The sequence below is a fragment of the Loxodonta africana genome, chromosome 8 (assembly GCF_030014295.1).
Source record: "Loxodonta africana isolate mLoxAfr1 chromosome 8, mLoxAfr1.hap2, whole genome shotgun sequence".
NCBI lineage: Eukaryota > Metazoa > Chordata > Mammalia > Proboscidea > Elephantidae > Loxodonta > Loxodonta africana.
Genome location: NC_087349.1, coordinates 25,267,251 through 25,843,966, shown reverse-complemented (window position 1 = coordinate 25,843,966; position 576,716 = coordinate 25,267,251). Strand labels below are relative to the sequence as shown.

The 576,716-nt window shown below is 39.4% G+C and overlaps 7 protein-coding genes and 1 long non-coding RNA gene across 9 annotated transcripts; 6 read left to right on the top strand and 2 right to left on the bottom strand.

Moving 5' to 3' along the window:
- Window positions 1-5,285: 5,285 nt before the first annotated feature.
- Window positions 5,286-23,305, top strand: ASB15 (ankyrin repeat and SOCS box containing 15). Its single transcript, XM_003407026.4, has 9 exons — window positions 5,286-5,392; window positions 7,530-7,582; window positions 7,673-7,804; window positions 8,670-8,828; window positions 11,919-12,164; window positions 13,183-13,354; window positions 14,964-15,534; window positions 16,239-16,392; window positions 22,914-23,305. The coding sequence occupies exons 1-9, from the start codon at window positions 5,286-5,288 to the stop codon at window positions 23,084-23,086; spliced, it is 1,767 nt and encodes a 588-aa protein (XP_003407074.1). The 3' UTR covers window positions 23,087-23,305.
- A 15,170-nt stretch (window positions 23,306-38,475) lies between these two features.
- On the top strand, window positions 38,476-49,771 carry LMOD2 (leiomodin 2). The gene is made up of 3 exons (XM_064289760.1): window positions 38,476-38,875; window positions 47,427-48,788; window positions 49,324-49,771. The coding sequence occupies exons 1-3, from the start codon at window positions 38,603-38,605 to the stop codon at window positions 49,348-49,350; spliced, it is 1,662 nt and encodes a 553-aa protein (XP_064145830.1). The 5' UTR covers window positions 38,476-38,602; the 3' UTR covers window positions 49,351-49,771.
- A 15,945-nt stretch (window positions 49,772-65,716) lies between these two features.
- WASL (WASP like actin nucleation promoting factor) lies at window positions 65,717-137,998 on the bottom strand. Its single transcript, XM_003407243.4, has 11 exons — window positions 137,509-137,998; window positions 98,690-98,824; window positions 96,542-96,628; window positions 94,906-95,002; window positions 91,432-91,455; window positions 85,398-85,566; window positions 84,734-84,776; window positions 83,447-83,600; window positions 74,123-74,643; window positions 69,929-70,037; window positions 65,717-68,292 (listed from the first exon to the last, which is right to left on the bottom strand). Exons 1-11 carry the CDS (start codon window positions 137,623-137,625, stop codon window positions 68,231-68,233), a joined length of 1,518 nt encoding a protein of 505 aa, XP_003407291.1. The 5' UTR covers window positions 137,626-137,998; the 3' UTR covers window positions 65,717-68,230.
- A 61,406-nt stretch (window positions 137,999-199,404) lies between these two features.
- On the top strand, window positions 199,405-216,042 carry LOC135232291 (hyaluronidase-4-like). Its single transcript, XM_064290374.1, has 3 exons — window positions 199,405-200,420; window positions 202,874-202,963; window positions 215,589-216,042. Exons 1-3 carry the CDS (start codon window positions 199,470-199,472, stop codon window positions 216,027-216,029), a joined length of 1,482 nt encoding a protein of 493 aa, XP_064146444.1. The 5' UTR covers window positions 199,405-199,469; the 3' UTR covers window positions 216,030-216,042.
- A 28,331-nt stretch (window positions 216,043-244,373) lies between these two features.
- Window positions 244,374-255,228, top strand: LOC100661612 (hyaluronidase 4). The gene is made up of 3 exons (XM_003407244.4): window positions 244,374-245,327; window positions 252,454-252,543; window positions 254,827-255,228. Exons 1-3 carry the CDS (start codon window positions 244,374-244,376, stop codon window positions 255,226-255,228), a joined length of 1,446 nt encoding a protein of 481 aa, XP_003407292.1.
- A 5,978-nt stretch (window positions 255,229-261,206) lies between these two features.
- LOC111749759 (uncharacterized) lies at window positions 261,207-495,813 on the top strand. Of its 2 annotated transcripts, none has more exons than XR_010322607.1 (3): window positions 261,207-261,516; window positions 492,750-492,861; window positions 494,705-495,813. It is a non-coding gene; the product is annotated as an uncharacterized LOC111749759 (long non-coding RNA). The 2 variants fall into 2 exon arrangements; XR_002784961.2 differs by lacking the exon at window positions 261,207-261,516 and adding an exon at window positions 492,172-492,411.
- On the top strand, window positions 283,971-303,562 carry SPAM1 (sperm adhesion molecule 1). Its single transcript, XM_064290373.1, is given in 5 exon segments — window positions 283,971-284,753; window positions 284,755-285,362; window positions 285,365-285,477; window positions 285,936-286,025; window positions 302,684-303,562. Coding segments are annotated over 5 exon segments (1,563 nt in total). The 5' UTR covers window positions 283,971-284,532; the 3' UTR covers window positions 303,215-303,562.
- Window positions 383,166-384,269, bottom strand: TMEM229A (transmembrane protein 229A). Its single transcript, XM_010587390.3, has one exon. The coding sequence runs from the start codon at window positions 384,267-384,269 to the stop codon at window positions 383,166-383,168; it is 1,104 nt and encodes a 367-aa protein (XP_010585692.2).
- Window positions 495,814-576,716: the final 80,903 nt, after the last annotated feature.

Here is a 576,716-nt window from a genome sequence, read left to right as displayed (position 1 = left end):
GTGAGGGCACAAGACACAAATATGTGAAGAACTTGCAAATACAAAATGAATGTAAATCCAGAGAGTGGGAAAATATTACATAAGAGGAGATATTCACAAATAAAGAAGGTTGAAGGAATGAGAGAATTCTAGCAAGGATTTCCATAGGAGGGATGTCTTGATCCAGGCTTGAGGAAGTATGGGCCATGGGTGTGGAACAGCAGAAAGGTCTCATGAATGAAGAGGAATAAAATAGAAAATCATGTAAGTGAGAAAAATGAAGCCAAGCACAGAGTGCACACTCAAATTTGTGTAATTGCAACAGACTCCATACCTGAGGGAAATGGCCAGTTCTAAAAATAAGCTGAGGCTAGATTATGTTTCAGTGCTTGTTTACTCACTTGTTCATTCACTGAACACATTTAACCCAACGTCCAGTTGCCATTGAGTCGACTCCAACTCATGGAGACCCCATGCGTGTCAGAGTAAACTGTGCTCCATTGGGTTTTTTTTTTTTTTTTAATTTTTATTAAGCTTCAAGTGAACATTTACCATTCCAATCAGTCTGTCACATGTAGGTTTACATACATCTTACTCCCTTCTCCCACTTGCTCTCCCCCTATTGAGTCAGCCCTTACAGTCTCTCGTTTCGTGCCAATTTTGCCATCTTCCCTCTCTCTCTATCTTCCCATCCCCCCTCCAGTCAAGAGTTGCCAACACACTCTCCAGTGTCCACCTGATTTAATTAGCTCACTCTTCATCAGCATCTCTCTCCCCCCCACTGACCAGTCCTTTTCATGCCTGATGATTTGTCTTCGGGGATGGTTCCTGTCCTGTGCCATCAGAAGTTCTGGGGAGCATTGTCTCTGGGATTCCTCTCGTCGCAATCATACCATTAGGTGTGATCTTTTAATGAGAATTTGGGGTCTGTATCCCATTGGTCTCCTGCTCCCTCAGGAGTTGTCTGTTGTGCTCCCTGACAGGACAGACATCGATTGTGGCCGGGCACCAAATAGTTCTTCTGATCTCAGGATAATGTAGGTCTCTGGTTCATGTGGCCCTTTCTGTCTCTTGGGTTCTTAGTTGTCATGTGACCTTGGTGTTCTTCCTTTGCCTTTGCTCCAGGTGGGTTGAGACCAATTAATGTATTTTAGATGGCCGCTTCCATAGGGTTTTCAGTGCCTGATTTTCCAGAAGTAAATCACCAGGCCTTTCTTCCAAGGTGCCTCTGGGACTTGAGCCACCAACCTTTCTGTTAGCATCTGAGTGCTTAACCATTGGCACCACCCAGAGACTCCTAAACACAATTAGAGACCCCAACCCAGAGATAGGTGCTTCTGTAGGCTCTGGGGATAAAGACTAAGTCTCTGCTCTTATTGGGTTGCATTTTAGGAGGAGGAGACAGATAATGAACCAACAAACAATAAATAAAAAAATAAAATATTATTTGAATCTATTGGGTGAATGAGATTCCTAGTAGGAAGCACATCAGCCTTTTGAGAAGACTGGGAGATCATAGTGTGAGGGAATATACAATTTTGCTTACTGTACCTGCAATGTCACGTGCTCTCATAGCCTTTCTGTTCCAAGGTGATAGTAAGGCCACTGGCACAACAGAACAATGAACAATAAAATCATAATGATGTCATCGAATTCTTGTGCAGTCTGTTCACAGGTCAGCGACCTAGGCTATCAGCGTGCATAGAACTGTCCTTAAAATATGAGATTATCTAATCTGGGAGAATGAGCAAGGATAAAGCCAGTATCAACCCATGTATTGGAAACTGCCCACAGAATGCTGTTTTGTTTTTTCTCCCCTTGAAAAAGAAGCACAACAATGTAAAACTCTATATACAGAATAGGTTTTGGCTTGAAAAGTACCGCTAATCAAAGATAATTTCATATTGGTCAGTCAACCTAGCTATAAAACTATTCTGATTTCTACATTTATTAAATTTTCTCTTTAAGTAAGATAAAGCCATTGATCAAAGAGTAATGTGAGATACTCCTTTAATTTGCTATGTGAAAGAAATAAAATAATGAGAATAATCTCTATTTTTGTGTAATATCTTTGGAGGAGATAGGCCAGCCAAGAGCAGAGGATAGCACTGTGCAGGGGAAAGGGATGGGAAATCAACAGGAGGGCTGGTCCTTGGTCTGGAAGTGGAGTTAAGATGATCCTTATCTCAACTATTCAAATGATGCTCTGAGGCCCATTAGACTTTACAACTTCCCTTGTTAGACAAGCCAAGAATCAAAAAATGGAGACCCAGCATTAGCTATGCAGCGGTCCAAGAACAATCATTAACATCACAGCCATGGTAGTGCTATCCTTTCTGACAAAGAGTAATCAAATCCTGAGGCTCTTCTACTTTGAGAAAAGAGTAAGAGACTAGAGGGTAAATGGTGAAATGATGTCAGGACTACCTCTTTTCCTTTTTGATCCAAACTAAATAAATTTTGTTAAACTGCCTAGCTTTAAAGAATGCTTAATCAGTTCAGGAATGCCATAGGCCATAGAGCACTTTGGTACAAACTAGGAAAAAGGTGCTTCTTCCTCAGGCCAACCAGTGCTGTTCCAGAGCACATGGCTTGATTAGGTGGGTGTTGGCTAGATTTCACCAGCTGGGCACATTTGTGTAGCACACATCCTGCACAGCCATTAAGGGTGAGTATGATTTGGCTGAAACAAATGGGTGGTCTAGGGAGAACTGAAATAGTCCTCAATACATTATGTAAGTTAGCCTGGAAGCCTCTTTGCTTTTGACTCTTCTTTAAAAATTCACCTCGTAAAGCTAGTCTTCATCATGTCTGCCCAAAGGCATTCCTAATTATGGCCTTTCTATATTAAGGATGCCCTTCTGCCAAGGTGTCAGGAAGGAGCATTTCATAGCCAGCAATGCAGGTAGTGCAAGTCCCTAAAGGCGGATTTCTGGTACACCCAGGGAGTCATGCCATGTATCACACCCAACAGAATAAGTCAGTAAGAAAGTGCATCAAGTGCCTGCGACTATTTTTCTCAGCCTTAACCCTCCCTCATCTCACTTGAAAGCTTTGGAGTTCTGAAAGCTCCTTCATATGTGAGACTAAGCAGTAGTTTCTCAGAAAGAATGGTTGTTGAAGTTCTCAGTTCCTTCTAAGTTTCCTTAGTGTCTTCTCTGCCCTATCAGATTACATTTGGGACATTCCCTTTCCCTCTACTTCAGTTTAATTCAACAAACAGAAGCTTCCCTGTGCCATGGACCTTCTAGAGTTGTAAGGATGTAGAGATGAATGAGGTAGAGCTTTGGCCTCAAAGAGTGTAGAGCCTGTTCAGAAAATTTAAACGCAAGTACAGAAACAGCTGCAGTTCAAGGCAGCCAACTCAAACCATTGCTGGCATGAGGAAAGGAGTAAATAGACCAATAAGCAAACACAGCAGAAACTAAATAAAGACAGAGTACTAAACCAAACCAACCCCACTGCTGTCAAGTCGATTCCGACTCATAGCAACCCTATAGGACAGAGTAGAACTCCTCCACAGAGTTTCCAAAGAGTGGCTGGTGGAATCGAACGGCTGACCTATTGGTTAGCAGCTGAGCTCTTCACCACTGCACCGCCAGAGTTCCTAAAGACAGAATAGAGAATATGAAAGGTTACTGTTGTCTTAGTCATCTAGTGCTGCTATAACAGAAATACCACAAATGGATGGTTTTAACAAAGGCAAATTTATTCTCTCATAATCTAGGAGGCTAGAAGTCTGAATTCAGGGTGCCAGTTCCAGGGGAAGGCTTTCTGTCTCTGTCAGTTCTGGGGGGAAGGTCCTTGTCATCAATCTTCCCCTGGCTGACGAGCTTCTCACTGTGGGAACCCCAGGTCCAAAGGATGAGCTATTCTCCTGGCTCTTGCTTCTTGGTGGTATGAGTTTCCCATGTGTCTCTGCTTGCTTCTCTCTTCTATATCTCAAAAGAGATTGGCTTAAGACATAACCTAGTCTTGTAGGTTGAGTCCTGCCTCATTACCATAACTACCTCTAATCCTGCCTCGTTAACATCATAGTGGTGGGGTTTATAACACACAGGAAAAGGACAATCACAGAATACTGGAACTCATGGCCTAGGCAAGTTGACACATGTTTTGGGGGGACTCAATTCAATTCATGACACTGTTGTGTCCCCCCAAAATATGTGTCAACTTGGCTAGGCCATGATTCCGAGTATCGTGTGATTGTTCACCACTTTGTCATCTGATACGATTTTCGTATGTGTTATAAATCCTTCCTCTACGATGTTAACAAGGTGGGATAGGCAGCAGTTATGTTAATGAGGCAGGACTCAATCTACAAGATTAGGTTCTGTCTTAAATCAATCTCTTTTGAGATATAAAAGAGAGAAGCCAGTAGAGAGATATGGGGGACCTCATACCACCACGAAAGAAGCACCAAGAGCATAGTGTGTCCTTTGGACCTGGGGTCCTTTCACTGAGAAGCTCCTAGACCAAGGGAAGATGGATGACAATGACCTTCCTCCAGAGCTGACAGAGAGAGAAAGCCTTACTCTGGAGCTGACGCCCTGAATTCAAACTTCTAGCCTCCTAGACTGTGAAAGAATAAATTTATCTTTGTTAAAGCCCTCCACTTGTGGTACTTCTGTTATAGCAGCACTAGATAACTGAGACAACTGTTCTCTAATATTGCCACTATCTTACTCCTTCTTGATTTGGGTTTTAAGTTTCTAATGTGCTTTGTACAACAGTGTCTGAGACTGATGGGGCAAAATTAGTTTGTCAGAAGCATGCAAAAAAGTGAATTTTTATAAGCCCAAACTACAGCCCTTACTGAAAAGAATGTCAAAAAGTAGAAAATGCAGAGACCCAAAGGATAGGTAATTAAAGGTTTCAAAAGCTGGAACATGGTAACTTAATAAAATGGGCCTTATATAAAATATTCCCTGGGTGGCACACAGGGTTTGCACTCAACTACTAACTTAAACTCTGGCAGTTGGGGTCCACCCAGCCTTGCCATAGGACAAAGGCCTGACAATCTGCTTCTGTAAAGATTACAGCAGAGAAAACCCTATGGGGTAGTTCTACTCTGTCGCATGGGGTCACTACCAGTCAGAATTGACTCAATGGCAGTGGTTTTTTTTTTTTTTTAATTTTTTGGTTATATAAAATATGAATTAAAATGTTAACTGCATTTATATTTATTAAATGGGAAAGATGAATGAATTTTATTTTTTATTTTGTATCCTTCACATTAACCCTATTTGCTGATCTGTGTCATTTGCTGATTATAAAAATTGCCTCTTTCAAAATTACATCCAGACATGGATACCAATGATGAGTCTGATGAAGACAATCTTACAAGTTATGATATTCAGCTCAGTATTCAAGAGTCCATTGAAGCCAGCAAGACCACATGTTATCCTGAAAGGTAACGTCGAAATGGACTATTCTCCACAAAATGTCTTTATGACATTCATTTCGTTGTAAGATACAATGAACAATATTTGCTGACTTTCCCTTTAGGAAAATGCTTACCCTTCTTTTCTAGCAGGGAGTCTAACAGCTTTTTACAGTGGCCACTGTGCCTAGGCTTTACAATCTGTTCTTCCACAAATCACCATCTTGTGGAAAACGAAAACAACCTAAACGGGAAATTCCTAGTTGACTTTGTGATTGCATAGGGTTGCCTATTTTGTAAATTAATATGGAATCAAAAAAGACAATGGGCAGTTTGGACAAATTTGCCAGTATAGTTAATACAACTAAATGGATAGACAGAGGTCTGTACATTCTAGAGCACATTCTGCTACTGACTCAGGTAACCCTTTATATGTTACGGATTTCATTTTCGCATCTTTAAAATGTGGAAAAGAGTGCTAATCCACCTTAACCACCCCTTAAATTCAATGAATGGGAGAACTGTGGGTTTTTTATTATATACAATGAAGTAACATGTAAACCACAATTTATTTACTTACTTACTATCTAAAAAAAAATCTAGATGATACCAAAAACAAAAGCAAACTTATTGCCATTAAGTCAATTCCAACTCTTAGCGAATAGGACAGAGTAGAACTGCCCCTAGGGTTTCCAAGAAGCAGCTGGTGGATTTGAACTGCCGATGTTCTTGGTTAGCAGCTGAGCTCTTAACCACTATACGACCAAGGCTCCTAAGATGGAGGTAAATAAACATAAAATTGATGTTCTATGTTAGCAGGAGCTGTTGAATCTAAAACTCCAGAAGTTTCCGTTTTGAACAATACACATTATACTTCTGACCAATATGAATTTTAGTTTACCTGTACATTCTATGGAAACCCTGGGGGTGTAGTGGTTAAATGCTATGGCTGCTAACCAAAGGGTCAGCAGTTCGAATCCGCCAGGCGCTCCTTGGAAACTCTATGGGGCAGTTCTCCTCTGTCCTGTAGGGTCGCTATGAGTCAGAATCGACTTGACGGCACTGGGTTTGGTTTTTTTTGGTTTGGTACATTTATTTAGAATCCTCTATTCTGAAATTTAGTAGTGTTTTTGTATAGATTCAGTACTTTTTTAAAATAGATATATTACATTTAAATTTCTTGGTTTTTAAGTCTTTCCCTTATCTCCAGCGGATTCTAGAACCTTAGAATTTCCAGGAAAGCATTAATGATCCTAGAATGCTAGTAGATGTCTCTGCTTTTAATAGAGTTAAATAAAACCGGTTAAACCAGTTACTGTCAGGTTGAATCCGACTCATGGCGACCTCATTTATGTCAGAGCAGAACTGTGCCCCGTAAGGTTCTCAGTGGCTGCTTTTTTTGAAAGTAGGTTATTAGGCATTTCTTCTGAGGAGCCTCTGGGCAGACTCAACCCACCAATCTTTTGGTTAGCAGCCGGGCAAATTAACCATTTGCATTACCCGAGGACTCTAGAGTTAAATAAAATTGTTATGAAATACCTTGTCTCCATTGAATAAACACACATACACACCAGAGAGGGCCATGAGGGTTTAAATCACAACCTTCTGGGACAGTGATTGGACGTTTGGGAGTTTTTACTTGTGGATCATCTATTTAAAGACTCTAATCTGCAGTGTGGACCATAAGGTTCCAAGTAAGTGACTAATTAGCAATTATTAAGTTCAAAGCAAAAAACGTTTATTGAACATGGAGTTTTTTAAAGTTTGAAGAAGTCTTAGAGATCTTCCTGTTTACTCCCATCATTTCGCAGATGAGGAGAGCACCATCCAGGAAGGTTAATCCTGCCCCAGGACCACAAAACCCCAAACCCAGGTCTTCTCACTGCAATTCCAATTGTTTATTCCTTTTTCATTGCTTAGAACTAACCTAAGACACAGGGTTGTAATCTTATGTATTTTAAATCTTCACTAATGTTCCTAGTTTCAGTGTATCATAAATATATTCTGGATCTGACTTCTAGACATTTACATTTTAAAGTAAATAAACTTTGTGCATGTCCTATAGATCTTGATTATAAATATGTACAAAAACTCGATATAAATTAAAATTTTCAGTTCTTTGAAGTATAAGTAGTATAAATCTGGCTTATTTTTCCTTCTCTGGTAGATTCGTACCCCTAAGTGACCAAAACAGAAGAGTTGTGAAGGCCATAAGACAAGGTAAATGGGTGTATTGTCTACCGTGGAATGGACTAGAGATTCCACCCTGCCAAGGCAGATATTTGTTATCTGCTCCTGTGTTTAATTTAGGTCACATTCTTGAGCTGCAGGACTATGTGAAATATAAATATGCATTGGATGAAGCTGATGAAAAAGGATGGTTTCCATTGCATGAAGCTGTTGTTCAACCCATTCAACAAATACTTGAAATTGTTCTGGATGGTAAGGGAACATAAAAACTCTTTGACCAAACTGGAGCAAGAATGCAGAACTGTGAATGTCCCTAATGAACATAAAAAGCAAAAAAGAAAGAAAGAAATCAGAGAAAGATTATTTGGCAGTACCCGTGTCTTAAATTCGGATTACAAAATTAGCAGATTTGGTCAGGTTCAGAGTTCACCCTTTGCAACCTTCTAAGACCGTGACTTGGGTTGGTGGGAAGCTATGGTTATTGCCAGAAAAACAGTAACGGTTGGTGCATATCATGGATTCATTGATTTGAATGTAAAGCTTTCTTCTTTTGGAAGCCAGTTTTTAATTTTTCATCCTGAACTGTATCTTGAGATAATAAATTTCACAAGATTATTATATAGCTTGAGGATACTTAAAATGTTTGCCCTTATAGTACATTATTTTTACCTAATGTAAACATTAACAAATATTGTGATAAATCAATCCAGTGATAAGCATTAATAATAATTTTGATGCTCCATTTATAAAACACTACCCTAAAAAAAAAAAAAAAAAACACTACCCTATATTTCAACTTTCACTGTTGCTCCCTAGTTCTGTGTTCTAGTAGATGGTAGATATTTGGTAATGACAGTTAGCAAGCAAGCAAACAAACAAACAAAAAACCTTGGAACACAGTTGTTAGTTTTCTAGCTGTCAATTTGATGAGCAAATCCACATTCATCTACTTAGACTCAACATCATTGGGTAAACGTTAATCAGATCTCCTTTTAGTCTTCTCTTTTCTATCAATTGATTATTCAGTCAAATATATATAATACTGGTTTATTCTGATCTGTGTGATATGCTTTAAGTAAAACTTTTAACTTTTCAACACAATGCTCTCATGTCTCAGCATCCTATAAGACACTCTGGGAGTTCAAGACCCATGATGGAGAAACACCCTTGACTTTGGCAGTCAAAGCTGGTCTGGTGGAAAACGTAAGAACTTTACTAGAAAAGGGAGTGTGGCCCGACACCAACAATGACAAAGGAGAGACGCCCCTTCTGATTGGTAAATGACCTTTTTTCTAGAACTGTGATCATTTGAGATAAATAATAAATATTCTGTATTTATTAGAAACCACTGTATATTGGCTGGAATTATAAGACCTCATCTCTTTCCAAGCCCTGAGCCCCTCTCCAAGCCCCACCTCACCTGTCCTATGATTTATTTGTCCCATCACACAAAAAGGTCAAATGTGAAAAATAATTACATTCTTCAGCATCAAAGTATAGAGTATAACTAGCCAGGAGAGACCCAAAATAGGAATTTTATGAGGCCAGTGCTTTAAAAAAAGTGCCTTAGATGGCAAAAAAAAAAAAAAGTGACTTTTGGTTCCTCCAGGACTCCCTTCTCCATTTGCCATCTGGGCCTGGCCTTTATTTACAGTACTGTGATATATTACAGTTATGTTACACAGACATTGTCTGAGTGGTAGTTAATCTGATTTGTGACGATCTGACACTTCTTAAGGGTTTTTGCCCTCGAATTCCCTGTCTACCCACCCCAGGGAGCTGGTGTCACCTTTCTCTAGTTGGATAGCCCCGAGATTATTCTGGACAGTGGGCCACAGTAGGAGGAAGCCCAGGGGATGGTTGGCACAACATCTTGGTTCCATTGCCTTCCATTACCCATGACCTTCCACCATTTATAGCTCAGTTCATTTGACTTCAGACATTTTCTTTTTCACAAATCAATACACACCTTCTTCATCCCCATCTCCTCTTTCAATTTTCCAGTCCTTGTCAAGAAACCATGGAAAAAGCTTTCTTCTCTATTTATGTTTTATGAGTCAGGAAATAATCCAACTCACAGCTGACAATAAGTAAATTACATCAACAAAGCACATTTATCAAAAGAAAGAAAGTGACAGTAACTTAAAAAGGAATGTGTCATCTGACTCTAAAGTGTTCAAAAGTGCCTAGAATCTGTGCAAATTTTTCTAATTCCTTGAACTCTTAAGCTTAAGCCTGATTTTTTTTAAGCATTAGTATTAAAGATATATGCTTTTTTTTACTTAAGAAAGTGAATTCTGTTTTTTTGTTTGTTTTGTGTTTTATTAGTTATGTTACACCAGTACTATACCTACTAATTTTCACTATTTCAGCCATTTCTTTGTTAAGAATGTCTTTGTGGGTTAGCTTGGGTGGGGTTCTTCACCATATACTTTATTATTTCTGTGAGAAATCTATTCTTAGTCCCCCAAATTAAATTACAAGTGAAGTTTTGGTTTTAAAAAAAAATTAAGTTGAAGACTGCCTCTATATGTTGTTTTGTTCATTATGAAAGACTAATACCTCATCAACACATTCTCTGAGTCAAAAAAAAGAAGTAGGAATGCTCAGGCTATGATTTTATTATCTCTCCCCTCTTTAATACTCCCCTTTAATGCATTTTTCTAATCAGAAAAAATGCAATCAGAACAAGAAGATACATGAGGACACATTCCTTTGGTTCGTTTAACTTGCTTAATGTTTGTTCCTCCCCAGCACCAGCTAGGATGAGGTAATTCCCCGCAATTAGAGCTGCCAGTGGCAGCTGGACAATTCAGAGAACCTCATTTGTCACTAGACTCTGCTTTAGACCATGAGCAAGAGAAAAACTGAAATCCCGCTGCAGTGACGGCTTGCTTGCTTTCAAATGAAGTAGGCAAAGTTTGTCTTCATCCTCCTAGTATGACTTTTGGAGCTCTCCCCTCACCTTGGCCTTAGCCTTTCGGCCTTCGGCCTCCTGGCTGCCCAGGATATTCTACGAGGTCTCACATCTCCACCTACCTTTCTCAGCAAAGGCCCAGACTATGAGTCTCTCCAGACAGAAGACAGCCCAGGCTTCACCACAAGTGAGAGCCAACTCTGTCTTTTCCCTGTTGTCCATGGTGCCTAACACAGTGCATTTTATGTGTTGTCGTTATTATTAGGTGTTGTCGAGTTGATTTTTGACTCATAGCAACCCCGTACACAGACTAGAACTGCCCCATAGAGTTTTCTAGCTGTAATCAGAGTGACAGATCTTTCTCCCATGGAGCCAGTGGGTGAGTTTGAACTGCACAGCAAGAACTTACTAACTGAATGTAAGAAGAGAAGAGAAAGAAACTATGTTAACTCCATTTACAGGGAATAGCACTCACTCACCCTGCTGTTTCTTATTAAGATTTTTTTCTTATTGATAAGAAAAATGTGTTAGAACTGACAATTTTTTAATAATCCAAAGGAAATAAAACTTTTCAGAGTATAATTTCAGCTATTCGATACAAGCAGATGCGGAGAGAGACATCTGATTTGGTGAACCCCTTAACTCCTAACTGTCACACACTTCACCCATTTAGAAAAACATGACCTACCTAGATTCTAAACAGTCCTGTTGGTGATCCTCCACTAAATGTATGGAAAAGAGAAGCCTATTTAATACTGACTGTCATCTTTGGTAAGGAGCCCTGGTGGTGTGGTGGTTAAAGCAATTGACTGCTAACAGAAAGGTGGATGGTTCGAAACCACCAGTGGCTCTGCAGGAGAAAGATGTGGCAGTCTGCTTCCGTAGAGATTTACAGCCTTGGAAGCCCTGTGGGGTCGCTGTAAGTTGGACTGGACAGCAGTGGGTGGGTCATCTTTGGTGGGAAAACAAAACAAAACCCTGTTTCTGGGGGTGAAAATGCATCTACAGGACACTGAAGTGATGAAATGGTATTAATGAAATTTGTTACCACTTACTGAGCTCCTATGATGTACTAGGTGCCATACTAAGCATTTTACATACATTATTTAATTTATGCAATCTTACCATGGCTATGGTTTCCATTTTGTTGCTGAAGAAATTGAAGCTTAAAAAGGGTACACACAATATCCTGTGCTAGTGATGGGTACTATTTTTCGTGGAACCCTTAAACCCCTCCTCAGGGTCTTAAAGAAGAGGCAGTATCAGCTTGCGTACTTACACCCCACAATAGAAATGTGGGTACGAGAAATAAAAGGATAGGCCTTATAGAGGTAAAAAGAAGAGCTATTATCTACCTTGACATTAGACTTGGTAATTAGATTACTACCGTTTCAGGGATTCATGTTATTAGGCCTGCTGTTGACAATTCTTTTTAAACTCGTTTTCCAGCTATAAAAAAGGGCTCCTACGACATGGTATCTGCTCTGATTAAACACAACACTAGCCTTGACCAGCCCTGTGTCAAGCGATGGTCGGCAATGCATGAAGCAGCCAAACAGGGTCGCGAAGACATCATAGCTCTGCTGCTAAGCCACGGAGGAAATGTCCACCTGAGAGACGGATTCGGAGTCACACCCTTAGGCGTTGCTGCCGAGTATGGCCACTGCGATGTGTTAGAGCAACTAATCCACAAAGGTGTGTGAAAAGGAATTACACCTTTCTGACTGTTCTCCTCCCTCTCTGACTCTCCTTTTCTCCCTCCTCGGTGACTCTTCTTCCTCCCCTAATGTAAGTGGGCATCAGGCTTTAGTATACAGCCCTCTTTCTAGACCCCTGTTCCACAACGTAATTAAGTAATATCCAATGCCTAACCCTGATCACAGTCTCTACAAACAGCCAATTTTCACAAAGGTGGTTCACCAGGATCTCACACTCATCTTCTAAACAAAATTCCTCCTCTGTTCCCACTTCCTATGTAGTAATTTCTCTCAACCAAGACTAAAACCTTGGGTTTTCTCTAATACCTCCATCACATTCTTTCCTATATTCAGTCATTTGCCAAGTCCTATAGCTTCTCCCTCACCCGTCCCCACCTTTGCAATCCCCCCCGCCTTTCTCGCATCTTCCCTGAACTAGTGCAGTTGTTTCTTAACCTTTCTCCGGGTTTCTGGTCTTATCATCAGAGAATCCATATGACATCCTACAACTCAGTACTGCGCACTCAGGGACAGCTACAATAAAACTATTCAGAAACTCCTCAGTGGCTTCCTACTGCCCACTGAATCATGTACAGGTCCCCACACCATTACCCTGAATTGTTTTTCTGGGTTTATCCCTCATTACTCCCCAGAGGCACCTCGGAAGAAAGGCCTGGTGATCTACTGCTGAAAAATCAACCACTGAAAACACTGTGGAGCATAGTTCTACCCTTACACGTATGGGGTCACCCTAAGTCGGCATCAGAAACCCTGGTGGTATAGTGGTTAAGAGCTACGGCTGCTAATAAAAAGGTCAGCAGTTCAAATCCACCAGGCAGTCTGGAAATCCTATGGGACAGTTCTACTCTGTCCTGTAGGGTTGCTATGAGTCAGAATCGACTCGATGACGAGTTTGTTTGTTTTTTGGTTTTTCAGTCAAAATCATCTCGATGGCAACTGGCTTCATCTTGACAATTTGTCCAGTTATCGTTATGCCACATGTGTTCTCTTGCTAGGTGGTGATGTATTTGCCTTGGCGGATGATGGAGCGTCAGTGTTGTTTGAGGCTGCAGGAGGGGGCAATCCAGATTGCATTTCCCTCCTGCTGGAATATGGGGGAAGTGGAAATGTACCTAACAGAGCGGGACATCTCCCTATACACCGAGCTGCCTACGAGGGACATTATCTGTGAGTAGTAAATCAGGGCAATGATTTTAAGATAAAAGTGCAAGATGAGATATGCAGGATAATCACAAGTCTCTCTATAATACCCTCCGAAATCCAAAATATTCACGATGGCGGTATTTAGATATTTAGAACTCATCTGATTTTTCACCTTCTTTTTATCTTCTTATCCTTTATAAAATGTCCATGAGGATCATATACTACTTTTAGAATGAAAAGAGAATCATTTTTATAAGGAAGTTAAGTTATAAAGCGTGAATTCTGTATAAGCTCCACCACCACCACCACCGCTGCCCCAAGAGTGCCTCTTTGTTAAGAATGTGCTCAACAAAAGACTAAGGGGTTTCAAAAAAATTTGCCCTGTGGCTAAGGATTAAAACTGGTGACAATACTATCAGTTTTACTCCAATTGCTTATTAAAAACTTCAGGTTATTATAGTAAAGTGTCAGATATATCTTTGAGTAGACAAGTTTCATTGTAAGTTTAGATTTCTTTATAAAAATGGTTGGATACATTTTTAAATCTCAAAATGTGCCACAACCAACACGTCAGTAGAAGGCTAGTGTCACGATATTAAATTACCCACCATGATGACTTTAGGCAATTAAATATATTTCACAAGTTCAGAATCTTTGAAATAGACATTATCACTTTTAGTAGCCACTTAGTTGGGTAAGTGGCCAATAATTGATGCTACGTGACATGTTGTTAAAGTTTACCTGGATTTGTTCCCAGTGTTCATAAATTTACACATGGTAGCTCTGAATTAGGCACCAGAGATCAAGTTATCCTTGCTTGTGGTGCTTATACATGATTAGCTGGTCAGTCAAGTGTGAAATTCACAACTATTTATCACACGTACTTAGAAGCATAAACCCCTGTTAGTTACCTCCAGGGGTCTAATATAATGTTAATGGACTAATTAAGACTCCTTTCAGTTAATAATTAAATTGCAAGTTATATGGAGGCAGACAGGATGGGCATGGCAATATTAAAGGATAGATTGCTCAGGAATCAATTAAGGAGGAGTAGCGAATGAGAATTCAAAAGGCCTTAAGTTCTAATCATTGCCCCACATCTAACTATGTGGCTTCGGGAAAGTCGCCTCACCTCTCTGGACTTCATATTGCTCTTCTATTAAATGAAGAAGTTGAACTCAAAGATGCCCAGTGTCATTTCCAGCTCTAACTTCCTATGACTGTGATTCTGTTGGTCAAGATCATGAAGCATTCTCCTGTGGCACCACACAGGCTTACTTTTATATATATATATACACACACACTTTACTAACTAGCATTGATGGCATATAAATATTACATTGTTTAGGGAAGAATTGAAAAATGGCAAGGGTTCCTAAAGAGCCACAATACCAGGACCAAACATGTAAGACCCAGCATGTCCCCCAGGAAAGTTTAGAATGGGAAGCGAAACCAAAACTAAACTAAATGATATTATCTTGATGGACAAAGGTTAAATGCTTTAGTAGAAGATTATCTAGAAAATACAAAGGATACTAAACAAACTGTATTCATTTGCATAGCAAGAAAGATGGTTTATTTAATTTCTTGAATTTTTTTTTCACACGATGTGGATATTTAACTTTTTTTTTAGTGCTCTGAAATATCTTATCCCAGTAACATCCAAAAATGCAATCCGCAAGAGTGGACTAACACCAATTCACTCAGCAGCAGACGGACAAAATGTACAGTGCCTACAACTGCTCATTGAAAATGGTTTTGATGTCAACACTCTGCTTGCCGATCACATTTCCGAGAGCTATGACGATGGAAGGAAGACTGCGCTCTATTTTGCCGTTTCTAATAATGATATCCTATGCACAGAAGTCCTTCTGGCTGCAGGTGCAGACCCCAACCTAGATCCCCTCAACTCCCTTCTCGTGGCAGTGAGGGCCAACAATCATGAAATTGTCCGGCTGCTCCTCTCCCACGGAGCTGATGTCAATTGTTATTTTATGCACGTGAATGACACTCGTTTCCCCAGTGCCATTCAGTATGCCCTAAATGATGAGGCAATGCTCAGGCTATTGCTGAACAATGGCTACCAAGTGGAGATGTGCTTTGACTGCACGCACGGGGACATCTATGGAAACTCTTTTGTGTGGTCAGAGATAGAGGAAGAGGTACTGCCGGGATGGACATCTTCCGTCATCAAAGATAACCCGGTGAGCTACATTCTTTTCTTCTTCATATTGGGTCATCATCCTAACTCTGATAAAGTGTCACTCATTTAGGGAGACCTGGTGGCGCAGTAGTTAAGAGTTACAGCCAGGTATGGCTGCTAACTGAAAGGTTAGCAGTTCAAATCCACCAGCTACTCCTTGGAAACTCTGTGGGGCAGTTCTGCCCTGTCCTAAAGGGTCAGAATGAGTTGGAATCAACTCAATGGAAACAGGTTTGGTTGTTTTTAGTTTGTTTTTGTTTACGAGAAAAGGAAAAATCAACTCTAACTTTAACATTTTCCTCTGGAATTTTTGTTTGCAATGACATGGGAATATAAACAAAGCTTGGCAAAAAAGATGTTTATTTTTCTTGAAATGGGGCGTTGATAAACTAGATGTAGAAGGATATGAAAATAGATGCAATTAATGGCTTCTGCTTATTTGGTGGAAAACTGGGGTTAGATGGAAAGGAGCATGAGTCTTCCCTGTTATGTCTACTGTAATCACATCAGAGCCATGCACACGTCTTCAGGGCTGAGAGTTTCACAGAAACGAGCAAGCAATTCATTTTTGATTCATCATGGGGAGGGATATTTCATTTCCTGCCAAAAAAACCAAGATAATAATTTTCTATGACAAAACTGAATATTTCTGTATATGATATGCATATATGGTATTCCTAAATTAAATTTCACCAATTCTCTCAGTTCTGTGAGTTTATTACAGTTCCATGGATGAAACACTTGGTAGGCAGCGTCGTCCGCGTATTACTAGATTACATGGATTACGTTCCTCTGTGTGCCAAGCTGAAGTCTGCCCTAGAAGCACAGAGAGAATGGCCAGAAATCCGTCAAATACTAGGTAAAAGCTTTGCCCACAAAATTTTTATTAAGATATGTCTATGGGGGAAGTTTTTTAATGCCTTCTTCAATATTTTTCAGTGCTAATTTACTTTATTTTCAGAATTATCTGATTTTTTAAGGAAATCATTTTTAATACTTTCTCTAATGTGAGATACAAATTTTGTGCTTTTCTTGATATTTTCCGACTCTTATATGAGTAAAACTATATTAACATTCTGACTTGAACTCATGTTCTTAAAGTTAACTTCTGTAATATCATACAACAAGTAGACTGTAATCTCCATGTGGGCAGGGACCTGTTTTGTTTCTTTTTGTACTCTCCAGGCTAGCATGGTGCCTAGGAAACAGTAAATACTCAGTAAATACTATCGAGTAAATGAGTGAATGGAAGAAATTAAAATTGTCCTTTTTGACATGCTCTCTCTCAGGGCTTTACTGACAAATTCCTACCACCTAAGGTTTATATTATAGACAGGCCATTTTGTTTTTTCTAGGCAAGAGTTCTTAATTATAATCATAAAAGTGGATCAAACTTTAGAAGTTTTAATAAAAATGCATCTTAAATTACTCCAAAAAAAGTAGAAACTAGAAAAAAAGCCATAGGCTGAAGATGTTTTCTGTTTCAAAATATGAGTTTGGAAAAATGAACTTTCAAAATCCATTTGGACATTAATTTCGTGGAACATAAAGAGGCATCATAGAGTTTTACATGACATTCTAAATCATCTGGCACCCTTGATATACCTAAGTAGGCCTTGAGTGTGATCTCAGAACACTGCAACAGCCTATTCTTTAGGATCAGGCAACTTCTTTGCAAATTCAGCAACATATGTTTTACAGACAAGAAGATGATACTGAAAGGTTGAACTGACTCAAGTACCATATTTGTTAGTTATAACGTTCTGTAAAGGAAAAATGAGTGATATAGTGGGTTTTCATCTAAACACTTAGTTTTAATCACAGAGTCTTATACATTTAATTAGACTATTTTGACCATGGTAGCAAGAAACATAGGCTAGTGGAGAGAATGGAGACTTTGATTGGCTGTGCAGTCTGATAATTCATCTTGATGCAGATGTGAAGGTAAGCTGGCTTTTCCCCTGGAATGAGTTCTACAACAGAACCTTGCGACTACTAAAACAGGAGTCTTAGAAAATCTGATGAACAATGTAACATTGTGAGCCTAGAGACTGAGGTGTGGGAACAGATAGGCCTAGGATGGAATGGAATTCTGGTCTTGCCTGGAAGTAGGATTGCTGGATTGTATGGTGCCTATGTCTTTCAGGGCTGATAGATTCAGAGAAACAAGCAACAAATTTATCATTTTTGTTTCATTGGGAGGAGTGTTTTTTATTTCCTATAAAAAGAGCAAGATAGTCACAGCAGCTGTGTAACCTTGAACAAGTGGTTTACCCTTGTTTGCCTAGTCTCTCCCGTTGCACAGGATGGCTGGGAGACCATTTGTCTCATAAGATTGTTGTGGGGATTCAAAGAGAAGATGCATTTAAGTTCTTAGCATAATATCTAGAGCATTAAAAAAACAATAAATTATCTATTTTCAAAACTAAATTATTAATATTTTTATATTATTTTATTACATGGTTGTTGTTGGGCACCGTTCAGTCAATTCTGAATCATAGCGACCCCATGTGTGACAAAGTAGAACTGCCCCATAGGGTTTTCTTGGCTGTAATCTTTATGGAAGCAGATCGCCAGGTCTTTCTCCCAAAGAGCCCCTGGGTAAGTTCAAACTGCCAACCTTTGGGTTAGCAGTGGAGCACTTAACCATTTATACTACTATGGCTCCTTTTATTACATGGTTAAAATGGAGTCCCCAGGTGGCACAAACGGTTAAGTACTCACCTACTAACTGAAACGTCGGTGGTTCAAATCTACCCCAGAGGTTCCTCAGAAGAAAGGCCTGGCAATCTACTTTGGAAAGATCACAGCCAATGAAAACCATATGGAGCACAGTTCTACTTTGAGTCACATGGGTTCACCAGGAGTCAGAACTGACTAGATGGCAGCTAGTTGGATTTGATTTGGGTTTATATGTAAATACCTGAAATGTATATATAAAGCATGTCATGAAATCCTCACAACTTGCAGAGTTATATATTATCATTTCTACAAGTAAAAAACTAAGGCTAAGTAAAATTACAAAACAACCTGTTGTTATTATATGCCGTTGAGTCGATTCTGACTCATAGTGATCCCATGTGACAGTGTAAAACTGCCCCATAGAAATTTTTGGGCTGTAACCTTTATGAAAGCAGATGCCAGGCCTTTTCCCCAAGGAGCCAACAGGTGGGTTTGAACCAAGAACCTTTCAGTTAGCAGCCTAGTGCTTAACTGTTTGCACCACCTATGAATTCTTGAAACTGATCTGATGAGGCAGTCTTTCCTGACTGAGGCCCACACTGGGAGAGGAATCAGAATCAAGCAGGACAGGGACAAGAGAGGGTCTAGATAAAAGTGAGGGTGGGAAGTACAACCAGGACACCTCAGGGAGCACACTAGAAGGATATGCCCTCAGAATACCTCAAAATTGAAACCTATTTCAAAACAAGCTAAAAGGCATAAGGAAAATGATATAAGAAATGAAACAACAACAAAAAAAAGCCATTGTCATCGAGTCAATTCCAACTCATAGCGACCCCACAGGGCAGAGTAGAACTGCCCCATAGAGTTTCCAAGGCTGTAGTCTTTACGGAAGCAGACTGCCACATCTTTCTCCCACAGAGCAGCTGGTGGACTTGAACCGCCGACCTTTTGGTTAGCACCCAAGTGCTTAACCACCGTGCCACCAGGATGTCTATAAGACATGAAGATCCATGTAAATTAGAATTAGAAAAAGTCAGAAATGAAGAAACAGATATGAGGAAAGAATTAGAAGTAAATAGAAAAAAATAATTTAAAAAATGAAGCCTAAACTAGCATGAATACAAGAATTAATGATGCAATAGATAGTACCTTAAGAAAAATAGATGAGAAGGAATAAAGTTTAAAAATGAAAGAACAGGTAAAAGAATTTGAGAAATAGTGAAAAACGTTGAAGACAGACAATGAAGGGTCCACATATGAATAATATAGTTACTGAAACAGAAGAGCACTTCAAGGGAACAGAACAAATGCAAACAACTGTATATCAAGAAAAACTTTCTGTAATATAAAAGAAAGATTTGAAACTACAGATTTCTGCCCACATACTTTGGGCATGTGGGCAAAAAGGAAGTGACATACAAGGGAGGGAAATTAGATGATTACTAAACTTGTCTTCCACACGCTTTATGCCTAAAGAATATGGAGTAACATACTGAAGAGCACACAAGGGAAGAAAGGAAACCCTGGTGGCATAGTGGTTAAGAGAGAGCTATGGCCGCTAACCAGAAGGTTGGCAGTTCAAAACACCAGGTGCTCCTTGGAAACCCTATGGGGCAGTTCTACTCTGTCCTGTAGGGTCACTGTGAGTCGGAATCGACTTGATGGCAGCGGGTTTGAATTTTTGGTACGGAAAGAAAATGTGAGCCAAGGATGCATATACAGCAAAATTGACTTCCATTATCAGTTGTCTACATGCAAGAACTCAGGCAATATTGTTTCTCTGACCATCTCCTGAGGAATCCAGTAACAAACGAGATTTGGACAACCCAAAATGACTACAGAGATTATCAGCATAAGGATTATTAACTAGTTGCCAAGGAGTCAGTTCAGACTCACGATGACCTCATGTGTGTCAGAGCAGAGCTGTGTTCCAAAGTTTTCAATGGCTGCTTTTCCAGAAGTAGATTGCCAGGCTTTTCTTCCAAGGTGCCTCTGGGTGAACTTAACCCTCCAACCTTTTGGTAATGCACCACCCAGGATTCCATTTCAGTCATACATTATTGCAAATACCCAGTGTAAGTCAGCTGATTGCTATGAGCATGGCTAACCACCGGATGTCAGGATTCCTCTAGATATATGTAAGGCAGTGTATTAGTGAAGAAGAAATTTAAATGGTAATTTTTTTAAAAGATGGATTTATTCTGCCTATTTTGGTAATAATAACTTTGCCTCAAACATCTTTGGAAAACATCGTATAAATAAAACAGACAGTGAATGTTGATAATTTCAAATATAACAGAAATGTGACCACTTTTATTATTGAAAATTGAGTGATGTTGTTGTTAGGTGCTGTTGAGTCAGTTCTGACTCACAGCGACCCTATGTACAACAGAATGAAACACTGCCTGGTCCTGAGCCATTTCCACAATCGTTGTTATGCTTGAGCCCATTGTTGCAGCCACTGTGTCAATCCACCTTGTTGAGGATCTTCCTCTTTTCCGCTGACCCTGTACTTTGCCAAGCATGATGTTCTTCTCCAGAGACTGATCCCTCCTGACAACATGTCCAAAGTATGTAAGACACAGTCTCACCATCCTTGCTTCTAAGGAGCATTCTGGCTGTACTTCTTCTAAGACAGATTTGTTCGTTCTTTTGGCAGTCTGTGGTATGTTCAGCATTCTTTGCTAACACCACAATTCAAAGGCATCAACTCTTCTTTGGTCTTCCTTATTCATTGTGCAGCTTTCACATGCATATGATGTGATTGAAAATACCATGGCTTGGGTCAGGTGCACTTTAGTCTTCAAGGTGACATCTTTGCTCTTCAACACTTTAGAGAGGTCCTTTGCAGCAGATTTACCCAAGGCAATGCATCTTTGGAATTCTTGACTGCCACTTCCATGGGTGTTGATGGTGGATCCAAGTAAAATGAAATCCTTGACAACTTCAATCTTTTCTCCATTTATCATGATGTTGCTCATTGGTCCAGTTGTAAGGATTTTTGTTTTCTTTATGTTGAGGTGCAATCCATACTGAAGGCTGTGGTCCTTGATCTTCATTAGTAAGTGCTTCAAGTCCTCTTCACTTTCAGCAAGCAAGGTTGTGTCATCTGCATAACGCAGGTTGTTAATGAGTCTTCCTCCAATCCTGATGCCCCGTTCTTCTTCATATAGTCCAGCTTCTGTATTATTTGTTCATCATACAGACTAAATAGGTATGGTGAAAGAATACAACCCTGACGCACACCTTTCCTGACTTTAATCCAATCAGTATCCCCTTGTTCTGTCTGAACAACTGCCTCTTGATCTATGTAAAAGTTCCTCATGAGCACAATTAAGCGTTCTGGAATTCCCATTCCTCACAGTGTTATCCATAGTTTGTTATGATCCACATAGTCAAATGCCTTTGCATAGTCAATAAAACACAGGTAAACATCCTTCTGGTATTCTCTGCCTTCAATTGAGTGGTAGTTAACATTTATTGAGTGGTTACAATGTACAAAGCACTTTTCTAATACTTTACATGAATTTGGAAACCCTGGTGATGTAGTGGTTAAGAGCTATGGCTGCTAACCAAAAAGGTAGGCAGTTCAAACCTACCAGGCCTCCTTGGAAACTGTATGGGGCAGTTCTACTCTGTCCTATAGGGTCGCTAAGAGTCATACTCGACTCAATGGCAGTGGGTTTGGTTTGTTGGTTTTTATATGAATTAATTTATTCGATCTTCAAACCACCCATGAAGTAGGTCCCATTTTTATCCACATTTCAAAGATGAGAATACAGAGATCCCAGAGGTTAGGTAACTTGTCCAAGCTCACACACAACTGGCAGAGCCAGGATTTTAACCAAAGCCAACTGAGTTCAGGGCCCATGACCTAAGCCTTTACATGCCTTCATTAAAAACAAACTACAAATAGTTGCCATCAAGTCAGTTCCAACTCATGGCAGCTCCATTTGTGTGTCAGAGTAGTACTGTGCTCCACGGGGTTTTCAATGGCTGACTTTTTGGAAGTAGCTCATCAGGCTTTTCTTCTGAGTCACCTCTGGGTGGACTTGTTCCACCAACCTTTTGGTTAGCAGCAAGCACCCCCACTCCTTCATACTGCAGGTGTGTTGTATTGATATTGTAACTGCAATACAGATAACAAGGTAAGAACTGAAAATAAAGACTAAAGTCACATATTTGAGAAATGTTAGTTTTTGGGGGGGAAATATAAAATGTTCGGCCATCAGGCACTGGAAACAAATCTAAGATTGCATCATGGAGATATGGAATTATTTGCATCAGAAGTTTTCTGGATAATCGTTCCGCAGAAATATGGGTCGAAGAGAGAGGAAGTAAGGAGATACATTTCCAGAACACTCAGTTCTAAAAAGTAAAGAGAAGGAGATGTGAACATTTGCTTTCTTAAACCAAGCCCATTCATTCATGACATTCTAGTTGAATACCGAGTATGTACTGAACACTCTTCTTCTTGGTACAGATGGACTAAATCTCAGCCCTCATGAAGCTTACATTCTAGGGGAGTCGTCTAGAATGTTTAAATACCATCTGAATTTTGCTTAGAGTCACCAGTTTCTAAAAGTGTACACTTTTCCAGAATGACAATGTCCATTACTACTCTGAAACAGTCTGTATCTAACAGGTCAATCCGCTAATACTGTTTTCACTCTTTGTTTTTCCCATTCCTTTTAGAGAATCCTTGTTCGTTAAAGCATTTGTGTCGGCTAAAAATTCGAAGACTTCTGGGTCTCCAGCGCCTCTGCCAGCCAGCTTCCATGGAGAAGCTTCGTCTACCACCAACTATACAAAAATATATATTATTTAAAGAGTATGATCTATATGGACAACAGTTGAAATTGCCATAACTGAAAAATAATATTTCACAGTGTGATTTTTTTTAACTTACTCCCTCAAGAATGTCTTTGGAATTATCTCATATCCTTAAGTGTATGTAAATCCATTGGCAATTTTATAGGTGGATCACGTGTTCAAAGAGAACACCATGTTTTACATCTTAAGAGATCTTTAAATTGTGATTTTTTTAAGATAGTGAATATTTTGTATTTGAATTTCTATTATGTATCTTTGCTCCCTATCAAGTGGCTCCTACCTGGAAACATTATCCATGATCAAGTCTCTCCTACATTCAAAAGACAAGAAAACAAACAAATAACCACTTTTGCAAACCCACAGCTCCTCCTATTGCTGGCCCATTTCTCTCGTCTCTTGTAGTCACGCTAAGTGAAAGAGCACCTTCCTCCCTGCAGGTTCACACACTGTCATCTGACTTCTGTTCCCTCTCCTGCTCTGCTCAGGGTCCCTAAGTGACATTCTTCAGTCCTGATCTCATCGGTTCCTGCAGCATTCGAGACTGTTGCCTGCTCCCTCCATGAAAGGGTCTCTTCCCTGGGTCTTCATGACACCTTGCCCTCCTGGCTCTTCTCTCACCTCCCTGGACACTTTGTCTCTGGCTCCTTTCTGCATTGCTCATCTCCTGCCAATCCTTTCATGCCGGGCTTCCTAATGACAGGTCTTAAATCATTTTCTCTTTGTATACTATGTTCACTGGGAAATTTTAACCACTTCTATGATTTTAATTACTATCTATCTGCTGCAAAATTTCTATCTGAAGCTCAGGTCTTTTTCTTACATGCTTTAGGCCTATGTAGACACTTGGCCTCTAATGGACATTTGAACACAAAGATACCTCAAATTCAACATCTCCAACCTGAACTCACTGTCTTCCTCCACAAGTAGGCTCCTTCCCTTGTATTCTCTAGTTTAGTAGGTAACACAATCATCAATCTAGTTTCCCACAGCAAAAGCCTAGACATCAGCCTTAACCCCTTCTCCCCCCATTTTCCTTATATAGTACAACAAATCACCAAATCCTGTTACATTTATCTCTTGAAGTTACCTTCTTCCATTCAGTCCCACTGACTGGGTCCTGATGCCATTCTCTCTAGTTTCCTGGGAAATGACAGTGCTGCCTAGCTGGCCTCCCTGCCTGCTTTCTCATCCACATTCTACACACAGCCTCCCAGAGCCATCTTTTATGAATATAAACATCACTCTCCTCCTTGAAATCATTCCCATTGCTCTTAGGATAAAGTCCAAACTTCTTACATGGCCCTTCACCATCTATCTCTTGCCTTCCTCTTTAGCTGTTATTTCTTGATGTCCCCCTCTGACCCCTCCCCTTTAACCATAGTAAACATTCATCTAGAAGTTTATTCTTTGAACAGTGATTCCCAGACTTCTAGGTTTTATCTGCCAGTAGTTTCTGTTTTGTTAGGTTTGTAAACATGGTAGTCTATTTTTAAAAATGCCATCTATTATCACAGTTATTTCCCAAAAGAGAGGCCATTTTAATGCCAGAGAGTAAGATGGCCATAACCTCGTTCACTAAAATTGAATGACTCTAGCTTTGAAAAGACTGCCCACATTATGCTCATTTTACCATGGATGGCTGAACATTTCATTCTTGCCTGACGAGTATCTGAGGACTTTAGTTTGGGAACCACTGCTATAGACTAGACCGTACGCTCTTGTACCTTTGGCCCTTGCATTTCTTTCTCCCTCTGCCTGGAACCCTCTTTTCACCTCCATCTACCCAGCTGCCTCTTACCCTGCAGGTCCCAGCTTAGATGGTACTTCCTTTCAGACGGTAGGCCTCAGGACAGCACTCCTCATACTGTATGATGTTCCCACCTGGCTTCCCCACTAGACTGTAAGCTCTATGAGGGCAGGGTCTATGTGTCTCTTATTTCCCAGTGTTCCTTCAGGGCCAAACACATTCCCTAGAGCACCGGAAGAATTTAAGAATTATTTATTGAATATATTAAATGAGTAAATGTTATATAAGACCCACCCAAAACTATCAGTGATCTCATGGTAAAATGATAGTTTTATAATCTCTGAATTGGTTATGTAATTGTAATAATGTAGTTTTTTAGATTTTTAATCATGTGGTACTGTATTTATTTTATCATAAGAGTTACTCATTCTTTCAATAGTAATACCTTACTGGTTTGTAAATTTTTCAAATTGTAAATTTTCTCTTTTAAAGACAAATAAGCATTAAAAAATAACTAAAATCAGGACTATGATTTTTAACCTCTCATATTCCCTGGAGGATATATTTTTACAGAAATTAAACTGGAATGTATTTAAGTTGAACTGTGATTTTTTATGTATAATATTTCATGATGTCTCTGTTGCTTTCCTACTTGTGTTAACATGCATTGTTTCCTAGAAATATTGCTACAAATAAATAAATGATGATGATGATGTAGGTCTGATATGTGATACCTCAGATACTTAATAGACTCTAGTATAGGAGGGACCAGTCCCTGGAGAAGGACATCATGCTTGGTAGAGTAGAGCGTCATCGATAAAGAGGAAGACCCTTAACAAGATGGATTGACACAGTGGCTGCAATGATGGGCTCAGCCATAACGATGGCGAGGACGGCTCAGGTCCAGGCAGCGTTTGTTCTGTTGTACAGAAGGTCACTGTAAGTTGGAACCGACTCAATGGCACCTAACAACAACAACAGTACACTAAAGTTGTGACATTTTCCTCAATATATTTTTGTGGAAACACATTTAAGATGCTGCAGATATGAAATAAACATGCTATAGATTTTGAAAGTGGCTCCTTTGGTATTTGTGAACCAGGAGAAAAATGCATCCTACAAAACTGATGCCATTGCTGTATCCAAAACAGATTTGAACTTTCTGTTACTGTGTTTGGACTTTTATAAAAGTGGGTATTTCTGTCCTTTTGTTTTAAGTGTGATGGATGGTAAGGGGAGGCAATTTTTATATAATTAGGATTCTGTTTCCCCTAGAGTATGACACTTTATCCAGGAGCAGGCAACAGCTGCTTCTTCTGGGAGCCTTTGTTGCTGTGTGCTATCGAGTCAATTTTCGACTCATAGCGACCCCTTGTGACAGAGTAGGACTGCCCTGTAGGGTTTTCTAGGCTGTAATCTCTATGAGAGCAGATCACCACATCCTTCTCCTGTGGATTCAAACTGCTGGCCTTTCGGTTAGCAGCAGAGCACTTAACTCTTGAGCCACCAGGTCTCCTCTAATGAGCCTTAGGAGAAGCCAGACATTCTACACTGGTGATTGTTTACCCGTTATGGAATTGACGTGATCAAGTTTGGATGTGACCTTCCCATGGTGCCAAGATGTCCGCAGCTGTTCGGGTCACTGTGGATTTTGTGTTGTATCATACTTAGAGTCTGTGTGGAAAGAAGCAGATCTGAACTCTTACTCGGTTGTGTTTTGCTTAGTTTTGTTATGATTTTTGGTAAGTGATCATTAAATAGTATCTCTATTTCTGGCTAAAACTAAGTTCCATAAGCATGTTGAAACCAAGGGGCTGTGGAAGAATATGGTTTGATCGTTTTAATCCTAGGGCATGATTTCAGGTAACAGGATGACAGTGCAGGTGTGAAAATGATTGTGTAAATGCTGTGCAGCAAATATTTGTAAGGAACACCCCTTTGAGGCAGGCTTTTGAAAAATCAGTACATAGGGGTCAGAGAGCATGGAAACTTCAAACAAGATGGAGTCTTACAGGACACAGAGAACACACTTAAGCCTTTATCTTGTCTTTGACATTTAACCGGAAATTCCTACCCAAGTTTTGGTTTCAAGTCAAATTACTCTTATGTATGTAGTCACTTTCCAATTCAGAAATTATTTAGGACATAAAAATTTGAAGTTGCTTCAAGGTATTTATATAAAAAAAAAATGAAACATTTCATACATAGATACATACTTACATACTACAACTAAATGTGTTGTGTGTCCTCAAGTTGATCCTAACTCATCAAGCCCCTATAGGACTGAGTAGGATTTCCATAGAATTTCCAAGGCTGTAATCTTTATGGAAACAGATTGCCACATCTTTCTCTTGCAGAGTAGCTCGTGGGTTCAAATCATCGCCTTCTGGGTTAGCAGCCAAGTACTTAACCACTACACCACCAGGGCTCCTTACCAGTACATGTGCATGGCTTATATACAATATAACATATACACATACATACATACTTGTAGTATGACATGTTATTGCAGTGCCATATGTAATGCAGTATGTAAAGACATATGCTTTGTAGTCAAACAGACCTGATTTTGAATCTGGCCCTGCCAATTAGCTATTTGATCCTGAACAAGATATAAGTATATAGTGCACTATGTCTAACAGAGAGCAAGGGCATGTGAATCCTGAGCTGTCAGTACTATTACTAGTAGATAATGGCAGGGGTACTGCTGGAGTTGCAAAACTCAAGAACCTTAGTCTTGCGGTACAGATGTGCAGATTGCCATGTTTACCTCTGAAAACATTAAAACTATTGCTAGGGATGTAGACGGGATCTCACTATCACCGATAAGTAGTTTGAGAATATTCACAGAATGAAAACTTAGCAGAGAATTATCCCAAGCTTTTGCTTACTAGTGGGCTGATCATCGACTGCTGACAAGGGAAGAAAGGGCTTCTCAGGGGAGAAGGTGTAATAGAAGGAGTAGATTTACTTGCCCTCAGTGGCCTGTGTTATGCAACCTTGGGGAGTCCTGGAGATGTCTGGGGATTTGCTGTTTTCAGAAGGAGTCGGTATAGTAATTTGATTTTGGGCACTGGGAGCGCCTGAGACCTAGTGCTGGATTGGCCAGTGACCCCACCAGAGACACTTATCGGGTATTCACATTCTGTGCTTCAGATTCCAGTAAACTGGGAACAACCATTTCTCTTGCCCTGGAAGTCTTCCATCCTAGGCTCTCCCAATGAGATTTAAGATAAAACTTCTTGGAAGCAGCCCACGGTGTTGGATAAGGTAGAAGCTGTGAAGAGTGCTAAATGTGATACTTACCTTTGGATTGAGGGGTGTGAGATACCACTATCTGTTTCTTTTTGTAGAAGCAAGTCCCCATTGGCTTCTCAAAGAAGCTATTTGTTATGCTTCATGGAAGTCAAATAATTGTGCATGACATGTTGTAGTCAAGAGTCCATGTTCCTTAATGCCTGAATACCCCTAAAGATTTAGCTATCACAATTGCTTTAATATTGTTTCAATGAAGGCTCAAATTTACTGCCTTTGACTAAAGGATGCTAAGATTTGCTTAGGCTTTGACTCATTGGAAGCCCCTCAACCTGGGCTCAACTTTACCCCCCGTCCTCTCACTGGAGACCTGCCCTTCATAATCACCTGAGGTAGCCATGAGATCAAATTGAGTCTGAATTTGAATTATACTGAGTCAGATTTCTACAGTGATTCTAGGGTACCTGAACACCCTTTCCTCAGCAGGAAATAAAGCTTTTTATCTGACAGTCAAAAATAAGCTTTAAAAACGCAAATAAATTGAAGAGACGTGAAGTGATATTAAAACCTGTCCTAGACAACAGGATTTGTAAGAACTCCAAGTCCGCAGAAGGAAAAGGATAAATATTTCTTACAGATCAGAGGATTAATCATTTGTTCTATGAATGTGGAAAGAATCTTAAGAAGCAACTAGTACATTTTATTACGTCCTAGAAAGACTACTTCAATAGCAATGCCTTTCACTTGTCCTGTGCTTTACAGTTCACAAAGCATTCCACACACATCTTTTCACTTGGTTCTTAGAACTACAGGGAGGAAGTTAACTACCTCTATAGGTAAGGAGACCAATTCTACAGTTAATTACCTAAGGTAATAAATGGCAGAGCTGGGACTCAAACTCGGACTCCAGACTCCAAATTCCAAGCTCTTTCCATCCTGCCCATTTTTTGCTCATCAAGGATAAACCAAAGAAAAAACAAATCTGTCACCATGGAGTCTATTCTGACTCACAGAAACTGTATAGGACAGAGCTGAAGTGTCCCAAAGGGTTTCCAAGGAGCAGCTGGTGAATTCAAACTGCCAACCTTTTGGTTAGCAGCCATAGCACTTAACCACTATGCCAACAGGGCTCCTCACCAAGAACAGGAGGGCGTTATTCATAGTAGCAAAAAATGGAGACAACCAAACATCCATCTACTGGTGAATGGATTAACAAAATGTGGCCCATACATACAATGTAATATTATTTGTCAACATGCTACGACATGGATGAACCTCAAAAGTATTATGTTGAGTGAAAGAAGCCAGACACAAGAGACCACGTATTATGATTCCATTTATGTAAATTGTTCCAAAATGGCAACTATATAGAGACAGAAAACAGATTCATGGTTGCCTGGGGTGGGAACAGGGGATGACTGCAAATGAACACAGGGATAGTTTTGGGATGATAGAATGTTCTAGAATTGGAGGGTGGTGATGGTTGTACAACTCTGTAAATTTATTTAAAAAGCATTCAGTTTTACACTTAAGATGGGTGAATTTTATGCTATGCAAATCAAGCCTCCACAAATCACTTAAAAAAGAAGAGGAACACGTGGTGCTGTGTTTACGACCTTGCTGCGGTGGCTGAGCTAAACAACGGAATCATCTGGCTCCGAGGAAAGCTCTGGAAGGCACTCGGTTCTTGTCCTCGCAACACATGATTTATGAGTTTTGCTCTGCTGATAAGACCATTAGAAGCAGGTGATGAGACAGCTTTCAAGGGCAGCACAACGTTTGCCGCTTTCACTGATCTTCCTGACCCTCAACCCAGGCAAACGCAGCCTGCTCTGCCAGTCTCTGACATTTCATGGTGGTTGTGATATGACTCGACTTCCTCACCTGTTTGGATTATTTTTTTAACAAAAAACAATCGTACAAAAACATAGATTGGAAAGCTAAAAAATAAAGGTTTCCTGTCCTGTTAAGGGTATGAACTGGCAAGGGATAATGTTACCAGTGGGATGGGTCTTTTGTAACATGCTCGGCAACTAGCTTTGATTCCTTGGGGGTACAGGAGAAAGGAGAACAGGAGGTATGGGGGATGGCATGCTGAACCGCATGCCAGGATGAAAATCAGGGAAGGCAAATCTAAAAACCAAACATCTCAAGAACACAAGGGAACCAAAGAAGTAAAAGGCAGGGAGAAACTGTGAGTCTGTGTGAAACGACAGTGCCTTTGATTTTCATGATAAAATAGCAAATGAAAAAGTTCAGTATCCAGATACTAATTTTTAAGTATTACCTGTACCGTTATTGGAAACTCTGGTGGCATAGTGGTTAAGTGCTATGGCTGCTAACCAAAAGGTCAGCAGTTCAAATCCACCAGGTGCTCCTTGGAGACTCTATGGGGCAGTTTTTCTCTGTCCTCTAGGGTCACTGTGAGTTGGAAATCAACTTGACAGTAATGGGTTTGGTTTGGTTTTTTGGTAACATAATTGGGCACATTGAGGCCCCATATACCTGTACTTCGATAGTGAATTTACTTTCTAACCCCTCTTCTACAGTGGGCTCTCAGCTCGTCTGCCCTTTTAGATACTACTTCCTTGCAGGTCTTTGAGTCTTCTAAAGTGATGGTTCTCAGGAACCTGAGGAGGGGGCCAACTCAAGAAAAAGATTCATGTCTTAGGCGCTCACCTTTGACATCATTCTTTCCAATAATAAAAAACAAATGTGTCCAAAACCATACTATCAGCACTCGGGGTTGCAACTAACCTGGTTGCTAAAATGAATAAAAGCTTCAAACTCTCTAGCCCATACCAAAATTTTCTTCATTGGAACATGCGAAGATGTACATCAGATCTGTTCTGTGGAATTCCATGCTAAGCAGAATTCCTTCTCAAGATCCGCTACAAGAAGGAAGACCTGATTGATGAAATTCAGCTATCCCCTCTTCACTTCTGATTTTTATTTTCTGATTATTTTATTGTTTCTGATATTTTTTTTTAGAGTTTTAACATTATCAGCTTATATGTCCATTTGCTTGTATCAGGCTCATTTTTACACGTCCAAAATAGATCAACAAACAGTAAATTGAACCTACTACACACAAGGAAAAAAAGTACTAGATACACTATTACAAGTCTCTTTCATCCCATCCTTTTGATTCATTTTGAAGTGACAAACTAGAAAGCCTCAAAACGAGAGGCAGCTGATTTATAGAATACAACTATATCATCAGTTACTAACTGGGGATACTTAAAGAGGTTTTTTAAGCTCTAAGAATGTCAGAACCCATTCTCAGCATTTGTAAAATGAAAATAAGAGTATCTCATCAAGTGTTGCCTGGCATACAGTACGTGGTAGCTCTACATAATTATTTAATAAAGATCATATTACTATGTTACACTGCCTGGCATGCAAAAAGCATTTTTCAAACTACTAAATGTTATACAATTGCAAGATATTATTATCATAAATAGCTCTAATAATTTTAAATTTGACTCATGCTCACTACCACCAGCTGACATAACTAGGAGATTTTCTTGGCTGCCATGTTTGAGAGTGAAGACTTGATAAGGGTATTGCCAGTTCTCATCTAATCCCTGTGGCCTGTTTGGTTGTTGTCTGTACAGAGCCTGACCTTTGCCTGACATTCCCCCTACCCCGGGAGCCTCTCTCCAGCTGAGCTCTCAGCAGACAGACCGAGCAAAGTCGGAAGCTTAACTTCCTTAGGGGCCATTGCCTTTGTTCAACCTTATTATGAATGTATGATGGAAATGTTGAAAGCTCAAACTCTCCCATGTAAATGGGAAGCGTGTTAGGTCTATTTCAGGAAGCAACCTCCCACTTCTACAGTGAAAGAGATTAGACGAGACTTTAAAAAACCCAAACAGGCCAAAAGCCAGGGGTTGAGAGGGTGGATGTTAGGAATAGCTTGTTAACAGTAAATAGACTCTTGATATTTGTGAAAATAAATTCAGAGAATTTCCAGTTTCCCAGATTTGCAAATAACACAATGACAGATGATTTCCACATTTCCTCATCAGCAAACTGAGGACAATTTAAATAAAGACACCATCCATGAAATGAACAAAAACGTCACCTTAGCAGCCAACTGGGCTCATTCATTGGCTTGGGGGCTACACACAGAGGCAGATGGATCATGGAGCTCCTGAAGCAGAGCCTCTGGGTACCTGCGAGTGCTGAGGGCTTCCAGGACTGTGAGTGTTCCAAGTGGGAAGGAGAAGCCACATTACAATTAGGTAGCATATCTCTGTACGCATTTCTGGTGAACTGCCTAAGAGATCTCAGAAGAAAGGAACACAAGTCACTAGGACCCAGTAACCTGTCATGATTTTTAATATTATTTTAAATACATTCTCACTTTCATAGCTAATTTTGTATTTATGATTTCGTATTCTTTTTCTTAAAGAGGTCCCCAACATTGTATATAATCTTCAGGTCCCATGAGACCTGGACCCATCCCTACTTATTCTCCAACTCCTTTGCTTATTTTTTTAAAGCACATTTCCTGAACACCTAGTGTCATGTATTGAATTGTATCCCCCAAAAGTCTGTGTCAACTTTGTTAGGCAGGATTCCCAGTATTGTGTAGTTGTCCTCCATTTTGTGCTTGTAATTTTATATTAAAGAGGATTAGGGCGGGATGTAACACCTTACTAAGGTCACATCCCTGATACAATGTAAAGGGAGTTTCCTTGGTGTGTGGCCTGCACCACTTTTTATTTTACAAGAGATAAAAGGAAAGGGAAGTGAGCAGAGAGGGAGACCTCGTACTACCAGGAAAGTAATGCTGGGAGCAAACCACGTCCTTTGGACCTTGGGTTCCTGCAAGGACAAGCTCCTAGTCTAGGGTAAGTTTGATGAGAAGGACCTTCCTCCAGAGTCAACAGAGAGAGAAAGTCTTCCCCTGGAGCTGATGCCCTAAATTTGGACTTCTAGCCTACTTTAAAAAAAACTGTGATGAAATTAATTTCTCTTTGTTAAAACCATCCACTTGTGGTATTTCTGTTATAGCAGCACTAGATGACTAAGATACCTAATAAGTATGCTAGGCCTTCAGGATGGTGAAGGTGGTAGACATGGCCCCTTCTCTTGGAGATAACAGCCTTCCTGTGAAGATCAATATGAAACAATCTCAAGGGTGATACTTTTATAGAAGAGAGTTTTGTGGGAAATTGGAAGACCTAACCTGGTCTTGGACATCATGAAGGCCTTCCCAAGGAAAACAACCCAGTTGCCTTTGAGTTGATTCTGACTCACAGGGACCCTACAAGACAGGGGAGAGCTGCCCCATAGGGTTTCCGAGGAGCAGCTGGTGGATTCAAACTGCCGACCTTTTGGTTAGCAGCCAAGCTCTTAACCACTGTGCCACCAGGGCTCAAGGAAGTGTTACTCAAACCTGAGGAGGTAGAAGAGACAAAGGCTTTCTAGGCAAAGGAGCATGTGCAATGGCTTAGGGATAAAACAAGTGTGGAGAGTTCAGAAGCCCAGTGTGGCTCAAATATGAGAATTGGGGGAAGTGAGCCAAGTTGAAGCTTGAGAGGTAACCAGGGCCTGTCCCTGGAGAGACCAGAGTGCGAGGTTAAAGTTTCCATCTACAAGGCAGTGGAAGCTATTTGAGGCTTGTAGGCAGAGGATGACCTGAAGAAAGTTGTGTTCTTAAAAGTTACTATGGCTATATAGTAGAAAAGGGACAAGAGTCAAAGAAAGATACATTATGGAGATAACCAGTTGACTGTTAAAGTCACCCAAGAAAATGAGGATAGCAACTTAAGACTACAGTTGAGACAAGGAGTATAGTCAGAAATGAAGTAGGAATTCAATAGTTAAAGAATATAGGAGCCCAGGACTTGTGACCACGGATATGGCCATGGAGGTGAGAGAAAAAACAAAACAAAACCTGTTGCTGTTGCCCTCAAGTCGATTCCGACTCATAGTGACCCTATACGACAGAGTGGAACTGCCTCATAGGGTTTCCAAGGAGCAGCTGGTGGATTTGAACTGCTGGCCTTTTAGTTAGCAGCTGGAAGCAAGGGAAACATAAGGCTCCAGCAAATGGGTGGAAGAGGAGACCAATTGTGGAAATGTGGAAGCCTGGGTACAGAGATTGAAGTGGGAAGGCAGAAAAAGAGAAATCAAGACTCTGGTTTGGAGCAGGTTGAGTTTTATATGACAGTAAGACACCCAGACAGAGATTTTCTATGTGGCTTCATGATACATTCTTGAGCTTGAGGATACAAATTTTAGCTCAATAAAATGATTGCCACTGTAAGTCTTGGACCTTTGAGGACCCTGTCAAACCATTAAAACTATGCATATTAAATCTGTGAATGATAAGGGCCTATTATATAATAGGAGCCGTGGTGGTGCAGTGGTTAAGAGCTTGGCTGCTAACAGAAAGGTTGGCAGTTCAAATCCACCAGCCTCTCCTTGGAAAGCCTATGAGGCAGTTCTACACTGTCCTATAGAGTCAGAATCGATTCGCCAGCAATGGATTTGTTTTTCTCTTTTTAGTTCGTTGTAGAATAAAGCAGAGGACCAATAGAAATGAGGTTTTTATTAAATATGTTCATTTAATACATTCATTTTTATCTGGTTTATGGTTATAAATAGGAATGCCTACATAACGTTTTGAAATATAAACAATTTCCTGACATTATTAACGGACTCAAACACACCAGTGATCATGAAGACGGCACAGGACTGCAATGTTTGGTTCTGTTATACATAGGGTCACCACAAGGCAGAGCCAAGCACAATGTGGCCAATTAAAAATTCTATAAATAAGAAAATGCTAATGCTTAGATTGAGTTTTTTTCTCAATATAGAGAAGGTTGCAAGGAAATCTAAATTATTCATCATACTTGCATCTAGCTAGAGTCAGGTAGTGATTTTAGATCATTCAGCAAAAGTTTACCAAACAAATTTAAAGTTCCTGGTGAACTAAGATCCATGAGGTGTGATTACTAATGTAAGAAGAGTGATTTTTAATGAGTATTTTTTTATACTAGAATAGCTAAATGACCATTGTTCTTGAGGTAGTGTTCTTAGAAGGCCATTTTTGGTTTTGTTTTTGTTTGGCACAGTGCAAAAACTCTAATGTCTCCTTTTCTGGAGTTATTTTCAGTCATTTAAGAGCCACACAAGATTTGGAAGAAAAAGCTCACTTGAGACTATATTTATTCTAGATTGTTCTAACGAGAAAATTAAAACATGTGGACTGCCTTCCCAAGAGGTCTGTTTCAATACAATAGAAAGAATTGTCTAATGAGTTGAGCTACCCAACCATGGAATGAGCTATCGGGAACACACTATTTTCATCGGAGGTGTTCAAATAAACACTGGATGGCCACTTACAGAATTGATACTAGAGGATTAATGTATTTGAAATCTGAGAATCTGTGATTCTAAGAATATTGAGCAATTATTTTATAGTCACTCTAAAAGTACGTGATTATTTGCATGCATCAATCCTTTTGTTTTCTAGGTCTGTGTTCTAATGTCACCTTATTAGAGACATCTTCCCTACATAAAATACTACATTAAAAAGTACCCCTATAGTCTCCCTTTTTGCTCCCTTCTTTTCCATAGAACTTCTCCCTAGATAGTATTTTCTATATTTACTTTTTAATGTATATATATTGCCTATCTCTCACAACTAGAATGGAAGCTTCATGAAGGAAGGAAATTGGCTGGTTTTGTTTACAGCTCTAATCTCAGCACCTAAATTAGAATCTGGCATATAGAGAGGGTGCTCAGTAAACTATCACATAAAAATTGTCAAATAGAAATAATACAAAAATGTTACAGAAATTTTACAAACACAAAAAAGAGTAAAACACTATTCTACTATTTTCTTGTACATCATTATATATCCAGAAGCCTGCACAGTGGTCAGTACATCATACATGCCCAATAAATAACTGTTGAAAGAATTTGTGCTATCATTTATGTGTATTTTCTTCTATATATATATTTATGTATTTCATCTTTGTACCCAAAATATCATCATACAGCTGAGTAACCCATCTCATTCATCAGATTTAGCTATACTAAATTGATGCAATTTCCAAAAATTAAACCCATTTTCAAATAAAAAAGATGTGTCACCACTGGGGCTACAAAAGGTTTATGTTACAAGCCCTAGAAACCCAATTAACTTGTCATTTATAATTTCATTGCCATCTCTCTCATTACCATGACTGAAAAGAGTCATAGTTATCTGTGGAGACAGAATACCATAATAAGTTAACGTAATAGTAGTTCAAATGATCTTGAAAAAGAACAAAGTTGGAGCACTTATACTTTCTGATTTCAAAACTTATTACAAAGCTACAGTCATGAACTTTGAGGTATTGGCGTAAGGATAGACACGCAGATCAACAGAACAGAATTGACGATACAGAATAAGCCCATATATTTATGGTCCATTCATTTGCAGCAAAGGTGCTGAGGCAATTTCATGGCAGACAGGATCATCTTGTTCAATAAATGGCTATGAGACAATTAGATATATGCATGCAAAATGATGAATTTAGACTCTTACTGTGCACACACACATACAAATTAAGTCTAAATGGATAATAGGCCTAAAGGTAAAAGCTAAAATTGCAAAACTCTTAGAAGAAAGCACAGGAATAAATCTTTGTGACTTTAGATTAGGAAAAGATTTCTTAGCTATGACACCAAAAGCACAAGCAATAGAAGAAAAAATTGAACATTATCAAAAATGGAAACTTTTGTTCTTCAAAAGACACCAAAAGACAAGCCAACAGAATGGGAGAAAATACTTGCAAATTATATACCTGATAAAGAACTGTGTTTACAACATATAAAGGGCTTGTGCAAATCAATAAGAAGACTATTAATCCAACTTAAAAATGGGCATAAAATTTGAATAAACATTTTACCAAATAAAATGTGCAGATGGCCAATAAGCATGAAATGATGTTCAACATCATTAGTCATGAGGAAAATCAAAACTACAATGAGATACCACTTCTTACCTATTTAAAAAAAAAAAAAGAGACAAATAAGAATGAGCAGGATACGTAGAAATGGGAACACTCATCCATTTGTGGCAAATGCTATCATTTTTGGAAAACAGTTTGGCAGTTTCTTAAGAAGTTAAACATAAATTTATCATACAATCAGCAATTCCATTCCTAGGGCTCTACCAAGGGAAATGAAATAATATGACCACACAAAGACTTGCATGCAAATGCTCCTAGCAGCACTGTTCATAATAGCCAAGCCTGGAAACAATCCAGAACAAAATGTTGTTCAATGTACATGTGTTGATGTATGTACGTGCATGTATTACGCGTATATTTCTGTGCATATACATCCTAAGAGATGTTTATATACTTGTATGCTAACATGAAATTATATCAATGACATCCAGTAAACCATGTATTTTAATCATATAAGACCATGTGAATATATATATAACACATACAAAATACATAAATATGTATAAAAATTAGCACCTCTTCAATTTCCAGCCAAGATACAAGCCTGGGTCCAAATTTTAGCTCTACCACTTTCTAGCTCTATGACCCTGGGCTAGTTACCTAACCTCCCTGAGTCTGTACTAGTAAAATATGAGTAATAATACACACCTTATAGGATTATACACTAAATGAGATAAAACATGTAAAATGCTTAGCACTAGGCTGCACAGTGTCAGTCCTCAGTAAATTGAACTCACTGTTATCATTTGTCTTTTCTTTGAGTTTTATTCACAAATCTAGTTTTTTACTAACACCCATGTCGGGAAGAAGGAAATGATTTTGTACAGTGAAAAAAGTTGGTTCTGAACTTCTAGCTGTCTGACCTTGAATTTTTCACTTCCTTTCTCGAGCCTCAGTTGCCAGAAATCTATAAAATGAGGATAACATTACTCATCTCACAGGCCTATTGCTATGATTAGGAAAATTGTATTACACTGCTTTGTAAGCTGCAAAGTACAATAAAAACATGAAGTACTAGGTTCTGTGGTCTCCGGTCCCCACAGAGACACCTACACTATGTTACAGAAGAGCCAGAATAACCACCCATAGTGTGATGTGGAGCCATTTCTCAACTTCTGAGATTGTAATGAAAGAATCTTTTCATGGCCGTGGTGGTGGTAAGTCATTTTCAAAATAAATGTTATCCCCCTGTTTGAATACAAAGTCAGGGAAACTGTGTTACTCTGTATCTGCAGCACTCCCGGCCTGTCCTCATGAGCTATCAGGCTCAGCTGAATACGGCCCTGGCCAGTATGTCAATAATACCCACTGGTTCTGAGACCTACAACCACCACTGATGTGACATTCTTTGTGTTCAAATGTCTAGCTGACGTCTGATGCTTAAAACAGCCTATGCCTTCACCCCCTTCTGCATTGTCACAGCCCCGTATCACCACTCTTAAAAGGCTATCACAGCCACTCCTAGCACCAGTTGCTGGCTAGCCTGCCCACTCACCTCCCTGCCTGCTTCTGTCTGCCTTGAATGCCTGGTTCTTCAAGCTCCTTGTGGGTCTGACAAAGCAGGGACCATGTCCACCTTTGGCTACCGAAGAGGACTTAGCAAATATGAGTCCATCGACGAGGACGAACTCCTGGCCTCTCTGACAGCTGAGGAGCTGAAGGAGCTAGAAAGGGAGTTGGAAGACATTGAGCCTGATCACAGCCTTCCTGTGGGGCAAAGGCAAAAGAGTTTGACGGAGAAAACTCCCACGGGGACCTTCAGCAGAGAGGCGCTGATGGCCTATTGGGAAAAGGAGTCCCAAAAACTCTTGGAGAAGGAGAGGCTGGGGGAGTGTAGAAAGGTAGGCTCTCGAGATTTTTCCTTGGCTACTCCCATTGCCCATGTCCAAACCCAACACCTCTGTTTTCTCTAACTCTTTAGTCCTCAACACTTTTCCTTTCTAGAACACATTTGCACCTGCTACTGAAACATTTCTCAGGCTGAAATACACATGTAACTTTTGCGGCCACGCAATGGATCACGTTATGTTAAACTCTTAGCTGGGGTTCTTTGACTAAAAAGGGGACATTTAAGGGGAAAATAACTCACAACCAAGCTACAGCTTTAGATATTTTGGCAGACATATGTCTAATTTGAGCTATAAATTGGTGATGTGACATAATGTCTGTTTCTGATATGGTTTTTCTTTTTTCCTCTAACGACAAAAATGGGAACTGTGGTTACTTTGATTGCAATGGGGGCTACAGTAAAAATATCTCGTTTTTCTCCAACACCAAGAAATGTGGGGTGGTGGGAGGAATATGGGACTGAGGGTCAGGGGGCCTTATTTCTAAGCCCCACTCTGCCGTTAAGTTGTTCAACCTTGAATAGCCACATGTACAGACCTCTGTTACCTACGTGCCTTATCACAAATCTAGGTTTTTACTAATACCTGTGTTGCACTGGGTTTTGTGGGTTTTGTTGCGGATAAGGAACCATTTTGTACATCAGTTCATTGAGGGGGTTAATCCAGTGTTTCATTTGTAAATCAAGAACTCCTTAATTATTTTGATAAAAGTTATGGATCTGCTCAAGTGTACATGTAGATATGTACACACACTTTTGCACAGCATTTCAAGATGATGACACATGTCCTGAAAACCATCTGAGGACCCAGGTTAAGCAACTACATAGATAGTCCCTAAGATTCCTTCCTACTCTGCGATGGTGATTCTGAGGCCAGGAAATGTGTTTATATTAGAGCTCAGGTTTATTAAGCTCTCGTTCACTGACCAGTGAATGTTACTTTAAATTTGCCAAATAAGTCATAGTCAAAAGACTAAGCTCTGGGAAAATAGCAATGGCAATAAGAACATTAACGTAACAGAGAAATTTCTGAATTTGTAGAAGACCATACATAAGTCAAGAGCAACTGTTTAAAACCTCTGCACTCCACTGGAATCATCGAAAATCAGAATGGCCTGAAGCCAATGGCAAGCCTTCCACGGTACTAATCTAGGCACTGTTAGATGATCTTGATGATAGGGTATGTGGACCACAAAAAAAAAAATTTTTTTTTTTTATGTGTGAGCTTTGTCCATGTCAATCACTGCAGGAACGGCCACTGGGATCAGGCCAGTGTCTGCCAAGGCCACAGTGGCCACTTGTATTGAGGGGCTGGAGTAGGAGCAAGGGCGGATTACCCAATAAGCAAAGTATGCATGGGTTGAATTGTGCCTTCCCACCAATCTGCAGTGCACAATTTCACCTGTCCCCCACCATGTCAATGATGTGGTGAAACCAATGGGAAATTTCTCACCACAGATTAGCAGGTAAACACAATTAAACCCATGTGTGCTTTGCTCAAGGCAACCTGATGTGTACCGTGCTTACTGGTTATCTGCCCCTGGGGAAGTGAAAAGAAAGGATACACATGACAGGGCCAGGATTTGGGCCAATCAATTCCTCCACAGCCATATTTTTCAGGAGTCTTTTTTTTTTTTTTTTCTTGATGTGGGCATTAGTGTCAAAAGTTTGATAAAATATATAAATTATAATGACATTTTAAAAACAGTTATTAAAGAATGTCCTCAATAAAAAGAATAAAATGGTCTCTGAATACCCAGGACAGACAGCCACTGTAGCCATCACCCAACAAAGGCATTTTAATGTCATTATGTCATGCTGTGGTAGGAAGTGAAGGGCAAAGGCTGTTGTCAGATGTTGATGGAACCTACCTGGTCCCTGCCAGAGCTTTCACTGATCCCTGCCAATGGCTTATCAGCTCAATTAGAGAAGCGGCTGCATTGATGAATTTGATTCCCTTCTCAGCTAGTTAACTTTTCTCCCACTACACTTGCCCGGCTAGCCAGCTGTCTGTAGTCACACGGAGTGCTAAGCAGAAGCTTGCTGGTGGAGGGTGTAAACCCGTTCCTACCACCGGGGAAAACCAAAGTGGCTGGTAGGGATGGGAGCTGTAGTAGCACCAAGGAACGTGAAGGACAGCACAGAGTGGACCATGAGAAGGAGATCTTTGTTATCAGCCTACTGGCTCTGTTGTTGTGGTTGTTAGTTGCCGTGGGGTTGATTCTGACCTATGGTGACCCCAGAGCTACTCCATAGGGATTTCAAGGCTGTGAACTTTCAGAAGCAGATCACCAGGCCTGTCTTCCAAGGTGACTTTGGGTGGGTTCAAACTGCCAACCTTTTGGCTAGTAGTCGAGCGCTTATCTGTTTGGGACACCATAATGGTTCCAGGAAAACTTATGAAAATCATGCTCAATGCCTGTTGAATAGCAACCTTCTGCCCATCTGGGTTCACACAAACATATGCTGTGTTAGTGCTTTGAGGAGCAGTAGGGTCTAGCTTCCCTAGCTTGAGTACCTGCTGGATACCAGGTACTGGTACCAGCTGAGTTCACTTATTTAATTCTTACTTTGTTGCAGATCAGATACTGAGACTGGGAGTGGTATAGAAATGCATTCAAGGTTAGCAGCTTGTAAGTTGGGCTGAAATTTCAAACCAAGTTCGGCTGACACAAAGGCCCTGTTCTCAAAATGTAGGCGCCTGACCTGGAGCACCAGCATCACCTGGAAATGTCTTATACCTGTAAATTCTAGGTTTCCACCCAAGAACTACTGAGTGAGGAATTCTGTGGGTTAACAAGCCCTCCAGGTGATTGTGATTCAGGCTGAAGTTAGTCCCCGAATGGTGTAAATGGTTAACGAGTTCGGCTGCTCACCTAAAGGTTGGAGGTTCGCATCTACCAGAGGCACCTCAGAAGAAAGGCCTAGCAATCCACTTCTGAAAATCAGCCACTGAAAATCCTATGGAGCACAGTTCTACTCTGACATGGGGGTCACCATGAGTCAGAGTCCACTCTATGTCAAGTGGTTAAAAAAAAAAAAAAAAGTTTGAGAACCACTGAACTATATACCATAGTTGCTTTGAGACCCAGAGAGGTTTAGTGATTTGTCTAAATTCAACAAGCTCTTTATGGAAAGAACCAGAACAGAAAACCAAGCCTTTTGCCTCCTTGTTCATTTAATGATACCTGGAACGCAATTAGGAGAAATGATTGGCCACCTCCTTCTTATTGCCTTATTCATCCCCAAAGTACATTAACGTTCACTTTCTTCCTGTCCAGGCTTTCCCCACCTCCTTGCCCCATTGCCACCTTCCCACCTGCATTCTCACAGGGATCAGAGTTAACTCCAGAGCAGTGGCACATTGGTGAGCTACCATGGCATGGTCAATCCTAGTGCCAGGAGAGTATGCAAAGTAGACAATTTCTGTGTTTTGCATCCTCCTACCTTCCCTATCAGGGTACTTTTCTCCCTTATAGTGTCCTTTATCCAGATAGATATTCCCGACCTAGGGTGATCAACCACCTCAGACAGTCCAGGACTGTCTAGATCACATGTCCTGGGAAATCCCTCAGTTCCAGGCAAACTGGGATGGTTAGTCACCTTCTCTCCATCCAGCTCTATCAGCCCTCTCTCCTGGGCCTTCTGCTGACTCTCAGCTGCTGTTAAGCAATGTCAACTTAAAGCCATTCAATAAACAAACACTGATTGAGCCCCTAGTATGTGTTAAGCACTGTGCTAGGTGAGCAAAACAGAAATGGTCCCTGCCCTCACCCAGGTAACAGTCTACTGGGAAAAATGACAGGTAATAAAGCATAATAATTTCTTACTTAGGGAAAGTACAATGCTATGGGAGCTCATGGCAGGGATGGTTGGAGGGGGTGTCAAAGAAAGCCTTCTGTAAGAAGTGTCATCTAAATTTTACATGTAACTCATGTTGCTGGATAACAGTATCAGATGTACTAGTTCCAGGCCTTTTTTTTTTTTTTTTTAATCATGGTAAATATATACATGGAATAAAATATTTGCCATTTTAACATTCTTCACATGTACATTCCAATGACATTAATTGTATTCATCATGTTGTGCAACTTCCATTTTGAAGGGAAAACATCTCCAGAAAGAGCCTGAAGGTCTGTAAAGAATCAATGAAAGGGGACAAAGATAGAATGGTAGCATAAAAGGCAGGGTTACCTTGGATTTTGAGGCAGGCTCCTTTCCTCCAAATACTGAAATAGCTAAACATACACACACACATATACAGCTGAGATGGGCTCGAATTATATGGAGGTATACCAAGTCCAAGCTGCACTGAAGGCACTGGAGAAAAACAAGGCTCCAGGAATTGACAGAATATCAATTGAGATGTTTCAACAAACGGAGGCAGCACCGGAAGCACTCACTCATCTATGCCAAGAAATCTGGAAGACAGCTACCTGGGCAACCGACTGGAAGAGATCTATATTTGTGCCCATTCCAAAGAAAGGTGATCCAACAGAATGTGGAAATTATTGAACAATATTATTAATATCAAACACAAGTAAAATTTTGCTGAAGATCATTCAAAAGCATTTGTAGCAGTACAGCAACAAGGAACTGCCAAAAATTCAAGTTGGATCCAGAAGAGGTCATCCAAAAAAAAAAAAAAAAAAAATTTTTTTTTCATAGATCAAGCAATATCATTGTTGATGTCAGATGGAACCTGACTGAAAGCAAAGACTACCAGAAAGATGTTTACCTGTGTTTTATTGACTATGCAAAGGCATTTGGCTGTGTGGATCATAACAAATTATGAATAACATTGCAAAGAATGGGAATTCCATAACACTTAATTGTGTTCAGGCAGAACATGTACATAGACCAAGAAGCAGGTGTTCGTACAGAACAAGAGGAGACTGCATGGTTTAAAATCAGGAAAGGTTTGTGTCAGGGTTGTATCCTTTCACTATACTTATTCAATCTGTATGCTGAGCAATAATTCGAGAAGCTGGACTATATAAAGAACAATGGGGCCTCAGGATTGGAGGAAGACTCATTACAACCTTTGATATGCAGATGACACAACCTTGCTTGCTGAAAGAGGACTTGAAGCACTTACACATGAAAGTCAAAGACTGTAACCTTCAATATGGGTTATACCTCAACATAAAGAAAAAAAAATCCTTACAACTGGACCAATAAGCAGCATCATGGTAAGCGGAGAAAAGATCGAAGTTGTCAAGGATTTCACTTTACTTGGATCTACAATCAATGCTCATGGAAGCAGCAATCAAGAAATCAAAAGACACATTGCACTGGGAAAACCTGCTGCAAAAGATCTCTTTGAAGTGTTACAAAGCAAAGATGTCATTTTGAGGACTAAGTTGTGCCTGACCCAAGCCATGTGTTATGGATTGAATTGTGTCCCCCCAAAACGTGTGTCAACTTGGCTAGGCCATGATTCCTAATATTGTGTGATTGTCCACCATTCTGTCATCTGATGTGATTTTCCTGTATGTTGTAAATCCTACCTCTATGAGGTTAATGAGGTGGGATTAGCAGCAGTTATGTTAATGAGACAGGACTCAATTTAAAAGGTTAGGTTGTGTTTTAAACCAATCTCTTTTGAGATATAAAAGAGAGAAGGGAGCAGAGAGACAGGGGGCCTTCTACCACCAAGAAAGCAGTGCTGGGAGCAGAGTACATCCTTTGGACTCAGGATTCCTGGGTGAAGAAGCTCCTAGACCAGGTGAAGATTGATTACAAGGACCTTCGTCCAGAGCCCACACAGAGAAAGCCTTCTCCTGGAGCTGACACCCTGAATTTAGACTTCTAGCCTACTAGACTTTGTGAGAATAAACTTGTTTGTTAAAGCCATTCACTTGTGGTATTTGTTATAGCAGCACTAGATAACTAAGACGCCACGGTATTTTCAATCTCCTTATATGCACTCAAAAGCTGGTCAACGAATAAGGAAGACTGAAGAAGAATAGACCCCTTTGAATTTTGGTGTTGGCAAAGAATATTGAATATACCACGGACTGACAAAAGGATAAACAATCTGTCTTGGAAGAAGTACAGCCAGAATGCTCCTTAGAAGTGAGTATGGTGAGACTTTGTCTCACGTATTTTGGACATGTTATCAAAAGGGTCAGTCCCTGTGGAAGGATATCATGCTTGATAAAGTAGAGGGTCATCGAAAGAGAGGAAGACCCTCAACGAGATATATTGACACAGTGGCTGTAACAATGGGCTCAAACATAGCAGTGATTGTGAGGATGGTGGAGGACTGAGCAGTGTTGTGTTTTGTTGTACATAGGGTTGCTATCAGTTGGAGCAAACTAGACAGCACCTAACAACAACATATGAAGTAATTTGGGATGAGAGCAGGAGTGAGAGCCTAGTCAACAGTTCTTGCTTTCCTAGTTAACCCATTTACTCTACTGTTGGGCATAGGAGGCTTCCTTTCTCTCCTGCTATATGCCAAGAGGCTTAGCTCTAGAGCCACGCTCTTTTTCTCATGTTTTTTGGGGTATGACTTGCAACTCCTCTGTCTGTGTGTGTATGTGAGTGTGTCTATCTCACTGTGTCTCTGACTCTCACACAAATACTCACACACAAAATATCCCTCTCCCTGCTTCCAAAGAAGTAAGTATAAATTAAGACTGGACAAGCCATTTCAGGACTGGTTGACCCCTTCCCAGGCCATCACTTGGTGCCTGCCACTCCAAACAAGTGGATAACTAGAGGCTATTTTGTGATAACAACTGGACAAACAAAACTGGAGGCAAGTGCACTGTTTTCCAAAGCTCATTCCACATGCCACAGGCAGCAGGAGCCTCGAGGTCAAGGAACGCTGCCAGGGTAGAGGGAAGAGTCAGGGCTCTGGGGACAAGGCACAGCTTTAGGGCTTGAGAGAAGAAGAGAAAGGCCTAGAAAGATAGCAGGAGGGAAACGCAGAATGGTCAGCAATTTCCAGAAGTTTATTTTTTATCAGAAAAGATAGCAAGAAAAAGAGAAAGAAGGAAGGAGGTACTTGGCCTTCTTTGTACAGAGCTTTATAAACAGGAAAGACAAAGATAGAGTGAAATCATGTGGCCTGAAAGCCTTTCATAATTCATACGTGCTAAATAATTTAAGACCATCAGGCTAAGGCAACAACTTGCTACAAGATTATTTCACTCTTCTCTGACATTCCACGTTAAGGTTAGACTCTAGTAGGTACCAAGAGTGATTATCTTTCCTACTTGGTCCTCTCATGTAAGAGACCATCTCATTTAGCCCAGGTCTAGCCTGGGTTTCAAGTTGAGTTGCTGAATTTTTTTCTGCATCGAGCTGGGCTCCAACCTCCCGCTGTCCTGAGAACCAGCCCAGGCCCCTGGGCTTCCCTTTCCCAGATCAGCGCCAGGTACAGCAGCAGCATTTAAGTGGCATGTGGCCTGCGAATCCCCATGCCAGGCTGCCACCCAGAGGTAGAGAGAGACAAGAGGAGCACCTGGCACCCCTGCCTCTGTGTACCCTGGGACAAGCCACGCAGAGAGCACTTGGCTCCTGCCACAGCTGCTGTTCAAGGCAAATTTGAGGAAGAATTTTGGAACATTACATAAGAGAACTCTAACATGCTGTATGTTTTTGTTGTCATTTGTTGGTTTGGGATGGAGAAATAAGGACAGAAGGTGATTACAGAAGTGAGGATTGGATTTGCTAAACTGTAAGTAGGCTAAAAGTCAGAGTTCAGAGTAGGTAGTTAAAAACCAAAACCAAACCAGCTGCTGTGGAGTTGATTTTGACTCATGGCAACTCTATCGGTTTCCGAGTAGAACTGCATTCTGTAGGGTTTTCATGGCTATGACCTTTTGGAAGCAGATCACCAGGCCCTTCTTCCAAGACACTTCTGGGTGGGTTGGGACCACCAATCTTTTGGATAAGTAGTTCAATGCTTAACCATTCGCACCACCAGGTAATCAAGAGAATGAAAAATCTATCAAGGAGTTTTCCAAAGCCAAAAAGTTCTGACTGACTTGCCCAAGTTGTCAAAATGGTACTATATTTTTTTCTCAGTAAACTGAATTCCGGATTTTTATTCTCTAAAATAGGAGCCCTGGTGGCAAAGTGGTTAAGCGCTGGGCTGCTAACCAAAAGGTTGGTGATTTGAACCCATCGGCCACTCCTTGGCAGAAAGATGTGGCAGTCTGCTTCTGTAAAGGTTACTTTAGGAGCTTTCCAGGTGGTTCTGACTCATAGCGACCCCCTGTACAACAGAACAAAACACTGCACCATCCTTGCAAATGCTATGGGACAGTTCTACTCTGTCCGACAGGGTTGCTATGAGTTGGAATTGACTCCACCGCACACAGCAAAAACAGTCTCTACAAAAAAGAAATGTTTGTAAAGAAACGGGTTGCAGGATACACAGCAAAATGTTAACATTGGTCACCTGAGCTGGGGAGATCAGAAGCAGATGATTACCTGTTTTCATTATACGCTTTCCTATCGTGTGCTATCTTCGTAAATTAAAAAATGTACTTAGAAATGAAAAACTTAATGATGTCTACCATACTCTTCAGGTTGCAGAAGAAGACAAAGAGGAGAGTGAGGAAGAGCTGATCTTTACTGGAACTAACAGTGAGATTTCTGAGGCGGTGTATACAGAAGAGGAAGAGGAGGAGGAGTCCCAGGAGGAAGAGGAGGAAGAAGATAGCGATGAAGAGGAAAGAACCACTGAAAATGCCAAAGGTATTAATGGAACTGTAAATTATGATAGTGTCAATTCAGACAACTCTAAGCCAAAGATATTTAAAAGTCAAATAGAAAACATAAACTTGACCAACGGCCACAGTGGAAGGAACACAGAGTCTCCTGCCGCCATTCACCCTTGTGGAAATCCCACAGTTATCGAGGATGCTTTGGAAAAGATTAAAAACAATGACCCTGACACCATAGAAGTCAATTTGAACAATATAGAGAACATCACATCGCAGACTCTCACCCGCTTTGCTGAAGCCCTCAAGGACAACACGGTGGTGAAGACCTTCAGCCTGGCCAACACGCGCGCTGACGACAACGCCGCTGTGGCCATCGCGAAGATGCTCCGAGTCAACGAGCACATCACCAGCATCAACATCGAGTCCAACTTCGTCACGGGGAAGGGGATCCTGGCCATCATGAGAGCCCTGCAGCACAACACGGTGCTCAGCGAGCTGCGTTTCCACAACCAGAGGCACATCATGGGCAGCCAGGTGGAGATGGAGATCGTCAAGCTGCTGAAGGAGAACACCACGCTGCTGCGGCTGGGCTACCATTTTGAGCTCCCAGGACCACGAATGAGCATGACGAGCATTCTGACTAGGAATATGGATAAACAGAGGCAAAAGCGGATGCAGGAGCAGAAACAGCAAGAGGGATGTGACGCAGGAGCCAACCTTAGGACCAAAGTCTGGCAAAGAGGAACTCCTGGCTCTTCACCTTACACATCTCCCAGGCACTCTCCTTGGTCATCCCCAAAACTTCCCAAGAAAGGCCAAACTGTGAGGAGCCGGCCTCTGTCCCCAGTGGCCACGCCTCCTCCTCCCCCTCCCCCGCCTCCCCCTCCCCCTCCCCCTCCTCCCCCCCAAGCACTGCCACTGTCTGCGCCACCTCCACCTCCTCCTCCTCCACTCCCAGAGAAAAAGTTAATCACCCGAAACATCGCCGAGGTCATCAAGCAACAGGAGAGTGCCCAACGGGCACTACACAATGGACAGAAAAAGAAAAAAGGGAAAAAGGTTAAGAAACAGCCAAACAATGTCCTAAAGGAAATAAAAAATTCCCTGAGGTCCGTGCCAGAGAAAAAAATGGAAGACAGTTCCCAAACTTCTCCCCCGCAGAGGTCAGCCCATGACAACCTTATGGAAGCAATCCGCGGGAGCAGCATAAAACAGCTGAGGCGGGTGAGTAACCCGAGGGCAGGCATTCGGGCACAGATGCAGTAGATGGGTCGGCCGCCCTCTATGACGGTAACCAAGTCCCCCTCTCAAAAGATTTGTTAGTATTGTAGTACGCGGGAGCAAGCGTACAATCGTGAAACATGAGGAGCGGGCACAGGAACGAATGAGCACCTTTTCACTTGAGAGGTGTCCCGGGGCCACCTTCTTGGCATCCTAGTCCTGTAAAAGCCATGCCCCTTTTAAGAAGCTCCAAAATATTTAAAACAACCCATTTCCATAAGAAAATCGGGCCTTATAATCTACATTCCACGAGGGTGCGTCGCTTGTCTAAGCTTTTACCACAGAGTTGTAATTGATTTTAGAACCTAATTGATAATATTGACAATAACCAATCTATATCTGAGTCCTCTCAGAGGATACTGCAAACGGCATTGGTGATGGTTGCCATCGAGGTGATTCCGGCTCACGGATACCCTAGAGATAGTTTTCATTTTATCACTTGTGTTGTTTTATTGAAGAAAATCCCCTGTTTTTGTAGGTGGAAGTTCCAGAAGCTCTACGATAAAAACACGATCTTTACCAGAGGACGCAGAATTGTTCAGTGGTATCAAATGAAAAGCCTCGTGAGATCTTTCTAAAATACTTTCTTCAATTTGAGATGTTCCCTGACTTTAAAAAGTAGCTTCAGCCTTTAATTCTGGAGAGAATTTAAGTAAACCATCAGTTTATTTCTTTTGTAAATATGAAAATAAACTTTTTTATGTCATGAGATTTGTATTGGCAAGCAGCAGTTACTAAAGAGGCTTTCGTATCTCTGGAGGCCTTCGTAATGTTGAGCTGTAAGGAGTTAATGAAATTGTGCTTTTATTTTTGTAATCCCAATAAATTTGGATTGAAGTTTTTTTTTTTCTTTTTTTTAAGTCAAACTAATATTTTTCTGTGAGTTGATACTCACTTCTGTCAGGTGTGTATGTAACATTGCCAAATATTAAAAATATTACATTCTCACCCAAAAAGGGCTTGGGTTCTGAGCATTTTCCTGTCTTTGTTTCTTCTTGTCCAAGAAAATCCGATGAGATATCTTTCTCAAGGATTAGAATCAAGAACTTTCTTAAAAGGCTCTTGTGTAGTGAGAGAAAAGGTTGGAAAAAGACCCCAGTGTGGCCCTTATCATCCTGGATGCATTGATGTTAAAGCCAGTATGCCAGCTGACTCTCCTAAATTCACGTAAGTCTGATAGGCACCCAGAAGTCAATTCAATTATTTGTAAGTAAAATCAACTATTTGTGGAAGGGGAAACAATTTTTAAATATAGGAAGTTTCTTGGTGGAAGGTAGTAAGTGCTAAGGGAATACAGGAAGATAAAAAACCAGTTGCCATCGAGTCAGTTTCAACTTGTGATCCCATGTGTATCGACAGAACTGTAGTCCATAGGGTTTTTGATAGCTGATTTTTCAGAAGTAGATCACCAGGGCTTTCTTCCAAGGTGCCTCTGGGTGGACTTGAACCTCCAACCTTTCGATTAGCAGCCAAGCTCATTAACTATTTACACCACCTAGGGACTCCCTGGAAACTCTGGTGGCGTAGTGGTTAGGTGCTACGGCTGCTAACCAAGTGGTTGACAGTTCAAATCTGCCAGGCGCTCCTTGGAAACTCTGTGGGGCAGTTCTACTCCATCCTATAGGGTCGGTATGAGTTGAAATTGACTCAACGGCCCTGGGTTTGGGTTAGGGACTCCCTAAATTTAGAGCTAACTTTGGCTGGTGCCGAAGATTCCTTTTGGACTCTCTTTGAAAAAGCCTTAGTCCAGTGGGTCTCAGCCTCTCTGGACATTATGGAATAGCGGTGATGCCAGCATCTACAACACACACCCCTGGACTTGCCCATGTGTGTCTGCAATCCCCATCACTCAAGAAAGGTCTGAACTCAAACAGGAGAGAGACATTTCAGAGATTACCTTCCCTCCACTCTAATGCGCCACTCAAATTGATGAAAGCTATAAATCTCTTCTAAAGTCCTTTGTATTAACTACGATTAGTGACACATCCTTTGTGTTCTAAAGATTGTGACAGTGGTCTTGGCAAGTTCTTCTGAGCCACACATTCAATACTTGTTTGCTTACAGAGCTTTTGAGAGTGTTTCCAGTCAAGACGATCGTGTTCTACTAGAAATTTTCTCCAGTAGTTCTTGGGTCTGCTTCTTTTAGTCTGTTTATATTGTTCGGCTATTTTCTTTTTCTATAAAGACAACTGATAGGATCACTTGAAGAAGGTTCCAGAGGTCCATAAGCTAAGTTAGTGCCCTGACTCCATTCAGGGAGGGACTGACATTTTTTGAACTCTTAGAATTTACCAGAGACTTTAGCTAAGTTGTTTCATGTAATTTTTACAATGACCTTAAAATATGCTATTCCCATTTTATGGATGAGGAAACTGAGACTCAGAGATGAAAAGGTTGCATATGAAACTATCTGTGACTGTAAGCCCATGCCCCTTCCACAGCACTGCCCCTCTCAGCCTCCAACCAGACTCAAGCCTTCCAAAGACTCCCCACTCTTAAAATAACAGTGGGGATCTCAGTTTCCTTAGTAACAGCATTATTTTCACCTCTTCCCATTGATGTCCACAACCAATGCTCATTATTGCTGTTCAAAGAAATGCAAGGGAAAATTCAGGTTTTTAACGGCCTCTTTGAAGTAGTTGCACACAAGAATTTGTGTGTGCACCTGTGTGCACAGTGTGTGTGTGTGTGTGTGTGTGAACTTAGAACAGAAAGCCAAGGCAGAACTTCCGCTCCCCTGATCCTTTGTGTGGGAGGTCATGGCTCTTCTAAGAGGAAGGGAAAGAGATGAGGCAAAGGGGGAAATGTTTGCTGATAAACTGGGTCATGGGTAAAATCATGCAAAAACTCAGGAAGTGGGTACATGGCAGCTTGCCCTCCCCAGTGAGGAGGGAAGGGCTGACACCCATGCTGCCAGGAGCTAGGAGGGCTGGGGAGACTGGCCAGGCCTTTTCGCCTCAGTGAACGATTGGCAGGCCAACATTCCCTCCTTTAGTTTTTCAAAGGCTGTCATGTGGGGAACTCTTTGGGCCTCAGGAGAGAACAGCACACTCCCACCAGACTTCAGACCATTTATGTGAAGCTATGACCCTCACGCTCAATCTGTAAGACTAAATAGTACAAATCTCATAATGAGACAAGTATGATATGATTAGATACTAAGAAGGCATATTTGTCATCAAGGAAAAACACTTCCTCATGGCTAGAACATGTTACGTCAGGCTGTAGTGCAATAAACACGCAAAGCATTACGACCATCATTATTTAGCTGAGGACAGGAATCTTCATCTTCCCTGCAAACTCATAGAGCTGGTATGAAAACTACCTCATGTCTATAAAGAGCTTTCAGCTCACTGGGAGAGAGGCCATCCAAGACCAGATGAAGTGTTTAGGCTATGATTTACATGTGCACATTAATCTCCTAAAGTACACCTCGTCCTGATTTGAAATGGGGCCAGAATGCTGAGTTTCACTCTGTTGTACCAGCCCACTGCCATGGGGTATTTAATAACTCGGTGTCAGCAGGACCTTGATTTAACATCTGCCCTGAGCTCATTGCTAGAAGTGAGTGAAAGGAAGAGGTAAAAACAAGCTGAAGTGCATAGATTGAGCCACATTAAACACTGGGCTAAATCAATATGTCCTTGAAAAGACCTCATAACTACTTCCTTCCGTGACAAAGTTAAAACTGTCTCTTCTTTGTTTCTCTGAGGCTCGAAAGGTGGAACTGTATTTGCAACAATCATCAAATGCAGCAATAACCTGTTGCTCTCCAGTCTATTCCAACTCATAGCGAACCTACAGGAAGAGCAAAACTACCCCATAGGGTTTCCAGGAGCAGCTGGTGGATTCAAACTGCCAACCTTTTGGTTAGCAGCCTAGCTCTTAACTACTGCACCACCAGGGACACCCAATCACCAAATAAACCAAAAAACTCATTGCAGTCAACTCAATTCTGACTCACAGGGACCAAATAGCATGGCATAAAAAGACCAAGAATTCACCTAAGAATTATAAAATTCAGAAACATTGAACCAATCTTCATGGACTTAACAACTTCCACAAATATTTTCTGAGTACCTACAATGGTCCAGAGAGTCTTCTAGGCACTGAGGATACACAATGAAAAAAGGAGGCAAAACCCCTGTCCTCCAGTAACTTACATCCTAATGGAGGGATCGTTCACCATTCCTTCCTGCATCCACTCATTTACTCACCAAGTGCCCCCCTGGGACTGAGGCATCTGAAGGGAACCAGCCTTTCCAGAATGTGTGGTAAGAGCTGAGTCAGAGGCAGGTGTAGGGTCCTATGGAGAAGGCTGGCCATCTAAAGCTGGGATTAGCAAACTTTTTCTACAAAAAGCCAGAGTAAATATTTTAGACTTTGTGGATCATACAGTGTCTGTGGCAACTTGACTCTGCCATTGCAGGGCAAAAACAGCCATCGACGATACGAAAATGAATAAGCATGTTTGTGTTCTAGTAACGCATTATTTATGGACACTAAAATTCAAATTTCATGTAATTTTCATGTGTGGTGAAAGACTTATCTTCTTCTGAATTTTTTTCAACTGTTTAAAAAGGTAAAACTATTCTTGCTGTGCAGGCTGTCAAAAATAGGTGTTAGATGGATGCAGCCTGAGGGCCACAGTTTACCACAGACCCTTGACTTAAAACTAAGGGGTCGAGGAAAGCTTCTCGGAGAAGGTGACACTGATCTGTATTTTTAAGGAATAGAGGAATGAATGATGGCCATGGGGACTGGGGAAGTACATTTCAGCTTGAGGGACCAGAATCGTATAGAAATTAGCTGAAAATCACGGGGCTTAATGTAATTCTGTAAAAACAACAATTTGATAAAAATGTTAATATTTTGGTCATTTTTTCCCCTGGTATTGGTCATTTTGGTGGATTAAAAATAGGGCTATTTGATGGTTTTCCTGTATGGTCTTTGCTTACTACAAAAATAAAACAAAAATAGTACATGATTATTAGGAAAAAATCAGAACATACAGATAAGCAGAACATAATGAATCCCCATTATCCCACCCATATAGAACGATTACTGATAACCCTTTACTGTATATCTTTTTAAAGGTCTTTTTAAAGGCTAATTAATGCATATTTGAACACACATATTTTTTCTACAAAAAGGGAAGACAGCATACATACCATTATACATCACATTTTATTTAAGTAATTTCAACAATTGTTGGATATTTAGATTATTTTGATTAGCCTCCCATTGTTCTGTTCCAACTGAATCCGTAGTATTTGGTTATTCTAAGTTTTAACTATTCCACAAAGTCCAGAGAGGAAACGATTGGCTGAAAATCAGAGCTAAAAAACTGTCTCCTAGATAAGCAGGTGTGACCCATCACTGCAGTACACCAAGCTGGAAACTGGGTTTTAACTCAACTGCCATGTTTACCAGCTTTCTCTCAGCCGAATTGCATGCCTGTCTGAATCACAGAGGAATGAATTTGTAAGACAAACTTCTAAAAGTCTGTGACATTTTTTAGGCTGAATAAAAAAGCAAGGATGGGAGAGAGTTGGGGGTTGGGCTAAGGTTCACAGAAGAGTGTCCTAAAGAACTTCCTGTTAACTAAAGAATGTGGACTTAATCATGAAAGCCATGGGGGAGGCATCAAAGGATTTCAAGAGGAGGAATGACATGATGTTTATATTAAAAAAAAAAAACAAAACAACCCAGTGCCCTCTATAGGTTTTAAAAATATGACTGTGTAACAGAAAGGAAGATGGACTCGGCGAGGTCCACGTTGGTGGCAGGAAGACCAGGTGGAGACCAACGAAATGATCTAAGAACAAGGAATGCAGACCTGTGAAAGCTGCGTAAGTGTAGAGGAGACAGAATAGGTAAAGCAGAAATAAAGAAAGCATATACTCCCCAGAATTTGGTTACCGGTTATAGGTAGTCGGCAAGGGCAATAAAAGAGAAGCGTCTTAGGTTGACACCCATATTCCTGGCTTGACCAATTAGGTGGATAATGGTACCACAAAATGGGACAGGGAGTGTAGGAGGAGCAGGTTTTGGAGGAGGAAAACGAGTTTTAAATATATTGTGTTTGATGTGCCTATCCATTTGGATGTGTGGGTCTAGAATTGTGGGGGTGGGATGTGTTCCTGAGGTAAGGATTTGAGGGTCACGTGGCATGATAGAAAATGCCTCTAGTTCATTCAACACCTTTAGTCTTTGGTCAGCATGAGATTCAGGTCTTAATCCTCAAGCAACATCCTGACTTTCCACTTCTATGTGTTTGCTTACATTGTCTCTTCAGTTCAGAATATTCTTTTCCCATCTTCCTGGGTCAATAAACTACTCTTCTTTCAAGGCCCAGTTCTCCCATGAATTTATCTGTTCCAATCCTCTGAATTCTCATTGTTCTTTGCTCAAACTTCTCTTTTGGTGCCTACCACATTTTGCCTTGCATTATATTATTTGTGTACCTAGCTAATTCCTCCTGTCCTACTGCATTGTATACTGGAGGTCAGGGATTGTATGTCATAGTTATGCCATATACATTAAAAAAAATAAATAAATACACACATTTGAATAAAAAAAGATGGTAATAATTAGCTACTCAGTGACAATGAGGAGATTGGCCCCAGGGTCTAGGGCAGGGCAGGCCCTACTCTTGGAGGCTAAGAGGCTCCAGGGAGCCTATCACTAAGAAGCAGCCAGTAGACATTTCCCTGTGTGTACATTTTAGGGCCAAATTCTAAGAATATCTGCATCTATTCTCACTGGTCCTCCTCCCCAAAGAATCCATCTCTTTTCCATGTGTGACCTAGGGGCAGCACTCAGGTTGTTGTCATGGTTGGCTGTGTAGCCTATAGCCGTCCAGAGAATATTCGGACAAGCGAAGGACTGACAATTGGAAAATGGAAATTGGCTTAGGCTGGGTTCTCTAGAAAAGTAAAACCAGTGAAGCGTATAAATATATAAGGAGAGGTCAGATGAACAGGAACCAGCTATAGGATCTACAGCAAGCAAAAGCCAGTGAACTTGGCCAGAAAGTCCACCTATATTGGACACAGGCCACACCCCCAAGGAAACTCCCTTTCAACTAATTGGCTGCTCACAACACATTTTATCATGGAGGTGATTACATCATCACATAAGTACTAAACTATAAACTGCCAAACCACGGAGAATCATGGCCCAGCCAAGTTAATACACAACCTTAGCCATCACAAAAGTCCTATTTTGTAAGTAAATCATCCTGAGGTAAAATTATGTCTCTCAAAGTATAAGCTTTAAAACTCTAGCTCTTGAGTTCATTAGACAAATTTTCACACAGAAGCTGAGGTTTTTGACTTGACATATTATGTTTGGCCACTGGATACTCTTCACTAATCTTCAGATGACTAATTAGCTGTGCAGTCTTAATACTAAGCTAGTTTGTTAGCAACACAACTCTTTTTGAGTCATTCAGTCTTTTGGGTCATATATTTAGAATTTTTTTAAATGAGGCATGAATTGGAAAGTATACATTCTCCTCAGATCAAAATACTGTTGTCTCCAGCACAGACTTGATGAAGTACCCTATCTTCCTGAATGCAATCTTATGATCCATCAATCACTGTTACTTAAATACAAAAATAAATGACCTAAAGTCACCCCCAGGTTGCACTTCCAAGTTGTCGCCTGAACTTATCAGAGAATAATTCCCCTTCAAGCCTGGGGGTGGGGTGGTGGTGAAAAAAGCACCCCGGATTAGAAACCAGTAATTCTCCTACATATGTAAACAGATGATCCAACAAATAAAAGCTCAGAGGAACTCTTTATATTGCAAGCAAAATCGGGAAAAATGGGGCATTCTTAGTTTTTAACATGGAAGGGAAAGGGTCAGGGGAAAAATATGGTAAAACCTGCAAAAACCGGAACCTGAGTAAGGCGGGAACCAGTAACAGAAGGAAAACTCAAATATTAAATAAGCAATAGAGAAGTGGCAAGACTGTACCCCGTCAAAGGTGGAAAACTGTGAGATCTGGAGAAACACGGCAGTCCCCTTGAGTTCCGGTTCTCACAAATTTCACTGTACATTTCTTTATACCAATGGCTTAGTCTTTCTGTAAGTCAGGCTTCAATCTTCTGCAGCTTTTGCTTTATCGGCAGGAGTTGTGGAGGCTAAGCAGGAGGCCAGACAGAAAGCTGGAAACGTCACTTTCCGAAGAAGCCAGGTAACGCTACTCAACAGCACCCTTATTTATTTTTCTTTAAAAGCTGCCAAGGATTTTTGGTGACTCTTTGCAGAGACACTTGGAGGCAGTTTAAGAGGAATTTTGATCCGTTAGAATTTGTTGGAATGAATAAAAATTCTTTTACCCTGGAGCTTTTCCTAATAAAAGATACTTTTAAAGAAACAAAAGGCAAACTTTTTTTCAACATTAGCCAAAAAAAAAAAAAAAAAAAAGGCAAAACAAATCCAACAACGTCCCATGTACAGCATTCAGAAATTAAGTCACCACTGGGTTGACAAAAGTAGAAAATGCTTAAGGAAGGAAGACACACTGCAGAGATTGAACTCGGAGAGGACTCTGAAGTAATTCCAAATAATCATCTATAAACATTTGGGACTACTCAAACAGGCCAGTTACCTAACCTAATATTTCAAATGAAAAAATATTTTTGTGGTGATGCAGGGGAAAATGGAGGCTGGGGAGGAGCAAAGCAAAGAGAAATGATACAAGACATTCTATTCACTGAATACTCCAAAAATCGGAGGCTATCTGAATTGACGCCTTTGAATTATGGTGTTGGTGAGGAATATTGAATTATCCCGTGGACTGCCAAAAGAATCAACAAATCTGTCTTGGAAGAAGTACAGCCAGGATGCTCCTTAGAAGCAAGGATGGCCAGACTACGTCTCACATACTTTGGACGTGTTATCAAGAGGGATCAGTCACCAGAAAAGGACATCATGCTTGGTTAAAGTAGAGAGTCAGCAAAAAAGAGGAAGATCCTCGGTGAGATGGATTGACACGGTGGCTGCAACAATGGGATGGCGCAGGACGAGGCAGTGTTTCTGTTGTATACAGGGTTACTATGAGTCGACACTTACTCTACAGCACCCAACAACAATACTCCTCATCTCAAAACTTTCTTTGGCTGACCTTAGTAGCTGTGGTTTAGCTGCATGATTAGAATATAAAATCCGTTCTGTTGCATTTTGTTTTTTGGAAAACAGAGAATGACAGCATTTCCCTTTGGGTCTTTGCATCTGCATTAATAGAAAAATCCCAAGCCTCCTCCATTTCAAGATATTGAAGAAACATTTCTATTTTTTACCCAGACCATAACTGATGTCTTAAAGCCACCTGGTAGGCAGGGAATTACAGCAGCTATGGGTATATCCCTTGTATTAAGACAAACCTGGGTTGAGGTTCAGCTCTGTCACTTACAGGCTATTTAGCTTTGTGCAAATTATTTAACCTAAGCTTCCTTTGCCTTGGCTGAAAAATTGGGATAATGCCTTCCTCATATAAAGCATTTCATGCACTATCCAACATTTAATAAGTATTCCAATAAGTATTGATTAGTATTATGATGGATATTTTAAGTATAATTTTTTTCAAAGTGAGAGAAGCATGGCCCTGGGACTTTTGGAAGCCCTTTTAAATGGCTTCATTACGATCATCAAAAAGTAGTCCAGTGCACAAGGTAATTATGAGCGCAAGAGACAGAAGGGGCCACGTGAACTGGAGACTATGTCATCCTGAGACCAGGGGAACTAGATGGTGCCCGGCTACAACCGATGACTGCCCGGACAGGCAACACACTGGAGAACCCCTGAGGGAGCAGGAGAGCAGTGGGATGCAGACCCCAAATTCTCATAAAAAGACCAGACTTGATGGTCTGACTGAGACTGGAAGACCCTGGTGGTCATGGCCCCCAGACCTTTTGTTGGCCCAGGACAGGAACCATTCCCAAAGCCAACTCTTCAGACATGGATTGGACTGGACAATGGATTGGACAGAGATGCTGGTGAGGACTGAGCTTCTTGGATCAGGTGGACACTTGAGACTATGTTGGCATCTCCTGCCTGGAGGGGAGATGAGAGGGTAGAGGGGGTTAGAAGCTGGTGAAGGGGTTAGAAGCTGGTGAAATGGGCACGAAAAGAGAGTGGAGGAAGACAGTGGGCTGTCTTATTAGGGGGAGAGTAATTGGGAGTATTTAGCAAGGTGTATATGGGTTTTTGTGTGAGACTGACTTGATTTGTAAACTTTCACTTAAAGCACAATAAAAATTATATTGAAAAAAAAAAGTAGTCCAGTGCAAAGGTGGTGTCCACATTAGTGTCCTCTGTACAGTGCAGTATCCAGAAGGGAGACAGAGCCAAGGGATACCACTCTGAGGAAGTCAGAGCGTAGTCTACACAGGGAATTGCAAACTAAATGGGCAGGTGTTAACTGTGCACTCTGTGGAAAATGTTCATCAGAAAACACTTCTATGGGCTGGTAAACCCATTGCCACTACAAAGCAGGACTGATATTTGCAGGGGTTCTTGATATTCCTTACAAGAAGGCCATGGAATTTTCACTGTGCTTGCCATCCCCCAGTATCAATCCTCTTAAAAGTTTCGAGAACCCACAGCTGCCAAACCAAACCCTCTTCTTTGCATTTCATATCTCCCCTCCCTGCCGTCCTAATTACTGACATTTCATTTCTGTGATGGGGACAGGACGTGGGAGGGACTGGCAGAAGTATAAAACAACAAATTGTTTTGGATAATCTCTAGGAGGGGTAAGCAGAATAGAGGTTTTTGCCACAATATTTAGTGAACAACTGGAGAGTGATTTAATGGGGCAATGGCTTCAAGAGAAGTGTTAACTGAAGACTGGGGAGCAGTCCCATAATTCTCTGAAACCTGATGTTTCTAATGTTTCTTGTTTGGATAATAAACATTGTGCAATAGTTTCTATCTGGAAAATTTAGGCCTTGAAACCAAAAAAAAAAAAAAAAACTTGAGGAAAACACAGTTTTCTACATTTTAAACTTTTCATACAATTATTTCTGTTCCTCCGGAAGACTTAGCTGGAACAGAGCTGGTAAGTCAATGTATACCTTTCTCAAGGTGCACATTTATTCGGGCTATTCTAGGATAATTAGATAACAAAGCCTAAAATGTCACTGGCACCTACATTTCTCTAAACACCATGTTGAACACTGAGGCTTTTGCATGCCCCAAATTCCACAGCTGGTGGCCCTTGTCTAGTTATAAGCAATGCTGATTTTGCTTTGGCAAAACTCTGGAAGGATATGTGTCTTGCCTATGTCAGTGATTTAAACTCTTGCCATATTTAGATAAAGTACACAGCAATTTTATACTAATGACCCTCTATAAAACAGCCCATAATTACCGAATCTCCCAACTAGCCTGAATTTTCACCACCGAACCCACTGCCAGTCTAATGGGTAATGATTACAAACATAAATCTCTTCCTCATCCTTTACAGTTTCCCCCTAATTTTCTCATTAGATGCAGAGGCAGTGATGTGGACATCCTCAGAAGCATGACCTAAGGCTAATAAGCTATTGCTCTATCTAAATGGAGTCAGCTTCAGAAGAAACTGTGACACTAATTACTCCTCCTTGTTGTACCTGGGCAACTTGTTTTCAATTTCCACGGGTCCGAGTAGTTCCATAAATACATTTTATATAAATCAGTGTACATGAACGTTCATGCCCATGAACACCAACACAAAGGTTTAAATGGCATTAAGCAGCTCCAAGGCTGCCATCTCCAGTCACCTGCTAGAGCAGACCTCGTGTTGTCAGGTTTAGAAGTGGCTAGCATGGCCTCGGCCACTGGTACCTGTACATCTCCAACATTTCGTGCCAAGGTGTCTCTGGCTCTCCTTTCCTCCTTCACCAAATGCATGGTTCTTTGTCATTCTTTCATCACTAATCACAAGCACAACTTCTATTCCTAACGCGACTGTGTCAGGGCAATTTAATAAACTACGAAAATCTGCTAAGGAGGTACAGGGGGTGGGGGGAGCCTGATTTCTCAACAGGACATGAATTTCTATACATGCAGTGAGAGATTTTTGTTTTATTCCGGGGTCTACTTCCAACTTACAGTTAACAAGACTTTGAACCAGTTCATTCCGTTTGAACTCCTGCAGAGAATTTGCATTTCTAACAAGTTCCTGGGAAACTATACATTAAGAATCACCTGGGAATTTTGTTAAACTATAGATTCTGATTCAATATATCTGGAGTGGAAATGCAAATTCTCAGCATGGAACTCGTGAGAAATGCAAATTCTCAGCAGGGGTTTGAACTGCAACTTTAGCAGTTCAAAGCCCTGTTACAGTAACAATAATCATTTAAAATTTTATTTTAGTATAGGACTTTAGGAGCCCTGGTGGGACAGTGGTTAGGTGATACAGCTGCTAACCAAAAGGCCGACAGTTCAAATCCAACAGCCATTCCTTGGAAACCCTATGGGGCAGCTCTACTGTCCTCTAGGGTTGCTATGGGTTGGAATTCACTGAACATTAGGACAACATTCTAATTCAAGTGAATTCACCTGGTCGGTTTGAAAATAAATCAGGCATCTGAAAACTTCTGAAGACTCAGGAATATGATATAAAGCAAAAATTTCCTTATATTCCTGTTTTTTTCCTTATTCACCAGTTCCCATTTATACTCGAGAAACTTGTATATTTGAAAGCTTTAGAATAAACTCTCCAAGAAAAAAGTTCCTTTACTTTTTTTACAATGCCCATTCCTAGGCTCAATTTTGTGGAGCGTCTTCTCAACATGAAACTACAGCAATGCTATTCACGTGGTCAAAGAACCCCCCAGTTTTATTCTAATGTCAAGCAGTTCACACGTGAGGCTGACACTGAAATTCTAACACACCATATGTCACAAACCAAGATGAAGACAGGAAGATAATGGTACATCTTAAGTGTTCCCAGGCATGCAGTGGAAACCACCACATTTTTTTTTTTTCTATACACGTTATTCTGTCTTCCAACAACCCACCACATCCCATTTGAGTTCAACTGTACATACAGTGGGCTTCTTAAAGTCTTTAGAGAATCAAAGCTGAACTCAAATGCACAATATATTTGTTTCTCCCTATCCCTTTTCTTCTAAGCTGGTACAACACTGTTAGGTTTAGTAAGATTTGGATATTTGGAAAAAGAAGAAACATATGAAAATGAGTTTTCATCAAATCAGTTTTTCTGTAGTTTCGGCTTCTGGCAAAGTGATGAAAATGCTTAAGTAAAAAGAAGGATGGAGTCAGTAGGTGCATAGATTTTGTCTCTCTGCACGTGGTCCATCTGGTCAGGCTGACCCAGGCATGTTGGCTGTAGCACTTCTGGGCACTGGTGCAGATCTAAAGCAACCATCTGGCCCAGGGTCTACTTGAACTTTCTAAACATTGTTGGGCAGCAGACCCAATATAAACATGTTCTACAGCATCCAGGCATTCAACCATGGCCATAGCAAGGCCACTTAAACAGTCAAAACGTGCTCCAATTACAGGTGGCTTGGAAAGGTGATTGGTGGAATTCTAGGACAATGCTTATTAAATTATGCTCTCATAATCACTTAACTATTGACGTTAACCACATCACAACCTTTGACAGATACCCACAGTAAAGTTGAGAAAACTCTTTAAAAAACAAAAACAAACATTTACAATGGACAGCTGTAAGTTGAGGTTTAGCTGAGTACATACAAAATTATTATCCTATGAGGTTGAGCGGTTTAAAGAAAACATCAGTTCTACATTTAGACCCTTTCTCAATAAACAAAAAACATACTATTTCATCAGCTTCTCTCTAACTAAAAACTAGCTTCCTTCAAAATGAAGATTCTAATACATTTCTTACTTTTACCTAGCCTTCTCCAAAGGAGCCCTGGTGGGGCAGTGGTTAAGGGCTCTCTGAATGATCAACAGTTTGAACCCACAAGCCCCTCCTGAGGAGAAAGATGTGGCAGTCTGCTTCCGTAAAGACTACAGCCTTAGTCGGAAGCAACTCCGTGGCACTGGGTTTGGTTTTGGTTTAGCATTCTACAAGCTTAAAAAAAAAACCTGCTCACAAACACAAATCCTATTGTCCTTTCTCTGCTTCTTTAGACTTCTATCCTAGGTACTAAAAACAACAACAAAAAAACCAGGTTGTTTCTTTTGGGGCTCAAAAGCTGATTTAAGGGGTTAAAAATAAAATATCTAGAAGACAACAGTAAGAATTGAGACATTTTATAAACAACAGTTTTCTGTTTTCCTGTAGTTAATTGGACATAACATCTTTTCCTTTCACTCAATGTTTCTTTCAACACCGGATCCAAGTTTTATTTTCCTGCCTCTTTTCCAAAAAGCGTGAAGTACATGCAACCAAATTAGAATCCCCCCTCTCACCAACAATAAAACCAGGAAGTTGGATTTAAAGTGCTGTTTGTCCTTGTGTTCCTTGGAAGAACTCCCGGTCTTTAAACTGACATTGCAGCTGTTGACTGAAAAACTAGAGAGAAAGATTAATACATTCTCAAACTAATTCTCTATCAGGCAGGCTGGTAGTAAGAGTTCACCAAATACTTACATTTAAGTAAAGACCCGTAAGAAACTAATGAACATTATGTGAATGTAGAATAAAAAGTTCTACACCTCATTTCAACCCAGTACTAAATGACAGAAGTGCCCTGTGATGACCAAATGCTTGTACAATGTAGAGTGACCGCCATCACTGAGCCAAAATATTATCACATGCTTCAGAGTCAGAGGCCAGCTCTTCAAAGCAAGCCAGCTTTCCTGGGCAGACAAGTACAGGACGCCGGTGGCTTCCATCAACACCCAGATACGTGAAAAAGGGGGAAATTTATAGCCAAAAATCCTTCAGAAACAAATTAAATCCACAATTTAAGAAAATTGAGGAAAAAAAAAGAATAAAAAGACATTATGGTGCATTAACTCCATCTAACTGACCATCGGCAAGCCCCTCAACCACTGGGAGTATGCGTGCCTTCACCTGTGGAACGGAAGGCTAGGTTCAATGGTCTCCGTGTGTTTTCTGTTCTGCTTTCACTCAGTGGTCTTCACGTGTCTTTCAGTTGTGATATAAGCATTTTAGATTTAAGGTGGGCAGCCTATCTTACTTCACTGTTGTATCTTAATGCCCACCACATACTTAGTTCTTACTAAACGGTTGTTTAAATATGGTGAGGTTGATGCTTTCTAATTAGCTTCCTTCAAACTAGAATTCTAAAAAATTCTCAGAAGTAGACCTTGATGAAAATCCTCCCACATCTAGCAATAACTAATACTTACTAAATTTAGGTCACAATATGACAACCAATTCAAAACAGAAAAGTGTCTTCCGTTTAAACTCCATAATGCAAATTTATACCGTTAAAACTGAATTTCCTCTCAAACAGAAAAAAAAAAACTTTACCAAGGTAAGTATAATAGATTTTTTGTTCTTGTTAAAAGAATCAGGAGTCAGTTCAAATTTACTAGGAATCCCCAACCACTAAGTAGAAAACATACAAATATATGACTAAATTGAAAACTACCTATAAAGCTACTATCTTTGTATCTTACCTAAAATAACTGTGTTCCATTCATATCTTGAGTTTTCAGTCCTGATAGTGGTGCACCTATCCAGTTTAGATGTACACTAGACTTGTTTTAAATAGTCTCAATATATGGTTAGTAAATTAAAAAAAAAAGCTGTGGCAGATGTGTCTGGCCATTTTGTTAAAAGCCAAATTTTTCAATAGGCTCCCTAATGGCAACGGACATACCTTATTATAACATCTGCAAGGCTGTCTTAGCTGCAAAGCATGGTCCCTATCATATTCACAGCAGCTAGTTTACTACACCTTCTATCCCAGTAGCTTCCCTAGAAAGCAGTTTTTAAAAGAAATCTATGAATAAATGACCAAGAGGTTATAAGAGAATGCTGTTTTTGAGGTGAGCTATGAAAATGCCAGTAAAATAAATGTGCAAGGTAAAATTCTCCAACTTTTTCAATAAAGGGTTTTGGATTGTACTATAAATAGACCTTATCTCTACACATGTCCTTTAGGAACTCCACTCCTAAAGGCAAGTCAATCATTTCAGGAATTTCTCCATTGATTAGATAAACGCGATGCGACAGGGAGAATTTTAAGGCACATTTCTCTTTCTTAAAAAAAAAGTGTTAATGTAGTCTTAAATGTTCATATACAACAGAAACAACTTTTTAATATTCTTCAAATGCTTGTTAAATGTGGCTAAAGCTCCAGAAAGCATCTTGTAGCATCCTACACACTGGATTCCATAACTCAGTTTAATCTTCAGGCATCCACTTGTGCCAGAGTCAATGGAATGGAAAATTCTATTTATCAAAAGCTGAGTTTCCTGTTTAAAATGAGCACCATCTTTAATGCTGTTTACTAAAAGCTGTTCAAGTCCTACGTGAATTGCTATATTTGGCTTTTTTGAAATTACTAGTAAACTCTAGTGTCACTCTGATGTAGAGAACGCTAACATTTTTGGTAAGTGAGAGTTCCGAGCCATTGACCTTGCAGTGTGGCGTCCAGGGAGCTGCAGAGCAGCTGTCATGCTCCCAACAGTACAGGGTGTAACATTCTTCCGCTCGCTGTGTTTACTTAACGGCACACTCTAACTCTGAGGGCATGCAGGCTTCTGAAAACTTCAACCATTATTATTCACTGTTGTGTACCCTCTGCTATACCTAGCAGTTTAAAGAATTTTATCTATTTAAATCTCTTGACAATAAACAAAAACACACTACTTCATGCTATTTGGGTCAAATTAATTTTATTATGCTCCATGATGAATTGCCACCAGTGCAACATCCTATTCACTATACATTTCAAAAAAAAAAAAAAAAAAATTCACATACTAAACAAAATTTCAGTTGATAAATGGAAATGAATGATTGAAAGTCTTTATGAATCTCATACATACAATTCGTGGCTATCTGAAATTGTCTATCACGTAGCGTTTAGATAGAAAAAGCCTCATGCTAGCTTGTTAAACGGGAAGGCTATCAGACAATCATTTAGCTGGAATATATATGGGAGGCTTTCAGACGATGCACAGGTACAGTGCTGCCCACAGAGCCAGACGGCGGAGGACTGAAACATGCAACCTTTACATCTCACTTAGTAAAGCAGATTGAGTCGTCATGCCTGGACGGAACGTTACAAGTGCCGTGTTTCAACCAACAGTAATTTAGACTTTGTGTAACAACAACGATGACAAAACCGTTTTTTCTTTAGAAAGGAAGAATAAACTCAATTACCTTTTGGCAAATTATACACCCTTCTTACATGTTTAAAATTGTGTTTCTAACCTAAAGAATTGATGTTCTCCGCTCAGAGCAGTTCCTGATAAATTTTTACCATACCAAAGTTAACTGAAAAACCCTGAATTCCTTGGCTAAAAGTTAAGCAAGATCTTAAACTGGCATTACCTTAAGACATTTCTAGAAAATTTAAAATGTTTTTTATAATGTCAAAAGGAAAATGCTTAATGTTATTTAAAATAATTATACTGTTCTATTTACCATTTTCACAAATTCCTAATTCTATTGGTTAATAGTTGTTCAGCCTCATCCACACCAGACTCACTGAGCTCAAGCCACGATAAAAATAAAAGCAGAAAAAGGTTTCTAGCAGCAGAGGGCACTGTTTTTGCAAGAAATGAACGGCCTGGAATCTTTTCCACGTGCTTAAATTACTCTTGCAAGGAAGGTTAACATTCTCTGAATAACTTAACTATTTTACCGCACCACTTACTGCTTTCAGCAACAAAACCCTTGAAATTATTTCTTATTATAAGTAGATACATGATCCCTAGAGATGACGTGATAACTGGTTAAAATCCAAGCCACATCTTGCAGGTCCAGCCTGTCAAGATCATGCCAACAATGCTAGATTTTGGTCAGTACAATTCTAGACAGCATAATTTTTAGGTGGATATTGTGACTGCAGCAATGAAATACATGTGAACTACATGCTGCATGTGACTCAAAGTGAGAAAAACGTGGCTGTATTTAAATCCAATCATTTTCCACCTAAAATTTAAAGTAGGTAGGTACGGTAGTTAGCGCTATAAATGTAAAACCACCACCTTAGGCAGATTAGTGTATTGTAGTGAGGCAAGGAGACCCTAATTTTAACACACCATTTAGTATGCATAACAAATGTGCAGGTTGTAAAATTTTATTAAAAAAAAAAATCTATCATTCAGTTATGTGTCGCAAGAAATTTGACATTAAGATGACCAATCTTTTAAGAAAAATGTAACCCTTCACCTGACATGTGACAAAAACCTTGAGGAGTTATCAAAATATATATATATATATAACATATTAGGTTTAGCATTATAGGGCATTTATTTGCAATTTTCTAGATTAGACTTTCATGGTTGCTATTTCTGAATATCTCAACCCATGTAAGCTGAAAAATACAAATACTTAATTCCACAACATTTTTTATCATGTTCTGATTTTTATGGTATTTTTAACCAAATATTGGAGTAACCACAATGCATAGCCCTTCAGGTCATATAGACTGAAACTCTGGCCATAATGCCTCAAGCTCCGACAACTTAAATAACTTGGCTGTTTCAGAATAATACCAAAAATGCTTAAAAAATTGGTTTGCCAAAGAGCCTGCAACATTTGGTAAAGCATAAAAATCACCTTAGTCAAGTGCAGGTACGTGAGGGCTCCTTGTGATCCCAGCCTCCCAATGCCACTGCTGTACAATCACAGGCAATATTGCTGTAAGAGGCGTGTGGCTGCTTTTCGCCACTGGCATCTCGGCAGGGATTTTATGTAGAGCGTATTGCTAAAATTTCAGAAACTCATCAGTGTAGTGATGTCTGAAGAACGACGCGATGTATCAGCTTCAACATTCATGTACCATTGTACTCAAAATGAAGGAGCTACATAAACTAAGGTTTGCATCACTTAAAAAAGAATGTAGTGCTATACTAGATTTTAATAAGAAAATTTAGGTACAGAAAAAGTAGGGTATGAAAATAGTGTTTTCCTTCTGGCATTATAACTAAATTACATTAAGGTTTTTGTCAGTCTCATAATATTCAAGCTCCCTTGTTGATGGAATGAAAAGTATTCACAAATAAAGTGAGCATTCTGGTGTAAACTTGCACACAATAACAGGGAGTAGCTTTGTTGAAGATATGACAAACCTTTACAGATTAAATGAGGTATTGCACAGATTAATTACAAAAAAAGCAAAAAAGGCAACAAAAATATACAGCAAATTGGTAGAACATTTACATGATAACTTTACAGAATCCATAGACAGAAAGTAGTGTTTAGTATTTCACCTTAAAAATATATATATATAATATATATTGATCAGTCTTCCCATTCATCATCATCCTCAAAATCTTCTTCGTCATCTTCATCCTCATCCTCATCTAGACAAAAATGATCAAGATGAACAATTAAAACATTATATGTAAATAAAATAACATTACATAATTCTTGGGTGGTTTCTCCCATTAGTTAACTCCTGAATTACACATCATTTGACTCCAGAAAGGATCTAGTTACTAAGATAGTTTAAAATGAATCTAATGAAATAAATCCAGAGTGTGACAGTGAATTGAATTTTAGAATACGAGCAGGGGCGGATTATCTCATCAGCAAGGTAAGCACGAGCTTACTTGTGCTTGCTTACTAATCTGTAGTGAACAATTTCACACGGGTTTCACACCACATTGTGAAATTGTTCACTACAGATTAGTGGCTACCTGGCTTACTGGGTCATCCATCCCTGTTAAGGACTGTACATTTGAAAAGAGGCTTCGATTCAATAGGAAGGTGCTGAAGGGTTAGGAGAGAGACAGATGACAGCCATACCTAGAAGCAGTATCTCTGATGTGGTGAAAAAATGTGAAATTGTTCACTACAGATTAGTAAGTAAGCCTGTGATTACCTTGCTTACTGGATACTCTGTTCCTGAACAGGAGTCAGATGACTTGGGTTCTAGTTCCTTAGTGTCTATGTAACAAGTTGCAATCTGTATACTTCTTAACGTGTAAATTCATGTCTGGGTTGGTCTTTCTGAGTTTTAGCCTTGCGTACTGCAAATCCAAATGCTTTCCTGTACTCTTCACACACAAATTCTCAAACTCAAAACTAGATTCTAAATTTTTATTTCCTTTCCCAGCAGGCTCTTCCCCCTCCATCCTGCTTTTCCCGATTTCAATTAATGGCATTTCTATCCTCACAGGTGATTAGGACAAAAACCTAGAAATTATTCCATCATCCTCTTTTCCATCATCCTTCACACCCAATCCACCATGTCGGCTGCTTTTGGCACTTCCACTGCTACACGGCACACCACCATCGCATCTTGCTTGGATCATTGCTAATCTATACTCCATTTGCCTCAGAGCCTCAGGCCCAATGGAGTGACATTATGTAGGCGCTAAGTTTTAGCGATAGCATGTTGCTGCCCTTCTAAGAGTCCTCCAGGGGCTGAGTACCGCTATTTCAGTGCAATCAGACGTGTTACTTCACTCTACAAGATGCTACGTGATTTGCCCAGTTGCTGCTTGCCCTTTCACCTTGTCTCATAACGCCCCTCCTTCAATTCACTGTTTCTAGTAACATGACTTTCTTTCTGTCCCTCAAACATGCCAAACTTATTCTCACTTTAGAGCTTTTGTAGCAGCTATTCCTTCTGGCTGGCTGACTCATTCTCATCATTTAGGCTGCATTCAAAATTCACCTCCTCAGAGAGGCATTTCTTGGCCATCCTATGTAAAATTTAACCCTTCTTCCTATCAGTAATTCTCCTAATTTTTAAAAAGCTTTCCTTGTAACACTCACCAGTATCTGAAATTTACGGTTAGAGCTAAGGTGTTCTGGCATCCGTTAAGCTTCAGATAGACTAGTCATAGAGGCAATAACTTCCTTAAATAGGCCCCAGAGCCCATATCAGTAAGTTACTCAATCAGCAGAGAAAAAGCTAGCAAAGACTGAGTTGTAAAATAAAAAAATAGTGTCATATATTCAAATTTATTACATATACACATGCAGATATACCTGAAGAATGAATGGCTTTGCTCCTTTTCTGCATCACTTCCATTAACGCACCCACAATTCCTGAAGTGGGGGCAGGTGTAGGTGGTGTAGACTCCTGGCCATCAGATACCTTGGAAAAGCAAGCGAGCAACATTCAGTGAAGAATCCTTAACAAAGAATCTCTGGCTCTGGAAATCTTACTTTCTTAGCATCACTTCTTAGTTTCAAAGAAAAGAAAGTAGGCAAGCCCAGGACAAAATTAATCAAATTAAGAAGAAACATACTACCACCTTAAAAGAATATTAAAGAAATGTCTCCTCTTCTCCTTAATGTATAAGCCATCAATACATTTCCAAAATTTTGGTTATATTTGCATATCACGCTTTCGAATAATACCTGATTTGTATCTGAGGTACTTCTGTTCATTCCAGTATACAAAGTCTTAGATGAATAAACTAGCATCAAGAAACATCATTTTCACACCTAGGGATAATATTTAAATTCTTAGAGTTGTCAGGCAGGAAAGGAAGCACACTTAACTGAAAAGATTTCTAGAAAAATTTGGCTTCACTAATAAACCTTTATATAGTCATACCTCATATGGTATAGTGAAACCTGTGAAAGCCAGAACCCGTGTAAGGCGGAAACCTGTCAGAGAAGGAAAACGCAAATATTTTCCACTAAGACAATTATTACGAAAGTAAGGCTGCACCCTGTCAAAGGTGGAAACTTGCGAGACCTGGAAAAACAAGGCAGTCTCATTGAGTTCCGGGTCTCACAGGTTTCACTGTATAAAGATATGATTAATACATGTGTATTATACTTCAAAATGAGTATTTCATAGCATATCACTTCCCTTTAAGGAAATTAGTTGGGAAGCTTTCAAAATGTACCTGTGTCACAAGGCAACTAACTACCTTTTTAGTAAAGCACTTCTGTCTCCCACAAAGTACATTTAGGGGAAAAAAATCAGTATCAAACGTTCTCATCAAAATTTAACTTATCAGAATGATAGTCTACACATAATTATCTTTATTCCAACACTCACATTAAAAAAGAGAACTAGATGGCCACTGACCATTCTGACTGGGGACACAATAGCTGGTCCCATATAGAATGGGAGAAAAATATGAAGCAGAAATAATTCTTATAAAATTTTTTTTTTTTCTAAAGCCAAACAACCTAGAATAGTAGAGAGCAGAGGACTCCCTGAGACACTCTTTAAACCTAGAACAGAGCCTATCCCCTGAGGGTCACCTTTTAGCCAAACAGCAGGGTGGCACACAAAATAAAGGATATTACCCATAAGATCAGTGCCTGACTTAAAGACCATCAGTATCAGATCAAATGGTCAACAATTCCTCAAAAGCAAAGATGAGAAGATAAGGGGGCAGGGAAACTAGAGTACTGGAAAGGGAACACAGAACAAAAAGACTGTTGACACTGTGATAAATACAACTAATGTCACTTAACAATTTGTGTAGGAACTGTCAAATGGGAACCTAACTCGTTGTGCAAACTTTCACTAAAAACTAAATTATTATTTCAAAAAGAGAGAGAGAGAAAATACTGGAAGTCTGTAGGGGACTGGAAAAAAAAAACCATAATTTGGAAAGTATTGCTCTAAATGCACTTTGACTAGAATCAGTAGCACTTTGTCTTTGGACTTATATTATCCATATAAAAGGTATATTATTGGTATAATTAAAGATGCACTAGAACAGCTGTATTAAATAACTATACAAGGTTTTTAAATATTTATTTTAATTAATTATTTAATATAAAAATTCCAAATTATCTCCCAAAGAAAAATTATTTCATTAGGACAAACTTTTCCTTTTGGTATTTACACATCTATTCCTAGTACTTGGTTTGGTCAAGAAACTTTTTTCTTTTAAAAACATTCAGAGTAACTCCCATAAGACAGAGATTCATTCATTAGTACTCAGGTTTTTGTGGGTTGTGTATGAGTCCGAATCAACTTGATGGCACACGACGAGAGATTAACTATTACTGGTGTAGAAGTGCCCCCAAATGAAAAAGACAACAGAACTAGTTTCAGAGTTTTAAATTTCAGCATGAGGTGGCTTTCAAAGAAATATGACAGCAGCAACGGGAAACACTTAGGCACCATTCAAACAACCTGAGATTATAAAGGAGCGGTACAATACTGCTATTGAAGACATTTTGAAAGCTCTTACTTCCTTGAACACAATGCTATTTGAGGCACTATTAACATGGAATTCAAAATATATGTGAGTGAACGGGTACATATCTCTTGCTAGCTCTTTAAAGTAATTCAGTGGGTTTATGTCAGACGTATTCATCACAGAAAAAACTGATGATTTATACTGATAATCCAAAGAAACATGGCCAGAGAAATTCAACCACAGAATGGTTAGTTATTAAAAAATGAAGTAAATGTGTGGGCTTAGATCAAATGTATAATATGCCAATAATTCACTGATTATACCCTCTACGATAACACTCTAAATACAATAAAAAAGGGAGTGATTATTCAGGATAAAAATGGCTTACTAGGCTACACTCAGTATGGACATTTTTCCCTCTAAAGGGAATGCAGAGATCAAGTTGCAGGTGTTTTTGATTGTTTGTTTGCTTTCATCTGTGGGTAGAGCTGGGCTGGAAAAAGTGATGGGAAGGGGAAAACATGAAATTTAACTCACCATTTTTTTTAAATTGAGAAAAGAGGACACAACTTTATTAAAAATAAAACACCTCTTATCATAGCTGAATGAGAGAAAGAAACAAAAGCTGGTTGTGGGGGACAGAGGAACGAGAACAGGATGACAAAAAGGTAGTTTAGGCATGGGAAAGAGGAGGAAAGAAAGGGACATAGGGAGAAGCATAGATTCTAACATAAAAGTTAACTGAAAATAAATAGCACTATAAAAGCCTGCTGTTCACCTGGGCTGACATTTAATTTAATTTTGCCCGTAACCACTGTTCATAGCTCTTCAACCGATCCTAAGAAACCCTGGGTCGAAATTAAACGGAGGGAGCAGGCAGAGATGACTGTGTACAGGCTGGTCTAAGCGTCATTCTGAATCAGGGCTTCATTTTCTAACAAGTTCCCAGGAAGTTATACATAACAGTCATCTGGGGATCTTGTTAAAATGTAGATTCTGATTCAGTATTATCAGGTGGAAATGCAAATTCTCAGCAAGAAACTCATTAGAAATGTAAGTTCTCAGCAGGGGTTCAAACCTGAAGGAACCCAATTTGAAGCCCTGTTCTGAATACACACCAAGAAAAGATCTAGCTTTGGATTAAAAAGCAGAAGTTTCTTAAATCTGTCATGCTGATGTTTAAATATTTTCATTATATTAGCTGTGTCTTCTACCCATCACTCTTCCCAGAGCCAAAGCTTTTGACAGAGAAACCAAAAAAACCAAACCCGCTGCCGTCGAGTCAAAAAGACTCACAGTGATCCTACAGGACAGAGCAGAGCTGCCCCATAGGGTTTCCAATGAATGCCTGGTGGATTCGAACTGCCCACCTCTTGGTTAGCAGCCCTGGCTCTTAACCACTACGCCACCAGGGTTTCCTTGACATAGAAAAGGTTACTATACTTCCCTATACAGTATTGCAAAATAATTTTCAATTATAGTTTCCTTCTTTCATCTCCACTCACTTCAGAGAAAAATCTACCATCCATCACCTCTCTGAAGCCCTGTAGAACAAGTGTTCTGCTTGGAACTCAGACACTACATCTAAAGGAAGCATGTGAATGTAGGCTTTCGGACAGGGTCGCCCCATGGGCTGAATCCATACTGCCCTCTGCTTTTTTATGACCTGAAAGCTAAGAATGGTTTTTATATTTTTAGGTAGCTGGAGAAAAAAAAAATTTGTGACATGTGAAAATTATATGGGTATTTACATTTCAGTGTCCATAAATAAAGTTTTATTACAACACAATCATGCCCATTCATTTATATACCGTCTATGGCTAGGGTCGCTATGAGTCGGAATCGACTTGACGGCACTGGGTTACTGGGATGGCTACTTTCAAAGTATAAATGATACAGAAGTATGGCTTACACAGATACAGTCATTTATCAAAATAGAACTTAAATAAAAATAAATGGCAAGAGAAAAGGGAAAAAAAAAAAAAAAACTTTCCAAAGATTTCACGTAAATTATTTTAGAACTCCGTTACGCAGATGATCTAAATGTAAAAAAGAGATTACTTACAGATTTCAGTTGGATACCCTGTCGTATCTGGTCTAAAAGCGCATCCCTTCCAGAGCAGGATGTTGGCCGACTGTTCTGTTCTACTTTCTTTAGTTGAGCACCCTCTCTAATTTGATCTAAAAGAGCTGCTTTGTTTCCTGCAGGAGGTGGAACTTGATGGTCGCCGTCAGAAGGGAGGCCAGGGGGAGGCGGTGGCCCGGGTGGAGGAGGAGGTGGAGGCGGTGGGGGTGGTGCCACTGATCCTGCCACTGACAGAGGTGGAGGTGGTGGTGGTGGCCCTGAAGGTGCTGAGGAGGGAAGGGCTGGAGGTGGAGGCGGGTACATCCTATTTGGTGGTGGTGGAGGGACTCCCACACCTGGCCTGGAAGGAGGTGGTGGTGGAGGTGCAGCGGTGGGAGCTCTCGAAGGCGGAGGAGGAGGAGCGCCTCGTCCCCTGGCGGGAGGAGGAGGAGGGCCTGAGCTATGTGGAGGGGGAGGAGGAGGTGGCGGCCCTCCCCTCGAGGGTGGTGGAGGTGGTGGTGCTGAAATAAAAAAAGAAAAAAAGAAGGCATGCTTTTCCCCTTTACAAACAACATACTGAAAAAGCAATTCACTTTACCATGCACAAGAACAAAATAGTACAAGAAAAAAGGCCTCTTCGTATTATATTTTAGAGAAATATCTACACACAGATCTTATTTTATGATTCCATTTGGAAATACTCAGCTTAAAAATCATCTTTCTGTTGTTTCTTAAAAAATATCAGCTAAAACAGTTGAATTTAGTTTTTAGGAATTAGCACAATCTATATAGAAGTAGTAAAGGGAAAATTAACACTTTTCTTCTTTATATAGTTAAAAAATATAACAACGAAATCAAACATTTTGATCAATAAGTATAATTTCACGTTTTAATAAAATATCAGTAGATACCTTCTTTAAAGAATTCAGCATGTTTCTTTATAAAATAAATTCACTTTCAGAATTAAATCACTAATATAGCATAACCCGTTAGGATTTATTCACATTAGTATGAGCTAAAACACAAGTATAGTGCTCTTTCTTTTAAAATATAACCTTTGTTTACATTTGTACTTTTACTTTATACAGTGACAGCTCTGAGAGCTGGAACTCGACAAGACTGCCTTGTTTTTCGAGGTCACGCAGGTTTCCCACCTTTGCTCTCAATTAGTGGAAAATACTTGTGTTTTCCTTTTCTGACAGGTTTCTGCCTTACACAGGTTCTGGCTTTTGCAGGTTTTACTATAATATGTCCCGGCACAGTGGTTAAAGAGCTACTACAGCTGCTAACCACCAAAAGTTAGGCACTCTGAATCTACTAGTTGCTCCCTGGAAATCCTACGGAGCAGTTCCTACTGTCCTATGGGGCTGCTGTGAGTCAAAACTGACTCGATGGCAACAGGTTTAGTTTTTTTTTTTTTAATATTTCTAAAAGATAGTCAGCAATTTTAGTAGTGGCCAACAGGGAGGACTGGCTGCTCAGGTGAAATATTCAATCACTTATCAATGAGACATGAAATGATCATTAATGTAATAACTGAGGATTCTAAATGTTGAAAAATTAAACTAAACTTACTAATAACATATTACCATTATTCTGCTTTTAATAACATTTACATTCTTATTCTACCTATATTAAGTGAAAACAGAAAATATAATACATAAGAAATTTAAAGTACGGCAAGTGTAGACATTAGATTGGAGAACAGGACTAAAATCTTGAAGTATAAATTTTTATTTTTATTATATTTCTGGAGGCATGATTTTACCAACAGTATACACCACTTGTCTATCAGTTTGTTGTACTGTAGTAGCTTATGTGTCGCTGTGATGCTGGAAGTATGCCAGCGGTATTTCAAATACCAGTAGGGTCACCCTTGATGGACAGGTTTCAATGGAGTTTCCGGACTAAGACAGACTGCGAAGAGGGACCCAGTGATCTACTTCTGATAAAAATTAGCCAGTGAAAATCTTATGAGCAGCAGCGGAATACTGGCTGATATGTTGCCAGAAGATGAGCACTTCAGGTTGGGTGAAACTCAAAATATGACTGAGGAGGAGCTGCCTCCTAAAAATAGAGTAGACTTTAATGACATGAGCACTTCAGGGTGGGCAGAACTCAAGATATGACTGAGCAGGAGCTGCCTCCTAAAAGTAGAGTTGACTTTAATGACATGGATGGAGTAAAGCTTTCAAGGCCTTCATGTGCTGATGTGGTGTGAATTAAAATGTGAAGCAACAACTGCAAACATCCACTAGCAATCGGAACTTGGAGTGCACAAAGTATGAATCTAGAAAAATTGGACGCTGTCAAAAATGATATGGAACATTTGAATATCAACATCCTAAGCATTAGTGAGCTGAAATGGACTGGTATTGGCTGTTTTAAATCAGATAATCATATGTTCTACTATGCCGGGAATGACAAAACTGATGAAGCGGTACGGCATCACATTCATTGTCAAAAAGAACATTTCAAGATCTATCCCGAAGTACAACACTGCCAGTGATAATATCCACACACCTACCAGGAAGATCAGTTAACATGACTATTAAGCAAGTATACGCACCAACCACTAATGCCAAAGGCGAAGAAACTGAAGATTTTTTACCAACTTTTGTAGTCTGAAATTGATCAGACACACAATCAAGATACATTGACAAGTACTGGTGACTAGAATGCAAGACTTCGAAGCAAAAAAGAAGAATTGGTAGTTAGGAAATACGGCCTTGGTGACAGAAGTGACGCAGGAGATCGAATGGTACAATTTTGTTACACCAACCGCTTCTTCATTGCAAATAACTTTTAGGGCACTGGGTTTTTTGTTTTTTTTTTTATCAACAACATAAATGGTGACTATACACGTGGACCTGCTGGATGGAATCCATAGGAATCAAATCAACTGTATCTGTGGAAAGAGCTGATGGAGAGGTTTAATACCATCAGTCAGAATAGGGACGGGGCAGGCTGTGAAAGAGACCATCTATTGCTCATACGTAAGCTGAAGCAAATTAAAACAAGTCTATGAGAGGTAAAGTATAGCCTTTAGAATATTCCACCTGAATTTAGAGACCATCTCAAAAACAGATTTGATGCACCAAACACTAATGACTAAAGAACAGATGAATTGTGAGGTAACAACAAGGAAATCATACATGAAGAAAGTAAAGGGTCATTAAAAAGACAGGAAAAGAAAGAAGAGACCAAAATGGATGTTAGAAGAGACTCTGAAATTTGCTCTTGAATGTAGAGTAGCTAAAGCAAATGGAAGGAATAATGAAGTAAAGGAGCTGAAAGGAAGATTTCAAAGGGTCGCTTGAGAAGACAAAGTAGTATTATAATGAAATGTGCAAAGACCTGGGGATAGAAGACCAAAAAGGAACAACATGCTCAGCATTTCTCAAGCTGAAAGAACTGAAGAAAAAATTCAAGCCTCAAGTTGCAATACTGAAGGATTCTACAGGGAAAATATTAAATGACACAGGATGCATCAGAAGAAGTTGGAAGGAATACAGAGTCACTGTACCAAAAAGAATTTGTCCATATTCAACCACTGCAGGGGGTGCCATATGATTAAGAACAGATGATACTGAAGGAAGAAGTCCAAGCTGCACTGAAGGCACTGGCAAAAACAAGGCTCTCGGAATTGACAGAATACCAATTGAGACGTTTCAACAAATGGTTGCAGTGCTGGAAGTGCTCACTCGTCTATGCCAAGAAATTTGGAAGACAGCTACCTAGCCAACAGACTGGAAATGGTCGATGTTTGTGCCCATTCCAAAGAAAGACAATCCAAAGGAATGAAGAAATTATCAAACAATACCATCAATATCACACGCAACTAAAATCTTCCTGAAGATCATTGAAAAATGGCTGCAGCAGTACATTCAAAGGGAACTGCCAGAAATTCAAGCCAGGTTCAGAAGAGGATATTGACCGAGGGATATCAATGCTGATGTCAGATAGACCCTGGCTGAAAGCAGAGATATGAGAAAGATGTTTTATTGACTATGCAAAGGTATTTGACTGTGTGGATCGTAACAAATTATGGGTATGCTCATCCAGAACCTGTACATAGACTAAAAAGCAGTCATTTGAGCAGAACAAGAGGACATTGCATGGTTTAAATTCAGGAAAGGTGTGTATCAGACTTGTATCCTTTCACTGTATTTATTCAATTTGCATGTTGATAATTCAAGAAACTGGACCGTATGAAGAAGAACACAGCATCAGGACTGGAGGAAGACTCCTTAACAACTTGTGATATGCATATGACACAACCTTGCTTGCTGAAAGCAAAGAGGTCTTGAAGCACTTACTGATGAAGATCAAAGGCTACAGCCTTCGGTATGGATTTCACCGCAACATAAAGAAAACAAAAATCCTCACAACTGGACCAAAAACCAACATCATCATAAATGGAGAAAAGACTGAAGTTGTCAAGGATTTCATTATACTTGGATCAACAATCAACACCCATGGAAGCAGAAGTTAAGAAATCAAACAACGCATTGCATTGGAGAAATCTGCTATTACCTCTTTGAAGTGTTAAAATGCAAAGATGTCACTTTGAGGACTACGGTATGACTGACCCAAGACATGTATTTTCAATTGCCTCATATGCATTCGAGAGCTGGACAATGAATAAGAAGAGTGAAGAACTGATGCCTTTGAATTATGGTGTTGGAGAAGAATACTAAACATACCATGGAGTGCCAGAAGAACGAAAAAATCTGTCTTGGAAAGTACAGCCAGAATGCTCCTTAGAAGCAAGGATGGCGAGACTTTATCTCACATACTATGGACATGTTAACCAGAGGGACCAGTCTTTGGAGAAGGACATTATGCTTGGTAAAACAGAGGGTCATAAAAAAGAGGAAGACCCTTAATGAGATGGACTGATGCAGTGGCCGCAACAATGGGCTCAAACATAGCAACAACTGTGAGGATGACGCAGGACTGGGAAGTATTGCTTCTGTTATATAAAAGGTTGCTATGAGTCAGAACCAACTTGACAGCACCTAACAACAACAACATACACAAATTCACGTAATAATAAACATCTTCATTATTTCTCCATGCATTTTAAGACTGAATAGAAAAATTAACTATTTTTAAAAGTAGAGAACTTCTAGAATCCATAATAGCTATTTGTTTTTGATACAAAGTCTAATATATTAATGAATATTCCCAGCTACCCTGTATATTTATAAGTATCCACCATAAATAACAACTGGTAGAGATACTCAAAAATGCAGTAACACAAAGGTTAAAAAAAAACCACAAAAACAAAACAAAAAACCCTAATTTCAAAGGGAGTAACGCTGTATCTTCCAATTCCATTTGGAATCATCTAGAGGAATCATGCTATAAACATCTGCCATTTGGTATAATCATAAACATCGGATGAAACATGCAGAAAGGCCACCATCATATGAGGTTTATTTCTGGAATACAAAAAATAATATACAGCTCAAAAGAAAGGGAGTTTATTCTAATTAGACATAGGGCATCACAGTGCAAAGGTCCTATGCCTTTATACTCAAGGTGTATTGGGGATCTGAGAGTTGCAGCTAAGGGTCTTTCCATTTTCTCACTGGATCCAGAGCAGGGATGTGTAAAACCTGCTAAAAGCAACAAGCTCTTTTTCTGACATAAACTTCACAACGAAAGAGAGAAAAGTAGATATGGCATATATGTATTATGTATATTCCCTTAACAAGACACTGAATTAAGCCCTTTATGCCAGATAACAAAGGTTTCATTTTAATCAGTTTTACGTTTATATCTCAAATAAGAATATTTGTCTAGATTTACATTTTTATGATTTGTTTATTGTTCAACAGGAAAAGGCCCAGCCTATTTTATCACAAAAAGTACTGCCGTATTTTTACAGAAATAACATGAGCGTCTTACATTTTTTTGCCAACCACGCAACTCCCTCCCCCGCACTATTTTCTTCAGTGTGCTATGCCTTGTGTGGGCTCGTTATTTATGTGGGCTCGTTATTTATGTGGGCACGTTATTTGCAAAAAATACGGTAGTCATTTCTCATGAAGTCACCAAGGATTTCTGATTCACAATCTTTTGTATATAAAAACATATCCTTAGTATAAGAGAATTAAATTTCAATTTGCAGTAAGTGCATTTAGTGGAATAATTTAGGGCCCAGCTAATGCCCATTCAAATTCTAAACCACTGTTCAGAGAAAGGAAGAGCCTTATCAGCTGTATCCAGTTTGAGAACAGCACATGGTCTGCATTTCTATTACTTTGAAAAGTGACTAGGAACTTTTCCATATTTTCTTGAAGAAAACATCTATCACCAACTTTAATTTTTATAGTCTATATTATGTCTACATAAGAAGGAAAGTATCCAAAAGGCATACCATATCATAATGTAACAGAGAATTATGACAGAAGAATTCCTAAGAAGTACAACAGGAAAGAACAGATGGCACGAAGTTAGGCTTACATGCACAAAAACTTTTGCTAGGCAGACACCACACACTACTAAGAGAAAGTCTGACAGCCTACAGATTTTCAAAGCTCTAAGAATCACCACACATATCAGGATCAGAATAACAACAGTATTTCTTAGATTTTTAAAAAGGAAACAGTAAAAAGGATGAAACAAAAAATTACAACAAATAAAAACTGCTCTTAGTATCAAAGTTTAGTTAAAAAGGAAGACTGAAGATTACAGAAAAAACCTTGTCTTGACAGCACTCAAAAAATGTTGACATATTTAAAAATAATTATTTCTGATCAATATTAATATTAAAAGTAATTGGTAGATACTGTCTAGATATTTATGGGAATTCTAAAGCAGAGACTATGAGATAATATAACTTATAGTTAAAAAAAATTTTTTTTTTAATAGTTAAAGGAAATGTAGTACTATAGAACTGAGGGAACACAGAATTACTCTCATGTACTCTAGAGATGAAGCAAATAGAAAAATGTTATTTAACACAAATTTAAATTTATGGGAATGCTGACAATTCCCTGAGTAGACATTTGTAGAACGCTGTTTATTTCTGGCTAGGCCCTCCTACATGCCCCAAATTAATGTAAAAATGTAAATCTATTTTACACAGGTTGCTGAAATAATGTTAACTGTGAAAAGCTATCGCTAAAAATAAGTAAATATTTATAAAGACAATGGTGATGTGGGTAAGAGGCGTTTTTTAAAAATCCACAATATTCTGATAAAATTATCTAAATACAGATGAAGTATAAGCTCTGGCTAATATAAAGATTTTTTTTTTTTTTTTTTTTACTTTAGTATCTATATGACCAAAATATTAGTTTGAGTAGAGGGCAAAAAGCGTCACTGGAAGTTAGATTTGGAGTCAGGATACACTAATGCTAACTCCTTTGAAAACCAACACATCGCAGCATGCGTAATTTAGAGCATCACATCAAATGGCATCCCACATACATACCACTCCATTGTGGTGGACCTACAAACAGACTGTTATGAGTTAAGAAACTTCAAACGCTTTCACAGATACAGAAAAAAATCTGTTGGAAATCATAAGTCTACTTACTACTTTTTATAAATCTGATTACACAATTTTGCAATATCAATTGAGAGATTTGATTCAGTAGATTTTACAAAGCACATTTTTAAAACAACTTCACAAATTTCACCCGAATTTATTCTTTTCATACTTCTGAATATCAATGTATATACTCAGCTTAGAAAACAATTTCTTTACTAAATCGTTAATTTGCCTTTTCACTCTTTGTTAAATCACTCTTTGGTGTCTAAAAGGTTACACACTGGCAGTTAGGTTCTTAAAAATAATAAGGATTTGATTTTGTTCTCAAAACATGTCTTTTTAATGCCTGTGTCTTTTTTTTTGTTTGAGGTAATTCAAATGAAGAAAGGTCTGGCCTAATTTGATGTTTTAAAAAGAGCCAGAATAAAAAAACAGTAATATCACAGTTTAAATAACAAACCTAATCGAGTTAATAAATCAACTCTCAATTACATTCAGGTGAGAGAAAAGCAGTCCGACTGGTCCAATAATGCCAAGAGAAATTTATAAATTCATAAATCCGGACTACTCAGAGAGATCGAGACCCCGAGCTTTGTTGGGCAATGCAAGGTGGGTGGTGGCAGTAGAGGAAAGTGTCAAGGAACAGACTAGAGTCTTCAAGACCTTCCTTCTACAGACTGCACACTCACGGTAACTGCTGGTGACTCTGGGAGTGTTTAAAAACAACAATGGCGTTGTGGCCAAGATTTTTTTTTCTTAAATCCACAGAATTTAGAAATGCAAATTTTTCATATAAGATAAATAATCATAATGCTAATTTCTGTGGGAACTAGCAGTATGTTTCCATTATAGCAATTCTGACCTTATATTTCTTTACATATCTGTTTGCACATGACGTTGTAAGGTTTTTGAAGGAAGAACCAAAACCATCTCTTTTCATCTAAATATACTGAGTAGAGACCAGTGCTGGTGCTGGTATAATAATGTTTATTAAATATATGAATGAATCAATCAATCAACTAAATAAACCTAAGAAGTGAAAAAGAGGTAAGCCAAACGCTGAATTTAAAATGGCAGCTGAATTCTGTAGATGAGCACTTTGATCAGCTGGGGTTTCTGCCCTGCTATACTCTTTATTGTAAGCAAAAACTAGGAAGAAAGAAAAGCAACCCCAAATGGATAAGGTGGCAGAGAGATGACAGTCTCATTAGAAAATTTAGAGTTACTGTATCTGCATTTTGTTGTCATAATGAAGACATAACTAAAAGGCTTTAAATATCAGACCTTAAAAGGTTGCAAAGTTGTCGTGTTCTCAGGAACTGAAAAGCAAATTTTATACTTTCCCCCAGAAAAAACTTTCGTATTTCAAAATTAACAGAAAAATTTACATTATTTATATTCTGAAAATATTTACAATATTGATTAAAAACTTCGACGTCTTCCGCCCTCAGTGCATCCTTACAATATTGATTAGGGTGATTATATTTAAATGACTACTTCTGAATTGTAAAGAAAACAACTTTAAGGTGTTTTCTAGATAAAATATTTAGGCAACTATCATTTTTTATTTTAAAACAGAAGATTTTATACAGATTTTCATCAAGTTAATATAAAACTTTTTAATAATAAACAAAACCTTGTCAAGCTTTTTAGTTACACAAAAATAATACAAGACCTGGCACGTGGGGCCAAACTAGCCATCCATAAATTCAACACTGCCCAGGGAAGGTTTTGTATGAATATGTGTAGCTGATGATAACCACAACAGATTTAAAAGAAAAAATGGATCAGAATGCATAAACAGAACTAAAAGTTACCTTGCCTTCGTAGTTCATTTTTAACAGCTTCAACACCTCCTGTTTTTTCAATGAAGTCATATATAACTTTTGATGTTTCTCTGTCTTTAAGTTGTGCCTCTGAGATTCCACACATATCAAAAAGATTCTTTAATTCTGGATCCAAATTATTCAGCTATAACAGATAAAATAACTGCTAACTATAATATCTATGACAATTTTTAAAACATGAGGATGATAAAATGTAATTCTCATTTATGAAGTTAAGCCCTTTATGAAATTATTTTAAGTTTATAAACTTTTAATATAGTCACATTCCTTATATGCTAATTAAATTTTCTTACATAAAGAACAAATAAGCAGAGTAGACTTGATATTTTATCCCATTTCTCTTATATTCTTTGCCTTCAAAAAAAGGCATCTCATTTAGACTTTCACTAACTTATTCAAGAGTCAAGCATTTCCAGTGCTCACCTGTTCTACCTTGTCCTAAGCAAGGTTTGGGTACAAACATAACACAAACATAGTTCACACACACACACACACACACACACACACACACACACACACACACACGATTAATCAATTTGAGAATAAAGACTGCCTGTAATCCCAAGTACTTTGTATATTCCCAACACAAAGGGACACTCAACAGATGTCTGCAGATTTAAAATTATAACAGAAGTTACGAAAAGGATTTATGACACCAATCACAAATACTATTTCTCTTCAAAATAATTTATCCAAGCCTGAATTATCTGTCAAATGCCAAATACATACAACTTAGGTAACCAAAAAGTAAAATGTTTAAAAAAAAAAGAAAAAATATTTTTGACAAGTTTCACCTACCTTGCTCACAGTGCTGTAAGTTAATGAATTACAAAATTGTCAAAAAGAACAAGAGAATAAAAAGATCTAGGTAACTCAACAACTGGATAATCAGAATACTATGACAGCACCTTCCAGTCATTTGGTATGTATTTCTCTAAAGTTATTATCATTTAGCAAAAATACTCTTCTTCTCTTGGCTTTCAAAACAAATTTTATTTAAACAATAATATAAAGCCAAAGATTATAAAAACTTTGCCTTTAGAAACTTAGCCATGAACGATAGAAGAATACTAGGGTTTCAAACCTCAGTAGCATACATACATAACACAAAATCCAACACCTTCAAGACATAAACACAAGCATATTTAAATAAACACTAGAACTGACAAAAATGAATAATAACAAAAATCTAAAGATAGGCTATAATATTCCCACATATTTAGACATGTAATATTTATGGCTTGAAAAGATACTTACATCAAAGCCAGTATTGGGATCCCAACCAACATGTCCAATGTGCCTGAAGGAGTAGGGAAAAACAAAGCAGAACACAACCAAATGCATAAACGGCATTAGAAACATAATAGATATGAAATCCAATCCATCCTTTGAATTTTTAGCCTGAATTTGTAAGTTCCCATAGATATAATTCATGTTCAGAGAAAAAACTATGGACAAGGAGTCAGGAATCCAAGATCCTAGACCTGGCTCTGCTATTAATTGAGTCTTAATATTTTTGCACAATCTCTGTAAGCACCCATTTCCTTATCTGTCATTCTAACATAAGAATACATGCATTACATACATGAGAGAAGTTTTATAATGATTAAAATAAGTATAAGAAAATGCTTGAAAAATATAGAAACACCAAAGGTTTGTTGCATCTAGGCAATCTCCAAAAACTATTCATAGAAAAAAACAAGATGTGATTTTTATGTATAAAAATTAGTTGAAGAAATAACTTTTTCTTTTCTGATGAGTGGAAAATTAAATAAACGAAGATACACAGAATGTCTATTGAGCAACTGCTTTAAAAAAAATCCTACCAAAACCTCCAGCTCAAAAAGTATGCAAGTTATGAATGGAAGACTCCTCCCCAAATAAACCAAAGGCGAGGACAAGGACAACGGGACTGCCTTACTGGAAATTGCTCGGTGTTCCAATATCTGCCTTGGTTAATCTTTTCTTTTTAGCTTTTCCTTTCTTCTTTTCTTTGGTATGGGAGATGTTGTTGACTTGTGAGCCATAAAATCTATTTGTTGTGATTTCTGGATTTTTTATGTCAACTGTTGCCATGGGTAGATTAGGACCTGAAAATAAAGCCAAAATAATTATGAAATGGATATCAGTTAAGATAATCATTAAAAAAAAAAAAAGCCAAACCCGTTGCTGTCGAGTCGATTCTGACTCATCACTACCCTACAGGACAGAGCAGAACAGCCCCATAGGGTTTCCAAGGAGTCCCTGGTGGATTCCAACTGCCAACCTTTTTTGGGATGGAGCCATAATCCTTAACCACTGTGCCATCAGGGCTCCAAGACAATTACATACAATAAAAACCATAATTTAAGGAACATTTTTGAAATAGGACTACTACATTATTGTAAACTATTTAAATTTTTATTTAAATCTGCATGTTAGATTTTTATACATAATAAGCAGAGCTTAAATTTCAGATACTTACAATATTCTTAAACATATTACCATACATTATTTCAAAACAAATTTCTTATTTTTGTAATTTAAGCTTCATGATGAGTATAAACTTTTAACTAGAATTTAAGATTAACTGATCTGATCCCTTAATTTCTGACTATAAATCTCATACCCAACACTGTAAAGTGGTCTACATTATACAACAACAAAGTTAACAAAATGAGAGAAGAACCTACTTTGTTTTAAATTTAACAAAGAAATCTAGTCTTAACTGTTTATATTTTATTAGTCCACGAGGGAAAAAGTCCTTATCAAATTATTACTACCATTTTTTCCAAAACTGCCACAATTAAGTCCACTAATACTTTCCCCACTAGTATGCATACACCTTGACTATTAGAAATACAGAATCTCTAATGAGCTTCCATGGTAGACATTTCATAGGAGCTGTCCCGATTCACTGCTGGAGTCCTGTGTGACTGCTGGAAGTTTTCAGGGAGTGTCCTCCGGACTTCACCCCATATGCCTTTTTTCCTTTGCGGATTTTGTTTCATATCCTTTTGCTGTAATAAATTGTAGCTATGAGTATAGCTATACGCTGAGTCCTATGAGTCCTCCTAACGAGTTACCAACCCTGAGGGTGGTCTTGGGAGCCCATAACACAATAATAGAGTGGCAAATAGAAATATCAAGAAATTATAGGCTAATTAATGCATATTAGGGAATCATTAAATGCCAATTTGACTGTAATCCTTTTGTTATACTGAAAACTTCAAATTTATCCTACTTAAAGAAAAATGCTTACACTTGGGTAAATCATATGTAACCCATTTTCTCTCTCTCAGCTCTACTATTAAAGATGAAATATAGCTAAAATAAAATTATGAAAGCCATCGTCACCTTGGTGGACAAGTCATCAATTTAGAAGGATGGGCATTTCTAGTATCACAAAAATTTGGCTACTTTTCCTCAAAGTTTACTTTTATATAAATACATGTCTAAAAGTTTTATTTATAATTTAATAAAAAATTAATTCCATGGGGAGTTGCTCATTTTAGTAAGAAATAAAGACTTTCTTCTTGGGGGAAAAAAGGGAGGGGAGGGGAGGGGAAGCTTGTGAATAATACAATTCAGTGTCAAGAATAACCTGAAAATAACTGGATCGAGCAATAAAGGTTAGTTACACAGTACAGTATGAGCTGAAAGGCTAACTAAATAGTAGATAAAGACGTGAACTTTTCAACTTGTGTAGATATCAGGCTTCAGAGATTCCTGTAGTTTCATAAAAATAAGGGTCTTGTTGAGAACCCGGAATTTGGGTGTCAGAGGGTTGAATTGGGGTCACGCTCGTATCTTCATGGACTTAACTACTGATCTGTTTTAACTTCTCATTCTCCCTTTTCTTCCCATTCTTTTCTTATAACTTACCCATGCCAATCTGCAAATTACTGTTTACTCTTTTCCTTTATACTTAGTAGAATTTAAGAACTGACTTAAGACAAACTTGAGAGTATCAGAGTTAGACCCTCTCTATATACATACACCCTTACTGAAATAGGTGTTCAAACAACAACTGTAAGGGAGCAACCAAATTTACCATAAAAAAAAAAAAAAGCCAGCATAATAGTTTTTAGGAGAAAACAAAAATATTTGTATGCTGCTTTAGCTTATATAAAAGCAATCCATTATACTACGTTATACTACAGATGATCTAAAAGGTAAAAGAGTTGGGTGAAGTTTAACAGTTTAAATTATCCAAGCCAGTGAATTCTTTTCTGGACAATAAGGAAGTTAAAGATCTTTTAAGCCTAACTCATAACTCACTAGAGAAAGTTAACTCAGCTGTCTCTGAAGACTGTTCAAGGGTGAAGAGGACAGGAACAAAATACAAGTGGTATGTGGAAGGAATATCAAGGTTCAACTCATAACACACTGTGTTTCCTCTCCTTTCTATACCCCCAGATCAGGCATGATTATATTGTTATACATCTGCCAGCAGTTTATAAAGCCCTGGCGTTAACTCACTAGGTTATTACAAATGAATTTCCTAAATATTGGTTAAAACATTATTTAACTGAATCTGTATAGGAAAATCCACACTATAGAGATGTACAGGAAATTAACACTAGAAAATTAGGAAGTTCCTTTTTGAAACTTTTCATTTTACAAATGATGAAAATTAAGGACTAGAAGAGTCAGGTCATCTGCCTAAAATCTCACAATTAGTGAGACGCAAAGATGAACTCTGCTATCTTAGTTCCTACTCTACTACGCTTTCTATTAACTATTCTACCCTTTACACAAAAGTCAAACCACAAGGTGACTGATAATGCTAACTTGACAAATGTCATCATGTATTATTTCTTTATCAGTTCTCAGTTTGTAGTTCAGTAGCTCATCATTTAACAAATACTGAGTAATACCTTTGAGAATTTAGAAAAAGATTTTTTACTCTTTCAAGGTACCTGGTTATTCTGTTGACAACAGTCATTTACCTTTAGAGTTTAAAGGGGTCAGGAAATACATTTATTGGAATGGTGTTCTAAAGTCTAATTAAATATTTGCTTCAAACACAACAAACTAAAAAAGTGAACCCTGGGCAGGAAGTGTCTAACGAGCTTATATAAGGCACAGAGATGTTTCTTAAAAAAAAATAAAACTTACAGAAGATTTGAAAGTATCTTTCTAAAAGCTCTAATTTGGTAAACTGATAACCTAAATGAGGATCTGAAACAGAGCACCTCCATGGATGCTGCATGATGTGGTTAAGGTACCACTGCCACCTAGTGATGGTGCAGGAAGTAATCTGCCTCCTCCGAAGCAGTGGTCTTCAAGCAGTGGGGAGAGCAAGACCATCTACTACAAAGCAGGAAAAAATACTAGAACTTCTCTTTATAATTATTTATTTCATTCTTACTGTGTATGCAATATATTAATAACATTTCACATGCATATATTATAAATTAATAAGTATACAAATATTGGTAATACATGCTATACAATTTTGTTTTTTAATGATACTCTTTTTTTTTGGAAACACTGGTGGCGCAGTGGTTAAGTGCTATAGCTGCTAATCAAAACGTCAGCAGTTGGAACCCACCAAGCACTCCTTGGAAACTCTATGGGGCAGTTCTACCCTATTCCATAGGGTCGCTATGAGTCGAAATCGACTCAATGACAGTGAGTTTATTTTCTTTAACTCCGTATTGTATTTAATGAAAAGAGTTTGGGACTACTGCGCCAAAGGATTGTAACTACTAAGAGTGCCTCTCTCAGCAGAGGTAATGTGATTATGAGACACCACTGTCAGTGAAAGATTTCCCAAAGTCTACCTATTCGTAGAAATTAGGTACCTTTTCAGAAATGCATTTTACAAATGTACTGAAGGATTAAATTACTCATAGTGACCCTATAGGACAGAGTAGAACCGCTCCATAGGGTTTCCAAGGAGCACCCAGTACACTGGAACTGCTGACCTTTTGGTTAGCAGCCAGAGCTCTGTGAATACTCACAGATAATGCAAAATAATTTAATAAATTCAAAAAGAGGCTAAACTATTGGGTACATCAAGAAAAAACATTCTACAATGCACTAAAAGTTAACAGGTGAGTGCCTTGTGACTCAGCTGTACCTCTGCTTCCTTTGCCTCTGCCATTTATGGCTGTGTTCTTAACTTCAGGCAGCTCTCACTTTCTCCCTCATAATCATCTTGACGTCACAGCATAGTGGTTAAGGGGCCAGACTCTGGCATCAGATCACATGAGACTGAATCCTGTTCTACCACTTAACTAGTTATCTGACATTGAACAAGTTACCTTTCTGTGCTTCCCAGTTTCCTCATCTATAATATTGGGGTGGGGGTAATAGGAGTTGCTTCATAAGGTTTCTAAACAGTGCCTGCAAGTAGTAAATGATCACTAAATAGTAGCTGCTATTATTATTACTGTACAACCTTTTTCCTAACTAGCATTTATTACCTACTATGTACTAGCACTATGCTACGCACTTTGATTACCTCATTTAATCCCCATACAGCCCTATTTTATCATGTATTCATAAGTAAGAATTAACATTTGCATTTAAAAGAGCAAGTCAAAGTATGTAACACTTGCCACATGATAAGCACTACTGAACTACTGTTAGCCATTTAAAAGAAATTAATAAGGTATATAATCCAAATGAAGCCCCTGGGTGGTGCGAATGGTCAATGCATTCAGCTGCTAACTGAAGACTGGAGGCCGGATTCCACCCAGAGGCACCTTGAAAGAAAGGCCTGGAGAGCTACTTCAAAAACATCAGCCACTGAAAACCCTATGAAGTACAGATCTACTGTGCACACATGTGGTCGCCAGGAGTCAGAACAGACCTGATGGCAACTAACAACAAGAAATATAATCCAAAACTTAATACACCAATATTTGGTTCATGTTTTGAGATCAAGAAAACAAATTTACGGCCAAAATCAGAAAGGAATATGTTCTTGTTTAAAAGAAACAAACTCCAACTATCACTAATAGTTGTCCTATCTTAAGAACTTTGTATTACATATATTCCCCCCAACGATCATCCTAAGTTCTGATGACGGGACTTCAGATGCTTTTTTCAAAAAGGCTGCTATATTCCCCATTACAATGAAGGCTTCTGAAACAATGGTTCTTTACCTTCACTGGATCAGGGACCCCATTGAAATGTGATGAAAGCCATGGATCCTCTCTCTCCAGAGAAAAGAACATACATACTTATAAAATTTAGCACACAATTTCAGGAAGGGTTTATGAAATCCAGGATGAGGCTCTATGCCCTTGAGGTCTGGCATCTTGTCTTTTACATCTTGATATCCCATTTTTACTCTTTGATATTCAATATTAAAAATACATATACCCATAACACTTTAATTATATAAAATTTATATAAATACAAATTTATATATTATATAAATGTGGATATATAATTATATATTACATACAATTATAAATTTATATATATAGACAGTTCTCTGCAGCTACTATTAGTTCTAAAAAAAAAAAAACCATCATTGTAAGTATTAATATTGAATGGGGGCTAGTTTCATATTACCAGTATGAAATAATATTTTGAAACACTGAAAAAAGATACATCTTAAAGTAGGAAGTTAATAAATATGCTAGACAAAATTTACTGCCTTTAAGGAACATTTTTAAGACCAGATTGTACAGGTTCTAAACTTAATTAACTGTGAATACAAAATTAAGATATCTTGTACAGGTTCTAAACTTAGTTAACTGTGAATACAAAATTAAGATATCACTAGTGATCTTCACCCTAAGTATTATTCCCCCATTCTAGAAAAAAGCCAAAGAATAGTATATTTACTGAGTCTCACCTGTCATTCAATATTTTAAAATAAGAACACAATAAACTATAACCAAACTATATCTGAATATAGTAAATATTGGGTATTAGTGTACGGTGCATGTCTTTACGAGGATTACTAAACAGTAATTTAAAATTTTTTGACCAATAATTGTCAAAGTGCTTACCATTTGGGGGGTCTCGTTTTTTCTCTGTTAGAAAATAAATTAAAAGAATGTTATTAAGACATATATAATACGACATCAACTTAAAAAGCTAATTCACTTAAACTGTCTTATTTTTACAGGTAGATAAGGAGGGCTTCTGTGAGGAACTGATACCTGAGTGGACATCTGAAGGAGTGAGGAGGGAACAATATATATAAAGGCCCCATGGAGGAAACAGTATGACAGAACATCATGAAGGCTGGACTGGAATGAGCAACAGGAAGAGTGGAAGGAGACAAATCAGGAGAGTCAGGGGCTGGATCATGTAGGGTTCCACTTACATGATGGGACCATGGTTAGGGACTACAGATTTTATTCTATATATGATAGAAAGCTCTTGTAGGGTTTTGAATACAGCAAGTAACATGATCTAATCTATGTTTTTACAAAGTTCAGTCTGGCTAATGTGTGGAAAAGAGAAAGTACGGGGGCCAGAGTAGAAGGGTGAGGCTAGCCAGAAAGCTATGCAGTAATCCAAACAGCAGATAATGGTGGCTGGATTAGGGTGGTAACAGCAAAAGTGATGAGATGTAGTCAAACTCAGGAGATAATGGTTAAAGTAGAGTCAATGGGACTTACGGACAGGATTTATGAGGGGGCATGGATTTGAGCCTGAGTGACTAGGTGGTACAATGCCTTTTACTGAGACAGGGAAGACTAAGACACTGAAAAACCAGTCTCAGTGGGGCTACATTTGGGGGTGTGCGACAAGAGCCAGGTGTTCTGCTCAGGCTTGTTAAGTTTGAAGGCTATTTTGACATCCAATTTGAGCAGACAGAGTCCGAGATCAGGGGAGAAGTCAGTACTGGGAGTCACTGGCATATAGACAGTATTCAAAGCTATGGGACTGAAGGAAAGCAGAAAGGGAATGAGACTTTCCAAAGAAATCTGAGCACTGGGACAGAGCAAGAAAATACTGAGAAGCTACAGTCAATTAGGGAGGAGAAAAACCGGGAGAATTTCTACCAATTCTTTGCATTTATATTCTTACCAGGTTTTCTCACAATAAGACCCTACTTTGGCTTTAAGAAAGTCTCAAGTGTAACTGAAGAATTTTAAATGAGCATCATTTTCACAGATTTTTTTAACACATATTTTTTTGAAATTACAAGAGAAATACAAATAACTGGTATAATTAAATTATTATTTTATAAATAACCACAAACTAAAATCAACAGAATTAAACTAGGAGATGAATTTTAAATCCTAACAATGGGAACTAGAAATGTATTTCTCCTCTGTTGGTCTGATAAAGTAACTTTCTGAAACATTTGAAGTAAGCAAGTCCCATCCATGTCAATGAATGCCAATCCCCAATTTCCAAGGAGGCACACTTTTTAATTAGTGGATGAACAAATATGAAAATATACTGAGATAAATAGAAAAGTCAGAGTATAAGTTCTAAAAAGCAATCACTTAGGTATATGATGGCATCCTGGCTTGAAAGCAATTCATGCATAAAAAGGGGGAGGGTTTGGTTGAAGAAGGCTGAACATTCTAAAGCATTTGCTAAAACATTAGCAGAACCCCCCAAAAAAACCCCAGTGCCGTCCAGTCAATTCCGACTCATAGCGAGCCTATAGGACAGAGTAGAACATCAGCAGAACAGTGTTTAAATCAAGTCAAGGGATGTTAAAGCATCCCAGTTGTAAGCATTTTCCAACACTGTATTCAAATCTGGACACCCTATTCTAAGAGGTCATAAAAATCCATACTGGATTCAGAGCATAGTACTCAAGATGAGAAGTCTATATAAACAATATCACGCGAGGAATGGCTCAGGAAACTGGTACTGATTAGGATTAATAAGCAAAGGCATAAGGTAGGACGTGATTGCTGGCTTCCCATATTAAATAGCTATTGTGAGCAAAGGGAAACAGGCTAAATCTTTGTTGCTCCTAAGTTGGATCCTATGGGCCTAAGTTAAAGAGATGCGACATTGGGGTTAGCCTCAGCATCAAGGACTACCCAACAATCAATTAGCTATCTCCTTAATGCTGTGAGCTTTCTGCTCCTGAAACACTGATCAAAAGTTTAGGAACTATATAAAACAATTCCTGTACCAGGTGGGAAGCTGGAAAACATCTTTTAGTGCCCCATTAATTTCCAAGTCAATTTTTCAGTATTTTAAGATTCATTTCTTACTCTTTTTTATATTGGAAGTGTCACATATTTTGACTGAAAGGAACCAGAGAGTCCCTAGCCTTCCACCACAGCACATCACTAAAACAGACACTGGAACTATAGTCATTCCTAAAGGTGAGGTTTCACTAACAGCATAAAATCCTTTCCTAGCATGGAATCTAGTGGTAAATGTTATTTCAAAAGAAATAAAAAATAACAGACCCCTAATAATAATAATTCTCCTGGTCACCCATTACAAGTGGAATATAATAAGATGGCAAAAGCGAAGAAACAACTCAGTTCACTGTATTTTTTATTTTTATCTCACCGCCCTCTTAAAACTCCACTGAGATGACAGTAAAGATGTATACAATGGAATACATGCTTTTACGCTCCTGTTTTTCCTAATCCAGTGTCTTCCTTCTTCTTGGTTTATACCCTTGAATACAGTGATCTTCAAACTGAGATAACTTGTACTCCTGGCAGTATGAAAAGACTTTCCAAGGAGTATGAGGGCATGGAAAGTTTTAAGGGGATCTATTTGGCTGATCTCAACTCCCATATTTTTTTCTAATACTGATTTGCATGAGAAGATCATTTTGGAGAATGCTCACCTCTCCTAATCACTATTCTCCCACTTGACAATAGAAAGGTCTTGTACATTGCTGTTAACAATAGTTCTAAATGAGTAAATCTAAAGCTCTATTTTATTCTGTATCATTCTGTAACTGTTTTATAGTACTGGAATCATCTCATGCACTAAACTAAGTTCCTTATGGTTTTATAACTTACAGCATTAGAGAGAAAACAGAGATGAGGCAACGTTTGTGGCTCTTGTTTGCAACTCTGCTTATTTACTTCTAGTCTTGCCTAAAATCTTTGTTTACAAAGTATAAAATATTTAATTTTTTTTTTTTTAGTTATGAACAATGTCACAAAAATGTAAATTAAGAGCCAGAAGATATAAAACTTTACCAACAAAAAAGTTATTACAATGGGTCCTACACTAAATCTGGAAAAAGTATTTCTCAAAAAAAAAGCTTCTTTTAGGGTGGGGATCAGCAAACTTTTTCTGTTAAGTGCCAAATAATATGTATTTCAGGCTTTGCAGTCCATGCAGTCTGCGGAGAATACTCAACTACACTGTGACGTGAACACGGTCACAGACAATATGTGAATGAATGAACATAGCCGTGTTTCAATTCACTTTCACTTACAAAAACAGACAATAGGGCATATCTGGCCTCCAAACTGTAGTCAGAAATTTAAGAAAAAAATGTCAGATTTTAAGGAAATTAAAGAAAAAGTTACCAGACTTCCTTTGTCGCCGGCCCAGTAGGTCTGTAACTGCTTTTCGGAATTTTTTTGCTTCTTCTTCATTGGCAAAATTAAGAGCAACTTGGCAAGTCTGAAATTTTTTCATCAAAAGAATAAACAACAAAACGCACAAATTTAGCTTTGTATAAAGAAAAAGATGACGACCAACAGAAGTACATTTCTGAAAAAAGAAAGGTTGACATTACTAGCACGCAAAAAATTATTTTATGACCTGAGCAATTTAACATTTAAGGCCAAAGCCCAAAAAAGGTAAAGTAAAAGAATACTGTTAGAAAAGTTACCTATCGCAGTAGATAATCAAATATGAAACTAAATATTTCACCTTCTGCAAAAAATAAAATAGTAAATTAAATTTGATTTTTTAGTAGGGTTCTGAAAACAATCTGGGCTAGAAAAGGCAAACACTGGAAAAGTCAGTCAAATACAGGTCAATTCTATAAGCTTATGTTTTTATTTTACAGCTCAATTAGAGGCAGTATTTAAATTATAACTTTAATTAACATAAATTATTAAAATGTAGAAACACACTGACATTATCACGGCATTTAATGCAAACCGTTACATAAAAAAAAAAAAAACCCACTGCCATTGAGTCGATTTTGACTTATAGCTATATCCTATCAAAAAAATACGAAGTTAGAGAAGAAAAAAAAAATTTTTTTTATTGTGCTTTAGATGTAGGTTTATAGAGCAAATTAGTTTCTCATTAAACAATTAATACTTGTATTGTTTTGCGACATTGGTTGCCAACCCAGTGATGTGTCAACACTCTCCCCTTCTCAACCTTGAGCTCCCCATTTCCATTCGTCCAGCTTTCCTGTCCCCTCCTGCCTTCTCGTCCTTGCCCTTGGGCTGGTGTGCCCATTTAGTCTCATATACATTACTAAACTACGGGTACTACTGCTTGTTTTATGGGCCTGTCTGATCTTTGGATAAAGAAGAGAATGCTTTCTGAAGAGATGGATATATCATCTAATCCAAGCTTTTTTTTTTTCACTATATAAAATTTAGGAAATACAAATATGCAAAACAAAGAAAATTAAAACCACCTATAATCCAGTTACTCTGGCAATTCCTGTGAGCACTTGGTATAAAAATTGTTCCAACATTTTCTCCAAGCATATACAATTAATTTTTAAAATGCACCCCCTCATTTACTGTATTTTAATACCCTTCACGGTCATGAACTATTCTTCCATGAAATAATTTGAATGGCTGTATAACATTCAATATTTAAAAGTTACTATCAATTATTGGACATTTAAGACTCATTTTTCATAGGTATCAAAACTAAGTCCACAAAAGGTTAAACTATTCACCCAAATCACACAGTTAAGACAAAGATGATTAAAAAAAACAGAAAAATCTCTTTTCTACCATAGCAAATTTTATTTACAGTACTTTTTTGAGCCTTCCCCCATGGCTTCTTTTTGTTGGCCCCAAAATCTTAGGAATTTCTTCCTATTTAGCTAGAATATTTATTAAGACATCTTCTAAAAATAATTCTTTATATTTTATACAGTATTTACACAAAAAGTTCATAAGCGCTTTCCAGACAACTATAAAAGCAATTACATTAAATAGAGAAATAAAGGAAAGTACGACTTACATCTCCAGCAAAGGTATGAAAATATCCTCTAGGACTATTATATACAAAGTTATTATATAGCTCTTGTTCCCACAATAGTTTCCCATCCTGAAAAAAAAGTAGAAATTAAAATAAGAGTTACCAAAAAAGATAGTATCTAGGAATGAAGGAAAGCAGGTGACTTATGTTAAGGGAATTTTTAATATTAACAATAGCTTTATATACATATATGCCATATATATTATAATAAATAAATATCACATAATTTAGCTAATCAGCAATTTCTTACTAACAAAACAGAAAATACCAGATAAGGTTTCTTTCATAAAACCTACATATCAAATGAGTTTAATTTGGTATGCTTAAGATATAATTTCATTAATCAAGCATTCTCAAATATATTTAGTTAAATTCATAACCAGAACAATTATTAGACCACCAATGTTACATGGAAGGAGGAAGATACTTTTGTATACATGCCAATCACCAATAAGAAGTCCCGTCAGTAACAGACTGTGCTATGCCTTGGAAGCCCTACTGGGCAGTTCTACTCTGTCCTATGGGTCACTATGAGTTGGAGTCCAATCGAGGGCAATGGGTTTGGGTGTTTGGTTTATCAAATATAACAGGAATATCTCATGTTCTTTTCCTCAATTCTGTAGATGCTGGGAGGGTCAGATGTACTGGCTCTGTACTGCTCATTAGCAATCTTCGAATTCCTAACTTTTGCAGAATGGCCTCTTAACTAAATACTGGTATTAGGAATATCACTCATACCACAGAAAGACACTGACGACTAAAGCCCACCATGGTTAAACTATGGCTAAGAGAGTCATGGATAATTGTCATATCTATGGCCATAGTAAAAGAAATATATTTAACCTCAATACCCAACGTGGCTAATAATGAGTGTTCCATAATTGTTACCTACACTTGGAAATGAGTGGTTAGGGATGCATAATCATAGCCCTATTCTGAAACGCAACGTTCTACTTAGATCATAATTTAAAAATATTTAAAATGCACTAAGTATACACATTATGACCGCTGTAATGGAATCTCTTCTTCTCAATGGAGCTGTATGTGAATCCCATTTCTAAACAGTGCTTCTCACTGGTGATGAGACATACATTGAAGCACTTAGGGATGTCTTTCAATCTATGCACGTGCCATAATCATTGCCATAGTGAGCCACCATTGGTAACAGGAACATGTCACATCTCTCAGCTGTCTTGAGGGTAGGGGACAGTGGATATTAAGAAGCACTAATTTACGAAGTATAATAACTTAAATCTCATTTAATCCTAGTGAAATACTTTTCAACAGACCCAGAAAGTCATCCCATTTTACAAATAAAGACGCTAAGGCCCAGAGATGTGGGAAAAAAACAGCTTGATTATGTTCAGATAATAAATAGAGCCCAAGAGTTTAAAGCCATGGGTGTGGGTGTGGGTGTGTATGCATGAATCATATTGACGTATGTAACTATTAATCATGGAGGTTCACATATGCGAAAAGTTTTAAAAGAAACACGAGACTTCAACTTTGCAAATGATAATTACTTCTGTGGTAACTGTAGGAAATGAATCCTTGACAAAAGGCATACAAACTAGGACAAGATGGATTTATAATTGAGAGTGAGGGATACAGAGCTGTAAAAATTTGAATGGACCTTGTTGAGAAACAACATATAGAAAAATAGGTAGCAAATACATTAGTACAGATATTATATAATGCTTTAAACCTGAGTAAACACTAGTACATACCGAACTAAAACATGCTTATGCTATTCCCTGAAAGCAGTATGTACACTAGTCTGTAATGGACAGGATGGAATAAAGGAACATTATTAGAAAAGGAGAAACTGTGGGGAAAGCTCAAGATCCAAAGGCACAATTAAAAACAAAACTAGCTGTAATGACAGACGGCAGTGAAAAGAGTGAAAAGATCAAACAAGGTTTGATTCCTGATCCAGCTCAGGGCATATTCCCGTTTACTCACAATGTCCATACTTCAATACCTAACACCAAGTTTTACCCTTCTAACAGTAGTATGATTTAAATACTACATACTGGAACATAAATTTCTTAAAAGAAATTTATATTTCATTATAACTGAGGCACAAAACCTAATCACCTACACTTTAAAGTGAAAGTGATCTAAACTCACCTTGATGTCAAATATTCTTAAAAAATAAGATCTCTGTGGATTGTCTTTAACAAGGCAAGCAACACCACTGCACTTCTTTGACCACATACAATTCCGATCTGCCGCATATAACTGTACCACTGCCGAAGACATAGTCTGCAAAATACAAAATTCATAGCCATTAGGTTCAAAATAACACTCAACCAAGGTTCTAGAGGAAAACTACACAGTATACATTAAGTTCATTTTTAAACAGATATACCTAATTAGCAGACATAATTTTATAAGCCCAGAGTCAACACAACATCCCAAATATAAGATTTCAGGAAAAAAGGTAGGTATTTTTGCCAGTCTCAAGTATAAATCTGGCAAAAGGCACAAAATTATGTTTCCTATCCTTTTCAATTCCAGAAATTGAATACTGATACATCAGGACAGAAACCAGTGCACTAATATGTTGCTGATTTATTACATAAACACATCATAGAGGTTAAGAGCATAGGCAGAGACAGAGTCAGATCTGCACTTAAATCCACTGTCCAGCTGTGTGACTTCAGGCACATCACTGAACTTAAAGTCCAGTCTCTCTATTTATAAAATGATAATACTGCACACCTCCTAAAATTAAGGTCAAACTAAGTAACATAGGTAATCTGCTTAGCAGTGTCCAAGATCATGCCCAGTAAATGGTGCCTCTCATGGTCAAGTCATCATTATCGCAGCAATTCTCTGAAGGCAAATCCCAAAGTAGCATTCAGAAAGAAAAGTTTTAAAAATATGAAGACTGAAACATCAAGACCTATTTTAAGTAGAAATAATTTTAGAGAAAGAGTACATTTGAGAGATCTTCCTCTATCAGCCATAATTTAAAAAAAAAAAAAAATACAAAGAGCAAAAATTTTATATCAGCACCAAACATTAAAGATAATAACAAATGCTAGAAATTTAGAGGTGTTTATAGCTACAAACTATAATATTTATGGACCAGACTAGGAAACAACAGTAATTGCTGAAGAGCGCACCAGCAATTACTGACACAGCAGCATCTGATAGCAAGACAGCCTGTGCAATCCAAAAGGACGGCACCCTGCCCCACTATGGGGTCGAGGAACTGGAACCATCTGGAGAAACCAAGCTCTCTTAACTACAGAAATGGATTGGTTAAAGAATGGGGGGCAAGTGGTGGACAGAAGAGTGTGTGTTATTGAAAATCTGTATGTTTCAGATGTTCCCAAGATTGGCAGCAGCAAGGGAAGCTGGCGGTTGAACACAGGGGAATGGTCCCACCTAAGACATTCTTTTAACTTTATTAACTAACTTAGAATTCTGTCTGTATAAGACATGATGAAATGGACACACACACTGAAGTAACTGACTGCTTCTGCCACCTGCTGAGTGATCATGGGCAATTTAGTTTCCTCCTCTGTAAAATGGGACAGCACCATTTACCTCACAATTTTGAGTTTTATATGAAAATGTTGGTAAAATGTTTAGCATTATGCCTGGCTTCAGTAAGTAAGTGGTCAATTCAAGGTGACTATCGTTAGCCCTCCAAAAAGGACTTTGACGGAAGCGTATATAACTGTGTAGTGTGGGAGAGAAATCAGACTAACCAAGCGGTATGTCCCTCAGTCTCTCTACCACACCTCTCTTCCATTTCACTGGGAACACAAGAATGATCATCCCAGCTTCACGAGTTACTCAGAGAACCGAATGAGATGGTGGTACTAGGTCCTTAGTATTGTGAAAACATGGATTTTGCTTTCACAACCTAGATCTGTACTGGAGCAAAATTAACACAATTCTTTTGGAAAACAAAGTGCTATTATATAAAAAGCCTTAAAACATTAATATTGCTTGACCCTGAATTCCTTTTTTGAGGAATCTATCTAAGGAAATATTCCTAAATATGTATGGTATAATGGAAAGAGGTTTAGAGCCTTGCTACTCAAAATGTGGTCCATGGAAAAACAGCACCGGCATCTCCTAAGAGCTTGTTAGAAAGGCAGAATCTAGGACCCCATCTCAGACCACCTGAAAAAGAATTTGCATTTTAACTAGACTCCCAAGTGATTCCTACATACATTTTGTTTGAGAAGTGCTAGTTTAAAAACAAATGATGAGTTCAAGTAATCTTATCTCAAACAAAGAAATCAAAACATGATTAAAAAAATTGATAATTTATTGTGATTATTTCAAGTTCTTCTATATACTATATATCATTTAAGATCCCAAAGTTAGTTGTGCCAGGTGAAATCTGATTTAAATCAGAGGTCTGGGGAGCTCAGTGTGACTTCCCAGGAGTGGCTATAAAAGACATGCAGCTTCTGCCTTGCATCACTCACTTTAGAGAAATCCAGTAGTCATGTCACAAGGACTCACACGGACCTGGGCAGAGGTCTACACAGTGAGAAGATGAGGTCTTCTGCCAACAACCAACACTAAATAGCCATCTTGGAAGTAAATCTTCCAGTCCTAGTCATCAAGCCTTCAGATGACCACAGCTGCTGCTTACATCTTGACTTCAACCTCATGAAAGACACCAAACCAGAACCACCCAGCTACAATGCTGACTATAAAGAATAAGGAATTAGCCCAATGTCACATAGCTAAGTGGAAGAGCTGGGATTCCAATCTGGGCAATTTGTGACTTCAGGTCCTGTATTCTAATATCTACATTACATTGTTTCCCAATAAAATGAGCATTTAAGCCATGAAATAGCAGTATTAACAATGATTAACTTCTATAAAGCTGTGCAGTATTTTACTACAGGCACTTAACCAAACTTGAAAGCAAGATTGACAGTTACTAATTATAATGGACCATCGCCCATTCGTAAGCTTGTCATACTGTAGTAGCTTGTGTGTTGCTATGATGCTGGAAGCTATGCCACTGGTATTTCAAATACCAGCAGTGTCACTTGTGGTGGACAAGATTCAGTGGAACTTCCAGGCTGAAAGAGACTAGAAAAAAAGACCTGGAGATTTACTTCTGAAAATTAGCCAATGAAAACCCTAAAGATCACAATAGAATATTGTCTGGTATGGTGCAGGAAGGTGAGTCCCCTAGGTTGGAAGACAGGCAAAATATACAGTGGCTGCAACAATGGACTTGAGCAAACCAATGATCGTGAAGATGGCACAGGACCGAGTTATGTTTCATTCGTTTGTACATGGAGCAGCCATGAATTGAAGCTGACTTGATGGCAACTAACAATTATAGTAATAGACAATTTAAACACATCATCGTTCTAGTAAATTTTTTTTTTTCTTAACGATGGTGAAATTAAGGGAAAAAAGATTGTAAGCGACCACACAACTTGTAAGCAGTAATGAGGATATGAAAATGATTTGAGTGACTTATGTCTCAATTTTCCCCCGAATAGTACCTAACCAGTATCCTTTTGGAGCTCTGGTGGTGCAGTGGTTAAGAGCCCGGCTGCTAACCAAAAGGTCAGCTGTTCATATCTGTCAACCACTCTTTGGAAACCCTATGGGGGAGTTCTGCTCCGTCCTATAGGCTCGCTATGAGTTGGAATCAACACGATGGCAAAAGGGTTGGTTTTGGTTTAGTACCCGTTTAGGAGTCCCTGGGTGGTGCAAATGGTTAAGTGCTTGACTACTAGCCATAAAGTTAGCAATTCAAACCCAACCAGAGTTGCCTTGGGAGAAAGTCCTGGCAAGTTGTCACTGAAAGGTCACAGACTTGAAAACCCTATGAAGTACAGATCTACTCTGTACACATGGGGTCACTATGAGTCGGAATCAATTCAATGGCTGCTGGTAGTTCATAAGCTCATAGAATTTCCCAGATAACCGCAGTCAATGCTATGGTTTTAACTCTTACACACCAAATGTCTCTGAATTTCACACACGGCCTTATCTATATATAAACTGGATACAAAGCAGCAGGAAAATTTCCACAAGAAGAGTCACTTAAAAGTATTATTTAAAAATTATGAAGATACTTAGAAACATGAAAAATATATGTACTAGGATACTGGGCTTAAAACAGAAGCTTGAAGAAAGTGGGTGTATCTTTGGCCCATTCAAAACACCAGTCTTCTTGTGCAAGTGCACAATCTCGGGACAACAGCTCCTTCATAGAATAGGCTCCCTGTTCCCCAACTCCTAGCTTTGAAAACTTCAGAAAAATGGATTTTGTGTATACCATCCACAGGCACTAAAGACGAGGCTGAAGAATTCAAAAATCAAATGAAAAAATTTGTTTTCTAAGGAAAATTCATATACAGTGCTTTTAGTATGATCCTGTCAAAATACATTCATTTCTGAAAAGAAAAGCAATTTGGAAACCAGATGCCAGGAAAAAGATCTGAAAATCTCCTTACTTTACTTTTTAACCAGAAAACAAGAAGTTAAGCTTTCAAAATGTGTTATCTAACAGCTTCTGAAATTCCACCGTGGAAATTCCCTTGCCAAAGGACCAAATATTAACTTTGTAAAACATCATCTGGCTATATGTGTGAACTAAAAAAGAAACCTAAAAATCCACATTTAAACACTGATATAAATTTAAAACAAATCCTTAAAATATCTGCTTAAAAAATAAAGATTCTTGAAACAATTCTGTAATTTTCCACAAGACATTATAAACCTGATTTTTATATAAAATATTTTCATACTGAAGAAAACCCAACAAATCATAAGCAATTTTCAGTAACTAGATTTTCAAAAGTGTATTACAATAATATTATCAGTCTAAATATGCATATTTCATTCCTTCTTACCTTTAACTGGGCAAGTCTGAATGTTACGCATCATAGCTTTTTCTTGATTTATTCCGAATTACAGTAAATGCAAGAATAGCTTACACTCACACATTTAGTATATAAATGCTAACCCATTTAGACAATATAAAAAACAATGACTATCACTTAAACTCTAGATTGACACTGGCTTAATTAAGTTTTTATAAACATTCCTTCCATTCCTTTAAAGTAATTACAGCTAATCAGCTCCGTTACTTCTTGCCTTTAATAATCAAGAAGATATTACTGAAAAACAACCTAAGGACAAGTACTTAGGAAAGGACATCTATTTATTAGACCGATAATGTTAAGATTAAAATGTGTTCATTAAAAACATATATATACTGCGTCAGCGTTTGAAGAAACAGGGCCTATCTCATCTTACGCACCGCTGCTATCTCAGTGCTGTCACTGCAGCAGCACACCCCGCCTCAGGACCTTCTTCGTCAAGGGCAGAACATGAGATGGGGGATGTGCTCTGGGATATGAATTTCCTCTCCCCGTCCTTCAGTAGCTCACTTCCACCTCTCTTGTCTTGGCAAGAAGCACTGCCCTGATTCCCTAGGTTGAAACGACTGACCGCTTTTCCTTTGCGTTTCTAAAGTACTTTTTTTGGTGTATCTCGTGTAATTCTGTTGTGCCTCAGATTTTATATTAAAATAGACGAATTCTCTGTATTGATTTCTTACCCATTAAATAAGACTGTAATTCCATTTGGCTCCTAAAATAGTTTTATGAGCCTGTACTTTCACTCCACCTATGCTTTCACTGCCCTCAAGTTCACAAATGTTTGTTAAATTAAAAATTACATATTCTGATTTTGATAATGACAGATAAAGAATAAGAGAATGACCTTGATTTTAGGATATACACCCTGAAGTACTCTAAAAGGGCATTGTGTCTACAACTTGGTCTCAAGCAATTCAGAAAAAAATATTCATGCACACACACACAGATATATATAGTGAGAGAACCACGGTAAAATGTTAACATTTGGCAAATCTAGATGAAGGATATACAGACTCTCTTTGCACTGTATTTGCAAATTTCTATAGATAAGAAATTATTTCAAAATAAAAACTCTTAAAAAGAACAAAGGTTCATAAAAGAATAGGACTCGTAGCTCCCTCCCATCACTATGAGAGTCTCAAAAAGGCAGTTCTTCCCTCAGAGCCATGCTACCCCACGTATAAGAGCCACTACCACACTACTCAAAACTAAGAAAACGACCACTTCCTCCAACTCCCTCTATACCATACCAGATTTGTTCAAAGGAGCTTCAACTTAGGGAAAGACAACGCACAATACAGGAAAGGTCAGCACAACTGGACTAAACCAAAAGCAAAAAAGTTTCCTGAATATGACCAAATGCTTTGAGGCCAGAGTAGCAGGGATGGGAGTTTCGGGACCATGGTTTCAGGGGACATCTAGGTCAACTGGCATAACAAAATTTATTAAGAAAACATTCTGCATCCACTTTGGTGAGAGGCATCTAGGGTCTCAAACGCTAGCAAGTGACCATCTAAGATGACCACCAACTGGTCTCAATTTACCTGGAGAAAAGGAGAATAAAGAACACCAAAGACATATGGTAAAGTTGAGCCCAAGAGACAGAAAGGGCCACATAAACCAGAGACTCCATCAGCCTGAGACCAGAAGAACTAGATGGTGCCCAGCTACCAGCAATCACTGCCCTGACAGGGAACACAATAGAGAATCCTTGATCGAGCAAGAGAACAGTGGAATGCAGATCTCAAATTCTTGTAAAAAGACCAGGCTTAATGATCTGACTGAGACTAGAGAGGCCCTGGAGGTCATGGTCCCCAGACCCTTTGTTGGCCCAAGACTGGGACCATTCCCAAAGCCAACTCTCCAGAAAGGGATTGGACTGGACTGTAAGATAATGATACTGGTGAGGAGTGAGCTTCTTGGCTCAAGGAGACACATGAGACTATGTGGGTAACTCCTGTCTGGAGGCAAGATGAGAAGGCAGAGGGGGGACAGGAACTGGTTGAACGGACACAGGGAATATAGGGTGGAGATGAGGAATGTGCTGTCTCATTAGGGGGAGAGCAGCTAGGAGTAGACAGCAAAGTGTGTATAACTTTTTGCATGAGAGAATGACTTGATTTGTAAACTTTCACTTAAGGCACAATAAATAAATAAAAAAAATTTTTAAAAAAGGAGCTTCAACTTGAAAAACATTTAAACCACAAATATCCAACACTTCTATAGTTCAAATTCCTTTCACAATTTCAGAATATGTAAGAGGTCAGAAAAAGAATTTTAGACCAGAAAAATAAGGTGGTTCTTTGATGACAACTAGCTAATTACAGGCAAAAAACTGGAAATGAATGGCAGGACTCAGAAATTGTCACTATTAACAACCAACTGCCTACAACAGGTACTTAGATGACGTGGTACTAAATAATTGTCTACAACAATTACTTTAAGAATCTAATAAACCTAATTAAATAAAAATCTAAAAATATATTCGTAATAAATATCCAGAATAAACTGAGTGTAGAAATCAAATGACTGAACAAAATATTTTCTATGATCACACTGGCTTACATTAATAGGCAAAACACTCCAGTTTTTATGGGTGTGTGTGTGTGTGTGTGTGTGTGTGTGTGTATTTGGCTCCAAATTCCTAAAAACTAATCTGGGAAAATCCATCCTAAATTTTCCCATTATGTAAAAGCTAAGCTTTATATATGTTTCTAGATGCTCTGAGGATATGCCCATGAAATGACTCATTACTACACTGAACATGAATTTTTTTTATTGTGATAAACACGTAATAAAACACTTGCCATTTCAACATTCTTCACATGTACAACTTAGTGACATTGTCGAAATAGGAAATTTTAATCTACGCATTGTAAGATGAACTACAAAAGTAAAGAAAAAACAAAGAATCTGGTTGAATACTTATAATTAATTATATGTAGTGATTTCAAAGAGCAATTTTCTTGTAAAGTATAACACTACCACCTCAGTTATATGACAAACTCAAAAACCCAATACAGAAACCAACCGTTAAAAAATAAAAATATCTCTGGCAGTGAAAAAGCAACTCCTAAGTGATGAGTATCCATAAAAATTAGCCAGGAAAAGAAAATATAAATTACTGACTCACTCTGGAAAGCAGTAATCTTATCACCTGGCAATCTGTATACTGCAAAATAACTAGAAAAGGAAAAACAAATGAAAAAGGTAAAGATTAAAAAATAAAAAACTCAACAAAGACAGAAAACTTGATAAGAAACGGTTAATATGAAAAAAGCTAGGAGTAGAGGAGGACAAAAGTAGTCTTCCCAACTGTGAAGAAATCCAACAGTGAAGAAAAATAAAGCCAGACTATAACAGCTCCTGTTTTATGGACAAAATACAAACAGTCTTTTAGGCCTTAGGCTACCAGGATGGTGCAACCAGTTAAGTACTTGGCTATTAACCAAAAGGGTGGAGGCTCCAGTCTACCTAGAGGCACCTCGGAACAAAGGCCTGGTGATCTACTTCTGAAGGTCACAGACACTGAAAACCCTATGGTGCACCCTTCTACTCTGACACACATGGGTCACCGTAAGCTATTTAAAAAGACTACTGTGCCAGCTATATTCATTCACCAAATGTTTATTAAATACTTTCTACATACAAGAGACTAGGACAGCTGAGGGTGAGAGAAGGGGGGTCGAACATAAAATGAATTAGACATGGTCCTTGTGAAACATACAGTCAAACGAGGAGACAGACACTAATAGCTTATAAATATTATAAAAGTCCAGTATACAAGTATGCAAACTTAACTAAGGTGGGAAGGCTTCCCTAAAGTCACTTTTTACCTGAAGCATGAAAAGGGAAGAGTCAGTTGAGCAAAGTGGTGAGGAGGAGTGGGGAGAAAAGAGCATTCTAGGTAGCACATCAGCAAAGACCCCACATGGAAAGTGCTAGGGGAGTTTTAGGAACTGTATGGGGTGGAGGATAAGAAAGAGAAGAGTGGCGTGGAATGAAGTTACAGACAATATTAAAGTAACATGAAACAGCTCAACTCTGTGGTTTGGAAAGATAAACCGCCATACAGTTTAGAAGCCTTGACTGGAAACAAGGTACAATGGTAGGTACATCAGTGATACAGCCACTGACGCCTCTCAGGATCTAAGTTCTTGTATATTCTCTTTCCCTAATGACTCTGGAGGAAACCCTGGTGGCGTACTGGTTAAGTGCTACCGCTGCTAACCAAAGGGTCGGCAGTTCTAATCCACCAGGCGCTCCTTGGAAACTCTGCTCCGTCCTATAGGGTCGCTATGAGTCAGAATCGACTCGAGGGCACTGGGTGGTGGGTAATGACTCTGGAAGGAGACCTGGTGGCACAATCATTAAGTGCTTGGCTGCTAACCGAAAGGTGGGTGGTTCAAACCCACCAGGAGAAAGAATGGCAATCTGCTTTCACAAAGATTAAAGCCTTGGAAACCCTACAAGGTAGATCTACTCTGTCCTGTAGGCTTGCTCTGAGTCAGAATCAGTTCAATGGCAATGGGCTTTAAGGACTCTGGGCTTGAGCAGGTGACTTGCTTTGACCAACAGGACATCAGCATATGTAATGCAAACAGAAGCTTGAACAGTACTTGACATTTGCACCTGCCCCTTGGAACTGCTACCCTAAAATCTGGGATAAAGGACTGCACGGAGAGGGAGGCCCCAGACTTCCCACCTGTCCTTGCTAAGCCCAGCTCCCCACAGACCTGCCAGCTGACTGCAAAGTGAGCCTAGGTGACACCCAGGCTAACCACCCACCCAACCCATACAATTGTGAAAAATAATAAACTGATACTGCTTTAAGTCACCAAGTTTTGAGGTGGTTTGTTCGTAGTAACAGACAACATACAGGGGATTGTTCTAATATACTAAAAACACACAGGACCTGTAACAAATGGTCCTAGCTCCTTTCTCAATTCTATTTATACTGGACACGTGTTTAAAACTACCAGTAAAGTTATCAAGATTTTCTACTTTTAGCTACAAATCATAAAAATTTTAGGCTCCACTTTCATCACCAGCACACTTCCTTTTTTGAAACATTTTTTAAAATCAGTTTATATAAAAAAAGCCACACCACGAGGTGTGTGCTGAGCGTAGACTTGGCTTACTCACTAAGTCACTCACAGCCACACACCAGTCTCATATATAGTATAAGTGATTTAAATTCACACATCCAGAAAACTATAAATTACTACGTGGCACAGACCTTTAGCATTACTGGCAAACAGCCAAAATTATAGACGTTTAAACTTTTAAACTGTAAATGCCAAGGCTTACTGTATCATCAATTTTCTACTTGAAAGATAATAATATGCATGTAAAGGTGAGAGGGATACTGATCTCACTGGGTCATGTTTGCAACAGGTGAGGACATTGTGTTAAAGGGTAGCACACAGGTGTGGCTTGCTCTTTTCTGCTCTCTTCCCTGTAGCTACTAAGTGGACCTGTTTAAAAGGAGTTTTTCTTCTCTTTACTCTCCTGCCACTGCTTTCCCTCTCTCTCGAAGGTCAGCTGGATTACAGTAAAACCTGAAGTCTGGGTTTAGGTTTTTAGGGAATGAGGGCGGGAAGAAGGTTCATTAGGGCTCTTAATTCGGCTCACCGAAGTTTAACATGGCCAGCTGAGACACAAGCCCTGATAAAAAAGAGGATATTTTACTCTGCTATAACTTCCTCATCCACATATTAGGGAAGAATTTGGGGTGAAAGGGTAGAAAGGTGAGGACCAAGGCTGCTGGCAGGATTTGGATCATACACCATCTGATACCATTCCACAGTAAATTTTACCAAGTATATAATCTAATCCCCTCATTTTAGACAAAGTCAGTTTATTTGCAAACAGTCATATGTTAGTTAGCATCGCCTGAATTTCTCAGTTGGCTCATTTTATATTCACCATACACTCCCTGGTCTGTCCCAGTTCCTCATTCGTCGTGTTTTACGCCCTATCCCATCTAAATGATTCTCCAAGAACTATACAACCTCAATATAATTTTACTCCTTCACTGCCTCTCACCTGGTTTGTTTCCCACCTTATTTTTTACAATGGGGTGGGGTGGTTGTTGGTGATAGGAAAACAAAAGATTGTTGGGGCACGATAAAAACATTTTTATATAGGGAAAAATTTCAAGCAGATGTAAATTATATGTCCTGGAGGACAAAGGAGGATTTACCAGGAGCCAATTAAACTTTTTTCTTTTTTTTTCAATTAAACTTAAGTATTAGCACCCCTTACAAGGCTTGGCTTGTTCTCCTTCGGGGACACAGGGAAGCAGCAGCAACCCCAAGGTCATGCCTAGGGGCTTCTCTGGAGCTATCCCTGATGGTGATCATACTTCCATTAAGAATGCACTATCTCTACACTTGTCCAGCCCCCAGCAATAGCCTGTCCCTGGTGGGCCACATGATGCATCCAGACTCTTTGAGCCCAGGAAAGAGGATCTGAATGAGGGCTGCCTGGCTCTGCTGGGGGTACAGCATGCTATGACCAAGCTTCACTGACACTTCTGAGGGAAGGGGCAGTGGCCTGACCAACTGAGATCAAAGGGTTGGAGTTCTCTCTGGCAAAAAGCCTCCTGTGATTAAAAAAAGCAAGAAGGAAATTACAGATGTACAATTACCAGTAAATGATTTCAAAGAATGTCTTTTAGCTTCGCAACTATAAATAATAAATAAATTTTGATCCAACATACCAGAGCAGGGGTCTTTTTCTGTCAAGGACCATTTGTGGTCCAGATGGTCTCTTTTGCAGCTACTCAACTCCCACTGTAGCACACAAAAGCAGACATAAAAATTTGGAGATGGTTGTATCCATATAGGAAGGAACCCTGAAGGCACAGTAGTTAAACATCCGGCTGGTAACCAAAAGGTTGGGAGTTTGAACCTACCAGCTGCTCTGTGGAATAAAGATGTGGCAGTCTGCTTCTGTAAAGCTTTACAGTCTTGGAAACCCTATGGGGCAGTTCTACTCTGTCCTGCAGGGTCACTATGACTTGAAATCGACTGAACGGCAATAAGTTTAGATTTTTTGAGTTTTGTGTTCATATAAAACTTTACAAAGACAAGTGGACTGAATCATTTTCCGACTCTATAGAAAATATTACAAAATTGTTTTCATGTGACAAGACGATCAAAGACATGTGGCCAAAATGGGTAAGAAAAAATAGTGTTGAGGAGGTACATCCGGTAGTTAAATAATAACAGTAATGACTTGTTTTTGTGGATTTTGTGGTGTTCATGGTATTTGTTGTGATCTTTCCTCATGCTAAATGAACATTCACTTTCATACCTGATTTTGTATTCTTTTTCTAAAGACAGCCTTCCCTTACTACTCCCCCATGCCCCGCCCAAAGTTGTACAAGCTTCAGGCCACTACCTGGATCAGCCCTGCTGAACATGCGAAAATGATGCATCAATCAGAGCAAAAGGATTTTGTTTCTAAAGAAAGTGAACAACTATCTAAGCCAATATATTCATTTTGCCAAGCCACGCTTAATAACTTTTAGCATACAGTGGCCTCACTCATAACTGTGGCTGAGCAACTTCAAAAATCCACTGAATAAGACAGGTAGGAGAGGCCAATGGGGTATGAGTGTAGGGAGAGGAATCCCTCACGTAACATTCTTAACAGATGATCACACAGCACTTGCTTGAATGCCTGCTGTAAAGGAGAACTCACAATTAGAGGGAAAAAAAAATATTGTTGAGCAGCTCAGTTAGAAAATTTTTTTAACCCTTTTTTTTTTTTTATCCTTTAGATGAAGGCTTACTGAACTAGTTTCTCATTAAAGTTAGTACACATATTGTTTTATGACATTGGTTAACAACACCATGACATGTCAACACTCTCCCTTCTCAACCCTGGGTTCCCTATTACCAGCTTTCCTGCCCCCTCCCGCCTTCTATCCTTGCCCCTGGGCTGGTGTGCCCCTTTAGTCTCGTTTTGTTTTACGGGCCTGTCCAATCTTTGGCTGAAGGGTGAATCTCAGGAGGGGCCTTGTTTCTGAGCTGAAAGGGTGTCCTGGGGCCATACTCTCAGGACTTCTCCAGACTGTCAGACCAGAAAGTCTGGTCTTTTTAAGTTAGAATTTTGTTCTGTATTTTTCTCCAGCTCTGTCTGGGACCCTCTATTCTGATCCCTGTCAGGGCAGTCAGTGGTGGTAGCCAGGCACCATCTAGTTGTACTGGACTCAGCCTGGTGGAGGCCGTGGTGAATGTGGTCCATAAGTCTTTTGGGCTAATCTCATCCTTGAATCTTTAGTTTTCTTCATTCTTTCTTGTTCCTGAAGGGGTGCGACCAGTGGAGTATCCTAGGTGGCTGCTCACAGGTTTTTAAGACTCCAGATGCTACTCACCAAGTAGGATGTAGAACATTTTCAGTTAGAAAATTCTTAATACTGAACCTAAACCTGTTTTCCTGGCAATTCCCACCCATAAGTATTTTACAACTTAATGGCTTAAGTTAACTGCTTAGTCATTTGTTTTGTGACAGGTACAGTGCTAGGTACTGCAGCTACAACGATGTAAATCTGTGGATGTATCCTGCCCCTCTAACTACAGCAGGCTTATTATTTCTGTGTAGTGGCAAAAACATTTTCACTTCACAGATATGTGCCCTCCAGCAATTCCACTTCTCAGGTCAACTCTTTTTCAGTTAAAATTTACTTTGATTATTCCTCATCTGACTGGGCTTATGATTTCTTGTTTGTCCTTGTTAAAATGAAGTACATGATTTTACATGTGGTCTGATCACTTCAGTCATTCCCAGTTGCCGCTGAGTCGATTCCAAATGACAGCGATTCCGTGTGTGTCAGAGTAGAACTGTGCTCCACAGGGTTTTCAATGGCAGCTTTTCAGAAGCAGATGGCCAGGCCTTTCTTCCAAGGTACCTCTGGGTAGATTTGAACCTTTAACCTTTCAGTGAGCAGTCACGTGCATTAATTATTTACACCAACCAGGGACTCTGACCAGAATATTAGCAAATTCAGTTCAGAATACTAGCAAAATGATAAGGGGAAATAATAGTTCCCAATCATAAAAAGAAATGTACGTGCAGTCTCATTTTCATCATATGCTAAAGGCATATGTCCTTTTCAGAACTTAGCCTCTCACTTCTCTGATCTCCCACTTCAAATTCCACACTCCCAAAGGCGAAAGGCCCTCTAAAGAAGCTGAAACAAAGTTCCTTGGGAAAAAACAAAAAACAAGAGCCGGCAGAATTACGATCTCTGATTACCTCTTGTAACGCAGCTTTCCCATCGGGACTCAGAGACACTAATAACAACTTTCCTGGAAGGAAGCCTAATCCAGTGCTTCCTCGACGGCAGAGCTGCCACAAATCCTCTCCATCTCTAGCATGTTTTCAGAAAATACAGGTAAGCATTACTCAAACAATCTTACTTATTGGAATAGAAACGAATCTACAAAACACTGAAATAAAAGTATCTGATAATTAGCAAGGGTGAGAAATACTATAGAATCAATATAATATACAGTGTGAAAAAAGAGGTACAGCTAGTTGGCAATAACCCTAAAAGTCAAAATGAATAAATTCAGACAATGCAGCAGATAATCTGCATCCTACAGTGCCGACAGGCTTCGGAGCAGGGGAATAGATCACAGTAAATTTCTGATGTTCAACTCTTCAGAGAGATGACCTAGTTTAACATATGAAAGTTAAAACACGTTCAGTAATATATCTAGTCTTTTAACTAAACCAGAGTAAATGAGTAACACATTTTAGAAAGACGTCTATCAAAACCAATAAGATTCCTTAAAATATACGTTTAATTTAAATCTCAGATACTTAAAATTATTTATCCAGAATTACTCAGGCAACTGGAATTTTCTAGATCATCAAGAAAACGCCCACTCAACTAATTATACCATAGTTCAGCTATATAATGGGATACTATGTAGCTGTCAAAAAAACAAAAATAAAAAAGAATGAAGAGGCTCTTTAAACAGTAACACAGAAATATTTCCAGGACACACTGTTATATGAAAAAAGGCAAGCTACAAACCTGAGGATATAGTGCACTACCGTTTGTGTAAAATAGCAGGAACAAGAATAAATACTTGCTTTTGCTTAAATGTGCATAAAACTGTCTGGAAGGAGATACAGAAAACTAGTAACAATCGGTACCTGTTTAAGGGTTTTGTGTCTATATGGTGTGTGTTTGTGTTTTGTCAGGGGAGGAAGGACTGGGCAAATGCAGGATAAAATGGGAGAGAAACTTTTCACACTGTCTGATTTTAAAACCACGTATTTTAACTTTTCAAAAATTAAATGATTGAAAAATAAACACACACACAAAAAAGAAAAAACAACTATTCAAGTCGTTATTACAGTGTAAATCTGAAAAAGAGAGAGATCATCTTTCTTTAACCTAGAAACTCTGCAGACGAGTAGGAATTTCTAGTAGCTTTCAAACCTACCCCTTAAAAATGAAAAGTGAACGTGATGAATGACACACTATGATACCTACAGAAGAATTAATAAAAACAAAGGGGCAACTACAGGGGGATAGTCTGTATCTGCAATGAAGGCCTTAGTATATGATTTTTTCATAAACTCTCCCTAGTCTTTTGAACTTTTACGTATTGTTAACCAAAATACAAGCGTTAAAATTCCATCGACTCTGTCTCCCGTATCTGTTATTGCATATTCAGCAACTCTATCATCCAAGCTTTTAAATGCAGTCACAGAAACGGTGCACATATCACATATATAAACACACTTAATTTGCTTGACTTTCACATGCTCAAGTTAGGGGAAAGGACATGTAGAGGGAAGGTTAAATCAAGAACAAAGGAACCAAGTATAAAAATCTGAAAACAGGGGCTAACGGTAACGGCACTTTCACAAGCAACAGTTTAAATTCAACACACAACCATGTGAGACTCTCCCATACATTATGCATAATTAGGCCAAAAAAGGGGGTAGGAAACTTTCTGAGGTTTTGCTTTTGAAATTCACGTTTTATTCATTTTAAGAGACTTAGAATCGTACCGTAAAACATTAATGATGATCTAGTTGATCATTTTGAAACATAAATTCAATAAACCAACTTTTATACTTCCTCAGAAAGCTCAACACTGCTAGTTTCAAAAGGCAACTTTTATTCCTAATACACGAATTCAATATTTCTTACTCCACTTATTATTACTGAAATTGAATGAGCATGCGTAACTGGATGCTCAAACGCAACCCTCACAAAGGAGTAGGAAGCTGACCAAAATAAAAGCTAGTCTCTTCTTTTAAAAGGTCTTTGCCATCAGTAAACCAAGAATGAGGTGAAGGGGAATCTGAGGTTTTCATATACTACTACCGTATAAAATTACACTACGCACTGTTAAGGCAAAAATAGCAAGTAGACGACCGGCTCTGTTAAGTGGAAGGTGACCCTTAGGCTCCATGTATACATTTAGTAACTTAAATGTATCTTTTTAAAATGTATAAGATATTTGGGAACTAATTCACTTAGAATCCAACAGATCTTTCACAGTGTTACAGGCCTCTGCAGGTAAGCCCCAGATCTGGGTGCTAGGGATCAGGTGGGATGGTTCTACTTGCTGGATCCCTTTTCCTTCTGCTCTCTGGAGCTACACTGTCTAATAAGTGGCTACTTAAATTCAAATGAAGTTAATAATTCAGTTCCTTAGTCACACCAGCCACATTTCACGTGCTCAACTGCCACAGGTGATTACCATATTGGACAGCACAGCTACAGAATATGTCCACCATAGAAAGTTTATTGGACAGTATTACTGTCGAAAGTGCCAGGGAAGGATTTTATACAAATATTTTCTTAGAACATGATGTGAAATTTATAAGGTCAAGGGAAGGTCTCAGGTGGGATCATCAAAGGAATATTCACATTTAATATAATGAAACAATTTATTCACAAAATGGCTAACTTAGAGACTAAATTTTAAAAGGACATTAAATTTCTATTTAACAAATATTTATTAGGTGCAGAAAATAAAAAGATAATTACGAGATGGTCCCTGTCTTCACAGAGTTTATAACCTAGTAAGGGAGATATGTTTAAAAAAAACTAGAACAAAGTATGATACAAGTACCAAAACGAAAGCAGACAAAGTACTTTAGGAAGGCTGAGAAGGGAGCCCTGGATTCTTGCTGAGGACACGGTAAGGGCAGACGATCAGGGATGCTCCAGGGAAGAACAGTGTGACGGCTGAAAGCACAGACTCTGGGATAGATGCCAACACTTAACAGCGTGGCACTTTAGGCAATTACTTAACCTCCCTATCCCTGTTTCCTCATCTGGAAAATGAGGATGATACCAGTACTACTAACTTTCTTTTGGGCTGTAGAAGATTACATTAGTTTAACACATGGAAAGCGCTCTGAACAATTCCTGGCACATAAGGTTTCCTAAGCGTGAGCACTGTTTTTATTTAAAACGAAATCTAGAGGATAAGGAAGGCGACAATATAACACGGGAATGAAGAAAAATGGCACTCTACATTTAAAAACACAAATGAAGCTAATATATTCGAGAGTCAATTAAAAATACATTCAACAAAATTTAGTATGAAGAAATTCACTCAAAGACATGCAGAAAGATGGTTACTGCAATGCTTCTTATAATAGAGAAAAGTTGAGAGTAACTGAAAAAGGTTAATTATAAGATGATGGAATAATATATCACCATTAAAATCATGATTACATAGGATGGAACACTGCACGTATACAGGCCCTGGGTGGTGCAAGCAGTTTCTGATTGGCTACTAACATAAAGGCTGGTGGTTCAAACCCCTCCAGTAGTGCCACTTCTGTGGAGATTACAGCCAAGAAAGCCCTATGGAGCAATCCTATTCTGTAACACATGGGGTCACCAGGAGTCGGAACCGACTCCACAGCAACAGGTTTGGTTTTTTTTTTGTGTGTATATATATATATATACACACACACACACACACGCACATATACATATGTATAATCTTAATTATGTACAGAAAAAAATACACAGCAAAAACAAAGAAAAACACGCCGCAATGTAATTAGTGATATTCTTAGAGATAATTTTTTTCCCTTACACATTCCAAATACTGTACATTTGAGCATCTCTTTTACGAAATTAGAAAAAAATAAAGTTAAAAAAAAAACCTATCTGTTATGGATTAAACTGTGCCCACCCAAAAGATACACTGAAGTCCTAACTCCTGTGCCTGTGAATGTGACCTTGTTTGGGAAAATAGGCCCTTTCTTCGAGGGTGTTGGGGTGGGCCCTAATCCTAACTCCTTCTGAGTGGTACTTTATAAAAGGGGAGAACAGACAGGGAGACACACTCAGGGACAAGACGGTATGTGTGGAACCCTCTACAAGCCAAGGAAACACCAAGAAATACCTGGGGGCTAGAAAAGCTGGAAAAGACAAGTTATTTTTCCCTGGAGCCTAAAGAGAGAGACCAAGGCCCTGCCAATGCCCTGAATTCAGACTTTTAACCTCAGGAACTGTGGGAAGATAAAATTTTGTTCTTAAAAGCCAGAAAAAAAAAAATTTTTTAGTAATAAGTTACCATAATTCTAACCTTAAATAATTAAAATTATAGCCTATGTCAACAATATGATCAGCTAATTTAGTTACTATCAATCTACTTACTGTTCTTAAATACCAAAGATTCTTATAAAGTTCAGAGTATCAAACTGCTATGATTAGTACGATACAGATGTACAACAAGAAATGGCAACCATCATTCTGGAACATAAGAATACCTAAAGAGTTCATTTCTGTCCACATCAAGAAGACTGAAACTCTGCCAGAATAAAAGAATTCTAGATAACCTTCAAAGACTATTAATACAATAAAATGACTGTGTGTGTGTGTGTGTGTGTGTGTGTGAAACTTCTGTTTGGCTGTATTTATTCCAATCAAAATCCCCATTCTTCATTTTCAATTACTCTTTTGATATGCTAACAGGCCCTATAGTTTCTCCACAAAACAAACAAATCAGAAGTTTTAACCAGATCTACAGAATTTTAAAACTCTAAAATGTAGAAATGTGCTGTTTACAGTTGATTTGTAATATAAGTTGTAACAATGTATTTAACAAATAGATGTCATGACCAAAAAAACCAAACCCAGCGCCGTCGAGTCGATTCTGACTCATAGTGACCCTATAGGATAGAGTAGAACTGCCCCGTAGAGTTTCCAAGGAGCGTCTGGCAGATTCGAACTGCCAACTCTTATGGTTAGCAGCCATAGCACTTAACCACTATACCACCAGGGTTTCCAGATGTGATGAATGATGCTTCAATTCCCATTTTTGTACATTTATCAAGAGAAAAAAATTATCCCAAATAACCACCCCATCAAAATAAGACCATTCCATCAAAATAGCATACAAGTAAGGGTTGAAATAAATTGAAGCTTCAATAAATATAAATTCTTGCTTTAGTTGACAGTACAGCAAAATCATATTCACAGAATGTACTTGATAAAGGCTTATAAATATTGATAGAGGTTTATTAAAAAGTTTATAAATACTTATTTTAAATTAAAAAAAATTTGTAAGACAAAACTACATCAATTAGATGCTTGATACTTATTGAATAATGATAATGAAGACTGCAAAAATGGATGAATTTGCTCATTCGATGTATGTGATGCATCTACACCTTCAAATGTAAAGGCAATGTGCCAAAACGACATGGTCTTAAGCCATCGAATGTCTCTACTATATTTCATAGTTTAACCTCAACTTAGTCAACACAAGATGCAGTTTCAAAGTTTCATAGCATAGAGGTGAAAAGCTTAGTTTAAACCAGTACTCCACCACAATGAGCTAAAGTGTTTGCAGGGATGTGCAGCAAGTGGAACTTTCCTACATTGTTGACAGGAGTATAAACTGGTCCAACTGCTTTGAAAAACTGTTTATTATTCACTGTATCTACTAAACATACACATACCCTATGACCTAGCAATTCCACTACAGAAATGAAATTAGGGCAAAATCAATCTACGGTGCTAGAAGATAGGACAGTGTGTGTGTGTGTGTGTGCGCGCGCGTGCGCGCGCTGGGCATGGGTTGGGGGGATATACTGCCCTTGTCTTTACAGAGTAAACAGTGTATTGGTGAGGTAGACTCCACAAAGTAACCCACAGCAGAAGCCATTCAATGATAAGCGCTTCACTGGATGTATAAACTACATGTTACAGGAACACACAAAAAAAGTGTCTGCTTGAGGAAACTGGAAAAACTTGATCAAGAGTGTGATATCTGAACTAGGCCTATGGGTGAACAGGAATTGAAAGTTTCAGAAATGATATTTCAGCAAAGTAAACACCATGAGCTAAGGGGGACAAGTATGGTATAACCGGGGGTCTGTAGATTATACGACTGCTATCTCTGACGTATGCCAACAATTGTGAGGATGGCGCAGGACTGGGCAACGTTTCACCGTTATACATAAAGTAGCCGTGAGTTGGAGCCGACTTGTGAGTTGCAGCCGACTCAATGGCAACTAACAGCATGTCTGATATAAACTGGTTTAGTAGAAGATAAGGTTGAAAGGTTGAATGCCTCAGTTTAAGAAAGCTTGAATCCTTGCCACAGAGTTTGGGCTTTATTCTTTAGCAAACAGGGATCTGCTGCATTTTTGAGTGTGAATCTACCTGTTAAAAGATAACTGGGATCAATATTGAAGAATCCTTGGAGGCAAATAAAAGAGAAGCAGAACGTCCTCTTAGGAGGCTAACACAACACAGGCAAAAGGAAAGAAAAAATTTCCACTCTCAAGTATACAGCTGTTATATTTTTAATAGCATATATGCATAATAAAAAAGTATGTCATTCCTCATTGATTTCCACTAAGATTTCAGAGGCATGAGAATATATATATAACAGAAATACTTTAAGAGACATGTTGTTAGTTAAAGTCCTTTTTGTACAAATAACAGAAACTAGTTCTGGCTTGCTTAAGCAAAAAGGAATTTATTAGCTACTAGTGTATCCCGTGGAATTCCGAATAAAACTGAACAAAGCTTCAGATACGGCAGGAGCCAGGGAAACTCTGAGAACAATAGTACGAGTCAGTGGAACTTCTCTCAACTCCTGTCATAACCTCCTCCCACCCTGTGTCTCCGTTTGGAGTTCTAAATTCCTGGGAGAGGATCTTAACTGACTGAGCTTAGAACAAGTACTCATCCCTGGACAGACCCAGCAAGTCCCTAACATTAGAGGTTCTGAGTGTGGAAGACAGATAGGGCCTGCAAGGTAGGTTTGTCATATAGGTAGTAGTATCCTTTTGCACTTGTTCATTTGCTGAATCGAAAGGGGAAATCTAAGAATCATACTGATTATTGATATGGTACCAAAATTATCTTAAATACCTTTCCAAAGGGTACAAATTAATAATCTGTGGTATTCAGATTTTTAAAAGAATGACAAGTTTTTTTGTTGTTGTTGTTGGCCCAACAATTAATCACAAATGTCTATATGACATGGTGGAAACCATCAGTTAATGCATCCCCATTCGTAATATTTTAAATGCCACAGGAATCAGCTTCCACCATTACAGCCACGCATAGATGAGAAAGCAAGAGCTTGCGGGCAAAAATGCACGTCGAAGTCAACACACATTTTTAAAAAGAAAAATGTACTTTCCCCACTAAATTTCAAAGCATGTCAAGGCCCATAAGTTAGATGAACACAGAAGCAGGAAATAATTTCCAATACATCAATTAACTGAATAATTTTGTGGTTTTCAAGACAATTTTATAGATGACTTTGAGCTTTATCATCATCACTTTGTGAACTGCCTAAATCTGTGCTAAACAACAGAAATATAAGGCAAGCCACATAGGCAATTTCAAATTTTCTAACAGTCGTATTAAAGTAAAAAAAAAAAATGAAATTAATTCTATTTAATCCAATACATAAAACATTATCAGTTCAACATGTTATTAATATTCTTAAATTATTAGTGAAATATTTTACATTCTTTCCTTTCTATTGAGTCTTAGAAATCTAGTGTGTACTTTACACTTACTGCACATCTCAATTCAAACTAATCACATTTCAATTGCTCAACAGCACATGTGGCTACCAGCTATTGTACTAACCAAAACCCACTGCTGTCGAGTCGATTCCGACTCACAGCGACCCTACAGGACAGAGTAGAACTGCCCCGTGGAGTTTCCAAGGAGCACCTGGTGGATTTGAACTGCTGACCTTTTGGTTAGCAGCCACAGCACTTAACCACTACACCACCAGGGTTTCCAGCTATTGTACTAAACGGTGAAAATTTAAATGTTTAATAATGAGCACTGTTATGTTTTTAATGAAAAAGAAAACTTACTTTTAAAATAATAAGACACTTGGCTGCTATCTGCGATTTTTTCCAAAGTCTTGCAGCTGTGTCTTACATAATCTTTGAATTCCTTCAAACTGTTTCCTAGCATTATATGGAACTTAAATTTTGTTTTCAGAAATGAACAGGTTGGTCTGAGCTAACAGAAGACAAAGATACGATAACACAACAACGAATTAAAATGTAGCACTAAAATCAGTCTTCCCGTATGTACGTGAGTGTATGAAGCCAAAGTCCTGGTTTCCAGGTTTTCTAATAGTGAATTTCTGACAGCTCAAGTCAAACGAGATTTACTGATTAGATACATATACTAGGAGCATTATTTTAGGCACCCTTAATAATGATTATGATCATTCAGAGTATGTTTAATCAAATGAAGAATTAAAATAACTTTTACCCTCAAAATTTCCTTCTTTCTCAAAAAGTGAGGAAAAGATCAAAATCATCAGCTGCATCAAATACGGGCTCAAAAAAATTATGAATTCATTCATTATGACTTCAATATAAACCTAAGAACTCCTATTGGTTGAAGAATTTTTAAGTTTATAAATACATGTACACTAATATATACAGATACAGATAGAACTGAAAATGCTACTTATAATAACAAACTTGGGATAGTACTTTTATACCTTAATATAAAAGTATCTCCTTAGGAACTTTTCCCAATATAGTTTCCTAAATCAGATAAACTTTCCCTACTGAAAAATGTAAACGACTTCTTGCCCAGAAATGTTTATTGGAAAACTCATTCTTTAAGCAGACATAATATTTCGTCACTTACAAGAAAAAATTAAAGTTATCTTGAAAACCCACTTAATGTAGACTATTTAAAGCTATGGAAAAGGCTCTAAGATCCTTAAGAAACCAGGGTAAGAAGAGAGAAAAGAACATTTTTTGTTACTTATATTTTTCTGGGTGAGTTACCTGCTATTACAGGTAGACCATCAGGTTTATCACTGCCATGCTATCTTTCAGGAGGAGAAACATAGGCAGGTTAGAAAAGCAAAAACAGGCAGGCTAGAAAAATGTTAAGCAAATATTGCTACAAAAGATAAATTTCAATTGTGTTTATAATAAATTCTGAGTATTTTTTCAAATAAAATTATTTTGTATATGGTCATATTCAGATATGGAGATAGAAGTAAGACAAGTTACATGTGCTAAAAAAAAAGCTAATATTTATTTTCTCAGTTCATCTACAGACCCAGATTCTTGTCTGAAAATTAGGTAATTATATCCTTCAGTATATAATATATAATTAGGCGATTTTAACATTTTATGAAATGTACAATTCCCTCAATCTTTTCAACTTAACACATTTATTAAATATCAGTTGTGGCCAATAACTGTTCGACTACAAAGATCAAGAAGACATGTATCCTTGCTCACAATGTAGTAGAGATTTTCTAATACACAATTAATGCCTCTTTCCATTTTTTTCTCTGATAAACTTATATGTGGCTTCTCTTCCAAAGGTTGTCCTCTCAGGGTAAACCTAATCCTCACGTTCTTTAACTCTTTCTTAGTTTCCTTAAATGTCTAAATTTACCAAACAAAAACCCATTGCCAACGAGTTGATTCTGACTCATGGCGACCCTATAGAACCGATTAGAACTGCCCATAGGGTTTCCAGGGAGCCGCTGGTGGATTTGAACTGCCAACCTTTTGGTTAGCAGCCAAACTCTTAGCTCCTGCTCCACAAGGATCCTTCTGTATTTAAGGACACTGTTAGTCCCATCCTTCTTGGCTTAGCACCTCAGAGCAGGAAGGTATCTGGAACAATGTAAAACAATCTGTGAGTGATACAAATATTAACTAAGCTAATCTGCAACTGCAGAAATGACAATCAGCATCAAGCACCAGTTATGTGATTGTTCCATCTCAGGTGTCTAGCCAGTCCCAACCAGTATCTGACTGACACTGCAGGAGAAACCCTGCAGAAGCCTTTGTGAATTTACCTTTAAAGTACTGGGGGCAAGGGAAGGGGGGCAAACTATTAACCTAGAATTATATACACTGTGAAAATAGCTTTAAAGAATGATGGCAAAATATAAACATTTCCAGATACACAAAGCTGAAAGAATTTATCAGTAGCAGACCTGCATTACAAAAGAAGTATTAAAAAAAAAAAAAAAAAAAGTTCTTCAGGCTGAAGGAAAATGACACCAGAGAGGCTTGAGAATCTAAACAAAGGGATGAAAGACACTGGAAATGGTAACCAAGTGTGTGAATATATGATATTTCTTCTAATTAAATCTTTTTAAAAGATAATTGAATATTTAAAAATAGTAACAGTATATCATTGTCTTAGGCTGGGTTCTCTAGAGAAGCAAAACCAGTGAGGCGTATAAATATATATAAAGATTTATATCAAAGAAACAGGTTGCGCAATTGTAGAGGCTGGAATGTCCCAAGTTCACGGATCAGAATAAAGACTTCTCCTAATTCACGCAGCCACAGGGGCCGGCGAACCCAAGATCAGCAGGTTAGACAACAGGGCTCTTGCTCAGAGCCTATGAAGGTTGACGGATCCCAAAATCGGCAGATAAGCTGCTAGTTCAAGTCCCAAGAACCAGAGATCAGATGAACAGGGGGCAGCTGCAGGATCCAGAGCAGGCAAAAGCCAGAACATCCACTTAGATTCGGATGGAGGCCACACATCCAAGGAAACTCCCTTTCCACTGATTCGCTACTCACAGCAGATCCCAGCATGGGAGTGATTATATATAAACACTGAGAATCATGGCCCGGCCAAGATGATGCACAATCTTAAACATCACAATCATGGAGTTTATAACATATGTAGAAGTAAAATGTATGGCCACGAGATAGCACAATCAACGGCCTGAGTGAAGAAAGTATACTTACTATGAAGCATCTGTATTTAAAGGTGAAGTGATATAATAATAGCCCTTGAAAGGATACTGCAATAAGTTAAAGGTATATACTGTAAGTCCTAATGCAACTACGAAAAATAACCGCTACAACTAATAAGTGGGTGGAGGTGGGGGGACAGATAAAAGGAGATTAAAAAAAAAAACAAAACTAAAATAATCCAAAGAAAGGTGGAAAAAAGTAACAAAGAACCTGTGGGACAAATAGAAAACAAACAGCAAGGTTTTAAACCCAATCATATCAATAATCACATTACATGTAAATAGTCTAAATATCCTAATTAAAGGGCAGAGACTATTAGATTAAAATAGTAAGACCACTATGTGCTGCCTGCAAGAATGCCATTTTAAACATAAGACACAAACATACTAAAAAAACACAAAAGATATGCTACACTTTCCTCTGTAATCAATCAAAAGAAAGCTGTAGCAGCTAGATTAATAACAGAAAGAGTTGACTACAGAGGAAAGTATATCAGGGATAGAGGGAGTCATTTCATAACGATGAAAGAGTCAATTAATCAAGAGTACCTAACAGTTTTAGATGTTTATGCATCTAATAAGAGAGCTCCAAAACATATGAAGCAACAACTGACAGAACTGTAAGGAGAAACAAATTCTTAATTGTTGTTGTTGTTAGGTGCCGTTGAGTTGGTTCTGACTCATAGTGACCCTGCGTACAACAGAACAAAACACTGCCCAATCCTACGTTATCCTCAGCAATCATTGTTATGCTTCAGCCCGTTGTTGCAGCCACTGTGTCAATCCATCTCACTGAGGGTCTTCCTCTTTTTTACTGATCCTCTACTTTATCAAGCATGATGTCCTTCTCCAGGGACTGGTCCCTCCTGATAATATGTCCAAAGGGCATGAGACAAAGTCTCACCATCCTTGCATCTAAGGAGCATCCAGGCTATATTTCTTCTAAGACAGATTTGTTCATTCTTTTGGCAGTCCATGGTATATTCAATATTCTTCGCCAACACCGTAATTCAAAGGCGTCAATTCTTCTTAGGTCTTCCTTATTCATTGTCTAGCTTTCCCATGTATCTGAGGTGATCGAAAACACCATGGCTTCGGTCAGGTGCGCCTTGGTTCATAAAGTGACATCTTGGCTTTTTAACACTTTAAAGAGGTCTTTTGCAGCAGATTTGCCCAATGCAAAGTGTCTTTTGATTTCTTGACCTGCTTCCATGAGTGTTGACCGGGGATCCAAGTAAAATGAAATCCTTGACAATTTCAATCTTTTCTCCGTTTATCACGATGTTGCCTATTGGTCTGGTTGAAAGGATTTTCGTTTTATGTTGAGGTGTAATCCATATTGAAGGCTGTGGTCTTTGATCTTCATCAGTAAGCACTTCAAGTCCTCTTCACTTTCAGCAAGCAAGGTTGTGTCACCTGCATAACGCAGGTTGTTAATGAGTCTTCCGCCAATCCTGATACCCATTCTTCTTCATATAGTCCAGTTTCTCAGATTATTTGCTAAGCCTACAGAATGAATAGGTATGGTGAAAGGACACAATCCTGATGCACACCTTTCCTGACTTTAAGCCACACAGTATCCCCTTGTTTTGTTTAAATGACTGCCTGTTGGTCTAAGTACAGGTTCCTCATGGACACAATTAAGTGTTCTGGAATTCCCATTCTTTGTAATGTTATCCATAATTTGTTATGACTCACAAAGTGGAATGCCTGGCATTCTCTGTTTTAAGCCAGAATCCATCTGACATCAGCAATGATATCCCTTGTTCCACGTCCTCTTGTGAATCCAGCTTGAATTTCTGCCAGTTTCCTGTCAGGGTACTTCTGGTGACTGCTTCTGAATGATCTTCAGCAAAATTTTACTTGCGTGTGATATGATACTGTTTGATAATTGCTCTATTTGGTTGGATCACCTCTCTTGGGAACAGGCATAAATATGCACCTCTTCCAGTCAGTTGGCCAGGTAGCTGTCTTCCAAATCTCTTGGCATAGATGAGTGAGCACTTCCAGCTCTGCATCCATTCGCTGAAACATCTCAGTTGTTATTCCACCAGTTCCTAGAGCCTTGTTTTCCACCGATGCCTTCAGGGCAGCTTGGACTTCTTCCTTCATTACCATTGGTTCCTGATCATATGCTACTTCCTGAAATGGTTGAATTCTTTGTAGTATAGTGACTCTGTGTATTCCTTCCATCTTCTTTTGATGCTTCCTGCATCTTCTAATATTTTCCTCATAGAACCCTTCAATATTGCAACTTGAAGCCTGACTTTTTTCTTCTGCTCTTTCAGCTTGAGAAATTTCAAGCATGTTCTTCCCTTTTGGTTTTATAATTCCAGGTCTTTGCACATGGCATTATGATCTTCCGTTAAGCTCTTTTACTTCATCATTCCATTTGCTTTAGCTACTCTGTGTTCGAGAGCAAGTCTCAGAGTCTCTTCCGACATCCATTTTGGTCTTTTCTTTCTTTCCTGTCTTTTTAATGACCTCTTGCTTTCTTCATGTATAACGTCCTTGATGTCATTACACAATTTGCCTGGTCTTTGGTCGTTAGCGTTGAACGCGTCAAATCTATTATTGAGATGGATCTTTAAATTCAGGTGTGATATACTCAAGGTGGTACTCTGAGCGCCTTCCAACCTAAGGGGCCCATCTTCCGGCACTATATCAGACAATGTTCTGCTGGTATTCATAAGGTTTTCACTGGCTAACTCTTTTCAGAAGTAGACTGCCAGGTTCTTCTTCCTCATTTTCTTCGTCTGGAAGCTCAGTTGAAACCTGTCCACCACAGGTGACTCTGCTGGTATTGAATACCAGTGGTATAGCTTCCAGCATCACGGCAACACCGCAAGCCCCTACAGTACGACAAACTGACAGATGCGTGGGGGATTCGTAATTATAGTGGAAGAATTCAACACCTCCTCATAAGAACTGGTAAAGCAGACATAAAATTAGTAAGGATAAGGAAAACCTGAATAATACCATCCATCAACAACCTAATGGACATTGTGTGGAACACTCTACCCAACAACAGAATACGCATTATTTTTAAGTGCACAAAGAACACTAATTTAGATCACGTTCTGGGCTATAAAACACAGCTGAATAAATATAAAAGGATTCAAGTCACACATAGTATGTTTTTCAACCACAATGCAATTAAATTAGAAATAAACAACAGAACGTTATCTGGAAAATCCCTCCAAAACATCTGGAAACTAAACTGTATACAGGTATCCCTTGCTTTCCGGAAGTTCGCTTTACTCCGCTTCGTTTTACAAAAGACTTACATTAGTACCTGTTTTCGCTAACCAAAAGAAATCCAAAGAGGAGTTTTTGCTTTAAATAAAAAAAACAAAAAGTGGAAATAACGTTCAGTGTCTGTTTTGCAGTGAGCTGTTAAAGAAGCAGAGTGCACCCCGAGCAGCAAGTAGCGTCACCAAGCTCCTTCCCCTGGAAATACACTCAGCATCTACTTTATATAGGCTGTGTATTTATCATATCATTCCCGCTTTTACTATTTGTTAACGTTACTTCAGGTTTTACGTGTTATTTGACATGATTTGGTAGGTTGTTTTTTGGGTTTGAGAATGCTCAAAAAATTTTTCCCATGTAAATTAATGGTAATTTTTTCTTTGCTTTACACTGTGTCAGATTATGAAAGGTTTCATAGGAATGCTCTATTTTCAGATAGCTGAGGAAATCTATACTTCTAAAAATAAGACAAAAAGAAAAACCCCATGGATGAAAGAAATCAAAAGGGAAATTTAAAAGTATTTTAAATAAAATGAAAATTAAAATATAACATCCAAATATGTGGGATGCCTCTAAGGCATTGCTTAGTAAGAAATGTACAGTAGTAAACGCCTACATTAGAAAAAGGCACGAGTCAATTACCTCAGTAATTTTCATTTTAGGAAAGACTAAAAAAAGAAAAGTAAATTAAACCTCAAGTAAGCAGAAGGAAATAATAAAGATCAGAGCAGAAATCAATGAAACAGAGAAAAATAAATGAAATCGAAAACCAGTTCTTTTGTTGTTGTTTAAATTGGTTCCATCTCCTAGTGACGCTATGCAAAACAGAACAAAAAACTACCCAGCTCTGCGCTATCCTCACACAATCATTGTTATACTTCAGCCTATTGTTGCCATCACCATGTTAGGCCATCTCCTTGAGGGTCTTTCTCTTTTTCACTCTCTACTGTACCAAACACGATGTTCCTCTCCAGGGACTGATCACTCCTGACAACATGTCCTAAGTACGTGAGATGAAATCTCCCTACCCTTGCTTCTAAGGAGCATTCTGGCTGTATTTCTTCCAAGATAGATTTGTTTTTTTAGAATACAAAAAAAAACTGATAAAACTCCTGCCAGACTGATCAGGGGAAGAAAAAAAAATTATGTGAAGGCCGGATTTACTTGAAAATAGTACAAGACAGGGTAAAGTGGGTAGGGATATAGAGCAAACTAGACTGGCTATGAACTGATGCCTAATGAAGCTTCGTAATAGGTATACGTAGTTTCGTTAACGCTCTTCCATGAAGGAGCCTGGATAGCAGAGTTTGTGACTGACTGCTAACCTAAAGGTTGGCAGTTTGAACCAACCCAGCAGCTCTGCAGAATAAAGCCCTAGAAAACTGCTTTGGAAAGATGACAGCCAAGAAAACCCTATGGAGAAGATCTATTCTTTAATACACTGAGTCCCCATGAGTTGGGGGCCAACTTGATGGCAAATAACAACACTTTGCATATGTTTAAAAGTTTCCATAATAAAAAAAAGTTTGTTTTTTTTTTTAAGCAAGAGATAGATTTTTGCGTACCACATATAAACTGGGGAGATAAATTCCAAAAATGATCTTTTTCAGCTAAAATGCAGACACATACATGCATATAAAAAGGATGGGCAAGAATGGCACCACAACACTAAAGCAGAGTTTTCTAATGAGGAATTGCCTTATAGAATCAAATTGTTTCATCATTACAAAGCTATAAATAATTAAAACTCTGTGTAACAGCAATGAAACAAACTAATGGAAGAAATAGAACAGAGTGCAGAAATAGATATAAGTATAGTATATCTGGTAATTCCATGTATTATAAAGGTAGCACTTCGTATAGGTAGGAGAAAATAATTTGCTAAATAAATGGTACTGGAACAACTAACTGGCCATTTGTAAAAAATATAAAACTGGATATCTACTATACTCCTTTTCCAAAGTCACTTCCAGATAGAGCAAAGATTTATATATTCAAAACAGAAACATAAAAATGTTAGGAAATATGGGTAAACATTTCTGCTATTCTGAGCTAGGTAAGTGTTTAAAAAGTAACATAACATGACAACAGAAAGATTGTTACACTTAACTACACAAAAATGTATAAGTTGTGCAACAATAAAACACATCATAAAAAAGTCAAAATGATAAAACTGCCCCCAAATTATAAGATATAAAAAATTACTGTGCCTAATATACAAAGAGCTCTTTCAAATCAATAAAAAAGACAAATAACCCAACGGAAAAGTAGTCTAAAGACATGAACAGGCCATTCGCAGAAGAAATATAAATGGCCAAGAGACATATGAAAAGATGTTCAGCCTCACTAAAAACCACAAATCAGTGAGATTTTTTTTTTACCTCTGAGACTGTCGAAAACAAAAAGATGTTTTAATACCTAGTGTAACAAATGTTTTGGAAGACAATTCAGCAATACCTACTAATATTTTTAATGCTCATGCCCTCTGACTTCATTTTTTAGAATATTTCTATAGACATAAAGGACACATGGAAAAATACGCATTTGAAACTTGGGAAATCATCTGGAATTCACATAGCCACCTAAATATTGCCATTTTTTTCTTCACAATGTTTCTAGCATTTAGCCTTGGAATAGGAACTGGATTTCATCTACCATGAAGGTGGACTCATTGGTAGTAGCTGCTTTTAGGACATGCTGAGGATTCAGAGACTATCTGTACTGAGTAAGAAAAAAGTGCTGAGACTGATGGGTGCTATCTGCCATGGGCACAAGACCAAGGATTTACTATCCCTTGTAATCCATTTTTTTGTTGTTGTTGTTGTTCCAGACTGTGTTACCATCCAGGTTACTGAGCTAGGCCAGCTCTCCTGAGGAAGTATTCAGTAAACTCTAAAGCATTACTCAATTATTCCTACTATGATAGGAATTTATAATAGTTTCCATTTCTCCTCATTTCTAAATCCTTCCTATCTTTACACTTCTCAAATCAATGTGGGCAATCTTGGAGGTCCTAGTCAAACCTGCTTTTTAGGCAAGAGACTTCATTTTATTTCTAGACTTGACAATTAAACATGATACATAAATACTATTTCTACTTTCAGTAAGACAACTTTAAGAAAAGTAGTGCGTTTTTAATATAACCCCTAACACTGTCCAGAAGTGGTCTGCTGAACTCGGGAGGCATTTAGAGGACCCACTCAGATCTTCCCTCGCTGATGCTGCTTTCTAGTATCCATTGCACAGCAAGAACAAAGGTCGAGTAAGCAAAAAAGATAAAACAGCCCTTCACATCTTAAAGCAAAGCAGAAACGTCTAATTTAGGTATCCAACTGAGTTTCAGGAGAGTTCTATCAAAGTTTCTGGTGTTGCTTGGTACACTGTTTCAAGAAAAACAAGTTGGCTAACATAAAAAGTCAAAATTGTTTTAATCCAATGAATTCCCACAGTAACCTCAACTTTGAATCAGTCTCTAAAATTAAAATGGCCAAGTCAGTTCACTAAAACTACTGAGTCTAACTAAAAAAAAAAGCCCGAAAAATAGCAATAAAATGCATCATCTAGTCATCATATTGCTCATACAATTTCATTTAAAAAATAAGGTTCTACAAGAGACTCTTCAAATTAACTCCATCTTAAATAGCCGGCCACCCCAGGACCTAAAAAAGAAAGGCACCCTACTTCTAGTAAGTCAAAAGTGCCTTGTAATTGATGATTTTAATTGTTTATTCTAGTATTAATGCCTTTTAATCCTGTTTGTCCTGGTCTTTTTAACATGAAAGTTCTATGAAATTGTGATGCTTAGAAAATGAGAAGTCAGAAGCTGGAATTTGCAATGAAGTGATCTGGGATTATCCACCTTTCACATAGATATATAATGTCTTTGCCTCCATTGTACAAAACAGGACATATGCCAGGGTTAACACTAGAGGAGCCCTTTCCTACTACACCAAAACCAAACGAACTGCCATCGAGACGATTCTGACTCATAGCTACCCTCCAGGACAGAGCAGAACTGCCCCATAGGGTTTTCAAGGCTGCAAATCTTTACAGAAGCAGACTGCCACCATCTTTCTCCTATGAAGCAGCCAGTGGGTTGGAACCGCCAGCCTTTCAGTTACCAGCCAAGTGCTTTAACCACTGCGCCACCAGGGATCCTACATAGTCCCTGGCAACTAGAATAGTTAAGAGTGATAAAACATTAAAGCTGGAAAGACTGTGGCATTATCTTGGCCAACCCCCTCATTTTCACATTAGGAAACTTGAGGTTCAGGAAGGCAGAGATTCTTGTTTACATTCACAGAACTACTAGTTCATACCAGTATTCTTTTCTTCTTCTTCATTCAACAGCCAGGGAGGGTAAGGCTGCTCAGAAACTCAGCAAAGACACTCGTTCAAGCTGCCCTTTAACTCCTAATTCACACATTCTTTAAAATAGTAGGAAACCCTGGCGGTGTAGTGGTTAAGTGCTATGGTTGGCAGTTCAAATCTGCCAGGCGCTCCTTGGAAACTCTATGGGGCAGTTCTACTCTGTCCTATAGGGTCACTATGAGTCGGAATTGACTCAACAGCACTGGGTTTGGTTTTTTCGGGGTTTTATAATAGGCTGCATTTTAAACAAAATTGTTAGAATTGACCTAAATTAAAACAAATACAATACAGAGTTCAAAATTTTACTCTAAAACCTCCCTACCAGCAACAGGAAATTCAAAGTGAGCACTGAGTAATAATGACAACTTTCATATGCTTTTCCAAACTCACAGAACACTTCATAAATGACAGACACTCTATGTGTTTTACATACATTATGGCATTCGTGTTCGAAGTCTTTCACCAAGTCTGTTTTACAAATCTAGACACCAAGACTCAGACTGGTTAAGAAACTTGCCTCTAGTTACAAAGCTAAGAATAACCAGAAACAGGATTTACAACCCAGATGCGCTGGACTCTTCCAAACCTCCACCTGTGTGTATAATCCACCCTGCATAACAATAACTCTTCTGTGTTCTTTTTTCCTTTACACTTTTTTTGAAGACAAGGTTGCTTCTCATCTTTGTATAGTCCAAATTCCGTTCAGTGAATTTTAATCCTTTTTCTTCTTCCACACTAAACCAAAAAAAAAACCACAGCCCATTGCCATCAAGTGGATTCCAATCCATGGTGACCTCCTGTGTTAGAGAGCAGACCTGCTCCCTACGAGTTGTCTTGGCTGCTGTCTTCACAGAAACAGATCACCAGGACTTTCGTTCATGGTACAGCTGAGTAGGTTTGAACCACTAATCTTTAGCAGACAAGCGCCACCCACCTTTCTTTCACAGGGCTCAATGTGAAATTACATTCTCAATCACAACTATTTATAATGTCATGCCTCTCCTTCTAAATGCATTTAAGAATCACTTCCAAAATGTCTGATTTATAAACAATGTAACTGTTGGATATCCACTGTTACCACCCATATTTGTTTAGTAGCAGGATTAAACCACTTTGTTGTAATGGATGAGGACTTATGTCAGATAACATCTGCCTCAGAAACCGAGGTTTTGACTATCTGATCAAGCAATGAGACATGCTGAATGAGTTCCTAAAGAATAAACAAGTCAGAAATTAAAATTACTTAAGAAGTATTCAGTGATCAGTATGCTAGATATAGAAGATCATAGACTACATAGCCATACAGTCTATCTCCCAGAACTATACGAAAGTGAGAAATGAATAAACTAACTAAAGGATATAAATAAGTTAAAGCAAGTGCTGAGTGAAAATTAATAAAAACAGCTTAAAAAAAACAAAACAAAACATTGTTGTCAAGTTGATTCCAACTCATAGCGACCCTACAGGACAGAGCAGAAATGTCCTATTGGGTTTCCAAGGAACAGCTGGTGGGTTTGAACTGCCGACCATATAGTTAGCAGCCGTAGCTCTCAAACACTGAGCCACCAGGGCTCCCAAAACAGCGTTAAGTATCACTAAAACAAACAAACCAGGTGAGCATGACAGGGAAAGGTAATGGTCAACAGCATTACTAAGTTATTTGGGCCAGAGATGGTTGTAAAGGGCTAAGGTATTTTTTTGTCACTCCTTAATTTCTTACTTATTCAGGGCTATACACATCAAACCCCACTTGGCAAGACTGCATATACTCCTTACAGAAAATACATTAAATCACACCACAGGAAAGGCAACAAAACTCACTACAAAGCAAGATCAGATAATCTCTTAACTGTTCTATTGTAAGAAAATTCTACTAGCTAGTGACCAAGAGAAGGACAAAATGCTTGGTAGAGGGTCAGCGAAAAAGAACAAGACACTCAATGAGATGGACTGACGCAGCGGCTGCAACAACGGGCTCAAGCATAACAACGATAGTGAGGACAGCGCAGGACCGGGCCGAGTTTTGTGCTGTTGTACATAGAATCGCTATGGGTCGGAGCTGATGACACCTAACAACAACAACAATGACTAGTAACAGGACCATTTACTTTATATAAAAGTAGTAACATTCATATGATGTATATAACTTTAAATAAAACCTCAACTTTCACAAAATGTATTTTTAAAAACTGTGGCAAAACAATAGATTTACTGAAGATTCACTTTCTCCACGAAGCCTTATACAGCCACCAATCCAGAGTTCCGTTAACATCTAGGTTTATTTCCATCTAGTGAGATGTGTATGTTTCTGCATACTTTGCTTTCAGTTATTTAAAAAAAAAAAAAACCCACTACCTTAGAGTTGATTCTAACTGATAGCAACCCTATGGGACAGAGTAGAACTGCCCCATAGCGTTTCCAAGGCTGTAAATCTTTAAGGAAGCTGGCTGTCATATCTTTCTCCCATGGAGTGGCTGGTGGGTTTGAACCCTGGACTTTGTGGTTAACAGCCAAGCCCTTTAACCACTGTGCCACCAGGACTTCTTGATAGTTGTAATACCTCCCTTCATTCCTATTCCCTTTCCTCATCCCATATACCCAAGTGGGATTAAGTCCTGCCGGGGTCTGTCTAACCATCCTTGAATTCCTGCCAGAACTGCCTTAATGCAGGCCCTCATCATATTTCACATGAACTACTGCAAACATCTATCTGATGTCCTTTGTCTCTAATCCCATAACCTTCAAGCCACCTTCTATACTGCCTCCACTCTACCCCACAAACTTGCTAAAAATCAGGTCTGATCTTGTGGTTCCCCACTAATAGCGCAATACTTCCTCGACCATATCTCCCTGCTACGGCTATGAAATACACATTGATATTTCAAGTGATAAACTGACATTTTAATATGAAATACACAATGATGTTTTGATTTAATTTAACCATAATTCACAAACACAGAACAGAGACTCAAGAATACCTATTAACCTTCCAAGATGTTCCCAAGATTACCCTTTCAGAGTAAGCGGCCTTCAGTAGTGGGTCTCAAACTTCTGAAGATCAAAACCACCTGCCAAGCTTGCTAAAAATAAAGATGCCCAAGTTCAACCTCAGATCCCGCAAATTTGGATATTATCTAGGGATGAGGCCTAGCCATGTGCATTTTTAATAATTTCCACAATGATCCCAGTGCATACTCAAACTTGAGAACCCCAGAAGAAACCTTCCTTCCTTCATAACAAACTACTAGTAGGGCCCCTAACTTTCCAATCAGTTTCATGCCTCCTTTGTCAACCTGGGGAGCACCTAATAATCTTAAAGATTCAGGTTTTGCCCATTTTTAAAACTTTTTACTTATCACCTCTCCCAACAACTCTCCTTTGATCCTCTAAACCTGCCTCAACTTATATAAAATATCCTCCTTGTATTTACATTAAAAAAACAAAAACTCATTGCCGTCGAGCCAATTTCAACTCACAGCTACCCTACAGGACAGAGTAGAACTGTCCCATATGGTTTATAAGAAGCGGCTGCTGGATTTGAACTGCTGACCTTTTGGTTAGCAGTCAAGCTCTTAACCACTGTGCCACAGTCCTTCTAAGCCACACAACCACCCCATAAAATAGTATCCTGATTTTAGAGAAGAGAAAATCAAACTCTCAAGAAACTTGTGCAAAGTGATTCGATGCATCTGAACCCAGGTCTGCTGACTACGAGCCCAAGGCGTTTTCCATTTTGACAGTATGCCTCTTACGCATCACTCTTGAAGTATTGCCTTACTCATCAGTTTATATATTTGTTTCCCTTTTTAGACACAGTAAGCTCCTCAGCCCTGATTTTGACCTCGACGCTGGTTACTCAATACATGTTTGTTGAATGAATGAAAGATGGAATGAAACTCCTTGAGAGTTCGAACTATAACTGCTTGTCTCATTTCTTAAATCCTTAGATAGGCTCTAAATACACTTGCCTAAGAAATCTGACCTATAAATCAGATCAAATTTACTGCCAATTTATTATAGGACAATGTATTTCAGTATTTTTAAACTAACAAAAATGGTATAAATAGCAAAGAAAAATAAATGTTTGAAAAAAATTATAATATCATTCTTACTTTACTATTAACTGGGGACTTCAAGCATTAAAGCTAATCTTTCCAACAATTTCCTCCCACAAGAGGAGGCAACTATAACAATGCAGTTTTAAACGAAAGAAATTCAAAACGTAAAGTCCTTGGTTAGTAACCGATGACATAAGAAGTTAAGCACTGAATATTGACAATTTATTCTACAATCTTCATATGCTAATCAGTAAACAAGGCTATCATTCTCTATCACAGCATTCTTGCACGTTATTTTTTCAAATCAGTAGATGCTAATGGTAAGCACAAAGCAATTAGTCACTATATTTGTGTATAAATGTAACATGCTGCCTAATGTTTCTGGTATGTGCTTTTTGATACAGATTACATAGCAAATGTAATAAACGAGCAAAACTGGATTCTTTTTTTTTTTAAATCATTTGCAGGTAACAGAATTTAAAGTGCTGAAGATTTTCCTAAATAAATTAGTTCTGCTTTAAGAGTCTTACATTTTAATTATATTGGTTTTTGATGAAAAGAAAAAAGAAGGGATTACTTTTTTAATAGTACTCTTAAGAAATAAATCAATAACGGCTAAGGAAAAAATCTTCTAAAGCAATATGATGTAGTGGAAAATAAAATGGCCTAGGCTTTAAAGTCCTTGTTTTCTAATTCTAGTTACATTACTAAATTGTTATGTGACTTAGGGCTCACTGGCTCAGTGTTCTCATTTCTTAAAAAAAAAAAAAAAGTGTATGTATTTGTGGAAGAGATTTGATTATTTTAAAGATGTTTCCCAAAGTTCTGGTTTTAAGCCACCCTCTTGTTTCATTCCTCTAATTGGTAAACTCAAATTCCGCTCTCTAAAATCTAACTTCAATATGAAAACACATCTGAAATTGGATGCGATTCAATCTCCAAGTGGATGGCACAGATTACAAAGTGTAGAATCTCATAAAGTTAAGAATTAATTCGCTAACTTTCCAGAAATTGTCTAACGTCTTAAACAACCAGGTGTAGTCTGGTTGGGCATATTTAATGTTAGTAAGGTTTTTTAACGAAGGTTATCAGATGATAAAGCTCTGTTGAAATTCCCCTAGGTGTTTCCTGGGCCCCAGTGGCATACTCTGCAGGTGCTAACCAGCAAAGGAGGAGAAAAGGACCTAGGCAGCGTTTCAACAAACTCAACCACCGCAGTAAGATGCAGCCTGACAAGGCCTACACCAGGGAGCAGAACCTCCCCACCCCCAGAAGTGTCAGCAGCCAATGTAATGAACGCTTCCGTCAACAACACACATACCCCTTCCCACCGGAGAACTGCTTGCTCCAACCCGGCCATCTGGGATTGGAATCGGCCGCAGAGCCCCAACCTAAAAATCATTCTCAAGCCCCAACCGCCAAAAACTACTCGAGACTGCGGTTTCCCCGCTCATGGCTGTGGGGTGAGAAGCACCCCCCCTTTCCGATGGGGGGAAAAATTCATCAGTGGGAAGGAGAGGAGAAGCCGGGCCCGGCTGAGACTGGTGGAGAAATAAACCCTGTTTTTCGGCAGTGGAAATCAGTAGCATTTCCTGCCCTTGTTCCGAAGCGAAGAGAGCTCAGGACCCCGCGCTCGACTTCATTCCCTCCCGAGATCCTAAAAGAGAACTGCTTCATTCCCATTTAGGCTCCATTCCCTGACCTATCCTCTCCTGGAACCTTTGGCATTGTGAAGAAAGGCACGCCCTGATCAAGGAGTAGGACGTGAAGCGAGGGCCAGACAGGGGCCCGGGTTCCGAGATCAAGCGGCTCCTGCAAGAAAATCCCCTTGTGGCCGGCGAGTAAAGTTTGCACCAGCAGCAAGGGCGCGGGCAGGGTCCCCGCCCGGCGGGCTCCAGGACAGGCCTGCGGAGGTGACACTCCCCCGCGTCCCGGCAGCTCGGCCCGCCCGCACTGCCCGCACCGAGGGCAGGGGACAGGGCGCGGCGCTGGGCCGGCCGGCAGAGGCCTGGCGGGCAGCGGGACCCTCCCGGCGCCGCTCCCGCCTCTTCCCCGCTCCCCCTTTCCCCTTCTCGACCCTCAACCCGGGCGATAACGTCGAGGTGGCGGCGCGGATCTCGGCCACTGACCACACATTTCTTGCCGAGGAAGGTGAAGAGGGACTCATTCTCCTGAGGGGTGAGCAGCAGGGACCCCACGTTGGTGACCCTCCGCGGCGGCAGCGGCTGCTGCTGGCCGGAGCTCATGGTTTGGCCGGCAGGGCTGGGAGTCCAGGGCCGTCTCCTCTGGCGAGTGGGAGAGCGCTCGTCCCCCTCTCGGTGACAGGGGTGGGGAGGAGGGGAGTCAGAGGTGCAGCATCTCGCAGCTCCTCAGCGCGGGGCGGAGGAGGAGGAGAAGGAAAGGAGGCGCTGACGGCGGGCCGTCCTCGGGCCGCGCTGAAAAAGGAAAGCTCCGGGCTCCCGCCCGGCTAGACCCGGGCCGGATGGTCGTTGTCCTCACAGTCCGGCGACTGCGCTAAACTCCCAACTCCTCCTCCAATCGTCGTCCCAGGCCTTCAGCGGCGGCGGCGGCCGCACAATCCAACATGGCAGCGAGGGCGGGCGAGACCACAGGGCGCAGTAGGCGGGGGAGCGCGCCGGAAACGCGCGTGCGGCCTGGCGGGGGGACTCCCCCAACCGCGGCCGCACCGCCCGAGGCCACGCCTCCTTCCGGTCGCGGCGCGGGCCGCACGGCTGACGCGGGGTTGTGCTCCCGGACGCGGGCTCGGGCCTCCCCGGTCCTGCTGCAGGGGCTGGGGCTGAGGAGAGCGTGAGGGCTGTTCGCTGCGGCTGTCTGCGGACGCGCACCTTGGCGTTATGTCGGTGAGGACCCAGGCCCGATTCCCCGGAACGGCTCTTATTTCCGAGGCGCGGAAACAGAAGGCGCACACCGCTGGTCGGAAAGGCCTGGAATGTGGAGACAGAACATCGGGGAGAAGACCTGCGCTCCCCGCCGTGTCCTGCTCGCCTGTTGTGGTCAGAGCCGCAGGTGCTCGGGGTTTCTCGAACTTTGTCCAGACTTCAGCAGTGGGAGTGGAGGCTCCAACAGGCCTCTCCCGGGATTGCGAAGGCGAGATCTGTCCCTGGTGACGGCTGTGAGATAGAACAAACGCACTTAGGAAAGTCGGCCGCGCCTCCGGTCACCTGGGATAAACGTGTATGTCAGTTCGAGTTCTGTTTCTAAGAGACCTGAACACGTTTTTTTACTCTGTCGTGTGAATTAAGACAACGTCCCCCCACCCCAGTATTTTTTCTATTTCTCAAATCTCAAAGACCTTGTTAACTTTTGCTCCACATAATGTGTCCATTTTGGGATGTCACACAGGAAGATACCTTATCTGGTTTAATCCTTAGACGTAAACTCAAGGTTTCTTTTGTTTGTTTTTTTTTTTTTTGGTATGCCTCAGAATGTTGAAAGTTACCAGAGATAGCCCCGTTTGCTAATATATTGAATACTAAATATCGTAAAACGAAATTTTGGAATATGGACGTAATACCGACTACAGTGAATTATGCATCTGCCTGTTCTCCACATTAAACAAATTAGTTTTATTGCATAAAGTTTATCATCATACTTGCAAATTAATTTAATTAAACAAAAAAATCTGATAGCAAAAGTTTGTAAAACGATTTGATTCTAACACCTCTAGTAGCTCCCAATACAAACCTGATGTATTAAGTAAATTGATAAACCACTGTAAATACACTCAGAATATTGTGCATATTTAAAATTAAAGCTGTTCTTATTGAAATTGGCTTGTTGTTAGGTGCCCTTGAGTCGGTTCCGACTCATAGCGACCCTATGCCCAGTGAAACAAAACACTGCCCGGTTCTGTGCCATCCTTACACCATCCTTGTTATGCTTGAGCTCATTGTGGCAGCCACTGTGTCAGTCCACCTCCTTGAGGGTCTTCCTCTTTTCCGCTGACCCTGTAGTTTGCCAAGCATGATGTCCTTCTCCAGGGACTGATCCCTCCTGATACCATGTCCAAAGTATGTAAGACTTAGCCTCGCTGTTCTTGCTTCTAAGGAGCATTCTGGTTGTACTTCTTCCAAGAGAGATTTGTTCATTCTTTTGGCAGTCCATGGTTTATTCAATATTCTTAGCCAACACCATAATTCAAAGGCGTTAGTTCTTTGGTCTTATTCGTTGTCCAGCTTTCACATGCATATAATGCGATTGAAAATACCATGGCTTGGGGTCAGACGCACCTTAGTCTTCAAGGTGACATCTTTGCTCTTCAACACTTTAAAGAGGTCCTTTGCAACAGATTTACCCAACGCAATGTGTCTTTTGATTTCTTGACTGCTGTTTCTGTGGCTGTTGATTATGGATCCAAGTAAAATGAAATTGGCTCAACAGGAATAAACCTGCAAGGGAAAATGAAAGTGTATAGCCTTGGGAGCGCTTATCTAAAATATGGATGTGTATTTTAAAACTAGTTTAACAATGTTAAGGAAAACGTGATTTAAAAAAAAAAGAAAAAAGCAATAGGATTATTTATAAAATAATTCTTTTTAGAACCAAAACTCACTGCCATCTAGCCGATTCCAACTCATAGTGATCCTATAGGACAGAGTAGAACTGCCCCATGGAGTTTCTAAGAAGCACCTGGTAGATTCAAACTGCCAACCTTTTGGTTGGCAACCATAGCACTTAACCACTAGGCCACCAGGGTTTCCAGTTTTAGAAAGGCATAGTAAGAAGGTAAACTTGAGGTTGCCTCTGAATTAGAGTTAGCAAAATAACCATAGAAGCTAAATCAATTTGTCTCTTGTATCAAAAGTACAGTTCCTATAAGTTTAAAACAGTGACAGAAGAAAGCATTAGAAATTCCACCCCCAGTGGCTGTCAAGTCATTCCAACTCATAGCAACTCCACGTGTTATAGAGTAGAACCGCGCTCCACAGGGTTTTCATGGCTGTGACCTTTGGAAGCAGATTGCCAGGCTTCTCTCCTGAGACACCCCTGGGTGGGTTTGAACCTTCAACTTTTTGTTAGTGGTGGGAACTTAACCAGGTGCTTAACCATTTGCAGTTCCATGTGTTTCCAAGTGTTATCTGAAACGTGGGGTCAGTATGAGGCAGAATTGACTCAATGGGCAAAGGGTTTGGTTTATTAATAGTACTGTTTTAATTACTATTTTATCCTTTTAGGAAATTTTAAGTATCTGTTTCTAAATGCAGTTTTATGATTCTTTGCCCTTGTTCTGTCTTTGTTAGAAATGAAGATTGAAAATTATAACCGCCATAAATTTCTTAAACTCAAACCATTTTCTTAAATTTTTTATAAAAAATCTAAATACTCTGTAGTACTTTGTTCACAAAATCACAATTTAAGTTATTATTTTCTATCCTCTTTTTTGTTATTTTTGCTTACCTGTGGACTTTTTTCAATTCCTTGATACTGTTCTTAAAATGAGGAAAATGTAGCATGAACATAACATTGGAAATATGACTTCCTTACCCTTTTGAACACGTGAACAAGCAATATTTATTTTTCTCCTTCCCATTTATAAAACGTTCTATTTTTCCATGTTCACACTGAGACCAAGAAGTACTGACTGCATGTCTTTTAGCAGTTTTAACAAGTCCTTTCTTCCTTTTATTCTTGATAGTTTGTCCTCTGTTTGGCAGAACAGAAGACATCTCTCTCTCTTTTTTCTTTGCCAAGTTATTTTCTTATCTCAAATTCTTTTTACTTAGTTTGAGAGATTGGATTTGATCCAGGAAATAAGAAAGGTTCTATTTCCCTTCAAGTGGATAGCCTAAAGTTTGCAAGCTAGGAATTTTATTCTGTCCCTGGAGCTTTCACTCCCCTCCCAAACGGCTTTCATTCATTTCTTCGTTAACTCACCAATCCATCCTTCATATTCAGAAATGTACACAGACCGTTAGGCTGACATTACAACACACCCAGACACACTCAGGTGAGGTTCTTGTGTGTTGCCCATCTGAGGTTTGTGGCATCAAAACTCTCAGAAATGGATATCTGTTTCTGCATCACCCTGAAGGAGTACTTCTCATAGCAACATGGTAAGGGCCTTCTGTTCAGAAAAAGGCAATTTTAACCTTCTACACTGGCTTGGTTAAGGATACAAGGAGAAGCTTTATATATATATAAAATACAAATTATTCTCAGTATGCTTCCTCCTATAAAAACCCTTCCCTTAAAAGAAGGCTGAAAAGAGTTTAAAAAGTGATGACAATTTCTACTGTTTCACTGTTTACACTCTAAATCTATTATGAAAATCACTTTCATAGAAAATGTCTCTGAGAGAAGTCATGTGTGACTATGAAAGTTCAGGCATAGAGATTTTATATATAATATGTGCAATATTAAAATGTCTATGAATATAAATAAAAATAAGGAAATTCTTAAGTTTAATTTCTTCCATTTGAATTTTCCTTGATTTAACTGGAGTCTATTCTGGTACTTTTCTTTTTTCTTTCTTTACTATGATCCCTTAGAGTAAAACTCTCATTTTAGCAGAAAACATTAAGGTAGCTTATTTATGGAAATAAGGGCATATTTTCAGATGCATTCCCTGATTTCGTCATTACACTTTGCAAATTTCTCTTGTTCTGGTTCTTTATTATCCATTTTTTTCTTTAGAAATGTCATTGTGTATGTACTCTTACAAGTCCTCTGAAACAGCCCGTTCCCCTTGCTAATGTTAATAATCTAAAATGTAGTGACAGCCTTCATTGTGGGGCAATATAGAAGGAGGTGCACATGGGGATCTTTGGCATTCAGCAGCCATTGTAGCCGGAATTGCTGGTACTAATGTGCTACTTGGTTATGGCAGAACTGAATGACTTATAGAGACATAACAGCAGCAAACCTGGATACTGTAGGGGTGATGAGTGCTACTTCTCCCATCCAACCTCCAGGTGTCATGGGTTTAAAATGTTCACATTTTAAAATATTTCCGCATGTTTTTATGTAAATGTTGCAGATAGCAGTGCTTCAGAGATTTTGTTCTTCTACATGTACCACCAAGTCAGATGTTGAATATTTTTCAACAACTGAAATCTTAAAAAGTAAGCTATTTTTTCCCCCCTTCCTTTTAAATTCGTTTTGAGTACAAGCTCCTTTGGGGCGTACTGTTTAAAAGAATTGATAGCTTACTAACCATTTGTTCTGATTTTTTACATATGATAATGGAGACTTGAATTCTTATTCATAGTAGTGAATTACCAGTGCTGTTTACTACCACTATGTGGCTTAGTCTCCAGACACCTAATGCATACTTTTATTCAAGAAATAATTTGAAGAGCTAAGTATGTTGTAGTTCCCAGGAGGCTCCTTACTGGCTTTCTAGCTGCTGCTCTTTAACTTTAATGAATATTCAGTGGCTCTCATTTTAATTATTCTAGATGAGAGAGGAAAACATTGGCTTTTTTATTATAATGTGCTCAAGGTCAAGCTACATTATAGATGATTAGGCAGCTTGTATGCTTCGGATGATTTGAAGAGGCCACATGTCCCCATTATCTCTCTGGAAGTATTAGGATGAAGGGCACGATCTCCTCTACCATGTAACTTTTTTTCAATCAACTCTTATTTTTATGAAAGTGATGCATGCATGTAATTTCAAAAATCAAAAAGTATTCAAAGCTTATAACAGCAATAACAAAAACAAAAGCTCCATACTTCCTTTTTTAAAACCGTTTGCTCTCTCCAGAGACATCTACTTTGAACTCTTTGAACGCTTCTTCTGGTATTTAGGTATATGTTTCCGTCATAGTCATCTAGTGCTGCTATAAGAGACATACCACAAGTGGGTGGCTTTAACAAACAGAGGTTTGTGTTCTCACAGTCTTGGAACGCTTCTTCTGGTATTTACGTATATATTTCTGTCCTAGTCATCTAGTGCTGCTATAAGAGAAATACCACAAGTGGGTGGCTTTAACAAACAGAGGTTTGTGTTCTCACAGTTTAGGAGGCCAGAAGTCCGAATTCAGGGTACCAGCTCTAAGGGAGGGCTTTCTCTCTGTGTTGACAGTGGAGGAAGGTCTTTGTTTCTTTGAGCCTCTCTGCTCCTGGGAGATCTTAATGTAGCTTGGCATCTCTCTTCCCCCATCTCTGCTTCTCTCGATTGCTTGTTTAATCTCTTTTATAACTCAAAAGTGATTGATTCAAGGTATACCCTACACTAATACTGCCTTGGAAACCCTGGTGGCATAGCAGTAAAGTGTTCGGCTGCTAACCAAAAGGTTAGCAGTTTGAATCCACCAGGCACTCGTTGGAAACAACCCTACGGGGCAGTTTTGCACTGTCCTCTAGACTCACAATGAGTCGGCATTGACTCATAGACAATGGTTTTTTTTTTTTTTTTTTTAATCTTGCCTTATTAACATAACAAAGACAACCCATTCCCAAATAGTATTATAACCATAGGCGTAGAGGTCAGGATTTATAACACATATTTTGGGGGGACATAAATGAGACCATAACAATTTCAAAATAATATGCTAAACTCTTATTTATTGATTTACCAATTTAAAACATTATTTTCCTATTGTAAACAGTGAGGATTTATCTCTGTTAAACTATCACTCCCCGAAAATAGTTACAGCATACTTTGTGTTTAAATCATTAGTACACCAAATAATATGTTAATCCCTAACGAGTCGAACATTATACTGTGATTATATTTACATCCTTGTACCACTGGCCAACCAACTGGAAGAGGTCCATATCTGTGCCCATTCCGAAGAAAAGTGATCCAACCAACGGAATGCGGAAATTACTGAACAATATCTTTGATATCACACGCAAGTAAAATTTTCCTGAAGATAATTCAAAAACAGTTGCAGCAGTACATCAACAGGGAACTGCTAGAAATTCAAGCCAGATTCAGAAGAGGACGTGGATTGAGGGATATCATTGCTAGTGTCAGCTGGCTCTTGGCTGAAAGCAGAGATATCAGAAAGATGTTTACCTGTGTTTTATTGACTATGCAAAGGCATTCAACTGTGTGGAACATAACAAATTATGGATAACGTTGGAAAGAATGGGAAATCTGAAACACTTAATTGTGCTCATGAGGAACCTGTGGGCCAAGAGGCAGTTGTTCGAATAGACCAAGGGGATACTGCCGGTTTAAAGTCAGGAAAGGCGTGCGTCAGGATTGAATCGTTTCACCATACTTACATAATCTGTATGCTGAGCAAATAATTGAGAAACTGGACCATATGAAGCAGACCGGGGCATCAGGATTAGAGGAAGACTTATTAATAAACTGAATTATGCAGATGACACAACCTTGCTTGCTGAAAGTGAAGAAGAAGCACTTACTGGTGAAAATCCAGGACTATACCCTTCGGTATGGATTATGCCTCGGCATGAAACAAAAATCCTCACAACTGGACCAATAAGCAGTATCATAATAAATAGAGAAAAGATTGAAGTTGTCAAGGATTTCATTTTACTTGGATCCACAGTCAACACCCATGGAAGCAGCAGTCAGGAAATCAAATGACGTATTGCATCGTGTAAACCTGCTGCAAAAGACCTCTTTAAAGTGTTGAAAAACAAAGATGTCACTTTGAAGACTAAGGTGCGCCTGACCCAAGGTGCGCCTGACCCAAGCCATAATATTTTCAATCCCCTCATATGCATGTGAAAGCTGGTTGAAGAATAAGGAAGACCGGAGAAGAATTGATGTTGCTGGCGAAGAATATTGAATATACCATGGGCTGCCAGAAGAACAAACAAGGCTGTCTTGGAAGAACTACAGGTAGAATGCTGTTTAGAAGCAAGAATGACAAGACTTTGTCTCACATACTTTGGACATGTTATTAGGAGGGACCAGTCCCTAGAGATGGACATCATGCTTGGTAAGGTAGCGGGTCAGGGAAAAAGAAGAAGATCGTCTATGAGATGGATTGACACAGTGGCTGCCGTGACAGGCTCAAGCATAGCAATGATTCTGAGGATGGTGCAGGACCGGGCAGTGTTTTGTTGTGTTGTACATAGGGTCACTATGAGTCAGAACCAACTCAACAGTACCTAAGAACAACAACAACAACAACAACACTTTTATTTTTGATTTTCTTCCCTATCCCATACTGTTTTCCACACGGCCAAAAGTACCAGGAATCTTTTTTTCACCTGGTAAACTTTTTTTTTTTTTTAATTGGTGACTTCTCTTTCAGAGTCCCTCCATCATCCTATATTAGTATGGGTGGTTGCTTTCTTGGCTACATAGTTGTTGTCTGGGATTTTCTTTACCTACTTTCCTGGGATTTTCTTTTTTGTGTTGGATCCTCTGTTTCATCGATCCTATGTTATCTTGGTTTACTTGGTTTACTTCCTTGTTCTGGTGATATATATCCTTTAACAGCTTCCTTAGAAAAAATGTGTAGAAAGTAAACTTTTTGAGACCTTATATATCTATCTAATAATGGCTTATTGTAATCTTAACCTTGGCTAATAGTTTAGCAGGGTACAGAATTCCAAGCTAAAAATCACTTTTCTTCAGAATCTGAAGGCATTGTTCCATTTATTTCTAATTTCCAATATTGGTGTTGAAATCTGGTGATATTTTGAAAGTAGGACCTACCAGTCTATGTTTTAACAACCCCATCTGGTGCTTGTGATGGACTAACCTTCAAGGAGATTAAATTTACCACCACTACCAACCACCCCCCATCCCTAACCCCCCAGTATATAAGGCATACAGCATTGTACAGTCTATATCTGAATCCTTTTCCTTCTGAGGAAAGGAACTTGTAATAAACCACTAGGATTATTCTCATCTGTTTAAGACATAGGTAAGGTTGAGTTTGTAGATAGAATGTCCTTGTTCACACCTGGCAAAACAACTGATGCAAACAGGAATTAGCCGATCTAACGTGTTTTGATATTAACTAGCTGTATAATCTTAGTTAAGTCACTCAACCTCTTATGCTTGCATTTACTCATTTGTGAAATGAGAGGAATTAATTAATGATTGCTAAGCTCCTTTTCAGCTCAAAATTGTATAACCAATCTCATGGTGTTTGGATTTAAAAGATATCCATAAAAAGGTCAGAATTACTGGGCCAATAGAAACTAAAGGAACCCCCAAGGCTATCCTTAAGATACCCTTTGAACTGAGAACGGAAGCCACTCCTGGAGGTCACCTTTCAGCCAAATAATAGATTGGCTTATAAAATAATATCACCCATGAGTAATGTGCTCCCTTAAATGATTAATTATAGGATACCAAGTGGTCAACATTTACCCAAAAGCAAAGATGAGAACAGAAGGAGTGGCAGGGAAAGTAGGTCAGTGGAAACAGGACAAACAGAATGGAAATAAGAATACTGATACATGTGAAAATTGTAACCAATATCACAGGACAATTTGTATATAAGTTGTTAAATGAGAACCTAATGTGTGAACTTTCACCTGAAACACAATGCAGTATTTAAAAAATAAAAGATACCTAGCATTTTAAAAATAGGTAAAAGGCAGTGCATAAGAATATAAATGGTTATATTTTTTCACCATTAAAAATACCTTTTTGCTGGTATAAAATGAACATGTAAGCCTTATTATAAGCCTTATCGTATTGGAAGAGAGAGTTATAAGAATTGCAACCGCGTTAGCATAAAAACTCCACTTTTAATTACCTCAAGCAGAAAGGAATGGGTAGTTGGTGGCTGTGGGTTCATTGGAATTATTGATCTAATATGTACCACTTGTATTCAAAACTAGAGTATATAATTTTTTAATCATTAGCAACTCTCAATTCCCTGTGCCTGGAAGTTATTTTATTTTTTTTAATGGATGAAGAAAAAACACAGAGTCAAACGATTTAGCCAGAGTCAGTGATCACATTAGAGTAAGCTCTTTACTCCTTGTTTGGAAGTCATTCAGTTTCCTGTCTTAGAATCAGTGCTTTTGATTCTTAGCAATTATGTAGTTCAACCTCCTCATTTGCCTGTGCCTGAAAATGGAAAAGGTAAAACTATAACAGAACATAGGGATATATTTGGTTTGTTACACAGCAACAGCTGTTGATTAAATGTGTCTAAAAATTTCATTGAGAGAGAAAAGAACATAGAGATATAATCAGAGATACCTTGGTTAAAGACCAGCTCTGTAGAGGTCAGTTAACTCACTGAATCACAGTTTCCTCATCTGTAAAATGGAGATTGAGCCTACTTCATGGGATGGTTGTAGGGAATAAAATTGAAATATTTAAAAGCACCTACTACAAAACCTGGCGCTTAATGGTTGCTCAGTAATTGGTAGCTATTACTATAAAATGGAACCAAAGCTCAAGGGCCTCTCACATAAAAGGTTTTTCAAAAATGTCAAACTATTCAGCCATATTTGTATGTATCTATTTTTTTTATACATATGAACGTGTATGATCTCAAAGCCTTATAGAGCACATAACAAGTTTTAAAACATTTCCCTGCTTTTTTCTTCAGCTTTTAAGTTTCTAGTAAAAAAAAATAATTTGCCATCTCATCACAAATTTAAAATATGTCTATTCTGTTAAAACCATTGCCATGGAGTCTTTCCAACTCATACCAACCCTATAGGATAAAGTGGAGCTGTCCCGCAGGGTTTCCAAGGCTGTAAATCTTTACAGAAGAAGACTGCCACAGCTTTCTCCCAAAGAGCGTCTGTTGGGCTTGAACTACCAACCTTTTGGTTAGCAGCCCAGTGCTTAACCACTGCACCACCAGTCCAGAGGAGTCCTGGTGGTGCAGTGGTTACACACTTAGCTGGTATCTGAAAGGTCGGCGGTTCAAACCTACCAGCTGCTCCGCAGGAGAAATATGTGACAGTCTGCCTCCATAAAGATTTACAACCTTGGAAACCCTGTGGGACAGTTCTACTCTGTCCTATAGGGCCACTGTTGAGTCGAAATCGACTCTATTGCAACTGGTTTTGAGTTTTATTCTTTTAACATTGGATCCCTAAATCTTAATACTAGATTGCTGAATATAATTTATTATTTAAATATCACTGTGTTTCTCCAGAATCTGTTCTTGGCACGTTAACTCAGTTCCTACATAATGATGGTACCTTCAGGTGTGCACGTTATAATGTTCTGACGCATAGGAGAATGTGTCACCCTGTCACAATTTCCTGTTTAACGCAAGACCATACAACATCCCAGTCTTCTCAGGCTCTCTGAGCACCATGAGATTTACTGTGCCTTAAGGGACAATTGACAGATTCCTTCTACCTCAGACCGAATTTACTGGTTATTGCTACTGTTAGGTGCTGTCGACTGGGTTCTGACTCAGAGAGACATTGTGTACATCAGAATGAAACACTGCCTGGTCCTGTGCCACCCTCACAATTGCTCCTATGTTTGAGCCCATTGTTGGAGCCACTGTGTCAGTCCATCTTGTTGAGGGCCTTCCTCTTTTTCACTGACCCTCTACCAAGCATGAGCCTCCTTTTGATCTTGGCTCTACTCCAAGATGGCAGTTTTATGATCATTGGATAAATAGGTTGAAACAAGGCACTCAAATTTGTCTATTGCTATAACCATCCAAAAAGGCTCACCTCATTCTTACTGGAAATGTGTAGAAGGAGTGGCAATGTGTCCGTTATTTTGAAGGAGCTCTTTTGATATACCTCAGGACACTAGACCCCCAGATGCTTCCCTGAGGTCTTAGGCCCCTGAATTTGATGGTATTTCTCTGCAGTCCTGGCATTTACTTATCAAACCAAGGCACCTAGTAATCCTACACCTTTCTGCTCTGCAGTTCATTTCAGTATGATGTTATTTAATGCAATGAATTAGCATGTTATCAAGTGGAATGGGAAGACAGTTGAAGAGAGCTGACCTATTCTTGAGAAATTAGCCCCACAATATCCTTCCAATAAATTTCTTTTGCTTTAGGTAGCCAGGGTTAATTTCTGATGTTTGCAACTCGGAACCAGTTAGTTTACAAATTTGTACCATGAAGGTGGTTTCAGGCAACAGATCCTCAGAGAAGTTGGGTTATTTGGACTTGGTTATCTGGCTGTGACGAGTCAGGAGGTACTGAAACTCGTATTCCAAGATGGAAAGTAGTAGTGAAACAAAGAATTAGATCATTACCTGTGGTTATTAGAACCTAGAATCTACTGCGAAAGGAGCCCTGGTGGTGCAGTGATTAAGCGCTCAGCTGCTAACAGAAGGCTCTGGTTTGAGCCTACCAGCGGTTCCATGGGAGAAAGATGTGGCAGTCTGTTCCTGTAAAAATTTACAGCCTTGGAAACCCTATGGGGCAGTTCTAACCTGTCCCATAGGGTCACTATGAGTTAGAATCGACTCGACGGCAATAGGTTTTTATCTACTGAGAGGTGGCAGTGGTGGTTCAGTGGTGGGATTCTCTCCTTCCACGCTGGGGACCTAAGATCGGTTCCTGGCCAATGCACCTCAGGCGCAGCCATCACCTGTCAAGTTAGTGGAGGTGTGCGTGTTGCTATGATGCTGGACAGGTTTCAGCAGGGCTTCCAGGCTAAGATGGACTAGGAAGAAAGGCCTGGTGATCTACTTCCAAAAATCAGCTAATGGAAACCCTGTGGATCACAGTGGTCCATCAGCAACTGATCACGGGGATGGCACAGGACCGAGCAGTGTTTCATTCCATCGTGCATTGGTTCTCCATAAGTTGGGGCCAACTCCCTGGCAGTTAACGCCACCACCTACTGAGAACAAGACTTCAGGGCAGGGGTTAGCAAACTCTAGCCAGGGCTTAATCTAACCTGTTGCCTGATTTTGTAAATAAAGTTTATTGGAACAAAGCCGTGCTCATGCATTTACATATTGTCTATGACCGCTTTCATGCTGCAACGGTAGGGCTGAGAAATTGCAACACAGACCATACGACCTGCAAAGCCTCATATATTTCCTATCTGGCCCTTCACAGAAAAAGTTTGCTGACCCTCCCTCCAGGGAACTGCATAGTTTTCGCCATTAAATAATAAAAGAATGAGGAATCTAAGAACTGTGAAATACCGTTGGATAAATTAACTAGTAAAAATGACAAACTCTAGTCTATAAATTCCTATCTCAGAGCATGGCCTGATACTCAGGATATTCTATGACAATTCTGAAAGAACCTCTTTTGGGAAGTTCTAAGACTGAAATAGCCAGAATTCAAACTCCTAATTTGATTCTTGTTGCTAAACTAATGATTTATGGATTATAGTACCTTCAATAACTTTGTAATGAGATAGGGGCTACTGTGTGGTTTAAAGTCAAGAAAGGTGTGAGTCAGTATTGTATCCTTTCACCAAATTTATTCAATCTATATGCTGAGCAGATAACCTGAGAAGCTGGACTATATGAAGAATAGGGCATCAGGATTGGAGGAAAACTCACTAACAACCTGCGATATGCGATGATACAACCTTGCTGAAAGTGAAGAGGGCTTGAAGCACTTGCTGATGAAGATCAAAGACCACAGCCTTCAGTATGGATTACACCTCAACATAAAGATAACAAAAATCTTTAAAATTTACTAATAAGTTAACATCGTGTTAAATGGAGAAAATATTGAAGTTATCAAGGATTTCATTTTACTTTGATCAACAATCAAGGCCCGTGGAAACAGCAGTGAAGAAATCAAATGACTTACTGCATTGGGCAAATCTGCTGCAAAAGATTTCTTTAAAGCTTTGAAAAACAAAGATGTGACTTTGAGTACTAAGGTGCGCCACCTGACCCAAGCCATGGTGTTTTCAATCGCCTCACATGCATGTGAAACCTCAAGAATGAACAAGGAAGACTGAAGAATTGACGCCTTTGAATTGTGGTGCTGGAGAAGAACATTGAGTATACCGGGGACTGCAAGAACAAACCTGTTTTGGAAGTAGTACAGCCAGAATGCTCCTTGGAAGCAAGGATGGCAAGACTTCGTCTTATGTACCTTGTACACGACAGGAGGAAGCAGTCGCTGGAGAAGGACATCATGCTTTGTAAAGTAGAGGGTCAGCAAAAAAGGGGAAGACCCTCAATGAGATGCATTGACACAGTGGCTGCAACAGTGGGCTCAAGCATAGCAACGATTGTCGATGATGGCGCAGGACCGGGAAGTGTTTGATTCTGTTGAATATAGGGTTGCTATGAGTCGGAATCAACTCCATGGCAGTGGGTTTGGTTTCTTGGTTTTTAGGGTTGCTATGAGTTGGAAGCAACCCTACAGCACCTAACAACAACAACAGTGAGATAGGAATGAAAACCATTTATAATGAAGAAATTGACTGGCTATCTAATTGTAAATTTTTTAATAAGGATGTTACACATTTTTAAAAACAAAATAGATAACTACTCAAATGTATTGATTTTTCATGTAAGAACAAATAGCTGTCAGTAGATATTTTGAAGAAGGAAAAAAGAGGCATGCATTTAATATGTGTTTTTTTCATGGTAAAGGTGATTTTTAACCGTAAGTGGAAAAGTAGCTCTTTTCAAAACAAACTTACATTATCCAAAGAATATTATGAAAATGGCCATTTGGAAATATGTCCATCGTTATGTGAATCTGAAGTCCAAAATAATAAAAATGTGTCACCTGTAAAACATATTTCAAATCTTAAAAACTTGGAAACAGAATCTTCTAACCTGTTTAAACTTTTTCTGAATAAAAAGCTTTAATGAGTTTTATATTTAAAAAAATATTGCAGTGAAACACTTCTCAGTTTGCAAGAAATTTAATATCAAAATTTCAACACATTCATAATAGGTGGGTGGAATAGGAAAACAAATATCATGCTCGAATAAGCACAATTAATGGTGCCTTGCTCTCATTTGTATCTATGTATTTTTTGTAAGTGTCCTTTTCAGCTAGGGGTATTAAAATAACAACCAGTTGCAATCAAGTCTGTTCTGACTCGTGTGTGTCAGAGAACTGTGTTCCATAGGGTTTTCAATGGTTAATGTTTTGAAAGTAGATTACCAGGCCTTTCTTCCAAGGTGCCTCTGGGTGGACTTGAACCTCCAACCTTTCAATTAGCAGCTGAGAACCCATCCAAAGGACCCATTAAAATACAGTATAAACACAAAACTAGCCTTATAGTTAGATCTTTGGATCACATACCAAAAAGTATTAAATCGATTTTCAACATTTATGCAGTATATTCAATAACACTGCATACATTAAAAAGTATTTTCTTCCAAATATTTTAGGGAGAGCATATATACCTAAAAAAAAACAAAAAACCCAGGGCTGTTGAGTCGATTTGGACTTATAGCGACCCTATAGGACAGAGTAGAACTGCCCCATAGAGTTTCCAAGGAGCACCTAGTGGATTCAAACTGCCAAATTTTTGCTTAACAGCCATAACTCCTAACCGCCCACCAGGGTTTCCATATAGCCACCAGGGTTTCCATATAAAAAAAAATATATATATATATATATTTCCTGCTAACTCACTGGCTTGTTTCACTTGCTTTTAAGAAGCACAATCTTTTGGTTTCATTAATTTTCTTTATAGTTTTCCTGTTTTCTATGTGTTTGATTTCTGCTTATTGAGCATGATATTAAATGCCCTTTATCAGATTGAAGTCGGAATGAGTTGGAACCAACTTCTATCCCCAGTGTGCTGAGAGTTTTTCCTCATGAATGCGTATTAAATTCTGTCTAATGCTCTTTGTGTATTGGTTAGACACAATCACGTTTTTCCCTTTTTAGTGTGTTAATGTGGTGAATTACATAGATTGATTTTTAAATGCTGAAACAGCCTTGCATTCCCGGCATAAACCCTGCTTGATCATGATGTACTAAAATTATTTGTTATATACTGCTGAATTCTACTTGCTGATATCATGGATTTTTGCATCTACGGAATATTGGTCTAAGAGGATAGATCTCTTCTACCAGCTGAAGGACTTTGATGCTAATTTCCTGGATTTCCAAGTAGCACCAGTTCCTCCATGCTCTGGATTTAGCGGCCCTGGTGGAGCAACAGTAAAGTGCTGGACTGCTCACCTAAAGGTATGTGATTCGAAGCCACCCAGTAGCTCCACGAGAGAAAGGCCTGGTGATCTGCTCCCATAAAGATTACAGCCTAGAAAATCCTATGGGGCCATTCTGCTCTGTGGCATACATGGGATTCCTATGAGTTGAAATTGACTCAAGGGCACCTAACAGCATGCCCTAACTTAAAACATCTTGTTATTTCATGTTCAATTCCGTTATAGTGACCACTGTTCTGGATCATCATCTCCCCAAATACTAAGGTCTGCCTTCTAAATTGGAATTTTCCATAGTACCTGGAGCTGTATCTACCACTAGTTCCACTCATTCCCAGTGGTGAACTGATTTCCAGTTAGTTCCCAGACATTCATAGTCTTCTCTATCATGGTTACAGGGGATTCAGTAAGCCTTTTGATAACCCCTGGAATCTTCAAGTGGCAATGAAAATAAGGTCTGGCATCTCTGTGCTCACTGAGGTATAGTTCTTTGCCCTTCCCAAAATGGTTTCTTAAACCTTGACTGTTTAAGCTATCTGTATCTTTCTTCATAGCCAAGTTTCTAAAAAGAGTAATCTACATTAATTGTCTTCATGTTTTCCTTTCCCTCTCACTCATCAAGTAATGTGACCTTGTTTCTACCCCAACATTTCTATGACTAAGGTCACCAGTGGCCCATTAAAAAAAAAAAAAAAAAAGGGAAAACTGCCACCGAGTGGATTTCGACTCATACCGACCCTATAGGACAGAACAGAACGGTCTTGTAGCACTTCCAAGGCTACAAAACTTTATGGAAGCAGACTGCCACATCTTTCTCCTGTGGAGCAGCTGATAGGTTCAAACCGCCACCTTTCAGCTAGCAGCCAAGTGCTTAACCACTATGCCACCAGGGCTCCTTAGACAGTAACTACTAAATTCCCAAAAAACATATTTAAAACTTTAGTTATATAACATCTCAGTAGAATTTGATATTTTTTCCTTTTTTGCAGGCTCTCTATCATAAATCGATACAGTGTCTATCTTATGTATGATCACTCAAAGTTTTCTTTATGGGCTCTACATCTTAAACATTGATTCCACTTAGAGTTCAAGCATTTTCTCTTTTCTTTGACCTTGAACATAGCAGGGGGTCCCAGCAAGATTTAGTTACTAGATGAATTCTAACCTGTTGATCTTATTTATAAGAATAATATACGCTAGCATTTACTGAGCACTTATTACATGCCTGATACTTTGTTGAGTGCTTTAGACACATTCTCGTTTAATTCTTTCATTGCTTAGAGGAGATGCTATTAACACCACTTTACAGACTTAGACAACTTGCACAAGGTCAGTCAGACCAGGAGTCAAACCTGGGTCTTTGACAGCAGAGCCTATGTCCTTAACAGTGTCACTATCAATGTCCATGACTATTACTGCCATCTTTGTGATTCCTAAATACCTTTCCAGTCCTTTCTCCTGAGGCCTAGAATTATAGCTCCAACTGAAGCTCCTCAAAGTCATCACGTACAAATCTGAATTCATGACCTTTGTCCAAATCTATTCCTCTTCCAGTGTTCTCTATCTTAGTAAATAACACCAGCAAGTACTTTTTTTCAATCAGAAACCTCAAAATCATCTTTTTCTCCTATCTCTCATACGATTCCTGGCCTCTGATCTCCAGTCACCATATCCTGTCAATTTTACCTCCTGATTTAAGCTTTCTATCTACCCCATCTCTTTCATAGCTTTTGCCTGTGCTCAAAACTAGGCCATTGTTGGCCTCCTTCCTAGTGTCCCTGTTTGTAACCTCACTGCCCTTCCCAGGATGCAAATGAGAATCTGATCCTGTTACCCCTCCTACTAGAAGTTCTTCAGAGGCCCCTCTTTGCTTACAGGATAAGATTTAAACTCCTCACCGTGACATATAACCCACCAAACCCAGTGCCATCAAGTCGATTCCCACTCACAGCGACCCTACAGGACAGAGTAGAACTGCCCCATAGAGTTTCCGAGGAATGCCTTGCAGACTCAAACTGCATACCCTTTGGTTAGCAGCTGTAGCACTTAACCACTAAGATACCAGGGTTTCCCCATGACATATTAAAAAAAAAAAATTTTTTTTTTTTATATGTCATGTAAGGCCCTTCAAAATCTGTCCCTTCCAACCTCTGGAGACTCATCCCGTGGCAACTCTCCCTCCCCTCCAGCCCCTCACACAGTGAGTGCAATGAGTATGTGTCTTCCCTCAGCAGGCCCTGTTTTCTCACACCTTATTACCTTGGTTTGGAATGTCCTCTCTCTTGTCTCCCTAAGTTTGTCTGCCTGGTAAGCTTTTCCTTCAACAATCAGGTCAGATATTTACCTCTCTTGTGAAGCCTCTGCATTTCCTAGGTAAATCACCCCTTGTTCCTCCGTGTCCTCATTCCAACTTGCAAATAATTCCATTACAATTTAAGATGAAATAAATTATTTTTATGTCTTTGCTCATTAGACTTTAAGGAGATGGAGTCTGTATTTTTACATGTGTATGTCTCCATATGCATGTGTTTTGCTATATGTATGATCCACAGCTGCCTAGCAGAGATTTTCAGTAAATGGTTGTTGACACACACTTGAAGAGGCATAAAAGAGAACAGAAAAAAGGGAGGGAAGGAGAGACAAAGGAAGGACTGTTCAGAACTCTCCTTGAGAAACTACTACAGATTTCTTGTAGTTGTCTATCTCCTTTTCTGCTAAATAATCTTGGATCGTTCAATGCTAAATTTTTGAGTCATGGCTGAGAGTTCCATTCTCACTTACTTGGATGTAAATGCCAAAGTCACTCTCTGCAGCCAGGTAAGTTCCTCCAGAAATTCTCCTGCCTTCATTGACTTTTTTGCTAGGCACCAGCTTCCTCTCCCAGCTGATTTCCTTTTCATCGACACTCCTGATACGTAGTGAACACATAAGCAAAGGAAGCAAAATTTTCTCTTGAAAATGGCGATGACTCTTAATGATAGAAATACATTCAGTAATAGTAGTGGATTGTCTGAGAATTATATGGTATTATATTTAAATGGAAACCCTGGTGGTGTAGTGGTTAAGTGCTACAGCTGCTAACCAAGACTTCGGCAGTTCGAATCCGCCAGGCGCTCCTTAGAAACTCTATGGTGCAGTTCTACTCTGTCCTATAGGGTCGCTTTGAGTCGGAATCAACTCGATGGCAGTGGGTTTATATTTGAATAGTCTATCTAAGTATCTTTCTGTATTTTGAACATTTTATTCATCACTCAAAATGTGTATTTACCTAAAAACTGTCAATTTCACCGGAAAAATGAATACATATTTTTTCTGGAAGATTTTGTGTTTTATTTTTTTTGTATCAACAAAGCCATAAACAGGCAGGAGCCCTGGTGGTGCTGTGGTTAAACGATTGGCTGCTAATCGAAGGGTTGGCCTTTCAACCCACCAACTGCTCTGCAGGAGGGAGATGTGGCAGTCTGCTTAAGTAAAGACTACAGCCTTGGAAACCCTATGGGGCAATTCTACTTCTAGTCCTATGAGTTGGAATCAACTCCTCGGCAGTAGGTAGAAACGGTAAGGAAAATGAGTTGTCATTCTGAGGGTAAAGAAAAGTGATGGCTAAGAGATAGATGGTATTGTCTCTACAGAACAACCTTCTTGCTCTCTAAGCAAGTTGGTACAGAGGTAGGGAAAACAGGCCATGTAAGTATAGATAAGGAAAGAAATTGGAAGTATATAGTTAACTGTAAATTATGGATTTTTGCAGGTCAAGGGTCTAAAATGCAATCATTAATTAGATGGAGAAATCACCACTCTTGACACACCTGACAGCATTGGATATCTATGAATTCTATGTGAAATGCAGTAAGAAAGGGACTTGTCAGGGTCTCCTACTTCCCTTAATTTGGAAAAAAAAAATTAAAAATTGTTTTAAATAATTTGCCTTTAATTCCCTTCTTACATTTCATAAATTTCTCAGAAGTAATATTATTTACTGATGAATTAGTTGGTCTTTTCAAAATTAAGCCATTGGAGGGTGAATATTTATACAAGGAAAAGAAAAAAATAACGAATATTTGCAATTAGCAGAAACTAAGAGTTAAGTCTAAGTTAATGTGGTACAACCACGTTTTGTGTATTGTGTATTGTGTTTTTGTCCAACAGGTTTTGTGGCCCATCTCTCTGTAGTCGGCATGCCTTCAACTAAGGCACTAGAGTGCAAGAACTATCTTTATCTTAGTTTTCACATTTATTTAAACCAAGGCTATGACTAAATCTATTTCATACCTAAAAATAGCAAACAATGTTTTCTTTCCTGCTTCCTTAGTATAGCAAAGCATTGTTCCAAGGGGGCTATGGACCTATCATTCTATCCTGTTCGGTTAGATTTCGTTCATTATCATTGTTTTCTTCCTTAAGCTATTTTGATTTCCTTCCGAGCATATGCTTGTATTGTAAGGCCAGGTCCTTCTGATCCTTCTCTCATTTGTCTCTTACTGTTGTTCCGCTAGATTGCTTGTTCTCTCTTCAGCCATTAGATTCATAGTTTCCCACTTTCGAACTTCTATTCCTACAGTTTCTAACTGAAAAGGCCTACTACGATGGCATTGGGTTTTTGGGTACTACACTTGTATTTCCAATTATTTACATTCTGTTCTAAGGGGCGTTATGTTGATATCTTACCTTCTATGACAATGGTCCAAACTGTAGTTGTTACAGAAATCTCTGAATTACAACAACAAAAAAAGCTTTTCTTCTTGACATCAATAATCGTTGTCTCCTGTTCTCTTGATTTTCAAAACGTATGAATCTCTCCTTGATTGGCAATATAGGACACCAGTATTCGAAAACCATGTCGGACAGGGTAAACTCTAATTGTTTGCTATTCAGCTACTCTCGACACCCAGTAAGAGACATGGGGTTTAGGGAAGCTTTCAACGGAAATGCTCTCCGACTAATTCCTAGGTAATTTACGTTTTTTTTTTTTTTAATTAAATCAGAAACCTGGAAGGCTGCATAGATGTACCTCATTAGCTTAGCTGCCCATAGAACCAAATGCACTAAGTTATATTTTCAAAACACTTGACTTTTATGTCAAGTGTCTTTCTGGGTTGACTTTTATAGAAGATGGTTATAAGGAAACATGTTATGAGTTCACTTTTATATTGACTGTGAAACTAGTGTTGATATTTTATTAAGCAACGTACTACTCCATAAAAAGTACGTGAAAAATTTCTTTTGGAATTTAGTTTCAGGACAGACTGCAGAAACATTGACATGACTCCTCTTTTTCTGATGACAGTTATAAAATACTGTATTTCTTCCTTTCTGCATCCCCTACCTCTGGCTGCTAGGATACCCAGAGCAAAATCGGATGCTCAATTACATCAGCTACGTCAATGCTTTCAAAATTCCAGACATTTGCATGATTCCTTCATGATATCATATCCTCATATTTCTAGGACAATAGTTCATATTTTAATTTTAATCAAAAAAATTTTTTTTGCCTTAACAAATATATTTTTAAAAGAACACTTGGGTTTGATGTGCTAGTTATATTTTTAATTCACACTAAAATATTACACTATTCAAATTAAAAAAAAAAACTGGGCACTGCTTAAAGTCCTCTCATATACTATCACATCATGTACATTATCAGACACTGGAAAATATTGAAGTATGGTAACTGTTAGTACTGGCTTGCTTGCTTCTTGGTTCTGATCTTCTATCTAATAACTATTTTATGTGCCTTTTTTGCCTCAAAGGTTTTTTTTGTTTGCTTTTGTTTTTGTAAAAGGGACTGTTGACTACAGGTGGCAGAAATCTAAGTGCAGCTAGCTTATGCAATGAGAGTGAATGAGATCTATTGGCTGTCATAATTAGAAAGTTCAAGGTAGAACTCTTCAGGCTTAGCTAGATTCAGGGCTCAACAATGTCTTCAGGTACTAAAATTTCATGTTGCCTTGATTCTCCTGCAGGGCCTCTTCAGGTAGAGCTACAGGACTTAGAACCTACCAGCTTAGCAAGCACTTCAGGACAAATACTCCTCTTTTCCCACAGCAAGAGCAATCTTAGTTCCAGCTGTCATTGCTCTGACCAGGGTCATGTGCCCCATTATTAGAAATGGTATTTGCAGTGTTCTGATTGATAAAGCCTGGATCACGCATTTGAAGGAGGTTGTGCAGCCGCCTATACCACATGTATACTAATAACAAGGAAGGTAGTTTTTTAAAGGAAAAGAGGGGTGCGGTTACCAGAGGTAAGGAGAAAAAGTGGCAGATAGGGACCGTGGGTGGTGTAAGTGATTACGCAGTCAATTACTACCTGAAAGGTTGGCAGTTCAAACCTACGCAGAGGCACCTCAGAAGACAGGCCTGGCGATCTGCTTCTGAAAGGACGCAGCCATTGAAAACCCTGTGGAGCACAGTTCTACTCTGCACACGTGGGGTTGCCATAGGTCAGAATCAACTCTACAGAAACTAACAATAACAACGCCACACCTCAAGGTAGGACTGCCAACTTTAGGGGGAAAATGCAGAACAACCAGTTAAACTTTAATTTCAGATAAACAATGAATAATTTTGAGTTTAAGTATGTCACATGCAATATTTGAGACTGCTTATATTAAAAAAATTATTGCTTTTTGTCTGAAATTAGAATTTAACTGGGTGTCCTGTATTTTATCAGGTAACCCTACCACGAAGGTGTTTATATAAAATTCAATAGAAAAAGAACAAAGCACATAAGATTAGAAGAAAAAGAAAATAAGTACTCTATATTAGCCAATTAATCCATCCAAATCGTAATAGAAATAAATAACCTATACTTCTATTACTGGGTTTTTTTTTTTATACTTCCATTATCTAAAGGAAAAAAAAAAAAAAACCACACACAATTTGAGAAAGGATTTTAATAATTCATAGATTTAGTTGATATAATTTAAGTATATTTTCAATTTTCTTTGGCTGGTAAAGACCTACCTCATTAAGATATTAAGAACTTTCCACTTAGTAACACCCCTGCATATGTGAAACTATAGAGTATTTTGGATATATTTCCTGGGCAATGGCTGCTATAATAAGTCTTTGATTCATCTTGAGACCAAGAGTCTCAAAATATTTTTTTGATTATGTCATCTGATAGACTTGTAAGTCAGGCAAATTCATCAGTGTACGTCTGCACACACCCTTATTTTAGTAATAGCACTTCAGTTGTCACTTGAGAAGCTACATCTTTTCCTGTTGCTTGGACTCTTAGTAGGACTGTCGATCCCGGTGCCCTACCTCTTGTGACTACAGCTTGGACATGAGACCCAAGCCAGGCCAACCAAACAATTCCTCCTTGAAATTCGAGTTTTAAGAGGGGTAGCCCTGGAACCAGAAAAGAGCTGATTTATTCCGGTGGTGACCTGCCGAGGATATTGTCCTAATGTTCCTTTTGCCATAATTCCCACGTTGCCCTCATTTCTGTCCTGTGTAAGGTTTGTAGGAGCCATCCTATTTGTATAATAATTTCCCTTTTGTGTGCTAGAGTATGCTTGTTTTTAGAGCCCCACGAACCTTTCTAAGTAGATGTTATGTAATTTTGACATTTTAAATTATATTTTTCATATCAGCTTATAAATCCAACTTAAGAACCTACTTATACTGAAGTAGAATTTCTATGATGCAGTTACAGTGAAAGAACACAAATTATGAGTTTATTACCTGTGTCTGCTTCGTCTTCCACAAGGAGAGTTATGGATTCAATCAAGAGGATCTACTTTAATTAATTTTTCTTATTCCTTCATGTGTCTACTATGTTTGAAATACAGTATAAGGCTCTTGAATTTCATGAACCAATGAAATTCCCCTTAAAAACTGAGATGACAAAGACAAGGTTACCAGCTTCTACTGCCAAGTAAGGATTAAATAAATAAAACCTACCCATTATCTCTGTTACAAAAATTTCATTAAGAGACAGATTATTTTAATACTAAATACTAGGATGGACATAATATCAGAATAAAGAACAGTTATTTAAACTGAACATATTTACCTTTATAAAAAATTCATTACATTGTTTTTAATAATCTCATTTCATCATAGACAGGAAAGAACTTTGTCACTGACAGTATGTTCATGGACTGACACTTGGGGATCATACCGTAAGTGAAACAAAAACAAAAACAAAAATAAAAAATCCTGCTATGGAAGTTCCCTGTCTCTCAAGAATACCAGGGAAGACTTTGTAGAAAAGGTGACATGAAATCTGAAGAGTCGTTGAAAGACAGGTAGCAGGATGAGTCAGGGGAGAGGTTTCAGGCTGAGTGAACACGGGGATGGGAAGGAGCAGGGTGTAACCACACAATAAAGTATACAAGTGTAGCAATCCTGCTCAGGAGGGGTATTAGTCATGCAGGGGAGTGCCGAGAAATGACACTAGAGTACGTTGGGGTCAGATTATTGCCTCAACAGTGGGGGTACTATCAGAGGTTTATGAGGGAAAAAAACGTACACGATCAGAGTTGTGCTTTAAGAAAAGTATTATATCAGTAAATAGGTTTCGCTTATTGAATGTGTTTAAAATAAATTATATGCTGGAGCTTCTGGGTCTAGTTAAGAAGCTATTGTTCTAGTCTATGGAAGGTGAAAGGAAGACATGGATTCAGGACATGACATTGAGAATGGATGTGGTAAATACAGCAGGAATTGTGTTAACAGGATTTGGCAATTTATTGGATGTAGGGCTTAAGAAGAAAGAGAAAAAGATAGGGATATTTTCATTAATAGAAAAAGAGAGTGAGAAAGAGATAGATTTTGGAAAGAAGAAGGAAAATCCAGTCTTAGGCATTATGAATTTAAATACTCTTAGGGTATTTAGGGCAGAGTAGGCTGGAGAGAAGGTCTATGTCTAAAAATGCTTTTTCTTTCTTGCTATGATATTATGGATAGTTCAGCTTCAACGGACAACTAAATGAAGGTAGTCCTTGCTTTGCTCAGCACTCTGTTAACTGAGATTTGATCTCAATGCAGACTGAGCATGCTCTGATATACACGAGTTTCTGTTATCATGGTGTCGTGCAAAGCCGGAACTGCCTTACATGGGTATGTCAGGGTTTCTGTACCTCAGCAGTATTGATATTTGGGGCTGAACAATTCTTTGTGGTGGGGGACTGTCCTGTGCATTGTAGAAGTTTAGCAACATCCTTGCCTCTACCCACTAGGTGCCAGTAGCATTCTGCAGTGTGACAACCAAAAATGTTTGCAAACATTGCCAAATGTCCCGGAGAGGGGGGGTGGCTAAAATTTCCCCCAGTTGAGGACTATTGCTATATATGTAGATGTAGATACAGATGTATAAACATAAATTGACCTTTATAATGATGTTCTTGATGCAAAATATCAAGCCCAGAGACTGACGTTAAAAAAAAAAAGAAAAGAAAAATGACCCCTCATCTTAGTGGTGGGAATTGGGCACTAGGCAGAAAATTAAGAATCAGGGACAAACCAGAGACCCAATTATTTGAACTAAATGATGTAGAAATTGTGACTTGTCAAATAGTAAATGAAACCAGTGGTAAGTGAGGTATCTGTGGATAGAATTATAGAAAATTGGCTTAAAACTAAGCTCTACCTGACAAAAGCGGCTTGGACACTTTTCTGCCTCAGCTGGAAGTGTGGTGGAGTAGACAGATCAAAGCCCTAGGGGGCTCTATAACATGTATATTCCATATGTGAGGGACAGTGAAGGTGATAGCTGATGGTACAGTTAAAACACTGGGTTTTCTGGCAGGTCAAACCCCACCCGTGAACAAAAACTAATAGTACCAACTATTGATGACACTCTCTGCTGTCTTCTAAGATTCATCGGTTGTCTTGATTTGTTTTCCTTTTGTGTATGTGCGGTGAGATTAATTACTTTTGCATGTGGCCTTTCTAGCCATGGTCTTGTAACTCCTACCCAGATGATTGGGTGGGACTATGTGACAGTGTAACTGTGGCCCACAAAGGGGATTGGTCAGTTTTGCCTTTAAAGACAGCCAAGTCCAGAGCAGAGAGGAGGATCCTACCACCACCAAGGAAGAACAGCCAGGAGCAGAGAACGTGTCCTTTGGACCCGGGACCCCTGTGCTGAGAAGCTCCTGGGTGCAGGAGACCAAGAGAGAGGGAGAACAAGCTGTAACCCTGAAGTTAGTGAGAAGCGGTGGCAGAAGAGATCCCAAAGCAGAGACCCAGAAGCAGAAGACTTCGAAGTCGGCCTCCTGGCCCATGGAGAGAGAAAGCTGAGTGCCTTTGAGGAGAGGCTTCGGGCCAGGGAGAGGCGTGCCTTCAGCACGGTTGGGAAGAGGCTGTGCTGATGGAAGAACCATGTCCTGTGTTCCTGAGCCCGAATTGTAACTCTTACTTCCCTAATAAACCCCGTAATCATGAGCATGGTCTGTGAGTTTTGTGTGGCCCTTGCAATGAGTTATTGAACCCAGCAGAGAAGCAGAGAGTGCTGTGGCAGGGGCGGTTGGTGTTAGAGTTGGCAAAAATGGCAGAGAGAGAGAAGGCATGTCTGACCTCTGCCTCATAAGAATCAGCCTTGGGCTGTTGGTCTTAGTTCTCCTTCCTCCTTGCGGAGTTGGAGGAGGTCAGACACTGACCCCACGTCGTTTTTACAGTGTATGTTGTTGGAACCTGTCTTCTCTTAGTAGGATATTTTTATGATGGTTCTTGCCTATGGTGGCTACTGTAAGTCTTTAGTTTTCCCTTGATTTTGGTTCAGACTTATATTTGATTTCTTTAGAATTTATAATCAATGAAGAACTGTTACTACAACAGCTGGTCCATGTGCTCTTCTTGTATAAGTTCCTGTTTGTGCACATATATGGAAAAGAATTATAGAAACTGCAATTTATTAGATATAAGCCTAGTTTTACATAATAAAGAAATTAGATTTTGACTGTTCCAATTATTTGATACTTATACATTTAGGAGTTATACCATTGCCATCAAGTCAGTTTTGACTCATAGTGACCCTGTAGGACAGAGCAGAACTTCCCTACAGGATTTACAAGGTTGTAATTTTTTACTTTTTAAATCTTTACAGAAGCAGACTACCACATCTCTCTTCGGAGGAGCGGATGATGGGTTCGAACAGCTGACCTTTTGGTTAGCAGCCAAGTGCTTAAATGTGCCACCAGGGCTCCGTTTTTTTAAGAATAATAAGTTTGCTTTATTGTTCTTTTCAATTCTTCCCCCCTTTTTTTTTCTATAGAAGATGGTTGTTGTTAGTTGCTGTTGAGTTGGCACCGACTCTCTTGTATACAACAGAATGAAACACTGCCCTGTCCTGTGCCGTCCTCACGATCGTTGCTATGTTTGAGTTCATTGTCGTGGCTACTGTGTCACTCAACCTAGTTGAAGGCTGCCCTAAAGTTGCTGAGCCTCTACTTTACCAAACACGATATCCTTTTCTAGTGATTCATCTCTCCTGGTGACATGTCCGAAGTAGTAGGAAGGTATCAATTTATCACTACCTGGCATTACGTTACTGGTTTCAAAATTCCATACTAATTCATACTAGTTCAATAAAAGGATAACTGCAGAGTATTTATATACTCTTACGATAAATTTTATCACATAAAATGTTTTTATTTAACATGCATTTCTCATACAAGATATTGGCTTTCAACAATTCAGTTCTACCGTGGTGTGTGTGTGTCTGTGTTTTGTTGTCAGCAATTAACTAACCTTTACTATATACTTTACTTAAATACGTCAAGTCCACGATTCAGACCTCACAGAAATCTCAGCCAAGATGGGAAATTTTTAATTGTTCAAGTTGAGCTGTCTTCTTTAGGGATGTTCATTCTTAGTTTTAGTCTCTTCCCTCTAGTTCCTTGCTTCTTAATTAATAAATTCCTTTAGACAGTCAGCCAATAAATCCATATGCATCCATCCATTTGTGCAACATTTGTTTCACACTATGTCGTGCATGACAGTCTGCTAGGCAGTGGGAGCCAGGGGTGAGTGGGACATTGCCTCACGTGCTGATTCTTGCATCTGTATTTTACTCATGCAGTTGGGTATGCTCCCCGGCCTTGATCTCCAGCCAGTCACCCAATCCTGTCAATTGTGACTCTTCTGGCTGAACCTGTCCCTTGCTTTTCTCTTACCAGTCTCATTACCATTATCCTAAATCAAATGCCTATTTTTTGCCATCGAGATAACTGCAACAACTAACAAATGAGTTCCCCTTCTCCTTACTCTTATTCATATTCAACTCTGCAGCCACAGGATCTTCCTTCAACGCAAATCAGATCTTGTCACAAGCTGCTCCAAATCCCTTCAGCATATTTCATTCCCATCAGGAGTCAGGATGAAGTCCAGTGTATCATAAACAGCCTCCAAGGCTTTTCCTGATCTGGCTCACATTTATCTCACCTGCCTCATTTCTTAGCACATCCTTCCTGAAACTCTTTATTCCTTGAACATGAGCTCTCTCACCTGTGGGTCTTCAGATGGGTATTTCTTTCTGACTCTTCACCTTGACATTCTTTACTTTCCCACCTCTCCTACCACCATCACTCTTTTCCTGGCTAATTCCTACTCATACTTCATGTTTCAGCTTAGGTATCACTGCTTCCAGGTAGATATCTTTGGGTTAGGCATCTCCTCCATGTGCGCCTTTATCATAGACTACGACATCACACAGCATTGAAATTTTACTCTTCTAGTCTTTATGTTATGTCTTTCCTATTCTTGTATCCCTGAAGCCTAGTTTAGTGCTTGTTACATACCAGTTGCCCTCCAGTCATTCGGACTAACGGCCACCCAATGTGTGTCAGGGGAGAACTGTGTTCCTCAGGGTTTTCAGTGGCTGATTTTTCGGTAGTAGATTGCCAGGTCTTTCTACCAGCTTGTTATTTGTTGTTGTTGTTAGGTGCCATCGAGTTGATTCTGACTCAGAGAGACCCTATATAACAAAGTGGAAGTGCTGTCATGGATTGAATTGGGTCCCCCCAAAATATGTGTCAACTTGGTTAGGCCATGATTTCCAGTATTGTGTGGCTGTCCTCCATTTTGTGATTGTAATTTTCCTATGTGTTGTAAATCCTAATCTCTGCCCGTGGTTAATGAGGCAAAATTGGATTATGTTTAGGAAGATCAGGGTAGGGTGTAGCACCCGTGCTCAGATCACATCCCTGATCCAATGTAAACTGTTTCCCTGGAGTATGGCCTGTACCACCTTTGATCTTACAAGAGGTAAAAGGAAAGGGAAGCAAGCAGAAAGTTGGGGACCTCATACCACCAAGAAAGCAGTGCCGGAAGCAGAGCCTGTCCTTTGGACCCGAGGTCCCTGTGCGGAGAAGCTCCAAGTCTGAGGGAAGATTGACGAGAAGGCCGACACAGAGAGAAGGAATCCCCCTGGAGCTGACACCCTGGATTTGGACTTTTAGCCTACTTAACTGTGAAGAAATAAATTTTTCCTTGTTAAAGCCATCCGCTTGTGGTATTCCTGTTATAGCAGCACTAGATGACTAAGAAAACTGCCCCACAGGATTTCCAAGAAGTGCCTGGTGGATTTGAACTGCTGACCTGTGGTTAGCAGCTGAGCTCTTAACCACTATGCCACCAGGGCTCCAGCTTGTTGTTTAGTAGGTGCTAAATAAGCACTTCTTGAATAAATAAATGAATGAATAAGAGAACAAGTCATCAAATATTTTAATAAAATATGTATAAAATACTTTTAAAGTACCAGGAGAGCCCATGTTTTATACTCCATGCTAAAACCATAAATGGAAAATAATCAATAGCTTTTATTATTAGTCCTCAACCACATTTGGAATAAAACAAAAAAATGAACACAAAAACAGTCACTGTGCTGTGTGTCATGTATAAAATGCTGAGTGCTGCCAATTTGTGACAGAGACTTAGGTTTATGCTTCTTAATTCCAATCTCTGGATTTTGCTTTACACACTTTTTTTCTTTTTTCTCTCTACTAAATAACCCACCCCCATCTCTTCTAATTATTCACCATATGAGTCTTTAAAAGGCAAACTTCCCTAGCAACCAGTATAAGTGGAAGCCCACTAAAGCAGAAGTTGGAATACCTGCAGCTATGTGCGTGGAAAACTAGAGAAAACCATATGAATCTCAAGCTTGAAGGCTTTTCTCATTTGAAGATTAGAAGAGGATCTCCAAGGCACATCCAACATTTATCATTCTGCAATGCATTTCAAATAGGTATTAAATTTCAATTTACATAAAAGTTTCAGGAAAACATCACTACAGAAAGTAAGGTATTTTTCTATGCCTCTGTCTGCATTTGAATTATTTTAACTTGCATGCAAACTCTCATATGGCAGGGATCTTGGCTTCAGATGGAATTTGGTCCACTGCCGGGGCATGACTGGGCATCTTGTGAAAACTGGTATGGAGCAGTTCTACTCTGCACACTTAGGTCTCCATGAGTTTGAATCGACTTCACAGCAACTAAGAACAACAATGGAGCCCCGGTGGCACGGTGGTTAAGACCTCAGCTGCTGACTACAAGGTTGTTGGCAGTTTCAATCCACCAGCTGCTCCTTGGAAGCTCTGTGGGGCACTTCTACTGTGTTCTGAAGGGTTGCTATGAGTCCGAGTTGACGACAACAGAATTTCGGGTAAGAGCAAAAACGGGATAGGCCTAAGAGTCTGATTTTCATGGGTTGGTGGCACAAGGGCTTTTGCTTTGGGCTACAGGAGGGCTAATAAAGTTTTGTGCGTGGGAGCCTGGCAGCCAGAAATGAAACCTGTGGAAAGCACCATGGTGTCTCTTTCCTGATCTTGTATTAAATCAGAGCTTTGTGTTAAATCAGGTGCTTTGGGCAGAAACCGAGGCGCTATTCTCATGAAAGAAGATAAGGTTCGCCAGAGGGTCATTTTGTACAGTTTTGGGCAGGACACACAGCAGCGCTGGCACAATGAGTTGTGATAGAAATGTGGTGCCATTTCTGATCCTTAAAACGCAGATTTGGGATGTGCCAGGGATACAGCAACTAGAGCCCTGGTGGCACAGTGGTTAAGAGCTCCACTGCTAACCAAAAGGTTGGCAGTTGGAACCTACCAGCCACGCCACAGGAGAACGATATGGCAGTTTGCTTCCGTAAAGGTTTACAGCCTTGAAAATCCTATGGGGCAGTTCTACTGTGTCCTGTAAGGTCGCCTTGAGTCAGAATTGACTGGATGGCAAGGAGTTAAATTTTTTGGTTTGGAGACACAGCTTGGGACAGTGATGATGTGTCTCCTCAAGTGGCTTCTCAACCAAGGTTGGTGAAAGGATGGGTTGTGAACACAGGCAAGACACCCCTGGGGACTTTGAAAAAATGCTTGTGGTGAAGAAGAATTTTGCATTTTTCCAGATGCTAAAAGCACTGTTGGCACTCAATAGGTTTTGCTATATACTTGTTGATTTGACTTGGTTAAAAAAGACTATTCGTTTATTTCCATTAAATTATATGCCAATTTTAGATTGTATCCTAAATAAGTATACTTTCATTATAAACCAAACTTCGTATTGTTATAAAAAGTATTCAGTTCAGAAAATGTGCTATATGAGTAATAGAATTATTTTAACTCTATCATGAGCTCATTTTTCCACCTCCTTGTTTTCTGTTTCTAAAATTGGAAATTTAAGAAAGGGATCAGGGTAATTTTCTACATTAATGTTTTTGTTTATTTTCTTGAAGTCTTTGTTAATTTAGAACAATCAGAAGAAATATTAGCTGAATTTTTAAAATTTGAAATTATAATTTTTTGCTTTTGACTACTTATTTTGGTTAATTTTCCTACAGAAGACTTAAAAGAACAGCACAAGAAATGCTTCAGTCAGATTCATCAATTATTGACATTTTGCCACATTTGCTTTATCACTTCATATCTCTCTATCATATTAAATTTTTATGAACGATTTGAGATGTAGTTGTAGACATTATACTTCTTTACCCCAAAATACTTCAGTATGCATTTTCTGAGAACAAAGGTATTCTCTTATGAAATTGCTGTACAATGGTCAAATTAATGAAATTTAACTCTAATTCTCTGCAATTATCTATTGTCCGATACAGACTGAAATTTTGCCAGTTGCCCAGAAATGTTCATAATGTTATTTCCCCCTCTGATCCAGGACCCAACCCTGGACCACACATTGCATTTAGTTGTGATGTCTTTTTTAGCCTCCTTTAATCCAGAACGGTTCCCCAGCCTTTTCTCTTTCTCTCTTTTTCTTGTCTTCCTTAACAGTGATATATTTAAGAGTCTCGGCAAATCCTTCTGTACAATATTCTTTAATCAGAGTCCCTGGGTGGTGCAAATGGTTAAGCACTAACCAAAAGATACGTAATTCATAACTAACTGGTAAAGACAGCTTTTAGACTATCAAAATATCCTATTCCTCTTCAAACTTTCACCCACAGTTTTAGTATATGTTGATGATGCTGAATTAATTATACCATGATGATTACAAAATGATGATTTTCTAACTTTCTTATTCCTTCCACATTTTTTTTTTATTGTTTATTATCAGTATGGCCTCATGAGTTTATACAAATGTTCATCACCTGATGAGTGGATACACAAAATCTGGTATATGCATACAATGGAATATTATATGGCAATAAAAAGAAATTCAGTCCTGATATATGCTACAACATAAGTGAACCCGGAAAACATTATACTAAGGGAAAAAAGTCAGTCACAAAAGACCACATGATGTATGATTCCATTTATAGAAAATGTCTAATAGGCAAATCTATAGAGACAGATTAGTGGCTTCCTAGGAGGAGAATTGGAGGAGATGGGGCATGACTGCTAATGGGTGTGGGGTTCCTTTTTGGGGAAAATGTTTGAGTTGAATTGTACCACAAATTATTGTACACTTTAAATGGATGAATTGGATAGTATGTGAATTATGTCTCAATAAAACTGTTTTTTTTTTTTTTTTAAATTACACAGCAGCTCACATATTTTTATGGACAGTGTTAGCCTAGAACTTGGAGTACATCATAAGTGGTGACTTTTTTTATGGGAATTTTTTTTCCTTTGTATCAAAGCCTGGGGAAAATATTAAATGACACAGGAAGTATCAAAGAAGATGGAAGGAATACAGAGTCAGTATACCAAAAAGAATTGGCCGATGTTCACCATTTCAAGAGGTAGCATATAATCAGGAACTGATGGTACTGAAGGAAGAGGTCCAAGCTGCACTGAAGACATTGGCAAAAAACAAGGCAACAGGAATTGAGAGAATACCAACTGAGATGTTTCAACAAACTGATACAGCGCTGGAAGCGCTCACTCACCTATGCCAAGAAATTCAAAGACATCTACCTGGCCAACTGACTGGAAGAGATCCGTATTTATCCCTTTTCAAAAGAAAGGTGTTGCAACTGAATGTGGAAATTATTGAACAATAGCAATATCACACACAAGTAAAATTTTGCTGAATATCATTCAAAAGTAGCAGCAGCTGTATATCAACAGGGAACGGCAAGAAGTTCAAGCCAGATTCAGAACAAGGGATATCATTGCTGATATGAGATGGATCCTGGCTGAAAGCAGAGGATACCAGAAAGATGTTTACATATGTTTTATTGACTATGCAAAGGCATTTGACTGTGTGGATCATAACAAATTACAGATAACATTGTGAAGAATGGGAATTCCAGAACTCTTAATTGTGCTCCTGAGGAACCTGTACATAGACCAAGAGGCAGTCATTCAAACAGAACAAGGGGATAGCATGGTTAAAAGTCAGGAAAGGTGAGTATCAGGGTTGTATCCTTTTACCATACTTATTTAATCTGTATGCTGAGCAAATAATTCGAGAAGCTGGACTATGTGAAGAAGAATGCATCATCAGGATTGGAGGAAGACTCATTAACAACTTGCCTGATGCAGATGACACAACTGTGCTTGCTGAAAGTGAAGAGGACTTGAGGCACTTACTGATGAGGATCAAAGACCACATCCTTCAGTATGGATTATAGCTCAACATAGAGAAAACAAAAATCTTCACTATTTACCAATAAGCAACATCGTGATAAACAGGAAAGATTGAAGTTGTCAAGGATTTCATTTTACTTGGATCCACAATCAACACCCATGGAAGCAGCAGTCAAGAAATTAAATTGATTCATTGCACTGGGCAAATCTGCTGCAAAAGACCTCTGTAAAGTGTTAAAAAGCAAAGATGTCACCTCAAAGACTAAGATGTACCTGACCCAAGCTGTGATGTTTTCAATTGCCTCACACGCATGTGAAAGCTGAATGAATAAGGAAGACCGAAGAAGTATTGATGCCTTTGGATTACGGTGTTGGAGAAGAATATTGAATATACCATGGACTGCCAGAAGAATGAACAAATCTGTTTTGGAAGAAGTATAGCCAGAATGTTCCTTAGAAGCAAGGATGGTGAGACTACGTTTCACATACTTTGGATATGTTATCAAGAGGGACCGGTCCTTGGAGAAGTACAGCATGCTTGGTTAAAGCAGAGGTTCAGTGAAAAAGAGGAAAGACCCTCAATGAAATGAATTGACACAGTGGCTGTAGCAATGGGGTCGAGCACAACAATGATTGTGAGGGTGGCGCAGGACCAGGCAATGTTTTGTTCTGTTGTACACAGAGTCTCTATGAGTCAAAACTGACTCAATGGCACCTAACAACAACAACAACAAAGCCTGAGGTGCTTATGCCATTCTGTAATTGAAATCATTTACAATGTGTTCAGTATCCAAACATTAAAAAAAAGAAGAGATTGTTGATCTATGCATTCTGAATATTTTGGGTTGGATGGCCTCATGATTAGAAGTCAGCATTTTTCAACCATCATCCCAACTGGAAAGTAAGGAATTCTATGGCATAACATTCTTCCCCAACAGTTATAATCCTGTCTTCACCTTCGCCATTCAAATTATACTGTTTTAGGAAAAGAGCTGTAGATGTGGTGATTCATGAGACAGAAAAAAATAGATATCGTTATGCTGAGTGATCTTGTGATTTTCCTGTTGCTGTTATTATTATCACAAATACTAATATTTGATGTATATTAGCATACAAATACTTTATCCTTCCGCCATATTAGTTCAGTTGGCTTTTTTCCAAAGAAAACTAATCCCATAAGATTAGTGTGACCATACATCCTGCTTTGCCTGGCACAATCTCAGTTCATACATGTTGTCCTGGTGTAATTAACAGCTCTCTTTCATTCTCAGAAGTGTCCCCATTTGGGCAGTAAATTACAAGGTCATCCTCCATAAGGCTCTCACTGATAAAAAAGAAGCCCTTGGTCAGATAAGTTTGGGAAATGAATCATACTCTGTTCCCCTCTTGGAAATTTACACTATGTATTAAAAGCATCTGAAAAGTCATATAATAAACTTGTTTAACTTAGCTTAACTCAATGTTTCCTAAATCATGTCATTATGGAACTTCTTTTTTCTTATAATTCATATTAACACCCCACCAAACCGAAAAACCAAGCCCACTGCCGTCGAGTCAATTCCGACTCGTAGCAACCCTATAGGACAGAGTAGAACTGCCCCATAGAGTTTCCGAGGAGCGCCTGGCAGATTCAAACTGCTGACCTCTTTGTTAGCAGCCGTAGCACTTAACTACTATGCGCCAGGGTTTCCTTAACACCCCACAGAACCATTTAAAACTGGTTTAATCAAAGTTAGAAATTTTTGAGGCCAGGTTATTGACTGGTAGGTTTCTATCCTAGGAGGAGTAACAATATTTTTCACTATATAAGTAAATATATAATCATTAGCTAGTAAGCCTCTTTCTCTTTCTCTAGACTGTAGCTGACATCAACAGATACCTGCTTAAGGAAATGTTTTCCTTTTATTCATGATCAGGAAACCTGAGTTCCAGCTCCAAAATTCTGATTCAATTCACTTAATTTCAATAAATACTTATCATATGACTTCTATACATCAAGCCCTGGGTTAGCACTGGTAATGCAAAGACCAATAAGGCATGGTGTTTATATTTATAAATTGCTATAAATCTCAGTGTTGGTTTGCATCCTCTGTGCAGAATTTTTTGCTTTTTCCTTTTTTGGTTGATTGATTGTTTTTCATAATTGTATTCGTAGTACTTGCCACATTACTGACACCCTATAAATGTTAGTGGAAGTAAGGTAGTAGCCCTACCTTCAGTGCTATGACACAGGTGTAAACGAAGTGTTATTAAAACACGCAGAGAGGACCGCTTCATTCTCGCCAGGCGTAATTGCAAAGGATTTCACTGAGGAGACGCTATGTGGATAAAGCGTCGAAGAAATATTAACATTCTGACAGACACAGGAGGGCTAGAAGTATTTCAGGCAAAGAGACTTGTTTGTGCAATGATACAATTTCAGCAAAGTCCATGTTCTATGCTGCTGGGGGATAGGGTAGGATGGCGGGGGGCAAATACAAGTTTGCAAAGGTAATTGAGAGCCAACCATGAAAGGTTTTCAATGCTACTGAAGGCTTTTGAAGACATTGCCTATGATGTTAACTATTTCAGCTTTCTGACAAGGGTGGTGAACATCAGCACTGAACAACAAACTCTTAGAGATCCTGAAGAGAAACTTTCATAGATGTGCTAATCTTCTACCACAGAAATAAAATGCGATGAATCACCACGCTGCATAATAGCATTTTGCCACTCCCTTTCTATTAAATAATTGTCATAAATGGTTTATGAGCCAATTTTATTATTTTAGCAAGAACTTCCTCCAGAAGGTACCTGGTTGGTTTAAGTATGTATGTGTCCATGTGATAACAACAGAATATATTTATAAAAGGGAGCTTAATTTTTGGTGAAAATATACACAACAAAACATACACCCATTCAACAATTTTTACATGTATAGTTCATTGACAATGATTACATTCTTCACGTTGTATTGCCGTTCTCACTATCTGCCCCGATTGTTTCACCAGCTTGAATGTATACTTTCTGCCCCTTAATGTTCTTATCTGTGCTTTAGGGTTACTGTTGCCATTTCAATGTCATCTAGGTAATTCTTCAATACGGTGCAATGCTCAAGGCAGACATTCTATATTTATCGAGCTACATTGCTGATTAGTTTCAAGATGACTTCATGGAATAGCTTTGGCTCAAGTTCCAAAGTTGTTTCCAGGCAATATATTCAGGAGTCCCTTCAGTCTCAATGTGTCCAGCAAGTCTGGTTTCCAATCAGAATGTGAAGTTTCGTTTCCCAATTTTCCTCCTTTTGGTCAAGATCCATCTTTTGGATTCCTGGGGAATTTACTTTTGTGGTTTGAATGTCATTTACTTTAGTTCCCATTTATAAGAGTAAATAATTTCCCGTTTACTTAAGTTTCCCATTTATAAGAATAAAATAATTATCCTTGTATTTTAAAGTATGTCCAACTTAAAAAAAAATTCTTTAATTTCAATCTGTTTATCAAAGTCAGTTTTCAAATGAATGGGTTCAAATTATTTCTAACTTAATGTGTTAGCAATTTATCACAGCCTTTTTGTGTACTACATAATAACAGTATCATGAGGTGTTTTAAAATCTCTTTGTATGTTGGGAATACAGAACTTTACATTTTTTGCCAGTTAAGAAGCTGCTTAATTCAACTAAAAAGCATGACATAAGCCCCACGCTGACCTCATTTAAAGACTGGCCAAATACAAACAGAAGCTTAGAGGTTTCACAGCTGCTGACAGAGAGACCTTGGAAAGAATTACTTTGGAATAATCTTACTGTTGCTAAAGAAGAGAGTTAGAGAGGTCAGAAATAAGAAACCAGGAAGAAAACAAGCCTGTCAGCATTCAAAACTGATTACTAGGGAATTACTTTGTGGCTAAAAATCCACAGTGTTTCAGCAACTTTATTTAGTAAGGTTTATCCCAAAGGACTTTCATTGTGAGCATTTTGCTACAAATAAATTTAACTCTATAAAGAGACTTACAAACCATAACTGCTTTGATTTCAATTTGCCAGTTGGAGGGCTACCAAGTCCATTGAACACAGGGAGTCTTCCAGGATATGGGAGGGGCCCCGGGTACCACAGTGTTGGATTTTGTGGTTGTCCCTCTTGTTACTGTTCACATCTTAGAAGAAGTCAGATAAAGAGCTGAGGCCTCCACCATGAGCAGCTAGGGGTGCGTTGATTGTGTAAGGGCTCCTTATATTGAGTGTAACAAAGGAAGAGGTGTTATCTTTCTAACTTAAGCCAGTTGGGTCATTTACATTTATTCTTTTTTGCTTTAATACTGTGACATAAATAATTATTTAAAAATTATTTTTTTTTTCTTTAACAAAAAAAACCTCTAGCTTAGATTAGAAAGTCACTGTGTGTTATGTGGAGTTTGGGCAATACATGAGTTGGAATTCAGAAAGCCTACACTCAGATTTCCACTAATTAGATTAACCTTGCCTTGGGCAGTCAACTTCCCTCCATCAGTCTTAGTTTCATCATCTTAAAATGGCGGTGGTAACGTCTATATCCCAGTGAGGTGAGAGTCAAGAGAGATCACGAATGCTAAAGCATTTCATTAAAACAAGAGTGCGTTGCACTGCCTGGTTTCTCACTCCTCCCACAGGCACAGCATTACGTCCATGGTTGCTGCTCGAAATTCCTTGAACTCAGAGCCACATTAAGGCGTGGACCCCACAAACAGCACAAGCTGGCCGCCTAGACAAGTGCTACACAGACCTGGCTTACCTTGAAAATATGTTGCCAGATAATACAGGTTTTGACCTGCCATTCTGGGCAAAATATAATTTCAGGTCCCATACCTGCCAAAAAAAAAGGCAAGCCCTTGAGGGGAAATAAAAATATAAAACAAAACTCTTCTTGCTAAGTTGTTCTGATCACACGGAGTTACAAACAGCCCAAATGCCAAGGCCTCAAAATGCAGGCCACAGTGCTGTTTAATGGGGCCATGAGTCATCTCTGCGTTCAAATTTTAAATCCACGAGCTTGCCTCCGAGTAAGTTGTCATATTTTTCAGAACGCTGCCTATGCTTTTACCAGTGGAAGTCAATCAGTAAAGAAATTTGTTTCTGTGCAAAAGTTTTCATTAACATAATTTTCCCTACCCTCTGCATAAATGCTCGACAAGTAGCTTTTGTCTTTTGGCTCAAAGAGGTGTCAAATCATTTGTCTGGCAGAGGCGCTCAGGTTTTCTTGCACTCACTGTCCTTTTTCCCACGTCCCCACCTACGCACACACAGGCTGCTCTTATCCTCTTTGTTCACAAACATGCCCAGTTGGAATTTTTAAATTCTGGCATCTGAAATAGGTCTCTGCTCTGCTTCCTAGCCCTGAGAAGTCATTCTATCTCTTTGTGCTACTGTGTAGTCATGTATTTTGAAGTTAGTAAAGTGTTCCAAATTTGGGGGAAAAGTACACACTGTTCATTGAAGGCACAGAAATATCTGTGAAAGTGAAATCCTTGATGGGTACACAGATACTTGGGCTCTGCCTTTGTTACATATTTAGCAGTTCTTTTATATCACTGCTAAATATCAAGAACATTTCATGTGAGAACAAGGAAGTGCCTTGGTGACTGTACGATCACCAGCGTGTACTTCAAAGCCTCGGCTATGTCATTACTTCTGTTCATAAAGCTCCCTCATTGAAAATGCCATTTTAAGCCAATCTCCAAGCTCATTCACTAAGTGACACCTGAAGCCTCGCGCTGCTGCTTTTGATCCTTCACTGCCTAACGGATAGTCTCCACCAGACCACTACCACGCGTGAAAGATGATAGTCACCCCGACAGAAATTACTTATGGAACTTGTTATAGCACAAATTAGAGCGAAGAGCTCAAACCTGAAGACCAGAATAACCCATGAAGCTTTATTTATTCAGTACGTATTTATCGTGACATCTTAGGCAGGGAGCTATAGTGGCTCTACTGAAAACTATAATTCATCAGTAAATGCTGCCCTCAAAAAGATCATTATTTCTAGAGGTAGAAACAACACAAGCACACAAATAACTGTAATTCAGGACACAGAGTGAGGAATACTATAAGGGAAACACAGTGCAGAAGAGTTAGTGATCGTGAATATATAGAGGCATAAGGAGCCCTGGTGGCGCAGCGGTTAAAGTGCTTCATTGCTAACTGAAAGGTCAGCAGTGCAAACCCACCAGCTGCTCCTTGGGAGAAAGCTATGGCGATTGGCTTCTGTTTACAGAAGATTACAGCCTTGGAAAACATATGGGGCAGTTCTACTCTGTCCTACAGGATAGCTCTGAGTTGGAATCAAGTTGACGGCAGTGAGTTTATACAGAGGCATTGGGCATTTCACCTTAGAAGGGTCATGGAGCTGAGTCTTGAAGCTGTTAGCCATCAAGTCGATTCTGACGCATGGTGACCCCATCTATGTGTCAGAGAAGAGCTGTGCTCCGTGGGTTTTCAATGGCTGACTTTTTGGAAGCAGATCATTAGGGCTTTCTTCTGAGGCACACCTGGGTGGACTCAAACCTCCAATCTTTTGGTTAGCAGCCATGCACATTAATTGTTTGTACCAGCCAGGGACTCCAAGCCTTAAAGAAGGGGCTGCATTTGGACAAGAAGTGACTGAGAGGTAAGATATTCCACATACAAAGAACACCTTGAGCAAAGACACACTCAGGCCACAACATGGAAGGGAGCCACCCCAAAGAATAGTGAACATCTTTGTGTTATCACGTTTCCTACGGGAATATGTTAGGTGTACAAATTCCGTTAGAATGATGGAAGGTATTATTACAAAGCACGTATTGTATTATTTGCCACTTCATAAATATTTAAAAATTGACTAACAAAATATGTTCAGAGTAAATCTGTACTTTCTGAAACTGACTGCTTTCCGTATTTTTCTTGCAAATATAAGTTCCTAACTCAGGGTAGTTATCGTGAATCATGAAGACATGACACTGAAGAAAAGGGGGAAATCAGTAAAGTTCTTTGTTTACGTGGCTAATCATAGTTTTTAAACATTTTTGCCTGTAAAATGTTAAAAATCCTGTGAGGAAAGAAGGAAATCTGTTGCTATCAATATTTTATAAAGTACAAATCTGAGACTCAGAGAAATTAGGAATCTTGAAGGTTAAGGAGCTAGCAGTGGCCGAGCTGGTGTCAGAATTAGTACAAATGTCTTCATTATTTATTATCCTTCCACTGGCCTACCAAATTCTTATGGCATCTGTTATTTGTAACACCCTCTTGAACTTTAGTTACCTTTATGATATATATGTTCTATCTCTCCAACTAAATTCTAACACACGCCTGTTTACAGACAGCCCCATAATGTTCTATACATAATTGTCAACAAGTTTTTTTTTTTTTTTGATTAAAAAAAAAATTCTGCTGTACATCCTATTATGCTGGAGAACAATTTGTTTACATAGCTTGTGGTATCAGAGTCCTTAAATTAGGGTTGAAGGTATATGGATGAAGTTCAGTTGCAGTGTTTTTCATAAAGTTGGCAAATTCTTAGTATTAAGAAAGGTTTATGAGTTGTAAGGACATGGGCAAGTTGTGCAACTTCTTGAAACTCAAATTTCTTTATCTGTAAAAGGAGGGTGATAATGGGATCTCAGTAATATGTTGTATGAATAGAAAATGAGTTACTGGGAACAACCAGAATGCAATTAAAGAGAATGTTGACACTATGAAAAATGTAACTAATGTCACTGAACAATTTGTATAGAAATTGTCAAATGGGAACCTAATTTGCTGTGTAAACTTTGTTGTAGGGGAAACAAATTTCTAAGTGTAGTAAAGCAAAAAGAAAGTTTTATTCGGCATATATTCAAAAGAACAAAAGTTGAGAATTGGACAAAGCATGTTGCCAGAGCTTCGTCTGCCTGAGTCCGAGGAAGTATTACAGAGTAAGCAAGAATGGGAAACAGACAAGCGTGCTGCCACAGCCATGTCTGCCCGAGTCCAAGGAAATGACAGAATAGACAAAAGCGGGAAAACAGACAAGCCTGCTGCCACAGCCATGTCTGCCGGAGTCCAAGGAAGGTTACAGAGTCACCAGTATATATTAACATTACAAATGGGCAAAACCATTGAAAACTTCACCTTTCCACAGATTGGCTAGAAGCTGTGATCTTGCATTTTGAATTGCCTTTCTTAACAATCATTGGTACAGGTTTCAGTAGACAGTTAGGAGGGTCTTCATTGGCCCAACAAATTTCTATTCACTAAATGTTCATGGAAAAAGATAAGAGTGGGAAGTCTTTTGTGTTCTGGCTTCTGTGAAAGTTTCCTAAAAGATACTTTCCAAGATTATTCTGTCTATTGTCTTTATACCTCAGGGCCCAGTTGATGTGTCCTTGTGAGTCCTTGTGAGTCCAGCTCCAGCTGGGTCACATTCTGTATGTTCAAGGACAGGGAATAATGACTCTAATATTATTTCCTAAATCAACTTTCACTGAAAACACAATAAAATATTGTTACAAAAAAAAAAGAAGAAGAAGAAGAAGAAGAAGTCAACCTGGAAAAAAAAAAAAAAAAAAAGAAGAAAGAAAATTACTTTATGTGTAACACGTATAATAGTCCATGACATTCACGGTGCAAGAGATATCATGCTTTTTTATTCTCTAAATGATGTTATCTCCAAATCACAACTTATGAAGGTCAATGGAAAGTCCAACGCCAGCTGTTAACTGGGGTTTTTCTCAGTGGAGTTTAAAAAATCCCTTGGATTACACGAAAAAACCCACTGCCGTTGAGTAGATTCCGATTCATAGCGACCCTATAGGACAGAGTAGAACTGCCCCATAGAGTTTCCAAGGAGCACCTGGTGGATTTGAACTGCCAGCCTTTTGGTTAGCAGCCGTAGCACTTAACCACTACACCAAAGAGCAAGGCCCACTTCCATTTTCCTTGGAGCATGTAATCCTACGTGCTCCAAGGAAAACGAAAGTGGGCCTTGTTCTTGGTCCATAAAGATGGCCATTTTTCTCCTTGGCTCTATGTGGTTGCTGCATAAAGGGCTTCTGTGTATATAAACTGTACAAACATAAATGGCAGCTCATCCTTCTAAACACTCAATAGTAGCTGAGCACTGCTTATTTGCCATCCACTGGAGACTGCCTCCTTGGTTGGGCTGTTGTGATATCTACTCACAATCTTCTCTGCTGACTACTTAGCCACAAATATCTTAGTCAAGGTGCTCAAGACACAGCACTTAATGGCCAATTCTCACACGTATTCAAACATTTGTTCCCATACAAAAGACCTTGTTCCCTCCAGAATGCTGAGTCCAAGCCCATGAAGAAATCCACAATCCTTCCCATGTTCCCATCAGGGGAACCAACTACAGGGTTGGGCCACTCTCCTAAAGGCTCCATTCTCATCCCCTTTGGGACAGTCCAGCTTAATTCTTTCCCTGGCTGAGAGCTTTGAAAATGAGTTCTATTAACTCAGACTCCGTAGATAAGTGAAATCTAGACCTTAAGGACATAGGGCCCTGATCCCTGATCTCATTCTTACACTAATGAAAACAATAGAAAAAGAAATTAATATTCTGATAAATTTCTCAGTAAATGACATAGCCGCACAGGCAAAGACTCCAGCGTTCGGTGTGGATTACACCTCAACATAAAACAAAAATCCTCACAACTAGACCAATAAGCAACATCATGAGAAAAGGAGAAAACATTGAAGTTTTCAAAGATTTCATTTTACTTGGATCCACAATCAATGCCTATGGAAGCAGCAATCAAGAAATCCAATGATATATTGCTCTGGGCAAATCTGCTGCAAAAGACTTCTTTAAAGTGTTCAAAAGCAAAGATGTCGTTTTGAGGACCAAGGTGCGCCTGACCCAAGCCATGGTATTTTCAGTCACCTCATATGCATGTGAAAGCTGGACAATGAATAAGGAAGACTGAAGAAGAATTGATGCTGTTGAATTATGGTGTTGGTGAAGAATATTGCACGTACCGTGGACTGCCAGAAGAATAAACAAGTCTGTCTTGGAAGAAGTACAGCTAGAATTCTCCTTAGAAGTGAGAATGCTGAGATTTTATCTCATGTATTTTGAACATGTTATCAGGAGGGACCAGTCCCTGGAGAAAGATAGCATGCTTGGTAAAGTAGAGGGTCAACGAAAGAGAGGAAGACCTTCAATGAGATGGATTGACACAGTGGCTGCGACAATGGGCTCAGACATAACAACGATTGTGAGGATGGTGCAGGACGGGGCAGTGTTTTGTTCAGTTGTACATAGGGTTGCTATGAATTGGAACCAACTCAATGGCATACAACAACATACCAAACCAAAAAACCAAACCCAGTGCCGTCGAGTCAATTCTGACTCATAGCGACCCTATAGGATGGAGTAGAACTGCCCCACAGAGTTTCCAAGGAGCGTCTGGTGGATTCGAACTGCTGACCCTTTGGTTAGCAGCCGTAGTACTTAACCACTACGCCACCAGCATTTCCAACAACAACATAACAACAACATAGCAAGTGCTTATTACCACTATTATAAAAAAAAAAAAAATTTTTTTTTGGGGGGGAACATTGTAAATGCCTATTGATTATGCTCCATATTTTGAGGCTTTTAAGGTACAGGGGAATGATCTTCATTTTTGGAGTCAGACACCTCTGGTTTTATTCTTGGTTCTGCTACTTATTATTTCTGTGCACTTGGGCCAATAACCTCACCACGCCTTAGATTTTCTTCTGTAAGCTTAATTGTGAAGATTCAGTGCACGTAACCCACGTAGCCTTAAGCTTCACCTGTCTAAGACATACCTTTATGGTATATAAATATTTCACATTTATAATAATATCCCAAATCTAAAGCTTGACTAGCAGAAAATTGAATCTTTGATGGAAACCCCTCCCACTAATTTATCCTTTCAGGGAGGCTCAGTGGGTGAGGTTTGCCCACAATGCCTTTGTTCTCATGTCGTCCCCTCGCATCCTTAGATTCCTGCTCTCATGCCTCTCTTCCTCCCTGGCAAAACTCCTTTAGCATCTCATGACCAGAGATGTTTCTCTCAGAAGAACGGTTAGGCCGCTAGAAACAGATCTGTCCCTATGACCTAGCCTTCTCCTTCCATAGCACACTGACGCTTTGGAGAAAGGGGGCAATGTCAAGGAAGGTCAAGGGTGTCTCGTGCTGCCAGAATCTATTGCTCCCTCTGACATTTGGGCAAAATGCCAGATCAGGCCTGCTCTTTCAGATATCTTCTTCTCTCCTAGGCTCTGAGATCCCTCTCTCCAAGGCAGCCTCTTTCAGGGGATTCTAGTCCACTAGACTGGTCTGTGGATGCTGAACACAGTCTGTGGACTAGGTGTGAGTTCTCTTCCACAGATATCTCATGTAAAAGAAGGCATATGTCTGGGGATCTGTTTCGGTGTTTCAGAACATCCTGTGATGGTAAAGGAGCTTCTAGAACATTCTGTAACAGGAAGTTATGCCATTGGGGCACACAGAAGCCCTCATGCCATGTTCCAACCCTGATGCAGTAAATTTCTTAAAGCATCCAGTGCCTGCCAAACAGTAATTTCTCAGTAAATATAGTTCTCTTCTGTCTTTTTTGGTTAAGAATAATTTGATGTATTTTCTAGACAGCTAACATGACATAGTTTTCCTTTATGCCAAGCCAACTGTTTTTGCAGTGATAACATATGAGACCCAAAGTCCATTGGATCATGTTGTTACATAGAGCATCTCAGGACTTGGAAGCTTAGTACCAAGGTGGGCTACACAGCTGTGACTGTGATTTGGTTTATCGGAAGTGCTGCTGGTTTAATAGTTACCCAGGAAAAGTCATAGTATTAAACAATGGCTGGCTCCACTTCAGGCTGAGCTCCAACGTGCAAGAAATTCTTACCAAAAATGAAGCAGAATAAAACTGGCTGCTTGAATGCCATGTGGCAGAGACACAGGGTGTGACACTTGGGTTAAAAGAGTATAGACCAAGCAAACAAATACAAACCTTCCCCAGGGTTTACAAGTAAAGCAGGAAGCCAACTGTTTGCAAATTACATTGCAGGGAAAGGAAGCCTCTACAAAGCCTGTATTTAAATGAACTTTGACCTTTTGCCCCAGCAAAGACTAAGGACTATTCATAAATCCCTCTAAGGCACTGCAGTCAAGAAGCAATAATTCAAACACAGAACAGTGCACGGTAAGATGCCACAGGAAAACATAATCTGACGAGTGGCGTTGCGATAGCACAGAAAGACCCTAGACCATTCCTATTGCTACCTGGGTTTAAGGATTCACACAATATCTGTAAGGAAGAGGATCTGGAAGTTGATATTTTTAAAAACAACAACAACAACAAAAAGGTATGTTTATATTATGACTTTCAAATAGTAAGGTATTTAATCTCCAAAACAACCATATGAGATGCTGCTGGCCCCATTCTACAGATAAGGGAAATGAGGCATAACTTGCTCAAGAACAAAGAGCAAGCAACAGCAGAGACGGGATTTTAAATCAGGTAGTCTGGTTCAAGGGTCTGGACTCTAAATTCCTAGACTTGGCTATTTTTTTTTTGTCCACTGAAGCCTACTGACTACAACTTCTTGATATATATACTTACCGTGTGCTGTCAGGTTGATTCAGGCTCATAGCAACCCCATTACTAGGTCTTTTCTCCAGTGGAGCCTCTGGTGGATTCTAAACACTGACCTTTGGGTTAGCAGCAGAGTATTTAATCATTGCACCACCAAAACTCCTTAAATATGTACTTAAAACCCCCAAAACCAAACCCACTGCCATCACGTCGATTCCAACTCATAGCGATCCCACTGGTTCCCAGAGATGTAAATCTCTACGGACGCAGACTGACACATCTTTCTCCTTGGAGCCAATCATCGTTTTGAACCACCGACCTTTCTGTTAGTGTTTAACCATTGAACCACCAGGGCTCCTTCTATATGTACTTATCAAAAAAAAAAAAAAAAAAAAAAACCACTGCAGTAGAGTGGAATCCGACCATATAGAACAGACTAGAACTGCCCCATAGAGTTTCCAATGAGCGCCTGGTGATGCAAACTGCCGACTTTTTGGTTAGTAGCCGTGGCACTTAATCAGCACACCACCAGGGTTTCCATATGTGTACTTAGATACTGTAAAGTATATATACTTCTGATATCCACATGGGCAAAATCAGGTAACCAGAGCCCCTTAAAGAAGTCTAGCTTAACGAGGGTCAATGTTAAATAGGTAACAGGTCATACGACATTCGGTATCTGTTAGCTTCCTTCCGTTCCTATAGAACAGGTTTTCCTTATCCCCTTGTTACTGGTGGTCACAGAAAAAGCTGGAATGAAACGTCGGCGAAGAATTCCAGAGCAGGCTCATTAATAGCTCTGGTGAGAAGATATCGCTGCTCTGTTATCTAAGCTAACCTTCAGAAATAGCCAAATAGAACCCCAAACTTAGTTTAACAATCTTAAAGTTCCAAGAAAATGGCAGCTAAGGAAATGGTGGCACAGGTATTTGAAAACTGAAAACCATTTTCTTTTGTCAAAAAAACTAGCCATTAATTTTTGGTATAGACCAAGACCAATTTATTGGACCAATAATCCATTGCTGTCCAGTCGATTCCAACTCATGTACCAACCCAAACTAAACCCAGTGCCGTTGTGTCGATTCCGACTCATAGTGACCCTATGGGACAGAGTAAAACTGCTCATAGAGTTTCCAAGGAGTGCCTGGCGGATTCGAAACCGTAGACCAATTGGTTAGCAACCATAGCACTTAACCACTACGCCACCAGGGTTTCTCCGACTCATATACAGACAATAAATAGGTGTGAAAAGCGCCCCTGCTGGCCATTTCCTGCCATGCACTAAGTGAGCTGGAGGCCTACACTAAGTGCCACCGCCTAGCATGTAAGCTTTCTAAAATTACCAAGATATTCAGCCCTTTAATGATAATTGTCTAAGGTTGTGAATAAACTTCTCATCATTACCAGAGGCCGTGTTAACTTACCTGGGTTTCATTGAGCAACTATCAATCAGAAATAGTGTGAAAAGACCTATTGTTAACTCCCAACTCGTGGGGACCCCACGCACACGGGATTGGATTGTAGTGATTGGTAGAGTTTTCACTCACTGATTTTTGGACCACCAGGCCTTTTTTCTTAGTCTGTCTTAGTCTGGGAGCGCCACTGAAACCTGTTAAGGATCACAGTAACACGCAAGCCTCCACTGACAGATGGATGGCACACTGACAGATGTGTGAGGTACACAGACTAGGAATTGAACCCTGGTCTCCCACATCTGAGGCGAGAATTCTGCTACTGAACCGCCACTACCCACTAAAAGTCCTACACTCTCCCTTTATACCTGTTTTCTGAGAAGAGGTTTTTGTTCTCCGGGTCCCACTTCAGAGAATCTAAAATGCTTTTATTTGGAAACTGTACTATATATAAAAACCCGTTGCCATGGAGCCAATTCCAACTCATAGCGACCCTGTAGGACAGAGTAGAACTGCCTCACAGAGTTTCCAAGGAGCACCTGGTGGATTTGAACTGCTGACCTTTTGGTTAGCAGCTGTAGCACTTAACCACGACACCACCAGGGTTTCCCTACTCTATATATGGTAATAAAAATAATAATAAATTTAAAAGTATCCCCCAAAACGTTCTTCAAAAAGCAGTTCCTCCAGGTCTCCTTTCATTCTCACCCACCAGATGGTGCTACTTCCTTACACTTCCTAAAGACATCAGCTGCTAAATGAACTCACTGCAGGTTTTATGTACCATGTACTACTATTCAAAAGTTGCAGTCTTCTGTTTTTCATGATTCTATAGTGAAAGAAGAAAGCCTGTAAATTCGTATTAAAAAGCCAGTTGCAACGCCATCAGATGTTTAACTTTTAAGCCCCTCTTGTATGTTTAAACCAAAAGTAAGGTCAAGCTATTGCAGCCAAGCTGTGGTTACTGAAACTGCACAATCACGGAAGCTTCTACCCTTCTACTGGTGTCTTATTGACAGGTAGGTACAAGAGTAGGTGTGTTCCCTGAATCCACAAGCACGGCTTCATTTTATAAAAGATTGCCTACAATGATCTTAGCGCCATAACTTAACCTTTAAAAAAAAAAGTCTTAAAATACCTTTCGATATTCTTTCCAACCATAAAATCTAAAAAAGAAAATCAAAATCAAACCCATTGCCACTGAGTCAATTCTGACTCATAGCGACCCTATAATTATCAACCTAAACCTAAAAGCAACCTGGGCAATAGGATAGCAGAAGTTAGGAGGGCACAGGTGACTGGGTGTGTGAATCATGTTCACAGGACTGTGACAGCGACAGCGACAGACCAAACATTCCATTTGCTCCCACACATTTCCAGGCCTCCTTGTGATTCAGCCAGAAGACTAGTTCTGGCTAATGAAATATGAATGGAATTGAAGTGTGTACGGGGTCCATGAAAAAGAGGAAGATCCCCAACGTGATGGATTGACACCGTATCTGCAACAATGGGCTCAAGCACAGCAATGGCTGAGAAGATGGCGCAGGACTGGGAAGCGTTTCATTCTGTTGTGCGTAGGGTCGCTATGAGTTGGAGGCGATTTAATGGCACCTAACAACAATGGCAAGCGGTTGGTTGGTTTTCTGGTTTATCAACAATAACAAATAATGCTGTTTTCTTCTGACTGATTCACATTCAATGTATTCTCCTTTCTTCCCCTCATAGCCAGTGTGAAGACGTTATTATTTCTTAATTGCCCATTTCCCTGTAGTTTTCTTGACAAAAAGCAATATGGAAATTTTTTTGTAGCTCTTTTTTGGCCGTATTTTCAGCTCCCTGCTCTTTTATTAGCAGACTCATTTTTTTTAGACCCTTTTAAAAATATAACACTTTGAAAGGCAATTATGAATCCTTTTGTTAATGCCCTTTTTTTCATTTTTCATCTTAGCTCCATGTTTCTTGATCTTTTTGTTCTTTTCATCAGACGTATTTTTTCTGCAAATGAATGTCTTTGCATTTTAAACTATGTCTCTCTTTGACTTCAATTCCAATATGCGTTTTTTTCTGAATACATTTTTTTGGTACGTGAATTTATTATAAAATAAAAATGCAAGTTTTTCTTTTGGTACTTAGAAAATCAAATAAGTATATTGTCTGATATGATTTCATTAGGATTCAGTCATTCTGTTTCTCCACATTGTGGATTTTTAACAATCTTTCTAGTGTGATATTTACCTATTTTAAGTCTCAATGTTATTTTGAAATATAATTTATTATGTACCATTATTCACTGTCTATTTCAACTAGATTGCAAACTCCTTGAGGAGCAGCCTTCACTATCCCTTTTAACCCACCACCCATTTCCTTGTCTCGTGTTGACTTGGGAGAAATACAATCAATTTAGGCCCTTTTTCATGTTCTTTCACATTCAGTTCTGGTTTCCATACTGAGGCACTTGCAGATATCATTTATTATTAAACCTACTGAAAATGCTGAAAACTATTGTTCTTTTAATTTAATCGGAATTGAGCCAGGGTGGCATTGGCAATTATTAGTCTAGAAAAGGAATTTTAGTCTATTTTCCATCTCTGTACCTTAATATTCCCTAAAAATAGACGAAATAGTTCAGTGTCCTCATTAGCTTGAATCAAAGATTATCTAAAGCCTTTTCTCTCATGGAGAATAAGGGCAAAAAACTATAAATTAATTTACTGAAGATAACTAACATTTCTACAGTTAAATTATAAAAACCTACTCCTATTTTTTAATGGTTTTTTTACTCCTATTTATAAGAGGTGTAAACTAACTCCCATCTACAAATAATAAAGGTAATAAATCAGATTATCATATTTACTTAATCTCTAATTTTATTTTGACTTATTTTATAATCTGATTTTTTTTTTTTTTTGCAATTTCATACTCCTCTGTTATAGATGAATAGTGCCCCCCCCCCATATGTATTGTAAATCCTAACTTCCGTGCCTGTGATTGTAATCATATTTGGGAATGGGCTGTCCTTGTTATGTCAGTGAGGCAAGATTAGTGGAGGGTGAATCTTGAGCCAATCTCTTTTGAGATATAAAGGAGATTAAACAAGCAAATGAGTAACAGAGATGACAAGCCACACGAAGATTGCCCACCAGCAAAAGCTTCGAAGAGGCAAGGACCTTCCCCCAGAGCCAGCAGAGAGAGAAAGCCTTCCCTTAGAGCTGGCGCCCTGAATTTGGACTTCTAGCCTCCTAAAATATGAGGAAATTAATTTCTGTTTGTTAAAGCCAGCCATTTATGCTATTTCTGTTATACCAGCACTAGATAACTAAGACAGCCTCCATATTGTAGGGTAAGTAGTAGAAAGTATTATGAAATTTCTATTTTAGCTTTTATGGTTCTCCTGAGTCTACTTAGGGCAATTGTCATATATATGTACAGTATCCATGTAATTTATTGTCCAAACTGGAACAATTTTAAGAATTAAAGAGTTCACTACTTACAATCACACAGGGACAACAGGTGTAAACTCCACTGTCCCCAGCAAAGTAGAGTCTCTGGTCATCCTATCATAGATAAGTATTAGGGGGACACATTTTCCCCATAGTTCTTGTGTTGTAGAGGGGAGAGAATTTCCATCTGCTCCTCAAGAGAGAACAGTATGGAAGAAACACCTCTGTCTTCCTCTTTTCTTATTCTTCCCCAGGGGAGGAGTGACTTCATTGATAGGTGAATTTGGGAGAAGAAACTGAGCAAGCAATCTCCAAGTACAGCTATTACAAAAGCAACCAAAGTATCATTATTAGTTGAGTTCGAGTGGGATCTGGCTCGTGGTGACCCCATGTACAATAGAATGAAACATTGCCCAGTCCTGTAACATCTTCAGGGATTTTTGGTATGCTCAAGTCCATTGTTGCGGCCACTGTGTATTTTTGAGTGCCTTCCAATTTTGGGGGCTCACCTTCCAGGACTATATCAGACAATATTCTGTTGTGATCCATAGGGTTTTCATTGGCTTCTTTTCAGAAGTAGATTGCCAGGCCTTTCTTCCTAGTCAGTCAGAGTCTTGAAGCTCCACTGAAACCTGTCCACCATGGATGACCCTGCTGGTATTTGAAATACCAGTAGCACGGCTTCCAGGATCATAGCAACACGTGAGCCAACACATAATGACAAACTGACAGATGATAGAAAGTAATACTAGATATTCCCAAAAAGAAAGATTTCCCCAGGTGCTTGTTCAGAAGTTTCTGCAACTTTCTTATTTTGCTTGATAATTCTAATTTTAAATATCCGTATGGACTTTTAGACAAATAAATGTAAACATAGCTCTCTCTTCACCATAGTCCTCTCTACCAAATTCTTTAACAATTTTTAAGTAAAATGTTCTTTTTAAAAGAAGACTGCCTAATGTTACACTCTAATCTACCAGTCTCTGCCCTGACTCCTACAAACATAGATTTTCACACAAAGAAATGCCTGTGAGGTACCTTTTAGGTAACGAGATTACGGTTAATACTAATTTTCTTCTTTTATATGTTTCTGGGTTTAGTGCAATGATCAGTATGTAATTTTATAATAAAACTACCATTTTTTTTTAAAGACAAAATTAGCACTCGTGCCATTCTGCCTCATATTTTAATTAGGATGCATATTTCTACCACCTCCACTGCCTCCCATCCCTTTCTCACGTACATACTTGTGTGTGCACACGCGTACATGCGGACCCACACACATCAGACTTTGATATCCTTGGGCATAGGGGACTGTGTCTTCCTCATTTGTGTGTCCCTCTTTAGCACCAAACAGCACTGTAAATGTGGTCAACTCTGGCGAGGTTTGTTGAATTGAGTTAAATCCAGGTGTTCGTGTAAACTACGTAGTAAAAACCCCATAAACCTTGGCTACCGTTAAGGCATTATTAATCTTTTTGTATCAATGGCTTCTTACCAGGCATTTTCAAATTTTTTGTCTTAAGCACAACAGTTTCAGAAATTATAAATTTCTATAGTTAAATCATACTTACTATAACATAAGATTTATAATAAAATAACTATAACAGTTGTTTTAGTATATAACAATTCATTTTATTTTATAATTGTAATTTTATAATCGACAGTAGTTGGATTGCATTCAATGTACTCGGATTCTGACGCTGGCGTTCTGAAGAAATTTAGTTACTGTTTGCTCACTTCTGGGAGTGGGGTCTCCCAAGCAGGGTCTCAGAGACAAGCTGCCCCTTAATCTCCTGCCTCCCTTCTCTAGGTGGTTCAGGAAGGTGGGGATAGCACTAATCAGCAGAGGCAGTGCTGGGTAGTAAAGAACAGGGTTGGAGAAGTCAGACCTGGGATCTAGTCCTAGCTCTGTTACTATTAACCTGTCTGTGCCTTTGGATACGTGAGTTTTCCTCGGGTCCCTCAGTTTTCTTCTCTGTGAAATGAGCAGTTGGAGCCATAGAATCTCCCAAGTCTCCAAGTCAGCTCTACCATTATTTGATTCTGAGATCTAGTAGTATTAAGGCGTGTATTAGAACCAACTCAATGGCACACAACAACAACAACAAAAACCTGAGACCCATACCTGACTGTTCTGTTTATTCAGCAAGGAATATTAGAATCCTCAAAGACCTCACAAAGCCATGCATTTTAATACAATTCTAACTTCAGCTGAATTCTCCAAATTTGCTGAATTTAGTGATTCAACTGATATTTGCTTAAACATTCATGTTTTGGGTCTTTCAGGAATGTGGTTTTTCTTTTCCATAGATATAAGCTTAATCCATATATCCACCAAATTCCACGTGGCTGGAGATTTAATATTCAGTTCCTCAGAGGAAAGCAACCCTTTCCAACCTTTTTGGGGAATGATTTAAAACTCCTAGCCAAGCTACCGGTGGCTCCAAGGCAGCCTTTGAGTAGTAAGCAGTGACTGAGTCTCCAGCTTTTTAAATAATTAATTTAAAAATTCTGAGAATTGTATAATACTTCATTTTAGTGTTTTTTTCACAGCAAATTCCAATCTATTACCTCATTTCCTTTTCACATCATCCCTAGGTGGTTTAAAAAAAAAAAAAAAAACCCGTTACCTTCACGTCAATTCTAACTCATGGCGACCCTGTAGGACAGAGTAGAACTGCCCCCTAGAGTTTCCAAAGAGCACCTGGTGAATTCAAACTGCCGGCCTTTTGATTAGCAGCCGTAGCACTTAACCGCTATGCCACCAGGGTTTCCAGGTGGTTTATAGGGTGAATATTTTGTCTCCCTTTTACATATGAGGAGACAGACCTGTGTGAGATAACATAACTTGTATGGCTAGTTACTGATTATTTGGGTGATTCAAGTGGTTTGTAATAAGCTGCTAACCTAAAGGTCTGTGGTTCAGACCCACCCAGCAGTGCTGCAGAAGAAAGGCCTGGCGATCTGCTTTCATAAAGTTTACATCCAAGAAAACCCTACAGAGCAGTTCTACTCAGTAACATGTGGGATTACCATGAGTTGGAATAGACTTGATGACAATGGGTTTTGTGGCACATTATCTATACTTTTGTGTGCTGGAAAATGAAAAAGACCAACCTACAATCTTTGCCCTGCACATAGTTTACAGTGAGAGCCAGATAAGAAAATAGAGTTAAAAAGCAAAATGAAAAATGCTGTGCTTGAAATACGAGCCAAGTTCTACCTACTGAATAAACAGGGAAGCAAAACCCATTACTGTCGAATTGATTCCAACTCATAGTGACCCTCTAGGACAGAGTAGAACTGCCCCATAGGGTTTCCAAGGAGCAGCTTGTGGATTCAAATTGCTGACCTTTTGGTTAGCAGCTGAACTCTTAACCACTGAACCACCAGGGCTCCAAATAGTAGGAAAAGAAACCAATAATTCAGCTCAGTGCACAAGGAGGGGTCAGTACTTTTCCCATCGTATTGCTACCATGAGAGAGTAACACATAAATTCAGCACATACGGTGCAATTATATGGCTTACATAGAGCCTTTCCCCACTCACTCTTAGGCCTTCCACATGATGCTATGTATTAGATGAGCAGCAGACATCTAATGGCCATTGAGAGACCATTAATATGATCATTTAATGTATTGGTATACTTTCCTGTCAGAATATGATTGCTTTAGAATAACTCAGTGAACATGACCATGAGTTATTTTACTGGAGACTCGGAAAAAGCTAATCTCCCATATTTTAAAATTTATGAGCAGTGCCATTAAATTGGATTAAGAACTATAGGAGCCCTGATGGCGAAGCAGTTAAGCTGCTAACCAAAATGTCGATGGTTTGAACCCACCAGTTGCTCTGCGGGAGAAAGATGTGGCAGTCTGCTTCTGTACAGATTTTCAGCCTTGGAAACTCTATGGGTCAGTTCTAGTCTGTCCTACAGGGTCACTATGAGTTGGAATCCACCTGATGACAATGATTATAGTTTCCCAGATTTCTTGAGCCTCCCTCAGTGATTTTTAAGTAACAGTTTTAAGCTTTACAGGTTTCCAGGTTTTAGTTACAAGTTGTAGTCTTGAATACACTTGTATTTAATGTTAAAACATTCCTAGAAATATTGGCCACTTCTCAACTGCATGTTTCAGAATTGTTGTATTATTAAAGGCATTTTAAAAGTCAGAGTCAGGTCAGAGTTTTATTTATTTATGGCCCATCTCCTTCCAAAAGAAAAGCAAGAACAGTTTTAAGAAATTATATTTAATAGAAAGCAGCTTGACCTAAATGATCATAAACTTTTACTTCATACAGGCTGCAGGTTGTTTTTCTAGCATCCTGTGCTGAATTAGAGAAAGCTCTAAATCACCCTCAGAACCGGAAACAGAGTCCTCAGTTACACTCCTTTCTCAGAATGAATAAGGCAGAAAGTGCAATTAAGAAGGCAGGAATTCCAAATAAGAAGGCAGGAAGTCCAATTAAGAAGGCAGGACGTCCAAATAGAGTATATACATATTAAAAAAAAAAGCCACAAAATCTGACTTACTGTGAAATTGGGTATTCTCATTGAGAATATTGTCCACATCTGTTGATTTGTCCAAGGAATTTTAAAGGAAAGCAGCAAGATGGAAAAAAAAAGTTTTCTATTTATTCAGCAATTACATGCAAAAATATAGCATTGAACGAGTTAATGGAACCTAAGTTCTGTTCGGAAAGATTGAGAACAAACAAGTGAATGAATAATATTTACAAAAACTAAGCATCATAAAAGAAATAAAGACAGCAATGAAATAGCACAAAATTGAAGGAGGCCATTTGGATGGGTCATGGAATGCCTTTCTGAGGAACTATAAGCTACGCCTTGAAGGATGGTTAGTGACAGCCATGCAAAGAGCCTAGAAATAGTGCTCCACGCACAGGAAATGACATTGATGGTAAGGGCATGGTCAAGGACTAAAAGGAGCCAGTATGCCCAGAGCTTAGTGGTGAAGTGGGAGAATGGCATAATATGAGGTTGGAAAGGTAGGTTGGAGCGATAAGATTCAGGTAAGGAGTCTAGGTACAATCTTACAGTTTATGGGAAGCTACTGGAGGGTTGTAGCAGGAGAATGTCTTAATCTGCTTCTTTTTTTTTTTTTTTTAAATCACTCTGTCTATTATAAAGAAGATGGTTTAGATGGAAAATCATCAGTTATGCAGCAAAGAAACAAGTTAGGAGGCTTATTGCAATAATACCAATGAGAGCAGTTTGGAATCCAGGAAAAGGATGTTGGAACTGGAGGCAGATAACTGGACAGATTGGAGTTAAACTTTGGAGGAAAACTAGTCAAGACTTAGCAATGGATTGGACGAGAGTTTGAGGGAAAGGGAGGTATTAAGGATTACTTTGTTTTTCTGGCTGAAGCTACTAAATGAATGGTGGGGCTAGTTACTAATTTGGGGAATTCTGAGGAGGGCCAGATTGGGGTGGGAGGACTGGGCATGAACCTATGTTCTGTGCATATTAAGCCTGAGAAGCCTATTGGACATTTAAATGGAGTTTAGGTAGGCAGTTGGAGGTTTGAGGCTAGAATTAGGGAAAATATATGAACTAGAGATACAAATTTGGGGATTATCAGCAGATAGATAGCATTTGTTATTCTAATTGTTGTAAAAAAAAATTGTTGTTAGATGTTGTTTAGTCAATTTTCAACTCACAGCAACCCTAAGTGACAGAATAGAGTTGCCCCCATAGGGTTTTCAAGGCTGTAATCTTTACGAGATTCCCACAGAGCTTCTGAGTGGGTTCAAACCCACCAACTTTTAGGTTAGCAGCCGAGTGCTGAGCCTTTGCACCACCAGGCGTTTAAAGCTTGTCAAGTAGATATAGCTACTTAAGAAGAGTGTTGACAGGGAAGAGAACAAGTACAGAATCCCAAGACAGTCTAGCCTTTAGAGGTTGGCTAAAGAAGGAAGGGCCAACAAAGAGACTAGAAAAGAATCACCTGATGATGTAGTCATGATGGATTGATTCAGCCTTCTTCCTCTTGCTCTGAGGTCAGCTAATATCATGAGGTGGTCTTTCTGGCCTGATCAGCTCTAACCTGCGTCACTTCATTAGTGTAAACACTCAGGTGTGGTGTGGAGGCCTCTCCAAAGATGCTTCAGTCACTGGGGAAATTCCAAGATTTTTAGAGGTTTTATCTCAAGGCTAAATTCCTTGGGTAAAAAAAAAAAAAAAAAGCTAACCCCAAAACGTGCCATCACAGGAAAATGATCATCAGATCAAATCCCTCAAACTTGCAGTCATCTACAAATGCTTAGTCCTGATGGCCAGACTGTAGCGCTTTGAAGTTAAATTCAAAGTTTAATGAAAGTTAACTCTTTTCTATTTTCCCTAGCTTGGGGGTACTGGAGGAAAACATGCATTGGGAAAAGGGATGTGTGATATGCTTCTCTACTCTTTCGCCAAGAACTTTCTCTCAATCAACTGGTTGCTGCTGGCCCCTTCAGGGTTAAGGTGGAGGCATGAGTGGCTGGGGACAAAGATTAAGAGGCAGGAAATGTTTACTTGACAGGCATCAATCTCCAATTGGTTCTTTAAAGCTGACTTTTCAGACAAGCAAAAAAGTTCAAAGAGAATGAGAAATTGGAAAAAAATAATTATACTATTTGTCTTCATTATCTAGTGCTGCTATAACAGAAGTACCATAAATGGGTGAATTTAATAAACAGGAATTTATGTTTCTTACAGTATAGGAGGCTAGAAGCCCAAATTCAAGGTGGTAGCTCTAGGGGAAGGCTTTCTCTGTCTGCTCTGGGGGAAGGTCATTATGCCTTTGAACTTCTGCTCCTGGGCGATATTCATGTGTCTTGGCATCTCTCTTCCCCCATCTCTTCTCATTTGCTTGCTTATTTAATCCCCTTTACATCTCAAAAGAGATTGACTGAAGATACACTCTACACTAATCCTTTCTCATTAACATAACAAAGACAACCCATTCCCAAATGGGATTATAACCACGGGCATAGAGGTTAGGATTTACAACACATATTTTTGAGGGACATAATTCAATTTATTATATTCCACCCTTTTTACCAAAAAACACAAACCTGTTGCCATTGAGTCGATTCTGACTCATAACAACTCTATAGGGCAGAGTACAACTGCCCCCATAGGGTTTCCAAGGAGCAGCTGGTAGATTCTAACTGTCGAACTTTTGGTTAGCAGCCGTAGCTCTTAACCACTCTGTCACCAGCATCCCTTCTACCCTTTGCCCCCCCAAAATCCATGTCCTTGCATATGCGAAACACTTTCACCCCATCAAAGGTAGTTGGTCAGATTCATCCCTCACCAGGCTTAATCTAACAAAATATGGTGTAGCCCCGTCTTTGGTTAAAATTCTAGGACATACGTCTTTAGTTCGCACAACAGAATTTCCCAAATCTTTAAGTTCTGTTTTCATTTTGCACAGTTCATTTTTAAGTTCCTCTCTTTCTTTTCACATTTTACTGTAAGCGGCATGGAGAAACCATGTGGCCTCTCTAAGCTCTTGCTTGGAATTCTCATCAGCCAAATACCCAAGTTCATCACTTACAAGTTCTACCTTTCACCAAACATCTGAACATAATTCAGACAAGTTCTTTGCCACTGCCTAGAAAGCACTGCTATTCCTCCATTCTCCAATTAAATGTTCATCGTTTTCTTTTAAAGTCTCACCAGAAACACGTTTAACGTCCACATTTCTAGCAACATTCTGTTGCTGGTACCATATGCGTTTTATTCTCTAAGACAATAGAGACTTTCTCTATAGCTCTCCTCACTTCCTTCTGAGCCCTCACCAGAATTGCACTTGACATCCATAATTCTACCAACAGTTTCGTCAAGGCAATCTAGGCTTTTACTACTGCTGTTGTTAGGTGCCGTAGAGTCAATTCCGACTCATAGCGACCCTATGTACAACAGAACAAAACACTGCCCAATCCTTCACCATGTTCACAATCATTATTATGCTTGAGCCCATTGTTAAAGCCACTGTGTCAATCCATCTCATTGAAGGTCTTCCTCTTTTTTGCTGACTGTCTACTTTGTCAAGCATGATGTCCTTCTTCAGGGACTGGTCCCTCAGGATAACATGTCCAAAGGAGCATTCTAGTTGTATTTGTTCCAAGATAGATTTGTTCATTTTTCTGGCAGTGCTTGGTATAATCAATATCCTTTCTCGACACCATAATTCAAAGGTGTCAATTCTTTGTCAGTCTTCCTGATTCACTGCCTAGCGTTCACATGTACATGAGGTGATTGAAAACACCATGGCTTGGATCAGGTGCATCTTAGAACGTTACAAGTAGGAGAACGTAGACCTAGTTTACTATTCTATATAATAAAATTGGCTAGAACATAGAATAAAATCTCAGTCAGCATCATGGAGAAAGAATTTTACATTTAACAATTCATACTATTGATAATGCATTATTTTGCTACTGTAATAGAAGTCTGTTATAAAATGCATACTGGGGACCATGTTAATGCCAAAATAATAAACTTTCCATAGGCAAGTGACAAGGATATATTGTGTATCATTAATATACATGGAAAACAATTAAAATCTCTGAGAAAAAGGAAGCTTGTAACTGAATTTTATTAAAGCACAGTATTTTGGATTTTTAACACCTTTGTTCCTAAAAGTTTAATATGGTATGACCTTTACAAAAGGTTTTTTCCAAGGATGTCACAGTTTATTAGGCATACATACCCAATACATGGGGTCATGACAAGAGGGAGGTAAATAGTAATATTTATGGATAGTGGACTCTGCTACATTCTCCCTGAACCCCAAACAAAGATAAAGAAGAAGACTCACTCTTATTCTCTGGGGGCAGGTTGTCTTAGTCTGGGTTCTCTAGAGTAGCAAAACGTATATATAAATATACGTAGAGAGATTTATTTCAAGGAAATGGCTCACACAATTGAGGGAGCTGGCAAGTCCCAAATCCATGGCTCAGGCAGCAGACTGGAGACCTTTGCTGGCTCATGGGGTTGAGGGGTTGACGAAACCAAAATCTGCAGGTCTGATGGCAGGCTGGAGACTTCTGCAGGTTTACGTCCCGAGAACTGGACATCAGACGATGAGAAGAGTGCAGGGTCGAGAGAGAACGAACTTTGCCTGAACATCCCTTTTTATACTGGAGGTAGGCCACACCCCCAAGGAAACTCCCCCCTTTCAGTTGATTGGCTGATCACATCAGATTGCATAATAGAAGGTGATTACGTTATATTACATTATGGAAGAGCGCCCAGTCCAGTGTCTGCCAAGTCACTGAGAATTATAGGCTGGCCACATTGACACATAACTTTAGCCACCACAGGGAGGTACATTAAGATCCCATGGGAGGAGAAGAGTTCGGGGAGCAGAGCTATCTCTGGTGACTTAGAGATTCATCTGGTGCCATAATACAAAGCCCATAGGAAGTCAAGTCGATTGTCTCAATTATACTCAATTTATTTAAAAATAGTTAATTATCATTCACATTTGTTGATAAAAAATTGAATGTGCAAAGGAACCTACGGCTTACTCAAGGTTCTTTACCCATGGGGTGCTATGTTGCCAGAGTTAACATATGATTTTGGTTGGTGTCTTTTCCTGCATTTAAAATATTTAATAAAGACAGCAAGAGCTACATAAGAAGAAATATGTCATTCCTAAAAAGAGACTGAGCTTAACTACATCAGAGAAAATCTGTGATTCTTTCATTTAAAAGGTTGCTATGCTATGCTAAAACAATTTTGATACATAGCTTCAATCCTATTGCTTTCAAGGTAAGATCCAGCTGGCTGGAACCCATCAAGTATTAGATAGTCCTTGTATTCTGTGAAGATTCTTTGGCAGTTTTTGAGCCAACTGACTATTTAGAAGAGACTAAAGAGTCAGTTCTAATTGAGATTTAGCTGGTGAAAATGCAGTCCAGTTTCTTCATTGGAAAACCATGGAGTTAAAGAACTAATAGATTTTTTGACTTATTTACGCACATGAGAGAAGATGATAGCACCAAAGTCCATCGTCAACAACAGGTAAATGCCATCCCTGTCTTTCTTCTATTTCAGTCTATGCTAGTTCTGAAGCTGGCTGCTTTCTGTCTTAAAAACCAAAGCAAAACAAACAAACAAAAAATCCTTTGGGGCCACGGCATTTCAAATAGCAAACCAGTTATCAGTTACTCTTAGTATACCCTGTTATTTCTTCTTCCACTACTTAATATTTGTTAAAATGTCAATATTTGTGCAACAGGGTGTGTTTTTGGAGTCATTTTTCTAGGAATCAATAAGGATATATGACAATTCACTCATACTTTCTTTTCTAGTTCCCCTTATGACCAAAGGGAGAATGGCTTGTATTGGTGTAGTCAGAGCTACAGGAAATTAAAGCCAGAGCTGGTAGAGTTTGCACAGCTGAGAATCTGAATGAAACTTTTTACTTTAGCTTTTATTCACTGGATTTTTTTTTTCTTCTTCACATTTCAAGTTAGGAGAAAAAAACAAAACAAAACAAAAAAACTCATTTTTTTCTCCTTGTTCAGGTAAAACTATAAATTAGGCCTAAATATCAATAAGCCATAAATCTTTTTTAAAATTTTGGTCTATCACTTAAAGGACAGCTTAAACAGCTACCATGATTTTACTTGTTATTTATCGTGTACTATAAAATAAATAAAAGGAACATACGACTCCATGATGTATAATGTTTTTTCCCGTCTTACTTTTAAGGAAATTGCTGTAATGCTGACGAGGGCAAACCATGTGTAGCCTGTGGGTGGCATGGTCAGGAGTGCTGTTGCTTTTTGTAACGTTTGAAATCGACTCCACGCCAGCAGGTGTTTTCACTCATCCAGCTCTCAAACCAGCAATGTCTCCGGTGGTCCAGAACCAGCCTTTCAACATTTTCTGGGCTGCCCCCACCACACAGTGTAACCATTTCTTCGATGTGGATCTACAGCTTCAATTATTTAATATTATATCGAATCCTTCAGAGACTCAAAGCGGATCAAAAATGACCATATTTTATCCTAATGAATTAGGATATTACCCTTATTTTTCTAATGACAGAAAACCTTTTAACGGAGGCATACCACAGAATATGAGCCTTTCTAAGCATCTTGAGAAAACTGCTGATGACATTGCAACAGTTATCCCTTGGTGGAGATCCGAAGGACTTGTTATCATTGATTGGGAAAACTGGAAACCCCAATGGGATAGAAATTGGGGCAATAGAATAATATATAAAAACTACTCCTTAGCCTTCACGAGAAACCACCATCCTGATTGGTCAGAAATGAAAGTGAAAACAGTCGCTCGACAGGAATTTGAAAATGCTGGAAAGAATTTTATGAACATTACTCTCACACTGGCTTCAGAAATGAGACCCAAATGTTTATGGGGCTTTTATCTCTATCCAGACTGCTACAATTATGATTACAGGATAAACCCACAGAGCTATACAGGTAATTGCCCAAATGATGAGATTTTCCGTAATGACCGACTCCAGTGGCTGTGGGCAAAAAGCAGTGCACTTTATCCTTCAATATATTTGGATAAAATATTGAAGTCAAGTTTAAATGCTTTGAAATTTGTTCATTACCGACTTAGAGAAGCCATGAGAGTTGCTGAAATGGCTCGATCTGACTATGCTTTGCCAGTTTTTATATTTTCCAGACCATTTTATTTACACAGCATTGAAGCTTTGTCACAGGTAAGAGTATAGTCACTCACATAAAAAATGGAAATTTAGTAGAATGACTATACAAAGTCTAGAAAAAAATGTTTTTGAAAGTTTATGTCAGAAGTACTATTGAACCACCAAAACCAAAGCCACTGCCGTTGAAGTAGACAAAATACATCTTCTCCAGTGTTTTAAGATTACGGTAGAGAGAATATATTTTCTCGTTTGTTGTAGTGTAGCTGCATAAGCTGTGATTAATCTCTAGTCTTTAGAAAATGGTGCAGGTTCTGTTCACGATATGGCTGAGCAGCCTGTTCCACTCTTAACAAACACCCTAACACCTTACAACGTGTTTTCTCCTGTTCACAATGGGTGATTGAGAACTTGACATGACTGATGCCATAATGACGCTCTAAGTAATCTCTGAAAACATTTTTTATTGCAGCAGCTGCACCTGTCTCTTTCAAAGGGATGCGGAGCTCTCTCAGCTCCTGTGGCCTTGGTCTGTCTCCTCTTCTTTGTTCTCTTGAGAAATGGTCTTCAGCCTAAAAGGCGCCAGCTAGAAAAGATGCCTGACATTTTTAATCTACAACTTTCTTTCTTGCTCCCTATCTTGGCCAGGGAAACTCTGGTGGCATAGTGGCTAAGTGCTATGGCTGCTAAGCAAAAGGTCAGCAGTTCGAATCCACAAGGCGCTCCTTGGAAACTCTACGGGGCAGTTCTACTCTGTCCTATAGGGTCGCTATGAGTCGGAATCGACTGGATGGCAGTGGGTTTGGTTTGATCTCGGCCAGAGTGGCCTTGGCAGAACAGTTCCACTAGCCGAGAGATTCTTACGTAAGTTTTTTCAGCCTGTTACAAACATACTGATTAGAGTCCAGATGTCTGACAGGCATATCTTTAGTTTAATAAAGAGTTTCTTGTAGTTGTTTTGTGATGTATAAGACCGTCTGTGGACTATGTGCTTAAAACATTAGGCAACCCTGACCTTACCCCTATAAAACTCTCCCACTAGCTCTTTAGAATTAGACAGAATTTGGGAGGAATTTAACCCCCTCTGTCTCTTGAATACCGGTATTGAATAGAGCCCTCTTACTGCTTACATCCTCCTGTCTCATTCCTGGCTTTGCAGCAGGCGGCTTGAACATGAGATTTGCAGTAAAACGGCCAAGTCAATTCCAGCTCATAGTGACCCTATAGGATAGAGTACAGTTTCTCACTAGGGTTTCCAAGGTTGTAAATCCTTACAGAAGCAGACTGCCACTACATCTTTCTCCCAAGGAGCAGCAGGTGGGTTCAAACCAGCGACCTTTCGGTTAGCAGTCGAGTGCTTTAAGCACTGCACCACCAAACCAAAACCAAAACCAACCTGTTGCCGTTGAATTGATTTCGGCTAGGGTTCCTTTATTATTACTATCAAGGCGTATGTTTCTTCAGATGTCAATCCAATTCTGAAACAATGTCACTGATAATTAGATATTTACTTGGAGTTTTTGGAGTTTAGCTCTTAAAGGAATTTCCTGAAGAACAGTTGTTAAGCTTGAGTTAAATCATATAACAGAGAGATTAATTTTAACCCGGGAGAAATTTCAGAATCAGTTTTTTTTTCCAATATGAAAGCTTAGCAGAAATTTTCTAAATTAAGAACATACAAAATAGAGCTTGGAATAAATTATTAACCATCTACATGTTTCGTTACATTTTTATGTTGTAATTGAGTAGGTTTATGGGGGAAAAAGCATAAATTCCATTGAGTTTTGTCTTTATGAGTCTACAACAGGATCTAGTGGTTAGTGTCAAAACATTGCAAATTTCTTCTTTTCTCAAAGACCCATCTGAAATTTCACCTCCTCAAGGAAGCCTTCACCTCCTCCAAACAATAGATACTACTAATAGAGTGGGTGCTTCTAATATATGGAGTCCCAGGGTGGCACAAACTTATAAGCACTCAACTACTAGCTGAAAGGTCGGCAGTTTAAACCCACTCAGAGTCACCTGGGAAGACAGGCTTGGTGATCTGCTTCCAAAAGGTCACATCTTTGAAAACCCTATAGAGCACAGTTCTGCTCTGAAACACATGTCACCAGGAGTCAGAATTAACTGGACGGCAACTAATAACAACAACAACCAATACATACTTTATTATATTATAATTACTTATTTGTATATATGCCTCAACCACCAGACGAAAGCACTCCCTCCAGGACAGAAATTGAGCTCGATTTCATTTTTATATCCCCAGTGTCTAGAATATTGCCTGGCACATCATAAATATTTATCAAATAAAATGTTAACTACCAAGGTAGAATTCTGCTTTTCCAGAATTTTCCAATTCTGCTCTGTGGTCCTTTGTTTTAGACACAAAAATAATATTTCTCTATTGTGTGTTCTTTACCACAGTTGATGGATTGAGTCTTATATTTGAATTGTCAGTGACTAAATATGGTTTGGCTGACAACTACTCCTGATATTCTCTGTTCTAGGAAGACTTAATGCATACAATTGGTGAGAGTGCGGCTTTGGGGGCAGCAGGAGTGATACTGTGGGGAGGCTATGAATATTCTGCTTCAAAGGTAAGCACTGCTTTCTCGGTCAGCATCTTGCAAATATTCTAGAGATATATATACATACATATATTTTAATTTTTTCACCCCAGAGCTAAATGATTGCCCACTTGACTTTAGTGACATTCAAAGGAAGAGGGGCTAACATTTTTTGAACATCTACTCTGTACTAGTGACTGTGATTAGTAATACGTTAGAAAAAGCATAAAGGTTTCAGATAGCCCTGAGTTAGAGTCTAATCTTACATTCTAGTGATAACAAGGTACCTTAGTATTTGCCTGGGCAAGTTAACTAACCTCTCTGAATTGTATTTCTCCATCTAAAAAAAAAAAAACAGTACTAAAATAAAACCTACTATGCAAAAAAAAAAAAAATTTTTTTTTTTTTTTGCATAGTAGGTTTTATTTTAGCAGGGATTTGGGTAGTTTAAATGACTATATATATGACAAGGAAAAAGAATACTAAATTTAAAAATAATCATTATTTCACCTATACTAAGAAGAAGGGCAGATTCTCCAAAAATTATTATTTTTTTGACGGATTACCTGATGGACAGAAATGTATGTGGAAGGGGAAAATCATCTATCTAAAGGTTAATTAACAATCTACTCTTGATCATGGTGCACACAGGACATAACTTCAGTATTTTGCACAACTGCCTTTGGACACTGTCTGTTGCTCACCTGTCCCACTGCTTATGTGAGAATTCAGAGGCCACAGTTTTCCCCATTTCCAGGTATTAATGAGCACGCTGATTTTCAGGTATTAAAAAGTCCAGTCTCATCAAATATAAAAACAGCAATCTCTCTCTTAGTGTGGCTCAAAACAGCGAGAGAGTTGTTAAGGGCAGGGATCTGGGGCCAGGCTGCTTGGGGTCATAGCCCCTCTTGGTCATCTACTAGCCATGTGACCTTAAGCAATTCATTGAGTCTCCATGTGCTTCCATTTCTTTGTCTGTAAAATGAGGTTAATAATAGTATCTACTTCACAGAGTTGTTATGAGAACTACATCATGAATAGATGTAAAGCACTTACAGCAGTACCCAGCACATGGGAAGTGCCGTGTAAGTGCTGGTTATTAGCATCAGTTTAAAATTTTTGATCCCACCTCCCCACACCCCAGGTCTGGGTCTGAGGTGTGGGAAGGGGGGGTATTTCTTTGTTCAGCCGCTTCAAAGATGGGTGCAGGAGGCAGGTGTGGTTGAGGGCAAGTGGGCTACCCTATTTTTATCTATTTGGTGACCTTTGTAATTATCTTTGTTGAAGGTCTTTTAACACAGCTGTCATGTCAGGGCTGTCCCTCTCTTGAGGGACTCCTGAGATTTGTTTTGAAACTCCATCTTTATCTCTCCCTCCCCTGCCCGATTGCACCATTCTCTGACTTGGGCAATGCACTCTTTAGCTGACCTCTTGTAACTTCCCCTTTCCTCCTTCTCCAGAGGTATAGCCCTGAGAACCCCTTTTCCCTTGGCCTTCTGGACCAAATCCTTTCAGAAAGCTGTACGTACACCTGGCTATCTTCTGTGGGTGGCATCCTCTTGGACCATAAGCAGACTCCTGTATCCTTGCTATGTCAAATTTTGTGAGGGCAGACCACTCTCACTTCTGCCCTTTCTCTTTACTGGGCCCTTGTGGACTATTTCTATCAGCTTCCTACCTACAAACTCCTCCAGAGGACAGTCCAGCACCAGCTCTTCTCTCGTCACCAAAACTCCAGGGCACTGCTCTCAAACTTTATCTGAGCTCTTCTTTTTCTATTCTCCCCCTTACTAAGCTCGAGCCAGAGTCGGCCTTATATGCACATTCCTGATTCCCGGAACATTCTCCCCCAGATACCCACATGGCTCTCCTTTGCCTCCTTCAAGACTTAGCTAAATTTCACTCTGACCATGGTATTTAAAACTAAAATGCCCCTCACTCAGCTCAACCCTCCTTATGCCCCTTTCTTGTTATATTTTTATCTATAACACTCATCACCTCCTATATTATGACATTTATTTATCCTGTCTACTGTTGTCTTCTTCCCACTTGAATGTAATCTTCATGGGAACAGGGATTTTTCTGTTTTAACTACTTCTGTTCCCAGAACCTATAACAGGGCTTGGCACATAGCAGTATGTACTGAATAAATATTTGTGGAGTGAATGAATGAAGAAGTCAGCCTCTAAGCTCCATGGAGTTCTCTTGAGGCTCCAGGGCAGTACTCTCTACTTCAAACTTCCTTAGTAGAATCTTCTTTTCTCCCTACAAATTTCTAGCCATTTCTTTGTATAGGCTAGAGGTGGGTGATTGTCTTATAACTCCTTAGTTATCAACCATTGTCTTAAGCTTTGGGTTTCAGCTGAAACATCTCTCTCTCTCCCCACCCCTCTAGCAACCACTAACACATTTTCCATTTCTATAACTTTATCATTTCAAGGATGTTAACAAAAATGGGATCATGCAGTATATAACCTTTGGGATAGGCTTTTTTTTCCTTAGCATAATTCCCTGGAGGCATCCTGTTTTAAAGAGCAAAATTTCTTATACTGAAATTATAAATACATACATTATCTGGCTTAGCCACCATTGCTTGGAAGAATATTAAATGGGTAAATCCCTACTGCTCCATGGAGTTGGTCATGTGAAAATAAGGTTGACTCTTGCAACATGGATGGATTGTCCCACCTTTGATTTGCAATTTGGAGCCCATACTAGAAACCACTGTGATCTTCTCTGTCCATGTAGCCGCTACTGCTGCTTCTCCTATTCCCCTCGCCCCCCACCCTCCATATAGTTTCTTAACATGTAAAGATGTGAACTCTTAGTTCTGGAGAATGACTTTTTTTATAGGTGCCCCTTCAAGAGCTCCCAAACTGACTTTTTTTGTGTGTATCATCCCATAACCGATTTTTAAGTGAGACAATCACAAATATGTCCTCTACATTTCAGTTTTAGATAATGGCATGGTAGAGAGACAGAGCGCTGGAAAGAACCCTCATGTTCTTGATTTAGATATAAGATCACAAACATGAGGCTTATGCATAAAAAATTGGCATGGAAATGTGTTTTGGATAGCCCATACCACATTGTAGGAAAAAAAGAAACCCAAACGAATTATTTGATAACATTATAAAATGAGGCATTTTAAAATTTCTCTTGAGAACTCAAGGTGCCTGGCCTCAGTGGTCCAGCTGCTCCCTCTGAGTGGGGCTTCCACTCTTCAATTGGTGCCAGCTCATTACCCTGCATTTGGGGTTTTTGACCCTGACTTAGACTTGGCCCTACATTCATTAGGAAAATCGGTGCGTGATTTTCTTCTCTGAGAGTTTTTATATCAAGGTTATATTTACTTCAGAGATAAATTTGGTAGCTTTTCATTTCATTTTTCATGCTCTGAATCAATTTCATAACACAAAAATGATTTAATCCCTTAAATGTTGAAAATAACTCAAACACAAAGATGCTTTGGTTTAGAAATGATTTTTGTTGTGGTAATTAATTTCTTCCCTAATTTAATGTTCTATTTTAATTAAGGTTTCTATCAAAAAAAAATTTTTTTTTATCCCTTAAATCAATTTGGTGATTTATCATCAAACTTTCAACTTATTAGCATAAAAGAACACATAATGTGTTAACTTTAATTTAAAAAATAAGCTAAAAAAATTCTCTGAATCTTTAGTCCTATTTCTCATTCATATTTTTTTCTTTCTTTTTTAAATTAGATTTGTCAGGTGTAAAGGGTTTATAGATTTTTTTTTTTTTGAAGACCTAGCTCTTGGGGTCATCTATTGATTCAGTTTTCTAATTTATGGATTTATGCTTTTACTATTTCCTTTCATGGGATTGATTTAAATAGAGAATGTTAATTATGTATTTAACATTCTTACTATGCTTTAAATTGTCTGTTAGGACACTTTTTTAAGATCCAAAAACAGAAATGGAGACAAAGGCCCATGATAACATATATTCCTTTGGATAAAGGTGTAAAATAAGATAAAAGAAGATGCCCTGGAGGTCAGAAGAGGTCACCATATTAGGTGAAGGGTCACTTCCTGAGTCTTAGGAAATTTGATGGCCCACTGCTGGTACAGAGATGGAAATAAGAAAGGCATCCACTCAATGAAGCAAGTAGCTACTAACAGAGCACTGCCAAAAGTGGAAAAGTGACTCAGAGGATGCAGTGGGTTGGAGGGGTAGGAAGCATGGAGGAAAACTTAAGTGGAAAGGATACCTCTCAGTTCTTGATCAACCAGCACTTACACTGGTCTATAGCTGAGTGGGAATTCAAGTGAAAGTCCATGCCGAAATACCTTGATTTTTTGTTTGATAATTGGATTGCCTGGTCAACAAAAGCATTTAAGACTAGGCATTTACAACTGAGAATTGCTTTGGCTGGATTAATAAGTTTTAATATGTACCATTCTAATTGTTCGTGGTCCCTGGGTGGTGCAAGCAGTTTGTGCCTGACTACTAATAGAAAGGTTGACGGTTTGAACTCACCTGCTGCGGAAGAAAGGCCTAGTGATCAGCTTCCATAAAGGTTACAGCCAAGAAAACCCTATGGAACAGTTCCACTCTGTATCACCCAGGGTCCTCTAAGTCAAAATTGACTTGATGGGAAAGGGTTTTTTACTCTAATTGTTTTTATTTTATAATTAGTTTGAAATTGTATTTTTTAATTTTTTCTTCAACCAAGTTATTTTTTAGGAGACTGTTTTTAATTTCTTTCCTGTCTTTTCAATGGAAACCCTGGTAGTGTGGTGGTTAAGTGCTACGTCTGGTAACCAAAAGGTCAGCAGTTCGAATCTGCCAGGTGCTCCTTGGAAACTCTATGGAGCAGTTCTACTCTGTCCTATAGGTTCGCTATGAGTTGGAATCGACTTGATGGCACTGGGTTTGCTTTGGTTTGGTCAGGTCTTTTCAATGACCTCTTACTTTCTTCATGGATAATGTCCTTGATATCATTCCACAACTCATCTGGTCTTTGGTCACTAGTGTTCGATGCGTCAAATCTATTCTTCAGATGGTCTCTAAAGTCAGGTGGGATATACTCAAGGTCATATTTTGGCTCTCATGGACTTGCTCTGATTTTCTTCAGTTTCAGCTTGAACTTGCATATGCGCAATTGATGGTCTGTTCCACAGTTGGCCCCTGGCCTTGTTCTGACTGATGATATTGAGATTTTCCAACATCACTTTCCACAGATGTAGTCAATTCAATTTGTGTGTGTTCCATCTGGTGAGGTCCATGTGTATAGTCACCGTTTACGTTGGTGAAAGAAGGAATTTGCAATGAAGAAGTTGTTGGTCTTCCAAAATTCTACTATTCGATCTCTAGCATTGTTTCTATCACCAAGGCCATATTTTCCAACTACTGACGCTTCTTCTTTGTTTCCAACCTTCGCATTCCAATCGCCAGTAATTATCAATGCATCTTGATTGCATGTTTGATCAATTTCAGATTGTAGCAGCTGATAAAAATCTTCTGTCCCTTCATCTTTGGTCCTAGTGGTTGGTGCGCAAATTTGAAGAATGGTCTTATTAACTGGTCTTCCTTGTAGGCGTATGGATATTATCCTATCACTGACAGCATTGTACTTCAGGATAGATCTTGAAACGTTCTTTTTGACGATGGATGCAACACCATTCCTCTTCAAGTTGTCATTCCCAGCATAGTAGACTATATGATTGTCTGATTTAAAATGGCCAATAGCAGTCCATTTCAGCTCACTAATGCCTACGATATTGATGTTTATGCATTCCATTTCATTTTTGATATTTCCAATTTTCCTAGATTCATACTTTGTACTTTCCAGGTTCCGACTATTAATGGATGTTTGCAGCTGTTTCTTCTCATTTTGAGTCGTGCCACACCAGCAAATGCAGGTCCGAAAAGCTTTACTCCATCCATGTCATTAAGGTCGACTCTACTTTGAGGAGGCAGCTTTTCCCCAGTCATCTTTTCAGTCCCTTCCGACCTGGGGGGGTCATCTTCCAACACTACATCAGACAATGTTCCGCTGCAATTCATAAGGTTTTCACTGGCTAATACTTTTCAGAAGTAGACTGCCGGGTCCTTCTTCCTAGTCTGTCTTAGTCTGGAAGCTCGGCTGAAACCTGTCCTCCATGGGTGACCCTGCCGGTGTCTGAATACCAGTGGCATAGCTTCCAGCATCACAGCAACATGCAAGCCCTCCCCATACGACAAACTGACAGGCACGTGGGAAAGAAAGAAAAGACCAAGATGGATGTCAGAGGAGACTCTGAAACTTGCTCTCAAATGTCGAGCAGCTAAAGCAAAAGGAAGAGTTGATGAAGTAAAAGAACTGAACAGAAGATTTCAAAGGGCGGCTGGAGAAGACAAAGTATTATAATGACATGTGCAAAGAGCTGGACGTGGAAAACCAAGCTGAAAGAACTGAAGGAAAAATTCAAGCCTCAAGTTGCAATAGTGAAAATATTAAATGACACAGGAAGCATCAAAAGAAGATGGAAGGAATATACAGAGTCATTATACCAAAAAGAATTAGTTGATGTTCAACCATTTCAAGAGGCGGCATATGATCAGGAACCAGTGGTACTGAAGGAGGAAGTCCAAGCTGTTCTGAAGGCATTGACGAAAAACAAGGCTCCAGGAATTGATGGAATACCAACTGAGATGTTTCAATAAACAGATGCAGCGCTGGAGGTGCTCACTCTTCTATGCCAAGAAATATGGAAGACAGCTTCCTGGTCAACTGATTGGAAGAGATCCATATTTATGCCTATTCCCAAGAAAGGTGATCCAACTGAATGTGGAAATTATAGAACAATATCATTAATACCACACGCAAGCAAGATTTTGCTGAAGATCATTCAAAAACGGCTGCAGCAGTATATCACAACAGGGAACTGCCAGAAATTCAGGCCAGTTTCAGAAGAGGACGTGGAACCAGGGATATCATTGCTGATGTCAGATGGATCCTGGCTGAAAGCAGAGAATACCAGAAGGTTGTTTACCTGTGTTTCATTGACTATGCAAAGGCATTCGACTGTGTAGATCGTAACAAATTATGGATAACATTGCAAAGAAAGGGAATTCCAGAACATTTAATTGTGCTCATGAGGAGCCTTTGCATAGATCAAGACGCAATTGTTCGACAGAACAAGGGGATACTGATCGGTTTATAGTCAGGAAAGGTGTGCGTCAAGGTTGTATTCTTTCACCATACCTATTCAATCTGTATGTTGAGCAAATAATATGAGAAGCTGGATATATGAAGAAGAATGGGGTATCAGGAATGGAGGAAGACTTATTAACAACCTGCCTTATGCAGATTACACAACCTTGCTTGCTGAAAGTGAAGAGGACTTGAAGCACTTACTAATGAAGATCAAAGACCACAGCCTTCAGTACAGATTGTACCTCAACATAAAGAAAACAAAAATCCTCACAACTGGACCAATGAGCAAAATCATGATAAACGGAGAAAAGATTGAAGGTGTCAAGGATTTGATTTTACTTAGATCCACAATCAACAGGCATAGAAGCAGCTGTCAAAAAATCAAAAGACGCATTGCATTGGGTAAATCTGCTGCAAAGGACCTCTTTAAAGTGTTGAAGAACAAAGATGTCACCTTGAAGACTAAGGTGCGCCTGACCCAAGCCATGGTATTTTCAATCGCATCATATGCATGTGAAAGCTAGACAATGAATAAGCAAGACGGAAGAAGAATTGACACCTTTGAATTGTGGTGTTGCCGAGGAATATTGAATATACCATGGACTGCCAAAAGAACAAATTTTTCTTGGAAGAAGTACAACCAGAATGCTCCTTAGAAGCAAGGATGCTCTTAAGAGGCAAAGTATGTGTCTTACATACTTTGGACATGTTGTCAGGAGGGATCAGTCCCTGGAGAAGGACATCATGCTTGGCAGAGAACAGGGTCAGTGGAAAAGAGGAAGACCCTCAGTGAGGTGGATTGACACAGTGGCTGCAACAATAAGCCCATGCATAACCATTGTGGGGATGGCTCAGGACCGGGCAGTGTTTCATTCTGTTGTGCATAGGGTCGCTATGAGTTGGAGCTGACTCGATGGCACCTAACAACGACAACAACGTTTTTAATTTGAAAGCAACTAGGAATTTTTTTTGTTTACCTTTTCTTATTAATTTCTAGTTTCATTTCATTATAGACAGAAATGCAGTTGCTAAATTTAGAACTGATTGTAGAAGGTCAAGAGAAAAAGCTTGGAGAATAGTTGGTAAGCTATTGCAATAATCCAGGTGAAAGCTGGTGGTGACCTGGACCTGAGTGGTAACAGTGGCTGAATTCTGGATGTATTTTGAAGGTAGACTGAAGAGAATTCGACGATGAATTAAATATAAGAGGGAAAAAAAAAAAAAAAAGTAAAGAATGGCTCCAGGATTTTACTGCTGAGGTATTAGAAAGAACGGGTTGGCATATGCTGAGATGTAAAAGGCTTCCAGAGTTTTAGGTTGGGGAGAGGATCAGGATATGGGATTAAGATATGTCAAGTTTAAAATGCTTATAAAGTGTCCAGGTGGAGATGTCAAGTGAGTAGGAGGGTATATAATCAGTTTAGGGATAAGGTCTTGGAGATATGCATTTGAGAGTTGTTCACATTCAGGTAGAATGTAAAGCAGTGAGACAGGATGAGTTTATCTGGAGAATGAGTATAGCTAGAGAAGATCAGTTGTCCAAGATTTAGCCTAGGGCACTCCAGTGTTAAGATGTAGGGAGGGCGAGCTGGAACTAGTAAAGTAGACTGAAAAGGAACACCCAGTGTGGTGGGAGAAAAACCACAAGAGTTAATGGACTGGAAACTAGGTGAAAAAAGTGTTTCAAGGAGGAAGGCTGGGGCAGAATATGGATGGTGAAGGTGAACTTGATGGTACTAGCCTATGCTATTGTTCACTGGCTTAAATTACCCTTACGTTGTACTTGTTGTTGTTCACTTGCTTGTTTTTATTCCATCTGTCTGAGAAACCCCCTCAAATGCCTGCCTCAGAGGAGTAGTCTTGTCTTGATTGAAAATAGCATTTGTTCCCAAATTAAGTGTGAGGCTTACCCAAACTGAATGTACCCAGGACAAATAATATTATGGATTGAATTTTGTCCCCCCAAAATATGTGTCAACTTGGCTAGTCCATGATTCCCAGTATTGTGTGATTGTCCACCATTTTGCCATCTGATGTGATTTTCCTATGTGTTGGAAGTCCTATCTCTATGAAACCCTGGTGGTGTAGTGGTTAAGAGCTACAGCTGCTAACCAAAAGGTTGGCAGTTTGAGTCCACCAGGTGCTCCTCAGAAATCCTATGGGGCAATCCAACTCTGTCCTATAGGGTCTCTATGAGTTGGAATTGACTTGAGCGTAATTTTTTTTTTTAATGATGTTAATGAGGTAAGATTAGAGGCAGTTATGTTAATGAGTTAGGACTCAATCTACAAGATAGAATTGTGTCTTAAGCCAAGAGAGATGTGAACAGAGACAGGGGGACCTCATATCACCAAGAAAGAAGCACTGGGAGCATAGCATGTTCTTTGGACCTGGCACCTCTGTGCTGAGAAGCACCTCAACCAGTGGAAGACTGATGATAAGGAACTTCCTCCAGAGCCAACAGAGACAGAAAGCCTTCCCCTGGAGCTTGCACCCTGAATTTAGACTCCTAGCCTCCTAGACTGTAAGAGAATAAATTTCTCTTTGTTAAAAACATTGACTTGTGGTATTTCTGTTTTAGCAGCACTAGATAACTAAGATAGAATTTGGTACCAGGAGTGGGGTGCTGCTCTAACAGATACCTAAAATGTGGAAGCAATTGCTTTGAAGAGACTATTGGTGGAATTATGGATATCAAAGATAATTCTGGTGAGGACACAGAAGGAAATGAGGAGAGCTGTTACACTGGAGATGGTGCAGATGATGAGAGGCAGCAGGGGAGAACTGGCAGCAGCAGAACCAGGAGACCTGCATAAGAAAGCAATAGAGCCAACCCACAGACTGAGAGAGCTGAGTACCTGTGAGCAGAAGCCTTCCTGGTGGAGTGGTGTGCTTCCAGGCATTTATCGGTAGAGCTAGGCTTGCCGACCCATAGAGAAGAGAGCTGAGTGCCTTCTAACCGAAGTTTACTGGCAGAAAGGGGTGCCTCCAGGCACTTACTGGTGATGCTCAAGAGCTTTGAAACACTTGCCCTAGCAGGTCTAGCAGGGTAAACACAGGCAGTGAGGCTGAGGGCTGAGAGGCCATGGAACAAGGAAGCAGAATCAGAAGAGACAAGGAACAGAGGAAGCAGACCTGCCTCAGTCTCCAAGTGTATAGCCCTGACTTCTGGGGTCTCAAAGGGTGGAGTTGCCACTCAGATGGACTGTAAGAATGGGGCCTCCCAAAGCTGAGGGAGCAGAGTTGCCATTACAGTGGACCTGGAAGGTGGAGCTGAAGCCTAGGGCCAAGGGGCCTTCATCCAGAGTCTGGAGAGTGTGGCCAATACCTACAGTCTGGAGGACAGAGCTATTGTGTGAATGGTCTCAGAGAACAGAGGATTATTTTCAAGACTTGAGGGCTAATGTAACGTGTTCTGCTGACTTGCTTGGTGCCTGTTATCCCTTCTTTCCCTTAAATTTCTCCCATTTGTAATGGAAATGTCTATTTTGTGCCTGTTCCACCACTGTACTTTGGAAGCAGATAACTTGTATTCTAGATTTCACAGATGAAGAGGAATTTTTGGATTTTGGACTTAAAGTTGATTTAAGACTTTTGCTATAATATGATGTGGTGAATGTGTTTTACATATGGCAAGGACATGAATTTTTGGGGGTCAAAGGGTGGAATATTAAGGATTGAATTGTGTCCCCCCCAAATTAAGTGTCAATTTGGTTAGGCCACGAGTCCCAGTATTGTGTGACTGTCTACCATTTTGTCATCTGAAGTGACTTTCCTATGTGTTGCGAATCCTATCTCTATGCTGTTAATGAGGTGGGATTAGTGGCAGTTATGTTAATGAATTAGGACTCTATCTACAAGATTGGATTGTGTCTTAAGCCAGTCTCTGTTGTAATAGAGAAAAGTGAGCAGAGAGACAAGGGGACCTTATACCACCAAGAAAGAAACACTGGGAGCATAGCACGTCTTTTGGGCCCCGGGTCCCTATGCTAACAAGCTCCTTGACCAGTGGAAGATTGATGATAAGGACCTTCTTCCAGAGCTGACAGAGACAGAACACCTTCCCCTGAGGCTGGTGACCTCCTAGCCTCCTACACTGTAACAGAATAAATTTCTCATTGTTAAAGCCAGGTACTTGTGGTATTTCTGTTATAACAGCACTAGATAACTAAGACACACATAGCCTTTTCATAACTCATTATTGCCAAAAGTGCTACCCATCATTAAAAGCCTTATCCTGCCTTATGATTTTCTATATGAATCTCCTAAATCCTTATAAGGTGGACTCACAGTTCTGGGGTCTCCTCTCATTGAAAAAACATCCCACCGTTTTAATTAATTGAGTTTAAACATGCATTATAGTTAATATTGATCAAAATAATTGTACTAATAGAAAATTCAATTTATATTATTAATACATCTACTAGAATTTTCTTTTGCCTATGAACCTTGACATATGGATCAAGGCAGACACCAAGATTTCAGCCAGACTCTTCTAGGTTTACTGAAGATATCATTTCAAATAGGCCAGCTTATTGTAGCAGCATAGTGTGATCATTGATGGGTGGAAATATGTCCTAGTATAAAATAAAGCACAATGTTGTAGACACATCTATGACACACCAAATGGCAGGCTTGTGAGAAGACAACCCTACCTACTGTCATTGGACCGTATATCCTAGAGCAAATGACTAGAGCATTTGCTTGTAAATAACTTCTTCTATATTGTATTTCCCACAACACTGTGATGGATGAGTTATTGTGTATTTATACAATGAAATACTGAGCAGAAGCTTAAGTAAGCCAGAGCTACATGTATCAAAATGAAAAAAAAAACAAAACCTCAAACATATGTTGAATTTAAAAAGCAAGTTACAAAAAAAATATATATATCACATGATGTAATTTATGTAAATGTTTAAAAACACAAAACACTACATATTGCTCATAATGATATATAAATGTAGTAAATTCAAAAAAAAAAAAACATGGGTGCAAAGACTACCCACTAACTTCAGGAGAATGGTTATCTCTGGGGAGGTAGAAAAAAAGAATAGGGTAACTTGGTGGACTTAGAAAAATCTGACCTAATGTTAACATGTATAAGTACCAGTGTTAAAAATATTTCACAATTAAATTAAAATTTGACAAAATCATCCCCTATTAGTGATGATCTTTTAAAAGCGTTGTTACAAATATCTCTTTACATTAACGAATAGCCTCAACATGGGAAAATGCAGACTCATTTTCCCCTGAGAACGATATGGAATTGGTTGATCACAGTGTTCCTAATCAAAGTCAAGTCTTATTGTTAATGTGACTTTACAAAGGTTTGGTCCCTCACTGAAATGATCAATCCACTGAAGTGCTCTTCTTCTTTAGCCTTATCAATGACGAAAGTTTAGGCATTAATATACCACCTGAATAATAGGATCCAATTTTAGGATGATTCAAACAGGTTTCCTTTTTTTTTTTTTTTTTGCTTTACAGGAGACCTGTTTATCTGTGCAACAATCTATTCTAGGATCACTGGGCTATTATATTGTTAATGTGACATCTGCAGCCACACTCTGCAGTAGAAGTCTATGTAACAATAATGGAAGGTGTGTCCGGAAAACACCTGAATCCTCCTCCTATTTGCATATGCCTGAAAGCAGCAGGAAGAAATACCTTCCAAATAAAAGCTTCAGATTCATCATTTCTCAAGAAAAAAAGCTGAAGGCAGTAAAAGACATGAAGAATGAATTTGTGTGTCAGTGCTATTACGGCTGGCACGGAGAGTCTTGCAAGCAACACTCTTCAGACTTGTTGGCAAGGAAGAATAAGGCTTCTACTGTTAACTTGAATCTATCTGTTTTTCTCAGTGTGACCTTATCTGTGATTATGCTGATTTTTTTCTTATCCCCTACTATAAAGTCAATTTTTCCTTGAAATATTTAAAAATAGAAAATGTTGATTGTTTTTTTTTCTTTAACTACAAACATTTTAAAAACATTTTTTGGCTTTAACGTAAAATAATAACAATCATTGACTCTATTTATTGATTTAACAAATATTTATTGGGTGCTTAATTCATGCTAGGCACTAAGGATAAGGAGTCAGGACATACCAAAGGTCCTGCCTTTGGGGAACTTAACTTCTTATAGGAAAATGACAATAACAAGTAAACAATAGACAAACAACTACATATATATGAGATGGTTTTAAGCGCTGTGGGGAATAACGAATCAGGGTAAAGGGGTTGGAGAGTGGGGGAGAGTGCTGGTAATTTTATGTAGGATAGTCAAGTAAGAGGAATCCTGGGTGGTGCAAATGGTTAAGCACTCAACTACTAACCAAAGGGTTGGTCATTCAAACCCACCCGGAGGTACTTTGGAAGAAAAGTCTGGCAATCTACTTCTGAAAGGTCACAGTCTTGAGAAGCCTATGTGAAGTTCTACTTTGACACTCATTGAGTCAGCACGAGTTGGAATCAACTTAATGGAAGCTGGCTTGGCTAGTCAGATAAGGCCTCTGTAATGGGGAGAGCTGAAGGCAGGAGGAGCGGGCCACAAAGGTATCTGGAGAAGAGCAATTCTTGGAATAGGGAACAGCAAATGCAAAGCCTTTAAGTGGGCACAGATCTAGAGTGTTCCATGTCCCACATGGACGTCAGGAAGGCCCGTGTGGCTGATGACGAGGAAGAGTGAGAGGAGTGGGGAGCCAGATCATTAAGTAACTTTACTCAAACTAAGATTTTTGAGTCAAAAGATCTCTTTTCTTAAATATCTCTTCTCTTAAATAACTGAATAGAAATTTCTAGAGGAAAAGAAGTCAAAGAACACATAATACCTACATTTAAAAAATAAATATACAGTCATTCAGTTGGGTAGTAAAAGAGTACCTATTATGATTAGTGATTGATTTGCTAAAATAGTCTTAAACCACAATGGTTTATAGCAAATTGGAGAATTTGAAATAAGGTCATATGGGGCATGGAACACACAACAAAGTGGGGGCTAAAGATGGCAACTATTATTTTATAGCTCTTTCTCCTGCAGGGTTTGAGAATTCCTAATAGAAGTGATCCCAGGGTAATCAAGTTATGCAGGTAAAAGGAAATCCGAACTGAACACAGTAGGGTTCAACTTGTCCAAAGTATCACCAAAGATCTTGGAAATTCAATCAGCAGTCATCAGTATCAGGAGGTAAGCTCTATGAGACCCCAGTGAAATGGAATTTGTGGGAAATTCTTCAATTCAGTACTTGCTGGTTTAATAAATTATACTATATCCAGGCAATTCATTTCATCTCAGTACTCCATACATGAATTATTTATTTGAAAAATTCCTGTGGTTTGGGATTCACTTGACCTGACCTAGGTATAGTCCAGATCATCTTTCATTAAAAAAAAAAAACCAAACCTGTCGCTGTTAAGTCGATTCGGACTGATAGACACCCTATAAGACAGAGTAGAACTGCCCCTATAGGGTTTCCAAGGTGCACCTGGTGGATTCGAACTGCTGACCTTTTGGTTAGCAGCTGTAGCTCTTAACCACTACAACACCAGGATTTCCAAAGCTTTGGCAGTGGTGGATTTGAACCCATGCCCCCAAAGAGACTGGAGCCTTAGTCTAGTGCCTTAGACACTTGGCCACACTACCGTCTGCCTATCTTTCATAAAGGCCCATATAATAATGCTATTTCTCTCCCTAGTTTGAGGAAGATGTTTTCCTGCCTACTATCTTTTTGCAAGTATTATACTTTCATATGTGCTTCTTCATGGACAGGATAGAGCAGTGATAGGAAGATCGCATTCAGGCTCAGACTTACATTCATTTGCCCATTCATTCATCACTCTTTCATCTATTTTGGGAAGAACTAAAAGAACCAATGAAAAAAAGCTAAACTGAGGGCTCTTTGCTAAGTCCCCCTATTCTGTTGATATCCTGCTGTACCAAGGGTACAGTTATAGTAATTTAACTCTTCTGCCCAAGCAAGGGAAACCCTGGTGGCATAGTGGTTAAGTGCTACGGCTGCTAACCAAGAGGTTGGCAGTTCGAATCCACCAGGCGCTCCTTGGAAACTCTGTGGGACAGTTCTATTCTGTCCTATGGGGTCGCTATGAGTCGGAATCGAATCGACGGCAGTGGGTTTGGGTTTGGCCCAAGCACAAAATTGTTTTTACAACTACGGAAGTTAGTACTAAGCCATGATAAGTGATAAGGAATGGGTCCTTCCATCCTTACAGTGATGGTAAATTTTTCAACAACTATTATTTTAGGGTTTTGCTCTTCACTGAATTCCAGTAAACCAGGAAAAGGCATGTTATGAATTGAATTGTGTCCCCCCAGAATGTGTGTCAACTTGGCTGGGCCATGATTCCCAGTAATGTGTGATTGTCTACCATTTTGTCATCTGATGTGATTTATCTATTTGTTATAAATCCTACCCTTTATGGTGTTAATGAGGTGGAATTAGTGGCAGTTGGCAGTTCTGTTAATGAGGCAGGACTCAATCTACAATATTAGATTGTGTTTTAAGTAAATCCTTTTGAGATACAAAAGAGAGAAATGAGCAGAGACACAGGGGGACCTCACACTACCAAGAAGGCAGAGCCAAAAGCACATGTCCTTTGGAGACGGGGTCCCTGCACTGAAAAGCTCCTAGACCAGGGGGAGATTGAGGATAAGGACTTTCCCCCAGAGTAGACAGAGAAAGACTTTCCCCTGGAACTGGTGCCCTGAATTTGAACTTCTAGCCTCCTAGATGTGACCGAATAAACCTCTGTTTTTTAAAGCCATCCACTTGTGGTATTTCTGCTTTAGCAGTACTAGATAACCAAGACAGGCAGATATTAATAAATATTATTACCATTTTGAAGATGGGGAAAATAAGATCCAGAGAAAATGAAAGGCATGGCCAATTTCACCCAGAAATCAGCAAATGCAAGGCCAGGATGCACATCACTGTTCTTTACTGTTTTAACTACAGTGCTTCTAGAATAATTAGGGCATAAGAAGGACTAAGGCAGATGAAAGAAAAAGGGGAAAAATATAGCCAATGTATAGAAGAAAAGAGGAAATACTCCTGTCCTATTACCCACGGATAATCATGTAACTTTATCTAAATAAAATATGAGTTTCACTTAAATTTAATAACAAATAAAATAAATTAAACTGACAAAATAGCCAGACTTCTAACTTCAAATTTCTTCAAAATTTTGGTGTTTTCATTAGAAAAAAAAAAAAACCCTAAAGTTAAAAACAGATTATGAAAAACATTGAGTTTGTGGTTATAATTTCTTTTGATTTGCTTAATTTTGGATTTCTAGAATATAGTACCTAGTCATATCATAAAATGATAAGTTATCAATTATATCTAATTCAAAAACAAATATACACACCTTTTTTTAAAAAAGAGCAACATTGAAACACTATTTGTATGCTTATGATAATTCTCCAAGAGAAATTAACAAAGAGTTCATCTGTAAGCAAAATATCTTCTGAATACTACAAATTACTTTAGTTAATGAAACATACCTTCTAGATGATAGGTAGTACGTGTGTAAGCCCAAAGAGAGCTCCTCAGTCTACTAAATTTTCTGATCAATGACACTTTCTGTATTCTAGGACAGCATTGTTTCTTGCCTCCTACTAACTTCTTAAAAAATCACAGCATCTTTGTTTGGATATAAACTTTTTTTTTTTAAATAATTTTTATTGTGCTTTAAGTCAAGTCAGTCTCTCTCACAAAAACCCATATACACCTTGCTACACACTCCCAATTGCTCTCCCCCTAATGAGACAGCCTGCTCTCTCCTTCCACTCTCTCTTTTCGTGTCCATTTCACCAGCTTCTAACCCCCTCTACCCTCTCATCTCCCCTCCAGGCAGGAGATGCCAACATAGTCTCAAGTGTCCACCTGATCCAAGAAGCTCAGTCCTTACCAGCATCCCTTTCCAGCCCGTTGTCCAGTCCAATCCATGTCTGAAGAGTTGGCTTTGGGAATGGTTCCTGCCCTGGGCCAACAGAAGGTCTGGGGGCCATGACCACTGGGGTCCTTCCAGTCTCAGTCAGACCATTAAGTCTGGTCTTATGAGAACTTGGGGTCTGCATCCCACTGCTCTCCTGCTCCCTCAGGGGTTCTCTGTTGTGTTCCCTGTCGGGGCAGTCATCGGTTGTAGCTGGGCACCATCTAGTTCTTCTGGTCTCAGGATGATGTAGTCGCTGGTTCATGTGGCCCTTTCTGTCTCTTGGGCTTGTAATTGCATTGTGGACATAAACTTTTTGATCAGACATTTGTTCCTCCCACTTGCTAACAGCTCCACTTCACCCATTTTTTAATTGGAAGAAAAGTATGTCTTCATCTGACATGTTGTACATCATAAACTTACATTCTGGTCCTTGATAAATTCACGTCATTATGTTTATTTTCATATTGAAGACATTCTTTTCAAAGCCTATGATTTTCTCTTCTAATTTAGACTCTCATTTTCAGCTCAGGGTAGCTTTCTTTCATTATTTTTCGAATGGTTTCCTATCTATTTCATTTATGAAATTATGATTAGATGTATTTTGGCTCTCCTGGGTCTGTAAGTTTGTGTCGCTTTCCTCTAATATATTCTGCCTCTGCCTCTTTTGCTTTACACTGTGTTATAGATTTGTTCACCTTTTCTTCTGGGGTATTAGTTTAGTCTTCACACTTTGACACTCATTTTCAATTTAAAGAATTCCTTGTCACGTGATTGCTCATTTTCATAGCAGCCTTGTTTTTGGTTTATGGATTCAGTAGTTTCTTAAATCTCTGAGAATACTATTTGTTGTTGCTACTGTTTTTACATTTCTCTTGGTTCCATTTCCCCTGGGATCAATTGCTCCCTTTCTTGATCTTTTCTCTTTCACATTGTTGGTCTGTATCAAATATTTTGGGATCTTTTGTCATTCATTGATACTTAGGAAGGACTATAGTGATTGATGAAACTGTCATAAGAATTCTTTTTCTGCATTTCTTTGAGTATATTTACCCCCCAATCTTATTTAAACAAACAAACAAAAAACCATTGCCGTTGAGTCAATTCTGACTCGTGGTGACCCTATAGGACAGAGTAGAACTTCCCCATAGAGTTTCCAAAGAAGAGCAGCTGGTGGATTCAAACGGCTGACCTTTTGGTTAACAGGCAAGCTCTTAACCACTATGCCACGACGGCTCCCCAATCTTATATCGCACAGAAAATCATTTACCTTTTTCTAAATAAAATATTAATTGCATTTAAATTTAATAGCAAACAAAAGAAACTAAAATGAAGGAACTGCCAGACTTCTAACTTTAAATTTCTTCAAAATTTTGGTTTGTTAAACGAACAAACAAAAATCCAACATAGAATCAACAGGGTTCTGTGTTCAATGGTAGGGGAGACTGTCAATTCTGTGAAAGGGACAGGGGCATGTTGACAAGTAAGATTCTATCTGGAGCATGTGGGTAGAAAACAGGCAGGTTGGTAGGAACCCCCACAATTATCAAAGTAAGGAGAAAATTATCATGGGAGAGGAGTGTAATTCCCTCATGGGTTAGCAGCCTTTCCTTTTTTATCCCCTCTGTGACCTCCACTGAGACCCAGCTCTATCAAGCTTTTGCTTTTATATTTGGTTCAACATCCAAATCCTGAGCCCCACCTAGGAAGATCTATTTACAGTGTTTAAATGTTCTAGGGTCACATGTCTCTGCTGCTTGCCATTCTATATACTCTGGGAAGTAGAATGCCTAGATTTGCTGTACTGGAAGCAGTATTTTAGTTGATTGGTCTGAGAATTGGACCTCTATCCTCTTGTTTTTTTGGATCTGCTGCCTCCAAGCTTGAGGTGTTTCTGCTTCTCTCTCTCTGTCATGGAAGGAGCAGCCCATACTCTTAGAGTGACTTTCTACTATATTTGCTTTTCCTTATCAAAAAATTCTCATTTATTCAATTCCGTCTGTTTTCAGTCTTTGAGTCATGCTATCCCTTCTTGTTTTCTACTTTATATGGAATTTATTCTACGGAAATGTGCTGAAGATGATGTATCTGCTCAGTTTGCCATTTTAGGCCACTTTTTGTTGTTTCGGTGATTTTGACTCATGGCAGCTCCACGTGTGGCAGGGTAGAACTGTGCTCCACAGGGTTTTCAATGGCTGCGATATTTTGGAAGTAGATAGCCAGGTCTTTCTTCCACCTTTGGTGGAATTCGATCTACCAACCTTTCATTAGTATCATCAAGTGCTTAACTGTTTGCACCACCCAGGGACTCCTCTTCAACAATTAGTCCTAGTAAATTAATGTTGTCATTACCGAGGATGATACCTATTAGGCCTAGTAAGAGTCAATTCTTCCATCCATATTAGGATGTTCTTTTTTTTTTTTAATAATACATGTTGTAATATGCAAGCACTTGACCCCTTTTTTCTCTTTAATCTGGAAATCTTAAACATTCTTTATTTCCCTATTTTCCCAAATAAAGTCTCAATCAAAGTTTTCTTTCTTCCTTCCTAAGCCAGTGAATTTAAATTGGGTATTTTAAGAAAGCAATGGCCAGTTATACCAAGATACTTTTAAGAGAGTCTGACTTTGGTTATAAAGAGATTTAATGCAAGCCTCTCGTTTAACTTAGAGGCCTGAGTCATCCCTGTAATGACATGTTTTCCTGAACCGTGACAGGGCATCCTTTGCCACTCAACCTCTACTTTCCATCAGGTGAATAAAGGACCGGCACCAAACAAAAGCAAAGGTAAAATATACTTTTTGTTCTGCTTGAAAAATTCTAAGGATCGTTTTTAGAAATATGCTTTCTTAGGGGCATTAGAGGAAAACAAATTTTGGCTAACTTCTTGGAGTCCCGCAATTTCTTTTCTAGCGTAAATTGCTTGACTGCATTTACTTGCCAAATGTGCTACCTTTCAAAATGTGAACTTGTTTTTAGGAACCTAACATGTTAAAAAATACGTTTTTCACTGATAGTTATAAGTTGATTTTCAGTTAATTTTCTAAATATAAATTTGTATTTGAAAATGAGTCTACTTTAATGACGACTCAAGCCTTGCTTCATTTCTTCTCTTCATGTGCAATCTCCTGAAAAGCAGCTTCTTGCAATATGTTGGATTATCATAACCTAATACTTGCCTGGTAATAACTTCAAAGTATATTTCCCAAAGCAGGCTAATAAACTAACTGTAATTAAGCAGTCGAACACATGGCTTTGTGCGCGAGGCACATGTTTTAAATTTTTCATAACTGATGGCAGTGAAGGATTCCTCAGACTAATTTTGTGGACATCAATAACTTCCATTAGACTATAAGCGTATTCCTTTATTTGATCAAGATTTTTGCATAATGTGTTTTAAAAGATGTGTTCTATAGTTATTATACCGCTACGGGCAGTACTAGAGGACTGTTATTTGGAAAAAGTATTGCAATTTTAAGGAGACATATGACATTTAAAAAGGGTTCAGAGAATAGCTGTTTATTGGCCATAAAAATAAGCTTTAAAATACCTTTCCACATAATAATAAAGGGACTGAACATATAGAGATAGTAATCAACAGGCACTTTAAAACAGAAAATCTCTTAGGAATTGGGAGGACAATATCTATCTGTCTATCTATCTATCTATCTACCTATCACCTATCTACCCATCTATCCACCTATCCATCTATCCATCTACCTACCTACCTACCTATCTGGAAAGAGTAAGAGAGAGAGAGGGAAAGAAATTTAGAATTTTTCCAGAAAATTAAGAACAAGTGCTTAAATATATGAAAAAGATAAATCTTAAATAATTTAATCTATTGAAGGAGAAAATTTTAAAGCCAAGACAACTTCCTAATAATGGGGAAAAAAGCTTGTCTCCTTCAAAGATGAAGTGAAAAATTTGAGAAATTATTAATTGAATAAGATACTTTAGGCAATCAAACTTGATATCTCTAAGTCCATTTGTTAGCTATTGAGTAACTGATTTTGATCTAAACCAAAAGAACCAAACCTGATGCCATCAAGTCAATTTCAACTCATAACAACCCTATAGGACAGAGTAGAACTGCCTCATAGGGTTTCCAAGGCTGAACTCTTTGTGGAAGCAGACTGCCACATCATTCTCCTGTGGAGCAGCTGGTGGGTTTGAACCACCAACCCTTTAGTTAGCAGCTGAGTGCTTAGCCACTGCACCACCAGGGCTCCTGACTCTGATCTGTAGACTCTTTTTTCTCCCCTAAACACCTCACATTAAAACTAAGCCAAAAAAGAAGCCTCACAGGACAAAACTTTTATCTCTTCATTGGCATATTTTGACTCCAATTATTGTAATGTTTGATTCTCTATTTTCCTGTTTACACAAAACCTCCCTTCCTATGTTTCTCATGTGTTTTCTCTTTCACAGTAGCCTGTGACCCTCATACAGTTCAGTCAAGTAGATTAGAATGACCCAGGGTTGAGCTATTTGTTTCAGGGCTTTCTGAATTCCCAGAATAAATGTAACATTAACACCATTATTACTTGAGATATATATCTTACGGCTATAACACTATGTTATTTAGAAATATCCAGGAAAGCATAGTTACATGATCTATTTCAGTCTTCTTTGCAAATTAGATTTCATTTTGAAGGTGGCAGGAAGATCTCTTGTTGAAGTATTCAAATTTTTTAATCAATGTAAGTACAGTCATAAGCAAAGAGTTGAAAAGGTGTTTGTCTTAGGCCAGGTTCCTTAGAGGAACAAAACCAGGGAAGTATACACACCCACCCACCCACCAACACACACACATATATATAAACAGGTAAAATAGAGAGAGAGATTTAGTTCAAGGAAATGGCTCATTCACTCAGTTGTGGAGTCTGGCAGGTCCCAAATCACTGGGTCAGGTGTCAGGCTGGAGGCTTCTCCTGACTCACATGGTTGCAGGGGCTGAGGAACCAAAACTGGCAGGTCAGACAGCAGGCTTCTGGCTCACAGGCTGCAGGAGCACTGAATCCCAAAATCTGCAGATCGGGTGGTAGGCTGCTGGCTTACATCCTAAGAACCAGAGGTGAGAGAATGACGAGTCGAATGCAGGATCCAGAGAGAGAGAGCTTTGCCAAAACATCCATATATATTGGATGCAGGCCACACTCCAAGGAAACTCTCCTTTCAGCTGATTGGCCGATCACATCAGGTCATAAAATGTAGGATGATTACATAATATCTGCCAAACCACTGAGAATCATGGCCCAGCCAAATTGACACATAGTCTTAACCATCACACTGTTAAATGGAGGAAGTTAAGAAAACTATAAAAAAGAAATAATCAGTGGTAAAAATTCATGTGCAGAGACACAGGATTCATACCCTTTATGATTTTTTTTTTTTTGAGAGTCATAATATGTAGTGTATTCCTTAGCAAGTAAACTTCTGTGTGAACCTGATTCTCTCTTGGAAAGAGCTTTAGCAAATTCAGTAATTAAAATTTTATTTACACTTAGGCCATCATCTATATTTACTTGTTAATTGAAATCTTAGTCTCCTTAGCTTAGCACATTCCTTGAGTTTTTCTATGCACGATAGGATTGCAGATCCTGTGAATTTCTAACGGGAACTATTTGCAGTTGTTTTCTTCATAGAAAAAAGCTTCTCACTTAAAGTTCCCATGTTCATAGTAGACCCAAATAAATGAAGCCCATTTCTCTTTTATCGTGTGTATTAAAAAAAAAAAAAAAATCCTATTATTCAGGGAACAATATTCCATAGATATATTGGGTGTTACAAAGATTGACTCTTGTCCTAGGGTGGGATTGTTTGTCCCTTTGTCATAGGCATTTCTGGCCAACCTTTATCACATTCTTAGTCCAACTAAGTGATGGGAAAATCATTGAATCTCCTTATTGTATTAGGAGATCCTCTCAAGGGTTACATTTGGCAATTAAAATCTATTTCAAATATTATCAAATTATATGGTTTGTACCATGGTTTTGGGGGACATCTAGGTGAATTTGCATCGCATAATTCATAAAGGAAATGTTCTGTATCCTACTTAGATGAGTAGCGTCTGGGGTCTTAAAAGCTTGTGAGTGGCCATCTAAGATACATTTATTAGTCCCATCATGTTCAGAGCAAAACAGATTGAAGAAAATCAAAGACACAAGGGAAATACTAGTCCAAAGGACTAATGGACCTTATGAACCACAGTCTCCACCAGCCTGAGCCCGGAAGAACTAGATGGTGCCCTGCTACCACCACAGACTGCTCTGACAGGGATCATAATAGATAGTCCCCGACAGAGCGGGACAAAAATGTAGAACAAGATTCAAATTCACAAAAAAAAGACCAGACTTATTGATCTGACAGAGACTGGAGGAGCCCCCAAGATTGTGGCACCCAGACACCCTGCTAACTCAGAACTGAAGAAACTCTCGAAGTCCACCTTTCAGCCAAAGATTAGGCAGGTCTATAAAACAAACAATAATACTCTTCAGGAACATGCTTCTTAGTTCAACCAAGTATACAAGACCAAATGAGCAGCGCCTAGCCAGAAGCAAATACAAGAAGGCAGGAAGGGACAGGAAAACTGGACAGATGAAAACGGAGAACCCAGGGTGGAAAGCAAAAGAAGAGTGCTGACTTATTGTGGGGATTGCAACCAATGTCACAAAACAATTTGGGTATAAATTTTTTTGAATGAAAAACTAATTTGCACTGTAAACTTTCACCTAAAACACAATAAAAAAATTAAATGATTTGTGAGAATAATTTACCTTAACTAGTAAAGAATATCTGCCTTAAGCATTGTGTTCTTTTAAGATCTATATATATCAGATCAAATCGACAAGGGCAACTTGAAGGATTAGATAGGAAATTTAGGGAACAGTAAGTTTATGTAGGAGTCCTGATGGTGCAGTGGTAAAGAGCTCAGCTACTAACCAAAATGTTGGCAATTTGAATCCACCAGTTGCTCTTTGGAACCCTATGGGGCAGTTCTACTCTGTCCTATAGGGTTGCTGTAGGTTAGAATCAACTCTACGGCTATGGATTTGGTGGGTTTTGAGTTTATTTTAATAGGGTAGGAACAACTCAGAAAAGGAAGGTAAGAATGGTTGTATGACTTGAAGAATGTAATCAATGTCACTGAATTGTACATGTAGAAACATGTACATGAATTGGTGTATGTTCTGATGTGTATATTCTTAACAACAATGACACAAATTATAATAAAAAATGATATGGTTTGTGTAATTAGACTACATGCAATCAGCAGTCTTGAAAAAGTCTTGAACACACATTAAGATTTAATTGTGTTTATTGCACACTTATGGCTAGCATATGTTATTATAATTAATGCAGAAACTCAATTTTCTCTACTAAGATCCAAATTGGAAACCCTGGTGGCATAGTGGTTAAGAGGTCATGTGCAAACCAAGAGGGCAGCAGTTCAAATTTTGCTCCTTGGAAACCCTATGGGGCAGTTCAACTCCGCCCTGCAGGGACGCTATGAGTAAATTGACTTGATGGCAACAGCTTTGGTGTTTTGGTTTTAATACCCAAATGTAGCACAGTTCTCATATAATGTGAACGGGCAACTGAAGTAGAGTTCTCTAATGATCTTTTTAAAAACTCATGCAAACTAATGATTAGTTAACTACTATATTTGGTGCTTCAAAAAATTATTATTAGTTTTTGGTTTATTAAATAGAAACAAAGTATAATTCACTGGGTACACATTAACTACTTGCTTTTGAAACCTGGAGGAAATCAGGCTGACGTACATTTAACTGCAGCATCTGGAGCTTCACCATTTGCTCGATTGGTGAACCTGAAGTGGAAGCCTACTGCCTTTGAAGGAGATTTGGGATACCTATGTAGCTAGTCATACAAAATCCAAACCTTAGAAGTGAAGGAAAGTACAGGAAAACACAATTTCACCAGCTCTTTCTTTGTGTGCTACGTCTGTTTAGATTGCTTAATTTTGACAGGCTTGACAGTTTACAGTCAAGTTTACCGAAGGTTGATAGGGATATTTCAGGTTGAAGCTGTTTAAAGGTATTTGCTTCATGATTGTGGACTAAGTGGGTATGTAAGATTGGTTGTCAACCCTGGCTATACATTAGAATCACCTGGGAAGCTTTTTAAATAGTGCTGATGCATAGGGATTAGGGTGTGGTGATTTGTTGCAAAGAATTGGCTTATGTGTAGGGCGTTGGCTAGGCAAGTCCAAGATCTGTAGGACAGGCCATAAGGAAGGGCAGGCTGGAAATTCTTGGTCAGGAGATGACATTGCATTCCACAGGTGGAATTTCTTCCTCAAGGAAACCTCAGTTCCACTCTGAGATCCTTTCAACTGATGGGATCAGGCCCTCCCAATTATTGAGGACTATCTCCTTTACTTAATGTTGCCTGCATGTAGATGTTAACCACATCTAAAAATACCTTCACAGTAACATCTAGATTAATGTTTGATTGAATAACTGGGTACTACAGCCTAGCCAGGTGCCCTGGTGACACAGTGGTTAAGAGCTTTTGGCTGTTAACCAAAAGGTCAGTAATTTGAACCCACCAGCCACTCCTTGGAAACCCTATGGGGCAGTTCTACTCTGTTCTATAGGGTGGCTATGAGTTGGAATCAGCTTGACAGCAAGGGTTTGGTTTTAGTTTTGGTATAGCTCCAGTGGTGCAATGGTTCAGTAGTTGGCTGCTAACAAAAAGGTCAGGGGTTTGAACACATTAGCTGCTCCACAGGATACTACATGAAGATTACAGTCTAGAAAGCCCTATGGGGCAGCTCTACTCTGTCACGTGGGGTTGACTCGAAGACACACAATGGCAATATAGCCTAGCCAAGTTGACACATAGAACCATTGCACATATATAGAAGCATTTCTTTGGTAAGTATTTTGATTATGAATACTGCTTGTACCCAGGGAAATATCCATTAGCTCTCCAATCAATTCAACTCATTTCAACAAGCACTTATAGTATGCTAACTGCACTTAAAGCACTATATTGTTCACAACAAGATAAAAACATGAGTAAATTCCCCTTACTTTTAACAAGTTCATAGTCTAACAGAGGGTGCATGCCATAAAGTGTGGCTGGCCAAACCACAAGGCATTCTGGGATCTCAGAGTCTTGGCCAGTGAGAGAAGGAAGTGAGAACTGGACACAGAGAGGTTCATGAGAGATGACCTGATGAGAAACAAGAATAAATCAAGCATCTGAAACTGACACTGGAATGAACAGCCAGGAAATTCAAGGTGCAGTGTCCAAAGGGCATTGCAAACTCAGTGTCATAATTCTCTAGTAATACCACAAGTGGATGCCTTTAACAAACAGACATTTATTCTCTCACAGTCTAAGAGACTAGAAGCCCAAATTCAGGGCACCAGCTCCAGGGGAAGGCTTTCTCTCTCTGTTGGCTCTCGGGGAAGGTCCTTGTCATCACTCTTCCCCTGGTCTAGGAGCTTCTAAGCACAGGGAACCTAGGTCCAAAGGACACATTCTGCTCCTATCTCTTTTTACTTGGTAGTAATGAGGTACTTCTCTTTTCTGCTTGCTTCTCTTTTTATACGTCAAAGGAGATTGACTGAAGATACAACTTTATCTTATAGATTGAGTCCTGTCTCATTAACATCACAGAGATTAGAATTTATAACACACAGGAAAATCACATCAGATCACAAAATGGTAGATAACCACACAATACTGGGAATCATGGCCTAGTCAAGTTGACATATTTTGGGGGGATACAATTCAATCCGTAGCACTCAGGCATGAATCAATTAAATACCAGGAGGTTTGACCATAGTGGTGAGATGTTCAAACAGCAATCTAATTCAGATGAATTCTCATTCAGGTGAGAAAAATCTGTTTTATATGAAAATGTCAGCCAGAGGGCTACCAGGTTGCACAGGTGCGCAGGTAGGGATGGTGGGCAAGATTCCATTCCATATTCATACAATAGAAAATTAGAATTTAAGTTCTAGTTCAAAATTATTATCTTCAAAAGCCGAGCTGAGAGCAGAGAACAGAAGTCAATACTATGCACATATAAAACACCATCATGTCTAATCATCATACCCTTAGCCTCACAAAAAGACAGGCTTATGATAAGATGGTAAGGCAAGCTAACACAATAAAAATAAAAATAGAATGGGTGAGACAATGAAGCTTTATCTAGTGTGCTGATAATGGTAACTGGCTGCAAAGTATAAGATCTTAACCTCTATAAAGGCTACCATCATATTGTACTGAGATGCTTTTATTCTGTGTTGTAAACACACGAGGGTAGTTGGACAGAATCTTAAAAAATGAATCAGCTTTGAAAAGGGATTTTCAAATGGAAAGTTTGAGGAAGAATAAAAAGCAATTAAAAATTAAAGAGTAACCACTGAAGAATAAAAGACAAGGTCAGAAGTTAGTCTTCGTCAAAAGGGTATAATTGGATGAAATACAATGAAATTGAAATGCTTAAAAAAAAATCCAAATAAAAACTATCTGAATTTGAACAGGTAAATTCCAACTTCCTGAGTTATTTAAAAAGTAGGTTGGCTAAATCACAGTCAAGGAAATAAGAACAACCAAAGCATCTTTTTCATATCCAAATCCTGCAAATAGTTTCATCTGTTGTAACTAGAGTTTTGCCATGTTTACAATCAGATAAGGCCTATTACTCTGCAGAACATTTTCCTTTGTAATAAATAATGTACTGATAATATGCACTCCAATTTGTGAGGCTTAATAACACTAATAAACTTCTTCAAACCTATAGTTAGTGTCCCTGCTAAGTTACTACTAAACCATTAGCCACAGTTAGTTTTTCTTTATCATAGATAATCAACCAACCTGTAATAATTAGCTGCTAATACCCACCAAAAAAAAAAAAACTTTTTTTAGTTTTTTTTTTTAATACCCACCTGTCAGAATACACCCCTAACTTAAAGCTCCAGCTGGTGGTGTTCAATTCGAAAAAGGAAACAAAGACAAAACAAACCACTTTCTTATTCCCTGAAGAAGGCTTTTTCTTGCCAGATTACAGAAATGTGTACCATTTTCTCAAGTAACGTTATAAAACATGATCTTTGTAACAAAAATCTAAACTTCTCTACGAAGCTGTGCCTCTATACCAAACCAAGCCCACTGTCATCAAGTTGATTCAATTCCAACTCATAGCGACCCTGTAGGACAGAGTAGAGCAGTGCAAAGTATGTGACATGAAGTCTCACCATCCTTGCTTCTAAGGCATATTCTAGATGTATTTCTTCCAAGACAGATTTGTTTGTTCTTTTGGCAGTCCATGGTACATTCAATATTCTTTGCTAATACCATAATTCACAGGCCTCAATTCTTCTTCTTCCTCATCCGTTGTATGTTCCATAATTAGTTTATCCATTCATCTGTTGATGGGCAATTAGGTTGTTTCCATCTTTGTGCATTGTGAATAATTCTGCAATGAATGTGGGTGTGCATATATGTCTATTTGTGTGATGACTCTTATTTCTCTAGGGTATAAGGGTATAGGAGTAGAATTATTGGATCATATGGTATTTCTAGCTTTTTTAAAGAAGCACTATATTGTTTTTCATAGTGGTTGTACCATTTTATGTTCCCACCAGTAGTGTATAAGAGTTCCAATCTTACCACAACTTCTCCAACATTTGTTATTTCCTGTTTTTTTTTCTTTTATTCATGCCAGTAATGTTGGGGTGTGATGGCATCCCATAGTAGTTTTGATTTGCATTTCTGTAATGGGTAATGATGGTGAGCATTTCCTCATGTGTCTGTTAGCCACCTGAATGGCTTCTTTGGTGAACTGTCTGTTCATACCCTTCGCCTATTTTTCAATTGGATTGTCTTTTTGTTGTTGAATTGCTGAAGTATTTTATAGATTTTAGAGATTAAATATACCCTTATAGATTTTAGAGATTAGACACTTGTTGGATATGTCATAGACAAATTTTTTTTTTCCCAGTCTGTAGGTTCTCGTTTTACTTTTTTTGTAAAGTCTTTTGATGAGCATGTTTGATTTTTAGGAACTCCCGGTTATCTAGATTATCTTCAGGTGTTTGTGTATTGCTAGTTATGGTTTATATTGTATTCATGCCATGTATTAGGGCCTCTAGCATTGTCCCTATTTTTTCTTCCATGGTCTTTATTGTTTTAGGTTTTATATTTAGGTCTTTGATCCATTCTGAGTTAGTTTTAGTGTACAGTATGAGATACGGGCCTTTCATTTTTTTACAGATGAATATCCAGTTTTGCCACCACGATTTGTTGAAAAGACTGTCTTCTGGGGAAGCCAGCACAACCTGTACAAGGCAAGGTCATAATAGCTCCATAGAAACATCCAAACTCCCTGAGGAACTGAATTGCTGGGCTGAGGGCTGTGGGGACCATGACCTTGGGGAACATCTAGCTCAATTGGCATAACATAATTTATAAAAAATATGTTCTACATTATACTTTGGTGAGTAGTGTCTGGGGTCTTAAAAGCCTGTGAGTGGCCATCTAGGTTACTCCACTGGTCTCACCCCTTCAGGAGCAAGGAATAATGAAGAAAACTAAAAATACAAGGGAAAGATTAGTGCAAAATACTAATGGACCACATCTACCACAGCTTCCACCAGACTGAGCCCAGAACAATGAGATGGTGTCCAGCTACCACCATTCACTGCTCCGACAGGTATCACAATAGAGGGTCCCAGACAGAGCTGGAGAAAAATGCTGAACAAAATTCTAACTCAAAAGGAAAGACCAGACTTGCTGGCCTGACAGAGACTGGAGAAACCCTGAGAGCATGGCCCATGAACACCCTTTCAGCTCAGTAACAAGGTCCTCCTGAGGTTCACCCTTCAGCCAAAGACTGGACAGGCCTATGGAACAAAAGAAGACTAAAGGGGCGCACTAGCCCTGGGGCAGGGACTGGAAAGCAGAAGGGAGTAGGAAAACTGGTAATAGGGAACCTAGGGTTGAGAAGGGAGAGTGTTGACATGTAGCAGTGTGGTTAACCAATGTCATAGAACAATGTGTATACTAACCGTCTGATGAGTAACTAGTTTTTTCTGTAAACCTTCATCTAAAGTACAATGAAAAAAAAAAAAAACTATCTTTTCCCCCATTTAACGAACATTGGTCCTTTGTCAAAGATCAGCTGACCGTAGGTTGATAGATTTACACCTGGGTTCTTTATTCTGTTCCATTGGTCTATGTGCCTGTCATTGTGTCACTATCAAGGTGTTTTGACTACTATGGTTGTATAGTAGGTTCTGAGATCAGATAGTGTGAAGTCTCATACTTTGTTCTTTTTCTTTAATAATGCTTTGCTTATCTGGGGCCTCTTTCCTTTCCACATAAAGTTAATACTTAGTTTTTCCACCTGGTTAAAGAATCCTATTGGTATTTGGATCGAGATTGTGTTATATCTGTAGACCATTTTGGGGTAGGATTGACATTTTCACGATGATGAGTCTTCAAATCCATGAGTATGGTATGTTTTTTCATTTATGTAGGTCTCTTTTGATTTCTTGCAATAGTGTTTTGTAGTTTCGTTTATATAGGTCTTTTACATCCCTGGTTAGATTCATTCACAGGTATTTTATCTTTTTAGGGGCTATTATAAATGGTTGTTTTCCTGATTTCCTTTTTGAAGTTCTCTTTGTTGCCGTATAGGACTCCAACTGATTTTTGTATGTTGATCTTTTATCTTGCTACTCTGCTAAATCTTTCTATTAGTTCTAGCAGTTTTCTGGTGGACTCTTTCGGGTTCTCTATGTATAGGATCATAACATCTGCGAATAGGGGTAGTTTTACTTCTTCCTTTCCAGTTTGGATGGCCTTTCTTTTCTTTTTTTTTTTTTTTTTGCCCTATTGCTCTAGCTAGGACTTCCAGAACAATATTAAACAGGAGTGGTGATAAACGGCACCCTCGTCTTATTCCCATTCTCAGGGGGAATGGTTTAATCTCTCTCTATTGAGAATAATTTTGGCTGTTGGTTTTGTATAGATGCCATTTATTATGTTAAGGAATTTCCCTTCTGTTCTTATTTTATTGAGAGTTTTTTATCAGGAAAGGGTGTTGGACTTTATCAAATGCTTAAGTTAAAATTTTGAAGATGGACATTGAAAGTGTTTAAGTAATTTTTCAAGGAGACCTAGTGGTGCAGTGGTTAAGCACTCAGTTGCTAACCAAAAGGTAAGTGGCTCAAACCCACTAGCTACTCCATGGCAGGAGGTAGATGTGGCAATCTGCTTCCGTAAAGATTACAGCCTTGGATATCCTATGGGACAATTTAACTCTGTCCTGGATGGTTGTTATGAGCAGAATTGAAACAATGGTACACAACAACAGGCAGTCCCCAGGTTACTAATGAATTTCATTCCAGAGTCTGTCATTAAGTCAAATTTGTATGTAAGTTGGAACAGGTTCATATGGTTCTTATTTAACATCAGTTAGTCAAATGTTTGTTTTAGTGAATAGTACATATTCTGTCTTTCTATGCATATAAAACACTTAACAAACACTTCCAAACTATGCAATGTTTTCATGAGTGCCACAAAGTAGTGTGTGCGTTTGTTATTATGAACCATTGTATTTAACTCAAATTTTAATGTGATAGTCTTTATGGAAGACCATTCTTAAGTACAAGATGTCCATAAGTTGGACATTCATAACCCAGGGACTGCCCATAATCAATAAAGTCCCAATATAATGAACATAACTAATGTCACTGAATTGTATATGTAAAAAATGTTGTAACAGCAAGTATTTTGTTTTATATAGAGCTTTGAACTGTTTAAACTGGTTCTTTGTCGGTCATGACTATGGCCAACAAAGCAAAACCAGCACATATCCAAATTTTTTTCAATTTGGGTGCTCTGGACTGGTAACTGGAATGGGAAAAATTACAGGTCAAAGCCCTGGAATAGAAGACGCAGAAGAGGCGTTGTGACCCCTTTCAGGAACCTGATGTGTGACATTGGTTTATTGATAGGACTGCAGAGAGCTACACACATTCAAAGCAGTGTGGTAGGCTTTCATCTTTGAACCAGGCACTGCTGCTTCCATCTCTGCTCAAAAACCAATGGACGAGAGATTTATTTGCTATATAGTGTGTGTCCTATCCTTGTTTTCTAAGAGGGAGATTAGCTTTTCAGCAAGACTTTGACCTGTAATTTTTCCTGTTCTGGTTACCAGTTCGGAGCACCCAAATTTTTAAAAAAATTAAAGAAACATAGGTCTGTGCCAGTTTTGCTTTGTTGGCTATGATTGAATTGGGAAGAACTGGCTCGAAGCCCTTGTTATATACATATATATATATATTTAACACAATGAAAAAGAAAGTCACTTTATTTTTGCATTTCCTATTCAAAATATGCAAACTTTAACTTTATCATATGAATTTTCAAACATTCAAACATATTAAAAAAAAGAAAAAAAAATTTTTTTTTAAGGAGATAAAAAAGCATATGTATTATGGTGCGTGTGAGTTAAGATTAATATTCACTGCAAGTGACAGAAAGCCTAAAATAAGTGACTTAAGCATGACAGAAATTAAGTTCATACTCAGGTAAATGAAATCCTATAGAAGCAATCCAAGGATGGTATGCTGGCTCCACAGGAGAACGATGTGGCAGTCTGCTTCCTTAAAGGTCACAGCCCTGGAAACACTATGGAGCAGTTCTACTCTGTCCTGTAGGGTCACTATGAGTTAGAACTGACTCCATAGCAATGGTTTTTTTTTTTTTTTTTAAGCAACTTTTCACAGCCACTAGATTGCTTCATAGATTAACGACTCTCATTAGAAAGCTGAAGATTTAAATCAACTTAAAGTTATTTTGTGCTCTGTCTTAGGCTAGGTTCTCCAGAGAAGCAAAATCAGTAAAGCGTATAAATGTAAATATAGAGAGATTTACATCAAGGAAGCAACTTACTCAGTTGTAGAGGCTGAAATGTCTCAAGTCCATGGATCAGGATAGAGGCTTCTTCTGATTCACGTAGCTGCAGAGGGCGGCGAACCCAACTTTGGCAGGTCAGAGAGTAGGGCTCCAGCTCACAGGCTGTGAAGATCCATGAATCCCAATATCAGCAGATAAACTGATATCTCAACTCCCAAGAACTGGAGGTCAGAGGAATAGGAGGCAGACTCAGGATCGAGAGCAAGCAAAAAGCCAGAATGTCTGCTTATATTCAGATGTAGATCACACATCCAAGGAAAGTCCCTTTCAACTGATTGGCTTCTCATAGCAGATTCCATCACGGGAGTGATCACATATAAACACAGAGAATCATGGCCCAGCCAACGTGACACACAATTTTAACCATCACAGGCTCACACATACCTACTATTGTGACGATGGCACAGGACTGGGTAACGTTTCCTTCTGTTATATATGGGGTCACCATGTGTTAGAACCAACACAATGGTACCTAATAACAACAACAATGTTTCTTTAAGGAGATAACGAACAGGTTGACATTTTATTCAAAATATGGTTCATAGACTTTGTGTGCTTTTCCAAGAAAGATGTTGATCTTGGTTGCAAGAAATTTCAAGTACTAACAGAGGTGTAATACTTTTCGATAAAGACTAAGTATATACTCTTACATAAAGAAAATTGTCTTTTGGATTGTATTTCTTGAAAATGCTTCCGTTCTTGCTTCATAAAAAATGTGGCCTTTCACATCAAATAATAGTGAATTTTGGATTAGCACCAGTAACACTGAATAGCTGTTTCCAGAAGCTTACAAAATTTAAGTTGTTCTTAAGAACGTGGGAAGGGAGCAGTTTTATACAATCAAGATACCACAGTAATTCTAGAATTTGTTCAGATGGAGGGACAACAATGTTCTTTCATAAAGACATGAAATAGAGCTATGATAAAATTCAGTAGGTAAGGCTGAAGTATGGGGTTTAAAGAGATTTTCAGATGGATTATACTGCAAGCATATTAATAGGCACTGAGATTTTAAGAAGAAAATTATGGGAAAAACTTAATTGAGAAACATTTATCCATTAATTTTTTTTTCCATCCTTCTGGCACTTAGATCCAGTTTGCAAAACATTGGTATTTCAAGAGAGAAGAATTTGAGAACCATCATTAACAATCAGATTAAGGTAGTAACATCCATCAGAGAGAGAGAGAGAGAAAAAAAAAAGGGATGTCCATTATTGGTTGTTCTTCTAGTAAGTTTTTATTAGAACCAAAAACCCAAAATCCATTGCTGTCAAGTTGATTCCAACTCATAGCGACCCTATAGGACAGAGTAGAACTGTCCTATAAGGCTTCCAAAGAGCAGCTGGTGGATTTAAACTGTCGACCTTTTGGTTAGCAGCCAAATGCTTAAATACTCTGCCACCAGGGCTCCATGATTAACAACTAGTTCTGAAGAATCGAGGACAAAGCTTTGAACTCAGTGGCCCTGTTTTGTTTTCCATTCTGATAAATATTTATGCATACTTTTTTTTATTGGCAACAGTGATCAGTTCGATCAGTTTTTTCCTTGAAGGATTGGAAACAAAAGATTATAATTAATGGGTTTCTTGGGAAATCGTGATTTTCATGATACCTTCATGATAAACCTTTATGGATTTAGGGGCAGACGTGTGCCATCTTAAAAGTTTTGAAACAAAATGCCAATATCATGAAAAAATAAACAAAAGAGTTGTAGACTTGGAAAATCAATTCCCTCTGTTAATACATTAATATTAAGAGAGAGATGCCTAGAGTATTCCCTATAATCTTAAAGATGAGTATGGACCACTGCAACGTTTGAGGGAGCACAGTCCATAAGACCAACCTTACTTTTGTCAATAATCGCCAAGTCCAAAGGTCCCCCAAACCACTGTTAATTTGATAATTTGCTAGAAGGATTCCCAGAACTCACTAAAAGCTGTTATGCTTACGGTTATGGTTTATTGCAGCTAAATCAGCCAAGGGAAGGACACAGGGCAGAGTCCAGAGAAGTTCTAGATGTGGAGCATCCAGAGTCCCCTCTCCATGAAGCTGTGGACAGAATTAGTTCCCTGGCAGCGATGTGTGATGATACGCACGGAATACTGCCAACAAGAGACGCTCACCTGAGCCTTGGTGTCAGAGTTTTCACTGGGACTTCATCATCTAGTCATTGCTGACTGCCCATCTGAAGGCTAAGCTGGTATCATGTACCCTGAAGCTCCCTTCTTAAATTCTTAGGCTACCAGGTGTGACCCAAGTCACCTCAGACAAAAAGACATAGCATTACTTTGTTAATTCGTTGATTTGTTTTTACAGCAACATGTAAAAAAAAAAAATCGGCAAAGTGTTGCTTATGAAAATACCTCGGTGAGGGGCATGTGGCTAAGCAAACAAATGTAGAAGCCATATGTTATTTGCATAAAAATACAGTAAATGAATATCACTTAGAATGGGGGCCAAACATATGCGGTTCTTAATAAACATTTCCTGAACTCAGCTATGAATGAACACTAAGTGCCACTGAGGTTGCACAGGTGACAATGTCCTTCAGCCAAAGACCACCAGGAACACAGCTGTATTTAAACATGTCGGGCATATTACTTGTTACATCGATGGAGAACACACACTATGGTGGAACTGTGGGATTTCTCAGTAACAGTGTGTTAAAAATAGCTTACTATAGGATTTTGAGAGAAGCCCTGGTCATGCAGTGGTTAAACACTTGGCTACCCAGTAGGTTGATGGTTCGAATCCACCAGCTGCTCCATGGGAGGAAGATGTAGCAGTCTGCTTCCGTAGTGATTACAGCCTTGGAAACCTTGTGGGGCAATTCTTTCTGACAGAATCAACTCAATGGCAATGGGTTTGGGTTTTGGGGGTTTCACTATAGAATTTGGGCTTTGGGGGGATTATTTGGTCTAAGAAAGTGGGGGCCTGCTCTAAATTAGATGCTATCAGAAAGCAGGGTGATTATGTGATTCGATAAAGAACTAGCAGCCACTCATTAGCAAGAGAGAGGATGTTTGGTATTTTGCAGGGTGCACAGTGACTTTTTTTTTGCCTGTGCCTAGGTGAAATTATGAAGTGACCTAGCTTTGCCTTGTTTTATCATGGTCTCAGGGTGACTTTGTGTGAGGTTGGTAAACTGTGAGATTGTTTATGTCTAGTAGGAAAATGGAGCCCTGGTGGCATAGTGGTTAAAACTTGGCTGCTAACCAAAAGGTTGGCAGTTCAAATCTACCAGCCGCTCCTTGGAAACCTTATGGGGCAGCTCTACTCTGTCGTGTAGGGTTGCTATGAGTGGGAAATGACTCAACAGGACCTAACAACAATAGGAGAACAACATGGCCTATGAGTGCCAGGCCAGCTTCTGAAGGGCAAGGACTACTCTCTCTCTTTTTTTTTTTTTTAGTTTCTCACAAGCAACAAAGATTTTGTGGGGAAGGTACGAGAGGGGGACTAGGAATAAGTAGGGCATAGAAACTTCTTTGCTGACTTATATATTCACAGGTGACCTGCCTGCCTCCACCAGGGGAACCCCTCTACCCACCTAACCATCTCCTTCACCACCAGGACAAGGTATTGAGGTGAGGCCCTGGGCCTGTTTGAAACAAGGTAGTGCCCACCTTTGGTTGCTTTTTGTCACATTCCCTTCTCAGTGGGGCCAGAAGGTCAGAATAGGTGAGGCCAAGGTCAATGTTGTTGCCGCCAAGTCAATTCCAACTCATGGTGATCCCATGGGTGCAGAGTAGAACTCTCAATAGGGTTTTCAAGGCTGTGATCTTTGGGAAGCAGATCTCTAGGTCTTTCTTCTCAGGCGCCTCTGGGTGAGTTTGAACCGTCAACCTTTTGGTTAGTACTGGAGCACTTAACTGTTTGCACTGACCAGGGACTCCCCAAGGTAAACACAGCAGCAGCTAAGCCTTTTTCACTATGCTCTTCCTTCTACCTGGAGAGGAGTCTGAGGAGAAAGCTACCTCCCTTTACTCTTTAGCTTTCACAGACGTGTGTCATTTTGCTGGCAAACTTTTGTCCAAACCAAAAATCAAACCAGTTGATTTTTTAATTTTTGATTCTGACTCCTAGCTCCCCTATAGGACAGAGTGGAACAGTACCCCAGGGTTTCCAAGGAGTGGCTGGTGGATTCAAACTGCTGACCTTTTGGTTAGCAGATGAGCCCTTAACCATTACGCCACCAGAAGAGTCCTTCAAAGTGTTCTCACAGAAGTTTCCCTGTTGAGGGAAGGGAACTGGTCCTTCATACATGCTCTCAGAACAAACCTTACTCCTAAGAAGAGAAAACTGGGTGACAAAATTTAGGGGACAAGCCCAGGTTAAACACCTTACTCCTCCCCACTCCCAGTATCTTCCCAACTCATTCTAAAACTTACCAAGTAGGTGGTTGTTATGGATTGAATCGTGTCCCCCCAAAACGTGTGTCAACTTGGCTAGGCCATGATTCCCAGTATTGTGTGATTGCCCACCATTTTGTTATCTCATGTAGTTTTCCTGTGTGTTGTAAATCCTACCTCTATGATGTTAATGAGGCAGGATTATAGGCAGTCATATTAATGAGCCAGGACTCAATCAACCTACAAGATTAGATTGTATTTTGAGTCAATCTCTTTTGAGATATAAAAGACAGAAGTGATCAGAGAGACATGGGGACCTGATGCCACCAAGAAAGAAGCACTGGGGGCATAGCATATCCTTTGGACCTGGGGTCCCTGCTCTGAGAAGATCTTCGACCAGGATGAGAGTGATGACAAGGACCTTCCCCCAGAGCCCACAGAGAGAAAGCCTTCCCCTGGAGCTGTACCCTGAATTCAGACTTCTAGCCTCCTAGACTGTGAAAGAGTAAATTTCTCTTTGTTAAAACCATCCACTTGTGGTATTTCTGTTACAGCAGCACTAAATAACTAAGACAGTGGTGCAAATGGGTAACGCGCTTGGTTGCCAACTGAAATGTTAGAGGTTCGAGAGTCCACTCGGAGGTGCCTCAGAAGTCCTGACAATCTACTTCCAAAAAAACTAACCACTGAAAACCCTATGGCGCACAGTTCTACTCTGACACACAAGGGGTCACCATGAGTCAGAATCAACTTCTCAGTAACTGGTTAGAGAGCTGTTAAAAGTGCAAACCTTCCTGGAAGGATTACCAGAGGGGTGAGGAGGGAAGGAAGGGGGAAGGTGCTTTGATGACTCACTGTGAAGTGTGGGTAATTACACACATGGCTATGCTACAACAACTAGTCAAGATCCAGGTAGAGCTGAGCAGTGGGGATTTTGATGGTGTGTGTGGGGTGAGGAAAAGGGGTTCAGGAGAAATGCTGGAGGTACTTTTGGAAGGGCAGGTCTGGAGAAGTTCCCTGGTGAAGGAAGGAAGGGAGGAGAAGCAGCCAACCAGATTGCATGGGGTAGCGCGGCTTTGAGGAGGCCGAAGAAGTGTCTGGGAGGCGCGGAGTGAAGGCCCTGGCAGCAAGCCGAGGAGTTTAACCTGGAGAGCGAAGGGCGGGTGGTGGTGGGGGGGGGGGCGGGGGGGAGGGGCAGCGGCAGTGGCCTGACTGCCTGGGAAGCAGAAACACAGGATACAGCAAACACAAGACCGCAGGCGCGAACTTGACTTATTTATTTCGCCAGTATTTACTGTGCCCCGCTCATTATTTATCAGCAGCTATGCCTGCCACCTGGCATGTAACATGCACCTCCAGGTAACCAGAATAGGAGAATAATAACGTCCCCGGGTCAGAGAATAGAATCACTTGGTAACTGTGTAATAAAGGAAGACTTTCTGTGGTAGTGACGGGCCGGCATGGCCAAAGGGGAAACATTCATCAGTGGAAAGCTATGTTTTGATTAAAACAAAAAGCAGAGAGTATCCCGCTAGAATAGATTTTTGTGCACGTGCATGACTTTCTCTAACAAGGACTGAGATTTAGGTTTAAAGAAAAGCCCCCCCCCATTAATCCATCCATATGCAAATTCATTTTTCTTACCCTGAGGCAGAGTATAATTGATAAAGATTAGGGGCAGATTTGAGGACCGTTATTTTACACTCATAAAATTAGATTTCATTGAAAACACTCTTCTCTTCAAACCATAATGTATACCTTCAGTATAATATATTTCATGTCGTTGTTATTGGTTGCTGTTGAGACAATTCTGACGGTGACTCCATGTGTGCAGAGAACTGCTCCATAGGGTTTTTTCCAAGGTTGTGACCTTTTGGCAGCAGGTTGCCAGGCCTGTCTCTCAAGGTGCTTCTGGGTGGGTTCAAACCGCCAACCTTTCAGCTGGTAGTTTAGGGCTTAACCATTTGCAGTACCCAGGGACGCCTTATTTTATGTTACTAAGTGGGATTATTTTACTCATCTTTGTGTTGCGGAGGATAAAGGTATTTACTGAATGAATGAATAAAGAAAATACCTCTATCCATAGCTCTTAAAAACTAATATTTAGCATGTATCCATTTAGTTAGGACTCGTTAAATATTTTTAATAAGGTTTTCTAAATTCCTTAAAATTTTTATTTACCTCAGTGTCTTAGACTCGGGAAGCGCTATCAAGTTAGGCTGGTGACACCTGGTGGTGAGGCATCGTAATTACATATTATAGATAACTGCTCGAGGACATAATCACAACCCACAGAGTGCATGGCAAGAGCCTGTTTCCCTCAGAGTTTCTGGTTGTAAGCAACTGAGACAAAACTTTACTGACTTGAGCAGGAAAGTGCTGTCCCACGAGGACAATGCTGCCACTTAACATTAGCACCGGGGACACCAGGTTCTGGATGTCCCCACAGGCACTGCTGCTCCTGCGCCCTGGAATTACTGTCACTACTGACTCCAACACCAACCTTTTTAATTCCCAAGACCCCTATTCAAAGTCTGGAGTGGGTTGCATAGAACTGGCTTGGCCCAGGTCACGTGCCAGCACCCTAGCTTCAAGGAAGGCTGAGAAAGTACTTGGACGTTTTGACTTATTTGATGAAATATGGCTCATTGTCGACCCTATTTGTGACACAGTAAAACTGTTCCATAGGGTTTTCTTGGCTGTATACTTTATGGAAGCAGATTTCTACAACTTTTCTTCTGAGGTACCACTGGGTGGGTTTGAACCACCAACCTTTTGGAATCGACTCGAGGACACAAGGCAACAACAATGAAATCTGGACTCTGCCTTCCATCAAGACTCACACGGTGGAGAAGTCACTACATATGGAGGGGTCTGTGTGCTGGGCACTCAGCCAAAGGACAAAGGTTTATGATAGACCCTATCCTCGCTGTGCTAGGCATAAGCAGAATGCATTTCGCTTTACTGATACAGTCCAGGTCCAGTTGTCATCGAGTCGATTCTGACTCATGGCGATCCCATGTGTGTCAGAGTAGAACTATGCTCCGTAGGGTTTTCGATAGCTGATTTTTTGGAAGCAGATCATCAGGCCTTTTTCCTAGGCACCTCTGGGTGGACCCGAACCTCCAATCTTTCTGTTAACAGCCACGTTAACAATTTGCACCAGCCAAGGACAATGATACAGAAGACATCAAATGTTTTATGCCATTAAACCTACTTGGGTGAGCTTATAAAAAATATTTTACAGTAGTTTGACAGATAACTAGAAAGGAAACTTGACAAAGTAGTCACGGCTCTCTTCCTTCTCTTACCTTCCGAGCTCCTACCTGTCTTCTTGGCTCAATTCGGGTGTCCCATCTTCTCTGCAGGATTTCTTGACCACTTTCTCTTCCTACCTACACCCTACCCCCAGGAGAAGTAATTGCTTTAATAAATTGTTCCATAGTATTTGTTATGCATTTTGATCATAACAATTTCCCATTACCTTGCCTTCTATGCAATGTGACCTCAGACAAGCCTCTTCATCTTGCTAAGCCTCAGCTTCCTTATTTGTAAATTGGAGATGTAATTTTAATGGTCTTACACAGTTATTACCAGACTAAATGAGATAAATGCTTATGAAGGACTTCAGCACAGTACTTGGGAATTATGAAATTTTTGAAATGATAGTGCATATTATTTTACCTTTTGATTTAACCAGGAGCACTTTGGGGGCAAGGACCACACCTTATTCCTTTTGTATTCCTGGGCACAAGAACTAGATCTCCATGAATGTTTGTTGAATTACATTGGTTGCCCCCAAATAGAAGCTAGGTCAGTTCTTTTGCTTCCATGCCTTGATTGGTAAGTAAAATATAATTTATAAAATATAAATGTATAATAATATCTATTCAATATTGGAGTCTTTGTCCTCAAAATTATCACTAACAGAAAATTAAATCTCTCCACAGGTCTTCCAGAGTGCGTTAAAGCAGAAGATAACATACAATTCTTATCTTACCATGAAAATATTACCGGAAGGACAAGTAAGGTTTTGTGTGGTTCAGCCAGTCCATTTCTCCTCATGGCTGCTCATCTTCTTTATTCTGAAATCTATCTCTTCTCTAAAACCTGCTCGGCTTCCAATTTACCAAAGGAAACCATTTATAGCTGCTTGGAACGCCCCAACAGATCAGTGCTTAATAAAATACAATATAAGACTAAATCTGAAAATGTTTCAGGTGGTTGGAAGCCCACTGGCCAAGGCCAGGGGGCAAAATGTCACTATATTCTATGTCAACAGACTGGGATACTATCCATGGTATACATCGCAGGGCGTTCCCATTAATGGAGGTCTGCCCCAGAACATAAGTTTGCAAGTACACCTGGAAAAAGCTGACCAAGACATTAATTATTACATCCCTGCTGAAGATTTCAGCGGACTTGCTGTGATAGACTGGGAATATTGGAGACCCCAGTGGGCCCGGAACTGGAACGCAAAAAATGTTTACAGACAGAAGTCAAGAAAGCTTATTTCCGAAACGCAAGAGAATGTATCAGCTACTGATATTGAGTATTTAGCCAAAGCAACCTTTGAAGAAAGTGCAAAAGCTTTCATGAAGGAAACCATCAAATTGGGGATCAAGAGTCGACCCAAGGGCCTTTGGGGTTATTATTTATATCCTGATTGCCACAATTATAATGTTTATGCCCCAAACTACACTGGGTCATGCCCAGAAGAGGAAGTTCTGAGGAACAATGAGCTTTCTTGGCTCTGGAACAGCAGTGCTGCTTTATATCCTTCTATTGGGGTCAGGAAATCCCTTGGGGACAGTGAAAACATTCTGCACTTCTCACAATTTCGGGTGCACGAATCCATGAGGGTCTCCGCCATGACATCCCATGATTATACCCTGCCTGTATTTGTCTACACCAGGCTGGGCTACAGAGACCAACCTTTATTTTTTCTTTCTAAGGTAAGAATTCTTTGCCTGATGGAGGGGGTTTCCACTCTATCCCAAAAGTGATATTCCTTTGTTAATTATGCTAGTTGAAGAATTCCCAATTAATAGTCTGTTACATGGGGACATAATTCCACGTAGACTCTTCATTTATGCAATCCCAATTCTGATTATCTCATTTATTATTATTCCTTTAAGGAAGCAAGTAAGGAGGGAAGGGGTTGAAGTACAAAATAGACAATGGCTACACTTTCTGCTCCCCAACTTTGTGTTCCCTTACAATTGACCGCTTTTAGAGACTTTCAAAATGATGGCGGAGGACAGGTTAGAAAGTCAGAGAGCACGTTCTGAGACAGAGTAGTTTGCATTTGCTCCTATGTGTGGAAGTGGAATTGAAGACATTTCTGCATCTGGTCTTACCATATCAAATATCATTTTTTTTTTTAATAAAAAATAGAGTGTTTTCCTTCTAATGCATAATATCAGCTTGGGGAAAAGGTATAAGGGAAGGAGAAGTTACAAATCTGCTAAAAGTAGGTGGTTGGCTTAATCTAGGTCACCTGGGCCTCTATGACCACAACTAATGGAAAGTTGGTGGTAATGATGTAATTTAATGCTTACATTACTAGTAGGTGATTTTGTAACCCCAGGTTAAAACTTACAAATAAAGTTTTATTTTGTCTGATAACTCTTAGTCAAGTCAATGCTGCCACAGCCCTCACACAAAGCATGAGAGTTGTTTTTAAGAAGTGGACTTTCAGACACATTTTCTCTCCCTTCCTGCCTCTTCAATACTCTAACCACTTAGAAGGGAACTTCTTGGGAAAGGAGTTGATATCTAGTGTTTGGACATGGATAATTATGGGTAAACCGTTCTACGTCCAGAAGACTTGAGAACTGTAAGCCTTCCCATGTATAACGTGGTGGTGTTTTAAGGTATTACTGGACACAAAAGGTTTAATGCTCTTCAGTTGAGGCATTCCTTCTTTTTTCCATCATTACAAATTTCATCTCCTCAGCGCATGTTAACATACAAAGATGTTCTGAGCATTAGGTCTCCTACGGAGCAGGCTCAGGAAACACGAAGGTGAGGGATCTACCCTGCACGATGGTATCCGTGGAACATGCATGGCGTGGAGCTTACTCATCAGGGGGAGAAATGGCACCCATGTATCAGCTCTGTTTTTATAGAGTATGGTAAATGCTATGCCTTTACACTGTTAATAAAACGAGTAGGCAGGAAATACCTCTATTGTAAACTGATACAACACCCAGAAAAACCAGCAACAAGAAATTCTGTGGAGAATGACAGGAAATCAATACTTTCTAGAAGATTAAAAGAGGTTATCTAAATCTTTCCAAGGTATTCTTGACTCGGAAATTGGAAGTTAAATACCACCTTCTAGGAAACTGCTTCTCTTCTATATTTGGCTCAAACAAGTTCTTTTCTTTAGTGATAAGAAATTTACATTTGGAAGAAATAACAAACTCTAAGGGACAGGGCATTCATTTCAAAAGATCACACTACTGGTACGTTCTGCACATTGGGCAAAAGTAGGGTAAGCTTCCGTCTTTAGGAGCTATAGCCTCAGAAATGCTTCTGTTCCCTCTGAGGAAAGAACGAACACCACTTGGGGTCTTATCTAGAGTGAATTCCTGTGTCAGTCCCAAGATGTCATTCTGTACCCTCTTCCATTCTGAATGGTAAGCTCTTTCCACATCTTTTAAATGATCAGTGTATCCACCGTCATACTCTATCCTCCATAAAAATCTGCCCACAAATGTTTAAAAACCTGGAATTCATTCATACTAAACTCTGACTAGTAATGGCATCCATTTCTGACTTTCCCAAAGATATCTGCATCTTAGAATTAATTCATACTACCCTCACTACGGAAACCCTGGTGGCGTAGTGGTTAAGTGCTACGGCTTCTAACCAAAAGGTTGGCAGTTCAAATCCACCAGGCACTCCTTGGAAACTCTTTGGAGCAGTTCTGCTCTGTCCTGTAGAGTAGCTATGAGTCGGAATCAACTCAACAGCACTGGGTTTTTTGGACCCTCACTACCTAGTCCGGTCCTGCAACCACTTGAGAGAGAGAATGTATGTGTGTGTGTACAGTATACAGTTAGGACTAGGAGAAAAAAAATTACCAGTAAGCAGCAAATATCTTAACCTCCCTGGACCTGAGTGTATTAATCTATGAAATGGGGTAGAGAACTACCTGCTCTAATTACCTAGCCCTGGTTTGCAATGGTTTAAATGCTCCTCTGCTAACCAAAAGGTGGCGATTCAAGCCCACCAGCAGCTCTGTGGGAGAAAAGACCTGGTGCTCCCATAAAGATTTCAGCCTAGGAAACCCTGTGGGGCATTTCTATCCTGACATTTAGGGTCGCTAACAATGATTATCAGGATGGAGCAGGACTAGGCAGTGTTTTGTTCTGTGGTACATAGAGTCGGTACGAGTCAGAACCAACTGGGCAGCACGTAACAACGACAACAAGAAGTCGGAATCAAGTCAACAGCACACAACAATTTACTTAGCCAGAGTATATATGAAAATCAAGTGAAAAAATACAAATGAAAATTTGAAGCACTACAGAAATTTATGAGGTCTGAGTATGGTTTTTTAAAGGGTATCAGAGCCTTAAAGGAGCACAGGTGGTGCAGTGGGTAAGAGTTTGGCTGCTAACCAAAAGGTCGGTGGTGTGAACCCACCAGCTACTCCGAGGGAGGAAGATGTGGCAGTCAGCTTCTATAAAGATTTACAGCCTTGGAAATGCTATGGGGCAGTTCTACTCTGTCCTAGAGGGTAGCTAAGATTTGGAATCAACTCAACAGCGATGGGTTTTATCAAAGCCTTAAACCTGGAATACCCGAGAACGGACTCTCAGGCAGCAGCCGTAGCTCCTGGGGATGATTTGGAACGAGTGCTATCTCATCTTACATAGAAGATTGCCCACACCACCTAGAAACACACCCAAGATAGAACCCGACTATGCTTTAAAAAAAATCATGAAAGGCATTTTCTTGGCTGAAGATTTAAAGATGGTTATCCTTGTAGTTAACTAAGGCTCCCTGTGGTGTCACGGAGGCAGCTGGTTAGTGAGGCTCCAGCTCCCTCAGTGGGCAGTTTCGTGATAAGCACTGTGCTGAGCTCCAGGGACTCTGCCTAGAGTGTGGAGAGTGAGTCCTCAGGGTGTCCCTGCGCTCTTACTTCTGAAAGCTTGGTTCAAGCCTCAGGATTTGGGGTAGGCAGACATCACACTGGGACCTAGGAGGTTTCTCTACAGCTGCTTTGTTTCTTCATTTCCCTTTCCCTGTGACACTACCCATGTGGGTCATGCTCTCAGGTGGTCCCGGTTCACTCTCAATGGCATCTCAGCTGCAGCCTTCCCTCACTGGCAGTGCCCTTGCTTTTCTGACCCAATAAACAACTGGACCAACAAGGAACATCATGATAAACAGAGAAAATACTGAAGTTGTCAAGGATCTCATTTCACTTGGATCCATAATCAAGCCCATGTAAGCAGTAGTCAAGAAATCAAACGACACATTGTATTGGGCAAATCTGATACAAGCGATCTCTTTAAAGTGTTAAAAAGCAAAGCTGTCACTTTGAGGTCTAAGGTGCACCCAACCCAAGCCATGGTATTTTCAATTGCCTCATATGCATGCAAAAACTGGAAAATGAATAAGGAAGACCAAAGAAGAATTGATGCCTTTGAATTAGGGTGTTGGTGAAGAATATTGACTGCCAGAAGAACAAACAAATTTGTCTTGGAAGAAGTACAGCCAGAATGCTCCTTAGAAGCAAGGGTGGTGAGTCTTCATCTCACATGCTTTGGACAGGTTATCAGGAGGATTCAGTCCCTGGAGAAGGAAATTATGCTTGGTAATTAAAGGGCCAGCAGAAAATAGGAAGACCCTCAATGAGATGGATCGACACAGTGGTTGCAGCTGTAGGCTCAAACGTAACAACGATTTTGAGGGTGGTGCACGGCTGGACAGTGTTTCGTTCTTTTGTACATAGGGTGGCTATGAGTCAAAACTGACTCGACAGTACTTAGCAATGACAAACACAGCTGTTCTGTAACACAGTCAGCCCCTGCTTTCTGCTAGGTGACAGCTAATTTGGTAGAGAAATTTACTTAATATCTGCTACTGTCTTTCTACCTCCAGTCAACATGTAAAATGACTTATTTGAATCAGTTCCAATGAATTCCGTTTAATAATGGCATTGCGGGGTCACTGGTAGTTCAATGGTAGAATTCTTACCTTCCATGTAGGAGACCTCAGTTTGATTCCTGGTCAATGCACCTGTCAGTGGAAGCTTTTGTACTGCTCTGATGCCGAACAGGTTTCAGCTGAGCTTCCAGACTAAGACTAGGAAGAAAGACCTGGCAATCTGCTTCTGAAAATCAGCCAAAGCAAACCAAATGGATCACAACAGTCCAATCCCCAACTGATCATGGGGATGGCAAAGGACTGGATAGCATTTCATTACATTGTGTATGGCGTTACCATGAGCCAGAGGCCTGACTTGATGGCAGCTAACAACAATTATGATAGTAGAGGACACATTGAGAAGAAACTAACATTCCCTCCTGATATCTACCTCAGAAGGTGTGGCTTCACCACAAATATCTTTAGCTTCCCTCCTTACTAAATACGGGTCAATAATCTATACATACAAAAAGTAAATGCTACGTCTCCCTCCCCTCTATGATGACAAAGCCTTAACCCAAAGAAATTTGTGGGAGGCCGTTGGGGGTTTTTGACCCCTTGGATCACGCCACGTGAATGTCACCTTAATGTATTCAGGGAAGCTTCAGAGTGAGTGCAGCAAGGAGCTTTGCTCCATTAGGTCTTTTTCAATTCAGCCCAGAGAGGCCATGGACATGGACTCAGCAGTCTGCAGCCTGGGTGCTGCAGGGACAGCTCCTGGCCTGTCCCTTCTTCACCACACCATGGATCATTTTCAAAGCCTTTCACTTTTTTTTTTTTTTCACTTACGCTGTCTCATGTGAGCCTCACAGAGCCTCCTCCCCTTCCTTCATGTCAGCTCTCATCTACTCTCACGGGACACGGAAGTGAGCGTCTACCCAAAAGGGAAATTAGTTTAAATCCAAATCTCTTCCCTTTTGAAAATTACCAGAAATGGCCCAGAAAAACACTTGAAAAAGTGAGATTGTAGTGCCTTTGAGTGGACTATAAAAGTGTCAGATAAAGAGGTTTATCTATCAAGTATTAATATAAAGTGTCCAAGGTAAAATACAGCTTAGAGTTCTGCTTTTCTTTCCTACCAAGTCACCCAATTATATTTCCCAGTGTATAACTGATGGAGATTTATCCTTGGAGCAAAGGGTGAATGTTTAGTCTCCTAAGGAGTGGGGGGATATATTATAATTTAACAAACTAGGAAATCAACTGCATACATTCAGCTTTTAATTTCCCTCTGAATAAACCCTATAGCACAGAGTAGAGCTGTCCCATAGGGTTTCCTAGGCTGTAATCTTTGAATATACCATGGGCTGGCAGAAGAACAAACAAATCTGTCTTGGAAGAAGTACAGCCAGAATGCTCCTTAGAAGTGAGAGGAGCAAGACTTTGTCTCACGTACTATGGACATGTTATTAGGAGGGACCAGTCCCTGGAGAAGGACATCATGCTTGGTAAAGCAGATGGTCAGGGAAAAAGAGGAAGACCCTCGAAGAGATGGCTGCAACAATGGGCTCAAACATAGCAATGATTGTGAGGATGGCGCAGGACCAAGCAGTGTTTCATTCCGTTGTCCATAGGTCGATGGTACCTGACAACAACAATCTTTGCAGGAGCAGATCACCAGGTCTTTTCGTGGCAGAATGGTAGATGGGTTCAAACTGCTGGCCCTTCAGTTAGCAGCCGAGTGTTTAACCATAGCTCTATGTTAATCTTTAAACAGTAAAAACTGTAATCCTTCATGATTACAAAACCAAAGCTCCTCGTATTGAAATCTAGTTTTCATTTATCTTAACCATTCATACTGTTGGAAATCCTGGCGGCCTTACCACGACCGGATGAGACATAAATAAAGCCCATCAATATGAGTCCTTTGAAATTAAACACAAACCATTTCAGGGACCAGATAGAAATGTTGGACGAAGTCAGAGCTGCAGGTCCTTTACACTGAGCTCCTTCGCCTGGCCTTGGAATCCCAAAGACACATCTGTCTGAGTCACTGTTGTTAGCTGCCATCGAGTCAGTCCCGATTCATAGCAACCCTATGTACAACAGAAGGAAACACTGTCTGGTCTTGTGCCATTCTCACAATCATTGCTTTGTTTGAGCCCATTGTTGCAGCCATCTTGTCTAGAGTCTTCCTCTGTTTTGCTGACCCTCTACCTTACCAAGCATGATGACCCTCTCCAGGGACTGATCCCTCCTGACAAGTTCAAAGTAGGTGAGACAAAATCTTGTTATCCTTACTTCTAAGGAGCACTCTCGCTGTACTTCTTCCAAGATAGACTTGTTCTTCCGCAGTTCACGGTATAGTCAATATTCTTTGCCAACACCATAATTCAAATGCATCAGTTCTTCTTCAGCCTTCATTATTCATCGTCTAGCGTTCACATGCATACGAGGTGATTGAAAATATCAGGGACACTTTAGTCCTCAAAGCGACATCTTTGCTTTTCATCATTTTAAAGAGGTCTTTAAAGAGGTCTGAGTCACTGCAGAGACAAAATTCCACAGGGAAATGTTACAAAATGAAAAGGGAACCGGGCTAAGAGGAATGCGAAGCTTTTGAAGAGGGAAAACTTTGGCATTCTGTTTCTGCATCATATACATATAACTGATTTGTGTGTAGGTATATACCACCAAATCAAATTTAATCAAACTTTTGGTGATGATTTACAATACAACATCCTACTTGCCAAAATGTAAGTTTTCCTTTAAAAAATACTTAACATGTTTTTTGCATATGATTATAGATGATGATTTTTGAGCCTTGGCTTATTCAACATTCATGTTATTACTAGGAAGCTTCTCTGTGGAGTAGATGAGCTCTGGCCCAGTTCTACTATATTGAACGCAGCCGCTACTCCCTGGAGGGTTGTTTTCTATTCAAATTGACGATGAACTCTACTCTCTTAACTCTAGCAAGACCTAATCAGCACCATAGGAGAAAGTGCGGCCTTGGGAGCTGCAGGCATTGTGATTTGGGGAGACCTGAATTTAACTTCATCTGAGGTAAGTCGGCACCTTGAAGGTATATCTATTTTTTTTTTTAAAGGTTTGCTGTCTTCCAGTAGAGCTCACTCTCATTGCAGTCCTGGTAGCCTCAACGATAAACCAGCTTTAGAATGAAAACCCAGATCAGTGCCTGGTACATAGAAGGGATTCAATAAGTATTAATTTTGTTCAGATAATAATCATAATACTGACATTTGTTGACCATTCACTTTATGGTGGGATTATGCTAAGTGTTTTGGGGGGAATTTCCTCACTTACTGGTCATAATAACCCTATGAAGTAACAGCTATCATCCTCGTCGGTAGATTAGGCAATGAAGAGAATACCCAGGAAGATGGCTAGTTAGGCTAGTTAGCGGTGAAGCTGGCATTAGCCACAGGCAGTTTGACTCCACCCGCACATTTAACCACACATGCAATGAGTTGTATCTTATTTTGAGAAGTAGAAGCAGATGGTAACTTTTCAACCTCCTCTGAGGAGAAATCAGCTGAAAATCAATTGTTGGTGTTGTTAGGTGCCGTCGAGTCGGTTCTGACTCATAGCGACCCTATGCACAACAGAAAGAAAATTAGTAGTATTTACAAAAAGATTTATATATCTCTTCAGACATCTCCCAGCCCAGCTATTCTTTACTCCAAGAACTCTTCCTAGATTTCTCCCATCCAAATTAATCACGATTTCCTGTTTTTCCATATGTCATTTGCGTACATCTCTGTGGTTTAACACATTTTGCTTGGAATTATAAGACTTATATCCTTAATAGTTTTTGTTAATTGGATTTTTTGAAAGTTCATGATAATCTGATATTTGTCATAGAATTTCACAGGCTCAATTTGTTGCTGTGGAGATACCGGCAGTCCCCAGGTTAGGAACGAGATCTGCTCCTGTCCTAAGTCGAATTTGTAAGTGAGTCCAACAGAGGCATACGGTTCTTGTTTAGCCTTCCTTTAGCTCAAGGAAAGGCTTGAAGCCTTTTCAGTGATTTAAAAGCTGCACTTGCAGCAAGTGAAGGTGATTGCGATGAAGAATTTGTGCCACTAGCGGTTGTTTCAGTCATTTCGAATTGAGGGCAAATTTACATAACATTAAAAGGCAAGTTTGACTTGTCTGTAAGTCGGATGTTCATAACCTGGGGCCTTACTGCATAGCTCACGAAACTATTTATGAGCATTGTCAGGTTAAAGTGGGGCCCAGTTGGTGCAACGGTGAAACACTTGGCTGCTAACCAAACCCACCAGCAGCTCCACAGGAGGGAAGGCCTGGCGATCTGCTCCCATAAAAATTACAGCTTAGGAAACCCTATGGGGCAGTTCTACTCTGTCCTATAGGGTTGCTATGAGTACAGAATCGACTCCACAGCACACAAAAACAACAACATATCAGGTTAAAATCTTCTCTGTCCGTGTATGAGAATTAGGTAGAAACTGAGAAGATCAATTCCTGTCTTTCCACTCCAGTCCACATAGCTCATGAGAAGACCTTCATCAGGAAGCCTACTGGCCTCTGTTAAGATAAAAAAAACAGTTGTCTTTGAGTGGATTCTGACTTATGGTGACCTCATGTGTGTCAGAGTAGAACTATGCTCCATATGGTTTTCAATGGCTGACTTTGCAGAAGCAGATTGCCAGGCCTTTCTTTTGAGGCACCTCTTGGTGTACTCGAACCTCCAACCTTTCCATTAGCAGCCAAGAGCGTAAACTGTTTGCACCACCCGAGAACTCCAATGGCCCCTGTTAGGAATGCGTACTAGGAAACCTCCCACCGCAAATGACCTAGACAGCCTTCCAGGCATTCCTGCCTTTCAATTCTACACAAGATCCAGATGGTTTCATATTGGTGATTTGACAGTAAATCTGTGGAATGTGAAAACTCAGGTTCTGACTCCACCATGAAAAGCACCACATATCTGAAAGGTGGCTGGAGGACAGCAGGTAAATCCTGGCTCTTAACTTCATTTCTAATTTGGGATTTTGTCCTCTCCCCTTCATACCCATTAACATAGGGCCTGGAAGGATTAAAAATGGCATATATTGGAAGAAGGCAAGATCTCATGCTGGATCTGGGGCCCATTTGATTTGCAAGTTCAATGACTGAGCTGACTAACGTTCTCCACCTCCTGTCCCTCAGATCTCCCACCCTTTCTGATCTGAGACCCCTGTACTGTAGCTTCCAGGAGCCTAAGCCTTCACTAACTAGAACCAAGCCATCCACTGTCAATCAAGTCCAAAGAACTGCTTGTGGGCCTAAAAGCTGTAATCTTGTGTGTTTCTACATTTCCAGGGCAACTGTACGAAGGTGAAGCAGTTTGTGAGCTCTGATTTAGGGTACTACATAGTCAACGTGACCGGAGCCGCTGAGGTGTGCAGCCGACACCTGTGTGGGAACAACGGCAGGTGCGTTCGGAGGAGGTGGAAAGCTCCCGATTACCTTCACCTGAACCCTGCAAGCTACCACATCAGAGCCTCCGAGGACGGAGACATTACTGTGACAGGAGCAGCATCTGATACAGACCTGGAAGTCATGGCGGAGAAATTTTCCTGTCATTGTTATCAGGGCTACAAAGGTGCTGATTGCAGGGCGATGAAGACGCCTGATGGCAGGGCCGGGGCTTCCCCTGTCTCTGGCTCACTAATAAGCCTGCGTCTGCTGGTTCTGGCCTGTTATTGGAGCACTCAGCTGTGAGATAATTGAGTCTGAAGGGAAGCGAGTCTTCTGTAGTTACTTAGGGAAGAGATGAAAATTATGAGAAGTTTTTCACTCATGAATCCACTGAGAGGTATTATAGGTAGACATTATGTATGTCACTGAACAGAAACAAACCTTTCACTTATTCAGCTCCAAGCTGGCTAAGAAACCAGATGCGGGAGTCAAAACAATGCACTCTTCTTTCTTACTGGAATGTTTAAGTTCTGTTCCAACCTGTTGTTAGTTGCTGTCCAGTCCACTCTGACTCATGGCGATTCCATGTACAACAGAATGAAACGTTGCCTGGTCCTACACCACTCTGGGTATGCTCTAGTCCATTGTTGTGACCACTGTGCCTTTTGAGTGCCTTCCAACCTAAGGGGCTCATCTTCAGCACTAGCACAATAGTCTGTGAGATCTGTTGGGTTTTCATTGGCTATAGTGACCCTATAGGACAGAGTAGAATTGCCCCACAGAGTTTCCAAGGAGTGGCTGGTGGATTTGAACTGCTGACCTCTTGGTTAGGAGCCATAGCACTTAACCACTATACCACCAGGGTGTCCTGAATTGTACAAATAAATGTTAAATTATTAATTTCAAAGACCAGTTTTCTAGCTAGCAACTTGCATAATTATGGATAGATTAATTATCTAACAAAAAAACAAACCCATTGCCATCGAGTCAATTCTGGCTCATAGAGGCTCTATAGGCCAGAGTAGAACTGCCCCATAGGGTTTCCAAGGAGTGCCCGGTGGATTCAAACTGTCAACCTTTTGATTAGCAGCCATGGCTCTTAATTAGTATGCCACCAGGATTTCCATCTGACTAAGGGGTCAACTCAGAAATCACGGAGGGCCAGATGAGGAGGTCCTGTTTCAGCCTTAGGTTCAAGCCAGGCCTCTGCTCTCAGCCCAACCAGGCTCACTGAGTATAGAACCTGTTCCTGACATGGCTTCTCAAGAGGGGGCAGGAACTGAGGCAAGGGGAGCTGTTCCCAACTTGTTGCAAATGCAGTTATTCTAATAAGGCGCCTTTCCCACGTGTCATGAGTCCTTCCTTCACAGATTCTGGTAATATGTGAGGGCCTTAAGATAATATGCATGCTTGCCTGGGCTGACACCTCTTTAGAATCTGGCAGAAGCTGGGGCAATGGCTAATAAAAATGGCTTGGTGTCTTTTGTAAGCAAAAATCCTTATTAAAAAATATTTAATAAATGACATTTAAGGGACCCAGAAGTGCTCTCAGGAAGGGGGTCCTAGCAAGAAATATTAGCTTTGCATCAATCTTAAATAGTAGCTTTAGAGTCCATTTGAATACATTTTGAAGCTATCCACCTGGCTGTATAATACTGGGAAAGTCACTTATATTATTCATTTTCTTGTCTGAAAAATTGGGACTATAATTCACACTTCAGTGAATTGTTCTTAGGAGTAAATGGCATAACACATCCCTGGCTCTTAATAACATGTTGCTGATCCTCACCCACCTTCCCTTGATCACTAAATAAAGGAAAAGCTTAGGATAAAAGCTTAAGTCTTGGGCAATTTCCTCCTTCCGATGCTATGTCCCATTTATAATCACTTACGCATTGTGTTGTTCCCTTGAGAGGTATGTGCTGTTGACAGGATTTTCTTCCTTTGGAGACAATTTGCTTGAAAGCTAAACTCGAGAGAGGTGTGCTGCTATTACAGAAGGGATGATAGTTGATTTCACTTCCTCTTCACCTCTTTCATCTTTCTAGAAAATGTTTGTAATCTAGGTGTGCTCTTTGCTTCACTCTGGGTCCCTGCTTGCCAGGTGACCGATACTTTCAGAGGTAACTGACATTGTTAATGTCTACTTTCTAAATGTAAAAACCAAAATGAAAATGAAATATTTTATAATACTATGAATGAGTATTGTAAAAGGAGATCAGTATTCTTCTGGTTGATCTACAATTATTTTTCTTCCTCTGCATATGAAAAGAGCAGAGACATAGTCCATATCAATCGTTTATGTGATAGGCCTCTTTAGTATAGGCCTGTTTAGGATCCACTCTTATTTTCAAGTCTTGATGTTGTTCCAAATTTAACAGACTTACAGAAATAATTAATTTCTATATCTAGGTTATATGAGTGTTATTTTTTGTGTATGTGCATGCCTGGGAATGAACAGGGGACAGGGCAGCCCTAAAAAATGTTCTGTGCTGGAAAGCGCCCTGGGTGGTGCAGTGAAGCATTCACCTGCTAACCAAAAGGCTGGCAGTTTGAATCTACCCAGGGTGCCTCAGAAGAAAGGCCTGGCCATCTACTTCTGAAAAATCAGCTATTGAAAACACTGTGGAGCACAGTTCTGTTCTGACACGCATGGGGTCTCCATGAGGTTGAAATTACTCTGTAGCAACTGGTTGGTTTGATTTTTTTGTTGTTGTTGTTTTTTAAATTCTGAGCGGAGAACTATTTGTCATTGAAAGAGTCATAAGATCCTTTCAAATGTATTTTTTTTATCCTTTTTCTTGAAAGTCTGATTTAACCTTTATACCACTGAACACATCATCAATTCTCTGATTTTATTTCAAGTAACTTTGAATAGGGAGATAGAACTTCTCATGACTCAGAATGTGTATTTTCTAAAATGATTTATAAGTGTGACCTTCATTATTAAAATGTGTGTAGGGGTTGGAAAAACTGGATAATTGACTTGGGTGATATATCAAGCATCTACTTTTGTCCCCTTACGTAACAGACCGTTCCGGTCAACATGATGTGTTATTTTCTTAAAGTAGAAATTCTTACCTAATGGCATCACATCAGCAGAGGCTTTCTGCTTCTATTTTTTCCTAAATAAAGTCATGGATGTTATTCACCAGCACTTTGAGTTGATTCTTCCAGCCAATAAGATATGAATATATCCCTAATCCACTACAGAAAATTTGTCTCATTTATTATTAAAAAGATTGCAATAAGTGGACCAAATGAACTGGTTTCAGTGCTTTCCATATTTAAGATCAAAGTGTTAGTTTATTTGTGGGTTTACTCTGAGGAGTTAAAATGTTCATTTCCCATAATGCTTTTAGTTCCAAAGGAGGTTTCATTTGTGCAAACAAAAACGGGGTGGCAGAGCCATAGCTGGTTGCCGGTTCTGAAGGGAATCTGTCCTACAACTGCTGCAGAATATAAGTCAAAAAACCCTTCCGCTATGTTTGGTACAGGAGTGTGACTTACTAACTCATCCTGGTAGACCATGCATTTTATGTTACATGCTTAAGAGTAGGTTTGTACTGCTTCTGAGGAATTAAATAAGAAAAAAAAAAAAAAAAAGCTACATCAGAGGATATTTGCTTAATGTGAAAGAAAATAATAAAGTAGAAAGACAAGAACAAAAAGACATTAGACATAAAACCAAAAGGAAAATGGCAGACATAAATCCAACTATATCAATAATAACATTAAATGTGACTAGATTAAAAAATTCGGTCAAAAGGCAGATGTCATCAGACTGGATAAAAAAAAGAAAAAGAAAAAACAAGGTCCATATGGTTTGCAAGAGGGATTTTTGATTAAAAAATACAAATAGATTGTAAGTAAAAGGATAAACCCCTTGCCGTCAAATCAATTCCGACTCATAGTGACCCTATAGAACAGAGTAGAACTGCCCCAGAGGGTTTCCAAGGAGCAGCTGGTGAATTTGAACTGTTGACCTTTTTGGTTAACAGCCAAGCTCTTTAACCACTGCACCACCAGGGCTCCAAGTAAAAGGACTCTGTTGCTATCATGCAGCAGCAGCCACGACAAAGCTGGAGTGGCTATATTAACATAATATTGAGAGAAAATAGGCTTTAAAACAAAAAATGTTACTAGAGATAAAGGGAGACATTTGTAATGATAAGTGTTAGTGTCAAAGGATATATCATGAAAATATAATAATTATAAACATATACACACCAACAGTGCACTAAAGTACGTGAAGCAAAACAGACAAATACGGAGAAACTGACCTCAACAATAATAGTTGGAGACTTCAATATCCCACACTCAAAAATGGGTGGAACAACTAGGCAGAAGCTCAACAGAGAAACAAGATTTGAACAACAGCCCTGGTGTCACACTGGTTGAGCACTACAACTGCTAATAAAAAAATCAGTGTTCAACTTCACCAGCCACTCCTTGGAAACCCTATGGGACAGTTCTACCCTGTCCTATAGGTTCACTATGAGTTGGAAATGACTTGATGGCAACAGGTTTGTTTTTTTTTATAAACCAACTAGACCTGGCAACTAGAACACTCCACCTAATGAAAGTAGAATATACATTCTTCTCAAGTGCACAAGAAACATTACCCAGGAGAGACCATACGCTAGACTATAAAACAAACTTGAATAAATTTAAAACGATAGAAATAATATAAAAGTATAGTATCTGATACAATCAAATGAAATTATAAATTGGTAACAGGAAGAAATTTGGAAAAGTAAAAAACATGTTGAAATTAAAACAAAAAACAAACCCATTGTTGTTGATGGTGACTCATAGCAACCTCATAGGACGGAGCAGAATTGCCCATAGAGTCTCCAAAGAGTAGCTGGTGGATTTGAACTGCCAACCTTTTGGTTAGCAGCCAAGCAGTTAATCAGTGCGCCACCAAGGCTCCATGCTGAAAACACTCTTAAATAACCAATGGGTCAAAAAGAAATCAAACAAGAAATAGAAAATACTTTGAGATAAGTGAGCTAATGACAAGCATTGATGAGAAATCAGGACCCTCTACACTGAAAATAGGAATATAAAATGGTGCAGGCACTTGGGAAACAGTCTAGTAGTTTCTCACACAGTTAAAGAGTTACCGTATGTCTCTGCAACTCCACTCCTAAGTATACACACAAGAAAAATGGAAATACGTGTTTACACAAAAGCAGCATTATTCACAGTCAACAAAAGGTGGAAGCAACCCAGGTGTCCACCAAGCAATGAACGGATAAACAAAATGTGGTATACCCACACGGAGGAAGAGTAGTCACAGCATATATGAATGTGGATGAACCTTGAAAACATTACGCTAAGTCAAAGAAGCCAGTTGCAAAAAAATCACATACTGTATGATTCCATTTATATGAAATGCCCAGAATAGGCAATCCATAGAGACAGAGAGTGGATTAGTGGTTGCTGAGGGCTTGGTGGGATGTGGGCATAAAGAGGGGACAGATAGCTAGAGTTCAGGGTCCCTTTTTATGGTGATGAAAATGTTCTAAAATTGGCTATGGTGATAGTTGCACATATCTGTGAATATGCTTAAAAATCATTAAATTTTACACTTTGAATGGATGAATTTTATGGTACGTAAATTGTATCTCAATAAAGCTGTTAAAAAAGAAAAAGAAAGAAACCAATACCTAAGCTTCACCTCTGGAATTTCTGATTTAATAGATCTGGAGTGGGGCAAGGGAATTGGTATGTGTGTTGTTGTTTTTTTTAATATTTTATTGCATTTTTGGTGAAAGATTACACAGCTAATTAGGTTACATATTGTTCAGGGACACTGGTTACATTTTTCACAATGTGTCAGCATTCTCATTATTTTCATTGTGGTTGTTCTGTTTTAGTTAATCTGGCTTTGCTGCCACCACCCCTTACCTTCTTCTCATCTTTGCTTTAGGGTAAATGTTGACCGTTTGGTCTCATGAAAGGAGTTCCGTACTCACTGGTGATACTGTTTATTTTATGAGCCAATCTGTTATTTAACTGAAAGGTGATCTCCAGGAGTGGTTTCAGTTCCTTGACATGTTTTCGATTTTTTGTTTGTTTAAAGTTCCCCCATGAATTCTAGGGTTAAGAAATACTGCTCTACAATTTCACTTTGCTGGGTAATCTAACTTACCGGCTACATTACATCATGAGTCATATAGCTTTAAATAGGCCATTATCAGGAAACAGGAAAGGGGCAGAAAAATAGCAAACCATATGCTTCCCGAAGTGGTTGATGCACCCTTAAAGTTTACTCTCGCCTGGAGCCTTGCTTGATCCTCAGAGTGTGTTCCTTAGACACCAGCACCGACATCATCAGGAAGCTTGTTAGAAATGCAGACTCTTGGGTCTGCTCCAGACCTCCCTGAATCAGAATCTGCAATGATTTGTCAGCACTTTAAAGTTTGAAAAGCTCTGGCCTAGAGGATCCTCCAGCAAACAGAACAATCATTCCTTCCCAGACTGGAGTGCTGCGTGCAACAGGACCTCAGAACTGCCCACAAGATTCTACCATTGCCAACAGGTGAACTGAGAGCTCCATACTTGTCACTGTCACCATAAAGGGTATGCTTGTTTCCTTTGACCTCAACTTTGGGACTGTTGTCTTGATGCCCACTTTGCTCTTAAATTTATCATTGAGAGGGGAGTGTCCAGATGGCCACAGAAGGAGTTTTCAGTGAAGACTATCCCAGGTTCATAGTACATTTAGGCAATTTCTGTCAACTTAACACATGCATCCTCTTTCTTTGGAACTCTGTCCAGCTTCACTCCTAGGTCAGCTGTGTTCTCTATTCTTGAAAAAGTAAGTCCTATTCTGAATGAAGTTCAGGTACAATTCCAGAAGTCAAGAGAAACCAACTTTCCTAAAGTCACCTCACCCTGGAACCATTTGTGAGATCTCTCTCCCTGCTCAATTCTACATCAAAGATTCTTAACCATTTTTCTGCCACCAAAACCCTCTGTTGTTGAGTCGATTCCAGCTCATAGCTACCCTATAGGACAGAGTAGAACCGCCCCATAGGGTTTCCAAGGAGCCGATGGTGGATTTAAACTGCTGACTCTCTGGTTACCAGTCAAGCTCTTAAGCACTGCACCACCAGAGTGCCTTTTTTCTGCCACAGACACCTGTAAACTAAACTAAAAACAGTTGCTGTTGAATCAATTCCGACTCATGGTGACCCCACGTGGGCAGAGTAGGGTTTTCGAGGCTGTGAACTTTTGGAAGCAGATCACCAAGACCTTCTTCCATGGCACCTCAGGGCGGGGGTTGGTTCCCAACTGCCAACCTTCTGAAAAGTAGTTGAGCACTTAGTTTGTGCCATCCAGGGGACTCCTTACTGACACCCCTAGAATATGGTAAAAACCCTGGTGGCATAGTGGCTAAGAGCTAGAGCTGCTAACCAAAAGATAGGCAGTTTGAATCCACCGGGCGCTCCTTGGAAACTCTATGGGGGCAGTTCTACTCTGTCCTATAGGGTCGCTGTGAGTCAGAATGGACTCCACCGCAACGGGTTTGGCTTGGTTTGTTTTTATGGCACTTTTTTAAAAAAGAAAAATGCACATCTTTGTGTATAATTTAAGAAAATCATGGACTCCCTGCAGCCCGTGCAGTTGGAGATGTCATACCAGACTAAACAAGCCCTTTTTTTTTTTTTTTTTTTTTGCGGGGGTGCGGGGCCAATTTGAAGGAGTGACTGGGTAAAGAGCCCAATTTATCCACATCGCCTTCACTGATTCAGACCAACATCACGATAAGCCCCAATTTGAAGTTTGAATTTTTGAGTTGACTAATTACCTTGGAGCCTGTTTATAGCTGTGAGTGATATCACCCATAAATAACCATGTTACAAATAATGTAATATGAAAAATGCTGTAAATCTTTATGGAAGCAGACTGCCACGTTTTTCTCCCACGGAGAGACTGGTGGGTTTGAACCACGGACCTTTTGGTTAGCAGCCGAGTGTTTAACCACTACACCACCAGGGTTCCATGAAAAATGTACTTTGTATAAAAATTAAACTAAACGTTTTTTGATACTTCCCCCCCACCCCGCCAAACAAAACAAAACAAAACAAAAAACCATTAGGCTTTCACAGCTTCTTGGAGTCAGCATGAACTACAACTTTCATTGTTTTGTAATTTTATTTTATTGTTTAGGTGAGTCTGTGTGGATCCCATAACTCTTATTTTAATAAATTAGGATCATTTGTTTTCTTGTCATTGGCTTCTTCTTCATAAAAACAGAATCTACCTTCTGGGAAGTACAATGTGACTCCTTTTATTAAAATATGAAGCATTTTTTTTTTTTTCCTTGTTCCTGCTCACAGCCCATTCTTTCCTTTCCTGCTTTCAATTCTTTGTCACCGTCTTTATCAGTATTTCGTTTTTATAGTGTAAAACTGTCCCTATTTCAGTCAATACAGGAAAGTCTCTCTTTATAGACAACAAGAATGGGCTCCCACCCAAGCATCTGGGCTATCTCTTGTTTATGCCACCACTTATTTTTTGAAGGACAAGGAACCTAATCTCTGTTGAGGAGGACTGGCATTTGACTGCATCAATGACAATATAGTTGCTGTTATCAAATTAGAAAAACAAAGCAAAACAAAAGCCATTGCCATAGAGTCAATTCCCACCAGTTGTTGTCAAGTCATTTCTGACTCATATCGAGTGTTACAGAGTAGAACTGCTCCATAGTCTTCTTGGTTGTAATCTCAATGGAAGCGGTCACCAGGCCTTTCTTCCAAGGTGCCACTGTACGAGTTTGAACTGCCAACCTTTAGGTCGGCAGTTGAGCACAAACCGTTTGCACTACCCAGGAACCTAATATCAAATGAGTTTTTCTAAAGGTTAATTTCAGTCAGTGCCACTCACCTGTTTATAATGCTACTTGCATACCAGAAAAAGTAAAAAATCTTTATCTTATTGTCCACAGCCTCCATGATTTGATCCTAGCCTGTTTCCAGCCTTATCTTTCCTTCACTACTCCAATACTACACTATTTTCCTGGACTCTGGTAAAATGTTTCCCCGACCACACCATCCCCCATATGGCTTCCATCTTGGTCTGTTGAGATAAAAATTGTTAACTTCTTTTTTTTTCCCTGAAATATTTTTAATGGTTTAATTTGTATGCCATCTCTCTGGCTTTGAACTTATTTAAAAATTTGTTTGCTTTTTTTTAAAAGAATAGATTCTTAGAAAACCATATTCTACCTTGTTCCATAGTTACTTGTATATGTGTCTTAGCAACCCAGCAATACTCTAAGTGTGGAAAGAATTTCTTTCACCTTGTTTGCCCCCAGATACTGCCCAAAGAGTTGCACTTCACCAAAAAAAAAAAAAAGCTCTGATAAATATCTGTTTAATAATTCAACACACATTGTTAAGGATCTACTTTGTATATGCATTACTGTGAAGGTTACAGAGCCCTGGTGGAGTAGTGGTTAAAGCACTGAGCTGCTAATCCAGACGTCAGCGGTTCAAACCCAACAGCCACCCTGAGGGAGAAATACGTGGCAGTCTGCTTCCATAAAGATTTACAGCCTTGGAAACTCCATGGGGCTGTTCTACCCTGTCCTATGGGGTTGCTATGAGTTGGAATCAACTCGACAGCAATGGGTTTGTTTTTGGTGGCGCTTACAAAGCTTAATGTGATCTCATTTCTACGCTGAAGGAATCTGTCATTACAAGACACAGAGGTAATACAAAATAGACTACGGAAAGTTCTGTAAAAGAAGTAAATCAAAATGCTATGTGAGCAGAGGTGGGAGAGTAATTAAAGGAAAAACACACACACACACACATTTAGGAATTGATTTATAGGAAATGAAATGGAAAACCCAGGGCAGCTCATGCTGTTCTTTGTATCTAAATGGTTACATGGTTGTCTTTTTTGTTATGATGATTAAAGCATCGCATATTATATTGTCATTCCTTTTGGATATTCTCAATATTTGACTATATCCTCTGAAAGAAGAGACAGTGGACAGGCTCATGGCAGTTATATAGAGAAATATATAGCCATAGAATATACTCAGTATATTTATATATCTATATAAAGAGCCCTGGTGGCACAGTGGTTAAGAGCTATGTCTGCTAACCAAAAGGTCAGTAGTTCAAATTCACCAGCCACTCCTTGGAAATCCAATGGGGCAGCCGTAGCCTGTCCTCTAGGGTCAGAATTGACTTAATGGCAATGGTTTTTTGTTTTTTCTTTTTTGTATATCTATATATATCACCTCAAATGTTAGAACATCTATCTGCCTACAAGTATAATTCTGTGCTTTATAATCATATGCTGTATAATCACATTTTTTAGTGTAGAATTATATAATCATTTATGCCATAAGTCTGCCCATAGGTCTCATCCTAAATATTTTGATTTTTTTATTATCAGCCTTGGTCCTTGATGGCAATGTCCAGTTCTAATCTATTGTTTGTATTTGTGTACCATCTAGTATGGTGATAGCTAACGTTCTCTAAATATTTGTTGAATTCAAATGAAGTGATAAGCATCAGCAAATCACTGACCACAAGGTGTTTCTTGCTTTGTGTGGTGTGTTGTGAATTAAATTGTGTCCCCTCAAAATATGTGTTGAAGTCCTGGTCCCTGTACCTGTGGATGTGATCCTGTTTGGAAATATGGTTTTTCTTTTTTTTGTTAATGAGGTCAGACCAGAGTACAGCAGGTCCTAAACCTAATCACTTCTGTGTTATAGAAAGAGCAGAATAGATACAAAGACACACACAGGGTGAAGATAGGTGCCATGTAAGTATTATCTGTAAGCAAGGCTCACCAAAGATTGCAGGCAATTACCAGAAATTAGGGGAGAAGCCCACAGAAGGAATCAACACGGCCAAGTCCCTGATTGGGACTTTTAGCCTCCCGAACTGTAAGAAAATTAATTTCTGTTCTTTAAAGCCATCCACTTTGTGGTGTTTCTGTTACAGTAGCACTAGTAACTAAGACATGATGACCAAAAAAAAAAAAAAAAAAAAAACAAAACCCACTGCCACCGAGTCAATTCCAACTTATAGTGACCCTATAGGACAGAGTAGAACTACCCCGTAGAGTTTCCAAGGAGCACTTGGCAGATTCAAACTGCCTACCTTTTGGTTAGCAGCTGTAGCACTTAACCACTACTCCACTAGGGTTTCCAGACATGATGACAGGCCATTAAATCATTTATTGTTTAATAAAGGAGTCCTAGTAGTGCAATAGTTAAGTGTTCACCTGCTAACCGAAAGGTCAGCGGTTTGAACCCACCAGCTACTCCAAGGGAGAAAGATGTGGCAGCCTACTCTTGTAAAGATTATAGCCTTGGAAACCCTGTGGGGGTACTTCTGTTCTATACAGTGGCTATGAGTCAGAATTGACTCGATGGCAATGGGTTTATTGTTTAATAAATTGTGACTTCTCAGAAAGTAGCATAGACATGGCATGAACTTTTAAAATGTCCAACAGGAAGATAGTAGGGGACATAGGTAGTAATCTCCAAGTGATGTGAGCAAATAGTTCAACCATATGTCTTGTGGTTGACTTACATTTTCAAACCTAGGGAATCAGCACTTCGATGTAACTGCACTTAGAAAGGATCCTTGCCATTTACCAAGGCATTTCTGAAACCTTCTCTACAAGAAGGTCCTCATTCTGAGAACAAAATCTGGGTTAAAATGAAGCACACATATATAAGTTTTGTTTAAGAAAAGCAACAATCAAAACATCATGGAGATAAACTACCTTTCACACTGAACAAACCTCGGCCATTGGACACTGTTCTGACCTATACTGTTTGTGCTGGTGGTAGAAATGTGCACTGCCATGGGCAGTGACCAGTTCTAGCAGCCCTGGTCCCAAGCCAGATAAATTCCATGTAACTTCATAGAAGGTTCTAGAAATCCACGGCCTGTGTAAAGTATTTCTTCAAATTTGAGGAAACGTGTATTGAACTGATTTCTCAGCCTGATTCTTACCTGACAAGATAAAATCTTATTTTACAAGAGGATTAACAAAGACATTTATCATAGTAGAGACTATGGCTCCTCTAAGATGTTAACAAGAGTCAGTTTCAGGGAATATTTTCCAGTTATTCCAGAAATATAAGAAAGATGTCCTTCATTAGTTACAGTTGTTGTTAGGTGCCGGCGAGTCGGTTCCGGCTCATAGCAACCCTATGTACAACAGAACAAAACACTGCCTGGTTGTCCTCCATCCTCACGATCGTTGTTATGCTTGAACCCTTTGTTGCAGCCACTGTGTCAATCTGTTTCATTGAAGGTCTTCCTCTTTTTTGCTGACCCTCTACTTTACCAAGTATGATTTCCTTCTCTAGGAACTGATCCCTCCTGATAACATATCCAAAGTACGTGAGACGAAGTTTCACCAACCTCTCTTCTAAGCAGCATTCTGGCTGTACTTCTTCCAAGACAGATTTGTTCATGCTTTTGGCATTCCATGGTATATTCAATATTCTTTGCCAACACCACAATTCAAAGGTGTCAGTTCTTCTTCCGTCTTCCTCATTCATTGTCCAGCTTTCGCACGCATATGAGGTGATTGAAAACACCATGGCTTGGGTCCTCAAAGTGACACCTTGGCTTTTTTTTTTTTTAAACACTTTAAAGAGGTCCTTCATAACTGGCAAATCATGGTTCAAGGCTAAATTCTGGGTCCTTTAACCAATACCAAGTGTCCTCCTTTCAATCCATTACCTCTTTTCATAGACTCCAAAGATCGATACGTACAGTTACTTGGGTTTCAACTCATTGAAAACAATGGCATTTCCCAATAACTTTGGCACCTTCAGGCCTGACTATGAGAATCCAGGAAGAGGGGAGGGAGAGGACCAAACAAATTATCCATGAGTAAATCATCAGTGACTAGTTCAGGGTACACTGAATTATCTGACTGGGTGGGTCCCTTGTGTTATCTAGTTTAATAATTAATCTCAGATAAATAATAAGAAATTTCCACCCTAAAATAATATGCTGTGTTTGAAAATTTCACTATTCTTTCCTTTCTTTGACCCTTGACAGTGCTCTGTACAGATCCCCTAAGGTTACTTTTACTGTTTTTTGTGCATCACTTTCCCTAGATTCAGAGTGTTCCCTCTCTCCGACCCCCCAATGAATGTGGTTTTGCCTCTCCATTGCCTTCGAGTAGATTACAACTCATAGCGACCCTATAGGACAGAGTAGAACAGCCCCATAGGGTTTCCAAGACTGTAAATCTTTACAGAGGCAGACTGTCACACCTTTCTCCCATGGAGCAGCTGGTGGGTTCAAACTGCCAACCTTTCCTTTAGCAGATGAGTGCTTAACCACCGTGCCACCAGGGCTCCTGGTTTTGCCTCCAACAGCCCTTAATTTGATCCTCTTATTTTATGATCAGAATAAGAAGCGTTGGTGATGAAATAGTTAAGTGCTTGGCTGCTAACCAAAAGATGGTGGTTTGGACCCACCAGCAGCTCTATGAGAGAAAAGATCTGGTGATCTGCTCCCGTAAATATTACAGCCTAGGAAACCCTCTGGGGCGGTTCTACACTGTCCTATTGGGTCACTATGAGTTGGAATCAACTCAATGGTACACAACAACATGATCAGAATAAACCTTCCTGCCCTCTGCAGGACTTTACATGGGGTTGCACCCTTCCTTGGCTCCTTCCCCTTCTCTGTGCTGTTCCTCCCATTCTCCTAGGAGAAACATTCTTAATAAAGGTCTCACACATGAAACCTCACCTTAGTGTCTGCTACTGGAGAATCTGACCTAAGTCTCATTTAATCTCCAAGCATTTAGAGACAAACTACCTAGGAGCTTACCTTTAACATGGAAACAAACATGGACAAGTCAAAAGACAAATTAAAAAAACAGAATTGGAACTTGCGCCAAAATGTTAATGCCTCTAATACGTAAAGAGCTCTTAAGCAAACCATTTCAAAAGGCCCAAACCTAACAAGGGAAAACGACACGAACAGACAAATCACTGCAAAGAAAATATGAATGACTCAACTTCTCAAAATAAAGGATATAATTGTTAAAATGACAATGAGATACAACTTTACATTACTCGGATTTTGCATAGATTTACTAGGTATGCTAATACAGTGTTAGCTTGGGTCTGGGGAAATAAGCACTTTGGAAGAAATGTCGACTGATACAACCTTTGTGAAGAGCCAGCATTATCTATTTAAAATGGATATGCTTTGGCAAAGCAATTCCTGTTTAAGGAGTATCATACACATAGGTATGCCAAGATATATGTAAAGAAGATTCAGGACAAAATTATTTCACAATCAAAAACATGGAAATAACCTGAGTGTCCATTCATAAAGAACAAGTTAAATACATGATGATACGTTTGTACAATGGAACACTGTGCAGTTACTAAAAAGTATGAAGTAATTTACTAATAAAGAACTATTTCTGATATATTATTAAATAAAGAAAGCAAATTATAGAATAGTTTGTGCAGTAGAATATCATGTATTTTAAAAACAAACACAAATTGTACGTTTACCTGTGTTTTATTGACTATGCAAAGGCATTTGACTCTGTGGATCATAACAAATTATGGATAACATTGGAAAGAGTCGGAATTCCAGAACACTTACTTTTGCTCATGAGGAACCTGTACATAGATCAAAGAGGCAGTCATTCCAACAAAACAAGGGATACTGTGTGATTTAAAGTTAGGAAAGGTGTGCGTCAGGGCTGTATTCTTTCACCATACCTATTCAATCTGTATGTTGAGCAAATAATCTGAGAAGCTGGACTATATGAAGAAGAATGAATCATCAGGACTGGAGGAAGACTCACTGACAACTTGGTTATGCAGATGACACAACCTTGCTTCCTGAAAGTGGAGAGGACTTGAAGCACTTACTGATGAAGATCAAAGACCACAGCCTTCAGTATGGAATATACCTCAACAAAAAGAAAACAAAAATCCTCACAGCTGGACCAACGAGCAACATCATGATAAACTGAGAAAAGATTGATGTTGTCAAGGATTTCATGTCACTTGGACCTACAATCAACACCCATGGCAGCAGCAGTCAAGAAATCAAACAAAGTATTACATTGGGCAAATCTGCTGCAAAGGACCTCTTTAAAGTGTTAAAAAAAAAAAAGCAAAGATGTCGTCTTGACTACTAGGGTGCACCTGACCCGAGCCATGGTGTTTTCAGTCTTCTCATAGACATGCGAAAGCTGGACAATGAATAAGGAACACTGAAGAAGAACGGATGCCTTTGAATTGTAGTGAAGAGTATTGAATATACCATGGACTGCCAAAAAAACGAAGAAATCTGTCTCGAAAGAAGTACAACCAGAATGCTCCTTAGAAGCGAGGATGGCAAAACTTTGTCTCACATAATTTGAGCATGTTATCAGGAAGGATAAGTCCCTGGAGAAGGACATCATGCTTTGTAAAGCAGAGGGTCAGCAAAAAAGAGGAAGACCCTCAACGGCAGTGTTTTGTTCTATCGTACATAGGGTCGCTGTCATGGATTGAATTATGTCCCCCCAAAAATGTGTGTATCAATATGGCTGGGGCATGATTCCCAGTATTGCGTGGTTGTTCTCCATTTTGTGATTGTAATTTTATGTTAAAGAGGGTTAGGGTGAGATTATAACACCCTTGCTAAGGTCACATCCCTGATACAATGTAAACAGAGTTTCCTTGGGGCATGGCCTGCACCACATTCCATCTTACAAGAGATCAAAGGAAAGGGAAGCAAGCAGAGAGTTGGAGACCTCATACCACCAAGAAAGCAATGCCAGGAGCAGAGCTTGTCCTTTGGACCCAGAGTTCCTTTTCAGAGAAGCTCCTAGTCTGGGGGAAGATTGATAAGAAGGCCCACAGAAAGAGAAAGCCTTTCCCTGGAGCTGACACCCAGAATTTGGACTTTTAGCCTACTTTACTGTGAAGAAATAGATTTCTCTTTGTTAAAGCCACCCACTTGTGGTATTTCTGTTAGAGCAGCACTGGATAACTAAGACAGTCTCTCTGAGTCAGAACTGACTCCACAGACCTAACAACAACAACAATGCGCTATACTGAAAGAATATCATAAGACGCTGATTTCAGTGGTTGCTTCTAGAAGGGGAGCTAAGGTGGGGAGACCAGGCAGGTGAGGGAAACTTAAACACTTTACTACAGACCTTATTGTACTGTTTGATTCTTAACCTGTGTGTTTATTATTTTATCGAAAATTATGGGGTAAAAAGAGGAGAAGGGAAGCACTCAGTGAAGGACCTAATATTGCCCTTTCCATATTCTCCTTACCCATGTCTTCCTTGCCTCAGCTCTACCCATTCTGTGTTCTGCACTACAGCACTGACACCAGATTGAAAGGAGAGCCCTGGAATTATTTGTGAACCCACCCTCTCCTTTATCATCCACTTCCAATCCATCACCTAGTTTTAGCCAGTTCTATGCATTTCCACAGATTCACCCCATTTCAAACTACGCCCACGCTACCTGGGGGATAGGGCACCCATTTTTACCTTCCATACACCAAATCCTTTCTCTCCTCAGCAGCCTGAGATAAAAAGAAACTGAGTAGTATCTATAAAATACGGACAATGCTTGTACATATCTCATAGAATTATTATTGGGATTAAATTTATAGAGTGTCTGGTACACAGTAAATGATATTTGAAAAAGAGAGAAGGGTGGAAGGAAAGAGAAAGGCTAAGGAAAGGAGGGGGAGGGGAGGGGAGGGTAGGATAGAATACGAGAGGAGAACGGAGGAGAGGAGATTTCAGTGATTATTCAACTCACTTTTAAGATTTAGAACTGAGAGTACTGTCATGGACTGAATTGTGTCCCTCCAAAATATGTGTCAATTTGGTTAGGCCATGATTCCCAGTATAGTGTAGTTGTCCTCCATTTTGTGATTTTCCTATGTGTTATAAATCATAATCTCTGCCTGTGGTTAAAGAGGATTAGGGTGGGACGTAACACCCTTGCTCAGGTCACATTCCTGATCCAATGTTAAGGGAGTTTCCCTGGGGCATGGCCTATATCAATTTTTATCTTACAAGAGATAAAAGGAAAGGGAAGCAAGCAGAGAGTTGGGGACCTCATGCCACCAAGAAAGCAGTGTCAGAAGCAGGGCACATCCTTTGGACCTGGGGTTCCTGTGTCGAGAAGCTCCTAGTCCAGCGGAGGACTGATGACAAGGACCTTCTTCCAGACTTGACACAGAAAAAGCCTTCCCCTGGAGCTAACACCCTGAATTTGGACTTCTAGCCTACTAGGCTGTGAGAAAATAAATTTCTCTTTGTTAAAGCCATCCACTTGTGGCATTTCTGTTGTAGCAGAACTAGATGACTAAGACAAGTACATTCAAGTTAGTGCCTTATGTTTTGTTTTATCGTTGTGTTTTATAGACAAAATTGTAGGCTTGGGACTAATGAGCCAAGACTTCAACCTCTTTTTCATTGTGCTTTTCTGAGTAAGTTATATAACAGGGCTGTACTTTAATTTATTACTGTTGGCAAAGTTAGAAGGTAGTAGACTCCATAAATAATTCAAATTTATTTCTGATTTAGGTAAAGTGTTAACTTTTAGTTTGAAACATTTCTTCCTCTAAATTCTTAGATCGCCTGATGTGGAAAGATAGCAGCTATGAACATAGCATTTCCATTTTTGTAATCAAAAGTGAACAAACTAAGGCCAAACATAACGTAATTGTCATGCTAGCACCTCTAATTATTTGGAATAAATGCACAAAAACGATCGCTGAGAAAATAATAATAAATTAGGTAATCATTCCAGTAAAGTTATCTAAAAACAAAATAGGCAGATGATTTAAAGGAGGTAGCACTGGACTGAAGTCTAACTAGATGCACGCCTGTGAAGATATTAATCCCCTCTTCCGTTTTTTAAGTGAGGTTGGTTAAATAACAAAGTACGACGGTTAATTATACAGAAAGATCTCTGTCATCCACATTCTGGGCCAAACAGTTAAAATATTCAGTCTGTGTACCAGTTGGAAATGGGTGGTGAAAGGCTGGCTGTAAGGAAAGGTAACAATAACTGAAATAATTTTAATCATGACAATACAAGTTATGAAGTGTTCTCACATATATATTATCTCATGCAATCTTCTTAAATAATATTCGATTATTATGAATTGAATTGTGTCCCCCAAAATGTGTATCAGCTTGGCTAGGCCATGATTCCCAGTGTCATGTGATTGCTCACCACTTTGTGATCCGACATGATTTTCCTATGTGTTGGAAATCCTACCTCTATGACGTTAATAAGGCAGGGTTAGAGGCAGTTATGTTAATGAGGCAGGACTCAATCTGTAGGATTAAGTTGTATATTGAGTCAATCTCATTTGAGACATAAAAGAGAGACTCAAGCAGAGAAGAGAGAGACCTCCTACCACCAAAAGAGAAGGGCTGGGAGTGGAGTGCATCCTTTGGACCTCAGGATCCTGCACTGAGAAGCTCCTAGACTGGGGGAAGATTGATGACAAGGACCTTCCCCCAGAGCCAACCAGACTGAAAGCCTTCTCCTGGACCTGGTGCCCTGAATTTGGACTTCTAGCCTCCTAACTATGCGAGGATAAACTTCTGTCTTTCATCTCAGAAAATGTCCTGCACTTGTCTCCCATTTTCATCCCTAGAATAATAGTGACTTATCAAGTAGGGAACAATAGAAAGAGCAGGGTTTCCAGGTTAGCTAGGACTGGCTAGTTTTGGGATGGTGGACGAGGGTGTTAATTTTTTCTGATACTTATTTCCTCATTTGGAAAATGAGGATGATAATTCTTATTCCAAATTGTCGCTGTGATGTTTAAGTGCTGTAATGAATTGTTTAATCCACTGAAAATCCTTAGATGATTGTCTGTTGTTGTTTGATGTCATCTGATGCTGATTGTCTCATTTTAGAGATTTGGTTGAAATTGCTTTCCTGTAAATACTTTCTCTTGATGAAATTTTAATGAAAGGCTTGCTGTGTTCATTTTAATATTTAACATTATAATAAAAAAGATAAAATAACAACAAATATTACATATTTGGTTAAAGTAGTTTGGGCCCATTAAATATTAATACAGCTTGGATTTTTTAAACTGTAGCTATTTTATGTTAAGAATTAGATCAAATACCGAACTGTACATAACTAAATACACCAGTATCTTTTGTCCTCCATAAACTTCATTAAAGAGCTAAAGTATTAATTAGATGCAACTTCAGGGGAGACTCACTGGCCTATAATTATATTGACAACTGAACATGTGCCTTTTGAAGTCTTTTTTAACTCTTTTAAGTTACCTTATTAGCTGTTCTGATAGTTATAATTTTTCTTTTTAAGCAAAAGAGAAAGATTTATAAAGTTCTTACCATGACCCCCAACCTCGTTTCTCTTAGAAGTTTTCAAAGGTGAACAGCGCAATCCTCCGATTGAATATTCCTGTGGGGCATCTTCACAGTAGATTGCTCAGATGTCCTCAGGCAGGATTCCTGCTCTTCTTGTGTCTTCTTCTCAGTTGGTGAGTCTCAGGGACACTCCCATCCTGTCATCAACTGACCAGGTTCTTTATCCCCAGTCACTCTAACACTGAGTTCCTATCTCTCGTGCCTCAAGTGAGAATCACAGGCCACTCCCATCCTCCTCTATTCTTGGTGAGAAGACAAATAACACCTGCCTGGTCTTCTCATCCACATGGATAAATGTGCTGATGTTTTTCTGGCATAGTGCAGAGGGGCAGAGATAACTGGGAATATTACTACATCTTTATAACGGCATTTAAAGGGTTAAAGTTGTAATTAATTTTTCTTTTTGGACAGTATCTGTCAGACTTTGGTTTTATATACACCATGTGCTAGATGTTTATTTTAATAACGACAGCAACAATAATAATGGTTATTACTGATTGCTCATATTTTGCAGCTTGCCACCGTCGTATAGTGGTTAGTACTCTACGTTGTGGCCACAGCAACCTTGGTTCGAATCCAAGTCACAGCATTATGAAAGCAATGGCATGGCAGTGGGCCTACCTTTGGAGCTCTGGTCATGCAGTGGTTAAGAACTATGGCTGCTAACCCAAAAATCAGCAGTTTGAATCCACTAGCCGCTCCTTGGAAACCTTGTGGGGCAGGTCTACTCTATCCTATAGGGTCGGTACGAGTAATGAGTTTGGTTTTTGCTTGCTAATAGTGAAAAGAAGTTGGTTTGAGTTTGATACTGAGAACTAATCTTGTTAACTTCTTGGATTTTTGATAAGTTTCTCCTCTTTGTGAAATAGAAGCAGAACCAGGAGAAATTTGGCCAGACGAATGTACGATTGGAGCCCTGTTAGTGCAGTGGTTAAGAGCTTGGCTGCTAACCAAAAAGTCAGCAGTTCGAATCCACCAGTTGCTCTTGGAAAACCTATGGAGCAGTTCTACTATGTCCTATAGGGTCACTATATGGCAATGGGTTTAACAGGTTAATGTATGACCACCAAACACTGTAAAAATATCTGGATTCTATATTCATAATTTGTTTTGTTGCTGTTTGTCTTAAATGTTGCTTACTTATTCTACTAACCCAACTTAAAAGACTGTAAACTTTCTAGATAAGTCACTTTTTACAAGCCAGAAAACTACTTTGATAGGGCTGAGGGGAAGCATCGTGAATATGGAGCCCTGGTGGTACAGTGGTTAGCCATTTGGCTGCTAACAAAAAGGCCGGCAGTTTGAATCCACCAGCTGCTCCCTGGAAACCCTATTGGGCAGTTCTGCTCTGTCCTATAGGGTCGCTATGAGTCAGAATCCACTAGACCGCAATGGGTTTGCTTGTTTATTTTATTTTATTTTTTTGAGGGAAGGCATTTTGAAGTTTGAGTTTGAATATGTTGTTTTCATAGTGGACTCCCCCACAACGCTGCAAAGAGGCAGTGAAATTAATGAAACACACACCAAAGCTTGAGTCAGTTTGACCTGTTGATGGAGTCATGACTCCACAAACACTTCCTCATAAGGTTATCTCTAAGAGCACAGGCTGGTGATGGGCGCTACCACTAAGATACAGAACCATCATCAACTGGCCCCACTGCAGTGAGAATTTGCTGCATACAACACTTTCTTAATGACTTACCTATGTAGATTTAAACATTTTTGAATTTCTTCCCATTAATCAGTTGCCATCCAGTAGATTCTGACTCATAGTGACCCTGTTGTTGTTAGGTGCCGTTGAGTCGGTTCCAACTTATAGTGACTCAATGCGCAACAGAATGAAACATTGCCCGGTCCTGCTCCATTCTCACAATTGTTGCTATGCTTGAACTCACTATTGCAGCCACTGTGTCAGTCCATCTCATTGAAGGTCTTCCTCTTTTTCACCAACCCTCTACTTTACTGAGCATGATGTCCCCCAGGGACTGATCCTTCCTGATAACATGTTCCAAGTATGCCTTGCCATCCTTGCTTCTAAGGAGCATTCTGGTTGTACTTCTTCCAAGACAGATTTGTTGGTTCTTTTGGCAGTCCATGGTATATTCAATATTCTTCTTTAATACCACAATTCAAAGCCATCAATTCTTCTTCAGTGTTCCTTATTCATTGTCCAGCTTTTGGATGCATATGAGGCAATTGAAAACACCATGGCTTTGAGTTAGGTGAACCTTAGTCCTCAAGGTGACATCAACACTTCAAAGAGATCTTTTGCAGCTGATTTGCCCAATGCAATGCGTCTTTCGATTTCTTGACTGCTGCTTCCATGGGTGTTGACTGTGGGTCCAAGTAAAATGAAATCCTTGACAACATCAATCTCCTCTCCATTTGTCATGATGTTGCTTATTGGCCCAGTCGTGAGGATTTTTGTTTTCTTTATGTTGTGTTGTAATCCATACTGAAGCCTGTAGTCTTTGATCTTCGTCAGTAAGTGCTTCAAGTCCTCTTCACCTTCAGCAAGCAAGGTTGTGTTATCTGTATAACGCAGGTTGTTAATGAGTCTTCCTCTAATCCTGATGAGTCATTCTTCTTCATATAATTCTGTTTCTGGGATTATTTGCTCAGCATACAAATTGAATAGGTATGGTGAAAGGATACAACCCTGGCACACACCTTTCCTGATTTTAAACCATGCAGTATCCCGTTGTTCTGTTTAACAACTGCCTAGTGATCCATGTACAGATTTCTCGTGAGCACAAGTAGGTGGTCTGGAATTCCCATTTTCTGAAATGTTATCCATAATTTAGTATGATCCACACAGTCAAACGCCTTTGCATAGTCAGTAAAACACAGGTAAACATCTTTCTGGTATTCTCTGCTTTCAGCCAGGATCCATCTGACAGCAGCAATGATGTCCCTGGTTCCACATCCTCTTCTAAATCCAGCTGGAATTTCTGGAAGTTCCCTGTCAATATACTGCTGCAACCACTTTTGAATGATCTTCAGCAAAATTTTGCTTGCATGTATTAATGGTATTGTTTGATAATTTCCGCATTCAGTTGGATCACCTTTCTTGGGAATAAGCTTAAATATGGATCTCTTCCAGTTGGTTAGCAAGGTAGCTGTCTTCCAAATTTCTTGGTGTAGGTGAGTGAGCACTTCCAGCACTGCATCCATCTGTTGAAACATCTCAGTTGGTATTCTGTCAATTCCCAGAGCCTTGTTTTTTGCCAACGCCTTCAGTACAGCTTGGACTTCTTCCTTCAGTACCGTTGGTTGCTGATCATATGTTACCTTCTGAAAATGTTGAACGCCGACCAATTCTTGTTGGTATAGCGACTCTGTATATTTCTTCCATCTTCTTTTGATGTTTCCTACTTCATTTAATATTTTTCCTGTAGAATCCTTCAGTATTGCAATTCGAGGCTTGTATTTTTTCTTCAATTCTTTCAGCTTGAGAAATGCTGAGTGTTCTTCCCTTTTGGTTTTCTGTCTCCAGGTCTCTGCCCATGTCATCATAACACTTTACTTTGTCTTCTCGAGCCACCCTTTGAAATCTTCTGTTCAGCTCTTTTACTTCATCAGTTTTGTTTTCCTTTTGCTTTAGCTACTGACATTCAACAGCAGGTTTCAGAGTCTCTTCTGACATCCATTTAGGTCTTTTCTTTCTCTTCTGTCTTTTTAATGACCTCTTGCTTTCTTCATGTATGATGCCCTTGATGTCATTCCACAACTTGTCTGGTCTTTGGTCATTAGTGTTCAGTGCATCAAATCTATTCCTGAGATGGCCTCCAAATTCAAGTGGGATATACTCAAGATTGTGCTTTGGGTCTCGTGGACTTGTTCTAATTTTCTTCAGTTTCAGCTCGAACTTGCATATGAGCAGTTGATGATCTGTTCCACAGGTGACCCTTGGCCTTGTTCTGACTGATGATGTTGAGCTTTTCCATTGTCTCTTTCCACATATGTAGTTGATTTGATTCCTTTGTATTCCATCTGGCAAGGTCTGTGTACATAGTCATCATTTGGTGAAAAACTATATTTGCAATGAAGAAGTCGTTGGTCTTGCAAAATTCAATCATGCGATCTCCAGCATCGTTTCTATCACCAAGGCTATATTTTCCAACTACCAACCCTTCTTCTTTGTTTCCAACTTTCATATTCCAACCACCAGTAATTCTCAGTGCATGCTGATTGCATGTTTGATCAATTTCAGGCTGCATAAGCTGGTAAAAATCTTCAATTTCTTCATCTTTGGCCTTAGTGGTTGGTGCATGAATTTGAATGATAGTTGTATTAACTGGTCTTCCTTGTAAGTGTGTGGATATTATTGTATCACTGACAGCATTGTACTTCAAGATAGATCTTGAAATGTTCTTTTTGACAGTGAATGCAACACCATTCCTCTTCAAGTTGTCATTCCCAGCATAGTAGCCCACATGATTGTCTGATTCAAAATGACCAATGCCCATCCATTTCAGCCCACTTGTACCTAGGATATCGATGTTTATGCATCTCATATCATTTTTGACAATTTCTAATTTTCCTAGATTCATACTTCGTACATTTCAGGTTCCTATTATTAATGGATATTTGCAGCTATTTCTTTTCATTTTGAGTCATGCCACATCAGCAAATGAAGGTCCCCAAAGCTTGACTCCATCCAAGTCATTAAGGTCGACTCTACTTTGAGGAGGCAGCTCTTCCCCATTCGTATTTTGAGTGCCTTCCAACCTGAGGGGCTCATCTTCTGGCACTATATCAGACAATATTCTGCTGATATTCCTAAGGTTTTCACTGGCTAATTCTTTTCAGAAGTAGACTGCCGGGTCCTTCTTTCTAGTCTGTATTAGTATGGAGGCTGAGCTGAGACCTGTCCACCATGGGTGACCCTGCTGATATTTGAATACACAAGCCCGCACAGTAGCACAAACTGACAGATGTATGGGGGATAGCAACCCTAGGAAAACTTAAATGCTAGCAGACAAGTTGTATGACTCATTAAATGGTCTTGGATTTTGCCTTTTGTTTTTGTGCTTTTCACTGTCTTCCAATAAAAAAAAAATTTTTATTTTTTTTTCATATAGAAGAGTGTGGGGACAAGGAGAAATATTAAAAAAAGCAATAGCGGGAACAATTTACATTTATTGAGTACTTACTATGTGCTAGGCATTTGTGCTAAGTGTGTTATGTATATTATTTCATTAAAATTTCATAGCAATCCTATGAGATGGTTGCTATTATTATGCCCATTTTACAGGTAAGAAACAAAACACAACCAAAGTACTGTGAAGTTAGATAGTTTGAGCAAGGACACATTGCTACTGAATTGAAAAACCCGATTCCAGACCTATTGATCTTAATCTAGGGAAGGAAGTTTTTGTCCCAATACCTTAGATATTTTGCATATGTTACGTTAAGGAATTCTCGGACAAGATAGGAATTCTCTCCTGCTTGCTGATGAAACTGAAGAAATCAAGTAATTTTCCTAAGGCAACTTAATTAGAAAGTGTCTTCTCTGGTATGTCAGGCTCCAAGGCATTTTTCTATAAAAATGTCTTTTAACCTGGAGCAATAGAAGAAGAAGGTGTGTCAGGATAGGAGGAGGATATGGAATGTGTGGCTAATTAACTCCATGAATAACTGTCTCCTTTGCCATGAGGCCAGAAGAATTGTACGGTGCCCGACTACCAGTACTGAGCATTCTGATCAAAGATTTCATAGAAGAATCCTGATCAAAAGGGAGAAATGCAGAAAGGACTTTCAAATTCTCATGGACTCTGGAATTTCTGGAGCCACAGAGGGTGAATAAACCCCTGAAACTATTGCCCTGAGATAATCCTTAAACCCTAAACCAAAAATATCCCCTTTAGTCATCTTAAAACCAAATAATTTACAAAGGTTTGTCTTGAGCATTATGCTCTTTTAAGAACTATCTATATGGGATCAACTTGACAACAGTGACTCGAAAGTTTAGATAGGAACCTTAGGGGCCAGTGAATTTACATTAATGGAGGAGGAACAAGTCAGAAAAGGAGGGTGGGAATGGTCGCACAACTTGAAGAATGAAATCAATGTCACTAAATTTTACATGTAGAAACTGTTGAATGGTATATATTTTGCTGTGTATATCCTCAACAGCAACAACAAAATAAATAAAATTTAGGAAGAAAAATGGTTTGACCATTTTTAGTCATGCAGTGCTGCTATAACAGAAATACCACAAGCAGATCACTTTACCAAAGAAAAATTTATTTTATCACAGTCTAGTTTTTTAGTAGACTAGAAGTCCAAATTCAGGGCATCAGCTACAGGGGAAGCCTTTCTCTGTCTGTAGGCTGTGGAGGAAGGTCCTTTTCCTCAATCTTTCCCTGGACTAGGAGCTTCTCTGCACAGGGACCCCGGGTCTAAAGGACATGCTCTGCTCCCAGTACTGCTTTTTTGGTGGTGTGAGGTCTCCAACTCTCTGCTTGCTTCCCTTTCCTTCTATACCTTCTAAGATAAAAGGTGGTGCAGGCCACACTCCAGGGAAACATCCTTTACATTGGATCAGGGATGTGATCTCAGTAAAAAAAAATTCTCAGTAAGGGTGTTAAAATCCCGTCCTAATTCTCTTTAACATAAAATTACAAAATGGAGGACAACCACACAATACTGGGAATCATGGCCTAACCAAGTTGGCACATGTTTTTAGGGGACACAACTCAATCCATGACACCATCCCACAGTAAAAAAATACATTTTACATTCTGAATCAGTAAAAACCCAGAACCTAGTCATGTATAAATAAATAGAATATATATAAAAAATAGGAAAGGCTCATAAAATAACTCACCCTGGTGCTCTGGTACTTTCCTATCCCATCCCATCCTATCCTATCCTATCCATCCCATCTCATCCCATCCCATCCCATCCCATTCTATTTCATTCAATTGTAGTCTATTTCACTCATTTTTCAGAAGTGCTCATTATGACCGACTAAATTGATTTTATGGCCTAGTAACAGGTTGTGAGGTGTAGCTGGATGGCACAAACGGTTAAGTGCTTGACTAGCCAGAAGGTTGGTGGTCTGAACCCACCCAGGGTCACCTGGGAATACAGGTCTGGAAATCTACTCCCAAAAGATCACAGCCTTGAAAACCCTGTGGAGCAGTTCTACTTTGCACACATGGGGTCACCATGAGTCAGGGCCAACTTGATGGCTACTACAACAACAAAAAATAGGTTGTGATCAGCAATTTGGAAAAACAAACAAACAAACGCTAAGAGTATGCCCACTCACCATCTCTGTTTCTTAGATAACTGTAGTCACAGTTACCCTCCATTTGTGCCTAAAGAGCATAAGACTTCCGAGGTCATAGGATCTATTTAGCTGATGCTCTGAATTGCTCTTTCTAATTAGGTATTGGTCAGAACGTCTCAGTGTGGAGGGATTGACTTAACCCCCTCTTTCCTCTAACTAGAAGCACATGATGTCTGTTGTGGCAGAACACCAGCAGCATCCCAATCTATTAGTAGAGCAAAGGAGCAATTTTGTTGCAAATAAATTTTAACTAAGTTTCTACAATGTGAAATGAATTTTGCTTGATATGACTCTTCCTCTTTCCATCTCCCCTTTTTCATTGACCATATTCTTAAAAGATGGCTTGTCGTTCTATTTAGTATCATTTGCAGTGGAGCTGGCTCTAAGCCATAGCTACCTTAGGCATAATACAATGAAACGTTGCCCAGTCCTATATCATCTTCATGATTGTTGGTATGCTTGAGTCCACTGTTGTGACTATTGTGTCAATTCATCTCATAGAGCATTTCCAGATTTTTTAATTTGGGTGAATTGGAACCATAACCAAAATCGGAAAAATTATGAGTTGAAGCCCTGTTAGGAACTTGTAAAAATTTGGGTTTGTTCCAATTTCGCTTCATCAGCTGTGACTGAACCATTTCAAAGTTGTTCAAAGCCCTGGTTTGATCCCATTGTTGCAACCACTGTGTCAATCATCTTGTTGAGAGTCTTCCTCTTTTTTGCTGACCCTCTACATTATCAAGCATGATGTCCTTCTCCAGGGATTGATCCCCCCTGCCAATGTTTCTGAAGTGAGATGAAGTCTCACCATCCTTGTTTCTAAAGTATTTTTTGGTTTTCAGTAAGTGTTAAACCACTTAAAATTCTGACAAGACTTTTGAACTAGTTCTCTAACCTAGGGGAAAAAAAATTCATCCTGCATTTAAGAGCTCCATTTAGAGATTTGATATCTTTACAGGATCCAAATATCTTAAGTAAAAAAAAAAAAAAAAAAAAAATTTTTTTTTTTTTTTTAAATAGGGAAATTTGCCCCATAGGGTTTCCCAGGCTGTAATCTTTACGAGAGCAGATCACCATCTAGCCGCTCTGCTGGGAAAATATCTGGTGATCTGCTTCCACAAAAATTAGAGCAAAGAAAACCCAAGGGGGAAGTCCTGTTCTCTCACATGGAGTTACTATGAGTTGAAATATACTCAACAACACCTAACAACAACATGGTGTTCTCTTTAGGGTAATTACTTTTTTCAGGGATGGAGATAAATGGAAAATTTGCTGAGGAAAAGAAACATATTGCTGGGAAGAATGGGATAATTTTCATTGTACCTTTGCAGAGCAGTCTACTAGTAATCTTGTTAAAAAAGAAAGGTTCTAGTTTCCTCCTTAATGGACCCAAGCCCATTGCCATCAAGTCGATTCCACTCATAGAGTAGAACTGCCCCATAGGGTTGCTAAGAAAGAGCTGGTGGATTTGAACTGCCAACCTTTTGGTTAGCAGCCTATATTTTAACCACTGTACCACCAGGGCACCCCTTAAATGACAGAACATATGAATAGGTTGTCTCCTTATAAATAATTTTTGCAAATGCTAAATTAAAAAAAAAATTTGCCGTCTAGTGGATTTCAACTTATAGCAACCCTATAGGACAGAGTAGAACTGCCCCATACAGTTTCCAAGAAGTGGCTGGTGGATTTGAACTGCTGACCTTTTGGTTAGCAACTGAGCTCTTAACCACTGCGCCACCAGGGCTCCAAATGATGCATAGTTGAATTCCTTATCCTAGGCTCAGACCATTTTAATAGCCCACAAAATAAGCCATAACTATTCCATTTGTGACAATCAGAACTGACAACACAATCTTAGGTATCAACAACTATAAAAAGGCCAAACTTCACACATTGGTTTTATTATTAAGCTAAGCCAGAACCAATCCTTTTAGTGGAAGATATGAAGTAGTAATTTTTTTTAATATTATTATTAACTTTAAATGTGACAGTATATTCCTGCAAGGTTTGACGGAGCAGTGTGTCAAAGGGCACTCACCTTTGACCCCTGGTAGGAGATTTCAGGTGATTCAAGCAACCTTTGACTTATTACCTCTGATAGAAGTGAGTATGGCCTCCTCCTTCATCAACCCCCCTTCAGAAGAAAAAGAAAAAACAGAAAAAGTGATAAGATTTCACAATCTTGTGAAAAGTGGTTTTCAATATTTAGCAGACCACTAAAAAGTAGCCTTTCAAGAAATAACAATCAAGACTAAGAGGGTAGACGGGGGAATTATTTTTATCCAACAGGCTTTGCTAAAGCACTGTTTGGTGCTGTGTTTTGCTCACCAAGGAAGGCAAAAAGAAAAATGCAGCATTTGCCTCTCTGCAGGCTCAAGGACAATTTGGGAAGACAAGAAAAATGTTAGTTATTATAGAACTTGTATAATATAAAAGAGGAAATAATTTTATTGAATCGAACACAGGAGTAGGTCCTCTATCTTCTTAAAATTGAATTAAACTCCCTGCACTTAAAGCTGAGAAATTGATAAAGCATAAATCTTTGATGCAGAAATGCAGTGTAACAATATATTCTATATTTCTTTTGTTTCAGTTATAGATGAAGCAACTTGCAAAATATTCCTAAAATATGAAGTAAGAAAGTAATATTTAAGTGTGAGGTAATCATTATATCTCTTTATCCATCAAAGTGGCTACGTTGCAACTTGCAAAAATATTCCTAAAACATGAAGCAAGAAGAATAATATTTAAATGTGATATGATCATTATACCTCTTTATTTATCTTCTTCTCTTCTGTGCTTATATCTTGCACCAAATATTGGGCACACCAAAGTGTTCAAGAAGAAATCAGTGATTCCCATAGCCGTTACTCCTTGTAATGGGGGTGTTGAAGTTCAAGCATATCTCCTTTGGGAACGTTGTTGCGTCCAGTGGAGCCTTCCAGGCAGTGTTCACCTTCCTTTTGATTCCATGTTGCATGACTGTCAATTTCAGAGCACCACCTCTAATCTCAAATGTTACTTTTCTCTGGGGCTAGAATGCCCCTATAGAACTTTGTCCTGAAATGTAAAATGTGCCACTAGATCTGAGCCAGTAGGAAGGCCCCAAGAAACATCACAGGGCAAAATCTTAGAATCTTTTATGCTAGTAGGCTTGGCTACTATCCTTATATTGATGAAAAAACAGGCAAAATTGTGAATGGAGGCATTTTCCAGATGGCAGACTTAACAAAGCATTTGACCAAAGCTGAGGAAGACATTTCCTATTACACGCAAAGGAGCCACGTGGGCTTGGCTGTCATCGACTAGGAAATGTGACGGCCCATCTGGGCAAGAAGCTGGAAACCTAAAGATGTCTACAAGAAGACATACATTGAGTTGATTCAGCAACAAAATAGTCAACTGGATATCCGAGAGGCCACCAAGATAGCTGAAACAGATTTTGAAAAGGCAGCAAGGAGTTTCATGCAAGAGACTTTAAAACTGGGAAAGTGACTTCGGCCAAATCTCTTATAGGGTTATTATCTTTTTCCTAACTGTTACAACAAGCTATATAAAATGCCTGGTTACAATGGAAGTTGCTCTGATAGAGGAAAGAGTAGAAACGATAGACTTGAATGGTTGTGGAAGGAAAGCATTGCCCTTTTCCCATCCATTTATTTGCAGACTGACCTAAAGTCTTCTGTCCTCACTGCACTCTTTGTCTGGAACTTGTTCCGGAAGCCATTCGGATGTCTAAAGTAGGCGATGCTCAAAGTCCACTTCCAGTTTTTGTATATGCCCGCCCAGTTTTTGCTGATGCATCTTTGAAATACCTTTCTCAGGTAAGTAAATCAAGGGATGGGGGCTATGAAATAGTGTCCACAAATGATGACACTAGTTTTGAAGGGAACAAAATTTAGCTTTTAATATCATTTTGGAATGTGCAGAGAGGTAGATCTACCTCGCTACAGGAAAGGAAAATAAGAATATGTTTGTTTTTAATGTAATCACATAAAATTTAAGCAACTGTGAAAAATTAGGTAGCAGAGACAATATATTAGCTTTTTTTTTTTTCTTTTTTCCCCTCTTCATGGTCCTGCTGTCATCAACAGAAGCCAGGAACACAGTAATATAAAGAGTGAGTTTCTTGTACTGGGACAGGGGCTGTGTAAAACCCAGGAATAAACAGTGGGGAAATAATGTTATTCTTGGAGCAACATGCTTGCTTTGGGGTTACTGTCCTGTGTATAACACTTTCATTTTATTTCTACCTGCTAACTCTTGGTATCACATTTGCCAGGAGGACCTTGTGAATACACCTGGTGAAAGCATTGCTCTGGGTGTCTCTGGAATTATAATGTGGGAAAGCCTCAGTTTAACCCGAAGTAGGGTAAGCTGAATGGATAGAAAATGATAAAAGCATTTCTACCTTCAATGCTTTCGAGAATTGCTATCGTTGGTACAAATGGTCAACTGCTAAGTTTGAGTCCACCCAGAGGTGTCTCAGAAGAAAGGCCTAGTGAACTACTTCCAGAAAAATCAGCCATTGAGAACCCTATGGAGCACGGTTCTACTCTGACACACATAGGAATTCTATGAGTTGGAATAGACTTGATGGCTTTTGTTTCTTTTAACGGTATTGACTAAGTACCGTGCTTGACATATAGTAGTAGATACTCAATTAATATTGATTGAATCAAAATATCTTGCATTTCTGTGGTAATGTCTTAAGGAAGAGAATATTGTGCTTGCTTTCCAGAGAGGAAACAGAAATTCAGTGAGATTAATTTAAATTCTCTGTCCAGGAAGAAGCAAAAATGAGACAACAATCTCAGTCTCAATCTCTGACAAAGCATTTGTTGGTTTTTCTACTACACCATGCTGGGTCTCTTCTCAAGAATCTCCAACTAGTCAATGTGTATTCTGTCATTCACTCATTCACTCAATGCATGTTTATCGAACATCTAAGTTATTCATTCATTTGGTCATTCAGTGACCGTTCATTGCAGGGGTAATCGAACTATAGCCCATGGGACAGATCTGCCCACCACCTGTTTTGTATAGCTTGTGTGCTAAGAATGGTTTTTGCATTTTTAAACTGTTGAAAAAACAAAAGAATAGTGTTTCATAATGTGTGAAAAATTATGCCAAATTTAAACTTCAGTTTCTATCAATAAAGTTTTATTGGAACATAGCCATGCTCATTCATTTAGGTATTTGTTTATGGCTGCTTTTACACTACAAAGACACCAGAGACTGTATGGTGCATAAAGCCTAAAATATTTACAGTCTGGCCCTTTCAGAAAATGTTTGCCACTTCTGGTTTATTGAACTCTTATTTTGACTAAGTGCCAGGTAATTGACTGTTGTTGTTCTTGTTAGGTGCCATTGAGTTGGTTCCAACTCAGAGCGACCCTATGTACAACAGAATGAAACATTGCCTGGTCCTGTGCCATTCTCACAATTGTTGTTATGCGTGAGCCCATTGTTGCAGACACTGTGTCAATCCATTTCATCGAGGGTCTTCCTCTTTTCTGTGTGGGAAATATATCAGTGAACACGAAAAAATCCTCGTGAAGCTACAGTCTCGTAATTGGAAATGCAATATATGTGGATATAATATGCCAGGTAGTAATGAGTGTAGTGAAGAATAATGAAGCAATGTAGGCAAGATGGAGAGTGAGGGGATGGTGCTATTTTTGATGGTGTAGTCACAGAAGGCCTCTCTGATGATGTGCTGTTTAGCACAGATCTGAAGGATGTAAGGGAGAAAGTCTTTTGGGCATCTGGAGACTGTAAATACGATGTCCTTGAGGCTGGAATGTGCTTGGCATTTTCAAGAAAGAGTGAGAAGGTCAGTGTGACTGGATGCAGTAAGCAAGGGAAAGAGTGGTAAGAAGTGTGGTCAGTGAGATAGCAGGGGGTCAGATACAAGGCTTTGAATGCCATAATGTGGCTTATACTCTGAGCTGAGAAACCACTAGAGGGTTTTGTGTAGAAGAGTGGCTGTTTCTGACTAAAATTTTAGAAAAATCACTTAGGAGAGTTGAGAATAGATTGTAGGAGGGTAAGAGCAGGAGCAAGGAGAGGAGACTGTTGGTGATGGCTTGGGCCACACAGGGTTATTGGTGGTAGTGCTGGCAAGTATTTGGATTTTTAACATAGAACTGAGGGATAGAATGTCGGGTGGGATAGGTAGTGTGGTTAAGATGACTCCAAGTCTTTTGGCTAAAAGATGCTGCCGTTAGGAGAGGAAAGACTAGGAAAGTGGTTTTGGTGGGGGCTGGGCAGTGAGTGGAATGGTGGCAATCAGGGTTTAGGTTTCGAAAATATTACTAAATACAACTAACTTGTTCAAAGATTCCCTAAGGGAAAAGAAAAGAACCACTCCCCTTTCCCCCCTACAACATATGTTTTGTAAGCATCTCTTCTAAATAAAATTTTAAACAAACTCTTTTTATTACAGAAAAATGTATATTTTGTTCTGTATGGTATGAATTATACTCATTCTTTCCTGATGCATTTCATTAGCTCAAAAGGCCTTTCATTCTTATGACCTAATCCTTTTCTCTCTTCCTTTATTTTCACCCTTGTTTAATTCTCCTTATCAGGTCTTCTTTCTCATCTCTTCAAATCTTCTTGAGTTGGTACAACAGTACAGCTGTTACATGGACAGCACTGAACTGGAGCTGAACTTTTTCTTCTCTGATGGATATTGAAACAGTAGTGACTCACGTGCCATGGACAATGTCTAATGAAGCTCACATCCCAGGGTTCTATCACAGGACCTATGGAGAATAGACTTTCTACTCTAAGACCAGAAGAGACCTTGGGAAGGATCATATTCATCTCTTGTCCTTCAGATAAAACAGCCATATTCTTACTTCACTAAAAAGAAAAACAAACCCGTATCTATTGAGTCAAAGCCAACTCATAGTGAGTCTGCAAGACAGAGTAGAACTGTCCCATAGGGTTTCCAACGCTGTAATCTTCAAAAAAAAAAAAAGTTTTTTTTTTTTTTTTTTTAATCTTTATGGAAGCAGTCTACCTCAACTTTCTCCCTTAAAGCAGGCTGGTGGGTTCAAACCACCACTTTAGTGTTAGCAGCCGAGTGCTTAACCAGTGCACCACCAGGGCTCCTTCCCTTAAAAGTACTTAACAGCAATCAAGTTTGTGAAATTCTTTCAAGGTAATCTGAGCCCTTCCTGCCTATTTGATATAATTCTATCCTTTGGTTTGATCACCAATAAAAAGAAATAACAGAAAATGTAAGTACAGAGAAAGGTATATATTCCTTAGTAAAACCTTTTGTATCAGAAAATTGTTACTTAACAAAAAATCCTCCCAAATGTACTCCTAATTTTCTTTGTTTTCCCAAATCCATAAACTTCCTTCTCAAGGAGCCTATTAGTTCTATGATGGAATCATTTATAAATTTTTTATACTACTTCCTTTTTTTTTTTTCTTTTTGAACTGAGAACTCTGCCCTTACTCTTGTGAGGAATGAGTTACAGATTTCCCAGTGACTAGGATGATGTAAAGTATTATATACGTGTCATGCTTGTTTTTTAATGGCGCTTTAATCTTAGATTCACATTCTTCTACTGTGACTCCGAGGTCATCTCCAGTGTTATTCACACAGAGGCAGTGCTTCTCCAATTTTCATTTTGACTATTTTCTACTTGGAATTGTCCCATGTAGGACACTGTTCAATAGATTTCTGCTATTTTTCCAAATTTGTGATCATTTTGAATGCTAGTTCTATCATTAGTTTCTCTTTTTTTCTATGCCATTTGTAATCAGTAGAGTTATGGATTACTGTTTTGTTATGTTTCCTCTGATTCGTTGATGACTTGAAAAACCAGTTGTTGCAGGTTTACTTGCAATTACTGGAACTAAACTAAAATAATTGCTTATAAACATAAGCAAATCATTTCCTTCCATCCCATTCCATTATATCCAGAAGTGTGCTGGAGTCAGCTCCTATTGGTCCCAGCTCGAAATACTTGATTGTTAAAATTTCAGGAATTTTGTGAGCCAATTTTTAAACATTGTTGTTGTTAGGTGCCATCGAGTCAGTTCCGACTCATAGCGACCCTATGCACAACAGAACGAAACACTGCCTGGTCCTGCACCATCCTTACAATCGTTGTTATGCTTGAGCTCATTGTTGCAGCCACTGTGTCAATCACCTCGCTGAGGGTCTTCCTCTTTTCCACTGACCCTGTACTCTGACAAGCATGATGTCCTTTTCCAGGGACTGATCCCTCCTGACAACATGTCCAAAGTATGTAAGACGCAGTCTCGCCATCCTTGCTCCTAAGGAGCATTCCGGTTGTACTTCTTCTGAGAGAGATTTGTTGTTTCTTTTGGCAGTCCATGGTATATTGAATATTCTTCGCCAACACCAGAATTCAAAGGCATCAACTCTTCTTCGGTCTTCCTTATTCATTGTCCAGCTTTCACATGCATATGATGTGATTGAGAATACCATGGCTTGGGTCAGGTGCCCCTTAGTCTTCAGGATGACATCTTTGCTCTTCAATGCTTTGGAGAGGTCCTTTGCAGCAGATTTACCCAATGCAATGCGTCTTTTGATTTCTTGACCGCTGCTTCCATGGCTGTTGATTGTGGATCCAAGTAAAGTGAAATCCTTGACAATTTCAATCTTTTCTCCGTTTATCATGATGTTGCTCATTGGTCCAGTTGTGAAGATTTTTGTTTTCTTTATGTTGAAGTATAATCCATACTGAAGGCTGTGGTCTTCATTAGTAAGTGCTTCAAGTCCTCTTCACTTTCAGCAAGTAAGGTTGTGTCATCTGCATAACGCAGGTTGTTAATGAGTCTTCCTCTAATCCTGATGCCCCGTTCTTCTTCATATAGTCCAGCTTCTTGTATTATTTGTTCAGCATACAGACTAAATAGGTATGGTGAAAGAATACAACCCTGACACACACCTTTCCTGACTTTAATCCAATCAGTATCCCCTTGTTCTGTCTGAACAACTGCCTCTTGATCTATGTAAAGGTTCCTCATGAGCACAATTAAACGTTCTGGAATTCCCATTCCTTGCAGTGTTATCCATAGTTTGTTATGATCCACACAGGCAAATACCTTTGCATAATCAATAAAACACAGGTAAACATCCTTCTGGTATTCTCTGCTTTCAGCCAGGAGCCATCTGACATCAGCAATGATATGCCTGGTTCCACATTCTCTTCTGAAACCGGCCTGAATTTCTGGCAGTTCCCTGTCGATATATACTGCTGCAGCTGTTTTTGAATGATCTTCAGCAGAATTTTGCTTGCTTGTGATATTAATGATATTGTTTGATAATTTCCGCATTCAGTTGGATCACCTTTCTTGGGAATAGGCATAAATATGGATCTCTTCCAATCAGTTGGCCAGGAAGCTGTCTTCCATATTTCTTGGCATAGACGAATGAGCACCTCCAGGACTGCATCTGTTTGTTGAAACATCTCAATTGATATTCCATCAATTCCTGGAGCCTTGTTTTTCACCAGTGCCTTCAGAGCAGCTTGTACTTCTTCCTTCAGTACCATCGGTTCCTGATCATATGCCACCTCTTGAAATGGTTGAATATCACCTAATTCTTTTTGGTATAATGACTTTGTGTATTATTTCCATCTTCTTTTGATGCTTCCTGCATCATTTAATATTTTCCCCATGGAATCCTTCACTATCGCAACTCGAGGCTTGAATTTTTTCTTCAGTTCTTTCAGCTTGAGAAACACCGAGCGTGTTCTTCCCTTTTGGTTTTCCGTCCCCGGCTCTTTGCAAATGTCATTATAATACTTTGTTTGGTCTTCTTGAGAGACACTTTGAAATCTTCTGCTCAGTTCTTTTACTTCATGAGTTCTTCCTTTTGCTTTAGCTGCTCGACGCTCAAGAGCAAGCTTTAGAGTCTCCTCTGACATCCATCTTGGTCTTTTCTTTCTTTCCTGTCTTTTCAGTGACCTCTTGCTTTCTTCATGGATGATGTCCTTGATGTCATTCCACAACTCGTATGGTCTTCGGTCGCTAGCGTTCAATGCATCGCATCTATTCTTGAGATAGTCTCTAAATTCAGGTGGGATATATTCAAGGTCATATTTTGGCTCTCATGGACATGCTCTGATTTGCTTCAGTTTCAGCTTGAACTTGCATATGAGCAATTGATGGTCTGTTCCACAGTCGGCCCCTAGCCTTGTTCTGACTGATGATATTGAGCTTTTCCATCGTTTCTTTCCACAGATGTAGTCAATTTGATTTCTGTGTGTTTCATCTGGTGAGGTCCATGTGTATAGTTGCCATTTAAGTTGGTGAATGAAGGTATTTGCAATGAAGAAGTCATTGGTCTTGCAAAATTCTATCATTTGATCTCCAGCATTGTTTCTATCACCAAGGCCATATTTTCCAACTACTGACCCTTCTTCTTTGTTTCCAACTTTTGTGTTCCAATCAGCAGTAATTATCAATGCATCTTGATTGCATGTTCAATCTATTTCAGACTGTAGCAGCTGATAAAAATCTTCTATTTCTTCATCTTTGGCCCTAGTGGTTGGTGCATAAATTTGAATAATGGTCCTATTAACTGGTCTTCCTTGTAGGCGTATGGATATTATCCTATCACTGACAGCATTGTACTTCAGGATAGATCTTGAAACGTTCTTTTTGACGATGAATACAACACCATTCCTCTTCGAGTTGTCATTCCCAGCATAGTAGACTATATGATTGATTCAAAATGGCCAATACCAGTCCATTTCACCTTACTAATGCCTAAAAAAAAAAAAAAAAAAAAATGCCTAGGATATCGATATTTAGGCGTTTCATTTCATTTTTGATGATTTCCAATTTTCCAAGATTCATATTTCATACATTCCAGGTTCCAATTATTAATGGATGTTTGCAGTTGTTTCTTCTCATTTTGAGTTGTGCCCCATCAGTAAATGAAGGTCCCGAAAGCTTTACTCCATCCACATCATTAAGGTCGACTCTACTTTGAGGAGGCAGCTCTTCCCCAGTCATCTTCTGAGTGCCTTCCAACCTGGGGGGCTCATCTTCCAGCACTATATCAGACAATGTTCTGCTGCTATTCATAAGGTTTTCACTGGCTAGTGCTTTTCGGAAGCAGACTGACGGGTCCTTCTTCCTCGTCTGTGTTAGTCTGGAAGTTCAGCTGAAACCTGTCCTCCATGGGTGACCCTGCTGGTATCTGGCGTAGCTTCCAGCATCTCAGCAACACACAAGCCCCTACAGTATGACAAACTGACAGACATAAGCAAATCATTTCCTTCCATCCCATTCCATTATATCCAGAAGCGTGCTGGAGTCAGCTCCTATTGGTCCCAGCTCGAAATACTTGATTGTTAAAATTTCAGGAATTTTGTGAGCCAATTTTTAAACATAGCCATTATAAAACATTGAGTTATAAAAACTTCATACATTATACTTAAATTAATACATTATATTAAACACAAAGTAATACATACTCAAAATATATCACTTAATTATTTTATTCCAGTTTACTATATCTATGCTTTTGTGGTTATTTACATCTAATGTACCTGTATAGGGAAAATACTGTATAATGGTGTGCTACTCCACACCATACTGCCATATTGGATAATGGTGGTTTACTCATTTCCCAATTCTTTTTTTTTTTAAATAATTTTTATTGAGCTTTAAGTGAACATTTACAAATCAAGTCAGTCTGTCCATATAAGCTTATATACACCTTACTCCCTACTCCCACTTACTCTCCCCCTAATGAGTCAGCCCTTCCAATCTCTCCTCTCGTGACAATTTTGCCAGTTTCTAACCCTCTCTACCCTCCTATCTCCCCTCCAGACAGGAGATGTCAACATAGTCTCAAGTATCCCCCTGATATAAGTAGCTCACTCTTCATCACCATCTCTCTCCAACCCATTGTCCAGTCCCTTCCATGTCTGATGAGTTGTCTTCAGGAATGGTTCCTATCCTGGGCCAACAGAAGGTTTGGGGACCATGACCGCCAGGATTCCTCTAGTCTCAGTCAGACCATTAAGTCTGGTCTTTTTATGAGAATTTGGGGTCTGCATCCCACTGATCTCCTGCCCCCTCAGGGGTTCTCTGTTGTGCTCCCTGTTGGGGCAGTCATCGGTTGTGGCTGGGCACCATCTAGTTCTTCTGGTCTCAGGATGATGTAAGTCTCTGGTTCATATGGCCCTTTCTGTCTCTTGGACTCATAGTTGTCGTGTGACCTTGGTGTTCTTCATTCTCCTTTGATCCAGGTGGGTTGAGACCAATTGATGCATCTTAGATGGCCGCTTGTTAGCATTTAAGACCCCAGACACCACATTTCAAAGTGGGATGCAGAATGTTTTCATAATAGTGTTATTTTGCCAATTGACGTAGAAGTCCCCTTAAGCCATAGTCCCCAAACCCCTGCCCTTGCTCCGCTGACCTTTGAAGCATTCAGTTTATCCCGGAAACTTCTTTGCTTTTGGTCCAGTCCAATTGAGCTGACCTTCCGTGTCTTGAATATTGTCCTTCCCTTCACCTAAAGTAGTTCTTATCTACTAACTAATCAGTAAATAACCCTCTCCCACCCTCCCTCCCTCCCCGCCTTGTAACCACAAAAGTATGTGTTCTTCTCAGTTTATACTATTTCTCAAGATCTCATAATAGTGGTCTTATACAATATTTGTCCTTTTGCCTCTGACTAATTTCATTCAGCATAATGCCTTCCAGGTTCCTCCATGTTATGAAATGTTTCACAGATTCATCACTGTTCTTTATCGATGTGTAGTATTCCATTGTGTGAATATACCACAATTTATTTAACCATTCTTCCGTTGATGGACACCTTGGTTGCTTCCAGCTTTTTGCTATTGTAAACAGAGCTGCAATAAGCATGGGTGTGCATATATCTGTTTGTGTGAAGGCTCTTATTTCTCTAGGGTATATTCCGAAGAGTGGGATTTCTGGGTTGTATGGTAGTTCTATTTCTAACTGTTTAAGATAATGCCAGATAGATTTCCAAAGTGGTTGTACCATTTTACATTCCCACCAGCAGTGTATAAGAGTTCCAATTTCTCCGCAGCCTCTCCAACATTTATTATTTTGTGTTTTTTGGATTAATGCCAGCCTTGTTGGTGTGAGACGGAATCTCATCGTAGTTTTAATTTGCATTTCTCTAATGGCTAATGATCGAGAGCATTTTCTCATGTATCTGTTAGCTGCCTGAATATCTTCTTTAGGGAAGTGTGTGTTCATATCCTTTGCCCACTTCTTGATTGGGTTGTTTGTCTTTTTGTGGTTGAGTTTTCACAGAATCGTATAGATTTTAGAGATCAGGCGCTGGTCGGAGATGTCATAACTGAAAATTCTTTGCCAATCTGTAGGTGGTCTTTTTACTCTTTTGGTGAAGTCTTTAGATGAGCATAGGTGTTTGATTTTTAGGAGCTCCCAGTTATCTGGTTTCTCTTCGTCATTTTTGGTAATGTTTTGTATTCTGTTTATGCCTTGAATTAGGGCTCCTAACGTTGTCCCTATTTTTTCTTCCATGATCTTTATCGTTTTAGTCTTTATGTTTAGGTCTTTGATCCACTTGGAGTTAGTTTTTGTGCATGGTGTGAGGTATGGGTCCTGTTTCATTTTTTTGCAAATGGATATCCAGTTATGCCAGCACCATTTGTTAAAAAGACTGTCTTTTCCCCAATTAACTGACTCTGAGCCTTTGTCAAATATCAGCTGCTCATATGTGGATGGATTTATATCTGGGTTCTCAATTCTGTTCCACTGGTCTATGTGCCCGTTGTTGTACCAATACCAGGCTGTTTTGACTACTGTGGCTGTATAATAGGTTCTGAAATCAGGTAGAGTGAGGCCTCCCACTTTCTTCTTCTTTTTCAGTAATGCTTTGCTTATCCGAGGCTTCTTTCCCTTCCATATGAAGTTGGTGATTTGTTTCTCTATCACCTTAAAAAATGACATTGGAATTTGGATCAGAAGTGCATTGTATGTATAGATGGCTTTTGGTAGAACAGACATTTTTACTATGTTAAGTCTTCCTATCCATGAGCAAGGTATATTTTTCCACTTAAGTATATCCTTTTGAATTTCTTGTAGTAGAGCTATGTAGTTTTCTTTGAATAGGTCTTTTACATCCTTGGTAAGATTTATTCCTAAGTATTTTATCTTCTTGGGGGCTACTGTGAATGGTATTGATTTGGTGATTTCCTCTTCGATGTTCTTTTTGTTGATGTAGAGGAATCCAAGTGATTTTTGTATGTTTATCTTATAACCTGAGACTCTGCCAAACTCTTCTATTAGTTTCAGTAGTTTTCTGGTGGATTCGTTGGGGTTTTCTGTGTATAAGATCATGTCATCTGCAAATAGAGATAATTTTACTTCCTCTTTGCCAATCTGGATGCCCTTTATTTCTTTGTCTAGCCTAATTGCTCTGGCTAGGACTTCTAGCACAATGTTGAATAAGAGCAGTGATAAAGGGCATCCTTGTCTGGTTCCCGTTTTCAAGGGGAATGCTTTCAGGCTCTCTCCATTTAGAGTGATGTTGGCTGTTGACTTTGCATAGATGCCCTTTATTATGTTGAGGAATTTTCCTTCAGTTCCTATTTTGGTGAGAGTTTTTATCATAAATGGGTGTTGGACTTTGTCAAATGCCTTTTCTGCATCAATTGATAAGATCATGTGGTTTTTGTCTTTTGTTTTATTTATATGGTGGATTACATTAATGGTTTTTCTAACATTAAACCAGCCTTGCACACCTGGTATAAATCCCACTTGGTTGTGGTGGATTATTTTTTTGATATGTTGTTGAATTCTATTGGCTAGAATTTTGTTGAGGATTTTTGCATCAATGTTCATGAGGGATATAGGTCTCTAATTTTCTTTTTTTGTGATGTCTTTACCTGGTTTTGGTATCAGGGATATAGTGGCTTCATAGAATGAATTAGGTAGTATTCCATCATTTTCTGTTCTTTGAAATACCTTTAGTAGTAGTGGTGTTAACTCTTCTCTGTAAGTTTGGTAGAACTCTGCATTAAAGCCGTCGGGCCAGGGCTTTTTTTTGTTGGGAGTTTTTTGATTACACTCTCAATCTCTTTTTTTCTTATGGGTCTATTTAGTTGTTCTACTTCTGATTGTGTTAGTTTAGGTAGGTAGTGTTTTTCTAGGAATTCATCCATTTCTTCTAGGTTTCCAAATTTGTTAGAGTACAGTTTTTCGTAATAATCTGATATGATTCTTTTAATTTCAGTTGGATCTGTTGTGATATGGCCCATCTCGTTTCTTATTCGGGTTATTTGTTTCCTTTCCTGTATTTCTTTAGTCATTCTGGCCAATGGTTTATCAATTTTGTTAATTTTTTCCGAGAACCAGCTTTTGGCTTTGTTAATTCTTTCAATTGTTTTCCTGTTCTCTAATTCATTTAGTTCAGCTCTAATTTTTATTATTTGTTTTCTTCTGGTGCCTGATGGATTCTTTTGTTGCTCGCTTTCTATTTGTTCAAGTTGTAGGGACAGTTCTCTGATTTTGGCTCTTCTTTTTGTATGTGTGCATTTATCGATATAAATTGACCTCTGAGCACTGCTTTTGTTGTGTCCCAGAGGTTTTGATAGGAAGTGTTTTCATTCTCACTGCATTCTATGAATTTCTTTATTCCCTCCTTAATGTCTTCTCTATCCCAGTCGTTTTTCAGGAGGGTATTGTTCAGTTCCCAAGTATTTGATATGTTTTCCCTAATTTTTCTGTTATTGATTTCCACTTTTATGGCCTTATGGTCTAAGATGCTTTGTAATATTTCGATGTTTTGGATTCTGCAAAGGTTTGTTTTATGATCTAATATGTGGTCTATTCTGGAGAATGTTCCATGTTCACTAGGAAAAAAAGTATACTTTGCAGCAGTTGGGTGGAGTGTTCTGTATAAGTCAATGAGGTTAAGTTGGTTGATTGTAGCAATTAGGTCTTCCGTGTCTCTGTTGAGCTTCTTACTGAATGTCCTGTCCTTCTCCGAAAGTGGTGTGTTGAAGTCTCCTACTATAATTGTGGAGGTGTCTGTCTCACTTTTCAGTTCTGTTAAAGTTTGTTTTATGTATCTTGCAGCCCTGTCATTGGGTGCATAAATATTTAATATGGTTATATCTTCAAGGTCAATTGTCCCTTTAATCATTGTGTAGTGTCCTTCTTTATCCTTTGTGGTGGATTTAAGTCTAAAGTCTATTTTGTCAGAAATTAATATTGCTACTCCTGCTCTTTTTTGCTTATTGTTTCCTTGATATATTTTTTCCATCCTTTGAGTTTTAATTTGTTTGTGTCTCTAAGTCTAAGGTGTGTCTCTTGTAGGCAGCATATAGACGGATCGTGTTTCTTTATCCAGTGTGTGACTCTCTGTCTCTTTATTGGTGCATTTAGTCCATTTACATTCAGCGTAATTATAGATAAGTATGTGTTTAGTGCTGTCATTTTGATGCCTTTTTATGTGTGTTGTTGACAATTTCATTTTTCCACTTACTTTTTTGTGCTGAGATGTTTTTCTTTGTAAATTGTGTGTTCCTCATTTTCATAGTATTTGACTTTATGTTTGCTGAGTCGTTTTGTTTTTCTTGGTTTTTAGTTTGAGTTATGGAGTTGTTATACCTCTTTGTGGTTACATTAATATTTACCCCTATTTTTCCAAGTAAAACTCTAACTTGTAATGTTCTATATCGCCTTGTATCCCTCTCCATATGGCAGTTCTATGCCACCTGTATTTAGTCCCTCTTTTTGATTATTGTGACTTTTTACATATTGACTTCAATGATTCCCTGTTTTGAGCTTTTTTTTTTTTTTTTAAATTAATCTTAATTTGTTTTTGTGATTTCCCTATTTCAGTTGGCATCAGGATGTTCTGTTCTGTGACCTTGTGTTGTGCTGGTATGTGATGTTATTGGTTTTCTGACCAAACAATTTCCTTTAGTATTTCTTGTAGCTTTGGTTTGGTTTTTGCAAATTCTCTAAGCTTAAAAAAAAAAAAATTTTTGTGTTTATCCATAAATGTCTTAATTTCATCTTCATATTTCAGAGAGAGTTTTGTTGGATATATGATCCTTGGCTGGCAGTTTTTCTCCTTCAGTGCTCTGTATATATCATCCCATTGCCTTCTTGACTGCATGGTTTCTGCTGAGTAGTCTGAACTTATTCTTATTGATTCTCCCTTGAAGGAGACCTTTCTTTTATCCCTGGCTGCTTTTCAAATTTTCTCTTTATCTTTGGTTTTGGCAAGTTTGATGATAATATGTCTTGGTGATTTTCTTTTTGGATCAATCTTAAATGGGGTTCGATGAGCATCTTGGATAGATATCCTTTCGTCTTTCATGATGTCAGGGAAGTTTTCTGTCAGCAGATCTTCAACTATTCTCTCTTTGTTTTCTGTCCTCCCTCCCTGTTCTGGGACTCCAATCACATGCAAGTTATTCTTCTTGATAGAGTCCCACATGATTCTTAGGCTTTCTTCATTTTTTTTAATTCTTTTATCTGATTTTTTTCAGCTATATTGGTGTCAATTCCCTGGTCCTCCAGGTTTTCCACTCCGTATTCCAATTGCTCAAGTCTGCTCCTCTGACTTCCTATTACGTTGTCTAATTCTGTAATTTTATTGTTAATCTTTTGAATTTCTGAATGCTGTCTCTCTATGGATTCTTGCAACTTATTAATTTTTCCACTATGGTCTTGAATAATCTTTTTGAGTCCTTCAACTGCTTTATCAGTGTGTTCCTTGGCTTTTTCTGTAGATTGCCTTATTTCATTTCTGAGGTCATCCCTGATGTCTTGAAGCATTCTGTAAATTAGTTTTTTATATTCTGCATCTGGCAATTCCAGGGTTGTATCTTCATTTGGGAAAGATTTTGATTCTTTAGTTTGGGGGGTTGTAGAAGCAATCATGATCTGCTTCTTTATGTGGTTTGATATCGACTGCTGTCTCCAAGCCATCACTAAGATATTATAGTGATTTATTCTATATTTGCTCACTGAGTCTTATCTTGTTTTGTTTTCTTTCAATATACATAGGTAGGCTACTAGATTGTGCAGTCTTGATTGTTGTAGCCCTTGAGTCACTTGTGTCCTATTACCAGCTGGTTTGGGCTGTTACCAGATATATAAGCCTAAGAGTTCATTCACTATTCTTGAGTAGAATCTGATTTTGGGTCATCAAGTGTGTGGTGCAGACTGTCACCTATCCACCTAGAGAAATAGTGGTGATAGTCATGTGCACCAGATTCTAGTAGCAACAGTGGTTCACACTCTAGGGACGGCAGGATGCTGACAGGCTTCCCCCAAGTGCCAGGGAGGTAGGTGTGTCTCTATTCCTAAAGCACTTGGTGGGTGGGCTCTGCAGCTGTACCTTAGGCCCCCAATGCAAATATCTCTACAGATTGGTAGGTGTCACCCTCCTTAGACCCCTAAGGCAGGAGGCTAGGTGGTCTGGGGGGAGCTTCAGCCCTCATTTCCCTGTTGTGGGTCAGTGAGGGCTCTGTTGAATACGCAGAGATATCAGACCTGGGAAACTTGTATTTCCAGTAATCCGCTAAAACAATTACAGGCAGATCCCTATCAGAAATGCCTTTGCATTGTAATAGCCACCTTGTTCCCTGTAGGGATGAAAGCCCAAGACTGTGGATCACATATGCTTGGCTGGAGCTGGTTCTGTGTTTTTAAAAAAGAAAGAAAAACTGCAGCGCTGTTCACTTTCTCACTCAGGAAATTCCAATGTTAAGGAAGCCGCCTGGGAAGGGGAGGGGAGGGTTCAGATAAATAGGAGAGAGTAGCACCCCGGAATATAGACAAAGTTACTTATCTTGCTTGGGATGACTGTTTTATCTGAGATTCCCGAGGGGCGTGTTGACTGTGTGCGCTGGCTGGGTAGAGATTGCCCCCGAGGGTCAGACCCACTTCCTGTGCTTGCGCTGTCTCAGAAGCTGTGGTTAGTTCCTCTGCTCCCAGTCCAAAGCCCAGTGCCAAGGTTCCCCGGCTGGGACGCCGCACTCTCTGCTCCAAAACCAGTCGCTGCCTCCCGGTGACTTCTCCTCCTGTCAGCTGCGTCGCTGCGCTGCCTGCGTGCCCTGGCTGGGCTTCCCCCAAGGTCAGTTCAGGGGGCTAGGGCTGCGCCCCCTGTTTGCGCAGTCTCAGGATGCCGCGCTCTGCTCCCCTGCAGCCAGTCCAAAGCCCAGCGCCAAGGTTTCCTGACTGGGACGCTGGCTCCAGGCTCCGAAAACAGTCGCTGCTTCCCCGTGGTTGTTCATTCTCAGTCTCTGTCACTCAGGTCAACTCTTTAGATCTGTGTTTGATGGTCAGGGTTCGTAGATTGTCATATATGTGATCGATTCACTTGTTTTTCCGAGTCTTTGTTGCAAGAGGGATCCGAGGTAACTTCTACCTAGTCAGCCATCTTGGCCCCTCATTTCCCAATTCTTTATTCAGTGATGTCAGGTAGGCATTGACCACATGGTAGGAATATTTACCTGCCATGGTAATCGGCAGATGCTGTAAATGAGGCCTTATCGTTTGAAAAGTCAGTTGCTAGCTCTTTCCAGAGACTGTGTTTTGTGTGTAGGCTAATGATTCTCAAACGATTCTTGTCCATTTGCTCCCTTTTTGTCTAACTCTTGCATCAGTGGAGTTAAGGAAGCAATGTCTTCTGAACTTGGTATAAATTCTCATATGTTCTTGGTATTGTTAAAGATTATTGACAAAGTCTGTGTGTTCCTGGAACTTATGTTAAAGTTGGAGGGGTAGGAACAATACACATACAAGAAGCAATAGCATGTTGAGCCCCTCTCAGGCTCGAAATCTCTCCCCCTTCTTCCATCTTGTCTTTCTAACCCTACTGGGAAAGGTTCTCTGCTTTTAAAGAGTCGATTGGATTGAATTTACCCAGATAATTCAGAATAATCTCCCCTTCTCAAGGTCCATAACCTTAATTATATCTGTAAAGTCTTTTTTGCCACATCAGGTAACATATTCACAGGCTCAGGGGAATTAGGGTGTGGGCATCTTTGGGGATGTTTTTTGCCTACCACAGATGGCCTCATCTCAAGGAAGGTAACAAGAAATAGGCTCAAGCTGAAGCTGACAAGATTTCTTGGCTTTTGCTGCTGACCTACCACCACCACTTCCTTTGGTCTGCTGAAGTACTAGCATAGCCAGCTCAATCGATAGAACTGTCAATCATGAAAGAGAATGACTATCACTGATGTTTTTAAAAGGCTGGTGCCCAAGTTTTAGGATACGCCAGTCTCAAGATGAATCATTTCAGTTACTCACCATTCATACTTTGCTAAATAAGTGTATTTGTAAAAAGGCTATCATAATTCACCCATAACCTGAACTATATATAACATTGAATATTAAAGTATACTCGGTTGAACCTGTTTAGTGGTCTTGAGCTAGCAATTTAGAAACCTTTCAGTTGCTGTTTAAACTTGCCTAACAAATGTCACATTTATTTACCCTTTATTGAGGGCTAACTGATGATATTCTTTGTCCCCTGTTAAGCAATTACATATAAATCAGATTTTGTTTTTCATCTTTACAACATTCCAGTGAGGTAGGTGCTATAATTAACCTTATTCTTTTTATAGATGAAGCCGAAGCATAGTCAAGTCAATTAATTTCCCCAAGGTCATCCAGAGAGGAAACTAAGACTTAGAAAGCTTGAGAGATCCCCAAGCTCACACAATTAGACATTGACATTGTAACCATTGTACCATTCTGCCTTTCCTGATTAGTTTATGAATTATTGAGGGAGACCAAGGTAAGAGTATCTTAAGCTTCAACTGTTGGGTCATTCATTCATTCAATGGCTTGGAATGGCATGCTACACTTTTTTACAAATCTTGCAAAGAACAGTTGCACTAATCCTGCTTGTTAAGGGGGAAGAGATTAAAATATCTTCTACCTCTTCATCTGTTTTAACTCATGCTTTCTTAAAAATTGCTTATTGCATTGAATTAATTCCCACATGCACTAACTTGTCCCTTGGTATACTGACTTGTAATTTCACAGCAATGTTGCATGAACCTAGCCAATTACATGGAGACCACACTGAATCCTTACATAATCAACATCACTTTAGCAGCCAAAATGTGTAGCAAAGCGCTTTGCCAGGGACAAGGAATACGTACAAGGAAACACTGGCATTCCAATGACTATCTTCACCTGAGCCCAGTGAATTTTGCTATTCAAACTGGGAAAGGTGGAAAGTACGCAGTAAGTGGGAAACTCACACATGAATACCTGCAACAACTTTCTGAAAAATTTTATTGCAGCTGTTATGCTGGCTTCAATTGTGAGAGAAATGATATACAAACCATTCATGATATCGACGGGTGCATGGGTGAAGACATTTGTATAGACATTTTTCTGAATGCAGAGCCTGGTGAATATCCTTCCAGCGGGGAAGAAGAGCCTTCTCTAGCTTTTACCAACATTCCATCTACCACGACACTTGCCACAGAGCTTCAGTGGGTGCCTCAATTCCAACTGTTCAGAGAAAGCCATCTCCACCAATGCCCAAGAAGACTGTCAGGGTGTTAATGGGAAAAACCTTCAAAACAAGAAAAAATTAACCTATTCAAGTATAAGTTCAGTGTTTGTTAAATTTCCTATCCACATACTTTGTGTGTTGACATCTTTTAAATTTTTATATTTAATAATTTTGTTTTTATAGGCAAGTAATAATACCTACGTACTTGAAGTTTTATATTTGACATGTGAATCAAAACCCGTAGTCAAAAAAGCATTTTGACTTTGAGCAAAGATTATTTTCCCTTGATCAGTTTGAGCTTGGAATTACTGATGGATAAAGAACCTTGACTATAATCTTTAGTTTTCAAAATTGTAGTTGGGAAGTAAATCCCTTATTAAGACATTTTGCTTTTGAAAATTAAAACAGGAACTTGATTATTAATATAGCACAGAATTTGTTTTGTAAGGCGATACTCAGTTTTGTGTTTTCTGATTGCTGTAATCCTATAGCAAATATTTAAAATGCTGTGAATGTATGTATAGAACTAAGAGCCACTTGTTATATTTCTGAATTTATCAAAGACTATAACACTTGGAGCCCTAGTTTTCTTCCGAGAGAAGTGAAGGTTTACATAAAATCAATTTACTGTGAATGAATGTCTTTATAAGTAGTTTGTAATTTGTAATAAAAATGTCAAGAAAATATTAAGGTGAAAAACCCTATCTGTTTAAAATGGAAAATCATAAGTGCCCTAATCTACCTCAAGCATAGAACTATAATTTTAGCTCTTTTAGTAACTTGTGCCAGCTGTGTTTTATAAAAAGGTAATCTTTTAAAAATGATTATCCTGTCAACTTTTGTACATGGCTTTAGTATATCTTCAAAATTTACGTATATAAAGTATTCTAATTTTCTTTTCATTCTTGATTCTCGAATTTAATCTCGCTAAAATGCCTTATTTCATCTAAGCAGCTTCATAGACAAAAATCAACATCCAATCCCCAAGATGTGAGGATTAATCAAATCCCCACTTGCCCACTTTTCAATCATCCCTGACACCAGGCACCCACACAGCCCTTTCTCTCTCTGACCCTAGCCATCTGGAGCTAGGTCAGATCTCACAAGTTAAAAGGACACTGTCCTTCAGGCTGCCAAATAGGCACACACCAGCTGCAAGCTTGGCAGTTCACATGACACCTTACACATTTGATCTGCTGGTTGCCAATTAAAGATTTTTCCATTACCCCTTCAGATGGCAGCGACCAACTTGGGGGCCTCTCCTGGACTTCCTCACTTTCACCTGCTGGGTCCCATTATTCCTTTGGGTTTGATAATTCTCTGGAATGACTTACAGAGCTCACAGGAAACATTATACTTACAATTACAGATTTATTATAGTGAAAGGCTACATATCTGGATCAGCATTGTAAAAATGGTGTGTGGGCGGGGCCTGACCTCTAGCTTCACAAGGGAGAGGGTGAATCAATATCAACAGCCCAAGGCTGATTCTCATGATGCAGAGGTCAGACATACCTCCTCTCTCTGCCATCTTTGCTAATTCTGACACCAACCATCCCTCCCATGGCACTCTCTACTTCTGTGCTGAGTTCAACAATTCATTGCAATGGCCACCCAAAACTCACAGAACATACTCATGATTATGGGGTTTATTAGGAAAGTAACAGTTACAATCCAGGTTCAGGAACACTCAGGATACAGCTCTTCCATTGGGACAGCCTCTTCCCAGCCACGCTCGGAGGCACACCTCTCCCTGGCCCTTGGCCTCTGCCCAAAGGCATTCAACTTTCTCTCTCCATGGGCTAGGAAGCCCACCATGCCATCTCTTGCTGCCAGGTCTCTGCTGCTGCTTCTTGCTGCCTTCAGCATTACAGCTCTCTCTCTCTCTGTCTTCTGGTTCTGGGAGCTTCTCAGTGCAGAGATCCTGGGTCCAAATGATGTGCCGTCTCCTGGCTGTTCTTCCTTGGTGATGGTGGAATCTTCTCTCTTCCACTCTGGGATGGCTCATTTCAAGTCCAGCAGGATGGCAAAACAGATCAATCCCCTTGTTGGGCCACAATTACCCTATCACAGAGTCCCACCCAGTCACTTGGGTGGGAGTTACAAGACCATGGCTAGAAAGGCCACACGAAAGTGATCCATCACACTGCAGGCCACTCCCTGGCTTTTCTAGCCATGGTTCTTTCATATTTAGAGGATAACTTCCCTCCCAATCATTTTACCAGTCCAAAACAGTCATTAATGATCAGCCTTTCTGCAGGGCGGAGAGTCCTAAGGGTGAAGTTACTCAGGGAGTAGCCCTTCAGATCTGCCGCAGGTGTCCATCTGAATCTGGTCAGGTTCTCCAAAAGTTATCTGGCCTTTGTGGTGTCTGATAAATTTTAACTGAGAGGAGGTTATTCCTTAGCTCTGAGCCTCACAAGATATCAGCATAGCAAAACCTTTAAGGGACTTTAGGTTCACCCACTGTACTTGAGTCCAGCAATGCCTTTCCCTTTAGCCCACTCTTTTGCATTTACAGCTTCTATAATCACATTTTTTTTATAATCACAGTTTTTACAATCACAGTTAACCCTGTTAACAATCAACATTCACAACTGAATCATATAATCCTATCAGCATCTTCCCATATCCTCTCTTTCCCAGACCCACCAGGAAAAGAATCTATTCAGTGGGATCCTCCCTTGTGCCCCTCATTTTGAGTGTCAACACACCCATGAAAGCATGTAAGCCACCCACTTCATGCCTTTATCTGCGCCCCCCCCCCTCCATTTTAGATAGCTAATGTTTAAATTGCCTGTCCCTATTAAACTGGTACTCTAAGAAGACAAGCATGTTTCTTGGTCTTGAAGAATCTTCTGTTCCAGTTGGAACTTTAAGCATCTGCATCCGTAAGCAAAGTCCAGTTCAGAGCAAGCCATCAAATTGCAGCAATCTACATCAGTTTACAGTGTCAAACACCTTTCTCTTCATTCAGTTGGGTTCTGGTCAACTCATCCCTAGCCATCTAAGCTAGGTCACAATGGGTAGCAGCCTTAGGCTTGAGAGTTCCCATATACCTCGTGGTGCTTCAGACAGCCCCTTCACACTCTCATTCCTAGCCCGCTTGGGCTAGGTAAACAGGCTCTACCCATAAATTCAGGAGTCCACACAACTCCCTTTACTTCTGACTAGCCAGCCCTTCCTCTCTGTCTCTCATCCTTAGCCCTTGAGGGCTAGGTCAACCAATGCCAATGGAACATGTCCAAACTCAGCCCATCTCTTCATTACTGAGCTTTCCCCACTGCCATTCATTGAGTGGACCCAGGTGGTTATCACAAGCTAGCAGACCAAGCCATCTGTTCACCAGCTCCCTTAACTTCCAGTCCTAAAAAGGGGTTCCTTCTGATGGGCACTGACTTTTCCTGCCTTAATGTTTCCAATAGCAACCCACTTGCTCAAAATTCAAAAAGCAAAACACTTTTTTTTCCCAAAAAGCCTGTGTTTCCCTCAGACAAATCCTAGCTCCCCTTTTAGCATACACAATCAAGTATTGGCTGAAAGCAGAGTTATACACGCTTGGTAATCTATAATACCCAATGTCTTGGTTATCTAGTGCTGCTATAACAGAAATACTTCGAGTGATGGCTTTAACAAAGAGAAATCTATTCTCTCACAGTCCAGGAGGCTGGAAGTCCAAATTCAGAGCACCAGCTCCAGGGAAAGGCTTTCTGTCTGTGTCAGCTCTAGGGGAAGGTCCTTGTCATCCATCTTCCTCTGGCAGAGGGGCTTCTCAGCTCAGGGACCCCAGGTCCAAAGGATGCACTATGCTCCCAGTGCTTCTTTCTTGGTGGTATGAGGTCCCCATGACTTCTGCTCGCTTCTCTCTTTTGTGTCTCAAAATAGGTTGGTTTAAGATACAACCTAATCTCGTAGATTAAGTCCTGCATCATTACCATAAATGCAGCTAATCCCACCTCATTAACATCATAGAGGTAGGATTTACAACCCACAGGAAAATCATATCAGATGAAAAAATGTTGGACAATCACACAATACTGGATTTCCTGGACCAGCCAAGTTGACGCATATTTTAGGGGGACACATTCAATCCAAAATACCCAGTATTCGTTTCTATCATACATTTAGGTCTGCTTTACAACACTAGGTAGTAGAAACATTCAATATCCATAGTACATTCAAATAAACACATAATCTTAAACATATAACCCTTTTTAAAACATTCTAATTTTTCCTTCTCCACACCTTAACTATCTTCCCATTCATATGCTTATGGCCTTGGGCCTCTGGCTGGGTAGAACCAGTAGACCCTGGCTCCCTTTCAATCATCCTGCTTATGTGACCTGGCTTTTGTGCAGACCACTGTGGGGGGAGGGGGCTGTCCCCTTAGCTGCAACATAACTTTCCCTTTAGCCATTCCAAACAACAACAACCAAAGCAACCATTCAAGAATCCAAAGTTTTATTTCTCAAGCCCCTTTGTTCTTTCTCTTACAAAATTCCATTCTTCCATGAGTCTGGAACCATTGCAAAGAATCCCATTCCTGATGCCAACTATAAAAAAGTCGTGGGGATAGGGTATGACCTCCTCTAACTTCACAAGGGGGCTGGTGAATAAAGATCAACTGCCCAAGTCTGGTTCTTATGAGGTGGAGGTCAGACATGCCTCCTCTCTCCGGCCTCTTTGCTAATTCTGACAACAACCGTCCCTCTGACGACACTCTCTACTTCTGTGTGGGTTCAGTAATTCATTGAAATGCCCACACAGAACTCACAGACCATACTTACAATTATGGTTTTATTAGGAAAGTAACATGTTATGATTCAGGCTCAGGAACACTCCGGATAGAGTTCTTCCACTGGGACAGCCTCTTCCCAGCTGTGCTCACAGGCACACCTCTCCCTGGCCCTTAGCCTCTGCCCAAAGGCATTGAGCTTTCTTTCTCCAAGGGCTGGGAAGCCCACCAGGCTGTCTCCTACTGCCAGGTCAGTGATGCTGCTTCTTGCCGCCTTCAATGTTATGGTTCTCTCTCTCTCTGTCTTCTGGTTCCAGGAGCCTCTTAGTGCAGAGATCCCAGGTCCAAATGATGGGCCGACTACTGGCTGTTCTTCCTTGGTGATGGTGGAATCTTCTCTCTTCCACTCTGGGATGGCTCATTTCAAGCCCAGCAGGATGGCAAACTAGATCAATCCCCTTGGTAGGACACAATTACCCCATCACAGAGTCCCACCCAGTCACTTGAGTGGGAGTTACAAGACCATGCCTAGAAAGGCTACACAAAAGTGATCCATCACACCACAAGCATAAAGAAGAGATAGATCCAGCACAACCAGATGGTGTTCAGCTACCACCACCAACTGCTCTGACAGTGATCATAATAGAGGATCCCAGACAGAGCTGGAGATAAATGTAGAACAAAATTCTAACTCAGAAAAAAAGACCAGACTTACTGATCTGAGAGAGACTGGAGAAACCCTAAGAGTATGACCCCCGGACACACTTTTAACTCAATACTGAAGTCACTCCTAAGGTTCAGTGTTTAGCCAAAGATTAAACAAGCCCATAAAACAAAATGAGAGTAAATGGTCACATCGGCCAGGGGGCAAGGACGAGAAGGCAGGAAAAGACAGAAAAGCTGGTAATGGGGAACCCAAGGTCGAGAAGAGGAGAGTGTTGACATATCATGGAGTTGGCCACCAACATCACTAAACAATATGTGTATTAATTTTTTAATGAGAACTAATTTGCTTTGTTAGCCTTGATCTAAAGCTTCGTTAAAAAAAAAAAAGAAGAAGAAGAAGAGATGGATAAGGTGAGGTCTGGGTGGGTTCCTATGTGATGATTCTGTGTCCCAAAAAGGGTAGGCTGTACCCTCCCGCATGTGTCAATGTCTTTAGTCAACCAGGAAGATTCTGTATGAGCTTCTGTGTCCAGAGCCTTTGTTGTCTTCATTACATAGTCATGATTGAGGTCTCACTGAGTATGCTTGATTGATTAGTCATGCCCCCTTCAGTTCCTGAGGTTAGCTGACCAGGTGGTCTTTGGGCCTGATCAGCTCCTCATTCATTTGCAGAAATCCTCAAGTGTTGTCTGGAGACTTTAGATAATAAAGGCACCTAGATTATTCAGGAAGTGCCAAGGGTCATCTCTCAGGGACCAAGAACAAAGGCCAAATTGTGTTCTTTGTCTCACAGTTCACCCTCTGGTCCTTGGCTATGGTTTCTCTTATATGTCCAACATTTGGGTGATTACTCCTCACCTCTTTAATCTACCACTATTTGCTTGGTATTTAGGTCCATTTCTTCCTCAGGCCAGTTACTTATTACATCCTGAGGAGGCTTTAACTCAATTTCCCAATACAGTTGACCAACATCATCAATTTTCAACAATGTCAGGGTTATACCATAAGCTGAAAAATTAAAGTCAAAAGATACCGATACATTACAGGAGTCCCAATCAGTCATTAGTCCTTAGTGTTAGTTCATGAACATATCATATGACAAAATCTCCTCTCAGGCCAGTGCTCAGTTAAAGGCTGAAATAATGTTGCAGTGGCTATTGAGTATAATTGCTATTGATTGAGAATAAATTTGATAAGGCTGTAATTTAGTTGGTTAGTTACTATGGATAAATGCATTTTCTCTTTGGCAGAAGGCTATTTATTAAAAAAAAAATTTCTTTTGAAATTATTTTAAATTTTGGAAATCCTCCCTGCCACCCCCTCTGCTTCTTTGGGTGCATATTGACATGTAATTATCTTATTTCTAAATTCTTGCCTGCAAAAGTCTAAGGTAATGGAAAGGCAGAAGTGTTTTTCTCTTTATTAATATTTTCTTTCTCACCATGAGTTCTTTTATAGTGAATTTATTACATGTTAGCCAAAATAAACAGTATGCCATTTTAAAGCATGCTTTTTAAACTAATTAACCTCTAAATGAAACATCTATCATTGAAGGTCATTTTTGGAAAGTCCCCTTTGAATTAGTACCCCTAGTAAATGGTCATTTCCATTGAACTTGACAAACACTGCGATCTTGTATGAATTCTCAATCCTAGGATCAGGATTCTTATTTCAGGACTGAACAGCTTGCCTATTAGTATTCCCTAGCTTAGAGTACTGTTGTTATTGTTGGGTGTTGTTGAGTTGATTCTGACTCGTAGAGACCCCACATAACAATGTAGAACTGCCTCATAGGGTTTTCTAGACTGTAATCTTTACGGGAGCAGATAGCCAAGCCTTTCTCTGGTGGAGCTGCTGGGTGGGTTCAAACCACCAGCCTTTCATTTAGTAGCTGAGTGCTTAACCATTGCACTTAGGACTCACATTATCTGCTTCACTTGCAAAAGTGTTAGGATTGCTTAACACAATCTTTCTGCACATGATATTGAAAATCTAATGATACTGAAATTTGGTATCGGGTGGTCAAGAATTTGAAATTGAAAATCCATCAATAAAACTCATCAATAGAATTTGAGAACCTGGATATTTTTCTTTTCTCCTCTGCTTGTAATCAGAGAGAGGCAAGAGAAAAGAAAATAAAAAGAAGGGGAAGATACGGGGAAAGAACTGGAATCCTATGCTTTCTCTGATTTCCTTGAGGATTCTCATTTGCACAGGACTGAAAAGAACATCTGATGCAGACGCAACTAGCTTTCAACTCCATGCTAAAGCCTAGAGTGGCTGTACTTGAATGCCCTACCTCATTTGACCCTCACAAATGTTATTACCTCCTCCTTCTTCTCCTTTTATCTCAGGTTTCCCTTTTAGAAACAAAAAGAGGTAAAGCCACAAAGTGGTGCTAACTGTTTGGGATATGCCAAATCCACAGTCGACTATGTATTCTCAGATTATGGTACAATTAATGTTATTAAGATTTTAAAGTAAACTGTGGCATTGGATTTCCTGTGAGGAGAAAAAAAAAATTTTATTTGTCACCGATCTTATTTCTTTTGTTTAAACTTTGTTTAGTATCTGAATTGAGACAGAGTTACAAGAGCAATAAAAAATGATTCAAATCATTCTATACATTTTAAAACTCCAATCCTTTTTTAATTGAAACAGTTTAATTGTCTGTTATATTATGCTTGCTTAGAATCTTTTATTCTTACAAAGCTATTACTGCTCCTGGTAAAATAATTCAAAGTTACACAAGCCCCCTTCCCTCTTCCTTCTACCAGTGATAACGTCTGGTTACATTTTCTTATATATAATTCCAGAAGTTTCTTAGGATTATGGAAGCAAGCCTAAGTAGGGTTATGTTGTCTATAATTTTCTATAACTTGCTCTTCCCATATGACAATATATTTTGAGTGTCTGTCTATATATCTTTAGAATGACCACACTGTTCTACACTTTACTACTGTAGGATAATTTTTTAGGAAGTTCCTTCTTGATGGACATTTAATTTTCTGGAGATGTTTCTCCCCCTCTAGTAACAATGTGGAAACACCGGTGGCATAGTGGTTAAGAGCTATGGCTGCTAACCAAAAGGTCAACAGTTAGAATCTACCAGGTGCTCCTCGGAAACCCTTTGGGGGCAGTTCTACTCGGTCCTATAGGATTGCTATGAGTCAGAATCAACTAGATGGCAACAAGTTTTTTTTTTTTTTTTTTTTTAGTAGCAATGTTGTAGTTACCACCTGGGTATATGTATGTCTTAACTTTTGCCAGGATGAAATGGATTTGCTGATGCAAATGGTATGTACATTTCATTGCAAAATTATCTGCCAAAAAGTTTGTTCCAATTAATAATCTCACTAATAGTGAATGAGAGGGCCTATTTTCTTCACCAACAGTGGGCATTATCAAATTCTGTAATTATTACTCCACTAATAAGTGAAAATGGCATCTTGTTTTTAACTTGGGTCTTAAACAGTGAAGTTGACATTTTTCCCATAGTTTTTTAAGGGTATTTTTTTCTTGCTAAGATTTTTTTTTTTATTAAAGAAGAGTAAACTCTATTTTTGATTCTCATTTATGCCCAAATTCTGTTTCTAGGAAACCATTGTCATTTCTGAAAGTTGAGATATACCTTTTCAGATATGAAAAGATATGAAAACAGAAAACCAAAAGCTATCTTTAAAAAGAACATTTTATTTCTTTGTCTATGTATGTCTCAAAAGGAGCCCTGGTGGCACAGTGGTTAAGCGTTCAGCTGCTAAGTGAAAAGTCAGCAGTTTGAACCCACCAGCCACTCCCCAGGAGAAAAATTTTGCAATCTGCTTCCTTGAAGATTACAGTCTTGGAAACCACGTGGGGCAGTTTTACTCTGTCCTGTAGGGTCACTATGAGTTGGAATTGACTTGATGGCAATGGAAGTATTTCTCATGTAACGTTCAACCATGATTATCATTATATTTTTAAAGTATTCAGTCTCAAAGAGATGCTAATTCATCTATCCAATGAACCTCATTGTTTATATGCAGTCATAAAGCCAGTGGACCCCATTGTGTCAGAGTAGAACAGTGCTCCATAGGGTTTTCAATGGCTGATTTTGGAAGTAGATTGCCAGGCCTTTCTTCAGAGGAGCCTTTAGGTGTACTCATACCTCCAAGGTTTTGATTAGCAGCCTAGCACCTTAAGCATATGCACCACCCAGGGATACCATATGAAGTCATAGATACAAAGTTTTGGCAAATAATTCTTTCGTAGGAAATATCATTTAGATAAAACTGTAAAACAAAGTCCATACACTAGTAATTTCTCATGGGAAGCCTAATACTTGGCAGTAGGGCACAGAGGAAAGAGTAAGCCAATCTCAGTGTAGCCATTTGCAAGCTACTGTCTTTGGAAACCCTGGTGGCGTAGTGGTTAAGTGCTACGGCTACTAACCAAAGGATTGGCAGTTTGAATCCACCAGGTGCTCCTTGGAAACTCTATGGGGCAGTTCTACTCTGTCGTATAGGGCTACTATGAGTTGGAATCGACTCGATGGCACTTTGTTTGTTTTTTTTTTTTTTTTTTTGGTCTTTGGGCGACTTACTTACCATCTCTGAGTTTGTTTCCTCAACTCTAGAAGGCCAACTATTGAGAGGACTAGGGAAAACAAACAAAAATCACCTAGCCCAGTGCTTGCATAAGAATGATAGGTGCTCAATAAACAGCAATCATTATTTATTTGTAGCCTTGGTATTCTTTCTAGAGTTTTTCCTCTACTAGATAATTTAAGTTTTATATTTGGGTCTAAAACTGGTTTTACATTTTTTATTTTGAGCAGTAGGATATTAAGTAATAATATGTTTATAATTGCTCTTTACTTGGAAGGCATTACTATTGCTTAATTTGACTGAAAACTGCAAATTATGTAATTCTAGCACCATGTGCTATTTGTCATACAAATATAAGGGGGTCTCTATCTGATATACTACATCTATAATTAAAAAAAACTATAATTAGACTCCGTACATTTAAAAAACATTTTGTTAATACAACTTTTTCACTTATTTGGTTTCTAAACACTTCAATGTGGAATGCGGGAACATATTTAATAATAAACCTCAGATTAGTAGGTAGCACATACGATTTTCGTTGGAATATATTACTTTTTCCACCCCAATCTGCTAACCCTAAATAACCAATATAGGAATGAGGATGGGCTTGGGCGAATATACAATTAAGTAATCTTTAGGGACAAAGCATTATGAATGATTTTATTTTTTTCTCTGCTAGGTTTTATTTAAAGATGAGTGGTAAAAGACTTCTGGAGTTCATATTTATACTGCGTTTATCATTTTGTAAAAGGAAAAATCATCAAGACTTTGTATGTCCTTGTCTTAGTCATCTAGTGCTGCTGTAACAAAAATACCACAAGTGGGTGCCTTTAATGAAGAGAAGTTTATTCTCTCACAGTCCAGTAGGCTAAAAGTCCAAATTCACGGCACTGGCTCCAGGGAAAGGCTTTCTCTCTCCATCGGCTCTGGAGGAAGGTCCTTGTCATCAGTCTTCCCTTGGTGTGGGATCATCTCAGGGCAGAAACCTCAGGTCCATTGGAGGCACTCTGCTCCCAGCACTGCCTTCTTGGTGGTATGCGTCCCCCGTCTCTTTGCTTGCTTCTGTCTTTAATATCTCAAAAGAGATTGGCTTAAAACACTACCTATTCTTATAGACCTAATAAATATAACTGCCGCTAATCCATTTTATTACATCATAGTGATAAGGTTTACAGCACATTGGGAAATCACAGAAAATGGTGGACAATCACATAAAACGATGGACAATCACATGATACTGAAAATCATGGCCCAGCTAAGTAGAAAGATATTTTTGGGGGACACAGTTCAATCCATGACAGTATTATAGAAATGTTTTCAAGAGTTGAACAGCTAAAAATAAATATAGTTTTGTTGAAAACCTAAGTCCTTGAATGGTGAGAGCAGACTTCTGTAATTAGTTTTAGTGATGTCTTGTTCCCAAGTGATGTTGGGGACTAGTCTGCTTGTAGTTGATTTCTACTTTATAATTTTCACAAATAAGAAGCACTTCCGTTTATGATTCTACACTTAATTATATATTTTACATACAACTTCTCACTTTTTTTTTTTTCAGATGAGGAAACTGAGCCTTAGATTAAGTCGCTTGTCCAGGGTCACACAGCTAATAAATGATAGAGCAGAAGGAAGACCTAGGTAGACTTCATTCCTAAGCCTGTGCATTTCATCATTACTCATTACTGACCACACAATGTTGTGAGATGAAGTAAGATCACCGGCATTTAGGAGCTTAGAACTAGTTCCTATTCTTTCCCCCCAGGCTCCAAAAGAGCATCTGACCATGGGTGTCTGTCACCTAGTGAGAACTTTCCTGAGTGCTAGGTCATAGGGGACAGATGATCAAACCCAACCCAACCAACTCCTGTCCAGTCTATTCCGACTCATAGCAACCCTATAGGACAGAGTAGAAGTTCTTTATTGGGTTTCCAAGCGGCAGGTAAATTTCAACTGCCGACCTTTAGGTTAGCAGCCGAGTTCTTAACCACTGCTCCGCTAGGGCTCCACAGATGATCCAAAACAAACCAAACCTGTTGCCATTGAGTCGATTCTGACTCATAGAGACCCCTATAGGGCAGAGTAGAACTGCCCCACGGGGTTTCCAAGCGGCGGCTGGTGGATTCCATCTTCCGACCTTTTGGTTAGCAGCTGAGCTCTTAACCGATGGTCAAGGGGCACTTAACTTCACGTACAATTTCAAAATGCAGCTTTTCTGGATTATTGGAGAAACAGACAATCAGAGAAAGAGGAAGCTTAAGGAGGATAATAGAAGTTCACGTCGTTTCGTCTTAAAATTTCCTGGGTTTCATTCAAGACACACTATGATGAACTACACATGTGCACAGCAGGGGGCAGCAGGCTAATAGTGCCAAGTCCCCTGTGCCTCTTCAACAATAAAGTCTCTATGTTCTTGAAGGTTTTTGGCTTCAGCAAACAGAAGTGACAACTAGTCACATGCCAGCACATCATGTCACCAGAAGAAAGGCGGTCAGCTTATCTCTCAGGTTAAAAAAAAAAAAAGTGAGTATTACTATTCTAAAAACAGAATATATGAATGCTATTGATGGTTTATGACTATTTTGGAAGTCCTGTGTCTTTGAAAGATCATTTAAAAAATTCAGCTGATTTGTAAAACTGGTTTATAAGTGACCGTTTTTCAAGTATTAATGACATTTTGTGGGTATTTTGTCAGTGAAGGGAATGGTGGGGTAAAAAGGAAGTAATCAAACTCTACTACCTGTGAAAAAGTATGGTGTGTGTGTGTGAAATAGAGATAATAGAGATAGAGAAAGGAGGTGGAGAGAGAGTTCTAACAAAGATTTGAAATCATCAAGAGGATGAAACCACCATCCCTGGATATAAAGTACAGTAACTCTCCTAGGTGCTATGGGAAGAACAGGAGGGTTATAAAGATGGCCCTACCTTCAAGATAGTTATAACTTCATGCTATTATTCTTAACCGTTTTTGCACTGTGGAATCTTTTGGAGAAGCTGATGAAAGCTATAATTTATTGTCTTGGAGATATTTATATAAGATTAAAAACAAAATTATGTATATAACTTACTTCATTGCATTGGATCAAAATAATTTTGTTTTTTGACCAACTTTTGCATGTAAAGTTAATTTCAGGCAATTTTCTACAATATAGGAATAAGGAAAAAGGAAATCCAAAGTGTGCAAATAAAATAAAAAATAAAGTTTGGTCTTGCTAAAATAGAAATTTCCATGAGAAGGCAGCTATCTCTTAGCTTTGCATGAGAAGCTGAAATTATGGAATGCTCTTTGACATGGAAATGCATGCACTCTCCTATAGACCTTTTGTTTTGATGTTTATACATGCTGAAAGGCTGGGCTCACAACGGTCTGGAGCAGCAAACAGAATTAGTTCGTGACCACACATGACACAATGGGCTTCTGACAAGGAAAACCAGGATATTTCAAGACTGCCTGAACTGAATTTATGTCATTTAATTTCTGTTGGCTTCACATCACTGGGTTTCATCTTTTACAAGTGGATGCTGTTGATGTCAGCAAGAAGAGCATTAGGAACCAATGTTTCAGTTTTAAGGTTGTCTGAGCAGAAGTGCTTTCAAAAGAGTTATGCTGAGTTTTTAAGTTGTCTGCAGATTTCCACATCATGGTTCTGTAAAAGCAAAAAAGTTCATATTCTGCTTTCATTTCATGAGTGGACATGTTGAAAACGCAATGATTCGAGGCTCTGGCTCTAACAAAGTTGACATATTGCTGTAGACAAGTAAGACTCTAGAAAGCAATAGGTCATAGAGATTCCAATGCAGGAAGCTCTATAACCCATGGATTTCTAGAGTCTGTATACCTCCTGCTCTAAAGCAGCGAGACTCTAAGATGTGTTACCATGAGTCACAGGGGTTACCTCTGTGAACAAAGTGCCCAAAGAGGTTTACTTGGAGAAGAAACATTTCAGCATTTCAAAGATGTTGGTGGACTTTTAAGTTTCAAAAAGGACTTTTTAAACAGAAATTCATCTTTGAAGGCATCAGCAGGCTGCATCAAGAAGCTTCCAATTCCTCCATTACATGCCTCAAAATATTATTTTAAAAAATTCAAATATTACTGGTTAGAAAATCTATAATATCAGATATCAGCCCAAGACTAGAACACAGGACAGACCAACCAGATATCAACCCAGATAGGCAAATTACAAAAATAAAAAAATGCTCAAAACAGGGAAACAGGGATGTCATTATGCAAAAGATGACAACATTAAAACAATAAAGAGGGACTAAATAATGTAGTCACAGATCTTTCATATGGAGAGAAAGTCAAGGCAATATAAAGAAATAAAAGTCAGGTTTAAACTTAGAAAAATAGAGGTAGATATTAAGGTAACCACAATCCCACACATCAAAATAAAATACAAGAAAAACATAAAGACTCAGCAAAAACAAAATCAACAACAACAAATAAGAAGAAAAGACAATATATAAAGATAAACTACTCAGCACAAAAAATTAAGTGAAAAAACGAAAACACACACACACAAACACAAAGACATAAAAGTGACAGCACTAAACTCATACCTATCCATAATTACGCTGAATGCAAATGGACTAAATGCACCAATAAAGAGACAGAGAGTGGCAGAATGAATTAAAAAACATAAGTCTACATGTTTCCTACAAGAGACACACTTTAGACTTAAAGACACAAACAAACTAAAACTCAAAGGATGGAAAAAATATATCAAGGAAACAACAATAAAAAAAAAAAGCAGGACTGGCAGTATTAATTTCTGACAAAATAGACTTTAAAGTTAAATCTACCACAAAGGATAATGAAGGACACTATATAATCATTAAAGGGACAATATGCCAGGAGGATTTAACCATGTAAATACTTAAGCACCCAGTGACAGGGCTTCAAGATATGTAAAACAAACTCTAAAGCTCCACAATAATAGTAGCAGACTTTAACACACCACTTTCGGTGAAGGACAGAACATCCAGAAAGAAGCTCAATAAAGACACAGAAGATCTAAATGCCACAGCCAACCAACTTGACCTCATAGACTTATACAGAGCACTCCACCCAACAGCAGCCAAGTATACTTTCTTTTCCAATGCACATGGAACCATATATTAGGCCATAAAGCAAGGCTTAACAGGATCCAAAACATCAAAAATATTACAAAGCATCTTCTCTGACCATAAAGCCATAAAAGCAGAAATCAATAACAGAAAAAGCAGGGAGAAGAAATCAAACACTTGGAAACTGAACAATACTCTGCTCAAAAATCACTGGGTTATAGAAGAAATTAAGGGTGGAATAAAGAAATTCATAGAATCCAATGAGAATAAAAACACTTCTTATCAGAACTTTTGGGACATAGCAAAAGCAGTGCTCAGAGGTCAGTTTATAGCAATAAATGCGCACACATCCAAAAAGAAGAAAGGGCCCAGATCAAAGAATTACCCTTACAACTTGAATGAATGGAAAGAGAGCAACAAAAGAAGCCCTCAGGCACCAGAAAGAAAGCAAACAGTAAAAATTAGAGCAGAATTAAATGAAATAGAGAACAGAAAAACAATTGAAAGAGTTAACAAAACCAAAAGCTTGTTCGTTGAAAAAACTAACAAATTTGATGAACTGCTGGCCAAACTGACAAGAGAAAAACAGAAGAGGAAGCAAATAACCCAAATAAGAAATGATGGGTGATATCACAACAAACCCAACTGAAATTAACAGAATCATATCAGATTACTACAAAAAACTGTACTCTAACAAATTTGAAAACCTAGAAAAATGGATGAATTTCTAGAAACACATTACCTACCTAAACTAACACAGAGAAAGAACAACTAAATAAACCCATAACAAAAGAAGAGGTTGAAAAGGTAATTTAAAAACTCCCAACAAAAAAAAGCCCTGGCCCTGACAGCTTCACTGGAAAGTTCTACCAAACTTTCAGAGAAGAATTAACACCACTACTACTAAAGGTATTTCAGAGCGTAGAAAAGGGCAGAATACTCCCAAACTCATTCTATGAAGCCAGCATATCCCTGATACCAAAACCATGTAAAGACACTGCAAAAAAGAAAATTACAGACCTATGTCCCTCATGAACTTAAATGGAAAAATCTTCAACAAAATTCTAGCCAACAGAATTCAACAACATATTAAAAAAATAATTCACCATGACCAAGTGAGATTCATATCAGGTATGTGGGAATGGTTCAACATTAGAAAAACAATCCATGTAGTACATCATATAAATAAAATAAATGATAAGAACCACATGATCTTATCAATTGATGCAGGAAAGACATTTGGCAGAGTCCAAAACCCATTCATGATAAAAACTCTCAGCAAAATAGGAATAGAAGGAAAATTCCTCAACATAATAAAGTGCGTTTATTCAAAGACAACAACAAACATCATCCTAATTGGAGAAAGTCTGAAAACATTCCCCTTGAGAACAGAACCAGACAAGGATGCCCTTTATCACCACTCTTATTCAACATTGTGCTGGAGGTCCTAACCAGAGCAATTAGGCTCAATAAAGAAATAAAGGGCATCCAGATTAGTAAGGAAGAAGTAAAAGTATCTCTATTTGCAGATGACAAGATCTTACACACAGGAAACCCTAAAGATTCCTCAAGAAAACTACTGAAACTAATAGAAGAGTTCAGCAGAGCATCAGGATACAAGATAAACATACAAAAATCAGTTGGATTCCTCTATACCAACAAAGAGAGCATTGCAGAAGAAATCACTAAATCAATACCATTTACAGTAGCCCCAAGAGGATAAAACACTTAGGAATAAATCTAACCAGAGATGTAAAAGACCTATACAAAGAAAACTACAAGACACTACTGCAAAAAACCAATAGAGACCTAAACCTAACCAAAACCAAACCCAGTGCCGTCGAGTCGATTCTGACTCATAGCGACCCTATAGGACAAAGAAGAAGTGCCCCATAGAGTTTCCAAGGAGCACCTGGCAGATTCGAACTGCCGACCTTTTGGTTAGCAGCCATAGCACTTAACCACTACGCCACCAGGTTTTCCAATAGAGACCTACATAAGTGGAAAAACATATCTTGCTCATGGATAGGAAGACTCAACGTTATAAAAATGTCTGTTCTACCAACAGCAATCTATGGGTGCAATGCAATTCCTATCCAAATTCCAACTACTTTTTTAATAGGATAGAGAAACAAATCACCAACTTCATGTGGAAGGGAAAGGGGCCCCTGATAAGTAAAGCATTACTGAAAAACAACAAAGTGGGAGGCCTCACTCTATCTGATTTTAGAACCTATTATACTGTCACAGTAGCCAAAAGAGCCTGGTACTGGTACAACAACAGATACATAGACCAATGGAACAGAATTGAGAATTGAGACATAAATCCATCCACATATGAGCAGTTGATATTTGACAAAGGCCGAAAGTCCGTTAAATGGGGAAAAGACAGCCTCTTTAATAAATGTTGCTGGCATAAGTGGATACCCATCCGCAAAAAAATGAAACAAGACCCATACCTCACACCATGCACAAAAACAAACTCAAAATGGATCAGAGACCTAAATATAAAATCTAAAACAATAAAGATCATGGGAAAAAAATAGGGACAATGCTAGGAGCCCTCATGCATGGCATAAACAGTACCCAAAACACTACTGACAATGCACAAAGACCAGAAAAGAAACTAGATAACTGGGAGCTCCTAAAAATCAAACAACTGTACTCCTCCAAAGACTTCACCAAAAGAGTAAAAAGATTATCTACAGGCTGGGAAAAAGGTTTTAGCTGTGACATTTCTGACCAGCATCTGATCTTTAAAATCTACATGATACTACAAAAAGTCAACAACAAAAAGACAAATAACCCAATTAAAAAATGGGCAAAGGATATGAACAGGGTCTTCACCAAAGAAGACATTTGGGCAGCTAACAAATACATGAGGAAATGCTTATGAGCCATAGAGACATGCAAATCAAAACTACAGTGAGATACCGTCTCACTCCAACAAGGCTGGCATTAATCCAAAAAACACAAAATAAGAAGTGTTGGAGAGGTTGTGGAGAGACTGGAACGCTTATACACTGCTGGTGGGAATGTGAAATGGTACGACCACTTTGGAAATCGATTTGGCACTTCCTTAAAAAGCTAGAAATAGAACTACCAAAGGATCCAGCAATCCCACTACTTGGAATACATCCTAGAGAAATAAAAGCCTTTACAGAAACAGATATATGCACACCCATGTTCATTACAGCACTGTTTACAATACCAAAAAGACAGAAGCAACCAAGGTGTCCATTAACAGACGAATGGATCAATAAATTAGGGTATATTCACACAGTGGAATAGTACGCATCGATAAAGAAAAAGATGGATCCGTGAAACATTTCATAACATGGAGGAACCTGGGAGCCATTATGCTGAGTGAAATTAGTTAGTTGCAAAAGGACAAATATTGTATGAGACCACTATTATAAGAATTCAAGAAATATTTTAAACACAGAAAAAAATATTCTTTGATGGTTACGAGGGGGAGGGATGGCAGGAGGGAGAGGGGCATTCACTAGATAGTAGATAAGAACTATTTTAGGCGAAGGGAAAGACAACACACAATACAGGGGAGGTCAGCACAAATGGAGTAAACCAAAAGCAAAGAAGTTTCCTGAATAAACTGAACACTTCAAAGACCAGTGTAGCAGGGGCAGGGTGTTTGGGGACCATGGTTTCAGGAGTCATCTAGGTCAACTGGCATAATAAAATCTATTAAGAAAACATTCTGCATCCCACTTTGGTGAGTGGTGTCTGGGGTCTTAAATGCTAGCAAGCTGCCATCTAAGATGCATCAATTTGTCTCAACCCACCTGGGGCAAAGGAGAATGAAGAACACCAAGTACACAAGGTAATTATGAGCCCAAGACACAAGGGCACATAAATCAGAGACTGTATTAGCCTGAGACCAGAAGAGCCAGACGGTGCCTGGCTGCAACTGATGACTGCCTTGACAGAGAACACAACTGAGAATCCTTGATGGAGCAGAACAGTGGGGTGCAGACCTCAAATTCTTGTGAAAAGACCAGACTTAAGGGTCTGTCTGAGATTAGAAGGATCCCAGAGGTCATGGTCCCCAGACCTTCTGTTAGCCCAAGACTGGAACCAATCCCAAAGGCAATTCTTCAGACAGGGATTGTTGTTAGGTGCCGTTGAGTCGGTTCCGACTCATAGCAACCCTATGCACAACAGAACGGAACACTGCCCTGTCCTGCGCCATCCTTACAATCATCGTTATGCTTGAGCTCATTGTTGCAGCCACTGTGTCAATCACCTCTCTGAGGGTCTTCCTCTTTTCTGCTGACCTTGTACTCTGCCAAGCATGATGTCCTTTTCCAGGGACTGATCCCTCCTGACAACATGTCCAAAGTATGTAAGACGCAGTTTCGCCATCCTTGCCTCTAAGGAGCATTCTGGCTGCACTTCTTCCAAGACAGATTTGTTCGTTCTTTTGGCAGTCCATGGCACATTCAATATTCTTCGCCAACACCACAATTCAAAAGCGTCAGCTCTTCTTTGGTCTTCCTTATTCATCGTCCAGCTTTCACATGCATATGATGTAATTGAAAATACCATGGCTTGGGTCAGGCGCACCTTAGTCTTCAGGGTGACATCTTTGCTCTTCAACACTTTGAAAAGGTCCTTTGTAGCAGATTTGCCCAATGCAATGCGTCTTTTGATTTCTTGACTGCTGCTTCCATGGCTGTTGATTGTGGATACAAGCAAAATGAAATCCTTGACAATTTCAATCTTTTCTCCATTTATCATGATGTTGCTCTTTGGTCCAGTTGTGACCATTTTTGTTTTCTTTATGTTGAGGTGTAATCCATACTGAAGGCTGTGGTCTTTGATCTTCATTAGTAAGTGCTTCAAGTCCTCTTCACTTTCAGTAAGCGAGGTTGTGTCATCTGCATAACACAGGTTGTTAACGAGTCTTCCTCCAATCCTGATGCCCCGTTCTTCTTCATATAGTCCAGCTTCTCAGGTTGTTTGTTCAGCATACAGATTAAATAGGTATGGTGAAAGAATACAACGCTGACACACACCTTTCCTGACTTTAAACCAGTCACAATCCCCTTGTTCTGTCCGAACAACTGCCTCTTGGTCTATGTAAAGGTTCCTCATGAGCACAATTAAGTCTTCTGGAATTCCCATTCTTCGGAGTGTTATCCATAGTTTGTTACAATCCACATAGTCAAATGCCTTTGCATAATGAATAAAACACAGGTAAACATCCTTCTGGTATTCTCTGCTTTTAGCCAGGAGCCATCTGACATCAACGATATCCCTGGTTCCACATCCTCTTCTGAAACCGGCCCAAATTTCTGGCAGTTCCCTGTCGATAGATACTGCTGCAGCTGTTTTTGAATGACCTTCAGCAGAATTTTGCTTGCGTGTGATATTAACGATATTGTTCTATAATTTCCACATTCGGTTGAATCACGTTTCTTGGGAATAGGCATAAATATGGATCTCTTCCAATCAATTGGCCAGGAAGCTTGTTCCATATATCTTGGCATAAATGAGTGAGCACCTCCAGCGCTGCTTCTGTTTGTTGAAACATCTCAACTGATATTCCATCAATTCCTGGAGCCTTGTTTTTCGCCAATGCCTTCAGAGCAGCTTGGACTTCTTCCTTCAGTATCATCGGTTCCTGATCATATGCCACCTCTTGAAATAGTTGAAATCGACTAATTCATTTTGGTATAATGACTCTGTGTAGTCTTTCCATCTTCTTTTGATGCTTCCTGCATCATTTAATATTTTCCGCATAGAATCCTTCACTATTGCAACTTGAGGCTTGAATTTTTTCTTCAGTTCTTTCAGCTTCAGAAACACCGAGCGTGTTCTTCCCTTTTGGTTTTCCATCTCCGGCTCTTTGCACATGTCATTATAATACTTCCTTTTGTCTTCTTGAGAGGCCCTTTGAAATCTTCTGTTCAGTTCTTTTATTTCATGAATTCTTACTTTTGCTTTAGCTGCTCGACATGCAAGAGCAAGTTTCAGAGTCTCCTCCTATATCCACCTTGGTCTTTTCTTTCTTTCTTGTCTTTTCATTGACCTCTTGCTTTCTTCATGGGTGATGTCCTTGATGTCATTCCACAGCTCATCTGGTCTGCAGTCACTAGTGTTCAATGCGTCAAATCTATTCTTCAGACGGTCTGTAAATTCAGGTGGGATATACTCAAGGTCATGTTTTGGCTCTTGTGGACTTGCTTTGATTTTCTTCAGTTTCAGCTTGAACTTGCATATGAGCAATTGATGGTCTGTTCCACAGTCGGCCCCTGGCCTTGTTCTGACTGATGATATTGAGCTTTTCCATCATCTCTTTCCACAGATGTAGTCAATTTGATTTCTGTGTGTTCTATCTGGTGAGGTCCATGTGTATAGTTGCCGTTTATGTTGGTGAAAGAAGGTATTTGCAATGAAGAAGTCGTCGGTCTTGCAAAATTCTATCACTTGATCTCCGGCATTGTTTCTATCACCAAGGCCATATTTTCCAACTACTGACCCTTCTTCTTTGTTTCCAACTTTTGGATTCCAATTGCCAGTAATTATCAATGCATCTTGATTGTATGTTCGATCAATTTCAGACTGTAGCAGCTGATAAAAATCTTCTATTTCTTCATCTTTGGCCCTAGTGGTTGGTGCATAAATTTGAATATTAGTCGTATTAGCTGGTCTTCCTTGCAGACGTATGGATATTATCCTATCACTGACAGCATTGTACTTCAGGATAGATCTTGAAACGTTCTTTTTGACGATGAATGCAACACCATTCCTCTTCAAGTTGTCATTCCCAGCATAGTAGGCTATATGATTGTCCAATTCAAAATGGCCAATACCAGTTCATTTCAGCTCACTAATGCCTAGGATATCGATGTTTATGTATTCCACTTCCTTTTTGACGATTTCCAATTTTCCTAGATTCATACTTCGTACATTCCAGGTTCTGATTATTAATGGATGTTTGCAGCTGTTTCTTCTCATTTTGAGTCATGCCCCATCAGCAAATGAAGGTCCCGAAAGCTTTACTCCATCCATGTCATTAAGTTCGACTCTACTTTGAGGAGGCAGCTCTTCCCCAGTCATCTTTTGAGTGCCTTCCAACCTGGGGGACTCATCTTCCAGCAGTGTATCAGACAATGTTCCGCTGCTATTCATAAGGTTTTCACTGGCTAATGTTTTTCAGAAATAGACTGCCGGGTCCTTCTTCCTAGTCTGTCTTATTCTGGAAGCTCAGCTGAAGCCTGTCCTCCATGGGTGACCCTGCTGGTATCTGAATACTGGTGGCATAGCTTCCAGCATCCCAGCAACACACAAGCCCCCACAGTATGACAAACTGACAGACATGTGGGGGACTGGATTATAAGACAGAAAATGATACTGGTGAGGCATGAGCTTCTTGGCTCAAGTAGACATATGAGACTATGTGGGCAGCTCCTGTCTGGAGGGGAGATGAGAAGGCAGAGGGGGACAGAAGCTGGCTGAATGGACACAGGAAATACAGGGTGGAGAGAGGAAGAGTGCTGTCTCATTAGGTGGAGAGCAAGTAGGAGTACATAGGAAAGTGTAAATAAATTTTTATATGAGAGGCTGACTTGATTTGTAAACTTTCACTTAAAGCACAATAAAAAAAAGTTAAAAAAAATTCAACCATCACGGAATGGATCATTTCATTTTTTAGAGGTGCCCCTTTAACTTGCCACCTTGGCTCCAAACCGCACACTAACTTGACCATTTTTGGTCTGCAAGGCTGTTACCAAAGTTGCCTTGTTGCTATTTTAAGACTAAGTTGATGTTTCAGGACAGATTAAGTTTTTGTGAAGTCTTGCCTTTTCAAGTCCATCCATCTTTGCAAGAAAACAATCTCCACTGATTTATTTTTGGAACAACAATAAGATTCTCCTTCAGTATTTTGAAATTTGTGTTCCTTCCATCGGTATGAATGTCATACAAAAAGCAGTGGGCTTTGGTGTTCTATCACACACAGTAATAAGCAAAGCCAAAGAATATTTGACATTCGGTCTTCATTGTTTTATTTGACATTTTCCAACATAAGCCAAGCCTGAAGTAAAACAAGATAGATGCTCATCATCATAATGGCAGGACACGTATTCTTTAATTCCTATCAGTGTGAAACTGTTCTGACATGTCATGACAACACTGGTGAGTGTGTAGTGTCTGTCTACAGTAACATCCCATGATTCATGTGAAAATCACGTGTTCACCAAGATGATTTGGAAAAATCAAAGAAAAAAATTACTGTTGCGTGTGTGTATGTACGGATTTGAGTTTCCAAGGAGCGCCTGGCGGATTTGAACTGCCGACCCTTTGGTTAGCATCTGTAGCACTTAACCACTCAGGCACCCCTTGGAAACTCTATGGGGCAGTTCTACTCTATCCTATAGGGTTGCTATGAGTCGGAATCGACTCGATGGCACTGGGTTTTTTTTGGGGGGGCGGTTTATGTATGTGCATTTATATCTACACATGTGTGCGTGTGTGTGTGCTGTGCATGTCTACATGCCTGATTCACAGACCCCCTTCCATGGACTTCAGTTAAGAGCCTTGCTGTAACGGAATGGATAACAGCTTCAATTAAACCCATGATCCAATGTGATGACAAAGACCAATATGAATCCAATGATGGGACGCATCACTTTCCTGGGAGCCTTAGAGAAGGGTTCACAAGGATCCAGTAAGATAATATCTGAGCTGCAATTTGAAGACTGAGGAGAAGTTTATTAGCTTGAGAAGAGGAGGAAGGGCATTCCAACCAGAAGCTAAAATTTGCGAGTCATCGGGCAGAGCAGGAAGGGAGGTGCCATAATCTGGGCACTGTGGGAAGTCTGGAAACCAAGAGTTATGCTGGAAATGTTCAGCTCTCAAGACAGAAATAACTAGGTTTGAATCCTAACTCTGCTATTGATCTATGGGATCCTGGGTAAGGTACTTAAACGCTTTTTGCCTTGGTTTCCTCATTTATAATATGAGGGTGGCAGATGGGATCAGCTTATGTTGGTTCAGAATAGACAGAACTTCTTTAACATCTTTTTGTCACAGCAAGTACATAAACACCTTATAAAAATGAATGTAGCCTCCCTTTCCTTTGTTTAGAGTTGGAAAAAAACCCGCTGCCGTCGAGTCAGTTCTGACTCATAGAGACCCTGTAGGACAGAGTAGAGCTGCCCTAGAGGGTTTCCAAGGATGTAAATCTTTAGAGAAGCAGAATGCCACGTCTTTCTCCCACCGAACATCCAGTGGATTTGAAGTGCCAACCTTTCAGTTAGCATCCGAGAGCTTAATGACTGTGCTGCCAAGGTTCCTTCTTGTTTAGGGCAAACAGCAATATCAATAATAACAGGAATAATTCTAGCAGATCAACTATAATAAATCTCTACTCTGTGCTAAGTTTTATATTAAGTGCTTTACATGCATGATTGTATTTCATCCTTGTAACTCCTGAGGTAGAAGCTGTCAGGTCAATGATGAAGAAACTGAGACTTAATGGCTAAGTGGCTGTTATGGGTTGAATTGTATTTCCCCAAAATATGTGTTTTAAATCCTAACCTGTATGCCTGTGGTTAAAATTCCATTTGGGAATGGCTTGCCTTTGTTATGTTAATGAGGCAGGACTAGTATAGGGTGCGTTTTCAGTCAATCTTTTTTGAGCCGAGTTGGGGTAAGCTAGATGCCAAGACACTGGAGATCTTCAAGGAACCAGGAAGCAGAAGCTGAGAAGAGACAAGTGCCTTCCTCTAGAACCAACAGAGAGAGAAAGCCTTCCCCTATAGCCAGCACCCTGAATTCAGACTTCTAGCCTCCTCAACTGTGAGAAAATAAATTTCTGTTTGTTAAAGTCACCCATTTGTGGTGTTTCTCTTACAGTAGCACTAGATAACTAAGACAGTGGCATAGGTAAAATCAACAGATAGCAGTGAGAGAGCCAGGACTTAAACTGATTTCTTTCCTCCACTTCCTGTATTAAACTTCCTTGGGTGGTTGGTCTTCATCAGTTGTGTTCCATGAGCCTGTATTTCTCCTCTGCCCAGACCCTCTGACTGATGCCCACTTGGACGGTATGCTCAGATTGGATTGGCTTCTTTCCACGAGGCTACTTCTCAGATCGTCCCTCTGGCTTCACATACTTCCGCCTGTGTGTACGTGACACATATCCCCACTTGACCTGGATTTGAGGATATTATAGTGTTTCCACCACCTGTCTGTCAGTTTGCTGTGCTGTAATGGCTGGCGTATTATTACGATGCTGGAAGCTACACCACTGATATTTCAAATAACAGTAGGGTCACCTATGGTGGATTGGATTCAGCAGAGCTTCCAGACTAAGACAGACTAGGAAGAAAGGTCTGACAATCTACTTCTGAAAATTAGCCAATGAAAACCATATGGATTATGACAGAATATTGTCTGTTAATAGTTCTGGAAGTTAAGCCCCCGAGGCTGGAAGGCACTAAACAGTAATTTCAACAATGGACTCAAACATACCAATGATCATGAAGTTAGTGCGGGACTGGGCGATGTTTCCGTCTGTTGTACAGAGGTAGCCATGAGTCAGAACCTACTCCAGGGCAACTAACAACAACATTGTTTCAGCTGGGGCCCACGGGTATCGGCTCCTCTTTGCTCAGGTGAGGGAATTTGATGTACTAATGAACTATTGTCAGGCCCAAATAAAATACATTCTCCTGGAATGTCCTAGAGATTAGTCTCCCCGTTACTTCTGAGGAGCCCTGGTGGTACAGTGATTAAAGTGCTCAGCTGCTAACCAAAAGGTTTGCAGTTCGAACCCACCAGCTGCTCCATGAGAGAAGAAAGATGGGGCAGTCTGCTTCTGTAAAGATTACAGCTTTGGAAGCCCTATGGGGCAGTTCTACTCTGTCCTAGAGGGTTGCTAGGAGTTGGAATCGACTTGATGGCAGTGGGTTTTGTTTTGCTTGATTACCTCTGGGTGGTGTGAAACTGTGTTAAGCATAAGTTGGGGCTGCCCTGGGTCTCCCTCGTAAGATCAGGGAATGAGCAAGGGGAGGGCAGAGAGAGAGAGAGAGAGAAAGAAACACCAAGCAACAAAACAGATTTTTTAAAAAGGTGTTCATGTAGTGGAGGCAAGGTACTTCTTTGGAGTATATATGTCTGGGGTGCCTTTTCGTTCCTTTTGAGGAACTGTGTCAGGTTATAATCAATAGAAGACCCCATGCAGCCTCAGGAAAATGGCTCCCGCTGGATCTACCTTGATTTAATTGTTGTTTGTATATGTGAATTTCCTTCTTTACATTTTTCCCTGTGAAACTGCTTCATGCATTCATCAAAGCTCAAGGTTATAGAAAGAAAAGTATCTTAGTTGATTTCTGCCATTTTTTTATTGATTTAGGTGGATTCTGTGAAGTAACATGGTGAAGAAAAAAAAAAGAATAGAAGTGGAAGATTAGGCTTTGGGCTTGCCTAAATTTTAACTTCCTACCCACCACTGTCAGGCAGATTTGGGCTGAGGGTGCAGTAACCCACAGCCCTGTTAACCCCTTACACTGCTTTCCAATTTAGATTCTAAACCAGTGTCTATGTTCCCAGCTGCGGTTGATACGTAATCTTTCCTCTTGCTTAATGTAGTTTTACACTGAAAGTCATAGAGATGGACCTTCTGGGTGGCATCATCTGCTTCTGTTAGTGTCCCTCACGCACATTTTAATTATACAATATATTTTGAGTTAGACTGTTGTTTCTTCAGAGGCACATTTGCAGATATAAATTAGTGGGTGGTTTCTTCCAGCCAACTGACGTAAGAGAAGCTTTTGCCTGAAAACTCTCTCTACAGTTTACTTTCTTTACCATAAAAAATATTTATATACAATCTCACATATATTAGCTATTCTATAGGAAACACTCTAACTGAGAATAAAGAAATTACTCTATTTTTATGTGAATCATTTTGAACACAGAAAAGAAGGCAGTGCTAATAGCTACTTGTTTTATGGTTGCAACTGAAGCAAGAACTGACCACACTGCAATTTTATCTCAGTACATTTCTACCTTGAGGAAATTGTTTCTAAAGCCAAGACATGAGAGAATTTTATGAGCTGCCATGTTTCCAGTGAACATGCACAGCCGTGCTGCCAACAACTTATGTTTCCTCTGCCCAAGACCAGGCAGGTTCCCAGGAGCTTTTAATGAGTCCTCACAAACTCCCCTGTGAAGTGGGACATTTTTCATCTGCCTCTAAGTGCGAGGTAAAACATTTATTTGACTGTTTAAGGTCACAGAGAGCAGACGGAGACAGGAACTGAACTGGTGTGGAACCAACCCCTGTTAGTTCAACAAAGAGCCAAGGAGGTACACACAGATGGGTGCAGTAGGTGTTTTTCACAGCAATGATATTATAGTTCAGGGGGGCAGAGATACTAAATGTATACCTCTTGCCTTTCGCAGACTGAGAAGGTATCTGAGAATGGGGTACGATGAGGATAGGGCAGAGTTGCGGGAGACGAAGAAGAAAGCAGGGGCCAAAGGTCTAAGTTTTAAGATAAGGGGCGAGGAGAGAGGCACTGGAGCTGAATTGGACATGGAGGGGATGGGGGGAGTAGATAAGAAAATCAAGAATGGATCTAGGAAGAGTGGTTGGGGGACATAAGGAGTTTGGAGCAGGTGGGCATGTGGCTCAAGGTCACCTAGACTATGGTGCTTAGTGACTGTGATAGAAAGGGTAGTGGTGGAAAATTATCTGCAAAAATCTTAGACCCAAATTCTTTCTCTGATATAGGTTTGTTTCGTCTACCATAAGGGTTTTGCTGTTTTGTCTGTAGAAATGTTTGCAGTTTTCCTGGGGGTATGACAGCACTTATGACTACCAGGTTCCTCTTCCCAAGACCAGGTTTAATTTCCTTGCACCAACTTGGTCTTCTCTTTAGCTGGGCCTAGATCTTACTCTTATAATTCCCCCATACTTTCTGCCTTCCCCTACTGTTAAGTCAATCTCTTTTAAGATATAAAAGAGATTAAATAAGAGGAGGATGGTCAATATGGTGCCTTAGGTACTGTAATGACACCCTGACAACAAAGACTGAAGAAACTAAGGAAAACAGATACAAAGCTTATCTCAGATCCCAGAACATTAAACAGAGAGTTCAAGAAACAGACTGAGCACTGAAGGGAAGGAGAGGCAAAATGAGGCCAGCAGAAAACAGATTTGCAAATTGACTGGGCCTTGCCTGCCAGTGTGGTGCAGCATACCCATTTTGGGACAGCATCAAACAACAACCCTAAGTGAGGAACCCAGGAAAGCAATTGCAAAGAGAGCATAGCTGGTGGCAGAGATTCTGGGCAAACAACTCTGAAAAGAAACAACAAAGTGGGCAGGACGCGACCAGGGAAGGGGCACTCCTGAGAGGGGGGTGCATGGGAGTGGCATAGCTTTGAAACCAGGGAACCATGTAAAAGTGCCTCTAGAGCAAGTAAAATAGACTGAGTCATTGGAGCCTGAGAGAAAAAGAAAGTGTAGATAGGGAGTGCGCATTTGGGGAGCAGTAAAGAAGGGGAATAGAGGGGTGAGTGAGAACTCCAGCCACTCTGGTAAGTGCAAGAAGAGAGGGAGCTAGGAATTAGTGCAGGAACTGCTTGTTGGTGGAGATACCTGGCCATTTATATGGGAGCCACCCAGTGAAAAGTCAACCCACAGAATAAGAATTACAGTTCCCCCACCAAAACCAACCCAGTACAGTCACCCCACCTGCCATTTGTATTAGCATGTTCTCTGAGGTGCAGGCAGATGAAGCCAAGGAGCACAAGCTCAATCATGCCTACTGCTCCCTCCCTGAGACACTGGAGGCTCTAGCAGATGTGTGGAAACCTGGTCAAACCCACCACCCCCTCTTTGAGGTGTGGGAGGGCCTATAAAACACCTGTAAGCCCAGTTACACCCATTACCCCTCTTTGAGGCTCAGGTGGCTTAGGTGTAAGCCCAGCTATGCTCACTATCACTCCCTGAGGACTAAGTGTGTAAGACTGGTGATGCCTACCACTCCTCCCTGAACTGCAGGTAGCCTGAGATAATGATCCCCTAAATCTTGCCACACCCCCCACTTTTCCCTGAGGAGTAGACCATCTGTGCTAACCAGAGCAGGCTTCACTTCACCCCTCACCCCATCATGGAAGTACAGGCCTCTGCCCCTCCCACTCACAGATGCTTCTCAGCTGAGCAGGACTCTGCACCCCACCCAGCCAACACCCCTATCTATTGTGTGAGATTTCATACCCTGTCCTGCCAACTCCCCCCAGCGGAGCAGGACTCCATGATCAGATGTGCCACCCCTCCCCCCAGCTGAGTGAGATTCTGTATCCTTCCCAGCTTCCCCTCCTTGGCTGAGTGGGACTCCATGCCCTACCCTGCTGATTCCACCCTGGCCATGTGAGCCTCTGCACCTTATCCTCCCCACCCCCCCATGCCCCATCCTGTGCTTCAGAAGTAAAACTAACTACTCTTGGCAACTCAGAGGGAACATATTATTCCTCAAGAACTACGGAAGGACCCTGATCACTCGACATCTGCTACCTCACGTTGGGAAAAGAATTTGTTCAAGCACCCAAAAAGCAATCCTCTAAGAGAAATCATACTTGCCTAACAACATAGGAGCAGAGTGTGTGTGACCCACCATATCTGCCAGTGAGAAGAAAATACACCTTGCCAACCAACAGCCCCAAACCACACAAAACCAGATAACTTGCAGCTGCATAGTCATACACTGACAAATACTATAAAACAACACCAATTAAAACAATGTAAAGGAAGATAAACATTATCAAAAGAAAGAAGCTAAGCTGATAAGTAATTCAGAAGTCTCATATATAGGATCCTCAAAGAGATAAAGGAAAACACAAACAAACCCTAGAAGAATTCAGGAAAACAATACAAGAACAAAAGGCAAAATAAATAGACAATTAGAAGCCATACAAAACAACTAGAAATCCAGAAAAATAACAATAAAATATTAGAAATGGATAACTCGATGGAAGGGCATAGAAGTAGAATTGAATCAATAGAAGAAAGAATCAGCAAAATCAGGGAAAAAGTCCCTTGATACTAATTTGAGGAACAATCAGAAAAAAGAATGAAGAAAAACAAAGAAAGCCTATGAGTTATGTGGACATTATCAAGAGAAATAATTTATATGTAATAGGAATTCCAGAACAGAGGGTGACAAATAAATACAGAGAATTTTTGAAGATTTATTGGCAGAAAACTTCCCTAACATCATGAAAAATGAGAAGGTTTCCATCCAAGAAGCTCAATGAACCTCGTACTGGATAGCCACCAAAAGAAAGTCACCAAGACGTATCATAATCAAACCTTCCAAAACCAAAGACAAAGCAAGAATTCTGAGAGCAGCTCTTGAAAAATGAAATATCACTTACAAATGGGCACCAATAAGACTATATGCTGATTTTTTGGCAGAAACAACGCCAGCAAGAAGGCGATGGAATAACATATATAAAACCCTGAAAGGAAAGATTTGCCAACAAACTATCATATATCTAGCAAAAATGTCTTTCAGATATGATGGTGAAACTAGGACGTTCCCAGATAAACAGAAATTAAGGGAATTTGTAAAAGCCAGATCAACCTTACAAGAAATACTAAAGGGTGTTGTACAGACAGAAAACCAATAACATCAGACAACAACCTGAGATTAAGCATGTGACAACATCACCAGATACCAATCCAGAAAGGAACTCTCAAAAGTAAAATAAAGCTGCAGAACTGAAAACAGGGAACCAGAGGTGTCAATCTGTGAATGATGACAATTTTTTTAAAAAAGGGGGAATAAATGATGTAGTTATAGAATTTCCATATGGAAAGGAAAGGTATCTAGATAGAAAAGACTGCTTTAAACTTAGGAAGATAAATGTAAATTTCAGAGTAACCACAAAATAATTTTAAAAATCTACTCATCAAAATAAAGAAAAAGAATATAAAAAAACTCAGTAACACAAAATCAACAATGGAGGATACAAAAAGAAAATTCATAAACAAAAAGAAACCAACACAGAAAATTAAGTGGAATAAGAAATCATTAACATCACAAAAATAGCACAACAAAGTGGTAACAATAAATTCATACATATTGTCATGGATTGAATTGTGTCCCCCCAAAATATGTGTCAACTTGGTTAGGCCATGATTCCTGGTATTGTGTGGTTGTCCTCCATTTTGTGATTTTCCTAAGTGTTATAAATCATAATCTCTGCCTGTGGTTAAAGAGGATTAGGGTAGGATGTAACACCCTTACTAAGGTCACATCCCTGATCCAATGTAAAGGTAGTTTTCCTGGGGTGTGGCCTGTACTACCTTTTATCTTACAAGAGATAAAAGGAAAGGGAAGTAAGCAGAGAGTTGGGGACCTCATACCACCAAGAAAGCAGTGCTGGGAGCAGAGCTTGTCCTTTGGACCTGGGTTCCCTGAGCAGAGAAGCTCCTAGTCTGTGGGAAGATTGATAAGAAGGCCGACAGAGAGAGAAAGCCATCCCCTGGAGCTGACATCCTGAATTTGGACTTGTAGCCTACTTTACTATGAGGAAATAAACTTCTTTTTGTTAAAGCCATCCACTTGTGGTATTTCTGTTATAGCAGCACTAGGTAATTAAGACACCTGCCAATAATCGTATTGAATGTAAATGGTTTAAATGCACCAGTAAGAGACAGAGAGTGGCAGAATGGATTAAAAAGCAAATAAGCAAACAAACATGACCTGTCAATATGTTGCTTACAAGAGATACACTTTAGACAAAAAGGCATAAATAGATTAAAAATCAAAGGATGGAAAAAAATGTATCAAGCAAACAGTAACCAAAAGAAAGCAGAAGTGGAAGTAATAATATCTGACAAAATAAACTTTAAGTCAAAATCTATTATAAGAGACAAAAAAGGCCATTATATAATAATTAAAGGGTCAATTCACCAAGAGGACATAACCAGGATAAATATTTACACACCCAATGACAGAGCTCCAAAATGCACAAAATAAACTCTAACAGACTGAGAAGAGAAATATACAGTTCTACAATAACAGCAGGAGGCTTTAACACACCACTTTAAATGATGAACAGGACAACTAGAAAGAAACTCAACAAAGATACAGAAGATCTAAATAACACAATCAACAAACGCGTCCTCATAGACATATACAGAACACCCATCAGCAGCACAATACACATTCTTTTTCAATGCACATGGATCATTCTCCAGAACAGAAAATATTGTAGGCTACAAAGCAAACAATAAATTAAAAAACACCAAAATAATACAATGCATTGTCTCTGATCATAATTTTATAAAACTAGAAATCAATAACAGAAAGGATAAGAGAAAAAATTAAATACATTGAAACTGAATAATGTCTTGCTTGAAAACTATTGGATAAAAGAAGAAATCAAAAATGAATTTGAAAAAATTCTTAGAACCAAATGAAAATGAAAACACAACATACCCAAACCGTTGGAACACAGGAAAAGCAGTACTTACAGGAAAATTTATGGCAATAAATGCACACATCAAAAAAGGGTCAAAATCAATGGCTTAATGCTACGACTCAAATGAATACAACAACAGCAGCAAAAGAGGCTCATAGTCATCAGAAGAAAGGAAATAATAAAGATCAGAGCAGAAATAAATGAAACAGAAAACAGAAAAACATAGAATCAACAAGACTAGAAGTTGGTTCTTTGAGAGGATCAATAAAATTGACAAACCACTAGCCAAAGTGGTGAAGGGAAAAAATGAGAAGACGCAAATAACTAAAATAAAAAATGAGATGGGTGACATTACAACAGAACCAACTGAGATAAAAAGGAGCATAACAGAATATTATGAAAAATTGGATTTGAACAAATTTGGAAACCTAGAAGAAATTGAAAAAAAATTAGAAACACACTGCATACCTAAACTGGTAGATACAGAGGTAGAAAATCTGAACAGACCCATAACAAAAGAAGAAATTGAAGAGGTCATTAAAAACAAAACAAACAAACAACAAACAAAAACTTCCAAGAAAAAAAAAAAGCCCCAGCCCAGATGGCTTCACTGGAGAAATCTACCAAACATTCAGAAAACCTAAACCCAGTGCCGTCGAGTTGATTTTGACTCATAGCGGCCCTATAGGACAGAGTAGAACTGCCCCATAGAGTTTCCAAGGAGCTCCTGGTGGATTTGAACTGCCGATCCTTTGGTTAGCAGCCGTAGCACTTAACCAGTACACCACCAGGGTTTATTCAGAGAACAGTTGACACCAATTCTACTCAAACTATCCCAGAACATAGAAAAAAGGAAAGAATACTCTAATTCATTTTACGAAGCCAGCATAACTCTGATACCAAAGCCAAGCAAAGACATCACCAAAAAGGGAAATTACAAATATCCCACATGAATATAGACACAAAAATTCTCAACAAAATTCTAGCCAACAGAATTCAACAGCTTATCAAAAAAATAATATATCATAGTCAAGTGGTATTTATACTAGGGATGCAAGGATGGTTCCACATTAGAAAATCAATCAATGTAATTCACCACATAAATAAAAGAATTGCACGATCATCTCAATTGAAACAGAAAAGGCATTTGATAAAATCCAACACCCTTTCCTGATTAAAAAAATCTCAGCAAAATAGGCGTAGAAAGGAAATTCGTCAACATAATTAAGGACATATATGCAAAACTAACAGCCAACTTTACTCTCAAGGGAGAAAGATTGAGAGCATGCCCATTGAGAATGGGAACAAGACAAGGATGCCCTTTATCACCACTCTTACTCAGTATTGTACTAGAAGTCCTAGCTAGAGTAGTAACACAAGAAAGGGAACTAAAGGGTACCTAAGTTGGAAAGGGAAACCATGGTGGCATAGTGGTTAAGAGCTATGGCTCCTAACCAAAATGTCGGCAGTTTGAATCCACCAGGTGCTCCTTGGAAATCCTACGGGGCAGTTCTACTCTGTCCTAGAGGGTCATTATGAGTTGAAACTGACTCAATGGCAACCGGTTTTTTGGGGGGGGGCGGGGGGGTTAAATCAGAAAGGAAGAAATAAAACTATCCTTATTCTCAGATGACATAATCCTATACATAGAAAATCCCAGAGGCTCCACAAGAAAGTTACTGGAGCTAAAAGAACTGTTCAGCAAAGTGATCAGGGTACAAGATCAACACACAAAAATCAGTTGGGTTTCTCTACACTAACAAGGAGGAGTCTGAAAAGGAAATTAAAAAAAAAATTTATAATAGCCTACAAAAGGATAAAATACATAGGAATAAACCTAACCAGGGATGTAAAAGACTTATACAAGGAAAACTGCAAATCACTACTGCAAGGAACTAAAAGAGATCTACATAAGTGGAAAAACATCCCATGCCCATGGATTGAAAGACTTAACATTGTGAAAATGTCAACACTACACAGAGTGATCTCTAAATGTATTACAATCCTGATCTAAATCCCAGCAACACTCTTTAATGAAATGAAGAAAATTAATCCCCAAGTTTATATGGAAAGAGGCCCTGAATAACTAAAGCAATATTGAAGAAGAACAAAGTAGGAGGACTCACACTTTCAAATCTCAGAACTTACTATACAGCTACAGTAATCAAAACAATCTGGAACTGGTACAAAGATAGACACATAGACCAACAGAATAGAATTGAGAACCCGGAAGTAAATCCATCCATCTACCAGCAACTGATCTTTGACAAATTGTCAAAGTCCATTCAATGGGGAAGAAACAGTCTCTTTAGCAAATGGTGCTGGCAAAACTAAATATCCATTTGCAGAAATATGAAGCAGGCTCCATACCTCACACCATGCACAAAAACTAACTCAAAATTGATCAAAGATCTAAATGTTAAAGCTGAAACTATAAAGAACCTGGAAAGTAACATAGGGTCAAAACAAGAGGACCTAACTTTCTGCACAAACGGCTTATCAAACAAAACTAAAAATGCATGAATGACAGAAGATAAATTAGATAACTGAGACTTCCTAAAAATTAAATACTTATGCTCATCCAAAGACCTTATCAAGAGAGTAAAAAGAGAACCTACAGAGTGGAAAAAAATTTTTAGCAATGATGTATCTGATAAGGGTCGAATCTCTAAAATACGTAGAAAACTTTTCCAACTCAACAACAAAAAGGCAAACAATCCAATCAAAAAATGGGCAAAAGACATGAACAGACACTTCACTAAAGAGGACATTCAGGCAGCCAACAAATACATGAAAAGATGCTCCCCATCACTAGCCATCAGTGAAATGCAAAAAAAAAAGCTACAATGAGATACCATCTCATCTCTGCAAAAATGGCAATGAACAACAAAAACAAACAGAAAACAACAAACCCTAGTGAGGTTGTGGGGGAATTGGAGCTCTCATACATTGCTGATGCAATTGTAAAATGGTACAACCACTATGGAAAACAGTATGGCACTTCCTCAAAAAGCTAGAAATAGAAATACCTTATAATTCAGCAATTCCCCTCCTAGGTATGCGTCCTAGAGATGTAAAAGCAGTGACACAAATGGGCGTATGCACACCTATGTTCATTACAACATTATTCACAATAGCAAAAAGACGGAAACAACCTAAGTGCCTGTCAACAGATGAATGGGTAAACAAATTGTGGTACATACACAGAATACTATACAACTATAAAGAATAAAGCTTGACAATGAATAAGGAAGACCGAAGAAGAGTTGACACCTTTGAATTGTGGTGTTGGCGAAGAATATTGAATATACCATGGACTGCCAAAAGAACGAACAAATCTGTCTTGGAAGAAGTGGGGCCAGAATGCTCCTTAGAAGCAAGGATGGCGAGACTGCGTCTTACATACTTTGGACATGTTGTCAGGAGGGATCAGTCCCTGGAGAAGGACATCATGCTTGGCAGAGTACAGGGTCAGTGGAAAAGAGGAAGACCCTCAACGAGGTGGATTGACACAGTGGCTACAACAATGAGCTCAAGCATAACAACGACTGTAAGGATGGCTCAGAACAGGGCAGTGTTTCGTTCTGCTGTGCATAGGGTCGCTATGAGTCGGAACTTACTCGATGGCACCTAACTAATAAAGAATAACGAGGAGCCTGTGAAACATAAAACAGATGCACCTGGAGTGAAATAAGCCAATCACAAAAAAGACAAATATTGTATGGTCCCACAATTACAATAAGTCAAGAATAGATATATATGCAGAAAGCGAAGTTCTTTGAGGGTTATCAGGAATGGAAGGGAGAGGAAGAGGGAATCACTTTCTAGATAGTAGACACTTGTTACTTTTGGTGATGGGAAAGGTAATCTCAAATATGAGTGAATGTGAAGTCAGCACAACTTGACCAAGGTAAATGAAGACACTAAGAAGTATACAAGTAAAAGGGACAATTTTGGTAAATGCTATAACAAACAATTTTGCAACAAAAGAAGGAAAAAATAAAAAATGTGCATGGTTACAAAGTAGATATGGCTGCATATATGTGCATAGGAAGAAGATTGAAGAATTGACCCCTTTGAATTATGGTGTTGACAAGAATATCGAATATACCATGGACTGCCAGAACAATGAACAAATCTGTTTTGGAGGAAGTAAAACCAGAATGCTCCTTAGAAGCAAGGATGGCAAGACTTTGTCTCATATACTTTGGACATGGTATCAGGAGGGATCATTCCCTGAAAAAGGACATCATGCTTGGTGAACTCAAGTGTCAGTGAGAAAGAAGATCCTCAACGAGATAGATTGACACAGTGGCTACAACAATGGGCTCAAGCATAACAACAATTGTGAGGATGGAGCAGGACTAGGTAGCATTTCGTTCTGCTGTACACAGGTTCGCTATTAGAACTAACTCAACGGCACCTAACAACAGCAGCATGTGTACAGGAAGGCATAGATAAGTAAAGGCACGTGCATGTATAGCTGTATCTGTAGGCAGATGTATATATACGTTTGTGTATACTGCATATGTAACAAACCACATAAGAGGCACAGCTACAGAGGCTTCCTAGACATATCCCAATGTTTTGATTATCTAGTGCCTCTATAACAGAAATACCACAAGTGGATGGCTTCAACAAACAGAAGTTTATTCTCTCACAGTCTAGTAGGCTAGAAGTCCAAATTCAGGGCATTGGCTCTAGGGGAAGGCTTGCTCTCTCTGTCGGCTCTGGAGCAAGGTCCTTGTCATCAATTTCCCCTAGACTAGAAGCTTCTCAGCATAGGGACCCTGGGTCCAAAGGACACGCTCTTCTCCTGACACTAGTTTCTTGACGGTGTGAGGTTCTCCTATCTCACTACTTGCTTCTCTCTTCTATAGCTCGAAAGAGATTGTCTCGAGACAAAATCCAATCTTGTAGATTGAGTCCTGCCTCATTAACACAACTGCCGATAACCCCATCTCATCAACAACATAGAGATAGGATTTAAAGTACATAGGAAAAACACATCAGATGATGAAATGGTGGACAATCACAAAATACTGGGAAACGTGGCCTAGCCAAATTGATACACACATTTCTGGGGGACAGAATTCAATCCGTGACATGAAATAACTTACGAGATTGGTTTACTGTGTTAAAGGGCTTAGGGCCACAGTTTCTGGGGACAACACAGTCAATTGGCATAACATAGTTCACAAAGGTAAAGTTCTACATCCTAGTTTGGTGAGTAGTGTCTGGGATCTTAAAAGCTTACAAGCAGCCATCTAAGGTACAACTATTGATCTCTACTCACCTGGAGCAAAAGAGAATGAAAGAAACCAGCGACTCAAAAAAGAAATTATTCTACAGGACAAATAGCCCACATGAACCATGGCCTCATCCAGCCTGAGACCAAAAGAACTAGATGGTGCCCAGCTACCACTACTGACCATTCTGACCGGGGACACAATAGATGGTCCCAGATAGAAAGGGAGAAAATGTAGAATAAAATTCAAATTACTAAAAAAGCCCAAATTACTGGACTGATAGACACACACTGGAGGAAACTCCAGGACTATTGCCCTAAGATACCCTTTGAACTTGGAATTGAAGCTATTTCTGCAGGTCACCTTTCAGCCAACTAATAGATGGGTTTATAAAATAAACGGTATCACCCGTGAGTAATGTGTTCCCTGACAATTAACTATATGAGACCAAAGCCAACATTTACCCAAAAGCAAAGATGAGAAGGCAAGGAAGGGAAGGGAACCTACATCACTGGAAACAGAACAAACAGAGTGGAAATAGTGAGAAGGCAGACACATTGTGAAAATTTTAACCAATGGCACAGACAATTTGTATAAAAATTGTTAAAGGGGGAACCTAAGTTACTGTGTAAACTTTCACCTAAAACATAATAAAATATTATTTTTTTAAAAGGAGAAATTAAACAAGAAAGGGAGAGAAAAAGAGATTGGGTAAAAGTGATGCCAAACCACGTGAAGATTGCCCAGGAGCAGAAGCTCAGAGACACGGACTTCCAGAGCCAACAGAAAGAGAAAGCCTTCCCCTAGAACTAGCACCCTGAATTCAGAATTCTAGACTCCTAAACTGTGAGAAAATTTCTGTTTGTTAAAGCCACCCACTTGTGCTATTTCTGTTATAGTAGCACCTCGTAATTTAGACACCTATTTCACCCAAACCATCACTCCCAGATCTGTCCATGAAGCCTCTTTAGCCTGCCCTAGCCTTTACCTGCACACTTGCCTGTATTGCTAACCTGCTTCTACTTCCTAACTCTTCTTGCCCTTTTGTCCCTGGAACATCCATTCTGAAGTGCTTTTCTCTGCATCTCTTTCTCTCTTACCTTTAACTCCACCCAACATTGCCATTGCCTGTGGCTCCTTAAATGAATTTCCCCATTCTCCATGTGGAAGCCAGGTTAAACCATGCCCTTCTTTGGTGGATTCAACATGTGGGGTATGTGTGATGGAGTTGCTACCAAACTGTTATTACAATGTCCCCTACTCCCCCAGTGCTATAAAACAGTTGTAACAGATCTCACATTCCAGAAACATTATATATAATGCAACCTCCTACCAAAAGTGTCTACCACCACAAGTCTGTCAGTTTGTTGTACTGTGGTGGCTTGCGTGTTGCTGTGATACTGGAAACTTTGTCACTGGTATTTCAAATATCAACAAGGTCACACTTGGTGGACGAGTTTCTCCTGAGCTTCCAGACTAAGACAGACTTGGAGGAAGGACCTGGCAGTCTACTTCTTAAAATAAACTGGCCAGCAAAAATCTTATGAACAGTAGCAGACGATTGTCTAATGTAGTGCCAGGAGATGAGCCCTCCAGGTTGAAAGGTACACAAAAGACAACTGAGGAAGAGCTGTCTCCTCAAAGCAGAGCTGACCTTAATGACATGGATGGAGTCAAAGCTGCCAGGACCTTCATTTGCTGATGTGGCATGACTCAAAATGAGAAGAAATAGCTGAAAACATCCATTAATAATAGGAATGTGGAATGTACAAAGTATGAATCTAGGAAAATTTGAAGCCATCTGTCAAGGACTGAATTATGTCCCCCCCCAAAATATGTGTATCAATTTGGCTGGGCCATGATTCCCAGTATTCTGTGGTTGCCCTCCACTTTGTGATTATAATTTTATCTTAAAGATGATTAGGGTGGGACTGTAACACCCTTACAAGGTCACATCCCTGATCGGATGTAAAGGGAGTTTCCCTGAAGTGTGGCCTGCACCACCTTTTATCTCTCAAAAGACAAAAGGAAAGGGAAGCTAGCAGAGAGCTGGGAACTTCATACCACCAACAAAGCAGCACGGGGAGCAAATTACATCCTTTGGATCTGAGGTTCCTGCATGGAGATGCTCCTAGACCAAGGGAAGCCTGATGACAAGGATCTTCCTTCAGAGCTGACAGAGAGAGAAAGGCTTCCCTTGTAGCCGGTGCCCCGAATTCGGATTTCTAGGCCACTGTACTGTGAGAGAATAAACTTCTTTTTGTTAAAGCCATCCGTTTGTGGTATTTCTGTTATAACAGGACTAGATGACTAAGACACCATCAAAAATGAAAAGGAACACAAAAAATATTGATATCCTATGCATTAGTGAGCTGAAATGGAGTGGTGTTGGCCATTTTGAATCAGACCATCATATAATCTATTATGCCAGGAATGACAAATTGAGAGAAATGGCATCACATTCATCATTGGAAAGAACATTTCAAGATCTATCCCGAAGCACAACATTGTCAGTGACAGGATAATATCCATACACCTACAAGGAGGACCAGTTAATATGACTATTATTCAAATTTACACACCAACCACTTGGGCCAAAGATGAAGAAATTGAAGATTTTTACCAACTTCTGCAGTCTGAAATTTATCAAACATTCAACAAAGATGCATTGATAATTAGTGATAATTGGAATGCCAAAGTTGGAAAAAACAAATAAGAAGGAAAAGTAGTTGAAAAATATGGCTTTGGTGACAGAAACAATGCAGGAGATCAGATGATAGAATTTTACAAGACTAACAACTTCTTCATTACAAATACTTTTTCCAACAACAAAAATGGTGACTACACACGTGGATCTTGCCAGATGGGACTCACAGAAATCGAATCAACTACATCTGTGGAATGAGATGATGGAGAAGTTCAGTATCATAAGTCAGAATAAGACCAGGGGCTGACTGCTGAACAGACCATCAATTGCAAGCTCAAGTTGAAGATCAAGAAAATTAGAACAAGTCCATGAGAGCCAAAGTACGATGTTCAGTATATGCCACCTGAATTCAGAGATTATCTCAAGAACAGATTTGACTCATTAAACATTAATGACTGAAGACCAGATAAGTTGATGAATGACATCAAGGCCGTCATACACGAGGAAAGCAAGTGGTCATTAAAAAGACAGAAAAGAAAGAAAAGATCTAAATGGGTGTCAGAAGAGACTCTGAAACTTGCTCTTGAACGTTAAGTAGCTACAGCAAAAGTATGATATGATGAAGTGAAAAAGCTGAAGATTTCAAGGAGCTGCTCAAGAAAACAAAATAAAGTATTATAGTAATATGTGTAAAGATCTGGAGATAGAAAACCAAAAGGGAAGAATACCCTCGGCATTCCTCAAGCCGAAAGAATTGAAAAGAAAATTCAAGCCTCTAGTTGCAATATTTAATGATTTTACAGGAAAATATTAAAAGATGCAGAAAGCATCAAAGGAAGGTGGAAGGAATACACACAGTCATTATACCAAAAAGAACTGATCGACATTGAAACATGTTAGGAGGTATCATATGATCAAGAACCGATGGTACTGAAAGAAGAGGTCCAAGCTCGCTGAAGGCATTTGTAAAAAATAAGGCTCCAGAATTGATGGGATACTAGTTAAGATATTTCAACAAATGGATTCAGTGCCTGAAGTGCTCACTTGTCTATGCCAAAAAAATTTGGAAGACAGATACCTGGTTGACTGACTGGAAAAGATCCATATTTGTGCCTATTCCAATGAAAGGTAATCCAACAGAATGCAGAGATTATCAAACAATATCATTAATATCACGCACTAGTAAAATTTTGCTGAAGATAGTTCAAAAGCGGCTGCAGCAGTACATTGACAGGGAACTGCCAGAAGTTCAAGCCAGATTCAGAAGGGGAAGTGGAACCAGGGATATCATTGCTGATGTCAGATGGATCCTGACTAAAAGCAGAGACTACCAGAAAGATGTTTACCTGTGTTTTATTGACCATGCAAAGGCATTCGACTGCGTGGATTGTAACAAATTATGAATAACATTACAAGAATGGAAATTCCAGAACACTTAATTGTGCTCATGAGGAACATCATAGATCAAGAAGCAGTCATTCGAACAGAACAAGGGGATATTATGTGGTTTAAAGTCAAGGAAAGTACGTTAGTTTTGTATCCTTTCACCATAGCTATTCAATCTGTATGCTGGACAAATAATCCAAGAAATTGGACTACATGAAGAATGTGGCACCAGAATTGGAGGAAGACTCATTAACAGTCTGCGTTATGCAGATGACAAGGCCTTGTTTGCTGAAAAGTGAAGAGAACTTGAAGTACTTACTGGGGAAGATCAAAGTGCACAGCCTTCGGTATGGATTGCACCTCAACATAAAAAAAAAAAAAAAAATACTCACAGCTGGGCCAAGAAGCAACATCATGATAAATGGAGAAAAGTTTGAAGTTGTAAAGGATTTCATTTTACTCGAATCCACGATCAGTGCCCATGAAAGCAGCAGTCAAGAAATAAAATGACACATTGCATTGGGCATATCTACTGGGAAAGATTTTTTTGAAATGTTATAAGCAAAGATATCACATAAGGACTAAGGTGCACCTGACCCAAGCCATGGTGTTTTTAATCGTCTCATATCCATGTGAAAGCTGGACAATGAATAATGAAGACCAAAGAAGAATTGATGCCTTTGAATTACGGTGTTGGCAAAGAATATTGAATATACCATGGACTGTCAGAAGAACAAACAAACCTTTCTTGGAAGAAGTATAGCCAGAATGCTAATTAGAAGCAAGGATGGCGAGACTCTGTCTCACATACTTTGGGGATGTTATCAGGAGTGACCAATCCCTGGAGAAGGACATCATGCTTGGTAAAATAGAGGGTCAGCAAAAAAGCAGAAGACCCTCAAGAAGATGGATTGACACAGTGGCTGTAGCAATGAACTGAATTGTAACAACAATAGTGAGGATGGCACAGGACTGCTTAGTGTTGTGTTCTGTTGTACATAGGGTCACTATGAATCCGGACCAACTTGACAGAACATAACAACAACTACCGAAAGTGTTCACCTCTCTTTTGTGCTAAAATAATGGTAACAGTAACAACAACAGTGAAAACCTAGCTAATATTCATTAAATATTTACCACGCCCCAGATCCTGTGTTAAGTATTTCACCTCATTTAATCTTCACAATACCTTATATGACTAGTACTATTATCAGCCACAGTTTAAAAGATGAGAGAAGCCAGGTGTAGAGAGCTTAAATAACTTGCCCAAATTTACAGTAAGTCAGTTTAAGCAAGGCATGATGCTGGGAAATAAACTCCACTTCCAATCTCTATCCCTCACCATCCTTTGTCATGTACAAACTGAATAGTCACTAAGCCATAGAAATTTAAACCACAGTGAGATATCGCTAGGCATGCACTAACCCCAACCCAGTGCTGTTGAGTCGATTCTGACTCATAGCTAGAACGGCTAAAATACCAAGTGTTTGTGAGGGTGTGAAAGTCTCACACACTGCTGGCAGGAATTTTGCTTTTGCCATCTAAGATAGAATTACTGGTCTGTACTGAGAAAGGAGGAAACCGAAGACTCAAAGAAGAAAGTACTCTATAGTACTAATAGCCCACACAAACCACACCCTCATCTATCCTGAGATCAGAGGAAATACATGGTGCCCAACTACTACTACCAACCTTTCTGAACAGGTACACAACAGAGAGAATGGGAGAAATATTTAGAACAAAACTCAAAGTCTTAAAAAAGGCCAGACTTACTGGACAGGTAGAGACTAGAGGAACCCCAGAGAATATCATCCTGAGTTACCTGTTAAACTTGGAACTGAAACCACTCTCAGAGATCACCTTTCAGCTAAATAACAGATTGGCTAATAAATAAATGGTATTACCAGTGAGTACTGAGAATTTTTAAGAAGTCATCTATGTGAGATCAAATGGTGACTATTAACCCTAAATTAAAGATGAGAAGGTAAGGGGGTGGGGGGCAGGGAAGCTAGATTAATGGAAACAGAACAGCCAAAATGGAAATAATGAGAATGGTGACACACTGTGAAAAATGTACCCAATATCTCTGAGCAATATGTTCAGTGAAATTGTTAAATGGGAACCTAATTTACTGTGTAAACTTCCACAGATATAAAGAAATTTCACTTCAGAAAATTCTGTGTGGATCTTTCTTATAAATATATACTTACCATACAGTCCAACCATTCCACAGCTAGGTATTTACTGAAGAAAAAATAAAAATGTATCTCCCTACAAAGGCTTATTGTGAATGTTCCTAGTAGCTTCTTTATGCATAATAGCCAAAGGCTGGAAACAACCCAAATGCTCCTTACCTGGTGAATGGATAAACAAGTTGTGGTACATCCATATAATGGAATACTATTTACCAATAAAAGGGAACAAATTACTGGTATGTATAACAACATGGATGAAAAGCAAAAGAGTTATGCTAAACAAAAGGAGGCTGACACAAAAGACTATAAAATGTCTGGTTTCTTTTATATGAAATTCTAGAAAATACCTAGCTATAGTGATAGAAAGCAGATTAATGCCTGCCAGGGACCAGTGATTAAAAAAAAAAAAAGATAGGGAGACGTAATTTACTATAGACAAGAGGAAACTGTTCTGTGTCTTGATCGTGGTGATGATTGCAAAGTGTAAACATTTAACAAAACTCATTGCTTTGTACATTTAAATCAGATGAATTTTATTGTATATAAAATATACCTCAATAAAGCTGGTTTGAAAAAGTAAAATATTAAACAATTCACTTAAAAAAGGAAGTCAAATAGTTCTAAACCCAGAGCTACAACCAACATATTTTCTGATTTTAGGCAAATCACTTAGTTTCTATGGCCACAATTTTTTCCATTACATGGGGATATTAACGTACTTTTTATCCAGCACACTGATTATTAGAACGGAATAAGGTAATGAGTGTTGTTGTTAGGTGCCATCGAGTTTGTCCTAACTCATAGCAACACTATGAACACAACAGAATGAAACATGGCTCGGTCCTGTACAACCCCCACAGCTGTTGTTATGCTGAGCCTATTGTCGCAGTCACTGGGTCAGTCCATCTTGATGAGGGTCTTCCTCTTTTTCACTGACCCTCTACTTAACCAAGCATGATGTCCTTCCCCAAGGACTAGTCGCTCCTGATAACACGTCCAAAGTATGTGAGATGAAATCTTGCCATCTTTCCTTCTAATGTACTTCTCCCAAAACAGATTTGTTTGTTTTCTGGGACTCCATGGTATATTCAATATTCTTCGCCAACACCGTAATTCAAAGGCATCAATTCTTCTTCAGTTTTCCTTATTCATTGTCCAGCTTTCAACATGCGTATGTGGCCATTGAAAACACCATGGCTTGGGTCAGGTACACCTTAGTCCTTAAAGAGACATCTTTGTTTTTTAACACTTTAAAGAGATCTATTGCAGCAGGTTTGCAAAAAAAAAAAAAAAAATGCATCACTTGATTTCTTGATGGCTGCTTCCATGGATGTTGATTTCGGATCTGAGTAGAATGAAATCCTTGACAGCTTCAATCTTTTCTCCATTTGTCATTATGTTGCTTATCAGGCCAGTTGTTTTTGTTTTCTTTATGTTGAGGTGAAATCTATACCAAAGGCTGTGGTCTTTGATCTTCCCTGGTAAGTGCTTCAAGTCCTCTTCACTTTCAGCAAGCAAGGTCGTGTCTAAGCACAGGTTCCTCATGAGCACAATTAAGTGTTCTGGAATTCCCATTCTTTGTAATGTTACTCACAATTTGCTATGATCCACACAGTTGGATACCTTTGTATAGTCAATAAAAACACAGGCAAACATCTTTCTGGTATTTTCTGCTTTCACTCAGGATCTATATGACACCAGCAGTGATATTCTTCATTCCACATCCTCTTCTTAACCCAGCTTGAATTTCTGGAAGTTGCCTGTCAGTGAACTTTGACAACCACTTTTGAATGATCTTCAGCAAAATTTTACTAGTGTGTGATATTAATGATATTGTTTGGTAATTTCCACATTGCGTTAGATCACCTTTCCTTGGAAGGGGCTCAAATATGGATCTCTTCCAGTCGGTTGGCCAGATACCTGTCTTCCAAATTTCTTGGCATAGAGAAGTGAGCACTTCCAGGGGTGTATCCATTTGTTGAAACATCTCAGTTGGTATTCCATCAATTCCTGGACCCTTGTTTTTTGATAATGCCTTCAGAGCAGCTTGGACCTCTTCCTTCAGTACCATCGGTTCTTGATCATATTTTACCTCCTGCTATGGTTGAACTGGTTGAATCTTCTTCCTAGTCTGTCTTAGCCTAGAAGCTCAGCTGAAACCTGTACACCAAGGATGACCTTACTGGTATTAGAAATATCAGTGACAAAGCTTCCACTATCACAGCAACATGCAAGCCACAACAGGATGACAAAGTGACAGGCATGTGGTGGCAGATAATGGGTACTAGATGATAATACAGTTTGAAGAGTGGGGGAAAAAGTCACCTTTTGGCACAGGACACCAAGATCTCCCAGAGAGTCTTATTCCTCACTCCATGCTGTCGTGAGGAAGTCATCCCAAGATAAGCAACCCTTTGGTAACTGTCACTGATGACACCTGGAAAATTGACCATCCCAGCTGAAATTAATGCTACTCATTTGAAAATGTGACTGTGGCAACTCTAACTCTCAAGTCCATAAAATAAAGATATATATTAAAAGGGGCCAAAATATGAATAAGCAATAGAGTTATATTTGTAACTCTAACTAGCTAGCATGGATCATAGATTCAGGCAAATGTGGATTTAAGATCTGGATACACATTTCTAAGCTATGGACACTAGATAATTGTTAATTCATGTCTACACCTCCATCTGTAAAATAGGGAAATAATGGTATCTGCCTTGCAGAATTGCCTTGCAGAATTTTGATGAGATTAAATATTAAGCATAAAAGAATTCAGTGCAGTACCTGGCACTGAAGAATTGCTTTGTGACAATAATAATAATAAATTACTGCTGGCTAATTTATTATTATTGCTAACAATAAGTAGTTAATTGGCTAACTTATTATTGCTACAACTATGCAACAGATAATTCCTAAATAAAAAAAAAAAAAAACCCATTTCCATCAAATTGATTCTGACTGGTAGTGACCCCATAGAACAGAACAGAACTGCCCCCTTGGGTTTCCAAGGAGTCGCTGCTGGATCCAAACCTCCAATATTTTGCTTAGCAGCCCTAGCTCTTAACCGCTGAGCCATTAGGGCCCTATTCCTAATTTAGTTTGTGTAAAATTTCTACTTTATCCTAGGTAATATTTTTTTCAAGTCATATTTCCTGTATCTATCATACTCTTTCCATTTGAAAATCACTGAGTAATTTAAAATTGAAGAGATACATACTGTACGATCAGTAAGAGACCTGGAAGCCTCCATTAACTGTAAAAATGGTAAAACTATTCATTGTTCTCAGGTCTCTGTACCCGGAAGTGGGAACACTTGCCACCCTTCCTCTAAATGTTGATGGTAATGTCATCTACTTAAGGAATCTCCTCAGTCGCATTCTCATTCCTGAGACGACTACTGCACTAAATGTTCACTCTTGTACTGGTGGGTTTGTTTCTTCTTCAGAGGTTATTTCTAATTTGATAGTTTAGCCACTGGCCCCCCTAGTTGCCTGAAAGCAATAAGGTACTCCACACAACGGGTTCCTTGTGGTTCTCTCACCAAAAAAAAAAAAACAAAAAACCCACTGCTGTCGATTCTGACTCATAAGAACCCTATAGGATAGAGTAGAATTGCCCTATAGGGTTTCTAAGGGTGTACTCTTTACAGAAACAGACCACCACATCTTTCTCCTGCAGAGAGGCTGGGGGATTTAAAATGCTGACCTTTTGGTTAGCAGTTGAGCACTTTAACCACTGCACTACCAGGGCTCCTTGAATCTCTCACAGAGCCCATTTTTATGTCCCTGAGGAGCATCTGCGACCCTGGGTTATGCAAACTGCAAGTGGTTAACATTTTTGGGTGCCAACTGAAAGGTTGGAGGATCAAGTCCACCCAGAGCTCTCTGGGAAGGAAGGCCTGGAAATCTGCTTCCAAAAAAATCAGCCATTGAAAACCCTATACAGCAAGGTTCTACTCTGACACACATGGGGTCCCCATGAGTTAGGATCGACTTGATGGTGACTGGTAAAAAAGGGCCTCTGAAGAGCAATATTGGACCAAGGGATTGCCTTCAGTATTGGCCAATGTACTTCTATTCTGAAGCCTTTTGTTTTCTTTTTATTTTTCTGTCAAACTAAAATTGGAATATAATGGTGTGCATTCTGGAAAGAGATGGGAAAAAAAAAACCCAAAAAAACTATGGCCTGTTAATAATCTAAACTCTTGGTGTTCCGTTGACCAGAAGAACCTGCAAGAAGGCAGAAGTGGAACAAAAGGAGAATCGGATCTCCCATAAGTTCACTTACCATGGTGTGGACCTCAACTAGCTACTGGACATGTTCTTGGAACAGCTGATGCAGCTGCCCAGTGCCTGGAGGCAGCGGTGGTAGAAGAGTCTTGCACTTGGCTGAGCAAGGCCGAGAAAGACGTGTGAAGACACACCTGCTTCACACGATCATCCTGCCCGAGTTGGTGGGCAGTAGCCCTGATGGCACAGCTGAAAGTCTGGCAGTTCAGACCTACCCAGAGGTAACATGTAAGAAAAGCCTGGTGTCCTGCTTCCATAAAGAATACAACCAAAAAAAAAACAAACAAAAACCCATGGGGCCATTCTACTACGCCACATGGATTTGCTACCAGTTGGAATTAACTCGATGGCATCCAACAACAACTACAAGAACATGGGCAAGACCTCCAACTAGGTGGAGATAAAGCCTGAGACTGGCCATCACCTAGATGCCTGTCTAGCACGGCTGGCCTGGCTTCAGGGCCACCCACTCCTCTTGCTTCATTCCTCTCCAGTAGCCCTGCAGCCAATAAAGGCTCCAGCTCCTGAAAAAAAAAAAAAAAAAAGCTGAACTATTTTTAATTTTTCTGGTCATAGCAGTCCACAGAATATAGTTCCTACTGTGAGCTTTAATATTTAGAAAATTGAGGAAAAACCAACTCTGAAGGAAAGGTAATATTCATCAGATTAGTCTATGTTTGAGAAGGAAAGCAAACAAAAATAAGGATGATATATTTAAAAAAAAATAAAAAGACCAACTGATAAATTTATTTAATTACTTTGAAAATAAAACAAATTTTATCTAGAATAAAGTTAGTATACTAATAAATGTCCTCCTCAATCAGTAATTGTTTTATATGAAATTTAAGGATTCAGTTGGATCAACTCCAGCTTGCAACTCTATCAACTTAAAATCAATTATCCCTCAATTGATAATTGTTTCTATAGTTTTTTTCCCCCTTTTATAATAAATGTGTTGTTGAAGAATAGCATGCATAAAAGAAGGTGTACAGGTCATACATCCATAGATCACAATACATGTTTACATTAAAGCTAATTTGTACTCTTTACCTCCCATTCCAAAGGTAACTGACTTCTATCAACATAGATTCATTTGACTGTTTTACAAATTTATGTAAATAAAATCATGCCGTGTGTACTCCTGTGCCTGGCTTTTCTTCCTCACAGCATTATTTTTTGTGAGATTCATTTACTTTGTTGTGATACTAATTTGTTCATTTTAATTGCTGTATAATAATCTATTATATGAATACATATTTCAGTTTACACAATATATCACTCCTGGGTCATACCCAGGTGAAATGTACAAAGGTTAAAAAATGTCCTTAGTAGCACAGCACTGTTGTTGTTGTATGTTGCTGAATCAATTCCTACTCATAGTGACCCTACAGGACACAGTGGAGCTGCCCTACAGGGTTTCCTATGCTGTCATCTTCAGGAGAGCAGATCATCAGGTTTTTTTCTCCTGTGGAGCTGCTAAAAAAAACCCAAACCAAACCCGGTGCCACCGGGCCAATTTCAACTCAGAGTGACCCTGTAGGACAGAGTAGAACTGCCCCACAGGGTTTCCAAGGAGAGACTGGCGGATTTGAACTGCTGAACGTTTGGTTAGCAGCCTAGCTCTTAACCACTGCCCACCAGTGCTCCATAGCAGCACTAATCCAACCTAAGTGCCCATCAACATATTTTCTCCCAGTCTAGTTGCTTGTCCTTTTTCTCTTTTAATGGCTACTTCTTGAAGAATGAAGATTCTTAATTTTCATGCAGTCGAATTTACCGGTTCTTTTCTCTAAGGTTAGTTAGTGTTTTTTGTTTGCAGCTTAAGAAATCTTTGCCTAGACTAAGGTCATTAATATAGTCTCCCATGCTATTGTCTAGAAGCTTTATTGGTTTACCCTTCATCTTTAGACCTAATCAGCCTGGAATTTAGTTTTGGTCTATGGTGGCAGGTGTCCCAGTTAGTGTAAAGGCACCAGAAGGTTATAGTAAAGCAAGAAGAAAGAGTTTATTTGGCATATGTTCCAAGAGGCGAAAGTGGGAAATGGGCAAGCATGATGCCAGAGCTGTGTCTGCCCAAGTCCAAGAAATGGTACAGATTCGTCAACATCTATATAAAAAAAAAATCTATAGACATTAAAAATAGGTAAAATCCTTAAAAACTTTTCACAGATTGGCTAAAAACTACTGGAACACCATGATTCTACATTTTGAATTGTCTGTCTTAATAAATATTGCTACAAGCTTCAGTGATGACAATCGGGGGGTCTTCACTGGTCCAACAAATCTTACTATTTACCAGGGTTTCCTATTTACTAACTGCTATAACTCTCTAGGGGGCGGGGGGAGGGGGCGGCAGTTCTACTCTGTCCTATAGGGTCGCTATGAGTCGGAATCGACTCGACGGCACTGGGGTGGGTTAATAAAGTTAATAGAAAAAGAAAAAAGTGGAAAATGTGTAGGTCTTTTGAGCTCTAGCTAAGTATTTGTGTGAAAGTTTTCCTAAAAGATGTTTTCCAAGATTGTCCTAGGTATTGTTTTTATGCCTCAGGACCCAGTTGTTGAGTCCTTGTCCTTCCAGCTGGGTCATATTCTTTAAACTCAAGGACAGGGAATAAAGGCCCCAATTTTAACTCCTAAGTCAGAAGTAAGGTCGAGATTTTTTTTTTTTCTATATGAATATCCAACTTAACCAGCACCATTTTTTTTGCTCTGCAGTGTCACCTTATTCCACTGGTTTTAAATAACACTGACCAAATGGAGCAAAACCTCAGAAAAATGTATTTTCCCATCATCTATACATCTTTTTGTTTGGGAGACTATAGTAAAAGATTTCTCTAATTTTTTTTCTGCTAATGCAGAATATTAGATACATTTTAATGATCCTTAAACCAAGACCACCGCAAGATTCAATCAGGATCTTGAATTATTGCCATTATCTTGAGAAAGCCACTTAAATTGGTTTTGTTTTGCTTTTTTTGAATTATTGTCAGGAAATGAAAGGGGTAATGCTTAAAGTCAAATTTTCTTCCCTAGATAAAGTACATTTTTTGCAGACAAAGTCTAGGCTTCCATAAGAAAAAAAAGCAAAGAGTTGTCACTGCTCCACTTACGTTGTCACTGGTGTCATGTAGTTCAAAGACACATAAGTTTCTTAGATTATTGAAATAATGTAAAATATTTTAAAAGTCCTGGCTTTCTAGGTTCAAAGAAATTGCACACTTGAATTAGATGTTGAGAGAGGCAGCCTGGTAGAGTGACAGGGATGAAAGACCACTGTACGGGGCTCAAGTCTCCTGAGTTCCTGGTCCTGCTCTGGTATTAATTCCTTCACTTTCCTCTTGCATAGGATTAAACTGGGCCAGACCAGTAGTTCTCAATTTTTTCTCTGCTTTGACTGTGTGACACGTGATGTTCATTGTCACCCTGTGACTGTGTGACACGTGATGTTCATTGTCATGTCATGTGCATGCTTCGGCCACGCTCTGAAGTTTGTTCTCTAGTTTCATCTCCAGCTTTCTCACCTACTCAAAGGAGCTTTCCTGGAGGCAAGAAAAGAAAAAGACCACCATGCAGCAATAAACTTTCATCCTCTCTAATTTAGTAAAAAAAAAAAATCAAATTATTTTTACAAAAAACCAGCTTTGGCCACTTTAAGCTGAGAACGCAGAAGAGCTTATAATTCTTCATGGATCCTTCTCATTTCTTTCATCTCATTTTTATCACATAAAACCCTAGAAATGATGAGTTTTCTTGCAGTACAAAGATGATGGAGTGTTGTTCTTTCCAGTAGTTCTAAGGAAACGGGTTGCTCCTTCTACTTAGTCTCAGTTTTTTCTACATGTGACCAAGGGCATGTATTTATTTGCCAGGGGCTTGAAGGTTAAAGATACATTTGTTAGTATACAACACAGTGAAATTAATTCACAACTTATACCAATCATATTTCTTTGAACCTAGGTGCCATCAAGCACCACTATGAAAAACAAAAGTGTGCTCCCAATTAAACTATGAATTATTATCAATACCCTATTTTTTTAATATTAAAATGCATAAAAAGTGTCTCAGAAACTACGAAATACAGTAATCACATTAGGTTTCTAAGCAAATGATTTGTCCCATCATTTCCAAGGGACAAAAGCGTGGATAGATGAGCATGGTAGTCCCCGTGTTCATCAGGACTATCTGGCAGTTTCTGAATCCCTCCCTGGGCTCTAAATGGACCAAGAAAAGTGAAGAGGACTTGAAGCATTTACTGATGAAGATCGAAGACTACAGCTTTCAGTATGGATTACACTTTAACATAAAAAACCCAAAAATCCTCACAACTGGACCAATAAGCAATATCATGATAAATGCAGAAAAGATTGAAGTTGTCAAGGATTCATTTTACTTGAATCCACAATCAACACTCATGAAAGGAGCAGTCAAGAAATCAAATGATGCATTGCACTGGGCAAATCTGATGCAAAAGACCCCTTTAAAGTGTTTAAAAGCAAAGATGTCAGTTTAAGGACAAAGGTTTGCCTGATCCAAGCCATGATGTTTTTCAGTCACCTCAGTTATCAACATGGTTAGGTTCCAAAGACTAGGTTGTTATACAGAATCAGCATTATGTGAAAATAGAAGATGAGTACACCAGATCACAAAATGAGAATGACTGCATGGTTCCATAACTTTCAAATTACAACATCACATAACTGCCAAACCACTGAGAATCATGGCCCAGCCAACTTGCCTCTTAACCGTAATCATCACAGCGAGCATTACTCTTGCCTCACATCTCGGTGTTCATTACTGCCAGCTGTGTGTTGTTAATGTGCAAATTAGTCAGACGGTAGAATTTTTACTATTGTTGTAAATGTGAAATGTCAGATAAGAGATAGGTGATAAGTGAGGAGAAGGATACATACATATTTGTTGTTTTTGTTTGGAGTCATTGAGCCTGTTCCGACTTATAGCTGCCCTATGCACAACAGAACAAAACACTGCCCAGTTCTGCACCATCCTCACAGTTATTTTTATGCTTGAGCTTATTGTTGAAGCCACTGTGTCAATCCATCTCATAGAGGTTCTTCCTGTTTTTCGCTGACCCTCTACTTTACCATGCATGTTGTCCTTCCCCTGATAATATGTCCCAAGTATGTGAGATGAAGTCTGGCCATCCTTACTTCTAAGGATCATTCTTGTTGTGCTTCTTCCAAGACATATTTGTTCATTCTTTGGGCAGTCCATGGTATATTCTATATTCTATATAAACTCTATATATTGTTTACCAAAAAAGGAATCAGTCACACACTGTTTTGCCATTAGGTTTTATGTACTGTTGCATTTTAAGGGAAGAGTTCCGTATAAAACAGTTTATAGTTAGAGAATTAAAAACATAACTATAAACTAATGCCATACAATGATTGAAATAAAGGATCTCGAGGAGGCAGAACTTAAAAAAAAAAAAATCCCACATACATTTTTGATCCTCTCATATTGTCTGACATCACAGGAACTAGTAGCTTTAGGAAAGCAAGAATGTGCATCTGGGAGTTTACTCTGGAATGTCCATGATTCCAGTCCTGACAGTCATTTTCTCTGTTATAAACTCCTCTTCTGTTTGCACGGGAACTTGTATTCTGTTTGCCCTGACACAAAGCTGTGCCCACATATCATAAATACATTAGACGTCTTTTTTTTTATTATTAAAATGAGTTTCTCACAGTTTTACTACAATAATTGTCAATAACATTTCTCCAGGAATTTTTAAAATGAGTTTAAAGAAATAATATTTGGAAGATTTATAGAGTAAGAAAGTCCCTAAGGATGATTAGTATAATTCCTTCTCTTATGGATGGAGAAACTAGATTCAAAGAGGCCAAACAATTTGTCCAAGTTTACACACCAAATGTGCAGCTCAGCCAGAGGAGAACCTTTTTTATTTTTATCTTATAACTCAGTGCAATTTCTATTTCACTTTTTTAAAATGATAATTGGAATTTTTTTTTAATAACTTTTATTAAGCTTCAAGTGAACGTTTACAAATCCAATCCGTCTGTCACATATAAGTTTACATACATCTCACTCCCTACTCCCACTTGCTCTCCCCCTCTTGAGTCAGCCCTTTCAGTCTCTCCTTTCTTGACAATTTTGCCGGCTTCCCTCTCTCTCTATCCTCCCATCCCCCCTCCAGACAAGAGTTGCCAACACAATCTCGAGTGTCCACCTGATGTCATTAGCTCACTCTTCATCAGTGTCTCTCTCCCACCCGCTAACCAGTCCCTTTCATTTCTGATGAGTTGTCTTCGGGGATAGTTCCTGTCCTGTGTCAACTGAAGGTCTGGGGAGCATGGCCGCCGGGATTCCTCCAGTCTCAGTCAGACCATTAAGTTTGGTCTTTTTATGAGAATTTGGGGTCTGTATCCCACTGATCTCCTGCTCCCTCAGGGGTCCTCTGCTGTGCTCCCTGTCAGGGCAGTCATCGATTGTGGCCGGGCACCAACTAGTTCTTCTGGTCTCAGGATGATGTAGGTCTCTGGTTCATGTGGCCCTTTCTGTCTCGTGGGCTCTTAGATGTCGTGTGGCCTTGGTGTTCTTCATTTTCCTTTGCTCCAGGTGGGTTGAGACCAATTGCTGCATCTTAGATGGCCGATAATTGGAATTTTTAATGACCAAATTAAACACAGTACATTAATATTATTTCAAAAAATTGTTAACAAGCAATTTTAACTGGGCAAGTATTCAGCCTGATAAGTGCAAAGATTTGCAACATTTATTGAGCAAGTGAAAGTACCGTATTTTTATGGAAATAATGCATACCTTCTATGTTTGCTTTCCAATCAAGCCATCCCCTCTGCACAAGGTATTTTTGTAAATGAACCATGCTAATTTTTTTTTTTTTAACAGCAATATGTTAACAAAAAATTGACGTAGTAGCAGTTACAAGAATACCTCGTGGTTGGGGACGCAGTTGGCAAACAAACATCGAAAGTGCGAGTTATTTGTGTGAAAGTACGGTAGTTAATTCTGAGCTCTTTTTTGTACCATGTACATGCTTATATAGTTTTAATCGAAATCCTGAGAAGAATACATTCAGTGGAGTTAGACAATTGTATCGCACTTCTGGAATCATCAGTCTTCTCACAGTTGTCTATTAGCTGTGGGACTTTATTGACACAGAAAGGCCTCAGATGACCTGAGCAAAGTTTCAGGCTGGCATGTTCACTGCTTCAGCTGCTATTAAGCAACAAAGATGCTTGCCTTTGAAGAGGGGCTGATTTTGAATATTAACTATAAAGACCATATAATGGAGAAAACATACATATAACCTGGAGTAAAAGAGAATTTCTTATGTGCAAACAAAGTGAAAGTTGGCTTTGATTGACAGCATTTCCCATTTTGCCTTGATATTGATGATTTAACTGTCTTTTCTACTGGCTGCTTAAATCCTATCATGAAAGGGTTTTCCTATTGCTCTGAAAACAGGAAAAAAAGTTAAGTTAGTAAATCATATTCCCAACAGGTTTGAAATTAACAGGAAAAGCAGCTGTTGAAGTCAATTCTCTTTCTCCTCCAGGGTTCCTTTGAATAATGGGTTTCTTTCAGCATTTAAAACATGTTCGGATGTACTATAAGTCAATTGAAACATGTCTTACCTGGAACAATCCATTTCATAAAGCTAGGATAATTTTTTTATGTCAAATTTCTTTAATGAAATAAGTATTCACATATGGAAGAGAAGACATGACATGTTTTGAAGATAATCCATAAGACAGAGGAAAATTGGATGCATTATAGTTTTCTAATTTGTAGACATTTCTGGAGGCTATGTAAAGACATTATTCAGATGTTAGATTTCTATTTCCTGTTAATTTCCACCCTGGCTTAATTAAGTCAGCTGATAATACTAAATAACTGCTGTGGCTTCTGCAGAAATAAGATGACTGCTTAAGTCTAATTCTGAAAATGTACACTGTGAACACAAGACATTGATTTGTAAACATCCCTTACTGGAGCAGAGACCTTTAAATTCATAAATGGAAAAGTATCTTGCTAATTCCATGAAAGTCATGACGGGAATTGTAATTAGATCCTGATTTATTCCTTTGCAGGGTTATTTCTGTGTTACCTAGGCATGCACCAAAAAGTCAACACAAATTCATAGTGATGCTCTTCTTATTGCCTGACCTATAGGCACATATGATACTAAAATATCTTTTATAGATTGCTATTTCTCTTTGATTTTTCTCAGCCTTTTTAAATGTTTGTTAGACATAATTCTTCTATGAGAAGGCATTTTGTAAACTATGTAGAACCTGTTGTCACTGAGTCAATTCTGACTCCTAGTCAATTCTCCTACAGGACAGAATAGAAACTGCCCCATAGGGTTTCCAAGGAGTGGCTGGTAGATTCTAACTGCTGACTGTTTGTTTGGTTAGCACCTGCGTTCTTAATCACCAGGGCTCCAATCGGTATGCCCTCACTCTTTTATTTGACATGTATATATGGAGTTTTGACATGGGTCAGGCACTATTCTAGACAGTGGGGATATGTCCATGAAGAAAAGAGGCAAAGATTCCTACCTGTGGAGATTCTAGCAGGGATCTAAATAGTAAACTATAATAGATAAGTGAGTGAAATAGATGCCAGATGCAATTAGGTGCCCTGGAAAACAGGAAAAGTCTGGCAGGGTAAGGGGTCTGGAAAAGATGTGGGGCAGTTTACAATTATAATGTGCTAGTCAGGATGGGTCTCATTGAGAAGTGATATTTGAGCAAAAATTGAAAGTTTTTTGAAAACATAAACACACTTTTAATTAAAAGAAAACTTTTTTTGAAAAATTAAGAGATTATCACAAAGTTTCTTGTACCCAATATTTTTTTAAATAAACCCTAGATGTATGGTTTAACAGTTTGTACATTTCTGTTTATTTCCTCTGTGTTTATGTTGCTTATGTGTTAAATTGTGTTTATTATTCTATAAATGTTTTCTTAATAATTTTTAGATTTTTCATTAAATGAAAGCAAAAGGAAATGTGGAAAAAATGATGCTGTGTTTTGAATTACAAAAGACACGCTAGATAATCCTTTTATTCCAGGTTTTTAAAAAATACTCCTTTTGTACATTGTGTATCTTTCATAAACATACACAATTAAGAGAATGTAGCATATACTTTATATAACTAACACTAGCAGTGATACTAAACATTTATGTCATTCTTCTCATATGCTAGTCAGATCTTGGGCTTAGTGTTTACCGTACATTATTATTTGAACGAAATTCTTACTATTGTCCTGTGAAGTAGTTCTTGTTACCTTCGGGTTCCAGGTAAGGAAACCTAGATTACAAAAGTTGGTAAGTGGCAGAACTAGAATTCGAATCCAGGTCTTCTTCAGTCTAAAACTTTGCTGTTTAACTTGTCACTATTTCCCAAACTATGTACAAAATACTTTTAAAATGCCAGAGAGTTTTGCATTTTACAGGCAAGAACATTTTTTCTTTTAAGAATTACCTATTTATTTTATAGCATTAAATTTATATTCTCGCCAGATCTCATGAGATGTAAGAGCACTGATAAGAAAGAAAGGGGTCCTGACATTCGAAACGGCGATATCTGGGAAGATGTGGAGAAATCTAAACCCTAAAACCAAGTAGAATCACTCACCTCTTCTCCAACATGATTTGAAGAACTCCCTCCCACCCTGCTGGGCTGCTAAACATTTCCCTTAGGAAATTTCTGTCTCGGTCACCAGAATACAAGTTTACAGTCCAAGGGATAAAGTGTAGACTTAGATTAGGAAAGACATCAGTTACAAACAGAAGTGACTAATTCATGTTTTTAAAAATCTGAGTTATTTCATTTACCCTTCAGTGAAATATGTATTTATCCAGAAACTACCATGGAGAAGCACTGTGTCAGATGTTGGTCTCTTGACTTTAAGGGCAGAGGGCACAGAAGGGTAGTCAGTAAATAGCCCAATCGTGTCCCGCCAGTATAAAACTGCACTTTTGACTGGTGCTTCCAAGGAACAATCAGCTGGCCTATGAACAGAAGGCTTAACTTATTCAGGGAGAGGCTTTCCTGCTGGGTTGGAGTTAACCAGGTGAGGAGGCAGGGGCAGACACTGCAGGTAGGCAGAATAGCGTGTGCACCTGGTGCTATGGCGGTACAGCGAAGGCAAGTGGGAGGGACTTAGAAGGTGGCTAAGAAAAAAAAAAAAAAAAAGGTGAGGGACGTAGTGAGGAGGGAGGGGCAAGATGAGGCTAGCGTCTTTGTTTTCTTTTTTTGTAAGGAGTTTTGCCTTTTGTAATAATTCGTATTCCTTATTCAAATTTCAATGAAAAAACTTATATTACAAAATTGTGTTTTAATTGTATTTGTTTTTAAGGTGGCCTTTTTATTACAAGTAATACTAGTTTTCCTTTGACAGTGGCAATATTTTTACTTTAGAATCAACTTACTTAAAAACAGTGAGCTTTAATAGTTGTATGATAAATATAATTACAGATGTATATCGATTTAACAAAAACTGTGAAGGTGGTATGTGCATGACTCAAGTTTGAGAAACATACTAGGTCTCCATTCCCAGTACCATCTGAGTTGATTCCGACTCCTAGTGACCCTATAGGACAGAGTAGAACTGCCCCTTAGGGTTTCCAAGGCTGTAAATCTTTCTCCTGTGGTGGTTTCCAACTGTCAAACTTCAGTGATTGGCAAAGTCCTTGGGCCAAATTGGGCTCACCATCTGTTTTTGTATTTGCATTTTATAAATAAGGCATTACTGAAACACAGCTACAACCACTGATTTATGCATTGTCTATGGCTGATTGCCGCTAAAATGGCAGAGTTGAATAGTTGTGACAGAAACACTAAGGCCACAAAATCTAAAATATTAACTCTGACTCTTTACAGAACAAGCTTGCCAGCCTCTACACTAGGCCATTCTACTAAAACATTTCTAAAAAACTGAATAACCACTATAATCCTGATTTTATAAGGCAACGATACATTAACAGCCAAACTTACCCTTGTGGTATTACGTTGTCCCTTTACAATATTCAGGACAGTTTACTGCCTTTACAGATTTGAAACATTCCAGGACATCTAAGGCTCGAGGCCTTGTGAGAACACTGGGCTATTAGGACAGCCTCTTTGTTTACTGTTTGACAGGTTGAATTCTGTGTTCTCCTCAGATTCTGTTTGATTAGAGACTCTGGCATAATAAAAGAAGCAGATGAATTACAGATGTCCTCAAGTTCCACTGAAGATTAGAGTAAAACCTGCGCTTCAAAGAATCCTGGTAAAGGAGGGAAGGCCAATAGATTTCGATCCTAAATGGGGATGATGCAGGAGACTGGGGCTGAAGGAACAGAGAAGAGTCATTGCTCAATGAGCGGTGATAGAGCTGAGCAGGGTCCCTTCAGCTGGCGTCCAAGGTTCCGCTGCACTCTGACTTCACTTTCCTTTTCAATTTAATACCTCCTGACTACGTCTTCCATGGAAGTCCCTGGGTGGTACAAACGGTTAATGTGCTTGGCTGCTCACTAGAAAGTTGCAGGTTCCAGTCCATCCAGAGGCACCTGGGAAGAAAGGCCCACCTGAGTTTTGACTTCTAATGTTAAAATAAGGCCTCCTTCCTCTTTCTATCTGTTTTTAGTTTGAGCAAAGGAGAGACAAAGGAAGAGACAGGCAAAGGAGACGAGGCTATAAGTACAAAAAAGAATAATTATAAGGATGGACCATGTTATTCAAATTGAGTGAAGAGTGGAGTAAGGATAAGAACTGGATGCTGCTAAACATCCCATGATACACAGGACGGCCCCCTACAACAACCATTTATCAGACCCAAAACGTCAATAGTACCGAGGTTGAGAAACCCTGGGGTAAATGCAAATATAGCTCTGTGATGTCCCCCTTTCAATGTAGATATAGCACGATTTTTGTTTACATCAACATTTGGCATTTATATTATGACTTCTACTTACCGTTGACCCAAGTAATGCACTAAGATTATATTTTCTTTTTCTGTAACTTTTGCTTTCCAAGAATGTAATCATTGCCTTTTTTCCCCAGTGTAGTTTCTTTAGCTACCATTAAATCCCCCTATAATTTGGTGCTATCCAGGTTTTCAACAGCCAACATCGTTACTGCAATTTCTCTAGTTAGAGCCACCTGCCACAAACAGCCAGTTCTTGAGATGGGGGCGAGGTGGGTAGCAAGAGCTTTATTATATATATCAATATATAGAAGACAGAGGGGAATGGTTTCCTCCTAAACCTGTCTGTCTCAAGAAACTGGAGGCCAGCTGGGGTTTTATAGGGAAAAGGAGACATGGGTTTTAGGAACTTGTCGAATATTCATTCTCCTGTGTGGTTTTGGGGGTCATGTCTCAAACATGTCGATCTTTTCCTGCCATTATCCTATCAGCCCAGGTGGTGACTGGCTCCACCCTGGTGAGCATCATCCTGTTTAACAGGCTTAGATCGATATCACTTGTTTTTCCAAGGTACCAGGGGAAACATTGGTTAACTTTTAACTTCTAGAGGAGCTAACAGCAAAATCATGCTTGGAGACAGGGACAGGCTAGGGAAGGGAAAAAAAAATGGCGCAGGTACTGAGCAAGATATGGCTGAGCACCCTGTTCCACAATGGTCTCAAACACACCAAATATCATGAATATGGCACAGCTTCCAGCAACGTTTCATTCTGTTATACAAAAGGTTGCCGTGAGTAGGCATTTACTTGATGGCACCTACCACCACCACCACCCTCCATGAGTGTCTCGATATAATTTCCACACTGTCAAACTTACTAATTAATCTGACATTACTTTTCGCCTAGAGAAACCACCTTCCCGGGACATTCTGTCTTAATGCTCCAAGTTAGACACTGAGTTGAATAGTTGTGACAGAAACACTAAGGCCACAAAGCCTAAAATATTAACTATCTGACTCCTTGCAGAAAATGTGTGCCAACCCCTACACTAGGCCATTCTACTAAAGTTTTTTTTTAAAAAATTGAATAATCACTATAATTATGATTTTATAAGGCAACGATACATTTAACAGCCAAACTTGCCTTTGTAGCATTACATTGTCCCTTTACAATATTTAAGACAGTCTAGTGCCTTTACAGATTTGAAACATTCCAGGACATCTAAGGCTCGAGGCCTTGCATGGACAGGCTGTAAAAATGGGCTCAGAGAGGTTTCAAATGTGCAGAGGTCATTCAGAACTAGTATATGACGGAGCTGGACCTCAAACCCAGGCAGTCTGCCTCTTGCATTTCTTATCGCGGGCTGGATGAGTTACCTATTGCCAAACCCAGTCACCACAACATTCAGTGCCTAGAGAAACAATCATTTACTGTTTCTCATGTGTCTGGGCTTGGCTGGAGCAGCTCATCGGAGGTAGATCTCCTCCGTCTGCCTCTCGTCCTTCTCCTGGGACCCACCCGCTAGCCCAGGCATGTTCTCCTGGGTAAGGCAGAAGGGTGGGAAAGAAAACCAACGGGGTAAATGCTTTTCAGCCTTTGATCATTGCATTCCTCTTATGTTTCATTGATCAAGGGGCAGGAAGCATTCAGTGCACCCATGGAGGGGAGTAAGGGGAGAAAATAAAACCCCAAAGTGAGTATTTATTAGCAATAACTGAATAACAACTAGTAAGATATATGCATGACATGCAGTTCCATCCAGATACCTAAGATTAATACTCAGAAATCAACTAACCTTGAGGCTTCTCAATTAGTTTCTTTTCTGCTGAAGAATAAGCAATTTCCTTGGTTTTAACCACAAATTCTTCCAGAAAATATACACGTGTCAAAATCATATTTTAAAAATATATCAGAATACTTTATTTCAATTTGATTTGTTTCTTGCTTTCTTTTCATTCTCTTTTGTAGTTCTTTAATGTGTCATGTGTATGTCATAGCATTTGACAAATTAAATGTTGTAGAAAATAACATTAAACCAATTTATATACGAACCTTAAAGCAGAGCGTTAAAGAATCCAGCTCTTAGACAGCTTACATCTATATTTGAATGATAAAAATACACTAATTAATTTCATTCTTAATTAACACTCCTGGGTTAAACCTCATCAGTACTTTTCAAATTTATAGCCGGGTGGATTTTTAAAAAGTACGCTACTGTAACATGCTAATGTAACGATTCCTTAGGAACTACTGAATAATAAATATATTCAAGAAGAAAGCAAGGACATTTTAAAAGAAGAAAGACTTGCAAATTTCTGTTTGAAAAATTTAAGCAAATTACTTTAAGATATGCTTGTCTGTTAAAAAATGTAACCATTCAGCTGTATAAATCCTTTGATATACCAAGCAAAATAACCTAATAATCTGTCTAAACTAGCATGGGTCATTAATATGTATTTTATTTATTATGTTCATATTTGTCATTTATTAGGTGATATAATCATAAAACATTACTTTTATATGATGGCACTTTTGTTTTAATATAGATGTCTCTTAACTTTGAGATCACAGGTAAGAACAAGTAGGAAAAAAAGGGTCTGTCTATAACTATAAATCCAGTAGGAGATATTCTACTTCTAAATCCTTCCCTTTTTCTTGTTTGTACAACTTCAATAGCCTGTGTCTAAATGGATTTTTCACTTTTTGTTTGGACAATTTGGAAGTAGGTCAAGGGACCAGGACTCTACTCTTTTGAAAGTCCCTTGTAGGTCGGTGAATTGTAGCACAGGTCAGCCTGTACCAGGCTCTAGAGGCAGGTAACGTACATACTCTCCAGGGGAGAAAAGTAGGAATCCACAGAAGGATTCTTAGCCATTAAACCTGGGACTTTACCAGCACATCTCTGCCCTCCTGGGAAGTCTCCTTAACATAGCTCTGATCCCAGTCCTTTCCTGCAAGCCAGCTGCAATTAGGAGAAGTGATTTAACGATCCTGCTGAAAATATACACCTTGAACCTTAGTCCACAGCAGCCTGGGGAGAATAATGCAGGGTGGGGAACTGTCTGTGTTGTGCTCCTTGTGCTTGACCCCCAGGGCCTGGTATGTGCTTGCACCAATCTTTACATTTTGTTATTTCCTCTTGGGCACAGAATGAAATTGCACAGACCCTCTTTGTGTCTAGATTACTTCCAAAGCCATTTTATTTGCAATTGCCAGTAGTTGCTTTGTGCCTCTCACTTAGTCTCTAAATTGGTGTGAAAGTATTAAGGTGCTAATACCCTTTGCACAGCTGTCCACTTTCAGGAAAGTGGGCCAAGGACAGCTCCCAGGGCCTCTCCAGAGCCCCTCCAGGGAGCAGGTTTGTGACCTAGGTGGTCCAAGTGTTGGTCAGTTTCCATTCACAGACACCGCACAGGGTTTTCAATTTTCAAAAAATATGATGTTACTCAATACAGTAGCCACCAACGACATTTGATTATTTAATTTTTAGATTAAAGTTAAATGTAATTTAAAATTTAGTTCCTCAGGCACACATTCAAGTTGTTCAATAGCTACACGTGGTTAGTGATTACCATATTGGACAATCCGGGTATGTTTTAGAGGAACACACAGGTATAAAGTCCATTATAGTTGATTATACAGTAATAAGTTCAAGTTATTTATCAACACGTATATTTAACTAGTTTAATAAATGGGCCTATTCCGCAAAGTTTGATATCGGAAAATGAAGTAGTTTAGTAGAAAGGCCATTTTGAATAGCTAAGCTTCAGTCGAACTTTTGAAAAGCTTTTACCATTTTGAAAAGTGGGCAGCTTTAAAGAACAGAAATTTATTTTCTTACTGTTCTGAAGGCTAGAGAGGTCCAACTTCAGGCTGTAGGCAGGGCATTGCTCTTTCTTGGCTTTAGGGGAAGATCCTTCCCCATCTCTTTCAGTTTCTGCAACCCTGGCTGTCTTGGTTTTCTAGTGCTACTATAACAGAAATACAAAAGTGGATGGCTTTAACAAAGAGAAATTTATTTTCTCATGGTCTAGTAGGCTAGAAGTCCAAATTCAGGGCATCAGTTCCAGGGAAGGCTTTTTCTGTTGGCTCTGGAGGGAGGTCTTTCTTGTCAATCTTCCCCTGGACTAGGAGCTTCTCAGTGCAGGAACTCCAGGTCTAAAGGATGCACTCTGCTCCCGGTGCTGCTTTCTTGGTGGTATGAGGTCCCCAACTCTCTGCTTGCTCCCCTTCCCTTTTATCTCTAGAGAGATAAAAGGTGGTGCAGGCCACACCCCAGGGAAACTCCCTTTACATTGGATCAGGGAGGTGACCTGAGTAAGGGTGGTGTTACAGTCCCACTCCAAACCTCTTAACATAAAATTACAATCACAAAATGGAGGGCAACCACACATGGCCTAACCAAGTTGATACACAGATTTTGGGGGAGACACAATTCAGTCCATGACATTGACCGTTGCTTGGTATTTTTTGGTTTGTAGACTGATCCTCACATGATGTAATACCCCTGTATGTGACTCTCCTCTTATAAAACATCACTCATCAGGGATTAGGAATATTGTTGTCATTATTGTTATTAGAAGCCATTGAGTCAGTTCTGACTCATAGCAACCCTAATGTACAACAGCATGAAACACTGCCTAGTCCTGCAGTAACCTCACAATCATTGCCATGCTTGAGACCATTGTTCCAGCCAGCCACTGTGTCAGTCTACCTCCTTGAGGGCCATCCTGTCTTTCACTCACACATTCACTTTACCAAGCATGATGTCCTTCTCCAGGGACTGGTCCCTCCTAAGAACATGTCCAAAGTACGTGAGATGAAGTTTCCACAACCTCACTTCGAAGGAGCATTCTGGCTATACTTTTTCCAAGACAGATTTGTTCTTCTGGCAGTCCAAGTTATGTTCAATATTTTTCACCAATACCATAATTCAAAGGCACCAATTCTTTGGTCTTCCTTATGCATTGTACAGTTTTCCATGCATATGAGGCAGTTGAAAATATCTTGGCTTGGGTCAGGCACACCTTAGTCCTTAAAGTGACATCTTTGCTTTTTTAATACTTTAAAGAGGCCTTTTGCAGCAGATTTGCCCCATGCAATACATCGTTTGATTTCTTGACTGCTGCTTCCGTGGGCATCGATTGTGGATCCAAGTAAAATGAAGTCCCTGACAACTTCAATTTTTTCTCCATTTATTATGATGCTGCTTATTGGTCCAGTTGTGAGGATTTCTGTTTCCTTTATATTGAGGTACAATCCATGCTAAAAGCTATGGTCTTTGATCTTCATCAGTAAGTGCTTCAAGTCCTCTTCACTTTCAGCAAGCAAAGTTGTATCAAGGCTGGAGTATTCCTCCAATCCTAATGCCACATTCTTCTTCATATATTCCAGCTTCTCAGATTATTTGCTCAGCATACAGATTGAATAAGTATGCTTAAAGGATACAACCATGATGCACAACTTTACTGATTTTTAATTGTGCACTATCCCCCTGTTGTATTTGAATGATTGCCTCTTGATCTATGTAAACGTTCCTCATGAGCACAATTAAGTGTCCTGGAATTCTCATTCTTCGCAATGTTATCCATAATTTGTTATGATCCACACAGTTGAATGCCTTTGCATAGTCAATAAAACACAGATAAACATCTTTCAGGTATTCTCTGCTTTCAGCCAGGATCCATCTGACATCAGCAATGATATTCCTTGTTTCATGTTCTCTTGTGAATCTGGCTTGAATTTCTGGCAGTTCCCTGTTAATGTACTACTGCAACTTCTTTTGAATTATCTTCAGCAAAATTTTACTTGCGAGTAATATTAATGATACTGGTGGACAGTTTCTGCACTCTGTTGAGTTACCTTTCTTTGGAGTGGGTACAGATATGGATCTCTTCCAGTTGGCTGACCAGGTAGCTGTTTTCCAAATTTCATGGTATAGACAAGTGGGCACTTTCAGTACTGCATCTGTTTGTTGAAACATCTCAGTTGGTATTCTATCAATTCCTGGAGCTTTGTTTTCTCATCAATGCCTTCAATGCAGCTTGAACCTCTTCCTTTCATACCATTGGTTCTTGATCATATGCTGCCTCCTAAAATGGTTGAATGCCAATCAAATCTTTTTGGTACAGTGACTGTGTATTTCTTCCATCTTCTGTTGATGCTTCCTGTGTTGTTAAATACTTTGCCCTTAGAATTCTTCAGTATAGCAACTAGAGGCTTGAATTTTTTTCTTCAGTTCTTTCAGCTTTAGAAATGCTAAGTGTTCTTCCCTTTTGGTTTTCTATCTCCAGATCTTTGTATATTTCATTGTAATATTTTACTTTGTCTTTTCACACTGCTCTTTGAAATGTTCTGTTCAGCTCTTTTACTTCATCATTTCTTCCATTTGCTTTAGCTGCTGGATGTTTAAGAGCAAGTTTCAGAGTTTCCTCTGACATCCATTTGGGTCTTTTCTTTCTTTTCTGTCTTTTTAATGATCTTTTGCTTCCTCCATGTATGATGTCCTTGCACAACTCCCCTGGTCTTTGGTCATTAGTGTTCAATTCATCAAATCTATTCTTGAGATGGTGTCTAAATTCAGATGGGATATACTCAAGGATGTACTTTGGCTCTTGTGGACTTGCTCTAATTTTCTTTAACTTCAACTTGGACTGGCATATGAGCAATTCATAGTCTGTTCCACAGTCGGCCCCCGCCCTTGTTCTGATTAATATACTGAGCTTCTCCATTGTCTTTCCACAGATGTAGTTGATTTGGCGAGGTCTAAGTGTTGCTGTTTACGTTGTTGAAAAAAGGTATTTACAATGAATAAGTCGTTGGTCTTGCAAAAGGCTATCATCTGATCTCCAGCATTGTTTCTATCACCAATGATTAGGACTGGGAACCACTTAATTGATAACAATAGAAAAACCCTATTTCCCCAAACAAGGTCTCATTCACCCGTGCAGAGATAAAACTTCAATCATTTTGGGTAACAATTCAAACCATAACAAAACTTAACAGAATTCCTTAGCACCCGGATACCCATATTACTCCAGAAATGTGTTTCAAGGTTTAAAAATATAGAATTTATTCATCCTCATAAAGTCCACCTAGCTATTTCAACAGAAACTTTCCATTCAGATTATTTTTAGCCTTTTTGTGAGACTGATGATTTCTAACACCAAGAGTGACTCAAGTAAAAACTTTATTTGCATTAATTAAAGGAGGAACACACCAAACATTTAAACTACAAATAGTGGTTTCTAGGGGTCACCATTTCCTTCTGCTGCTATGTTTAAGCTACCTGATTGGCATGCAGCTCCGAAAGTAATGTATTTTCTGTATGTTTTTTAATCTTTCAGTTAGCTATTGTCGTAGTTATCTAGTGCTGCTATAACAGAAACAGTGGTGTTGCAGGAAGCGTGCAGTGTTGGTGGGGTGCAGACTACACCAGGTGACACTGCAGAGGGGCTGAATCCAAAATGGCTGTCTATGAATTTTTGTGCAGTGTTTTAGCAGAAATTTATTATTTTTTAATAAAAACATCCTTGTAGTTAGATACAGCAACAAAAACATTTTTTGTAAGCCTAGCTTACATATATCGATATACCTACAAGACTAAAACCACACTAATTTACTTTTTGAATTGGCTAAGGTGCTCCAGTCACAGTTGTCATTATTACTCAATTAAAATGACGCTCCCAATCATGTGGTTTTGGCTGCATGGGCTGTAAGCACTCACTGTTGTTTTCATTGCTGCCAGTGTTTTTATAGTGGCTGATTTTGTCAAATTTCATGATGTTTTAGCTACCATATTGTGGTAATGGAGCCTTGGTGGCACAGTGGTTAAGAGCTTGGCTGCTAACTAAAAAGCTGGCAGTTCAAATCTACCAGCCACCCCTTGAAAACTCTATGGGAGCAGTTCTACTCTGTCCTATAGGGCCGCTATGAGTCAGAATTGGCAACGGGTTTTGTTCTGTTTTGTTTTTGGTATTGCAATAATTAGCATGGGGGGTGTGACATCATGAGTTAACGCACTGGATGACACCAACCTTAGTGATGTCGCTGAAAAGAAATACCACAAACGAGTGGCTTTAACAAATAGAAATTTATTTTCTCCCAGTTTAGGAGACTAGACGCCTGAATTCAAAGTGCCGTCTTCAAGGGAAGGCTTTCTCTCTGTGTGGGCTCTGGAGGAAGGTCCTTGTCTCTTTGAGCCTCTGCTCCTGGATGATCTTCATGCAGCTTGGCAGCTCTCTTCCCCCATCTTTGCTTGCTTGCTTGTCCTAATCTGTTCTTTTTATATTTTGTAAGAGATTGACTAAAAACACATCCCATACTAATCCTGCCTTATTAACATAACGAAGACTACCCATTCCCAAATGAGATTATAACTGTAGGCATAGAGGTTAGGGTTTACAACACATGTTTTTAGAGGACAGAATTCAATCCTTAACAGCTGTGAAAGCCAAATACCTTGTTATCTCTTTAATGCTCCAAATAGCAAGACATTGATAAGCATATTTGGTGTTACCTATAATCATCCAGAAATAGAATTAGGGATTTGTGTTACTGAAATGGATATAAATACTCTATAAATTTAATGGAAATACCCAATAATATTAATAATACATTGAAAATTGATTTTCAAGTCTCAGATACCGCTGGCCAAATATTTTAAACACTCGGATCTCAAAACATATTCCATGAAATTAAACAAATTGGCTTTGATTGTAGTTGCCATCTAAGGCCTCTCTCTCAGCTCTTAGAAAGGGCTGGAGACACAGCTTCTGAGATCAGATGTTTCCAGAGACCTAACTTTCTGAGTAACAAAGTAGACAGACTCAGAAGAAAAAAAATAAAAATGGAAGCAATTCACTCAGAAATCTACATACAAATACTAAGAAAAGTTTAAAACCAGGAATGAGTAAAATAAAGCTCTTCCCTAGAGAGAATAAAAAACAATGATGATAGGATTATATAACATTAGAAGGATAAAGCCAAGAGGATGTCCCCTCTTTCAGGTGCCCTTCAGTCCTGTCTAATGACACAGCCTTGAGACTGCTGTGAGACAGATAATGCTGCCTAAAAAAAAAAAAACTGAACTAGATTCCATTCTTTTCCCTTACTAAAAGGAGCCATGGTGGTGAAACGGTAAAGCACTCAGTGGCTAACTGAAAGGTTGGTGGTTTAAACTCGCCCAGCTGCTTCTTGGGGAAAGGCCTGGTGAGCTCCCATAAAGATGACAGCCTAGAAAACTCTATGTGGCAGTTCTACTCTGTCACATGGGGTGACTATGAGTTGGAAATTCACTTGATGGCACCTAACCACAATTACAGCTGTGTGGCAGTGGACTACATCTCAATGGTTCCATCTTTGAGTTGTTGTTGTCGTTAGGCTTGAGGTGCAGATAAAAACAATTATTATACAGAGTCATCAGGGGAGCTAAAAGAGAATAAGGTTAGGTCCATGTCAGGTTTGCTCATTTTTGAATCTCAGAGCATTCCCAGTGCCTGTTTTATAGTAGGTGCTCAATAAATCTTTATTGAGTAAATCATTGACTGAATAAAAAATGCAGATGTTAGTCATTACATACACACTTAAATTCTCTGTGAATATTAGAAACTTTCTCTGGGTTTTTTATTAAATTGGGTGGCACGCAAATTCAGCACAGTACCAATCCCAGGTTCTTCTCCTTCCTCCTTATGCCATTGTGCCCTTCTCTTCCCTCTGCCTGTCTAGGTAGGTGTTCAGGGAATGCAGCTGTGGATCCTCACTGCCTGAATCACAATTCTGGCTCTACTTTGTAGTCTTGGGCAGGGTGGTTAACTTCCCTGTGCACCAATTAAGGCAGTCATAAAGTGCTGAAAAGCAAAGATGTCACCTTGAGGACTACGTTGTGCCTGACCCAACCCATAGTGTTTTCAATTGCCTCATATACATGCAAAAGCTGTACAGTGAATAAGGAAGAATGAAGAAGAATTGACACCTTTGAATTGTGCTGTTGGAGAAGAATATTGAGTATACCAAGGACTGCCAAAAGAATGAACAAATCTGTCTTGGAAGAAGTACTGCCAGAGTGTTCCTTAGAAGCAAGGATGATGAGACTACATTTCACATGCTTTGGACGTGTTATCAGGAGGGATCAGTCCCTGGAGAATGACATAATGCTCGGTAAAGTAGAAGGTCAGCGAAAAAGAGGAAGACCCTCAATCAGATGGATGACACGGTAGCTGCAACAATGGGCTCAAGCATAGCAACAATTGTGAGAATGGTGCAGGACCAGGCAGAGTTTTGTTCTGTTGTGCATAGGGTCTCTATGAGTCCAAATCAACTCGACGGCACCTAACAAGAACAACAACAACCTCATCAGCTGCTGTGAGACTTGAATGAATACAAGCCATGCTTAGAAGACAAGTGGTGAACTCTCAGTAATGTTAGTAATGATCAATTATTCCTAATCATGCTTTAACCCTAAGGCCTGACATCCTCGCCCTCTTTTGTGTCTTTAGCTCTTCCAACTATAGCTACTCTAATTATCCATAAGGCTGGAGAACTCTGACTGACTCAGGGTGGGATCAGGTATAAGGAAATGTGGGGGAAAAAACTAAAAAAAAAAGTGTTTCCAGATAACATTTTGAAATACTACACTTATAACTTCATCCCAGACAGTTCTCCTAACTGCCGAAAAAAAAAAAAAAAAAAACGAAAAACCAAACCCACTGCCATGGAGTCGATTCCTACACATAGCAACCCTACGGGACAGAGGAGAACTGCCCCATAGGGCTTCCAAAGAGCACCTGGTGGATTCAAACTGCTGACCTTTTGGTTAGCAGCCATAGCTCTTAACCACTACGCTACCAGTGTTTCCTCCTAACTGCCAGGCTTTGCATATCTGGTGGCCTACTGGCCATTCCCCCCATGACCAATTCATGCCCTAAGTTGAATTTGCAGCTTTTACATACAAACCTCTCCTTGCTCTGTCATTTTTGTTCAGTGGTACTATTATGGGTTGAATTATGACCCCCCAAAAAATAAGTTGAAATTCTAATCCTGCTATCTGTGAATGTGACCTTATTAGGAAGCGGGTCTTTGCAGTTGTAATTAGTTAAGCTCACATTAGGTCGGCCCTCAGCCAATATGACTGGTGTCTTTATAAGACGAGGAGAAAAGACAGAGACAGAAAGACATACACAGAAGAACACCATGTGAAGCTGGAGGCAGAGATTAGAGTCATGTTGCCTGCAACCACTAGAAGATAGGAGAGATAAGGAAAGATCTTTTCCTAGAGACCTCAGAGAGAACACGGCCCTGACGGCACCCTACATTTAGACTTCTAGCCTCTGGAACTGTGACAGAATAAATTTCCATTGTTACAAGCCACCCAGTTTGTGGTACTTTGCTATGGCAGCCTTCACACAACTACTATTAACTCAGCTTCCTGAGCCTGAAATGGGGTCACTGGCATTAACTTCTCCTCCTCAATTCACATAGCCATTCCATTACCACACAATGTCTCTTCTGCCTCTTACATCTCTCTCAAGCTTGGTCCAGGTCACTATCAACTTCCAGTGTTTTGGGTAGCAGCCTTGTAACTGGACTTTTTCCGTCTCTGGTCATGTCCTCCCTGATCCTTTCTCTACTGCGAAGTAGTGATTTTTGAAAAAGGCAAGTCCGATGTCATTAACATGCTTAAACTCCTTCTGTAACTTGTCAATACCCTTAGGAAATGGCGCCCAAACTCTAAAGAGCTCAAAGGCTTCAAACCCTGCCTCTTGCCTACCTCTCTGGCTTTAGCTCTCACCCCTCCTTCCACCACTCTTCTTAAGCCAGGCACGTTGGACTTTGAGTTGCTCAGTGCTCTGATGCTTACTCTTGATTCCAGGACGTGGAGTGTGCTTGACCCTCGGGGAACAACTTCCTCATCATACTCCTCAGTCTAGGAGTCTCTATTATTTCCTCCAGCAGCACCTTTCTATAATATTCACACTTTTGTTTTTAATACCTGTACCCTCTGCTCCTTGAGGAAGAGAATTAATTATGTGCTGATTATCTTTTAGCACACAGTAGACGTTTAAATATTTGTGGAAGGATGAATGAATGAACTTTTCTCAATTTTTCCTTACGCTCATCTTTACTCCTCTGCTTCACATGTTTTGATCTGCCAATAATATTTGGGACTGGAATAGCCAGGGTTGAATCAGATCTGCAGATAATAGAACACAAATATTTATTGCCTGCCATTCCCAGAAATTTCTAAAATTTAACTCATTTTGAATTATATTTTCATTTCTCTATTCAAAAGTTGCCCAAATCTAACAAGCCATCAGCAAGAACAATGGTGAAAATCAAGAGACATTAACAAGCCGCCAATTGGATAACTCAGTCTTTTTGAAGCATGTGGTGCAATAAGACATTGTCTTGCCAGCTTGCTTATGAGCACATCAGTTTTTCTTTTAAAGTTCAGAATTCAAAAATAATATTGTAAAGGGTAGTTAGGTACTAGCTTACAAACTTTTAAAATCCATAATGTAGCCATGCTCTCTATAGAACTAACCCGAATCCTATGCCTTGGAAAAGAAACTTCGAGCAGAGGAGGTTAGACAATTTCCAACGTTTCTAGGCACAAGGTGAGTCTTGTGTATGCTCCATTAATTCACGTCCTTCGGAAATCACATGTTGTCACCTAGAGGCATTCCTAATTTTTGCTTTCACTGCCATTACTGTGAAAACTTTTATAGCATGTTGAATAGCATCATTACACAAAAAATAAACTCAGAACTTTCAGTGAATAAATATGAATACAGCAAAGTATGCATTCTGGTACTTGGCCAAATACAGGGCTTGCAGCTTCATGAACATAAAATTTTCTTTGGAATGCAAATCTTGTATGCTATAAAGATCTAGAATAACATTCATGGATTTGAATTATTTTAGCCATAGCATAAACAACACATGGACCTTTAAATGCTATTGATACTATCTTTTTCATTATACTTTCTATTTCTGCCCTATTCTTTTTTTTTTTTTTTTTTGCTAAAGATCTCAGTTATTATGAGTAAGTACAATGATAAATTTTGTTAAACTCTTGGCTTTTAAGTACTTAGAGTCTGAATGCTTATCCTGTTGCATTTCAAGGCACTGTTTTATTTCTCTTTTTGTTCCTGTCCGCTCATTGATTGTAATAAAAGATAAAGACTAAAATAGCTCTCTTTCAGAAATGTTCAAGAGCATATTTTAGTCTTTGCTCCTAAAAGTTTGTGGATAATCAGAATGATAGGATACAAACTTTCTGCCTATTCTTCTCAATATTATTTTTCCCCAACAATGACTTTTGAAATATTTAAAGTTTCATGTCTCAGATTCTATGAGATTACTTTTATTTTCATCACAGATATTAATAATGCATTAACAAAATATTTTATACGTAATATGAATGTCTGTTGGATTCTCTTAAAAAGTGGGGCTAATTTTCTTCTGAACATGGTAAGTACATTATTTTTTTTGGCAGGGGGTAGATAACAGAGTTGATCCATGGCACCTTGTAGCTTTTCATGGCTAGCTCCTTGCCTCTGTGACTACTATGGCCTCTCAATTTCTTTCTCGGGGCAGCTGAGTAAATCTGACAGGGAGAAGCTCCAGGAAAACTCTGAGTGATATTCTGGAGGTCCACCTGGACAACCAACAAAAGGCTTTCCCTGGGTTGAACCAGGTTGGAACTCTAATGGCCCAAGCAGGGTTCCTACTATTGAATCTTCTACTCCTATACCTGCAGCCAACGTGTTTTTTTTATTTTCTGAAATAATGCTAATTACTCTCAAACATCTCAAGGCACTGCTGCTCAGACACAGTGAATGAAGCAACATTTGGAAAGATATGATGAGTAGATCATAAACCAAAAAACCAAACCCACTGCCGTCGAGTCGATTCTGACTCATAGTGACCCTGTAGAACAGAGTAGAACTGCCCAATAGAGTTTCCAAGGAGTGTCTGGAGGATTCAAACTGCCGACCTTTTGGTTAGCAGCCACAGCACTTAACCACTACGCCAGTAGACCGTAAGTATGGCAAAAGAACGAAAGACTGATTTTTCTTTTTTTTTTAACGAAGGGAAAAGTTTCAAAAGAATGTTTCATTGCAATAAACAAGCAGGATGAATGCATATGCTAGCTCCTGAAACTTCTGAAAGACTTCACTTCACTGATAGACAGTGGGTTTATCTGCTTAGCTATTAACAACTTTTCTCCCATTTAGTCTTTGTGTGAAAAACACAATCAGTACTATCTTGAAGAGTCCAAGCTGAGTCTGAGACACCGTCTGTCAGAGATGTTGTGAGAAGGAATTTCTGTCTTGGATGAAAGGCTGTACGTTATTAGCCTTCATGGTTTCGTTCAACTTTGAGTTTTACTTAATTGTGATAAAGGTATATATATATATATACATATGTATGTGTGTATTTATCTAGATGGGAAAGTTGGTCCATGTGACTTTCGGATTCTTATAGAATTGTTAAGAGGTAATATGAAAATCAAATCTTCTATATGTGAAGGCCTAACATACACCTCTTCCTTTCTCATCTTGTAGCAACTGTCTGATAATTTGCTTGACCATTTTTGCAAGGAGAGTTTTAAAATTAAGGAAAATTTTCTCCTTCTCTGTACAGGTTAATTTACAGTTTGGGTTGCTGGTCGCTAGTGACTAGAAGCCATTGATTGTGTGCTGGCTTGATGCTTCAAAGTTAAAAACTTGAATGAGGCCATTTCTAGTGAATAGAAGTCCACGCAGACAACCGCTGTTTTAGTTGGCTCCTCTGGTACTAAGCCTAAGAAAAGAAAAGAAAAACTGGCAGTGTAACGATCATCTTTCTGCTATCTTTCACTCCAGCCCAAACTGAGCGTGTGTTTGATGTAGAGAAGGAAGGAGCTGACTTGTTTCTTCTTACTCTCCCTCAGTAAAGGAGCTTGGCTCCATTAAGCATCATTAGACCTAGTATATTTAAAATTAATTTACAACGTAAAGGATTTTTAGTGCCTTTTAATATAAGCAAAATTGATTTTATTAAAAACGCTTTCAGATGTTGCAGTACAATGACTTACTCATCGCTCCAAGTCTCTGTTGTGAGTATAACTTCCTTCCCAAGTATATTGATTTTTTTTCATATTTTGAAAGTGGAAAAAAGAACCAACACATTCTACCAAAAGTCTTCTTCATCACCTTCTTAAAGAGTCAGGTCTTACGCTGACAGTAGAAACAGTAGAAATTCATTTTTTCAAAGGGGTAGAATTGCTCATTCAAAAACAGGTCACATTTTTCTAAGGTGTGTTTTGTTGAGTTGAAATATTATATATCAAATATTTGCAATAAAAAACTCAGAGTTAAGTTCATTGATCGTTGAAATGTCTGAAATGTTGAAATGGATTATCAATCTCATTGGAAACTTCGTATTTGTTGTTAACACAAACGACTTGAAATTTCTTTTTAGATTCAGGGCCCAAATAGAATTGAGTTAAAATTTAAAGCACTTCTAGTAAGAAACTTCGGTGACGCATAAATTAAACATGGAGGAAAAACTACTTTTGTTACTGTTTTTCTTCACGTTTTCTCTTAAGAACTTCATTTCCACATTTCTGGCGTTTAGTATAACTCGGACTGTTTCTGTAAAAATTTTAATTTTTCACCTGTTTGGCTCTTAGAGCGACACTCATCCTAAGTACTAGATTAAGTATGTAGCAATAATTCCGCGTATTTTTCCTAGCTTGGGATATGAAGTATCTTGCATTTTGGTGTATTATTCTTATACTCAAGATTTTCTGACTTCAAATGGAAAACTCCATCTCAGGGCACCGCTTGAATATAAAAACCTATCATCTAGGGAATTAGAGCCAGGCCGATTGTCAGTTATGCACCCTGGTATTGGCTTCCTTGTTATTTACCAGGGAATAAAAGGCAACACGAAAGAGTGTTATGGCTTCTAGTGCCTGGCTTTTATACAGCTACCCTTTCATCTGAATAATGGAAGGGAAGAGCAACACAGATAGCAGAAATCCATAGAAAATCCCAAATCACCATGGTCAGTAGACTGAGGCAGGACAGCATGACGGTCGAGAACAGACCCTGGTGTCCAGAGAACTTGGATTCAAATCTAAATGCTCAAGAGCAGTGTGACTTTGAGCAGTTCCTTAATCAATTTGGGCTTCAGTTTCCTCATCCTCATCTGTAAAAGGAGGTTAAGTGAAAATATGTGCAGATATACATACGCATACACACACACATATGAACACATATACATACATACATATACACACACTTAAGGTACATATGTACAAAAAAAGTAACAGTTGGCATTGAGTTGACTGTGACTCATGGTGACCCCATGTGTATCAGAGTGGAATTGTCCTTTTTATGGTTTTTAATAGCTGATATTTTGAAAGTAGATAGCCAGGGCTTTCTTCCAAGGAGCCTCTGGGTAGGCTCAAACTTCTAACCTCTTTCAGTTAACAGCTGAGTGCGTTAACCATTTGCAGATACCCAGGGATGTTGTTGTTGTTAGGTGCCATCGAGTTGGTTCCCACTCATAGCGACCCCATGTACCACAGAATGAAACACTGCCTGGTCCTGCTTGAGCCCACTGGTGCAGCCACTGTGTCAATCCACCTCGTTGAGAGTCTTCCTCTTTTCCGCTGACCCTGTACTCTCCCAAGCATGATGTCCTTCTCCAGAGACTGATCCCTCCTGACAACATGTCCAAAGTATGTAAGACGCAGTCTCGCCATCCTTGCCTCTAAGGAGCATTCTGGCTGTCCTTCTTCCAAGATGGATTTGTTCTTTCTCCTGGCAGTCCGTGGTATATTCAACATCCTTCACCAACACCGCAATGCAAAGGTGTCAATTCTTCTTCGGTCCTCCTTATCCTATCTACCCAGGGAGATATATACATACATATATATAAATTGTTGTTATGTGCAGTTGAGTTGCTTTTGACTCATAGCGACCCTATTGGACAGAGTAGAACTGCTCAGTTGAGTTTTTCTAGGCTCTAACCTTTATGGCAGCAGATTGTTTTGTCTTTTTTCCTGTGGAGCTGCTGGTGGTTTCCGACTGCCGACCTTTGGGTTCACAGCTGAGCGCTTAACCATTGTGCCACCAGGGATATATGTACACACACATACCTTAGAGTAGTGCCTGGCATGTGGTAAGTGCTACTTAAATATTAACTATTAAACTTTTATTATATCTTCCTATTATTTCAGTATCTGATATACTAATGTGTAATACAATTGAGTCATCTAATGGCTCCTTTTCCTGCCTTTTCTTTCAAAGGTCAAAGTTGCAGCAAAATGTCATTTGTAAGAAGTTGAGTAAACACAGGATAAGAAGTCCTAAAACAAGGGCTGGTTAACAGACAGGATAATCACTTCCTGAATACATAAGAACTAGCTCTGTGTGGAACTAGCAGAGGGACTGTTAACAGGCCTTTTTACAGAGATGATGGATGGCTCTTCCAGGCAGCAGACCTGATGAGTTACCCTCACGGCTTTAGCAACCCCTTCTCATAGCCTATTCCTATAGCGGTAGCCTTGTAAAGAAGTATAATCTCACATAATCACAACACTAGAATGTGAGCTTCATAAGGACAGATGATTTGTCTCTTTGGTTCACTGCTGTGTCCCCGAGTCCAGGCAAGTGCCTGGCAAATAGTGTATAATCAGTAACTATTTCTTGAAGAAAATGAATGAGTGAAAACCTTGACCTTTTCCTTAAATATGATTAATAGTAAAAACAAAGCAAAAAAAAAAAAAAAAAAAACCACTTTCCTACTTCTTGCCAGGTTTCTGTCCCTGAGAACGCTGGAAAGCAGGTTAAGCAGGGCTGAGGAGCAGCAGGCAAAGGATTTAAGTGCAAGGACATACACTTAGCAAGGGTTTCAAAGGTCATGGATTTGGCTAAATATTCCCAGGAGTGGGAGGTGTGAGTGGTGCCCACTGAACTAGGATGCAGGTGTCACATCTCAACTACAAATATTTTGTCTAGTGTCTGCCTCACTTAGTTTAGCATCTACTCACAATTTCCCCAGGATTTTCAGAAATCTTCTACCTGTGACCAACTGTCATAAAGAGCTTTCTTTAGGTGAAATTCTCTGCAGGCATATAGCTTACTTTTAAAAGTTTCTCTGCAGGAGATGGGATTTCCAAAGCTGTAAATGTTTACGGAATTAAACTGCCACATCTTTCTCCTGCTGAGCTGCTGATGGAAGCCCTGACCTTTAGGTTAGCAGCCAAGCACTCAACCACTGTACCTCCAGGACAACTTGATTATATAGCATTACTTAGAATTTAGCTCACAATTTCGGAGAGTGGATTAAAATAACACTTAATCAAGTCTTAATCAAGTCTTCATACATATTCATTTCTAGCTCCCAGCAGATAGTTTTTGAAAGTAGGAAAAAAACAAAATAACCTTTTTTTTTTTTTTTTACCACAGAGGCAGGCTGATGATTTGAATAGGAAACGAATCATTTATACACACGCTAGCTTTCCTAATTATCTTTGTAATGAAAACTGAGAAGGTGTTAGTTATCCCTGGCTGAGCCATACTCAAGTCTACTCATTTTTTCTAACTATAACAAAAACAGCAAACAACATTAAAGTACATTATTAATTAATTAGACATGATTACTTCAAATGGTTGACCTAACCTCATTTAACTCTGGAGCTTCCAGGCATCAATAATGAGTCACCAAAAAGCCATCGGGGACTAATAACGTGTATGACTACATCAGGCCTGACCCAAGAACTCCAAGGGATCCAGAAGGAAAAAAGAAATGTTTTCTAGTGAGCTGTGGCAGAAATACACTGAAAACACATATTTGTATTCAGAGAAAACAAGTAGGCTTCATGCAATCAGGGTGGACATTCAGGTTCATTTTATTCCAAGGTAGTCTCTACTCACGAAGCTCCACTGTAGAAAAGGGTCCTTGGGTTAGAACATTATTGAAGGTGATATAATTTCTCTTGGCCCTGGGGCATGTAAGGTAAACATTTTACATTATTGCACAGTGACAACAATTTACAGCCAGATAACGCAGGATCCCATCAACTTTAACGCGCTGGGTGTTTAAGGCTAACCGACATTTGAAAGCAATCATTTCCAGGATGGAGATCAAATATCTGAACACAGTGTCACCTGTTGAGTTCCTAGAAAAACTTTCTGATTTAAAAACCTATTCACAGATGTGTTTTCACGTTTGCCTGGTTCTTTTCACTTGTGTGCTAGACAGAGGCACTTTAAGAGCTATTAACTATATCCAGGAGTACCAGACACTGAATTTCAGTAACCACTGGTAAACACGACAAAGAATTAAAATCAAATTGGATTAAAAAGAAAACAAGCAAGTCATTTAATTAGAAATCTTCCCCAAATCTTGTAAAAACCACTGGTCTCTGATTTGAACAACCTTCTCACTAAACAAAGATTAGTAGCAATCACCCATCTACGCCCAAATACGTGATTATCACAGCTTTTCGACGTTTAAGGTATAATGGTTTTGTTGTTTGGGTTTGTAAGGGTTTTAAAATATTGACGAATTAAGTACTTTGAGTTATATTTCAAGTAATACGTCAAAGTATCGTATTATGCATAGGCTGCAAATAGTCAGAAAAGCTAAAATGTCAAGTACAATACGTTGGAAGAGTTTAGCAAAGCGTATAAAAATTAAGACTAAAAAAACCCACTCCGTTTCAAGTGTGTAAAAATAAATCGCATCCATTCGTGGGAATCCAGTGACTTTTTTCTTTTTTTTGGTCTTAGTTAGTGGGTACGTACTGCACCCGCCACAACACCTTGGAAAGTAGGTCCTGGTAGACACTGAGGAATATCCAACCAGGTAAATACATCAGGGTGATGAGACCCATGAAATTGAGCGGGTAGTGTGAGTAGTCCCAGGAACAAGCCCCGCACGTGCGGAGTCCCAGGCCCCAGGTCAACTCCCACGCGTAGATGACGAGTACATAGATGGGGACCCGCTTCCAGGTGCTCCAGCCGCGGCTGCAGTGCAGGTGGAAGTAGAACTTTTCCACCACGAAGCTGCAGCTGCCGTACATAAAGAAGGACCAGAGCGACGTGTGGCCGCTGGCTGCCCCGTCCCCCTGCCCCAGCACGTTGAAGAAGAAGGTGAAGAATATCTCGTCCAGAAAGCCGTGCATTCCGAAGAAGAGAAAACGGAGCAGGTCCGGCAGCCCCTGCCTGGGGGCTCCTCCGGCGCCCCTGGGCCCGCGGGGTCTTCGCCGCCGGCCCCCGGCCGCCGCCAGGGCCCGGGCGCCGGGAAGGGCGGGAGGCGCGCTCGGCTGCTGAGGCTGCTGCTGCTGCTGCTGCTGCCGGCGGTACCGCAGGCGCAGGAAGCGCTTCAGGAACACTTGGCAGTGGTAGAGCGCCAGCACGTACTGCAGCGCCAGGTCCAGCGCCCCCGGCGCCGCCGCGCCCCCCGGCCCGCTGCCCAGGCTCAGCAGCAGCGCCTGGCCCGCCAGGGTCTGCAAGCCCACGTGAGCCGAGGGGTAGAGCAGGAAATTGAAAACGAAGGCGCTGGGGCAGCCCCGCTGCTGCAGGTAGACCTTCTCCAGGGCGAAGTGGGTGAGCGAGTGCAGCACGCAGCGGTAGGGCGAGGAGAAGCCCAGCATGCGGAGGTCCGGGCTGCGCGCGAAGCGCCGCGCCGAGGATACGAGCACGTCCAGGGTGATGCCGTGCATTCCGTAGAAGTAGAGGCGCATCCAGGTGGGCAGCGCGGCGCCCTCGGCCGGCGCGTCAGCAGCGGACAGCGGCCCGGGGCTGCCGGCCTCCGCCTGGTCTCCGGGCCGCCGCGCCGAGCCGCCCCGCCGCGCCAGCCCCTCGCCGTCCGCGGCGCCGCCCGCCATGGGCTCGGAGGTTGCCGGGCGCCCGAGTCCGTGCGGCCGCCGCCGCCACCGCGTGCGCGGAGCCGTGGGGCCGAGGGGCCAAGCTCCGCGCCGCCTCCCGGCCGCTGCCAACTCCCGGGGGGCGCTCAGGGAGCTCCGTCCCGGCGCGGCTTGGCGGCAGCGGGAGCTGGCGCGCTCGGGGGACGCGCGGCCGCCCGGCTCGTGGAGTTGCCCCGCCGCGGCCCCGCGCGCCTGTATCTCCAGCCTGAGGCGAGGCGCTCACCCTGCGCGGCCTAATAGGCGCCGCGGCCCGGCGAGGGGAGGCGGCGCCGGGGCTGCGGGGAGAAAGGCGGAGGCTGGTACTAACCCCATCCCTCTCGGTCCGGCCCCGCCGCCTGTGCCGCAAGCTCGGGCAGCGTAACGCCAGCGCAACGCCCCCTCCCCAGGCCTTCTCCGCGGTCTCGGCCGCTCCCGCCTTTGCAGCCCCCGGCCCGTCTGGCCCCCCGCGCCAACTCCCGCGGGGTCGGCCGTGGAAGGCCAGCCCTGCTTCTCCGCTCCGCCTCCCCCCGCTTGGCACCCGGTCCCCAACCGTGGGGCGGGGGGTGGGGGGCGGCTGCTAGGCGGAGACGCGGAGCGCGGAGCCACCTAACAGGTGTGACTGGGAACGGATGGGCATCCCCGGGATCGGGGAACCCAGCTAGGGCCTGGCGGGCAGAGACGATGGCCGAGTGCCACAGACCGGAGCCCGGGCCCGGGACCAAACTACAGTGCTATATATTTAACGCTGTTATTCAGAGCCAGCGTTGTCCCAGTGGCAGAGTCAACACGAGACTCCGCGCCTATCGGTGCCAGCGTTACCCTGCATCCGACGCGCTGCCCCGGGGTCTCATCCACTTTCTCCATCACTTTTCCTGAACAGTGCGCTCGCTTGTTAGTTTACTGGGGACCAAGGACAGAGATTCGAAGTCCCCCAGAATGTATTAAAGCCAGCGGAGTCGGGGTCGGGGGAAGAAGAAATGCGTTGCTGATTTTATCTGAGAACAGTGCTTTTTCTCAGCCTGGCACACCCCAGTGAGGCTTTTTCTCCCTGCAGAACTAGGTCATCCCAGAAGTGGAGAGTGAATAGAGGGCGAAGATTCCTCTTCCTCCCAGCCCGCAGAGGTGGAAAGGGAGGGAGTCCCAAATTTTGGTGTATTGGACACCACCATTTCTCTAGTTTTGAATCAGGCTTAGAATTGGAAGGAGCTTTCGAACCCCACACCCGCCTCCCCCAAATCACATGTATAGGCAGAAACTAGATAGTTCTGATCTGTAAGGAGTTCAGATTCTCCCTGGATGGAAGGCCTTCTGGGGAGTTTTTTTTCTTTTTCTGGAGAAGAAACTTTCAAAGGTAGACTCTTCATTTCTAAGGCCGCCTCCTCCTCACTCTCTCCAGTTACTTGTCTTAACCCCTTACTTTACAGTCTGTGGCAGTTGTCTGTGAATGAGGTAAGGCAAAGAAAAAAGAGTAGGGTGAGAAGAAAAATGGTTAAAATGATATCACCGCTTGTATAAGGTCAAAGTCCCGGCTTAGTTTTTAGCTCAGCATGGTGTTGATTTGCAGACTTCTTTGGCTATTGCCAGAAGTTAGTGGATGGAGGTTTCTAGGCCAGGAACAGAAGCGCAGGTAGCAGGCTCATCAAACCTCTTGCTAAAAGACACAGGATTGCTTGCTCAAGTGCCTGGCAAGTACAAAGATGAGAAATAATAATGTAAACATATTTTCTTGAGCAACTGCTATATACAAGATGCTGTCTCTACAGTAAGCCCTGGTGGCACAGTGGTTAAGTGCTCAGCTACTACTAACTGAAAGGTTGGTGGTTTGAACCCATCAGCCTGCTCTGCAGGAGAAAGATATGGCAGTCTGCTCTTATAAAGATTACAGCCTAGGAACCCTATGGGGCAGTTCTAGTCTGTCCTATAAGAGTGCTATGAGTTGGAGTCAACTCGATGGCAACAGGTTTGGTTTTGGGTTTGGTGCCAACAGAAGGAAATAAGATGTGCTCTGTCTTTAAGAAATGTATCATCTAGTTGAAAGGATGTAACACTCTAAGGTACCTGTGTAAAACCTACGGAAAGCCTAAAAACCCCTTGCCATTGAGTTGATTCCAACTCATGGCAACCCTGCTTTACAGAGTAGAGCTGCTCCATAGTTTTCTTGGCTATAATCCTTACGGAAGTAGATTGTCAGAACTTTCTTCCATGGTGTCGCTGGGGCAAACCACCAACCTTTAGGTTAGATGTTGAGTGCAAACCATTTGCACTACTCAGGGACCTTAAGGCCTACTTAATTATGATTATTAATATTGTTGATAATAACTAATTATGATAGGTTAGTGCCCTGTACCAAATGAAGCGTTTCCTTGAGTTATTTTTTTTATTAAATAAACTTGATCTCAGGCCCAATTTATCAGATAATTAAAAACAAATGCAGACTTTCTCTGCAATTGCTATTCAGGCAGGAGAAAGCGCTTCACCATAATAGCATAAACGTAGTCATTCAAACATGCAGACACTAAGATTGCTAGATTGTTCGACTTGTTTTCAAATGGTAAGTTCAACCTCAAGGGCCAAAATCTTCTATTTACTCTATTTTTTTCTTAAAAACCGAACACCTTGAAAGGTTTAATTCTATAGTCCAGTGTAGAATTCATCCCAGAGAGCACAGGAAAATCTTCTGGATTAAAAAAAAAAAAAAAATAGAGCTTTGTTTCCATACTTTTAATCCCAGCACTCAAGAAGTTTCTGTTTTGTGTACCTTATGTGGGGCAGTGGTTAAACATTCAGCTGCTTAAAGGTCAGCAGTTCAGATCCACCAGCAGCTCCTTGGAAGCCCTATGGGACAGTCCTGCTCTGTCCTATAGAGTCACTATGAGTTGGAATTGATGACAACGGGTTTAGTTTCGGTTTATGTATTTTATAAACTACATAATAGGGTACACACAAAATATATACATAGGATTATATCATACAAAGCATGATAAATTTTCTAATGGGTAATATACAATGGAATGTTTGGGGCTTATACTCCAGTCAGTGGAGTGCTCTGCCACGTGAGGAGACTACTGAAAATCTTCTCGTTCTTCTGGGTCACTTTCTGAAATTGTCGTTAGGTGCTGTCGAGTCAATTCTGACTCATAGCGACCCTGTGTACAACAGAACAAAACACTGCCTGGTCCTGCGCCATCCTCATGGTTGTTGTTATGTTTGAGCCCATTGTTGCAGCCACTGTCAGTCCATCTTGTTGAGGGTCTTCTCTTTCACTGACCCTCTACTTTACCACGCATGATATCCTTCTCCAGAGACTGAACTCTCCTGGCAATGTGTCCAAAGTATGTGCCATCTTTGCTTCTAAGGAGCATTCTGGGTGTATTTCCCATTTTTCTTAGAAGTGATGCAAAGTAGAAACGAACACCTACTAAGCCGTAGTAGAAAGTGCAGCTATTATTTGTTATTCTATCCATGTTGCTTTTATATTTTCATTGTGGCCTCTAGTTATGCCACTTCCAAATGTAAGAGAGGCTAACTTTAAAAAAAGAGTTTGTGAAAAAACACGAGACAAAGTGCAAGAAAAATGCTCTCTATATAACTTGTCTTTAATTTGTTTTACTTGTCTCATTTTTAAAAATCAGCATTTTCTACCATTCTGAAAAGCATTGTATTATGTATTTCCGGCAGTGATGACATCAATTTATTTTCTGCTTTATCTTCTGATCGTCCTTTTTATTTCAAATGCTTTATTTGTACATTTCCAAAAAGATGCTTTTTGCTTTTCAAACTGCAGAATGATCTTAATGTTCCCTGGTGGTTTTATAATAAAAATCTTCATATTGGCACAGCTATGAACATAAAATGGTTAAAAGTGTTTTTGTGCTAGTCTTTATTGCTAAGATTAGGTTGCAAAGATACAATTGTAAACCCGGCAACTTTTAGGGAGCTGGTGAGGCTGAGGTTGAGGGGAGTTTAAAAGTAGGAAACAAGAAAGTACTAAGAAATAGGGTCAGTTTGAGAGTCCTTAGGTTTGGGGGCAGTCATTCCAAGAATACTTCAGAGCATTGTTCCCCTGTGGACAATACAGGCTTCTTCGCCCTCAGGGGCTAAGAAGCTGTCTGGGCAACCACGCCTGTAGAGCTGTAACAATTCATGTGGAGCCTTACTGGGCTGGCCAGATTGGCCATAAAGCGGTGTAGCTTGTAGAGCCCGAGTAGTCAGTGTAACAGAGGAGGTTTGAGAATTAGTAGCGGCGTCCTTTGAAGGACTGTGATCGTCTCTAGTAAATTGTTGCCTAGTGGCTATAGGTATAGGTCTGTAATCCTTTAAAAGGATGGAATGCCTGAGACCTTTCATCGCACACCAAAAGAACAAAAAGAAAGTATGCCAGGAACGCAGCATTAAAAAAGCTTAAGGGGAGTTCAGTAGGATAAGGCATGAATGTAATGATAGAGAAAGCGTCATAAAGGAGCAGCCACATCAGCAGTAGATATAAGAATTTTCCTTAAGGCTTAGATACACCACACACGCACACACACACCATAATAACTGTATTGAGAAGTCTTGCACTTGTTGAATATTGGCTCCCTAAAAATACCACCAAAATAACCCGAACGCAGACCTCAGCCAAAGAACACAAGTTATGACGTGGAAGTCAAATCTCGTGTGGTTCTGGAGCCTCCCTCATTGTTCCATTTATGGAGCACCTACCACAATCCAGGCACTGTACTGTGAACTGAGGATGCAAAGCCGAATTCCACATGGATCCTGTCCTTGGGGGACCACAGTTTAGGCTACAATAGGAGTTTTTAATCATGAGAACAAGATGGTAAATCCTGGGTAGAGGAGGTATACACACAGTACGGGTAGGCATGGTGCTCTGGAGAGATCTGATGGGTTTCCAGTGTACAAGGACACCCAGGTCCCATCCTCATAAACAGGAACCAGCGACCGACTTCCTTTATGTGCAGAGAAGGACAGAGCACTTGGTGGTCGTTTGTCCACCTTAACCCTGGTGTCTTGTCTCCATAGTCACAGTCCTCTGTGGAGGCAGGGAGGGAGGAAGTAGGCAGGGCCGAGTGGAATTTATTGGCTAACAGCATAAGAAAGGTCTTTCCTCTTGCAGCACAGAGTAAAGTAAAATTGCTCAATCCGCATCTGCTCTTGGAGCAAGGTAATAATTTCATAGTTTAACACCTAGTTATTGCACCATTTATTTTTCCAGGCATTATTTTATTCTTAGTCCATCTTGTGACAACAGGGCTATATTTATAAGCCGTAATGAGGTAAAACCAGAAAATGTGATTTGCTAAAATTCACACACCCCGTTAGTGGCAGAGCTGTCTCTCATTTAGAATCTAAAAACTCCTTTCTTCAGACCACATTGCCTCTCTTAAAAAAGTCTCCTGCCCAATGAGAGGTTCTTCATGTCCACCTTTGCTGGGTGAAGCAAGCTCACAGTCCAGGGCTCAGAACCTGTTGCTGGTGAGTCGATTCCAACACATAACGACCCTACCCTGGCGGTATAGTGGTTAAGAGCTATGACTGCTAACCAAAACGTCAGCAGTTCGAATCCACCAGATGCTCCTTGAAGACCCTATGGTGCAGTTCTACTCTGTCCCGTAGGGTCACTATGAGTTGGGCTCTAAACAGAATAGTCATTTTCTGTAAAATCCAAGAAAACATGACTACCATAACTCTTGCTTTAAGTAAATGTATCTATTAAAAAATATTTATATTAAATACTAACTTGTGTTATTTTGAATGATATATCTTTTTCTATCCCTCCATATATGAAATTCCATTGCTCATCTCTCCGTCTTAAACATGTCTTCCTTCCTGCCTTTCCTTCCTCCCACATTCCTTTTTTCCTTCCATACTATTTAATACAGAAAAACATTTTTTTGTGACAGATATGCCACAGCCCAAGCAAGGGCTTTACCCACAAGAAGCTCATGGCCTAATGGGAAGGCAGATAAGTAAATAGTGACCACGAAACTAAATAATAAATACAATGACAGAGAAAAAGCACCATGTGTATGTATGCGCACAAGAAAGAGGCGTGACTCCTACTGGGAGAAGGTTGTCTGTTAGGGCCATCCTGTTCTCCCAGTATACTAACATTGACTCTTTAATAGCTCCCAACTCCATGCTCATCAGTTGTTATAGCCTACTACCTACTATCTCCTTTAATACATTTTCATAACTCTGGTGGTGTAGTGGTTAAGTGCTACAGCTGCTAACCAAAAGATCAGGAGTTTGAATCCCTCAGGTGCTCCTTGGAAACTCTATGGGGTGGTTCTACTGTGTTCTGTAGGGTCACTATGAGTTGAAATTGACTCGACGGCGATGGGTTTTATTATTTCCTTCCCAGTTCCAATGTTATGAACCTCATTCAGACTTTTATGAGCTCCGCCAGGACTGTAACACCCTTGATATCCGCAGTTCTAGTTTCTTGACTCTCCTCCAACCTTCCAACCTGTCTTGCCCATTGCTATCAGCGTAACCTCCCTAAGCCATCGCTTTGAAGATTTCTTACCCTGGTCAAAAATCTCTGAAGTATTTCTATGACTTATGGCAGAAAACTCAAACTCTGGCTTAATAATCAAGATCAACTTTTTCCATTCTTATTTCTTCTGCTCATCTTCAAGAACTCTCTGGCACCCCTTCCCCGAGTGGGCAAATCCTATTCACTCTTCAAGGCCTGTTCATATTGATACTTTCCATAAAGCTGGGCCTGACTGCCCCTACCTGTCGTATTCCCTGTTTTGATGTGTCACCCTTGACAGTTCATCATGCAATACTTTTATTGCTAGCTTGCATTTTTCACATTTATGTTTTGTTTTGTGGAAAGCTCTTATGAGTCACTAATACTGTTTGCATCTCTTGTAGCTCCTAGCCCAGAAAATTGCACAAAGAGGAGATCATTCATCTTCTGCGGAATCTGATGTTGATTTAAGTTAGCTGCTATTTGGTCAATGCTAGAGCTCCCCTGATTAGCTTGTATGACAATGCAATCCAGTCATGTTGACAGGAACTAGGTCATGTGTATCTCCCCTACCCTTTCACACAGTGGTTTAATAACTCATGCTGAGAATGTCTAACTGGACTCCAGACAACCCCTTCTTCCATTTCCTCATCTTTTCCTCCTTCCAAAGAATTCCAGTGAGGGGAACATCCCTTTCTTTTCCAGTACCAGACTGTATAAGTACTTTTATCTTGTAACTCAAGGAGCCCTGGTGGTGCAATGGTTAAGAGCTCAGTTGTTCACCAAAAGGTTGGCAGTTTGAACCCACCATATGCTCCATAGAAGAAAAGACTGGCGATCTGCCCCATAAAGATTTCAGCCTAGGAAACCCTATGGGGAAATTCTACTCTGTCCTATAGGGTTACTATGAGTAAGAATCAACTCAACAGCACACCACAGCATCTCTCTCTGAGCAGATACGTGAAAATTTGCATTTGTTCACATACATTCTCACAGTTGGGATATTTGTTTATTTTACAAAAGTGTTCTCCCTAGTAGGCAAATCCTTATAGTAGAATTCTTTGGGATTGCAGACTTTTCTAATACGTTAAATATATTGTTCAAGTTACAACTATTTTGAATATAATGTGGCATAAAGTGAGATCCTATTCATGTTAAAGGTTTAAAATCATTATTAGGAGCCAGGATAGACAGATAGCAAGTGAATAGGTTAGAGTTTGTGTGTAACATCCTTAGTTTTTTTGGCTTTAGCATTGAGTTTCAATAACAGTATTAGAATACCAGGGGTATTTCACAGCAGGGATCCAGGCTTAGTAAATACTGTTATGTGTAGGCACTTTTTTTTTTTTACTTGATAGTTTACGAAGTGCTTTCATATTCTTTGTCTCACTGACTCCTTGCAAGCAAGAAGGCAAGAAGTACCAACTGACAGGGAAATTTTAAAATAGGGAAGTTGTATTTCAAGAGTTAAAATAACTGGTAGGCAAGAAATATCATTTACTGGCAGAGAAATTCTAAAATACAGAAACTGTAATTCAAAAGTTAAAATAACTTGCTTGAGATCACATGATATAAAAGGCTGTGTAGAGATAAAAATCTCCCTCTGACAGCCACCCATGTTCCCTCCTTGGGCAATCAATTGTATTAGTTTCTTGGCTGTCCATCCAGAGATATTCCACACATACACACACCAATAGAAGCCTCATCTGCATCTTTTACACCAATGGTTACACACAATATACATTGTGCATTTTATTTTCTCACTTATTAATAAAGTTTAGAAATCATTCCACATCTATACATAAGTAACTCATTCTCGCTTTTTCCTTTAAACAGCTAACCAGTATTGCATTTTTTTTTTTTTTTGGATGAATCGTTGTTTATCTAAGTAGGCCCTTACTGGTGGACATTTAAATTGTTTCAAATCTATTATCATGATAAAAGATGCTACAATATATAACAACCTTGAACAGAAGTCCTTTCATTCATGTGGGAATATTATGGTAAGGATAAATTCCTGGAAGTGAAGCTGTTAGGTGAAATAGTATGTACCTGTGTAATTTTGATAGATACTGGCAATTTGTTCTCGTAAATTGCATCAGTTTGCACTCCCACCAGCAATTATGAAAGGGCCTATTTCCACACACTCTCGCCAACATGATATACTATTACAATTTTTGATATTTGCCAATCTGATAGGCTAAAAAAAAAATCGTATCTCATTATAGTTTTAATTTTTAATTATTGTATTATAAGTGCAATGGGCATTGTATCATATATAAAACCAAAAACCAAACCTGTTGTCATGGAGTCTATTCCAACTCGAAACACCCTTATAGGACAGAGTAGAACTGCCCAGAGGACTTCCAAGGCTATAATCTTTATGGAAGCAGACTGCCACATCTTTCTTCCATGGAGCTGCTGGTGGGTTCGAACTGCTGACCTTTTGGTTAGCAGCTGAGCACTTAACCACTGTACCACCAGGGCTCCTTTGTATTATACATAGAAGAGCTATTTGGCATTTTTCTTTTGCTCATATCCCTTCCCTTTAGGTTGATCTTCTTCTTTTTATTGGTCAACAGCAGTTCTTACTTATTAGGGAAATTGCTCTTTGCCTAATTTGAGGCCTTTTGAGTCTCAACTTTATGTCCTTGTTACTACATGAAACAAACAGAACGTCATTTCTAATGATAGTGGCTTCAGAACTTCCAAGCCTTCTGCATTATTTATCTATTTGCTTTTTGTTTGTTTATGCTCTGCTTTGTTACTGTCCCCATAAGGTTACTGCTTCCTGGTAATTAGCTTACAATTTCAAGGAATTTCAACTTCCCTCTGATTTTCCTTATTTCTAAAGTATTTTTAGGATACTTTCCTGAAGTCCACTGAGAATAACCTTATGTCTGAGAGTGTGCCTCCTTACTAGGTGGCATTTCCCTTATTTGAAACATTTCGCCTCAATATCCTGAAAAATTTAACTTCCTCTAAACCACCGGGAGTCTCTGGGTGGTACAAACAGTTAACATGCTCGGCTGCTAACCAAAAGATTAACGGTTTGGGCCCACTCGGAGGCACCTTAAAAGAAAGGCCTGGCTATCTACTTCTGAAAAATAAGCATTGGATAACCCTGTGGAGCACAGTTCTATTCTGACACACACGGCGTTGCCATGAGTTGGAATCAACTCTATGGCAACTGGTTTTTAAACCACCTTTAAAATTCCACAGTAGAATAGATCCATCCCCCCCCTTTTTTTTTTAATCTAAGCATTTTGGGCAGCAGAGAAGTGTGTGTGATAGCAAGCTGTAGTCCCTGGTCTCCCTAATCCTCCTCCTTAACTCGTGGCAGCTGTCCTGTTCGGAACTTAACCTCTCCAGGATGGCACACCCCTTCCCGTCTCTGATCCCTGGGTCTGTCCCTGAAAGGAAACTACTGGACTGCTCTTTCCCATGCCCTTCTCATCCACAGATGAATTTCAGTGGATTATGGCTGGCCAAACACAAAATCTGAAAACATAAAGAACAGATTGTAATTGACAAATCCTTTGTTTTCAGGTTATTCATGTGGCCTTTCAGCAATAACACAAAGATCCCTCTGTCTTTGAAAAAGAAAGAACCTCTTAACTCACCAAGCGTTTAAGTCTACTCAGATATGGTGGGTAGGCTAATGTGTGAATCCTGGCCTGGCACAAAGGAGGTGCTGTGAAGACGTCTTTCTTAAGCCACATATGCAGCTAAATTTGCAACCAACAAGTAGTGCTTAGGTAAAAGATTGAGAAGAATTAAAGAGTGTTCAAAGATTTGCAGTGGGAATAATTCAAAAGCTTGGAAATTAAGACTATAAAAATTATAAGGACCTAAGTTTTTTTTTTTTTTTTAAGGTTATTTAGCCTGGAAAAGAGAAGTCTCCAGAGTTCTTTAATAAGGAGCTTCCGGGTCATAAAATAAACACTGAAAGGATGGTGCCTATGTGGTCTTCATCTCACAATAAGAGAAAGTGAGCACCTAAGACATCAGGAAGAATATAGGTTAGAAATAAAGCTAATACTTTGGGCAGGCTCTTCATTTAAAAATAAGACTGTGTACTTTATGTATCTTATATTTCAATAAAACATTAAAGATGGATTTTGATCTGTGTGGGGCGGCATTAGAATGGTTAGAGGACTGGGTGGTTTCCTCAGGTTTAGTGGTAATGAGCATGAACTCTGCCATCAGATTGACAAAAGCAAACCTGTTGCTGTTGAGTAGATTCTGACTCATAGTGGCCCTATAGGACAGAGTAGAACTGCCCCGTAGGGTTTCCCAAGCTGTCATCTTTACGGAAGCAGACAGCTACATCTTTCTCCCATGGAGTAGCTTGTGGCTTCCAACCACCAACATTTTGGTTAGCAGCTGAAGGCTTAACCACTGCACCACCAGGGCTCCTTCTGCCATCAGATTTCTTGCCTTCAAATCCTAGCTCTATTATTTCTTGTTTGAATGACCTTGGGTAAACCTCTCTTCCAGCTTCTGTTAGCCACATTTCTCACTTTCCAAAATAGAAATAATGATAATCTCCACTTCTAGTGCTGTAATGAGAACCTGATGACATAATGTATGTGTCTTAGTTATGATTTGGTTGTTTTAAAAGTCAGAAGATCCAACTATCAATATATTGGCATCAGTCCCAGGAGATGTCTGGGGCTGGTGTGGCGCTACGCGGTTCCTGGCATCCAGGTATTTTTCTAATCTGGTTGTTTACTGTGTATGACTTCCATTCCCCTAACCATCTGGCCACCATCTACATTCTAGTTATCAGAAAGATTAGGAAAAGTCTTTTTCTTAAGAACACTCCTGGAAGCCTCACTCCCACTTCTGTCCCATTGGTCAGAACTTTGTTGTGTGTCCAAACCTAGCCACAACGGAGCTGGGAAGCATAGTCTTTATTCCAGGTGGCAGGATGTCCAGCCATAAATCAGACGTTCTGTTAGCATAGAAGAAAGGGATTATAGTTGCCAAGGGAGAACAGCTATTTCAAAACAGCTAGCAGTTTCTGCCATAGTGTGCAAGGTATATAGCACAGAATCTGGCAATAGAGGGAAGCTCTTGTGATTGTTATCATTGCAAACTCAGATCTCATTGCAGCCCATCAGCTGTTTTCATCTGGATGTTCCACAGCCACGATCAACTTAATTTTCTACAAATGAAGTCATTATATCCTTCTTTATTCCACCCCTTCCATCATGCACCCACTTAGAGCACATTGGCAATGTATTTTGTGTTCTTAGTCCTGGAAACCCTGGTGGCATAGTGGCTAAGTGCTACAGCTGCTAACCATAGAGGCTGGCAGTTCAAATCTACCAGGCAGTCTGTGGAAACTCTATGGGGCAGTTCTACTCTGTCCTGTAGGGTCGCTATGAGCCGGAATCGACTCCACAGCAGTGGGCTTGGTTTTTTAGTCTTGGATAATGGCCTTACCACCCATCCTCATTGGAGTCTTCCTCTACCACCCCTTCTGCTTTCTTCACTACAGCTAATCAGTTTCAAAGACCTGTGAGTTCTACTCAAAAAATTTCCCTCCAATACAGCCTCTTGTCCCTACCCTTCCTACTCATTACTGTACCTTCACAACTCTTGAGAATGGTTCACAAGACCCTTCACAGTCTGCCTCCACTTTATCTGTTCACTCCAACACATGCTATAACCTTGATACCTCATGTTAAAGTGGTGAGAAGCAAATATTTCATCTGATAGAAACTATTAAATGGTAGCATGATTGTTATAAGCAAACTGCAAATAAAATACTTATCTATTTAATAACATATTAATAAAGAATAACACGTATTTTTAACAAAAATTGTCATGAAAAATCTATCTAAGCAACATGTATTATAGGCTGCAATGAATACAAATCACTGTATCTATCCTAACAAGTGAAAAATTTGCCAAGAAAATAAAAACCACGTGCTTTTTTTTCCACTTGGGCTATATTTATAATCTTCTCTGCAAAGTCTGCAGGCTCACAGAAGAGTGATAACATTTTAGAGTTAGCTACTTCTGTTTCAACTTTATCTCCATACTCAGTTAAAGGATTTGCAAATGACCCATAAATGCATTAATCTCTTGTAATAAAAATAAACTTGCTTTGTAAGCAGTTGAGCTCTAGCTGTTTTGGTTGTTGTAAGCTCTTAATCACTTTTATTTCTGGTCTAAGTCTATAGGCTTTGCTTTTGCCACCAAAAGAAAATCTGTAAACAAAAACAGATTTGTAAGTAAAGTTATAAATAAAATTTAGGCTAATTTTCATATATGTATTTTAGCTAAAGTTTTTACCTCTGTGGGCTTTAAGGTGTGATTAAGTTAAAGTAATTTTGCTACATGATAAGATGTGAATTTATTTATTTTAGGACAGATCTTCCTTACTGACACTTTTAATCTCTTGATTTTTACGTATTTCATGCAGACATGCATAAACGTACATCTTTGTTGGCTAAAAAAGCTTAAATGAAAAGAAAAAGATGAATCTCTTAAATTATTTACTTGTTTTAGAAGAATATAGGTTAGAAATAAAGCTAATACATTGATTGGATAGGCTTTTCATTTAAAAATAAGACTGCACTTTGTGTATATTATACTTCAATAAGAGTTGCATTTTAATCTTGCTGAAGATGAGTGGACAAATTTATCATTTACATGCATATTAAGTCTGAGTATAAAATTTCAGATATTGAAACAAGATAAATTTTTTAAAAGAGTACAAATCTTTCAGATGGCTGGGCCACTTTATTTTTGGTTGCCCTTATTGTATGTTGTGCCCTGGTGGCACAGTCATTAAAAGCTACGGTGAGCTATGGCTGCTAACCAAAATGTCAACAGTTCGAATCCACCAGTCACTCCTTGGAAACCCTATGGGGCAGTTCTACTCTGTTCTATAAGGTTGCTATGAGCCAGAATCCACTCAATGACAACAGGTTTGGTTTGGTTTTATTGTGCTTAGACTTTTTTTTTTCTCTCCCAAAAGATTTTGGGAGATGAACTCTTCCCGTTGTCATCAGATGGCAGTTGAATACATTTTGTTATTAGTTTTCTCTAGAACACTCTTGTTCATGTGCAATATATATCGGAAGTAACATAACCCTTTATACTTCTGTTGAGAGAACTAAAAGGGCAAAGCTACATGGAAGTTCGATTACTTCTCCTTGAGTTCTGCTTCAATATTCTTAATATCCTCATGTCATCAATTAAGGAATGACTGGAATAAACTTAAAGCTCTTATTTGATTCTGAGAATTATACTTAGGAATTGGATTTTTTCCTTAATATATTTGCATATCTTTTCTTGTAAGGTACACAGATAGAATTTGATTCTCAATTTATCTAATTATCTTTTAAAACACAAGTAAGATGATTTCAGGGTTATGAATTTAAAGGAAATATATCAGTAAATTTAAGGGCTATTTGAAGTTTGAGATCATTTTTAGTAGCCCTTTTCTCAAAGGGCAAGAAATGGATACTTTTGCAATGACTTGAGCCATCGAGAAAATCAAAATGACTTTTAAATCATTTCTTTGTCAAAGACTTGTTAACTCATTTTAATAGTAGCATTGGCAGGACATGATACAATCATATAAATACTTTGTGCGTGTATGTGTACATCCATTCTAAAACCAAACAGGAGTGTTATTCATTGATTTGCATTATCCATGAAATAAGCACTATTCTTATTATAAACATTGTAAAACCAACTTAGGTCGCTTTTAAACAGAAGAGCAACCAGCATACACAACTTGCTATTTCTATAACTATCTCCTAAGCATTTTTTCCTGTTATCTAAAGACTGAAAATTCTGTTTTCTATTCCTTGTTTAACTATTTGAATAATCTAAATCATGAAAGGTAACTATTGAGAAGGCAATGTCTGTATTTAATCTCACTGAGAGAAATTTCATGAAATAAATAAGGTGTAAGCAAATTAATTACAAGTGCAAATAAGTCATTGTGTTCACACATGTACCTCCTCATTAGTGCCTTATCATGGAGATGCCAAGTCCTTTTCTGGTGGGTTCTATGTTGCAATCCTACATATTTATGCAAAACGCATTTTCCAGGAACCACCTTATAGTCTTAATCAAAATCTGCTTTTGCTTATTAGAACCTTTAGAATTCTAGTATTTCTGCAGGCAGAGTGGTGTTGGCAAAGAATATTGAATATACCACAGACTACCAGAAGAATGAACAAAAGTCTGTCTTGGAGAAAACAGGGCTAGAATGCTCCTTAGAAGCAAGAATGGCGAGACTTTGTCTCACTTATTTTGGGCTCATTATTAGGAGGGTCCAGTCCCTGGAGAAGGATATGATGTTTGCTGTCTTAGTTTTCTAGTGCTGCTATAACAGAAATACCACAAATGGGTAGTTTCAACAAGCAGAAATTTCTTCTCTCACAGTTTAGGCAGTTAGAAGCCTGAATTCAGGGTACTGGCTCTAGGCAAAGGCTTTCTCTCTCTGTTGGCTCTGAAAGAAGATCCTTGTCTCTTATGAGTTTCTGCTTGTGAGTCATCTTCATCTGGCTTGGCTTCTCTCTTCCCCAATCTCTGCTTGTTCATGTGCTTATTTTATCTCTTTTGTGTCTCAAAAGAGTTTGATTTAAGACACACCCTACATTAATACGGTCTTATTAACATAACAAAGAAAAAGCCATTCCCAAATGGAATTATAACCACAGGTATAAACTCTTGCTGTTCAGTTGATCCCCACTCATAGCACCCCTACTGTACAGAGTAGAACTGATTTGGTTTCCAAGGAGCAGCTGGTGGATTCGAACTGCCAGCCTTTTGTGTAGCAGCTGAACTCTTAACCACTGTGCCACCAGGGATCCACCACAGGCATAGGAGTTAGGATTTACAACACATATTTTGGGGAACATAATTCAATGCATAACACTTGGTAAAGTATAGGGTCAGTGAAGGAGAGGAAAACCTTCAGCAAGATAGGTTGACACAGTGGCTGCAACAATGGGCTCAAACATACCTATTATTGTGAGGATGGCGCAGGACCAGGTAACATTTTGTTCTATATTCATGGGGTCACTATGAGTTAGAACCAACTAAATGTCACCTAACAACACCAACAACATACTTAGTCTATGTATTTTAATATATAAATAGGAGAAATGAGGAGGTAAAATACATTCTTTTATAGGTGGTATGATTGTCTACTTGGAAAAGTATACAGAAGGAATTACAAAAGAAAGTATTGGAACTTATTATGATTGTCTACTTGGAAAAGTATACAGAAGGAATTACAAAAGAAAGTATTGGAACTTAATAAGATAATTCAGTGTGGTAGTCTGTTATAAAATAGATAAAGAATAACTGATACCTTTTTTATAAGCTAGCAATAACCACTTGAAAATTGTAATGAGAAAATTCCATATAAAATAGTAAGAAAAATACATCTTGGAATAATTCCAATTTATAAGAAATGTGAAGAGAAGGCCCATATGTATACAACTACAAAATTTAACTAAAGGACAAGGGGGAATATTTGAATAGTATTTGACTAAATGGTGAGGCATAACTGTTCATAGATGTTAATACTATAAGTCAGTGTGATGATGTAATGATGTCAGTTATCGCCAAATTAATTTATAATTTTTTAAAAAAATTGACAAAGTTATGTTAAAGTGTGGTATCACTTAGGAAAAAAAGAGTAAAAAGAGGTAACTGACCAAATTAGATATTAAAATATATTAGAATACTAAAGTAATTAAAGCTGCTGGCAATAGACAGATCCATCAGTGGAAAAGCATAAAAGTTTTAATAATAGACTCAAGTATATATAAAAATTAGTGTTTGTCCAAAAGGACCTAGAAGCAAAGACACTCCTGTAGTGAGAAACACACCTACCTACCCTTCTCATACAAAAGAACCAAGGATCCTTGGAGAAATGGCTGATTCCAGAGCACCTAGGATATCCTACACTAGAAAACAAGGAGGCACTCAAAAGGAACTTTGAACAATTTGACTGTCAAGAAGAATAATGATAATGGATTATAATACATTGGGTAATAATGGTAATAATAATATTCCATAGTGATACACCCACTCCTCACTTATTGTCATGGGTAGGTTCCAAGGACCAGGTTCTTATGTGACAATCGGTGTTAGATGAAAATGGAGGATGAGCACATCAGATCACAAAATGGAGGATGACTAAATAATTACATAACTGCCAAATTTCATCATTACATAACTGCCAAGCCACTGAGAATCATGGCCCCCCCAAGCTGACACATTACCTTAGCCATCACAGCTAGCGTTACTCTTGCCTCACACCTTGCTGTTTGTTACTGTCATTAATGTGCAAAATAGCCGGACAGTATATTTTTTACTATTGTCATAAATGCAAAATGTCAGATAACGATATAGCCGATAAGTAAAGAGTAGGTGCATTTAAGAGACAGGATTGGCAGAAGCTCTTCTCTAGAGAAGAGTGCCAGCTAAAATATTGACAGAATTAGAAAATCACCATACTGTAATCCTCGGTATAATCATTCATTCATACATAGGTTATTAGTGGATACTAAAACTCTCAGGTGAAAGATTAGAGATGCATGCTGAAGTATTTAGGCATGAAGGGAGGAAGAGCGAGAGCACAAATATGACAAAATGTTAATGGTGAATCTAGCAAAGGGTATTTGAGTCTGTGTTGCATTATTCCTTCAAGTTTTCTAGAGATTTGAAAATAGTCAAAATAAAAAGTAGTGTAAAATTTAATGTTTGGCAATTATTGCAATTCAGATCAATAAGGAAAATGGCTACATTATTCAGTTAAATATATCTGACAGCTTGAATTTTATTTATAAAAACAAAATTGTTATATTCCTAGTGGATACCTCACTCCAGGTGATGGAAGGCTTGAATGCCAGTGTGAGGAATGGCTGAAGTTAACAACATTGTGTTTGGAAGCCATTACTGCCAGAAAGGAGAGAAGCTGTTGAAGAAGTTATTAGTAAGGAAGGAAAAGGAAGGGAAGGGGAGAAAAGGAAGGGAAATAGTACTAGAACATTAGTAGTTAGTATTTATATGTTCAGGCTCGTCATGCCCAAACACCTTACATGAAATAACTCGTTTAATATCTGTATAACCTTACAATAATGGACAGGAAGCTTCCATTATTATTCTTCCTTACAGAGAGAAAGCCAAAGTAGAGAGAGGTAAATGACTTGCCCAAGGTCACACAGGTAGGAAGTGGGAAGCCAAGATTCTAACTTTCACAAGACTTTGGCTGTAGAGTTTGGGCTCTGAATTATTGTGCCTGTGTCTTATTTTTTTAAACCAACAGTCTATTATACAGGTATTTTCTTCAACTTGGAGGACCCAATGTAGGCTCCAGCCATGTGTATCTACATAGATGAGGATAAAAAGTTAGGATACCTTAGTAGTTAGAAGTTTGGGCTGTGAAGTTAGAAGGTTGTGAACCTTGCTCCATCACATCTTGGTCATGTGATTTTGGGAAAGTTCATTAGCTTCTTAGGGTCTCATTTCTAAAACAGGGGTTAGATTAGTATTTTACCTACCCTTCCCCCAAAGATTAAGTAAATTCATTTATGCCAGGCTCTTAGATCAATATCTAATTCATAGGAGACACTCAATAAATGATAGATCTTATTTATGCCATTATTCAAGCCACTGCTTTCTGTCTCCAGTGTTTCTCTATCCTTAGTAGAGTTTCAGTGCTCAATCCATTAGCTCAGTTTAGGGTTGCCTGATAAAATACAAGGTCCCCAGTGAAATTTGTGTTTCAGATAAACGCCAAATAACTTTTTAGTATACATATGTCCCATGCGATATTTGGGATATACTTATGCTAAATATTTTTCGTTGTTTATGTGAAATTCAGGTTTATCTGGATGTCCTGTATTTTTATTTGTTAAACCTGGCAATCAGCCCTATGCTATTTGAAAGAATAGGTTACAGTTTTTCCCCTTAAAATTTCCTGAAACAATAGGGCTAATTCTAGATTCCATTAAGGAACATCGAAATCTCCATAGAGCATTCAGAAGTGCCTTCATTAGTTTTTGTAAATAAAAACAATCCCTGAATGGTGCATACATTTAACATGCTAGGCTGATAACTGAAATGTTTGGGGTTCAAGTTCACCTAGAGAGGCACCTCAGAAGAAAAGTACGGTGATCTACTGTAGATAAATTAACCATTGAAAACCTCAGGAAGCACAGTTCTACTCTGACACACATGGGGTCTCTATGAGTCAGAGCTGATTCCACAGCAGCTGGTTTTAATTTGCAAATAAAGAAACAGGCTCAGAATGGTTAGAAATTTCCCCAAGTTCTTGGAGCACCTGAAAGGTATACAGCTTGGATTTGAACTGAGGTCTGTCTGTCTTCAAGTGCTGGATCTTTTCTATGTTATCAGACACTTGGAAATCAGGGCTTGAGTTTAGTTTGATGTTCTAATGGTTGTATCTTCATGGGACTAAAAGATAAAATATTGGCCAGTATTAAACTTGGCATCTATAAAGTTGACAAACGCTTTAACTTATTCTCTGGTTTTCTCTACTCTCCCTTTTATTCTCTCCACCCCAACCAAAGGCTTATAATTCTAATCAAATCAAGTCTAATCAAAGTAACAGTAAATTATTTCCCTTCTGAATGATGACCAACCTTTCCCTGATAATAATCTTTCATTTTCTGTGATTTCTTATTCTTTGTTTTTATACTGTCAAATATGGTTGTTGTTGTTATTGAGAATCCAAGTGTATCAATAAACAAATTTATTGTATGCGTGTTATGTGTCAAAATGTTCTAGATTATTACCCTTGCTGTTGAGTTGATTCCAACTCATGGTGAAAACTTGTGGCACAGTGTGATAAGCGCTGGGCTGCTAACTGAAATGCTGGAGGTTTGAATCCACCAGCAGCTCTGCAGAAGAAAGATGTGGCAGTCTGCTTCCATAAAGATTACAGCCTTGGAAACCATACGGGGCAGCTCTACTCTGTCCTATAGGGTTGCTATGAGTCTACAAGCTAGGTTATTAACATACATAATTTCATTTAAACTCAATTCTGTAAAACAGTGGTTCTCAATTGGAGGCAATTTTGCATTTTAGGGAACGTCTAGCAATGTCTGGGAAGGTTTTTGGTGTCATAAATGGGAGGGGGTGCATTGGTATCTAGTAGATAAAGGCCAGGGATTCTGCTAACCATCCTACAATGCACAGGACAGTTCCCTACAACAAAGAATTATATGTTGTAAAATGTCAATAGTGCCGAGGTTGAGAAACTCTGTTGTTGTTAGATGCTATCGAGTTAGTTCTGACTCATAGTGACCCTATATACAACAGAACGAAACGTTGCCCAGTCCTGTGCCATCCTCACAATTGTTGCTATGTTTGAGCCCATTGTTGCAGCCGCTGTGTTAATCCATCTTCTTGAGGGTCTTCCTATTTTTCACTGACTCTCTACCAACATGATGTCCTTCTCCAGGGACTGGTGCCTCCCGGTAGCACGTCCAAAGTATATGAGATAAAGTCTTGCCATCTTCACTTCTAAGGAGCATCCTGGCTGTACTTCTTCCAAGACAGATTTGTTCGTTCTTCCGGCAGTCCATGGTATATTCAGTATTCTTCACCAACACCATAATTCAAAGGCATCAATTCTTCTTTGGTCTGGAAACCCTGCTATAAAGCATTATGACCTTTCTATTCTAGATGAAGAAAGCTCAGAGAGGTTAAGTATTTTGCCCAAGGTATCTTGTAAATGATAGAGACTGGCCTGGAAGTTAGGTATATCTAGCTTAAAGTCTCCGACTTCCCTCATAGAGAGGCAAGGGGAATTTCAATTTAGAGAAGGTGAAGTCCATATATGCCAAAGCCAAATAATTATTTTAAGGGATAATTAAATGAAAACACATCATTGTAAAGTGGAGTGCTTAGCAAAAGCTTCTGACCTTGCTACGATACCTGAAGTTAATCTCTAGAGTACTTGATATAGAGAAATAAAAAATGTAATCATGTTAGAGAAAGTAGAATCATTTTTTCTTCCATTTAATCACTTCATTTTTTTTTTTTTTTTTTTGCATCCGAAATTGTCACCGGATGTTAAAGCTTGAGAAAAGACATAGGCAATTTGATAAAATAATTCAAGTTTCTGGGAAAGATGATCATCAAAAAATGTTTTCATCCTGGCTTCAGTAAAAATAGATACATTATAATGGAACCAAAAGTGATACCAGGAAAGGCTTGATATTATAGAGGTAAACTGCCTGAAATGCTAAACAATCTTTAGAATGAGTTAATTGCAGTTTAGAAAATATAAATAGAGCATTTGGCTTACCAAAAAATAAGACTGCCTAGTTCCTGGGCTTATTCTAAGGGATCCACTTTGCATTTTATTCCCTATTCAGCTAAATATAATATACTGGAAGTATATTTACAATCTCATATATATTCTCATATGAGCAGTTTACAGAGACTAAATCTAAATATTTTAGTCTTTTGCGATTGGAGAGGAAATAAACTTTTTTTTATGAACTATTTTATTAGTAGAAAAAACAGTGGCAGAATATGGCAATGAGTATATATGGAAAATGAAGAAGGACAAGTCAGCTGTCACCCTTATATTTTAGAACTTGGGAGACAGTTGGGATGGTGATATTCTTAACTGCAGGGTAGGGTGTAGCTTTGAAGATGATGTATTTAGACCAAGAAGACTTACTCCAACAGAGATTCCTTGATAGCCCTAAACCAATTTATGGTGTCCCCTACTAAGCATTTCCAGAACACCTGATAATTTCCTTCTCAGAGCATTTACCAAATATCATTGTTTTTGTTTGTTATCCATTTCCTTTAGACTGTAAGCTTTGTGAGGGCAGGGTTTGTGCTTAACTTTTGTGTCTAATTTTTGCAGTATTAAATACTTCCTTCATGAATTCCTAGATGTACTAGGACTTTCTTATCAGGTCAAGGTAGTTTAGTTGAAAAGATGTGCAGATAATACAGAAGAGCATCTACAGAAGGGAAGAAGTAGATGTGTAAGTAATCTGTGTACACAGTAATGGAAACTGAGAAAGCAGAAGAGAAGAGACAAAGAGTGAAATTGAGAAGATAAAGACAGATTTCAGAGATACACTCATGGTACGTAGGTCATGAGAAAACACAGGGCCATATTTACAGATATCTTTGAACCCACCAAAGTCCATTGAATAAGAGATAAATAAGGATCCCAACAGTTTCCTTTTCCTCTGACCAGATTATGTCATTTAGTCGTCTCTAGTGGGATGTACTCAAGACAAAAAGAGCAGTTTGTGGCTATTCTCATTGTTAATATTATTTTTTACTGTGCCTTAACATTTTGAGGTGAACGCAGTTAGAATTTAAGTAGTCGTTCTTGGGCGGGCTTTAATGGTCTTTGGTATTCGTAACATTACCATTTTTCTTACTTTTGTAAGAAAGTAGCTCTCAAATTTTATTATACATACTTTTGTTCAAATGAATGATGGGTAAACTTGTTGGAAAATATTGTAAAGTTACTAAAACATATAAAGTTATTTAACAAAAGCTTGATTATTTATAGTATCTTATCAGAATAACTCAACACTTTAAAAAAAAGACATGAAGAACAGAGGGAACTAAAACATGATATCCTGTAATGCGGCTCACTTGCAAAATAAGCTCAGTGAGAAAATAAGTACATGGGGCTTCTGAAAGATGTGAGCCAGGAAAAGCCATTGGAAGGTGAACTGTAACGGATGAGTAATTGGACTATTTCCATCTTAGCCTGCTCAGCAAATTAGAGCTGCTCAAGAAGTTGTTTTCACTGACTGTTGTCTGGATTTTGGAGAGAACATCATGGGTCCAAGTAAACATGGCAGCAGAATCTTCTAGTAAAAGAATTGAGTCAAAGGATTAAATACATTGCCATGGCTAAGTTATGAATGATACAAGGGCCTAATGACTGGTTAATTCCCTTAGCTGAATTTTAGTGTGACAGAGAGCTTTGTTTTGTTCCATGACTATAGACTTGCCATTGGCCATTCTGGATATTAGAATTTGGACTGCACTGATCTAGTCAAATCTCATATTCCTTAGAAAAACACTTATGCTCATCAAAAGACTTCACCAAAAAAAGAGTAAAAACAGAACCTATAGACTGGGAAAAAAATTTTGGCTATGACATATCCAACAAAGGTCTAATCTCTAAAATCTATAGGAAAATCCAATACCTCTACAACAAAAAGGCAAATAATCCAATTAAAAAATGGGCAAAGGATATGAACAGACACTTCACCAAAGACGTTCAGGTGGCTAACAGACATGTGAGGAAATGCTCGCAATTACTAGCCATTAGAAAAATGCAAATCAAAACTACAGTGAGATACCATCTCACTCGACATTACTGGCATAGCAACAATTGTGAGGATGGCACAAGATCAGGCAGTGTTTTGTTCCGTTGTTCATAGGGTCGCTGTGAGTCGGAACCGACTCGACGGCACCTAACAACAACAACATCAATCTTGGTGTCCAATTCCTCCAGATTAGTGGGGTGTTATAACAACCCAAGTTGGACCGATAATAGGGCATCCCTCTGTAGACAGCGCCTGGACCAAAGAATAGTTTTGTGACCCAAACTAGGTCAAGTAGTGTTCTTCTGCATTGTAGATGTACCCCTTGAGGAGAGGGTTAAGAAGATATGATGCTGGGTCTATCAGCAATCATCCTGTTCACTGCCAGAATCTTGAGAAACTTAACTCAAGCAGCAACAAGTGGAGATGATGGCTAAAAGTTGAAGAGATGTTCCTGATGATATCTCTTTGAATCTTTGAGTCTGCTTCTGTCTTCTCTAGTTATGTAATCACTGTTTTTTTTTTAGCTTAAGCTAGGTTTGAGTTTGGGTCTTTATTACTAGCAACAAAAAGATTCTTAATTAATATACCCCTTCTTCCACACCCTCACCATGGCCTTGGGTCATGTGAGCTATGAGAGAACAAAAAGCTTCCGTTAGAGCACTGTGAAGAGTGGAATCCTCCAGGGAAATTCAGATTTCAATTAAGACAAAAAGCTGTAAAGAGCTTGTTTACAGTGAAATGAAAGTTCTAGAGGCCACGACAGAAAGAACTGGAAGAGTGAGAAACTGTGGGGAAGAGGGTGACAGAAGAGGAAGTGCCAGATAAAGAGGGGCTTAATATATGTGAGAGTGCTTTAAAATGATTAAAGAGCTATATGAATAACGTGTAAAACTATCATTGTCATTACTTTTGTGACTATATACATTAAAAAATGTATTACAAATTTTATTAACAGTAGCAATAAAAAGATGCTGTGTTTTCAGAACAAGCACAACGTCTGTTACTGAACAGAGTTATAGGTATAGTTTCTGCCTCAGGGAGATCAAAGTCCAAGTTAGAGATGGAGACAGATAAAAGGTCAGGAAGGGGAGTGGAGAGAAATTATCACAGTTCATAACTACGTGATGCCTTCGCAAAACAATATAGAAGAGATAATTGGAAAGGAATAAATAAATGAGTGAATGCACAAATTAAAAAAAAAAAGCTTCTGGGAAGACAGCGATTGGGTCTTCAGTATAATTGTCTCCATTATGGAGGAGCCCATTAGCAAACTTTGGGAGGAAATTTCAGGGCTGTGGGGTATGCTAGATGTGAAGGGGGTTTGACTTGCTAATCTTGCTTAGGGCCAGAGAATATACATTTTTTGCTTATGCTATTGGAATGAATTTTAAGAAATGTATATATTGCTTGAGCCTGACTCATTCCTAGAGGTCCAATTCCCTGTCTTACAAATAAGGAAGAACCTTGACTTGCCTTGAACTAGCCTTGATGTGTTCAGGGTCATAGCCAATGAATGTCATAGCTAAATTTCAAGTCTCTGCATGTTCATTTTTAGTACTTTGTCCAAATGTGAGCCTGGCTGTCTGCCATTTCATATGACTGGAAGTCATCCTTCATCGTTCCACCACCACCACCATCATGATTATTTTCATCATCCTCATGGTCACTATTACCAAAAATTGTCAGTGAAAGGTGGTACATGGAATATTACATAAGTAACCTCAGCACAGAATGAGATAATAATTTATCTTTTGTTGTTGTTGTTGTTAGGCACCGTCAAATTGGTTCCCACTCATAGCAACCCTATGCACAACAGAACAAAACACTGCCCGGTCCTGCACCGTCTTCACAGTTGTTGCTATGCTTGAGCCCATTGTTGCAGCCACTGTGTCAATCCATCTTGTTGAGGGTCTTCCTCTTTTTCACTGACCCTGTACTTTACCAAGCATGATGTCCTTCTCCAGAGACTGATCCCTTCTGATAACATGTCCAAAGTATGTGAGTTGTAGCCTCTCCATCCTTGCTTCTAAGGAGCATTCTAGTTGTACTTCTTCCAAGACAGATTTGTTCATTCAATTTATCTTTTAATTTTCATACATTCTTGTATTAACAGAAGGCTTATGATAAGGGAAATGGCCCTGACTAAAATGACATATGTGGAGTATCGCTCCAAAAATTTATCCCAGAAATTCTCATAGTGTAGGTCCCAATTTCATCCAGTTCTAAGTAACGTCTTATTTTGATTGCTGGAAAATACACCATGTATTACTAAGAAAAGGATGTGGAACCAGGGATATCATTGCTGATGTCAGATGGATCCTGCCTGAAAGCAGAGAATGTTTACTTGTGTTTTATTGACTATGCAAAGGCATTCGACTGTGTGGATCGTAACAAACTATGGATAACATTGTGAAGAATGGGAATTCCAGAACACGTAATTGTGCTCATGAGGAACCTTTACATAGATCAAGAGGCGGTTGTTTGGACAGAACAAGGGAATACTGATTGGTTTCAAGTCAGGAAAGGTGTGTGTCAGGGTTGTATTCTTTCACCATACCTATTCAATCTGTATGCTGAGCAGATAATCCGAGAAGCTGGACTATATGAAGAAGAACAGGGCAGCAGGTTTGGAGGAAGACTCATTAACAACCTGCGTTATGCAGATGACACAACCTTGCTTGCTGAAAGTGAAGAGGACTTGAAGCACTTACTGATGAAGATCAAAGACCACAGCCTTCAGTATGGATTGCACCTCAACATAAAGAAAACAAAAATCCTCACAACTGGACCAATGAGCAACATCTTGATAAACGGAGAAAAGATTGAAGTTGTCAAGGATTTCATTTTACTTGCATCCACAATCAACAGCCATGGAAGCAGCAGTCAAGAAATCAAAAGGCTCATTGCATTGGGTAAATCTGCTGCAAAGGACCTCTTTAAAGTGTTGAAGAGCAAAGATGTCACCCTGAAGACTAAGGTGTGCCTGACCCAAGCCATGGTGTTTTCAATCACATCATATGCATGTGAAAGCTGGACAATGAATAAGGAAGACTGAAGAAGAACTGATGCCTTTGAATTGTGGTGTTGGTGAAGAATATTGAATATACCAAGGACTGCCAAAAGAACGAACAAATCTGTCTTGGAAGAAGTACAGCCAGAACGCTCCTTAGAGGCAAGGGTGGCGAGACTGCATCTTACATACTTTGGACATGTTGTCAGGAGGGACCAGTCCCTGGAGAAGGACATCATGCTTGGCAGAACACAGGATCAGAGGAAAAAAGGAAGACCCTTAACGAGGTGGATTGACACAGTGGCTGTAACAATGAGCGCAAGCATATCAACGATTGTAAGGATGGCGCAGGACCGGGCAGTGTTTCCTTCCATTGTGCATAGGGTCCTATGAGTCGGAACTGATTCCACGGCACCTAACAACAATGATAACATTACTAAGCCGCCAGATTAAAAGGGAGCATGAGACAGGTCAAGAGATGATGCAGTCCCTCCAGACTGACGTTCCTTCTCTTTACATGAGCAGCAGGTCAGATGTTCAGGATTTGCCTTATTGTCCTTCTCTTCACTTTCTTAACCCCCTGCCCTGCCCTCCTATGAAACCAACATCCTGGAGTGGAGATTGAAGAAGCAAAACCATTTCAATTTCTTCATTCTCTTACCAGCCCTTCCCAATTTCAACTTTTATTTCATTGTCTCTGAATTAACCTAATAAATAGGGTGAGTATACAATTCATCACATAATCTGGGGCATTTTGAGTAAACTGGAGTTGCTATTAAAATCACACATGATTAACTGGCACAAACTAGGGCTCTGCATGAACTGAAACATATGGTCACCTATTTGTGCAGCAAGACAAGGTTTAGTCTATTGCTGAGAACATCCTTTCAGATAGACCTGAAGAAATACAAAACAGTGTCACGATGTTTACAATTCTCAGAAGTAGGATACTCAAATCTTTGGCACTGGATCTGTGAGCTGGATTAATGACTATTTTAAAGCCACTATTGCTTCATAGAGAGTTAGATGAAATTAAAATGGAGAGAAATAGTTCAGGTTTTTAATGTTTGTTTCAGATAAAGATTTAGATGTTCAACTGCTTATTAAATATTGTCACTATATTTTTTGTGCTAGAGTAGGGAATATAATTTAGGAACATGCTTTAGCATAAATAGGCAAATACTACTTCTGACTCTCATATGGAATCATATAAGAAAACCTAAAAATGATTACTGACACTGATGCTTATTGTGTTTACCTTAAAAATCAGATTGTTCAAATATATTCAAATCAGGTTATTCAAATATCATTCAACATTCAGATTATATCAGAATTATTCTTGGAAATGTTAATACCAAAAATACCTTTTGCTCTTAAATCTATAGATAGAAGAAATGAGGCCTTGTTAATAATTCCTAAATTTAATCCTATTGAATAAAAGACCAGTATTTTCAACTGCTATATTGTAACATCTTTTTTATACACTGTGGAGACAGAAAAATTACAGTTTAACCTTTGGCGCTTGATGTTATATTTTAATTTAAGACATGCTTGATTGGTAGGTTGGGAAGGAAGCCTTCCTGGATTCAGAAAGAAGTACCATTTGCTTTTTGTTTTATTTTGAAGTTGTGCCAAAAAAGTTTGAAGAGTAGAGGCTTTTCCATTTAGTATAAAGTTTAGTAACACCTTGCCAGTAACCTAACCTCTTTGGAATAGGGCCCTGGGCTGGAATTATGTGGGGAAGGCTTCCAAGTTCTCCAAACAGTTGTCACAAAATCTCTGCACTGAAGTTATGCCCTTAATAATTACTGATTCTTTAACTCTGAGCTTATTAACTCTTGACATAAAGTGTGTATGTGTGTGTGTGTGTGTGTGTGTGTGTGTGTGTGTGTGCAAGCCTGAGCATAAAAAACTTATCTGCTTTTCTGTGAATAGGAAATTAGGAACAAAAAACTAGAAAGAAGGCAAGAAGAGCAGATTAAGAGAGAAGACAGATCTGATCTATGTACATTCTATGAGATATGTTCTTAAATGAAGACCGTAAATCAGCAAGAAAAATTTGAATGATACCCACTAATCACTGTTTGAGAAGTGTAAGATGTAATTCCATCAAACACTGGTATATACATTTAAAAGTGTTGTTGATGTTTAAATTGATAGGCTTTTTTTTTTTTTTTTTTGGTAAAATTCACTTACATTAACACACACTCATTGAGTTGATTCCGACTCATGATAACCCCTGCGTGTCAGAGTAGAACCACGCTCCACAGGGTATTCAATGACTGATTTTTTGGAAGCAGACTGCCAAAACTTTCTTCCGAGGCACCTCTGGATGGACTCAAACCTCCAACCTTTCACTGAGCAGCCGAGCACATTAACTGTTTACACCACCTAGGGATTTGGTTATGTGATAAAATACTGTAAAATTATGTGTGTTATATATGAATGTGTAAATATATATCTTGATACAATTTCCTCTAGAACAGGCCTTTTTGGACTTGAATATTTGAGACTATGAGTCTGGTGAGTGGGAGTATGGAAAAATACAGGATAATTTCTAGTTGCCTTGGCTCCAATTTTATAGGGCTGTTTTCAGCTGCTGCTTATTTGATGTGATATGTCATGTTATTCTGTATTATAGAATTCCAGAAGGGCTATGTCAACATCATGTCCAAGTACATTTCCTCAGGAAGTTGATGAGGTTGATCTGGAGAACAGCTGTAGGTATACGGAGGAAGTGGTACACTGGTGCTAAAACGGCACCAAAGAGTCTCAGATAACTCATCTAGGTTTCAGTTGTTCTGAGAATGTAATACATTCTCCAGAAACAAAGAAAATAAGGACATTACTTCATAAAAAGGACATTCCATAAAAAGTGATATATTACTACACTGTCATCTGCACCTCCTACTAATTGATGTTTAAAAAAAAAAATCCATCTTTGAGACCATGGGAAAAGAACGACACTGAAATAACTCCAGCGGGGCTTAGCACTGCTAGGATTCCACACTGTACCCCAAACATCTCCTCCTTGATTCACTCCTCATCTAAATTATGAATGAATCATTGAGTTATTGGTATAACTGCTGAGTCATCCTGCTAGCATGGAAACGTGCTTTATGGAGTTGTTTACATTCTCTCCCTCCATCTCTTTTGGAGATGTAAGCAGGCTGGATCTGGTTCGGAGGAGTCCCTGGCCAGGGGTCCATGTCCCTCTGCTGAAGCTAAGTGCCTTGTATAAAGATCATTCCTTGACTTTATTGCCACCAAGATTGAAACAACAGATCAACCTGGCCAGGAGCTTGTGGTAAGTGAACACAGCTCCATGTAAGACAAAGCATCTTTCCTTCTTGCGGATGTGTCTGGGCCCCGGGACCTGTGTGGAGCCTTAGTGCCCAACTTCAGTTGTGGAGATTGTGGGGACTCATCGACCTGCTAAACTCTCAGCACTTGTTACAGGTCTAAGGTCACAGAGTAGGCGCTGTGGCCTTCCTGTCTTACCTGAGTGAGGTTCTTGCCATCATTTATCTTGCATCTGTAGGAAACATGAAGAATTGGAGAAGGGAGGGGGCAGGATATTGTAGTGATTCAAAACAAAACATTCTTCTCTCATCTGAATCTGAATATGCCAGGAGTGGAGCTATCTTAGAGATTGCTTGGTGGAAGTGTTTTCAAATACTAGAGTTGTGCTCTGTTGTGAATTTTCAAATAATAAAGTCCTGCTTTGTAGATAAATTTACCTTTTTTTTTTTTGGTAAGTCAGTGGACATTATTGCTAATAATAGCCTCCCTCTCTCTTGCTTTCATTTTATTACTATTTCTCCGGTGGGGACCAAAGGAATATAGTTACCATTAGTAGGCTGGGAGTTTCACACATGCTATCATCTATCTCACTGCAGCTCTTTAAGTGACTTGTGGTCACACAACTCTGCCTGAGATGTCCTTTAATCCTTCCCTACAAAAAAAAAAAAAAAAATTTTTTTTTTTACCTGGGAAAAGAAATCTGCTAATCCTTCCAAGCACAGATCAAGTATTGCTTCCTTCATAAAGCCTGTCCTCTCTACTATCAGCTCTTGTCTCCCAACACATCAGAACTGTGCTCTCACTTTTCAGCTCTTCAGGTGTGCCAGCGTGATGCCAGTTCACTGCACTGAAACCTGTGAGAGCCGGAACTGGATGGGACTGCCTTGTTTTTCTGGGTCTCAAAGTTTTTTGCCTTTGACAAGACACAGTCTTATTACTTTTCTATCACTCTTTATTAGTGGAAAATATTTGAGTTTTCCTTCTCTGACAGGTTTCTGCCTTACCCAAGTTCTGGCTTTCACAGGTTTTACCTTTTATACAGATCTCTCCCTTTTGCTAGAGGATGAACGCTTCAAGAACACACGCTCTGTTTTATTCATTTGTATATCACCAGAGTCTTGAAGAATGAGTTGGAGTCAACTCGACAGTTTGGGTTTGGTGTGGCTAAGTAACGTTAGGGTCAGAACCTGAACTGGCTCCCAGGCCAAAACTCAACACTATACAACCTATTTATGAAATAGAAACCCACCAACTGACTGACAAAACAGAAACAAATAGGTACTGTTTCTATCACTTTCTTAACTTGAGTCCATTATGTAAACCAAGCATAGTTGTGTGTAAGCATGTAGAGGATGAATGGAGCAAGACAGGGCCTGTACACATGTGTGTTTGTTTTCTGATTGTTTCTCAGAATTGAAGATAAGTGACTTCTGTCACTGACATATCATAGGTATCCTCTCAAACTGTTTCCAAATAAAACAGGAGTTTCAGATGAAAATTGTAAGCTGGAGGAACATTGATGAGATAAGTGGGATGGATATTGAAGCTACTGTACCTTTGTCAAAACCTTGGCTAGAAGAATCACAAGGAATTTCTCTCTGTATAAAGCTATCTTTATTGTTTTGTTTCATTTTTCTTCTTCTCCCTTCTCCTCATCTTCTCCACTTCCTCATTCTCTTTATCATCACCTTCTTCTCTTCCTCTTTCATCTGTTTTTTCTCTATGTTGCTGTTAGGTGCCATTGAATCAGTTTCAAGTTATGGCGACCCTATGTACAACAGAACAAAACACTGCCCAGTCCTGCACCACCCTCACGATCATTGTTATGCTTGAGCCCATTGTTGCAGCCACTGTGTCAGTCCATCTCATTGAGGGTTTTCCTCTTTTTTGCTGACTGTCTCCTTTGCCAAGGATGATGTCCTTGTCCAGGGACTGGTTCTTCCTGATAACATGTTCAAAGTATGTGAGACGAATTCTCACCATCCTTGCTTCTGAGGAGCATTCTGGTTGTACTTCTTCCAAGATAGATCTGTTTGTTCTTTTGGCAGTCCACAGTATATTCAATATTCTTTGCCAAAATCACACAACTCAAAGGAGTCAATTCTTCTTTGGTCTTCCTTATTCAGTGTCCAGCTTTCACATGCATATGAGGTGATTGAAAACACCATGGCTTGGGCCAGGTGCACCTTAGTCCTTAAAGTGACATCTTTACTTTTGAATACTTTAAGGAGGTCTTGTGCGGCAGATTTGTCCAATGTGATGTGTCTTTTGATTTCTCGGCTGCTGCTTCCATAGGCATTGACTGTGAAATCCAAGAAAAATGAAATCTGCAACAACTTCAATCTTTTCTCATTTTATCATAATGTTACTTCTTGGTCCAGTCGTGAGGATTTTTGTTTTCTTTATCTTGAGATGTAATCCATACTGAAGGCTGTAGTCTTTGATCTTCATTAGTAAGTCCTTCAAGTCCTCTTCACTTTCAGAAAGCAAGCTTGTGTCATCTGCATAATGCAGGTTATTAATGAGTCTTCCTCCAGTCCTGATGATGCAGTCTGCTTCATATGGTCCAGCTTCTTGGATTATTTGCTCAGCATACAGATTGAATAATTATGGTGAAAGGGTACAACCCGGATGCACAGCTATCCTGATTTTAAACCACTAAGCATTCCCTTGTTCTGTTCTAATGACTGCCTCTTGATCTATGTACAGGTTCATCATGAACACAATTAAGTGTTCTGGAATTCCCATCCTTCAGAATGTTATCCATAATTTGTTATGATCCACAGAGTTGAATGCCTTTGCATAGTCAATAAAACACAAGTAAACATCTTTGTGGTATTCTCTGCTTTCAGCCAGGATCCATCTGACATCAGCAGTGATATACCTTATTCCATGTCCTCTTCTGAATCCAGCTTGAAATTCTGGCAGTTCCCAGTCAGTATACTGCACAGCTGCTTTTGAATGATCTTCAGCAAAATTTTACTTGTGTGTGATATTAATGATATTGTTTGATAATTTCTGCATTTGGTTGGATCAGCTTTCTTTGGGATAGGCATAAATATGGATCTCTCCCAGTTGGTTGGCCAGTGTCTTGGTAATCTAGTGCAGCTATGACAGAAATACCACAAATGGATGGCTTTAGCAAAGAGGAGTTTATTCTCTCACAGTCTAGTAGGCTAAAAGTCTGAATTCAGGGCATCAGCTCCAAGGGAAGTCTTTCTCTCTTTGTCGGCTCTGAAGGAAGGTCCTTCCACCGATCTTTCCCTGGACTAGGAATTTCTTCATGCAGGAACCCCAGGGCCAAAGGCCACACTCTTCTCTCAGCATTGCTTCCTTGGCTGTATGAGGTCCCCCTACTCTGCTAGCTTCCCTTTCCTTTATTTTTTGTAAGATAAAAGGTGGTGCAGGCCACACCCCAGGGAAACTCCCTTTACATTGGATCAGGGATGTGACCTTAGTAAGAATATTACAATCCCACTCGAATCCTCTTTAACATAAATTACAATCACAAAATGGAGGACAGCCACACAATACTGAGATCATGGCCTAACCAAATTGAGGACATATTTTGGGGGGACATAATTTAATCCGTGACAGCCAGGAAGCTGCCTTCCAAATTTCTTGGCACAGAAGAGTGAGTACATCCAGCACCGCATCCATTTGTTGAAATATCTCAATTGGTATTCCATCCATTCCTGGAGCCTTGTTTTTCCCCAATTTCTTCAGTGCAGCTTGAACTTCTTCCTTCAGTACCATTGGTTCTTGATCATATGCTACCTCCTAAAATGATTTAATGTCGACCAATTCTTTTTGGTACAGTGACTCTGTGTATTCCTTCCATCTGCTTTTGATGCTTCCTGTGTCATGCAGTGTTTTGCCCATAGAATTCTTCAATATTGCAACTCAAGGCTTGAATTTTTTCTTCAGTTCTTTCAGCTTGAGAAATGCCGAGTATGTTCTTCACTTTTGGTTTTCTAACTTTAGATGTTTGCACATTTCATTACAATATTTTACTTGGCCTTCTCGAGCTGTCTTTTGAAATCTTCTGTTCATCTCTTTTACTTCACCATTTCTTTCATTCACTTTAGCTACTCTACATTTAAGAGCATGTTTCAGAGTTTCTTCTGACATACAATTTGGTCTTTTCATTCTTTTTAATGCCCTCTTGCTTTCTTCATGTATCATGTCCTTGATGTCATTCCACAACTCACCTGGTCTTTGGTCATTAGTGTTCAGCGGGTCAAATCTATTCTTGAGATAGTGTCTAAATTCATATGGGATATACTCATACTTTGGCTCTTGTGAACTTCCTCTAATTTTCTTCAGCTTCAGTTTTAAATTTCATATGAGCAATTGAGGGTCTGTTCCCACAGTTGGCCTCTGGCCATGTTCTGACTGATGATATTGATCTTTCCCATCATTCCCTTCCATAGATGCAGTCAGTTTGATTCCTGTGTATTCCACCCAGTGAGGTCCATGCGTACAGTTGCTGTTTATGTTGTTGAAAAAAGGTATTTGCAATGAAGAAGTCATTGGTCTTGCAAAATTCTTGTTCCCACATCTATTTTATAGTCCTCTCTTTTTTCCCCTTTTCTTCCTTGAGATTTATTTTTAAGAAGTTGGCAACAGTGATGGCAAGTCAGAGAATCAATAAGCAAAGAAGTATGGGAAAATTAGTTCAATCTAGATTACGACTAAAGGAAGAAACTTTTTCTCACCTGGTTTTATTTTTCTGTGTTTAAAAAATGTATTTATTTATTTTGACTAGGCAACATAGGGGAGCCCTGGTGGCACAGTGGTTAAGTACTCAGCTGCTAACTGAAAAGTTGGTGGTTCGAACCCATCAGCCGCTCCATGGGAGACAGATATGGCAGTCTGCTTCCTTAAAGATTACAGCTTCGGAAACCCTATGGGGCAGCTCTACTCTGTCCTATACGGATGCTATAAGTCAGCATTGACTCGACAGCAATGAGTTTTAGGCAACGTAGTCACATGGCTTAAAATCCAAAAGAATAAACAGTATATGGAGAAGAGACTTGCTTCCACTTCTATCCCCTAGCCACTAGGTTTCCTTACAACAGAAAGGCAAGGTCAAGTTCTTTCTGTGTCCTTCCAGAGACATTTTACGCATATACAAGTAAGCACACACACGTAGGTGTTATTTTCTTCTCTTACATAAATGGAAGCACATATTTTGCACTTTTATTTCTCTACACATTTCTTATTTTTTTCTTTAATGACTGCAAGGTATTCTGTTCCATTGTATGGGTATACTATAAAATATTTACTCAGTTGCTTATCGATGGATATTTAAGTTGTTTCCATTATAGTTACAAATAATGCTGAATAAATTACTTTGTCCATATGTCACTTCATGCATGTCCAAGTATTTCTGTAGAGTAATCTCAATGATGAGGAATTTTTAGAATAAAGGGAATGTATGCTTTCTTTTTTTTTTATGTTAGTAATTTTGATATATCCTGCCCAGTTGCTCTCTGCTCTCCCATACCTCACCCTTACATTAGATTTTTAAACTTTTTGATAAGTCTCAATCTGATTCACAGGGCTTCTTTGAAGTGTGAGTGTAATTCTTTTCTATTAAATATTCTATTAGCTAATTTTTAAGAACAAAACAGCAATTGCTTTTTGTGCTTTTATGATGCTTATTAAATTTTAATAAAGTAATCAAACGAAAGAGCTGGATTTGTTTTGGAAACTGTGTCCAAGAAACTGCTTGAAAGTAAGGAAAAAAAAAAAAAAGATGATATTCAATCAGTTGTTTTGTTTACATGATATTGAACCACTGGTTGAAGGGTTTTAATGACTTGACAAAATTAACTTCTTGGATTGGACTGAAATTCTTAACTTCCTAATAGTCCAGAAAAAAAATATTGCTTTTTTATCTGTTTTATTTTCACTTTCTCTGTTTCACTTTCTATTTAATTCAACAAACTAACTACCTAAAATGTGCTAGGTACTATGCCACTAAGAGTTTCAAAGACCAATAAGGCAGTCTCTAAATTTAGGTGCTCACAATATCATGTCATTTAAACAGGCTTTTAAAACTTACTTGAATCAGTGGATAGTAGAAACACTTTTTGAAGACCACTTTTAAGGATATCAAAAACCAAAAAACCAAACCCATTGCTACTGAGTCGATTCCAACTCATAGCAACCCTATAGCACAGAGTAGAACTGCCCTATAGGGATTCCAAGGAGTGGCTGGTGGATTCAAACTGTTGACCTTTTGGTTAGCAGTTGTAGCTCTTAACCACTGCACCACCAGGGTATCAGTGTCATAGGACGGGAAAAAAGTGAAGAAAATATTCAGCCAGGAAACTTTTTGTTTCAATCAACCTGTTAATAATTATTCATAGATTCCCTCCCTGTCATCACTGCAAATTGGCTCACCTCTTTCAGCAGAGCAACATGAAATATGAGCTATAAAACTGTCCACTCCTTTTGACCTGGTAATCGTTACAATCAGGAAATTTTCTTAACATTAAGAAATAGTTAATTTAGCCTACTCAGTAAAATTATCTGCTTTTTAAGACAAAACAACTAGTTGAAAGACCAGTGTGTTTCAGTTTTCATGTTTCAGCAATAGAAGCTGTTAGGTAGGAGGAATGACTAATTTACCTGTCAGACACTTCCACTTACATGGCATGAGTAAAATAGATTCTTGCACAATAAAATATCTAATATCATTTCTAATAATGCAGGAAGAATATTTTCTTGTTTCTCTTCAAATGTTCCAATTGCGGTTCCAGAAGTATTCACAAATTAGCACAGAATATGCAAAATATACCCACTGCCGTAGAGTCGATTCCGTTGTATATTTTCTGTGGAGAGGTAATTTCCATATGGGATCCCATTAAATGCTTAATTATAATACATAAAATTTTTGGTTCATTTCTGAGTTATTTATGCTTCCTGTTGCCACAGCCTCATAAGAGCAAAGTTTCTCCTAGTTGAAATATGCAGACATATTATCTAAGAACTGCAGTGACTCAAGAATGGCTGTCTAATTTAGCATTACTGTTGATAAAACGGAAACCCTGGTGGCCTAATGGTTAAGTGCTACAGCTGCTAACCAAAGGGTTGGCAGTTCGAATCCACCAGGCTCTCCTTGGAAACTCTATGGGGCAGTTCTACTCTGTCCTATAGGGTCGCTATGAGTCAGAATCGACTTGACGGCACTGGATCTCTCTGGATTGATAAAACACAAATCAAGTGAACATTTTGATGGTAACAACAAAATGAGCAATTTTGCTGAAATGAAAATGTGAAGATGCTTTATAGAATAAATATTTATTACTTGCATATGTATTTATGTATATCCAAATATACCTTAGCCTCTCAGCAAAACACCTGGATATGTGCAATAAAACTTAAACTCATTTATCTGTGATATTTTGCCAACTTTCAGTCATAAAAAAACATAGGTTTACATTTTCTTTCTTTCTTTTATTTTTACTTTGTTATTCAGTTTGTCACGTAGGAGGACAGAATATATTTTTATTTAAAAATTTGGTATCTTGAATGTCATGGATTGAATTACATCCCCCCTAAAATGTGTGTATTAACTTGATTTAGGCTATGATTCCCAGTATTTTGTGGCTGTCCTTCATTTTGTGATTGTAATTTTATGTTAAAGAGGATTGGGGAGGGATTGTAACATCCTTACCAGGTCGCATCCCTGATCCAATGTAAAAGGAGATTCCCTGGGATGTGGCCTGCACAGGGAAGTAAGCAAAGAGTTGGGGACCTCATACCACTAAGAAAGCACCAGGAGCAGAGCACGTCCTTTGGACCTGAGGTTCCTGCCTTCGGATGCTCCCAGACCAAGGGAAGACTGATGACAAGGACCTTCCTCCAGAGCCGACAGAGAGAGAAAGCCTTCCCCTGGAGCCGGCTCCCTGAATTCGGACTTCTAGCTTACTGGACTGTGGGAGAATAAACTTCTCTTTGTTTAAGCCATCCACTTGTGGTATTTCTGTTATAGCAGCACTGGATGACTAAGGCATTAATTTATCTCTTTTAAATGTTTGGTCATATGGTGTTTAAATCTCTATTGGACTCCTGTGCCATGGGCAATAGGTGTCAAGTGCCAGTCTACTTCTGTGACCATTTTTCTTTGTTTCCGGTTGTTGAGATTCTTGTTCCATCTTTTGAAAGAATGAGATTCTATCTTACCCTTTTAAACAATATCAAACTTTTTTTTACTTGCGCTAATTTGAGTAGGTTTCTCCTTTGTGCACCTAAGGGTCTTATCTGAGACAGTCGTACAGACACATATAATTTCCTACGTAGATGAAAAGAAAAATCAGTAAAGTCTCATGATTCACCAAATTCTGGTGTTTCTATATCCTGAGCCTTTTTAGTAACTGGGACTTAAAAAGTGTCCAATGATCCCATCAAGTTTACCAGCACATACACTTCTGTTTCTCTGGAGACTGAGATTAATTTTGAGTGCATTATATATTGTTTATATACAATAAACAAAAATGATTTTACTTTGATGGGCAAGGTTTGCATTCCTGGCCTGTAATCTTCTGCACTAAGCTCGGTGATTCTAATAGAAGAAAAGACAGTCAGCTTGATGTATGAAGTGCACTGAGGACCAAAGGGAACCTAACAGTATTTGACTAGCACTTCAGACAGAAAATTAAACATTAGTAGTAAAGAACTTCTTTATAAACTATTAATGTTATTGAAAAAATAAATCTCTGCTATTTTTTTCCTTTCAATTTTTAAGCACCTGCTTCAAGGTGAAAATCCATGAGAAACATTTGCATTATTTATTTTCCTGGTTAAAACCACATTATTCATTGTTTGGAATAATGTTCTCTGATTTAGAGTGAAAAAACTCAGATCTGAAAAGTTCTTTAGAGAATTCTCTAAGTCTAATCGCTTCATCATATAGATGAAAAAATTGAGGTCTAAATTGTTCCACTGATTTGTCCAAAGTCATCCAGAGCATAAATGGCAGCTTAAAGTATCCTTGCATTTGCTTTTGCCCCTAAAGAATATTCTATCTGTACTTGCTTTAAATAAAAGAAAATCTAAAAAGAAGCGGTTATAATAGAGGCGGAAACTTGGTGGCGCAGTAGTTAAGACCTATGGCTGCTAACCAAAAGGTTGGCAGTTCGAATCCACCAGCTCTTCCTTGAAAGCCCTATGGGGCAGTTCTACTCTGTTCTGTAGGGTTGCTATGAGTTGGAATTGACTCATCAGCAGCGGGTTTATGATAGAGAAGAGAGAGGGTTAATGACCAATTTTAAAATTGATTTCTGTCTTTGTTACTGATGAAGACATTGTTCTGAGATAGAGAAGGGGAACTTTAAATAAATGTATCTGGCATTAAATTCAGAATTAGACATTTTGTTTATTCCACTCAACTCTACGCATTCATTTAGAAGTGACACACCCATTCAGAACCTGTCATTTGGTGCCAGATTGCATGGAGACTCAATCTTGTTATGAGAAAGGGATAGGATTTTTGAAGTTCCATAGAGTTTTGTTTTCCCATGTAATCATTATTTTAATCTCTCCTTTTTTCCTTCCTTCTCAAGGGAGTTAGCCATTTCCCTGAACTGTTTCATTATTTCCTTCTCTCCAAGGTGAACCATTGCACATATGTTTTGAAACTCATTCCCTTGCATCTCTTCAAGGACCTCACTTTTCTCTACATTCAACTTGTCTCCCTAGGAGGTCTTGCCCATCAACATTCAAAGGTGCTAATATTTCAATTATCTTTAAATGCCAGCAAACAATCAACCTCTTCTATCCTACCAAGTGAACATTTTCTTCTAGCCATTCTTCATTCTCTCCTTCTCCTCAGGTTCAAGCTACTTTAAAGACATGTTCAAACAACTATTGATCTCTTTCTAGCCAAAGCAAAAGACAGTGAACAAAACCAAAGACTCAAATAAACAATTAGTTCAAAGGACTAGTGAACCACAGGAACCACAGCCTCCACTAGCCTGAGGCCAGAAAAACTAGATGGTGCCTGGCTATCACTATTGACGGCTCACAATAGAAAAGTCCTGGTTAGAGTGGGAAAAAAAATGTAAAACTAAATTCAAGTTCATAAAAAAGACCAGATTTACTGGTCTGAGAAAGACTGGAGGAACCCTGCGACTATGGCCCTTAGACACCCTCCTAACTTGGAATGGAAGGCATTCCGGGGGATCACCTTTCAGGCAAATAATAGACTAGCCCTATAAAATAAACATTAACACCCGTGAGGAAAGTACTCTTTAGAACAATCAACTATATGAGACCAAAAGGGCAACATCTCCCCAAAAGCAAAGATGAGAAGGCAAGAAGGGACAGGAAAGCCAGATGAATGGAAATGGGGAACTCAGGGTGATAATGGGGAGAGCGTTGACACACTGCACAGATGACAACCAATGTCACGGATCAATCTGTGTGTAAACTACTGAACGGGAAACTAATTTGCTCCATAAACCTTCACCTAAAGAACACACGTACACACAAAGATGTGTCCCATCATAGTCTCTATGTGCTCACCCCCTATTCATTCCTTAACTGTTAGATATTAAATAAAAACTGATGGTTGTTTGTGCCAGGTGTAGCAAAACCTTCCTGAGAATAAATCCAGGTGACCCTTTGTGCCAGGTACAAACCTTGACAGAACAATAGGGAGTTTTCAAAATGTTCTGATTGTAAGAACTTTCCCAAAAAGTTTCACATAGAAGGATGTCTCTGATTTGCCATACCAGACATGACCAATTCCCATCGGACAAGTATGTCTATGGAACCAGTAACAGTAAGACCCCACTTTGTAAAACCCTCCCTTCAATTAAGGACATACCTAAGACCCAATCATTGTAACTCCCCTACTGAAAGATCCTCTAACTTCCTTTAAAAATTCTATACTTGCACTGCTTGAATGAACTCCTTTTTGGATGCTCCTTGCTTGCAAACAGTTGCTTGCCTCAATAAAACCTATTAACTATAATTGACTCAATCAATTAAAAAAAAAAATTTTCATTTCACCTGTGTGGCCATCCCTCACCCACCTAATACTAATCACGTGTCCAAAATTCCTTCACAGAAATTTCTCTCTACCAAGTTACCAATGGCTGCTTACTTGCTAAATCCAAAGGATATTTTCCAGACCTTATCTTTCTTGATTTGTAGAACCACAGGATGTTACATCTGGAAAAAATCTTCTACAACATTTACTCTAGCCTGTTCATATTACAGATGTGAAAACTGGAGACCAGAGTGTCAAACATTCTCCTTCCCAACTGTTACCAGAATAAGGTTCTTGCCTCTCACTGGTCAAGAATGAACAGGCGAGGCAAGGAGAATTTTCCACACAAGCAAAGCTTTATTGAAGAGCCTTGCAAGCGAAGCCAAGAAAGGCCTAAAGCAACACTTACCCTCACCTCACAGAACAAAAGACCCGCCTAGGTTTTTAAAAGTTCTCGGGCAGGAAAAGATTCATGTTTATTCACAGACATAGGCACGGATATGTTAACTACGGTGCGTGTGCAACAGCTTTCCAAGATGGCTCCTGTCCTGGAGGCTTCTGGGCTTTGTAGCAGGACTTATTATGGGGTGTTGCGCCTTTGCAGTCTCTCGCTCCCTAGGTTTGATTCCCTGGCTGCTGCTTCAGCCCCTCACTGCCCCTGTTGGAAGGTCACACAGCAGTCACAGGTGGTTGTTCTGTGTATGTCCCTGGGGCTGGTTTTCTCTAGCTGCTTCTGAAAGACAACTATAAGGAAGTTTGTGGGCTATTTTCTGATACCCTACCCCATTGTTCTGGGGAATGGCTTTGTTTCTGTGCCCTGGCCCATTTCCTGTACCTTGTTTGCAGATTTGGGGGCCCACTGTCTCCTGTCTTACAACCAGTCTCAGCAGTGTTCTCACAGTCAATAGAAAGAGATGAAACGCCTTTTTGGCAAAAGATTCTTCACTATCCATCTGACCATCTCTCTCTCAGGAGAAATCAGTGAAAATTCATGATCCTGAAAGAGAAATGTATTTAAAAAGAGTTCGGGGTAGAAATGACTCGTGTATTACATGACTAATGCGTCCCTTCATGAACTTCGTGAATTAGGCACGTACTACACAATTCAGTAAGGCATGTAATACATAAGTCAGTTTTTCTTTTAAGGGTATCCGTAATTCTAGAATTTTAATATTATCTCTTTTGTGAAGGAGAATACATATTAAACAGTCAAGAAAATTTTGACAGGAATAAAATCCCTCTCAGTCTTGGGGACCTTCCTAAGTGGTCAACGCAAATGTATCTGCGTGAATGAATTTTAAGTACTTGTACAGTAAAGAAGGAAAAGATGCCTTTTGTTGCAGATGTGATCTACCAGCCAGCTAGCTAGATTTTCTGCTGGAAGAGGAAGAAGCTCTTCTCAGCTTCCATCTTTACAAAGCAGAGAGATGCTATCTTTAACCTTTTTCTCCTGGCCAGCCCGGAGTCCTTCCTGTTAAAACTCAAGAACTTTGAAGTTTCACACTCATCTGGTTTCTCAGCTTCAGGAATTAGGTTAGTGTTTAAATAGACCGCATCTCATTATTTAAAAAGTTGAGAAGCTTTGGAGTCATGCCAAGCCTCATCTCCATGAAATGTTTTTACTAGCAGTATCTGATTAATATTACTTGATATTCCCTCAGTACTTTGTATTCAGTTCACATTACACTATCAAATGTGTGCTCACATGCCATCTTGAAGCAATTTTCTAGTTGTTTCTGTTGTTTTCCAGGTATGTTTCTTGAGCCACTCAGCCTGTCATTTCCATGAAGACTTTAGAGGTTTTCCAACTAGATTAATGAACTTGGACAACTACTTACTTGCCTAAAATCTTAATCTCCTCATCTCTACAATGGGAATAATATTACCTGCCTTGCAGAACTGTCCTGAGGACTGTATGTTCCCAGCAAGCTGCTTGGGACTGGCGGACATCTAACATACTGACTCCCTTTCCTATCTTCCCCGTGTCCTTCTCTTCTCTCTTCCTCCCTCACAGCACCTATGGCTGAGTTACCTTTGGTAGAAGCTTTTTATTGTACTCTCATTGAATGAATGGCTCTTCCCACTGTCAGATTAAAGTGGGGACTGGTTTTGCATGGTAATATTGAAAACTGTGTGTGTTTGATTTGGGATGAGTTTTTCGTTATGGTTCAACTGACTAGGTATATTATAAACTCTTTTCAGATAATACAATGAATTATTAATCCAAATTAGAGATCAGTAAGCTGGAGACCTGGATTTGTGCCCAGAGAATGGCTCTGCCACATTATAGGCATATGGTCACCTGGCTGGGACAATGACTATCTGAACACGTGCCAAAGGAAATTTTATAGTGTCTGTTGACATTCTGTCCTTCTTTTGTTTCTCCATTATTGGATGACTGTGCTGCTCTCTCCTTCTTTCTCGGTTTGTGTGTGTGGATACATTTTGTCCTAATTTATGTTCAACATGGTGGTACAAAAAGCTAACGTGCTCAGCTGCCAACCAAAAGGTTGGAGGTTTGAATCCACCCAGAGTAGGCACTATGGAAGAAAGGCGTGGCAGTCTATTTCCAAAAAAATCAGCCATTGAAAACCTACGGAGCACAATTCTACTCTGACACACATGGGGTTGCCCATTATGTTCACTAAAGCATTGCTGGGAAAGTAAGCCAGATAAAGGAGCCAGCATGTCTTGGTAGATGCCTTCATTAGTGTTCAGGTTGAAGACTCTCTGGACCGTCCATAAATAGAGCCTTACAACCCTGGACTGAAGGCCTAGTTTTGTCTCTGCTCCTGTTTACAGAACGTGAAATACCCAGCAAGGCAGTCCCTGTGCATATATGAAGTGGGTTTTAGGAAGACACTACATGTCCCCCATAGAACAAATGTCAGCCACTCAGCTGACCTGGGGCTGCCCCTGACATATGTCTGGTTTGAAATTCCTAGTAATACAATTCTCAGAAGATCAGACTAACAATAAGAAATTTGGATCTCTAGGGTTGCCCGATTTCAAGATGAGGCTAATGATCTAATTTCAGGAAAAAAAGGTTAGAAAGCTGTGTTCATCTCCTATATATGCCTAGACATTAATATTTTTTCGTTAAAATTAATGCCACTTTTTTCAGGACAAATATTGTATAAGACCACTATTATAAGAACTGGAGAAATAATTTAAACAGAGAAGAAAATATTCTTTGATGGTTATGAGAAGGGAGGGGGAGGTAGGGAGGGAGAGAGGTTTTCTCTAATTCAGTAGTAGGTAAGAATTATTTTTGGTGAAGGGGAAGACAACACACAATACAGGTAAGGTCAGGACAACTGGACTAAACTAAAAGCAAGGAAGTTTCCTGAATAAACTGAATGACTCGAAGGCCAGGGTAGCGGGTTGTGGGGGGAGCTTGGGGACCATGGTTTCAGGGGACATCTAAGCCAATTGGCATAATAAAATCTGTTAAGAAAACATTCTGCTTCCCACTTTGGAGAGTGGCTTCTGGGATGTTAAGTGCAAGCAAACAGCCATCCAAGATGCATCAACGGGTCTCAACCCACCTGGAGCAAAGGAAAATGAAGAACACCAAAGACACAAGGTAATTGTGAGCCCAAGAGACAGAAAGTACCACATAAACCAGAGATAATGTCAGCCTGAGACCAGAAGAATGAAATGATGCCCAGCTACAACCAATGACTGCTCTTACAAGGAACACAACAGAAAACCCCTGAGGGAACAGGAAAACAGTGGGATGCAGACCCCAAATTCTTGTAAAAAGACCAGACTTGATGGTCTGACTGAGACTATAAGGACCCTGGAGGTCATGGTCCCCAGATCTTCTGTTAGCCCAAGACAGGAACCATTCCCAAAGCCAACTCTTCAGACAGGGATTGGATTGGACTATCGGATAGAAAATGATACTGGTGAAGAATGAGCTTCTTAGATCAAGTAAACACATGAGACTATATTGGCATCTCCTGTCTGGAGGGGAGATGAGAGAGCAGAGGGGGTCAGAGGCTGGCTGAATGGACACAAAAATAGAGAGTGGGGGAAAGGGGTGTGCTCTCTCATTGGCGGGAGAACAATTAGGAGTACATAGAAAAGTGTATATAAATTTTTTTTTTTTATGAGAGACTGACTTGATTTGTAAACTTGGACTTAAAGCACAATAAAAAATTAAAAAAATTAATGCCACTTTTTCAAAAAATGTGTTTCTATTTAATAAAGTAGGTAATATCATCTAGGCTATAGGAATACACATTTTGACTGTTGGAACTAATGCAGCTATTTTCAGACTAAATGAAAACATGAAAATGCTCTGTAATCATTTTTTATTTTCTTAAATTGACCTTCATGCCAGTTGTGTACCATGGGGTTCAATGATGACAGGCTTGGATTTCTCTAGGAAGGCCACACGTGTATGTGGGAACATTTAGGTCTCTTCCTTAGCACATTAGCCTGATTAACAAATGCGTCAGATGAGTTAGCTGCCACTTTGAACTCCAAATGGACCAGATAAAGGACTGGTAAGCTTCAGGGCGGAGTCCCTAGATGGTACAAACAGTTATGTGCTGGGCTGCTTATGAAGTGGGAGTTTTGAATTCACTCAGAATCTCCTCAGAAGAAAAGCCCGTCGATCTACTTTCTGAAAAATCAGCCTCTGAAAATCTATGGAGTAAAGTTCTACTTTGACAAACATGGGGTCTCCATGAGTTGGAGTTGACTAGACAGCAACTGCTTTTAACCTTCTGGGGGAAGGAGCAAGCAGACCACAGCAGATAGAGCTTAGGTGGTGCGGGCTCTTAAAAGGAAGGAAAGGCAAACAAGACTGACTGTGCCTCATCCCAGTTATGCTAAGGGTCTTGTGTCCATATCAATAGAGCTTTAGCTCTTGGACTAAGGTGCTTTGGTAACATCGTCGTGAGAAAGAAACTGAACTGGGAGGCAGATAATCTGGCTTGATCTGGGCTCTGCATTCACCATGTGGATTTTTTTTTTCCTAAATAAACCTTTATTTTGGACAAAAGGAGCCCTCGTGGCACAATGGTAAAGCGTTTGGCTGCTAACTGAAAGGTAGGCAGTTTGAACCCACTCTGTTGCTTTGCAGGAGAAAAGACCTGGAGATCTGCTTCCATAATGATTACAGCCTAGAAAACCCTATGCTACTCTGTCACCTGGGGTCGCTATCAGTTGAAATCGACTCTGGGGCAAACAACAGCAATTTTGGGGGCAAGATCTCTGTTTCCTTAGTTATAAAATAATGGAGTCAGACTACTTAGGCCATCTCTTGTACTGGTAACATTCTGTGACTCTAAGGTTAGCTACTCCTCAAGCCATATGCTCTATGTCATGAGAACATATCTCAAATCCCAAGGCAGAACTGAGGAATATCAGCTGTTGTCTTCTGAACATTGATTGAATTTACTTTCAACTCCTGATTTTGTATTTCCAAGTTAACTAGTAACTTCCATATCTACCAGCACATGTGTATCTACTCTTCATTGATGAGAAGGAATCTGAAGGCATTAAACATGATTTATAATTATTTTTGGAAACATACTATGCAATGTTAATGTCTAGATGTTTGATAATTAGAAAATTCAGAGCCAGGATTCCATTAATAATTACACATTCTATGTGACCTCAATAATCTTAAAAAAAAAAAAAAAAGCCTAATAAGTCATTCTTACTGCTTGTTGTATGTTTTTACACCAGAGAATTTCAACACAAACTCTTTTACTGATCTTACGGTTATAAAATTGCTTGTTCTGTTTGCTTGGTTTTACTAATTATTCATGGTAGGAATTCAAACACAGTTTCCTGGCTGCTCACATATTATGATTCTGCATTAAAAATTACCCCTGAATTGAGTCAGAAAATGCAGTTACACACATCCAATATTTTTGTTTGTTTGTTTTTATTGTGCTTTAAGGAAAGTTTACAAATCAAGTCAGTCTCTCATACAAAAATTGTATACACCTCACTATGTACTCCTAGTTTCTCTCCCCCTAATGAGACAACACATTCCTTCTCTCCTCCCTGTATTCCCCGTGTCCATTCCGCCGGCCTCTGTTCCCCTCTGCCCTCTCATCTCTCCTCCAGACAGGAGCTGCCCATATAGTCTCATGTGTCGGCTTGAGCCAAGATCCTACTCCTCACCAGTATCATCTTCCATCCCATAGCCCAGTCCAATCCCTGTCTGAAGAGTTGGCTTTGGAAATGGTTCCTGTCTCGGGCCAGCAAAAGGTCTGCTGACCATGACCTCCGAGGTCTTTCTAGTCTCAGTTAGACCTTTAAGTCTGGTCTTTTTACAAGAATTTGAGGTCTGCATCCCACTACTCTCCTGCTCCATCAGGGATTCTCTGTTGTGTTCCCTGTCAGGGCAGTCATCGGTTATAGCTGGGCACCATCTAGTTCAGCTAGTCTCAGGCTGATGTAGTCTCTGATTTATGTGGTCCTTTCTGTTACTTGGGCTCATAATTACCTTGCATCTTTGTTGTTCTTCATTCTCCTTTGCTCCAGGTAGGTTGAGACCCATTGATGCATCTTAGATGGCCGCGTGCAAGTGTTTAAGACCCCAGACACCACTCTCCAAACTGGGATGCAGAATGTTTTCTTAATAGATTTTATTATGCCAATTGACCTAGATGTCTCCTGAAACCTTGGTTCCCAGGCCCCCACCCCTGCTACACTGGCCTCCGAAGCATTAGGTTTATTCAGGAAACTTTGTTGCTTTTGGTTTAGACCAGTTAGGCTGACCTCTCCTGTGTTGTTTGCTGTCTTTCCCTTCATCTAAAATAGTTCTAATTAGTGAATACCCCTCTTCCTCCCTACCTCCCCACCCTTGCAATCATTAAAGAATATTTTCTTCTCTGTTTAAACTATTTCTTGAGTTCTTATAATGGTGGTCTTATACAATATTTGCCCTTTTGCAACTGACTAATTTCACTCAGCACAATGCCTTCCAGATTCCTCCATGTTATGTAATGTTTCACGGATTCATCATTGTTCTTGATCAATGCGCAGTATTCCATTGTATGAAAATACCATAATTTATTTATCTATTCACCCATTGATGGGCACCTTGGTTGCTTCTGTCTTTTTGCTATTGTAAATAGTGCTGCAATGGACATGGGTGTGCAGTACATATATCTGTTTGTGTGAAGGCTCTTATTTCTCTAGGATATATTCCAAGGAGTGGGACTGCTGGATCATATGGTAGTTCTATTTCTAGCTTTTTAAGAAAGTGCCAAATCGATTTCCAAAGTGGTTGTACACACATCCAATATTATCTGAGAGATGAATTACACCATTTAAGTGTGAAATTGAATCAAAAGAGATTTGAAATAGATATTGAATTCTACATGAAGAATGCATATGGAAGAGGCTAGAGGAAAATGTTATAGTTTCCCAGTCTAGGAGAAACACCAGCAGCTGGCTATGCTGCTGGTGCACATGGAAAGAGATGGCATGTTTTTCTAATAGATAAAAATACTCAAAGGCATAGAAAATTCCAGTAGATGAAAGAAGTGTATAACCCACCATCTAAACCTGGTTGGAAATTATTACGAATTATTAAGAAGAAAAATGCAAAACTTTGACCATAAAGAGTAACAGGACCTTTTAGTCAATGTACATGCCCTATAAAAGATTCTTCATTTGCCTACATTCCTGAACATGAAGGATGTTTGAAGCTTTCAGCTGAAATTGAGCTCTACCAAGAGAGTATGAGTGAGAGCCGGGCAGAGTTTTTAGGAGTTCAGTCCTCTTCTCTGTGTGGAATTAAGAAAAAAGAAATCACAAGTGACCTGAAATTCAATGAGACAATGTGACCGTTCCAGTGAAAAAGTTCATCTGGTTCACAGTGGAAAAAAACGGAAATGGGACTTTTGCTAAAACAAGCAACATTTATAATCACAAAAGATGTTTTAAAAAAGCAAAAAGAAAAGCATTATAAATAATTCTAAGAAAACAAGATGTAGCCAGAAAATCATGGTAATTCTTTGCATGTTCTTCGTCAAAACCAGGAAGTTGTATTACAGCTAGGAAGAAGGTGACCAAGGATGACCCAGCAAAGTGTGGAGGGGCTAAACTGCGGAGACCCCTTTTTCTTTCTTGACCCAGAATTTTGCAGGCTGGAAGGCAAGGGAGAAGGACAGTGAAGCCAGTTAGCCCAGCTGACATGTCTTTAATAGCAGAAAAAATAATAAGGCATAATTCTTTTGAACAGTTTCTAATCTAAACCCCTCTCAGGCCAGAGATTAGGCTTTATTTAACATGTCGGGAAAGGCAGTTTCAAACAGCTTAGGAAGCAGTGATTAGAACACATTCAAAAACAAAACAAAATACAACCATCTATTACATAATGAGGTTATATAGGATATCACCTTAAAAATAATCTTCTAGAATAATTTAAACATTACCTCTAGTAAGGAGGGGAGCTGGGATTTAAATCAGACAGTCAGGCTCCAGGGGCCACATCATTACACTGTCTGCCTTTTACTGAGGCAGGATTCCTCAGGATCCTGTGTGGGGCCCTGTTTTCTTCTCTCTCCACGCTGTCGGGGAAATCCCATCCAGCCTCGGGCTTCAAGGAACCAAATGCTGAGCTGTCTCAAATCTACGTTTGTCTCACAGAGCTGTCTCACGAGCTTTAGACTCACATAGCCAGCTACATACTTGGCAGCTCCTCATCAGTGTCTCATAGGCAGCTCTAACTTAACACATAACAAAATATACTCATCACGTAATCTCTCCAGTCTCAGTGAATTGATACTCCTCTGCTGCTATAGGGGAACAGATTTGCAGTGTTTTCTTTCTCTTTGTCCTAGCCTTGCCTTTCCAATATAAATTTCTCTGATCTTCATGCTTTTCAGTTTAGTTTTTGCTTTTCCATTGCTCGTATATTTTATTGATTAGTTCCTTGATTTATTGTTGTTCCATAGCAGATATAAATAAATCGAGGAACTAATCAATAAAAGAAAGGATAAAAGATAAGTTCTACATGTGGCATTGAGGGAAAGTACATCCCAACAAGCTGGCCTAATCTCTCCAGAAGATGGCACTCACAGTATATTTTTGCTTTTAGCTTTCAATCTCGAGAAACATTTCACATGAAGTAAGTTTCCCTGTAAAAGAAAAAAAAACAACAGTATTTTTCATGATATTTCATGTTTTATCATTTCTCAGACAGTCCTCTAGACTACCAAGACTACCAAATAATGACTTTACGTTGTTATTTTACAGAGGAAGGTAGTGGTTGGGTCCCAGAAGGAACAAAATTTGTGACGGGGGAGAATTTGTGAGGTGAGGGGCAGTACATTCCCTCCTATTCTAAAATACCAGTAAACAAATAATAATCATATTACTATAGAGTGGGACACACAAGCTGGAAAGCAGAAGAGAACAGAGATTGGGGGTCTAAGAAGCCTAGTGATTGAACATACATCTAGGGTTCACTGGAAAATAAACAGGTAAAAACAGGTACATTCCCTCCTATTCTAAAATACCAGTAAACAAATAATAATCATATTACTATAGAGTGGGACACACAAGCTGGAAAGCAGAAGAGAACAGAGATTGGGGGTCTAAGAAGCCTAATGATTGAACATACATCTAGGGTTCACTGGAAAATAAACAGGTAAAAACTGTATTTTAAAGGCAATTACATAATGTAGTCCTGGCACTTCATTTATCAAATGTGTGATCTTGGATAAGATCTCTCTCACACGCGTGCATGCACGGCTTTAGATTACTTCTATTAGCCAAACCAACCCATTGCCATCAAGTCTATTCCAACTCATGGTGACCCAACAGGACAGAGTAGAACTGACTCATAGGGTTTCCAAAGCTGTAATCTTTACAGAAGCAGACTCCCCCATCTTTCTCCTGCAGAGAGGCTGGTGGGTTCGAACTGCCAATCTTTTGGTCTGCAGCCGAGAGCTTAGCCACTGTGCCACCAGGGCTCCTTTACTTCTCTTTAGAATGATGAAATTGGACTAAACTCTACAGATATTACAGTTCCAAAACCCCGTGATTGCCAAACCCAACTACAGAGTATAGGGAAGAAGTAATTGCAAATTCAACAAGTGGAAGAGAGAGATTGAGAAAGTTTCGTGGCCTATGAGTTAAGCTACAGGTCCTGGCACAGAACTAGTTTATTGATGGATGGTAACTATGGATCACTATTCTCAACATGGTTGCATATTTGTTTCATTGGGGAGAATTTTAAGTTATAGGAACACCTGGGCCCCACCCAGACCAGTTAAACAGACTCTCTGAGGGGTGGGGCCCCGGTAACAAATGTTTACTCCAGGTGATTCTTACACATAAGCAAGATTAAGAACCACAGCTCTAGATATCAATAAGATTATTAGACCTAAACCAGTAGCTGTTGAGTCAATTCCAACTCACAGGGATCCCACATATATCAGCATAAAACTGCACCACACGGTGTTGGATGGCTGATTTTTTAGAAGTAGATAGCCAGGCCTCTTCCAGGAGTGTCTGGGTGGACTCGGACCACCAACTTTTCTGTTAGCAGCCAAGTATGTTAACTCTGCACCATCTGGGGACTCCTTTATTAGAGCTAAAAGGCCTTTAATGGGGATAAACAATGTTAATACTACTGAAAGGCATAGGCATAACTGGGGGGGATGCAAAGCGAAAATGAGAAAGTAAAAGGAGAGAATAGAAGATATACTGTATTTTACCTTAACATGTGACCTCTGCATGTTTGCCAGCCACGCTCCGCCCTCGAGGCACCCTCACAAGCACCACCTTGACAACCCTCTTCCACATGTTACTGTAAAAACAAAAATTAGCATAGCCTGCGTACAAAAATACCTCACGGGGGAGGGCCAGGCTGGCAAACACACACAGAAAGCGAGGTTTAGTAAGTCTCTGGGCTAGGAATGTCCGATTTATAGACAACTCCTACTTGCCCTTTACTGTTACGTAAATTTGCCCTCACTTTGAGATGATTGAACCAACCCCTACTCACAACAAATTCTTCATCACAATCACCTTCACTTGCTGCAAGTGCAGCTTTTAAGTCATTTTAAAGATTTGAGCCTTTTCTGACACTAAACCAAAACCCACTGCCTTCCAGTCAATTCTGACTCACAGCGACACTATAGGTCAGAGTACAACTGCCCCATAAGGTTTCCCAGGAGTGCGGGTGGATTCGAACTGCCGATCTTTTTGTTAGCAGCCGTAGGGCTTAACCACTGCACCACCAGGGTTTCCTTCCTTACACTTAAGTAAGGCTAAATAAGAACCATATGCACCTGTTCCAACTTACTGACAAATTCGACTTAAAGACATACTTAGAAATGGATCTCGTTCCTAACTTGGGGACTGCCTGTAGAGCCACAAGTCTGGAAAGACAAACACATAAAAATGGAGGGTTGCTAACCCAAATCCCAAACCTATTGCTGTCTAGTCGATTCTGACTTACAGAAACCATATAGCATAGGGAGATTTGTATTAAGGAAACGACTCATGCAGTTGTAGAGACTGGAACATGGGTCAGGCTAGAGGCTTCTCCTCATTTATGTTGCCACAGGGACTGGTAAACCCAATATAGACCAGGTTAGACAGCCGGGCTCTGGCTCACAACCTGGGAAGACTGACAAATCCAAAGATCAACAGGCAAGATGGCAGGTAAGCTGCTAGCTCAAAACCCAAGAACCAGAGGTCAGACAAACAGGAGTCAGCTGCAGAATCCACTTGGAGCAAAAGCCTTGCCAGAAAGTCCACTTATATTCGATGCAGGCCGCACACCCAAGGAAACTCCATTTCAACTGATTGGCTACGTACAGCAGATCCCATCATGGAGTTGATCACATTATAGCAAATCTCATCATGGAAGTGATCATATCATCATATGACAGCCAAACTACATTATAACTGTCAAACCACTGAGAATTATGGCCCAGCCAAGTGGACACACAACCTTAACCATCATACACACAGAATTTTATATATACTTTTAAGAAACTCATGATGATCCATGAATTTCTACTGGACCCTATATCACAATATATTTCTGTATGGGGCCTGGATTAGACATGGATATGAGTGTAGTTGGTGTCTTTTGTTAAATGGTTTTGTATATATAAGCGAATTTCTCTTGAAAGACACAGAAGTAGACTTGAACAAACGAAATAAAAAAATCTCCTATTCCTGGATAGGGTGACTCAACATCATAAAGTTGCCAGTTCTCTCTATGTTAATTTACAAATATAATATAATTTAATAAAAATACCAGTAACCATTTTGAATGGAGCTTGACAAATTGATTCTAAAGTTCATATTAAAAAAAAAAAAAATCAAGATTAGCCTGGAGAACATTAAAAAGCAAAATTATAAGGGAGCACTAGACCCATCAGATTTTAAAACACGCCATAAATCAACTATAGTTAAATTGGTGTGCTACTGGGACACAAAGAGACAAACAGACCAACCAAACCAAACCCGTTGTTGCTGAGTTGATTTTGACTCACAGCGACCCTAAAGGACAGGGTAGAACTGCCCCATAGGGTTTCCAAGGCTGTAAATCTTTATGAAAGCAGACTGCTGCATTTCTCCTGTGGAGCAGCTAGTGGGTTTGAACCGCCGACCTTTTTGTTAGCAGCTGAGTGCCTAAGCATTGCACCACCAGGGCTCCTACAAGCAGACCAGTGTTTAGTTCACCAAGGAAGAGAAAACTTCTGCCTGGTTTACAGATGGTTCTGCATGCAGGCACAATTTGAAAGTGGACAGTGGCAGCACCGCAGCTACTTTCTGGGACCTCCCCGACTACCAAGGGGAAATTGGATTGATACTACATCATGGAAGTAAAGAAGAGTATGTCTGGAATACAAGAGATCTTTACGGGCCCCTCTTAGTGCTACTCTGTGATTATAGTCAATGAAAAACTATAACAACACAATTCCAGCATAACTACTAATGGCTCAGAACCTTCAGAAATGAAGCTTTGAGTCATCCCATCAGGCAAAGAACCATGACCGGCTGAGGTGCTTGCTGAGGGCAAATGAGATATGGAATGGTTGGTGGAAGAAGGTAGTTCTAAATACCAGTTATGACCACGTGATCAGTTGCAGAAATGAGGACTGTAATTGTTATGAGTATTTCTTCCTTGTTTTAGTATATGTGTATATATATATATATGTATAAACCCAACCCAATGCTGTCAATTCTGACTCATAAGAGACCCTGTAAGACAGAGTAGAACTGCCCATAGGGTTTCCAAAGCTGTAAATTTTTTCAGAAGCAGACTACCACAGAGCAGCTGGTGGGTTTGAACCACTGATCTTTCAGTTATATATATATACATATATATATATATAAAACCCAAAAACCAAACCCAGTGCCGTCAAGTCGATTCCGACTCATAGTAACCCTATAGGGCAGAGTAGAACTGCCCCACAGAGTTTCCAAGGAGCACCTGGTGGATTCGAACTGCCGACCCTTTGGTTAGCAGCCGTAGCACTTAACCACTACGCCACCAGGGTTTCCTAAATATTTATATATATATATATTTTTTATATATATATATGTATTTTATTGCTTATATAAAATATAAATGGGGCTAGTGCCTTTTTGGTTGTACGCATTCGTTGTACCATGTTAAGGGCAAGTATGACTTTATAATTGTCTTTATTTAGAGATTATGTATAGCTTAAGGAGATGTGTACAGGTGCTAAGTTGACGATGGGTGGACTTTGATGGTTAATGTTATGTGTCATCTTGGCTGGGCCATGATTCTCAGTATTATGTAATTATCCTCCATTTGCAATCTGATGTAAGGGGAGTTTCCTTGGGGATGTGGCCTGCATCCAATACATATAGATGTTCAGGCAAAGCTCTTTTTCTCTTGATCCTGCATTTGACTCATTATCATCTGACCTCTGGTTCCTGGTATGTGAGTCAGCAGCCTGTTGCCTAACCTGCAGTATTTTGGCTCATCAGCCATTGCAACCACGTGAGTCAGGAAAAGCCTCCAGTTTGATGTCTGACTCATGGATTTGGGCCTTGCCAGGCTCCATAACTGCGTGGGCCATATCCTTGAAAAAATCTCTCTTTATGTATAATATGTATATATGTATATATATATATGTGTATATATATATATAAACAAACAAAAAAAACCACATTGCTTGATTAATGTACTCTTTTTCCATGCTCAACAGACTTAACAATTTTGTCCAAATTATTCCTAGTGAAACAATTAATTAATTTGGTCAAAATAGTGAAAAATATTGATAGCACCTCAATTAACTTGTTTTTCATTCGCTAATATGATTTGGAAACATTTGCACCCATTTTTATTAAATTCGTTGCACATGTGTTAGTACTGGTTTCTAAAGGCTATTTGTGAGCGTGTATGTTTGTTCTTATCCCCATGAGGACTATACAATCTTTGATGTGAAGGGTTGCCCCAGCTTGTTTATTCATATCATCCCTCAGTGTTTGATGCACATAAGACTCTCAGGAGATGCTGTGAATGATTGCAATGTAGAATGGATATTTGTTTAGCTTTGCCATTAAATCTGTCTCCAAGGTTTGATGCAGACCAGATTCAACTCAGAGCCAGTTGGTGATCCTGGATCCTTTCTTTCCACTCATTTTCAGGCATGGAAACTGATATGTGGAGGCACTGTGAGTTCCAGGCTCCGAAAATCTCCCCTGACGAAGGGTTCCCAACAGTAGTGATTCATTCAGGTTAAGCATTCCTCTTCAATCTCTCCTTTAAAGTTGGAGACGTCCTGGCAAAATTTAACTCACCAAGACTGAATACATTTGTGTGAATTATTTGGTTAAATCTAGGTTTTTCTGAGTGTTCCAGAAGGGTAGGGCCAGCCTGAAAACCACTCATGGAAGATGGTAGTGGAGAACGGTCAAAAACAGGGATAAAAAAAAACCCAAACCCACTGCCATTGAGTCAATTCCAACTCATAGTGACCCTATAGGACCGAGTAGAACTGCACCATAGAGTTTCCAGGGAGTGCCTGGTGGATTCGAACTGCTGACCTCTTGGTTAGCAGCCGTAGCACTTAACCACTACGCCACCAGGGTTTCCAGAAAAACAGGGATACTGAAGTATATTTTGCCTATTTCACAATTGTTTATGAAGTGAACCCTCTTTTTAGGAGTGGATTTATGCTATTACATTCATTCTGGAAATTATCTTGTACTGTCAACGAACAGTAGTTAATTGTTTTTTACTTGGTAGCAATTATACTTTATTTAGCATTATATTTTCAGTGCCTCTGCACCATGATTGGTATACATTAGGTGCACACTAGATATTTTTGGCACTGTTACTGGGACATGTCATCAGGAAAGACCAATCACTAGAAAAGGACATCATGTTTAGTAAATTAGAGGGCCAATGAAACTGGAGAAACCCTCAGTGAAATGGATTAATGTATTAGCTGCAAAAATGGACTGAAACATACCAATGATCAGGAAGATGGCAAAAGACTGGGCAATGTTTTGTCTTGTTATACATAAGTCACCATGTATTGGAGCCTGACGTGACAGCAACTGACAACAACAAGATCTTTTTGATTGAATGAATAAATGAAAATAACATATATGTATCATATTCAAATATTTGTTCTCTAGCACTTCACTAGGCAGCTCCTTTGTAAATCCTCAAATCTTTCTCCTGTGTGAAAATGCCTAGCTTGAATATGTCCATAGTTCATTAGGCTAAATAAAAGGTAATAGCATAGCATGACTATCAGTACCTTTAGGATCTGAGCCCTGACATAGAGCAATGATGTGTGACTGACTCAGTGGAAAGTTATTTTTCATCGAAAAAAATTGGGACATGGTCAAGGAAGCAATCAAAACATTACTTTTTGTAATGCACCAAATAACAGCAATGCAGAAAAAAAAGAGCAGAGTTAGACATTCAAGTAAAGAAAAGAGGAGTGGAAAGAATTCATTTAAGCTCACTTATTAAGCTTTATTGTTTCCATGCTCTTCCCTGAAATTTATGAAAGGTGACTACAGAATTGGATGTGTAATAATGAGTTTGTACTCTGAGGTGTTCAGTTCACCACTCTTGGTAAAACAAATAGATTCATAACCCTGAGAGATTAAAATATGAATCACTAACTAAAATCAGAAATTCCAGGGGGAAAAAAGCGAACAAGTAAGGTAGAGCTTTTTTTTTCTTCCTTTCTGTGTTTTCCCTATTTTCCTTGTCAGACTTTCTCTGAGTTGTGACAAGATCTAAAAAAGGAGAGGTACCACAAAAGTGATGAAAATCTTCTAATTCTAACCCAGTCACTAACAAACTAAGTGACATTTAACTATTTGACTTTCATTTTCTTCCTTTGAAAATTCATTGAGCAGGATGAAATGCTCTCTAACATCCCTCACAGCTTGAATATTCTATGATGCTACTATTCCTGGGGTAAGATAGCACCATAAGGAAAGAACTGACTTGGGAAACAGTAAGACAAAAAGGTGAAGTTTTGATACGGGTTAGTGGAATAGCTGTGTGGAATATGAAGGTGAACTGAAAATAGTTCAGGAAAATATCATCAATTTAGAGGAACCGAAAAGGAAGAGAAACGGAGAGTGTCCTGTGTGCCAAGGTTCAATAGGAAAATATTTACAATCTTCAAGAACAGTATGCAGTATTGTAAAAATGGCATGGCAGTGGTGTCTGACCACCTTTAACTTCACAAGAGGAAGGAGAATCAAGACCGATAGCCGAAGGCTGATTTCTATGAGGTTCTGACACCAATCGTCCCTCCCATGGCACTTTCTACCTCTCTGCTGAGTTCGATAATTCATTATAACAGCCACACAGAGCTCACAGACAATACTCGTGATTAATGGGATTTCTTAGGGAAATAACAGTTCAGTTTCAGAAATGCTCAGGATATAGTTCTTCCATCAGGACAGCCTCTTCCCAGCCCTGCCCCTCGGCCTCTGCCCTACTTAAAAACAGTGTTAAAAAGCTCTTTTAGTCCTGCCAATAAGCACCCACAGGCACCCCACTCGGCCAGTAAGCCTCACCCCAAAGGCACTCAGCTTTCTCACTTCATGGACCAGGAAGCCCACTGTACCCTCTCCTGCCAGTCTCTCCTGCCAGTCTCTCCATGCCAGTCTCCTGGTTCTGTTGCCTCTGCTGCTGCCATTTTTCTGCTGCTGCTTCTCACTGTGTGGCCATCTTTGGTGTTACTGCTCTCTCTGTCTCCTGGGCCTAGGAGGGTCTCAGTGCAGAGTTTCCAGATCCAAGAGACTCGCTCTGCTCACTCCTGGCTCTTCTTCCTTGGTGGTGGTAAGATCCTCTCTTTCCCATCTCTGAGATGGCTCACCTCAAGCTCAGCGGGATGGCAAAACTAATTCCGCTGGTGGGCCACGATTACCCTATTTGCACAGTCTCACCCAGTCATATGAGTGGGAGTTATAAGGCCATGGCAAGAAAGGCCACACAAAAGCCATCTGTCACACCACAAGCATCAATTGAGATTATAATTGTCTACAATAAGGAATTTGAGATGAGCTAATGAAATACTTATCTCATAATCCTGGATAATAGCTCAAGTATACAAAGTTGTTCACATTCTAGAATTCAGGATCTAAGATGGAATTTCAATTAACATTTTGTTTTATTTTTCACTAGTTAGGTTCTAAGTGATAAATGTTACAGAGGTTAAGTCTAAGATTTATAAAATATGTTAAAATGTTGTTGTTAGGTGTCATCGAGTCAGTTCCCACTCATAGCAATCCCATGTACAATAGAACAAAACACTGCCAAGTCCTGACCCATCCTTACAATCGTTATGTTTGAGCCCATTGCTGCAGCCACTGAGTCAATCCATCTCAGGTTTCTTCCTCTTTTTTGCTGACACTCTACTTTACCAAGTATGATGTCTTCCAGGGACTGGTCCCTCCTGATAACATGTCCAAAGTACATGAGACCAAGACTCACCATCCCTGCTTCCAAGGAGCACTCTGGCTGTGTTTCTTCCATGGTACGTTCGATATTCTTCACCAACACCGTAATTCAAAGGCATCAATTCTTCTTTGGTCTTCCTTATTTGTTGTCCAGCTTTTGCATGCATGTTAAAATAAGCAGTCCAATAAGTGAAGAAAATTTAAGAGGAGGAGTAAAGTAGTCAATAAAGTGAAAAAGAAAAATGAATTAGTAGAAAACAAGAGAAACATAACGCACCAAAGCATCAACACAGAAATGGGCCGTATATTACTTTGTCACATATTAACTCTATAATGTAAGAAACAACTGAAAACAAGGAGGCACGATATTATGTTTATGTCTGTCTCTGTCCTTAAAAAAATTCATAGAAAAAGAGAGGTAGAGAGGACCATCTCCTGAAGAATAGTAGGCATAAACATGGATGCTATGGGAAACATCAGGAAGAGATGCTAAGATATAATTAAAAAGTAAGGATAAGACTTCGCGACACAAATTTCACAGCGCTAAACTCAAAGATGTTTCAGGGAAGCAAGATCGAGGGCTTGTTACTGCTGGCGTGGAGTTTGAGATTTTGGTGATGTTCGATGGAGTGTCACATGCTGGAACAATGGCACAGCTCATGTGTTTGGTCCTCTGGCTGTTGGTGGATCCTCTTTTCCCAGGGAAAAACACTGGATATTGGGATGACTTCTGAAGATGTGCTGGCTTGTCAAGTTATCTGGGGTTTAAAAGAGAAATAGTGATTGTTGGTCCAGTACCTTTCTGAAGAAACAAGAACCAACTCTTCCAGACACAGGAGAAATTCACGAGGATGCTCTAGGAGAGTCTTGTCTTACTATCAACAACCATATGATATATAAATCCAAACAAACAAAAAATTGCTGTCGAGTCGATTCTGACTCATAGCGACCCTATAGGACAGGGTAGAACTGCCCCATAGAGTTTCCAAGGGGTTCCTGGTGGATTACAACTGCTGACCTTTTGGTTAGCAGCTGTAGTTCTTAATCAGTACACCACCAGGGTTTTCCCATGTGTTATGGACTTTATTATTATTCTCATTCTATGGATGAGAAAATGAAAACTTGGCAAGGTTAAATAATCTGTCCAAAGTGAATGCCATAGGCGAGATCTGAACCCAGTCACATTACTTCTCAGCCCCAACATTAACCACATCGCTATCCTGTGTCAAATGCAGTGGTGAATTAAACAGCTGAGGTACAGAGTTTAGAATGGGAAACACACACCAACCAACCAACCAGTTGCCCTCGGGTCAACTCCGACTCGTGGTAACCCCATGTGTGTCAGGGTAGAACTGTGCTCCATGGGGCCTTCGATAGCTGATTTTTTGGAAGTAGATCACCTGGTCTTTCTTCTGAGGGGCCTCTGAGTTGACTCGAACTGCCAACCTTTTGGCGAGCAGCTGAGAGTATTAACCATTTGTATCACACAGGAGCTTTCTTTCTCTGTGTGTGTGTGTGTGTAATTTTTTTTGAGGTTATTTTGGATAGAAATTTGGTTCGGTTATGATGATAGACTTTGGAAAACTCTTGGACCTCATTTCCCTTGTGGTCCCCGCTGTCCTGTTGAAATTACGCATACTCACAAAAAAAAACTAACAAGTCCACATACACTTTGCTATGAAGTAAGAAGGGATAATGTGGAAATGTTACGCACATTGCATAGTCTAGAATTTTTTTTCATTCATTTACATAAATCCCACTTCTCGGGCTATTCCTTTCACATTTCCCACTCTCTTCCCAGTCAATTCCATCCTTTTTTTTTTTTTTAAATGCTGCCTTCATTTGAAGAACAGAGAAAAAAGGAGACATCTTTTTTTTCTTTTCATATCTATAGTCCCGCTTTCAATTTTATTTTATTTTTTCACATACATTTTAGGTTCTTGAAACATTAAGTTAGTAACTCTGCTTCCTTAAAAATGTAAATGTTATAGCAAGACATACACACTTGCAACCTTAATTTGCCTTGAAAGCAAGATGAGCTCTGCAGAGATTGGTATGCGTGAGCGCGTACTTGGGACTGTTTGGTTTCCAAAGTTCCTTCAAGTCCTGAAACAACAAACACCCATTTGCTCTTGAAACTGGTTCAGAACAGAAGAGAAAGAAGAAGGCCTAATGGAATTTGCTTAACAAAGCAGGGTTTCCTTCACTCTAGCTCTCCAAGGCCCTTTTCATCTGAAAACTGGGTTTGGAACCAAGTGGAAACAAGCTCCCACCAGTGGGATTCATCACTTCCTGGTTTCAGTTGGGCACAAAGAATAGTCTCTTTTGTGTTTTCCGGCTATTCACATTTTTAGTCAGGTCTGAAACTAGAGGTGCGCTTAAATAATGGATGGCTGGTACACAGTTTCTTTTTCCCAGCTGGGGATTCACATTCTTATTTTCCCAGAGCAAGGTGAAAGAAACAGCTTTTCAACTCAGCTCACCAAAAACTGATGCAAAATAATATGAAGTGAACAGTCCTCCTGAATGAGAAAGATAATTGGAAACATACTATCTAGACCCCTTTGAATGCCTTAGAGTTTTTTTTTTTTTTTGTCTGTAAGAGCTGTGGGTTTCTTTTTTCTGAGGGCAGAAGGGACAGAGGTGAGCTGTTCAGGTACTGTTAAAATCAGATAATTTGGTTTAACATACCTTTCAGCAAGCCACTTGTTCTCCAGACTTCCATTTTCGTGTAATTAATGAGAATTTCACATAGGTTTAGGAGTCCCTGGGTGGTCCCTGGGTTGTGCAAATGGTTAACATGCTTGGCTGCTAACCGAAAGGCAGGAAGTTTAAGTTGACCCAGAGGTGCCTTGGAAGAAAGGCCTGGCAATCTACTTCTGAAAAAAATCAGGCATTAAAAACCCTATGGAGCACAGTTCTACTCTGATATACATAAGTTTGTCATAAGTTGAAACTGACTCAAAGGCAAACATTTTTTTCTTTTTTGTTAACCAGTACCAGTTGCCATCAAGTCAGTCCTGATCATGGTGACCCATATGTGTACTCCATAGGGTTTTCAATGGCTGATTTTTTGGAAGTAGATTGCCAGACCTTTCTTCTAAAGTGCCTCTGGGTGGACTCCAACATAAAACATTTGACTAGCAGCTGAGAGCATTAATTGTTTTCACGTGAGCAAGTTAATCATTTTCCCCACCCAGGGACAATAGCGGTCACTTATTGTTAGGTGCTATTGAGTCAGTTCCAACTCATAGCGACCCAATGCACAACAGAACGAAACACTGCCTGATCTTGCGCCATCCTCACAATCTTTGTTAAGTTTGAGTCCATTGTTGTGGCCACCATGTCAATCCATCTTACTGAGGGTCTTCCTCCACTTTACCAAGCACGATGTCCCTCTCCAGGAACTGATCCCTCTTGAAAACATGTCTAAAGTATTTGAGATGAAGTCTCGCCATCCTTGCTTCCAAGGAGCATTCTGGCTGTACTTCTTCCAGGATAGATTTGTTCGTTCTTTTGGCAGTCCATGGTATATTCAATATTCTTCACCAACACCACAATTCAAAGGCATCACTTCTTCTTTGGTCTTCTTTATTTATCGCCCAGCTTTCACATGCATAGATGTGATGGAAAACACCAAGGCTTGGGTCTCTTGCAGCAGATTTGGCCAGTGCCATACATCTTTTGATTTCTTGGGTGTTGATTGTGGATCCAAGTAAAACGAAGTCCTAGACAATTTCAATATTTCCTCTGTTTATCATGATGTCACTGTTGTTGTTATTCTTGTTAGGTGCTGTTGAGTCAATTCCGACTCATAGTGACCATACGCACAACTGAACGAAACATGGCCAGGTCCTGTGCCACTCTCACAGTTGTTCCTGTGCTTGAGCCCATTGTTGCAGTCATTGTGTCATTCCGTCTTGTCGAGGGTTTTCCTTTTTTTCGTTGACCCTCTACTTTACCAAGCATGATTCCTTCTCCCGGGACTGATCCCTCCTGATAACATATCCAAAGTATGTGAGATGAATTCTCACCACCTTGCTTCTAAGGAGAATTCTAGTTGTACTTCTTCCAACACAGATTTGTTCATTCTTTTGGTAGTCTATAGTATATTCAATATTCTTTGCCAACACCACAATTCAAAGGCATCAATTCTTAACTCTTCCTTATTCATTGTCCAGCTTCCACACCAATATGAGGTGATTGAAAATACCATGGTTTGGTCAGGTGCACCTTAGCCCTTAAGGTGGCATCTTTGCTTTTTAACACTTTAAAGAGATCTCTTGCAGCCGATTTGCCCAATGCAATGAGTCTTTTGATTCCTTGACTGCTGCTATAATGGATATTGATTGTGAATCCAAGTAAAATGAAATCCTTGACAACCTCAATCTTTTCTCCATTTATCATTATGTTGCTTATTGGTCCAGTTGTGAGGATTTTTATTTTCTTTATGTTGAGGTATAATCCATACTGAAGGCTGTAGTCTTTAATCTTCATCAATAAGTGCTTCAAGTCCTTTTCACTTTCAGCAAGAAAGGTTGTGTCATCTGCATAATGCAGGTTGTTAATGAGTCTTCCACCAATCCTGATGTCAAGTTCTTCTTCATTTAGTCTCACCTCTAGGATTATTTGCTCAGCATACAGATTGAATAGGTATAGTGAAAGGATACAACCCTGAAACACACCTATCCTGATTTTAAATCAGGTAGGATCCCATTGTTCTGTTCAAATGACTGCCTCTTGATCCATGTACAGTTTCCTTACGAGCACAGTTAATTGTTCTGGAATTCCCACTCTCCTCAATGTTACCCATAATTTGTTATGATCTACACAGTCTAATGCCTTAGCATAGTCAATAAAACACAGGTAAACATCTTTCTGGTATTCTCTGCTTTCTGCCAGGATCCATCTTACATCAGCAATGATATCCCTGGTTCCATGTCCTCTTCTAAATCCGGCTTGAATTTCTGGGAGTTCCCTGTTGATATACTACTGCAGCTGATTTTGAATGATCTTCAGCAAAATTTTGCTTTCATGTGATATTAATGATATTGTTCGATAGTTTCCGTATTCTCTTGGATCACCTTTCTTGAGAATAGGCATAAATATGGATCTTCTCCTGTCGGTTGGCCAGGTAGCTGTCTGCCAAATTTCTTGGCATAGATGAGTGAGCATGTCCAGCGCTGCATCTGTTGTTGAAACATCTCAATTGGTATTCCATTAATTCTCAGAGCCTTGTTTTTTGCCAATGACTTCAGTGCAGCTTGGACTTCTCCTTCAGTACCATCAGTTCCTGATCATATGTTACCACCTGAAATGGTTGAACATCAACTAATTCTTTTTGGTATAGTGACTCTGTGTATGCCTTCTATCTTCTTTTGATGCTTCATGTGTCGTTTAATATTTTTCTTGTAGAATCCTTCACTATTACAACTTGAGACTTGAATTGTTTCTTAAGTTTTTTCAGCTTGAGAAATGCTGACTGTGTTCTTCCCTTTTGATTCTCTATCTCCATCTCCTTGCATTTGTCACCATAATAGTTTACCTTGTCTTCCCGAGCTGCCCTTTGAAATCTTCTGTTCAGCTCTTTTACTTCATCATTTTTTCCTTTTGCTTTAGCTAATCGGCATTCAAGAGCAAGTTTCAGAGTCTCTTCTGACACCCATTTAGGTCTTTTCTTTCTCTTCTGTCTTTTTAATGACTTCTTGCTTTCTTCATGTATGATCCTTGATGTCATTCCACAACTCGTCTGGTCTTCAATCATTAGTGTTCTACGCATCAAATCTATTCTTGAGATGGTCTCTAAATTCAGGTAGGTAGGATGTACTTAAGGTCATACTTTGGCTCTCGTGTACTTGTTCTAATTCTCTTCAGTTTCGACTTGAATGTACATATGAGCAATTGATAGTTTGATCTGTACTCAGCCCCGGCCTTGTTCTGACTGATGATATTGAGCTTTTCCGTTGTCTCTTTCCACAAATGTTGTCAATTTGATTCCTGTGTATTCCATCTGATGAGGTCCATGTGTATAGTCACCGTTTATGGTGATGAAAAAAGGTATTTGCAATGAAGAAGTCGTTGGTCTTGCAAAATTCAATCATGCTATCTCCAGCATCGTTTCTATCACGAAGGCCATATTTTCTAACTACCGATCCTTCTTCTTTGTTTCCAACTTTCACATTCCAATCACCAGTAATTATCAGTGTATACTGATTGCATGGTCGATCAGTTTCAGGCTGCAGAAGTTGATAAAAATCCTCAATTTCTTCATCTTTGGCCTTAGTGGTTGGTGCATAAATTTGAATAACTGTCATATTAACTGGTCTCCCTTGTAGGCGTACGGATGTTATCCTATCACTGACAGCATTGTACTTCAGGATAGATCTTGAAATGTTCTTTTAGACAATGAATGCAATGCCATTCCTCTTCAAGTTGTCATTCCTGGCATAGTAGACCATATGATTGTCTGATTCAAAATGACCACTACTAGTCCATTTCAGCTCTCTAATGCCTAGGATATCAATGTTTATGCATTCCATTTCATTTTTGATGATTTCCAATTTTCCTGGATTCATACTTTGTACATTCCAGGGTCTGGTTATTAATGGATGTTTGTGGCTATTTCTTGTCATATTGAGTCATGCCACAGCAGCAAATGAAGGTCCTGAAAGCATGACTCCACCCATGTTATTAAGGTTGACTCTACTATGAGGAGACAGTTCTTCCTCAGTCGTATTTTGAGTGCCTTCCAACCTGAGGCGCTCATCTTCTGGCACTATATCAGACAATGTTCCATTGCTAATCATAAGTTTTTCACCTGCTAATTCTTTTCCGAAGTAGGCCACCGGTCCTTCTTCCTAGTCTGTCTTGTCTGGAAGCTCAGCTGAAACCTGTCCATCATGTGTGACCCTGCTGGTATCAGAATACCAGTGGCTTAGTTTCCAGCATCACAGCAACACACAAGCCCCCACAGTACAACAAACTGACAGACAAGTGGGGGATGATGTCACTAGATCAGGGTAATTCTGAAATTTAATTGGGAAAATGCTGTTATGTTCACCTATATGGAGGTAGAAAATAGTTCTTATTGTTGAATAATATCCCATTGCATGGTTATACCACATTTTTTAGTCCATTTATCTGCTGATGGACACTTGGGCTGTTTACACATTTTAGCTATTGTGAATACTGGTGCAGTGAACACTGGTGTACATATCACCTATGTCCTTGAAGCGTGTCGTGTACTCTCTCTCTCTTTATTTTGTATTTTTCATTCTTATGTGAAAAGCAGTGGAGATGGAGTAGGGTTAAGAGGGGAAGTCTTTGAAGAGAGGTTAAATTCATTCCAGATGTTTTCTTTAGACCTATCTTCAGAGACTGGGCTTTTATCTTAACTTTCCCTTATAACCTTACTCCATCTTCACTGCTTTTGATACCTTCTACTTTTTCCATCTTTTAAAATTTTGGGAGGATTCACTATTCTTCTAGTTTTTCAGTAATGCATTGAAAAAATGGCATGGGGGTAGTATCTGACTTCCTCCAACCCCTCAAGGGGAGAGGAGAACCAAGATCAACAGCACAAGGCTGATTCCCACAAGGTGAAGGCCAGACAAGCCTCCTCTCTCCACCATCTTTACTGATTCTGATACCAGCTGTTCCTCTCACGGCACTCTCTACTTCTCTCTTGGGTTCAGTAATTTAGGGCAATGGCCACAAAGAACTCAAAGACCTTACTCACATTACGGGGTTTACTAGGGAGGTAACAGTTACAATTCAGACTCAGGAACACTCAGGATACAGTTCTTCCCTCAGGACACCCTCTTCCCAGCTGAGCTCACAAGCATGCCTCTCCCTGGCCCTAGGGCTCTCCCCAGAGGCACTGTGGTTTCTCTCTCCTTGGTCTCCTGCTTCTGGGTCTCTGCTGCCAGGTCTTTCCTGCCACCGCTTCTCACCATCTTCAGGGTTACAGCTTGCTCTTTCTTTCACGGTCTCTTGCTTCCAGGAGCTCCTTAGCACAGGAATCCTGGGTTCAAAGGACGTGGTCTCTGCTCCTGGCTGTTCTTCTTTGGTGGTGGTGGGTTCCTCCTCTCTGCTCTGGAATTGGCTCTCTTTTAAGGCAAAACTGACCAGGTCCCTTCATGGGCCACCATTACACTATCACACAATCTTGCCCAATCATCTAGGTGGGAGTTAAACAAGACCATAGTTAGAAAGGCCACACAAAATCAATCCATTATACCACAAGCATATTTCCTTTTTTTTTTTTATCTTTTTCTCCTTGATGCTTTTGGCTTTTTTTTCTAACTGGGGAAAAGAAATGGCAACTTTTCAGAAGTAGTCAAAATTATGGCTGTGATAAAATGTTTCTGATTTTTTTTTTTTTTTTTAAGTAACCTCTTGTTGGTGCTTCTGAGGTGAAATCCTGTATTCTGTTCTCATTCATGTGCACTATTTGACCTCAGGGGGATTGGAGATCAACAGTTTGGGTGGATGTGAACAAATTCGTTTTTTTAAAAAAATTTCCAGATGACAGTTCTAATGAAAAGGAACATCGTTTTACATAAAAAGAATCCTCTAAACCTCTAGCTGTGAAATACAAAAAGATCACACATCTTCAAAAACTATTCGGTAATAAAGAAAAATAAATGATTATTCATACATAAACCATTAAATATATATTATTTAAGATATTAGAGTATGCAAAGGACTATGTGTTGTAGCCCTGAGGAGGAGAAATGCATTTAGATCGCAGTAGAGTAGATCACAGCACTGGGACAAGACTGTGATCTGGGTTCTAATCCTGTCACTGCCTACTGTAAGGCTTGAACAAGTCACTTAACCCCTCTGTGTTCTCATTTGTGAAAATGGAGAAATGATAATACCTCTCTGATAGAGTTGTTATAAGATTTAAATGAATCAATGCATGTAAAGGGCTTAGAAGAGTATCTGGTACATGTAAGCATTCAATAGACATTTCCTATTATTACCGGAAAGCTGACGTTTCAGAAAGCTTTGCACAAGTCAAAATAATTTTGTGTGGTGTGTATACATTTATGTATACATAGCCCTCAGCTAGAAAGAGTTTTGTATGCATGGAATGGAAAATATAATTGGCAGTCATACGTCTTCAGTTTTTATTTCCATTTACTTTATCTTATTACTCTACAGGGTGGCTATGAGTTGGAATCAACTCAACAGCAGTGGGTTTGGTATTACTCTACAGATATCTGCTCAATCCTCTTACAATTTAAAGTGATTCTCACTCACATAAAAATCAACTATTTTTCAAGTTTTATGGAATCCAGAACTTATGTCAGTCAACCACTATAAATAATGCCTTGTGGAGTTTATTCTCTACTGTTCACAAGGTCAAAGAATCTCTTTCGAATTCAGGGCACACCCATCCCTGCACATCATCCACTGACCAAAAAAAACCCACTGCTGTCGAGACGATTCCAACTCATAGTGACCCTGTAGGACAGGGTGGAACTGCCCAGTAGAGTTTCCAAGGAGTGCCTGGCGGATTCGAACTGCCAACCTCTTGGTTAGCAGCCATAGCATTTAACCACTACATCACCAGGGTTTCCACTAACAGCTGCTATCAAATCTGAGGAACCCAGCTGTATGCTACCTTCTTCAAGAAACTTCCCTGATTCTTGAAGGAATCTAAGTCTAGTAACAATCATTTCATTTACTTGTAGCAATCCAATAGCTGTTAGCTGCAAGAATTTCTTGTTAAATGTGGTTTAAACAATAGGGATGCTATTGCACACAAGCATTCTGGAGGGAGGCAGCTCCATGTTTGGTTCAGCTGATCCCTGCTCTTACTGAGGACCCACTTTTCTCTCTGATATCCTCTGAGTATTGCATGGGCCTAAGGATCCCTGTGGAAAACTGCCAGGTGCCAAACTCAACATCTTCACTCTTTCTTTTTTTTAATCGATGTTGTTAGTTGCCGTGGAGTCATTTTGGCTCATGGTGACTCATGTACAACAGAACGAAAGGCTGATTGGTCCTGTACCATCTTCATGATTGTTGCTAGCTTGAGTCCATTTGTTGCAGCCACTGTGCATTTTGAGTGTCTTCCAACCTAGGAGTCTCATCTTCTAGTACTATGTTGGGCAATATTCTGTTGAGATCCATAAGGTTTTCATTGGCTAATTTTTGGAAGTAAATCACCAGGCCTTTCTTCCTAGTCTGTCTTAGCCTGGAATCTCTACTGAAGCTTGTCTACCATGGATGACCCTGTTGGTATTTGGAATACCAGTAAATAGCTTCCAGCATCATAGCAACAGGCAAGCCACCCGAGTACAACAAACTGACAGATGGGTGGTAGTTCTTGTGATGGTTAAGATTGTGTGTCAACTTGGCTGAGACATGATTCTCAGGGTTTTGGCAGTTGTATAATGTTGTGATCACTTCCCTGTTGAGACATGATATGTTATTACCCCCATGATCGGATCTGCTAGGAGCAGCCAATCAATTGAAAGGAAGTTTCCTTGAGAGCGTGGCCTGCACTGAATATAAGTGGACCTTCTGGCAAGGCTCAGGGGTGTTTTGCCCATGCTGGATCCTGCAGCTGATTCCAATTCATCTGACCTCCACTTCTCGGGACTTGAGCTAGCACTTGCCTGAGGTCTTGCCTGCTCATCTTGGGATTTGTCGATCTTCACAGCCTGTGAGCAAAAGCCCTGCTCTCTGACCGGTCAATCTTGGGTTGGCCAGCCCCTGTGGCTATGTGAATCAGAAGAAGCCTGTATCTTGACCCACAGACTTGGGACACTCCAGCCTCTACAACCACATGAGCCATTTCCCTGATACAAATCTCTCTCTGTATATTTTTATATACTTCACTGGTTTTACTTCTCTAGAGAACCCAGCCTAAGACAATTTCTTACTAATGCCATTTACAAATACAGTTATATTTGCAGAGGCTACATGTCCATTTAAAAAGAAACAAAAACAAAAAACATCTACAGGTCAAAAAAACTACCCTATATGATGCTGACATCCAAGTGAATTCTATAAAATAGCATCATCTTTTTTTTTATTCCCAGCGATCTTCCTTGCAGCATTTTAAGGCTTTGCTTTCAATATAAAAGTGATTCATAAGTAGAGTTAAAAACTATTAGCATACAAGGTCTTATAATAAAAATTATGTTTTCTCCCTTCATCTAAGCCCGTACTCTACTTCCGTTCATTAGAAAGGCAACTTCTGTTAACAATTTCTTGTATATTCTTTACAATGACATTATTTTGTGTGTCTTTTTTTACTGCATCATTTCCTTGCTAGCCTTTTACTTTTCAGTATCAACAGCCTCAATTCTATAGCTCATCTATACAGTCCAAGATAATCAGACTAGGAATCACTTTTAGAATCCCACAGGAAGAAAAAAATGGCTTTCTTAATCAGAGAGAATGTGTTCATTAGGGAAAAGAATTTGAATTAGCAAGACTTCCTTCTGAAGCACTAAGTCACATGACTGTAATAGTTTTCATAATGGCCATCAGTGACAATATGTGTGCATTCTTGTGACTACATCCCTGTCATTTCTCTCCAATACCCTTCCATGTTAATAACTGCTGCGTGAGAAGATGTGCTGACAGCCACAGGTTTTGTAAATGGTCTGTCATCTTCCGTGGCACGTGACACGTTACATTTTGTTTGAACACGAAGGGCATGGATAACTGTCTTTTCAGTGAGACACATAGAGCAAGATGCAAGATTGTTAAAATGCTAAACATGTTATGGAAACATATTCTGAAAGATTATGGGAGAGAAAATGATCTAGATTAATGTATTTGAAGCTTGCTGTAATATGATGCCCTATAAAATACAATATTTTTTAAGGTAGGACTAGTTTGGATTTCAGAGCCCTGGTGGTCCAGTGGTCAAGAGCTTGGCTGCTAATCAAAAGGTTGTCAGTTCAAATCCACCAGCCGCTCCTTGGAAACCCTATGGGACAGTTTTACTCTGTCCCATAGAGTCGCTATGAGTAGGAATCAACTCGATGTCAATGAGTTTGGTTTTTGGATGTCTAAAAAAACATAAGAGACTTATTAAATAGAGCTTATCCTGGGCAATTTTCTAATGTCCTTTTAAGTCTCTGTAGCCTACTTTTCCCACACAATTCTACCGTTTCCCCAGAGAATATTTTATCTAGTCTTTCAGGAACTCTATTTCTCTCCCCCATTGCTCCAAAGAATGTGCCAGTAGTCATTTACATCCCAGTAGATATTGAAGTTACTATGTTAGGCTCCCATCTTTGACTTGTAATAAACAAGGTGTCCTTCTCCTTAATTAAGGGAATACAGATCATTCCCAAGTGAGTTAGGCAATTCTGAACTCCTTAAATCTCACTCTTTAGGCTGAGAAGGAGGATGATCCTTAATTTAATACTATGTTATTTCAAAAATGACCTCGGAGGTAGCATTTTACTGAGGTTCCTGATTGATTTACAGGTCCAAAAGATTTTGGTTATAATCACGTAACTTGGGACAGAACACCAAGGAAAAGATCTTCATTGTTTTAATGGCAGGATAGACTTTAGTTTTGAAGATAGCCCTGCACCCAAGTCTTACAGACCTACTTTCTACTTTGGAAAGATGATGTCATCTCCGCCAAGGTTTGAATCTTAGGTTGGGAAGGGTGCTATATGAGTGACTTGGCAGTAAAAGTACATCAAAAAGTGGCAAAGCATAGCACTATGTATGATGACTCAATCCTGACACTGTAATTTAATTCATGAATAAGGGGCAGTGGGAAATACTGTTGTGAAATCAAAGACAAAATGATAGGGCGACTCAGATCCTACAAGGAGGGTAGTCACTGCTGTCATGCAGCTATTCTGGGCTTGAAGGTATAGTAGGTATTTCTTTTGGATCTGTAATCCCAGTAGTGACATTTATAATTCTTTCAAGAGCTTCTTAATGTGGTTGAAGTATCTAGTAAACTGACTTGTGGGAAATTATTTTCTTGTCATTCATCCAAAGTCCACCTTAATGACTCTTTCAATACGCACTTTCGCAACTATCTTTTCTGAGAATTTAAATTGCTATTTCCTAACTCTTATTATTATATATTATCATTCAACTGAGTGTTAAAAGGAGAGTTGGTGATCTGAAAAGGGAGTTAGACAGCTGAGTGACTCCACTAACTTTGAACATTTGATTAAAGTGTGCTTGAGTCAGTGTTAATAGTTTTCTGTATGAGAGCTTAAGATATTCTGTCACTGCAAGCTCACTTATTAATCTTGTCCTTTTATCGGGTAAAGTGTACATTGAAATTCTAAACACAAGTACTCTGGCATTCACTATTCTTTTAAATCATAAAAAAGCTATTGAGAAAATGTGTTTATATGTTGACCCACTTTTACGTCTCTTTATTCAAAAGCTTCCTTTACTTCAAGAATAATGATCATGCATGTGGGGAAATCAGACTTAATTTTAAGTTGAAAACATGTTTAGTATCAACTTCAGTATGTCCAGATCTTTTTTTTTTTTTTTTTTGGTGACAGTAAAAAAGGGGATTAAAATAACAATTTACAAAAGAAGAAAAGGCAAAAGTTTCCAGTGTAAAAGAACCATTAAATTCGATTTTTTTTCAGTTTGCGGTTGTAGCAAATGTCACACAGAAAATGACAATGTTGGTGTTTTAATCCACTCAACATCTTTGGGAACAGGTGTGGCCTCACAGAAAGCAAAGAATGTTGACGAGGAATTGGAACAGCAGGTTTGCAGGCTATGTCTGATTTGATCTTTGCTGAATGAAGAAGCAACTACATTTCTCTGTCATCCGGGACACTGGGTCAACAATACCACAGGCACTAAGACTATTAAAACAACTGCTGAGTGGATGCTAGCCTTCCCAACTGCAATTGATTTTAAATAAAAGAGCACTTGGACCAAAAAAGGTTGCCAGGCTGGTGTCTTGGAGATGGAGAACATCTCTGCTAGTATTGGTAGTGGCTAGAGTATCACTTTCTTAATATTTTCCCCCAAATAGTTTCATTTACCAACCTACGAAGACCTAGCTAAGTAGTTGTTGGAAGAAACAGAAAATTTCTCTAACTACCTTAAATTAAGTGAGGAAAGGTTTGATGGGAAGGTTAAGAACACAGGCACTCACCTGAGACCCACCTGAATGACATTCAGCTGTGACCCACAGGAGCTGGAAAGAAAAAAAAAAAATCAGGTTTGCTGGCTGGCACTCTCTCTGTCTCACACATGGACACTGTTCCTTAATCTCAGATGTAGATTTGCTTCGTTCTTTTCTTTTTACACATTGGCTACTTATGCTTAATCCCCATGTCATTTCACACTGGCTACTGCAATCTCTGTCCCTATTTTCAGATTCCGAGAAGAGAGACTTATCTGGTCCTGGATCTGACATGCATGCTGAGTCCAAAGCCAATGAGTCTACAGTGAACAAGCAACCAGGAGAGCTGAATTCTGCCACAGACAACCAGCTATATGGCTGTGAACATGTCACTTCATCTCTCTAGCTTTCAATTTCACAATCCAGAAATGGGGTAGGGGCAGCAAAATTAGGGGTAAATATCTGAGTGAGAATGGGGCGGGGGGTGGGGTGTCAAGGCAGAGTGCAGGAGCAGACCAGCACCAACAGAGAGGACATCATACTCTACACTTGTTGCCCAGAGCCAGAATCAACCTCACAGCTCCTGGTTTTGCAGGTAGAAGTGCTTCTAAAAGCAGAATTTACCAAAATGTCAGGGGATTGTAGAAGTATTTGTATTTGTTTCTTGGCTCTTGAATGTCTTAGTCCAAGAATTTAAGGCCATTTGTAATCTAGAGTTCCTGGATGGCAAAAATGGTTAAGTGCTTGGCTACTAACCAAAAGGTTGGTGGTTCAAACTCACCCAGAGGAGTCTTGAAAGCAAGGCCTGGTATTCTGCTTCCAAAAGATCACAGTCGTGAAAACCCAGTGGAGCAGTTCTACTCTGAAACATATAGGGTCACCAGGAGTTGGAATGGACTTGACAAAAACTGAGTTTTATAATCTGGTCTCATCTGCCTTTTCAGAACCATTTCTCCACTTGCGTTCAACTCTATTCAAATGCAATTTCTGTTTTCACTGTCCTCCTCAGTGTTTATATGTCCAATAAAAAGCAAACGGAAGTTAAGAAGTAGGAATTATTTAAGGGGGTATGCAGTCCTCATTAGCCTCCCTCTCCAATACAGACAAGGCTGAAGGAACCCAGCAAACAGCCTTTGCTTAAGCTCCAGAGTCTCAAGCTTGGATTTCCTCTTTTCGGAGTCCTGGATCCTGGTTCTGCTCCTCTGCCCAGTTCATTTCAGCTGCGTGGCTTCAGCTGTGCCGCTGCCCCACCTTTCCTCTCACTGTCCCGTGGCTATTTCTGAACTCCCTGTGTGCTGGTGGTGGCCATGGCTGCCCAGCTCACTCTCCAAGCCCACTATTCTGGGCCCCCTGCTGGGGGTGATGAGTTTGGGCCTGAAGCTAACAGAAATTTGCTGCCTTTTGCCAATGCACATTTCCTTTCTTTTGTTTTGATTTTTTATGTTAGCTTTTTGGTCTTTGTTCTTCTTTTATTGTGGAAATGGCTCATGATCCACATTCATCTGATACAGGTTTACATTTTTAAATAAGCAGACTAAAGGCACATATGGAACAGAACAGAAATGTGTATAAAATGTCTATGGATCTCCTGAAAGTGTTTCTTCTAAAAATGCCCAATGGAAGCTAATGACATCATATAAATACTTGATTCAATTTCTCATCAGAATAAAACCCCAGTGGTATGTGCTGTTCCCAAACCCATAACTCGACATACTATTATTACTCAATTCGTGACTGAAAGAAGCTTATGTACTATTTTGTTTATAATATATTCTTATTACAATGGACTAACATGGACTCAATTTACACTGCATTCTATGTTATGTTATGTGATAGTCTGCCATGTGGTATGTATTCTATCAAGCATGTATAAGATATTACGGTATTTGTATGTTAGTCTTTATATTATTGGAGACTTTTTTTTTATGTCAAGTGTTACTATTCAAAACCTAGGGACAAAATGATTCTTTTAGCATTTCATATTAAAGAGGGTGTATACAATTTTTTTTTTATATTAAATAATAGACTGTGTCATAAATTGTTTTGCAAGCAGAAGCCAGAGAAAACTGGGTCATGCCTCCTTTTTGCTATTGCATTCATCCCCTGTAGAATGTGAAATCAGCTTTACTGTCTCATATTTATTCATTTATTTCAAATAAAAAAGAGAAACAGCAATCTGGCCAAAGAAATGGAAAGAAGTTTCTTCCTGGCAGGGACTGGTTTACGGGAAATGAAGATTTTTACACTGTGCAGTCTGTCCATGGCCACCTCATTCACGACGCTGATTCTCCAGTAGCTACAACGACTTGAGCTTTTTTGTGGCCAGAATGCAAACTGCTTCTTTGTAACACTAGAGGGTGGTGTTTGTAAAACCACTCAGGACTGAGACTGGCACTGACTAAAATTTATCCTGAGATTATTTATTCAATTTCTCTTTGAAAGAGGGCAATGCAAAAAAAAAAAAAAAAAAAAAAATTAACCTATTATGAGATTATGGACTATAAACTGTAATGTCAGGGTAATTAGCCTGAATGGTTTTAAGTAAATCTACCTGTGTGAGTCTAGTGTTTTACTGGGGAAGTGAGAGGGGATAAACACCTTTATTTCAGTAATTTACAATAAGAATTAAACCTCAGTGTGGGTAGTAATTCTTATTGTATATTACTGAAATAAAGGTGTTTATCCCCTCTCACTTCCCCAGTAAAACACTAGACTCATACAGGTAGATTTACTTAAAACCATTCAGGCTAATTACACGGACATTACAGTAAGAGTTATACCTCAGTGTGGATAGTAAGGAAACCCTGGTGGCGTAGTGGTTAAGTGCTACAGCTGATAACCAAGAGATCAGCAGTTCAAATCCATCAGAAGCTCCTGGGAAACTCTAAGGGGCAGTTCTACTCTGTCCTATAGGGTTGCTATGAGTCGGAATCGACTCAACCGCAGCAAGTTTGTTTGAATGTTTTTTGGTGGATAGTAAATGCTATTTCAAATTGGTGAAAGAAAATATACAATGGAAATTCCTTATTGTTTCACATCAGAGGAGACCAAAACTTAGGAAAATTGCTACTAATCCTGGGCTTCAGATTCCTCACATGTAACTTAAGGAGTTGGACTAGGAGATCATCTTTAGGGCCTGATCAGATGTTGTTTATATTCAAGGGACTGCAAAGATGGCCCTGACAGCGGAGCATCTACAATGGGCTTCCATTGCTGAAAACGCCTGTAACAGAACCTGAGCAAAGGAAGTCTACCTTTGAAAGCCTTAGCCCAAAAGGGAAGCTGGCTTTTTGTTTTTCCTTGCTTAGCAGTTTGGTGTGATGGACTTTTGCTTCGAGCAAGACAAACATGTTCTTCACTAGAGAACTTTGGGGATACATTTGCTTCCATTAATGTTTCAACACAGCAGCAGGAGAATCCTCCAGACTGTTAAATAGATAAAAGCAGTTCCCCAGGGGCTGCTGTCTGCTTTGTCTGCTAGTCCTGGAGGAATGGAGCTCGGAAAATCGCCTATTGACCAAAACTGCCCACCATGGCATATAGGCCGTTGATTTCGTATTTGAAATACTGAAATATATTTAAGGTTTTTTTTTTTTTTGCCTTTAAAAACCTTTAAAAAACATTAAAAAGTATTGACTCACAAAACAGCTGTCTTTTTAACTAGACAAAGATACGGATTTTAGATAATGTTAGCACAGAAAAATATTGTAAAAGTGTTGTTGGCTCTAGTTTTTCTCCAGGGCTTTCCTGAGTCTTCTTTAAGGCTTGTGATACAGTTTTTGTTCAATATTTTAAGTAGCCTAGAGGACTGCCACCCAAAAGGAATACAAAATGACTACAAAGCACTTTGTGAATATGAACGCTCTCCAAGGGCTAAATGAAAATCTACAGCAGAAAAAATAAAATAAAATAAAGATTACACTCTAAATGGTAGCCACATTATTTTAATAATTTAATAAAACTGTAACAAGTAAATATATTACACCTCTACTTTACTGACAGTCAGATAATAGCTGCAATAGGAAAGGGTGATTTATGAATTCACAAATTATTCTTCTGCTTCGCTTTTAACTCCTAAAACTAAATGTTTAGTCATGCTTTGGGCTTTCATTCTTGTTGTTATATGAAAACAGCTCTTCCTTCTGATCTAAAACGTTAAGTGAAACGTATTTGTGAAATCGAAACATTTTCCATTATCCACAGCCACAGCTTGCCAGTGATGAAGATACAGCCTGCTACTTAAATACACAATTAAAAGTGCCTAATCACCTTTTTTTTTTTTTTTAATCACCTAGGTTGGAGGGTTGGATTTTAATACGTGAGAACAACCATTGCATTCCAGTTTTCCCAAATTGTTATCTTTCTAGGAAATACACTGCTCTGCATTTGTGCTATACTATTGCTCTATACAGTGATCATACTTGTCTATGCTGATCGTGTAGTTATCTGATGATTTAAAGCTATCCACTTGGGTGACATATGTCAGGATTCTGTGACATCCATCAGTAAATGTTCACCTGGATGTTCTAATTGTTATTAATTGAATTTGAGTTTTTTTTATTTGCCTATACAACATATTCCCTGTCACGGATTGAATCGTGTCCCCCCAAAACATCTGTCAACTTGGCTAGGTCATGATTCTACGGTTGCCTACCATTTTATCTTCTGATGGGATTCCCGTATGTGTTGTAAATCCTATCACTATGACGTAATAAAATGGATTAGCGGCAGTTATATTGATAAGATCTACAAGATTAGATAGTGTTTTAAACCGATCTCTTTTGAGATATAAAAGAGAGAAGCAAGCAGAGAGTTGGGGACCTCATACCACCAAGAAAGCAGCACTAGGAGCAAAGCACATCCTTTGGACCTGAGGTTCCTGTGCTGAGATGCTCCTAGACCAAGGGAAGACTGATGCATCAGAAGGACCTTCCTCCATAGCCGACAGAGAGAAAGAGCCTTCCCCTGGAGCTGACGCCCTGAATTTGGACTTCTAGCCTACTGGACTGTGACAGAATAAACTTCTCTTTGTCAAAGCCATCCTCTTGTGGTATTTCTGTTACAGCAGCTCTAGATGACTAAGGCATTCCCTATAAAACTTGTTGCCTTGGAGTCACTTCCCTATAGGACACAGTAGGACTGCCCCATAGGGTTTCCTAGACTGTAATATTTACTGAAACAGATCACCACTTTTTTCTCTTGTGGAGTACCTGGTGTGTTTGAACTGATAGGTGAGAGAAAACTCCTTGAATTGCTTCTATTTTTTAGATGGAGTGGAATTCTCTTGACATTCTTCTTTAACCCTGTCTCTTCTAAACCTACCAAGGGCTTATTAGAACTAGGACTCAAAATTGCTGATTGGCGCTTTGTGCTCCTTGATAATAGGGAATCAAGTTTAAAGGGGCTCCTTCTAGACACATGATGGGAAATTACTAGAAAATGATCACTAAAAATGCAGTTCATAGGCTAATGAGACCCTTACTAACACTAACTTTTCTGAGTAAGAAAATTTTAATAATAAATAGAAAAATAACCTATGTAGAAAAAGATGAAGTTATAAATGAGTCTGCTAGAGGAATGAAATAAAATCTTAACTTACTAGGTGATCTTATGAAAAAGACTTAACATTGTTTCCAAACCTCACTATCATTACCAGGCACACAGGGTAAGATTGGTGTCAGGAATGAATAATACAGTAGTAGACTCGATTTTTTTTTTTAGTGCTGCGGTACCTAGTGCATTGCCTAGCATGGAACCGGTGTTAGGTAACAGTGTAGTCCATACAGCAGCCAACTCAACGTCTGCAGTGTAATCATAATGGCAAGTTGTTTTATCTCCCATTGCCCCTTGCCAGTTTATTCACCAAGGGGAGCTCTTCTCCTATCATTAGATGAAAATTGAGCAGGTCTATGACTTTTATGCTCATTCTTAGTAAAGGTAAGAAAAATTAACTTTAAGTAAAGGTAAGAAAAAGTTACTTTAAGGTACCAAATTCTGTCTCAAGTCAGAAATGAAAGAGTCCCGAGATTTTCATCAACATTTCACTCTTCCATCAAAGTTTCAGTTTCTGCTCACCCTTGCACTCCGGGGGTCTGCAGGTGACTGACCACCAGCCTTAGACAGAGAAAGTGGTGTGGTGGCATGTTTGCAGTGTTTTCCCTCTCTCCCTCTGCAGTGTCAGACCAGGGATGAGTCAGGGGGAGAGAGAACAGAGGACAGGACAGCCAAGTTCTTGCTTGAGTGGTGACTGAAACTAAACTGGCATGAACTGGCTACTTCTTCTCTGACCCCAAGAGAAATTTAAACCTGGTTCTTTCTCTAGAGCCCTTCCTTTTGGAAGGCCACATGCCCCTCAGCCCCCAGGTTTCTAGTGACAAATTCTGCACACACCCTCTTCCTGTTGGAGCCCCCACCCTTTCAGGTGGTCCTCTAAAGCAGAACTTAAAATGGCTCCAGGCATGTAGTTTCTTTTAGCTCACATTTAGTCCTCAAGAGCAGTCACCCATTCCTTGTTTCCAATGAAGGAGAAAGAGTAGTTATTCAAAACACCCTCATTTCCTCACTAGGTCACTGTGTCAGGGGCCACCTTCCCAGGTGTGTGCCAGGTGTCACAGAGTCTCCCCATCACAGGCAACAATTCCAAGCTCTCAAAGTGGAAGCCTATTCTTTCTAGGCTGAAGGGAAGGAAGAGACACTGGTCTTCACTTGCTCTTTCTGCCCATAGAGCAGCCTGCTGTCCCCTTGAAGAAAAGGAGGGACCCAGGCAGGGCAGCCACTCCCTCTAGGAAATCTCCTTACTTTTCTATTTTTGAAATGGATAACAGGGAGAGGTTCAAATCTTATGGAGGAATTTCACGTTATCTGCTTTGAAATTTCTACTAGTAGTAAAATGGCCCTATATTATTATAGGAATGAAAACAATAACTATAATAAAAGATCAAAGATTACAGCCTGCAGTATGAATTACACCTCAATATAAAGAAAACCCAAACCCTCACAACTGGACCAATAAGCAACATCATGATAAACGGAGAAAAGATTGAAGTTGTCAAGGATTTCATTTTCCTTGGACTCATAATCAACACCCATGGGAGCAGCAATCAAGAAATCAAAAGACGCTTTGCGTTGGGAAAATCTGCTGCAAAAGACCTCTTTAAAGTGTTGAAATGCAAAGATGTCACCTTGAAGACTAAAGTGCACTTGACCCAAGCCCATGGCGTTTTCAGTCACCTCATATGCATGTGAGAGCTGGACAAAGAGTAAGGAAGACCAGAGAAGAATAGGCACCTTTGAATTGTGGTGTTGGAGAAGAATATTGAATATACCATGGGCTGCCAAAACAATGAACAAATTTGTCTTGAAAGAAGTACAACCAGAATGCTCCTTTGAAGCAAGAATGGTGAGACCACATCTCACATACTTTGGATGTTGTTGTTGGGAGGCATCAGTTCTTGGAGAAGAACTTCATGCTTGATAAAGTAGAGGATCAGTGAAAAACAGGAAGGCCCTCAATGAGATGGAATGACACAGTGGTTAAACAGTGGGTTTAAGAATAACAATTGTGAAGATGGCACAGGTCCAGGCAGTGTTTCGTTCTGTTGTACACAGGGTCACTGTGAGTTGGAACCAACTTGATGACACCTAACAACAACATAATAAAAAAAGTAACATTTATCGAATGCTTACTATTGCCAGATATTGTGCACATGCTTTCTTATCTAACGTATATATTGTTTGAGCCTTAGTCACTTCTAAGAGGTCCAATTCCCTGTCTTACAAATAAGGAAGAACATTGACTTGCCTTGAACTATCCCTGATGTGTTCAAGTTCACAGACAATGAATATCATAGTTAAATCCCAAGTCTCTGCATGTTCATTTTTAGTACTTTTTCCAAATGTGAGCCTGGCTATCTGCCATTTCATATGACTGGAAGTCATCGTTCCTCTTTCCACCACCACCATCATCATCATTATTGTCATCATCATCCTCATGGTCACTGTTACCACAAACAGCCAGTGAAAGGTAGTAGATGGGATATTACATAAGTAACCTTAGCACAAAATGAGACTCATAGTGACCTATGAATAATAGAATGAAACACTGCTCAGTCCTGCACCATCCTCATAATTGTTGTTATGCTTGAGCCCATTGTTGCAGCCACTGTGTCAATTCATCTTGTTGAGGGTCTTCCTCTTTTTCGTTGACCCTCTACTTTATCAGGCATGGTGTCCTTCTCCAGGAACTGATACCTCCTGACAACGTGTCCAAAGTACGTGAGACGTAGTCTTGCCATCCTTGCTTCCAAGAAGCATTCTGGTTGTCCTTCTTCCAAGACAGATTTGTTTGTTCTTTTGGCAGTCCATGGTATATTCAATATTCTTTGCCAACACCACAATTCAAAGGTGTCAATTCTTCTCTGGTCTTCCTTATTCATTGTCCAGTTTTCACATGCATGTGAGGTGACTGAAAGTCTAAACACTCCATAAAATGGATTCTAATCTTTCTTCAGGGCAAAACTATTTCCCCTGCTGAGTTTATTACTCTGCTGGTGTTCCAAGGGGCTGCCCTCCAAGCCATGCTTCTGCTAGTGCTATGGCTAATCTGTTGAGTAGACCATTTCTGCTCTTACCAAGGATTCCTGCTCCTTATCCTCCCCACTGCTGCCAATTAAAAACCAAACCAGTCACCTTGGAATCAGTTCTGACTCATGGCAACCCCATGTGTGTCAGAGTAGAACTATGCGCCATAAGGTTTTCTTTTTTTTTTCCTTTTCTCTGAATTCCTTTTTATTGTAGTGCAAATATATGCAACAAAACGGTTGCGAATTCGACAGTTTCTACATGCACAATTCAATGACACTGATTACACTCTTCATGCTGTGTAACCCTCTTCCACAGAATTTTCAGTGGCTGGTTTTTCAGGAGTACATTGGCAGGCCTTTCTTCTGAAGAACGTCTAGGTGGACTCGAGCTGCCAGCCTTTCGGTTAGCAGCTGACTGAGTTACTGCTTGCACCATCCACGGACTGCGCTGTCAGTTAAAGCCTGCTACATTCTTGCATTGACCTGAAACTTCAGGTGCCAGGTTGATGTGCACCATACAATATAAGCTAAATCTCAAATAGAATTAGCATCAATTAAGCAGGAAATATTTAGCTGCTTCTATCACCAGCTGATTGCTTCTCTATTAAAAGATGATTTTAATGGGCTCGGACATTGGAATACAAATCTTAAAGAGTCTAAGTGTGTCTCATCTATGCAATAGGAATAACTGTAACAATTCTACAACGTGGGTTGACAATCTTATTATAATATCTTCCACGATTTGTGTTGCCAAATAATTTGGGAAAACTGTGGTGGTAGTTTTTTCAATGTTGGTATTATTATTATTATTATTATTATTATTATTATTATTATTATTATCATTAGGTGCCGTCAAGTCAGTTCCAACTCATAGTGATCCTATGCACAACAGAACGAAACACTGCCCGGTCCTGAACCATCTTCACAATCATTGTTATGCTTCAGCTTATTGTTGCAGCCACTGCGTCAATCCACCTCATTGAGGGTCTTCCTCTTTTCCACTGACCCTGTACTCTCCCAAGCGTGATGTCCTTCTCCGGGGACTGATCCCTCCTGACAACACGTCCAAAGTATGTAAGACGCAGTCTCCCCATCCTTGCCTCTAAGAAGCATTCTGGCCGCACTTCTTCCACGACAGATTTGTTCATTCTTATGGCAGTCCGTGGTATATTCAATATTCTTCGCCAACACCACAACGTGGTGTAAAATCTTTATAATTCAGCTTACCTGGGAGAAATGCATGCTCAGAATTGATCAGCCTTGCTTTATAAACAGATTTTGTTTGTAGAATGCACTCTCCTGACTTTCAAGTGACTAACAAAGAAAGGAGATCAAGTCTTTACATACTCTTATCTTTTAGGACAAACTGTTCCCCAGGAACCTGAGTGCCCACAGCACTGAGAGAGGAGAACTGGCATCTGGTTTATCCATTCATTGTGGTGTGTATTTCTTATTCATTTTTTAACTGTATTTTTGGTGATAGTTTACACAGCAACTTAGGTTCCCGTTTAACAATTTCTTTTCATGTTGTTCAGTGACATTGGTTACATTTTTCACAATGTATCAGCATTCTCATTATTTCCATTCTGGTTGTTCCATTTTCATTAATCTAGCTCATTTGGTCTCATATAGATGATTATTTAAAGGAACATAATGCTCACGGATGATACTGCTTATTTTATGAGCCAATCGATTATTTGGCTGAAAGGTGACCTCTGGGAGTGGGTTCAGTTCCAAATCTAAAGGTTTTCTCAGGGCGATGGTGTCAGCAGATCCTCTAGTCTCTACTAGTCCAGTAAGTCTGACCTCTTTTAGGAATTTGAAGTTTGTTCTACATTTTTGTCCCCTTCTATCTGGGACCATTTATTGTGTCCCTTTCAGAACAGTTGGTGGTAGGTGGGCACGAGTTAGTTCTTTTGGTCTCAGGATAGATGAGGCCATGGTTCAGGTGAGCTACTAGTCCTGTAGACTAGTTTCTTCTTTGAGTCTTTGGGTTCTTTCTTTCTCTTTTGCCCCAGATGAGCACAGACTAATAGTTGTATCTTAGATGGCCATTCAAAAGATTTTAAGAACCCCAGATGCTACTCACAAAACTAGGATGTAGAACAATATCTTTAGGAACTATGTTATGCCAATTAACTGAGTTGTCCCCCAAGACTATGGTCCTAAGCCTTCAAACTCAGCAGACCAAACCCTCAAGGTATTTAGTTATGTCTAAACCCAGTGCCATCATCTAGGAAGCAGAAACCCTGGTGGCTGGTGGTCAAGAGCCATGGCTGCTAACCAAAAGGTCAGCAGTTTGATTCCACCAGGTGGTCTTTTGAAACTGTATGGTGCACTTCTACTGTATCCTCTAGGGTCGCTATGAGTCGGGATCGACTTGACGGCAACAGGTAGGAAGTACCCACAATTGTTACCACAAATTGCGGGTTCGAGCCGTCTGCCGCAAAGCCAATACTGAGACAGAAGGAGGTAAGCAGTAAGAAGGCTTTATTGAATACCGGTATTCAAGAGACAGAGGGGGTTAAATTTCTCCCAAATTCTGTCTGTCCTAAAGGGTTGATGAGAGGATTTTATATGGGAAAGATCAGGGCTACCTAATGTTTTGAGCACATAGTCCACAGATGGTCTTATACATCACAAAACAACTGCAAAAACTCTTTATTAAACTAAAGATAAACATGTCAGGCACCTTGAACTCTAATCAGTATATTTATAACAGGCTGAAAAACTCTCATAAGAATCTCTCGGCTAGTGGGGCTGTTTTGCCAAGTCTCTTATGGCTGAGACAGGGAGCAAGAAAGAAAACCTTCTTGTCGGTTTGCAGGCTGAAGGCCATTTCTCAAGAGAACAAAGAAAGGAGAAGAGACACAAAGGCTGCACCCCTTTGGAAGAGACCAGTGCAGCTGGTGCAATTAAAAAAATGTTTAGAGATTCCTTAGAGCATCATTATGTTGTTAGTCATGTCAAGCTCTCAATCGCCTATTTCGAATAGGGGAAAATATATTGTAAGGTATTAGGGTGTTTGTTATGTTTAAGAGCGGAACAGGCTGCTCAGCTATATTTTGAACAGAGCCTGCACCATTTTCCAAGGACTAGAGATTAATCACAGCTTATACAGCTATATTAAGACAAATGAGAAAATATATTCTCCCTAATATTAAAACACCAAAGAAAAAGCATTTTCACTACTTCACAGTTGTGCCACCTATGTGCTTTACTGGGGCCCTGGTGGCACAGTAGTTAAGAGTTTGGCTGCTAACCAAAAGGCTGGCAGTTCGAATCCACCAGTTGCTCCTTGGAAACCCTACAGGGCAGTTCTACTCTGTCCTATAGGGTTGCTCTGAGCCTGAATCAACTCGACAGCAATGGCTTTGGTTTGGTTTCGGTATGCACTTTATTATGTACATGAATATATACACAGGACATACAAACATGTCTATCCATATTGCTACAGATACACCTGTGTGTGCACACCCAAATACTCACCTGTGCCTTCCTATACACGTGTATGCATACATATCTACTTATGTAGCCATACATATTTTTGGTTGTTATTACAAAATTGTATATGTTATAGCAAAAAATTGTCCCTTATTCTTGTGTACTTCTTATTGTCATCATTTACCTTGGTCAAATTATGCTTACTTCACCCTTATTCAATATTGCCTCACCCATTGCCAAAATTAACAAGTGTCTACTATCTAGAAGATGAGTCCCCCTTCCTCCCTCTCCCATCCCTGGTAACCACCAAAGAACGTTGTTTTCTGTGTATATACCTATTCTTGTCTTTTTATAAAAGTGAGACCATGCAATATTTGTCCTTTTGTGATTGTCTTATTTCATTCAGCATGTCTTCCAGATTCATCTATGTTATAATATGTTTCGAGAACTCGTCATTATTCTTTATAGCTGTGTAGTATTCCACTGTATGTATGTATCACAATTTTTTTCCATTCATCCAGTGATGGACACTTACGTTGTTTCCATCTTTTTGCTACTGTGAATAATGCTGAAATGCACATAGGTGTGCATATGTCTATTTGTGTCACTGCTGTCAGATCTCTAGGGAATATACCTAGCAGTGGGACTGCTGGATCATAAAGTATTTCTATTTCCAGTTGTTTGGGGAAGCACCATATCATTTTCAATAGTGGTTGTACCATTTTGCAATCCCACCAGCAGTGTATAAGATTTTCAATTTCTGCACAACCTCACCCATATTTGTTGGTTTCTGCTTTTTGATCAATGTCATTTTTTCAGGGGTGAGATGGTATCTCATTGTAGTTTTGATTTGCATCTCTCTAATAGCTAAATGGAAACCCTAGTAGCATAGTGGCTAAGTGCTATGGCTACTAACCAAAGGGTTGGCAGTTCGAATCCACCAGGTGCTCCTTGGAAACTCTATGGGGCAGTTTTACTCCGTCCTATAGGGTTGCCATGAGTCAGAATTGACTTGATGGCAACAGGTTTTAATAGCTAATGATCATGAGCATCTATTCATGTTTGTTAGCTGCCTGAATGTCCTCTTTAGTGACATGCTTGTTCATGTCCTTTGCCCATTTTTGATTGGGTTATTTGTCTTCCTGCTGTTGAGTTGTTGAAGTTTTCGATATATTTTGAAATTTAGACTCTTATCAGGTATGTCATTACCAAAGATTTTTTCCCAGTCTATAATCTCTTTTTTCACTTTTTTGATAAAGTCTTTTGATGAGCATAAGTATTTAATTTTTATGAGGTCCCAGTTACCTAATTTGTCTTCTGTTGTTCGTGCATTTGTAGTTTTGTTTGATAGTCTATTTCTGCAAAAAATAAGATCCCATAGTTTTGTTGCTATGTTATCTTCCAGAAACTTTATAGTTTTAGCTTTAAGATTTATGTTTTGATCCATTTTGAGTTAGTTTTTTTGTATGGTGTGAGGTATGGATCCTGTTTCATTTTTCTGCAAATAGATATTCAGTTTTGCCAGCAGCATTTGTTAGAGACTATTTCTTCACCAGTGAATGGACTTTGACCCCTGTCCCAAATCAGCTGCCCATAGATGGATGGATTTACTTCTGGAATATTCTTTATTCATTTAAAGAGGTCAGAGTCTTAACCCCATTTTTGCTTCCACTACAGCTCACTCTGCCTTGCAAAAACTCTTCCTTGATTTCTAAATTTTTGGAATTTTCTTGGCAGGATTTGCTAAAGCTATTCTTAACTTCTTAATAACCAGTTTTGGAGTTTTCTATGATAAATGCCTTTCAAAACTGGTAATTGTAAACACCATATGCCTTTTCTTTGTTTAATTTTTCTCAAGGCTTCATCAAATTCATATTTTTACTTTAAACAAAAAGATTAGCACTTCAAAGTTTATACTTGTTAAAGAAAGACGATGCTTTTAGGAGCCCAGGATCTGTAGTCAAACTCATTGAGTTTGAATTCTAGCTCTCCAACTTATAAGTAGTGTGTTTTGGGAAAGGCGGCCAACTTCTCTGTGTTTCAGCCTTCTCATCTGTGAAATGAAGCTAAAATGGGATGTTGTTAAGATTAAAGGGATTGATTCATTTAAAAGGGCTTACTTAGAACATTTCTTGGCACAGATAAACAATAAATGTTAGCTATCATTATTATTATTATTGTTGTTGTTACTGTTTTATTGAGGGTTATCAATCCCCTTGAGCCCTGGTGGCACAGTGGTTAAAAGCTCGGCTGCTAGCCAAAAGGTCGGCAGTTCAAATTCACCATCGCTCCTTGGAAACTCTATGGGGCAGTACTACTCTGTCCTATACGGTCACTATGAGTTGGAATAGGCTCAATGGTAACAGGTTTATAGATGTCTCTTGGGTAGCTCAGCACTTCAAGTTCCCTCTTCTCATTACTCAGAACCAGCCACCAGGGGCACTCATGATCAGGTCCCCGGAAGATCAAATTCCTGAGGGGCTGCACAGGTGCGCTGTGTTCCTGGCTTTACCCTTGTTTGTTCTTTCCAAGCTGGAGACACAATTTAAGCAGGTTTAAGAGCAAGTTAAGGAGCTCTGGTTGTGCAACATCAAAGCACTTGGAGGCTAACCAAAATGTTGTCGGTTCTAACCCACCCAGTGTTTCCACAGGAGAAAAACCTGGGGATCTACATTCAGAAAGATTATAGCCTAGAAAACCCTATGGAGAAATTCTACTTTGTCACATGGGGTTGCTTTGAGTCAAAATTGACTCTATGACACCCAACAAAAACAAGACCAATTTTCAAATCCATCCCTATCCTCCTTACCCCACTACTACCACTACTACCTGATAGTGAAGAGACTGGACCTGTGGATTTAGCTTTCCCTTCATGTCTGGTAATATGGGCCTGTTCACCCAGCACTGGGTATCCAATGAAGTTTTTTTAGCTGATGTCTTCTCCCCTTCTCCCTTGGTACTTCCCACCACAGTTCCATTTAGGGGACTCCTTAGTCCAGGCCTCCTTGTGTCCTCTAGGTGCTCAGAGACATCCTGAGAAATCCTCTTGGGCTGGTCTCCTCAAAGGGCACCAGAAAGAATCACAAGTCTTAAACTTGAGAGACTGAGATGATGGTGAGATGATTAAAAAAAAACAAACAAGAGGAGGTGGGGCAGGTTCGGCAAGGTAAGTCAATATGCCAGGGAGATCCTAGTGTCAGAGTTAGAGATTCTGCAGGCATCCTCTTTGACAGCACAGATTTCTGGATAAGCCAGAGCAATTTGCGCCAGTAGGCAGGTTTCTCAGCTTTGCTGAGCTTCAGTGTCTTCATGTGTAAAACGGAGTTAATTATATTTCCTACTTCATAAATTTGTTTTTATAAAGACTTGTTAAGTTTCTATCTCTCTCTCTAGCTAGAACTTTACCTACAGCCTAACACAATGTAAGTATTCAACAAATATACTTAAAAAAAGGAAGAGTGCAGTGTCTCTACTCAAAGCAGCTAGGCTGGGCTGTCTCTGCTTTCTCTCTACTTGCACTAATCAGTAGCCATCAAAGACATCTGTGCCCAGATCAAATCAACAATTTTAGAGATGGCTAACTTCCCGATGGTGTCCCTGGATGGCATGAATGGCTAAGCGCTTGACTACTAGCTCAAAAGCTGGCAGCTCAAACTTACCCAGAGGTGCCTCAAAAGGCAGGTCTGGTCATCTTCTTCCAATAGGTCACAACCTTGAACATTCTGTGGAGCAGTTCTACTCTACATGGGATTGACATGAGTCGCAAGTGACCTGATGGCAACATACAACAACAACAAGTCTCCTGATGCTAACCTATTCTAGTCAAGGGGCTAGATACAAACTGGGGCCTCCCAGTAAGTGGGGTGGGAGAGATTGATGGTGAAAATGAAATGATTTGTGTTCATGGAAGAGGATTAGGTATGACCTGAAGGATTTATTCTTAAATTCCAGGTAAAACATAAATGTTAACAAGAACCTTTGGGAGATAATGTTGCTCGTTCAGATTCAATCAAGGATTATGTTAACCTCTACAAAGTGTCTCAAGCTACACCAGGGACATTCACCTTGTTATTTCATTTGTAATCTGAGTAAAAATAATGACGAAGATGGGGCCTAATTAAGACAAACATTTTCCTGTAGTGTCACCTGCATTGCCCTGACTGGGTACTTACCTGACTTCTTGCATGTGTAACAACTCTGCTTTATAAATTTCCAGACCTGTAGCCTATGAGTACTTTAAGTGCTCTAGTTTTTGTTTTTTTTTCCAACTATGTCTCCCCAGTTGTACATTAATCAGTCTGTGCTCAGTGTTCCTGGATCCTAATAGCACCTCTTAGTGTTATCAGTGCTAAGGTCAGGACTTCCCTGCCATTTTTATTTGAGAAAAACCAAACCACCAAACCCACTGCTGTCGAGTTGATTCCGACTCATAGCAACCCTATAGGACAGAGTAGAACTGCCCCATAGAGCTTCCAAGGAGTGCCTGGTGGATTTGAACTGCCAACCTTTTGGTTAGCAGCCGTAGCTCTTAACCACTAAGCCACCAGGGTTTCCTTTATTTGAGAGGAAGCAGGAAAAACATTAACATGAATTCATACTGACTATAGAAACTTCTCAGTCGTGAATTATTTCTAAAAGCTCTTGTCTGATCTTTCAGCAAAGAACTTGATCAATTAGTGAAAACTGGCCAGAAAGGATAGGATTTAGAAAGGATGGATTTAGAGCCAGGGAGCACTAGTCCATTGCCTTCTACCATGTGGAACTAGGCCAACTAACTCTTCTTCCTTTACTGGCTTAATCCCCGAATTTTAGGTTCGGTGCCATCGACCAGTGAAGTGCTTATATCAGCATTTGCCTTCAGGGCACCCCTGCCCGTTGTATTTTATCGCCATTTATATTTTTGGTTTTGACGAATAAGTTTTGTTTATTTGATTGTTTGGTACTTTGGTGATTTCCCTTATTTCCTGTGAGCAATACATTTTATCCAGGACCTAGCTGTTTCACAGAAAGAAAGTCCTGAAAAGCATTCAGTTCTCCACACTGCTCGGCAAAGTGCTTCCAGTAAGTTTATGATTTGTAAATTTCATGGGCCTGTATCTTTGATCCATCTGGAATATATGCAGATGTAAAGTTATTCTTCCACTGTAGTGATCCAGTTCTTCACTGTCTCTATGTGTCTCTAACATTTCACACTTGGCTCTCTACGAGCAGGTGCCCTTTGCAAATGTGTTAGATACATGGATTCCAGAGAGTTGTTGTGTATATTTTTGTGCTTTCCCATCTAACAGCTTGTGTTGTGTGGGTACCTTCATTTGTGACACACTCCCAAGTGACTGTCATAGGAATAATGAGATTCGAAACCTGAACTGACTGGGGCATTTTAATGAACTGTTGTGGTTGCTGTCAGGGAAGCAGTTTTATGAACCACGTTAAGGCTTGTCACTATATACTGTGTGCATGTATTTTTAAATTCTGAAAATGTCCCAGAATTCCAAGAAATATCAATGATATCTGATTTATACCTGACAAATTGAGACATTTCCAAAACCTAATAAATGCCAAAGCCAAAATCTGACACACGTGGTAACAGATTTGTGGTAATATTCAGAGCTCTTTTTGGAGTTCTTTTGGGAGCCTAAAGAAGAATGCATAAAGCTCTATTTTTGGTATCTTTTCTTCCTGCTTCTTATTGTTCAGCACTGTGAAGAATGCTAGGTGGCATTTTCTCATTTTATATCAGCATGATATTTGAGTGAGGATGTTAATCATTTTTAGGGGCACTTTAAATAACTGTCTAACAGCCTTCATTCAGCTCTACTAGAATTTGCTGCACAAGATGTGTGCTGCTCTGTGGCTGGATGCAGGTTGCCAGCTGTTTTGGTCTCTGCCCATCATTTTTTTTTCCCTCCCCCTCTCCCCTACCTGAGCCCACAGCTTTCTCAGTCCATATGGACTCAACCACTGCCAGCTTCTAGTCCAATTCTAATTTGAGGCATTTTATTGAGCGTTCCTCCCTCTTCAGGTGATTTAGGACATAGTGTCTCAACACCAAACCACAGGCCCCAAAACAGTGCCTTGAGCCACTTTTGTTGCCAGTCTGAGCTGATGCATGGTGTCCCAATGATGAAAACTCAGAGCCTACCTTTTCTTCTAAGTAACAGCCTGGAATTCTCTCTTGGCTCTTGAAGTATTGCTCTTCAACACAGATGGGTCCCTTTGTTTGGCAAAGGCTTTGGTTTCACCACCTAAGAAATTTGAAAACATACTTTTCTCTCAGGTTGTTGTATTTTTATTACGGTGTCCAAATCATGTTTTACTAATATTAAAACCTTCCCAGAACCTCTTCAAGGAAATCTGTTTCCTGGGGACAGATTTCTCTAGTGCTGTTAATGCCTGGATTTCTGAACAGTGCTCAGAATAATTTCTGTTGTCAAGCTCCTATCACCTGCTCAGTATGTCTCATTATTTATCTCAGATCCATCATGACAAATTTTTACTAGACTTGAGACCAGAGTTTGCCGAACCCTTAGACACTGGATTGTTGTCAGTTTAGTGGGTAGATCAAGTACCAGCCCTGGTCCTTCCCCATAACTATTTTAACTTTACCCTTTTGCTCTGCATTTTGAGGAATATTATGTATGACTCATCACTGGGTCTCACTGGAGAAAACGTTGATTCAAAATTCATAAAAGATATGAATTTCCAAAAACTCAGAACTGACAAATTAGGAATTTTTATCTGTCTAGTATAATATCTGGGTTTTAGTATAATATCTGGGTTTTAGTATAATATCATTTATTAAATGTGTTCTGATTTATTAAGTCCCTTGATTCTTTTCTTCTTCAAAAATTCACGAAATGTTAGATGGAATGGGACTTTGCATAATTTCAATTTACAGATGAGGACATAAAGGTTTGCAGTGCTAAAATGTCTTGTCGTAGCTCACACAGAGAGACAGAGCTGGAATCCAGAATTTAGCAATGAGTATGTGACTCTGTATCTCAGTGCTCCATTGATTAATAGCTAAAGGATTCCAGTAGCCTTTAAATATCAAGGATGGAACACTGAACTAAATCAATAATGGAAAACAAGCTTCAGAGGGAGTTTCAGTGTTACCAAATTAATTGTTTCAAAAGCCAAGGGAAACCATCAGCTTTTAGATGCAGACATTAGTAGCCATTAAGACGATGTCAGCAGAGGCAGCCAGCTACTAAAATTTGGGAACATGCTTCCTTCTTGGAGTTTGTATCTGTCTTAATGTTTTCCAAACACAGTTCCATAAAATACTTACATCTTTGACATAACAGTGATAATTAATTAAAAATAGTATGAATCATGCACATATATGTACTTTGCCGAAGTACATTATTGTTTAATAATAGTTCTCTAATTGTTATTATTCTTATTGTCTATCGTTATTCATCACTGAAGGCCTAAAAATCTTACGTCACTGATACACTGCATGCATTTTTACCTTGAAAATATATACAGAGAGAAATACTCATGGGGAATATTTTGCCATTTAGACAATGTAGGAGTACTTTGTTCCTGTTTAATTATTTTGAATTCTGAAAATGACTGGGAAGCATATTCTAAAGCCTAGGCTTATATTCAGCTCAAGTTGATGAGACACACTGGGGTAAGTGAGCAAATAACCCCACAGGAATATAGGAGGAAAACTGCTGAGTGAGTGAGTAGTGTGGTGTGCTTCATTAGGCATAAGGAAACCAGATTCCTGTCTTTTGTGGCTCCATCCCTAGCTACTTGCGCTATCTGGTAGACCAGATTGCTCTCAGTCTCTCTGCTGCATTTCCAACGTGTAGAAACCATATGTGATTATTTTTATTATAATTAAAAATATAATGAAAATACAAAAGTAAAAGACTTTTTATCAGCAATGGCAAAAACACATAGTATCAAGTTGGGACTAAGGCCATAACCTCACAAGATTCTGGCACCTAAAGTTGGCAATAGGGTTCCAGCCTTCAGTGCCTCGGGGAAAAGTAGATAGAATATATCCCACAAGGGGCACATCACTGGAGACTGTGCTTCCCCATTCATAAATGGAGGCTGTAAAATCTTGATTGTCCTGTTTAAGGTTGAATGCAAATAAAAAGGTTGAAGGGAGAAAGCAAAGAATCATAAATGTTTAGAAACCAGACAAATACTGGATATTGACTTCATTTCTGAAAATGTGAGATCCATGAAGATATATGAAACTTGCTTCTGATTCATGGACCTCTAGAAGCCGAGCTGAGACTACTTAAAAACAGCCCAAAAGGAAAGGAGGGATGAGAAAGAAAAAGAAAAAAAAAGCCATGAAAAATAAACACACCAACAAAAATTACAACATGCCTGACAGATTCCAATCTCATGATATAGATTCTCCCTCACTGCAAAGAAACCACGACAAAGCAAAAAGAATGCACTCATGAAAATATAAACTAATTAAGTAATTTAGAATGTATTCTAAATAAACATGATTAAATCTCCTGAAGAATTAAAGGACAAAATACTATCCATAAAACAAAAGTCAGGGCATTAAAACAAAAACAGGGAGCTGTGAATCATGAATCAATTATATTTTTCGCAATATTTTAAAAAAACTAAAATTGAAATCACAATAAATATTATAAGAGTTGGAGAGAAAAATTGTAACAGAGAACTTTGAAAATTACCTGGAATACAGCTTAAAAACATAAATAAAAACAGAAAAGGGAAGTTCAGAGAAATAGAACGTAGGTTTAGATATTCTAGTAAACTATTGGAGCTTCAGAGGGAGGAAAAGAAAGAGAGACAGAGAGTGATTAACAATAGCCAAGATTCAAGAGTCCTCACAGTGAGAGTATCTGCAGTGCCATGTATAACAAACAGAAGTTCACTCAGGTTAGATCTTACATTACTAACATCGCTAAAATCTATACCCAACTAAACTCTTATACAAAAACGAGGATGAAGGAAACATAATTTTGGGCACTTGGAGACTAAAATATATTATTTTTACCAAAGAATTTAATTGAAAGTGCTCTAAAAGGTATATTTTAGCAAGAAGAAAAAAGAAAAAGTATAAGAAAAAATGTTTAGCAAAGATGTCCATTAAAGTATATCAGTAAACAAAAAAAAAAATGAATGTAAATAGAATAATATTTTGTGCACATATTTAAAAATAAGAGGAATTAGCAGACAACATATAAAATGAATAGCTCAAATTTACCAAGTCTTACTGAAGAGAAGGTTAGAGAGACGTAATAAGTTTTAGACTTTATTAAAATACATTAGGTTAAGGAAGTATGTTGACAAATATTTAAGAGAAACCCCAATAATGAAAACAAAAGCAAAAACTTTCTTAATCCCATGGTAAAATCCCATGGTAGGCAGGAATAAAAAGGGGGCAAAAATTAAATGAAATACATAATAAAATTGTTGAAGCAAACCCGCTATATCATTAATCACAATAAATATAAACTGCTTAAATTGATCTACTAAAAGAAACTCTAGAAATAACTACAAGCCACTTATAATTGGCATATTCAAAATAAAATGGCACAGAAAGGTTGTAAAGGAAGGAATGGTATCTTATTAATGATAGAGTCAAAGTTGCAGAAATTCATTAGCGTGACAGCTAACTTGTCTTATAAATGAGACCTGGAATAAGCCAAATACACCTATCCAGTCACTGGCCATGCCATACAGGGCAGCATCTTCACTTGATTGTCCTGATTACATGGCCAAACAGGAGATAGCTACAGCTTTCTACGAGTAGGCTATTCTTTCTAGTAAGAGATATCCATCACCTCCTGAATAGTGAACGAAGCGCTGTCAGAGGCTTGGAGATGCTTGGGAAAAATCTCTCCGCGTGGACCCCAGAAACAGGGAAAGTGCATTCCTCTTAACAGGATAATTGAAGCAATTTAATTTCATTAATTGAGGAAAATCCTCAAGAAGGCTAGTATTTGATATTTATACATAGCTTTTTTTTTTTTTTTTTTAGTATAAAGAGCTACAGGCTTTTGAAGGCTTGAATTCAATACTTAGGGGTGTAACTTTTTAAAATTTTGTGAGTTTGGACAAATTACTTAACTTCTTTGAGCTAATGTTTCTTCATCAGTATAGAGGGGAGCATAACCTCTTTTCACCCAGTGATTTTTGTGAAGCTTAAATGAGGTGATGTAAAGTACACATGTAAAGAACTGCTCTTAGGGTTATTTTCTGTGTGTGTGTGTGTGTGCACATCCGTAGGATATTTTCCGTGCTTTCTGAGTGGAACTTCCTGGGGTGCTTCTTTTTCTTAGGCATTTGTTTGGCTGCCCCTGCCCTCCTGGCAGTGCTGAGGGGCCTCCTTCATCTTTCCTTCTGGTGCACACTTCATTACATACATTCAGCACAGGCCCTCACACACCTTTATTGACTGGCTTTTTTTTTTCTCCAAACATGGATGAATGGCAGGTGTCACAGATCTTTTCTAACTTAATATATGTCTCTGGTGAAAAGCACTTTTTCAACTTGAAAACTTTTCCCAAGCCCTGAAGGTTACTTCCTTCTATCAAAATGCATCCTTTAGTTCTCTGGAATTGGTGGCTTATTAAATCACTGCTGAGCTCTAGGTGCTCCAGTGGAGAAAAATCTGGCAGCTTTTACTTTCTCTAGTGATATGTCTCAGGCTTTAGACAAAATATAAGTGGAGAAGTGTCTGAACAAAAGAAAAGGATTTATTAAAATCCTTTCTGTGCTGCTCCTTAGCCCAGCCACCTGAGAAATGTCATCTTCATGCATCTATGAATGTCACAGAGAGATCTGAAATGTGGTTGAGATTACAACTAGGTTAAAACTTGCAAAAGGTTTTCTTTTTCTGAGAAATCATTTTGTCATTATGTTTATCAATCTAAGGCTTTTAAAAGAAAGCTCTCTTCGTTAATAATTTATGGAAAGAAAAAACTGAAGATGCAAGTATGCATTTTTTATTCTCTCGCTCAAAGCTGAAGTGCTTTTCCCTAAAATCCTAATGCTAAAATTAATTCCATTATTAACCTGGCTCTTGAGATATTTTACAAAGCTCTTCCTTATAAACGGATATGGAGATGCAAAATATTTGAGTTTTCCTTTAAGCCTTCTAAGTGAATTCTACAGATGATCTCGTTTTTTAGCAAGCCTCTGCTCAGTGGTCCTCCTCCTGGCTGTTGCTAGTTCTGCACCCTTTCTTCAATCTCTGCAGAGCCGTGGTGGCACAGTGGTTGAATCTGACTACTAACCGAAAAGGTTGGCAGTTGGAATCCACCAGCTGCTCCTTGAGAACCCTGTGCAGCAGTTCTATCCTGTCCTATAGGGTTGCTTTGAGTAGGGATTGACTCAACAGCAAGGGGTTTGGCTTTTGTTTTGTTTTGGTTTCTTCAATTTTTGCCTGAAATCTCAGGCCTTTTCTACTCCTGCTTCTTTCTGGCATTCTATATCCACTCAGCGGCTAAGACTGCTTTGCCCATCCTAACTGGAGGTGCAGGGTGGAGGATCTACTTGGACCCTCTATCTGGAGTGTCTCCCTTTCCAGAGTTCTCTAATCCTCCATTAAGAAAAGGAACTCTGACCTTGGGTTTAGGAAACTTTCCCCATCTATTATTAGTCTTCCAAACTGAGCAGGTCTCTTGGGTGTCTTTTAGATTGGGGTAGTTTGGGGGGTTTTCCTGCTTACCAGTATGCATTTTCTCTGTTGAATACATGAGATTCCACTTAATTTTTATTCTCTGAACCTTTTGTTTATCTCAGGTTAGGGATACATGGTGCCAAAGTATCATGGTTTTTCATAGAATAAAAATTGTTTGGAAAAGTGGTTGTGTCAGTTCAGTTATAAACAAAACAAACACCAGCTCTGTGTCTCTTGATAGTCACGGCATCGGGGAATATCAGTAGAACTATTGTGTTTGCTTCTTGGCATCTTAAGAATGAATTTTTCACTTATAAATCTGCATGACATAGATAAGGTCTTAGGCCTATGTCTCTGCTCAGTTATTTAATCAGGGGACGCTGTCCATTCAGTCATAGAAGAATAAAGCTACAGGCAAAAGACCCTTGTTTGTTATTTTGTTGTTTGTTGTATGCCGTTGAGTCCATTCTGACTCACAGTGACCCTATAGGGGGCAGTAGAATTTCCCCACAGGGTTTCTAGGCAATGATCTTCACCAAAGCAGATCACCAGGTCTTTTCTCCTGCAGAGCCTCTGGGTGGTTTTGACCCTTCGACCTTTCGCTTAGCAGTCAAGCGTTTAACCATTGCACCACCAGAGCCCCTGCTTTGTTAATTAAAGGAAAATATATGAAGATTTCTGGGAATGTTCTTTCTTTTGGAGTTACTTTTCCTGGGGATCGATGGCTTGAATTTGATTCAGAAATGATCTCAATTTCCAAATAAGTCCTTTTAGTGTCTTTTAGGTTTCAAGGCAGAGGTCCGGTGGTGCAGTGGTTAAGCGCTACGGCTACTAACCAAAACGTCAGCAGTTTGGATCCACCAGCCACTCCTTGGAAACCCTAAGAGGTAGCTCTACTCTGTGCCACAGGGTCGCTATGAGTTGCAATTGACTCCACTGCAACGGGTTTGGTTTGGGTTTTTAGTGTATGTTAAGGAATTAATTTTCTACATGTCTGTTCTCTACCTTTTCTAAGTATTAATCTTCTTTCAAAGGGTTACACCTTATTCACTATTGGATGCCAGACCTCCTATAAAAACTGTGGAAGCTACACAGAAAATTATTTCTTTAACTACAAGGTTGACACATTTAACAGCAAGAAATACAGGTGTTTTCAGAAGACAATAAGCTTAAAATGGAAAATAATCACAGGTAACTCTCATTTTTTTATTGTAATGTGGAGGAGATATATCTCCCAGTATGCAAATTTTAAATTAGCCTGTAGTCTTCTTTAAAAAAAAAAAAAAAGTCTGCTCACTACCAGTAAAATACTAATAAGAGATTACCTCTATTTTTTACTTCAGAAGTATTAATAAAATAACCACAATTCTCTGTAGAGAGCAGAGAGATTAAGATATTGATGTTCAACACAAAGCCTGTAAAATGTATTTTGCTTTCTTCATGCCTCAGCCTCATTTATTTCATTCATGTAGCTTTAGAGCTGGCAGAAGCTTTAAAGTTCATCTGCTCACCTTCCTCCTTTTACATATTAGATTCAGAGTCATGACTTCACCAGGACCTCAAACCTGTTTGAAGCAGAGCTGATATTTGGGTATTATGACTTCTAGGCCAATGCTGTGTCCAGCGCATCTCAATGTGTCTCTTTGACCTTGTGCTCTCTTTTATCTTTAAAATATGAACTGGCTCAGCTGTGGTAAAGGAGACTAGAGGAAAAAAAAAAAAAAAAGTAAATATCAAAGTTGGGAAATAATAGAGTTTTTGTTTTGAAAACTGAAGACTAGAAGGCATAGTTTATATAGTCTATATATGCCATGGAATTTTAAAGTGTAGTCTTCTAATGTTTTAATATGTCTGAATCAAAATGGAAATTCTAGGGTAGACTTTTAATCTAAATCAATAATTTCAAACTGCATTTCTTAAGAAACTAATTTTAATGGATGGCACTTGAAATTTTTTTTTAATTAATTTTTATTAAGCTTCAAGTGAACATTTACAAATCCAATCAGTCTGTCACACGTAAGTTTATATACATCTTACTCCCTTCTCCCACTTGCTCTCCCCCTATTGAGTCAGCCCTTTCAGTATCTCGTTTCGTGACAATTTTGCCAGCTTCCCTCTCTCTCTATCTTCCCATCCCCCCTCCAGACAAGAGTTGCCAACACAATCTCCAGTGTCCACCTGATTTAATTAGCTCACTCTTCATCAGCATCTCTCTCCCCCCCGCTGACCAGTCCCTTTCATGTCTGATGAGTTGTCTTCGGGGATGGTTCCTGTCCTGTGCCGACAGAAGGTCTGGGGAGCATTGCAACCGGGATTCCTCCAGTCCCAGTCAGACCCTTAAGTATGGTCTTTTTATGAGAATTTGAGGTCTGCATCCCACTGATCTCCTGCTCCCTCAGGAGTTGTCTGTTGTGCTCCCTGACAGGGCAGTCATCGATTGTGGCCGGGCACCAACTAGTTCTTTTGGTCTCAGGATGATGTAGGGCTCTGGTTCATGTGGCCCTTTCTGTCTCTTGGGCTCTTAGTTGTCGTGTGACCTTGGTGTTCTTCATTTTCCTTTGCTCCAGGTGGGTTGAGACTAATTGATGCATCTTAGATGGCCGCTTGTTAGCATTTAAGACCCCAGACGCCACATTTCAAAGTGGGATGCAGAATGTTTTCATGATAGAATTATTTTGCCAATTGACTTAGAAGTCCCCGCAAACCATGTTCCCCAGACCCCCGCCCCTGCTCCACTGACCTTTGAAGTATTTATTTTATCCCAGAAACTTCTTTGCTTTTAGTCCAGTCCAACTGAGCTGACCTTCCATGTATTGAGTATTGTCTTTCCCTTCACCCAAAGCAGTTCTTATCTACTGATTAATCAATAAAAAACCCTCTCCCTCCCTCCCTCCCTCCCCTCCTCGTAACCACAAAAGTATGTGTTCTTCTCAGTTTTTACTATTTCTCAAGATCTTATAATAGTGGTCTTATACAATATTTGTCCTTTTGCCTCTGACGAATTTCGCTCAGCATAATGCCTCCCAGGTTCCTCCATGTTATGAAATGTTTCACGGATTCGTCACTGTTCTTTATCGATGTGTAGTATTCCATTGTGTGAATATACCACAATTTATTTACCCATTCATCCGTTGACGGACACCTTGGTTGCTTCCAGCTTTTTGCTATTGTAAACAGAGCTGCAATAAACATGGGTGTGCATATATCTGTTCATGTGAAGGCTCTTACTTCTCTAGGGTATATTCCGAGGAGTGGGATTTCTGGGTTCTATGGTAGTTCTATTTCTAACTGTTCAAGATAACGCCAGATAGATTTCCAAAGTGGTTGTACCATTTTACATTCCCACCAGCAGTGTATAAGAGTTCCAATCTCTCCGCAGCCTCTCCAACATTTATTATTTTGTGTTTTTTGGATTAATGCCAGCCTTGCTGGTGTGAGATGGAATCTCATCGTAGTTTTAATTTGCATTTCTCTAATGGCTAATGATCGGGAGCATTTTCTCATGTATCTGTTGGCTGCCTGAATATCTTCTTTAGTGAAATGTGTGTTCATATCCTTTGCCCACTTTTTGATTGGGTTGTTTGTCTTTTTGTGGTTGAGTTTTGACAGAATCATGTAGATTTTAGAGATCAGGCGCTGGTCTGAGATGTCATAGCTGAAAATTCTTTCCCAATCTGTAGGTGGTCTTTTTACTCTTCTGGAGAAGTCTTTAGATGAGCATAGGTGTTTGATTTTTAGGAGCTCCCAGTTATCTGGTTTCTCTTCATCATTTCTGGTAATGTTTTGTATTCTGTTTATGCCTTGTATTAGGGCTCCTAGGGTAGATCCTATTTTTTCTTCCATGATCTTTATCGTTTTAGTCTTTATGTTTAGGTCTTTGATCCACTTGGAGTTAGTTTTTGCGCAAGGTGTGAGGTATGGGTCCTGTTTCATTCTTTTGCAAATGGATATCCAGTTATGCCAGCACCATTTGTTAAAAAGACTATCTTTTCCCCAATTAACTGACACTGGTCCTTTGTCAAGTATCAGCTGCTCATACATGGATGGATTTATATCTGGGTTCTCAATTCTGTTCCATTGGTCTATGTGCCTGTTGTTGTACCAGTACCAGGCTGTTTTGACTACTGTGGCTGTATAATAGGTTCTGAAATCAGGTAGAGTGAGGCCTCCCACTTTCTTCTTCTTTTTCAGTAATGCTTTGCTTATCCGGGGCTTCTTTCCCTTCCATATGAAACTGGTGATTTGTTTCTCTATCCCCTTAAAACATGACATTGGAATTTGGATCGGAAGTGCGTTACATGTATAGATGGCTTTTGGTAGAATAGACATTTTTACTATGTTAAGTCTTCCTATCCATGAGCAAGGTATGTTTTTCCACTTAAGTATGTCCTTTTGAATTTCTTGTAGTAGAGCTTTGTAGTTTTCTTCGTATAGGTCTTTTACCTCCTTGGTAAGATTTATTCCTAAGTATTTTATCTTCTTGGGGGCTACTGTGAATGGTATTGATTTGGTTATTTCCTCTTCGGTGTTCTTTTTGTTGATGTAGAGGAATCCAAGTGATTTTTGTATGTTTATTTTATAACCTGAGACTGCCAAACTCTTCTATTAGTTTCAGTAGTTTTCTGGAGGATTCCTTAGGGTTTTCTGTGTATAAGATCATGTCATCTGCAAATAGTGATAACTTTACTTCCTCCTTGCCAATCCGGATACCCTTTATTTCTTTGTCTAGCCTAATTGCCCTGGCTAGGACTTCAAGTACGATGTTGAATAAGAGCGATGATAAAGGGCATCCTTGTCTGGTACCCGTTCTCAAGGGAAATGCTTTCAGGTTCTCTCCATTTAGAATGATACTGGCTGTTGGCTTTGCATAGATGCACTTTATTATGTTGAGGAATTTTCCTTCAATTCCTATTTTGGTAAGAGTTTTTATCATAAATGGGTGTCGAACTTTGTCAAATGCCTTTTCTGCATCAATTGATAAGATCATGCGGTTTTTATCTTTTGTTTTATTTATGTGGTGGATTACATTAATGGTTTTTCTGATATTAAACCAGCCTTGCATACCTGGTATAAATCCCACTTGATCAGGGTGTATTATTTTTTTGATGTGTTGTTGGATTCTATTGGCTAGAATTTTGTTGAGGATTTTTGCATCTATGTTCATGAGGGATATAGGTCTAAAATTTTCTTTTTTTGTAATGTCTTTACCTGGTTTTGGTATCAGGGAGATGGTAGCTTCATAGAATGAGTTGGGTAGTATTCCGTCATTTTCTATGCTTTGAAATACCTTCAATAGTAATGATGTTAAGTCTTCTCTGAAGGTTTGGTAGAACTCTGCAGTGAAGCCGTCTGGGCCAGGACTTTTTTTTGTTGGAAGTTTTTTGATTACCGTTTCAATCTCTTTTTTTGTTATGGGTCTATTTAGTTGTTCTACTTCTGAATGTGTTAGTTTAGGTAGGTAGTGTTTTTCCAAGAATTTATCCATTTCTTCTAGGTTTTCAAATTTGTTAGAGTCCAATTTTTCGTAGTAATCTGAAATGATTCTTTTAATTTCATTTGGCTCTGTTGTGATGTGGTCCTTCTCGTTTCTTATTCGGGTTATTTGTTTCCTTTCCTGTATTTCTTTAGTCAGTTTAGCCAATGGTTTATCAATTTTGTTAATTTTTTCAAAGAACCAGCTTTTGGCTTTGTTAATTCTTTCAATTGTTTTTCTGTTCTCTAATTCATTTAGTTCAGCTCTAATTTTTATTATTTGTTTTCTTCTGGTGCCTGATGGGTTCTTTTGTTGCTCACTTTCTATTTGTTCAAGTTGTAGGGACAGTTCTCTGATTTTGGCTCTTTCTTCTTTTCGTATGTATGCATTTATCGATATAAATTGGCCTCTGAGCACTGCTTTTGCTGTGTCCCAGAGGTTTTGATAGGAAGTATTTTCATTCTCGTTGCATTCTATGAATTTCCTTATTCCTTCCTTGATGTCTTCTATAACCCAGTCTTTTTTCAGGAGGGTATTGTTCATTTTCCAAGTATTTGATTTCTTTTCCCTAGTTTTTCTGTTATTGATTTCTAGTTTCATTGCCTTGTAGTCTGAGAAGATGCTTTGTAATATTTCGATGTTTTGGACTCTGCAAAGACTTGTTTTATGACCTAATATGTGGTCTATTCTAGAGAATGGTCCATGTGCACTAGAAAAAAAAGTATATTTTGCAGCAGTTGGGTGGAGAGTTCTGTATAAGTCAATGAGGTCAAGTTGGTTGATTGTTGTAAGTAGGTCTTCCATGTCTCTGTTGAGCTTCTTACTGGATGTCCTGTCCTTCTCCGAAAGTGGTGTGTTGAAGTCTCCTACTATAATTGTGGAGGTGTCTATCTCGCTTTTCAATTCTGTTAAAATTTGATTTATGTATCTTGCAGCCCTGTCATTGGGTGCATAAATATTTAATATGGTTATGTCTTCCTGATCAATTGTCCCTTTTATCATTATATAGTGTCCTTCTTTATCCTTTGTGGTGGATTTAAGTCTAAAGTCTATTTTGTCAGAAATTAATATTGCTACTCCTCTTCTTTTTTGCTTATTGTTTGCTTGATATATTTTTTTCCATCCTTTGAGTTTTAGTTTGTTTGTGTCTCTAAGTCTAAGGTGTGTCTCTTGTAGGCAGCATATAGATGGATCGTGTTTCTTTATCCAGTCCGTGACTCTCTGTCTCTTTATTGGTACATTTAGTCCATTTACATTCAGCGTAGTTATAGATAAATAAGTGTTTAGTGTTGTCATTTTGATGCCTTTTCATGTGTGTTGTTGGCAATTTCATTTTTCCACATACTTTTTTGTGCTGAGACGTTTTTCTTAGTAAATGGTGAGATCCTCATTTTCATAGTGTTTGACTTTATGTTAGTTGAGTCGTTACGTTTTCCTTGGCGTTTATCTTGAGTTATGGAGTTGTTATACCTTTTTGTGGTTACTTTATTATTTACCCCTATTTTTCTAAGTAAAAACCTAACTTGTATCGTTCTATATCGCCTTGTATCACTCTCCATATGGCAGTTCAATGCCTCCTGTATTTAGTCCCTCTTTTTGATTATTGTGATCTTTTACCTATTGACTTCCATGATTCCCTGTTTTGTGTATTTTTTTTTTAATTAATCTTAATTTGTTTGTTTTTGTGATTTCCCTATTTGAGTTGATATCAGGACGTTCTGTTTTGTGACCTTGTATTGTGCTGGTATCTGATATTATTGGTTTTCTGACCAAACAATCTCCTTTAGCGTTTCTTGTAGCTTTGGTTTGGTTTTTGCAAATTCTCTAAACTTGTGTTTATCTGTAAATATCTTAGTTTTGCCTTCGTATTTCAGAGAGAGTTTTGCTGGATATATGATCCTTGGTTGGCAGTTTTTCTCGTTCAGTGCTCTGTATGCGTCGTCCCATTCCCTTCTTGCCTGCATAGTTTCTGCTGAGTAGTCTGAACTTATTGACTCTCCCTTGAAGGAAACCTTTCTTTTCTCCCTGGCTGCTTTTAAAATTTTCTGTTTATCTTTGTTTTTGGCAAGTTTGATGATAATATGTCTTGGTGTTTTTCTTTTTGGATCAATCTTAAATGGGGTTCGATGAGCATCCTGGATAAATATCCTTTCGTCTTTCATGATGTCAGGGAAGTTTTGTGTCAGGAGTTCTTCAACTATTTTCTCTGTGTTTTCTGTCCCCCCTCCCTGTTCTGGGACTCCAATCACTCGCAAGTTATCCTTCTTGATAGAGTCCCACATGATTCTTAGGGTTTCTTCATTTTTTTTTAATTCTTTCATCTGATTTTTTTTCAGCTATGTTGATGTTGATTCCTTGGTCCTCCAGATGTCCCAGTCTGCATTCTAATTGCTCGAGTCTGCTCCTCTGACTTCCTATTGCGTTCTCTAATTCTGTAATTTTATTGTTAATCTTTTGGATTTCTACATGCTGTCTCTCTATGGATTCTTGCAACTTATTAATTTTTCCACTATGTTCTTGAATAATCTTTTTGAGTTCTTCAACAGTTTTATCAGGGTGTTCCTTGGCTTTTTCTGCAGTTTGCCTTATTTCATTTGTGATGTCTTGAAGCATTCTGTAAATTAGTTTTTTATATTCTGTATCTGATAATTCCAGGATTGTATCTTCGTTTGGGAAAGATTTTGATTCTTTTGTTTGGGGGGTTGGAGAAGCTGTCATGGTCTGCTTCTTTATGTGGTTTGATATGGACTGCTGTCTCCAAGCCATCACTGGGAAACTAGTTTTTCCAGAAAATCCGCTAAAAAAAAAATGCAGGCACATCCCTTTCAGAGTTCTCCCTCTGGCTCAGGCTATTCGGATGTTAATGGAGCCGCCTGGGGAGGGTGGGGGAGGGATCAGAGAGCTAGGAGTGTAGCACCTCAGAATATAGCCAGAGTTGCTTGTCTTGCTTGGAATGACTATTATATCTGAGATTTCCATGGGGTGTGTCTCCTACGTGTACTGGCTGTGTGGAGATTGCCCCCGGGGAGTCTGGCCTGCTTGAGTCACGGTCAGATCCTCTGCTGTCAGCCCCACCCCCTAGGTTAAGGCTCCCCTACTTGGACGGTGCACTCCCGACTCTAAAATCAGTCGCTGTCTCCCGGGGACTCCCTGTCCTGCCAGCCGCGTCGTGTGCCGCCCCCGCGAACTGGCTGGGACCCCCCCAGGGTCAATTCAGGGGGATGGAGCTGCTTCCTGCGCTCACGCCACGCCCGCACCCGCCAAAATCCCGGTGGGATGGCTCCTTGGCTGGGACGTTGCTCTCCCCACTCCAAGACCAGTCACTGCCTCCCGGGGACTTCTCCCACCGGCTGCGCTGCCACGCCGCCCGCGCGAACTGGCTGGGCGCCACCCACGCGAACCGGCTGGGCCCCATCCCGGGGTCAATTCAGGGGGATGTAGCTGCTCTCCGCGCTCACGCCACGCCCGCGCCTGCCAAAATCCCGGCGGGACGGTTCCCCGGCTGGGACGCTGCTCTCCCCACTCCAAGACCAGTCACTGCCTCCCGGGGACTTCTCCCACCAGCTGCGCCGCCACGTGGCCTGCGCGAACCAGCTGGGCCCCCTCCCGGAATGAGTTTGGGGGCTAGGGCTGGGCCCCTTGTCTGTGCCATCTGCTCCCCTGGGCTCTGCCCCGAATCGGGCTCCGAAGGTCACCTAACTGGTACGCTGGCTCCAGGCTCTGAAACAATCGCTGCCTCCCCGTATTTGTTCGTTCTCCATCTCTAAATCTGTGTTTATTGTTCAGAGTTCGTAGATTGTTGTGTATGTGATCGATTCACTTGTTTTTCCGAGTCTTTGTTGCAAGAGGAATCCGCGGTAGCGTCCACCTAGTCCGTCATCTTGGCCCCGCCTCCCCGAAATTTTTTTATCATATATATATGTATATATATATATATTTTATAGTGTATATATATGTGTATATATATATATGTATATATAGAACATATATAAACTTCTTGCCATCAACTTGATTCTAAATCATAGCAACCCTATAGGACAAAGTAAAATTACCCCATAGGGTTTCCAAGGAGCGCGTGTAGTGGATTGTAACTGTTGACATTTTAGTTGGCAGCTGAGCTCTTAACCACTGAGCCGCCAAGGCTCCAGCACACACACACACACACACACACACACAAGAATGCTGAGTGAAACAAAGCTAAACAGGTTTATTTACTGTAGAATTTTCCCAAACCTTTGCCTTGATAATATGGAATGTGTATCTTTCAGGGTGGGTAGAGCACTCGGCGTTTCTCAAAATTATGCAACCAGGAATTCCTTTTTCTTCCCCCCAATGTCTTAGTCATCTAGTGCTGCTATAACAGAAATACCACAAGTGGATGGCTTTAACAAAGAGAAATTTATTTTCTTACAGTCTAGTTGGTTACAAATCCAAATTCAGGGCATCTGCTCTAGGGGGAGACTTTTTCTCTCTGTCAGCTCTGGAGAAAGATCCTTGTCCTCAATCTCCCCATGGTTGAGGAGCTTCTCAGTGCAGGGACCCTGTGTCCAAAGGATGCACTCTGCTCATGGTGCTGTTTTCTTAGTGGTATGAGGTCTCCAACTTTCTGCTTGCTTCTTTTTACTTTTATCTCTTGAGGGATAAAAGGTTGTAAGGGCCACACCCCAGGAAAACCCCCTTTACCTTGGATCGGGGAGGTGACCTGAGTAAGGGTAGTGTCACCATCCCACCCTAATCCTCTCAACAGAAAATTACAATCACAAAATGGAGGATAACCAAACAATACTGGGAATCATGGTCTAACCAAGTTGATACACATATTTTTGGGGGAGACATAATTCAATCCATGACATTCCACCCTTTGGCCCCTAAAAAATCACATGCTTGCAACATGCAAAACATACTCATCCCATCATATTATAGCAAAATTCTTAACTCCAAGTCCAAAATCCAAAAACTCCTCTTCATCTGTGAAATCTAGAATACAAGTTATCTGCTTCCAAAGGTACAATGGCAGAACAGGCACAAGCTAGACATTTCCATTACAAATGAGAGAAACTGTTGGGAAAGAAGGGATAACAGGCACCAAGCCAGTTAACAGTAAAAAAACATTACATTAGCGCTCAAGGCTTTGAAAATAATCACTGTTCCCTGAGACCATTTACACAATAGCCCTGTCCTCCAGACTACAGGCATTGGCCACACTCTCCAGAATCTGAGTGGCGGCCCCTTGGCCCTGGGCTTCAGCTCCACCTTCTAGGCCCCCTGGGACAGCAACTCTGCTCCCTCGGCATTAGGCGCACAATTCCCCTAGTCCATCTGAGTGGTACCTACACCCTTAGAAGCACCAGAGGCCATGGCTCCATCCTTTGAAACTCTTGAGGTCATGGCCATACTTTTTGAGACTGAGGCAGCTCAGCTTCTTGTGTTCCTTCTCTCCTGAGCTTCTGTTCCCTAGTTTCTTGGCCTCTCGGCTCTTTGGGCCTCGCACCTGCATCTGCCCTGCTGGGGCAAGTGTTCCAAAGTTCTGCAGCTCCCCTGATAAGTGCCTAGAGGCACCCCACTCCACCAGAAACCTCCTGCATACAGGCACGCTGTCTCACGCTGGTCTCCTGGTTCTGCTGCTGCCACTTCTCTTCCACTGCAGTTTCTCTGCCACTGCTGGTTCTTTATCCACTCACAGTTTAAAGCCCCCTCCACATTTTAGGTCTCTGTTAGAGCAGCACCCCATTCTTTCCATACCAAATTCTGTTTTAGTCAACTAGTGCTGCTATAACAGAAATACCACAAGTGGATGGCTTTAACAAAGAGAAATTTATTTTCTCACAGTCTTGTAGGCTAGAAGTCCAAATTCAGGTCGTCAGCTCCAGAGGAAGGCTCTCTTCCCCTGGACTAGGAGCTTCTCTGTTCAGGAACCACAGGTCTAAAGGACACGCTTCTCTCCTGGTGCTTCTTTCTTGGTGGTACGAGGTCCCCAACTCTCTGCTTGCTTCTCTTCTCTTTCTTTTTTTCTCTTGAGAGATAAAAGGTGATGCAGGCCACACCCTAGGGAAACTCCATGCAGGGAGGTGACCTGAGTAAGGGTGGTGTTACAATCCCACCCTAAACCTCTTAACATAAAATTATAATCACAAAATGGAGGACAACACAGAGTACTGGGAATGATGGCCTAACCAAGTTAATGCCCATATTTTTTGGGGAACATAATTCAATCCATGACACCCGATTAAATACATAATAATACCTTTGGGACTTCTCATGTATTTGAACATTATGGGAGACTCTTTTTATCTGGTTCAGCTTAAATTCTATCTGAATGCTGATGACTTTCATATTTTTATCTTTGCCTCTGATTTCTCCCTTGAGGTCCAGGGTCACATAACTGTCTTCTTAACATCCCCATTTTGATATCTAATCAGTATTTCAAATACCATGTAATCAAAGAGACTCCTTGTAGCCACCACTTGTATTCATACACTCAACCCATTTTTTCCAAAGTAGTCCCAGTCTCAATAAGTTACACCACTCTCCACACAGTTGTTCAAGCCAGATTTTAACTAGTTGTCATCCCAGAGTCATCTTTTCCTTCGTTCACAGGTTGGATCCTCCAGAAACATATGCTGAGATGTTTTGGTGTGGAAGATATTTACTGGGGATAGATACCTGTGAAAGGATTGGCAGAGGGAAAGTTGAATTACAAATGCAGGACCAAGAATGTCTCAGCCAACCAAGCCGGAAGCTGTGGAATGAATAACATCCATCAGAGTTCCACCATGTTAGGCTGAAATGGCTGCTTCTTTAGCCCCCTGCCTCACTAAGTCACCATTTCAGGTTGTCTGTGGAAAGGTATGACCCGGCCTCGGGCAGTTTCCTGACAAACCTGTGCTGATCAGTACTCTACTGAAGTCTTGAGGATCTGCAGAGTCCTTTCCCTGAGCAGCATCCTCCTCACTGGTCCTCTGTCTTACTAACTCTAGCTACCTTGATCTCCCAGGACTTTAAGCTCCACTCCTCAACGCACAGTAGTCTCTTCCTCGGTTTCCTTTTCTCGCTCCTTGACCTGGTGACTCATTCAAGCTGTAAACAGAGACAATTATGAGGTTTTGTTTCCCATCTTTCAAAGATCTTTGTCCTTTGTTGTCTGATGTCTAACGTGATTTTTGTTGTTGTTGTTGTTATTTTAGGTAAGAAGATGACTAGATCCCTGTTACCTCTTCTTGGCCAGAAGCAGAAAGACGTACCTGGAGTTTATTTCTGGAACTCTGCTCTGAACAGTTTGATTGCTTTTATGAGAAGGTATTTCCTTGCAACTCTGATTACATCTTGCACCATCCTTCCATCCAAAACAAAGTCTGTGGTAATTACCATTATAGTCTGAAAAAGGAGCACTTGGTGGTGCAATAGTTAAAGCACTTGGCTGCTAACCAAAAGGTCCGCAGTTCAAACCCACCAACTGCTCCATGGGAGAAAAGACCTGGCAATCTGCTCCCATAAAGATTACAGACTTAGAAACCTTAGGCACCGTTCTATAGGGTCGCTATGAGTCGGAATAGACTCCACAGCACGCAACAACACAGTCTGAAAGACTCTTCTTGACCTTTTCCTTTCTCGTGTCTCCTTTATCCTATCTCTCCCGTCCTTTCAAGAGGAAACGCACACACACACACACACACGCAAGCACGCATGTCACTTGTTTTCACTTAGGTATTGTTACAGATATTTACCAGTGAGGGTAAAGATACATCTTACTTCAACTCATCTTGTCTAAAATAGCTTAGTGCAGCTCTGTCCAATCAAACTTTCTGTGGTGACTGAGACGTTCTATATCTGCATTGTCAAAGGTAATAGCCAATAGTCACAGGTAACTATGGAGACTTGAAACATGTCTAGAATGACTGAGAAACTAGATTATTAATTTTGTTTACTTTTAATTAGATTTAAATAGCCACATGTGGATAGTGGCTATTGTATTCGACAATACAGGCATAGAATTTACTTTTTCTGGAGGCAAACAGCAGTTTAGAATGGTGTAGCTCAGATCTCCTTTATCTACCTTTTTTTCCTAAGTGATGCACCACGACAGAGCAGGGTCGAAAGCACAGGCTGCTCTATTTACTGCCCACTACTACCACTTACTAACTATATACATATGAAACTCTTTGAGTTTCAATTTTTGGGGCTAATGATACCTCCAAATAGGTTGCTGTAAAGTTAATGTCAGATAATGTGTGTAGTGCATACTTGCTGCTCAATAAATATTAACTTTTTTCTTTCCCTTTTCTCTCTATATATTCTCTTAAAAATGGGAACGTTTCTGAAGGCTATGGAGTCTTAAACCACTTCCATCCAGAGGTGTAACACGGGTATGGCAGGTTTAACAGGTATTGCACTGGCTCTGGGTGCGTGGTGCAACTGAGCAATTCCTATTAACCTAGTAAAGTTAGCGGCATATCTAAGGAAAATGGTGCCCATGGCAAGCCCTGAAAATTGTGCCCCTGTCCAAACATCTGACACCCTGCTTTTAGATAATGTTACCATAATATCAGCTCAAAAATACAAATCAAGCTCGTTGATCTTTTAATGAAGAGCACATTATTGTGCCTGAGGAAGGACATTGGGCCGAACCAGGTTAATAGAAACTGCTCACTGGCGCCACACGCCCAGTGAGTGTAATACCCTAGATACACCATTGCTCACCTCTTAGGATTATTATTACACAGGGAAAAGAAGAGAAAATGAGAGAAGTAATTAGACTATACTAGAAGAACTAGGGTGAACCAAAGACAAACTTTGTCAGCTTGAAGTGCCAGCAGAACAGTACAGCAAGAGATAACCAAAACGAATTCAGTCTCAAGAAGAGAGGTAGGGTCTGTCTCCCAGGTCATATGAGCATCCATGTGGCTCCTGAAAGTAGACAAAATTTCCTTCAACCTGCTGTCCCTGAGAACACTCCACTAACAACTGTCTTCTATTTCTAACACTTCATGTTCAGCTCAGTAGGGCTGGTAATATTAATAAACTGCATCAACTCTGGAGATCAACAACAACAAACGCTTATTTAGCTTGTCTTTTTAAAACGTCACAGACACACTAGAGACTTAATTTCATTGATTTCTCTTTTGTTTGTTTGCTCCCCTAGTACACTCGTCTGGAGTGGAACATGGCCAAGAGCTCTCAACTAGCAATAAACTTCTCTTTTCACAAAGTGACCGCTGTTCAAGATTGTTTCTCTGCTAACGACGTGTGATCATTAAGCTGGGTTTTCTGTTGGCAGTTGTAAATGCCCATTAGCATGCGTACATAGCACTGCATTTTTGTAAAATACTATGATTTGGGAGCATGATACCAGGTGGTGGAGAAGCAAGAGTTTATGTTCTCCTTTGCTACATTCTCACCAGCTCTATGGGTGAGCCTGCAAAGCTCTAGCAGGGCTCTTAGCCTTATGGTTAATATGCTCAGCTGCTAATGGAGGGGTTGGAGGTACAAGACAACTCAGCAGTGCCTCAGAAGAAAGTCCTGGCGATCCACTTCTGAAAAATCAGCCATTGAAAACCTGATGGAGCACAGGTCTACTGTGACACACATGAGGTCACCATGAGTCAGAATTGACTCTACAACAACTGACATTGGTAACCTCAGATTACCCATCTTTTCCTAAAGGAAAAAAAGAGAAAGAGAAATGGAAAAAGTACTAAAACAGGGATCATGGTGCTGTACAGGAGTGTTGTGTGGAGAAATGAGATCACAAAAAGCAAAGAAGAAACCTCAATGGGCTACGTGGCCTTTAGTATCCAGAACTATTGCATTCGTTGAAACCGAATTTCCAGAATCTTAGATGCTTTTGAGCATCAATATATGTCTGATCTCATTTTTTAAATTTAGAGTAAAACAATTTTAAAGCTGTAATAAAGTTTGGCACTTTCTAAAAGAGGTTATGTACCAATTTTCACATCCTGGGAAGCAACAGTGCGTTAGCTTATGCTGTTAGGCTAACTAGTTTGGGGGCAGAGCTAAATTAAAAAAGGCTTTTCCTGCCATCACTCAATTCTGAAAACTGTAACTCTATTTCAAGTCTTTAAAAATCTAGCCTCCACATAGCTGCACCGCTATGTTTGTACTAGCAAGTACCCTGCAGAACACACACACATTGAACTCATTAAAACGGCAGACCAGACTCAGGGGAATCCTGCAACCCTGGCCCACCGTCTGCTCATATTGATTGCCAGCTATGTGCTGAAACTCACACAAAGTCACCTGGAGATGAGAAAATACAATGAGATTTATTTGTCATTGCGTTTCACCTTTTATAGCAAAAAAAAAAAAAAAAAAAACTTTCTCAAGTCCTCCATGTATTTTGTGCAGTGAACTTTTATAAAATATTTCTATTGTTCCTGGCAAAGTTAAAATACCATTTGGAAACACAGCACAGAAAGTATGTAAATAAGGCTCTCCATTTCTTTCAAAGGTGAAAGTTATGGAAATAAATTGAAACCTGACAATAAAAGTGCACTTTTAGCATAGTTTAAATTATCACATCATAGGTGAGGGAAACAGAAACACCAATGAGGAAAATCTCATTAACTTATACACTAGCGACATTGCAGCAAGCATGTTATCTGAGCATTCATTGAAAAACAATGATTACTACTGTCTGATAAATATAGTTTTGAGAAGCAGCTAAGAATGCCTATCATGGAAAGTATGGCAAATTGTCTTCTGTAATATTCGTTTTCCTCTTTCTTCCACAAGAGAGAATGCTGGCTCTCTGCTAGTCACGCACAGAGACTGTATTGTCCAGCCTTCTTTGCACTAGAGGTGGTCGGGTAAGCAGAAGTTTTATGTGGCTGATTCTGGTAGTGTTGCTGCCCTTTCTTGCCCCTTCTTTTCACTATCTGGAACATGAATGTGACTGCTGGAGCTCTGGCAGCAATCCTGACCAACTGAGGAGTAGTGTGGATCAATGTCTGCTGATTTTGTGGAGCTACCTTATCAGCCCTGGGCTGCCTGTTATTGAATTCTTTTGTATGACAAAATAAACTTCTGTCTAAGCCACTATTATTTTAATTTTCTGACATATTCAGTTATACGAAATCCTAACTGATATATATGTATGTACTCACTTGAAGACAGAAATTAAATAAAACATTCACAGACTTACTGACACGAAATCAAAAGCTGTAGGTTGCTCCATTTGATTTTATTCTGGTGAAGGAATATGAGGAGAATTTACTACTTTTAAAACAAGTGTCATATACATAATAGAAGTAAATATTAAATATTTAAGATGAATTTTTAAAACACTATCAAATAAATTGACATGCAGTTATATCTGTGTTGATAGAATAACTGTAAGAAAACTCTGCAGATGAGGTAACCAAAAAATGAAACCTGTTGCTAACGAGTCGATTCCAACTCATAGCGACCCTATAGGACAGAGTAGAATTGCCCCACAGGGATTCCAAGGAGTGGCCCAGTAGATAGGAACCGCCAACCTTTTGATTAGCTGCGGAGCTCTTAGCCACTGTGTCACCAGGTAGCTCCTATAAAACGTCATACTTAAAATGTTTTCAAGAACTCCTAGTAAAGTTGCATCTTGCATGGTGATTACATTCTCAAGTCAGCACAAGTCAGGCAAAATCACACCTAGTCTGTATTACACTTTAACTCCCCTTACAGTGCTCATAAAATTAGAATATATATAGTTTGGGGATACAGCACAATTCAGATACCCGGGCAATCAAAACATTCTGCGTTTGTATTTATGGTAAAGTCCTTACTTGTGAGTGGATTCCTGGAGTGGAAACCCAAATTACTGCCTTTCTGCAGGATTTACTTCCGATTCATATAAACCAAAAACCAAACCCACTTCCATTAAGTCGATTCTGACTGATAGTGATGCTATAAGACAGAGTAGAACTGCCCCATAGGGTTTCCAAGGCTGCAATCTTTACAGAAGCAGACTGTCACATCTTTCTACTAAGGAGTGGCTGGTGGATTTGAATCGCTGACCTTTTGGTTAGCAGCTGAGTGCTTTAACCACTGCACCACCAGGGCCTCTGAAGCCTAATACGCATTAATAAATTTGTTTGTCTTGGTGAAGATTAAACAAGATAGGGGAGCTGAATCTTCGCCTATATATCTAGGTTCCCAAGTCAGCTTGCAGTGTGTTACGTGCACCCAAAGTGTCAGCCTCGTATACTACTTCTACATTTTCCAGGTCTTGAACAAAGTCCCTGGGCAGTGCAAACGGTCAATATACGTGGCTGCTTACCAAAAGTTCGGAGGTTTGAGTCCACCCAGAGGTACCTCGGAAGAAAGGCGATCTACCTTCAAAAAACCAGCCACTGAAAACCCTATGGAGAACAGCTCTACCCTGACACACACGGGGTTACTCTGAGCCAGAGTCGGTTTGTCGGCAACTGGTTTGGCTCCGTAATAGATACCTGGAATAGAGAGATGAGCTCATTAAGGGTTTGAAGGGCCAACTGTTCTGTGAATATTCTGATTATCTGAGGATTTCTAGACCTAAGTTTTTGTGAAGAGGGGAAACAATATGGGGAAAAAAAAAAACTTTTTTTTTTTTTTTTAAGTAATATCAATTCCAATCATCGCTGCCATAATTCTCCCAAAGGAGGAAATCTGGGAAGACCTACACATGAGTTACTATTCTCTTAGGCCCTTACCTTGAAGGCACATGAATCAATTTATTAGAGTTTATCCTAGAAGAAGGTTAGTACAAAACGATTCCTGTTATTTGTGTATTGTCCCTTTATGGCCTCTTGTTCCAAAACATCTTTTTAAAGGGTTTAGTATGAGCTGACTGAGAATCAGAGAGGGCCAGGCTGCATTTCCCCAGGTAACACTCCCTTCTCAGCAGTGGCCACAATCAGGGCATTGTGTGCAGCGGAGACACGGATCCCAGTGCACAAACGTCCTCACAGAGGCGCTGGATTGTCCTGGAAAGCCAGAGAAGAGCTTTGTACCAGCAGCTCTGCTGAACTGCCTTTGAAACTTATTAAATTTCTGCTGGGGTCATTTGCTCTGGGGAATCTCGTGAGTTACCTGAACGGATAAAAATAAGCTGTCAGTCTCTGGGCTGACTCTAGTTCCTAGAACAGGGTTCATGAGGGGTGAACAGGCTCTGCTTCAGGCTAAACGGAAAGCTCACAAAAAGCGAACACAGTGCTAAAGGATCCAGGCCGGCCTGCCAGAGCCTCAGACTCTGCCATCTGCCCCCTCCTGTTATTTTTCCATTTGAAAATACAAAAAAAAAAAAAAAAAAATCATGGTAATATAAACACACACAGAAAATGACTAAGGTATAAAAGAAGTATCTTAGTTATCTACTGCTGCTATAACAGAAATACCACAAGTGTATGGCTTTAACAAAGAGAAATTTATTCCCTCACAGTCTAGGAGGCTACAAGTCTAAATTCAGGGAGTCAGCTTCAGGGGAAGGCTTTCCTTCTCCATCTGCTCCGGAAGAAAGTCCTTGTCATCAATCTTCCCCTGGACTAGGAGCTTCTCAGCACAGGGACCCCAGATCCAAAGGATACACCCTTCTCTTGGCACTACTTTCTTGATGGTATGAATTCCCCATGTCTCTCTGCTCACCCCTCTCTTTTATACCTCAAAAGATATTGGTTTAAAGCACAATCTAATCTTATAGATTGAGTCCTGTCTCATTAACATAAGTGCCACTAATCCCACCTCATTAACATCATAGAGAGAGGATTGACATCACAGAAGAAAATCACATCAGATGACAAAATGGTTGACAATCACACAATACGGGGAATCATGGCCTAGCCAAACTGAAGCACGTATTTTGGGGGGGCACAACTCAATCCATGACAAGCAGTAAGGAACATACGTATATATTTAAATGTAAAAATATATAAATATAAAATACAAGCTATAATACATACATAGTTATATATATTTAAATACATATGTGAGTGTGTGTGTATGCATGTGTGTCTGTGTGCAGTCTCTGGGTGCTCAGTTAATGAGGTCAGCTGCCAAGTGGAAGGTTGGAGGTTCAAGTTCACTCAGAGGCTCTTTGAAAGAGAGCCTGGCGATGTACTTCTGAAAAATCAGCCACTGAGAACTCTGTGGAGCACAGTTCTACTCTGATGATGCATATGAGGTTACCGTGAGTCAGAGTGACTTGTCAGGAACTGTTTTTTTTTCCGAGATACGTATGTTGTTGTTAGGTGCTGTCTAGTCCGTTCTGACTCATAGCAAGCAAGGTTGTGTCATCTGCATAACACAGGTTGTTAATGAGTCTTCCTCCAATCCTGATGCCCTGTTCTTCCTCAAATAGTCTAGCTTCTCAGATTATTTGCTCAGCACACAGACTGAATAGGTATGGTGAAAGGACAGAACCCTGACGCACACCTTTAAACCACGCAGTATCCCCTTGTTCTGTTTGAATGACTGCCTCTTAATCCATGTACAGGTTCCTCATGAGCACAATTAAGTGTTCTGAAATTCCCATTCTTCCCAACATTATCCATAATTTGTTATGATCTACACAGACGAATGCCTTTGCATAGTCAATATAACACAGGTAAACGTCCTTCTGGTATTTTCTGCTTTCAGCCAGGATCCATCTGACATCAGCAATGATATCCCTAGTTCCACATCCTTTTCTGAATCCAGGCTGAATTTCTTGCATTTCCCTGTTGATACACTGCTGCAGCCATTTTTCAATGATCTTCAGCAAAATTTTGCTTGCGTTTGATATTAACAATATTGTTTTATAATTTCTGCCTTCAGTTGGATCACCTTTCTTGGGAATAGGTATAAATATGGACCTTTTCCAGTCAGTTGGCCAGGCAGTTGTTTTCCATATTTCTTGGCATAGACTAGTGAGCACATCCAGCACTGCATCTGTTTGTTGAAACATCTCAATTCCTGGAGCCTTGTTTTTCACCAATGCCTTCAGTGCACCTTGGACTTCTTCCTTCAGTACCATTGGTTCCTGATCATGTGCTACCTCTTGAAATTGTTGAATATTGACTAATTCTTTTTGGTATAATGACTGTGTATTCCTTCCATCTTCTTTTGATGCTTCCTGTATCATTTAATATTTTCCCCATAGAATCCTTCACTATTGCAACTCGAGGCTTAAATTTTTCTTTCAGTTCTTTCAGCTTGAGAAATGCCCTCTTTGCACATGTCATTATAATACTTTACTTTGTCTTCTCAAGATGCCCTTTGAAATCTTCTGTTCTGTTCTTTTACTTCATCATTTCTTCCTGTTGTTTTAGGTGCTCAACATTGAAGAGCAAGTTTCAGAGTCTCCTCTGACAACCATCTTGGTCTTTTCTTTCTTTCCTGTCTTTTCAATGACCTATTGCTTTCTTCATGGATGATGTCCTTGACGTCATTACACAACTCGTCTAGTCTTCACTCATTAGTGTTTAACTCATTGAATCTATTCTTGAGATGGTCTCTAAATTCAGGTGGAATATACTCAAGGTAATACTCTGGCTTTCATGGAATTGTTCTAATTTTTTTCAACTACAGCTTGAACTTGCATTTGAACAGCCTTGTTCTGACTGATGATATTGAGCTTTTCCATCATCTCTTTCCACAGATGTAGTTGATTTGATTTCTGTGTATTCCATGTGGTGAGGTCCATGTAGGCAGTCGCTGCTTATGTTGCTGAAAAAAGGTATTTGCAGTGAAGAAGTTGATGGTCTTATAAAATTCTATCATGCAATCTCTGGCATTGTTTCTATCACCAAGACCATATTTTCCAACTACGATCCTTCTTCTTTGTTTCCAGCTTTCACATTCCAATCACCTGTAATTATCAATGCATCCTGATTGCATGTTCAATCAATTTCAGACTGTAGAAGCTGGTAAAAATCTTCAGTTTCTTCATCTTTGGCATTAGTGGTTGGTGTGTAAATTTGAATAGTAGTTGTAATAACTGGCCTTCCTTGTAGGCGTATGGATATTATCCTATCATTGACAGCGTTGTACTTCAGGATAGATCTTGAAATGCTCTTTTTGACAATGAATGCAATGCTATTCCTCTTCAAGTTGTCATTTCTGGCATAGTAGACCATATGATTGTCCAATTCAAAATGGCCAATACCAGTCCATTTCAGCTCGCCTATGCCTAGGATATCAATGTTTATGCATTCCATTTCATATTTGACAATTTCCAATTTTCCTAGACTCATACTTTGTACACTCCTTGTCCCAATTATTGATGGATTTTTGCAGCTGTTTCTTCTCATTTTGAGTCATGCCACATTAGCAGATGAAGGCCCTGAAAGCTTGACTCCATCCATGTCATTTAGGATGACTCTACTTTGAGCAGGTTGCTGTTCCCCATTTGTATTTTGAGTGCCTTTCAACCTGAGGGGCTCATCTTCCAGCACTATATCAGACAGTGTGCCACTGCTATTCATAAAGTTTTCACTGGCCAATTTTTTTCAGAAGTAGACTGCCAAGTACTTCTTCCTAGTCTGTCTTAGTCTGGAAGCTCTGCTGAAGCCCGTCCACCATGGCTGACAGTGCTGGTATTTGAATACTGGTGGTATAGCTTCCAGCATCACAGCGACATGCAAGCCCCCACAGTATGACTAACTGACAGACCCATAGAGGGAGATACCTATATCTACATATTCCCTCCCCAGGGAGTTCACATTATGCTGGGGGGCTGACTGGGTATAATTTCTTTCTAGTCCTTAGGGCTAGTGTGTGGGTTTCTTCCACGATTTGGCCCAATACTACACTACTCAGGTCAGTGATTGAGGGCCAGACTTGTACAGAATATTTCTGAACATCAGTCACTTGCATTATTCTGTTTTCCCAGGACACTCCTCTCACCCTGAACATGTTATTGGCTGTTAAAGGACACTTGGTGGAAACAGGAACTCTCCAGATTCACACATAGAATCCACAAGTACACTCAGCCAGGAGAAAATGAACTGATAAATAATAATTAATATTAAATATGTGTTTAACAGAATGCTGAGTAAGAATAAAATGATAAACTAATATGATTACACAGCCCTTGGGCTGACATCCCCCTCAGCTGAGGGCCACTGGGCATAGGCTGTGGCAGACGGGAGTGTCCGTGTCCTCTCAAGGCTGGGCTTTCCTACAGGGCTCCTGTGGTGGTGATGACACCTGGAGGAAAACCAGATGGAGAGCCCAAGGTCAGGCAGGCTGCTCCCTCCAGGTTTGGGGGTATACGCAGCTTGAGCAAGGACCTATAGGAGCTGCCCCTGAGCCATACTAGGCCCTGAGAGCAGAACTACGGGCCTAAGGCAGGAGCGGTGTCTCTACCCTGTTGATGATGGTCATTTAGACACACATCTATAACAACTGTTGGGCAAAGAAAGTTGGGGAGCAGACCAGGCTGACAATTATATAGTTACTGGACATGAGGCTTAAATGGGGGGAGGGGGAAGAAAGTAGGATGCCTATTGGTCTGCCACTAATCCTCATGAACCTTTCTCATATTCTAGGAAGAAAGAGTAAGAGGAAAGGAAAAGTAGTAAAAAGCAAAGAATACACAAATGGAACAAATTGCGTGAGGGTTGGGGGGGACACAGAGGATGGTTCTGGAGAGGCCCCTCCCTGTCAGGAGATGCAGAGTAGGGAAAAGCCACCCTACATTGCATTCACCCTTTTGGATTTTGTGAAACTGTGGCATAAAATTCAATCCAATTAACAGGATATAGAGAATGTTCTACATGCCAGGCACCAAGAAAATGAAAGAACAGTCCCTTCCTCTAGTGGTACTACAATACGGTCAGGGAGGTGACACATTCAGAAGAAACAGTAACTCATACCCCACTGGGAAAAAAAAAAAACTCATTGTGTCAAGCTGATTCCAATTCATAGTGACTCTGTAAGACAGAGTAGAAATGCCCCATAGGGTTTCCAAGGAGCACCTGGTAGATTCGAATTGTCAACCTTTTGGTTAGCAGTGGAACTCTTAACCACTATGCAATCAGGTTTTCACCCCACTGAAAAAAAAAAAAAAAAACCACTGAAGTAAGATCTAAATTAAGATGTGAATGGTAGCAGCAGGGGAACAGGAGAGAACAGAGTGATGCTGTCTTAGGAAAAGCCTCATGGAGAAGGGGTAAGTGTAAAGAACTACCAAGGCTTCTGCAGACACGTGAGAAGAATGGCCTTTCGGACTGAGGGGAGGGCTTGGACAGAGTAAGGCATGGACCTGGGTGAGGCTGCTTGTGTCTGGGGAAAGTGACCTCTCTCAGAAGGTTGGAGCAGAGAATGAACAGCAAGTGGTAAACCTACACGGGAGAGCTAGGCCAGGTTGCCCAGAGCCTATAAAGTCAGGCCAAGGAGGTGGGGTCTGACTTGGTGATACATGCGATGGGGATACAATGACAGCTAAGGAAGACAGTGACAGGATCACAGTTAAGTTTAAGGAAGGAGAATCTAGAGGTTTTATGCAGGATGTATTAGATAAAGCAGACTGGAGGTAGAGAATGTTGCAAGGCAATACTCCATGTGTTTCTGGCATTTCTGCATGTCTTCCAAGCAAAGCCATTGACTACCTTTGTTTCCAGCTACTGCTTTAATTTTTTTTTTTTAAATAGTTATGTGTCTTATAGTGAATAACCTTGGAAGATAGAGATGTCTTTCTCTGAAGCAAAGGGTAGGTTTACACATAGCTTTAGAAGATAGAGATAATATCTCCCTCCAGAGTATAGAAGAGGCAGGATTACTGTCTATTAGAAAGAATTTAGGTTTCCTAAACTAAGGGGTCTCTCTCCTGTAATGCAACCCCCTGTATGTGCAGGCATTTATCTGGGTCCTTCTGTAGCGTCGCCATGGAACTTGAAGTAAGGGAAACTGACAGAGATATGCTGCTCATGTTTCTTGCTGTGCTGTGAGTAATAAAGTGCTTTGTTTTATTTTTGACCCAACAGGCTCATGTCTTCTGCCAAAATCCATGAAAATGTGGCAGGCTAACTTGTTAGGTACAAGCAGGATAAAAATCTCATACCCTTCACAGATTCTAAGTAGTAAAGGCCTGCTTTAGGGCAGTTATAAAAAATTGTTTATTTTTATAGTCAGGTGCTTGACGTTTACATATAGCCAATTTTATAGTATCCAGGTAATACTGTTTCTGTATTACAAAGGTAAAGAGGGCAACAGACACCCTGACCAAACCCCATCCATGGTCATCAAGTCCTGCCTCGTCTTTGTCCTGAATTTCACCTGCTAGAGACTCAGAGAGAAGGCCAACTCCAGGAGAGGGTGGGTATCAGCAATGGCTGTTACGTATAGAGCAGTTTTACGCTTTGAGTTTCAGCTTTTTGTTTACACATTTCATTGTGTAAATGACATGAAAATGGCTGTCTCAGTATGTCTTTTTTATTGTAACCATCCCAGTGTTTAGCAAGAAGCCTAGCACATAGTAGATGATGATCAGTAAATATTTATAGTCTTAAAGAAAAAGTGAAATGAGATTTAGAAATAGAATTAGTTGGAAAGCTCTTACCTTTAATTATATAGTCCAATCCCAAACACAGTTGTGTTTCAATTTATTTAACTCATTATCTTTGTATAATATGACCAATGAGAGATACTTTAGGTGCAGCTCTGCCATGTACTATATTTGTGTGACTCTGAACTTAAGTATTCTTACTCTGAAGGAAGGGGGTTGCACTGATTGTCCTTAAGGCCCCTTCCAATATTAGATTCTAAGACAACTAGTTCATTGGACAGGGCCTTAAGGACAACCAGTTCATTAAACTGGATTCTAAGATATTTTCAAATTCATTTTTCCTTCCAAAAATATGACATAAGAAAAGTTATTTTCATTGGAAGGAAGAAAAGATGATTGATCTGAGTATGTTAAATAAACTTTTCAGTTTCTTTTGCTATTAATAACTATCTGGACCATTTCTTCATTTTGAAGCAAAGCTTAAATGAAAGGGTAACAATTTTCTAACCTTTTAGTTGGATAGTATCTTTAGTCTCTTCTAAAGATGATGGAAAAAAAAAAGGATTTTGAAAACAATTCTTTCACTTGGGTCTAAAGGTGGCAATATTCTTACCAAAATACAGAAGCACAGTTTTTCTGCTGAAGCTTTAGCTGGCATCCCTGTTATTTGCCAACTAATCATTGTTTTGCTAGAAGTGAGGAAAATCAGAAAAATTCTGAACCACTGGATAAAAGTCTTTTAACTGTGATTGTGCAAAAACAAAGGCACCTCATGGTGTGTTTCTCCTGCCAAGCATAAAGATGGACATACAGCTGGGTAAGTTCAACTGATTGGACCATTGTGTTAAAGAGACCAAGGTCACAGGTTCAAGTCCAATATGAGCCAGTCATCTCTGCTCTCTTCTCCTCACCAATCATCTTACAACCAAGAACCTAACTGGAAGTCAGATCCTATTGATGGTATGTCAGTTATAACTTCTTCATGCATGATAAATGACAAAAAGAAGGCCACTGAGTCCACGTCTACCCTGTCTTTTTTGAGTTCATGACTTTATTACAGGCCAGCATAATTTAATTCAACAACTATTGCTTTAATATGCTTAGAACAATGGGCTAGGCAAGAGTTTGGCCTAATAGGATGATGATAATATCTATTCTCAAGAAAGCTTATGACTTTGTACAGAAAGGGAAACTCTTGAAAAAGTGAAAGAAATAAAAAATAAGCTCGAAATAGTATAGAGCAGTATATGGCTAAATACCTAGAGAGGCAGGTTACATTCACATAGTCTTGAAATGATTTTATTCAAACTGTTCATATGCATCTTCATTATCAGTTACTTCATTATTGCAAGAGCTACTTTTTGAGTCAGCTGTTCATCTAGAGAAAATCATCTTTACTTCCAACTAAGCTATTTGTGATATAAGCCTAAAAGTAAAATCTGTGTATGACTTATCCCTGGATATATTGCGCTGAGCATGGGTGTCCTACATGTAAAATTGGGCAATTAGGACAGCCCTCCCGGCCCTACTCTTTACCCTGTATGTGTATATTTTTTTATCTCCACTTACTCTATCGCTTTTTAAAGCACCCTTTAATACTGAATACATGGAACTGTGAGATAACACCTTCAGGAATAATGATTAAATCTTCCTCACTCTTTTTAAAAATATTTGTCCTTTACTCCATACATTTGCCAGAGCTATCCCCAGTTAACTGATATTTTCTTCCCATTTCTCCATACATATCTGCATTTTCCGTCTGCCTGGCTTCTCCAACAAACATTCTTGAGACTCAATTTAGACTCAACTCACTTATCCCTTGCTTCACAGCGTTAATTTTTGCTTGAGAATCTTCCTACTAATTGAAAAGTTGCTAAATAAACAACTGATTTGAATGGGAAAGACTATCACATGTTCCATCCCAACACAAGATAACCAGATAATTTTCACAGACAGAAAATTTTAGCAAGACAGCAATAAGAGCAAGTCTGTATAAACAAGCTTGTAAGCAAATAAATACAGATTGTATAGAAAGTAAAATGCACCAAAAGTTTAGCATACATTCTATATGACGAAGAGAAGACGTGGTGGTGAGTGGTAGGCATCAAAGGTTGAGGGGGTCATTCTTTGAGTATGGATTCTTTTTTTCTGCACTGTTTTGTATTCCAGTTTTCCAACCCTAATGTGGCTTATGGTTATCTTGCACTCAAACTTCACTTAAAAACAAGATTGGAGCACATGCACACACACACACACACACACACACACACACACACACACACAAATCCTTATTTAGGGCAAAATAAAGGCTAACACAAGAGTGCTTCAAAGTCCATGGAAACAGTGCACGCACACATTTTCTATGAAGAACCATAGAAAATCCTACCTTTTCATACCTCTTACTTGACTTGCATACCCAAAGCAAAATGCCTTCAGTTTATTTAAGTATGACATACACTTCAAATTTGCTTAATATGATAGACTCTGACTACAGACTTTTATGTTGAGTAAATGTGTGTGTCTTCACCTGAAACTATAATTTCAAACTAATACTTCTTATAACATATTCATTTAGTGTGTTTTGGGATAAAAAAATCATTATGATAAAAATAAAAGAGTTATCTGAAAAGCAGTAGAACTTTTTAAGATCTGTTATTATGAAATTTTACTGACTGACTAGTAGTTGTGTGAAATGAATTTCTACTTTGGTCCTAGAGTCCATCTTTGAACACCGAGCCTGATGAGGTATTCTTTCCCTTTATTCCCCTCTGGGTACACTATTCCCATGTCTCAATACTGCTTTTAATGACTTCTTTGTGTATTTCCCCTGCTATCTTGTAAGATCTTTGAGATAAGTGTCATGTCTTGTTTATCTTTTTGTCCCTAACACTTAACACTGTGCTGGCCAATAGTTCTTGAATGAATCAATCAATGCACAACTCTGCACATTTATTTTGACTCTCTGACTCTATATAAAGGCAGTTTTCTGTGTTACAGTAATGGACTGAATTGTGGCCCTCAAACAGATATATTGAAGTCCTAACCCCTGGTACCTGTGAACATGACCTTGTTTGGAAACAAGGTCTTTAAAGATGTTGTCTTGGTTAATTAGTTCTACTATAACTGAAATACCACATGTTGATGGCTTTAAAAAAGAGAAGTTTATTTCCTCACAGTAAAGTAGGCTAAAACTCCAAATTCATGTGTCAGCTCAGAAGAAGGCTTTCTCTCTCTGTCGGCCTTCTCATCAGTCTTTCCACAGACTAGGAGCTTCTTTGCACAGGAACCCCGGGTCCAAAGGATGTGCTTTGTTCCCAGCACTGCTTTCTTGGTGGTATGAGGTCTCCCTGTCTCTCTGCTTACTTCTCTCAAGACACAATCCATTCTTGTATGTTGAGTCCTGCCTCACTAACACTAACACAACTGCTGCCCATCCTCCCTCATTAATAACAAAGAGGCAGGATTTACAACATAAAAAAAAATCACACAATACTGGGAATCATGGCCCAGGCAATTGATATGCACATTTTGGGGGGGACATAATTCAATTCATGACAGATGTTACCAGTTAACATGAGGTCATACTGGAGTAGAAAGGCTCCTAATCCATTCTGAGTGGTGTCCTTATAAAGGAAGAGAAGGAACCCAGAGAGACACACAGAGCAAAAGTGGCCATGTGAAGACACATCTACAAGACAAGGGAAACCTGGGACTACAAGAAACTAGGAAAGATAAGAAAGCCTCTCGCCCTAGAGACTTCAGAGGGAGCGTGGCCCAGCAGACAGGTTTATTTAGACATGTGGCCTCCAGAACTGCGAGACAATAAATTTCTGTTTTTATAAGCCATCAAGTTTGTGGTATTTTGTTACGGCAGTCATAGGAAATCAATACATTTACTCAATGAACTACTGGGAATGGTTGCCTTTCTTTATATTCCAGATAGCCATCGACAGAGTATTTCATATCTGAGAGAACATTTCTCCCTCTCAAAATTATCTCTGATAACTTGGGTGGAAAAGTACTCTAGGGATCAAAGATTTACCTTTTTTCTTTGAATTCCCCTAAGTTTCAGTAGGAATAAAATACTCCATGTCTTTTTGTAGTGATCTGAGACTATTTGCTCTGGGTAGCAGATGGTTTTCTCCTCCACATGAAAATGGAACATCTGACAGACTTTGTCAGGGCATGTGTCAGTAATGTTATTCATGAGGAAAGTCTTCTAGATGACAGGCTTGTCTCTCAGGGTGTTTATCTGGAGTATGTGTTATGTCTTTTGATGCCTTGAGTTCACACATTAAAGACATTAGTTCAGCCGTAAATTATTGTGGGTCCATAGGTTCAATGTCTGAAAGAAATCACACTTTAGGAAAATGAACATTTTCACTCCTAGTTTTCTTTTCAGGGCTCTAAAACCTTAAGGGAGAAAAAGTTCATTTTGTTTCTTAAAAACTATTCACCTTGAACTGATTTCCTCACATACTAACCGCCAACTAAGTTTTCCTGGAAACTTTAACATCTACTAAGAAGCTGTGCCTGGGAGAACACTCGGACTATCTTCTGCCAGGTCTACTCCACACTCAGCTAACTGCTAACCCCTCAGAACTTCAGTTTGTACTGTATTAGTGCCTAGCATATGGATGTTACTGCCAACAGTGTTATCGATTATTTTAATAATGGAAATGGGTTTAAACTGAGCCATCTTTCTTACCCCACCTTCATATGACAGAAAGACAAGTGCCTGGAGGTAGAGATTTTAATTCTTTAAATTTTGATGAAACTACCTTGGCTTTATCGACACTAGGTCCAGTCCTCAGGATAATGGTCACTTGATGGAACATCATTTCAATGTTAGCAAGAACAGAAGGGCATGTTTAGTGGAGTTAAGTGAAAACGGACAAATTTGCAAAGTATTGTATTATTCTTCTGATCAGGATTCATTCCTGCAGCTCATTCAACAAAAATAATGGCTTTTATTAAGCACTATGTCAGGTACTGTTCTAAGCAATTCATGGATTTTAACTCAATCTTTACAACAATCCATGAGGTAGATATATTTATTATCGTAATTCCTATTGTACATATGAGAAAATCGAGGCACAGAAAGATTAAATTGCCTCAGGTCCACGAATAGTAAATGTCAAAATAGGGGTTTTTAAATTGCTGAGCCCACATTCTCAAACCACTACATTATGCTACCTAGAGTAACCATAGTATTTCACTTCAAGTGTCTGAGTTACCTAAGCTTTTCCTTGTCTCTTCCACTAGGAATAAGAAGGAGAGAATTTCTTCTAGCCATGAATGATACGTCCTTCCCTTTAGTCTGATTAAGCGAACTCAGTTCATGGGCTCACTTCTGATCCAATAGCTGTGGCCAGGTAAGCTCCGGTTTAGACAGGTCAGGTTCTACCCCCTGGAGCTGGAAACAGGATCAGAATTCCATGAAACACACAGCTGTTTGGAGATTTGAATACAATTGGGGCTCTCTAAGAAAGGAAGAAGGGGGATATTGCATAGGAAAACAGTACAGAGAACACTGAGAATAGAATAACTAGTATTGCCTTAAAAATCAGGCAAGAAATCATAGAGAAGAATTTCTAATCTGTACTTAAAGATGAGTAAGAAAGGATGGTGAGACTTTGGCTTGCTTACTTTGGACACATCATCAGGAAAGACCAATAGCTAGAAAAATGACATCATGGTTGGTAGAGCAGAAGGTCAATGAAAACATGGGAAGCCCTTAAGACATGGGCTGCCACAATAGCCAGAACAATAGACTCAAAGCTACCAGTGGTCATGAATATGCACAAGACCAGGCAAAATTTCATTCTGTTATCCGTAAGATTGCTAATGAGTCAGAGCCAACTCAACACCACCACCAACAAGTCTTTGCTTGATAGGCAAGTAGGAGAAGGATATTCCTGGAATAAGAAATAGCAAGTGCTATGAAGGCATAAAAAAAGCATGATATAAGTGTGTAACTGCTACTAGTTGAAAATATTTACAGTATAATGCATTAGTGGGAGAAATGGGAAGAGTAAGGCTATAAAAATAGGCAGATATTAGATCAGGAAAGATTTTTTGTGGCATTATCTTGAAGACCGTGACTAGCTACTGACATGAGAAGTATAACTGCCTTCAATGTGAAGATTTATTGAAGGTTAAAAAAAAAAACAGTAGAAAGAGAGCCAAAAAAAAATGAGTCTTTAGATGTACTTCAGACAAGCAACAACAAAGGCTTGAACTAAGGAAGGCTGTGGCCATGGGGAAGGAGATGAGGGGACAAATGTCAAAGAGGTAAATCAGCATGGCTTGGACCCAATGAGGGGTGATGGTGATGAAGAATGGTCACAGTTTAAAGAGAAATCCTCTGTCTTTGCTATGCATAGTGATGTCATTTTGTCAGTTAAAGACAAGAGTAGAAGGAAAAGAAGGTATTTGGGGGAAAACAATGGATTCTGTTTAGACAGGTGAATTTAAAGTGTCTTTGTGATGCCTGAGGAGATCTCCTGAGTGAGACTGGAGTTCAAGAGAAAGGCCAGGAATGGAGATGTAGAATTGGGAATTATTCATGTATAGATGGCGGCTAAAGCTCCCGGGGTAGATGAGATTCAGAGGAAAGTGTGTAGATTAAGAAAAGAGAGCCAAGGGCAGATCCCCCAAGAAGAGGATACAAAGCGAGAGTGAAAACACAAGGACAAGACTTGCCATGTGCAGACTAACCTGATTATGCCAAGTTTCTTTTACTACATGTGGCTTCCATATTTTGTATGACATCATTTGTTGTGTGCTTTATCTAAATATATGCAAGAACAAATCATATCTTAACAGATGTAATTTCTTATCTTTCTTTGAAATGTTCTTCATAAACATGGAATGCTACAACCGACTGGAACAGAATGAGATAAAAAAAAAAAAAGCTTACATATCTTATAAATTTCAGAATCATCTGTGAGATACCCATTTCCAAAGATTTTGAAATTCAGAAAAACAGAATATTATTAATTCATAATCACAAACTTCTATTCCATTACAGTATGCTATTTTACATGACATTCTACATCCTAGTTTGGTGAGTAGTGTATTTCGTCTTAAAAGCTTACTAGCAGCCATCTAAGATACAACTATCTCTACTCATGTAGAGCAAAAGAGAATGAAGGAAATCAAAGGCTTAAAGAAGAAACAAGTCCACAGGGCTAATAACACACACAAGTCATGACCCTTAACCTGAGACTAGAAGAACAAGATGGTGCCTAGCTACCACTACTGAGAATAGGGAAAAAAAAGTAGACCAAAATTAAAATTCCTAAAAAAAGGCCAGACCTAGTGGGCTGATAAAGACTAGAGGAACTTCCAAGACTACCACCCTAAGATAACCTTTGAATTTGGAACTGAAACTATTTCTGGAGGTCACCTTTCAGCCAAATGATAGATTGGTTTATTTCACATGAAAAGTAGAGGATGACTTTTGATGCTGACACTTTTCACTTCTAGAACTATTGAGTAGCCTCTTGATTTGCTCTGCATATTAGCAGCTGGATTCATACTGGCTTGAATAGAAAGTAGTCTCATATTTAGACTTAATCCTATGAAAAGATAGACATTTGTGATAGGCTTCGCTTTGTTGTATGTAATTTAGTAGAGCCACAGGGGGCTGTTTTGTTTGCATATTGTTACTATTCTTAAAGAACACTGACTGGTATTTACATCTTCACCTATTCAGATTTCTGAGTAAGGCTGGTGAGTCATCACGCCTGGAGTGAGACTTTAGAATAGCATAGGGAACAGCATCTGTTGGCTAAAGAAAGGGCAAAGTCCTCCATCTCAGTTCTCTTCTCATTCTGATTCTGAAAGATGTGTTATGGGCTGGTTAAATCCCAGGATAAATCATTGTGCCATGCTGTGGATGAGGCTCTTGCTATGTTCTGATATTTGGCACACACAAGGTATGATCTGTTTTCTGCTTTTGTCCTCCCAAGCTTCTCCAAGTCTAGGGAATCAAACCAGGACTGGGGCAGCTCCTTCTGTGGGAGAAGACATGGCTGTCTCTCTTCCTTTCTCTTTGGTATTCTTTGTCATAGTTGGAGTGGCAAGACCCCCTACAAAGTAGCTACTGCCATTCTTTCTGTCTTGGTACTGAGCAAACACTTTCTGGTTCTTGTCACTTTTATGCTTATTTCTGCTACTTGCTGATGACAGTGATTTTAGTGGCCCTTCATCAAACTGCAGTAGTAACTCTGAGATCTGGATTTGGACCTGGGGAAAGAAAGTTGCTTAGGCATCCTAAGGAGGAGCAAATTATATCTAGTCCAGTCTAGATTTCTTGAGTACTGCTTTAGTTTTTTGTTTGTTTATTTTAGTTTAATTGAGGGATAATTGGCATACAATAAAATGCACATATTTAAAGTGTACCATTTGATAAGGTTTGACATATGTGTAAACCTGTGAAATCATCACCACTATCAAGAAATGAATTTCCTCATGCCCCTTGGTAATCCTTCCTTCCCACACCTTGCCTTTCTCTACCTCCAAATTCCCAGATAACTACTGATCTGCCTCCTGTTGTTATAGATTAGTTCTATATTGTATGTATTCTGTTTTGTCTGGCTTCTACTACTTAGGATAATTATTTGAGTCACCCATGTTGTAAATGTGTATCAATAATCCATACCATTTTATTGCTTAATAATATTCCATTGCATGAATATGCCACACTTTGTTTATCCATTGATCTATGGATAGACATCTGCATGCATCTCTCAGTTTGTTATACTGTGGTGGCTTGTGTGTTACTGTAACACTGGAAGTCATGCCACCAGTATTTCAAATACCAGCAGAGTCATTCTTGGTGGACAGCCTTCAGTGGAGCTTCCAGACTAAGACAGGCTACAAAGAAGGACCTTGCAGTCTAATTCTGAAAAAAGTTGGCCAATGAAAACCTTATGAATAGTAGCAGAACAAATGCTTGATATAGAGCCAGAAGATGAGCCCTTCAGGTTGGAAGGCACTCAAAATACGACTGGGGAAGAGCTGCCTCCTCAAAGTAGAGTCGACCTTAAGGACATGGATGGAGTCAAGCTTTCCGGACTTTCATTTGCTGATGTGGCACCACTCAAAATGAGAAGAAACAGCTGCAAACATCCATTAATAATAGGAACGTGGAATGTAAGAATTATGACTCTAGGAAAATTGGAAGTCGTTGAAAATGAAATGGAACACAAAAACATTGGTATTCTAGGCATTAGTGAGCTGAAATTGCTGGAATTGGTCATTTTGAAGGAAACAACCATATGGTCCACTATGCTGGGAATGACAGCTTGAAGAGGAATGGCGTTGCATTCATCATCAAAAAGAACATTTCAAGATCTTTTTAAACTTTTTAAGCAGACAAACAAGATGCACTGATAATTACTTGCAATTGGAATGCAAAAGTTGGACACAAAGAAATTTCTGTAGTTGGAAAACATGGCCTTGGTGACAGAAATGATGCTGGAGATTGCATGATACAATTTTGCAAGACCAATGACTTAATCATTGCAAATATGCTTTTTTCAATAACACAAATGGTGACTATACACGTGGACCTCAACAGGTGGAAAACACAGGAGTCAAATCAACTATTTCTGTGGAAAGAGAATGATGGAAAAGCTCAATATCATTAATCAGAACAATGCCAGGGGCCAAATGAGGAACAGACCATCAATTGCTCATATGCAAGTTCAAGTTGAAGCTGAAGAAAATTAAAACAAATCCACAAGAACCAAAATACTACCTTGAGTATATCCAACCTGAATTTGGAGACCATTTCAAGAATAGATTTGACACACTGAACACCAGTGACTTGAATGCCAGATGAGTTATGGAATGACATCAAGGACATCATACATGAAGAAGTAGAAGGTCATTAAAAATACAGGAAAGAGAGAAAAGACCAAAGTGGATGTCAGAAGAGATTCTGAAACTTGCTTTTGAACATAGAGTAGCTAAAGCAAATGGAAGAAATGATGAAGTAAAAGAGCTGAACAGATTTCAAAGGGTGGCTTGAGAAGACAAAGTTAAGTATTATAATGAAATGTGCAAAGACCTGGAGTTAGAAAACCAAAAGGGAAGAATACACTCAGGATTTCTCAAGCTGAAAGAACTGAAGAAAAACATTCATCCCTCCAGTTGTAATAGTGAAGGATTCTACTGGGAAAATATTGAACGACCCAGGAAGCATCAAAAGAAGATGGAAGAAATACATGGAGTTACTGCACCAAAAAGAACTGGCCAAAGTTCAGGAGGTAGCATATGATAAAGAACCAGTGTTACTGAAGGAAGAAGTCCAAGCTGCACTGAGGGCACTGGTGAAAAACAAGGCTTCAGGAATTGACGGAATACCTATTGAGAGGTTTCAACAAACGGATGCAGCACTGGAGGTGCACACTCGTCTATGCCAAGAAATTTGGAAGACTACAACTTGGTGAGCTGAATGGAACAGATCTACATTTGTGCACATTCCAAAGAAAGGTGATCCAACGGAACATGGAAATTATGGAACAGCATCATTAATATCACAAGCAAGTAAAATTTTCCTAAGATAATTCAAAAACAATTGCAGTAATACATCAACAGGGAATTGCCAGAAGTTCAAGCCAGATTCAGAAGAGGACATGGAAAAACGGCTATCACTGCTGATGTCAGATGGGTCTTGGCTGAAAGCAGAGAATACCAGAAAGATATTTACCTATATTTTATTGGCTATGCAAAGGCATTTGACTGTGTGGAGCTTAACAAATTATGGGTAACATTGCAAAGAATGGGAATTCTAAGACACTTACTTGTGCTCATGTACAACTTATACATAGACCAAGAGGTAGTTGTTTGAACAGAACAAAGAATACTGCATGGTTTAAAATCAGGAAAGGTGTGTGTCAGGGCTGTATCCTTTCACCATACTTATTTAATTTGTATGCTAAGCAAATAATTTGAGAAGCTGGACTATATGAAGAAGAACGGGGCATCATGATTGGGGGAAGACTCTTTAACAACTTGCGATATGCATGACACAACTTTGCTTGCTGAAAGTGAAGAGGACTTGAAGTATTTACTGATGAAGATTAAAGACTACAGCATCTAGTGTGGATTACACCTCAACGTGAAGAAAAATATTCTCACAACTGGACCAATAAGCAACATCATGATTAAGGGAGAAAAGATTGAAGTTGTTAAGGATTTAATTTTACTTGAATCAATAATCAATGCCCATGGAAGCTGCAGTGAAGACATCAAATGATGTATTGCACTGGGAAAATCTGCTGCAAAAGACCTCTTCAAAGTTTTAAAAACCAAATATGCCACATTGAGGGCTAAGGCGTGCCTGACAAAAGCCATATTTTCAATCTCCTCACATGCATGCAAAAGCTGGACAATGAATAAGAAAGACTGAAGAAACATTGATACCTTTGAATTATGGTGTTGGCAAAGAATATTGAATATACCGTGGACTGCCAGAAGAAGGAACAAATCTGTCTTGGAAGAAGTACAGCCAGAATGCTCTGTAAAAACAAGGATGGCAAGACTTTGTCTCACTTACCTTGGACATATTATTAGGAGGGACCAGTCCCTGGAGAAGGGCATCCTGCTTGGCCACCTCAGTCTCCCTATTCCCATCTGCATCTCCATCTCTTTAGTTTATGGAGACTGCTGGCCTCTGCCTGGGTTCTGTCTCCCTGTATGGTGTCCTGGAGTGTCTTTCTAGGCAGTGAGCTAAGGTGATCAGAGGGCTCACCTAGTTTCTTTCCCTTCTCTCAGAGATGACTCTCCTGTCCTGCATGATGTTCACTATCTGAGAACGGTTGTTTCATGCATTCTGCCCATTTTTATTGTTCTAGTTTCAAGCAGCAGAGTATATCTGCTAGTTATTACTCTATCTTGGCTGAAAGTCCATTTGTGAGGTTTTACAGCTGCAGCTTCAACTAGAACGAAGTGTTCCTTTGCTCTGCTTCCTGCTCTGTGAATCTTTTTTTCCTTCAGGAGCTTTCATTAAGTGTGGCAGGGAAGCAGCAAGATTTGGGAGATTGGAAGCCCATGTCTTATGAAAATAATTCCCAATTTAGAAACAACTTAGAATCACCTGTTGGCATCATATTTTGATCTGATTTACAGAATTATTGCCCAATTTCAGAAATATATTATTGGCTGATTCTGTCCTCAGGCCATTCTCAGTATTATTCTACACTCATTTACCTTATACAGGGAAACCTGTGAGAGGTAGAACTCTATAGGACTGCCTTGTTTTTCTGGGTTTCGCGTTTTCCACCTTTGACAGGGTGCAGTCTTACCACTTTTCTATCACTCTCTACTACTGGAAAATATTTGAGTGTTCTTTCTCTGACAGGTTTCTGCCTTACACAGCTTCTGGCTTTCACAGGCTTCATTGTAGTTTGGTAATGTCTGTTCATGTTTGTTTTTTCTGCCAACTTATTCTCCATCTTTGGTTGGTGACTGGAATGCGGAGAGAGCACTAATCTTATTCGTTTTGAGTGGGAATCAACTCGATGGCACTGGGGTTGGGTGATCCTTATGTAATATCTAACATAATTATTCACACGCAGTGTTGTAAAACAAATCACTGTTAAATGAATCTGTTTGTTGATCACCTGAGACACTAATTTTTTAAGTCTAAGTGGAGTCACTTTGAGAATAGCTACCATTTACTGAGATACGACTATATGCCAGTCACTCTTTATATATTACGTTAATTCTTATATTACTAATGCAAAGTGGACGTTGTTATCACCATGTTAACCAAAAATCAATACCCATTGCCGTCGAGTCGATTCAACTCATAGCGACCCTATAAGACAGAGTAGAACTACCCCATAGAGCTTCCAACGAGCACCTGGTGGATTTGAACTGCCGACATTTTGGTTAGCAGCTGTAGCTCTTAACTACTACGCCACCAGGGTTTCCATCACCATGTTATACAGGAAGAAACTGAGGCTTAGAACAACTTGCCAAAGGTTACACAGTTCTCCTTGACCCTCTACAATGTCGTGCTTTCTGTCTTGAAAGCTTTTTAAAAAACCTATTCTAACTTCTTTTCCCACAAACTTGTTTTGAATAACTACAGCAAAGTCAATAACCAGAACTCTTTACAAGCTGCCATATGGCAATGTTATGGAATGGAAAATGGATTCAAATTATGGTTTCAATTGGATTTAAAATTTTGTAGCAAATAATTTGACACATAATAACTTTGTTTCATTTTTAGGGAATATGAGGGGAGCTTCTGAAGCGGGGCTTAGCAATGTCAGGAAAAATCTTTAATTTATCTCCATCACAAAACCTTGTTATTCAGAAGTAAACTGTCTCTTCTCCGAATTACTGTAATCCTACTTGATTTGACCATTTTTGTTCACTTTATCATATATGCCTGATATTAATTATTTCTGTATGGAAGACTCCATGAAGGCCAAGGCCGTGTCTTATGCTTCTTAATGTTCCCTCTATACCATGTAAAAGAGGGCTACATGCAGTAGGTTCCCAAATGCAGACCGAATTAATGTATTTGTGCATACAAATATTGATGTCAAGTGACGCAGTTGTATATCATACTCATGAATTTAGGTAACACGAGCACCTCCTCTGCGTTGGAATGAGGCAGAAATACCATTCTCCATATATGAATTAAAATGGATTTATATAGGGTTGCTATGAGTCGGAATTGACTTGACGGCAGCGGGTTTGGTTTGGTCTGGTTAGTACAGGAAAAAAGCGCGATGGTGCTGGCAGATGTGGGTTTCAGTTTATGCTTTGTCACTAATTTTTTTTAACCTCTGCCATCAATTTCTCTGAGCTTTCAGTAACTTCTTTCAGAAGAATCCTATTTCCTTATCCATATGATGGAAATCATATCATCCCCGTTATTTATTTCACAAGATAGCTTTATGGCTCAAACAGTGATTATGCTAAAACAGGGGTGTGGGGGTGGTTTGCCAGCCAGTACAATCCTCCCTGCTGAACTTAGTGATTCCTTCTACAGCCCTGATTGCCGGATGGAAAAGCCATCATTGTGCTAATGGAAACGAAAGGTCTTGGGCAATGTGACCCACAAAAAATACCCTACAGAGGCTGCTTTTAACAAAACCAAGACTCAGAGGCATCAGTTTCTGACCTTGTATAGTCCACTAACTTTCAAGTGCTCTGTAAAGGGCATCAAAATGGTGTCGACTTTATAATAGTTTTGGGCGTCCAGTTAGGATTGATTTGCTTAACACTGACTTCTTTTGCATATAAAATTGTCTCTTAATGTTGCTAATCTCCAGACACATACTCTTAACTACTGCCATTCAGTTTGTGCATTTCGAGGAGACAAAAGCCTTTTATTGCTTAATTTACATATTTTAAATATCACGACAATGCTTGAACACAATTTCTACAAAGCTAAACTTAAAAGTTTTCAAACTTCCAGAAGAAAGCACAGATAAATATCTTTATGATCTTGGAATAAGCGAAAACCCTGGCATCATAATGGCTAAGTGCTACAGCTACGAACTGAAAGGTTGGTAGTTCAAATTCACCAGGTACTCCTTGGAAGCCGTATAGGGCAGTTCTACTCTGTCCTATAGGGTCACTATGAGTTGGAATTGACTCGATGGCATCGCTTGTTTTTTTTTTTTTAATCAAATGACAACATAAGGAAAAAACAAAGCAAACCAAAGAATCGCAGAAAATATTCACAATACATGTATCAGTCAAAGAATCTGTCTAGAATGTTTAAAGAACATTTTCAACTGCCCTAGACATCTAGTTCTGCTACAACAGGAATACCACAAGTGGATGGTTTTAACAAAGAGAAATTTATTTTCTCAGTCTAGCAGGCTACAAGTCCAAATTTAGGGTGTCAGCTCCAGGAAAAGGCTTTCCCTCCCTGGTGGCTCTGGAGGAAGATTCTTCTTGTCAATCTTCCCCTGGGCTAGGAGCTTCTCCACGCAGGAACCCTGGGTCCAAAGGATGTGCTCTGCTTCTAATGCTCCTTTCTTGGTGGCATGAGGTCCTCACTCTCTGCTTGCTTCCCTTTCCTTTTATCTTTTGTAATATAAAAGGTGGTGTAGGCCACACCCCAGGGAAACTCCCTTTACATTGGATCAGGGATGTGACCTTAGTAAGAATGTTACAATTCTACTCTAATCCTCCTTAACATGAAACTACAATCACAAAATGGAGGACAACCACACAATACTGGGAATCATGGCCTAACAAAGTTGACAGATATTTTGGGGGACACAATTCAATCCATGACAACAACTTAATATTAAAAAGATAACCTCATAAAAGTGGGTAAAATGTATTGACAGACACTCTATAAAAGAAAATATATAAATGACTAAACACCTGTTGTGGAGTTGATTCCAGCTCACAGCAACCCTACAGGACACAGTAGGGTTTCCAAGGAGCAGCTGGTGGATCTGAACTGTCAACCTTTTGATTAGCAGCTGAGCTCTTAACCACTGTACCACCAGGGCTCCAAATGACTAACAGGCACAAGTAAAGATGCTCAACATCATCTGTTATCAAGGAAATGCAAATTACAAAATACAACAGGATACCACTACACCCCTAAACAAAACCAAACCCATGGCTGTTGAGTCAAATCCAACTCATAGCAACCCTACCGGACAGAATAGAACTGCCCCAATAGGGTTTCCAAGGAGCTGCTGGTGGATGGATTCAAACTGCCAACCTTTTGGTTAGCAGCAGAGCTCTTAACCACTGTACCACTGTGTCTCCTCTACACCCCTAGAATGAATAAAATTTTAAAAAGACCTATAAAACTAAGTGTTGGTGAGGATGTGGAATGCCTGGAATCTTGTATATTCCTGGTGGGGATGTAAATTGTACGTCCACTTTGGAAAACAGCTTGGCAGTTTCTTATTATGTTAAACATATAACTAGCTATCCCACGTCCCAGCAATTCAACTTCAGAGTATTCACACTAGAGAAACAAAAAAGTAGATCCATAACAAGACTTTCACAAGAATGTTTATACATCTTTAGTTGTATTAGCCAAAACTGGAATTAACCCAAATATCCATCTATATGTGAATCAATAAACACATTTGGTATATACTCAATAATCCTTCTGGTTTGCAGCCAAGTTCTTTAACCAGTGCAACTCCAGGCTCCTTATAAAAGTATAGAGTGGAATAAAGGCAATAAAAAGAAAAAGAGTTACTGGTGTATGTGACAACTTAGATGAATTTCACAGACATTATGTTGAACGAAAAAAGCTGCATACGAAACTGTTGAAGAGGGAAATTAATAATAGGTATCTTACTTTGATTTTAAGGTCTTTCGTATCCATAAAACCAAACATTAACCATAAAAAGCCTGACCCAAACTACAAAAGCCTGGCAAAAACTGCTCTATAGTAGTGTAAATTTGTCTTATCCTGCTGGAAAAGGATAGTCATGAAATCATTTCCTCCTAATTTAAATCTCAAAAAGCCTCAGGGCTACAGGTGGGTAAACCAAAATAAATTAATAAATAAGTTACCATTGAGTTGATTCCAACTCATAGTGACCCTACAGGACAGAGTAGAACCACCCCATAGAGTTTCCAAGGAGCTGCTGGTGGATTCAAACTGCCTACCTTTTGTTTAGGTAGGCCATTCTCTTAACCACTGAGCCACCAGGGCCAGTGGTCGACCTTCTATATTTCTCTCTCCTCTTCTCTTTATAGGAGCCCTGGTGGTGCAGTGGTTAAGAGCTCAGGCTGCTAACCAAAAGGTTGGCAGTTCGAATCCACAAGCAGCTCTACTCTGTCCTATAGAGTCATTACAGGATTGCTATAAGTCGGTATCTACTCGACAGCAGCAGGTTTTCTTCTCTTTATAAGCCCCATTGTACCTAGCTTCTTCGAGCCATTTGTTTTTTCTGGAATCAAAATGGTCTCTCTATATGGATATATAGAGCCTTGGTGGTGTAGTGGTTAAGAGCTTGGATGCTAAAGAAAAAGTCAGCAGTTCAAATCCACCATTCACTCCTTGGAAACCCTATGAGGCAGTTCTACTCTGTCCAATAGAGTTGCTATGAGTCAGAATCAGCTCGAGGGCACCCGACAACAACAAAATATGCATATATAGGGAGCCCAGGTGGGCGAGTGGTTAAGAGCTCGGCTACTAACCAAAAAGTCAGCAGTTTGAATTCACCAGCAGTTTCTTAGAAACACTGTGGGGCAGTTCTATCCTGCCCTGTAGGTCGCTATGAGTCAGAATCGACTTGATGGCAACAGGTTTGGGTTTTTTGTATATGTATATGTATTTTTTTTTTTTTTTATATATAGAGTAACTGCTTGGAATGTTCAAATTCTGGTGAGTTTTGATTATTTTTAACAAAACTAATCTGGGGTAAAAAGAAAAATCAGACAAGCAATTTCTCTGGGGAAGTGGGAGGTTGATTAGGAAGGATGAGGGAAATTTCTGGGATGGTGGAAATAGTTTACACTCTTCTGCATATATACCACTTAACCACCTATTTAAGGACAGGATTTCAGAGACAGTGCTAAAAAAAAAAAAAAAAAAAAAACCCCGGTGCTGTGGTGTCGAGTTGATTCCGACTCATAGCCACCCTACATGACCAGGTGGAACTGCCCCATAGGGTTTCCAAGGAGCACCTGGTAGATTCGAACTGCCAGTCTTTTGGTTAGCAGGCATAGCTCTTAACCACTACCTCACCAGGGTTTCCAAATGTGCAATAGTTTCAGTATTTAAATGAAAACAACCTATGTCTAACACTGATAAAGCTTGCACCTACATTTTGATTAAGAAAATCTCTGTGGTTCCTGCTAAGTTACAATGTCCAATAGAACGTCTTTAGGCCATTTGAAAACATAATTTTTTTCAAAATAGATTTTAAATAACTTTTACTTAAAACAATAAACTATTTTTAAAGCCTAGCCAAAGTCTTATCTATTTGAGGAGGTTACAAGACTCTATCTGAGGAGGTTACAAGACTCTATCTGAGGAGGTTGTAGGATTCTATTTGAGGAGGTTGCAAGATTCATTAAAATACTAACTTGAAACATACAAATTATCTTTTGGTGGCCAAGAAGTACTCTTCTTTATCTTTGATTAGTTGTCACTTTAATTATTCTAAAGGCTATAATAGTCTATTAATGTGGATAAATTTGCTTTTAGAAAAATATGTAATTATGCATGAATTAGAATTAGGAAAAGAAAACTTCTGTATTCAACAATTTGGTAAAACATGCACATATTTTACAATTATTAAATATTAAAGACATTTTTCTGACCTGATCATGATCATTTCCTTTCTTAAGAAAAATTCATGTCACATTTTCTTCTAACGAGGTTGAAGTTCTAGGAATATTTTTCCCTTTAAATATAATTAAATTAAATTTCTTATCAAGGAAGTCCTCTGATGAAGAAATTCTATGATTTTATGATTGGGGAAGAATATATATTATTGTACAACAGCTTATATATTCAACATATTTATATTACCACATACATGTGTGCTCATGTACATACAAAAACACATATATTCAACAGATGTTTCATGTTTAATCTTAAATGAAGAAGGTGATTCCATTGAATGTACTGTTCACTTATTTTCATAAAAACGAAATTACAGGCAGCTAGCATGTCAAAAGGAGCCCTAGTGGCACAACGGTTAAGTACTTGGCTGCTAACCAAAAGGCTGGCAGTTTGAATCCATCCAGAAGCTTGTGGGAGAAAAACTTGGTGACCTGCTTCTGTAAAGACTACAGCCTAAGAAACCCTATGGAACAGTTTTACTACTCTGTCACATGTAGCCACTATGAGTCAAAATTGACTGGGCAGCACCTACCAACAACAGACATGTCAAAAATGGAGTTGTGAAACTAGACAATAGATAAGTGGTAAGTTTTTTTTTAACTTTGGTGAAGGGTAAGACAGTAGAAAATACGGGGAAGTCAGCACAACTTGACCAAGGCAAAGTCATAGAAGCTTCATAGACACATCCAAGCTCCCCAAGGGACTGAATAACTGGGCCGAGGGCTGGGGACCATGGTCTTGGGGGACATCTAGCTCAACTGGCACAGCGTGGTTTATGAAGAAAATGTTCTACATCCCACTTTGGTGAGTAGCATCTGGGGTCTTAAAAGCTTGTGATCGGCCATCTAAAATACATCTCCTGGTCCCACCCCATCTGGAGCAAGGGAGAATGAAGAAACCAAAGACACACAGGAAAGATTAGTCCAAAGAACTAATGGACCACAACTACTACAGCCTCCACCAGACTGAATCCAGCACAACTAGGCGGTGTCCAGCTGCCACCACGGACTGCTCTGACAGGGATCACAATAGAGGGTCCTGGACAGAGCTGGAGAAAAATGTAAAACGAAATTCAAACTCACAAAAAAAGACCAGACTTACTGGTCTGTCAAAGCCTGGAGAAACCCCAAGAGTATGGCCCCCAGACACCCTTTTAATTCAGTGCTGAAGTCACTCCTGAGGTTCACCCTTCAGCCAAAGATTAGACAGGCCCATAAAACAAACTATAATACACATAGTTCAGCCATGTACATGAGATTAAATGGGTGCACCAGGCCACGGGCAAGGATGAGAAGGCAAGAAGGTACAGGAAAGCCGGACGAATGGAAATGGGAAACCCAAGGTCAAGAAAGGGAGAGTGTTAACACGTCACGGCATTGGTAACCAATGTCACAAAACAATATTTGTATCAATTTTTAATGAGAAACTAATATGTTCTGTAAACCTTCACCTAAAGCAAAATAAAAGATGAAAAAATTGTATCTGCATAAGACATTAAAAGAAAAAAAAATGGAGTAGTGAGCTAAATTCTGCCTCAGTACAACGCAACAGAACCTTCATAATATGGAGGAAGCTTAAGAGAGAAATCACCAGTTGCTGGTGAATTTCCCCCTGGTTATAGGGCAAGAGCTGGCAATGAAAATGAATAGTTGCTTCAAGCAACCAGATGGGGAGAGTTGATGCTCTAGTAGAGATGTACTACAGTCATCAAGGCTTAGCTTTGAAAAATTGTACAGAGGGCTGCTTTGATGGTGGTGATAGCTCACCAATATACGACACCAAGCAGACTTAATCAATTTAGTTCCCAGGTAATAAGAAGCAGAGATGAGGTAGAGAGAAGTACAAATATCATAGGAGAGGGGAAGAAACTGAAGTGTACTTTTTGTATTTCTGAAACTGTGTTCTTTGAAAGGCTATAGCTCACCGGGGATCAAAAAATCAGCAGCTTTGAAACATTTTGAGCTCCAAGGTCATGTCTGACTTCAGAGGAAAATGCTTAAATATGACTGTCTTCAGTAAATAGTCTAAACATTCTTGATAGTCAAGAAGTTTATCTCCTTCTCAAGTAAATGAAAAAGGAACATAGCAAGACAGAAGATGCAACAAGAGTTAACAGTTACCCTGAATGCCCTCGTTTGCATTACGGTTGGTCCACTTATTGTGTTGACACCTGAAGAGGCATCTTCTGGTTCAGGTATTCTTTTCAAAAGTTACCTTTCTCATATTCAGTCCTTTAACTGTCCCCATGTGCAACTTATGTACATTTCAAGAGTGTGTTTGAATATATTTGAATAAAAAAGACTAAAAAGACCAACCATAGAAAGGGTCTTTGTTTCATTTTGCGGGGCCAGAGCTTCTTTACCCATATGGGGGTATTTAATGGTCCCCCTGAACATTTCCAATCTACTTTCTTGGAATTAATCAGGATTGGGCTTATTTACTTTTCTATTGTCTCTCCTCCCCAAACCCTAAAAAGTCTATGAGAATTCTTTGTTTTTTTTTTTTTTTTTTTTAGGAGTAACTGAGCTGGAAACTAGTTAAAGCCTTAAGAAAGTTAAATGTCCTAGTCCTGGAGCTTTCCTCAGAGAGTTCTGCTGTCTCTAACAGCTCTGAGGAGGCCATGGCTTCTAAATTTCCAGTCTTACATCATTGGGGCAGATACCGTTAATGAAAATGCTAGAATCTTCTATGCATTTCTATGCTATCTAGGGCCAGCACTTACCTTGCTGTTAAAAACAGTGTTTAATGAAGCCATTTCTCCTGATCACTTCAGATAAAAATGAAATCAATGATTAGGGAAACAAACAAACAAAAACAGGAATCAAACTCTATCTTTGACATTGTGTAGTCAAAACAATTATATGATTTAGTATAGTTATTACTCACATTTCAAGTTGTTGCTTTCACAAAATTGAGTTAAAGGCAAAGAAAAGGGTATACCATAATGTACCTAAACTTGTGCAATATTGGAAGGTCATTTGTTACCAGAACAGAATGAACTCTCAATAACTTTTTAAGTGAAGCTCATGCCGAAGATGTTCTGAGACTAAACTGCAACCCCCGCTTGACAAGTCTTATTTCATGTCTGAATTGCCCATCTTGCGTAGAATACAGTCCGTGAGGCACAGAAGAGACTATCTCTGATCTCTCATCCTGTGCCGTCTCCTCAGTGATCCCGTCATCAGCACTGTGTAAATAATTAATTATTATTAATAACCACTGTCACCATCTTCCCTGTCTCTCGCCACTGAGCATAGCAAGCACCTCTCTGATAAACTGCAGGGGATGGCTTTACTATTTGGTTGCTGTGATGAATAGCAAGTGGCAAGCATGCCCAGGGCCACCAAAAACTCCAAGAATAGTTATTGTGTAGAAGCACTTCCGTGCCACACAAAAACAAGGCTATTCTCTACTCAAATTTTTTCAGTGACTTGAAAAATACAGTTGGGATATTCAGGGTTTTAGGGTCTATGAAGTGGCAGGAGCTTAATTTCTGATCTTCAATCAATCAGCAAATACTTGCTGAGTCCTTCCTACTTGTAAGGTGCCTCAAGCAACATATTTAAAAGTGCTCTCTCTACCTCACTGTGCCTGAAACTACGCGCATGTACAGATTGCTATCCTCCCTCTCATGAGCTCTGCCATATTGCAGCCACAGTAATCATTTCATCTTTCTAGTGGACAAAAACAACAATTATCTAGTATTGCTAGATATAGGAAAAAAAAAAAAACACGTTGCCATCAAGTCGATCCTGACTCACAGTGAGCCTAAAGGATAGTTAAAATTAATTGGAGAAAAAAAGATTTAACACCAAAATGTCCACGAGAGTTAACTAAAAAAATCCATTCTCTATTTCCCAACTCACCTAAAGGAACTATCAGAATGTTTCTGTTCTCTATGTATATTCCTACATTGCCAATACCTAATGAAATGAAAAAATACCTCCAAACAGTGAAAACGAATAGAAAATTAATAGAAAAAAAATTACAGAAAAATGACAGCAATGACAAAGGGTCTTATCCATATGCCTTAAACATCAAGTGGTGGTAACGACGATAGAGCCCAGGGATTTGAGGAGACTCTTGGCCCCACTTCCACTACTACGTCGCTAGAAGCAGTCCTGGTGCATTGACAGCATCCTGAAAATTCTCACAAAGAGTCTGAAATTTTCAGAGAAGTGAGTGAGATGATGTTCTTGTTTCCCCCATCCAGATAGGGAAGGGCAGAACTAGCTACTGGGGAGCATAGATGAAACAACTAGAACTAAGGAGCTCTCACAAAGGTCTAAGAGTCTACAGGGAATTGGGGCAAATATCTGAACTCCAAGAGTACATTGGACATTTCATCCACCTAGAGAGAACAGAGCCAAGATCCTTGAACAAAGGTTGCATATAGCCTCAGAAGAGCCTTTTCTTTTTCCCCATTCCCTGCACTTGCTTCCCAGAACTATAGAATATAATACTCCAGCTATAACTCAGGGAGCAATCAAAGAAAATTTACCTATTCCATAACAGAGCAAAGGAGCACTGGTGGCGCAATGGTTAAGCACTCAGCTGCTAGCAGAAAGGTCAGTGGTTCGAATCCACCAGCTGTTCCACGGAACAAAAGACCTGGGAAGATGCTGCCATAAAGATTTCAGCCTAGGAAACACTATGGGACAGTTCTATTCTGTCCTATAGGGCCACTAGGAGTTGGAATCCACTCAATGGCACACAATAACAACAACATATCAGAGCAAACAGAAACGTTGACAAAGAATCTCATATTAATCATGGCCAAGACAAAATGAAATAGCATGACAGATGTTGAAAATATACTATAATAAACAAACAAAGCAATATGCAAAAGAACGGTGTAAAATTTCCTGAATGAAAGGCAACCTAAGGAACATACTTTTAAAAATCCCCCTTCGGATTTAGCACTATAAAATATTTTAAGGACAACATGAATTTAATAAACTATAAGATCAAGTGAGAACATGAATTCATAAACTCAGAAGAGAGATTAGATGATAAAACAACCACATGAGTAAAAAGGGAGCATGCAGAGTCCAGGAAACATATTGCAACCCCAAATAATATCAATTCAGAACTAATAGATTAGAAACAATGAGAGAAGAGACATGACAGAAAATAAAATTGCTCACTGTACTGGATATTTTCTCTTTAGCCTTCATGGCGCATTGTGCCCCCAACAGCCTTGTCCTGGGGCTTCTGGTTGGTTTCGGCCAATGGGAAGTGCCTGCAGGAGACGGAAGGGAGGTAGAAGAATCAGAAGGAGCAATGGATACGTGCTCTACTGCTAACTCACCCACTGGCTTCATGGGAGAAAGACCTCGAGATCTGCTTCCACAAGGATTGTTGTAGTTGTTGTTGCTAGGTGCCGTCAAGTCAGTCCCGACACACAGAGACCTTGTATTACAATAGATGTAAACACTGCCTGGTCCTGTGCTATCCTCACAATTGTTGCTATGTTTGAGCCCATCGTTGCAGCCTCTGTGTTGACACATTTCATTGAGGCTGTCTCTCTTCCTCTTTCTCACTGACCCTCTACCTTACCAAGCATGACGTCCTTCTCCAGGGACTATTCCCTCCTGATGACATGTCCAAAGTATGTGAGACGAATTCTTGCCATCCCCCTTCTAAGGAGCATTCTGGCTGTACTTCTTCCAAGACAGATTGGTTTGTTCTTCTGGCAGTCCACAGTATATTCAATATTCTTGGTTAACACCACAATGCAAATGTATCAATTCTTCTTAGGCCTTCCTTATTCATTGTCCAGTTTTTGCATGCATATGAGGTGATTAAAAATACCAAGGATTAGGTCAGGTGCATCTTAGTCCTTAAAGTGACATCTTTGCTTTTTAACACTTTAAAGAGGTCTTTTGCAGCAGATTTGCCAAATGCAACATCCCCTTTGACTTCTTCACTATTGCTTTCATTGGGTGTTATGGATTGTGGGTTCAAGTAAAATGAAATCCTGGACAACTTCAATCTTTTCTCTGTTCATCATGATATTGCTTATTGCTTTATGTTGAGGTGTAATCCATACTGAAGGTTTTGATTTTCATCAGTAAGTGCTTCAAGAATTCTTCACTTTCAGCAAGCAAGGTTGTGTCATCTGCATATGGCAAGTCTTTAGAGTCTTCCTCCAATCCTGATGCTACATTTTATTTTGTATAAACCAACTTCTTGGATTATTTGCTCAGCATGCAGATTGAATAAGTATGGTGAAAGGATACAACTAAGATGCACACCTTTCCTGTTTTTAAACCATGCAGTATCCCCTTGTTATGACTGATAAACTGTCACTTAGTCTACGTACAACTTCAGCATGAACACAATTAAGTGTTTGGAATTCCCATTTTTCACAATGTTATCCACAGTTTGTTGTACTCCGCAAAGTCGAATGCCTTTGCGTAATCAATAAAATACAGGTAAATATTTTCCTACTCTTCTCTGCTTTCAGCCAAGATCCATTTGACATCAACAATGATAGCCCTTGTTCCAGGTCCTCTTCTGAATGCAGCTTGAATTTCTGGCAGCTCCGATTGATGTACTGCTGCAACCACTTTTGAATGATCTCCAGCAAAATTTTACTTTTGTGTGATATTAATGATACTGTTCTATGATTTCACATTTTGTTGGATCACCTTTCTTTGGAATAGGCATGTATATGAATCTCTTCCAGTCAGTTGGACAGGAAGCTGTTTTCCAAATTTCTTGGCATAGATAAGTGAGTGCCGACAGCACTATATCTATTTGTTGAAATATCTCAACTAGTATCCTGTCATTTCCTGGAACCTTGTTTTTCAACAATGCTTTCAGTGCAGCTTAGACTTCTTCCTTCAGTACTATGGAGTTTTGATCATATGCTGCCTCCTGAAATGGGTGAACACTGACCAATTCTCTGTAAAGATAACAGCTTAGGAAACCCTACGGCACAGTTCTGCTCTGTCACATGGGGTTGCTATGAGTCAGAATCAATGAGATGGCACCTAATAACAACAACAGAAGAATGAAGTCTGGGTATTTTCCCTCCTGACTGCCTCCTGATAGGATTAGACTGGGTTTGCTGCCTCCCTGCTCCAAACCACCTCCAGGTTCCTTTCAGGAGATCCTCTTCAAACTGCAGCCTCTCTCTTTTTCTACTCTGTCTCTTTCTACCTCTCCCCTCTCCAAGTTTCTGTATCTATAGCCACTTCCTCATCTCACAACTTCAGAACTGAACAGGTAATAACTCTCCTTTCCTAGCCCTTTATTACTGAACTATCCTGTGTTTACCTGTGTTTTATTGACTATGCAAAGGAATTAAACTGGGTGGATCATAACAAAATGTGGATAATGTTGCGAAGAATGGGAATTCCAGAACACTTAATTGTGCTCATGAGGAACCTTTACATAGGTCAAGAGGCGGTTTTTTGGACAGAACAAAGGGATACTGATTGGTTTAAAGTCAGGAAAGGTGTGCGTCAAGGTTGTATTCTTTCACCATACCTATTCAATCTGTATGCTGAACAAATAATACGAGAAGCTGGACTATATGAAAAAGAACAGGGCATCAGGATTGGAGGAAGACTCATTAACAACCTGTGTTATGCAGATGACACAACCTTGCTTGCTGAAAGTGAAGAGGACTTGAAGCACTTACTGATGAAGATCAAAGACCACAGCCTTCAGTATGGATTGCACCTCAACATAAAGAAAACAAAAATCCTCACAACTGCACCAATGAGCAACATCATGATAAACGGAGAAAAGATTGAAGTTGTCAAGGATTTCATTTTACTTGGATACACAATCAACGGCCGTGGAAGCAGCAGTCAAGAAATCAAAAGAGGCATTGCATTGGGTAAATCTGCTGCAAAGGACCTCTTTAAAGGGTTGAAGAGCAAAGATGTCACCTTGAAGACTAAGGTGCGCCTGACCCAAACCATGGTATTTTCAATCACATCATATGCATGTGAAAGCTGGACAGTGTATAAGAAAGATCAAAGAAAAATTGATGCCTTTGAATTGTGGTGTTGGCGAAGAATATTGAATATACCATGGACTGTCAGAAGAACGAACAAGTTTGTCTTATAAGAAGCACAACCAGAATGCTCTTTAGAAGCAAGGATGGTGAGACTGCATCTTACATACTTTGGACGTGTTGTCAGGAGGGATCAGTCTCTGGAGAAGGATATCATGCTTGGCAAAGTACAGGGTCAGCAGAAAAGAGGAAGACCCTCAATAAGGTGGATTGACACAGTGGCTGCAACAATGGGCTCAAGCATAACAATGATTTTAAAGATGGTGCAAGACCGGCAGTGTTTCGTTCTGTTGTGCATAGAGTTGCTATGAGTTGGAACCGACTCGACGGCACCTAACAACAACAACTAATCCCTTATGGTTTTCTTACATTCTTCCACACATTTATAAACAGTTTCTTTATTAAACTCTCCTCAACTATCCCAATATAATTGTGCTGCTGCTTTTCTTAATAATATAAAAACTTGAGGAAAAGAAACTGAATGAAAAGACAATGATAATATTGCAATAAAAAATAATAAAACTGATAAGATTATTAATTACTGAGATGGTGCAAGGTGACACCGCTGTCACCCTTGGTGGACAGGTTTCAGCAGGGCTTCCAGATTAAGATAGACAGGAAAAAGGACCTGGCAGTCTACTTCTGAAAATATTGACTACTGAAAACCTTATGAATAGCAGTGGAACATTATCTGATATAATGTGGAAGATATTCAGGTTGGAAGGCACTCAAAATACGACTGGGGAAGACACACCTCCTCAAAGTAGAGTCACCCTTAATGACATGGATGGAGTCGAGATCTCGGGGCCTTCATTTGCTGATGTGGCATGACTCAAAATGAGAAGAAACAGCTGCAAACATCCATTAATATTCAGAACATGGAATGTACAAAGTATGAATCTAGGGAAATAGGAAGTTGTAAAAAATGAAATGGAATGCATAAAAATAGATATCCTAGGCATCAGTGAGCTGAAATGGACGGATATTGGCCATTATGAATTGAATAATCATGGTCTACCATGCCAGGAATGACAAATTGAAGAGAAATGGTGTCACATTCATTATCAAAAAGAACATTTCAAGATCTATCCTGAAGTACAACACTGTCAGTAATAGGATATTATCAATACACCTACAAGGAAGACCAGTTAATATGATTATTAAAATTCAAACACTAACTACTGAGGCCAAAGATGAAGAAATTGCAGATTTTTACCAACTTTGGCAATCTGAATTGATGAACTATGCAATCAAGATGCACTGAAAATTACTGGGAATTGGAATGTGAAAGTTGGAAACAAGAAAGAATGGTAGTTGGAAAATTTGGCCTTGGTGATAGCAATGATGCCAGAGATTGCATGACAGAATTTTGCAAGACCAATGGCTTCTTCATTGCAAATGCCTTTTTTCACCAACATAAATGGTGACTATACACGTGGACCTTGCCAGATAAAATACACAGGAATCAAATTGACTACATCTGTGGAAAGAGAAAAAAAAGCTCAATATCATCAGTCAGAACAAGGCCAGAGGCTGACTGTGGAACAGACCATCAATTGCTCATATGCAAGTTCAAGTTTAAACTGAAAAAATTAAAACAAGTTCACGAGAGCCAAAGTACAACATTGATATATCCCACCTGAATTTAGAGACTATCTCCAGAATAGATTTGAGGCATTGAACACTAATGACCAAAGACTAGACGAGTTGTGGAATGACATAAAGAACATCATACATGAAGAAAGAAAAAGGTCATTAAAAAGACAAGAAAGAAGGAAAAGACCACCACTTGCTCTTGAACACGAAGTGGCTAAAGCAAAAGGAAGAAATGATGATATGAAAGAGCTGAATAGGAGATTTCAAAGACGAAGTATTATAATGAAATGAGCAAAGGCCTGGACATAGAAAACCAAAAGAGAAGAACACACTTGGCATTTCTGAAGCTGTAAGAGCTAAAGAAAAAATTCTAGTCTTGAGTTGCAATATTGAAGACTTCTATGGGGAAAATATTAAGCAACTCAGGAAGAATCAAAAGAAGATGGAGGGAATACACAGTCACTGTACCAAAAAGAACTGGTTGATGTTCAACCATTTCAGGAGGCAGCATATGATCAGGAACTGATGGTACTGAAGGAAGAAGTCCAAGCTGCACTGAAGGCATTGGTGAAAAACAAGGCTCCAGCAATTGACAGAATACCAATAGAGATGTTTCAATAAACAGATGCAGTGCTGGAAGTCCTCACTTGTCTATACTAAGAAATTTGGAAGAAAGCTACATGTCCAACCGACTAGAAGAGATCTGTATTTGTACCATTCCGAAGAAAGGTGATCCAACAGAATGCAGAAATTATTGAACAATATCATTAATATCACATGTGAGTAAAATTTTGCTGAAGATCATTCAAAAGCATTTACAACCCTACATTGATAGGAAACTGCCAGAAATTCAAGCTGGATTAGGAAGAGAATGCGGAACGAGGGATATCATTGCTGATGTCAGATGGATCCTGGTTGAACGTAGAGAATACCAGAAAGATGTTTACCTGTGTTTTATTGACTATGCAAAGGCATTCAACTGTGTGGATCATAACAACTTACAGGTAATATATTTCTAAGAATGGGAATTCCAGAGCACTTAATCTTGCTCATGAGGATCATGTACTTAGACCAAAAGGCAGTCATTCAAACAGAACAACGGGATACTGTGTGGTTTAATGTCAGAAAAGGTGTGCTAAAGGGTTGTATCCTTTTACCGTTCTTATTCAATCTGTATGCTGAGCAAATAATCCAAGAAGCTGGACTCTATGAAGAAGAAGGTGGCATCAGCATTGGAGGAAGATTCATTAACAACCTGGGTTATGCAGATGACACAACCTTGCTTGCTGTAAGTGAAGAGGACTTGAAGCTGATGAAGATCAAAGACCACAGTCTTCAATATGGATTGCACCTCAATATAAAACAAAAATGCTTACAACCAGACCAATAAGCAACATCATGATAAATGGACAAAAGATTAAAATTGTCAAGGATTTTATTTTACTTGGATCCACAGTCAACACCCATGGAAGCAGCAGTCAAGAAATCAAAAGACACATTGCATTGGGCAAACCTGTTGCAAAAGATTTCTTTCAAGTGTTTAAAACCAAAGATGTTACCTTAAGGACTAAGGTGAGCCTGACCAAACCATGGTGTTTTCAATCATCTCATATGCGTCAGAAAGCTGCACATTGAATAAGGAAGATCAAAGAAGAATAGATGTCTTTCAATTACGGTGTTGATGAAGAATACTGAATATACCACGGAATGCCAGAAGAATGAACAAATCTGTCTTGGAAGAAGTACACCCAGAATTCTCATTAGAAACAACGATGGTGAGACTTTGTCTCATGTACTCTGGACATGTTATCAGGAGGGACCAGTCCCTGGAGTAGGACATCATGCCTGGTAGAGAGTCAGTGAAAAAGAGGAAGACCCTTGATGAGATGGATTGACACAGTAGTTGCAACAATGGGCTCAAATATAGCAATGATTGTGAGGATGGTGCAGGACCCAGCAGCGTTTCCTTCTGTTATACATTCGGTCACCATGAGTGGAGCCTACTCGATGGCAACTAACAATTAGTATGTGTTGAGGACTTTTAAAGTGCCTTACACGTACATCATTTGGTTTAATCAGGAGTTATTTACTTAATTTCCCTGATGAGGAGACCAATGCCTTGAGATTTTAAATAACTTGGGTAAAGCACAGATAAAAATTGGAGGAGTTGGGGTTTGAACCTAACCAGCCTAGCCCTAGCTCCTGCAGTCTTTGTCACTACATGTAGTCCCTGACTTAGCACACAGTTCTGTTCTGACAACTACTTTATCCTAAGTCAGTTCTGACATAACTGGAATACCTCATTTTTTTTTTTTCAGTTTTAATTATTATTGCCTTTTATTTTCAGTATCTTTATAAACTCGAACTTCACTTGTCTTTACCAACCAAAACCATTGCGGATGAGTGGATTCCTACTCATAGTGACCCTATAAGACAGAGTAGAACTGCCCCTGTAGGGTTTCCAAGGAACGGCTGGTGGATTTGAAGGGTGGACCTTTTGGTGAGTAGCCTGAGCTCTTAACTAGCGGGCAACCAGGGTTCTATTTGCCTTTGGGGTTTGGAAATATTACTTCTGAGAACGATAATATCTGCATATTACACGCTGCAACATTGTATGTAGTACATATTACTAATGACAAGATGTACAAAACAAAAGAAATAGAAATGGTCTTAAGTGCAGTTCTTAGCAACTTGAATACATCATAAGCTAGGGGCTACCTGTACTCTATTACATTCCTTAGTGAGTATGGAGGACAGAGACAATCCCATGAAGGCTAGATAGTAATAAATAGAACAGAAAGAACATAACTCAAAAATATAACAAAGCAGTGTTTCTCTAAAATTAAGAAGTCGGTCTGCAGCATGAAAAGGCACTCTGTGTTCCAGGAAAAAAAATTATTCAGACAAATGGATGCAGGGGATATTGAACTTTAAACATAAAGAAATACTGTTCTTCATAATCTTTGTTTTTTCCCCCTCTACTAAAAGATCTTTTAGGAAATACTATCTCCTGTAGAGATGAAACGTTTATCTAAAGTTCAGTATTCTTGCAGACTGAATTTAATTTCATTTTCCTCTTCTATTTCCATTAAAATTGTTGCTTTTCATTACAGGGTAGCATTTATAGTATGATCAGTCTTGTAAAATTATTTTTATGTTTCTGTCCTCTACATGTATACGTGTAGGAACATTTCCGGAATTATGCTTGTCCAATGTGAATGATCGTTATTCCTCAGTGAAGCTGTTGTTAGGTGCTGTCGAGTTGGCTCCAACTTAGCGACCCCATGTGCAACAGAATGAAACACTGCCCTGCCCTACGCCATCCTCACAATCACTGACAGTCTTCCACATTTTTGCTGACCCTATACTTTACCAAGCATAACGTCCTTCTCCAGGGACTGGTCCCTCCTGACAGCATGTCCAAAGTACGTGAGAGGAAGTGATAGATTTAGATAATACCTTACTTTTATCTTTACAATGAGCACTAATCATTTTTAAAGTAATAATAAAATTATCGTTCTTAAAATGGAAAAAAAAAATCATACATTTAAGTACTTTTAAATACAAAGAGAAAAATTTATCTTTGTTACATATACATTTAGGTTTTTGTCTCAAACCAAACCAAACCCTTGATTCTGACTCATAGCGACCCTTACAGGTCAGAGTAGAACTGCCTCCTAGCGTTTCCAAGGCTGTAAATCTTTATGGAAGCAGACTGCCACATCTTCCTCCAGAGGAGCAGCCTGTAGGTTCAAACCATTGACCTTTCAGTTAGCAGCCGAGCACTTAACCACTGTCCCACCAGGGTTCCTTGGTATTAGTCTCAGGCAGGATAAATGGAATGCTTAAGAAATAAAAAAAAATAATAAGAAGAAATGGGGTGTTTTAATATAGAGATTTCTCAGAAATAGCTATTAAGACAAGTTGTCTATTTTTCTGTCATAGCAGTTTAACTTTCAATCTTTATAACTCCAATTTGAGTTAATTTCTTTTTGCCTTGCTGTCTGAGAATCTTGTAGCAGTTTTTATCATTATGTATTCAAACCATTAACTATAACATACTCCAAGTAAAGTTACGTAGTATCAATCTCACTTTGCCCTGATTCCAGGGCATTCTTTAATTTAATTATTAAAAAGTCCCTACTTTATCTATAGATATTTTCTTTCTCCTCTCTCTCTTTCTCCGTCTCTTGCTCTCTCTCTCTCTCTTTCTTTTCTGTCAGCTGGATTCTGAAAAAGGGAAAACCTTGGGGATTAACAAGATAGTTTCCATCTCATTATTTCTCAGTAACATGTTTATTTTTTGGTCTTGTTAGAGAATTACACAATAAGCAAGTGATTTGCTGTTAGTCTATTAAAAATAGAGAAGGATAATGGAAAAAAAGTACAATTTTTCAATTGCTAAACATAAAAGCTCATCCTTTATCCACCAGGAAAAAAAAAAAAAGGAGAATGGAAGTTATCAATTTAGCTAGTGACTCAATATTCTTAACTTCGTGCTTATACATTCATAAGCTATATATATACATTATGATAATAAATAGAAAGGTCCTTTCTATTATTTCCATAGATATTGTGAAGAAAATTTGTCAGACTTGGAAATGGGCAAAAGAGATTGCTGGGTGCCCTTTCAATGGAATGTCGGGCATTGCCTAATTCATTGTCTAATGAATTCTGATTCTATAGTGTGTAGAGAGTGTCTCTGATGGTCTTTCTATTGATTAGAGTGGTGGCACAGTGGTTAAGAGGGTTCTGTGGTTTGAACCCACCAGCAGCTCTTTGGGAGAAGGATGTGGCAGTCTGCTTCTGAAGAGATTCCAGCCTTGGAAACCCTAGGGGGCAGTTCTACTCTGTCCCATAGGGTTGCTGTGAGTCAAAATTGACTTGATGGCAATGGGTTTGGTTCGCGTTTAATGGAGGGGTGAAATATGAAATTATAGGAAACTGAGAATAATACGAATGATTCTTGTCTAGGGTGATTTATACTTTCGCTACAGAAAAGATGACACCAAGCATTACATTTTATTGCCCTATAGGATACGAAACTGTTTTGCCTTTGTTAGCAAATTTATTTCAGCATTCCTGTTCCTATACATATATTTGTTCTTTAAATTATCTTTAAATTGGTTCTAACATCTTACCGATTTCCTCACTAATTACTAGATTAAATAAAATATTTGACACATACTCATTTTATATTTGTATGAGAATCATGACTTACTATTTTGATAACTGTACTTAAGCAGTATAAATATTGGCCAAATAATACTTGCATTTGGGGAAGATGGAAGTTATTCTTTTTACTTTGTTTAAACAACCAACAAAAATAAATCTTTCAGAAAAGTTTGCTTCCATGCACTCAATGTTAAATTAAACCCAAAAGCAGCTGGTGTCTAGCCAGTTCCTACTCATAGGGACTCCACGTGTTTTCAGAGTGGAACTGTGCTCCTTTCAATGGCTTTGATCTTTTGGAAGTAGTTTGCTTGGTCTTTCTATGGAGGTGACTCTGGGTGGATTTGAATCACCCACCTTTCAGTTAGTACCTGAGTGCTTAATATTTTGTATCACCCAGAGTCTCCAATACTAAATTAGTTCCTAGTTTAAAAGATTTATATTGTTTGTATTTACATTTAAATTTGTTTGAATCACTTTCACTATTTGAGAGACAAATCAGTGAGATCTTTTTTTGCCTACAGTGCTGGGACATAGAAGACATAGACAATAAATGATTAATAACCAATGACCAGGTGCCATTGAGTCAATATCCACTCATGGCAGCCCCAGGTGTGTCAGAGTAGAAATGTGCTCCACAGGACTTTCAGTGGCTATGATCTTTTGGGGAGCCCTGGTGGCACAGTGGTTAAGAACTCAGCTGCTACCCAAAAGGTAGCCAGTTCAAATCCACCAGCCGCTCCTTGGAATTCCTATAGGGCAGTTTTACTCTGTCCTATAGGGTTGCTAGGAGTTGGAATGGACTGGATGGCAACCGGTAATGGGTATGATCTTTTGGAAGTAGATAACTAAGCCTTTCTTCTAAGATGACTCTGGGTGAACTCAAACCCCCCACCTTTCTGTTGGCATCCCAGCGTGTTAACCATTTGCACCACCCAGGGACTCCAAATGATCAATAACAGATTCTTGATAATAGGAAGTGTGGTACATCTGCTATGGTTTTACCTAAATGAACTAATCAAACCTAAATAAAAGTAACACTGAAATAAAATGTACTATTCCTTTTTTTTTATTCCTTATAATTGCTACACAAAAACAGCTACAATTTATTGCTGTATTTAATAATCTCGACATCATGAGAGGTAAATAAGGATAATGTATTGCATTCCACATTGAAAAAAAAAAAAAAAGCACCAAGAAGTTAAGTGGCTTGGATTCCCACAATTAAACAGCAGAGTCTATGATTGTATTTCATGAGCAGATCTGTTTTTTTTTTTTAATATGATCTGATTGTGCAGCTTTTTTTTACTATAATATATGCTAAAATTATGGATGAAATTTCACTCTCTGCCTATTTTAGTTTTACTCAATGAGTGCAAGTTACTTGGCTCAACTCGAAGAGCAGATTAACCCAGTGCCGTAGAGTCAATTCTGACTCATAGTGACCCTATAGTACAGAGTAGAACTGCCCCATAGAGTTTCCAAGGAGCGCCTGGCAGATTTGAACTGCCGACCCTTTGGTTAGCAGCCATAGCACTTAACCACTACACCACCATGGTTTCCGGAGAGCAGATCAATTTTCATTAAGTAATGCAAGCTTTGCTAGAGACACAGAAAGGAACACATGGCTTCTGTTTTACCAGCATAGCTTATGCAAAATTTGGCTATTTTATAATTTAAACAAATTGCAAGACAGCACCTTTGGTTTTAGCGTGTCTCTTTTTTTGCACTTGGGATCATTCTGGATCAAATTCACTTTTTAATCTTCTTGAATTCAAGAGTGAAGTAAAAAGCAGGGCATTCCCAAGGGTTTTGTGAAGAGGAGTTATTTTCTTTTTCATTCGACAAAGCCTTGAGATCTTGCATGGGGGGACAGCTGAGGGTCAATAAATCGTAAAGTCTTATAGTTTCCTCCTTCTGAGGATCTGAGCAAACCTTAGAGAAAAGGCCATTTATTATTTTATCAATGCTGTAAATATTTTCTGAGCACTGCCTATGTGTCAGGCACTCTGATAGGTGCTGGTAGGGGGTACAACGTGGAATACAATTTGCTTCTGTAATGTAAGGGGATTCTAGCACGAGAAACAGTAAATAGCAGTTTGTAAACAAAATAAGGGATTAACCTGCAAAGAACCTTTTCACAAAATCTTTTTCCATTTGCAATTTAGGGACTTCAATTTCAATTTTTAGAATTTTTCTAACTCAAATAGTGTCTCCAATCTCTCCTGATGATGTTGACTAAAAAAAAAAAAAAAAAAAGAAAGAAAGAAAATTATTTCACTGGAGAGACCAGTTGACTGTTGGTGAGGGCAGACTTGCCAGAAAACAGACACCCATGTGCCCATCTTTACTACTTCAGGCTCCTCAGTTCCTTCCATGCATCAAATTGTGCATATTATTCATTTGGGTAGGAATTTGAGTGGTCTGGATGAAAAACCTGTAAGAAAGGAAAAGAATCACTGAGAAAGGAGCAATATATTGGGACTCTTCGTTTCTTCTAGGCATTTAGGTCAGAGAATGAATGAAAAGGCATTTGTGCAAGGGAGGAAATAATAATTAAATCAGCCCTCTGCTGCCTGTCTTAGTTCATCTGGTGCTAAGTGAAGAAGTGGGTGTCAGTGGTGCTCCTGTCTCAGCTTGTGTACTGAGACTCCTGAATGGATATAAAACAAGTCTCAGACAAAACCTTGTAAAAGTTGAGCTTTTATCTGGAAAATGGCATTTTCTCTGTCGGAAGTTTTCTTCTTTGTGGAGCCCAGGGAAAAGTGTCTCTCACAGCTAGAATTGTGACTCCCTTTAAACTTCTTTCTTTTAATATGTGTTAGTCCTGTAAGGTAACTTCTACTTAGCTTCTAGAAATAAAAAGAAGTATTTTCAATCTGTAAATAAAAACAATACTTTTCTCAGTCCTGTTCATTTGAAGGTTCTCTTCTGAATTAAAAATGATCATACTGTCAGTACACAGTCCCTGATCTCAAATCACAACCAAGATAATATAGAACAAGTGGGAATTTATTGATATTTAATTTGTATTTCAGATTATGGAATTTTCTGTGACATAAGTAAGTCTCAGTGGATGAGATGTGTTAGATGTACACTTTCAGGCGATGAAATGTGATACAGGGACTCTGTGCACTGTGCCTTCAAATGCTAAAAATATGTTCTTTCTGATGTGCTTGAATAAAGTCCATTAAAAAATTCAATAGAGAGATTTTTTTCTTTGTAATTAAAATTCCATAAGGAAAAATTCTACAGTTTAATCCCTGATAGGAAACTCTGACTAAAATAAAATTTGTATAGAATTTGGATGGCAAATGAATGATGGAAACAAAACCACAAGAATTTTCTTTAACCTTAAGAGAAAAAAATGACTTTCAACTACTTTTAACGTAATCACTTACAAGCACTTGATACATAAATGTTACATGATAAATTAAAACAAAGACCTCTCTAGGCTAATAGCCTAGGAACTACTTTTAGGAATCAATGTCTCTAGAATTTTCTCATGCCCTTTCACTCCACCTCTGCTGTCTTCCCAAATGATAAATGCCTAAAATGACATGAAGTTCAAGTCCTTACCAATCCCTGGTCATCCATCAATGAGTACCATTCAATTTATCACCTAAATACTGAAAACATGATTGAAGACCAAAAATGATAAATGAATTCAGCTTGATAACATTATAGAGTGTTATACTTTACCCTTTAGTATCTTTTTTTTCCCCTTCTTTTTCCACTTGGAATATAGTAGAACATGGTTGACTTCATTTAGCAGTTCTCTAGTTGTTGGTTTTAAGATAGCCCAACATGGAATGATATAAGAAACTCAGTTAAAATACCCTTCATTGCTCTAACATCAACCCATAGAAAGTTGGAGCATGACTTAAAATGGCAGATTTGTATGCCATAGTTCCAGATGTAACTATGCAACGGAGTAATACAATAGTTAAACTCCAGCAGTACTTGATAAATAACCTATACAGCCAGTAAAAAAAAAAAAAAAAAAAAAAAAATTTATACATCTTTTCTATTATAATAGTGGAAAGGCTGCTTTCCAGAGGGCATACAACTACCAAAGCAGAGCTCTCCAGCATTGGCAATGCTTTCTGAATGGTTTGGTTCTTTTTGATATTTGGTTCTATCATCAATTCTATTGTGCACCACCTATAAAACTACCAAAATTACATTTTTTAAAAGAAAACCAACTGTCAAAGGGAAAAAAAAAGTTGCATAACATTTTTATTGGCATTATTTATTTGAATAGACATCAAGTTATGGCACATTTGTCTTTCTTTTTTTTTTTACTATGAAAGAAACCTGGTTTCGTCATAATGACTAGTGGAGGCTCTCTCCTCAACTTCACCCTTTGTTAATATTCCTCTACCTTCTCAGCAATGAACACTCATCAGCACACAGACAACTCCAATCACAGGACTCACATTTTTAAGAACCCTGTTCTTATTTGAAGATTATACTGTTTACTTACATTCACAAAATATGCTTTCAAAATCTAGCCCACCACCTCCTGCCCCATGCTGTTTTGGGGCTGATATGCTCTAATATAGAACTTGATACTTTGGTATCAAGAGCATACTTTGATGATCTGGTTGGTGTAGATTAGGAAAATTTGTTTTAATTCATTCTTTCCCCTGCCCGTTCCTTGTTTCAAAAAGCATTTGACACAACTTATAAAGATCTATTACAGAACACCATCAATATATAAGATTAAAACTTAGAAGAACCTGAGGCGAAGGGGAAGTAAGGTTAGACAATGAAAATCAAGTCAGGAATGAGATCACTGTACCAAATGCCCAGTATGAAATCCTACACCGTTGTTGAGATGTGGCACAAATTTGACTCTAAGTATCCTATAACCCATGAAGTAGGGGAAAATACAAAAACTACATAATGCACAATGACTCTGAATAAGCCAGTTATTCAGGAAAAGCACAACTGTGTTAAGAACAGAGATAAATTTTTCTCCTGGGGGATAAACTTTGTACCATATTAAACGACAACCTCAGCTGCATCCTTATAATAAGTACAATGATGACATACATGCAAAGGGCTTTTTCTTATCAGGTCCTGTTGAAACCACACACACTCACATACCTGTTAGAGGGGGGACTGAAACCACTCACACGCTCACGCACCTCCTCTCTCCCTTGTTTCCTGCGTTACTAATTCGGCTAACCACGGCTTGTTTTGAGCAATATTTTCCAGGAAATCCTGACAGTTGATAACTGCGCCCATCGAATCTGTTCAAGCCAGATCCTGGTGCCTGGGTAGACTGACCCCGGACCCAATCATCACCGGACAGGGAAGGTATTCTTCAGCCCACGGTTTCACCCGAGCCCTTTAAGAAGAAAGGAGTCCTACGACAGGGACATTCCATAGAGGATGAGTCACCATTCAGATCTCCAAACTTGGACATGGGAGGGCTCAGGGCAGAGGGTTCCAGGTGCCAATCCCTGCCCCCTAGGACTCACGGAAATAAAAGGCTCCCCAAGCCCCTCCGACGGACGGGGAACACATGGTCTTTCAGTCACTAGGTCCTGCGTTGCTCCTTGTCTGCACAGAAAATAAAATTGCCACTTTCTGTTTTCCTTGAAACTGGTGTCCATCTTATTTCGATTGGCTAGTAAGACAGGACAAGAGCCCAAGTGGCGTTCGATTATACTATAATATGATATCATTCAAAACACAGTTTGGTAAAAGCCTTCTGGTGTTTGGGAGAAAGGGGCAGGAGATGGGAGGGGTGGTGAGTCTCTGGTACACCCCTTGCTCAAGGATGGATGTTGGTCTGTGGGTCTGACAGGGGCATCAATTCTATTCATACTTTTTTAAGCTGCATTTCTATAAGAACTGGTCCAGAGTAGCTCTGAGATCACATCCTCTAATTAAACTATTTAAAAGAAACGGCCTGAATACTGAGCCTTAATGCTTCCAGCGAAGGGAAAGCTCTACGCTCTGTCAATCAGGGTTGTCTCCCATAGCTTATGCCTTGCTGGAAAGCTTCACTACTTCTGCTTGGGTGTGAGCAGAGGGTGTATTTATCTACAGCACCAAGAATCCTTTCGGATTCTAACAACACACATTCAAAGAAGAGATCAAGATCGCGAGTTTTTATGCTACAGCATCTGGCCATCATTATGTTTCAAGCATATCTAAGTTGAAGGGCATCTTAACTACGATTTTCTGATTTAGTAAAACATTCAGAGCGTATCTAGTGTTGAACCATTTGATTTAATCATCTCAAAGATAAACAGGTTATGAAGTATAAATGTCAGCTGCAGTTACTAACTGGGATTTATTCTAGTACTTATTAGCTATAGAGCAAAGAGTTAAAAACAGAGGCTGTAGCAGGGAAGGTCTCTGCCAGGAGGGGAAGAGAAAAAAAAAGTTGAAAATTTATTTATAATCCTTTTTTAAAATTTTATTATTACTCTATTAGAGAAAAAATTTGTTATTTATAGATAATAAATAAAAATAAGAGATCAATTTCTTATCAATCAGAGAAAATCAGTTATTTTATTGTATCTTATTTTATTTTTGCCTGTTTCCTTCTAGGTATTTATATACATATATATATAATTTACACTTCCCAGTCATTTCTGTTCACAAAGACAAAAGCTGAAGAAAAGAGAACAAGAGGTGTCAACTGGCTTTTTGTGTTTGTAACAGATTTTCCATGAGTTGTTAAAAATATAACATATTTCAATGGAACAAATGCCGTAGCTGTAGCTTGTCAGCTTCCGATGCAGAACGCTGACTGGAGAAGCCTCAGTTTTCAATTGATCAAAGTAGAAACAATGTCCTTTTTCTATTAAATGTTAGTGAGTTAATAGACCCATGATAATGAGAGAGGAAAGAGTTCCTTAAAAAAAAAAAAAAAAAACTCTACTCTTTGTCTAAGCAGAGAGAGACTTACAGAAATAAAGGTAAACAAGTTAGCACCACCCATAGTGGTCCTTGAGTAATTTTGGGGGTAGGAAATATTCTACATGTCTAGAAAAATTTCAGTTTCTTATAATTGTCTCTAAATAACGACTGCATTTTCCTATTCCCAGAATTTAAAATTCCAGGTTTTATCTGTTTATAATAGAATGTTTCAGGAAAAGATATGTAAATAGATTAAAAATGGCCACAATTTCTTTGCTACTCCAGACATAAGATGTTGATTCTACTTCCCTTTCTGTTGGGCTTACTTTAGTGATTTGCTTGACCAATAAAAGAGAATAGAGGCCACATAAACCAGAGATTCCATCAGCCTGAGACAGGAATAACTAGATGGTGCCTGGCTACCACCGATGACTGCCCTGACAGGAGATACAAGAGAGAATCCCTGATGGAGCAGGAGAAAAGTGGGATGCAGACCTTGAATTCTAGTAAAAAGACCAGACTTAATGGTCAGACTGAGACTGGAGGGACCCCAGAGGTCATGGCCACTGGACTCTTTGTTAGCCCAGGACTGAAACCATTCCTGAAGGCAACTCTTCAGACAAAGATTAGACTGGACTATAAGACATAAAATTATACTGATAAAAGTGCACTTCTTAGCTCAAGTAGACACATGAGACTGTGTGGGCAGCTCCTGTCTGGAGGTAAGATGGAAAGGCAGAAGGAGACAGGGGCTGGTTGAATAAAAAAAAAAAAAAAATAGACACTGGAAATACAGGGTCGAGAGAAGGAGTGTGCTGTTACATTGTAGGGAGAGCAACTGGGGCCATATAACAATGTGTGTATAAGTTTTTGTATGACAAACTGACTTAAACCATAACTTTCTAACTTTCACTTAAAGCACAATTTTAAAAAAAGAAATGTAAGAGAAGTAACATTCTGGGACTTCTGAAGCTAGATACAGCCTTGCAGCTTTTGGCTCAGTCTTTGGGGACACGTATTCTACGGGAAGCCAGTCTCAATGTAAGAAGTACAACCCTTAGATCGCCATGCTGTGAGGAAGCCCAAGCTAGCCACATGAAGAGAAGCAGATGCCTGACCAGCCTTCATCTGTTCATCTATGCGAGCTCAGGTACCAGATGTGAGTAAAGAAGCCTTCAGAAGACTCTAGCCTCAGCTGTTATGTGGCTACAACTGTATGAGAGACTCCAAGCTGAGCACATCAATTCTCAGAACAATGAGTGATTAAAAAATTGTTTTATGATACCAAATTTTAGAGTGATTTATTACACATTAATACATTTTTTATAGCTTAGTCACAACATCCAGGCTGTGACTAAGAAGAATCAGTTTATAGTCAACTTACCAGTTTCATAGCAAAGTACAAAACTTAAAATATGTAGTTTTGGTGAAGTGGAAAAATGCTATTGTGGGAGTCAGAAGACCCAGCAGTCAGCCCTGACTCTGCAATTGCAAACTGTGTGTGCCCTTGGTCACGTCAGTTAACCTCTCTGAGTCTCAGTTCCATTATCTGTACTGTGAATGAGTGGAGCAAAATGATTTCTCCAGTATTGTCCAAAAAAAAAAAAAAAAAAAAAAGCCATTGTCGTCGAGGAGATTCCCGCTCATAGCAACCCTATAGGACAAAGTAGAACTGCCCCATAGAGTTTCCAAGGAGTGCCTGGTGGATTTGAGCTGCTGACCTTTGGGTTAGCAGACATAGCCCTTAACCACTATGCCACCAGGGTTTCCATTACAGTATTATAGAGCTCTAAAATCCTGAGTTAATAAGTTGGACTCAGTAACTAGTAGTCCCTGGTTCCCTCCACTTTTTAATTCCCTTAGGCTTGTAAGCACCATCATGACCAAGAGCAGTAAAAATGGGAAAATGATGAGCCCCACGGAAAGCGATTGGGCTGTTTCCTATATTCCCTCTGAGAAAATTTTGGTTGTTAGAATAGCAGCCAAGAAGATATTTTGCTGAATCAAAATGCAAATACCTTCATATCAGGAAAATTGGATTCATGCAGAATAGGCCAGCCCGTACTTTAAAATTTTTCCCAGAATGAAGCTGTGATGACAGCCTTTGCTTCAAATATATCAGTTACCAATTTTTTTTTTTTAGAAGTCTGAATGCTATGTAGACAAATTTCTGGGTCAAAGTGTAAGACCTGTCTTGCCTTTGAATTATTTATTATTTCTTAAGAGAGACGTGCACAAAAAGTATAAAAATCAGTTCTGACTCATGGAGACCCCATGTGTGTCAGAGTAGAACTGTGCTCCATAGGATTTTCAATGCCTGATTTTTCGAAAGTAGACCAGGTATTTCTTCTAGAGGCACCTCTGGATGGACTCAGATCACCACTATTTCAGTTAGTAGCCAAGTACATTAACTGGTTGTACCACCCAGAGACACCACAAAAAGTATCAGGAATAATGAAAGAAAGTAAAGTGGGAGATGCTGATAAAGGTTGGGTATATATATATATAACCAGCTTCAGGGTTTCAGACTGAGGCTTTGGTGTGCTCTCGTGTGATATAAGTGGACAGGTTTTCAGCTTTCTCAGATGGGGTCTAATTTAAGGCCAGTTCTACCTGAATGTGCCTGAAAAACCAGGAAAGTAGGCCTACAGGAAGGCTCAGTTGCTTGAGGAACAAGATACTAAATTAGGTTGTTCCTGTTATATCTTTTAATTTTGGGGTGAGTCAATCTTTAAATGAAATACAAGTGCTTCACAACTAAAGTAACCCTTACCCGTCCAGTGTTGCTGAAAAATGTCTGAATGGATACCTGTAGCTTGAATGTCTCATACTTCAACATTGCCTAATTTGTATATGAGCCCCACCCATACATATTATTTACTTACACCCTTCGCCTATACATAACTACTTCTTAAGCACTTTATAAATACTTTTTGCCTATAACATTAAAAAAGTCCTAAAGTCAAGGTGTTGGCAGGACTGCATTCCTTTTGAAGGCTCTAGGAAAGAATCAGTTTCCTTGCCTTTTCTACCTTACAGTGGCTAACCGAATTCCTTGGTTTATGGCCCATTCCTTGATCTTCAAAGCCAGCAGTGTAGCAGCTTCAACTCTCTGATTCTGACTTCCTTCTTCCACTTATAAGGACTCTTGTGATTACATTGGGCTCACCTGGATAAACCAAGATAATTTTCCCATCTCAAGATCCTTAACTTAATCACATGTGCAAACTCCCTTTTGTCATATAAGCTAACATATTCACAGATTTCAGGGATTAGGATGTGGGCGTCTTTGGAAGGCCATTATTCTGCCTACCACCATGTCCACTTAGGATATTAATTTTGAAATGTGGCCTAGTGAATGGTCCCAGGTTAAAACTGGAAGGAGGAGGCTTAGGGTCTGAGAAGATAAAGCTGCATCTTGCATCTCCACCTTTGAAATTTTGCATCCTTGGCATTAAATGGGGCCCTGGTGGTATAGTAGTTAAGAGCCATGGCTGCTAACCAAAAGGTCAGCAGTTCAAATCCACCAGGCGCTCCTTGGAAACTCTAGTGGGCAGTTCTACTCTGTCCTATAGGGTCGTTATGAGTCGGAATCGGTTCAACGGCAACGGGTTTGGGTTTTTTTTTTTGGTACCATAATGCTCTAGAGATACACAGGAAGAATCCCTGGCATAATGATTTCTGCTGTCATACTGAAAAGCTTTCTTTCAATACCCTAAATATGATTTGTCTAACCTAATGAGAATAACAACAACAATGTAAACTCTTAGATCCCCCTTTGGATGGTTAAGAATCATTGTTGCACCAAATGGCCTACTTACTCCAGCACAGTGGTTCTCAATGGCACACATATATTACCAGGGGAGCTTTGTCAACATTCTGATACCTTCGACCCATCCTCCAGGACTCTAATGTTGGGGTCCCAACATTATTTTTTAAAAAGCTATCCAAGTGATATTAATATTCCAGAAGTTTCTGTTGGCATATACATGCCATAAATGACGTATTATAATTAGAGTTACTGAGGTGGTAGTTACTCTGGTGTCAAATTGAAACAGCTAAGAACTATGCAAGTTCAGCCTGAGTAACTCGTATCAAATTCTTCTGGACAGTTTTCTCATATTTCAAAAAGAAACCATAGTTAGAAATCTGAGATGGTATGCATTCACATGTAAGTCGCTGAATCTCACTTTCCCTGTGTTAGAGACACCAGAGATATATTCTAGGAAAGACAGTTTAAATGGCTTCAGGGTGCGGTGGGGCTTAAGGACACTTAAAGCAAGAAGAAACAGAGGGCTGATTTTAGATTGCTCTGAAATGGATAAAAGCAAGCAAACGAAAAGAAATAAAAGGAAAAAAAAAAACTGTCAGTGCTTCATAATAGTTTTGCTCAAAAAGCAATGTAAGGCAGCGAGGAGTAGCGGCCATGAATACAACACTAAGAGTACCATTGCAGTTTGCCCTGTAAATGAATGAACACATACCAGAGGAGTGCTATTTTCCATATTTACTTCTGCATTGACATTGAAGGAATTTTTTTTTTCTTTTTTGTCTCTTAGAAAGCTGCTATATTAAAAAGGATGCCCCATTTTCCTTTCACTCCCTTCCTATCCAAAAACATTGCTCTCAGCTCTCCCCAGGCAGCAAAGCAGAATTACTACCCTACACGTAGTTATGTGAAAAATACATGGGTTACAAGCAGTCTATCCTACAGATAAGATTATTTATTTCTCTTCTTCCTCTATGTCCAATTTCCAGATTTCAGCCTGTACCAAAAAGGAAGGCATGTTTTTAATTTCCTACAATAGAGCCACAATAAAGGGCTGAAGAGGAAAATGGAATTCATCTTGAAGCCACTTTTATCCTTGTGCTTAATTGTAAGCCATGGGAAAGGTGAAAGCTCACATCAGGGGATGAGGGACACCTTCCATTCTCTAATGCATCACAATTGTGAGACACTCCTGTGTGTCGCTGCAGTTTTATTGGGGAGAAGGGAAAAGTGCTCTAATGGTGTCTCTAGGGCTCCAGGGTGAAGCTTGTCAAGAAGACAATGGCCTCTGTTCTAAGCTCAGAATGAGGCTTTTTATTTGGCTTATGAAGAGAATTTATTCTTCTTCATAAATACCTGGTATTTATTATGTGCATCCTTTTATTGTACAAGGTTTAAAACTCTGCCTGTAATGGCAAAAACAAATAAAGGCTGGAGGCCACTTTCTTGGACAAAGGCAGGCAGAACAGAAAAATGGAACTTCTCTAAGCAGAGAGAGAAGGGAAATCGGGGAGTAATTTCTACAGCACTACTGTCTACAATGACACTGGAGGATTTATATGGTGCTCAGCCTTGAAAATTTTTGATGATTTCAAATTGACAGCTTTTTAGTTTCCCCTGGGATCCTAGTTACATATTCTCATGTTAGAAATTAACTGACGAAGGTCTTCTTCTCAAACTTGGCTGCTATACTGCTGCACACACTGAGATCCATTCAAAAGTGATCGTAAAGATCAAGTTCTGAAGCTTGTGTGTTTACAGAATCATAATATTTTAGAATTGTCACAGACCTTGGAGGCCATCTAATTTTAGTCCATCATTTTACATGTAAAAAATTAAAAAAAAAAAATTGAGGCCCTCTAATGAGAATGTTTCGATCATACTAGTAACTCTGGGTGTCATTGGAAAGGTATCTATTTGGCATCTCTGAGCTAGGTGATGGCCTCAAAGTGGCTGGCAGGGGTCCTTGGACAGGACTTGCCTTCTCTACAGACAGAAGTGCACACGTGCACTAAAACACGCTTGGTCTAAAAGCACAGTGACTGGAACATACATTTGTTGATTGAATTAACAGAACAAAACGTAACTCATGATGGACTGCCTAAATGGCTGCCAGTGGAGAGATTTTACGGTGAGTTAAGACGTTCCCAAGCACTCTTCTATGAGAGGTGACACACAGAACTAACATAAGGTGGGGGGGCACTATCCTGGGCCAGCCACTGTCTGAATGCACATTGCTGAGCAATGCTCCCCTAACCAAAAAAAAAAAAAAAAAAAGCTGCCAAGGAGTCATCTCTGACTCATGGTGACCCTACTTGTATCAGAGAAGAACTGTGCTCCACAGGGTTTTCAATGGCTGGTTTTTCAGAAGTAGATTGCCAGGTCTTTCTTCTGAGCCGTCTCTGGGTGGATTTGAACCATCAACCCTTCAGCTAGCAGCCAAGGGAATTAACCATTTGCATCACCCAGGGACTACTAGTGCTTCCCTAAAACTGTTTGGACACTGGTGTTAGTTCACAACAGAGTTTTTACCTGTCCGAGGCAAAACAAAAAATTTTAAAAAGTAGGAAAAAAAAAAACCCAAATAATTTGTAAATATTTTAAATTCTCTTGGCTTAAAAGATAGCCCTTTTTTCTGAGATGAACTTCTTTCAACTTTTTAAATATTAAAATAACTGCTATTTTATGAAATAATTATGCCACATGGCAGGTTTTTATGTTCTGTCATCTTTTTGGAAAAAAAATTGACAACACTGTATTTCATCAGTCCATGAAATTAAAAAGTCTGATAATTCCGGACATCTACACACTGGGTAGCTTTTCACATGTCAAGGGCAGGGGCTACTGGGTAGACATGAAGGTCCTGTAGCCTTGCTGCTGAGGTTGACAACGATGGTACTTACACTGTGGAGAAAAGTACTGGGCCACCATTAGGCAGAAAACTGTGGCCCATGACCGTCCATAGCACACACAAATACCAGGATTTTCCCTCTTCTGTCATATCTTCTAATATACCCTTTATTTGCCATAATCTCTGTTGCCTTCTGGGTAATGAAAGTCCATGTCCAAAGAACCAACAGATTTTTTTTATGCAGACTGCTTGACCAAGTGATGCTACATCAAATAATAAAAGTAAGAAAAATAAACAGAACCATTTGTAGGTGGTGAGCAAAATAACTAAAACTGCATTGGTTTTTGGAAGGTATGTGTGCAACGCAAATGCCCCAGACTTTTCCAGTCTGGGAGTACAAGTAAGATCAGATCACTTTGACAGTTGAACCTTAAGCCTGCTGGTTCTGTGCCCTTTTGTGTCTGATGATAGACATCCAGCATCTCCTTCAAGTTCCCTCTGTCCTAAAGCGGAGACTTCAAGCTGTAGCTTGTGTGACTGGCATTGTCCAGTTCGTATCTCAGTTCCACCATAGCCTTTTGCCCTGTTGCTGCAGATCTCCGGACTGCCAATTCCGGCGCCCTCCATGGACAACTGCCTCATTTTCTCCCGCAGTTCTGAGGCCCTTGTCCTTCCTCAGCCACCGCTCTCCAACACTGACCCCAGGAATACTGCTCTTTCATATATCACTATAGCTCAAACAGAGATCCAGGTTCTGCCTTGTGTTCTCCACAGTACGGTTGGGTTCAAGCCTCTCCTCTCAGGCCTGTGGCTGCCTCCTCAATGGGGATGCCTTTCTGCATGGTTACTGGGTTCTTTTCTGTGTCAAAGACTAGCATACCCCAACCCTCAGGAACATACTCAAATCCACCAACTCCTTGAAGTTCAGACTAAGAACCTGAGATCTAAACAGAAAGAGTCCCTTCCTCATTTTGGGGACACATCCAAAAAAAAAAAAAAAAATTCTCATTTTTAATTTCAAGATTTGCATTTTTTCAGGGTGGCTGAGAATGTTCAATCCTTTCAGGAGAAATTCTACTTTAGTATGTTTAGGTATAGATTTGCCCACTGGCCAAACCAATCTCATGAGCATACAATAGACTCATAGGAGTGCATTCTGGGTAACTGTGTTACCACATGCGTGGCACAAACAATACAGTCTAGGTGGAGCTTGACCTTCTCGGGGTGGTGTGAATGAGGTTTTTTCTTTTGGATGTTTCCTATTTTTTAAATTCCACAGAAAACTTGGAAAGTTCTAAATTTACCTCAAATCTGGAGTGAATTTGGGATTGGGTTTTTAACAGGTTTATGGAAGATGGTGTCTGCTGGTTTAGGAGGGGACTGAGGGGCACAGGTTTGGCATTTACTTCACTCTGATAGTGGGATTAGAGCAGAGTGAAAGCCAAGGTGACTGCATAGCCATCAGGCTCCATGTAGGAGACAATGTGTATACAATATACTCAAAGCAAGTCCATGGTGAGAACCTCTCAGAGGGAGAACGAGAAGCACAAATTGAGAAAGTATTATTTCAAAGGAAAATATTCTTTCTGGAGACTTTTTTCCATCCCAAACATTAGAGTCTATATAGGCAATTACAACAAATGCAAAATTCATGCTTCAAGTCTGTTTTTTAAAGAACACCCTAATTGTTGAAGACTTGATACAAATACATCTGTTTTGCATTTCATTAACAACATATTTGCAGAATTTTCTGATTTTAGCCTTCAGCTTTAGAAATATTAAAAAAGAATTTTGAAATGAGCCTTTATTTTTAGAATGTTTCTGGCTAACGTTGGAGGACATTTTTAAGGTGTTTCTTCGGAGACTGATTGAACTCTTGTTTTGATGCTGCTAATTCAAGCCCTATTTCTAGAAAGTCATGATAATACTAAACTTGATTTTGACTCCATTGTATGGTAGGATCTTCTTGAATATTTTCTTAGCTATTGTATTTCAGTAGTGTTATGAATTAAATTGTGTTCTCAAAAAACCTATGTTGAATTCCTGGCCCCTGTACCTGTGGATGTGATCCTGTTTGGAAATCGTGGTTTTCTTTTGTTATGTTAATGAGCCATAGCCAAGTAGGGTGAGTCCTAAACATAATCACTTCTTAGTTATTAAAAGAGCAGAATAGACACAAGAAAACACAGAGAGGGTGATGGGAGGTTGAGGAAGTGGGTAACAGACACCAAAGAACACCAAGGAACTCCCAGGAATTCCTGAGGCTACCAACAAAGATGTACCTCCCCCTATAGCCAAGCCCTGAATTTGGACTTTTAGCCTTCTGAATTGTGAAACAATGAATTCTTGTTCTTTAAAAGTACCAACTTGTGGGTTGTTTTGTTGTTGTTAAGGCAGCACTCTGTAACTAAGACAAATGGGTTGTGAGGGTACAGTTCATTCCACAATACTCTTAAAGAGAGAAAAATTAGGAAATGAATACCCACCTAAACCTGGATACTTATTCTCACTTTTGGAGTGTATTTCTTGGCTTAAGGCGATCTACTGATGGTAGTTTGAGGACAGGATCCAAGCCATGGAATTAGGTTGAAGAAATTAACATTTTAAGCATTCTCTTTCAAAATGAACAGCAGTTTTATTATCTCTCATTCACTTTTATGGAGGTAGCTATAGTTTCCCAGTTATAATTCCCAAACCTGAATCTCCAGATATGACATACTACTTCTATCCTTAACTCTATTTCTCACTGTCTTCTGGATTTTTTTTTTTCTGGATATTTCTATCCATTATTTCACATCATTCCAACAAATCAGTAAAGCAAAACAAAACAAACAATCCTAACTCTCCAACTTAATTATTCACTTTGTCAGCAGAAACACCTTTGTTCCTACTTTTTAATTTAAGAGAAAATTTGAGTGTTTAAGAAACTTAAATTTCTCTTTGCTATTTCCCTCTCCGGAAGAGTCCTTTGGAGTCTTTCAGATGTAGCTTATCCTCTAATGGCTCCCCTATCTTCAACCCTTTAGATGGTGAAGTGAATCTTTTGAAGGTGCACTCTTCACATTGCCTGGCTTAAAAAAAGCATTCAGTAACTCTCTATTAATCCATGAACTCACATTCCTTTGTCTGACTTTCAAGGTCATGTATTCCTGGTTCCTACACTATCCATCAACTCAATTTATCCCTTGCCCTAGGCCACCATGTTCACACACATGAATGCACACCTAACCAAGTCAAGCCATTCTACTCCCTTCCACTCTGCACGTGCCATGCTCAGTTCTTTCTTTATTCACCAATTTACAGTCTACAGTCTGAAAATATCCTTTTTTCCCCTCTCTGCTGTAAAAACACCATGGCTCAGTTTGGGGTCAGTTCAATGATAGAGCCATTTTGACTTCTCTGATGAGGGTTCCCCGAATACTCATGTCCATCTTGATTTCTCCCTTCTTTGAAACCTTTTTGCAAGTAAAGTCACACACTCATGAATTGTTGCTTAATTATTCTCTGGCTGGTTCATGTACATTACTGAGTTCTGGGACCTAGTCCCTAGCACAACACTGTGCACATAAGCAAGTTTTTATTTTTGGGGTAGTTGATTGTTTATGGTTCCCATCAGACTTAAACATCATATTCAGGTTCTTGGTAACCATGTTGTATGTTGTTGTTAGATGCCATTTAGTCAGTTACAACTCATAGCTACCCTATGTACAAGAAACAAAACACTGCCCAGTCCTGCACCATCCTCACAATTGTTCCTGTGTTTGAGCCCATTGTTGCAGCCACTGTGTCAATCCATCTCATTGAGGATCTTCCTCTTTTTCATTGGCCCTCTACTTTACCAAGCACGATGTCCTTCTCCAGGGACTGGCCCCTCCTGATAACATGTCCAAAGTACATGAGACAAATTCTTGCCATCCTCACTTCTAAGGAGCATTCTGGCTGTATTTGGTGACCATAATCTCACTTTAAAATAATTTGGACCAAAAATGGTTATTTAAAAATATATAAGACTAAATAATTCCACTTGAGAAACAGAAGCGATTTTAAGCCTGGGTCTAGAAATCACAGCATTCTTCAAAAGTTACGCATGATAAATTCTGAAGAGAGTGCTTTAAAGGATGTATAATAAAAATCTACATTTATGCTTTCATCTTTATCCAAATACACCAGTGCCGAAGAGAAAAGGCCATAAATAGAAAAAGGCCCTGAAGGCAGCAGCTGCAGAGGCTGAATGAACAAAGAACACTGTAAAAACAGCAAGAAAGGGACTGTGGGACCACATGCTGATCAGCTGAATCACATTTTCAGTTAAAGGATAATAATTCATTCCACAAGTACTTACTGGACCCCTATATAAAGGGCACTTACTACCCAGGTAGAGTGGGGAACAAAAAATAAAACATTAAGGTATAACGCAACAAGAGAGGCAAGTATACATGTATACATACGTATATATACAAATACATATACATATACATACACATACACTTACGCATATACATATAGGAGGCCTGGTGGTGCAACAGTTAAGCATTAAGGTGTTAATGGAAAGGCTGGCGGTTCGAACCCACCAGCGGCTCCATGGGAGAAAAGATCTAGTGATATGCTCGCATAAAGATTAAAGCCTAGAAAACCCTGTGGGGCAGTTTTGCTCTCTCATGAATGGAAATTGACTTGACAACACCTAACAACAAACTATATGTATATAAACAATAACTACTACATCTTGGAAACCCCACTATGTTCCATGCATCGTCTCATTTAATAGTCATAGCAATCGTAAGAAGTAGATACTTTTCTTCCCTATTAGGAAACTTAGAAAATTTAGTTATCTTGCCCAAAGTTGTACAATAATTGGTGGAAACCTGGCTCCAGCCCAGGTGATTGACTTCAAACCCCATCATACATTGCCTCCCGAAGTAGCACTGCAGAAGTAATTGTTAATTATTTCTGGGAAACAAGAAGACTTCTCTAGGAAGGGGGTCTTCACTGTGTGTTTGGAAGGAGTAGTTGTGTTTTGACAGATGAAGCCAGGCATAGAGGGAGTGTGGCAGCAGTTCTAGGTGGGGACATCGGTGTGGGTGATAAAGCACAAAGGCAGGATTAACAGAGTACAACACGGTAAATGTGGATTGTTCAGCTTTGTTGAGGACAGGGGTCAGAAACCACATCACAGAACAACATTGTATAGAATTCAGACTTTATTCTATAGGTAATGATGACCCACTGAAGGGTTGTAGCAGGGAAATATAATCAGACTTATACCCAGTACCCAAGCTTATATTTCAGGAAAATCATTTTATTGTCAATATTGAGGACAGTTATAAGGAGACCAATTTGAAGGATATGGAAATATCTGGAATGAAAGATAATGTCTTGAACTTAGGTTACACAAGGGCGCCTGGAGAAGAGATGGCAGACTTGAAAAATATTTTTGAGGAAGAACTGATGGGGCTTAGTAATAAATTTTAGGAGTCCCTAGGTAGGTGCCTCAGAAGAAAGGCCTGATGACCTGCTACCGTAAAGATAACTCCCTGTGCAGCAGCTCTACTCTGCAACATACAGGGTCACTATGAGTCAGAACTGACTCGACGGCAACTGGTTGGTGGTAGTAATCAATTTGCTATGACGAGAAATAGAAAAGGTGGGGCTGAAAATGACTCCTTCTCTAGATGGTACCACCCATAGACCCAGGCAACTGGGATCCAATGAAAGGAACCAAGGCTCCTTGGAGAACTGGCTGATTCTAGGACTGGGCAGGGAATATACAAAATGAGTCTGGAGCATGTTGTAGTGCCAGAAAGTAATTAAGTATTCAAACAAACAAACAAGCAAAAAACTACTGCCACCACCACCAAAAACCCCAAATCCCACAATGATGCAGATATGATGTCAAAGAGACTCAGAAGCCAGCAGAAAGAGCTTTCAATGGCCAAAGACACAACAACATGAACACCAAAATTAATTAAGTAGTATTAGATTATAATCTGAAATGTACAATAAAATGAGTCCATACTAATATAAGTTTGCATAATGAATGAATGGAGTGACTAGAGGTATCTTCCATGTAGAAGAATTTCCAATACTTGCCCTCATGGAGGTGGAGCTTAACCCCCACTCCTGAAGCTCTGTATAATGACTTCCTTCAAAAGAGCACAGTTTGGAAAGGGAGAGAAAGAGTAACATTACAATGGATAACCTGACAAACATTATAGCAATAGTAATAATTAATTTTTAATAGTATGTAATATTGATATGATGTAGTGACAATGTCATTTTACCTGTCTGGTCTTCCTCCCAAAAACCCACAGCCCAAGTTTAATCATTAGAAAAATACCTTAAAATGTCAGCTGACAGAAATTTTATTCTATAATGCCTCAAAACTGTCAAGGTCATTAAAAATATGGAAAGTCTAAGAAATTCTCAAAGGCAGGAAAATCTTAAAAGGACATGACAATTAAATATAATGTGGTATCCTGAAGGGGATCTACAAACAGAAAAAAAAGGGGGTATTAGATAAGCAGTAAGAAAATCTGAATAAAGTATGTACTGTAGGTAATAATTGTTGTTGATAGGTGCCTTCAAGTTGGTTCTGGCTAATGGTGACCCTATATGTTCAACAGAATGAAACATTGCCTGGTCTTGTGCCATCCTCACAATTGTTGTTATGCTTGAGCCCATTTTGCAGCCACAGTGTCAATCCATCCTATTGAGAGTCTTCCTCTTTTTCGCTCACACTCTACATTACCAAGCATAATGTCCTTCTCCAGGGACTGATCCCTCCTGATAACATGTCCAAAGTGTGTGAGACAAAGTCTCTCCATCCTTGCTTCTACTGAGCATTCTGGCTGTACTTCTTCCAAGACAGATTTGTTTGTTCTTCTGGCAGTCCATGGTGTATTCAATATTCTTTGCCAACACCATAATTCAAAGGCGCCAATCTTCTTCTTTGGTCTTCCTTATTCACTGCCACGTTTTCTGTGCATGTCTTAGTTATCTAGTGCTGCTATAAGAGAAATGTTCTAAGTGGATGGCTTTAACAAAGAGAAATTTGTTCTTCAACAGTCCAGGAGGCTAGGAGTCCAAATTCAGGGTGCTAGCTCTAGGGAAAAGCTTCCTCTCTCCATCAGCTCTGTGGAATGTCTTTGTTATCAATCTTATACTTGATGCAGGCCACACCCCCAAGGAAACTCCCTTTCATCTAATTGGCTACTCACAGCAGATAGCATCATGGAGGTGATCGCATTATATCAAATTTTATCACGGAAGTGATCACAACACCATGTGACCGTCAAACCACTGAGAATAATGGCCCAGCCAAGTTGACACACAACCTTAACCATCACATTCTGTAACTATAATCCTTATTCTTCGAAAATTTTATTTCAGTCCTTAAGCGGTGTCAGTTCTCCTCACTGATCATTTTACCACAGTTTCCACATTCCTAAGTTCTTTCTTTTTCACTTCATCAAATTTTGTCACGCAGTAGTCTTGTTTTTTTCAGTTGTGCTTTATGTGAAACTTTACAGAGCAAATTATTTTCTCATTAAACAATTAATACACATATTGCTTTGTGTCACTGGTTGCCAACCCAGTGATATGGCCACACTGTCCCCTTCTTGACCTCATTTCCATTCTTCCAGCTTTCCTGTCCCTTTCTGCCTTCTCATCTTTGCTTTTGGACTGGTGCGCCCATTTAATCTCATGTACATGGTTGAACTACGTGTGTTATTGCTTGTTTTATAGGCCTGTCTAACCTTTGGCTGAAGGTGAACCTCAGGAGTGACTTAAGTACTGAGTTAAAAGAGTGTCCATGGGCCGTACTCTTGGGTTTCTCCAGTCTCTGTCAGACCAATAAGTCTGGTCTTGTTTTGTGAGTTTAAATTTTGTTCTACGTTCTTCTCCTGCTCTGTTTGGGACTCTCTATGGTGATCTTTGTCAGAGCAGTTGGTGGTGGTAGCTGGGCACCATCTAGTTGTGCTGGATTCAGTCTGGTGGAGGCTGTGGTAGTGTGGTCCATTAGTCCTTTGGACTAATCTTTCCCTTGTATCTTTGGTTTTCTTCATTCTTCCTTGTTCCAGATGGGGCGGGATCAGTAGACGTATCTGAGATGGCCAGTCACAAGCTTTTAAGACCCCAGGTGCTACCCACCAAGTAAGATGTAGAACATTTTCTTTATAAACTGTATTATGTCAATTGAACTAGATGTCCCCCAAGACCATGGCCCTCAGCCCTCATCCCAGTAACTAGTCCCTCAGGGAGTTTGGATGTGTCTATGAAGCTTCTATGACTTTGCCTTGGTCAAGTTGTGTTGACTTCCCCATTATTGTGTATTGTCTTACTCTTCACCAAAGTTACCACTTATCTATTGTTTAGTGTTTTTCCCTTCCCACCCTTCCCCTGTCCCATAACCATCAAAGATTGTTTCTTTCTATGTGTAAACATTTTGATCAGTTTTTATAACAGTGGTCTGTATGGTATTTGTCCTTTTGTGGTTGATTTATTTCACTGGGCTTAATGCCCTCCAGATTCAACCATATTGTGAGATGTTTCGCAGATTCATCATCATTCTTTACCATTGCACAGTATTCCATTACATGTATGTACCATAGTTTGTTTATCCATTCATCTGCTGATGGGCACTTAGGTTGTTTCCATCTTTTTGCTATTGTGACTAATGCTGCAACGAACATGGGTGTGCATATGTCTTCATGTGACAATTCTTATTTCTCTAGGACATGCAGTAGTCTTTAAAGAAAGGTTCATTCATGCATCTTCCCTAATTTTGGCATACTTAAAAAAAATTTACTTAATGCCTTTCTATGTGAATAGCAACTTGGCTGGGGATACATTCCTTTGAATACACTTTCTTTCCCCTATAACTTTGCTATAGGAAAGTATGATGTCAATTATATTTTTTTCCCCTATTGAATGAATTTTGCATATTCTTCCTAGATGCTTGATTATTTCCTTATCCTTGAAATTCAGTAACTTTATCAGAATATAGTTTGGCATTGATTAGCTCTATTAATTTTTCTGGATATAAGCTACATATTCTTTCAGTTTTCATATAAAATTTTACTTAACGTATACCTATGTCCCTTCTTCGTTTTCTATATTATCTTCTTTATTATCATCACGATAATGTTGCTGTTTTTGTCTATTTTGTTTATTTATATAATAATCTGATTACATTTTTGATACTTGACTGCCGACAAATTTCAAGCCCCACCATTCCCCATTCCCTTTATGTCCCACATCTAGACAAGCTGATAAGAAAGCTGGGATGCTCCCTCCTTTGGTCCAAACAGGAAATATGCAACTCCTGAATCCCTAGCCCTCACAAGGGAAACTCTACCCCAGACCCCTTTCAACCACAAAAAAACCCCCAAGCTAGCTCCCCTTCCACGCTCCCTCTCAAGCCATTTTAGGACCTGCTTGGGATCCTGTCCTCTCTCCAGAAGGCTTCAAGATGTGAGGAATAAACTTTTTTATACCCTGTTGGTGCATATATAGCATCACCAATCTTGACATCCAAACCAAATTTTGGGTGGAGAGTCTATGCCACTTCTGCTGGGTGACCTCGACAGTGTGATCACTTCAAAAATATTCTCCCATCTCTCTGATTGAGGTTCCCCTTTTTAGGAGTGGGTTACTGTTTGGTGTACTGTCTTCTTCTCTTCAGTATGTTTTCTGTTGGCAGAGACGATCATTTTAGAAAGATTGGAAAGACTGGAGCCCTGAGCTAAGCTAAGGGTCTTTGTTGCTTTGCAAAATGGTGTGCCCTGTTAAGGTTTGAAGACAAAAGTAGAGACCTTAAAAACCAATTTCAAGATGAAAGATGATGAAACATATTGGTATCCCCACCACTGATTAGCAAAGCTATTAGGGCTAAAAAACACACATCTTGATACAGAATTTTTAATAAAGTGCTCTACACTTCTCAGTGAAATATGAGATTGAAGTATCATCTCAGATCCTTCTCTAACTGAATCTTCTGATAAAGCACTTTTCCATAACATGTATCCTAGCCTCTGTTTGTTTCTATGTTTGTTTGTTTCTTCTCTTTTTTTTTTTTTAGCTGGGAACAGTCTCTAATGATGTTGTATATCTTTTTATGAGCTTAATTGCCATCTATATATCTTCCTTGGTGAAGTGTCTGCTCAAATTGCTCACCCAATTTTTTTTAATTAGGTTGTTTCTTAGTACTGAGTTTTGATATTTCTTTATTCTGTATACAAGCTCTTTATCTTATATATGAAATATAATATATGTAACGACCAAAACCAAACTCACTGCCTCTGAGTTGATCCTGACTCATAGCTACCCTATAGGACAGGGTAGAACTCATTCCATAAGGCTTCTAAGGCTGTAAATATTTATGAAGGCAGACTGTCACATCTTTCTCCCACAGAGTGGCTGGTGGGTTTGAACCACCAATCTTTCATTTAGCAGCCAAGTGCTTTAACCACTGTGCTACCAGGGCTCCTTAATACATACAAAGATATATACGCATATGTCTTATATCATTATGATATATGTATCATATATATATGACACAACATATATGCCTTGCAATATGCTTTGCAAATACTTTTTTTCCAGTCTGTGGTTTGTCTTTTCATTCTTCTATCTCTTCTGTTTCATTTATCTGCTTATGTGCCAATAGCACACTGTTTTAACTAGCTTTATCATGTTTTAATAGCTGCCGGGGATACTCCACTCACACCATTCCGTAGATTCAGAATTTCCTTGGGTACCCTTTGCTTCCATTTTTAAACATGGATCATTAGAATGAATTTATATAGTTAAAAAATCTTATTGATATTTTTAATGAGATTATATTTCACATCCACTTAAGGGAAGCTGACATCTTTGGGATGTTGAGTGTTCTTTTCCAAGAACGTGATAAGCCTCTCCATTTGTTCAAGTCTTCTTTTCATGTTCCTGTGGAGCATTTTAAAGATTTCTTCATATTGACCTTGTTGATTTCTTGTTATGTTTATTTCTAGGTAATTTGTCTTTTTTTTGATGCTATTGTTTTTTTATTGTAATAGACTCTCTTCTTCAGATGTATTTTTTAATTTCTTGTTTTTTGCACATAGGAAGTATATTGATTTCTGCAAGTTAATTTTTAATATATGAAACCACTGAATTGTCTAATGATTTCAAATAATTTTCCAGTTGATTCTTTTAAATTTTCTAGGCACACAACTTTACTTTCTTCTATTCAATTTCTATGCTTCTATATTCTTTATCTTTTCTAATTGTGCTATTACTTCTAGGAAAAATTAAACAACAGTGGAAATAGTCATGATTTCTTTCCTTTCTTTTTTTTTTTCTGTTATTAATAGGATTATTTCAAGCGTTTGACCATTAAGCACAATACTGGATTTGAGGCAGAGTTAGACTTATTTTCATCATAATAAAAATGTTTCTCACTTTTAGTACCAGCTGGTAGTTTTTTTTTTTTTTGGTAGGAGTGGTCTGTATCACTGCACAGCTTCTTCTCAGAACACACTCATGAACTCTCATTTTGTTTGTTTGGTAGGTGGGTTTCTCCTCAGTTTTAGGTATCCAGGCTCTTTATCCTTACAATATACCTTGTGTTTTTTCCTTTACTGTGATTCTTATTCAACAGTCTCTCTTCACCAGAGGACTGGGTTGTAGACAAAGGAAATGACATATGGTCCTGAGTTTTGCTTCAATCTAACCTTCCCTGCTGGTCTGTGTTGTCACACTTGGATCTCCAGTGATATTTCTTACTACACGCATGCTGGTTTATGATCTTATATTTCGGCATTCTACTCACTAGATAGTTGAGGGCTTTTATTTTGGGGAAATCCACAAGCTTCTTAACATTTGAGTTACACATATTGCCTTTCAAGAGGACCCTTAAGCTTCAGATTTCATCCTCTTAGCTAGACGTGTTTTTAAAATGGCTTTGGGGTTGTGGCAAACACCATGTTACCTCATTTATAATTTTTTCCCCGCATTTTTTATACTTTGTGTGTTATCCTTGGGTATGGAAGAAGGGTAGTTTGTCTCCATTTATTCTCTTATCTTGATTCAGAAATCTCCAGGATTAGTTTTCAAAGAAGCAAATTTTACATGTTGTCTTTCAGAAGTTACTACTAATGATTACTGATATTTTGCAAAGGCTTTTCAAAAAAAAAAAAATCCTTTCTTTGAAATAAGCTCAGGATTAGCTTTTCTGCCATATAAAATGCACCCAGTTACTTCACAGTCACGTTGCATTTTGGGGGGATGTAAAATGATTACACTTAAACACTGGACTCATTCCTCAGTCATTGAAAAATTCTGGACCATATTTGACAATGAAATTCATCACCAAACGCTGAAACCTTAATGCTATTAAAGGTTTTCAGATAAATGTTCCAGTAATTTCCTTCTTTGTTTTCTCTTCAACAACGCCAAAGGTATGTTGCTTTTTTATTTTCCCCAAAGGTATAACTATTTCCCTTAGATTAATATTAGGCATATTTACATCCCATTTTTAGTGACGCATGAATATTTCATGACCAAGAAGCTTGTCACTCACCTTTTAAAAATCTTTCAATATTCTTGATTTTCAAACTGTGTTTCATAACAAAAAGCTTTTGGGAGGGTGGTTTATAGATGTTATGTGGAAAAAAGGTCCCTAATGATAAACAGGTTTGAGAACAATGGATAAACAAAGTTAAACAAGTTTCTTTGCTTCAGTACTCCCCAGTCTTTTTTAAGCTAATATACAGTGAACATCCGAGACAGAAATATACTATACAGCATTTCCCAGATGTGGCTGGCTAACGGGGTAGTCTATTTCATTTTTTATCACCTATTTTCCATCTTTTCCAAAGTATGGCATTTTTACTTAAGAGCAAAGATAGCTCTTGTCTCTCCTCTTTATTTTTTTCCTTATATTAAATGATGATCTAGAATCAGTGGAACTCAGTGCAGAGTAAAGAGACACAATAGATGCTAAAGCACATTGAAAAATTGCACCAGCTTATTTAATAATTTTTAAAAACATTGCTCTATAATACAAATTTGCTCCTATCTCACGTCTGCTTAAAACCCCTAATAGCTATGGATAGCTAACAGAAAAAATTCCAAACTCTTCTGTTCATTTTCCTCTTACATTTCTAGACCCACCTCCACCAATAACTCACAGGCCCTGTAGTGAAAGGCCATTGGGAGAAGATTTGTAGATTCAATCAATGAGAATATGTGCTCAACTGTAGGGTGGGGAGAACTGGGGAAAGAGTCAACTGGCAGGGGCCCCCTTGGGGTTAAAACAAACAGATCTCTGGAACTATTCCTACAAAGGGCCTGAATTTGATTGGATCAGTCTGTGGAGCAATTTACAGCTCCCCAAACCCACCAAACCCACTGCAGTCGAGTCAATTCCAAGTGATCCCATAGGATTTCCAAGGCTATAAATCTTTACAGAAGTAGGTTGCCAATCTTTCTCCCATGGAGTGGCTGGTGGGTTTGAACCTACAACCTTTTGGTTACCAGCGGAGCACTACAAGCACAGTGGCATCAGGGCTCCTTAAGTTATGCCTCAGGGCATTACTAAAAACAATAGCACAATCAGCTGGCAATTAGTGGATCTTAACAGCGGAATGTGGTTGGGGAAATAGACAAAGAGAGACCTGCAAAAAACATTGCCATTTCAGGGCTACTGCGGGCATACCCAGAGTGGCTCCTCTCTGAGGAGCAACCGCAGAGGTTTAACACTGGAGGGGAAGGGAGGAAGACAGACTTCACTAAAATAATCCAACCAGTCACTAAACAAGCAAAAAACGGTAACAATCCCCTGTGAATTTAGAATTTTTTAATTAGGGTTCCATTCCAGAATGGCAGTATGAGGAGATCCAGCCCCTGACCTCTGGCTGCTGGGTTCATGGCCCATTCTTCCTTCTCTTCCAATCCCAGACTCTATTCCACATCACAAGGGGTCTTGCATACATGCATGTGGCCTGAACCCTGAGTCTAAATCCTATTTACCTCCTCCCTGAAAAGAGTTACCTCTTGCTGCTTCTTGGCCCATACAAGCTGTGGCAATCACTTTCTGCAGGATGGGGCATGATGACATTTGGACACGGCTCTGTGTGGTCCATTATCTTAGTCCCGTAGCTTTTTCGCCCTATGGGGAGGCATGTGACCAGAGAAGGCAAGAATAGGGACATCTTAAAGAACAGCACCGAATCCACGAAACATTTCATAACCTGGAGGAACCTGGAAGGCATTATGCTGAGCGAAATTAGTCAGAGGCAAAAGGACAAATATTGTATAAGACCACTATTATAAGATCTTGAGAAATAGTATAAACTGAGAAGAACACATACTTTTGTGGTTACGAGGGGGGGAGGGAGGGAGGGTGGGAGAGGGTTTTTTACTGATTAGTTAGTAGATAAGAACTGCTTTAGGTGAAGGGAAGGACAACACTCAATACATGGAAGGTCAGCTCAATTGGACTGGACGAAAAGCAAAGAAGTTTCCGGGATAAAATGAATGCTTCAAAGGTCAGCGGAGCAAGGGCAGGGGTTTTGGGACCATGGTTTAAGGGGACTTCTAAGTCAATTGGCAAAATAATTCTAGTATGAAAACATTCTGCATCCCACTTTGAAATGTGGCGTCTGGGGTCTTAAATGCTAACAAGCGGCCATCTAAGATGCATCAATTGGTCTCAACCCACCTGGAGCAAAGGAGAATGAAGAACACCAAGGTCACACGACAACTAAGAGCCCAAGAGACAGAAAGGGCCACATGAACCAGAGACCTACATCATCCTGAGACCAGGAGAACTAGTTGGTGCCTGGCCACAATCGACGACTGCCCTGACAGGGAGCGCAACAGAGAACCCCTGAGGGAGCAGGTGATCAGTGGGATGCAGACCCCAAATTCTCATAAAAAGACCATACTTAATGGTCTGACTGAGACTAGAGGAATCCCAGTGGTCATGGTCCCCAAACCTTCTGTTGGCCCAGGACAGGAACCATCCCCGAAGACAACTCATCAGACGTGAAAGGGATTGGACAGTGGGTAGGAGAGAGATGCTGATGAAGAGTGAGCTAATTATATCAAGTGGTCACTTGAGACTGTGTTGGTATCTCCTGTCTGGAAGGGGGATGGGAGGATAGAGAGAGTTGGAAGCTAGCAAAATTATCACGAAAGGAGAGACTGGAAGGGCTGACTCATTAGGGGGAGAGAAAGTGGGAGAACGGAGTAAGGTGTATATAAACTTATATGTGCCAGTCTGACTTGATTTGTAAACATTCACTTGAAGCTCAAGAAAAGTTAAAAAATAAAAAAGAAATAACAAAAAAAAAAAAGAACAGCACCTCTTACCCTAGTTGAAAGATAATTAGATAATTTGTTACCAGAATGAGTCTTGGGATCTTACCAGTTTCAACCTACATGACATAAAAAGAACACATAGTAAACCTAATGAAAACAATTAGTAATTTTCAACTTTCAATTTTCCTTGGTATTTCTACTAGAACATTAAAGGAGGGACAATTGAAAACACATACCACACAACATCTCTTTCATTATTTCAACTGCTATCCAGTCTCTTACACACCACAGCTGTCCTCAGGCCTTCCTGTTACCACTTCTCATTTTTAACTTTCCATCGAAGCTCCTTTTTTTTTTTTGTAAACCCCCCTCACAGTCTTTCCTTTGCTTCTACTAATTTTCCTCTCTCCTAGGAAACCCTGGTGGTGTAGTGGTTAAGTGCTACAGCTGCTAACCAAGGGGTCGGCAGTTCGAATCTGCCAGGCGCTCCTTGGAAACTCTATGGGGCAGTTCTACTCTGGCCTATAGGGTCGCTATGAGTCGGAATCAACTTGATGGCACTGGGTTTGGTTTGGTTTTTAGTTTCAGCAACCATCTCTTTTTTCACTCTTTCTCTACAAAATACCTCAATTCACATGACAAGGTCTGAGATTTACTATGGGGAGGGAAAGAATCTCAGCAAGCAATTCCAGAATTTTCCATAGAGTGAGAGAAGAGGAGGCAGTAATCAAACGAGTAAAGCCAAGCATTTAGGAATTACCTTTGGCCCTCACGTCCTCTTACTTTCAATATCTAATCAAGTACATCTTGATGATTTGATCTTCTAAATTTTGAAACAGAAAATAGTTTGAAGAATAAATGCAGTAATATAAAATCATAGTTAACCATAGCACGAACAATTTCAGTGGATTAATATGAGGGGAAGACATCAGCAGAGTGCTGAGTAATTCCTGGAAGGGTGAGAAAGTAGAGAATAATAGGTGAGTGAGCCAACATTTTTGAAAAATGGTGTGAGCAGCAGAGGAAAATAAAAGTATGAATGAATAAGCTTGCTAACTGTGTTGTCCACAAGCAGTGGCTTTATGTTAAATTTATTGAGTTCTTATTGAGGATGTAGGTGCCCAAATTCTGAATTTCCAGGGATAATATCCACAATCTAAGTAAGGAGCTTGCTTTTTAAAAATCTAGTTCATTACCACCGGAATTTTTCAAGAAGCGAACAGCAAATTGATGAAGAGCTTACAAGGAGCTTAAAGCATCAGGTAAGTATTTTAAGTGATGATGACCTTTATGAGCTCTTTCACTACTGAGACTCTATTATTTTATGGTTTCAATGGTCATTCAGGCATAGAATTCATTTTATCCCCTAAATTTATTGTCATGTGACTCATATTCGCCAGCGGTAAAGTGTTGGTGCTGTTGCCTGATTTGTGGGTTATCTGGTTATATTTTGCTTGACTGAGCATATTTTATAAAACGTAATCTCAGAGGTCTAGGCTGGAAACTTTAGATTTGGATCCCAAAAGAAAAGTCTCAGACTGTCTAAAACTACCTAACAGATCCCAGCCCTTAACGAGCTTACCTTGTATTAGGGTTAGTGGTGAACAAGACATAATCATGCGAAAATTTATCAGTAATTTTCAAACTTTTAAAAACAGCAAAGCCCCCTCCCAATTAAACATTATGCCAAATCCAAACACGTTAAGCAGGTTAAAGGGGACTGTTCTACTTAAGGTAGGGGGAAGGAGACCCACAGCCTTGCCCACTCAACTTCCTCATTTGAACTTTCCCCTCAAACACACACCCACACAACACACACATTCATACGCACACACTCCATAGGGCTCTGAAGAACAAGAACGTCATTTGAAAATAACCAATTAATACTACATAAACAGTACAATTTGTGGTTGATTCCCAAAATGAGTTGTATAATTCAGGGATGGGGGTGATTAATATCCACTAGGAAAGTTAATTGGAAAGTACATTAGTTTTCTATTTCTGTGAGACACATTGGCCAAAAACTTAGAGGTTAAAAGAGCTTTTATTATTTTACAGCTTCTGTGGCTTAGGAACTCAAGCACAGCTTAGCTGGGTCCCCTAGCTCAGGGTCTCTCATAGTCTTCCAGGTGTCGAACAGGGACACAGTCATCTCAAATATCTATTGGTGAAGTTTACTTGGTGGTTTTTGGTAGGATTCAGTTTACTTCAAGTCAGTGCATTGAGGCTCTCAGTTCCTCCCTGACTGTTCACCAGAGGCCACCTGAGTTGCTTGCCACTTGGGCCCCTGCATAGGATAGCTCATAACATGGCATCATCAGAGGATTCATCAGAGCTAGCAAATGAGATCCCCATACCTCTGTCAGATTGTTACACTGTAGGGGCTTGCGTGTTTCTGTGATGCTGGAAGCTATGCTACTGTATTGAAATGCCAGCAGGGTCACCCATGGTGAACAGATTTCCGCTGAGCTTCCAGACTAAGACAGACTAGGAAGAAGGACCTCGAGGTATACTTCTGAGAAGAATTAGCCAGTGAAAACTTTACAAATAGCAGCAGAGCATTGTTTGAAATAGTGCCAGAAAATAAGCCCCTCAGGTTGGAAGGCACTCAAAATATGACAGGGGAAGAGATGCCTCCTCAAAATAGAGCTGACCCTAACAATGTGAATAGAGTTGAGATTTCAGGACCTTCATTTGCTGATGTGGCACAACTAAATATGAGAAGAAACAGCTGCAAACATCCATTAATAATCAGAACCTAGAATGTATGAAGTATGAATCTAGGAAAATTGGAAATTATCAAAAATGAAATGAACACATAAACATCAATATCCTAGGCGTCAGTGAGCTGAAATGGACTGGTATTGGCCATTGTGGATCCTACAATCATATCGTCTACTGTGCTGAGAATGACAAATTCAAGAGGAATGACATTGCATTCATCATCAAAAAGAACATTTCAAGATCTATCCTGAAGTGCAATGCTGTCAGTGATAGGATAACATCCATATGCCTAAAAGGAAGATCAGTTAATATTACTATTATTCAAATTTATGCCCTAAACACTAATGCCAATGATGAGGAAATTGAAGATTTTTACCAACTTCTGCAGTCAGAAACTTATTAAACAGGCAAACAAGATGCACTGATAACTACTGGTGATTGGAATGCAAAAGTTGGAAATGAAGAAGGATTCAATAGATGGAAAATATGGCCTTGGTGATAGAAATGATGCCAGAAATGATAGAATTTTGCAATACCAAAGACTTCTTCATGGCAAATACCTTTTTCAACCACAGAAATGGCAACTATACTTGTGGACCCTGCCAGACGGTACACAGAGAAATCAAATCAACTACATCTGTGGAATAGACCACCAATTGCGCATATACAAGTTCAAGTTGAAGCTGAAGAAAATTGGAACAAGTCCACAGGAGCCAAAGTACGGCCCTGAGTATATCCCACCTGGATTTAGGGACCATCTCAAGCATAGATTTGACACATTGAACACTAATGACTGAAGATCAGAAAAGTTGTGGAATGACATCAAGGATATCATAGTTGAAGAAAGCAAGAGGTCATTAAAGAGACAGGAAAGAAGGAAAAGACCAAATGGATGTCAGAAGAGACTCTGAAACTTGCTCTTGAAAGTCAAAAAGCTAAAGCAAAAGGAAAAAATGATGAAGTAAAAGAGCTGAAGAGAAGAATTCAAAGGGTGGATCGAGAAGACAAAGAATTATAATGGCATTTGCATAGACCTGGAGTTAGAAAACCAAAAGGGAAGAACATGCTTGGCATGAAGAAAAAATTCAAGCCTCGAGTTGCAATAGTGAAAGATTTTACAGGAAAAATATTAAACAACGCAGGAAGCATCAAAAGAAAATGGAAGGAATACACAGAGTCACTATACCAAAAAGAATTGGTCAACGTTCAATCATTTCAGGAGGTAGCATATGATCAGGAACCGATGGTACTGACCGAAGAGGTGCAAGCTGCCCTGAAGACGTTGGCGAAAAACAAGGCTCTAGAAATTGACGGAATACCAATTAAGATGTTTCAACAAATGGATGCTGTGCTGGACACGCTCACTCATCTATGTCAAGAAATTTGGAAGACAGCTACCTGGCCAACTGGCTGGAAGAGATTCATATTGATGCCTATTCCAAAGAAAGGTGATCCAATTGAATGCAAAAACTGCCAAACAATATTATTAATATCACATGCAAGTAGAATTTTGCTGAAGATAATTCAAAAGTGGTTGCAGCAATATATCAACAGGGAACTGCCAGAAATTCAAGCCAGATTCAGAAGAGGATGTGGGACCAGGAATACCATTACTAGTGCCAGATAGATTCTGGCTGAAAGCAGAGAATACCAGAAAGATGTTTACCTGTGTTTTATCGACTACGCAAAGGCATTTGACTGTGTGGATCATAAAAAAATTATGGATAACATTGCAAAGGATGGGAACTCCTGAACACTTAATTGTGCTCATGGGGAACCTGTACATAGATCAAGAGGCAATCTTTCAAACAAAGCAAGGGGATACTGTGTGGCTTAAAAGTCAAGAAAGGTGTGTGTCAGGGTTCTATAGTTTCACCATACTTATTCAACCTGTATACTGAGCAAATAGTCCCAGAAGCTGGACTATATGAAGAAGAAAGGGGCATCAGGATTGGTGGAAGACTCATTAACAACCTGTGTTATGCAGATGACACACCCTTGCTTGATGAAAGTGAGGAGGACTTGAAGTACTTACTGATGAAGATCAAAGACCACAGCCTTCAGTATGGATTACACCTCGATGTAAAGAAAACAAAAATCCTCACAACTGGACCAATAAGCAACATCAAGATAAAGGGAGAAAAGACAGAAGTTGTTAAGGATTTCCTTTTACTTGGATTCACAATCAACACCCATGGAAGCAGAAGTCAAGGAATCAAAAGACACATTGTATTGGGCAAACCTGCTACAAAAGGTGTCTTTAAAGTGTTAAAAAGCAAAGATGTCACCTTGAAGAATAAGGTGCTCCTGACCCAAGCCATAGTGTTTTCAATTATCTTATATGCATGCAAAACCTGGATAATGAACAAAGAAGACCAAAGAAGAATTGATGTCTTTGAATTATGGTGTTGATGAAGAATATTGAATATACCACAGACTGCCAGAAGAAAGAACAAATCTGTCTTGGAAAAAGCACAACCAGAATGTTCCTTAGAAGCAAGGATGGCAAGACTATGTCTCACATACTTTGGACATGTTATCTTGAGGGACCAGTCCCTCGAGAAGGATGTCATGCTTGGTAAAATAGAGTTTCAGTGAAAAAGAGGAAGAACCTCAAGGAGATAGATTGACACCGTGGCTGGTACAATGGGCTCAAGCATTACATGGACTGTGAGGAAGGCGCAGGATTGGGCACTGTTTCATTCTGTTGTACATAGGGTCTTTATGATTTGGAACCAACTCGAAGACACCTAACAACAACAACTGCAGCAAGTGAGAGGAAAAAAAGGAGTGAGAACAATATGAAAGTCACTGTCTCTTGTAACCTAATCAAAGAAGTGACTTCTCATCACCTTTTTGATATTGTGTTCATTGGAAGCAAGTCAAGACCTCCAGCCCACTTTCAAGGGGAGGCACTTATGCAAAAATGTGAATACCAGGAGGTGGAGCTTACTGGGAGCCATGTCAGAAGTGAGCACAAACTCTTTCAATGCAGTTGGATAGACTCGACCTGAGACGTTATGGTTCAAGAGAGAGGGATGTAGATGAACCAAGTCTCATTACAGGCTGATGATATACTCTTTCCAGGTTGAACAGTTTCCTGTTAGGACACGGGTTTAATACACCTCATGTAAAATCACAAGTCCCAAAGCAGAATGATTACAGGTAGTTTTATATGATATTATTAATTTAAGATATGTCATAAATGTTCTTTGCAGAGCGTTGTGACTATTTTCCTCCTTCAACAAGGAAGGTGCTGACTATAGACCCCTGTGGGCTGCTACTTCCTAACAGTGCCCTTAGGCCACCCCAAGGCCCCCACTGCGATTCCAGCACCGTGCAGCTGTAATAGCTGCCTCTCCTCAGCCATGATGGCCGCCATGATGACTGGGTTCCCCAACGGGTGCACCAGAACTACAACCAGCAGGTGTGCCAGAACTGTAGCCAGGACTTGGAGGCCATCAAGAATTGCCAGGTCAACCCAGAGCTCTCTGTCTCCTACTTCTATTTGTCCAAGTCTTACTATTTTGATTGCAATGATGTAGCTTTGAAGAACTTTGCCAAATATTTTTTTCACCAATTTTATGAGGAGAGGGAACATGCTGAGAAACTGATGAAGCTGCAGAACCAAGGAGGAGGCAGAATCTTGCTTCATCATGTCAAGAAACCAGACTATGATGACTGGGAGAGTGGGTCGAATGCAATGAAGTGTGCACTACACTTGGAAAAAAGCGTGAATCAGTCACTACTGGAAATGCACAAACTAGCCACTGACAAAAAAGACACCCATTTGTGAGACTTTATTGAGGCTCATTACATGGATGAGTAGGTAAAATCTATTAAAGACTTGTGTGACTATGTAACCAACTTGTGCAAGATGGGGCCTGGAGTCTAGCCTGGCAGAATATCTCTTTGACAACTGGGAGGAAATGATGAAGAAAGCTAATTTAGGCTGGCTTCCCTTTGGGTTTTGGGTTTCCCCATAGCCATAGGAATGACTTCTGTGGTTAGCAAAGCAGTGCCTGTGTGTTGGGTTTACCTTTTCTAGAAGCTGTACCAAAACTCCACTTAAGTCCTTTCATTTGTGCCATTTCTTCAAATTAAGTAATTTAGCAGCTCCTCTCTCCTTTTTTTTTTTCTCTCCCTGTAAAAAGAAAAAAAAAGAAAAGGCAAGAAAACAAAACTAAAAAACCTCGCAAGTCTTTAGTCCCCATTCTACATCCTCCTCACCTCAAGGAATATATGAAGGTCTATACATTTTATACCTTTATATTTAATATTATTTAAGCAGGCCTTTGAACTGACTCAGTCATGGCTGACCAAGTAAAACCAGAACAGACCTGAATTTTTACAATTTGAGCTATCTCGAACAGTAACCAGAATGGAAAAATTGCAAGTCAAAACCCTGGAATGGGAGGCTCCAAAGGGGTGCAGTGAGCCCTTTTAGAAGCCTGATGTGTGAAATTGGATTACTGGGAGGACTCTGCAGAGCAACACACATTCAAAGTGGCAAGGTTGGTCAACATCTTTGCACAAGATACTGTTTCCAATTCTGCTAAAATCCGAGGGGGGAGACATTTGGGTGCTATGCAATGCATACACTGACCTTGTTTTCTAAGACAGAGATTAAGTTTCTGTCAGGACTTTGACCCATATTTTTTCCTGTTCCAATTACCATTCCAATTCACCCAAATTCTAAAAATTCGAGTCTGTTTCAGTTTCACTTCCTTGGCCTTGAGTGAACTGTGAAGTACCAGTTCAAAGCCCTGTGTTTAAGCTCTTCAAACTGAGAAATCTTTTGATAGTTATACTGAATCAGATGTTTTATGTTCTTTAAAAATGCCGCAGAATTTTTCTTGTCTTTGTTTTTTTCTACAGAAATTTAATAAATATTTAGCCTTAAGAAAATTGGTTGCATTTCACGTATCTAAGTTTGACGGACTATTTCATAACCTCAACGTGTGTTTTGGGAAGGAGAAACAGAATTAATGGGAGATATGACAGTATCTCCAGACAAAACTTAGCATCTTGGTGTGTTTAAGATGAATCACACGCTTTTCTGTTTGAGGTTGGTTTGATGCCTTGACTCCTGTTACACAATCATAGACTGATGAAAAGTCCAGAATCACTTTGACGGACTATTTCATAACCTCAATGTGTGTTTTGGGAAGGAGAAACAGAGTTAATGGGAGATGTGACAGTATCTCCAGACAAAACTTAGCATCTTGATGTATTTAAGATGAATCACATGCTTTTCTGTTTGAGGTTGGTTTGATGCCTTGACTCCTGTCACACAATCATAGACTGATGAAAAGGCCAGAATCACTGTACTTACTTGTCACTTCAGGATGAATTAGCCTAAAAGCACCAAAACTGGAATCCAAACTTGAAAGCCAGTTGCTGTAAATTGCACATTGGTATGGAATTTAGATAATGTGGAGCAAGCAGCTGTGGGTTGTAAGGTAATGGAGTCTAAGCGGTCTACACTAACACCATGCAAGCAAGGCACATTTTGAAAAGTAAAGCTTTCTCCTTGATGTCTCTTACTGAATCCCGCTCAAAGGAATTCTAATTGCAAGATGACAAAATTCTTTAAGACAGAAGCACTTCACTAATCATGCCTCATTTTCTCAAGGAGAGACAGAGTAGCAAATGAAGAAAGCTGAATTTTCCTAAAACTAAAGAAAGATAGCTGCTGTCAGGTTGACTCCAACTTGTGGTGCCTCTATATCTACGTCTATGACAATGAAACTTTGCCTAGCCTATTTTTCTCCACAGATACTCTTCTCTGTTATTAGAAGAATGTTGATGGTGAGTTATCTTTTTACTAGTGCTGCTAGGTTTCAGCTTTGTTATAGTCATTTTCTTAACTAGTTTGCCTTAAGGCTGAGGGTAAACATGATAAGAAAATGTTCCATCATTTTGGTGTAGACTGTGCCCTTAGAACAGAGGTAACTAGTTTCAGGTGGGGGATAGGGGCGTTAATGATCTTATTTGCATTAGAACTGTGCTGTAATTAACTGGGCCACCTAGGCTAAAGATCTAAGAAGGTCTGTCTGAGTAGCTAACGTACCAGGATTCATGAGAAGACTTATCGTTAGGTAAAAGACCAACTCTATAGATGGAATCATAAACATAAGGTTCAAATGGCAAAATGACACTAAACAGAATCTATCAAGATTTCTAATTTAAGGCATGATTACTACAAGCGAAGCTGGTAGGAGTGCTTAGCTTTCCTGAATTAAGGAATGGAAAAGTAGAGAGTTAAGAAATACAAGCTTATTAAAAATTACCGTTGTCGATAAGTAGTTCTAGCTTTCTAGTATATGCAAGTAAGTTCCTACTGTCATTAATCAAAAATGGTCATAATCCAAATTACAAAAATAAAATGGCACCTTCTTTCTAGAGGGTAATGGCCCTCCTGAAGGTTTAGCTATGCTAGTATTTATTGAACAAACGGAAGAGGTAACAGGAATTTCAACTCTTGAAATAGTTCAGAAGATGGTTAAAGGGGCGCATAAGATAAAATCTTGACTCATTTTTCTTTTTTACAACCTCATTCCTCAAAGAGTAGGTGAAGCAACACAATCTACCTCCTTTGATTTAGATATAATAAGCATTTTTAGTGATAAGAACCATGGAAGAATATAGCAGTAGAGAAGGAAGAGATTACTAAATGTTACCATAAAGATATCTTCATAGACTCATTTGTAAAATGGGAACAAAAACTATTCTGCTTCTATGCTGGAGATTTTGTGAAGGTCAAATAACCTACAGGATAGCAGAAAACTGGAAGTTTTAAAGCCTTATATAACTATAAGATGGCAATAGTAGTATGCCAGATTTGGGGAAAGGACATTTCACATGTTGTTGTTGGGTGCCATCAAGTTGGTTCCAACTCATAGCAACCATATGTACAATGGAATGAAACAGTGCCCGGTCCTGCACCATCCTCACAATTATTATGCTTGAGCCCATTCTTGCAGCCACTGTGTCAATCCACATTTCACAGTCGGATGTTGTTGTTGTTGTTGTTAGTTGCGCTTG

What these genes read in the sequence shown, in the direction of transcription:
- ASB15 (XM_003407026.4), top strand. Translation starts at nt 5,286, where the DNA reads ATGGATACCAATGATGAGTCTGATGAAGACAATCTTACAAGTTATGAT. An exon ending in CCGTCATCAAAGATAACCCG is followed by an intron (nt 15,535 to 16,238) that starts GTGAGCTACATT and finishes CAATTCTCTCAG; the next exon opens with TTCTGTGAGTTTATTACAGT. An exon ending in AGAAATCCGTCAAATACTAG is followed by an intron (nt 16,393 to 22,913) that starts GTAAAAGCTTTG and finishes CATTCCTTTTAG; the next exon opens with AGAATCCTTGTTCGTTAAAG.
- LMOD2 (XM_064289760.1), top strand. Translation starts at nt 38,603, where the DNA reads ATGTCCACCTTTGGCTACCGAAGAGGACTTAGCAAATATGAGTCCATC. An exon ending in GGCTGGGGGAGTGTAGAAAG is followed by an intron (nt 38,876 to 47,426) that starts GTAGGCTCTCGA and finishes CATACTCTTCAG; the next exon opens with GTTGCAGAAGAAGACAAAGA. An exon ending in GCATAAAACAGCTGAGGCGG is followed by an intron (nt 48,789 to 49,323) that starts GTGAGTAACCCG and finishes CTGTTTTTGTAG; the next exon opens with GTGGAAGTTCCAGAAGCTCT.
- WASL (XM_003407243.4), bottom strand. Translation starts at nt 137,625, where the DNA reads ATGAGCTCCGGCCAGCAGCAGCCGCTGCCGCCGCGGAGGGTCACCAAC. An exon ending in AAAACGAGACCCCCCAAATG is followed by an intron (nt 85,567 to 91,431) that starts GTAAGCACTTTG and finishes CTTTATTTTCAG; the next exon opens with GTCCTAATCTACCCATGGCA. An exon ending in CAAAGCCATTCATTCTTCAG is followed by an intron (nt 68,293 to 69,928) that starts GTATATCTGCAT and finishes ATTTTTGTCTAG; the next exon opens with ATGAGGATGAGGATGAAGAT.
- LOC135232291 (XM_064290374.1), top strand. Translation starts at nt 199,470, where the DNA reads ATGTGTAGCCTGTGGGTGGCATGGTCAGGAGTGCTGTTGCTTTTTGTA. An exon ending in GCATTGAAGCTTTGTCACAG is followed by an intron (nt 200,421 to 202,873) that starts GTAAGAGTATAG and finishes TCTCTGTTCTAG; the next exon opens with GAAGACTTAATGCATACAAT. An exon ending in ATGAATATTCTGCTTCAAAG is followed by an intron (nt 202,964 to 215,588) that starts GTAAGCACTGCT and finishes TTTGCTTTACAG; the next exon opens with GAGACCTGTTTATCTGTGCA.
- LOC100661612 (XM_003407244.4), top strand. Translation starts at nt 244,374, where the DNA reads ATGAAAATATTACCGGAAGGACAAGTAAGGTTTTGTGTGGTTCAGCCA. An exon ending in CTTTATTTTTTCTTTCTAAG is followed by an intron (nt 245,328 to 252,453) that starts GTAAGAATTCTT and finishes TCTTAACTCTAG; the next exon opens with CAAGACCTAATCAGCACCAT. An exon ending in TGAATTTAACTTCATCTGAG is followed by an intron (nt 252,544 to 254,826) that starts GTAAGTCGGCAC and finishes CTACATTTCCAG; the next exon opens with GGCAACTGTACGAAGGTGAA.
- TMEM229A (XM_010587390.3), bottom strand. Translation starts at nt 384,269, where the DNA reads ATGGCGGGCGGCGCCGCGGACGGCGAGGGGCTGGCGCGGCGGGGCGGC.